Source organism: Urocitellus parryii, chromosome 6 (genome assembly GCF_045843805.1).
Source record: "Urocitellus parryii isolate mUroPar1 chromosome 6, mUroPar1.hap1, whole genome shotgun sequence".
Taxonomy (NCBI): domain Eukaryota; kingdom Metazoa; phylum Chordata; class Mammalia; order Rodentia; family Sciuridae; genus Urocitellus; species Urocitellus parryii.
Window position 1 is genome coordinate 90,784,752 of NC_135536.1, and position 511,385 is coordinate 91,296,136.

A 511,385-nucleotide genomic window follows, 5' to 3' on the forward strand; every position below is an offset into this window, starting at 1 on the left:
AATTTATTAGGCTTTTTGATTATGTTGATTACTACTAATAATTTGCTAAAGTTCAACAATAACAAGGTAAGTCCCAATCTGTAAATGATCAAAAAGAAAGACAAACAGAACCAGCAAACTGAAATTACAGGGGTCCAGAACAAAAAGTAATCATGTGTCCTGCTAAAGTGAATGGATGAGACTGGTAGAATGACTGTGATCTGGCAATTGGAATGGATACACCTGGGGAAGCCAAAGGAGCTGAGAACCCTGAAATTTCCTTACTTCCCAAAATGTTCCAAAAGGGCACTTGCTGACTGACAAGAATAAATAACTTTCTTTGTACAGTAGATTATTTTTCTCCCTTTTGGTTTGATTTTGTAACTAAAATGTTTGTTACTTACTAGAAACTCAAGTATTCCCCACATTTTCCATATCCCTTGCAGTTAGGTGAGCTCAGGTGATGAGTTCTGTCCAGCAGATTGTGACTGACCGAAGAATTTAAGAGCAGCAAATTATCCTTCTTAACAATCTTTCGTTGAGGCAACCTAGAAATTGCACGTTGAGACGGTAGTGTTATAAGATCTGAAGTTCCAACTCACAGCATTTTTAGTAGATCCTCATTATTTACAAGTTCTGTGGTAGTGAATTCACCTCATCACTAAATTTATTTGTAATACCAAATTCAATATTTATAGTGCTTTTGAGGTTCCTCACAGACCTGTGCAGCACTGTGAAAAGTTTGAGTTACCTGACATACAAATTGCCAGTTAAGGTCAAACAAAGTAATGGTCTGCCTTTTGTTTTAGCTCTCATGCTATATATATATATATATATATATATATATATATATATATATATATATATATATATATAGAGAGAGAGAGAGAGAGAGAGAGAGATAATATATATATCTATATATATATATATTTTTGTGCCACATTTTTTATAGCTTTGTGATTTTTGTTGGTGATTTCGCTGTTTAAAATGGCCCTCAAACTCAGTGCTGAAGTGTTGTGTGGTATTCTTAAGTGTAAGTAGGCAATGATGTGCCTTACAGAGAAAATGTTGTTGTTGTTGCTTTTTAATAATTATTTTTTAGTTGTAGTCGGACACATGTACATAGTACATGTTTAGGTGGACATAACACCTTTATTTCACTTATTTATTTTTTATGTGGTGCTGAGGAGTAAACCCAGGATATTGTACGTGTGAGGTGAGCTTTCTACCGCAGAACCACAACCCCAGCCCCAAGAGAAAATGTTTTAGATAAAATTCATTCACAGACGAATTATAGAGCTGATGGCCATGAGTCCCAATGTCAACAAATGAACACACATTAAATAAAATGTCTTTAAATAAAAACACATAAGGAAACAAGTTTATGTATAATAATTTGATAAAAATGTGGCCAGAAAGACTGGGGTTATGGCTCAGTGGTAGAACACTTGCCTAGCACGTGTGAGGCACTGGGTTCAATACTTAGCACCACATAAAAATAGATAAAAAGGGCTGGGGTTTTGGCTCAGAAGTAGAGCACTTACCTAGCATATGCGAGGCCCTGGGTTTGATCCTCAGCACCACATAAAAATAAATAAATAAAATAAAGATTGTACCCAACTAGAACTAAAAAATGAATATTTAAAAAATAGATAAAATAAAGGTGTTATGTCCACCTAAAACTAAAAAATATATTTAAAAAAAAATGTGATGAGAAATCTCACAAGAGCCTAACCCCATATTTCCTATAGCAGTGATGGTTCAGTATTCACTAATTCAGTTGTTTGCACCAACTTTATAGAACATAACTACTGCAGAGGTGGGGATATAGCTCAGCAGTAGAGTGCTTGCCTGGCATTCATGAAGCCCTGGATTGGATCCCCAGCATTGAAAACAAAACAAACAAACAAACAAATGAAAACTACCACCATCAACAACAAAATGAATAAAACTAGTTAGAATTTGTAGTGCAAGATGCAAAAATGGCTGAGGACCACACTTTTAAAACTTGGAATAAAAATAAAAATTTTTTTAAAAAACTTGGAAAGAAGAAGATGGCCAGCAAAAACCAAGTAGACAAAAACCAGCTACAGGAAAACCTAAAAAGAGGTCATACAACCAAAAAAAGAAGAAAAATTTAACCCACTAAGTCCCATTGTGCCTGAGGTGGGACACAGAAAAAATTAAACTGAGCAACAAATATACTACTTATGTTAACTTTTGAAGTAAACATCATGTTTTTAGAGTTATATTCTTTTGAGAAAAGTAATAGGTGAATGATTGGGGTGTCAGAAAAAATATATTTTTTTATATTTGTGTTGCTAGGGATTGAACTCAGGCCCTTGAGCATGCTAAATCTACCACTGAGTCACATCCACAACCCTGAATATATGTGTGTGTGTGTGTGTGTGTGTGTGTGTGTGTATGTGTATATATATATATATATATATATATATATATATATATATAAAATATACAAAGGATATATGTTATGATTTCCAACTTATTTTAATGTACCTATGTCAATTTCATTGAAATATTTGCAGAATTAAAAACTTTGGACTTGATGAGTTAATAAAGGTAAATGATCAAAACAATCTGCGGTAGTTTTGAACTTTGTCAATTTAGTTAAACTTGAATAAATTTCCCAGAATTATTTTCCCTGTTTTTGTTTTTACAGTCCTGGGAACTGAACCCAGGGCCTTACACATGCTAGGCAAGTATTCTACCACCAGAGCTACATTCCTAGCCCTTTTAATATATGTATGTGTGTGTGTGTGTGTATGTGTGAGTGTGTGTATGTGTGTGTGTGTGTGTGTATATATATATATATATATACACACACACAAACACATTTTTAAAAATAGGATTTTATTTATTTATTCTGTTATATAGGAAAACAGATTTCATTTCAAAACATAGTACATATATAGAGAACAATTTTTTGTGTCTGGTTATACACAAAGTAGAGTCACACCTTTCATGTCTTCATACATGTACTTAGGGTAATGATGTCCATTCCACCATCTTTCCTATCCCTCTGGCCCCTCCCTTACCCTCCCTCTCCTTTGCCCTATCTAAAGTTTCCTCCCAAGCTCCCCCACCCTGACCCCATCCCCATTATGGATCAGCATCCTCATATTATAGAAAACATTTGGCATTTGTTTTTTGGGGACTGGATACTTCGCTTAGCATAATACTCTCCAACTCCATCCATTTACCTGCAAATGCCATAGTTTTATTCTCTTTTAATGCTGAGTAATATTCCATTGTGTATATATCATAGTGTCTATCCATTCATCTACTGAAGGGAATCTCGGTTGGTTCCACAATTTAGCTATTGTGAATTGTGCTGCTATAAACATTGATGAGGCTGCGTCACTGTAGTATGCTGTTTTTAAGTCCAAGGAGTAGGATAGTTGAGTCAAATGGTGGTTCCATTCCAAGTTTTCCAAGGAATCTCCATTCTGCTTTCCAGAATTGGTTGCACCAATTTGCAGTCACACCAGCAAAGTATGAGTGTGCCTTTTTCCCCACATCCTTGCCAACACTTATTGTTGTTTGTATTCTTAATAGCTGCCATTCTGACTGGAGTGAGATGAAATCTTAGTTTTGATTTGCATTTCTCTGATTGCTAGAGATGTTGAACATTTTTTAATATATTTGTTGATTGTATATCATCTCTGAGAAGTGTCTGTTCAGCTCCTTAGCCTATTTACTGATTAGGTTATTTGGCTTTTTTGGTGTTAAGTTTTTTGAGTTTTTAATATATCCTGGAAATTACTGCTCTATCAACATGCATGTGGTAAAATTTGCTCCCATTCTGTAGGCATCTATTCACCTCACTGATTGTTTCTTTTGCTGAGAAGCTTTTCAGTTTGAATCCAGCCCATTTATTGATTCTTGATATTATTTTTTGTACTCTAGGAGTCTTTTTTTTTAAAAAAAATATCCTTTGTACCTTTATTTTGTTTACTTTTATGTGGTTCTGGGGATCGAACCCAGTGCCTCACGTGGGCTAGGCAAGTGTTCTACCACTGAGCCACAACCCCAGCCCTAGGAGTCTTATTAAGGAAGTAGGGGCCTAATCCAACATGATCAAAATCTGGGCCTACTTTTTCTTCTGTAGGCACAGGATCTCTGGTTTACTTCCTAGGTCCTTATCCACTTTGAGTTGAGTTTTATGCATGGTGAGAGATAGGGGTTTAATTTCATTTTGCTGCATATGGATTTCCAGGGTTTTCTTCCAGGTTTTTTTTTTTTTTTTTGAAAGAGAGTCTTCCTAAGTTTCCCAGGCTGGCCTGAAACTTTTGATCCTCCTGCCTCAGTTTCTGAATCACTGGGATTATAAGCGTGTGCCAGTTTGCCTGGCTCTATTCCTTGTGTGTGTCTATATTATAGTTGGCCAACAAGAGCAATCAGTGTGAGATTTTGGAGGAAGAAGTGAAGCAGTAAAAACTTTTGTTTACAAGTGATGACAAACAGACACAGAGGATCAGGAGAGAGTTCCAGTTTTTTTCTCATTGAAGTAAGGAATAAAAACAAAGAGTCAGTCCAATAAAGTATCCTCATTTGGTCCTCAGCAGGCTTTTATGGGGAAGCCTCAGTTACCCTTATACCACTCAGAAGAATCCAGCTAATTTTCAGTGTAGAAACATGAGTGTAATCTTATACTAGACTATAGTATACACTGTTGAGTAGAGACTAGACCCTGTTGTACCCCAAGTACCTTCAACTATTACTGATACAATGGAGTAAATAAATTATCTGTTAAGTAAATAAATTGAATCTACTCTATGTATTTCTAGCCCACATTATAAATTATAGATTATAGCTAAGAACTCTATTATAGTGATGAAATTACTGTTTCCATCTGGATAAAGAATTAAAATGTTCACTTCAGAGAAGGGACAATTCTTTATAAAAGAATTTCAATTTAGAATTATAGAAAGAATGAGAGAAATATAATACCACTGTAGTAATTACTGTAAATAAGATCCACCTTGCTGAAATTTGTGGGCAAAAGTTTAAGGAGAAATAAAATACTTACATAACTTCAAATTATCTTCATCTCATACCATTCAGAATGACAGTTATAAAGAAAACTGTAAATAATAATAACTGCTTGAGAAGATGTGGAGAAAAAGGAACACTTTACACTGTTGGTGGGAATGTAAATTAGTACAACCACCATGGAAATCAGTATGGAGTTTCCTCAAAAGACTAGGCATGCAAATCACTGGGCGCAATGGCGCACACCTGTAATCTCAGCAGCTTGGGAGGCTGCGGTAGGAAGATCACAAGTTCAAAGCCAACCACAACAACATCAAGGAGCTATCCCACTTCTCAGTTTATACACAAAGGACTTAGAATCAGCATACTATGTGATACAGCCACATCAATGTTTATAGCAGCTCAACTCACAGTAGCTAAACTATGGAACCAACCTAGATGCCCTTCAACAGATAGATAGATAAAGAAAATCTGGTAGATACATACAATGAATATTATTCAGCCTTAAAGAAGAATGAAATTATGGCATTTGCAGGTAAATGGATGGAGCTGGAGAATATCATGCTAAGCAAAATAAGCCAAACCCAAAAAACCAAAGGCCAAATGTTTTCTCTGATAAGCGACACTAATCCATAAGGGGGGCAGAAGGGTAGGTGGGGAAGAATGAAGGAACTTTGTATTGTGCAGAAAAGAATGAGGGGAAGGGAAGAGGTTTGGGGATGGGAAGGACAGTGCAATTGAGAAACTAGCCTCTACCTCAGAGCAAAGCCTGTCGAAGGAAGAGGGCATGACCCTTGTCCTTGGAAAAACCCACAGAGCACTCTTAGGCACATACCCACCCTGCTGAGTTGTTTATCTACAAATAACAGGAGAAATCTGCTACACCAGATGTCCCTGACTCAGTCAGGCTAGGTGAGGATCCATAGCAATCCCCTAGCAACCACCATCAGCATGAGACAGGGAAAATACCTGGGATGCCAGATGACCCTCCCAGTAGTTTATGGTGGTTGATAACGTGTTGGGAAACCATGTAGTTCAGCATGTACACCCCTCATGGCTTAAACCAATCAGTTCAAATGAATCCCCCTCTTATAGTAACCAATCACCCCTACCCAACTTGTTCCCTCCAGTGAATGTGCTAATCATGTTTTAGAGTTGTTTGATTTTCCCGCAGTGTGTGATGATTTGCTAAGAGATGCTATGATGTATGTGAAGTCCCTGCCTTCCCCAAAGAGTGTATAAAACTGCTGCAAACCCTGGGCTCGGGGCCTCTCAGTGTCACCAGTTGCTGTGTGCATGCAAAGGACCGAACTAGCTCACAATAAACACCTTTTGGCTGCTTACATCGATCTTGGTCTCTGGTGGTCTTTTGGGGGTCCCGAATACCAAGATACCACCTATGGCTCCGTTCTCCCTTGTGGGAGAAGTCTGTTTTACCTCTTTTTAAATAAACCCTGTTTCATTTGCTTGCCTCGGTGTGCTTCTTTAATGTTCAAACTTCAACATGTGGGGAAGCAGGACTCATCACCAATAACCTCACCAATAACCAGTGGTATCATTACCAGCCACACTAAGCAAAGCTCCTCACAGAACATCTACTTTGTGGGTAGCATATGTAAGATTAGATACTGCTTCCTTTCTCTGTTTTATTACATTTATTGTCTTCTGATTGCCACGTTCCATGGATACTTCAGTTCAGATCTTGAACATAAAAAAATAAAAGGTAAACTATGATAATAGAGTAGGCAGAATCTGGCTGTTAGTATAAAATTTATCTTTTCTTTTTATAGTATTTTTATTTATTTTATACTGTGATAAAACAAATATTAACTTTTCTGCTGCCAAGTGGAAACATAATGTTTATGTTCCATTATGGCAATTGAAAATATAATAGTTAGAAATCAAAGGCTAAAGTTATGTTCTAGGTTAGGCATGTAGTCAATGGTATAGTGCTTGCCCAGAGTGCAAGGCCCCAGATTTGATCCCTGGCACTACAAAAATAAATAAATAAATAAATAAATAATATGGCCTAAACATAAAATCTTAACATAAACCATGTGTAAAATTTTAACATTTAGTTATATTACAACAATATCCAAGTTCTTCAATATATTTCAAAGGAAACTTCAGAGTCCTGGCATAGAGTTTGAATATCTTGACTTAAGAACACCAGTAAAAGCTACAGAAAGGATACCTGGTCAGGGAATAAAAAGAAAACTTGGGACTTGATCCTTACATTTTAGAATATTTACATTTAGTCAGGAAAAAAGTGTTTTTGTTATTCAGCAGCTATTATTAGCTCTGGGCTGCAGGAGTATGATTTGAAAAACCTTAGAGGAGAGCTGGGGATATAGCTTATTAAAGAGCAACAAGCAAACAAATGTAAAAGGAAATAAACTCACTGTCTTCATGGAAGGTTTAATTTGTTACTTAGTAATATTTTTTTGTACTGGGGATCAAACATAGGGCCCTCTTGCACATGCCAGGCAAGTGCTCTACCATGTGCTACACCCCCAGCCCTTTTTTAAATTTTGAGACAGGGTCTCCCTAAATGTAGGCTGTCCTGGAACTCTGTGATCCTCCCGCTTCAACCTCCAGGGTAGCTGAGCTACAGATTACTTGGTGATTTTAAGAGGAACTACTTAGGATTTCATACAAGATTTCAGTCTTGTATGTTCCCTGATGTATCCCAAGTGCCTACAGCAGTATCTAGAACTTAGGAACTCAACAAATATTTGTTGAATAAACTTCTGATAGAATTAATGTTAGACCATTTTCCTTGAGGAAAGAGTTAAATAATGAGGCAGCACAGCATGCACAGACCATTCAAAGTCAGTTATAAAAACTCAGAAGGGAATCGTTTGAGAAAGTCCATCAGATACCTATAAAGTGCTTTTGATTCTTTTTTTTTTTTTTTTTTTTGTGGTGCTGGAGAGAATCTCAGGGACTCACCCACACCAGGCAAGTGGTCTACCACTGGATCATACCTCCAGCCTCTGCTTTTGAATCTTTAATATGGGGGATGGGATCGGAAATTCTGCACTTATTGCAAATTACCAGCCACACAGGGAAAAGCTCCTCACAGCACATCTACTTTGTGGGTAGCATACATAAGATTAGATACTGTTCCTTACTCTGCTTTATTATATTTATTGTTTTCTGATTGCCACTTTCATGGATACTTCAGTTCAGATCTTACTGGACCATTACTTTTCTCTTGAAGTTTTGTCTAGCCCCTAAAGATGTTGCTCTAGAATGGTTTCCCTGTCTTTTTAGCTATTCTCTTTCTAGCTTCTTTGGTAGCTCTGTTGCTTTCTCCTATCACTTATATATTCCTATTTCCCAGGTTTCTATTTCCAACCCTCTTCTATTAGTACTAAATAGAAATCCTTTGTTATCCCTAATTCTAGTAATTCTAGGTATATAATTGCATCTAAAAAATGGCATTTTCAATTATTCTTCCTAAACACATATGCCGTATTTCTTATGGAATTTTTACTACAATGTTACATATTTTGTTCTTCATTTTATGAATGACTAAAATGTCTTCTTGAAATGCAATATTGCTCTTAATTTTGGATAGTCTTTACGTACTTCATTTTAAATTGAGATAATTCACATAAAATTTACCACTTTAAAGAATATAATTCCATGTTTAAAAAAAAATTCACATAAAATTTACCACTTTAAAGTATATAATTCCATGTTGTTTGCCAAGCACAGTGGCACATGCCTGTAATCCCAGCAGCTCGGGAGGCTGAGACAGGAGGATCATGAGTTCAAAGACAGCCTCAGGAAAAATGAGGTGCTAAACAACTCAATGAGACTGTGTCTCTAGATAAAATACAAAATATGGCTGGGAACGTGGCTCAGTGGTTATATAATTCCAGAACATTTTCATCACCTCAAAAAGAAACACTATCTATTAGCAATAAGTCCCATTTCCTCCCCAAATCCCTAGGCAACCACTTATCTACTGTCTTCTTGGATTTACCTATTCTGGAAATTTCCATTCATTTTCATTTTCCCTATCTTGACCTTTCTGCCAGACATACTCTTAAGTAATGATGACCAGAGGAGTTGCCTTCCTACCATCCATTCATCCCTTCCCCATTGCAGTTATAGCCCTTAAGGTTAGGTATGACTGACCTTACCTCCTGTTCCAGGAGAAAGCCTAAATTAGTCATCCTATCCACCTTACCTCTATGATTGGTTTAGGAGTAAGCCTATGACCTAACCCTCTACCACTGAGCCACAACCCCAGCCCTGACTTAACTTCTTTTTTTTTTTTTTTTTAAAGAGAGAGAGAGGAGAGAGAGAGAGAGAGAGAGAGAGAGAGAGAGAGAGAGAGAATTTTTAATATTTATTTTTTAGTTCTCAGCGGACACAACATCTTTGTTGGTATGTGGTGCTGAGGATCGAACCTGGGCCGCACGCATGCCAGGCAAGCGCGCTACCCCTTGAGCCACATCCCCAGCCCCGCTGACTTAACTTCTTGATGCAATCAGTGATGCTCAGGATGTGTGAGTGTGTGAGTGTGTGGGTTGCCCAAATCTTTTTTTTAATTTTGTTTTAATATTTATTTTTTAGTTGTAGTTGGACACAATACCTTTATTTTTTGTTTCTTTATTTATTATTTTTATGTGGTGCTAAGGATCAAACTCAGGGCCTCGCACGTGTTAGGTGAGCCCTTGCCCAAATCTTAAGTGTACAGCATATTGAACTTTTATATGTGATTTTACCTGTGTAACCACCATGCAGACCAAGTTGTAGAACATCACAATACTCCAGGTTCCTCATACCTTCTCCTAGATAGTGGCTTCATTCCAAGAATAACCACTATTCTGACCCAAAGCTCAGTTTCGTTTTGTTCAATGATTGAGAAAGGAGTCATGGTCTCTCCTCCCCTGGTTTTGAGCAAATAGGCATATAGGTCTAGGAGTTTCAGAAAATCATCTGGCTACCTGAGTGAAGCCAGCCTAGAGAGCATGGACACATGGAAGAGAGCAGACAAGAAAGGACTGCAGAGAAAAGAACCACAGCTGTGACAACAGTGAATCTTTATTGAAAAGTCAATAGAGTAAGCTATTTTATTGTATAAATGGTTTAAATTTAATCTTCCTTAACTTAGAATTTTTTTATTTATTTATTTTTATTTTTTATTTATTTTTTTTTTCAAAGAGAGAGTGAGAGAGGAGAGAGAGAGAGAGAGAATTTTTTAATATTTATTTTTTAGTTCTTGGCGGACACAACATCTTTGTTGGTATGTGGTGCTGAGGATCGAACCTGGGCCGCACGCATGCCAGACGGGCGCGCTACCGCTTGAGCCACATCCCCAGCCCTATTTATTTATTTTTAACTTAGAATTTTTAACCTACTTTAGACTCTTAGTTCTGTCTCTAATTTGGTATGTGCCCTTGGGCAACTTTTTTTTTTTTTTTTTTGGCAGTACTAGGGGTTGAACCCAGGAATGCTCTACCTCTGAATTCTAACATAGTCTTTTTTGTGTTTTATTTTGACAGAAGGTCTTACTAAATTTTCTGACCTTGAACTTGGGGATCCTCTTGCCTTAGCCTCTGATATTATGAGCATATATCACTGAGCTCAGCCTTACTTATTTTTTTTTTAGAGGCATGTATTTTATCTTACTTAATTTTTTTAAGTCTCAATTTTATCTCCAAAAAATAAGAGAAAAATATCTTTCATATGTGGTTATCTTATGGAATATATACCTATATTCCATATATAGAGTATTATTTATATTCATAATACTATATTTTATAAAAACTATAAATATTCATAATACTATACCTTCCATCCATGTCAAACACTCAAGTGATAGAATTTTTAATAATAAACATTTCAACTGAGTTGAGTCATCCAATAATGAAATAGGATCTCTTCTATGTAGTAAATCACCAATAACTACTAACAATAACTAATGGCTAGATAATCACCTTTTCAATGAGGTTTTAAAAGATGTTCCTGTGGGGATGTAGTTCAGTGGTAGAGCACTTGCCTAGCATACAAGAGGCCCATCCACAGCACTACACATACACACAAAGGTTTTCCTGCATTGATGTGAGATAGATTAAGTCTGAGGTCCTTCATAACACTAAAAATCTGTGTAACATGTTGATTTGAATACTGCTCTGAGCAATGGTAAAAAAATTGAATAAAAAAATATATCTTTCAGCACAGAAATGGGTATAAAATGTCTGACTGAAATTAATGGTGCCTGGGGAGCATCTGAACAATTTTTGGTCCAGACTACTGCCTGATTCTAGAATCAAAATAAAACCAATTAAGATCAGAAAGAAAGAAAAAAAGCATTAATGGTGCATAAGAGAAGTAATGTCAGTAGACAATGGAAACAACATTTTTTTGTTGTTGTACTAACAACAGCTCTGAGAATCTCTTCCCACAGAGTGCTTTACAGACTGCCTTAGGGAAAGCAGAGGTTGCAAGAAGGGTAGAAGATTACAAGATTAAATGATAAAGTTAAAAAAATAAAAACAGAGCTGTAGAGAGAATGGAATGGCAAGGAGCACAGGCACCATGAGCATCTGAACTAATTTTTTTGCCTGACCTTATGCTTTCAGTGTCCCTATGTCTTAGAAACATAATTAGTTAACTCAAAAGCAGTATTTATTAGACATTTATATTTTGAATTCTCTATTTCCGAGTATTCCCTTCATTATCTTCTGCTGGGCCCAAAGATTTCAAAGCCATCCACTGAAGGCTTTACTTGTCTTCAAAGCTCATCAGTGCCTGCACTGTAAAGAAACAGACCGTGAGGCTTGAGAGCTAAGAATGTTTGGAACATATAAGCATTTGGTGAAGACCTTGCTTTTCTGAGTTCTAGACTCCCACACAAATCGACTAATCTTTACTCTAAATTAAGCCATATGAGTCGGCAATCTTTGCCATAGACAAGTTAATCAAGATTAAAGAAACCAACTTCAACCTTCTCTTCCCTTCCACACTGTTCTCCCCAGAGAACAAGTGGGAAGGCAGGACTGAAGAATTACTGGAAAGAGCAGGATGAACGTCAAGCAAATTTTGATGTGGGCAAAGCTTGTCTTTGACATCCTACCCAAAATTCTATGTCCCAATGTTTTAAATTTCTATTATTGCCCTCCTGTGCCCAACACATGTACACATGTATATATGCACAGAGAGTCCTCCTTCCTAATTTAATTCACATTGGATTCTTTTCAGCAAGGTATGAGGAAGAAAACTCAGATGACCATATTAAATTGTTAAAAAAAAAAAAAAAAGCCCTTAACTCTTCCAGGTTTTTTTGTTTGTTTGTTTTTATTTTTAGAGGGAAATTTTATTAATCAAAATTAATCTCCAAATCATGAAATATAGAAAAAATAATTTCAAGCAGATAATTCTTAGCTTATATAAAACTCTACTACTTAAACCATTTACTTCTGTATCCCTAGATTGACACTAGAAGGGCTGATGGGAAAAGTCTACAATTCATAAAAATCTTTTGGGGGCTGAGGCAGTGGGCACTTGTGGGCTTTCTGCTCTCCATTGAAACCCCATAGCTGTCCATGTGAGCCTGAGCCCACTGCTCATTACTGAACTGAGACCTTCAAAGAGAAGGACTATGTCCAGAAGGGAGTGGACTACCCAAATAGGGCAAAACCCACCTTAATTCCCAAATGGAATTGGACACTATGCTCTTGGGGAACAAGCTCTCAGATCTCATAGGATTTGGGCGTCCCCTGCTGGAGAAGCAGGTTCTAGGTTCTCTATGTTAGAGGAAATTGGGACACATAGCCAAAATGTGACATACCAAAACAAGAATTTGCCCTTTTCAGGTGTGAGGTAGACAGCTGAGGTGCTAGAATAGTGGACACCCTCCCACTTCTTCCCAGTTATATATATATTATTCCCATGCTATCAACTCCCAATCTCCATGACTGCCGTAACTCCATACCTGCAAACTGTTGTAATATCTTACGCTCTTCTAGGTTATACTGAAGCTTTTCCAGCAACTCAAAATATCGGAAGAGTGAGTCTCTGGGCCAAACCACACGGTCATCCTGATCCATATCCATTAGCCCAGGTAGATTCTGGTGCACAAGAGTCTCCCAGTCCAACTTATCTGTAGGGAGGAATATTTCTTAAAAACATGCCTAGATTTCTGGAAGTTGGAAATGAGTTGATTAAGTCTCATGGTGTGGCTAGAAAGGTGGAGATGAAAGAGGAAACAGGAAGCATGGAGGGTAAAGGGCACATCACCAAAAGACTTCTGTTTTTTGGGTACTGGTGAACGAACCCACAATTGCTTTACCAAGCTACATCCTCAGCCCTTAAATGTGTGTGTGTGTGTGTGTGTGTGTGTGTGTGTATATATATATATATATATATATATATATATATATATATATAATTTCTAGACAAGCTCTCTTGCTAAGTTGCTAAGGCTGGTCTCAAATCTGTAATCTTCCTGCCTCAGCCTTCTGAATCTTTGGAATTATAGGTGTACCATCATGCCTTAAAAAGACTACTTTGTACAATGAGTGAAAAGAGCCACAGCCGCACTTATCCAAAATGAAACAGAACTTCAAGGAAAATTAAAAAGTACAAAGAAAGTAATTAAGACCAGAAAATCAGACTGGTGAAGAAAATTGGAATACAGACACAGTGGGAGAGCTCCTCTTAAGATTGTGATTTTTTCATAGAGCAGTCTGAATTCAAATAGAAGAAACTCTTCTGCTCACCAATATTATCAGAATATCTGAATCCTGGAGACACAGAATAATAGGAGGAAGAAGAGGAGGCAGAGGAGGCAGATGGGTACTCTTTTTTGCGGGGAACGGATTTCTTTGTTTTTGATTTAGCCTTTGCTGTATCTTTAGCAGCACGGCGCTCAGTCTCTGCTGGTTCTTCAGCAGCAACACTGGATTCAGTCTCTATGTGATCCCCTTCAGAAATTTCAAAGTCCGAAGATACCTTTTGTTTACTGATTTTTCTGTATGTGAATTAAGAGATTTTATTTCTTCAAATGCATTTATGAGTTATGACTAGTTTATTCTAGTCCTGTCCCTGGCCACCCCTAAAGTGATGATTTAAAGCTTATGAAGTATGAACTATTCCCAAACTTAGCTTAGGCACTTCCAATCTCATTTATCCCTAATATATCCTTCTTACCTCTTCTCTTTCTTCTCACATTCATCTATGAATAAATCCTCTTGGCCCTACCCTTAAAATACACCTTTTCTCACTAACTTACTGGTACTGGTACAACCCTGGTCTGTGTCATTTTCATCTTTTGTGAGAACAGATGCATTGCTGCTGATCTCTGCTCCTTCCCTTATTCCTTTACAGTTTTACCATCAATATAACAACCTTGATAATCCTTTAATGTAAATCACTCCATGTATCTTCTCTTTTCTGCTTTCCTTTTCCCTTGAAGTTAAAGTCAAGTCCCTCCAGTGACCTCCCACAGCCCTAAAGATTCAGTTTCCCATCCCAACATCTCTTTGACCTCATCACTCTTTCCCTTGCCTATTCTGCTCCAGTAACAATGGCCTCCTTGCTGTTTTTCAAACACATTAGGCATGTTTCTAGCTTAATACCTCTGTACTAGTTGTTCCCTCTGCCACTAACGCTCTTCCCATAGATATCCCCAGGGAAGTCTTTTTACCTCCTTTAAGTCTTTGTTCACATATTACCTTTTCAATTGAGGATACCTTGATTACCCTGTTTAAAACTATAATCCATATGCAATTCTTAGCCTCTACTCCTAATTCCCTTTAACCTATTCTAATTTTAATGTTTCCATAATGCTTATCATAATTTTTAAAAAATATTTATTTTCAGGGCTGGGGATGTGGCTCAAGCGGTAGCGCGCTCGCCTGGCATGCATGCAGCCCGGGTTCGATCCTCAGCACCACATACAAGCAAAGATGTTGTGTCCGCCGAGAACTAAAAAATAAATATTAAAAAAAATTTTTAAAAATATTTATTTTCAGTTATAAGTGGATACATATCTTTATTTTTATGTGGTGCTGAGGATCGAACCTAGTGTTTCACACATGATAGGTGAGAGCTCTACCTCTGAGCCACAATCCCAGCCCACTTAACATAATTTAACTTAATGTCTGTATGTTTATTGCTTATTATCTCTTTACCTCTACTAGTATATGAGCGCCATGAAAGCAGGCATTATTGTCTATTTTGGTCTCTGGCATGTCCCAAACACCTACTAAGTATTCAATAGTTATTTGTTAATGGATGAATGAATATCTTTTTTTTTCTATTCTGTTATCTTATTCACTGCTACACACTAAAGGTCTAGAACAGTATCTGTTTCATTGAAGGCGTTTGCATCTGTTTCTTGTGGCTGCCAGGACAAATGACCACAAACTTGGTGGTTTAAAACAACAGAAATATATTCTCTTATAGTTCTGGAGACCCTAAGTCTGAAATCAAAGTGTTGGCAGTGCCACACTACCTCTAGAGGTTTTTGGAGGCAAAGTTCCTTGCCTCTTTTACCTCTAGCAGCTACCTAGAATGCCTCAGCTTCCCTTGGCTTATGGCTGCATCATTTCAATCTTTAGTTCCATTTTCACCTCTCTTTCTCCTATCTTATGGGTCTGTGTTTTCTGTCTTTTATAAGGATCCTTGTCATTGAATTTAGGGCCCACCTGGAAAATCCAGGATGAACTCATCTCAAGAACCTTAAATTAATCATATCTTCAAAGACTTATTTTTTTTTTGTACTGGTGATTGAACCTGGGGTGCTTAACCACTGAGCTACATCCTCAGCACTTATTTTATTTTTTATTTTGAGACAGGGTCTCACTAACTTGCTTGAAGCCTTGTTAAGTTTCTGGGGCTGGCCTTGAACTTGTGATCCTCCTGTCTCAGCCTCCCAAGTTGCTGAGATTACAGGTTTGCACCACCATGCCCAGGCCATTTTTAAAAATAGGTCACATTCACAAGGTTCTAGAGAGTTAGAATATGGACATATAATCTGGGGGGGGTCACCACTGAACTGATTACAACTAATAGTTATTAAATAAATGGACTCTTTCTCTCAAAGTCAATCTTTTTTTAACATTCTTTTTTAGTTGTAAATGGACACAATATTTTGTTTATTTATTTTTATGTGGTACTGAAGATCAAACCCAGTGCCTGACATGTGCCAGGCAAATGCTCTACCACTGAGCCCCAGCCCCAGCCCTCTCCTTTGATTTTCTAAACTCTCCTCCTTCATGTGTTTCCATCCCAGCTCACATAAGTGCTCCTAACCTGGTATGTATTTTGCCATGGAATGACCTCAGTGCTTCAGGGGACAGGTTTTGTCTCCTGCAAAACAAATAACCAAAAAAAAAAAAAAAAACATAAACAAGAAAAAGGGTAGAGAAAACTATCCATAAGCATAGTGCAATAAGGGAAAAAGACAAGAATTCTTATCAGCAAGTGAAGAAAACCATATAGGGAGAAGAAATTGTTTCAAAGGAGTGAAAAAGAGTTGGGAAGCCCTCACAGTGGATGAAGAATTAGGCAAAATACTAGAACTGGGGAATTCTTAACTTTAGGAGCGAATATTCTGTCATAAGGGGAAAAGCAGGGTCAAAGTTAAAGAGTGAAACCCAGGAATGAGGTCAGAGAGCCTTTGAGAGAAATAAAGTTGGGTCTGAAAACAGGGGAGCAGACCTCTGGATAATCTGCCGCTTGAATATGTCAGCTTTGTGCTGAACCTCCAGATGCGTCATTTCCTCACTCAGCTCATTCCGGATATTCTGGAAATTAGTTACTGCCCCAAAGGGCCATTAGGAGTTGGGAAATGGTGGTGACTAGATCTGGAAAGAGGGCTTGGGTGGGAACAGACCATTCTAGGATCCAAGCCTTCGTGCTACACTGGGTTCTCTCTACCCACAGTCCACCAATTCCAATTATCAGACTAATTTCTTGACGACCTCTTTCCCAACAAGTTGCACCTCCTTCATGCTTACCCATCATGGCTACTATGATATTTCTAAAGATAATGGAGCCAAGCAATAACCAAAGGATGACATAGATGCTGCTGAATACATGGCTGACTTCGGGAACCTTCCAGACATCCTGAAGCAGTGCATACCAATGATCCAAGGTGAAGAGAATGAACACTGTCACTACAGAATTCATCAGGTCCCTAAAAAAAATGGTGTGTGAAAAATAGAAGCAAAAATCTAAATCTCTCAGAAACTGTGCAATTCTTATTTTTAAAGCAACATAAAATTTCTTCAGAGTTTGTTCTAACATATTAAAAGAATTTTTAGCTAATCATTCTTCAGTTTGAAATTGTTTTATTAAATTTTCCTGGGGTTGGAGTTCTAGATCATTGGTAGAGACCTTCATAGAATGCTCAAGGGCCTGGACTCAATCTCCTGCACACATACATACAAGTTTTCCTTTATCTTAAATAATACCCCTTACTATTCTATTAGTCCTGAAGCATAGTAAGTACTTGATAATAAATTTTCAAAAGATGAATGAGTTATCAACTAGATTTTTGTTGTTGTTGTTGTTGTTGTTTGTACTGGGGATTTAACCCAGGGATGCTTTACCACTGAGCTACATGTCCAGTACCCATGACTTGAGGCCATGACCTCAAGTCAGAGCTGGGCCAGACTAGGCTGATCTTCACCAACAGCCCATTTTTTAATTTAAAAAATTTTTGAGACAGAGGCTCACTAAATTGCTGAGGCTGGCCTAAAATTTATAATACTCCTGCCAAAGTCTCTAGAGTCACAAATGAGTGCCACAGGCCTGGCACCAACAAGATTTTTTTAAACCTTCATTCTAATTGTTCTAACTCATTGGTATGAACTGATAGGCAAATAAATGGATGAACATGTGACATAAACATAGATGATCCCAAATAATTATGATTATATACAAATAATAAAAAAATTATAAAACTGCTGGGTACAGTGTTGTATACCTGTAATCCCAGTAATTTGGGAGGCTGAGGCAGGAAGATTACAAGTTCAAGACCAGCCTGGGCAACTTAACTAGACTTAGTCTCAAAATTAAAAATAAAAAGAGCTGGAGTTGGGCACAGTGGATATATGCCTGTAATTCTAGCAGCTTGGGAAGATGAGGAAGGAGGAAACTGTTCTTGTTTCTTACAATAGCTTATACTTTTTGTATTACGGTGCTTTGAATGAGCTTCCTAGTGTCTAACCCAGATTCTCTCCCCCACCCAGACTTCCCCAGCCCTGCATACGAGAAGAACACGTTGTACACCAGGTCCTGGCGAGTTGAACGGGTGTAATCCTCAAAGAAGTAGACACCAGTCACAGCAAAAATGTAGAAGAAGATGAGCAGCAACATCAAGAGGAAGGTCATGCTCTGAAGGCCATGACCTCAAGTCAGAGCTGGGCCAGACTAGGCTGATCTTCACCAACAGCCCAGTCAAGCCCACCTGGCCAGCCCACCCAAACCCTTACTTTCATTCCAGAACCCAGTCATCTCAAATTCACAGCAGTTTATCCCTGGTCCTTTCTCAACAAGTAACATTTCACAGGACCTTTTATTGCCTTATTTAACCCACCCAGACTTATTTCATATTAAATGTTAAACCCCCATCTACCTTGCCCCCTGCTTTAGCTGCAACAGTCAAATCACCTTGAGGGCCCTCACCAAGGCCAAAATAATAACTCGAATTTGACGGAATCGTGCAAAGAGTTTGAGAGACCTCAGCACCCGGCAGATCCTTAGCAGCTGGAGCCACACAGGTTGACCTGATACCCCTCCCAACACCACAATTTCAGGAAGCAAAGACTGTAGGAAACAAGAATATGAGTAAAATATACCCAAAACCACCCAGGCACAGATGCATCTTCATCCCATCCTCCTAATAGTTTCCTATGTACTATCCTTTGAATAGCATTCTCAGGAGATTGATTCAGCCCTCCTATACTAAATCACTTAACTGCATTTCAACTCATTTAGATATAAAAAAGGGATAAAATTAGTGTTTATCTTCTTGAACTGTTGTGAAGCACAAATGAGATAATACATGTAAAACATTAGTGTAGGCACTTGATAAGTACTTAGTAACTGGCAGGTGTTATTTCTGGGATTGATGTTGTGGTTAGATTCTACCTTGCTCCTAATACCAACAATTCTTGCAATTACTGACTTTTAGTTAGAAAAAAATATCAAAGAAGGAAATTAGGTAAATTTTTGTGTGTTTCTTTCTGTATATTTTGATTTACCTAGACACATTCCTCAGCCCACTAACTAATCCTCAAGATATCTATCCTTACCAATATGGTAACAATAAAGTCAAATACATTCCAGGCATTCTTCCAGAAGAGGAAAAAGCTTGATAGCCACATAAGAAGGATCTCTAAGATGAAAACAAACAAGATAAACCACGCTGCTACCTCCAAAATCAGCTTCAATGACCACAGTTTGGCATTTGTGGATTCTAGCAATTCTGTGAGGATAAAACAAAGGAGGTATAAAAATTAAGAAAGTAGTAAGTTGAATAATGGAAAATAATCACTTATAAACCAGTTTTGTCCACTATTATTCCATTTTTCTTTGAGTTTCCTGTCTTATCACTGTTGCTTCAACCTATAAAATTCAGGGACATACAGCAATGACCATAAAAAATAGCCACAATTCATTTCCTGTTAATATCTAACAACTGCAAATCACTTCCCACCCATTCTGGGATCACACAACCATTAAGGGATTCCTCCCCTTTACCACTTCTACCCACACCCCCTGTACTGTTATTAAATAAGTCCCAGAGTTCACAAGAAAGCATTGGGTCTTAATAGAATGAAAACATAGGCTCATGATATATAAAATATTTCATAAAGGATGTACACACAACAAATCAGATTCATAGTTATATTCATGTTTATTGTGTTATAAAATAAAATCATCACAAGGCAGGGGTATCAAGGAGTTCCCCCAAAAGGGAGGTGGACCTCAACTCAGGCAATGAGAATCCTTGGATTCTTAATATCATCACATAAAGGAATTTTAAAAAAGGTCTAAGTAAGGAACAGACTGAGGATATTGAAATATATACTCTGAGAGGGTAGAGTAAGGGCCCAGGAGAGGAATGCCCTAGCTATACCTCAGGTAGGCACATTTATATATGATAAGATGAATAGTACAGAGACATGATCTAATCTAAGAGATTGTTTTTAGTTCTCTCCTGTGTTGGTTAACTGGACATGTTGACCATTACCAGAATGGGGGTCATTTGCTGAATAGTGGAATAACAGCAATACCGAGATTATTTATTTTTCTTGTCTTTGATACATTCTGTTTTGGAACATGATACTACATAGGTGTACCTGTGGATAAGGTCTAATAACTGATTGAACAGTGCTGTTTATGATTAAGATATGAAAGGGACTTCTAAATCTAGATTTTTAATCCAGGGCCATTCTTCTCATGTATCCTTTCTATCTATCCTTATGTCTTCTTGCCTACCTCAAAATTACTTGGCCCTTTATTTTTTAGCTTTCTTTTCCTTCTTCTCTACCAAAAAATTATTTTTTTTCTGCAAAGCAAATTGAACCCTATGCTTCCTCTCTAGAACCTCATTATTTGCTAAATGCTGTCCCTTTAACTTTTAATCTTTTAACTTTCTCCATCACTGTTTATACATCTAATGAATGTATACTATGCACTAGAAAAAAGTAAGGTCAAAATAAGCTAAATAAGCATCAATATTATGGTGTTATTGCTTTACAGTTACCTGCTCTTGGATTGGATCAAGATAAAAAGAAAGGAACCATACAGTCAACTCTCTGGAATGGGTTGGTTAAAAACTATGGGAGTCATACTATACTTATCCTAATGCTTCTTTAGGATATGTGCTTCTTGAAAATTTTCTTTTACATAAAATGTTCCTCCAGGGGCTGGGGAAATAACTCAGTGTTAGAGTGCTTGCCTAACACGTGAGGTACTGGGTTCAATCCTCAGCACCACATAAAAATAAATAAATAAATAAAGGTATTGTGTCCATCTACAACTAAAATAATTTTTAAAAAAATGTTCCTCCAGGGGCTGGGGATATGGCTCAAGCGGTAGTGCGCTCGCCTGGCATGCGTGCGGCCCGGGTTCGATCCTCAGCACCACATACAAACAAAGATGTTGTGTCCGCCGAAAACTAAAAAATAAATATTTTTTAAAAAATTCTCTCTCTCTCTCTCACTCTTTAAAAAAAAAAAAAAATGTTCCTCCAGAGCTGGGGCTGTAGCTCAATGGCAGAGTGCTTGCCTAGCATGTGTGAGGCACTGGGTTCAAGTCTCAGCACCACATAAAATCAATAAATAAAGGTATTGTGTCCATCTACAACTAAAAAAATTTTTTTAAATGTTCCTCCAATTCTGAGGCAGTGTTTCACTTTTAACATCTCTGAAATTAGAATGCATCTTAAAAATCAATTATGTGTCCCAGAATTTTTATTTCTTATTGCATCTCACTATTGATGGCAGCTTAGATTCAATAAAAGAACAATATTTTATCAATAACAATAAGTTCTGGATCTCAGAAACATGAGATTATAGTATTAAAAGTAGCTGAAAACCACATTTGTGACTGGGAAATTGATTACTATAATTTTTGTTTAGTTTTTGCCTTCACAAAACAGGAAACCAAAGAGAGCAATGAAACAGTGTAAAGTAAGTCTTGGAAAGAGGAATCTGATGATTTGAGTATGGAAGTACAAATTAAAGAAGCTATTGTTATTTTATTCTCTGGGAAAAGAGCTGATATTTTTTTAAGAAGCTAAATGAACAGGCGCCAGCCTGGTGTAGTGGTACACTTCTGTAATCCTAGCTACTCAGGAAGCTAAGCAAGAGGATCACAAGTTCAAGGCCAGCCTCAGCTATTTATTTATTTATTTATTTATTTTAGTTGTTGATAGACCTTTATTTTATATATGTATTTATATGTGGTGCTGAGAATTGAAGCCAGTGCAAGTGTCCTACCACTGAGCCACAGCTCCAGCCCCCAGCCTCAGCAATTTAGTGAGGCCCTGTCTCAAAAAAAAAAAAAAAAAAAAAAAGATTTTCTAAAATATCTTTATTTTATTTTTACGTGGTGCTGAGGATCAAACCCAGTGCCTCATGCATGCCAGGTGAGCACACTGCCACTTGAGCCACATTCCAAGCCCCAAAAGGTCCGGGGACAGGGGTTGAGGCTGTGGCTCAGAGGTAGAGCGCTCGCCTAGCAGGTGAGAGGGCCTGGGTTCGATCCTCAGCACCACATAAAAATAAAGAAAATAACTATACTGTGTCTAGTTACAACTAAAATAATAATAATAAAAAAAGGACTGGGGATATATTTCAGTGGTAGAGCACCCTAGGTTTAATCCTCAATTTAAAAAAAAAAAAAAAGAAGAAGCAGCAGCAACAGCAGCAGCTAAATGAACCCAAGGAAGTTTAGAGGAAGAAATTCTAGGAATTGCCTAAGCAAAACAGAGTGTGCAAAAATGACTGCCTCCAACTCCACATCAACCAATGAAAATGTATATACTATCTGAAATGAAAATGTAACTTAAAAAAATTTTCAGCCTGCTGAGCACAGCAGCACATACCTATAATCCCAGTGGTTTAGGAAGCTGAGGCAGGAGGATTGCAAATTCAAAGCCAGTCTCAGGACTTTATTTAGGCCTTAAGCTACTCAGTCAGACCCTGTCTCTAAATAAAATATTTTAAAAAGGGTTGGGGATGGGGCTGGGGCTGTGGCTCAAGCGGTAGCGCGCTTGCCTGGCATGCGTGCGGCCCGGGTTCGATCCTCAGCACCACATATCAACAAAGATGTTGTGTCCGCCGAGAACTAAAAAATAAATATTAAAAAAATTCTCTCTCTCTCTCTCTCTCTCTCTCCTCTCTCACTCTCTCTTTAAAAAAAAAAAAAAAAGGGTTGGGGATGTGGCTCAGTGGTTAAGTACCCCCAAGTTCAATCCTTGGTAACCAAAAAAAAAAAAAAAAAAAAAAAACCAGCCTGCCTTAACAATGCAAAGGAATCTTATTGGAAATAGAGCTGAGAAGCCCAGCACAGTCCAGCCAGGAATTTTAGTCACTGCTGTGAGTTAATAGTGAAGATCTACATTTGAATATTCTTCTCTTGGGGTGATAGAAAGCAGTAGCTTTATCAAGCAAGTCAGGCATATGTATATGATTCTATGGTAAAGTTTCAATATTGAAAGTTGTCTATTGCCACTTCCTAATCTAGCACATAGAATATCAGGTAAATTCACATTGGTTGCAAGAGAAGTTCAACATTGCCAAAGAGAGGAGCACACCATAATTTGTATATATGTTCCACAAACGACAACAGTAAGAGTTGCAAATGATGAGTTCAAATAATGCTTACAATTCCACTGTAGAAATAAGCCTTTGGGTTTTTTTTTTTTCCTCATTTTTTTTATTGATACATTATAGTTGTACTTAATAGTGGGATTTGTTGTTACATGTTTATACTTGCACACAATATAACAATATAATTCCCCAGTGTTTCTTCTTTCTCTCATTTAGTTTTATACAAAGGGCTATAATAAAATACTAGTATTGATTTGGCCAAGTTACATGATTTGAAAATTCTGCCAAGCACAGTGGCACATGTCTCTAATCTCAGCTATATGGAGGCTGAGGCAGGAGGACTGTAAGTTCAAGGCCAGCCTTGGCAACTTAGCAAGACCCTGTCTCAGAATGTAGCTCAGTGGCAGAGAGTCCCTAGGTTCAATCCCCCCATCCAACAAAACAAAACAAAAACTAGTAAAATCTTTAGAACATAAGAAATGTCACTGAGTTAGAACAATAGGACTTTTGCAGAAGGGCAGAATTGCCTTCCATAATAATACATATATAATAATACATATAATACATATATAATATATAATAATACATAATAATACATACATATATCCCTAATTAATCTTAAATTCCTTAATGCCTTAATTATCTGGTTTCTATTACTTTCCCTAAATCTTCTGTTACCTAGTTAAGTTTTTCAAGTTAACAATACTTTTCTTACAGCTAGCTTATGGAATTATCCTGTAATATTTTAATTATTTTACAGATACTTAGATTCTTTCCCTTTTTTTTTTTTCGTACCAGGAATTGAATTCAGGGGAACTCTGCCACTGAGCCACATCCCCAGCCCTATTTTGTTATTTTATTTAGAGACAGGGTCTCACTGAGTTGCTTAGTCCCTCGCTTTTTGCTAAGGCTGGCTTTGAACTTGCAATCCTGTCTCAGCCTCCCAGATTCTTTTCACTCCAAACTACCATATACTTTTAAATATCCCTTCACAGAAGGCACTCATTTTTTGTAATTGGTTAGCTTTCTTTTTCTAGTTATGGGTATAGGGACATATATATGTTTGATATAACAACCGGTATTCAGAATTTCAGGCTGAATTCAAGGAAAAAATTTCAGGGCCAGATACCTGGGTTTGAAAGTAAGCTCCACCAGCTTCTAGATGAATGACCTTGAAAGTTTTATCTTTCTGCATCTCAGGATTTTTTTCAACTAGAAAGCATTTTCAAACAAGTTTGCAAACCCCTGAAAATTCTTTTTTGTTACATGACAGTACCTTGGGAATTGTTGAAGGTGTTCCAGAGTTTAGTGATTTTAAAGGTTTTATGGGCTCTACTTTAATTCCCATATTTATTCTTTAGTAACTAAATACATTCCCTTCTAAAACAGAACCATCCGAGGAACATCAAATGTTCTGATAGATATACCTGGCAGTTAAAGAAGATCAGAACATACTTAATCACCCTGAACAACACAAACTGTATAGATTTTGACACTTATATAGTTTAAAATTTTCATTGTTTTTAGGAACATTTTAGCTAATGATATCCACAATTAAGTAAGGAACACTGATGCCGAAAAGTACAACTTTAAGAAGAGCATAAGAGGGCTGGAGTTGTGGTTAAGTGGCAGAGTGCTTGCCTTGCAATGTGAGGCACTAGATTCGATCCTCAGCACCACATAAATACAAATAAACAAAATAAAGATAAGAAGAGCATAAGAGACAGGTGCAGTGATACACACCTGTCATCCCAGCACCAGGGAAGGCTGAGGGAAGATGATTGCAAGTTCAAAGCCAGCCTCAGCAACTTAAGGAAGCCCCAGGCAATTTATTGAGACCCTCTCTCAAAATAGCAAATAAGGTGAGAGTGGCTCACAGCCTGTAATCTCAGTGGCTCAGGAGGCTGAGGCAGGAGGATCGTGAGTTCAAAGCTGGCCTCAGCAACTTATTAAGACCCTGACTCTAAATAAAACATTAAAAAAGGGCTGGGGATGTGGGTCAGTGGCTAAGTGCCCCTGGATACCATGAAAGAAAAAAAAAAGAAGAAAATAATTCTGCAAGTTTATGTCATGATATGTTCATTAGATTCCATAAAGTGCACTCACACAATGAAAAATTTTATACAGCACATCAAGCTGTCTCTAAAACTTTAAACATCAATGTCAAAGAAACTGTAATGATGCTACATTTATTTTTTAATTGGAAATAAGGATTATCCATGGTGGCAACGTATTATTTTCAGAGTAAGAATTGTAAATGAGCCAAATCTTTTCTTTTTTCTCTCTCATTATTTATTTATTTGTCTGATTGTTTATTTATTTATTTATTTATTTGGTACTGGAGATTGAACTCAAGGGCACTCAACCACTGAGCCACATCCCCAGGCCTATTTTGTATTTTATTTAGACAGGGTCTCACTGAGTTGCTTAGTGCCTAGCCATTGCTAACGCTGGCTTTGAACTTGCAATCTTCCTAACTCAGCCTCTTGGCACGCTGGGATTACAGGTGTGCACCACCACGCCCTAGCTGTCTCTCATCATTTAGAAACAAAATATGAAAATTATTTTTAAAAGTAAGCCAATTGCCAGGTGTTTTGTTCCCACCTCCAGTTCATTGTGGATTTGTCACATTGCTACATATTACACCCTACCTTTAAGTGTCTAGACTACCCTGTGTCCACTACTAGTACCCTGAGAACCTAGTACCCTGAGAACCCTCCAAATGTTTCTAGATCTTAGTCGCTCTACAAAATCTATTCCAGAGGGCTTAATAGAATTGTCCCTATCACAATTCAAACAATGTTTTAAAAGGTAAAATGATCAATTTAAAAGAAAATACCTCCCACCCACTTCCTCTTTCAGTATCAGTTCTCACCTATTTCAACCATTAGTACGATTGTATTCAGGAAGATGAGGAAGATGATGAAATTTGTGAAGAGAGAACCTATTTTCTCTTAAGGAAACATAAAACGGAGTTCTTTCAGATTTACAGAACTGAAATAATAACAGCAAGAACATAAGATACAGAATGAGGACCTGGGTAGGGATATATAAATATATATAGATAGATACCGTTAGATACAATGATATTGGTATTTGGGGTCGGGAAAAAGAAATCATACACAGATGGCAAATTATCATGTATAAAAAACAGAGACATAAAGGATACTCTCAAGAACCCATCCAGCCCACAAGGAAAGAGGTGGCCTCTGACTGCAGCGCACACGCAACCTGCTCAACATTCGCTGGGCATGTGAAATTCGTCCTACATGTCGAGGCTTTATGGATATTCGCACTAGCTGATGCTGATCTCCCAGCAAAAGTTTCTTCTGAAGGGAAGGATCTATAATAAAAATTTTAAAAGGGATAGCACATGCCTCTAGTCCCAGTTACTTGAAGTTGAAGCGTGAGGATCTTGAGTCCAGGAGTTAAAGGCCAACCAGCAAGAGTCTATCCAAAAAAGGGGAGTGGACAAACATAAAGGAAATTCTTTGGGGTTATGAAAAGGAGGGTTGGATGTAGGGAGATTGATCGGAAAATGGGTTTTATAGTACGAGGACTTGCCTTGCAGTTGCTCCTTCTCACAGCAAATAAAACATCTTGTTAGTTTGGGGGTGAGAATTAACATATGGCTTAAGACCAACACTGACCATGCCCAAGAATAAAAGCAGCAGGTTCAACTCAAAGTGTCTTTGGTGAGAAACTTTTCAAAGTTAGTCAAAGCTAACAGTCTAAAAGGGAGTGACATGGGCTCTATTTCCTAGATGCTGGGCTGGGGATGTGGCTCAAGCGGTAGCACGCTCGCCTGGCATGCTTGCGGCCCGGTTCGATCCTCAGCACCACATACAAACAAAGATGTTGTGTCCGCCGAAAAATAAATATTAAAATTCTCTCTCTAAAAAAAAAAAAAAAAAGAAAGTTTTATTTATACAACACTTGATAATTTATCAAGTGTAGCCTCCAAATCAGCAACAAAACAAACTTCCCTTAATTTTCTACCCTTAAATTTCTCTGCTTCCTATTCTGGAGAAAGACAGGAGTCTTAAACTAAGTGTAACGAAGAAATAGCTGACCAAGTATCTCCCGGAGAGTGTGGCGAGGCACAGCTTGACTCAAGCCTTGCAAATGCTCTATGAGAGAGAAAGTATCCATGAGACGCGAACGAATGGCATCAGCTCTGGGCAGTTGCATGTGCCCTGCTTGGTAATCAGTAGCCATGTCTGTTAAGAAAACAGAAGAATCAAGGGTTATTTCATTCTAGAAGTTGCACCAGTACCAGAGGGTTTTTGCTCCTCTTCTTTACCCTCTTTGCCTTTAAGAGATCTTAACAAGCTCAAATCTAGTAACTACCAACAGTGAGAACAAATTCACTAAGACTCATGGTTTGTTTTAAACAAAAGAGAATAAAAGTCGTCAGAGATACTGCGTAGTCAACCAGGTGTCCAGACAACTTCGTTTTCTGACAGCATTTCTAATAAAAAACTTGTCTAAATTTATTCAGTTAAAAAAAAAAAAAAAGCAGCAGCCACCAGGGCAGGGGCCCTCAGGATGGACAAAGTAGCCAGGACCCATCTGGACCTGAGGGAATCAGGCAATGAGGTGGAGCGGAGTGAGGGCGTAGGTGGTTGCTCCCGAAAAAAAATAAAAATAAAAATAAAGGATGAGGAATTGGACAATGCAACAATCTGACGTTGTGAAAATGTGTCCTGCCGCGTGTGTCCACTCCAACGGTCCCTTAGGGGCCAGCTCTTTTTCTCAATTCCCGCTGCTGGGCCTCACCTCAACCCAGGCTCCCTTCCGCCCACTCAACCCGGAATTCACTCCCCGGCCTCCGGCTCCTGAGCCCTCAGAACTTGGTTTCCCCCACGAAGGACCCTCTCCGTGCCGAGCCCCAGACTCGCTGCGCCGCCTTTCCTGCAGACCCCCAAGATCATGCCCGCCCCGGGCCCCGCCCCTGCCGCGGTGCTTGCAGCCTCGGCCCCGCCCCGCGCTCCAGCCACTCGGCAGTTACCAGCTGGTCCCGCCCGCTCGACGCAGACACCAGGAAGCCAATCAGCGACTGCCACACTGCGGCCCGAGCCGGGCTAGGGGGTTGGGACCTCCGGCTGCAGGTCCGCTTGGGCTAGACGCGCGACCACAGGCAGCCGGTGCGTGGTAGTCGGCTCGATCTCCGCAGCCCCCGCCGAGTCCCGACCCTCCCGGCCGCCCTCGCCTCACTTCGCCGCCATGCGCCTCCGCCGCCTAGCGCCGTTCCCGGGTGTGGCGCTTCTCCTAGCCGCGGCCCGCCTTGCTGCTGCCTCCGACGTGCTGGAACTCACGGACGCCAACTTCGAGAGTCGCATCTCCGACACGGGCTCTGCCGGCCTCATGCTCGTCGAGTTCTTCGCGCCCTGGTGAGGCCACTTTGCTGGGATGGGAGGGATGGCCGGCTGGGCCGGGGGCAGGGCGCGGAACGGTAGGGCCTACGCAGCGTCGGCGTCCTCCATCATTCCAGCGGGCCAGTTTGCAACCGGCCAGTTTCCTATCCCCGGGAAGCTGGAAGTGCTTTGTCGAAAGCGAAGAAGTGGCCGTGGATCGCCTGGGAACGAGACCCCGGAAGGAAAATCCGGAGGTGCCTCTCGCGCAGGGCCACATCCATACCTCCGCGCTCTTGCGGTACTTCCTATTTGCAGAGGGTTTAACCATCCCCTCCCCCTCCACTCGTATCTTCAGTCTTTAGGTGAGTCAGTGTAAAAGCTCTCCACTCTGCAGACGAGGCATCCCCAAGTCTGGTAGAGAAAGGACCGGTTCCGTAAGTGCAGAAGTCCTGGGCCCCAGGCTATTTCCTTTCTTCTAGCCCCCCGCCCCACGACTGTTGGTTTCTAGCCAAGGTCAATCAGTCAGTGGGGCTGCAGAATGGTCAGAAGTGCTTTCTTGAAGCAGGCAATTATTTTATCCATTTCATACAGTTTTTACATTAAACTCATCATTTATTTTTCAGCACTGGCAGAGGTCTCTGTCAAAAAGAAAGGCTGGATGAACAAGAATAATTTCCATCAGCATCTGACCAAATTATCGGTTTTAATTAGGATTTCTGAAATAGTAGCCAGTGTTAGAGAAATACTCCGGTTTCAGGGTGACTTAACCCCAATAAGAGTGTGGATTCCTTAGAGTAGATCTAAAATAAAAAATCTTACTTGAGGGTAAGGGAGAGCAAATAGAATTGCAGGCCCTGTCATCCTGAGTGGTGGTGGTGGTAACTTTCATATCCTTACCAGAGCAAACTAGAATTGTTTTAAAGCCCAGTGGATCCATGCCAATTACAGTACTTAATTTTTCCCCTCCTGGCACAATGACCCTTAGTTAAAGACTATTCAAAAGCATCAGAAATACAAAGTTAATGTGTAACATTTACTTGCTTCTGATTTTGGTCTTCACTCCTCCAGCTTGGCTGACTTTTTTCAGGGTTACACTCAAAAGTAAAGACCACCTGATTCAGAAGGGTGTGTTAGAGGTGTCCAATTATATTTTCAGCCTGTGACAAATTTTGTGTCCAGGGCATTCTTGTGGCTGACAGTACTGATCACATATTATAGATATTGTCTCTAGAACTCATGTTCTCCTTTAAAAATGTCTCTTCTTAATTATATAATCATGCTATTAAGTTTGAGAGGATGTCACTGGGTAGTTTTTTTAACTCTAGGGGTGGTATAACAGTTCAGGAATTGTTGGAGAATTGTGGGCCATCAGGCTATTAATTTAAAACAAAATTTTAAAATTTTCCAATTAAAGGCATTCTTTTCTACTTGAAAGTGTTGCACGTGCTTCCCTTAAAACTACATATCCCATAATGCACTAAACTATCCCAAGAATTGGAATGGATATCTGCTGTGGTGTCTGCTTTTAATTGGTTTAAAAGATAAGGTCATCCTCCACAATATCAGCAAGAAGGATCAGCTTTCTGAATGAGTGATTTGGAGTCAAGGAAGTCTTCTGTTGATAATGTCTTCATTTCCTCCTATTTTTATTTATTAATATATCAGCTGGAAATGTTTATTAAGATAAAATAAGGGATGGGGTTGTGGTTCAGTGTAGAGTACTTGTGTCTCATGTGTGAGGCACTGGGTTCGATTCTCAGCATCGCATATAAATTAAAATGATTAAAATAAAGGTCTATCAACAACTAAAAAAATTAAAAAGTAAAATAAGCCTATTGTGAGCAAGTTCTTTTTCTCTTTAGGTTTTCTTCCACTTTCATTTTACAAGTGAAAGTGAAAGATTTTGTTGAAGTTTTCTTCGTAAACTAAGGTTTCCATTATGAAGTTAGTCATGTATACATTTATAAGGATAGGATTATCTGAATTTTTCCAGGGAAAGGATAAATAATAGCCTTATTGAATGTAATAATTTTTAAAAATATATTGAGCAGTATTAATTTTAAATCCTGAACATCTACTTATGTTGTAGATTTTTGTGCTACCCTCTAAACTTTGGGAGGGGGTATACTGGAGATTGAACTCCAGACCATTCAATTAATGAGCCACATCCCCAGCTCTATTTTGTATTTTATTTAGAGACAGGGTCTCACTGAGTTGCTTAGCACTTCACTGTTTGCTGGGGCTGGCTTTGAACTGCTAATTCTCCTGCCTTGGCCTCCCAGTCTCCCGAGCCCTTAGGATTACAGGTGGATGCCACTGTACCCCACTCAGCTCCTCCAGACTTTTTAATCTCCCTGCAGTACTAGGGATGGAACCTAAGGCCTTGCTCGTGCTGAACTAGTGCTCTATCACTAAACCACATCTTCAACTAGCTCTACTATTTTCTAACACTAGTAATAAAAAATGATATTTAATATACAATGTTTCTAGAGTACAGAAAAGGATATGTGAGGCTGAGGATATAATTCCGTGGTGAAGCACTTGCCTGCCTAGCATGCATGAATTTTGATCCCGAGCCCTGGGAATAGGATTATATGGATAAAATAAAGTGAAATACATTTGTGTATGTGGCTGGGAATTGAACCTGGGTCCTCATGCACACTAAGCAAGTGCTCTACCACTGAACTACATACCCAGCCCTTTTTTATTTTAGGCAAGATCTCCTAAATTGCCTGGCCTGGCCTTGAACTTGTGATCCTCCTGCCTCAGCCTCTCAAGTATCTGGGATTACAGGTGTGCACCATCATCTGACCTTTATATTTGTTTTTATATATGCTTATTTCTTACTTGACCCAACCCCCAGTTAAACTTTTCAAAATTGATATTTATCTTATAAGTTACTCTTTCTTTCCGTGGACAACTAACCAGTTGATCCTTCAACCAGACTGGTGCTCCTATAGGGAAAGAACTAAATGGATTTTTCTATCAAATGTTAAAATAATAGCATCTGGCACATGACAGGCATGAAGTAATGATTGTCAGGTGAATATATGTTGGAATTCGTTATCATTGCCAGGTGCCATCCCTGGAAGTAGGTGGATTCTTTGTTTTAATATTGCCTAGAGATGAGTGGAAAAGATAGTGGTTAATCTTGACAGGTCTGTGTAATCCTAATTTTCCATAAATTCTACCTGATTTACATTCCTGTCAAATTGAAGAAGGCAATCTCAGTCAACCTCATGGGAATACCCTTTGTGCATTTGTTGAACTTAAGGATATTGCTGATGCTTAGAGCAGTGGCTTTTTGTCCCAACCTTGCAACTCCCACATACACCTGTTTTTTTTCCCTACATCCATGGGATTTCTCATTGTCAGTCATGCATAATTTTTTATTTTAATGTTCCATGAATATTTTTTGATATGCATGTAGGGTTGACACCAACTGGTCTAACCTAATAGCTATTTTGTATGATTTTTTCCCTCTTCATATGTTTGAAGAAGTTGAGGTGAAATTACTAACTCTATTGTTTTAGCCTTGACAATTACTACAATAGAAAGTCAATAGAAACCTCCCCTCTATCTCTATTTTCATTTCATTATTTACTGTGTGAAATATATTATCTTCTATTCTTTTATTTTTGGGACTAGGGATTGAACCCACGAGTGCTTAACCACTAAGCCACATCCTCAATCCCTTTTTATTTTTTTATTTTGAGACAGGGTCTCACTGAGTTGCTGAGCCTGGCCTTGAACATGAGATCCTACTGCCTCAGCCTCCCAAGTCCTTGGAATTATGTTTATGCGACCACGCCCAGCTAGGTGGCTCTACTCTTCCCTCTAATTTTTCCCTTCTTGTCAGTCCTATATGTTGCTTATTTGAAGATTAGAGGAATACAGAGGATATAGTAAATGACATACTTCAAATACATCAGGACTGATTGAGAGAGGAACCATTATGCCTCACTGAGAAAGAAATGCTGCCATTGAAAGTATTATATGAATGTAAGACACATCTCAATTTAAAAAAAATGCATCTGTAAAATACTGTGTAAGAAATAGCTTGGGACTGGGGAAATAGCTCAGTTGATAGAGTGCTTACCTATTCACAAGGCCCTGGGTTCAATCTCCAGCACTACCAAAAAAAGAGAGAGAGAGAGAAAGAAATATCATTTTTTTCTTAATATACTACTCTTTATACAATGCTGTACTGAAACTCAGTTGAGAAGACCACTCAGTCTAAAAACAAAGTCAGTACAGTTGAGACCCCCTGTGTACTTTTTCCCCGTCTAATGCTTCCCCTGTTCTGAATTTGGTGTTTATCATTTAGGCCTTTTATACTTTTAGTAAATATGTGATCCTAGAGCATGAAGTATTAACAATCTTTCTTTTCATCACTGTTCCTTTGCTTAAACTCTCCCATAATAGATTTTGAATAGGATTTCTGAAGATCTTGGAGAATATAAGCTCTTATAGTCCTTTGTCATAAACAGTTTTAGGAGTATAATATATCAGCTCATGTCTTTTCCCTAATTTTTCCTTCTGTTTTTTATTTTTGCTGTCTTGGGGAGATTACAGAACTTCTTAATGTTCTCAAAATGATCCCTATGCAACCCATGGGCTTTTGAAAAGATGATGTACAGCTGGTGCTTGTTGTGCACTCATAAGAATATATTATACCATTGCATGTACAGTGCACCTGTGGGACTTGTTAGGACTTTCTGGACCAGGTGCTTCTGGTGGCCCTCTTGGAAAAATAGTCTGGTTTACATGCTTTTATAGGTTCTCATGGACAGGTGAATCGTGTAACTAAAAATCAGGCTTGCCATCTTAAATATATCATTCTAATGCTATGTTGAAAGTCGGTTGACAAGAAGTAGGCTTCTGGTAAGCCAATAGAGTACCTATTAATATTATACCAGTGCCCTTTGGGCCCTGTTTTCCATTACCCCTCAAACTATGTTTCTGGTCAAAAAGAGTCATTGAAAATGGAGAAAAATCATTTGTTGCTGCATGCCCCATCCTCACCCCCTCTATTACTCCATTTAAATCAAGGACCTTTGTGCAAGCTAGGAAAGCATTCTACCCCTTTTTATTTTATTTTGAGACAGGGTCTTCCTAAGTTTCCCAGCTGGCCTCTAACTTGTAATCCTCTTGCTTCAGCCTCCTGAGTAGCTGGGATTATGGGCATGTTGTTTTCTTTTAAGTTGTCAATGGACTTTTATTTTATTTATTTTTTATGTGGTGCTGAGGATCAAACTCAATGCCTCCCCACATGCTAGGCAAGCGCTCTGCTACTGAGCCACAACCCCAGCCCGGCATGTTAGTTCTTAAAGATTCAATCACTTTATTAAGAACCAAAATGCTGGTTCCTAAGGGAAAATTGAATTATTGGTTTCATTTTAACCTCATTAGTTGGTCAAATAGGCTTGAAACCTTTCTGTCTTTAGTGTGAGGTATACTTCTTTTTTTTTTTTTTTAAAGCATTCAACCACACATCTTTATTGCCTTATTTTAACATTTCTCCAATTAAAAGGGTTACATCAGAAGGCATTATTCCTAAAATGAACTTTCATTTTATTTTGGTGCAGGAAATCAAACCCAGAGCATGTATATGCTAACCAAACACTCTACAATTTTGATCTATACCCCCAGCCCCAAGAAATGAATTTGAAATTGTCTTAAATTCTCAATTTTACCTAACACCTGTTACCATGTAGACCCAACATGCCTTTTTGGGAGCAAAAATTCAACACCATCTAAGTTATTAGACACATCTTTATTTTAAAATCTCATCTGCCAATTTAGTGTTTTCCACCAACTCAGGGAGCAGAAACCTTCACAGGTTTCACAATCTTTTGCTTAGGTGCTGCCTTTGTGGGAGCCTTAGCAACAGCCATTGCCGCCTTTTTAGATGCCTGCTTAGCCTTTTTTGCTCTCGTTGAGCCTTTCTAACTTCTGGTTTCTGATTCCTCTTGGCCATGATATCTGCAAGGGATGCACCAGTGATGGCCCTCTGAAATTTGACTGCCCGTTGGGTTCTCTTCTTTTGGATTTCTTCCAACTGGCCCTTTTTGTGCTTTCTTCTGTAGAGGACAGTCCAGTTTATCTGCCGAGGATTCCTCTTGGTTAGGAAAGCTGGCTCACATTTTGCATTAAGAAATTGGAAAACCTTTCCATCAGTCCTGGTGTAGCACCTCCCGTGTCCAGTGTATATCTTGTACCCGCTAAAACTGCGCAGCGCGACCTTCATGGCAGCGGCTATTGGGATAAAGGAAAGTGAGATACACTTCTGACTGTAGTTTCCAGAACTCTATTTTTGACCACCTTGGGGATTTAACCCAGGGACACGCTACCACTGAGCTACATCCCTAGCCCTGTTAAAACAGAGTTTTGCTAAGTTGCCCAAGCTGCCCTTGAAGTTGTGATTCTCTTGCTTCCCCGGTAGGGTTGTAGGTATGTACCACGGTGCCTGGCTCAATGTACTTTCACTTCAGAAAATAGATGCTGCCCTTGCACTGAGCCAGTGCTAAAGAGTCTACCTGGGCTTTACATAAGACCTTTATCTTCTGAGAACTCTGGTTTACATTAGCAATAATGATAACGTTTGGGTGTGATATTTTTGCTTTTGGAAGTATCTGATAGTTCAAAAATTGTGTTATAGTTTGAGATTCTTCCTAGAGAGACATTAAAAAATTGTAGCATTAAATTGAAAATGGCTTTTTTTACATTTATGTAGGTGTGGACATTGCAAAAGGCTTGCTCCTGAGTATGAAGCTGCAGCTACCAGATTAAAAGGAATAGTTCCACTAGCAAAGGTGAGTAAAGGAGGATTTTTTCCTTAGAGGACATAAAGTATTTTAAATAATAGTGTATACAATTAGCATTCACTTTCTCTACTCTTATGGTGCTAAGAAGGGTGAATATTAGTTTCTGGACAAATGCCTGGCTATTGTATAGTTTCAAAAAAATAAAAATGAGACTAAGGAAATTATTGGCATAAGAAATAAACTATAGGGCAGCTAGATATAGTGGCACACACTTGTAATCCCAGTTACTCGGAAGACTAAGGTAAGAGAATCACAAGTTTGAGGCCATCCTGGGCAACTTAAATAGATCTTATTTCAAAATAAAAAGGGCTAGAAATGTGAACCACCCCAGACTCAGTCCCTAGTACTGAAAAGAAAGAAAGAAACTATATGATAAATAGGAATTAGGAGCAAATATGGACAGTATAAGTACAATTATAAAGGTTAAAGGAAAATTATTGAGTAAATGAGTTGCTTAAACTGCCATATGGTATTCATAGTGAGTAGGCTATTGATGATATGTAAGCAATTAATCAAGTGTAAACTTGGTATTTGTTTTTTACAGTTAAAGTAATGCTTCATGAACTTGCCATTCTTCTGTAGTAAACTCACAGTTGTTCTACTCTAAAAGCTCATATTTTCTGCCAGTCTCAAATACATATTCATCTATAAGGCTGTTTCTGGAAATTGCTTTTAATCCTGAAACCAAGCAGCTTGCCATGGGGGGAAAAGTTTAATCACAATTTAATTTCTGCTTTGTGTGACTATGAAAGTGATTTTTTTTTTTTTTTTTTTTTTTGTTCCTCACCTGTTTTGAGGCAGAAAAAAAGGTAGAGGCCACTGCTTTAGACAACAGAGACTCCAAGGGCAAAATTTAAATAGTACTTTAAGTATTTTGTAGGAATCTAAACTATACCACATTAATTAATTATCAATACTTACTTCTTTACCAGCACTAGTCTGCCTTTAAGATCCAATGTTCTGTGGTATATATGCCAAGAATTGCTTAATATTCTAATGACTTGACCGTTCTAATATTTTGGGAATACAAGTATGTTTTTTAATCTTTAGGTTGATTGCACTGCCAACACAGAGACCTGTAATAAGTATGGGGTCAGTGGCTATCCAACCCTGAAGATATTTAGAGATGGTGAAGAAGCAGGTGCTTATGATGGGCCTAGGACTGCTGGTAAGGATCCTGGATTATATCCTGGAAACTGAATTTGTTAAATACCTTGTTTTTGATAGTAGAAACATGAGAACATGATTTTTTACATAATATACTTTCACTCTTAAAAATTCCTTTTTTAAGTAAGCACTTCTGTAGGTAACCCCCCCCCCCAAAAAAAAAACCTATCTGAATAGATTGAATAGATTCTGTGAGTACTGTAGAAGATACTTGAACTTGAGATATAAGGTCAGCTAGGCCTTTTTTCATTTGGTACCTATTTATTGGGTACCTACTTGATGCCAGATATTCTATATGTACTAGGTACTTGGTATTTGTAAACAAAACAAATAAGCTCCCTACTTTTGTGGTGCTTTACATTCTGGGAGTGATAAAGGGAAGAAAGCAAAAAACAAGTTCTAAAAATATATGAATGACCATCTCGTCTCACACCCATTAAGATTATTATTAAAAAAAAAAAAAAGATTGGGGGTGACGGGGTTGTGGCTTGGTGGTAAAGTACTTGCCTAGCAAGTGGGGCACTGGGTTCGATCCTCAGCACCACGTTAATTGATTGATTGATTGATTAATTAGTTAATTAATTAAAAAATAAAGATATTGTGTCCATCTACAACTATATATATACATGAGAGAGGGAGTATAGCTAACTGGTAGAATACTTGCTTAGAATGTGTGAGACCTGGTTGTACAACGGTGTGAATGTACCTAACGCCACAAAACTGTATACTTAAGAATGGTTAAGGTGGTGAAATTTATGTATATTATGTAACAGTTTAAGAAGTCAAGAATATGCGTAGATGGGATAAATTGAATTAGTGATGAGAGCATTAAAGGGAAAAAATAAAACCAGACTATGTGATAGTGATTGAGGATGGGAGAACTGCATAATAGGGTGGTCAGGGAAGAAACTTTTGAGCTGAAACCTGATAGGAAGGAGCCACCCATGAGAAGATCTCAGAGCTTTTTAAGCACAGGGAAAGCAGGTGCAAAGAGGCTATATAATACATGACTAAAATTTCTGGGTTGAAGACCCAGAAATACCATGTGGTCAGAATGTGATTAGCAAAGATGAGAGGTGAAGTTTGAGAGATTAAGTGGGAGCTCAATTCTGTAGAGTTCACAGTTAAGGAGAACAAAATAATCTTATATCATCAAATACAATTTCAGCTTGAGTTTATTACATAATTGTATGTATATTTTACCTTTTCATAATGAAAGGCTAAAGAAAGAAGTTTGGGGATTTTAGGAGATAGGGAATTTTATTCATATACAAACATGGACCCTAGCCACATGTTCACAGCACATGTCTATAATCCCAGCAATTTGGAAAGCTGTGTCAGAAGGATCACAAGTTCTAGGCCAGCCTCAGTTACATTATTGAGATCTTGTCTCAAAATAAAAAGAGCTGGAAGTGTGGTTCTATGGTGGAGAGCCTCCTGAGTTCAGTCCCCAGTAGAGGTGAGGGCGGTCATCAACCTCTTAATTCTCTGCATAGCACTGGTTACTGTCTGATTTTTTTTTTTAATTTATTTTTGGCACTGGAGATTGAACCCAAGAGTATTTTTACCACTGAGCTGCATCCCCACATCCCCAGCTCCGCTCCTTTTTTTTTTTTCTTTTCTTTTTTTTTTTTTGACAATGTCTTGCTAAATTACTGAGAATGTCACTAAATTGCTAATGATGCTGGGCTCAAACTTGTGATCTTCTGCCTCATGGTCTCAGGTCTCTGGGATTACAGATTTACAGCACCACACCTGGCTACTATCTGATTTTTTTTTTAATTGCATATTTATTTGGAGACTTACTATATTGTCAGGTCCAATAAAGCAGAACCTTTGATTTATTTACAGTTCTGTCCCCAGCACGTAGACTCTTCACATATAGCAGATACTTACTAACTCTTTGCTGAATGCTTGAATAAGTATTTTGGCCCAACTGAGATCACTTAATCAACACTTTATTTTTTTTTTTCCTCCATGGTGCTGGGGATTGAACCCAGGGCCTTATGCATGCAAGGCAAGCACTCTACCCAGCTATATCCCCAACACTCAAATTTTTAACATTCAGCTTTTACCAGTTTAATCAAAGGTATGGCTAATAGAGTTATTGATATATTTTTTTCAGAACTTGGTCAGTTCTTTTTTTTTTTTTTTTTTTTTTAAGAGAGAGAGAGAGAGAGAGAGAGAGAGAATTTTTAATATTTATTTTTTAGTTCTCGGCGGACACAACATCTTTGTTGGTATGTGGTGCTGAGGATCGAACCCGGGCTGCACGCATGCCAGGCGAGCGCGCTACCGCTTGAGCCACATCCCCAGCCCAGAACTTGGTCAGTTCTTAACTAACTGTAGATGGATCCAGCCACAGTGCTGCTAGGCAAATATTCTCACTTGGGCTTTAACATAGGGTTCTTAAACTGGAGAATGTCTCCACATCTAACCAGGAGGTCAGATGTTTGACTACTTATTTATAAAGTCTTTAGCCAAGAGGGATTGTTTTGTTCATGTGCACCTCTAAGAACCTTGCTCTTTGCTTCCTGCTTAAACTAATTACTCGGCACTCCCATTTTGCCTTCCAGAGAATTTTAGATGTTCAGTTTATTATAGTTCATGTTCTGATATACTGATGGCAACTACCTTGAGGATTAAATAATTCAATCCAATTTCAACTAATCTCTTGATAAAACCTGAGGGAAACTTTTTTGAAATATCTATAAATGGAAGAAGATGAGAGGAAAAAGTAATTAGAAGTACAGAACAGGCTCAGTCATGTTGAAAGAGTATCATGGAGGAGTAGCACATCTGGCCTATGTTTGTATTTGTAAATGGTTTCAGTGGACCCTAGGAGGAAGTGGAATAATGACCCTTTGGTCTGTCTGCTAAGGGTGTGTGTGGGTGTATGGATCTGTCTACTAGGGGTGTATGGGTGCAGGGGTGGGGGCGTGCCCCCACCCTTGTGTTTGTGGTGCTGGGGTCAAACCCAGCGCCTCAGGCATGCAAGGCAGATGCTCTAACACTAAGCTATATACACAACCTGTGTGTATGTTTTAATGTTTGTATTTAGATTTCAACATAAGCTAGCCAAGTCACTGCATTTTTTGCTTTGAAAATGTAAGGTTACAGGTGACTATGCATTGCTTGATAATATGGATTTGTCTGTTCATTTAAGTGGTAGGCACTAGAATTTATTTGATAGTATAAGTTAAAAATAATACGTGAATCTCTTTGGAGGACATTTTAACAACTATAAATACTTACACACTTTGACCCAGTTAATCCACTTACAGGAATTTGCCCTGCAAATATAGTCTTTTTTTTTTTTTTTTTTTTTTTTAGTACTGGGAATTGAACTCAGGGGCACTCAACCACCGAGCCATATCTCCAGCCCTATTTTGTATTTTCTTTAGAGAGACAGGGTCTCAGTGAGTTGCTTAGTGCCTCAGCCTTCAGAGCTGCTGGATATACAGGTGCGCACCACCATGCCCGGCCTCTACAAGGTTGTTTATCACAGAATCATGTGTAATAGCATGAGATTGGAAACAAATTTCCATTATTTGTAGCAGGGTAAATAAATTATAGTACATCCATTCTGTGAAACACAATGTAACTAATGAAAGGTTGAGGTAGCTCTTTATGTATTGATGTCAATTATGTCTAAACTGTGTTACATACAAACAAAAAAAATAAAGAATAGCTTATGTATATGCTGCCATTTTGAGAGAAAAAAAGAATAAATGTGTAATTGCTTATTTATGCATAAGGTGCTTGAAAGGGGCTGAGGATATAACCCAGAGGACAGCACTTGCCTACCATGTCTGAATTTGATCCCCAACACCACAAAAATAGATAGACAGATTGATTAAAAAATAAAGTGCTTGGTCCACTGAGTTTTGGCAAGTGAGTGCTGCTCTGATCACCACCATATACAACACATTCCCTGTGCTTCTGTTTTCTCATTAAAAAAAAAAAAGAAGAAAGAAAGAAAATTCAGAAGATTATGGAAGAAACTGGGTGACTAGGGACAAGGGTAGGGAAAAAAACTCCATTGTGTCCCCCTTTTATACATTTTGAATTGTATGAATAAATAATTGCCTTCTCAAAAATTACAAATAAATTGTACTTCTATAACTTTCATCTTCTAAGATGGAATTGTCAGCCACCTGAAGAAGCAGGCAGGACCCGCTTCAGTGCCTCTTAGGACTGAGGAAGAATTTAAGAAGTTCATTAGTGATAAAGATGCCTCTGTGGTGGGTAAGTAGCAAATATTTAATTATGCCACAAAATCATCAACTTGGTCCTAACTACTTGGGAGACTGAGGCAGGAGGATCACAAGTTTGAGGCCAGCCTTAGCAATGTAGCAAAATCTTGTTGCCAGATATAAAGGACTGGGAATGTAGGACAGTGATGGAGTACCCCTGGGTTCAGTCTCCATTACAGGTTAGAACAGGGGAGGAAATGTAAGGGCAGCTGAAAAGATGAATAGCTGATAGAATTGTATCATTACCATAACGTGGGAGAAAAAGCTTGTTTTGACTGGCTTTTTGAGAGGTGGCAGGGATTACAGTTCTTACTATGTTGCCCATTCTGCCCTGAAACCCCAATACTTTTGCCTCAGTCCCCAATCAGAGTAGCTGGTATTACAAGGTGCTTAGCATCCCACTTCTTAAACTCTGAGATTTAACTCTTATGTAGGTAGGTATGACTGAAAATAAGGTTTTAAGGAAAGGGGAAATAAATAACTCATGTATGCTATTTTCACAATAATAGGGGAGTTAAAATTTTAAGATGCAGATTACTAGGATTTGTCATATATGTTCACGGCCATCTTAGAGAGATCTCATGGTGCACAGGAAGCCAAAGAGAAAAGAGAAACTGGTCTTGCTCTTATTTTTAAATATGACATATGATACATTTTGCTGAAAACTAAAATATGTATACAATGTGTTTGTGCTTCTCTTGATCTCCTATTACTGTAATAAAATAACTTTCTGATTTATCATTTAAATTTGAGTAAAAGTCAAGCCATTTTATCTGGGTTTTACCATTTATCTGAATAAGGAGATAACAATAAGTAGGCATTTATTAGATTTTTATGTTTCAATCACTTTTCTAGACTTAAGTTTTAAAGGTAAGACATAGAAAGGAAAAATAAGTGTTTTATTTTGACATCATTTTCTAATCTAATCCTTCTGATACCTGATATTGTTCCAGAAAAATTAAGCAATTTGCTCAGATTTATTCAATTTGGAAAAGTAGAATGAAGACTTGTACCCTGACAAATCCTTTCCCTGGGCTCTCAAAAATGTTTCTTTATAGGGTGGGGGAAAAATTCTCATGCTGAATATTGTATCATATATCCATCACAAAGCAGACCTGGTTCTTTTTTTATATATATATATTTTTTTAGATGTTGGTGGACCTTTATTTTTTTCATTTATTTATATGCAATGCTAGGAATCAAACCCAGGGCTTCACACATGCTAGGCAGGTGCTGTACCACTAAGCCACAACTCCAGCCCCAGACCCGGTTCTTTTCACTTTGCTTATCTGTAGTAGAATGAATGCTTTGAAAATTGGAATTTCAGTCTTGGGCTGGGCATGTGCAGTGGTACAGCACTTGCCTAGAGTGTGCCAGGCCTTTGGCTTCAGTCCCCAACACCACAAAAATGAATAAACAAGCAAATAAATAATCTTGAATATCTCTCAGCACTTAACTATTTTTTTTTTTCTGTTTGACATTTTATATGCAGGTTTTTTCAAGGATTTATTCAGTGAAGCGCACTCTGAGTTCCTAAAAGCAGCCAACAACTTGAGAGATAACTACCGATTTGCACACACCAATGTTGAATCTCTGGTGAAGGAGTATGATGATAATGGAGAGTAAGTGACTGAGTTGAACGCCTTAGTAACTAGTGATGTCTGTTTCCAGAAGTTTTGTTAAGCACTTGCTAGGCATTAAGCTAAATGCTAGAAACTTATTATTGCTTCTAAAAGGCATCTGAAGACTCTATAAACAAATATATATAAATGTAAGTGTATGGATGGGGATGTAGCTTAGTGGTAGAATGCTTGCCTAATGGGTGCAAGGTTCAGTTCTCAGCACCATACACACAAAAAGAAAGTGTGAGTGATATATGTGTTAGGATAGAAAATGTCTACAGAGTGTGTTGGGAGTACAGAGGAGGGGAATGGTATCAGAAAAAGCTTCTTAGAGGAGGTGACTGTTTTATATATTTTTTTAAATTATAGATGGACCTTTATTTTGTTTGTTTATATGTGGTACTGAGAATCAAACCCAGTGCCTCACATATGCTAGGCAAATGCTCTGCCATTGAGCCACAACCCAACCCAAAGGAGGTGACTCTTGAAGGATGAGATTTTCAAAGCAGGTTATGGTGGTTGGGATGAAGATTATTCTTTTTTTTTTTTTTTTTTTTTAGTAGCAGCGGGGATATGAGATGACCTCAGCATGTTGGAACCTGCAGGATTACTAGGGTATTGTTTGTGAACCAGATCATAGTGAAACAAAGTTGGAGAGGTTAACTGAGAGCAAATTATGGACCTTAAATGCTATACAGAAGAGTTTAGATTTTTATCTTAGATATCTGAGAACCATTGAAAGGGTTTTGAGTTGGGAAGTAATGTGGTTAATTTTTTGTTTAAGTAGAGAAGTTACTGGGACCCACATAGTAGTGGTTTGAAAGGGGAATAGGGCAAAACAAGGAGAATCTAAACTGAGACAGTATTAGTGGCAATGGAAAGAAAGAGATAGTATAAAAAAATGTAAACAAGCTGGGCATAGAGGCTCATGCCCATAATCTCAGACTCTGGAGGCTTAGACAGGAGAATAACAGGTTCAAAGCCAGCCTCAGTTTAGCAAGGCCCTAAGCAACTTAGGCTTTGTCTCAAAATAAAAAGGGCTGGGCATGTAGCTCAGTGGTTAAGTTCACTGGGTTCAATCCCTGGTGGAAGGGGGGGCAGAGGGAACAAGGCAGAGGATGTAAACAATAGTATTCAATCATAACCATGTGTGAAAAGAGAACATCCAAAGTCTAAATTTCTAACAAATTGTATGACTGGACCAATAGTCATCATCAGGTTGGGAAACAAACGAATTTGGAAGGAACCATAATGAGATCTGTTAAGGTTACTGTGAGTTTGAGAAGCATGTAAGTTATCCAGATGGTGAGAACCCAGTGGATAGTTGGATAAATAAGAGTAGAATCCAAGAAAAGTGTCCCTCACCCCTATGCTGGTGATTGAACCCAGGGCTCTGTAAATGGCTAGGCAAGCACTCTGTCACTGAGCTATATTCCCATTCCTTCAGAAAAGTTTTTGAGATAAAAATCTGTTGGTCAATCACATGTTAAATGATTATAACCATGGCAATAAATAGATCACTCAGTGGGAATATAAAGTAAAATGTGTGTCAAGGGCTAATGTTAACTTATAGAATAGAAAGCACACAAATAAGTAATTTGCCTGGATTCTCACAGTTACTAAGAGGCAGAACTAAATTTGAATAAGAAAGTCTGGTTACAGATAGGTAGGTTTGATCACTAGTCTCTACTACCTCTTCACTAAAGAGACACCAGGTATACATGCTTGGGGAGCTACTTATAGCTTATTATCTAGCACACACAGGTCAGCCTGTTAACTTTTGATTTGCTAATTGTGGCTGTTTCTCTCACTTGCCATCTAAACTTGTCTAATAGCCTCACATCAGAGGTTTTACTAAGAAGACCTTAAAGGAAAGGCTTCTTGAGTTCCCCATGTGTGTGACAAGACTATAACATCATCTTGTTTAGAATTACTTGTTTTTGAGAATAAGTACTCTGAAAATGATAGCCATGCTTTAAAAAAAAGAAAAGAAAATCCCTTTTCACAGTTTTGCTCAGCATTGTTTGTATTAGGTTCTTGTTTGCCGTGTAGTTTTCCTGTGTCCTGTGAAAATACCTGTGTTTTAATTGACATAAAATTAGGTAACGATTAATATTGGAAGAACAAGTGGGTTGGGATATAAAAAATATATTTTGGAAGAATGAGAAAAGGATATAAGGATTTACAGATGCCAAGATGTAGCCAAAAACAAGTGATGAAATTGTATGAGGGTGTATGGTGGTATGGGGAGGAGGAATAAACAAGAAACTAGAGGCCGGATGTCAGTAATTAAGGTAGTCATGTTTTCTCATGTGTCACAATGGATTCAGGAAACCTTGGCTGAATATGTGATACCGACAAGAGAGAAAATTTTTGCTCGGGAGGCTGAGACATAAACATTGCAAGTTCAAAGCCAGCCTCAACAATTTAATAACACCGTGTCCCAAAATAAAAAGAGCTAGGGATGTAGCTCATGTTTAAGTGCCCCTGGGTTCAATCCTGGGTACCAAAAAAAAAAAAAGAAAAGAAAAAGAAAATTTTCTAAATCTGATTTAACTGGAAGGACTCTTAAAGGTATTTAATGAAGTCTTTTCTTACAAGGTGAAAGGTTAGTTTCCAGTAGGAGCAAGTTCTGCTTTATGCTTACATATTGGGCTTTGAGATAAACTGGGTTCTCTTTCTGTTTTTCAACATTTGGAAATCAATTATCCATTCTGACTCCCTTTTGAGCTGATTAAAAAAAAAAAAAACTAAAAGTAGAATTAAATTGACTCTTTGGTCCAAGGTCATTGAAATTAGTGGTTGAGCTAATATTAGAACCAAAGTTCTCCAATTTTCCAATCCAAGGTTTATTAAACCCTTATACACAATTATTACACTCAGGATCAAGGAGATTAGTCATCTCTATATTGATGAGAAGGTCATGTTGCCAAGTCTGTGGTCCCAGAAAAGAGGGGGTTTTGTTTGTTTTTCTTGGTACTAGGGATTGATCTCAGAATAACCACTGAGCTGTAACTCCAAACCTTTTTATTTTGAGGCAGGGTCTTTCTAAGTTTGCTTAGGGCCTCACTAAGTTGTTGGATCTGGCTTTGAATCTGCAGTCCTGCCTCAGCCTCCTCCAAGTTGCTATGATTACAGATGTGCACCACTATGCCCAGTTCCAAAAAGAATTATTTTGTCTTTAGTGAAAGTAGATAGTCTGAACTTTAAATGAAAGTTAGAAGACAGGTCCTCTGCTGCTTATCGTATAAGGTGTTTGTTCATTTGTTTTTAAGGGGCATCACCTTATTTCGTCCTCCACATCTTACTAACAAGTTTGAGGACAAAAGTGTGGCATATACAGATCAGAAATTGACTAGCAGCAAGATTAAGAAGTTTATCCAGGAAAACATGTGAGTACCTCTTTATACCTTATCTGAAATTTCTTTGCTTCACATTAGTTGTTTACTCCAGTTATTAAGCAGAGCCTTGTTTGGCTTAAATAGCCTACTCAAGGAACTATAATAGTTCAAGTATATAGTAAAGTGATCATCTGTAGGCCCTAGAACTTTTATTGTGGTCCTGTACAGTATATTGCTCAGTATTGTCCTGATGTTGAAAATGACCTTCCTTTATAAATGATGTAATTATTTTGTGATTAATTTTATAATATAGCTATAAATTGTCAATGTTTTTAATTATTTTATTTCAGTTTTGGTATCTGTCCTCATATGACAGAAGATAATAAAGATTTGATACAAGGCAAGGACTTACTTATGGCTTACTATGATGTGGACTATGAAAAGAATGCTAAAGGTTCTAACTACTGGAGGAACAGGTAATAAGAATCATGTTTATCCCTTTGTAAACAAGTTTATCAAATGTATTAGCAATTCCTTCTAATTGTCTTATTACCATGTGATGTAAGAGCAGATAAGAATTGGAACATTTAGGTCCAAAAACTGTATGTGAAGCCATAAGAACAGATAACATAAACCATTTCCAAAATTGTTGAGCATGTCTTCCATAGGTGTTCCCTTTACTTTGTGATGCTGTGACTCTAAACTTTAAAGTAAAAGGTGTAAATTTGATGTAAAATGCACTTAATTAAAACACCACTACTATTCTTTGTGCATTTTACCCTTAGAAATTTTCTTTTCAAATCAGTCTTTAGGCTTGCAATAGATTTTACAGTTATATAATGAAGTAAGATTGAGTGAGAATGGACCAGTTCGTGGGGTACCACCAATTTGGCAGTGAAGTTCAGTTTTAAGACATTGAAGTATACCATAATCCTGTGTTACTGCATAGGAACACAAGTTCAGGTTAATTTCAGGGGGTTGCCTAGACTATAGAACCTGGTCTTTGCTTTCTAACCTCAAAAATGCTTTACCTAGCATAATCTTAGCAAAAATATCTCTTGTTTCTCACAGAGTAATGATGGTGGCAAAGAAATTCCTGGATGCTGGACACAAACTCAACTGTGCTGTAGCTAGCCGTAAAACCTTTAGCCATGAATTGTCTGATTTTGGCTTGGAGAGCACTACTGGAGAAGTTCCTGTTGTTGCTATCAGAACTGCAAAAGGGGAGAAGTTTGTCATGCAGGAGGAATTCTCGTGAGTTGCTAGTTAGCATAGGTTCAGGATTTGATTCTGTAAGGAAATTGTTATAGCCTTTTATACTACCAAGAATTTGTAAAGCACAACATTGGGATGTAAAAGATAGGTCTTCTAGTGAAGGCCTATGACTGTCAATTTTCATTTATAGTTACTTTAAGGATCATGATTCTAAATGATTTCTGAAAACTAACAAAAGGATGACAGGTTGGAATATATGATTGTACTTCTTTAGAAGTAGTAAATAGAGAAAATTGGAGAACCTCTTTGAGAGTGATATAACTTCAAGTCATCCCCCTTTCAGCTCTAGCAGAATGTGTTTTCTTCTAGGAATATGACATGAGCCTTAATACCTCAGACCAATTTTTACCTTTAGAGACAGGGTGAGGCTGGCTTTGAACTTGTGGTTCTCCTGTCTCAGCATCCCCAGATGCTGGGATTACAGGCATGTACCACCATGCCTGGCCAGTTTTTACCTTCACTTTTGACACTTTGAAGGATTAACAGAAGAGAGAAATCTTTATTTTGAGTCAACTTGTATTACAAGATACGTAATGGCACTGTTTTCAACAGCAACAAAATCAGATCTCAGTCTCTTATAAAAGAGACAGTACTTCTTCCTTTTGAAATTCCTCATCCACAGAGAACACATTGGAAATAAAATGAGTTGATTTCTTTCTTATTCAGTCTAATTCCACATGTTGAGAAGTAGAGTCCTCTCCTTTATTTTAGCTGTGAAACTGAAGTTAAAATATGTAAAAACTATTCAGAGAAATTGCTTTTAATCTTGTGATGGGAGTTAACAAACATGACCCTGTCTTTCTAATTTCAGGCGAGATGGCAAGGCTCTAGAGAGGTTTCTTCAAGATTACTTTGATGGCAACCTGAAGAGATATCTGAAGTCTGAGCCTATCCCAGAGAGCAATGATGGGCCTGTAAAGGTGCGCTACTCACAACCTCACCATTCCTATTAGCAGTTGCCTCCTCATTTCTTTATTCTAAAAATGCTGAGTCTGAACGGAGACCTTGCTGGATATATTTTTGTTTTTGTCCTCACCTCCCTAAGTCAAAAACAAATACTGGCAGAGCTCGTAACATTAATTAGGGACAGAAGTTTAAAACCATAGAATTTTCTGATGGAATTTGTATCTGGGCTTGGTTACTCTTTGAGATAGATCAAGATAATCCTTAGGAATAGTTCTGTAGCATTGAAATTATTTTAAGGAATGGTTAGGTAGTAATTATATTTCCTTTGGCTTCTTGAACATAGTTGGATAGGTGATAGACATGAGAATGAGTTGGTTAATGGGAAATGGAGATAACCTTAGCCTGTAAATGAGATTTGGTTTCCATGACTGATTTTCATTGCTATTGAATCCGTATTTGAGAGGAATTGGGTCCAGAAACACATAAACCTTTTGTATTTATTCTTCACTTCACCATACAACTAGAGAATCTTCTGTGTGTTTTCCAGGTAGTAGTAGCAGAGAATTTTGATGAAATAGTGAATAATGAAAATAAAGATGTGCTGATTGAATTTTATGCCCCTTGGTGTGGTCACTGTAAGAATCTGGAACCCAAGTATAAAGAACTTGGAGAGAAGGTAAGTCTGCTTCCTATTCTGAAGATTAGAATTAGAGTGGAAAATTGATGTAAATATTCCTAAGTACTGGTAGAGTTTGACCCCACCCCCTTTAACTCACTTTCTCTTGACTGCCCCCTAGTGTGTATAGTCTGTGTAGTGCTTCAGAGACCTACTTTAATTCTTCCACTCTTCAGACTCAACCTAGATTATAGATAAAAATATGTAGGTGCTTCTGAATTTTTATAATGGCTTATATGAACCCATATATTGCTTTATTTTAAAATGCTTGGATCAGCCCTTGTTATGGCTTATTCAGGCCAAGTAAATTTAAAGGTGTCTGTATATATGTGGGGCTTTCTTTTTTAGATAAGCCTCACTATGTTGCCCAGGCTCGCCTTGAACTTGTGATCTTCCTGACTCAGCCTCCCAGGAGGCTGACATTATAGGTGTGTACCACTAAGCCCAGCTTTATGTGGTCTTAATATGTAGGAACCAAAAGAAGAAAGGAAAGCTGGAAGATTGAGTACTATTTGTAAGCATCACCACTCTTCCCGTCTGAGCAGCAACTTGTCCAGGTGCTTGAAGACAAGAGATTGTTTTAAATCCTGAATTGATGAAATGTGCCTCAGTCACTGAAAACTTGAAACTTAAAGGTCCATCCTTTTCTAGGCTAAGGGTGTAGCTCAGTGGTAGAGCTCCTACCTAACATGTAGGAAGGCTTAGGTTTGATCCCCAGCACTGAAAAAATAAAAAAATTAAGGTTTAACCTTTTTATTAACAGCTCAGCAAAGACCCAAATATTGTCATAGCCAAGATGGATGCCACAGCCAATGATGTGCCTTCTCCATATGAAGTCAGAGGGTAAGTATACTAAAAAGTTTAAAATTAATACAAGAGACAGGGTCTTTCTAAGTTGCTTGGGGTTGCTCTGAACTTGTGATCCTCCTGCTTCAGCCTCCCAAGCATCTGGGATACCTGTTCCTTCTTAGCTTAGTGATCTGTAGTGTGGGCCCATCGCCAGAAATTTTGTGAGTTCTGGGTTTAGTTAAGATGTAATTTAGGGGCTGGAGTTGAGTTCAGCCTAGCATGTGTGAGGCACTGGGTTCAATCCTTGGCACCACATAAAAATAAATATATTTTTTTAAAAATATATATATTTGAAACCATAAAGAGAAGTGATTCCCAGAAACTTGAGGAATTATAGATTTAACTTGAGAACCAGAAATTGGTAAACTCTTCTGTGTTCTTTCCCCAGTTTTCCTACTATCTACTTCTCTCCAGCCAGCAAGAAGCAAAGTCCAAAGAAATATGAAGTAAGTGCATTGTCCCATCCTCCCCTTATATACATACATACACACACACACACACACACACACACACACACACACACGTGCATATCCAGTTCTTTAATTGGATCTTTTTAACTGGTAATTCTTTCAACATTCATGACAATACATATAAGAATCCAGAATTCTTTAAAAGGTTAAATTTTCAGAGTAATCTTTCTGTTTTTAGGGTGGCCGTGAATTAAATGATTTTATTAGCTATCTACAGCGAGAAGCTACAAATCCCCCTATAATTCAAGAAGAAAAACCCAAGAAGAAGAAGAAGGCACAGGAAGATCTCTAAAGCAGCAGCCAAATATACCACTTTGTAAAAGGACTCTTCTACCAGAGATGGGAAAACCATTGGGGAGGACTGGGATCCATATGGGATTATTACCTCTCGGGGCTGAGAGGACAGAATGGATATAATCTGAATCCTGTTAAATTTTCTCTAAACTGTTTCTTAGCTGCACTGTTTATGGAAATACCAGGACCAGTTTGTGTTTGGTTTTGGGAAAAATTATTTGTGTTGGGAAGAATGTTATGGGGGTGGGGGGATTTGAGTTGGGGGGTTATTTTCTAATTTTTTTTGTACATTTGGAACAGTGACAATAAATGAGCCCCCTTTAAAGTGTTGTTTTTCCCGTGGAATTAAGAATCAAGTTTCTTTAGACTGTTACTGTCCAGTAAAGCTTTCCCCAGTGATGGTAACATTTTGTAATCTTCATTGTCCAATACATGCAGCTATGGAGCATTTGAAATATGGCTAGGAACTACCTTTTTAATTTTAATTCACTTAGCCACATAGTGGCATTGCCAGACATGGTGGCACATGCCTATAATCCCGGCAACTCAGGAGGATTGCAAGTTCAATTCCAGTCTGGGCAACCTAGTGAGACCTTGTCTTAAGATAAATAAATAAAAAGGGATGAGGCTGAAGCTTAGTGGTAGAGACCCCTGGGTTCAATCCCCAGTACCCAAAACAAAACAAAACAAAAAAGCCATCACAGTGGCTATACACAGTTGCTATAGCTATAGAATAATTGATTGGGTCCAGAGTTCTCATCTCTAAATCACTCTAAATTTCTCTATTCCTACATGTTTATTGCCTGGTGGTTAGATGTAATTTCTCAATTTGAAAATGAGTTGATTAGAAAAGGTAAAGGGTCTTTCCTGTTGGGCTGTTTCTGGCCCAGACTATTTGCCGAGAAATGCCCTACATGGGTGTGGCACCAGGTTGGAGTTGTATCCAAGTTGTTTCGGGAATTGCTGACACTATTGGGTGTGGTCCATTAACTTCACTCTCCAGTGGAACTAGGGAAAGCAATATCACTCTTGTGACTGTAAGTTATCCTATAAACCCCTTTGTTCACAAAAGGAGAACTTTCTTACTGTAATCTCTAGTTCAACTATAAGATGGATTTGGTAAAGCCTTACAGCAAAATACACATGGATCATGCATAGTAAAGATATTGGGGTTGGGGATATAGCTAAGTGGTGGAACATTTGATGTGGCCTGGGTTTAATCCTTATCAATGCAAAGAATAATTTTTTAAAAAACACATCTAAACCGTAATCTTAAGAGATTTTAATTCATAACATCTGAGCCAGGGGCTGGGGATCTAATTGTTTAGAGAGCACCTGAAGCAGTTAGAGGTAAAGGGTAAGAATCACTGCTTTGGAGAATAAGGAAAATATAAAAACTTGTACAGGGGCTGGGGTTGTAGCTTATCGGTAAAGTGCTTGCCTAGCACGTGCAGGGTGCTGGTTTTGATCCTCAGCACCACATTAAAAAAAAAAAAAAAGTATTGTGTCCAACTGCAACTAAAACAAAAAAATAAATAAAACTTGTACAAAAACACAGAAGCAAGATTTTAGCCATGTTTATAAAAGAATTTACTTTCAGTACATGGGTAATACCCAAGCCCTTTCCCATTATATCCAGGGGTGCTATAACTTTCCTTAGCTCTTACCAAAACTTGTTCTTTCCTTTGGGGAGCTATGAGGCTAGATTTACTTATTGAGTTTGTCAAGTATCTTCAAAGTTTCTTATCCTAGAAATGATGTAATTTCTCAATTTGAAAATGAGTTGATTGAACTAAAGAAGACAAACCTCTGCTACTTTTCTAGTCTCCTGGGCACAGCTGAGGGGGTCTTAGCAGTGGGCCCACAACCTAAAAATTTCAAATATGACAACAATAAAAATCCTCAAGAACCTAGAACAGCAGCTCTCTACTTGCCACCATGGCCTCAACTGGTCAGCAAAAGAAAAGCAGATAGTTACACACTAGTTTATAGCTGCTTTGTCCATATCAGTGGACAGAGGGTCAAGAAGCCTGCTTGACAGCTTCAGCTGCCCCTGTTCTTTTCCTCAAACTCCAGGATGAGACCTTTAATGTGGGACAATTTCTGATGCAGGTACTCACAGCGATGCTTCTCGTCTCTATAACCTGGGTACCGCTGCAGAGAAAAAGCATTCTTGTCAAAAACTAAAAACAGTTCTACCTTCTTGCTTTTGTTCTCAGAACTTGTCTTACCTTTCTGAATTTTTTATACTCCTGGACTATCTTATCTTCCAGCACCTGAAACAGAAAATACTATCACTGAGTTCAACATTAAAAGGAAGAAAAATAAAATCAGGAAAGTAACCTCCCTTCTCATTCCACCAAATGATATAAATGTTTTTCTTCCAAAACAGGTTTGCCTGTCACTTTTCTTAGTCACTGAACAAACAGGCTTATGGATGATTAGCAATAGGTAACGGCCATTAAAGCTGGAAAGCCAGCCTGGGTCCAGTCCTTACTTTGTGTTCTGGAGTTCCTTGCTGAACTCTCTTGATCTCTGCTCCCAGCTCTATGAATCTTTGGCTTGCGGCCCCAACACGGGCATGGAGGATGCGGTATTCAGCATAATCTCTCTCAAAGTCCTGCTCATAGGCCTGTTGCTGCTCTGTACTTTGGATGGCCCTGTATTGCCTGTCAGGAGAGTTATCGCCTTCAATTTCATTCAAAAGCTCCTGACTTCCAGGGAGCTTATATGTATAGGCTTGATGAAATTGGAAATTACTCACAGGAGGTAATCTGGCACCTCTTCAGGGCTTGGGGATTCAGAGTCTGGGAAGGAAGCAAGAAAACAAAAGTGACTATAGATCTTTTTTCCACTGTGGCATTTTTACCCTCCTGTCATTAATTCACCTGCTTGAACTAAGGGACTGTGCTCCAACCTAGGGTCTATGTCTTCTTCTTTATCTTCTTGTTCCCAATCTTCTTCCTGACTGGACAGCTCTTGTAGGGGACCTGAAGCTAGAGGCAGAGCTCTGAGCCTCTTTTCTTCTAATTCTTCAGTAGCTTCTGAAGCTGGACGTTTCTGTGGAGAAAACAGCAAACCAGGAGATTCCTATTTTGGCTTCTCAATTTTAAAATTTCAGTGGTTTCTGAAAAGTCCTTGCCATTACACATTACCTTGTGCTGACACTTCCGGCTAGTGGAGGAAGGCAATGCCTGATCCAACTCTCTGTTTGGAAGATGGGTCTGCTTCCTAAGATATTTGAAGAGAAAATGGGAGAGATGAAGACCAGGGTAGGACCTGGGTCCAGATCTTTTACAGCATTTAAGGGTGGAGATTAGACCAGGGCTTCCCATGTTAGTCCCACCCTGTGCCAGGTACCTCACTTCCCACTGTGCCATGTGCTCCCTTGAGGATCCTGGCATTGACTGTCCTTGATTGCTTGCCAGTGGATCTGACACCTGGCAGGGAAAGTGGCAGGAGCACTTGACTCCCTCAGCTTCAGGCTTTGCCCCACCTTATCACAAATCCCTTCAGTTTTCTAACCTCACCTCTTCTAGTGCCACCTGTGTCTGTGACACTACATCTCCTTCAAAATAGTCTCCCGTGTTCTGCCAGTTCTCAGAATCTCTGGCATCTTCAGTTAGGTTGTGTTCCTGAACCACTGATGGGGCTGGGATGGAATCCATAGCTGCCCAAATAGTGAGGCGCTCCCTGAGTGGGCCCAGGCAGTGGAGGCAGTTAAGCCCAGATCTGAAAAGAAGTGGTGAGAAAAAACAACAAGGTGGAGAGTTTTTAAGCACCTTTTCGCATTCCCTTCCCTACTTCCTGCAAATTCTTACCTGCAGCCTTACCTGCCTAAACGTTGGCACACAAGGTCCAAGCCACCGCCAGCGCCCTCCTGGCCACATTGGGACACTATGAAAGAGAAGAGGCAGGACCAACCAGGGCCTGGGAGTCTCAGATACTGGGGTGGAAAAAAGAATAAGCTCCATGAAGTCAACCCCTCCCCTCCCGCCCACGCCACTCCTCCTGGAGCCAGCCTAAGACTGAAGATGGGTCCCACGGGGCTCGTTAGCACGCCAGGTGCAGCTGAGCCTGAGTTCCCCAAGATACTGAGAAGACACAGTGTCCCCAACCACAGCCTCCTGGGACCACAAACCCAGCAGCCCCCTTGTTTCCACTTAGGGTTCAGTTCTCCAAACTTCCTCAGACCGTGACCATTCTCAGCCTCCTGCCCTGACCTCACCTTATTGAAGCCCACTTTTGTGCCCCCTCATCCCGACCTCACTCACACACCCTGGGCCCGCACTTACCCCTCGGTGGCCTTGGAAAGCAATCACTGGCCGTACCTGCAGGGAGAGCACAGACGCGAGCTGAGCGAAGGTAAGACGGCGGTTTCACTTGGAGAGGTAGGGAGCATGGAGCTTGCGGAAAACTGCTCCCCTTCCCCAAGTCCCTGCTCCAGTGTGGCCGATTGAGACCTGAAGTCCCGAAGGTAGGGGTACGGAAGAAAGAGCCAGGAGCCGGCCTCACCTGTTGCCGCTGACACTCTCGCAGTGCCCGAAGCGCAGCGTCGTTGAGCCTGAGCAGTAGGAGGCTGGTCCGGGCAGCAGGGGAGAAGCAAAGCCGAAGCTTCCCATTCAAATGTTCCTGAGGTCCCTCCATGGAGGCGAGGTCGAGCCCAAGTAGAACGAGGTCCACAAGCGAGAGCTACCACTGCCACCTCCGTTGTGCAGAGCTAGGCGGGCACGCCAGGTATCTCAGGTCTGCCCCGCCTTCCGCCAGAACCCCCCTCCCTCCCCAACCCAGCCGAGTGGGCGGTGCCTTGATCTCCTGGGGACCCCAATCCCCATGGTTTCCTCTTACATTGATCTAGGCCTTACTGGAGCTTTCAGAAAGGCTAGTCAGTTCTGGGGAGAGTCTGGGGCCAGATGCGGTCTGACCTCTCTTCCAGAATTCTCAATTTCTCCAGCCACCCTGAACTCAGAGTTGCGGTCTCTTAAGTGAAAACTGAACTTGCAACCCCTTGAGGCTTTCAGCCACAGAGCGGGAAAGATAGTTTGGTTGGTAGGCGGGTTCAACCATTGTTGTCCTCACGTAGAGAGCGTCAGAAACCCAGGAGCCGAAGTGGGAACTGGTGCGGGGCTTTTGCTTTTTCCAGCCTGCTGTTGCTGATCCGAAGCCACTTTCTACTGCAGGCCAGAGAAGCTATAAGGCCCAATGGGAGTAGTGATAGCGATGAAGCCTGGCTGTCATAGGCTGGAGCGCCGCATCGGTGGGCGGGGATGTGGGGCGTGGGTGGTGGCAGGAGAGTTGCAAGGCAAAGGAGAACCTGAACTCAGTCCCTCTGTCACCTCTTGGCCTAAACACACTTGAGAGGGGTCAGGTCAACTGGCTCATTCCTTCCGGAAGTGCCTTGAAGTTGCCAGGCATTTTGGAGATGCAGATTCTGGTGCAGTGAGACACCAGGATCAATCTCAGGCTAGCCCTCCAGTTGTCCCTATTTGGTGTCCCATGAGCCATGATGTTGTCCTTTTTCCTAACAAGAATCTGTTAAATCCCTGGACCTTCATAATTCCAGGTGACCTTAATGCTCTCCACCTCAAATCAAATCACCTATACATCAGGTAAAAACTCAGTAAACCTAGCCACTGGGAAGGCTGAGTTCAAGGTTAGCCTGGCAACTTAGCAAGACCCTGTCTCAAAATATAAAATTAAAAGGGCTAGGACATAGCAGTGGTAGAGTAACCCATGTATAGTGTATGTAAATTATACCTCAATAAAGTTGATCTTTAAATTTGTGCAATAAACTACCAACTCCAACCACAAAAACATTTACCTACCCATCAGGCCTCTCTGCTTCTCTGCGGACAATTTGCTAATTTGACAAACATTGTGGTATAAGTAAAACTAATCTCCTAGGCTGCTTTTTCTTCTCAAATGACATCTGTGACCCTTTTTTATTAAAAATTTTTTTTATTTGTTCTAATTAGTTATACATGACAGCAGAGTGCATTTCAATTCATTGTACACAAATGAAGCAAAACTTTTATTTCTCTGATTGTATACAATGTTGCATCCACCATATGTGCAGTTATATATGTACCTAGGATAATGATGTCCACCTCATTCCACCATCTTTCTTGATCCCATAACCTCTCCGCTCCCCTTACTCTCCTCTGTCCAATCCAAAGTTCCTCCATTCTCCCCATGCCCTACACATTATGGATCAGCTTCTACTTATCAGAAAGAACATTTGGCCTTTGTTTTTTTGGAACTGGCTTACTTCACTTAGCTTAATATTCTACAACTCCATCCATTTACCTGAAAATGCCATAGTTATTCTCTTTTAATGCTGAGTAATATTCCATTGAGTATATCTACCACAGTTTCTTTATCCATTCATCTGTTGAAGGGCATCTAGGTTGATTCCACAGTTTAGCTATTGTGAGTTGAGCTTCTATGAACATTGATGTGGCTGTGTCACTGTAGTATGCTGATTTAAGTCCTTTGGGTATAGACCAAGGAGTGAGATAGCTTAGTCAAATGGTGGTTCCATTCCAGATTTTCTAAGGTATCTCCATACTGCTTTTCAGATTGGTTTCACCAATTTGCAGTGCCACCAGCAATGTATGACTGTACCTTTTTTCCTGCATCCTTACCAACACTTATTATTGCTTATTGCTTATATTCTTTTTTTCTTTTCTTTTCTTTCTTTCTTTCTTTTTCTTTTTTTTTTTTTTTTTTTTTTGTATCAGGTTTTGAACTCAAGAGCACTTGACCACTGAGCCACATCCCAATTTAGAGACAAGGTCCCACTGAGCTGCTTAGCACCTTGCCTCTGATGAGGCTGGCTTTCAACTAACTCATAAACCTTCTGTCTCAGCCTCCTGAGCGGCTGGGATTACAGGCATGCACCACCATGCCTGGCTCTGCTGGTATTCTTGATAATTGCCATACTGATTGGAGTGAGATGAAATCTTAGAGTAGTTTATTTTATTTTATTGTGTGTGTACGTGTGTGTGTGTGTGTGTGTTTGTTTCTTTTTGCTGAGGATTGAACCCAGGACCTTGTGCATGTAAGGCAGGCACTGTACTAACTAAGCTATATCCCCAGCCCCTTAGAGTAATTTTGATTTGCATTTCTCTAATTACTAGAGAAGTTGAACATTTTTTTCATATATTTGTTGATTTATTGTATATCTTCTTCTGAGAAGTGTCTGTTCAGTTACTTAGCCCATTTATTCATCTGTGACCTGTTGTAAGATTTTCCTCCATTTTAAACTCAAAAGAGAAACTAGAATGATGAAAAATTGGGGAGAAACTGAACATAGTGGTATATGCCTTATAGATCCATTACTAAGATTGAAGTAGAAGGATTATTTGAACCCAGGAGTTCAAGACCAGCCTAAGCAACATAGTGAGAAAAACCAATCTCAAAAAAAAAATTTTTTTTCAGAAGAACGGGTAACAGGGGAAGATCTTTGCAGAAGGAAGGAAGATAGGGATCTAACATTTATTCGGTGATCATTATGTGTCAGGACTTTGTGTTTTGTTTTTGGTACCATATATTGAACACAGGGCACTTAAACACTGAGCCACATCCCCCCCCCCCTGTTTTGTATTTTATTTAGAGACAGGGTCTCATTGAGATGCTTAGGGCCCCACTAAATTGCTGAGCCTGGCTTTGAATTTTCGATCCTCCTGCCTCAGCCTCCTGAGTCACTGGGATTATAGGCATGGTCCACAGCACAGGACTTTGTTATTTAATCCTTATGATAACTTTTAGTGTAGGTATTAATATTCATTCATTCAACACTTATTTATTGAGCACTTACTCTATACCAAGCATTGTAGTAGAGACTTATAATACATCACTGAACAGATTCTTGACTTGAGAAAGCTTGCATTTTAGAACAGAAAGAAACACTAGAAATAAACATAATAAATATAGCAAAGCCCTAAGCAATTTAGGGATACTCTGTCTCAAACCAGTAAAAAGGGCAGGGGATATGCCTCAGTGGTTAAGTGCCCCTGGGTCCAATCTCCAGTACCAAAAAGCAAACAAAACGAAAATGTGAGTTAATTATTAAACTTAACAAGAGCACTTTTGGTAAAATGGTGGATGAAAGCTTGATTGGAGTAAAGAGAATAGTAGATGCCTACAATCCCAGCCGCTTGAGAGGAGGAGGCAGGAGGATCACAAGTTCAAAGCCAGCTTCAGCAATTTAGTAAGACACTAAGCAACTTAGTGAGACCCTGTCTCCAAATAAAATATAAAATAGGGCTGGGGATGTGGATTAGTGGTCAAGTGCCCCTGAGTTCAATCCCTGGTAACTCCCCCAGTCCCCCCAAAAGAAAAGGTTTTAATTCGGGAGAAATAGCATGTTTATATGCTGATGAAGTTATTTTGGAACCATCTCAAAATCTCTGATGATGGAGGAGAGAGGAAGTTTTGCTAGAATGTCTTTATCCACTCCTCATACAGTCTTTCACAGAATTGCCAAATATAGTTTGAACCTGCCAAAAGAAATATATTTTTGCTATTTCTGTTGTCACCATCCCAGCCCATAGCTATCTTGTCTTACTTGATGTTATATACATATTTTATCTAATTTCCTCCTCTTTGGAAAACAAATTCCACCCCCCCCCTTTTTTTTTAAATAAAACCTATTTCTCTCCTATGGGAGGACAATGGCCAGCATCTCATTAAGGGCTTCTTCTTCCTACCCAGGATAATCCAAGCCACTCTAAGATTTACAATTCTAAATAATTAGTAAATAACAAACACAAATACTCAGAAATATTTATAGAAAGCAAAGATCCTGATAGATTTGGTTCACATGGGTTCTGGAACTAGACAAAGAACAAAATGGCTCAGGTGGTTTATTTAAGGGGGTACATCAAAGGCAGGGATAAGGTTTCAAGGGCGGAGTCTTGCTTCATGATATCTTGCAGTCAGCAGGTTGAGTGGCATCTTGGCAGGTGACACCCATCTCAGGTGATGTGTGGGATCTTTGGCAGAATTTGTGGGGGAAGTTCACCTGCATCAGGTGGTCAATACCTGTGGGGGGTGCCAGGGGGAGTTCCCAGTACCAGATTTATCCCCTCAGGATGCTACTATGTGCATTGGTTCACACACAGCCCACTGATAGCTTGTGACTCTCTCTCCCATACTAATAAAATAATTCTGGTCTTATGGTATTATGGTGGGGACTAATGTTATTAAGTCTTGCCTCATACTTCCCTCCCCCCCACAAGGGTAGGCATCTCACCCATTGGATCCCTGTCTTGGGATATTAACCACTGAACCTAAGACTCAGACCCTCCATCTTGGACAATTTGTGAGATGTAAGGACAAATACTATTGATTGCCATTTCCTATTATGTCAAAGAATCTGGGTCTGAAAAAGATAAAAACAAGAGACATGGCCAAGCACTACAGTGCACACCTATAATTCCAGTGATTCAGGAGGCAGGAAGATCATAAGTTCCAGGCCAGCCTCAGCAATTTAGTGAGGCCCTAAGCAACTTAGCAAGATCCTGTCTCAAAATAAAAAATGGAAGAGGCTGGGGATGAGGCTCAATGGATAAGGGCCACTGGGTTAAATTCCTAGTGTCACAAACACACATACACAGACACACATACTCACAAATTAAGGTCTGCGGAGTCTACTCCCTTCATAAAAGTATCAGTACTATTCAGTTACTTCATATTAGGACATGTAGAAGAAAAAAGAGTGTCTTCTTTTAAATTACACTGAAATCTGATCTGGTCCAGAGAGGTGGCACATGCCTGTAATCCCAGAAATTCTGAGGCTGAGGCAGGAGAATGGCAATTTTGCAAAACCCTCAGTAACTCTGCAAGACCTTGTCTCAACCTCCCGCCAAAACAACAAAACAAAACAAACAAAAACCCACCACTGGGTTCAATTCCCAGTACCAAATTATATTCACATCCGTTTTTTAATGGGTAATTATGCTGTGCATCCTGTGAAATATTTTGAATATCATCCTTGCATAGAATCTATTTTTTTTTACTTTAAAGCAATTATCAAATCAATTTGCATATGCACAGAGATTAAACAAAGAAAGAAAGGAAGATAGAGAGGAAGAGAGAAGGGGGAAAGCATTTAAGTCTTTTCTACTATATGTTCCAGTGTGCAGAGATAGACTTTTTGTTCAACATTGTATATCTAATACCTAATTGGCACATAGTTGGTGCACAATAAATATTTGTTGAAAGAATCTCTAATAATACCTCCTGGAAAAATTAGACTGAAGGTGAGGCTCCAGGCTAGGTTCTTTCTTTTATTATATATTTGTGGCTCTGGGGGTGGAATGCCTTGCCTTGTGCATGCTGGGTAACTGCTCTATTATTGAACTACACCCCCAGCCTCCAGGCTGGGTTCTGACAGGATTGAAAATATATTGGAGCCAGGTGTGGTGGCACATACCTGTAATCCCAGCAACCTGGGAGACTGAAGCAGAAGGATAGCCAAGTTTGAAGCCAATCTCGACAATTTAGTGAGACCCTCCTCAACTTAACCAGACTCTGTCTCAAAATAAAAAATAAAAAGTTCTGGGGTTGTAGCTCAGAAGTAAAACACCCCTGGGTTCAGTTTCTAGTAAAAAAGAAGAAGAAGAAGAAGAAGAAGAAGAAGAGGAGGAGGAGGAGGAGGAGGAGGAGGAGGAGGAGGAGGAAGAAATAAATGAAAGAGTCTAGGGTGCAGTGAATTGTTAAGAAAAGCCTGGGCTAGGTGCCGTGGCACACATCTGTAAGCTCAGCAGCTTGTGAGGCTGAGAAAGGAGGATTGTAAATTCAAAACCAGCCTCACCAGTGGTGAGGTGCTAAGCAACTCAGTGGGACCCTGTCTCTAAATTAAATACAAAATAGGGTTGGGGGTGTGGCTCAGTGGATTGAGTGCTCTTGAGTAGTTCATTCCTCACCCACCCACCCCCACCAAAAAAAAAAAAAAAAGTGGTTACAGGGCTATTCCACTCTTTCACCTATCTGAGCTGCTGAAAGTGACAAGGAGGCAGCAGGTGCCAAAGAGGACTTGTTTCCTCATTCCACACTATTCAACTCATCTCTCTAGCTGGTGTACTTTTTCCCAATGGGGCTGGTTCTGTGGTCTCTCTCTACAAATGAGGGTGAGGGTACCCATGCAGCTTGGTGCGACTGGGGAATTGGACTGGGAAGCCAGATAGTTCATTCTTATGTGTTGTGGTCAGACTGTTGCTGGTGATACCCGTAGGTTTACCCTTCAAGTCCAGTTTTCTCTTCTTCCTTATACTTATTATCTCTAATTTATTCTCTAACTCTGTACCCTGTACTAAGTTTATTATATTATTTTATTTTATTTATTGGTATTGGTGATTGAAGCCAGTATTGTTCTACTACTGAGCTATATCCCCAGCCCTTTTTATTTTTATTTTTTGAGACAAGATTTTCCTAAGTTGCCCAGGCTAGCCTTGAATTCATGATCCTCCTGCCTCAGCCTTCTAAGTAGCTGAGATTACAGGTGTGCATCACTGCCACAAAGTCTGGCTTCATTTATATTTGGTACTGAGGATTTGGTATTGGGCACTTTACTACTGACATCCCCCCACCCTTTTTTTTTTTTTTTGGCACAGAGATTGAATCCAGGACCACTTAACCACTGAGCCCATCTCTAGCCCTTTTATTTTTTATTTTGAGACAGGATCCCACTAATTTTCATAAAGTCTGGTTAAGTTGCTGAGGTTGGCCTTGAACCTGTATTCCTCCTGCCTCAGCCTCCCTAGTTTCTGGGATTCCAGCTGTGTGCCACCATGCCTGACTATTTAGATATGTGCCAGAGATTTATAGGGCAGGGTCTTATGGATAAAGGGAGAAGGTTGGTGCAGGATGGAAAGATTGGGTGGGAAGAGTAGCCGACAGCCCTACAGTTCTGAGAAACCAGGTGAATGGGTAAATCTCATGAGCAAAAGTTGCTCAATACAAGGATTCAGTGTCTAGTGAGAACAGACTGGAACTACACCATCTTTTGCTCAGATCAAACCTGGGGGATTTTGCTGCTTCAGAAGCAACCATCTCCAGTCTCCTTCTCTCCTGGGAGTGGGGTGGATACATTATATCTACTCCCTACACACTTACACACTATAACTCTGAAATGACCAGGCAGGGTTTTTGTTGTTGTTGTTGTTGGTTTTTCATGACCTCAGATAAACCAGAGGTTTATCCACTGAGTCACATCACCAGCCCTTTTTATTTTTTATTTTGAAACAGAGTCTTGCCAGGTTGCCTAGTGCCCTGCTAAATTGCTGAGGCTGGTGTTGAACTTGTGATTCTCCTCAGGCAGGAACTCTTGAAGGAGGTCAGACATTCTTATTTCACAGGAGAAATAGAGGTACAAAGAGGGTAAGTCACTTATCCAAGTTCTCATGGCTAATAAGTGGCAGTGCTGGGCTGGGGATGTGGCTCAAGCGGTAGCGCGCTGGCCTGGCATGCGTGTGGCCCGGGTTCGATCCTCAGCACCACATACCAACAAAGATGTTGTGTCCGCTGAGAACTAAAAAATAAATATTAAAAATTCTCTCTCTCTCCTCTCTCCTCTCTCTAAAAAAAAAAAAATAATAAGTGGCAGTGCTGATGCCAAAGATGGTTTCATCCCAAAGCCCACTCTCTGGTCATTAGGCAAGAGATGACTTGTTTTTTAGGGAGAACTGCTATCTATGTTCAGGCTCTGGAATTGGGCATATCTACATGTAACTTGTTGCTCTGCTACATGTCAGCTGTGGCCTTCACTATAGTGGGGAGTCACCCTAGGTATTTATTTATTATTGAGATGAAGTCTTTTTTTAAAATATTTTTTTAGTTGTTCATGGACCTTTATTTTATTTATTTGTATGTGGTGCTGAGAATTGAACCCAGTGCTCATGCATGCTAGGCAAGCGCGTTACCACTGAGCCACAACCCCAGTCCCTGAGATGAAGTCTTTTAAAAAAAATTTTTTTTTTTAGTTGTTGATGGACCTTCTATTTATTTATTTATATGTGGTGCTAAGAATCAAACCCAGTGCCTCACACATGCTAGACAAGCACTCACTCTACTGCTGAGCCACAACTCCAGCCCCCAAGATGAAGTTTTATTATGTTGCTAAGACTAGCCTTGAACTCCTGAGCTAAGCTATTTTCCTGCCTCAGCCTCCTAAGAGAGGATCACAGGTGTTTGCCACCACTCCAGGCTCCACAGATACTGAGTTCAAAAGCAGGTATTTGCTCTCACCTCATTCTGGAGTATATGTCTCTAATGGTTCTTTCCTGTCATTCCAACCCATCTAACTTTTTTTCTAAGCTTTAAGATCTCTGCCTTCAAGACCTGTGTCCTATAGTTTTCCAGGGTCTCCTATAATTCCTTCAGTTTAGCCTCCCTACAGTGCAGAGATTTCAAACAGTTTAGTTTTTCCTTCTTTCTCCCCATGTTCTTTTAGGTAGCCAAAAACTAGGCCCCTGAACTGGGCATGAGTGTGGTAAAGCCATTGCTTGAGCAAAGTGGGGAAAAGAGAAACACCTCCACGTTTTTGTTGTAACCCCTTATTACTATAGTTTGAGAAAAGGGAAAAAATAGAGACTGGGGGTGGTGGTGGACTGGTCTTTTTAATCAAAGTCTGAATCTTTCTCTGAGGTCTTTGAGGGAGTAGATTAAGTCATGGATAGAAAGGCATGTTATTTATCTATTGCTCCATAAAAATAACAAAACTTAGTGTTTAAGGTTACCAAATTTTATTATACCACATTTTTTGTGGATTAGGAACTCAGAAGAGGCCTACTGGGTGATTCTGGCACATGGGGGTCCTCACATGAGGTTGCAGCCATCTAAAGTTTGCCTGGGGCTAGAGAATCCACTTCCAAGTTCGTGCATGTGTATATCAGCAAGAGGCCTTAGTTTCTCCCCACAAAGCTAGTGATTTGAGGCCTCAGTTCTTCATCACTGGGAAGAACATCATGACATGTCAGCTGGCTGTCCTGAGAACCAGAGATTAAAGAGAAAGAGTAGAGCAGAAGCCATAATATCTTTTATGATCTAGCATTGGAATTGAAACACCATTCCTTTCGACATATTCTATCAGTTATGTAGACCACCTCAGGGTGGGAGGATACTACACAAGAGTGTGACTATCACAAGGAAGAGATCACTGGGAGTCATCTCAGAGACTAGCTACCACAGGAGCAGAAGGACCTGAAAAAGGAAGAGGAGCTGGGCATGGTGCATATCAGTAATCCCAGCAGCTGAGGCAGAAGGTTGCAGGTTCAAGGTGGGTCTCAGCAATTTAGCAAGATCTTGTCTTTAAAAAAAAAAAAAAAAAAGGCAGGCTCCAGATTCAGAATGTTTGACAATGACTTTTTTTTTTTTAAAGAGAGAGTGAGAGAGAATTTTTTTAATATTTATTTTTTAGTTCTTGGCGGACACAACATCTTTGATTGTATGTGGTGCTGAGGATTGAACGCGCTGCACGCACGCATGCCAGGCGAGCGCGCTACCGCTTGAGCCACATCCCCAGCCTAACAATGACATTTTAAAAAAATGTTTTTTATAATTGATGGACACAGTATCTTTATTTAATTTTTATGTGGTGCTGAGGATCGAACCCAGTGCCTCACACCTAGGCAAGCACTCTACCACTGAGCTATATCCCCAGCCTAGACAATGACATTATTTTGATCTAAATAATATATTTCATTTTTATTGCATTTGTTATATAGTTTCTTTTGTTGGGAAGTGACATTCATTTAAAATTTACTATAGGAATATGAAGTTTCATTTTTATTCTTTATTAAAGACTTATCAATACACAAATATTAATAACAAAAAGTAGGTCAGGTGATACTTGGGTATAAAAGAAATTGATGGTACTGACTGAGGGTTAACCGTGCCTCCCATCAGTCCTATAGTAAGGGGGAAGCCAGTATAAAGTTCTAGCTTCAACTCAGTTCTGCTGTGGGTGCTAGTTGCGGAGAATCAAAGTTTACAACCACTCCTTTCCTACGTTCTTAAGCATTTTTCCTTTATCCAGTGAACTTTCCAGGTGTGGTAAGGAGTCTTGTAGGAACTAAGAATGAGGAGATTACTTTTAGCTTCCAGTTCTGATCAACTGTCTTAAAAACCAGAGGAAATATGGATACTGTCTGTGTATCCCCTAATGCAACACTGTAGTTTGTGATTTTGGGTCTTCCGAAATTCCAAGATACTTCATCTTCACGTTGAAAGTTTCTTTCAGTAAGCTGGAAGTGTAACTCTGTGGTACAACGTGTGAACACAGGAGCCCAGTATTCAATTCCCAGCATTGGAAAAAAAAATTCTGTGGTAAAATAAGCAGGACCAAAGTTTTAGAACATAATGGATGTGGCTGAGGTTTTCTACCCTGCAGGTTTTTAGGAGGGGGATAAATGTGGTTGGGATGGGATTTCCCAATTGTGTTTTGTTATGTGTTCTTCTAGCGCGGTGAACCCAAATGTACAAATAAGTGACCGGGGGGGAGGAAAAATGTCCTCAGTAACAGGACCAAGTTCAGTTGCAGAACCCTGATACCTCAGAGCTAGACGAACCACCTAGACTCCACGAAACCCCGCCCTTCCCTTCGTTTCTTAACATTCCTTCACCGCAAGTTTGTCATTACCTCAAACTGTCCCCGCATTAGGTCACTTTGTCCGGTCACGTGCTCTGGCTCGCGGGAGCGCCACATCGCCAGCCGCACCCCTCCACCCCCACCCTACCCACGTGACCCGGCCTAGTTTCTCCGTGCCCGGTCCAGCGCTTCGCCCGGGAAACCCCGCCCCACGCTGCGCGCTCCGCCTGCGGACCTCCGCTTCTTATCCGCCCCGGCTCGCGCGTGGCCTGGGCTCCACGTGTTTTTTCCTGCCCAATGGGAGTCGGCGTCAGGGCGTGAAGGGGCGGGGAGGAAAGGGACGACTTGGTTACGTTGCGAGAAGGGGGCGGGGCCTGCAACGTCGGACAGAACGAGGGGACGCAACGGAGGCAGGCCGAGCCGCTGCCGTCGCCATGACCCGTGAGCACCGAGCCCCTTTCCTTTTGCCCTTTTATTTCCGTTCGTTCTATACTTGTCGGCAGAATCGTCGGCCTTGACTTCCCCTGAGCTGCCCAGCGAGGCCCTTCTCCGGGAGCGTTCTTTAGCTGCTCTCAGGCTTGGAGCCCGGAATCGAACCCTTTGCCCACCGCCACTTCTCGAGACCACCCCTCCGCCCTTTCGTTAGGAATCGGCCCTCCCTGACCTTCCGCTGTCTGTGAAGCCTTATGTTGGCGTGATAGGCCCCGGAGCCTCCTACTCCTGACACCAGCCCATCCCCCACGGACCCAAACCCACCATCCGTGTGGGCCCCTACGCCACCCTCAAAACTCAAAACACGCCTCCCGCAGGCTCCTCGGACTGACCGTCCTCACTCCCTGCAGTTTGACCTGCCCCGTGGCACCTTCCTTCCCCATCCCCCAGCAGCCGAGGCCCCGAAATGGGTCGGTGCCGAGGTCCGGGGATGCAGTGTTGGATCCTTCTTGCCCGGGATGGAGGCAAAGAGTGTGTGTCCAGAACAGTCCCGGCGTCTCACTTTTTACCTTCTTTCCTTAGGCGGTAACCAGCGTGAGCTCGCCCGCCAGAAGAATATGAAAAAGCAGAGCGACTCGGTTAAGGGAAAGCGCCGAGATGACGGGCTTTCGGCTGCCGCCCGCAAGCAGAGGTAGCCCCAGGGAGGGGAGGGGATAGGGGAGACCTGGGGGAAACGGGTTATATCAGGAAAAAGAGCTACCTTAGGACTTGAATCTGGACTAGGCGTGAGAGGCAGAGCGTTATTGCTTCCTCTAGGGTTTTATTTCCTCCCCACCCTCCAAATTGTTAGTTCACAGCCTTGCAGGAAGGGACTGGGGTAGAAGACTTTCCTAAGTCTCATTTTTTGAGTGCCCCTGGGTGACCTTAAGGGCAAGGGCAGGGAGCTTCACATTTCAAGCACAGTTGTGGTTATGACAGTTTTGTCCCTCCTTGCTGTTAGTTTCTCCTCCCTTTTCCCAACTTTCTCACTGGTGTTGCTGGGTGTGGTACTCAGCACAGAATAGAGCACCTTGGGCCTGTGTGGCCAGACTTCTGACCCTTTGGGCAACAGCCAGATGGAGACTGATTGCCTTTTGAGCCTCAGCTCTATTTCTCTTGTTCTCCTAGGGTGGGAATACAGCAGCCACATGCTGAACTTTGTCCCATCCAATTCCATCTTATCCTTTGTGCCCTTCATCCCCTGCATCTTGTCCTTTTTGCCCTCTGGTACCTCCCAGTGCCCCATCATCTCTACCCCCAGGGACTCGGAGATCATGCAGCAGAAGCAGAAAAAGGCAAACGAGAAGAAGGAGGAACCCAAGTAGCTTTGTGGCTTCGTGTCCAACCCTCTTGCCCTTCGCCTGTGTGCCTGGAGCCAGTCCCACCATGCTCGCGTTTCCTCCTGTAGTGCTCACAGGTCCCAGCACCGATGGCATTCCCTTTGCCCTGAGTCTGCAGCGGGTCCCTTTTGTGCTTCCTTACCCTCAGGTAGCTTCTCTCCCCCTGGGCCACTCCTGGGGGTGAGGGGGTTACCCCTTCCCAGTGTTTTTTATTCCTGTGGGGCACACCCAAAGTATTAAAAGTAGCTTTGTAATTCCTTGAGCGCCTGGTTTGACTGGGGATTTGGGGGGATATGGGGATGGAGGAATGACTGCCCTTTCCCACCAAAAAGGGAGAGCTCTTTTAAGAATTGTGGATATGTAGATTCAATAAGTAAAATATCACAGAAGAAGCCTTTATTTTACTATGACAACTAGACAAGTATTCCGGTTATATGGTAGAGAAATCCTCTAAAAACTATAGAGACTTCTTTTCTGTGATTTTTAATTAAAAATTTTTTTGTTGTTGTTTTGTTCCCCACCCAGACCTTGAACACCATCCCAAGGATGGAGTTAAGGGCCTAAGTGGGAAGATTCCAAGACCTAAGTTTATGCCTCTCTTCCTCATTCTTCCTCAGTTTGTTCGACTGCTTGAAAGTTGGCCAAAAAAATCCTGCTGCTTACCGACTTCCCGTAGTCAGCTGCTCTCAAGTGTTCACATTCTCTTCTGTTCTGTCATTCCTCGTGGAATGAGGGTGGTTTTTGTCTTCTTCCCTTGACCTCACGATCAGGGTTAAAACCTGGGGTAGCCTTTGTGCTCCTTTCTTTCTTGGCCCTGGTATGTTCTGGGCTTCTTGTACTCCTGTGCCCAGGGTTGAACTGCTTATTTTTCTTTTTATCTCCAAGGGCAGATCCAAGTCTTCAGTCCTTGTTGGTCTCTGTACCCCCACTCCCACCCCCACCCCAAGCTCAGGAACCAGGAAAGGGCTGGTGCCGCACTGTCTGCTGGGATTAGCAGTGGTTCCTGCAGCTGCTGATTTGGGAGTTAGGATCTTGAACTGGTGTGAAGACATAACGGTAGCTCTAGTGAGTCAGAAACTCTGCCCAGGGCATTAGGGTGTGTATGAACACTTCTTCCAATTCTGACATAGTATTAACTTAAGCCTAGAGGTCAGTAACTCCATTTGTGATCCTGAGGGTACTGAGCTGGACTGGTCAGCTCCCCTGAGCCAAGACTAGAGATATAATCTGAAGGGAATCCCTTTTTGTTAAAAGGACTTAGACTGGAGGCTGTTATCTGGTAATACTGATGCCATATGGTAGTGTTTCCTGAAGGTAAGCCGGGGCCTGGGGTCCTGGGTTGGGGTCCAACAGAGTGGTGCCAGTAGCAGGCCCAAATAGAGTAGTACACAGGCCCAGCATGAGGCAACCTTGACCCAGAATGTGGCCCAGCTACCCTTGGTGAAGGTCTTTTCCAGTTCTGCTCCCTCATAGCTGTGGAACCAAAGACTGTTGTTAAAGATATTCAGGGCCCTAGCCTTTAGATCTACCTCCCCTCAGATCATGGAAGACCTATGTATGTCTCCTCAGAACCTTTGGAATGGCCTTGAATTGTCCTTTCCTTAAAATAGCTAGGTTTTCAGGAGAGTATCTCCAGCCCATCTCCATCCTACCTGAACCAGTTGGTAAGGGTAACCATGACGTAGAGTGAAGCAAGGAAGAAGACGAAGTGGAAGGCAGAATAGCTGTAGGAAAGATGCTGGGCTTGCGGTGGTGCTTGAGGGGTCTCTTGGTCAGTTGGCCGGGTTGCCCCATCTGTTTGCCCTGCAGAGAAGGAAGAGCTGCTGGCAAGCAGTGCTGCTGGAATACCTCTTCCCTCTTCCCCCAGCTACTTAAGGAAGGTTCTGTAGGGCTCTTTGATTTCTATCATTTATTAGGATTCCTCACTTGACACTCACCATCCCCTGGCTCCACTGTTTCTGGGCAGCAGAAACAGAGTGAGGGTTTCTGGAAAACAAAAGGCAGCATGTTTTGGAATGAATGAGGGTGTTAATCTAGGAAATTTCCCTTTGAAAAATTGGTCTAGTGTAAGAAATGGAGGCATATCTGGGTTCAAATTATAGCTCTGGCATATTAAATGGCTATGCAAACTTTGGTAAGATGTTTAATCTTTTGTGCCTCAGTTTCTCCATTTGTAAAATGGAGCAAATACCTACCTCACAGGGTTGTTGTGAGGATTAAATTAAATGAGATATGTATGTAAAGTATCTAGCACAGTGCTTAGCACATTTTGGGTACTCAATAAAAGGTAACAGCAGCTAGAATCTGAGCATTCTGGGTAGAGGTTGGTAGGATGTGTCTGTCTGTGTGTTTTGGGGGAGGGATGATGGGGATACTGAGCTCTTGAGCCTCACCTGGAACTCATAGCTGTAAACCTTGATGATCCACAAGGGCCCAAATACCTCAGCCAGGTAGGAAGCCTCATTGCTGAGAAATAAGAGAGTTCTCAAGCTGGTCCAAATAGAAGGGATTGTTTGGGGACATTACTGCCAACTAATCTGCTGGTAACCCTCATGAGGGTGCTGTGGTCCCTGAACTGCTTTTCAACGAATTTAGGAATCTGTGTGAGGGCCCTAAAATCTTAAAATCTGCACATACTTTTAAATTCTCAAGTCACCCCCCACCCCACCCCCTTCATCTCATAAAGATCATCTGACAGTGCTATTCTTAGAAACTGTCCCTGTTCATGGGGAGCTTTTCTCATTCTAGCCTTGCTATAAAGTTTAAATAAACCATGGTTCTAGACATTCTCCTGACTCTCTTCCCTTGTCCTGGGCATTCTCCCTCTGATCATTTTTTCCCCTTCACACCTTTACGCACCAAGCAAAAAGCACACAAGCATACATAATGCCAGCGCTCAACACTGCTAGTGAGGTATCTGATATTGGGGGTTCCATTTTATTCAGGCCAGGCAGGCACAGGGTGAGATTCTGTCCTTGAAGGATTACTGAAGAAGGGTAACAGAAGAGAAAGGTGTTAAGAACAAAGAGGTGGTATTTGGCAGGAGCAAAAAAAGTTTTAAGCACTGGTTGTCCTGGTCTACAGGACCTTACCTCTCTCTGGAGGACGGCTGGACAGTGCAGAGAAGGTCAGATACATGATATAGCAGCTGATGATAGAGGCTTGTAGAAGGCCAGAGCGGGGTTGCTCTGAGGAGAATAGATATTGCATTAGTCTACAGGATTGTAATTTTCTTAACTCCTACCCCCACATCCACTTCTTTCTCCCATAACTGGAGGGAAGGAGATTCCTTTTAGGAATCTTTTAGGAAGGCTAAGGAATTTGGTAGAATACTGGAAGAACATGCCACCCTGCCCCCAAATCTGGAATGTTGTAGGGCATATACCCACTGAGGCGGATGCAAGGAGCGATGGAGAGGAAGGAGAGGAGGCCACAGAAGCAAAGGTGCATACTAAGCAGCATCTTGTTAAGAAGGCAACCAGCTGGGTGTGTGTAGTGTTGGAATAGGAGCATAGCTCCCAACCCCGCCATGCTGTAGAATCCTAGGGTAGTCAGCAGCACAGCTAGGAACCAGCTGCAGTCTTGGGCTGCACCTGTCTGCCTAAGGAGGGGGAGGTGGGCAATGGTTTAGAGCTCCAACTTTTGTTTTTACCCATTACTTTTCCCCTTCTTGCAGAAGACTGGTGTGATTACTCATCCCATCCAGAGTCATCACACTCTTTAGTTAAATTTATTTTTTTGTACTGGGGATTGAATCCAAGGACACTCAACCACTGAACCACATCCCCAATCCTTTTCATTTTTTGAGTCAGGATCTTACTGAGTTGCTTAGTACCTTGCTAAATTGCTGAGGCTGGCTTTTGAATTTGTGATGTTCCTGCTCAGTCTGCCCAGGTGTATACTACTGCACCAGGACATTCTTGAGTTTTTGATACTGCTTATTGGGAAGCCCAGTGATCTGTTATGTCCTTTACCCAGCCTTTTATTGTTAGGACTAGTGTATTTTAAGTTGTTCATGCCTGTAATCCCAACTACCCCTCTCCCCCTACTTGGGAGGCTGAGGCAGGAAGGTTGTAACTTCCAGGCTAGCCTGGGTGTCTTAACAAGACACAATCAGAAAGGGTTGTGGGTGTAGCTCAGTGGTAGAGCAACCCTGGGCTAGATCCTCAGTACTGCAAAAAAGAAAAAAAAAATTAATGCATGTTAATTGTACAAATTAACGGGATTCATTTTTACATTTTCATACATGTGGTTTGATTTGTGTCTCCCCTCTCTGCTGTCTTCTTTTGCCCCTCCCCCATCCACTTGCCCTCCCCTAATAGTTTGCTCAGCCTTTTGGAATTCAGTAATGCCAGACAGCCTTTCCAGAAAGAGCCTTTAGGGTTATGTGCCCCCATACCAGTTCTTGTTCCAGGAGTGGGCAAAGGCTGTAATAAGCACCAACTGTAGTAGGATGAATGTGAAGCCTCCACAGATGCCAATATAATGCCAGGCTGCAAGATGGACACCAGTGAGAGAATGTAGCTGGTCATATATATCACTGCTTCTCTTCCTACCCACTCTTCATGTTAGCCTTTAGCCTATTGCTGATTGGGGTGTGAGATGGTATACCTGGGAGGAGATGCTCATCAGGGATGCAGAAGGCAGCAGCACAGAGACCTAACAGGAACAGCACCTTGAGGAACCAGAAGCTGGTTAGGAGGGAGAGAGAAAACCAGACTTAGAAAAAATAAAGGAGAGTGAATAGTGCCTAATGGGAAATAAAGCAAAAATATGGAAAGTATAAGTAAAGGAAGGGAGGGAACAGGCCCACTGCCCTTTAAATTTGAATTCAAAGTCACCTAATAACATCTAGGCAATGTTTTATACTTTACAAATGGTTTGCATACAGTACCCTCGTTGTTATCTCCACATGAGAGACTCAAAAGAGGATAAGTATCTGGCTTATGGTCACACAGCAAGAACAGTGGAAGCAGGGACTTAAACCTGGTTTTTCTATTTTTACAGTGTTATTCATCCAGGAATTTCCTTTACCCACCTTGTATCTACTTTCCTCTTCTGTCCCCTCCCTGCCCAAAAAGTACACACAAACCTGTTATGCAGCTGCGCCCGTGGGCTGGTAGGGGAGTGGAGGTGGACCAGTAGCACAGCCTGTAGCAGGTGGAAGGTGGCAGTTCCTGCACATATTCGATACACAGCCCCAGAGCCACTGAGCACTGGACAGGCAGAATGACCAAACAGGTGGGAACACAACCCCGAGGGCATCTGGATCTGAAAGGAGTGTGAGAAATAGCACCGCAAATCAATTCAAGCTAGGTACCTAGTTCTCACTGGTATCTCCACTGCTTTGCTCCCTGCCTCCAATCCAAATTTTGTCTATTTCAGCATTTCTCATATCTTCCCACCTTGCAACCTACCACCTTCCACTTACCCCATGTGCCTCACCCCAGACCCTTTCCACCACTGTCCTTGACAGCAGGAGGCAGCAAACTGCTGAGGCCCCTACATGAAGGAGGATGTAGAACAGGCGGCTACAAGTAGACTCTGTGAGAGAGGGCCTCCTAGAGTGGCAGCCGCTGGTACAAGGAACAGTGCCACAGCAGGACATCTGGGGATAGACCAGATACAGGGCAACAAGGTGATTTGCTGAGGAAAGGCAAACATAAATGTGTATGTGAATTAACCCATGAGGTTGAAATCCAAAAATTTCCCTTCCCTTCCTTTTGCATAGGAATTCTCAATTTGATTCTGAGCTATTTAGGATTGTCTTCCAATGACCACCAGTAAGGCTTTCATCACAGAGCTTGTGTGCAGGCTTAAGCTACTGACCTTTCCCTAGACCTAAAACAACTGGGGCTGAGAACATGGGAAAAAAGGTTTGCCAATTACTGAGGCAAAGAATAGAGATTATAGAGAAGAAAAGAATGTCTATCTTTATTGGCTTCTACAGGTTTTCCAACCCAGCTTCAGCCATCCTATGCTTTCAATTTTTCAGATAGTCCTTGCTTAAGGGAGTTTTCAAGCCTACGTGCCCATATTGGGTGTGGTGGTGGTGCATTCCTATAATCCCAACAGTCTGAGAGACTGCGGCAGGAGGATCACAGGAGATCACAAGATCAAGGATTCAGCAGTTTAGACCCTGAGCAACTTTGTGTCTCAAAAATAAAGAAAGGACTGGGTTAAGTGCCCCTGAGTTCAATCCTTGGTACCAAAGAAAATAAATAAAAATCAAGCCTATGAGCCCATTCACCCTCTCACCTGACAGAAGGGGGTTTTCACTATGACTCCACTGTGCTGCTGTGCTAGGCCCACGGAGGTGCTGGGACCTATGGTGGACTTTGCACCCACCATCTTTGTCCCAGGGATTAGGCCTAGGTCCACCAGATGGAGAGTAGATGAGAAAGTAGCAGCTTCTTCGGACTTCAGCCCATTGGACTGTTGCTTTGCTGGGGCTGGTCGCCTAGTCCAAAGACCAATGGGGACATCAGGAAAAGAACACAAATCTCCAGAAAGTGGTAAATAGAAATGCCCTTGTGAAGGTGCTTTCTTCTCAGGGCCTCACACCTAAGGCCACTCAGACTGTTTTACCTAGATTAGGGAGTAGCTTCCTGGGGATTAGCATCCTTAATAGGGTTAGGATTAGACATCTTCCATCCTGGTTGGACACAGTTCCTGGTGTGCAGTGGGGGGATTATTCCTAGATAATGAAGAGGGAAGGATGTCAACCGGGGTGGCCTGGAGTGGTGACAGATTAGGTCTAAAAGAAAGCCTTGCCGGAAATACTGTACAAACCCGAAAGGAAGTCTGTGAGACGAATTCCTTTCCTCGCTGAAGCTTCTAGAACTGGGGTTATGAAGAGGGTGTGGTCCAGCGTAGGACCCGCCCCTTGGCTGGGCGGAAGTTGCGGTCACCGGATGTTATCATGAAGCCGGGCTCCGCGGCGGTGCGGTGAGATCAACATGGCGACCGAGGGGGACGTGGAACTGGAGTTGGAAACCGAGACCAGCGGCCCCGAACGGCCCCCCGAGAAGCCACGGAAGCATGACAGTGGTGCGGCGGACCTGGAGCGGGTCACCGACTATGCGGAGGAGAAGGAGATCCAGAGTTCCAATCTGGAGACGGTAAGGTTGACCGGGAGTGTGTCCGGGTGGTTTGAGCAGAGGGACCCCTGTAGGTAGAAGCCTGCGTTCCAGCTGGGAATATAGCTCGTTGATAGAGTGCTTTGCTAGCATGCATAGGGACCTGGATTAATTGGCAACTCACCTAGGAAGTCCTCCGTTTGCTCAAAAGAACTTGATAGAAATTGGGCCTCCCTCAGGTGCACAGAATTGAATTAAACAGCACCTGGCAGCACTTCTTCGTGGAAGAAAAACATGTATAGCCTTGTGGCGGTTGTGCTGAGCGGTTCCTATCCTCTATGCTTTCCTATAGGCTATGTCCGTGATCGGAGATAGAAGGTCTCGGGAGCAGAAAGCCAAACAAGAACGGTAAGTCTTAAGTGCGAAGCCATTCTTACCAGTTGCTACTTATGCCCCCAACAAAAATAAAACCACAGTTAAGCCTTTGTGCCGTCTTTTCAACTCTCTTCACCAGTTCCTGCAGATAGAGGGTTTACAACCTGGGTTCCTAGGAGTTTATGGTTGAGGTAGAGAATGAGGACTAATGTACATGAATATTTTCAGGGAGAAAGAACTGGCAAAGGTCACTATCAAGAAAGAAGATCTGGAGTTGATAGTGAGTAGTAATGCCAAACTAGTGTATGGGCAGGGGAGGTTCTGCTTAATTTGGGTTGTTTCCTGAAATAAGTGGAGTCAAGTTTAATGGCACATTGATGTCTCTGGGAAGACCTAGTCAACACGTAATTTATCCTTTTCCTGCAGATGACAGAGATGGAGATTTCTCGAGCAGCAGCAGAGAGGAGCTTGCGGGAACACATGGGAAACGTTGTGGAGGCTCTTATTGCTCTGACCAACTGATATGTACTTTTTCAGGCATATTTACAGGATTAACTTATTGCAATAAAGACTTTTTTTTTGCAGTTTTGTCATCTTGGATCAAGTGTATTTATATATAGTTTTTGTTGTAGGGAACTTATGATGGAGAATATGGAATTAAAGCGATCCCTCCTTCCAGAAGACTTTTTTTTGGTAGTGTTGGGTAGGAATTGGACCCAGGGATTTGTGCATGTGAGGCAAGCACTGTACCAACTGAGCTATACCCCCAGCCCCCTCCAGAACACTTAATGAACCTGACTGACCCTCAGCAGTATTCAGAGTACATTTGGAGTCTCAGCAGAGTTAGTGTACCCAAAGTCACATGTCTCCAGGATAGCTTATGAATAGTTAGGAAGGACAGGCACATCCTAGGAGCCACTGTATGGCTAGGAGTGTATAGGCCTCTGGAGTTGGAATTTTAAATATCTAAGGTGTGAATGTGGGAAGAGTAGACAACTAATAAGGTTATTTTAAGATTTAATTATGTGAGGGGCAGGGAGGTCTTATATAGAATTGATCTGTGAAGGATTTGAATTCTGAACTATAAGATTTCTTATTTTCTTTGTGGTACTGTGGATTGAACTCAGGGCCTTGTGCATGCGAGGCAAGCACTCTACCAACTGAGTTATATCCCCATCCCTGACATTGCATTTCTAGAAAAGTTCAAGAATTTTGGCCAAGTCACAGTTGCTAAACTTGTTTTCTCAACTGTAAATACTACCTTATAGGCTGTTGTAAGAACTGATGAACTGGTAAATGTAAAAACTTTGACTGGTTCCTGCCTCAGAGTGGACACACAAGTGGCAACTGTGCTTTCCCAAAAGAATTTCAAGGCCCTTTTTCATTTTGGTTCTAGGACAGTTTATAGGTTATATTCCAAATAGTAACTTGATATTTAGGCTCACGTTTAGTAACTCATATTTGCACTTTTTTTAATACCAGGGATTGAACCCAGGGGCACTTAACCATTGAGCCACATCCTCAGCCCATTTTTTAATATTTTATTTAGAGGCAGGGTTTAATTTTGCTGGCTTTGAATTCATGATCATCCTGCCTCAGCCTGAGCAGAGTAATTCTTCCAGTGAGACATTTTAAGAATGTGAAAAGATTTTTTTTTTTTTTTGAGATGAGGGTCCCACTATGATGCCTAGGGGGTTCAAGCAATCTTCCTTACTGGCCTCAGCCTCCTTAGTAACAGACCACAGGCATGCAGCCCTGCACCTGGCTCAGTCTGCCTTTATTGTGGTGCTGGGGATTAAGCCCAGGGCTTCACACATGCTAGATAAGTGTTCTGTCACTGAGGTACACATCCCCATGCCCTTCATCATTTTTTTTTTTTTTTTTTTAGTTTTTCCACTGGTAAAATTTCATTTCTTAAACCCTCAGAATTCTTGGTACTTTGCTAAGCGCATGGCAATTAGTATGATGGATGGTCCTGGATTGCTACTCAGGATTGCACCCCATCCTACAAAGAACAAGATGATAGTAGGTATTTGGACTCAATAAGACACATGCCCTATTTCATGAGTTAATTTTTGTTCTATGTACAGCTGTAGTTCAGAGGAAGGAAAATCAAATATCTGTGTTTACACATGAATAAATCTGGATGCTACTGAATACCTAATCCTAGATCTGAGTTTGTTTCTGAGGTTAAAGGGGATGATCAAACTAAAATATCCTCTGCTTGACAATTCCCTGCTTTTATTTTAGTTAATAGGTAGTTAATACTTGTTAGTTTGCATATTTTATTCTCCAGTATTATGCTAAAAATTCTGGGGTATATCTTTTATTTCTTGACATACACAAAAGGATAAAAAGTATATTCATTTAGAAAAGTTGCCTTCAACCAAAAATGCAAAACAGGTTTCAATGAGCTTAGATTTCCTGGTATAGTACTCCTAACCCTAAGGTAGAAGTATTGCATTTTCCACTTAATACACCCACATTTCTAACACAAGCTAAGTGGATGGATGGAAGAAAACTGAATACTCCCAAGTAAATATGGGAAGCCACAGCAGAGACACCTAAGATTTCTCAGAAACTGTTAAGTGGGCAGCTTCTATTCCTACCTGGATAGTGCTTTTCTGTGGGTTTCTTAGTCTTAAGTCCAAACCTCACAAAGCACCTTCAAGGACTGGACTACCCAGTAATAGGTAAGTCCAGTAAGGTGGATATAAGAACCACGTAATAATGGTAAAATAATGTCAAGGACCAGATGCTGAGACATCTCCTTGTGTCCCACAGTTAGAATAAATAGTTGAATCCTAGGTTGTTTTCCGCTTCTTGGCAGATGGTCGCTCAAACACATCTCGTACTCCAGCTGCCTTTTGTTTAAAGAACTTTGTATTCTGGGCACTCTCTTGGCCCCATGCTGAGTCAAAGGAGGTGGTATCTTGATCCACAAGGTGGGTATATTTGGTACGACCAGAACGTCCAAAATTTTTGACCTAAGGGAAGGATTGATGATGAGTTATATCACTGAACACTTAAGACCCAGCTCCAGCCCTCAGTACATTACTTTTTCTTTTTATGTTGACAAAGAGTCCCCATACCTGCATGACTTTAGGAAGAATGGTTTTGTTGAAATGATCCTCCAGGGTTGGTGCACTAAAATCTCTCTTGTATACTTCCTCATCCTCATCCTATAAAAAAAGAATATCAGTGTTACGATTTTATTTCCCATACAAACACACAAATTTATTAAATTATGCAACAAAGAAACAAAGGAAATAGGGTATTGAGCTTTTCTTCAAGAGATTCCTATTTGAGAAGATGATATTCTATTTTCTATTATGTATTTCTCCTTTCTAAGAGTAGATACTTATTGAAGGTTGGCCTAGTCTTTGCACTTATTTACTTATGACTTTCACTCTATAGGTCTCTTAGATCCTCAATCTTAAAATTCCAGTCTTCCCCCTCCCCACAATACCAGAGAAACTGTACTGAGGATGAGCTACATCCTCAGTTATTTTCATTTTGACAGAGTCTTGCTAAGTTGCTAAGGCCAATTTTTTTTTTTTTTTTTTGGGGGGAGGGTGGTGGTGTACTGAGTATTGAATTCAGGGACATTTAACCACTGAGCCATGTCCCCAGCCCTATTTTTATTTAGAGACAGGGTCTCACTGAGTTGCTTAGCGCCTCGATAAAATTCTGAGGCTGGCTTTGAACTTTCAATTCTCTTGCTTCAGTTTCTGGATCTGCTGGTATTGTTGATATGCAGCATAACACCCAGCCAATAGAACAGTTTTTGTGTCAGGTATGGTGGTGCATCACCTGTAATCCTAGCAACTTGGGAGGCTGAGGCAGCAGGATTGCAAGTTTAAGGCTAGCCTGGGAAATTCAGACCATTAAAAAATAAAAATAAAAAAAGGGCTGGGGATGTAGCTTGGTGTGCTTGTCTAGGAGGTATAAGATCTTGGGTTCAATCCCAAGTACCACAAAGAACAAAACAAAAGAACCCAATTTTTATGAGATCTACTTCCTTCTTAGGCCTGAAAAAATCCCTCATTTAATCCCAGAAGCCATTTTAATTTCACTTCTTGTCCAGATAAGAAGAGTCAGCATTCGAATATGTCAAAAGACTGTCCTGTTTTTTTAGCCAACAATGTATTGCTTCTTAAAAAAGTTTGATGATGATGATGATGATGATATGATGATTATTTTGAGTACTGGGGACTGAACCCAGGGGTGCTTTACCACTAAGCTACACTGCCAACTCCCACCTACCCTTTTTAAAATATTGAGATAGGATTTCCTCTAGTAGCTGAGGCTGGCTTCAAACTTGAGATCCTCCTGCTTCACCCTCATGTGTGCTAGGATTATAGGCATGTGCCACTGCACCTGGCAAAGTTTGATAATTAAAGCTGCTGACTGCTTAAGCAAAACTACTTTCTTACTTTGAAACAATACAAGAAATAATTTATCATCACTAGTGACAAGAAAACTACCTGTGCTTAAAAATTGAGGGTTTGATACATGGAACTTAGTTTTTAAAATTTTTTAATTTTTTTGGTACTGAGGATTTGATCCCAGGGGTACACAACCATTAAGTCACATCCCCAGCTATTTTTTTATATTTTATTTAGAGACAGTGCCTTATTAAGTTGCTGATGCTGGCTTCGAACTTCCTGCCTTTGCTTAATATAGGTGTGTACCACTATGCCTGGTAAATAAGCTAGTTTTATGATACAAACTCCTTTAACATTAGGAAATAATTTAACAAACCATATACTATCAAAAGTAATAAATGCAATCAATTATTTCATTGCCTTTCCTGCTTTTCCTTTGTAAGAAATTATCACTGGTACTAATTCAAATAATTTTTTAAAAGTCCATGTCACTTTACACAGCGTTAACAAAAGTGCTTTTTTGACCTTGGTTTTTATATGAAGAACAATGATAATGACATTCAACATAAGGGTCAGATAATTAACCATTAACAGGCCACCTTCTGTCAGCTCAGAATGAAGTGAACTAAACGGCCACCCAAGTATGAACTAATATATAGCTATTTACAGACTCTGATTTTTATATGATCCAAGCTTCTCATTTGGCTGTGAAATGAGAAGGGTGCTTAACCACTGAGCCACAACCCCAGCCCCTTTTATATTTTATTTAGAGACAGGGTCTTACTACGTTGCTTAGAGCCTTGCCAAGTTGCTGGGCTGCAATTCTCTTGCCTCATCCTCCCAAGTTGCTGGGATTACAGCTATGCACCACCATACCTGGCTGAAATAATGATTTTTAAGTGGTTTGGGGAACCTAATTATTTTAGTATCAATATAGATCCCTTTCTTTTCATTTTCTTAATTATTCTATTATATCATTTCCTTTTTCTGGGAGCTGAGGCCAAAACAGAACAGATGCTGCTGCTGTTTCTACAAACCCAATGCTTTGGGGCTGGGGATGTGGCTCAAGCGGTAGCGCACTCGCCTGGCATGAGTGCGGCCCAGGTTCGATCCTCAGCACCACATACAAACAAAGATGTTGTGTCCGCCAATAACTAAAAAATAAATATTAAAGTTCTCTCTCTCTCAAAAAACAAAACAAACAAAAAAAACCCCAATGCTTTTCTCTGGATTTATATCCTTCTCAGGCAAAAAGCAAATGAGAAGGTTGACTGCTAGAAATAGAAATAATATTTCAGGACAGTTTATTCTCCATCTAGAGGAAAAAAGGATTCTGAATTATTCTTATTGCTCAATTTTCTGATACCCATTTCACTTACCATGAAGAAGGCACCCCGGTGATAGTACTTCTGTAAAAACTTGTATTTGCCTTTAACAGCTTTGTTGGTGATGACTTTGCCATTTGCCCGAAGCTCAGCTCGCCTCTCTTCCTCAGTCAGGTTTCGCATGCGTTCAATTTCTGCTTTCTCCTTTTCAAGCCTGTTAAGGTAGCAAAACTATTTATTAGTATTTATCTAGCGTTAGAGTGGTTAGGTTCTACCTTGCCACATGGTGTCCTGCATGACCCTGGTACTCTGCAGAGTCCACTCAGCAAGAAAGCTCTCACCAAATAACCACTAAGCCACATCCCCAGCCCTTATTTGTATTTTATTTAGAGACAGGTCTCACTGAGTTGCTTACTGCCTGGTCATTGCTGAGGCTGGCTTTGAACTTGTGATCCTCTTACCTCAGCCTCCTGAGCCACTGGGATTTCAGGCATGAGCCACCACGCCTGGCTCTTAAAGTCTTATTTTGAGATAGGGTTTCACCAAGTTAGGTGAGTGGCAGTGGCACAGGCTCAACAAACCTTAATGACTAGTTCTCTTCCTCTATCAATTCACCCAAATATTTATTTCCATTCTTCCTACTCAAAGCTAGTTGAAAAGAAAAATTATCAAAAATTACTTAAAAGGTCTAGGATGAATTAAAGTTCTTCCCACAGAGCCAACAAAGGTTACTTCTAATGGTGACTCTGGTAAATGGGGCACCTTCTATAAGGGGTGCTGTTGAAGTTAGGAGGAAGAGAAAATGCTGGGCAGATAGGGAAATGGGCCCCTGGGTGACTTCCTGGGCAGCAGAGCAAAAACAGAAGCTGCAGTTTTTTATTTTTTTGTTTTGTACCGGGGATTGAACTTGGGCACTCAACCACTAAGCCACATCTCCAGGCCTATTTTGTATTTTATTTAGAGACAGGGTCTCACTGAGTTGCTTAGCTCTTTGCTTTTGCTGAGGATGGCTTTGAATGGATGATCCTTCTGCCTCAGCCTCCCAAGCTGATGGGATTTCAGGTGTGTGCCACTTTGCCCAGTGAAGCAGTAGGTTTTTGCTCAGAAACTTGCATAAGGTTATTTTTAAATCAGGACATATATGACCTGGAGTCCACAGCCTCACCAAAGAAGGAAAAATGTGTTATTGATATTTGATTGGATTAAAGATTGCAGGAATGCCTAGTGGACACTGAGAGCCTTATGCAGGGATTAGGCATAGGGCTGACTTCCTTAAACCTATAGATCTATATAAACCCATAGACAATAGCCTTCCATTGGCATCCCTCTCTTGGAACTCCTCCCTTTTGGGGAGTTTTGCTTTCTATTTACTGTAATAAATCCTGTTATTTTGCTAAAAACAACAAAACACAAACCCTCCCCCCCAAAAAAACCCAACAAAGAATGGGACTGAGGATGTAGCTCAGTAAAGGGAGCCCCTTGCTCAGCATGCTTAAGGCCCTGGGTTCAATCTCCAGGGTCACAAAACAACAAAAAACCAAACCAAAATCCAGGTGTGGTGGCACACATCTACAGTCCCAACTTGGGAGGCTGAGGAGGAAGATCACAAGCTTCAGGCCAGCCTCGGCACATAACTGAGGCCCTAACCAACTCAGTGAGACTTTGTCTCAAAATAAAAAATAAAAAGGGCTGGGGATGTGACTTAGTGGTAAAGCCCCTCTGGGTTTAATCCCCAATACTGAAAAAAAACAAAGAAACCAAGCAGCAAACCAAACCCATCCCAAGAATGGAAACCATAGTAGGTGACAGGCCTCAGAGCTACAATACTGGTACTAGAAAACCTGTTCCATCAGCAGCATTACCAATCCCATTACTCACGCTTCTCTGTCTTCTCTGTCCCTCTTGATTCTTTTTAGCTCTCGAACTTTCCATGCCTCATATTCCTCTTCATCATTTTCATCATCAGTGTTGAGTGCATCCAGTGCAGCCAGGGAACGCTTATTCTCCTCCAGCTCTTTCTTGGTCTCCTCTTCTACAATCTGGATAAGGAAAACAATTCAGATATGCACTTCCTTATCCTCAGACAAACCTAATTACACCACTCTTTGCACTCAATCCTCACAACTACTCCCAGTACCTTGAGGGTGTACTTTCGCCTCTCTTCAGCCATGCGCTTTGCTTCCTGCTCCAGCTCTTTCTGTTTCAACGCTTCAGCCTCCCGTTCTTGAACTGTTACTCGGTCCTTCCTGCATCACAGAGGTCCTGTTAATTGCCCAAAGTCCTTAGAATGGATCTCTTTGTTCCTCTCAATCTAGTCCCATCCAAATCCGACAAAGCCAAACAATCTTTGGCTCTATTATTTGCAAACTGTCAAAAACAGAGGCGTTCTCACAGATCTTTAGTTCACCAAAATTATGTTCATTCTTGAGGTTTGCCTAGATAATAAGAAGCCTGCTGGATTATAAGTAATAGAATTTCTAGCCATTAGGAAATAGAATTTTTTTTTTTTTTTGAGAGAGAGAGAGAGAGAGAGAGAGAGAGAGAGAGAGAGAGAATATGAATGAATTATCTTTGTATGTGGTGCTGAGGATCAAACCCTAGCCGCACGCATGCCAGGCGAGCGCGCTACCGTTTGAGCCACACCCACAGCCACAAATAGGAATTTTTTTAAAAAATTATTTTTAGTTGTAGATGGACACAATACTTTTATTTATGTGTTTTTATGTGGTGCTGAGGATCAAACCCAGTTCCTCACATGTGCAAGGCAAGTGCTCTGCCAGAGCTACAACCTCAGCCCAGAATTTGTTATTTAAGCTTAATTTCATGCTCAAAATATACAACCTTGAGCAGATAAGTGCTCCTTAACTGGAAAGAGAGATATGAAAACAAACAGGCTTCCTGCTATACCATACTACTCCTCAATATCTACACCCTGGGCACTGGCTTAGCTTCCTGCTATACCATACTACTCCTCAATATCTACACCCTGGGCACTGGCTTAGTACTTAGATTTGGACGAACATGGGATAGAAATGAGGCTTTTACTGTCAGACCTAGAAAGAAGTAACTATGTAAATTCTGACCTGTTTTTGAGATACTTACTTTCGAATGAAGACTGGCTTAAGGCGAGGCTCCATCTCATCTTCACTGTCTGTGTACTCTTCATACTCTGACTCTGATTCTGACTCCTCCCCAGAACGTCCTTCATCTTCTACCTCCATGACTTCCATTTCCTCATTTTTTCTCTCCTGTGCTCGTTGACGCATCATTCCACGGCGACGCTCTATTTCCTATCAAAGCATACATCAAAGCTTGTTATTCAAATGGTTTGTACTCTACAATGGCTTTTTTTTTTTCTTCTTTTTTTTTTTTTTTGGTGCTGGGGATTGAACCCAGGGTCTTGCACATGCTAAGCACAAGCTCTACCTCTAGGTTACACTCCTGAGATAGCTTTTTATTTTTGTCTCATCAAATTCAACAAATTCTAAGTAAACGAAATTTAGAACCACTTTATTTTCAATTTTATCTCTAATAAAGAGGAAACACTATCACAATTCTGCCAAAAGCAGTCATCTTGGCCTTTATGGCCTCAGCAAATGAATACTGGCACTGGACATGGTAGCACATGCCTGCAACCCTAGCATCTTGGGAGGCTGAGGCATGAGGATCACAAGTTAGAGATCAACCTCAGCAACTTAATAAAACCCTGTCTCAGATTAAAAAATAAAAAGGACTAAGGATATAGCTCAGTGGTAAAGTACCTCTGGGTTCAATTCCCACTACTAAAAAAAAAAAAAAAAGTAAAGAAAAAAAATAGGATCTTCCCACCAATTTTTCTTCTGCTCAGGAAAAAAACCTCCCATTTCCCTTTACCACACCTCATCATCAATTTCTTCCTCCTCTTCTTCACTGGTATCTTCTCGTTCCATGCGCCAAGCATCTCCTTCTACTTCTGAGTCACTTTCTCCTACTACTTCAGGTTCTACTATTTTCCGATGTCGGGCCAATCTGAAAAACAGGATCTCCAAGTGTATGACCAATGTCACAAAAATAGGAAAATCCACCACATTTTCTTACAACCTGATTTGCCTTCATTAATACGAATGTCTTTGAGATGTAACAACTGAGGTAGAGATTAAAGAAACTATACCAGAATGTCAGAGCAAATAGTCAAGTTGGGCCTAAAACACTAAATGTGTTCAGACACCATTTTGGGGGCACAACAACAAACTCACATGGCACAGAGGGACATTTTCAATAACTCAAGTAGTTTACACTTTCAACATTAAATCATACTATATTATTTTCAATGACATAGTATTTTAGTGAAACAATTTTTGATGGTTGCTATGACAAATTCCTGAGACAATATGAACAGTGAGAGTTCAGGACCTATGGCCTCTGTAAGGTAATGCGTCAATCAATACACAACATACAAATCCCCTCACTGGGAGGCTCTCTTTCTAACATGAGATCACTTCTTAAGTCTTTTTTCCTATTTTATCAGTGTCATTTCCCCTCACTGGGGAATAAGTAGGTGGATACAACCAATTTCTCAAGTTTTATAAAACATCTTCATGATAAAAAGACTCCCTTTAAAGAACAAACAATTGTCTCTCTATTCTTTGAGGAGTTGGGATGAAATCCAAGACCTCTTCCAAGCTAGGTAAGCCTTCTACTATAGAGAAATCTCTGGAGCCTCTTGGTATCTATTTTCTATTTCCTTAATGAGTTAATTAAGATCCTTAGGCTAGAAGTTACCTGCTGTTTTCTGAAGCTGCCACTTACTGGCTGTGTATCTTTTGTCATATTATTCTCCTAACTCCTTTGTGCTTCACTTTTCTCATTTGTAAAATAACGACAACCTCACAAGGTTATTGTATGGATTATAAGAATTAGTAAATATAATCTACTTAGAACAGCATAATTGGCACATATGAATATTATTCAAGTATTAGGTATTAGTGATGTTATTAATTAACCTGCAGAGGTTCAGATCCAGGGAAGTATAACCTTAGTCATTACCTTTCTTCCACATCTTCACTAATACGGTTCTGTAAACGCCGCAGCCGGGGATCACTAGATGAATCCTCCTCTTGTTCCTCCGGTTCTGCTTCTTGTTCTTTGGCTTTCTTAATGAATTGAAATTCTTCATCCTCCTCATCTGAAGACTCCATAGGGGCATAGTCTGGCCTCTTTCCAGATACATAACGTTTTACCTTTACTTTCTCCATTGAAATCTCACCTGGGCAAGAGAGATAACATAATAAGTTAACATAATAAGTCAGTAGTCTTTCCTAATGTTCTTCAGCCCTTGGCCTCTGCAGGTAGCGCCTGAATTTCTGGTAGACAAGGTTTTAAGCAGAAGAAGAGAACCATTACTCAATCTCCTATTCATCTAGTGGTGCTTTCCAACAAAGGCCAACTCATGGGAAAGCATTCTTGTGATTACTCTCATGATAACGAAGCTTACCTTGGGTACAATTAAGTGAAGGAAGGTGAGCAGTGAACCAGTAGAAAAAAACTCCACTCCCACCATAAATTCATGCTACTCCATTTCAGCTATAACCTTAAACAAATTATTGTAACAGAACCCAGGATATAGTCAGGATGATAAGTAGGAACTTATAAAACTAAAAATATTGGTTGGACATTCTTTTAATTTCCTTTGGAATTTCCACGACAGCCTTTATAAAAGATTGCCACATAACCTAAAATTCTAATATTTTTTATTTCCACCTTCTTTCCTTTAGCTTTTGTGCCATCAAATCTGCAAGAGTAACTTCTTTTACACATACAAACAATTGCAGTGAACAGAGTGAAAACTAACCAACTTCTTTTATAAGATAAGTAAATCCTGATAGCCCCAAAGGAAACTCTAGGTGAGTTTCACTTACATACAAAAATACTCTCTCCCCAAATCCTTACAACACACACAAAAAACCAAAACTCTAAATCATCCTGACCTAACAGGAGTAAACCTAGGATTTGAAGAATGGCTTAACTTTAGAAAAGTATTGGGGGAAAAAGGAGAAAAATGCTATTTTTTTTAAGTCACATAATGATTTTTTTTTTTTTTTTGTATTGAGGATTAAAGCTAGCTCTACCAATGAGTTACATCTCCAGCTCTTTTTATTTTCAGGAAGGATCTTACTAAGTTGCCTCAAACTTGCAATCCTCCTACCTCAGCCTCCTTAGTCACTGGGATTATAGGCATGAGACTGGAGAAATCTGTTTCTTAAATGAACATACAGTGAGCATCCTTATGTTGTACCCATTATACTTTATAGTTAACCCTGTATTATGATTCTAACTTGGACAATAATAAATACATAAATGATAAGGACTGAAAAGGAAAAAACTACCATAATTTCCAAGCTATCATTGTCTCCGAAAAAATACAAGATAACAAGTCAAGCTAAACAATTCAGGAAGCTGGTTGCAGTAGAGCACACCTATAATTCCAGTGGCTGGGGAGGCTGAGGCAGGAGGATCTTGAGTTCAAAACCAGCCTCAGGGGGCTGGGATTGTGGCACAGTGGTAGAGTGCTCGCCTTGCAAGACCATGGGTTTGATTCTCAGCACCACATAAAAATAAATAAGTGAAATAAAGGTATTGTGTTGAACTACACTAAAAAAAAAAAAAACCCAGCCTCAGCAATTTAGCAAGGCCCCAAGCAACTCAGCAAGACCTTGTTTCTAAATAAAATATAAAATAGATATAAAATAGAACTGGGGATGAGTTCAATCTCTGGTACCAAAAACCAAGCCAAAACAAAAACAAAAAACCTGTATGTATATAAAAATAAGTGAATGGGGCAGCTTGGGTTTTGCCTCAGTGGTAAAGTACTCGCCTAGCATGTGTGAGGCACTGGGTTCGATTCTCAGCATCACATATAAATAAATAAAATAAAGATCCATTAACAACTAAAATAAATAAACAAACAAACAAACAAACAAACAAACAAGAAAAAGTGTTGGGTCCGGGGATATAGCTTAGTTGGAAGAGTGCTTGCCTTGCATGCACAAGGCCCTGGTTTCAATCCCTAGCACCCCCCCCCAGCACACACACAGTGTATTTATGTATAACTATGTATAATTAGAAAATATTGTTTAAAATACCATTTACATCGGCAACTACTCAATACCAAGAAATAAATTCAACAAGTAAAATAATGCCTTTAGGAGGAAAAGTATAATTTTATTCAAAGATATAAAAGCTCTAGGGCTGGGGATGTGGCTCAAGCGGTAGCGCGCTCGCCTGGCATGCATGCGGCCCGGGTTCGATCCTCAGCACCACATACCAACAAAGATGTTGTGTCCGCCGAGAACTAAAAAATAAATATTAAAAATTCTCTCTCTCCCCTCTCTCACTCTCTCTTAAAAAAAAATAAAAGCTCTAAATAAATGGAGAAATATATCATGTTCAAGGATGAGAAGATCGTAACTGTGCCTGAATTATCCTACAAATGTATAATCTATAATTTTAATGCAATTCCATTAAAAGTTGCCCCAGGCTGTTTCTAAAATCATATAGAAGGATAGGAGGCCGAAAAGAACTAAGATAATTCTGATGAAGAATAAAATGGAGGGGGTAAAGGGGGAGCTGTTTTGTACCAAAGAGCAAGGCTTAAAGTTATAGTAAATTAGGGACTTGGGATGTAGTGAAATGGTAGAGTGCTTGCCTAATATGCATGAGGTCCTGGGTTTAGTTCCTAACACCACTACCTGCGCCCCCCCCCCATGTAGTCAGGTTTATAACAAATTAGAATAAAAAATTTTCTAAAAAAAGTAATCAGGTGTATTCTGGAGGCTGAGGTAAGATTAATTGATCCCAGGAGTTTAAGACCAGCCTGGAAGCTGGGCACAGTAGCGTATGCCTGAAATCCTAGCAGCTTGGGAGGCTGAGACAAGAGGATCACAAATTTTAGGCCAGGCTCAGAAATGTAATGAGGCCCTAAACAACTCAGCAAGACCCTGTCTCAAAATAAAAAAAATAAAAGCTAGGCAGTAGGGCTGAGGCTGTAGCTCAGTGGCAGAGCTCTTGCCTTGCATGTGTGAGACAATGGGTTTGAGTCTCAGCACCACACAAAAATAAACAAATAAGATAAAGGCATGCAGTCCATATACAACTGCCAAAAAAAAAAAAAAAAAAAGGCTGGGCAGGTAGCTCAGTGGTAAGTGCCTTGGATTCAATCCCCACTACAAAGAAATAAAATAAAATAAAAAAAAAAGAAAGAAAGAAAGATCCCATACAATGAAGTGTGGGTAGATGTCTTGGAAATAAAAACTATGAAGTTCTTATAATTTACTTTGGAGAACAATTGGTTAGATAGTAAAGTTCCTCCCTAAGGAAATTTTTACATAAATGTATCACAAAGCCAGGCATGGTGGCTCAGTCTTGTAATCCAGTGGTAAATTTAAGGGGTTGAGGCAGGAGAATCATGAGTTCAAAGTCATCCTCAGAAATTTAGAAGGTGCTAAACAACTCACTGAGACCTTTCTCTAAACAAAATACAAAAAAGGGCTGGGGATGTGGCTCAGTAGTTAAGTGCCTCTGAGTTCAATCCCCAGTACCAAAAAAAAAAGGTATCCAATAGATACATTTAAGAATGACAACTGGGGGCTGGGATTGTGGCTCAGTGGCAGAGCGATCATCTAGCATGTGCAAGGCCCTCAGAGCCACATAAAAATAAATAAATAAAATAAAGGTATTGTGTGCAACTACTTCTAGAAAAAAAAAGAGTGACAACTGGGGCTGGGGTTGTAACTCAGTGGTAGAGTACTTGCATAACATGTGTGAGGCATTGGGTTTGATTCTTAACACCCCATATAAATAAAGACCCATTGACAACAACAACAAGGATGACAACTGCAGGCTTCTGCAATAAAAGGAAAAACAACATGGCAACAACTAACTACTAACTACCCATCAGGAGGGAATAAATTGTGGTTTATTTATTTATATAATGGAACGTAAAAGCAATTAAAATGAATGAAATTGATATTTATTAAAAAATTCTCATAAGTCATGTTGAGTTAAAGAAAGAAAAAATGGTGTAGTTCTGTGGTAGAACATCTAACTGTCATGCAGAAGGCCTGGGTTTAATGAACAGCATCCCCCCACCACCACCAAATAGGCAAGTTGCACAAAGTTTGATACAGGATATTTAAAGAATAAGAAAAAAAATGATATTCTTTCCCGACATTTTTACTGAAAAAACTTTGGTCCTTCCTACATCTGCACTTATTGAAATCATACCCGTTCTTTAAGGATCAAATTAAATGACACTGTCTTCAAGAAGCTTTTCTTGATTACCCCAATCTGCTTGGCATGTACCTCTTTTTTCATGTCTTATATGCACTAGAATATGAATGACTTAAAGTTGGGGTACTACCTTACACAACTTTCTATTCGAAGACACGGTTCCCGGCCTGAAAGAAGTTATGGTCTTCTAGGGGAAGATAGACACGTAAATAACTACAATACTTGATAAGAGTTATCAAAGCAGCCTAAACAGACTGCTATGTAAGAAATTTGTGGAGGCCAATAGAATAGAGGGGTGCTTGCCGTACGAGAGCAGACAGATCACAAGAACAAGATATGATGCAAAGTAGATCCCTTCCTCAACCAAGACAACGCGAACGGGTGCGACTTTAGTGTGGAAAAGCAGAAGAAATGAGGCCAGCGGGGTTCGGGTGGTCGGCCGGGGGAGTTTTGGAGGATGCCGAGGCTGGGAGAGGTAAAATCTGACTGGGAGAGGGGTGAGCACAGTTACCTTTCTCATTGCGAACGGGGACGGCCCCAGCCGTAGACTGAATGGGCGGTTGCTTCATGAGTGCGCTTGGGACCGACATGTTGATTGCAGCGGTGTTGATTCCCGAAACTCGACTGATTATAAGCAGCGAACACTCACAACGAACAGCTAAACTACTTCCCACCTAGGTACGCCGGGCACGACAGCACAACTGATAGAAACTACTTTTACGTCAGAGCTAGGTAAACCGGAAATGTGTTACGAGAGGATTGTGGGATTTTGGAGGACTTCTGAGCGCTGGCCGCTTAAAAATTGAGTCTGTTATTGCGCATGTCCTTAGGCGCCCCTCCCCCGTCCCCACCCCTCCTCCAGACCCCCACCTCTCCGTGCCTTCCGGGTCCTCAACCTTGAAGGATTTGGAATCCCCTTCTGGTGGAAGTTGCTTCTTTTGGGTTTGGCTGTAGGGCAAGGAAGTTTCGTTCTTTTTGGTCTGGGAATTGAATGCAAGGGCGTTCTACCACTAAGCTACATGTCCAGCCCTTTTTATTTTTTATTTTGAGACGGGGTGCCGCTAAATTGCTGAGGATGTTATTAAACTGGCGATCCTCCTGTCTCTGCCTCTAGAATCCCTGGGATTACAGGCGTGCGCCGTCGGGTTCGGCCAGAGAGCCGTGAACGAGAAACTGAGGAGATAACGAGTTGTAGTTTGTCTAGATTGTTGAACACGCAGAAGAAATTAGTTTAATCCGTCCATTGGATGGGGATTCTGGAAACTGCGTATTAAAATCCATTCTTGACTGGAAATTGCATTTAATTTCCAAAGTAATTAAGTGCTTATTTTAACTGTGTTTAGGCTCTGAAAAAGAGTATGGACTATTGTTAAAGTCCAAGAAAACTGAGTTTTATTTAGGAAGTCTTAAAGAACTTTTAGAATAATAACAAGCAATTCCAATTTACATCTGAGCTGTGTAAAACAAATTGACTTATTGGAAGTCATAACGCGCTTCACCTTAGGAAGGGCTTTATAATTACCATGTTTGGGGAGAGAAGGGTTAGCGTGAGCAGAATCTTTGAAGTCCAGAAATAGTACGGTATATATGGGTCACTGAAAGTTTGGTTTATCAGTAATTTTTGAGTCAAGAGAAAATTCCATGCATACGAGGTCATGGAAGATCTTGAAGATAAAACAAATATGATTAACTTTCAAATTATTTTAAAGCTTACATTTTAAAGCTGGGCCCTGATTGGGAAAAGAAATTAAGTCGGCACCGAGCATGGTGTGCCCTGCCTGTAATCCCAGTGATTGGAGAGAATGAAGCTGGACGATTGCAAGTCAGCCTCAGAAATTTAGTGAGACCCTTTCTCAAAAAATAAAAAGGGCTGGGGATGTAACTCAGTGGTGCCCCTCAGGTCAGTCTCAGTACCTCTGTCACCAAATTGGCAAGTGTCAAGCAAAGAACAGTGGTGATTCAATTAATGAACCAAGGAAGCAGTTTGGGGAGAGATAGAGACATAAAGAGTAGACATAATTTTTAAAAGATTTATTTTGGGGACGGTAGAGCACTCCTATAATCCCAACTATTTGGGAGGCTGAAGTAAGAGGATTTAAATTTTGTGGCCAGGGGTGCTTCCTTTCCTAGGAAGAAGATATAATAAAGGAACATCATTTTTGGTAGTGGAGTTACAAGGAAGCAGTGGCCTAGGTAAAGCCTGCATTGCATATTAATTTTTATTTCCTTTGCCCTCCGTTCCATATGGCACCTACGTGCGTCTTAACTTTTTCCAGACTCACGTCGCATGGCAGTAGTTTTTCCCTTAGGAGAAGCGCCAGTGTTTTTCTTTCTTTCTTTCTTTCCTTTTCTTTCTATCTTCTTCTTTTTTTTTTAGTTGTAGATGGACACAATACCTTTATTTTATTTATTTATTTTTACGTGGTGCTGATAGAACCCAGGGCCTCACACGTGCAAGGCAAATGCTCTACGGCCCAGCCCCAGCCCCGCGCCAGTGTTTTTCAGAGCGGAAACCCCAGTACCACAGACACCTGAATCACAGGGTCCAGGGTAAAAACGTGGATTGGGGCGGTTCTCCTGCTAGGTCAGCGGAGCGGGGCTCCTCTTCCCTGGGCTCAAATCCGGGCTGGGCTGCCCCTCCCTCTAGAACTCCCCCAGGGCCCGCCCACCCCGGGCTCCCGCGCAGTCTTGGCGGGAAGACGTCAGCTGCTAAACGGTAGAAAGATGTCGTGGTTAAGCGCGGAGGCCGAGGAGAAGGCTTGCTCCAGACAGCGTAACCAGGTGAAGGTGAGAAGCGGTCTGACGGTTTTCTGTTTCTCCTGTCTCAGACTTTGGGATTTGCTGGGCACCGTTGCCTGGCACCCGGGATAAGCGAGGATCTCTGTCCTGGTTTTCTGTGGAAAACTAGGCCTTCAGTGCCAGAACAACAGGAAGGCTGTTGTCAACAATCCTAGAAATAATGACAGGATGGGACCTGGGACCTCCTTTTCGCATGCCCCCAGCATTTGCTTTAGCAACTTTATTAAGTTACTGTGAAGCTGACAGTTGGAGTAGTCCCTTAAGCTACAAACGCTAGTCATTATTTATTCCTTTGGTAAGCTCCTATGGAAAAGAAATTTGCTCAATAAAACTCAGTAATTTCATGCAAGCTAATGAATTATGAATAGAGATTTTGGAGGCGGGGAAGAAGTTTCCTTACAGGCTATCAGTTTGAATTATGTTGTCATTATGAAATGGAGGTTAGATTTGTTAACAGAGATTAGTTGGGATCTTGTACGAAAAGGCAGAGGACTTGGGTTTCTAATACTGTTTTCCTTTATTAACTTGAATAGGTGAATGAATATAAAGAAAATCAAAACGTCGTTCACGTATCTCTGAGACCAGAACAGACTACAGTTCTAGGAAAAACAGCTAAGGTTTATCTTGCTCCCTTTTCACTCACTAATTACAAGTTAGGTCAATTTAAGTGCCCCAAATCCCTATTAGAAAAGAATTCTAATGATGCAGTGATGTGTAAGAAGCTTAAGAAGACTCAACTAAAGAAAACTTGCAAAAAAAAATTAATTCCAAAAATGAAAGCCATATCTTCCAAGGCAGAATCTACTCTGCAAAAATCATCCTTAGATATTCATGCTGAAAGTAACAAACTAGAACACAAGAACAGTTCAGATGCTGTGATTTGCAACGTTGATATGGAAAGCAGTGATGAAGATACCACACCTGGCCTGGTAAGAATTTAATTAGTAGTTCTAATTTTTCTTGGCTGTTTTGAAATTTGAAGTTCTATAAGGTCATCAAAGGCCTTAAGTGCAATAAAATTATTTTATCATTTAATGTGTTTAGTGGAAATTTTGTGTTTTAAATATTTATCAGATAACCTCCTTGGATTAATTTTAGTTCCCTTTTTTTCCTCTCAGTTTATTGCATTTATTTTTGAGCTTACTCATACTTGATCGTGCCTTGCTAACTTTTACTTTTTTTAAATTTTATTTTTTAGTTGTAGTTGGACACAATACCTTTGTTTTATTATTTATATTTATGTGGTGCTGAGGTTCAAACCCAGGTCCTTGCAAGTGCTAAGTGAGTGCTCTACTGCTGAGCCATATCCCCAGCCCTTAATCTTTACATATTTATGCATGGTTTACCAGAAGTTTTCAGCCTGTGGGACATATGCAATTGACCTTTGATGTCAGAGTAGGAAAACAATCATTAATTGATTGCATTTCTTTTAAAAACAAAAGGAGACAAATGAAGTGGAGTTAACACAAAAGAGAAATACTCATTAGTTCTGTTAAATGGTTGGAGTCAGTTTAAGGAATCTATTATTATTTTTGCCTGAATATCCTTTTTAAAAAAATTTTTTTTTTTTTAATTAGCTTCACATGACAGGAATCTAATTCTTTTGTCTTCTGCTTAGGCAGTATTTTTTTTTTTTTTTTTTTTTTTTTAATTTTTAAGTAGTTTTTCCCTTAGGAGAAGTGACAGTGTTTTTCAAAGCGAAACCCCAGTACTACAGACATCTGAGTCACGGGGTCCAGGGTAAAAACATGGATTGGGTGGTTCTCCTGGCTTTCTGAGTGGCAGCTTCAGGCAAGACAAGATAAACCATGTCACATGACAGAAAGTTGATGGAACTAGAGCAACAGAAAATGAAGCTAGGGAAAGAGAGACATGATAATTGAAAAGTTTTTGTTATGAAATAGGCATTTGTTTTATGCATTATTGTCCCATAGGTAAGAATCCAGACCCATGTGGGACAGTAAAAGGGTAAATCATAAGTGCATGGAAATAGTGGTTGGGAGCCTAGTTTCTAGGCCTGTCAACTTCTAAGAAATCTTGTTCCTTTAAGCCAATAACCTCCCTAATGAGAAGATTGGATAAATCAGTGGTTCTCAGAATTTAGCCAGTATCAGAATTACCTGGAGAGGGTCGGCATGGTGGCTCACTCCTGTACTCCCAGTTACTTTAATCCCAGTGACTCTAGAGTTTGAGGCTAGGAGGAAAGGAGGATCTCAAATTCAAGGCCAGCCTTGGCAATTTAGTAACACTCTGTCTCAAAAAAGAAAGAAAAAGGCTGGGAATATAGCACAGTTGTAGAGCATTGGATTTAGGTGGAGCATAGAATTTGCATTTTTAATGTGGTTTCCTGGAGACTTTGGTGCTGTTGGTCCATGCTGTTGGTCTGGAATGGAGCTTTGAGAACCACTGGTCAGAATCTTTTTGGCCTCTTAGAGTGTAAGAAGCTAATATAAAATGGATTTAATTTGATGTGAGAAAATATGATCAGCAGGAGGGAGATAGTCAAGCAGAACCATAAATGCATAGAATACATTTTTCTTAGGACAAACTAAATTATAACATTTTAAATAGAACATTTTATTATTTTCTCTTCCTTTTTTTTTTTGGTAACCTGGGATTGAACTCAGGGGCACTTGATCCCTGAGCCACATCCCCAGCTTTATTTTGTATTTTATTTAGAGATAGGGTCTCACTGAGTTACTTAGCACCTTGTTTTTTGTTGAGGCTGGCTTTGAACTCATGACTCAGCCTCCCCAGCGGCTAGGATTATAGGAGTGTGGGTGCGCTACTGGGCTTGGCGTGTTCTCTTCCTTTTTTAAAAATGTACTTGAAAAAAAATTTTTTTTTAAATATATGGATGGACCTTAATTTTATTCATTTATTTATACATGGTGCTCAGAATTGAACCCAGTGCCTCACACATGCTAGGCAAGCGCTCTACCACTGAGCCACAACCCCAGCTCCTTAAATTTTTGTTTTAGTTGTTGGTGGGTTGTGTGTTTGAGTTGTGTTGTTTTGTGGTCATGAGGATTGAACCCAGGGCCTTGTGCATACCGGACAAGCACTTTACCACCAAGCTGCATCCCCAGGCCTTCTTTTTCATTATCTTTTCTCTTTTGCAGGGATGGGATTGAGCCTAGGTTCTTGTGCCTGCTAGACCAGCATTCTATCATTGAGTTATAATCCCCCACACTTATTAACTTTTTAGAGTAATATGACTAAGAGTTTGTGGTTCCATGCTTTAGGAACAGTATTTAGTTTATAAGCTTATTTTTTTCCCCAAATGAAGGAAGACTTTGCTGCATTACAGATAAGAGCCTTGCCTTGCAAGTATAAGATTTTATTCTATTTTTTGGGAAATTTTCTAAATTTTATTTCCCAACTCTTCTGTTAAATATTTTATAAATTATTTCTTAGCAGTTGATTTTTTTTTTTTAAATTTTGAGGCAACAAAAAGAAAATAAACAAAATTTTTGAGATAATTTTTGGCTTATAGAAGAGTTGCAAAGATAGTTTTGGGGAGATCCTGAATATTTTTCATCCAACTTACAAACATCTTACATAACCTTGATACAATATTGTTAAATAGAGTTTGGATTTCACCAGTTTTTCCAGTCATATATTTTTTCCTGTTGACCACCCACGCCAGGATCACACAGGATTTAGATAGTGTGTCTCTGTAGTTTCCTCCACTATGTAACACTTTCTCAATCTTTCATGTCTTTAATACTCAAAGAGTACTGGACAGTTATTTTAAATATTTTCCTTCAATTTTGGTTTGTTTGACATTTTCTCATGATTAAAGGTTTTGTGTTACTGGGAATGGTCTCAGAAGCAAATGTGTTCTCAGTGCATCACATCTGGGTTTACAATAGTCCCTTCTTTTCTGGGGAAGATATATATTCCAAGACCCCAGTGGATGCCTAAAATAATGGATGTTGCCAAACCTTGTGTATACTATTGTAGGGTCCCATATCTGTGGTTTTACTTTCCACAGTTTTACTTTCTGAGGTTTCACTTATTTATGGTAAACAAGAAGGGTGAGTATAATAAAATATTTGTAGAGAGACAGGCTACATTCACATAGTTTACCATATGATATCATTTATAATTCTGTTTCATTAAAATAATTTCTTATTAGTTTCTTATTGTGCCTGATTTATTCATCATCATAACTGGGGATTGAACCTAAGGCCTTGATTATGGTAGGCAAATATTCTTCCACTTAGTCACATTTCCATCCCTTTTTAAGTTTTATTTTTGAGATGGGGTCTTGCTAGATTGCCCAGGTTGGTCTTGAACTGGTAATCCTCCTGCTTCAGCCTCTGGAGTAGCTGGGATTACAGGTATGTGTCACCATACTCGGCCTCAGAAAGTATTATTGTACTGTCCTTACCCATGATGTATTTTTTTCTTTTCATACTGAGAACTTTAAACTTTTCACAGAAAAGAAGCACCATACGGCTTCTCTGTCATATCCAAATTGCCAGCATCACTGCTCTTGTGTCTTGGGGCCATTAAGTAAAATAAGGATTGCTTGAACATAAGCACTATAATATTGCTGCAGTTGATCTCATAACCCAGATAGCTACTAACAGGTGGGTAGCATATACAGTTTGAATATGCTAGACAGAGGGACACTGGGCAGAATGGAACAGAACTGAGGTTTCAGACATACAACTTAAAACTTAAAAATTGTTTATTTCTGGGTAGGTTTGGTGGCTTAAGCCTATAATCTCAGTGACTCAGATGTCTTAGGCAGGAGAAATGCAAGTTCAAGGTCAGCAGGGGCAATTTAGTGAGATCCTGTCTTAAAAAAAAAAAAAAGAAAAGAAGAAAAAGAAAGGACTGGGGATGTAGCTCAGTGGTAGAGCATCCCTGGGTTCAATTCCCAATACTGCAAAGAAAAATAAATAAAATAATTTTCTTTCTGGAATGTCCATTTGCTACTTTTGAACCATGGTTGACTTCAAGTAACAAACTGTGGGAAGTAAAATTTTGGGTAGGAGGGTACAACTGTATTTGATGGTGGTGTTTTTCTTTAAGATGGCATTTTTAAAGGCAGTGGTAAATAGAACCTTTCCAATTTCATCTTTGCTGTCAATGTTATTTTGTATATATATATATATATATATATATATATATATATAAGTATATATTTTGGTACCAGGGATTGAACCCAGGTGTGCTTAACCACAAGCCACATCCCCAACCCTCTTTTATATTTTATTAGAAACAGGCTCTTACTGAGTTGCTTAGGGCCTTGCTGAGTTGCTGAGGCTGGCTTTGAATTCATGATCCTCCTGCCTCGACCTCCCAAGTCACTAGGATTACAGGCATGTGCCACCATGCCTGGCTATTTTGCATGTATGTGAGACAAATATTTTGGTCAGTAATACATGCACGTATTGATATAAGAAAAATTCACATGTACACACAACAAAAATCAAATAGCTGGCAATTTTCTGACCCACACCTTTCTGTCTGTTGCTGTTCAACAACAAATGGCACTTTCAACCTTTTTAGCTTTTTTGTCCCCCAATGTAGCTGTTAACTTATATGGAAAATTAAGCTTTGCTTAAAAATAAAGAAAGGATTTGTTTCACTTATACCACATATTACACACACACACTTTTCCTTTCTATACTTTTATTAGCTTTAATCCAGTTTTATCTGTGTTGTAAGACTTCTTAATATAAATCAAAGATCTTCTCTACTTCTGGTACTGGAGATTAAACCCAGGGGTGCTTTACCACTAAATTACATTCCCAGCCCCCTCCTCCTTTTTTAAAGATGGGGTCCCATTTTAAAAAAGGCTGTTCTCAAACCTGACATCCTTCTGCTTCAGCCTCCAAAATTGCTGGGATTATAGATGTGCACCACCATTCCTGCTTGAAGAAGATTCTTTTTCTTTTTTTGTGACAGGATTTTACTATGTTGTCCAAGCTGGTCTTGAACTCCTGGGCTCAAGTGTTCCTCCTGCCACAACCTCCTAAGGAAGTGGGTTAATATGTCTAAGCCACTGTGCTGGGCTCAAAATCAAAGATTTCTGAAGTTTTTTTTTAAATATATTTTTTAGATGTTGATGGACCTTTATTTTATTCATTTATTTATATGTGGTGCAGAATCTAACCTAGTACCTCATACATTCTAGGCAGATGCCCTACTACTGAGCCACAACCCCAGTCCCTGAAGCCTTGATTTTATTTTTTTTTCTTCACAAAATATGATCATTCTCTCTCTTTTTTGGTGGCACTGTGATTGAATCCAGGCTCGCTCTACCACTGAGCTAGATCCCTAACCCTTTTATTTATTTATTTTTGAGACAGGATCTTGCTTAATTGACTAGTCTGGCCTCGAACTTGTGATCCTCCTGCCTCGAATAGCTGGAATTATATGTGTGTGACACTGCTTCTGGCCTGCACAAAATTCTCTTAGTGCTCTCCATCATCTTATTCCATTCAGAACCATTTTATTCAATGGTAAAGGCCTACCCTTTACCATTTTCTTTTGAATTTTCATCTTTTATTGCATCAGTGCTGGAACTTATGTCCCTACGATCCATGTTTCTCTCTTTCTTGGCTTATTCTTTCATTTTGGTAAAGTGCAACTTATAGTAGCTTCCTGAAAAAAGGGATATGAAAAATCGTTAGCTCTATTCAAATGATGACTTAATTGGAGTTATGATCATAAGTTGAAAATAATTTAATCTTTCCAGTAGAACTTTTTTTTTTTTTTCTTCCTGGTGCTGCAGATCAAACTCAGGGACACATACATGCTAAGTGTGCATTCTTTCACTGAGTTACAGCCCCAGGCCCTGGTTTTTCATTAGCTTTTCTTTTTTGGGAGGGGTACTGGGGATTGAACCCAAGGGCACTTAACCACTGAGCCATATCCCCAGCTCTTTTTAATATTTTATTTAGAGACAGGGTATCCCTGAGTTGCTTAGGGCCTAGCTAAGTTACTGAGGCTGGCTTTGAACTTGAAATCCTCCTGCCTCAGCTTCCTGAGCCTCTGGGATTACAAGCATGCACCACTATGCCTGGCCATCCTTAGCTTTTTTTTTTTTTTTTTTTTTTAAATTTATTTTAGTTGTAGATGGACACAGTATCTTTATTTTTATGTGGTGCTGAGGATTAAACCCAGTGCCTAGCATGTGTGAGGCAAGTGCTCTACCACTGAGCTATAGTCCCAGCCCCCATTCTTAGCATTTTTAATGTATTATTGTCTTATAGCTTTTTCTTTTTTTCTTTTGTTTATTTTTATATGGTGCGAAGATCGAACCCAGTGCCTCACATATGCAAGGCAAGCACTCTGCCACTGAGCTACAGCCGCAGCCCCTATGGCTTTTTCATAATCTTGAGAAGTTAGTGCCTCTCTGAGTCTTGATTGTTATTTTTTCCTCTAAAAACTTTTAGGATCTTATCTCACTTTCATATTTATTTCAGTGTTGTATTTGTGGGTTTTTAGGAGGAGATAGCAACAAATGCATTTATTCATTCTGTGTTTAATAGGAATCATTTGTTTAATAAAAGTAACTTTTAGTTGGGCATGGTGGTGCACACCTGTAATTCCAGTGGCTTGGGAGGCTGGGGGAGGAGGATCACAAGTTCAGATCTAGCTTTTGAACTTGACTTCTGATATCAGATCGCTTCGTATTCAGTTGGGAATACATGCAAATACTTTGTGATTATCACAAATTCAGACTCTCTCAGTATCCAATGCAGCAAAGATTATGTGCTATTTGGTAAGACATTATCAAATGAATAGAGGGGGTACAATTTGAAAGAAGGTACACATGTAGACAGTGAAAGACCTGGTTTCATGAGGTGTTTTTGCTTTAAATGATTATGTAAAATAACATTATTTTTGGTGTAATTTTATAGGATGATTTTTCAGGATTGTCACCATATGAAAGGAAGAGACTCAAGAACATATCAGAAAATGCAAACTTTTTTGCTTCTCTTCAGTTGTCTGAGGTTTGTGTGAAGTTTCTAATTAAAACTAAAATGCCATTCTTCCTGCCAGCAGGTCAATGAAATACTTGTAGTATCAGTTTTCATAGTGTCAAATGAAGGAAGACACAATTCAGTAGGTTTTATATAAGGACTGTTGTTTAAAATTTTTTATTTTTGTAGTAATTTTTTGTTGTAGATGGACACGATACCTTTATTTTTGTCCTTCCTTCCTTCCTTCCTTCCTTTTTTATGCTGGAGATTGAACCCAGGGCTTTGTGCATGCGAGGCAAGCACTCTACCAACTGAGCTATATCCCCAGTCCCCTATTTTATTTATTTATTTATTTAAAATATTTTTTTAGATGTTGATGGACCTTTATTTTATTAATTTATTTATATGTGGTGCTAAGAATTGAACCCAGTGCTAAGCAATTGAACCCACACATGCTAAGCAAGCGCTTTACCACTGAGCCCAACCCCAGCCCCAATATGTGCCTGTTAAGAAACCTTTGCAAAGCACTTTGGAAAATACACTAACCCAAAGGTTCCCAGTCGAGTATAGCGTTCAGTTCATGTAAAGAAAATAGATATTGGGCTGGTTGTGGCTCAGCGGTAGAGCGCTTGCCTAGCATGCGCGAGGCCCTGGGTTCGATCCTCAACACCACGTAAAAATAAAATAAACAGTATAAAGGTATTATGTCTAACCAAAAATAAATAAATAAATAAATAAATATATACACACACATATATATAAAAGAACATAGATAATGAATCTTTTATACATCATGTTCTAATTCATGTTAATAGAATGAGATTACCATATTTCGTTGATTTTAAGTATATCTTTTCACATTTTAGTATTTTTTAAATCGGTATCTTAAAACTATAATTGGCAGTTCCCCTCAGTTTTGGTGATACATAAAATAATGATATCATTATTGGTTGTCTTACATTCAAAGAAACAGTAAGTTATAAATGGTTATTTTAACCAGAGATAAAGAAGAAGTAGGAGTGGTAGGTTGAAGGATATGTGATGTAGGAGTGAGGGGACAAGTTTTCTTTTTTTTTTTAATTTTTTTTTTTTTAGTTGTTAAAAGACCTTTATTTATTATTTTACGTGGTGCTGAGAATCGAACCCAATGCCTCACACATGCCAGGGAAGTGCGCTACCGCTGAACCACAGCCCCAGCCCCACAAGTTTTGCTTTTATCTTTTATTTATTTAAAAAATATTTTGGGCTAGGGTTGTGGCTCAGCGGTAGAGTGCTGGCCTAGCATGTGCGAGGGTCTTGGTTTCGATCCTCAGCACCACATAAAAATAACTAAGTAAAGATATTGTGTCCATCTACAACTAAAATATATTGAAAAAATATTTTTAGTTGTGGATGGACACAATCACTTTATTTGTTTATATTCTTTTTTAAAAAATATTTATTTTTCAGTTTTAGATGGACACAGTATCTTTATTTTATTTTTATGTGGTGCCAAGAATCGAACCCAGTGCCTTACACACGCTAGGCGAGCGCGTTATCACTTGAGCAACATCCCCAGCCCCTTGTTTATATTCTTTTTTTTTTCTCTCAGAGAGAGAGAGAGAGAGAGAGAGAGAGAGAGAGAGAGAGAATTTTTTTTAATATTTATTTTTTAGTATTTGGCGGACACAACATCTTTGTTTGTATGTGGTGCTGAGGATCGAACCCGGGCCGCACGCATGCCAGGCGAGCGTGCTACTGCTTGAACCACATCCCCAGCCCCTTGTTTATATTCTTTTTTTTTTTTTTTTTTAAGAGAGAGTGAGAGAGGAGAGACAGAGAGAGAGAATTTTTAATATTTATTTTTTAGTTCTCGGCGGACACAACATCTTTGTTGGTATGTGGTGCTGAGGATCGAACCCGGGCTGCAGGCATGCCAGGCGATCGCGCTACTGCTTGAGCCACATCTCCAGCCTTTGTTTATATTCTTAATATGGTGCTGAGGATCAAACCCAGTGCCTCACACGGCTAGGCAAGTGCTCTGTCACTGAGCCAAAACTCCAGCCCTATTTTTTTTTTTTTTTTTTTAAGTGGTAGCATTGAACCCAGGGACTCTTGCATAATAGGCGAATGCTTTACCAATTAAGCTACATCCTAGGACTGTTTGTTTTTAAATCTTAAACTTTAAGAATAGATGGGCGTATACTTTTTATAGGGAGCTTTAAGGATAAAAGATGTCTATGCTAGTGTTTATTATGATAGCTAAAGGTATAATTTACATTGGTGTTTTCACAATGGGGGTAAAATTTCTGTGTGTGAAAGAATAGCTGTTTAGGAGGGTGTAATTGCCCCCACCAAAGATATCAAACCCTTAACTTTACAAAATAAATAATTGATTTCTCTGAATAACAGATTCCCAAATATTCTGTGTTGTTTGCACCAGGTAGGTGAGGGGATTAATTGAAGGATTAAATTGTTAAATCATCAGCAATTGAAAATTTATCAGAAATACATAATCTATGATTTTAGTTAACAAAATAGGATTTGATTTAGAAAAATATCACAATTTTTTCTGGGAAAAAAATATAAAGTAATTTTGCCAGTAGTAGAGGTTGAAGCTTGTTATTTGTAATAGTATGTTTGAGTTAATTTTGCATTTCATCATGTAAACTCATTAGCAACTTTGTCTGAAGTATCAGAATATCAGTGTATTGGGCAGCATTATTTACTTGCCTTTATTATGGATAGTATATTTATCTCATGTCTACCATGGAAAAAAGGTATTCTGTCTTAAGGATCTTTATTTGCTGAATAGACTTTAATATTTTAAAAGTTAAGCTATGTGGTTGTAAGATAGCATTTTTACATGCGTATGTATTTTGTGTGCTTTCAGTCAGCTGCAAGGCTCCGTGAAATGATAAAGAAGAGACAACCTCCTAAGTCCAAGAGGTAAAAGATGTGGTTATAGTGGCTGGACCATGATATTTTGTTGTGGTTTTATAATCTGAAAAAGTGGTATAGTAATCTTAGTAACAGATCAGAGACTCTATAATTTAATATTAATCCCTGTGGGAATCTCTGAGGGAATACTACCTTTTAATAACTTTACAGTTCTCATTTTCATCAAGAGAATATAGAGCAAATAGAATCTCCAGAGCTGAATTTTGTTTATATTTACTGTTGCTCTGAATGGAGGAATATCTTTATTTCCACAAAATAAAGATTTCTACTTTTTCCCTAGAAAATCATTTTCATTTTCATTTTTTTTTTTTTTTTTTTTGGTACTTGGTATTGAACTCAGGGACAGTCAACCACTGAGCCCTTTTTTGTGTTTTATTTAGAGGCAGGGTCTCACTGAGTTACTTAGGGCCTTGCTAAGTTGATCAGGCTGGCTTTGAACTCGTGATCCTTATGCCTCAGCCTCCTGAGCCACCAGGATTATAGGCATATACCACCATGCCTAGCCAAAAAATTATTATTCTTTTTTTGGTGCTGGGGATCAAACCCAGGTCCTGTGCATGCAAAGCAACACTCTACCAACTGAGCTATATCCCCAGCCTCAGAAAAATCATTATTCTTGAAGATTCTTCTCAGGGCCAGCAGGTATAGTTCAATGGTAGGGTGCTGGCTCTTGCCTTGATTGTGTTCCCAGTACCACAGAAAACAACTACCAAACCAAAAAACTCAAAAACAACAACAAAAAACCCTACTAGGGTTGAACCCCTAGGGCATTCTACCACTGTGCTACATTCTCAACCCTTTTTATTTTGAGCAGAGTCCTGCTAAATTGCTAAGGCTGGCTTTGAACTTTTTTTTTCCAAAAATTTTTTTTTTAGTTGGGCACAATACTTCTATTTTATTTATTTTTTATTTTTATTTTTTTAACATTTTCATTTTTTTAAAGAGAATGAGAGACAAGGAGAGAGAGAGAGAATTTTTTTTTTTTAATATTTACTTTTTAGTTTTTGGCAGACACAACATCTTTGTTTGTATGTGGTGCTGAGGATCGAACCCCGGCCGCACGCATGCCAGGCGAGCACGCTACTGCTTGAGCCACATCCCCAGTCCCTATTTTATTTATTTTTATGTAGTGCTGAGGATCGATGGAACCCAGTGCCTCGCGCAGGAGCACTCTACTGCTGAGCCACAACCCCCAGCCCTGGCCTTGAATTTTTGATCCTCTTTCCTCAGCCTCTGAGAAGCTGTGCCACTCACTGTGCCTACCTCATTCTTTCTTTTTATTTTTCTGACTATCCTTTTGCTTTTCAGTTAGCTTTTCAGTCCTAGAATAAGGGAAGGGAATTAACATTTATTGAATGTCTATGAAGCATAGTACAGTGACCTTAAAAGTTTGTCCTGTAGTATCTCATTTAATTCTAAATGTGGTAGGTAATATATCTATTTTATGAGTTAGAAAAAGGCTCAGAGATATATTTGCCCAAGTTCAAAACAGCTTATAAATGGTAGCTCTAGGATTTGAACTCTGGGATTATTTTAGCTTGAATTGTCTCTTGCATTTTAGCAGCACCTACATATAAATGAGGAAACTAAAATTCTTGGTATCATTAGCTCATTTATTTTGTGCTAGATGCTAATGAACTGTGGCTTCAAGTGTGAAGAGTTGTCATAGGAGTTAACACTGAAAAAACAATATCACTGGTCTTGTAACTATACATTTGTGCTTTTATTTTATTTTTTTTCCTCTACTGGGGATGAACCCAGCTTTATTGCTGAGAGAGGGTGTCACTGAATTGTCCTAATTGGCCTCAAATTTGTAATCCTCTTGACTCAGCTTCCCAAGTAGCTATGATTATAGGCATGTGCCACAGTGCCCTGTTTATATTTATTTTTTTTTATAAGGAAAGATTGGTGATTTATTATTAAATTACCTAACCCAAATTTCTAGCACTTAGTAATTGTAAGATAACAGTATCAAGTTACCAAGTTGGTAGTGTTGAAGTTATATAATAAGGGAAAGAGCACAACCTTTGAAATTTAACAAGTTTGGGTTCAATTTTTTTTTTCTTTTTTTCTGTGCTCTAGATTGAACCAGGACTTCATGCATGCTAGGCTGGGTACACCCCAGCCCCTGGGTTCAAGTTTTGATTTAGCCATGTAGAGTTGTAGTATCAACTGTGGGTAATTTACATATTTTTTCCTGATCTGTAAAGTTAACATTATATGAATCCAGGGAGATTTAAATAAAAAAATTAAATGTGTATTTATAAGAGATACAAAAGAAGTACATATAACATATATGTATAGTTGAAAACTTTATAGTAAGACAAACCCCTCAACCACATACCTGGCATCTAAGTTAATAGAAGTTACAATATATATATTTTTTCCCCAGTACTGGGGATAGAATCCAGGGGGGCTTTATTATTGAACCCCCTTTTTTAAATTTTGAGACTGGGTCTCAGTAAATTGCTTAGGACCTCACTAAGTTGTTGAGGCTGGCTTCGAACTTCTGATCCTCCTGGTACAACTAATATGCTGAATAATTTTGTTTTGCTTTCAATGCTATAATCCTAGCCCCAAATATGCTAGTAATTATTCTTTCATTTATGATTTTGCTATCTATGAATGTATCCTTAAATAATATATTGTTTTTTTTTTTTTTTTTTTTTTTTCTTTTTGGTACTGGTGATTTAACTCAGTGCTTAACCACTGGAACACATCCCTAGTCCTTTTTATTTTTTTGAGATAGGGTCTCATTAAGTTGCTTAGGACTTCGATAGTTTTGCCTATTTTCCCACTCTTGGTATGAGGGATTGAACCCAGGGGCATTTAACCACTGAGCCACAGCCTTAGTCCTTTTTATTTTTTCTTTTGAGACTTGCTAAATTGCTAAGGGCCTTGCTGAGTGGCTGAGGCTGGCTTTGAACTCAGGATCTTCCTGCCTTAGCCTCCTGAGCCACTGGGATTACAGGCATGTGCCACCATGGGCAGCTTGTTTTGCTTACCTTTGCATGTTAGTTTTAAAACATTCATATTGGTGTATACAGTTTTATTTCATGCATATTTTTCTGCTTTAGAATATTCCATTGTATGAATGTGCTATAGTTTATTTTACTGTTAATGGATAGCAGTTGAGTCATTTCCAGATTTTCATTATTATGAAGAGTGGTGTTCTGAATTTTTTTTTTTTTTTTTTTTTTTTTGCTGTGCTATGGACTGAACTAGGGGCCTACATGTGCTAGGCAAGCACTATACCACTGAGCTATATACCTCTAGACCCGCCTCCAGATGTTCTAAACTTTGGTGCTATGTGTGAGAGTTTTTCAAAGAGTGAAGTTCTCTGGGAGTATATTTCTAGGGGGCTGGCTATTTGAAAGCCTAAAATATTCCATATATTCATCCTTTTTTCAAAAATTAAATGAGGAAGTGAATGCTGAATGCTTAGTTTAGCTTTTTCTTTTTTCTTTCCCTTTTGGGGATTGCACCCAGTGGTGCTTTACCACTGAATTATATTCCCAGCCATTTTTTTTTTTTTTAAAGAGAGAGAGAGAGAGAGAGAGAGAGAGAGAGAGAGAGAGAGAGAGAGAATTTTTTAGTATTTAGTTTTTAGTTTTTGGTGGACACAACATCTTTGTTTGTATGTGGTACTGAGGATCGAACCCGGGCCGCACGCAAGCCAGGCAAGTGTGCTACTACTTGAGCCACATCCCCAGCCCCATTTTTTTTTTCTTTTTTGGTTCCGGGGATTGAAACCAGGGACATTTAACCACTGAGTCACATCCCCAGCCCTTTTTTGCATTTTATTTAGAGACAGGGTCTCACTGAGTTGCTAAGTGCATTGCTAAGTTGCTGAGGCTGGCTTTGAACTCTTGAGCCACCTGCCTCAGCCTCCTGAGTCACTGGGATTATAGCTGTGCGCCACCACGCCCGGCTTCCTAGCCATTTAAAAAAAATTTTTTTTACTTGTAGATGGACACAATGCCTTTATTTTATTTATTTATTTTTATGTGGTACTGAGAATCGAACCCAGTGCCTCACATGTGCTAGGCAAGTGCTCTTCCATTGAGCCACAACCCCAGTCCCCTAGACATTTAAATTTTTTTTTTTTTTTTTAATTTTGAGACTAGGTCTCACTAAATTGCCCAAACTGGACTAGAATATACTATCTTCATGTTTCTCTGTTTCTGAGTAGCTAGGATTACAGGCATGTGCCATCACACTTGGCTTAATATTTTTCAATAAATAGTGATTATTACTAATTCTTCTGAACTAATGTGAACTGTAGCTGAGAATTTTTTCTTTTTCTTTTTCTTTTTTTTTTGGTCTGGGGTTAGAACACCCAGGGGCATTTTGCCACCATGCTACAGCTCTAGTTCTTTTTATTTATTTATTTGGAGACGGGGTCTTGTTTAATTGCTTAGGGTGTCACTAATTTTGCTGAGACCGGCTTCAAACTTGTGACGCTCCTCTCTTAGCCTCACAAGTTGCTAGAATTGCAGGTGCCACTGTGCCAGACTATAGCTAATGATTTTGCATGTGAATTTTTTTTCTTTTTGCAGTGGTTGGGTCAAATCTTATAGACTTGAGTATGCTAGACAAGTGTTCTGCCATTGTGCTATGCCCCCAACCTTGTATAGCTGGCATTAGTAGAGATGAAATATGAATTATTGGAAACAGGAAATCTTCTCTTTCCCAAATATATTTTTAATGTATTATCTCTCTTTTTAAAAATACCCTTATTTGCTTATTTATTTATTTTTATGTGGTGCTGAGGATTAAACCCAGTGCCTCAAATGTGCGAGTAAGTGCTCTACCGCTGAGCCATAATCCCAGCCCCACAAATATTTTTAAAGAATTGCTTTAAAAAAAAAAAAAAAGGAGTCCCCAGAATATAGTTCAGTGGGTAGAGTGCATGTGTGAAACTCTAAAGTTAATCCTCAGCCCTGGAAAAAGAAAAAAAAATTTAAATGAAAAATTGGTACATAAAAAAGTAGGGGAAAAGTGGGCTTGGTCACTCATATCTGTAATCCTAGTGATGCAGGAGGCTGAGGCAGGAGGATTGCAAGTTCAAGGCCAGTCTGGGCAATTTAAATCTAGTCTCAAAATAAAAAAGTAAAAAAGGGGGCTGGGGATATGGCTCAAGCGGTAGAGCGCTCGCCTGGCATGTGTTCGGCCCGGTTTTGATCCTTAGCACCACATACAAACAAAGATGTTATGTCTTCCGAAAACTAAAAAATAAATATTGAAAAAAAAAAAAAGTAAAAAAGGCCGGGCAGTAGTTTAGTATTAACAGTGTCCCTTGGGACAAGAACACAAAAACAGTTACCAAAGACACTATCTTCAGACTTTACACAGACTTAATTTCCCAATATTTGATATCTTCCTAGATGTCCCATTGATAGTTCAGCCCTTTCAAACATAATTTTCCTATGTTCATATATGAATACATCACAGTGAATCTCCATATTATATACAACAAGAATGGAATCCTAATTATAGTAAGATGTATTCTATGTATATATTATGTCAAAATATACCCTACTGTCATGTATATCTAAAGAGAACAAATAAACACTTTTGTGACCTAGTTAAAAATGAATAAATAAATAACAGAGCCGGAGTTGTGGCTCAGTGGTAGAGTGCTTGCCTAGCATGCGTGAAGCACTGGGTTTGATCCCTGGCACCACATAAAAATAAACAAATTAAATAGAAGTATTGTGTCCATCTACAACTAAAAAATAAATAAGTAAATAAAAAATAAAACAAAACAACAAAAAAACAGTGCCCTTAGGTTCAATACCTCCAAAAGAAGTAGGGGATGTGTATGAGTTAAAAAATAAACTGTTTGAAGGAAAATGCAATGAAACATTTAACTCTTCCTCCCATCCTTAGTTTTCCAGGCCTTCTTTCTAGAAGATACCAGTTAATAGTTTCATATGTATTCCTTTATGGGTAGCCACAGAATGTACAAATGTATGTGTAACCTTTTTGTAAACATGTACTGGGCCTCATTTTTACGTCTTACAACTTAAGAGTTCATTTTATTAGCACCCAAGGATCTGTTTCATTCTTTCTCTAGTACTGAGGATTGAACCCAGGGCCACCAGCATGCTACTAGGCAAGTGCTCTATCTTTAAGCTGTAGCCCCAGCCAATATTTCATTCTTTTCTATAGTTGCATATCATTCTAGATATATACACCATAAGATATTTTATGTCCTTCACTTCTTCATGCTGAAATTTAGGTTAGTTCAGTCTCAAAATAAAAAAGTAAAAAAGGCTGGGGAGTAGCTTTTTTATTAAAATCTGATTTTTTATTAAAATCACCGTGGAGATGTATATATCTATATATCTTTATATATTTATACACACACTCATCTGTGGGACCCATTCCTAGAAGTTCTCTCTTTATCAGTAAATGCATTTTATTGTTTTATGAGTATAACAAGAATTTTTTCCCACTCCTTTAGAAAGAAGCCTAAGAAGAGAGAAAATGAGATTGGATGTAGAAGGTCAATGCGATTGCTAAAAGTGGATCCTTCAGGAGTTTCATTACCAGCAACTCCAACACAGCCGACATTAGAAGAAGATGAAAATGTAAGAAAGAGTGCAAATATAATATATAATATGAAAGTTTAAAGTGTTTGAAACAGAATGTTTTGAAAATGATGAGTTATTTTAATTTTTTATTTTTTAGAGAGAGAGAGAATTTTTTTTTTTTTAATATTTATTTAGTTTTCGTCGGACACAACATCTTTGTAGGTGGTGCTGAGGATCGAACCCGGGCCGCACGCATGCCAGGCGAGCACGTTACTGCTTGAGCCACATCCCCAGCCCCTTTATTTTTTATTTTTTAAAAATATTTATTTTTTAGTTGTAGGTGGACACAATATCTTTATTTTTATGTGGTGTGGAGGATTGAACCCAGTGCCTCACACATGGTAGGTGAGCCCTCTACCTCTGAGCCACAACCCCAGCCCTGAAAACGATGAGTTATTTGCATTTCATTAATAGTACTTGAATGTTATATCATTTAATGAGTAAGATTTCAAAGTTATAAAGACTGGATTGTTCTGTATTTCTGCAGGACTTACCTATCATGGAGTTGTAAGTAAATTATTATAAATTATTTAACCTTTCTGAGCCTCAGTTTCTCCATTTTAAAAATGGCAGTAATAGAAGTTTTCAAGGGCTATCATGAGGATTAAATGAAATAGTATCTATAAATTTCCTTACATTGTATTAAGAGCTTAATAAATAATAAAAAGTAATTATTAATGTTATTAATAAGTAATATGTGATATAAGTGAAGTTCCCTTGCTATAGCTTAATTTTATATTACCAGTGAGTGGAAACATTTTAATTTATTAAATTTGTTCTGTAAATAAGATTTGTAATTATACTTTTAATTCATGAGCACCTACTGTTTTTAATGTTTTATATCTAAGTTCTTAATTATAAATTGGAAGATAGTACTAATTAGGTTGGTGCCTTGGGAGCTAATTGCAAATCAAGGTGATATGGAAAGCAGCATAGTAGAATAGCTTCCAAATTTTATTGAAGCACCAACCCATGATAAGAAACATTTATGGACTGGGGATGTGGCTCAGTGGTAGTTAGCTTGCTTAGCATGTATAAGACCCTGGGTTCAATCTTTACCACTGCAAACACACGCACACACACACACAAACACAAATACACATTCTTCTGAAACAATAGTTTTGTGAAATGACAACTTTACTATTTGCATGAATTTTGGTATTTTTTATTCTATTCTCATTCACTGTAGTTGCTGTTTTTGACAAATTAAAATTATTTCATAGCCTATTATTTGATTTCAACCTGTATTTTCTAAGACATTGGCATAGAATAATAGCACTGAGTACTGAACTGAACTAATAGGAGTTCTTCCTAGGTCTTCCAGTTATTGGCAATGTAACTTGGTCAAATAACTTCTCTGAATTATGGTGTCTTTAAAAAGTGGTATCATTGAATGAATTGTCAAGAGGGTTAAATAAGATAGGAGACCTGGCATTCATTCATTTATTTTTATTTATATATATATTTAAAAAAATTTTTTAAGTTGTTGATAGACCTTTATTTTATTTATTTATATGTGGTACTGAGAATTGAACTCTGGTGCCTCACACATGCCAGACAAGCATGCTACCACTGAGCCCCAGCCCCTATTTATATGTATTTTAATGGACACATAGTTATTGTACATATCTATGGGTTACAGTGTGGCATTGCAATACATGTATATAATGTGTAATGATCAGAATAAAGTGATGTATCTGTCATCTCAGACATATATTTGTTTGGGGAACATTAAACATCTCTATTATTTTCAAATAGTAAATTAATTGTTGTTAAGCATAGTTGTCCTCCTGTTCTATTAGGAATTATTCCTCTGATCCATCTGCATCCCTGTACCCATTAACCCTCTTTCCATCCCTTCTTCCTCCACACTGTTCCCAGGCTCCGATAATACTATTCTGGTTTTTACTTCTTTAGAATCAACTTTAGATTCCATGTATAGTGAAAATGTGCAGTATTTGTCTTTCTGATTTATTTTACTTAACATAATGTCCTCCAGTTTCATACATGTTGCAACTAAAAATTTTTCTGAATAGTTTTCCATGGTGTATAAATAACATTTTCTTTATTCATTTTTAATGGACATTTAGTTTGATTTTATATCTTGACAATTGTGAATAATGTTACAAATAATATATCTCCTTAACATACTGATTTTATTTTTTTGAATATATATCCAGTAGTGGGATTGTTGGATCATATGTTAATTCTATTTCTAGTTTCCTGAGGAACCACCATATGGTTTTTCATAATGGTGGCATTAATTTGCATTCATACCAACAGGGAATGAGAGTTCCTTTCTCTACATCCTTGCCATCATCTGTTGTTTTTTGTTGGCATTCATTTATTGAATAATTATTTTTGAATAACTGTGATGTGCTATCACTGTTGTTGGTGTTGACAGTAAAGTAGTGAAAAAACAGACAAATACCCTTTGCCTTTTTGAATGTGTAATTCTAGGGCAAGGAGACAAACAATAAACTTTTTATTTTTGATTACAGCCTTTGTTACCTCCTGGGCCTTTAGAAATGATTCCTGAAAATCAAGATGACAACAATGAACTATTTAAAGAATTTCTGCACACATGGGGTGAAATGAACAAGGTATAACTTGGCAGAGCTTATAGCTTTTAGTATCATCTGTTAAGGAAATTTCCATGTATATTAACAGCACTTTGGTTTCTATTCATGTTTCAGACAAGTCGTAAGAACACTGAAAAGGGGCTGTTCAGCATTAAAAGGTAAATTAAAATTCCTTGCCTTTGTTTTACATTTTTTTGAGACATTTGAGCTACAAAAGCTATATAATATTATAGGAATTTTGAACATGAGGTGAAAAAATATCCCCTGTATTTCTACCCTACAATAACTGTTGTTTTTGTTTTTGTATATTTCCTTTCAGGTGTTATCATATGTAATACCAGTAGAATGTAAGCTTTACGAAGGCAGGGATTTTGTCTCAATAACTAGAACAGTGCCTGGCACATAGTATATATTTATTCAGTGTTGAAGAAAATGAGTGAATTCACATTTTTATGTATTCTAAAGTATATACAATTTTGCATTAGGCTTCTTCATTTGTGGTTATATGTTACTAGAGTCTTTAAAATTATTAAATAATTGCATAATAATTCATTGAGTAGGTGAAATTTTTACTTAACCTCCTTCTGCCTATTTAGTATTTGGGGTTATTTTCCATTTAGTTTTGTGTAATTGTATACTATTTGTTGAAGTGTTTCTATGACAGTGGATTACTTTCTCAGAATAGATTTCTGGAAGTGGGTCTAATGAGTCAGATATTGTGGAATTTTTTAATAGCTTTTAGTACACAATATTAAATCATTTTCCAAAAATCTTTTTTTCCCCCTCCTGAAAATCTTATATGAACTCACTCTTTTTTTATTGGTTGTTCAAAACATTACAAAGCTCTTGACATATCATATTTCATACATTAGATTCAAGTTGGTTATGAACTCCCAATTTTACCCCATATACAGATTGCAGAATCATATCGGTTACACATCCACATTTTTACATAATGCCCTATTAGTAACTGTTGTATTCTGCTACCTTTCCTATCCTCTACTATCCCCCCTCCCCTCCCATCTTCTCTCTCTACCCCATCTACTGTAATTCATTTCTCTCCTTGTTTATTTTCCCGTTCCCCTCACAACCTCTTATGTGTAATTTTGTATAACAATGAGGGTCTCCCTCCATTACCATGGAATTTCCCTTTTCTCTCCCTTTCCCTCCCACCTAATGTATCTGTTTAATGTTGATCTTTTCTTCCTGCTCTTCCTCCCTGCTCTGTTCTTAGTTGCTCTCATTATATCAAAGAAAACATTTGGTATTTAAAAATATGGAACGCTTCACGAATTTGCGTGTCATCCTCGCGCAGGGGCCATGCCAATCTTCTCTGTATCGTTCCAATTTTAGTATATGTGCTGCCGAAGCGAGCACTGAACTCACTCTAAAACTAGCAATACATGTGAGTGTGTGTGTTTCTATTTTTAAAATTTTTCAGTGCTGGGATCAAATCCTGACCCTCATGTGTGGGGCAATGCTCTATCACTGAGCCTATAGCCCTAGCCTGAGTATGTATGTTTATCTGTGGCCTCCTGGTTTTTGATATCATCATTAAAATTATTAAAGGTAATTTTATAATTCAAAAATGGTACCTCACTATTTTATTTCCTCAGTTAATCAGGAGGTTGAATATTTTTCAACATTTATTTACTATGACTTTCTTTTTTGAATCATCTTTTACTTATTTTGACTATTGAGATTGGTTTGACTTTAAAAATGTAACATTTTAATTTTGTAGCTACAAAGCCAATTTAAATGGAATGGTTATTAGTGAAGATGCTGTTCATAAAGTTACCAATGGCTCAATATTCTCTGTGGCTCTCCACCCATCAGAAACTAGAACTTTGGTAGCAGCTGGGGCCAAAAGTGGGCAAATTGGACTTTGGGATTTGGTAAGTTCTTATTACTTTCTTTTTTTTTTTTTTTTTTTTAAAGGTATTCAAGTTTGACTGAAGCAAATAGTCTTAAGAAGACTAGCTGAGAGACATTCATTTATACCTATAACTTGAGATAGAATTGCTTTATGATTCTAAATTTTAGAAATCTAGAGGAATTAAATTTGTTTTTATAGAACTTTAACATTTTTAGCTTGAATATCATTAGCCATCTGGGCATAAATTAACTGCCAGGAGACTTTAAATGTATATGTGAAAAAGTCACATAAAATTCATAGTTTTTAAATTATGTTTAAAATATGATCTACTGTGATCTAAATGTTGTATCCCCCTCCAAATTCATATGATGACTTCCTAATCCCCAAAGTGATGATATTAGGTGGTGTGGGGCCTTGGGAGGTGAGTAGGTCATGCATGGGATTATTGCCCTTATAAAAGAAACCCAGTAGAGACCCCTTTCATCTTCCACAGGGACAGAGCTAAAAGTGACCATCCAGAAACCAGAAAGTAGGCCTTTGATAGATAACTAAATGATCCAGAACGTGGATTTTGGCTTGCCAAACCATCAGACTTGAGAAATAAATTTGTTTTTTTTTTATAATTTTGGTACTGGAAATTGAACCCAGAGGTGTTTTACCACTGAGCTACATCCCCAGCCCTTTTAATTTTTCTTATTTTGAGAAACTAATTAAAATTGTAAGTTCAGTTCTCAGGCACATAGCCACATCATTTTGGTCACCTTAGAAAGTTCTTTTGACCAACACTTCTTTGGAACAAATTAGTAAGAACATTAATTCAGCAAAAATAAAGCTGAAAGACGAGATGATAAAATAACAGAATGAGATGAAAAAGATTGTAAAACAAAGGAAACAGATTGAAGATTAATGAAACTAATATTAGGTGAGAGCAAGGAACAGAATAGCTATTACAGAAAATCAAATTGGAGACATTATAGGAAGGATTTGTGATACTCAACCACGATGAGAAAGGCTTAGAGAAGCCAATAGAAAGACAGTCAAAGATGACCCAACAAATGAAACTGAGTGTATTGAAAAAGAACTTTTCCTGAAATGAAGATAGAATTGAATGGCAGCTGAAGATGATCCCATGTTCTAGAGAAATTTTTAACTTAATAGATAAAGAAATCTTCAGGTAAAAAAAAAAAAATTCAAGGGGCTGGGGTTGTGGCTCAGTTGTAGCGTGCTTGTCTCACACATGTGATGCACTGGGTTTGATCCTCAGCAAAATTAAAAAAAAAAAAAAAGATATTGTGCCCATGTGTAACTAAAACAAAACAAAACAAACAAACAAACAAATTAAGTATGAAGAGCCTGACTTGTCTCAGTTTTCTATAGCAATATTATAAAGTTCTGAGAGAAAGACATATGGCCCTGGAATACTTACCCAGCTAAAGAAACTGTTTTTGTGTAATGGCAGCAGGTAGAGAAAAAAATAAATAAAATAAAAAACAGCAACCTAAAGAAATATGTGAAAAAATTCAAGACTCATGAGTTTCTCTGGAAAAATGTTTGGCAGCAAATTCTGGCCAAATCAACCCTACCACTTGGGAGGCTAAGGCAGGAGAGTCAAAAATTTGAGGCCAGGCAAGGTAACTTAGACTCTGTCTCAAATAAAATGGGCTGGGGTTGTAGCTCAGTGGTAAAGCACTTGACTAGCATGCATAAGGCCTTGGGTTCAATTCTAGTACTGCTAAAAAATGAAAAAAAAATAGTAAACCAAGATTAAGAATTTAGTAATGAGATCGGGGATGTAGCTCAGTGGTAGACTGCTTGCCTAGCACATATTAAGGCCCTGGTTTTGATCTCTCTCTTTTTTTCAGGGTCTCACTGAATTGCTTAGTGCCTCACTAAGTTGCTACGACTGGCTTTGAACTCACGATCTTCCTGCCTCATCCTCTAGAGCCGCTGGGATTAACAGGCATTCGCCACAGTGCCTGGCACACTTTTTATTTTTTAACCTCTCACTTTTAGATAATTTCTATTGGTTAAGAACATTATTCTGTCTTTCTCTAACTACCCTTTCTACATTCCCATGTTTTATTATATTATTTTTATCTACCCTGATAACATTTATACTGAGTTCTACAACCATAATTCCTATGGCTGTTTAACATTTAATAATAGTTCAGCATTTAAGTGAATTGAATGTTCATTATCAATTTTTTTCCTAAGGTTTTCTACTCCTAAATTCTTTTTTTTTTTTAGTTTAAGCATAAGGATCAAAACCATCCAGGCACAGTGATGCATGCCTGTTAATCCCAGCGGCTTGGGAAACTGAGGCAGGAGGATCTCAAGTTCAAAGCCAGCCTCAGCAACTTAGTGAGGCACTAAGCAACTCAGCAAGACCCTGTCTCTAAATCAAATACAAAAAAGGGCTGGGAATGTGGCTCAATGGTAAAGCATCCCTGGGTTTAATCCCTGTAACCCCTCCCCCTCCAAAAAAAATAGAATAAATAAAAAGTGTAATGACTATAGCTGCTTTATGTTTTACATTTTTTCCTTTATAGGAGACAATATATCTTGTGAAGAATTATCTGAAGTTCAAAAATTTCCTTAGCTTCATTTTCTTTTGTTATTTTGAAGTATAGTTGAATTCAATACTATTAAAAAATGGCATGTACAGCATGGTCCTATTTTTCCTAAGTTTCTTCATTGTCTCTGTCATGCTGTCTGCATAGGACTGTATAAAGAAATCTGTAACTCTCACTCAGTATTTACTCAATATTTTCTTTAATTGTTTTTTTAGTTGTAGGTGATACCTTTATTTTATGTATTTTTATGTGGTCCTGAGGATAGAATCCAGTACCTCACATATGCTAGGCAAGCACTTTACCACTGAGCCACAGCCCGAGCTCACAATATTTTCTTGATAAAAAAATCAAGATTTGTAATGATTTGTAATGGATTTGTAATGATTTTTTAAAAATTTTCATCTTTGTGCATCTGTATTGTTTTTCTTTTTTTTTTTTGAGGGGGGTGGGTACTGGGGATTGAACCCAGGGTCTCAACTCATGCCAGGTGTTTTAGTTAACTATTTTGCTGTGTGACCAAAAGACTTGACAAGAATAATTTTAGAGGATTTTGAGATTCAAGGTTTTAGAGGTTTCAGTCTGCATGTGGTCTACTCCATTCTTCTGGGCCCAAGATGAGGCAAAAACATCATAGCAGAAGGCTATAGCAGAGGAAAGCAGCTGGGGACATGGCACCAGGAAGTGGAGAGAGACTCTACTTTCCAGGGATAAAATTTGAACCCCCTAAGGTTTACCCCAAGGACCCAACACTCTAGCCACACATTCCCTGTTTACCATCACCACTAGGTTAATCCCTGTCACACACTTATTAGGTCAAGGCTCTGATTACCCAGTCCTTTTACCTCTAAATATTCTTGCATTGCTGCACACATGAGCTTTTGGGGGATACCTCAAATCCCCAACCTCTGTATAAAGATATTTGTAATCCTCCCTCAATATTTTTTTTTAAATCTTGATATTTTGGATTTGTTGTGATTTTTTTTTTGAATTTTCGTCTTTGTACATTTCTGTATTTTCTTTCTTTTCTTTCTTTCCTTTTTTTTTTTTTTTTTGTATTGGAGATTAAACCAGGGTGCTTTAACTGCTGAGCTCCATACCCAATCATTTTTTTTGTTTCATTTTGAGATATGGTCTCACTAGGTTGCTTATAGCCTTGCTAAGTTGCTGAGGCTGGCTTTGAACCTGTGAATTTCTTGTCTCAGCCTCCCAAGGTGCTGGGGTTACAAATGGGTGCCACCATGCCTAGCCCATTTTAGTTCTTTATAACAATAGATAGTTCTGTTTTTCTAGAAAATAAATGTTATAAACATTATGCCAAGATATCAACAGTTGTTAACTTTTCATAGGAGAATGTGTGATTGTAATTTTTTTCCTTTTCTTTCTCTTTTCCTTGTTAAAAAAAAAAAGATTTTTTTTCTTAATTTTAAAATTTAAAATAAAAATCAAGGGCTGGGGTTGTGGCTCAGAGGTAGAGCACTCGCCTAGCATGTGCAAGGACCTAGGTTTGATCCTCAGCACCACATAAAAATAAATAAATAAAATAAAGGTATTATGTCCAACTACACCTAAAAATAAATATTAAAAATAATATTTTCTAAAAAATAAAAGTAAAAACCAAAATTGACTATTTCAGAGCAGACCAAGCCAGATTTGGAAATAATCATTGCTCTGGTTTATAATATGCTATATGGTATAGGAACCCAAATCTGAAAAATGACTTCTTAGGAATTGGTAATCCAATTGAATAAAGGCTAATCCTTAGATGTAGTAATATTAATATGGAAATTCAAATGTGTGAATTTTCATTGTGCATTTAGTATACAAAATACTTTTAAAACTATAATTTTTCTGCCAGAACCAAATACCTTATGAAAAGTTGGAGGCCAGCCTGGGCAACATAATGAGACCCCATGTTTAAAAAAAAATTATACTGAGAATAATGTTAATATTATAAGCCTACTTAGAAAGCAAAGTGTTAATGATATTGATACTGTAGTAATGAATTAATGTCATGTGAAATAAAGAGTATATTTCTAATTTCCTGGGGATTTCATCTTGTGAAGTCATAAAAGTATGATTTAAAAACATTTTTTGGGGGGGCGTGGATACCAGGTATTGAACTTGGGCACTCAACCACTGAGCCACATCTCCAGCCCTATTTTGCATTTTGTTTAGAGGGTCTCACTGAGTTGCTTAGCACATCGCTTTTTGCTGAGGGTCACTTTGAACTTATAACCCTCCTGTCTTAGCTTTTTGAGATGCTTAAAAATTAACTTTTGATGCTGTCCCATAATTCTTGGATGTTCTGGTGAGTATGTGAGGAAAAAGGTATGCTCATACACTGCTGGTGGGACTGCAAACTGGTGCAGCCCATATAGAAAGCAGTATGGAGATTTCTTGGAAAATTGAGAATGGAACCACCATTTGACCCATCTGATTCATGGGTAGGGAGGGGGAGCATGGGAGGAATAGATGAACTTTAGATAGGGCAAAGGGGTGGGAGGGGGCATGGGGTTAAAAGTGATGGTGGAATATGATGTCCAAAGTACATGTATGAAAACACGAATTGGTGTGAATATACTTTGTATACAACCAGATATGAAAAATTGTGCTTTTTATGTGTAATAGAAATTTTAATGCATTTTGCTGTCATATATAAATTTAAAAATTAATTAAAAAAAGGTAGTTAAAAAAAAAAGTTAATTTTTGAAACAATCTTGCCCAGACTGGTTTCTTAACTCCTGGGCTCAAGTGATCCTCTTGCTTAAGCCTCCTGAGTGTTAAGGCTACAGGTTCATGCGACCATGCCTGGCAGAAGCAGTGATCCTCGTGCTATTTGTCTGTGTCGTCCCCCCGCCCCACGACGCCCCCACTATTGTAAAGAAACTAGTTTGCTATTTGTGAAAAGCTGGACACTTAAACTTAATGAGATTTGGTATTGTTGATTTGAAAATTATAAGAAGAAAATTGTAAGAAAATTAAAACTATCAGAAAATGATAAGAGAAAATAATTTAATGTCATTTCCTAATTCTGACTATTTGAATGGGAGAGTGGTTGTTGTTATAGACTTAAAAAAGACAATATAATCCAGATGTAAATACTTTAATTACATAATAACATAGTAAATATGTACTTTTCACTAGTTTTTAATCTTTTTTTCAAATTCCACCTCTTCCAGACCCAGCAAAGAAAAGAAGATGGAGCATATGTTTTTTATCCCCATAGTCAACCTGTTAGCTGTCTTTACTTCTCACCTGCCAATCCAGCCCACCTACTGTCATTGAGCTATGATGGCACGTTACGATGTGGGGATTTTTCCAGAGCTATTTTTGAAGAGGTAAATGTTAATTTGTTTATATGTTGACATCCAATGATATTCTGGATTCTCCATGAAATGCTATATGAGTGCTTTTTTTTTTTTTTTTTTTTTTTTTTGTACTGGGGATTCAACTCATAGGCACTCGACCACTGAGCCATATCCTCAGCTCTATTTTGTATTTCATTTAGAGACAGTCTCACTGAGTTGCTTTGCACTTGCCGAGGCTGGCTTTGAAATTGTGATCCTCCTGTCTCAGTCTCCTTAGTCGTTGGCATGTACCATTGTGCCCGGCCACATGAGTGATTTTTATATCAGACTGAAAAGTAGTACAGCCTAAGGACTAAGTTCAATTCTCAGACCATCTATTACTAGTTGTGTGATCTTATTTGTGTCTCAATTTCCATAGTTGTGGAATGGTATAGTCATAGTGTTTACTTTATAGGGTTGTCAGAAGGATTAAAGGAGTGAATGCAGATAAAGTATTTAGGACCAAGACTGGCACATAGTGTTTGCTTTTATTTTTAAATTTTTATTTTTTTATTTTTTAAGAGTCAGGATTATACTCTGTTGCCCAAGCTGGCCCCAGACTTCTGGGCTCATACAATCCTCCTGCCTTAGCCTCCTGAGTAGCTGGGACTACAAGTATATACTACCACACCTGACTATTCATATTCACTGTTATTATTTGCAGAAAGAATTTTAAGTAAAATAACTTATTAATTTTGAGGGAAAACACTGGAATATTTTTCTTTTGTTTATCCTTCCTGCCCTTCAGACATGAATTTTGTAGGAATGAGTCTTATACCTGACAAAAAGGACAATAGAAAAATTACCCACATAATGGAATATATTATGCATACCTAAAATTTCTGGTATGTAATATAATACAGAAATTATAAAATGTATTTTTTAATTTATTTTTGTGATGCTGGGGATTGAACATGGAGTGCTCTACCACTAAACTATATCCCCAGTCCCTTTTAAAATTTTGAGACAGGGTCTTGCTAAATTGCTCAAGCTGTCCTCGTACTTGGAATCTTCCTGCCTCAGCTTCTTAGTTAGCTGGGTTTAGAGAAGTGTGCCACCTGGTCTGGCCTAAAAATTTGATTTTTCCTCACCTTCTAGCTAAGATTTAACATGACTCTTTTTTTTTTTTTTTTTTGGTGCTGGGGATTGAATCCAGGGCATGCTAGTCAGGTGTTCTAACACTGAGCCACATCCTCAGCCCAGATTTAACAGGTCTTGTGTGTTCTAATATGATGATGATGATGAAGCATTTAGCCCAGCTGTTCTGATCTGGTGAGGTTAGAATTGAAAATTGCTATTGGCTATACTGTGCAGGAAGCAGAGACCCAAGGGGTTTTTATTCAGAATACCTTGGGCCAAGTTTATTTGTAATTACCTCTTGGTAAGTCTTTTTCCTGAGCTGGTTTAAACTGTGCTAGTCAGATTAAAGTTTAAGTCTGCTTAAATTTAAGTTGAATGATACTCATGAATCCATCCTCAGACACAGCCTAGATTATCAGACTACTGCTTGGAGATTTTCTAATCTATTTGACTTCTGGTGTGACAGGTCTGAAACTCCCAAGGCCTGAACAAAATATTTGGATCTCATTGTTCATATTTTGGTCTACTATTTAAATATCCATTTAATAATATTATTTAAGATGAATTTTCAGATTTGTTTAATGCCAGATATCCTCAGTAAGAGAATTCTTACAATTTGAACTTTTAAAATTTGGATTTGAATCTTCATGAACTTTAGGATAATTTTAGATGTAGGTTTCATCACTCATTCATTCATTTATGTTTTGTATTAGGGATTGAACCTAGGGACATTTTACCACCAAGCTACATCCCCAGCGCTTCTTTATTTTATTTTTATTATGAGTCAGGGTCTCGCCAAGTTGCTGCAGCTGATCTAGAACTTTCGATCCATAGTCTGATTAACTGTCAAGAATTTTAATCTTATGAATATGCTACCACATATCTTGGACTTTGTTGGCAAAGTTACTTGTTATATTGAGATTTAATTTCAGCTGGATAGAATTCATATTTAGTCATTTTCCAGTAAATTTCACAGGGTAGATCAGGAACCAAGATTTATTGGGTTTAAGAGATTTAGGATATGGGTAGATGAACCATTTGATTGTAGGTGAGCCTCTGAGGTGATCACTACCTTTGTTTCCATTTTGTCCTGAGCTTCCTGTGTAGATAAATGAGGTTATTTGAGTAAACTGTCTTATAATCTTTTACTAAGAATTTGTGCATTGATTTTAAGAGTGTTGTAGAAATGATTGTTATTTATATCTTTAGGTATATAGAAATGAAAGAAGTGGCTTTTCCTCCTTTGACTTCTTGACAGAAGATGCTTCCACTTTACTAGTGGGACACTGGGATGGAAATATGTCACTGGTGGATAGACGGACACCTGGAACTTCTTTTGAGAAACTAATTCGTTCTTCTTTGAGAAAAATAAGAACTGTTCATGTCCACCCAGTGCACAGACAGTATTTCATGACTGCAGGGTTGAGGTATGTTCTTCTGAAAATGTAATGATTTAGTCCTTTTTTATTAATATTTATTTTTTAGCTGCAATTGGATATAATGCCTTTATTTATTTATTTCTATGGGCTCTGAGGATCGAATCCAGGGCCTTGCACATGCTAAGACGAGTGCTCTGCCGTTGAGCCACAACCCCAGCCCAGATTTAGTCCTTTTCATGCCATGAATACATGGTTTAGTTTGGTTGTCAAACACATCTGACTTTTGTGATACACAAAGGCCAAATAATTTTCCTTTCTTCACTAATGGGGGCTTTTCTTGAGCGAGATTTTTTTTTTAAATGAGAAATTCATTTGGATTTAATAAATAGTGAAAATATTGAAAGATATGTACATTTTTGTTTTCATTGGCACCATATGCATATGCATTTATTTTAGTTTTACTAGAAGAAAATTTTTATAACCTGGGCATGATGGCATATGCCTGTAATCCCAGGAGGCTGAGGCAGGAGAATCGTGAATTCAAAGCCAGCCTCAGCAACTTAGTGAGGCGCTAAGCAGCTCTGGGAGACCCTGTCTCTAAATAAGATCCAAAAAAGGGCTGGGGATGTGGCTCAGTGGTTAAGTGTCCCTGAGGTCAATCTCTGGCACTAAAACAAACAAAAATAAAATAAAATTGTATGTGATCTGTAACTTGGCTTTTTTCTTGGAGAGACTGAAAAATCTGTGTTGCCTTTTTTCTTGGAGAGATTGAAAAACCAATTTTGTACATGCAGGTTATAGGTATCTGCTCTAATTTTTGAATTTTTCTAATATTTTACTTTTCATCTGTATCAACTTTAAAATTAAAACCGAAGTAGGGATTATGTCTTAAATGTTATTCCATGTAGCAAGTATTTGAGTTTCTATCTTATGTTTAACCCTGTTCTAGAGGCTCATTACATGTACTCTGACAACACTAATAATTCTTCCTCTCATTACAGGGATATTCATATTTATGACGTCAGGCACCTGAAACTCAGGGGAAGCCAGCCTTTGATTTCTTTGACTGAACACACGAAGAGCATTGCTTCTGCCTATTTTTCACCTGTTACTGGTAACAGAGTAGTGACCACATGTGCTGATTGTAAGCTGAGGTAAATTCAGAAGGCAGAAATATGGTTTTAAGGAATCTAAAGAGTCTGTAGCTATTGTAAAGGAGACACTTAATTTACTGTTGTTCCTATTTAATCGCTAGGGTTACTATTTTGTAGCCATATTGAGGTTCACAGAAAGCATATACTTAATGGTTTCACAGCAGTTTTGGGGTCTAGAGATTTCCTTGAGATTGGAAAAGGTCGATAGCTACCCTGGGGAATTGATGGTCAGGCTTTCTTTTCAACACTGAAGCAGCCCCTAAATTCCAATGAAACCAGGTTGTGTGTCCTCTTGGAAAGGAGATAATTTTAGCACAGGGAGAAGCTCTTACTTTGTGGACTAGGTTCTACATTACAGGTGAATTGTTGAATGGAAATTGTATAGTCCCAGACCATGGGCAGGCAGAAAACACAGCAAAAATACAAACTTGTGGATATGGTTCTAGGGTTTTGGCTTTGGTATTTCTAAAGCTACTTCCTAAAAATTGATTTTAAAATCAGTTGATCCAAAGTAGAAAAGTCATTCAACAAATATCTGTTGAATATCTGACATGAGTCAGGCTCAGATATGGCACTTTATTTCTGGTAGGAAGTTTATGGAATGGCACCCATTGGGAAAAGCATGGTCTGCAATGTGTGACAGGTGCCCAGTTAGTTTCTAGCACAGTATGTGAGCATTACCAAGAGATGAAGTAAGAGAGTCACTAGGGAATGGCACCCCTGTGTCCTATTTCCACAATGCAGTTTCTTTGGTCTTGAGCTACCTATTGTCCCATTCTTGTTCATTTACACTGACAAGTTTACTTTTGTTACATTAACCATTAATGATTTGGCTTTCTAGTAATCTAGGCAAGAAGCTCTAGTGTGGAGTAAGTACATTGTAATAGTTAAGCAAAATGAAAAGGGGAGATGGTAGTGATGTGTTTGGTTTCTTTCTGGCACAGTACTTAGTGGAGGCTTCTGGACTCTTTGGGTGCTGGCCCTTCAGCACCTGGAAATGATAATATCAGGCCCTCAACTGATGAGTTTTGTAGGGAAATTGGTCTTGATACATGTGTGTACTTTAAGGGAATTAGCATTTTCAAATCACATCCCTGTGTATGTCTCATTGTGAATCCAAATATAGTTTGAGCCCAGATTATCACTTTAGAATGTTCATTTTAAGTTTGGAGTACTAGTTTAAATATCTCCACATAAATCCATAAATACTGGATTTTATAATATTCCTTATAATTTTATAATATTCTTTTAGTTCAATATATCTGCTGAGGTTAGAATATGATCCTATATATTTTAAAAATATTATAGTTAATACAACAAACCATTGAATGTCTTGTTAAATACACTGATGCTATTTCAGGAAAATTTCCAGAAATAATAAAAAGATCTATCTGGTTCATGTTATTTTGCAGAGTCTTTGACAGCAGCTGTATTTCTTCCCAGATTCCTCTCCTCACCACCATCAGGTAGGCTTCCATATGCCAAATAACAGTTCCTGGATTGCTTTGAACTATTTGTTGGAGGGCATAAGTTAGACGTCTGATTGTTAAAGAGTTGTAATAGGCCTGATTTTTGTATCACATTGTATAAGTGTCCTAGTTTTCTAGTTGCTATCCAGAGAGCTCTTGCTTCCAGGTTGCCTGTGTCTATAAAGAGGTTCAATCTCTTTTAGTCAGTAGCTATTCTCTGCAGGTGGAAGTTATTTTTGGATAAGGTTAATGACTTCATTCTGACCTGAATTACTCATGTTACTTTATTAAAGAAGACTAACTACTCATTTGCTGATGAGGCTATCTGAAGCTCTGTTTATTTGTGCTTGTTTATTCTGGGCTTGAGTGCCTTTCCCATCTTCCTACTTATTTAATTTCTTTGATCACCCTCTTTTTCCATCTGCTGTTTAGAGAGAGTGAATCTTTTTTACACCTAGCTTTACACCTTGCCTTCTCCCTTGATAACTCCGTTTTTTAGTGTTTATGAAGTTAGGGACAAGGTGTATGATTGTTGCTTTCTGAGTTTTATAGTCTTTATAGGCTATACTTAAGTATATTTATTTTTTGTAAGATTTTTCCCATTTAAATTTCTCTTCCATACTTTAGGTTCTAGCTTATAAGTTTCTTTTTTTCATATTCACAATTTGCTTGACAAAAATTGTACATAGGCTGGGCACGGTGGCCCACACCTGTAATCTCATTGGCTCTGGAGATTGAGGCAGGAAGATTGTGAGTTCAAAGCCAGCCTTAGCAACTAAGGGGCTAAGCAACTAAGCAAGACCCTGTCTGTAAATAAAATATAAAAAAGGGCTGGGGTTGTGGCTCAGTGGTTGAGCGCCCCTGGGTCTAATCCCCAGTATATATAAAAAAAAGTACATGTTTATTGTATATAGCATGTTTTGAAATATGTATATATTATGGAATAATATATATAATATAATATATATAATTAGCATATGCATTACTTCACACCATTTTTTTGGGTGAAAACACTTTAAAAAATCAGTGATTTTGAAGAATATGACACATTGTTATTAACTATAATCATCATGTATACAATAGATATCTTGAACTTATTCCCACGAGAAGTTGTGTTCTTTGACCAATATCTCCCAACCCTTCCCCCGCCAGCTTTTGTTAACATCATTCTGAGTTCAACTTTTTTAGATTCTTCATGTGATTGAGATTATGTGGCATTTATTTTTTGATGCCTAGTTATTTCACTAAACATGTCTTTCAGATTTGCTCATGTTGTTGCAAATGACAACATTTCTTTCTTTTTAAAGGCTGAATGGCTTTGCAATTGTATTTTATTCATTAATTGGTTGATGGACACTTAGGCTGATTCAGTAATCATGGCTATTGTGAATAATTCTGCGATGAACACAGGAGTGCAAATATCTGACTCACTGATTTAATTTTTCTTTGGATATATACCCAGTAGTGAGATTGCTGGATCTTCCTCCTCCCTCCCCTCCCTCCCTCCCTCCCTCCCTCCCTCCCTCCCTCCCTCCCTCCCTCCCTTCCTTTCTTCCTTTCTTCCTTCCTTCCTTCCTTTTGTAGTTGTAGATGGACAGCATGCCTTTATTTTACTTATTTTTATGTGGTGCTGAGGATTGAACCTAGTGCCTCACACATATGAGGCAAGTCCCAGCCCTGGTAGTTCATTTTTTAAATAGTTTGAGGAACCTTCATACTGCTTTCTATAGTATCTGTACCAGTTTACATTTCCACCAACAGTGTATAGGGTTTCTTTTTCTCTACATCCTCTCCAACATTCAAACATTTATCTTTTTTTTTTTTTCTTTTGTGCTAAAGATCAAACTCAGGTCCTGGTGCTTGCTAAGCAGGTACTTTACCATTGAGCTGTACCCCTAGCCCTACGCTATGACTTAATAATAGCTGTTTTAACAGATGTGAGGGGATATTTTATTGTGGTTTTAATATGTATTTCTCTGATTTAGTGAAGTTGAACTTTTAAAAACCTATCTGTTGGCCATGTATACATCTTTTTTAAAAGAAGTATCTATTCACATACTTTGCCCATTTTCTAATTGGGTTTTTTTTTTATGGAGTTGAGTTCCTTATGTATTTTGGATATTAACTCCTCAGATACAAATATTTTCTTACATCAGATACATATATTTTCTTCCATAGATTGTCTTTTCACTCTGTAGATGGTTTCCTTAGTTGTGCAATAGGTTTTTAGTTTGATAAAGTTCCATTAGTCTATTTTTTTGGGGGGTGAAGGTGGTAACAGGGATTGAACTTAGGTGCTCTTAACCACTGAGCAACATCCCTAGTCCTTATTTTTTATTTTGAGACAGGCTCTTGCTAAGTTAATCAGGCCCTCACTTAGTTGCTGAGGCTGACTTTGAACTTGTAATCCTCCTGCCTCAGCCTCCCAAGCCACTGGGATTACAGGTGTGCACTACTATGCCTGACTTATTTTTTGCTTTTATTGCCTGTGCTTTTGAGTTCATATCCAAAAACTCATACTCCAGACTAATGTTATGGAACTTCCCCCTGTGTTCTTCTAGTAGTCTTCCAGTTTTAGGTCTTGCATTTAAGTCTTTAATCCATTTAAATTGATATTTGTGTATGGTAGAAATCCATTTTCATTCTTCTGTATGTGAATATCCTCTTTTTCTAACATCATTTATTGAAGAGACTGTACTTTCCCTATTGTGTTCTTGGCATCTTTGTCAAAAATCAGTTGACTGTAAATGGTGTGGATTTATCTCTAGGCTGTATATTCAGATACATTTATACATATATCTATTTTTATGTCAATACTATGTTAATTACAGTAGCTTTGTAGTATATTTTTAAGCCAGGTAGTGTGATCCTTCAGCTTTGTTTGCATAATATTTGATTGGCTCTTCAGAATTTTAGCATTGCTTTCTATTTTTATAAAAAATGTCTTTGGAATTTTGATAGAAATCACATTGAATCTATAGATTGAGAAGTATGGACATTTTAAAAATACCAGTTTTTCTTTTTTTTAAAAAATATTTCTTTTAATTGTACATAATGCCTTTATTTATTTATTTATTTATTTATTTATTTATTTATTTATTTATTTATTTATTTTTATGTGGTGCTGAGGATTGAACCCAGGGCCTTGCACATGCTAGGCAAGCGCTCTACTGCTGAGCCACAACCCCAGTCCAATACCAGTTTTTTAAATCTGTGAACACATGATATCTTTAAATTTATTTGTGTCTTGTTCAATTTTTTTTTCATCAGCATTTTATAGTTTTCAGCATTTAGGTCTTTTTACCTCTGCCATAATCTATTTTCCATTGTTATAATAGAATAATGGAGCCTGGAAATTTGTAAAGAAGAGAGGTTTATTTTGGTTCAGGGTTTTGGAGCCTGGGAAGTGTGAAAGTATAATGCTGGCATCTATTTAGCTTCTGGTGAGGGCCTCATGCTCCTTCAACTCATGTTGGAAAGTAGAAGGACAAGCAGGTGCCGGTGAAAGACAAAATACAGAGGTGGACTTGCTTAATAACAGCCTGTTCTTGCAGGAACTAATGTGATTCTGTGAGAGTGAGAACTCATTCATCCAAGAAAGGTATTAATCCATTCACGAGACCTCTACTTCCATGACCCAATGCCCACCATCCAATACTGCTGCAAAATCAAGCTTCCACTTGAGTTTCAGAGGGAAAAACATGCATTCAAACCACAGCAACCTTCTTGGTTCATTACATTTATTCCTGAAAGTGGGTATGGTGGTGTGTGCTTATAGTCCTAGCTATAACCTGAGGCAGGAGGATTGCCTGAGTCCAGGAATTTGAGGTAAGACCCTATCTCGGAAAACAAAATCAAAATTTATTCTGAAGCAGCTACAGGTCAGGAGGATTCTATCTGAACAAAAGGGAAGTTTTTTCCACCAATCCCCACAAAAAATTTATTCTGAAGCATTTTATTTTTTTGTAGTTATTATATGTGGAATTCTTTTCTTCCTCCCTCCCTCCCTTAGGATTGAACCCAGGACCTCTTGCATGCTAGACAAATGCTCTTATCACTGAGGTACATCCCCAGCCTCAGGGATGTTTTCTTTATTTCTTTTTTAGATGTTGATGTATAGAGTGTATAGAAAAGTCATCCCCTGGGTTAGTTTACCATTATCTTGCTCACCCCCCAAAAAGAAATACCACTGATTTTGTATGTTAAATTTTATATTCTGAAGCTTTTTGGAATTTTCATCAGTTTTTAGGATTTTATATGTACCTATGGTCATATTGACTGTGAACAATGACAGTTTTACTTCTATGGTCACATTGATTGTGAACAATAACAATTTTACTTCTTTTCCAATTTGGATGCCTTTTATTTTTTTTCCCTTCCTTATTGTTCTGTCTGGGAGTTACTTTTGGTACTCTGTGGAATAGAAGGGGCAAGAGGGGGCATCCTTGCCTTGTTTCTGATTTTAGAGGAAAAGCTTTCAATTTTTCACTGTTGCATATGAATTTTGCTATGGTTTTTGTTGTCTATGGTCTTTACTATGTTGAGGTACAATACTTCACTACCTTATTTGTTGAGAGGATTTTATCAGGAAAGGATTGAAGTTTGTCAAATATTTTTCAAAATCTATTGAGATAGTCATATAGGTTTTTTGCTTCATTGTGTTAATGTGGAGTATCATATTTATAGATTTGCATATTTTGACCATTCTTGTATCCTTAGGGTAACTCTCACTTCATCATAATGAACAATCTCTTTAAAATGCTGTTGAGTTTGGTTTTCCATTGTTATAGTAGAATAATGGAGCCTATAAATTTATAAAGAAGAGAGGTTTATTTTGGTTCAGGGTTTTGGAGCCTGGGAAATGTGAAAGTATAATGCTGTAATTTATTTATTTATTTAGGTTGGTACCGGGGATTGAACTCAGGGACACATCACTACTGAGCTACATCCCCAACCCTTTATATATTTGATTTCAAAACAAGGTCTTGCTAAGTTGCCTGTGGCCTGCTAAGTTGCTGAGTGAGACTGGCCTTGAACTTGTGATCCTCCTGCTTCAATCTCCCAGTTGCTGGGATTACAGGTGTGCACCACCACATCTGACTGCTAGTGTTTTATTGAAGACTTTTGCATCTTTGTTCATCAGGGATATTGGCCTGCACTTTTCTTGTAGTGTCCCCTATATAGCGATGGCATGAGTGTAATACCAGCTAGTTTATCAGTTTCTAATTTTTTTTTTTTTTTTGGTACCGGGGATTGAACTCAGGAGCACTCGACTGCTTAGCCACATCCCCAGCTCTATTTTGTATTTTATTTAGAGACAGGGTCTCACTGAGTTGCTTAGTGCCTTGCTGTTGCTCAGGTGGCTTTGAACTCTTTTTTTTTTTTTTTTTTAGAGAGAGTGAGAGAGAGATAGAGAGAGAGAATTTTTAATATTTATTTTTTAGTTCTCGGCGGACACAACATCTTTGTTGGTATGTGGTGCTGAGGATCGAACCCGGGCCGCACGCATGCCAGGCGAGCGCGCTACCGCTTGAGCCACATCCCAGCCCTGGCTTTGAACTCTTGATCCTCCTGTCTCAGCCTCCTCAGGTGCTGGGATTACAGGTGTGTGCCACCACACCTAGCTTCTAATATGTTTTATTTATTTATTTGGTTGTAGTCGGACACAGTATCTTTCTTTTATTTTTATGTGGTGCTGAGGATCGAACCCAGGGCCTCGCACGTGCTAGGTGAGTGCTCTACCACTGAGCGACAATCCCAACCCATAATATGTTTTTTTTTTTTTTTTTTTTTAAAGTTAAAGTGATTATTCTTGAACAGTAAAAATTTTCATTAAAGCTTGGGTCATTTAGTGGCAGTAGGAAATATGGCTTTCTATAGTCCTTGCTTCTTTAATAATAAAGGATTGTTTACACAATCCCAGCAGCTGGGAAGGCTAGGGGCAGGAGGATTGCAAGTTGGAAGCCAGCCTCAGCAACTTGGTGAGACCCTGTCTTAAAATAAAAAATAAAAAGGGTTAGGGATGTGGCTCAGTGGTTAAGCACCCCTCCGGTTCAATCTCTGGTACCAAAGAAGAAAAAAGAAAAGGAAGGATTAGATTTTTTTTTTTAAGACATTTATTTTAAACACATGCAGAGCTGGATACAAATGCCTTTTAACCGTGTGGTGGGGAAGATTACATTGACTGCTTACACTGATCATTTCTTCCTCTCCACTACTTTTAGATTTTTGATTATGCTAGTTACCCCATATGAGTAGAATCATATTCTATTTGTCCTTTTATTGCACTTAGTATAGGTCCTCAGTGTTCATTCACATTGTAGTATGTGACAAAGTCTCCTTTTAAAGGCCATGTTATATTTTACATGTGTTTACCACATTTTATTTATCCATTCATCTGCCAGTGGACATTTGGGTTGTTTCAATTTCTTGACTATGGTTATTAATGCTGCTATTAACATGGCTGTGCAGATATTTTCTGAAAATACTGCTTTGAATTCTTTTGTAGCATTGGTGATTAAACCCAGGGTTGCTCTACCACTGAGCTACATCCCCGACCCTTTTTTAAAAAAATTATATTTTGAGACAGTGTCTCACTAAGTTGCTGAGACTAGCTCAAACTTGGGATTCTCCTGCCTCAGACTTCCCAGTAACTGGGAGTATAAGTAAATGTCACCGTGTCTGGCGGAATTCTTCTGGATGTGTACACAAAAAAGGGTAATGGTAATATGGTAATTCTATTTTTAATTTTTAGAGTAACCACCATACTATTTTCCATATTGGTTGCACTGTTTTACATGTCCCACCAGGAATGCCCAGGGTTCATTTTCTCTTCATCCTGGTGGGTGTCAAGGGATTCCTTTTTATTTATTTATATGTGGTGCTGAGGATCGAACCTAGGGCCTCACACAGGCTAGCGCTCTACCACTGAGCCACAACCCCAGCCCTCAAGGGATTCTTACCCATTGTTTTGATTTACATTTGTCTAATGATTAGTGATTTGATTATCTTTTTTTAGGCTTTGCTATTTGTATATCTTCTTTGAAGAAATATCTATTCAAGTCCTTTGCCCCTTTTCCAATTGAGTTATTTGGTTTTGTTGCTTTATTTGTTGAGTTATAGGAGTTCCTTATGTATTCTGGACATTAACCCCTTATTGAATACATGATTTGCCAACATTTATTCAAATTCTTTAGATTGTCTTTCACTCTGTAGATTGTTTTGAAGTGCAGAAGTTTCTCAGTGTGATGTAATCCCATTTCTCTACTTTTGCATTTGTTGTCCATGCTTTTTGTGTCATATCCAAGAAATCATTGCCAAATCTAATGTCTTAAAGCTTTTCATGTGTTTTTTCCCTAGGATTTTATAATTTTAGGTCTCAGGTTGATTTTTAATCTACTTTAACTTAATTTTTGTAATTGGTATAACTCGAGGATTATTTGTTTGCACATGAATACCAGTTTTCCCATCATTATTTATTGAATATATTGTCATTTCCCTATTGTTGTGGTCTTGGCCCCTGAGGGTTTATTTCTGAGGTATTTATTCTGTTCCCCTGGTCTATATTTATATCTTTATTCCAGTAACACACTGTCTTAATTACTGTTGTCTTGTATTATGCTTTTTAAAAAAATATTTATTTTTTAGTTGGACACAATATCTTTATTTTATTTATTTTTATGTGGTGCTGAGGATCGAACCCAGGGCCCCACATGCGCTAGGCAAGTGCTCGGCAAGTGTTCCACCACTGAGCCACAACCCCTGCCCTTGTATTATGCTTCTTAAAAAAAATTTATTGATACATAATTGTATATCTTTATGTGCTATAGATGATTTATACATTGTGTATTATTATTCAACTCAGGATACTTAGTTATTCATCTCAAACATTTATCATTTTATATTAAGATTCAAAATCCTAGCCATTTGGGATTATATGGTACAATATTGTTAACTATAATTACTCTCTGTACAATAAGACACCAACACTTATTCTCCTGTCTGGCTAAACTTTGTATCTATTAGGTAGAACTCCATCTCCTCCTCTCAGCCTCTGGTAGCTACTTTTCTGGTCACTAGTTTTATAAGCTTGGCCATTTTAGGTCCTGCAGATGAGTAAAATCATGTGGTATTTGTCTTTCTGTGTCTGGTTTATTCCACTTAACATTATGATCTCCAGTTCTATCCATGTTGTTGCAAATGACAGGATTTTGTACTTTTTATAGCTAAATAGTGTTATATGGTATACACAGTATATTTATTTTTATGTGGTGCTGAGGATCAAACCCAGAGCCTAACATATGCAAGGCAAACGCTCTTACCACTGAGCTACAGTCCCAGCCCTTGTCTTTTTGATTATAGTTATTCTAACTGGAGTTAGATGATATCTCATTGTGGTCTTGATTTGCATTTACCTGATGATTAGTGATATATATAGAACATTTTTTCATATACTGGTTGATCATTTATATATCTTCTTTTGACAAGTGTCTATTCAAATTATTTGCCCATTTTTAAATCAGATTCTTTTTGCTGTTTCTTTTTCTTTTTTGGGGGGGGGTGGTTGCTTGTATGTTTTGGATATTAATACCTTGTCAGACAGTTTGCAAATATTTTGCCTCTTCACTGTTGACCATTTCCTTTGCGATGCAAGAAGAGTTTTAGTTTGAAGTAATCCTATTTGTCCTTTTTTAAAAAATATTTTTAGTTGTAGATGGACACAATACCTTTATTTAATTTATTTGTATGTGGTACTGAGGATTGAACTCAGTGCCTCACCTGTGCTAGGCAAGTGCTCTACCACTGAACCACAACCCCAGCCCTATTTGTTTTTTATCTTGTATTATCATATTGTATCATGTTTTGAAATTAACAAATGTGAGGTCTTCAACTTTGTCGTCTTTTCAAGATAGCTTTGACTATTTGAGCTCCCATATGAATTTTTCTTTTTTTCCTTCTGGTATCAGGGATTGAACCCAGGGGAAATTAACCACTATTCCACATCTTTTTATTCTTATTTTGAGAGAGGCCCTCACTAAGTTGCCCCAGTTGGCCTTGAAGTTGCAGTCCTCCTGCCACTCAACCTCCCGAGTTGCTGCGGTTACAGGGATGCATCACGACACCCAGTAGCCGCCCTCCTTTTTTTTTTTTTTTTTTTTTTAAGAGAGGAGGTTTCTTTATATTGCCCAGGTTGTCCCTTAACTCTTGGGCTCAAGCAGTCTTCCTGACTCGGCCTCCTGAGTAGCTGGAACTACAGGCATGTGCCACCTTGCCTTGCTTAAACAACTAATTTTTATGTGTTCGTTTAGTAAAGTTGCTTATTAAACACTTTTTTTTTTTTGCATAGAATCTTTAAATTTTTTTTACATTTAAGATCATGTCCTCTGCAAACCGGTAATTTTATTTCTTCATTTCTTTTTTTTTTTTTTTTTTGGAGAGGGAGAGAGAGAGAGAGAGAGAGAGAGAGAGAGAGAGAGAGAGAGAGAGAATGAATTTATTTATTTATTTTAGTTCTCGGCGGACACAACATCTTAGTTTGTATGTGGTGCTGAGGATCGAACCCGGGCCACACGCATGCCAGGCGAGCGCGCTACCACTTGAGCCACATCCCCAGCCCCTCTTCATTTCTTTTTATTATTTAATTATGGTGGCTTAGAATTCTAGTCCTGTGTTGAATAGAAGTGACAGGAGAGCACAACCCTGTCTTAATCCTGATCTCAGAGGAAATCTTAAAAGTCTTTTGTTATTGAGCATATTGGTTTTGAGTTTTTCAATTCTGGCTTTCATTTTGTTGATATAGTTTCCTTCTATTCCTAGTTTGTTGAGTGTTTTTAGCATGATGATGCATTGAAGTTTGTCAAATGTTTTTTCTTCATCAATTGAGATAATCATATGCTTTTCTTTATTTCTTATTTATTCTAGTACAATAGTGTGTTAAATTGATTTTGTTATGGTGGAACCATCCTTGAATCTCACTTGCTAATGATGTGTAATTATTTTAATGCTCTGCTGAATTTGGTTTGCTATTTTTTTCAGGATTTTTACATCAGTATTGATCAAGGATATTGGTCTAGTTTTCTCGTGTAAAATTTGTCTGGCTTTAGTATCAGAGTGAGGCTGTCCTCGGAATGAGTATGGCAGTGTTCCCTTCCATACTTTGAAGAAATCTGAGAAGCACTGATATCAATTCTTATCAGTATTTAGTAGAATTCTTTGGTGAAGCCATCAGGCTTTGTACTTCTTTTTGGAAGGTTTTTGATTACTGCTTCAATCTCCTTGTTATAAAATTGTAGGACTGTTTAGAGTTTTTATGTCTTTAGGAGTAAATCTTATTAGGTTATATTTCTAGAAATTTGTCTTCTGGATTATCCAGTTTGCTTATAATTGTTCATAGTATTCTCTTAAAATCCTTTTTGTGACATCAGTTGTAATGTTCCCTCTTTGATTTTATTTATTTGAATTTTTTTCTTGGTTAACCTAGCTAAGGGTTTGCCAATTTTGTTGATCTTTTTAAAAAACATCTTAGTTTACCTGATTTTTTTTCCTGTTGTTTTTATTTATTTCTGTGCTCAACTTTGTTTTCTTTCTTCTGCTAACTTTGGGTTTAGTTTGTTCTTTTTCTGAGTCATGGAATTACAGGCTTAAGTTATTGATTTGAGATATTTCTCTTCCTTTATTTTGGTGGGTTGAACCTAGGGCTTCATACATGCTAGGCAAGCACTCTACTACTGAACTCTATTCCCAGCCTTGTTTTTTTTTTTTTTTTTTAAGAGAGAGAGAGAATTTTAAAAAAAAATATTTATTTATTTTTTTAGTTTTCGGCGGACACAACATCTTTGTTTGTATGTGATGCTGAGGATCGAACCCGGGCCACGCACGCATGCCAGGCGAGCATGCTACCCCTTGAGCCACATCCCCAACCCTGTTTTTGTTTTTTAATATAAGCATTTATCTCTTAGTATTGTTTTCACTGCATGCATAAATTTTGTATGTTGTGTTGTCATTTTCATTTGTCTTCAATGTTTTGTAATTTCTCTTGTGATTTATTCTTTGAGCCCTAAATGTATTTTTTTTTTTTTTTTGGTACCAGGGATTGAACTCAAGGGCACCCAGCCACTGAACCACATCCCCAGCCCTATTTTGTAATTTATTTAGAGACAGGGTCTCACTGAGTTGCTTAGTGTCTTGATTTTGCTAAGGCTGGCTTTGAATTTGTGATCCTCCTGCCTCAGGCTCCTGAGCCACTGGGATTATAGGAGTGCACCACTTTGCCCAGCTTTAAATGTATTTTTTTTTTAATTTTAAAGTTGTATGAACTGTGATAGCAAAAAAAAAAATTGTATGGCATATAAAATGGTCTTAAGTTCAGATGTCAGGGGAATGTAATAGGGAAAGTGGCAGATCTTGTTAAAGCAAGACATAACCTAGATTATAGATTTCTTATTTTCAGGACTTTTCTTTGGATATGCTTATAAGAAAAAAGTACATTGATCTAGGAACAGTGAGCAAGGAAGGTACCATTTTTTAAAATATTTTTTAGTATTAGGTGGACACAATATATATATTTATTTATTTATTTTACATTTTTTATGTGGTGCTGAGGATTGAACCCAGTGCCTCATGCATGCTAGACGAGCACTCTACCACTGAGCCACAACCTCAGCTGGAAGGTACCATTTTGATAGTCACTTGGTTACTATCCTCTGAGCATAAATAACTCTGCTCAGTACCAGAAGTTCAAAGTTGAGGAAGACCTCATGTTTTCTGAGTTTCAGACTTGTAGGAGGATGAGATAAGATTGGTGAGAAAAAACTTGTCATTAAAAGAGAAAACTAGCATTTATTACAATGCCATCTTTACCTTCTGTCCAATTATACTGTGAGTTATTTTAACACTAATTTTTTACAAAGTACTGTTGTTTTTCCCCTCATCTAGGCACAACACTATCACTGGACGATGGCTGACCCGGTTCCAAGCCGTGTGGGACCCTAAACAAGAAGATTGTATCTTAGTTGGCAGCATGGCCCATCCACGACGAGTGGAAATCTTCCATGAGACCGGAAAGAGGGTGCATTCTTTTCTTGGAGAATGTCTTGCCTCTGTGTGTTCCATCAATGTCATGCACCCAACTCGGTATATTCTGGCTGGAGGTAATTCCAGTGGGAAGTTACATGTTTTTATGAATTAAGAAAGCTACTTAGTTTCTAGGTAGGTATACCTATTTGTTCAAATTCATCACTGTCTAAAAAACCTAATGATACACATAGCTTAGTGTGTTTACTTGGTGTTATATTTATAAAATATAAAATTGCTTTATTAATAAGAACTATGAGCAGAATATACTAAATTTAGTAAGGGAGAAGCCTCAGAAGATGCTTCTCAGGCATGGAGAGGAAATTTGAGTAGAGGCTGAGATGCTTTTAGTACTTTTAATCAGGCAGTATGTTGAGAAAGTCTAACAAGATAAATTATAAAGCTTGAATGATCAGTATTAACTTTCTGTTATATAATGATAATAGTTTTTAGTCTACAATGATATAGATTTGTGGTTTATTTTCTAAGTTTGTAGTGAATGTTTATTTTTAGGCTTATATGCTGGAAGGAGTCCTGAAAGGTCTTCTAACTCAATGATTTTGAAACTTAGTTTTTAAAAACAAGAACCTTTTTTTTTTTTTGCACCTCAGTTAAATTTTATATGAGCCGGGTGTGGGAGCGCACGCGTATAATCCCAGCAGTTTGGGAGGCTGAGACAGGAGAATCACAAGTTCAAAGCCAGCCTCAGCAAAAGCAAGGTGCTAAGCAACTCAGCGAGACCCTGCTTTATAAATAAAATATAAAATAGGGCTAGGGATGTGGTTCAGTGTTCAGATGCCCCTGAGTTCAATTCCTGATACCCCACCCCCCCAAAAAAAATTATATGAAATGCCAAGAAAATTGCTAAGAACAATTTAGTCTGGGTATGTGGAGCCTTGCTTTTCCTCTTCCAATGTAAGACTAGGAATTGTAGCTCTTCACAGGAAGTCTGTTTAATGGTCGGAGGTTAGAAGTAGTGTTTAAAGAAAAGGAAGAATTACTTAAGAACAGAAAATATAATAAGAATAAATATTGTTTTATAAAACTTAGTTAATATGCATATATATGTAGGTTTATGTTTATGTATATACTGATGTAAAAATTTTTTAATTAGAAGTGAAAGCTACTGCCTTAGTATGTCCCAGATGCCCTAGTCTGTCTGTCTTTAAGCTCTTCAGATTTAATAGTCTGTTAAATGAATAACTTTAATTTCTCTTCATATTTTGGGACATATCATAATACTTTTGATTTTTTTTTTTAAGAAATTGTTTTCTGGGCTGGGGAGGTGGCTCAAGTGGTAACGTGCTCGTCTGGCATGCACGGGGCGCTGGGTTCGATCCTCTGCACCACATAAAAATAAAATAAAGATGTTATGTCTGCCGAAAACTGAAAAATAAATATTAAAAAAGTTCTTTAAAAAAAAAAAAAGAAATTGTTTTCTTAGAAGTTAATGGTAATTTCAATGGGCCTACTGTTGGGAAGAGGGGTTGCTAAATCAGTGACTAATATTACTGTGTAATATCAGCTTTTTCCATTGTTCTTCATTGCCAAAGTACTACTGAAAGACTTGTAAGTAAAAGCTTAGACAATATGTTTGAATTATAAGAATTAGGAAATATTATCTTCTCATAATTGTATAGCAAAGAAATAAAGTATTTTCCTTGAACAATTTTTTTCTAAGTAATTTTCTCTGTAATTAAATTTAAGTGTTCTAAGACTTAGTTTATTAGTAGGTTATGGGTGTTTATAAAGAATGGGAGTTGTGTTTTCTGGGTGTTATGATACAAGCATTGGTAAGTGTGATGGAAACATTAATTTACAAAATGGAAAGTAAAGCTAAATGAGGTTGAATTATGTCTGAACTGTTTAGGAAAACAGTAAAGGAAGGCTTTAAGCTTCCTTTCCCTTTTTCTATACCAATTAATTTCATAGTTTCCAGAGTGGTTAGTTCTGTGGGAATTGTTCTTTTTAAGATGCTGAAAACTACTCTTGATCAAATTAGTACCATCATTTAAGCTTTGAATACTTGGTAGTAATGGGGGGGGGGTCTCTGCAATAAACACAAGAAAATTCCTGACTTTTGTGGTTTCTTTTGCCATTGCAGCATCATAAACTGCTATTTATATCCAGTTTCACTTAGTAGAGTTATACCTTCTTGAGGCAATGCAGGAAGGACGGAGAATGAGTAGGCACTTGTTTCTTGGTCATAAGCTTTATAACAGAGTAATTGTGTACATCTAGATAGCACATAAAGAAAAACTGCCTCCCTTAAACTGTCTGTAATGTAATTTCTCGAGTCTGGTTTACAGCTGTGTGGCTTCTGTAATTATATGTGTTTTATGATTGCTCCTTTCCTTTGGGATAAACTTTTGCTGTCAGTTTGAACTTTTGGATTTCTCCTAAACTCATAAGCTCCGAGTTCCCATGGAGCTGATTGCTTTGAGGTGACCTGCCTTTTTGCTGTTAAGGAGTTGTTCTCATATTGAGTAGACAGAGATGTGGTCAGATTAGGAGTGACCACAGATGATTCGAAATGAACAGAATCTGAATTGCTTCAGTCCTATTTTAGTATTCTGGTCTTTGAATTTCCTTTTCACAGAGAAGATTTGGTGAAGGAAGTTCTTCAGAAAAGCAGCAAGCTTCAGGCTGTGGATACAAAGATTTAACTCCTTCAGCCAGCAAACAGCCATACTAGGTAATCTTGAGAAAACTACTTAAGCTTCATGGTTTTCATTACCAGAACAAGGTCCTATTCACCTCAATTATTCCACATTTAAAGTTTTTCAGTTTCTAGTCATTTATTCTGGGGTGGGGAGACAATGAGAATTGATGGATATATGTTATTTTGTATGATCCAATTGTGAATAGCAGTCAGCTATGTAAATCCTACTGGTAGTATCTTTTTATCTATGTGTTAGTAACTTTTGATACTGTGAGATGGTATATAAATTAAAAAACAAAGAGCCCACTTTTTCATGGTATTTAAATATTTATTTTAAGTTTAAAAATAATTTTCATGGCACCAATGATTTTATGCTAACTACATACTGCATATGTAGAAAAAAGTACATTGCTTTGAAGGAAAATGTAACTCAAAAGTTTTTGGCACACGAAAGGTTAACAACTATTTTTAAGTGAAACTAAGAAATTCACATTTGCAGGTAGTTTACCCTCTACTGCTTAAAGATGCAGTTTGCTATTCTTCAGAAAGTTATTTCCTCTGAAAGATGATGCTATGGAAACCATTGATTTTTCTACAGTGAGATAAAATGAGAGACATAGTAGAACATGAAAAACCAGATAAAAAACTTGAACAGTTTTTAATGGTGGGGAGATATCAAAAAAGACTAGTTACCATCAAAGGAAGTTTGTTATTCAAGCACAATTTGAAAAGCAAATTGAAGGAAACTTTTTCTATCCATATTTTCTGGGAAAAGCCTTAAAAAATCTCAAAAGTTTCTGTTCAGCTTCTAGAAATGGTATGGACTACTGCACTGTTAGAATTCTAGACACAAGTTAACACACCAGGCAATGGGATACTGTATCTCTCTAGTGTGGATGTGAAAGGTCCGAGTCAAGGCTCTCACTCACTGCATAGAGACACCGTGTTCTACAGACTGAGGTAGGAGCACTACACTAGAAGGTAATCTATGTTGCATAAGACAATAGATATCCAGGTTAACACCAGCTCCCTGTCTCCTGACAGCCTTTTCATCTCTGGGTCTACTTTTCACTTTAGTCCTGTGCTAAATAAAGCCTTTGCTTCGTAGATGACAAGTGGCAGTGGCTAGTTGGTTTAAGTGATCCCTATACTAGGATCTCCCTCACTTTGTCTCGTCACTTAGTAAGTATGTTTGTGATTCTGCCCAAATTGTTGCTGGTATGAAAATGATCAGATAGGCCCACTTCCATTTTTCGATTTGCCATGTTTTAGCATTGCAGTTCTTGATCTTGCTCATCTTGGCTCCAGACATCTCTGCTGGTTTGTTGTTCAAGCACCCTGTAAACAAGCAACCCTAGTGTTTCCACTGGGAAAAGGCCTAGGTCTTTCACACGTGCCAGGAATTGGAGAAGAGCTGACCCTTTTCTGCTCCATAATGGTCAGTTTTATTGTCTAGATCAGGGTTGGCATATTATGGCCCATGGACCAAAATAAGCATACCGTCTTGTTTTTATAGTAGTATTGGAACACGGATATGCTCCTTCATGCACACATAATCCATATTTTTGTGCTATGATGGCAGAGTTGAATAATTGTGACAGAACCAAAAAAAAAAAAAGTTTACTGTCTTTACTTTTCAGAAGTTTCCTGAACTGTGGTCTAGATGAAAAAAGTATCTTTCTTTAAAATTAAGACAAATCCACTCTCCCCCCTCACCCCTTAGAGCCCTGATTTTTTCATGGTTGTTATATTCTGAACATGGAACTGGTTCTATCATTTCAGGGTACAAAACAGGAGAGATCAATAAATGACTCTCTCTGTTCTGCTTTTGGGACTGTCCAACATCATTCTGTGTTGGCAGCTGTGTTGGCATATTGTGTGGGTCCCAGGAATATGACCACTGATTATGCTCACATAAGTTCTCAGGCCCCAGATGACTTAGAAATCTCTCCCTGAGATGAGAACAAGATCTTGTGTGTGATGGTTTTAAGAGTTGCAGAGCTCGGGCCTAGCGACTCACGTTCACCCTCTGTGGACCTGTGCTTCTGTGAGCATTCAGGGCTTTCCTCAGCAAGGATAAGTACCTTTTTGGAACTTATTTCCTGATGTGGAGGATGACCCTAGGGGGCAGCATTTCTACATCTAAGTGTTGGTCTCTGCCAAGTTCACCTTCTGTCTTTTGTAAGCATCTCTTAGAAATCTTATTTTAAAAGATTCTTTTCCTTGTCCTTTCCAAGGCTGTTTGTTGATCTTGGAATTCTATTTTCTGACGTTTTGCATTCTCAGGATCATTTTCTTTCTTGCATCGTTTAGTTCATCAGGTTCTATTTTCTTAATCCATAAAGTAAAAACAAAATATGAATAGTTAAGAAAATAACATTTTGCTGTTAAAATATAAATCGAAAGTCTTTTTTTGGGAGGGTTACACTATGTACAAAATAAGCACTGTTTTCTGCATCTCAGCAGTCTCTTGGGTAACTTAGCTCTTGTGTATATAACTACATTTTGTCCAACATTTCTGACAGTACTCTCTCTGGCATCACTGAAGTCATTTAATGCCCCTGGAAAACTAGAAAAGTTTTGAGGTTCTTCAGGAAAAAAAAATCAGAGATGTCTTAGTTCATTATACAGAACTCACTGTGATGCCCATCAGGCTCTAGTCTAAGGGGACAGACTTACCCCACCCCTGCTGTGCTGCTGCTGTACCGGTGGTCCCTTCAGATGCCCACTCTGCTCAGATTTGAAAAAAAAAAAAAAAAAAAGGAAAAGAAAATCCAACTCAGACCATCATAAGAAGCAACTTTCCATTTAATCATTCTACATGGATGTTTACTTTTTAAAAAGTTTTGTCTGGCAAGAAAATCTAAACAGTCCCCATTGTCCAGACCCCTGGCCTGCCCCGCTGAGGCTGCAGTGATGTCTCCCAGAACCTGGTGGCACCAGTAGAAAAATACCTGCAGAATAAGAGGACAACAACAGCTCTCTTGTCTTCAACTAGCATCCCATCTGCTAGGTGACACTACTGCAGTAATCAGTAATAGTAAAATAAATTATTTTTATTTGATACTTTCAAAATAATACACATCTATGAAAAATCAAAATTCAAAACCAAAAATTATCCTGCAAAATTGAAAGATGAGAAAGAGTTGCTGAGCCTTTCTTGAAAGAACCTCTGAAGAAAATGAGTTTTCCCAGTTTGTTTAGACAGGGCGTGAGCCTATCCCTTTCTTCTGGGAAATAACCCTCCTAGGCTGCAGTGGACTTTGAGTCATGAAAGGAGGACTTGGTATGTGTGCCGATGGTTCCACGATGGGTCCCATTGCTGGGAATGGGTAGCCGGGTTCCTTGGTCCACCTGGCTAGTTATTGGGAGGAGTCATGCCTTCTCAGGTGTCAATGAGCAGGCTCACCACTGAGCGGATTTTGCAGGCAAACCATCGCCTGAGGGGACAAAAGTATTGATAGTGGAATTGTTCAAACTCTGGGGTCTGGCGGATATCTCGGAAAAAGGCAATGTCAAGGTCAGACTCGGTAAGGATGATCAGGAGGAGGAGCAAAACAAAGAGGAGTCCCATGGTCACAAGGAGCAAACGGAGGACACTTAAAACAAACTTATTCACCTGTTCCTCCTCTGGCCCGCCGTGCCCCTGACACAGGGCCCTCAGCTCTCCTCCAAGGGCCTCCACCTCTGCAGCAGTTGGGGTGCTGGCCTCAGACTCCTTCTCCTCCTCTATGCTGCAGGTGGCTCCATTGATCTGCCGGGAAAGCAGCATCAGCTCCAGACTGTGCTCGGCCACAGGGGTGGGCAGCACGCTGTCTGCAGGGCTGTAGGCCTCATCTGCAATCACAGCTACTCGCTCGTTGCTGTCTGCCCGGCTGCTTCTCACGTGAGGCAGAAAGGTGTCTCCGTGGGAAGAAGAACGCACCGGGGTGGAATGGGCACTGTCCCGTAGGGACTCGAGGCCTGGAAAGGCAACAAGAACATGAATAGGCTTTCTGGATCCTAGTGTATACTTGTTTGATTGGATGCACAACCCAGTAGTAGTAGCAGTGGCTACTACGTTGTTTTGACATAGCAAGAAGAGGACAAAAGCAGCAGCAAAAACACAGTGGCCATTTTGGAAGATTTTTCTTTTTGCTCATAGATTTAACTCATTTTTTTAAGATTCTGCTTTTCCTGCCTTGAATTTCTTGGGCCTGGTGTTAGCCCCAGTTAGAGGATCTGAATTTCATTTAGACTGCCCCTGATACAGCACTGAGGCCAGGGTTCAGAAATCCGAAGGCTGCCTTTTGAGTGGAGAATCCTCAGAGGCAGGAATGGGGAAGGGAGGAGGAGAATGTATTCTGCCTACTTGGGCTTCCTTAAATACTGATTGCTAAATACTGTTTATCCTTGTTAACAACCCAGCATGCAAGGTCTTGAGCTCATGAGGCATTTATTAGGAATACTGCTCTTCTGACCCCTAAAACTACTCATTATCTCTTTTTTCTCTGATGGAAAATTTCTCTCCTTCCAAGATTCCCCCAGGGCTGTTTCTCTGGCAAGAAAAAAACAGGAACTGATTATACCCTCAACTGAATAGCAGCCACCCAGGCCAGAGCCTTCAGGCTCACATTCACCACATATGAACCACATCAAAGTGTTCCCCAAAAGTGGCTTCTTGTTTCAGGCATGGTGACCTTGCATCTTCCATTCCAGGTCATCTTAGTAGTGCCAAAGTAGCTCTCCTGGATTTTGTGGCCTATGACAAGAAAAGCGAATCCCCCTCTGTTGCTCTGAATAGACCCTGATGCATGCACCATGTTGACAGACTGAATCGGGTTCCCAGCACACCCAGGGCTGATTAGGCAGTTGTCTGGTTTAGGATTAGCTCTAGAAGCCCAAAGGTCTCTCTTAAAAAGGTGTCAATAACCTTTGCACAGAGTGGCTCCACTTCCTGGACTCCCTCATAACAGGTAGCCCACCTGACTAGCTTGGTGGATCCCTTCTCAGCACAGGTGCAGTTAAGGATTCTCCAGAGGAACGAGCCCTGGAATTGGTTCTGAGTAGGGGTGGAAGGTGAGGATGACGGCAGGGCAACCACTATCCATTTTTCTTCCCTTTCCCTCATCATTTGCCATGGCTCTCAACTTCTGCTTTCAGAATCTCCTTATGTTCCAGCAGTATGTCATTCATCCTTATGCTAAAATCTTAAATTTATATGTTTTAAACTTTTAAAGCACTTTGGTTTTGTCTTTCAAAAACTCCATGAATTAGAGTGAAATGTTACAAAATTTTCCTGAAGTCATGTGGTTGGTTGCTAATGGCAAACCGAGGGTGGAATCTAAGCCTCTATTTCATGGTGTTACTGATCATGTAGTTGGATTCCGGGGGAATTAACACCTGCCTTAGAGATTTAGGTCTTTTTTTTAAAATTATTATTGCTATTCTTTTTAAAAAATATTTATTTTTTAGTTGTAGTTGGACACAGTACTTTTATTTATCTTTATATGGTGCTGAGGATCGAACCCAGGGCCTCGAACATGCTAGGCAAGCGTTCTACCACTGAGTTACATACAACCCCAGCCCTGAGATTTACGTCTTAACTGTACAAGAAACTGTTAGAAAATGACATGAAATAAAGAGCCCTGTCCCTTCTTCCAGAGCTCTTGATGCTCTTTTGACCTTTATTATAACCCAATATTCTTCTCTGATGCCCCCATTGGCACATGCTACAACAGAAATATGTATCTTGGAGTATGTCATGGGTCACTGATAAAAAGAAACATCAAGGCCCTGGTAGTATGTTGCTGGCTTGGCTTTTTTCCCAAGTACTCCTTTGTCTCCTCTCTCTGCAACCTCAGCACAGGGCACCGATACCCTCTCAAAGGCCTCCCCTCTAACAAGGACAACTCCAACTGCCAGATCTTCCAAAGCATGACCAGCATTGCTGCCAGTAAACACTTCAATGCAAACTTAGCTTGGCCTACAATTAAGCTCTAAGCTGGTTGGGGAAGGACAGAGGCAGACATTGTGACATCAGAGAACAAGTCAGAGAGTCACCAGAAGCCATATTAAGTTATTGGTGCTCTCAGTAAATATAGATAAAAGGTATGCATTTCCAGTAGACTTCCTGGCCAACTATGATTGCTCAGGAAATAATCTTCTCCCCCAACAGATCTCACCTCTAAGGTTGTTATTCCATGTCAGGTTAGTCCTGAATAAGAATTTCAGTTTTCACTATTATAGAAACCACCACCCATCCAGCCCTTCATCAAACTTATTAGTCTGGGGTGGATGGGGTGGGTGCTGTGGGAAGGATCTAGGCTAAGGGTGGCACAGCAAATCAGGAGTGCGTCTTTTACCTTGGAGTTGCTTCAGCTGACTCCCCTGCCCAGAAGTGGCTCTCAATGAGCTGGGGGTCACAGTTGTCAGGACCCTACCCTGGAGCCGGGGCCCCATCCTCAGGATGCGCACGCTTAAGGGCCGAAGGCAGTGATTAGTCAACCGGAGCTGAACGCTGACTCTGGTGTGAATCTTAATCAGACTCTTCCCCATGGTGGCCCAGGAAGGTGGATACTTCTTTAGTGGAAACCAGTTGATCTCTTCAGGGAAACCAGCCAGGCAGGGGAGAATCAGAGAGGAAAAGGACGGAAAGCCAACTAGGGACAAAGGATTTTCACTGATCCCATGCCACAGCAGCCCCTTAGCAGTGTGTGTCCTGTGTGGAGAGAGAAGGTCTGTTCCCTGAGCTTCATCAGGCTGAACTACAAGGAAGGAGCAGCTTGGAGAGGCCAACGTTATCAGGGGACTGGATTTAGTACTCAGCAGCACTTAGAGCCATAAAAAGTAATGCTTCCCAGCCTGTAGTTCTTTGCCTGAGGCCCATTTAAGGGCCAACCTCTCAGAGGATGAGGGACAGCAGAAGGCAAGGACCAGTCCCAGAGGGTAGGGGAATCAAGATTTTGCCAGGAAATCTAGAATATACAGACAAAAAGACATTAGGTTTATCCAGGCTACTTGAGTGCAATGAAGTCATGTACTAGCTTTGGGCTTGATGGCTCTGAAGTGTGGGGAGGTGACTCTAGGGCTGGTAAAGGAATGTGTCCCATCTTCTGTTTGCTTCCTGCTGAGTGGTGCCCCAAAAGGCACAATGGATGAAGGGAATCAGCATACTTGAGCCTTATCTCAGTGTCAGTCCTGTGTTGATAAAAGGACTGTTTTTTCTTTTTAAAGGGCCCCTCTTTATTGAGATTAACATAGAATTAGTTTAAAGTAAACCTTATAATGTTTTTGTAATTTTCTTCCATGGCTTTTGGAGATAGCAAGTAAAGCTCCTCCTCTGGAAAAGTCAAATGATTTCTGAGGTACTAATTTATGTGCTCTATGGACTCTAAAGAGCATGGATGGCTCATGCACCAGTTTCACATGTACAAGAGTAAGTTCCCTGGGGTTTTGGTTGATTGTGCCCTTCTTCCGAGGCTCTCATTACATCCCTCAAGGCTTCTCCCTGCCCTGGCTGGGTGGAAATATTTTTTATTTCCACAGGCTTGGTAGTCCTGCACTGATAGTCATTTAACTGCTAAAGTCATATTTTTTCCACATCCAGATGAGATGTCCACCTTCTTCTACCTTGTCTCCCCCTTAGGCTGGTGAGGGTCATTCCTACATAGCTGTTCCTACCTACCCAACCTGAGCCAATGAGTCCTATGAGGTGCATGACTAGGAATATAGGCTGTGCTTGGCTGCTGGCACCCTTGGGTATGGAGTGTGAGGAGCAGGTGGGTTTGGTGAGTACCATGTGGGAGGCTGCTGAGCCATAATCTGCCAACTGAGAAGTTCTATGAGGAGCAATTTTGAGGAAGTACCCTGGCCCTTTGGAGTTTGTCCTCCTTAGCAAGTCCTCCCAACTGCACCTCTCCTGGCATTTTGCAAGCAGGGTGAAGAAATTGGAGAAGGAACCTATGGCTGCAATAGGAGAAAATAGGATCTGTTTCAAAGGGGAAGAAATTCACTTCCTTGAGATATATACTTCTGAGAAGAGGGACAGCAAGAGCTATGCTCCATTTTCTAGCTCAGCCTAAGATGGAGGGGGTGGGGAGACATAGGAGGCTATGTTGATGATGGTCACATCTCCATAACTCCACAACATGCTTGGCAGTTCACAAGGCACTCTCCCACACCCTGCTCCATTCCACAGTGTGGGTGACAGGCTAAGAAGCCACTTGCCCCAGAAAATGCATCGCTGAGCTTCTGTTCAAACCTCCATGTTGATTCCTCCTTAGGGCTTGGCACTGTGCTTGCTGCCTGCCTGCCTTAGGAAGTGCTTTACAGTACTCTCAAAAGTACTTTACATATATCAATTCCTTTGCCACCCAAGGGACAGGCAAGGAAAATGTCCCTGTTTTATAAATAGCACAACTAAGATAATTGTAATTAATATACAAATAATTAACTTGATGGTGGTCATCTAGCCAGGTTTCTCAGCTTCTGGGATGGAGTTACATACCACAGGCAGGTGATTCATACTTAGGTGATCTTATGACACATCCTAAAAAACTAAATACGAACCAGAGATCCTCCCAGGGGACTAGCATAGCAACACTTTCCCTAACCTGAGCAGTTTTTCATTTCAGTAACAAGCAACATTCCCACAGAAAGGGCATAGGGCCTTCCCTCTCCAACTTCTACTCCATAATTCCAGGACAGAGAGGTTTGAAGCAGTCTTGCTGTTTGCCATCCTCTGGGGCCTTATAAAACATCATCTTTGAGAATGATAGTCAAATTTGACATCCAGCCTGTGAATAATGAGCCAGGTCCATGGCAACAGCTAGAGGGCAATATTCTGAGGACATCTCCTAACTGAACTGACTACCTAGAGAACAGAACAGAGGTTGGCCTCAGATACCAGGGTGCCTAGTTCAGCAGATACACAGAATTTCTCTTCCCACCTCCCCCAATGGGAGGGAGGAGAGAGGTAGAGCATACTGACTTCCTGAGACAGCAGTAAGTTCACATAGCAATAGCACAGATTTCTATAACTGAAAGATAAGGTGGTGACAGCTATTGGAAGAACCAAGTTTTTATTTCTTGGTTAACTGTCTCATTCATCCTAATCATACAAGCTGTGGAGACTGGTCAGATCTAGGAAATGAAGGGAAGGCCTCTTGACAAAGCCATTCTCAGAACTGCATGGCACCTGGCAAACTCCACATACAAATCTCCCAAAGGGTTAACCCCATCCACTCAGATCTACACCCCATCCTGGATCATAGTACACAGGCCAGGTAAGACACCCCCTTATCCTGTATCCAGCTGGTGTTCCCTGCTGCTGGGCTCTTTCTTCCACAAATCCTACTGTTGTCTCAAATGGAAATTAGCTTCTTTTTCAAGGGCCCTGAACTTGGCCAAGTCACAACACGGAGGGACTCAATATCATCTCCAGGAGCTGAGGCTCACCTTCCATGATGGAGATGTGAACAGCTCTTCTGCGGGTCCTGGGGACACTGCTCAGCCGTGGGCCATGGGTTATAGAAGGACAGCTCCGGCTGGGAACCATCCCTGCTCTGAGGCAAAAGGAAAAGAGAAACCTTTTCACTCAGTGAACAGACAGATGTAGGTGTGAGCTACTAGAATGTTTGCTTGTATTAGGTTTGGGTTCTTTTTATTTTATTTTATTTTTTTATGTAATGCTGGGAATCAAACCCAGGGCCTCACACATGGCAGGTAAGCACTGAGCCACATCCTGAGCCCCTGGATCCTTAAAAAAAAAAAAAAAATCTTTAGTACCTTCTCTTTGCTCTTGGCCCTTGGATCCCAATAAGAGGCTCTGCTTCAATCTCTACCACCTCCTTATACCCCAGACTCACCTAAACCTTTCTTTAATGGGGCAGGAGTGGTCCTGGACTGGACTGTGAGGGAATAGAGCCCCAGGATGAGCAGTACTCCTGAGAATGTACCTGAAGACCAACACTGGTAGCCTCCCCTGACTTCCCCCAGAGGCTGCTGCATGGGGGCTGTATGTGGAGGGGCAGGCAGCAGTGTTCCCATTCCCAGAGGCAAAGGCTGGCCCCAGATCCTAGTGTTCTAGGCTAATCACATTCTTTCTGGGTCTTACCCGTTTCTAGGAGATAGGCTACTGGAAGGAAATGCATGAATTATGGATATACATGAGGCATGTATCCTGAAACTATTTTAGACCCAGAGTGGCAGGGCTGTGAGGCTATCTCTGGCTTCCTGCAATGGATGGATTCCAGAACCAATGAAATATTGCTGCTTTGTCATATCCTCCTTGGTCTGTGATCAATATCAAGATTTGGGAGAAGAGAAGAGAATCACAGGGAGGTAGCACCTAGGTCTGCATATTATTCGCAAGTAGCCTGGCCCACTCTTGTTTTTTATCATGGGTTAAAGACTTCTCATTCCTCCAGCTGGGACAAATTTCTTCACCCTTCTGCCATACTCTCCTCCTCTTTTGGTGGCCATTGTGACCAGGAGCTTCACTGAACTCAAACTACTAGGTCTTTTGAGATTCTGGGATCTGAGTTGGAATGGTTTCGGGGAGCTCCTGGCAACCTACCTGTGTATTTCCGGTGGCTCTCGTTTGATCTTGGCACTCGATTCCATTACTTCCTTTGCAACTCGGCCACTGTAAGTAGTATAATAAAAACAAACAGAAAGAAGTGAGATTGTGTTCTAGGACTGTTACTCTAAGATCTCATGTACTTTGGCTGAATAAGAAAATGGCCTCTTTGGCCTACCCTTTCCCTAATCCTTTGGTCACTGAGAAAGGCTTGCTTGCCGGGATGGAGTTCTAAAGTGTCATGACATCCTATCTTAAGAGAGTTTTCTCCTTCTCTGGACTCTCTGAGGTCTTCCATTATCATTGAGGAATGATTTCTCATTGCCCAGCATTTCCAGTAACATTACCAAAACTAAACAAAAAAACTCTGTATAGACAGTGAGACATTAGGAATCACTGTTTCAGTTCTTATTGGGCTGCTGTTGTAAGTTGAAGAAGAGACACATTTAAAACCCTACAGACAAACAGCTGCAGGGAAGGAAAGAAATAGTAAAAGGGTTAGAAGTCAGGAGAATTGGATGGAAACCTCAGGCTGTGCTGAGAGTTCCTCACTGTCTTTGTTCTCAAGGATAAGGCCCACTGAGTGACTGTCCGCCAGAGAAGGGTCTGAAAATAGATTCATAATGGTTACTTACTGTCACTATTTACCTGTATCGGAACCGGCTCCCTTTAAAGAATAAATTGCTGCTGGACACTGTGCGGACTTGGCTTGATTTCTCCAGCCTGTAGCAAGGCAAAGTTCAGTGTGACCAATGGCCTAAACCTGTCTCATACAGGCCAAGGCTGCACATTCCCAGCTCCTTCCAAAGGCCATGTGAGGAAACTTGATTCAAGAAAAAGCCCTGGGTAGCCCACGCTTGTCTCAGGACTGGAGGCTGTGCTCACAGCCAGGTGCCCTTCTGTCTCAGGGCCTGACAGTCACATGGAAGCCTATTTTAATGTCAGGAGAGTGAAGGCCCCTGAGAAGGTTTATAGAATTGACCAAGGGAACCCAGGAAACAAATGTTAGGGATAATGGTCTGGTGAAAAGAAGAATGCTATCCTTCTAATCTCAGCTATGCCTTTATTGGCAGTGTGACCTCAGATCAGTCTTTTTATTTTTTTATATTTTGCAGTACTGGGGATTGAACCATGCATGTTAGGAAAGCACCCTCCTACTGAGCTACATATCCAACCCTTCTTAAATTTCATTTTTGAGACAGGGTCTTGCTAAATTTCCCAGACAATCTTTGAACTTATAATCCTCCTGCCTCAGCTTTCTGCTGGAATTACTTGCACCACCACACCCAGCCTCAGTCTTCTTCTCTATGAAATGATGGAATTGGGACTACTTGACCTCAGAAGTCCCTTCTAGTTCTAGTATTTGATGCTTTGTGTCCTTCTCTGGGTAATTGTGGGTGGAAAAGAGGGTAGGGGCTGCCCTTTCTGTTGCATTTTCCTGCTGGGGAGTCCTAACATGCATTCTCATAATAAAAATTCAGAGACGTCCTGTGGTGAGGAAACCAGCATAATTTCAATAAAAATTCTATCATTTATTTGAATTTGGAGCCATCCTGTTTTCCCCAGATTACCTATTTGACATCACTTTTGAAACTACAGAGAGCTAATGTGGAGATCTGGGAAGGCCATGGGCACTGGAAAACATCCTCCTGGTGGCTTTGCTGATCCCATTAGTTCTCTCACCCTTAGAAATCGAGGCCTGGACAGAACTGCCCAGGGGGGTCTCCAAGACCTGACTGCCGTAAAACCCTCCCAGGGTGCCTATAGTACTAATCCAGCTGGGAGTCCATCTGGCTCTGACGTCTCTGCCATGATGGGCATTGAGTATTTAAGGAACTGTCTCCACAATCCATGAACAGTTCCTGGAAGACACCACCCCCACCACTCCATCTCAGGGCTCTGTGAGGATTCAGCCTACTTGCCCTCCTGCCTCAACATGTTCTTGAGTCTGCCCCAGCTATCTTCAAGGCACTAGGCCATAGGCAAGATGAGGACCTGTGTGTCAGAGATGCTGAAAATGGGCTGAAATGATTGGTTGCTACCAAAGACTTGATGTAACTGGTATCTGATCCAGGCTGGAAGCTTTTAACAATTAGGACATTAAGGAGGCAATGGAAAACTGAAAAATGACCTCAGTTTCTAGTGTGGGTACAGAGGAAAAACTCAGAAACTGAATTTGGTTACAGGTTTAGAAGCAAACTTCTGTTATGGGTGGTGGAAAACAAAGCTTTAAGAACAGGTGCTGGAGAAAACAAGAGACAAAGAGATTCCTTCTGTTTGTGTTAGACCATTTAGCAGAGAGAAAGAGAGAGAGAGAGAGAGATAGAATGCTTCCAAATGTATCATCCCCAGGGCAATGAAAGCTCAGTGCAGAGCCATCTCTGGCTTTCCTCTCTTTGTTGGGGAGACTCAGGGAACCCCATCCTTCCTGTGTTGCTTCTCGGTCCCACAAACAAGAGTTTGCTTCTCAAGTTGCTTCTCTCCAGGTTCGTGTAACTGACCAAAGCTGAGCTCTGTCAAAGGCAAAGGGAAGGTGGTGGCAAAAGAAAAAATGTTTGCTTGGCTTTCCATGGAAAGCAGGGACCGAGTAGAAGAATTTGGCCATGCTAAAGTCTCTCCTGAGTGTCCTCTTCATGAGATGAAAGACATCCCCTCAGGTTAGAATTCAGACTGCCTATTCAGTTCATCCTGGTGTTGGTATCAAATGCACAGTATTATTTAGCAGTTCAGAAAGCCTGCCCAAGAAACAAGCAGCCTCTGGAGCTGTGGCCCCAGAACAGCAGCAGGTAACAGAGTCTGCTCACTGGGGAGGGGGATGGTGCCCAGTCAGCCCCCGGCAAGTCGGGTCTCTCCAGGATCCTTTAGGGGCATTTGATGATAGCAAGGCTGACCCCAGGTAGAATATACCAACTGTCTTGCCTTGTCCTAATCAAGACACATCTTATTAAAGCACAAATTTCTTTATTTATTTCTCTCTTTATTTCTGGCACAGGAAGAAACTCCCGGGTGCTCTATCACTGAGCTACATCCCCAGACCGTTTTATTTTTTTATTTTGAGATAGGGTTTCACTAAGTTGGCCAACCTGGCTTTTTTTTTTTTTTAAGAGAGTGAGAATGAGAGAGAGAGAGAGAGAGAGAGAGAGAGAGAGAGAGAGAGAGAGAGAGAATTTTTTTTAATATTTATTTTTTAGTTCTCGGCGGACACAACATCTTTGTTTGTATGTGGTGCTGAGGATCGAACCCGGGCCGCACGCATGCCAGGCGAGCGCGCTACCGCTTGAGCCACATCCCCAGCCCAACCAACCTGGCTTTAAACTTGCAATCTTCCCATGTAGCTAGGATCACAGGCATATGCCACTGCCTGTGGCTCCCTAATGCTTTTATAATCTTCTTATAAAAATTGAAAAAAAATCTTCTTAAAAATTTTTTTTTTTTTTTTGGGGCTGGAGATGTGGCTCAGCGGTAGTGCGCTCGCCTGGCATGCGTGCGGCCCGGGTTCGATCCTCAGCACCACATACCAACAAAGATGTTGTGTCTGCCGAGAACTAAAAAATAAATATTAAAAATTCTCTCTCTCTATCTCTCTCTCTCTCTCCTCTCTCACTCTCTCTTAAAAAAAAAAAAAAAAAAAAAAAGAATCTATAAAAAAAAAAAATTTTTTTTTTTTTTAAAATTATGGTTGCGTGGAATTGAACACAGGGCCTTATACATACCAGGTAAGCATTCTACTAGTGAGCTACATCACCAGCTCGACACTTTTTTTTTCAGTACTGGGAACTGAACCCAAGAGTACACTACCACTAAGCTATATTTCCTAGCACTTTTTAAAAATTTTTAATTTTGAGGGACTGGGGTTGTGGCTCAGCGGCATAGCGCTCACCTAGCCACATGTGAGTCACTGGGTTCGATTCTAAGAACCTCATAAAAACAAATAAACAAAATAAAGGTATTGAGTCCATCTAAAACTAAAAAATAAATAAAATAAAATTTTAAAACTTTGAGACAGAGTCTCACTAAGTTGCTCATGCTGGCCTTGAACTCACAAGTTCACATCCTCCTGCTTAGCCTCTCAGCTGTGTGCTGACATGCCCAGCTCCTGCCACTTACTTTATCAAAGAAAAGTGAACACAAATAACTCATACTTTACAAAATTATTTAGTAAGCACAATTCACCTATGGCCTAAACCTGGCTTCCCAATAGTGGTTAAGCCCTTGCCCCTCCAGCGACCCCACCCTAGGCTCCTGGGTACTTGGTCTGTTGTTGGCTATACCTTTGGTAGTAACACAACAGGAGGGGCTAGCATCGACCCCAGCTCAGCACTGGGCAACCCACCAAGAGACAGACCTCAGAATTTCTCCAAAGAGTGGGGCTCGGGTATGCTTTGGGTTGTACCTGATCTTTTCTCAAACTGTTGTGCTCCAGGCCTTCCAGGGCTCTGAATGATTCAACAAGGACAGCATGATTCAAATTAAACACCCTTTGTCTACCCCAAAAGGTCATTACTCCATCCTGGAGGCTGTCCAAGGACAGACACCTCTAGGCAGACCCTTGGGCTACTTAGCAGAAACATTCCCTGTCTTTGGCTGTGTACCTGGGGGGGTGGGGGCACAAAGACCCAGAAAGGGGTCTGAGTTTTACTAGGAAGCCAGCCTTGTCATCTCATGTCTCCAAGTCTCCTGTCTCAAGATTTCTCAAGGTTCACATGCCCATTTTTTTCTTAAAAAGCAACCTTTGTGACTTTGCCTCTGATAAAGATGGTCCCTATCATGTGTCTACTCACTTGTAGAAGGCTTGGTTCTCAATTCCACATTTCCAGAGGTGCTTGCAGGCTTCTGGAGTTGGAGCAAAATAAGTGAGAATAATTTTCTTTTCCTGCAAAAAAATTTCACATAGAAATGACTGAGTGTGGATGAAGAAATGAAGGGTGAAGTAGCCGGGAAACTAACCCTTGTGCTGCTGGAAGCCCCCAGCAGCTGGCTAGCTGGAAGAGAAGATCCAGAGGACCCACTGGGGCAGACCTCAAGTTCAGTGCATCACCTAACACCTGGCAAGTCCAATCAGTATAAGTCTCAGCTGTCACAAGTTGATCCAGGAGAGCCATTGGTGAGAAGTGGCATTTGCATCTGGAATTTCCGTATATGGAAAAAGAATCTCACTTTGACTACATTTCCTGGAGGAAGGGATCCTTTGGGTGAAAACTCTGGGTGTCATCAGCATACCTGAGAAAGTATGTGCTCCAGAAGCTTCCTACCCTTCATACCTCACCTCCAGGTCTTGACTTGATGTTGGCTGAGCATGTGAGTGGCTTAGCTCTACTTGGACCCCATAGACTTGGCTCTAGACTTCAGGAGCCATCGCAGTGCCCCAGCCCTCCCTGAAGAGAAGGAAGCCAGCACTCACCTCTTTCTGACTTACATATAAATAGAAAGTCTTTCCTTCAAATTTCAGCTTGGTCACCTCATTCCTAGAAGCACAAAAAGAGCACCTGTCACCTTGATGTGGGCTGCTGGTTCACAGCTAAGGCTTGTAGATGCACAGCCCACCCCAACTGGAAGGGGCTCCAGGCACAGACACAATTTTAGCCAAAATTAGAACTGAAACAAGACAGCAGCGCAGTGGCCTTAGAGAACAGTTGTTGGAACAATTCAATCCACAGTTTTCTGGTCAATCACACTATAGTAATAGGGTGATAGGAGGATTTCGGGCTCATCAACAGTGGCTGTAAAAGGGAAACATTTGCATGGAAAGTGAGTCTAGGTAGAGTGTCCGGGTCATTTCAGGATTTGGTTCATAACACAGGTGCATTATCTGGATGGGACTGTCAAATGTAAGATGCCACAGATAGCTGATGAGGCCAAAGTTCAAGATACAGCAAATAATGAAATACAATGCAACCAGGTTCTGAGGGAGTTGAGTCTTTCAGGTGACTGTGCCACTGGATGGAAAATGCAGTTTAATGCAGACAAATGTCAAACAATCTCAGGGAGGGGGCGGGGCAACATACCAAAGAGAGAGAACAGATTACATGGAACAGTCATGCAGCGTACTGACCAGGAAAGGGGCTTAGGGGTTATTGTAGAAAAATCCTTGAAGCCACCAGCCCAGTGAATGGCTGCAGTAAAAGAGGCAAACAGGATACTGGGGTACGTCACCCGCAGGACAGACACAAATCAGAAGAAGTGACATGGTTACTGTACATGGCACGGCCTAGACCTCATCTCCACACACTGCTTTCAGCCTTGGTTACATTTACAAAGTGAAAAAATTACTGGGGCCTTAGGAGGATGTCCCTGAGAGCCAGAGAACTAGGCCTTGGCATCAGTTGCTGCTCACTTCACTTCTATCTGCCCAGCACAGCTACCCTCAGGAGCCACAGGCCCTCTACCCCTCTCTGGAGTGCCTATTTTTCCACCCATTTGAGACCCCTAAGGAGGTCTGATTGTGTAGATCTGCTTCCACTTTGCTTATTCCTCTTGGTAATTTCTAGGGAGGTCTCCTCAATATCCTAGTAAGTAGAAGAAGGGTAGTAAGCACTATGTACCGAATTTATACCTGGACATACTTCAGGGGACAGATAAATCACTTATTCTTTATGGTCCTGCAAATCATGATTGGGTCAGGATGATACTCTACAACTTGTGACCAGCAGTTCTGAGCTAGGACCAGTCATGTAGCATTCCCTCCATGTTTGATTCTCTTTCATTCTCCCTTTCAGTCGGTCAATCATCAATCTCACATACTCACATACACTACATTACATATCCCGAGGTTAATATACAGGCAAGTACACAGATTATTTAGGCTCTATCAAGCAAGATAGAAAAATAAGGGTTTTCTTTTGGGGGTGAGGTTGGGTTTATATCTGTATTATAAAGTTGAGGGGCCGGGGCTGTGGCTCAGTGGTAGAGCGTTTGCCTAGCATATGGGGGCACTGGGTTCGATTCCCCGCACCACATAAAAATAAATAAAATAAAGGCATTGTGACCATCTACAACTAAAAAAATATTTAAAAAAGAAAAAAAAAAGTTGAGACATGGTGAAGAGACTCCCTGAAGAAGTGGTACATGAAAGGAAGAAAAAGATGGAGAAGCAGTGTGGCTTCTGGAGGGCAAGGGATAATTAGAGACTATAAGTATCTGTTAGAGTGCTTCTTACTTGTTCCTAGCTAATTGTGTCCTCTAACAGGGTCCTCATGAGACAGCTACCCTGGTCAGAATGTCACTGTCTAAGGAACATTGAATATCCCAGATATATCCAGGCAGCAAATGATGTACACTAGGAGAAATGTGATCCTGCTCATTGTCTTTTTCTGAAAAGTATTTTGTTGGACAGATTTCAAATCCTCACATCAACACCCAGAGAGCACAATGAGGACCACTTGAGGAAGCCAAGGAAGCTGGTATGTTGGGTAACTCCAGGCAGCAGGCATGTCTGCATGTCTGAGTAGCAGTTTCTCTAGCACTGTTGTAGATCACCCTGTGGCTGTTATTCACAAGAATAATCTGGGTTTAAAAATGACTGGTGTTCTAAAGAGGGCAGAGGAGGGCAGACACCTACAGCACCCCAGAAAAAAGCTGATTGGAAACCAGCTCTGTACTCAGACCCTTCATATGCTCTTCTGGAGAAGGTAAAGGGATGAAGACAGGGAGCAGGCTTTGCTACTGAGTTCTGCTGGACCAGGGAAGCCATTTATCCAAGCCCATTGGAGGAACTGGCCAGCTTAGACATGGCAGGCTGAGACCTAAGCAGGCACAGAAATCACAGGGACTTAGTAGAATATGCAAAATGTCCTAGGGAGGCTGATAATGTTTGCAGGGGCCAGCCATCCAAAGGGGCTCAAGTATAATTCAAATGGCAATCAACAAATTGGAGTCTTCCCAGCCATAAAGAATAGTGCCCAAACAAAACAAAAACTGGCAGGAGGAAATGCAGTTCTAAGAAGCCGCAGCTGTGGCAGAGACTCTTGCCTGCTAGAAGTGGGAGTGGAGAATAGGGGAAGGAAGACAGTGTGGACATGACTCCTGGAGGCGGAAGACACTTAAGGCCTAAAGGGGAATAGGAGTGAGAGCAAGCAGCATCTGAGCTCTTGCAGACCAGTTGCCCACAAAGGAGGTTGGTCTGAGAGGGTGTTGTGCAGAGTAACAGGATGACTTATCTGCCCTAGGGGTCATGGTCTGTGTTGTGGAGTAGATAGGGGACTTGGGCCATCTACGGAGATGCTCTCAAGCAGCCTTAATAGGGTTGGCAACGGTCCTTAGCAGGTGATGGCACCAAGGACTCAATTCTCTTGGGAATTTTGCTTCCCTAATATTGGCTCCAGCCCCAGGCCTCCCCAGAAATTAAATCTTCTTAGTCTTTCTCTCTCTGGAGAGGCTGTTGGCTCTCAGGGACAACCTTGTGGAAGAATAGGATCCCTAGGAAGAGACCACTACCTTCATCAGTTACCATTCTCAACACAAGGCTTTGGAGAGGGCTCCGAACCATAATTGCCCAATCACAGACAAAGGACATGGGAACCACAGCCCCTCCCCAGTTAGTGAGATATAATGAGCCTGTTTTGGAAATGAAGATACTCACCATTTAATGAAGTGGACCCTCTTGTTTCCTTGAAGAACAACAAACCCAAAAGGAGTGAAGGCCAGAAATGCAGCATTTCCTGACACATCCTGCAACACAGAAAGACTTCTCATTGGGGTGATGTAGGCATAGAGGTGAAAGAGTGAGAAACATAGTTCTTCATAGGGAGGAAAGGTTACTACCTCACAGAAGGTTGCAGACGCAAGAAGCAGGGCATCTGGAATCACTAGACTATGGTTAGAGTCCCAGCCTTGCTACTCACCAGCTTACTGAGCCTGTTGCCCTTATCTGGAGGTACCAACCTTAGAATGTTATGAACTACCAAAGAGAACCCCCAGGCATTGGTGATGAGATTGTGCAAGGGTGTACAATTGTTAAACATAGAGTTACCATAAGATCCAACAATTCTACTCCTTGGTACGTGCCTGAGAGAAATGAAAACGTGTCCACACAGAAACTGTACCTGGATGTTAACAGTAGCACTATTCATTATCATCCAACCAGCAGTAACAGTCCAATACATTTTGCAGTGGAAAATGTCCACCAATTGATAGGTGAATAACCAAGTGGCATAGTATCATACATGGAATATTATTCAATAGTAGAAAGGAATGAAAAACTAATACATGCTACAACATGGGTGAACCTTGCAAACATCATGCCAAGTGAAAGAAGTGATCAAGTGTTGAATGATTCCATTTATATATAATGTCCAGAATACGCAAATCCATAGAACCAAAAGGAAGATTAATGGTTCCCAGGGGCTAGGGAAAGAAGTAGGGCAGTGCCAGCTGATAGGTTTGGGGTTTCTTTGTTATGGGGGTCATGAAAATATTCTAAAATTAGACAGTGGTGATGGTTGCTTAAGTATGAATAACTAAAAGCCACTAAACTACACACTTAAAAGGGTAGATATTATATGAATTATATATCAAAAAGCTGTTATTAAAGAGAAGCAGTTATCATCAACATGATGGTCCTATGACACTGGGCTCCCTCAGGAAAGTTTAGCTGATGATAAGCAGTAATTGGCTGAGTAGAACAGTTACCACCAGCCCTGAGGTGCCTGAACCAACAGACAGGTTCTCCTGGTCACTGGTCCTCAGTTTGTAAATATCAGGCTTGGGTTTCTGCTGAGCAAGTGGGAAGAAGATGTAGCAGAAGGTGTTGATCATGGTTCTGTGAAGTGGAAAAATGAGCTCCACGAGGAAGGAGCTATCTGAAAGATTACAGGGCACTGAGTACAGTGGCACAATCCTGTAATCCCAGCAGCTCAGGAGGCTGAGGCAGGAGGATCTTGAGTTCAAAGCCAGCCTCAGTAAAAGTGAGGTGCTAAGCAACTCAGTGAGACCCTGTCTCTAAATAAAATACAAAATAGGGCTGGGATGTGGCTCAGTGGTTGAGTGCCCCGAGTTCAATCCCTGGCACCCCTCACCCCCACAAAAAAAGGTTTTGGGGCTTCTTTTGTGACAAAGTTCAGGTAAGAATCTACTGTCAGGCTGTGTGGTGATGACAGAGATGACCAGAAAACTAAGCAATGAAACTGGCCAAACATGCCAGAAGAATTTTCTGGCACAGCTCAGGTGATGTTATGGAGTCCATACACCTGGAAGGAGGCTTGTGAGTGGAAGCTGTGGCTGCTAGGCCAGATGAGCCTGAGGGTTGGCTCTCCTGATCCTTCGCCTGCAGAGTTTGCTACCCTGGCATAGATTTTCAGCCTGATCAGCCCTATGAACATAGGGGCCTCTGCAGGGTCTGATGAGCCTTGCCTCAAGGAAAACACAGGTTTGCCTCTTTGAGTCATGCAGGTTTGAGCTTCTGGGCCCAGAGAATAAACTAATTATACATTTCACAAACATTTCTGACTAATGTGTTGTTATCATTGTCCTTTTCTTTGGGTCAAGATCCAGGCACTTGGCTATAAGCGTGGTGTCGTTTAACTCATGGGCATAGCAAAAAGTTTTTAAAAATAACTGGAATGATGGGGCTGCCATTGTGGTTCAGTGGTAGAGCGCTTGTCTTGCATGCATGAGGCACTGGGTTCTATTCTCAGCTCCACATATAAATAAATAAAATAAGATATTGTACCCATTTGCAACTAAAAAAAAAAGTTAAAAAACAAAACAAAACAAACAAAACTGGAATGAAACACTGCATGGCCACAGGACTGGATTTTCTCCTTCCTGTCATCAGTGCTTGGTGGTGGTTATTAATATCTGAGAATCACACACTGCCCACAGATACTGTTCCTGCCAGGAGGCACCAGGGCTATCCTGGCTGACTTGGCAGAGATATGGACCAGAGCACAGTGGCCTCTGCGAAGAGAATGCCTGGGAGGCAGCCTGCCTCAGATGGAAGGTGGGTGCCAGGCTTTCTACTCCTTGTGCAAGCAGGATTCAGGGAAGTCCTAAAACTTAGAGACTCCAGGGTAGAGACCTTATTGTGAGGTTAAAAAAAAAAAGAGTTTCAAATTTTCTTTTTTGTGGAAAGAGCTTCAGTCTTGGTGTAGGACTCAAGCTCGGCTTATTGTTATTATTTTTTTCAGCTTATTATTTGCTCTGTGGCTTGCTTAACTTCTCCAAACCTCAGTTTTCCTCATTTGTAAAATGAGGACGATAATACCTATAGAAACACTACCTTCTGATGTTAGGATGAGGGCCCAAATGCCTCACTGCTAGGAGGAGGCCAGTGGTGTTCCTGGAGAGGGATGAATCTGTTGTACTCATCATTAATCATTCACGAGTTGGGGTAGAACACACCATCCAACATGACCTGCATCCACTCAGCACCATGAAGGGTCACCAAGATGACCAGAAAAGGAGTTTTGGAAATCAAAGCACAGATGGATATTGGAAATAGGAACATTGGTCCTCCTCTGCCCAGTACCCACAGGTTCTACCTGCAGTTATATACAAAGCAGCCTTCTGCCAACAGCCAACCAAGAGGGTCTCCTGATAGAGTCAGGACCATGGCACTCTTGGTTGTAGGGTCCCTGGGGTTATCCTGTCCCTTCTTTAGTCAGTCTTGGATGAAGCCTCTTCTTCTTGAAAAACAATAGGAAAGATGACTCCACATGCTCTTCCAGACACTAATAAATCATTTCTGAAAGAGCTAATGGTTGGGGGACCGTTAAGTCAGTCATGAAAAATCACAGTTTCAAAATACTTAAACTTAGCTCCAAGAAACTAGAATGGAAAGGAAGAGGAGGTGGTAGCACCCTATAAGAGACTTGATGGCACTTTATGACAGCTCAGAAATGGAATTCTTGGTGGAAACTTGCCATCTGAGTGGCTTTAGTCAAGTTCATCATTTCAGAAGTGAAATCTATCACCCTGTCCACAGCACAACCAAGAGGGGCCCACTCATGGTGGGAAAGTCACCTCACATCCTCTGAAGTCAGGAGCAACTTGTCAAGATGGAGGAAGGGTTACTTATTTAAAGAGGGGGACAGGGGGCTGGATGATGAAAGTAATGACCCTATTTTAAGGTCAGAGAAACAGTACAATTTTATTTTTGTTATCTAATCTAGATCCTACTGTAATCAATTTTCTCCTGGCCTATACAGAGCAGATATAAACTGGTAAAATTAAATTAATTTTTTTATAATGATTAAATCTTTAAAAATTTTTTTTTGTTATAGACACAATATCATTTTTTTAAAGTTTATTTTTACACGGTACTGAGAACTGAACCCAGAGCCTCTACCACTGAGCTACAACCCCAGCCCATGATTCTAGAAATCTTTATAGGTCTGTGTCTTATCAGAATTGATGGTGACTCATGCTTGGTGCCTAAACAAATGCCATATTGGCAGAAGGAAGACCATTAACAGTAACAGCAAAAGCACTGCATTGAGACCAGATAACTCTGGGTTTGAGTCTCAGTATTGTCCTAACCAGTAACTTTAAGCATGTTAGTTAGTCCCTCAAAGGGAACTTCTTATCCCCCTCTTATTCCTTATTATCTGTACCTTCAAAGGCTCAGAGTTTTTATCTTAAAATAAGGACATATTCTTGGTAGTGATGTTGTAAAGATGTTATAATGCCAGTGGCTCGGGAGGCTAAGGCAAGAGGATGGCAATTTCAAAGCCAGCCTCAGCAATTTAGTGAGATCTTGTTTCAAAATAAAAATAAAACAGGCTGGGAATGTGGCTTAGCAGTTAAGCATCCCTGGGTTCAATCCTGGTTTAAAAAAAGAAAAAAGGTTGAGATAATGTATGAAAGGACCTAGCACATGCAGAGTTTCAATAAATGGCACTTTTGAGACATATATGATAAAAAGGTCAGGCAGAGGCTGGGTATCTGTGATGAGTCTAACTGCTACAGGAGACTCAAGGAAAACAACTAACCTTGGGACCAGCTTGGATGGAACAAGAAGGTAGTTAAGGCTGGAGAGGCATCAGGGGCAGGGAACGTGCAACAATGGGCTTGGGCAGCTGGGGGCTTCTGCCAGGAGTGGGGAACTGAAAGTTGAGGCAGAAAGCTCGGGACAGGCTTGTACAAGTTTGGAGTTTGGGTCTTATTGCACACCTGCTAGCTAATGGAATGCTCTGGCTGTCCTAGACAGGGTTTATGGCTCCTCCTTCTGGTCCCAGGACCAGACAAGGACACTCTGAGCAGAAGGAAACCACCAGTGTGTACAGGACAAACAGCAGCTTCTTAATCTGTCCAGGAGAACAGAGCCCAGCTGAAGCGTTATTCTGATTTCATTTAATTATCAAAACGATTCCTCTTCTTCTGTCCTCCCTAGGGCTGCATGCCCCAGATTCCCCGGGCCCAGTAATTGCCTCTCTGTTAATAGAAATCATCAGTATTTATTATACCAAGTGCACCAGCTTGTTTCAGCTCTCCTTGTAGCGACATTAAGGGAAGTACTTGGTAGCACATGACTAAAGTGACTCTACTTACTGGTAAGAGTAAAGGCTCCCAAACTGCTCTCCTTGCTCAGGAGGGCTGAGGAAACCATGGCTAGAGCCTAATGAGAGGAGCCAAGGGACCATGTGTGGGGTCTGCCTGCAGACCTGACATAGCCCCCCGTAAGCAGAGGCAAAGGGCCCAGGAACAGGGAAGTCCAATGAGATGACCACCCCCACCTCCCCAAAGTAAGTGCGTGGGGCGTGTTTTCTGTTTTACATAGGGTACGTACGTGACCAGAGTGTGAATTCTTCCTCTGCTACTCAGGGCCTGGTGAACCTTGATGTCAACAGAACATCAGCCTTCTTGATTATAAAACCAGGAGTATAACATCCAGCCCCTTTTCCCCATAGCTGGCTGAGGAATCAATTAGAAATGATGCAAAAGGAGTTCACTGGGCCTGTGTTGGAAGGCGTGCCACATTCTGCTCTTTTCCTCCCTCCCTTGGTCCCTTCTCCTCCCTCCTCCTTTCCAGGAATTGATGCTGTGGAGGTGAGATGATAGGATATATAGGATTGGGCTGCACAAAGGGTATGAATGCTGGTTTCTCCCTGCAGCCTCTTCAGCCTCTCTATGCCCAATGTTGGACAAACTTATCAAAGTCAAGGCTGAGCCAGGAGACCCGTATTTGTTGGGTGCATGTGGATTTGGGCTGGTAACCAGTCTGGCTGCCATTCTACATGACTTCCAGACCCCTATGGACAACAGTGGAGAATCCCACCCACCTCTAGTTAGTTGTTGTGCTTGGGGTCACTGCCTGCCCACCTCTGTGCTGTAAGCCCAGCTCAGGGACCCCTTTCATGAGTGGCCTCAAATGGATTAGGCAGGTTGGGCTCAAATTCAGACATGATCCCCATACCTTCTACTTAGCCATATCTATCTTTAAGCAGCTATGTCATTTCAGGTCCTGGAGTGACTCAGCAGCTCAGGGAGCACAGTTATTGAACATCTACTGTGTAGTTAATCACAGATAAGAAAAGTGAGGATCAGAAGTCTCCAAAAGCCTCAGTAAGTAGGAGACAAGGACTGGAGCCTTGGGCCAGCTGCCCCCCCGCCCCCCAGCTCTCACTACCATGGGGTATCTGCTGAGAGTGTCTGAGCAGTTGATAGAGAGGTTTAAATTACCTCTGTTACACAGGAAACATTATTTGGGAAGCGTTGCTAATTTGTAAGTATTGGTATATCAATTCTTCGGTATAAACCGGCATGGATATGTTTTCTGACAGTATCGGCCCAAGAACACAGGGGCCAGATGGCAATTGACTGTACTAGTGGATAGGCAGTTATGGGGTCTGGAAGACAAGCAGGATTTCAAAGTGCCAGAATGTTTTAAGATTCATATTAAATCCTACGCAAGGATAATTCACCATCATTTCACTAGGGAGCCAAGGAAAATACTGTTCTGTCCCCATGTCACTGTGTCCCATAGTTTGTGCTGAATTGTGTCTTCCTTTCTTCCGGATTTATATGTGGGAATCTTAACCCCCAGTACCTTAGAATGTAACCTTATTTGAGGACAGGATCTTGACAGAGCTAATTAAGTTCAACTGAGGTCATTAGTGTAGACCCTATTCCAATTTAACTGGTATCCTTATAAGACAGGAGATTTTGGACATTTATGAACAGAGGGCAGACAGTGTGAAGACACAGGGAAAAGACAGCCATCTACAAGCCAAGGAAAGAGGCCGGGAACAGATCCTCTGAGGCCCTCTGAAGGAGTGGACCCTGACAGCACCTTGATGTCAGGCTTCTAGCCTCCAGAGCCAAGACAATACATTTGTGTTGTTCAAGCTACCCGGTCTGATGCTCAGTTATCATGGCCTAGGAAGGGAACACGCTGCTCTTGAAACTTAGTTTCCTCTCACCTCTCAGGAAGGTTGATGTTGTTCAGCTTCTAGCTGACACTATCTCCTTCAGATAAGTTGGAAAACTGTTTTTTGTGATACTGGGGGTTGAACCCTGGAGCATTCTGTCACTGAGCTACAACCCCCAGCCCTTTTTATTTTTTATTTTGAGACAGGGTGTGGCTAAGTCACAGAGACAGACCTCAAATCTGCGGTCTTCTTGCCTCAGCCTCCCAAGTGGCTGGAATTACAGGTGGCACTAACACACCTAGCCACAGCTGGTTTTACGGGCAGTGCTGTAACCTTTTTGGTATTGGAAAGGCAGGCAGAAATGTGGAGAAACTGAGGCAGAGAGTGAGAATTCAAAGCACCAGGGACAGGGGGATACAGTGGAGGGAGGCAGAGAGAGATGACAGGAAGAGGCCACGGGTCTCTGCTGCTCTCAGCAGGGACTGGGGCTGCTGGTGATCATCTCCAAAATGCCAGATACGTGTGAGTAATTACAGAGGTTTCTCTGGGTGCAACTTCCCCAGCTGGTTCCCATCTCACCCTTACAGGCACATAATGGAATTAAATGTGACTCTACTGCAGTTCCTTCTGGTGACGTTTGTCACTACAGTCAATAAAACCCACTCTTGGAAAGAAACTAGATTACGGGTCAGGGAAGGGTGGGCAGTTGCTGAGTGCTTCTGATCACTCCCTGTGGGGGGCCTTCTACATTCCTCTTCTCTTCATTTCCACCAAATTACCCACTGCTGGCCAAATAGGGCCCAGTTTTGGATTGTTATTTAAATGGACTTCTTTTCTGATGCTCTGACATTTATGTAGCACCACAGAATTATGCAGCATGGAATCCAGAGGAATTTTCAACCTGAGACATCTTCTCTGGCATCTGTCACTGGAAGAGCCACTCCTGCACACATTGAAGGGGATAAGCATGTGGTCCTAAGCATATGGTCCTTTGCTCCTGTCACCCTGTAGAGGAGGCACAATCAGTGAGGTCTCCCACATGGGGAGTCTTACCTTACATGGGTGAGGATCCACCCCATAAGTCTCCAATGTCTGTGCTTTTCTTAAGAAGTTCAGTTCTGATGTTGCTGGTGTTTGACCACTAGAATAAAGAAAATGACATGATTTCAGGGCTTCCTGTTCTCAGAGGTTCCTCTGATACAAAACTCTCTATAAGAAGTGCTCTGGGTGAGCTGCATACCTCCAGTTTTCCATAGAGTATGCTCTCTCCTTGGTTCTAGACCAATTTCAGGGATTCAAGTCTAGGTGCCAAGCCCTTTGCCTGCCACAAAAGTATTTTTTCCTGTCTTGGGTTCACTGGCAGATAGATGTAACTTCAGAGTGAGACAGGCTACATAATGAATCACTGGGCTGAATGTGAACAATAGGGAGTGGTGGAGTCTGTGGCAAACTAGGGAGTACTCCCTGCATCTAATGAGTGCAGCTGCTCCTAAGTGCTGAGATTATAGGCACATGAGAGAGGTGCTAACTTTGTGGTATTTCACAATTTTGAACATTGTGTGTGTGTGTGTGTGTGGAAGCACATCTGTAGCTTCGATGTAGGCTATAGGTTTCTCTATAATCTAGGAGATAGCACCGTGTTCCCCACACTCCACAACAGCTCTGCCTGTCCATAGGGTGGTACTATGAAAAGGAAATAAGCTGGAAAAGGAAGAAATCAGCAGTGGATCCCAGCCATCTTTGAAGAGCCCTTTGCATCACTCTCCTCCAAGCTGCCTCTTTTGCAGGTGTGTAGATAAGCTCACCACAGAACCAGGGGCATGATCACCATCAGGCTCGCACATGGGCGTAGAGCCCTGGAAGAGCAGACGGGCTTCTGTAGATGTGGGCTGGGCTTTGGTGTGAGGAAGGGTGGGCAGCATGATGTCAGTGATTCTGACCCCCTGGAGGGCAGGACTGAAAGTTGCTCATTTCTAAGTTTATCACTGGCCAAGTAACATGGCAGGAAAGGAAGACATGTCCACCCAAGTGAGAAAGAGGCTAGACTCCCTCCAGAGTCCCTCTGAAGAGGCCTCACTCAATACCTTTATGTGCCAGCCTCTGTGCTACTTGCTGGAAAATAGACAGAAATAAAGCACATGCCTGGGCCCTCATGAATTCACATCAGAGTTGAAGGGAGCAGACACATTTTTACACTATGAAGGTGAGGCTGAACCTGTGTCAGTAGGTATTGGTGTGAAGGTATTAGTGTGAAGTTACATCTATCTGCCAGTGAACCCAAGACAGGAAAAAATACTTTTGTGGCAGGCAAAGGGCTTGGCACCAGAGGTGGCCAGAGCATCACTGTGCCTTCCAAGAAGCATCCTCATTCCCTGTGTACAGGGTGGTGGGCAGTGTGGGCTCCATTCACCCTGGATTGGCCAAAATCCCAGGGTCCTCAAAGCTGACATCATTTCTTAGGGGAAACTCCTGCCTTGAACAAGGTTTGTGGAGTACTCTCCCCTCTATTACTCTGACCTCTATGACCCTCTGGGCAGCTCTTGCTGGACATCCCTAATGTATGAATGAGACCTCACACAGGTCTGTTTTATCTGACCTTACCACAAGGGGTCACTATTTCCCCAACACAGTGATGCGAGGAACCATGGGGCCCTGCACAGGGAGAGGTGGAAACACCCAAGATCATAACCTTGATAGGTGTCTCTATTCCTTTGGAGTCTGGAACCTGGCTTGAAACCCACAATGGGAATAGGGACTGTTTACAAAGGCTCAGGAGGCTCCCAAGGCTCAGGAGGCTTTGGGTTACATTCTTTGGTAATACCTTAGAGTGGAGAAGGTATGGTGTGGTGTGGGCATGGGAAAAAAAGGAACTAATTTTCATTTAATATTATCATTAGGAAACACCCCCTTCTTCCCAGTACAGTTCTTCCTCAGAACACACAAACATTTTTAAAGATTTTTTTTAAAAAAGTATGTAATGTGCTAAAACGGTGACATAACATTTTTAAAATATATATATATTTTTAGTTGTATATGGACAGAATACCTTTATTTTATTTATTTTTTTATGAGGTGCTAAGGATCGAACCCAGTGCCTCACTCTATCACTGAGCTACAACTCCAGCCCAGTGACATAACATTTTGCTATTTTATGATATTCTATTGCATATACTGATTCTTTTCATAGTTATCAGTTTGGGTGATCCATTCCATCATGATACATTGAGTGGAGCCCAAACACCCTATTCTTGCTCTTTAAAGTAAGTCTTTGTCACAGATCCTATTTCATGTGGGTAAAAGGATGGATTAATGCTTCTTTATGGAATTCTATAATTCTGGGCAAAGTAAGAGACATTGAGCAAGACAAGACTCCATGTTTGAAACCACTTCTCCCCTGCATCCCTCTGTGTGGGGTCAGGGGCTTCAAGCAGGATGTGTAGTAGAATTAGGCAGTGCTAAAAACACAGACCCCCAGATACCCCACTATGTCTGTGAGTCAGAGGCCAGCCTGTGTGATCCATTTTCTGACCAGAAGTTACCTATCATGACACTGCCACAGACTGACATCAGAGTCATACTTTTTATTTATTTATTATTTTTTAAAATAACCCAAGTCAACACCTTCTCTTTCTCTCTCCCTCCCTTTCTCCATAATACATGAGATAGATCCCAGGGCCTCAGGCATGCTACCACTAGATCACACCCCTAGCCCTATCTTCTTTTCTTTTAAGATTTTCCCTTACTTTTCCACTGTTAATGCTTTTCTCTGTACTTCAATTATCTTAATGAAGCAAATACCTCCCAAAGCCTAATCCCTCTCCATTTCCCCAGCAACACAAAAGCAACTTTTTTTTTTTTTTTTTTTTTGCTTTTAAGCCTTGGCCTAAACCACTCTTCTTGGACAGTGAGCCCACAGAGTTGGGCTTGTGTTGTCAGTAGATCACTGACAATGCTACATCCCAGGGGCAGGAAGGGCAGGGAGCATCACACACCTGAGTTCTGTCTTGTGAATCTCAGCAATTTTCTTTTCCAGCTTCTCTGAATGTTTCGGAAAAAACTGGAACTTGGAGCTGTAGCCTTCAGGGTGTTTCCCTGGGTCATAATCTCCAATCTCCGCTTTTAAAGGGAGGTAGAAGAATTGTGTGGAGACAGATAAATCATCACTTGCAAAGCAACAAGATATTAACACACACAGTAGCAGTCAAAGCACACACCAGATTTACAAAGGCCAATGGGTCTCAAGCACAGCTGGGCAGAGGGCAGGTGCCTTAGGAGCATGTCCACCTTTGTTTTCCTGGTTGTGCTCACTGAGTTGACATTCAAGTCTAAGCAGAGAGAAAGTAGAGCTAACCCTGTGTTCTGAGGTCACCCACAAGTAAATTTGCAATAAAAGAGCATAGGGCTGCATTATGGTCTTCAACCATTCAGTCATGAAGTATGGGCCTGGGAGCAATGCTCTATAAGAGCAGGAAATGGTGAGCTTGATCAGGAAGACAGAGTTCCTGCGCCTGAGATGGGTCAGAAATCTAAAGCTCATTTTGAGGATTTTAGCAGGGACAAAGCTAGTTGATGAGTGAGCCATGATCCACATTTAGAACTCAACCCTTATTCCAAATCAAATTTTTAAAACAGTAAAAATTCAATATTCACAGACGGTTGACCATGTGTCAGACTATAAGAACCAGACAGTGTCATCAAGTTTAGAAGCACCAAATTCTAGGGCTGATTTCTCAATGCCCTGCTTTCTAAGGCAGTAATAAGTAATTTGTTTTGATTTTATTTAGTTCTAAGGCTTTTTCTCAACGAGGGGCTTTCTCCTCTGGCCATGCATGGAGCAGTTCAAAGCTCTTGAGATCTCAGATCACAGAACTCTGGGAGGACTGTGGACCCACAGTGCTTTCCGCAGCGCTCCAAGTCAGAATCCAGCTTTCTCTATGTGAAGTGCTCTGCAGAGAGCATTCTGGGTGTGACAAAAGGAAGGAGGAGGTTCCAGCTGCTTTGTGGATGTCCTCTCCTTCCACAGAAAGTCATGACTGCTTCAGATAAGAGAGGAGTAAATATTAGGAGGAAAACATGTCCTCACTCCTCTCACAGCCAATATTGTTCTTATGGCTTGGGCCTTTTCACTACAATTTTACTCATGTAACCATGGTCCATTTTATGTTTTGAATATAGCCCTTGCTGCTCTGCCACTGCAACTTATTTTTTAAATGAACATGTTTCTTTCTTTTCCTCTCTCCCTTCTCCTCCCTAATCTCTCCCCTTCTTAAGCTCAGGGGAAACAGGATTATCTTTTTTTTCCTATCCTCAGCAGGGTTATCTGTCCTTGGACACACACCTACCACAGGAAAGAAGTAATTCAGACTTTGAGGATGGCACCAGCAGATCTCAGATATGATCATCTCCCAAATTAACAAGTGAATTACAACTTCTGACAGAACAGAGGAATGTAGTCTTTGAATCACCTCTGTAAAAACCCCAGCTCCCCTTGATGGGCAGAATCACAGCCTCTGGGACAGAAGTTCCCTGTGCTTCTCCCTTGCTAGCAAAGCAATAAACCTTCTTTTTCCCTTTTTTCAAAGCCATGTCCTCATTATTGGATTGGCACTGGAGACAAGGACTGAACTTTCAGTAACACTCACAGTTCCTTTCAAATTACTTGGGAATTTCTATTACTTAGCAAGAGACTAAAGGTTTCCCCTGTAGTTTGTTAGTGACCTTGAACCTTGGAATAATTTATTTTTATTTTATGTAGAAAGTACCAAATGGAAAACATCAATGTTGGACATCAAGTACTTCTTTGAAGAAAAAATAAGTAGCAGAATTCAATATGATTCTCAGGGTAAAATTGAAGAAAAGACTAGAGCTTAAAATTACATTAGGTCAGGCCAGGGTTTCTCTTTAAAAAGAAAAGGGTACCCTTTGGGTTCCTCAAAATTAGCAAGCACTTGCTAGACTTTCCACTTAGCTGATTTTTAAAACAGGAGTCTGAGAAGTCAAAATGGCAACGGGCTGACTTTTATATTCTTAACACAGTTGTGATATTTTTCTTGCCAGAAGGACTTTAGTTTCTTATTGGCAAGCACTTTCAAGTTTCTCTTTATGAAGTTGCTTCTGAGAGTTCACGTATTTCCAATTAAGAGTTCAGATTCTTTAATGGAAACTTCATGATTTTAGTGTTGTGGTCCAAAATGATCCAGTTGTAATGACTTTCATTCTAAGGACTAAGAAGTGGCACTTGGGAATCCTCAACATTTCATGAAAGGATAAAGGGACATATGTGAAGAGTGCATGACTCTCCCACTGTTTTTGCCAAAAAAAAAAAAAAAAAAAAAAAGCCAGTCTGGGCATCTGGGCATCAGCTGTGATGTGAGGCTCAACTCTTAACTTATTAACACATCTTGGAAACATTTTCAATGTTGAGCAATCTGAACTGAAAGATCTCTATAAAATAGATACCAGAATTCATAGACACTTCACCCCTTAAGAGATTTGCATGAGAGGATACAAAAAAATTGATTTTGATTACTCTCCAGAGTCTCAATAACGTTATCAACCAAGGGCAAATCTCCTAGAGTCAGAAGGACTTATGGGGCTGGCAGTGAGACCTTAGGAACGGTGTAGGATTGAGTGCTCTCTGTGTTTTCTGGCTCTAGGGAACCTGCACAAAATCCTCCAACTTGGACTCTGTTTCAAGCTAGGTACTGTGTAGATCCAAGAAGTAGTCATCTGTGGTAACTGAAATAATGTAATAAGGACTTAGCATGAAAAGCAAATTTATCCTGTCAAAAGTCATTACCTTGAAGGATATAAGCTGCTAACAAGGCAGCATCAGATGTTTTACAGAGGAGGCGGCCATGGTAGAGATCCCTTTTGATCTGTAGGAAGACTAAATACCTGGAGAGAAAACAGAGAGTGAACTAGAAAAGATTTCTTTGATTGCTTTAAAGACATAAATATGTAATATAAACCTATCAAATTTTTTGTCAGGACACCTTTACTACATTTTTTAAAAATCTCAAAACATACCATGGAAAAAAATGCATTTTTCATTTCCCTAGAGACTCTTTCAAACACTTTGCTTTGAATTGGTTTGAGGTTAAATTCAAAACAACCCGTCCACTTCCCTAGGCAGCTCAAAATATAAATGGCACTTACTGGTAAAAGCCCCGTTGCTCCATCCACCCCCAACCCCTGGCCCCAGTGCTGGGATTTGGAAGGAGCCAGCCTCATCATCCAGTACTGAAAATGAAAACCATGCCATTAGAGATGGACACACTGGGCCTCCTTGTGCCTTTGGAATCAAGTAGACCAGTGGGTGAAGGGACTAACTCAAGAGTTGGGCCTTGGTTTGTTGACAGAATCTGTCCAATGTGGAAACAGCCCGTGATTATTGGGACAGGTAAACCAGACCTCTCCAAATATGAATAAAGTATACGAAGAGGAACTGGTGAAGGAAGCATGAAAATCAAGCAGAAATCTGTGGCCAACATCTCTTCACATATATAACCGGGCCTTGGTGGAGGCAGAATAACAAGAACAGGAGCTAATAATGGTAACTGACACATGCTGAGCACTCACTGTCTGCAGGTCCAGGTATTAGGCACTTAATTAATTTTTTGGTACCAAGGATTAAACGCAGAGGTGCTTAACTACTGAGACACATCCCCAGTCCTTTTTTACTTAGAGACAGGGTCTCCCTGAGTTACTTGGGCCTCACTAAATTGCTGAGACTGGCCTTGAATTCATGATCCTCCATGGTGGCACAGGCATGTGCCACCATGCTCAGCACATACTTTATATTTAATATCTCATTTAATTCTTATAAAACACTTTGAGACAGGCACTATTGCTAACTCCATTCTTCCAGATAATCTGAGGCATCAGTGTTTCTCTCATGGACACACAACTAGGTAACAAAGACAGAATTCAAATTTGGAGTTGCTGGACTCCTGAACTGGCTCATGTTTTACTGCCCTCCTTGTACTCTAACTGCTTTGTAGTTTCACAAGTAATGGAATGCACACTGTCACAGTGGAATGGAGTTGATAACTTCACATTTTGAAATGCCTTTACAAGGGATGTGATCTTGGATGATCATAATCTTCCTAAGAAGAGCAAACCTGTGAGATTAGCAGGTCCATCAAACCCTCAAGTGAGTTACCTCCCATGGTGGCCCCTGGCCAGGGAGCCTCTGTGGTATTTTAAAAATACATGCTCAAATGATTTGATATTTCTCATTTCATAAGGTAGAGCTTAATTCTCCGCTTTTTGCATGTGGATTGGACTTTGTGACTCCCTTCTAGCAAAAGAACAAAACAGAAGGGAAAGGTCTGGCTTTTGAGAACAGTTCATGGACTCGTTTAGCTTCCTCCTCACACTTTTTCTTGGATCACTCATTTTGTCTGCCTAAGCTGCTGTACGGAAAGGCCCATGTGGTGAGCAACTGAGGCCTTTTGCCAAAAGCCAGCAAGGAACCGAGGCTTTCTGCCAACAGCCATGTGAGTGCACCATCTTGGAAGAGGATTCTCTAGCCCCAGTCAAGCCTTCAGATGACTGTAGTCCCTGCCAGGCTCATGACTGACCCTGGGCCAGAACCACCCAGCTAAGCCGCTCCTAAATTTCTGACCCACAGAAACTCAGATAATAAATGTTTGTTATTTTAGGCTAGGCTTTGTGGTACTCTATTAGTTAGCCATAGATCACTGCAGCGTCCCTAGGGAAGTAATGGAAATGTAATGAAATTCCCTTAAAATTCCACCAGTCAGAACCAAAAGAAATTGGGCCCCCCTTAGACTATTGGAGGTTTCCATTGTTTCTGTTTTCAGACTGAAGAAGAAAATAATTCCACATCCTTTATCATGTAAAACTGCTCTTCAGGATATAGTTGCATATCAGCAATATCAGCATCACCTGGGAGCTTGTGGAGACTCAGACTATTAGGCCCAGCCTACACCAGCACTTTTTAACAAGATCCCCAGGTGATTGGTACGTACATGAAAGCTTATGAAGCACTATCCTGAGAAAATTCTAAAGCATCCTTCTTACCACATTGGGATGGACCATCTTCCTCAAACCAAAGGGAAGGTGAGAATGGTAGCTTGGCCGTTAACAAGAACCTTTTTCCCTCCTCCTACCAAACCCACTCTGCTTGAGTTTGCCAAGAAAAACCGAAGGAAAAAAGACGTCATGCTGAGTGAATAATTAAGATGGATCTACCAAATCAAGCTTGTCTTCACTTTGCTTCCCACAGTGAAATGCCACACGGTGTGTGGGAGACAGCAAGCTAGCACTTCTCTGCCTCTCACTGTTCCAACTCCCACCTTCCCCAGGCTTTGGCAGGATGTGGATGCAAACCTTTTGCCCCTTACTCACTGATCACTCCCCAGGCCTGGATTCAACCACCAATCCTCCCATGCTGTTCTGCTCATCGGTGCCCAATACTCAGGGACAGAACATACTGGACTAAAGGAGATATTTAAAAACAAATCTGGGCAGGCAAAGGAACATCCATCCTCCTGCGGGGAGCTCTTCAGGGTCTGTGTGCAGGGGTGCTGCTGTGGTTTGCAAAGACCCCACTAAAGCTTCCAATTGCAGCTCCCAGCCCCACTCCAGGGGGGAGATGCTCCATCACACTGAGAGCTGTGGTCTTGATGGGTGCTTGGCAGGATCTCAGGTCAACCAGAATGGAGACAAGTCTCTGCACCGTTGGGGCCAGGGGTGGTTCCTATTGACTTCTGGTGATAGGACAGCTGTAGGGAGTTCAAGGATAAAGCCTGGTGGCATTCTTCTTTTTTTTTGGTACTAGGGATTGAATTCAGGGGCATTTGACCACTGAGCCACATCCCCAGCCCTTTTTTGTATTTTATTTAGAGACAGGGTCTCACTGAGTTGCTTAGTACCTTGCTTTTTTCTGAGGCTGGCTTTGAACTCATGATCCTCCTGCCTTAGCCTCCTGAGCCACTGGGATCACAGGCGTGCCCAACTGGCTCATGGCATTCTTAAGCAAGGGAGGAGAGAGGGAAGGGAGGGCAGGGGAAGGAGGGGCAAGTCCACATCCTAAAGAAACAAACCACCTTCTTTAGAGACAAGAAGAAATGAGCTCATGGAAGAATCCACAGATGGCTTCAAGGGAGAGTGTGGCACAAGGCTGCCCCTTTCTTTTCTGCCACAGTGACAGGAAATAATGCACAAAGGAACAGAACTGAGACCTCACTCTTATGGAATGAACATTTCAGTGGGGGGAGACAGATAGCTATATGGTAATCAAGGTGATAATGATGAAGACCCACATTTACTGAGTGCATTCTGGGTGCCCTACACTGCACTGTTCTACATGCTCACCCCTATTTATTTATTTTTAATTTTTTTCTTCTTAGTTGTTGATAGATCTTTATTTTATTTATTTATATGTGGTGCTGAGAATCAAACCCAGTGCCTCACACATGCCAGACAAGTGTGCTACTACTGAGCCCCAGCCCCAGCCCTGCACACTTCTATTTATATCCAAATATACTTATGGTAACTTTTGAAATAAACATACACTTTTAGAGTTCTGTTGTTTTGAGAAAATAGGTGACTGATTAGAATGTTTGAAAAAAATATACATTTGTACATATATATGAATGCATATATAAAGGATACATAAGCTTTAGATTATAATTTCCAACTGATTTTAATGCACCTATATCAATTTCACTGAAATATTTACAGAATTGAAAACTTGGGACTTAATGAGTTAATCCTTAAAACACCTCTATGAGATAACTGCCATCCTTGTTCCCGTTTAATAGACGGGGGAAACTAAGTGCTCATGGATACTGTTGCTTTTCCTGTCTATAAATTAAGAATGATCCAGGATTTGAACCCAGGTCTTTATGGTTTCTTCAACCAGGGGCTAGCAAATTATGGCTCACTGCCAGACTTTCCAATGAAATAACATTTTATTTGGATACAGACTTGCTCATTCATTTATGTATTGTCTGAGGCTACTTTCACACTACAATGACAAAACTGAATAGCTATGATGGAGAAGGTATGACCCCCCAAAACCAAAATACTTACTATCTGGCCCATTATAGAAAAAGTTTGCCAATCCATTTTAGCCTAAGCTAGGCTCAAATGATGTTCACTGAAAGAATAATTGACCTAATGACTCCATTTGTTATGGTTTAGATATCAGGTATCTATCCCCCAAAAGCTCATGTATGAGATAATGCAAGAAAGTTAAAATGTTTGGGTTATGAAAGCCTTAACCTAATCAGTGCATCGATCCCCTGATAGAGATTAAATGGAGGTGACCAAAGGTAGGTAGGGTTTGGCTGGGGGCAAGCCTTTGGGGTACATATATTTTGTACCAGTGAATGGAGTAGTGGCTCTCTCTCTGCTTCCTGGTGTGATGTCTTGAGCCATTTTCCTCATCATGACTTTCTGCCATGATGTTCTGCCTTCCTTAGGGCCCTGAGGAGTGAGCCAGCCATCTATGGACTAAGACCTCTGAAACTGTGAATGCTAAATACACCTTTTCTCCTCTAAAATTTTTTTGTTAGTTCCTGTTGTCACAGTGGTGAAAAAATTGACTAAAATGCCATTGGTGAATGTACACTGTCACTCACTGTATTAAGTCTTTTGAGCCCCTGGTGTGTGGCGGACACTTTGCTTCCCTGTAAGGTGGGGCTCCACTTGTACTCTGTTTCCTTTTATCACTTGATCTTTCCAAAGAGTTCATATACCTGCAGTCCCTGAAAAAGCTAAATCTGGTGCCTAATCCCCCATTTTATCAGTCTTCTCTCCAGCCTAGACAAGAAAATCTATTTATTACTTTTAAAAATGACAAAAGAAATTAATCAGGATTTGGAAACCAAATTTATCCTCTGGGAAGAATCCAAGACATGAATTGAAGCGCAGTTCTTCACTCCCTGCTTCATCCCCTTTTCTCAATCTGGCTTTATAGGAATGGCTGAGATGGCAGTGAAATTTAGGACCGACATTGCCAGGAAAAAAAAAAAAAAAACAACACACTGACAGCTAAATTAGTTTGGCAGGAAGGTGGGATAAAGGGATCTAAGCCAGGAATGAATTATGGGTATTAAGTGAGGCTGGGGAAGGTATCTACTCTCTTAAGATCAGTAGGGACGTGAATGAGAAACACAGCTCATTCCATGGCCCTGCAGAATGCCCCAGGGAAGGGGTGGCATGAACAGCACAAATCAGGGCGAGGCACCCTGTGGTTCATGCCACTGACAATGCTGGGAAAGAAGGCTGGTAAGGTGAAGAGAGGGGAAATTGTCCAAGGTGGTTAGCATGCATGCATGCAGATGGGAGAGAAGCTCATAAACCTGCCAGTGTCCAGGTTTGCTGACTTGGTGAGAGGCCTGGCCATGGTCCCAATGCTGCACTTACATGGAGCATGTAATCAATCTAGCAGCAAACACATTGAGCTGTTGCTCGGAGAAAGGCTCACTGGGGGTATATCAAGAAGCAAAATACACTAGTATAGTAGTTACTCCTGCCAACAATCCTAAGAAGAATAGATATTACTAGCCCCATTTTATAAATGAGTTATCCAACGGTCAGAGAAGTTAAATATCATGTCCGAGCCCAGCAGCCAAAAAAAATAACTTGTTGGACCTGAGCTCCCAGGTTTGTTCTGCTTCTTGGGTAGGAGGGTCTGAACATTAATATAAGATAGTGACATTTGATTTGGAAAACTGTATTAAGAACTCCTCCTAAAGACCAGTAGAACCACATATTTTTGTCTTTCAATCAAGGAAAGTGATGTTACCGATAGCTCACAGATTTGCATTAGATCAATCCTTTTAGCCCCACTGTTGGTTCAGTGAAGTGGAGACCAGGTAATCCTGATTTTGGTGTTAGGATGTGAGGAACTGGGCTTTCAACAAGAATGTGTTAAGTTTGTTTGGGAAATGTGAACAGGCACATAGGGGTCTCCCCTGGCACCTTCAGTGAGGGCTGGGGCTCAGAGCTGAAGTGGACTAGCACTTTAACAAAACACCTCTCTGGTTAAGTTGCAAGAAAGTTTAGAGGTAAAATGTTTGGGTTATGAAAGCCTTAACCTAATCAGTGTATTGATCCCCTGATTGTGAAACATTGGTTCTGCCCTCATTTACTGTCTGAAGCTACAGGGTTGCTTATTAATATGGATGGGGTTAGTTTTTTTTTTTTTTTTTTGTAGTTGTAGATGGACAGAATGCCTTTACTTTATTATTATTATTTTTTAAATTTTTATGTGGTGCTAAGGATCGAACCCAGTGCCTCTTGCATGCTAGGCAAGTGCTCTACCACTGAGCTACAGCCTCAGCCCCTGGGGTTAGTTTTTAGACACAAGTGAGAGTCACCCCACTTTTATGAGGATAGGCAGAGCCTGCAGTTTCTATGCCCCATAGGGAACATGGGGTTTGGTTCTAGCTACTACACACCTCACTATCCTCAGTGCTTTAAAGTAAGTGGGTGCACAGAAAGATCCACACAGGATCTTTCTGACTCCATCAGAGGAAGATTCCCACAACCCATGCTGGGCCCATGTAAGAAACCCCTTCCTTCCTTGTGCTACTTATTTTCCTTACACTGCTTCCTGTTCATTGTCCTTTTCTTTTCCATTTCCTGTTTTCCTTTCTTAGGGAAACTTTTGCTCTTTTCTCTTTCCCTGGTCTTCTGTTTTGTTTGTTTTGGCTTTGGTTTTTGCACTGGGATTTGAACCAGGGCCTTACACATGCTAGGCAAGTGTTGAACCACTGAGTTGCATCCTCAGCCCTTTTTATTTTATGTTATTTTATTCTGAGACAGATTTCTTGCAAATTGCCCAGGCTGGCCTTGAACTTGCAATGCTCCTGCTTCAGCCTCCAGAGCAGCTGGGATACGAGGTGTATGCCACCACACCTTTTGCTCTTTTCACCTGATGGAAAGCATGCTCTTCAGAATGGCAATGAAAATAATTCTATATTATTCCTTTCTTTTTCCCTCTTTCTTTTCTTTGGGATTTTCCTAAGTAGTTTAGGATCCAGAAATAGATCTCCAAGTCTGTGCAGGACAAGCCATCAATATGACAGCAATAGCCTCATTCCTATCTTTGCCATCTCCACGATTGCAGGGAAGGGATTTGAGCTGTTGGCGCCATCTCTTCCTCAGTTCTACAACTCCCTGGCATTACTCTTCGCCTATGGCCCCCACCAGCTATAGGTAACATCAAGATTTTGCTTATGTTGAAATAAGGACTCCCTGTTATAGAGAGCTCCCGAATCTTTGAGGTGAGACTTTTAGTGTGAATTTGGCTCCGATATACAAAGACCTGGGGAAGCTCTGAAGCTCCTATTCACTGACCCTCTTGCAGGATGGTTGTGGGCACACAGGCTCTTTCTCATCCTTGAGTGGTGCTGGACGAGATAGAATTCATGTTATGTAGCTGTCTGCCTGCCTCAGAACATGATCCTCACAATAAAGAGTTTATCACGGACCTGTTCTAATGGCACACCAGAGTTTACACAGTTGGATTTAGAATCTTCCGTATTTCCCAGCCTGTCTTTCAATATCAGGCCTTGGCGTTTCCTCCACTAGACTTTTGGAGTCTATCTTCCAAAATAAGAAGCAACCCAGCTTTCTCCAAAAATGTCTAAAGCAGCCATATCATAGGTACCAGAAAGATGCTTTTGATTATTTAGTTCCTCCAGACCCCCTCAGAGTGAGCAGGCAGAGATGAAGTATTCACATTTGAAGGAAGTTCATACTGCTCTGGTTCCACTGAGGGGTGAGCTAAGAAACAATGTGGCAATGAAATACAGAAGTGGGTTCTAGTAGAAAGGGTTCCTTCCTAAATAGTTCCTTCATAAAGAGTTAGGAGTGTCCACATCAGAGGATCTGAAGTCACAGCCCTTTCTGACAGGTCTCAGTAGCTGGGGGCAGTGTGTGCAGCCTCACCTTGTTATTTCTTCTTTCAGAGCAGCAGGGTCTGCGGGGTAAAATTTCACACGGAAGCACATGGTGAATGGAGGCTGGGCTGCAGAGAAAAAGGAGTCCATTAGGGAGACCCTCTCCCAGAACATGTCCCCCCAATGTGCTGAGGCCGCTGAACCTCCAGAAGAAAATCCTCAATTAGGGCCAGCTTTTACTCAGAGGAGGGGAAAATCATATATGTAGACTTCTGACATTTGGGAGGCGTGTCCACCCACCCCAAGGGTGAGGCTTTAGTTTTTTTCATACAGAATACTTACATCTCAGCTGCTTCACAACCGACTTTGTAAACTCCAACCAATGCTGAAACAGAGAACGCAGGACATGAAAACCCTAATGAGAAGCAGTGTCAAGTGTAACTTGTTTTATCCAATTGAAATAACTAGACAGATTATAGCCTAGGGTAAAAGCTGTCCAAAAGCTTGTGAAATATAGGCTTGGAGAGTAAAGAGTGATATGATTTTCTGAAATAAGCGCCCCATGGAGCCAGCTGTGAGGCGGGGAATAGCTCCAGCTTCACATGCCATCTCTGGGCTTCCCTGCAAAGTCTGCCTTCTTTATAAAGCAGGGTGCCAATGTTCTGAGCCATGTTCCTGGCATGCCAGCAGGCATCAATGATTGTACATCTGTGTGGTGGGGACAAAGGCCCACCCGGCCCAAGCAGAGAAATGCTGCGCTCACTGGGTGTTGTGTGTTGGGTACTGAATTTGTTTTTGCGAGGAGTGGGGGGCAAAAGAGTGGGATAGAGGCTATTGGCAGCAACTCTAGAAAGTATTGACAAGAGGAAATTTCATAAATGGAGAGAAGTCAGAGATGGCTGGCATATACTTCCATTTTTGTTTGAATAACATAGATTGCCAAACCTTGTGTTAGAGAACACATACTCATGATTCCTTGGCATACGGGGATGTTTAAAGTCTAAGTTTCATAAGATAATTAACCACAACCAATGTGTAGAATTCTATCCTGTTCCCCGGGATGTTCATAGGATACAGTGGTGATACATTTTTCCCCATGGTACTTATGTTTTGGGGAAGGAGGCAACAAGATCATTCTATATCTGTTTCTTAATTCTACATGGGGCCTTCATACAATTTATTATTGATATTTTTTTTGTTTTTATGCTAAGCAGGTAACTTGTCACTTTGCAGAGGGCTACAACTGCTATTATTTGGGTTTTCATTGCCCATAAGTAGCTTAAGGCCATAGATGTAAGCTCCAGGAGGGCAGGAAACTATCTTAATTACCACCTGTGCCTAGCACAGTGCTCAACACATAGCTGCTAAATGGACAAGGGGACTGGGTCCACGCTTTCCTTTTTTCTGGCTATTTCCCTTTAGTGTAATGTCTTGGCAGAGTCCTCCCTCTGGCAGGAAAGCGGCCAAGGCCATGCAGACGGTATCCTGGCCTCCCTCGATTCCCCGCTCTTACCTTCTGGGCTGGGCTGTGGGTCATGTAGTTAATGGACCCACTAAGAGCCAGTTCATCCGTCAGCTCCACATGGATAATCTGGGCTGACATTCTGCTCTCTTGCTTCCTCTGATCTGAGTTCCCACGAGGCTGGCAACTCATTATAGCCACTCAATGTGGTTAAGAGGTCCTTCTCACATTACATGGCCCACCGTGGCTCCGCTTCGCAGGGAAGCAAAGGCAAGAGATGAAATTGTACAGAAACAACTGGGGTTCCAGGCTGTGCCTGTGAAGGCGGAGGAGGCCTATCTGTTCAAAGCACACCGGAATTGTGTACAGTGAAGGAACGTAGCAAATGTCAGGGGCTCAGTAAACAGAACGCCCTAGCCATTAGACTGAGAGATTAAAAGAAATAAACAAAGGAAGATAGAAATTAAAAGGAAGGACTCTGAAAAGGCATTATCAGCAGAGGGCAGATGGAGCTGAATGACAAAAAGGCAACTCCCCTTGGCAATAGCTGGAGAGAAGACTTTAGCTTGTGTGTAGTGAGAACTCAAGAAAGGACTGAGGCTGGAGGAAGTTAGGCAGGGCTGGGAAGGGAGTGGAAAGCTGTCACAGCCTGTCCAAGGGGTGTCAAGGGTTCAGTGGAGAACTCTTGAGAGGATCCCAAGAATATGATAATGCCCAGAGTTGCTTTTTCAGCTGCCTGGTTAAATCTGGGTCCCAGAATCCCTAGCAAACTAATAATGTTAGGTTCTGGGAGAAAGGATCAGGAGAGGAGGTGAAGAAGATTCACAGAGGGGGGTTTCCTGCTGCATTTGAGTAAATGGGTCACAGTGATACAATCTTCAGACACTGGGACTTTGAAAGGGTGCACTGGAAAGTCAAAGGAAGGCAGAGGCTCTAGGTCTGAGTCAGAAACAATGGGGAAAGGGCATGAGGGCAGCTCCTTCAGGAGAGACAAGGAGAGTTCCAGACATATGGAGACTCCTACTGAGCAAGCAGTGATGTGGGGATGGACCCTAGCGCCAGGTTGTGACTACCTTTATACCCCGGGGAGCTGGGAGCTCACTTCCTTCACCTCCACTATGAATCGACGGAGTAGGGTAACTTCTCTTTACCAGTCTGTTTGCCTAAGACCCGAGACGCCCTCTCAAGCCTCTGCCAGCACAGCACTCCCCACCCCCCAGGTGCAGAGTGCACTGCTTGCCACGGCTGCCAGGTGTGACTCCAGTGGGGCATCTGAGAAACCACACAGGCTCTGCATTCAGACAGGTCTGAGCTTGAGACTGGCTTTGCTATTTATCTTGGTTGGGGGTTACTTAACCTGTCAGAGACTTCACTGACTCACCTGAAGAATGGGTATCATAATTACAAACACTGGTTCCCATAATCTTAAGGATTACATGAAATAATATATGTGCAGCTCTTAGCTTAGTGCCTGAGACAACTCAGTGCTCAGTGTTCATCAGCCGAAAGGGCCTGGTGTGTGTTCACAGCAGAGCCTGGCACACAGTAGGCATGTCATAAATGTTTAGTCCTCCTCTTTCCCATTTCCTTCTCTCTCTAGCTCTTCTACCTTTTAATCTTTACCACCTCCATGTATATTCTGATTCTCCTCAAGTACATTCTAGTCTAAAAAACAAACAAACAAATAAATAAATCTACAGGACCTTTCTTTTAAAAAATATTTATTTATTTTTTTTAGTTGTAGGTTGACACAATACCTTTATTTTATTTTTTAATGTGGTGCTGAGGATCAAACCCAATGCCTCATGCATGCTAGGTAACTGCTCTACCTCTGAGCCACAATGCCAGCCCACATTTTGCCCTTTTTGTTTCACACACTAGAACCTCTAGGAAATGAATAGATTTTAGGGTAATGGACTTTCCTTTTTAGGAACAGAAAGCTCAGACCAAACAAACACACACTAGATATAACAAAGCGGTCTACCATTTTATTGTGAATGGCTCCTACAGTAGGATGAGGGACATGTAGCTTCCTGGCATCAACGTATTTTTTCTGGCCTTCTGCTTAGTCTAGAGCTAAGAAGCGTATTTATGTCATTGAGTGGAGCTTTTATAGAGTGAAGGGCTGACCCCACCACTACTTCCCAAACACTGACGCTGCTCAGAACTCTGGGGGCTGGGAGGAATGAAACACATCAGAGAGAAGCTGGGGCAGGGCTAGTCAAAGGAAAGGGATATGGTCCTTTAGATTCTTCCCTGAAGCTCGTGTGTTTAGTACATAACCCTAGATGTAATCTGCAAGACAAAATGGTTCAGGGCATCAAAGAAAAACAGCACAACTCTGACATGGTGAGGGGCATATCCACTCAGTGTCGTGACCCCCCCACAGTGCAGGGATCTGCCCCCTGAAGATGGTGGAGACAAACCCCATGTTTGAATTTGAAGGAACTCCTGGACCCATAAAAGGAGGGCCCTCTGGTATTTGTGATACTGTTTTTTTGGAAAATGGCAGATAAACATAGGTGGTGAGAGGCTGGATGCTTCTGCATATTTTCCCACTTTAATGTGGATATGAAGAGCGCATCCCCACAGACAGCAAAGGGAGGATGAACAGAAATTATAGCAACTGCAGATATGGGCAAGATGGGCAGATGGAAGTGAGAGAGAGGGCACTCTAAATCATTAACTCATTCATCCCTTCCTTCTTCAGCAAATGCTCCTTGAGCATCAACAACATTCCCGGCTGTGTGCTGGTTACATGGAAGACAGTGATGAGTAAGAAAATCTAAGTCCATGCCCTTGGGGGAACTCACACATTTGCAGGGAACACAGGTAATTGCAGCAAGGTATTATAAGTACTATGACAGGATACAGGTCCAGAGAAGGCCTTTAATACAGAGCAGGGTTAGAGAAGACTTCCTGAGGAAGTGAGAGTCCACAGTAAGATCTTAAGTGTGAAATGGAGGTAGCCAGAAGGAAAGTGTGGAGTGCAGAGAAGTGAGGAAAAGGAGAAGCATTTTCCAGCAGCGGAGCTGAAAAGATGAAGGCTCTGGAAAGAAGGCATGGTGTGTCTGGAGAGCCACAGTATTGCCTGGCTTCACTGCAGCAGGGAGGAGAAGGTCAAGGGAGGTGAAGCTGGGGATGAAGTAGAGGCTAAGGATAATGGGCTTGTTCCTGTATCTGTCTGGAGCATCACAGTCTTGTCAACGCCTGTTATCTGCAGAACTGCCTTTGTTACACAGAGCAGAGCTGGAACTGCAGGATGTGCAAGGTTCTGAAGGGTCCATGTCAGTCTCTCTGTCTTTCCGAATGGGGTTGGCATGGTGCCTCAGTGAGGCCCTGCCTAACCAGAATATCGAATTATAGTCCATTTACTAGAAAGGGGGCAGGAAAAGCCCACCCAGTGCACTTGGCCCTAAGACCATGACACTATCCCATCTGCTATGCCTCAAACCAGGCTACTTTGGGCAAATCACTTAAGCTCTTTAGGCTTCCATTTCTGCACGTGTAAAATGCCAGACTTCTCTAGATGAGCCCTAGCTAAGGTGCTTCCAGGTCTAATGCTATGATTTAAAGCAAAGGCATTCAAGTGCAGGGTCTGGCTGGTCCCTGACTCCCAAGGCTAAACTCTGAATATGAATAATAATTTAAGAATTCAGGCTTATTAACTGACCTTCTGCTCCCTTTGTGCTTTGAATTTTGACTTACCCGCTGCTTATCTGGGTCCACAAAGCGGATCCCAAAATAGTCTTTCTCAAGTAGGTTCAGGTGGTGGCAAAGAAGGTCAAACAGGTACTGGCCTTTGGCATCTCTCTGAAAAAAAAAAGCAAGCTCCATTGAGAAATGAGTGGTCTTCTTCAGCATGACTTTGTTTTTTATGGTCATTAAAAACTGTTTATAGCTGTTGCAAATGGAAATAAAGAGGGCACATGTTCACAATTGGGTCCTGCATTAGACAGTCTCTGGAATTCTGAGTCTTTCAGCACTTGGAAGAAGCCCAACAACCCCTCCCGCCCCCCCACCCCCACCCTGTGTGCTCCCCCCTCCCCCTTCCCCTCCCCCACTAAAATGTCAAAGAATTTGGCATAGAGTCAGTAAGCCAAGTTCCAATGTCTAAGGCACAAATATCTCTTAAACAGGGAGGAACAGGCAACTTCAGCTTGGAATACAGCAGGAATAATATCAAATCCAGCAGGCTCTGCCTCTAAAGGCTATCTTGAATTCGTCCACTTTTTCCTTCATCTCCATTCCCAACTCCATAGGTAGAACCACCACCATTTCCCAACTGGACCACTGCCAGAGTCTCTAAGGAATTATCTGCTTCCACTCTTTCCTTGCTTAGTCCATTTTCCACACAGCAACCAGAGTGATCATAATTTTACAATGTCTTTTTGCTGAATAAGTAACACAGGCGCATTGTACTCTATTGAAATGTACAAAAGAACATAGTATACTATGAAGAGTTAGTTTTGCTTCCACTTTAGTCTCCAGTTTCTAACCCCAGAAGCAACCCACTACCAACTTCTTGTGTATCTTTTATGTGATATTTTCTATATAAGGTAAACCTATATATGTGGACATCTTCTCTTTAAAATACATTTTCAAACTTTTTTTTTTTTTTTTTGGTACTGAGGATTGAACCCGGGGTGCTCAACCACTGATCTACATCCCAGCCATTTTTAATATTTTATTTAGAGACAGGGTCTTGCTGAGTTGCTAAGTGACTCACTAAGTTGCTGAGTCTGGCTTTGAACTTGAAATCCTCCTGCCTTAGCCTTTCAAGTCGCTGGAATTACAGGCATGTGCCACCACATCTGGCATCTTCACACTATTTTTTTTTTTGCAGTGCTGGGGATAGAACCCAGGTCATCACACATGCTAAGCAAGAGCTCTACCACTCAGCTACATTCCTAGCCCCTCTTTGCAGTAAGTTGTTATTATTATTATTATTTATTATGTTGGCACTGGGGATTGGACCCAAGGGCACGTTACCACTGAACTACATCCCCAGTCCTTTTAAAAAATTTGTTTTAAGTTTCTCAGGGTCTTGCTAAGTTGCTGAGGCTGGCCTGGGACTTGAGATCCTCCTGTCTCAGCCTCCTCAGTCACTGGGATTATAGGCATGTGCCACTGTGCCTGGCTGCAGCACAATTTTATATTTTACTCTGTTTCTTGTTCTGTTTTTTTTTTTTTTTTCCATTTAGGATATCTTGAAAATCCTTCTATAGCAGTGCATACTAATATACCTCAGACATTATCCAGTTCCACATTGATGGAATTTGTTTTAATCTATTACAAACAATGTGATAGTGAACATTCAGTGATCTTTAATTACACTCCTCACTTCTGTTTCACATTGCCAGGGTCTTTCCATTGCTCTCAGAATAAAGTCCTACCTCTGGTCATGGCCTGTAATGCCCTATGTAGCCTGGCTCCTGCCTTCTCTTTGAGCTCATCCCAAATCATTCTCCTTACTGCATTCTTGCTGTGGCCTATTCCTGAACACACCAAGGCTTTTCTGCCTGTGTCTTTGTCTTCCCACTGCCTGGCATGCTCTTCCTATAGCTCTTCTTACCCACTCTTATCCTTGAAGTCTCAGTTCAAAAGCCCCTTCTGCAGAGAGGTCTTCCCCCTAAAGGATGGCCTTTCTCTAGCTTTCCATCTCATTATTCTGTTTATGGTCTTCATAGCACTTATAATAGTCTGTAATTACCTTTTTGACTTGTTTACTTATTTGTTGTCTGCTCCTTTTTGAGACTGTAATTTTCATGAAAATGGGGCCTTTCCCCAGGTCAGCACAGGTCCTGATAGAAGGCAGGAGGTCCTCAATGGTTATTTGTTGAATAAATTATTGAATGAATAGCAGGTAGAAGGTTGGCTACAAGGTTTTACAAAATGTTAAGATGTTAGGTTGTTTATAACCCATAACTTCTACTTCAGAGACCTGCCTCGGTATCTAGGATGACTGGAAGAATGACTTGCAGGGAACTGTCAGAACATCTGAAGGCCTGCAAAGCATCCATCTCTAGGTCTGTCCCCCATGACCTCTGTAGTTCCGCTGACTCACTCTGGCCTGTCCATGTCTAACTTTGTATCCAAATTGAGGCTGTCTTATAAGATCCAAAGATCTCACCTGTACCAAGGTGAGATTTATATGTGTACCAGGGCCGTGGTACAGAAGGATCTGGCCTGGTTCCAAGAAACAGGTCTTAAAGACATGCCTGTTCATGAAAGGTTTACATCTCCCCTCAGCCTCTTCTGCTGGCTCACCCTACATTATTGAAGGAGAACTAGGGCAGGATACCAAACCTCTCACAAATATCTTAAGAAGCTTATCTTTGCAGGGATGGAAGGATGAGTGGTAGACAGCTCAGCTAAAGGAGGAGGGACCATGTGGGTGCCTCCCTCTCCTGTTGGCTTCACACTTCCTATGTGTGTGTGGGGGGGGGGGGCGGGCGGTGGTACCAGGGATTGAACCCAGAGGCACTTAATCACTGAGTTACACCCCCAGCCTTTTTTTTTGTTTTATTTAGAGACAGGGTCTTGCTGAGTCGCTTAGGGCCTCACTAAATTGCTGAGGCTGGCTTTGAGCTAGTGATCCTCCTGCCTTAGCTTCCAGAGCTGCTGGGATTAGAGGTGTGCGTCACCACCTGGCTCCCCTCTCTACTTCTGAAGTAGTGGTCCCATTCCCATACCCTTTGGTTTCCCACAAGAAAGAGCTACTCTCAGGGCAGAGATTAGGAATCACATCAGGACTCCTGGGTGTGGGCCACAAACTGGGTCTCACCACTTGCTCACTGATGCCTCAGAGCTTAAACTTGTGTTTAAGGCTCTCTGAGAGTGGAGGAAATATGTTCAACTCTATCCCACGCAACACATCCTACACTATTATCTCTTTCAGAAAAACGGAAATGGAATTGTACAAAATGCATATTGTGATTATTTTCCTCTACAAATTTTACTTTGCACCAAGCTGGCTACTACATTTGGGATCAGCTAGCATGAATTTTAATGGCTGAAGGAGCTTGTTTCCATCCATACAGCAATCACATTATAGGAGCCTGGGAAATAGCCATGGGGAAACTGCTTCTGTCATGGAAATCACAAGGACTTTTAATAAGAATCCTACCTTCCACAACTCATTCTCAGGGGCTGGCAGCTCAGATGTACTTGTAAGGCTCTCAGCTGCTTAAGAACCTTAGATTTAGTCGATCCAACTATAGAGTTTTCCCACTTCACAGGAAGAAAATGGAAGCATGGCTTTTCTCTTGTAGGAATTAGGAAACAAGAACCTATCCCATTACACATTCCCTGTAGCTATAAAAAGGATCTTTCTCTGGTTATTTCTCAGCTTCTGGTGGGTTCCCCTGGTGTGCTCCCCACCAGGAGGTCATTGTTCCCTCAGGTTCCCATCTGCCTATGGTAGATGCATGGCTATGAGGCTGTTTTCGTAGACCCATAGAAAGAAGCATCTTCCTTTGCTGTTTCTCCAGGGATAGGGCTGGGTGAAGGGAGTGGGAATAGGAGGTAGAATAGAGCTGCTTCTGGCCTCCGATCTCCATGAAGTTCAAATTTCCAGCCTATACAAAGGCAGAATGACTCAGCACTGTGGAGGTACTTTCTACAACATGCCCCTCCCTTGGGGTACTTAACGCCTGTGACTGGAGAGGTGGCCTGAAGTGGACTCTGGGTGGAGTCACTTGCAGCTGTAACATCAACAATAAGCCATTGGCATGAAAAATTTTCTGAATTCTACAACTTTCTGGTCTCAGGAGTCCCCTCGCACTTACAGATGCCAGCTGTGTTCTAAGAGACCCTCCCCATGGCCTCCTATCCCTAAGTCCAGGGGTTTCTGGAATATTCTGTGCAGCCAGTTTTCTCTTTTGGTGGGATGGCAAAGCCCAGGGACTCTATCTTCTCTTCCCTTTGCCTGTAGTTACCTTGGCACTATGGCTACACTGTACTTTGTGTGCTGATTGTTGAGCCATTGATTATACTGCAGAAACAGGCACTGGTACTGACAGGTGATTACTGTTTAGTCACAAAGTCAGAGCTCCATGCCTGAGAACGTTTATCTTCAGGACAAGTGAGCTGAGGCAGAGCACCCAAATCCTTATCCTCCAGTTAAACCTCAGAGCTTATTCTCCTCCCAAGACATTATTGGGTCAAAGTAACTTATATTAAGTACTCAGTTAAAAATAAATTTGAATTTTATGAACCACAATAATACCTACACATATTTGAAAATAACAGTTCAGGTAAGAAAATCCATTTATTCTCTCCATATGGTGCACAGAACAATCCCTGAAGCTCTTAGAATCACATTGCAACAGAGGCTGGGAGAATTCTTCTTGCTCCTCCCTGGAATGTGTGATTCTGGTTTTCTATGTTTTGCCTATTCTTGAGCGAAGGGACTGAGGCAGCAAGCAGCAAGCAAGTCTGAGTCAGTGACCTAAACTTTTCAAGGTTAATTGCATTTTCTGCCTCATAATGCCTTTGAGCCAGAGAAGCTTTATTTTAACCCATCATGGATGGAGTCAGGCCCTGGCATGGTGAATCCTGATGAGGGGAGCCAACATGAAGAGAGCCCCCACTCATTAAGCTTCACCTTATCCAATCCCATCTACCTGTGAGGCACACATATTTTAAGTACCAACTAAGTGAGGCTTCGAGGGGACAAGAAGGATTACAGCTTCCTTCACCTTCAGCCACATGCTGTTAAATGGGAGCTGACTGAGGTTTCATGGGCCCCTGGAGAAGGCAGAGATAAAAGGGAAGGATTACAGAAAGTGGGCCCCTGCTGGCCAAAAGTACAAGAGGCCAGGGGTTAAAGAAGACCACACTAGCGCTGGGGTTATGGCTCAGCAGTAGAGCGCTCGCCTAGCATGTGCAGGGCCCTGGATTTGATTTTCAGCATCACATAAAAATAAATAAATAAATAAAAAATAAAGGTATCGTGTTCAACTACAACTAAAAATAAAAATATTAAAAACAAAGAAGAAGAAGACTACACTAAGATAAGGGAGCTTAGAGGAGAGGCAAGAGCTGAAGTTGTCCTCTAAGTCTGACAGGGAAAAGATTGGCACTCAGCCTCCATTCTAGCTTAAATTCATATTTAAATTTCTTGTAGGCCAAAGGCATCCTTGCTGTCCTCGTCAGAGCTCTCTAAGGGCACGTGTGTGTGCCAATGTCTGCCAGGTTAAGGAGCAGATGCTGTGTAAAAAGCTCTTTAATGTCATAGAGGAATGGACACATCAGTTCATCTTCTCAGGGCCATGGCATGAGTGAGCAGAGCAGAAAAGTGTGACTGAATTACTGGGGCAGCTCTTACCTCCCCTGGCCCCACACTACACCCAGCCCAGCTATCTGAGGCGGAGGGAGGATGAGGGGCATAAGTGCTAATTGCAGGGCCCCAGATTTCTAAACCTCAGCACCTTCCATGCTCACTTACATTTTCTTTGAAGGGAGGGAACCCCTGTGGGCTCCTGGCCCAGGAGCCCACTTTTTCTTGCTTAGTGGTAAACCAACAAAATCTATCCAGGAGCTGCTGAGGCTGCAGCTAGGAGAATAGCCAGCTCACTCTGGGAGACGGATCAGGAATCTCATTCCAGGGGGAAATACAGAGATGCCCACTTGAAGCCACACTGTCTTATGCAGCAGGCTGCCATGAATACAAAAGGGACACAGCTTAGCCCTGCCAAGGTGTTCTTCTGGGTTCCGTCTCAGAACTCGGCAGTCAGGCTGGGAAGGATGGGGCCCAAGCAGGCACTTGGTATCCAAACTGTAGCACCAGGAGGCTGCCATGGGAACAGATGACCATGTGACTCCCAGGAGAGCGGCCAAGTCCCAGAGGGTGGGAAAGCAGAGTTCAGGGGGGAAACAGGATCTGTGTTCCTTAGCCATAGTTCTTATCTAATCTTTAATACATTCAGGAACTTCTTTGCCCCAATACCCCCCATTCCACATGCAAATTGAGAGAGCAGGGTGGTTTTCATGATGCTGCACTGATGCCTGAAGGGTCAGATGCCAGGTGCAATGCTGCAGGGAGCCCTCTTGGCAGACCTTACTTAGGTCAGAGAACTGGCTTAGATCACCACCACATGGTGTGGCACTCAAAGGATGTGCACGTGGGGTGGGGGAATCACATTCAGAGGTCACTGTGTGCAAGTAAATGTCATGGGAAGGAGGACTAAGTGTTCTTTCAGCACAGATGGCCCAAAACAGACCCAACAAGGGAAAATAGGACCCTCTGAGCAGAACCTCAAACCTGCAACTGTTACAGTTTGTAAGAGCAGGGGTAACAGGAGGGCCAGACTTATTGAGATATTAATGATGATCCTTCTAGAGCTACACCATCTCATTCCTACATGGGTTCTTTTTGTCTAGTGGTTTCTGGAAGAAAAGAAAAGAAAAACAGAGCTTGGCCTGAAGAAAATCAGTTTGTCCATCTTTCCCATGGCAAGGCCATTTTTACAAATAAGGGGACAGATTCTTAGAAGCATCACCTCCACAACTTGCTACTGACCAAATAAATATGAGTTGTATTTTTCTGGCCAGTGAGAATATTTCAGAAGACTAGTAATATCATAGCTGCAGAATTACTAGAAACTTAGCCAGGCTTGCTTGGGAAAAAACAAAACAAACAAAAAGTCATTAGTTTGTGCGCAGTTCATATTCATATTCTCTCTCTCTCTCTCTCTCTCTCTCTCTCTCTCTCTCTCTCACACACACACACACACACACACACACACACACACACACCCCTTCCCATACACCTATGCTTCTCATATAATACTGCTTCAGATTACTTTTAAAGAAAGTCAACTTCCCCTTGCCCTTAACCTAAGGACAGTTTGACAACTATTTTTTTTTTTAAGTTGTGGGGAGGGGGGCAAATGCATGTTATCTGACAAATCTGGGAATTTCTGTGGATGCAGGGAGAGGCCTGGGTGGTCAGGGATTATGAGAACAGTCCATCTGTACCTATTCCCTTAACCTCATCTCCCCCACAGAAAATGATTGACCAACACCAACATAAATGATGGATCCTGAGTGGACAAACCTCATAAATAGAAGAGATTGGGATTTCTGAATCCTAGTACAGTCTCATTTTCAAGTATCCTCCCCAGAACACTTGCATTCCCTAGAACTTGAGGTGGTGGTAGGGGAACAGAGTGGAAGTACACTAGAAAGGTAAAAGCCCTGAGAACAAAAGCTAGACTTGGTCAAGGCCCTGTTCAGTTGCTCCTCCTCTGTGATCTCAGACCGGTACTGAAATCTGTCTGAACTCCAGTTTCCTTATTTATAAAACAAGACTAATACCACATCTCTAGAAGGATTATTTTTGAGGTCCCAAATAAGAGACATAATGTACATAAGAACCCTGTGAATTTTTCCTACCAACTTCCCCTGCCTCCTATGACTCCTCTTCCTTCAGAATGAATGGACTTAAACTCTATGAGGCTTCAGCAATGAGAATGTGCCCTCAAGGTACAGAAGCCCACTTTCCCTGGATAAGAACTCTGGGGTGGATCCTGGCCAGCTATTCACCTTGCAGTGTCCCCTCCCTTATAGGAATCTGACATCATTTTGGAAGTCTTCCCTAAGTGGTTCTCAAAGCACAGATCTGCATCGTCTCTATACCCCAAGGCTATGTCTCCCAGACTTGGTCAGAGAAGAGTAGAAAATATAAAATACACACAGTCAACACAAACTCCTTTAGATGCCTGGCAGTTGTTCCTCCTGCTATAGAGAAAAAAGGCAGAACCTCTTCTATGTTCCTGACATACTCTGTGAGAAAGAGGAGTTGAATGAGGTTGAAGACCAGATACCATACAATTCCAGTAGACACTGTACCTTATAATGCCTTGGTTTTGACTAAATTAAAAAGAAAAATGTATCTGGCAAAAAAATTAACTCAGAGCCTTTTGGTGGGGGAGCAGGGGGTAGTACCAGGGATTGAACTCAGGGGCACTCAACTACAGAGCCACATCCCCAGCCTTTTTTTTTTTTTAAATTAGAGACAGGGTCTCACTGAGTTGTTTAGCACCTTGCTGTTACTGAGGCTGGCTGAGGCTGGCTTTGAACTTGTGATCCTCCTGCCTCAGCCTTCTGAGCTGCTGGAATTACAGGTGTGGGCTATAAAAGTCTGGAGACTACTGGACAGTGGTGCCTGGCAACTCAGAACCTCTTAAGGAACATAACAGGTTCTCTCTGGTGTTAAAGCTATAGGAGCTGACTGTAGCACCAACCCCCTGCCCCCCACATTCTCAGGTGAATGGATGCACAACAGGATTAAGAAGGGTGAGTAGAGCCCAGGGCTCCCTGATCAGAGTCTCAAGGTCACACACAGCTGCTGGCATCCTATGCTAGGACCAGATGGATCAAGTCATTCTCACTGCTTCTCTTGAGAAGGACCGCAGCACCTCCCTTGAAAGCCCCTCATAACAGCAGATAGAAAGAAATCAATTAGGCTCCAGGGCCTGCCTCTTGGTTTCTGGTCCCACTGGTGGTACAAGGTCAGGTTTATGAATATCTCCCCTTTCCAGCACTAAATGGAAACAACCTTACTGGACCAACAATACCCAGAGGCCCAAGAGAAAAGTGAGACAGCTGGGGCCATGAGCCAAACATGGGTGGAGAGATGGTTTACTGTACAAATGCTAAGGCCTGGGAAAGCAGGAGGACAAACCCCAGATCTCTCAGTTGTGGCAGTCCCAATGGTGGAGGAGAAGAGGAAGAAGAGGAAAGAGAGGAGGCAGACAGCTAGCTTGCTCTGAAGGGAGAGTTTCCAAACAGCCTGTTATATATTCCTTCACCTGGGGATGCCTGGAGGACAGTCTGATGCTGTAGTTAGGTCCTGTAGCTTTGACTCTGGAAAGAATCTGTTATTTTAAGAGAAGCTCTGAGTTAATTTACTAAAACACATTTTACCTGATACTTTTTTCTTTTTATTCTAATCAAAGTCAAAGCATTAAAAGGTATAGTGTCTATTGAATCATGTGTATTTCATCCTCTATTGTTACTTAATAGAACTGCTCCGTACTTAGAACCAGTGGTTCTCAAACTTGAGCCTGAATCTGAGTCACTTGCCTCCAAGTGATTCTAGTTAAAACACAGATTCCCCAGCCCCCCACTGAGTGTCAGATCCAGTGGGTCTGGGGTGGGGCCTGAGACTTCTCGTTTCTAACAAATTCCCAGATAAGCCCGGTGTGGTGGTACATGCCTGTAATCCTAGCAGCTGGGGAGTTCAAAGCCAGCCCCAGCAAAATCATGGTGCTAAGCAATCCAGTGAGACCCTGTCTCTAAATAAAATACAAAATAGGGCTGGAAAGGTGGCTCAGTGGCCGAATGCCCCTAAATTCAATCCCTGGTACCCTCCCCACAAAAAGAAAAAAGAAAAAGAGCAAACAAATTCCTAGGTGATGCTGGTCTGGAGACTACTGGACTAGATCTACCCTTCTCCAGCATCTGTTGGTGACTAGTAGCTCTTGTAGCCAAGACTGCAGAGCTAAGTGGAAAAAGTGGATTTTTGAACTCTACCAGAGTCCAGCTCCATCTGCAGAATTCTCACTTTCATTTAACTCCCATGTTTTCATGTACCAAGAGGAACAACTTCAGAGCATGAGGCTGTGAGTCAAACTCTGCTCCTTCCTGCCAGGTTTTCAAATTCTGCCTTTTATGACAGTTGGCAGCTGCCCAATTCTGATGCAAGGTTCAAGTCCCCAATTACCATTTATGTTCATCGGCTAACTAGCTCAAAACTCACTGCATATTTGCTATGAATGAGATCACCGGAAAGTAACGTGAGCAGTTATCATCAACACTAATTCAGAGAAAGAGTCCCCTTCTCACCCCAGTTCTGCTGTCAGTGGCAGGAATCTATTCGAGAATGTTTCCTCTCCTGGTCTGTAGGCTCTGGTGTCTTGGAAGGAGGCTGAGTGCTGCCCTAGCCCTCTGCTTACTGCTGACTCCTGTCTACATCTGCTTTCCTTAAGGCTTCTCAGTCAGACTTTTGCCTTGATGTCATGACCAGCTCTCCCCTTCTCTCCCTTTTCCTGGAAAAGGATCCAGCTGCCCTCCATGGAGGGCTGGGGGAATATGCCCTGAATGCATAGTTCTATGCCAGAAGACAAGTCCTCCATGTTCAGCATTGAGTAGGGAATTAGGGGCAGGAGGAAAATGATGTCAGAAAGGCAAGCAATCCATTGGGCAAGTCTTTTCTCTCTGTGCCTCAGTTTTCCACCTCTTAAATGGTCTTCTGTCACTTTACATGTGCAAAATCTCTGATTCTGTTATTAGTTGACCAGAGTAATCATATTCCAGGTCTCTCTTCCCCTAAACAAAGTTGTTTTCTTTTGTTTGTTTGTTTTATTGTTTTGGTACTAGGGATTGAACCCGGGGGTATTCAACCCCTAAGCCACATCCCCAGCCCTTTTTATTTTTTATTTTAAAGCAGGGTCTTACTAGATTGCTTAGGGCCTCACTAAGTTGCTGAGCTGGCTTTGAACTTATGATCCTCTTGCCTCAGCCTCCTGAGCTGCTTGGGTCATAGGTGTGTGCCACCATGCTTGGCCTAAACAAAGATTTTAAAAAGTTTTTCCTTTTTTTGGTTGTATTTAAAAAGGATAATCAGGTAGCTCTAACAAGGTAGATGTTTAAGGCATTTATCACTAGTTTAACTAATTGAAAAAACTCAGGGCCATTGCTCACAGTAAATGGGAAGAGTAACTAAAGAGAATTCATTCAATTCTAGAAGCTGCATCTAGCTGGCCTGAGACAGTGAATACCATATGTAAAACTATTCTGCTACAATGAATTTGGTCATTTCACTTTGCATTGTGAGTGATGGAAAAGTTCTGTTAGATCCCCTGTGCATGCCTTCACCCTCACATGGTGAGGATCATTGCAGGAACTTCTCAGAGTAGATCCTGAGGCTATTACTATCCTCCTTCCTCCAAGCACTGCTTAGACTACAGTTGGCAGTGGGGACCCTGAATCATGGGAAGGCCTTAGGGGTAAAATGGCTGGGGTAAGAGTAGGGAATAAAGTTTTATTTGTATGGTCCTGTATATAGGATAGGGAACTCTTCCAATGTCCAGTTATGTAAGAAAGAAGAACTGACAGAGAAGGGTCTGATAAATGTCCCTTCTAATCTCATCCTGACAGCATCCCAGACTTAACCAGAGGCAGAGTCTCTGACCTTGGGCTGAGGTAGAAGCTGAGGGTGTGCTTTGAGATACATGCCCTAGTCCTTAAACTTGTTAGTTTCCTGTCATTCTCCCAGATGTTTCAGTGGCTAGCAGCCACAGATGTCTCTTGATCTATAAATAATTCCTGAACTTGGAAACACATCTCTCATGTACTGGCAGTGAGGTGGGGATGACCTGATGTGGTCTGGCCTTTGAAGTGTGATAGAAAGAAGCCAGACTTCTGGCTTCCTCTGCAGGAGTGACTGCTCATTTTGCATATTTTGGCAGTATTATAAATGGAGGTGAGGCAGGAGCCTTGACCCAGCAGGTCCCCCAAGGTTCCTGGAACATCCCTGTTATCTGGGTGCCTCTATATCGCAAGGCTACAATATGGACACCAAGATTTACAGAGGCACACACAACACTGGTTGAGATGTCACCATTGAAAAAACCCTGTACGTCTGCTGCCCACTGAATATTGTTATGGTTTGGGTATGAGGTATCTCCTAAAAGTTCTTGTGTGAGATAATGCAAAAAGGTTTAGGGGTGAAATGATTGGGTTATGAAACCTTTAACCCAGTCAAGTGGATTCATAAGGATTTTTAATCTCTAACTGAGTAGTAACTCTAGGCAGGTAGGGGTTGAAAGAGGGGTTGTCCCTGGGGGCATGCCTTTTGGGTTCATATTTTGTCCTTGTTTTGCAGAGCTCTCTGCTTCCTGGGTGCCGTGGTGTTCCCAGCTGCTTTCCTCCACCACACACTTCTGCCATGATGTTCTGCCTCACCTTGTGCCCAAGGAATGGAGCCCACCATCTGTGGAGTAAGACATCTGAAATCGTGAACCTCAAATAAAATTTTCCTCCTAAATCATTCTTGACCGGTCTTTTGGTCACAGCAGCAGAAAAGCTGACTAAAGCAATTGTGTTGTTTCAAGGTTAAAAAAAAAAATGAATGAAAACCACTGGGAAAAACACCAACCATATTTACTAAGTGCTTTGGGCAAGGTACTACCTGAGTGACCTCAAGGTTTAGAGATACTGAAAAAGTGACCTGGGAAAAGTCATTTCTCTCTGATCTCATTGTACTCTCTGTACCACTTCATAGTTCTACTGCCAACCTTCCCCTGTTCATGCCCACTGTCGTCTGAGGTGGAAACTTGTGTGCAGTGTTTGCATTTGTGGTCCACAGCCCACTGCCTAGCACATGGTCCTCAAGAAGTATTGGTTGATTAATTACTCAATGAGTATGACCAGGCTAATTGGCAACAGCTAGTCTTACTTGATGAGCTCCTTCCTCCTGGGTCTTCAATTTTTATTATCTGATGAAATTGTAAGGGTAAAATTTCTAAGCTGATTCTAAACTGCAAAATTAAAATGTAAAAGACCCGGGCATCGCAAAGTTCCTCTGCTACACCCAGAACCTGAAATTCCTGAGATAGTTAAGACTACTGGCCATTTAGCCTAGGGCCCTGTGCAGTTTGTCACAGGGCCCGAACCAATCAGTTTGAATGTGTACACCACCCCCCCTTAGGAATGACCAATCACCCCCGCCCCGACCTGTTCCTGCCAATGAATGTGCTAATCATGTCTCAGAGTTGTTGTTCAATTTTCCCGTGCCTCATGATGATTTGTTCTGATGTATGCAAAGCCCACCGCCCTCTCCAGAAAGTGTACTTAAGCTCTGCTTGACCTCTGCTCTGGGCTCTGGGCTGCTCTCCCTTCTTGAGTGAGCATGGAGCCCCAGCGCGCTGGAATGGATCCCCAATAAATCCCCTTTTGCCAATTGCATGGAGCCAGTCTCTTATGTGGTCTCTTTCTCCAACGCTCCGCTGGACCCTTACAAAATCAGTGTAGGAAAGAATAGAAAAGGCCTTTCCTGGAGATGGTGTCCCTGCCCAAATTAGAGTTCAATGAAACCCTAGAAGTTAACTTCAGGATTGGCTTGGTGGGTATAATCTTTGTCTAATTTGCTGATTTTAACAGCATAATATGTGTTTGGGAGGGGATGGGAAGAGGATGAGTGAGACAGGGGGCTCCTGCCTAAACAACTGAGTTCCCCAAAATATGTTTGCAATGCTGCCCAGCTCCAAAATAACTGCTTATGCCACCAACACAGTCAAGGGAAAGGAAAATAACTCTGTTTCCAGGAAGGTCTCTAACTGGGCCCTTGCCACTGGGAAGGAATTAAAAGCTCAATGCTGGAAAAGACTAATCATTACATTTGCTTAATTATATTGATGTGAACCTCATAGCCAAGTTCTTTTTAGGAAGTTAATGCTGAAGAACATTTCCCTGTGCCTGGGCTAATGTGGAAGAGGATTTAGAGTGTTTTTGAATTCTGGAAACAATCAAATGCCTTTCTATGGGCAAATTCCACATGTCTCTAGGGGTTTACTCTTTCCCTTACAGTTTTTTTTCTGATGCTTTTCCTGTCTTTCTAAAATACCTCCTGGCACCTGGCCAAGGTGCCACAGTATCTTTAGTTTTTAGCATCTTGGGTCAATGTGTGATGAATTATAACCCAGGACTGGATACCTCTGCTAAGTTAATTGTTACAGGTTAGGTTCCTTTGGAAGTAGACTCTGGAATAGAGTTTAGCATGCAGGACATTTGTTTAGAAGTGTTCTTGGGGTCAATATCCTTGGAAGGGAGGGAAGAAAAGTGGAGTGAGAGAGGTTGAGCTGCCACATAAGCTTATCACTGACTTGGCTGAACCATGGGGAGATCTGAAGCTGGGATGGCCCTTCAGAATTGCTTCAAGTTCAGTCAAGAAAGCCAGGCGTTTACACACTCACCTGAGCAGTCATTGAATAGAAATCACTGCCAACAGCACTCCTGGGGGGATCTGGGTGAAACATCAGATTCCATCACATCAGAAACCCAAAATCATAACTACCAGAGCCAACTGCTTGCAAAGCATTCTGCAAACATTAACTCTAAGGCTAACAATTTCATAAGGAAGGTTTCTATGAACCCCATTTTATAAAGAGGAAGCCAAGACCTAGTGAAGTTAACAGACCTGCATAAGACTCCACAAATAATATGTGGGACTTAAATCCAGGCCTGCTTTGCTCCAAAGCACATATTCTTTCCAAATGCCCATCCTTTAATTTTGATGGGCTGTAGCTCCATTCTCCTCTGTAACTTTTAGATGGTTTTATAATTCTTTGACTCCCTCTCTCTCAATATTTATCTATGCACATATAAAACCCCTTGGCTGAATTTTTCTCTGAACTCATTGGATCTCTTAGACCTAGGCACTATTGGTCTTGTTCCATTGGAAAACCCACTCCTGTTGGAAATAGGACAAATATTGGGTTTTTCCATGAGGACACGCACAAGAAACAGGAGTTAAAAATCTAACAGGAGTAGTGCATAGGGCACAGTCTATAAACCCAGAGACTTGGGAGGCTGAGACAAAAGGATTGCAAGCTCAAGCTCAAGGCCAGCCTTAGCAACTCAGTAAGACCCTGTCTTAAAACAGAAAATGAAAAGGACTGGGAATGGAGCTTGTGGTAAAGTACCCATGGGTTCAATCCCCAGTACAAAAACTAAACAAACAAGCAAAACAACAACAACAACAACAAAAAAAAAAAAACCTCAAAGCAAAACAAAAACCTAGCAGGAAACCAGTGATTTTCAACAATATTTGAAGAGTATGAGGTAAGAAACAAGAAGCATTTAAAACCAGATTTCTTACATTTTTCTTTAGATTTTTTAAAAAAACTAGAACATTTTTATCTTCTAGAGATTAGATGTCAGCTGGTAACCAGTTCCAAATCCCCCTTGTCTAGGGAATTGATGAGGCAGATATACCGTAAGGCTATACACACCCTTCCTATATCCCCTGAAGGCCGTAATTAATTTTGTTCTTTCTTTGCATACTCCAGATCTCCTTAATCTTCAGCATGGCCTGGAAAGGTCAAAAGAAGTCATGAATTCAAGATAAGAAAGTTTGCTGCCTCAGCAAAAAGATGCATCATTGGATGCTCTGTGGACTTTCTCTTCTGGGGTAGGGTATTTTATATGTTTTTCTCTAGACTGAACCCAGGGGCACTCTACCACTGAGCTACACCCTCAACTCTTTTAATTTTTTAAAATTTTGAGACAGGGTCTTGCTAAGTTGCTTAGGGCCTCACTAAATTGCTAAGGCTAGCTTTGAACTTGTGATCCTCCTGCTTCAGGCTCCTGAGCTGATGGGATTACAGGCATGCACCATTGTGCCTGGCTCTGGGGTGCTCTTTTTGTCAAAGATGCATACTTAGAAAAGCATGTGGCATCAGACCATGTAAGATGCAGAGTTAACTGAACAGGCTCTGGAGCTGCTTCCTCAGTGTATTCAAATCCACATGGAAGAATTCCCTTGAGGCCCTTACTTGTACCCATTCTTCTAGCCCAGGGAGACTCTAGAGATGAGGAATGATGGGATGATTCTCCAAATTTTCTATTAACTGGAAAGTGAACCTTATTTTTGGACATGGGGAGAATCTCAAATTATAATGGGAGGGTGTAACAGCAGTAAATTTATCCTGTAAATACAAGGTACAAAGGTAGTTAGGTGAAAGTGAGACTGCCAGAAAGACCTCACAGAGGAAGTGATTTACAAATTGAGTCTGAGGGAGGCATAGAAGCTTGATGGCTTGGGAGCAGATGAGATGTAGAAGGAACAGGATGTTCAGAGCAGGAAGTGCTCTAGGAATTTCAACCAACTGCCCTGGTACAAGGAGGTCTATTGCAGGAGATCAGTACTGAGAGGTGGTCAACGGCCAGTTGGTGAAGGACCATGAGTGCCCTGAGGAATTTATTCTGTAGGCGAAGGTAAGGGGTGAAAAGATTTTTAATAAGGAAAAATACTTGCATGGATTTCATGTCGGTGGAGGAGTACTGGCAGACAGTGAGTAGACATGGGAGAGCAAGTAAGAAATCATTGCCACAATCCAGGTGAGCTATGGGCAATAAAATAATGGTAATGAAGGTAAAAATATGTTGGGGAATAAAGGAATATTTAGGGGGCAGAATAAAGTGTATTTAAGTGAACACCTAAAGAAAGGAGTAAAAGTAAATTAGGAGTGGAGGACAGTTTCCACAATTTAATTTCAGCAAGGAGGGTGGGTGAATTGGTCGAAAAGCTATCTTTAAATTGAGTGTTATCATTGATGACTTTGGTGAGTGGACCATTAATCCTTTTAAGGCTTTGACTACAGAATTAATTAAGAAAATAATGAAGGAATAATTAAGATTTCTTAGATCAATCTATTGATTTATTTTTAGAATAGATTGTTTTGGCAAATCCTATCTTTAAAAAAATGTTTGCTAGAATACATTTCCTTTTTGTAGGTACCAATATTGAAGTCAATTATCAAAGCATAGAATTCATGTTTGTATAAATAAGAGAATTATACTTTTCTTTCAAGCAAGTTTTAGATGCTCTTTTCTGAGCTTCCATAGCATTCTGGGCATTCCTTCTCAATATGTTGTATCTGCCTCTCAATATGTTGCAATTATGCACTAACTTGCCATGGAGGGTTGATGGGTGGGCCAAGGATCTTGTCTTATTCTCACTGGTACACTTGATACCTGAAACACAATAGGTACTCAAGAAATGAATCTTGCCTGGCATGGTAGCACACACCTCTAATTCTAGTGGCTTGGGAGGCTGAAGCAGGAGGATTGCAGGTTCAAAGCCAGTCTCAACAATGTAGCAAGGCCCTAATCAATGATGTGAGACATAATAAAGAGTAAAAAGGGCTGGGGATGTGGCTCAGTGGTTAAGTGCCCCTTGGTTCAATCCCTAGTGAGTGAGAGAGAGAGAGAGAGAGAGAGAGAGAGAGAGAAAGAAAGAAATGAATCTAAATGAATCTGAATGGAATTGAAGCTGCAAAAATAAAAGTCATTAGTCAGGTGCGATGGTGCATGCCTGTGATCCCAGTGGCTCCGGAGGCTAAGGCAGGATCTTGAGTTCAAAGCCAGCTTCAGCAAAAGAAGTGAGGTGCTAAGCAATTCAGTGAGACCCTGTCTTTAAATAAAATATAAATTAGGGCTGTGGATGGGGATGTGGCTCAGGAGTTGAGTGCCCTTGAGTTCAACCTGTTATGCTCCCTCCCTCCAAAAAAGTCATGTCTAACAGATATAATTTGAAGTGCTCTTTATCTAGAATGGCCTGCAGAACTGAAACTAATTCCACACAGAAAACTAAGGGGTTGCTCCTGTTAACTCAGCCCAGTCTTAACAGTAACATTAAGTCTTACGTATTGGTGACCATTTTCACACCAAAGAGAGTCAATTCCAGATCTGAAATACAATACATATAGAGTTAGCCCATCATCAAGAGCTTTGGAAGCAGTATTTTCTCACCTCTAAAATTCTTTTTTTGTTTGTTTTGTGGTGCTGTGGATTGAATCCAGGGTATTGTGCACTCGAGGCAAGCACTCTACGAACTGAGCTATATCCCCAGCTCCTTCACCTCTAAGATTTTTATTCAAGAATTATATTAAGAGAATTACTGGCACTCATATATATTGTCAAATTAGCCATGCCAGCTATAAAATGTTTTCTCTTTTAAGCTGAATTCCAGAAGCTTCATTTTATTTTCTCTAACTAAGGGATATTGTTAGGAAAAGCTGGGCTTGCAGGTATAGGGGTGGAGGGAGTGAATGTTTCATTTTTGGTTCTTCTGAGTTGAATTAAATATGTTAAGTTAATAATCTTTGTTATTATGGGATGTGTTAATATGCTTTTTTTTATTTTACAGATTATGGTTGCTAGGAATTCATGATTTAAGAATTGTGAAGGTCAAGAATGTGAAATTTTAACTAATACCTGAAATGATAGCCTTGAAGATAAGAGTCCCTCATCTGCGCACTCCTTCTTTTGGAACAAGCTAGTGCAAGTGCTACTGCTGAGAGGCAGGCGGCTCAGCTGCAGCAGTCTGGAACTCATTATGAGTTTCAACACTGGCTCTTCAGTGTCTACAAGGCTCTGGAGATCTAAATTTAGGTCTACTTAATGGAATGGCTTTGCTTTAAAAAAAAATCTTCTTCCCCAAAATGCATTTAATCTTACACATTTGGAACAATGAAACTGTGTGTCCGTGATCGTTTTTTACCAAGGAGAGACAAGAAGAAGGACGGAGTTACTTAGTGATGACTTAATTTTAAATGTTTTACAATGACATAAAATACTTGTGACTTTCAATGACAACTTATAAAAATCAAAATATGAATGGGTCATGAATAAGTAGGTGTTAATAATAACAATATACTTTTGTGAACAACAGTGTTTCATAAAAGAGAGTTAAATATTAGGGATTAGGCAGATGCAGAACTTTAAGACCATGAATATTTCACATTATTTTTAATTTCCTGCTGTACTGGGCAGATTGGTATCCCCACAAATTCATGTGTACCCAAAACCTAAAAATATGATCTTCTATTTTTTTTTTTTTTTGGTACCAGGGATTGAACCCAGGGACACTTAACCACTGAGCTATATCTCCAGCACCTCCCCCTTTTTAAACATTAAAAAATTTTTTTTAGTTGTAGATGGACACAATACCTATATTTTATTTATTTATGTGGTGCTGAGAATCAAACCCAGTGCCCCACACATGCGAGGCAAGTGCTGTGCCACTGAACCACAACCTCTGCAGCCCTTTTTATTTTTTATTTATTTATTTTTTAGTCATTCAAAATTTTAATGCATGCCATGAGAAATGAACTTTTAAATCAACTTAATTTTATGGAAAATGAAACAGCAAATAAATTAGACCCCATGTTAAAACAGGAGGTCAGCTAACATCCGAACTTAAGGATATAATGGGCACAGCCAGCCATCAATTCTACAGTTTTCTTCTAAAGGGTGAAGTCTTTTGAATAGAACTTTGCTATGAGCAGTCCAGAGATCAACAGCATTTGGAAATGTTTAACAGGGATGGTGATCAGGGACTCGTTTCCTTGGTGCTGCTTTGATGATGTTGTTCACATGCAGAATCACCTCTGCTGCTTTAGCTGCACTCAGAAATACAAGTACGCTTCACGTACTTGCATGTCATCCTTGCACAGGGGCCATTCGAATCTTCTCTGAATTGTTCCAATTTTGGAATATGTGCTGCTGAAGTGAGCGCTTATTTTTTATTTTGAGTCAGGGTCTTGCTAAACTGCTTAGAGTCTTGCTAAGTTGCTGAGGCTGGCTTTGAACTTGTGATCCTCCTGCCTCAGCCTCCTGAGTTGCTGGGATTACAGGTGTGTGCCATTGTGTCTGGCTAAAATATTTTCTAATGTGGAAATGAGGTCTATGCAGGTATCATCGGTAAGATGAGGTCACACTGGATTTGGCTAGGTCTACACACCATGTAGACACAGACACGGAAAAGAAGAAACACAGTGGTGTGAAGACAGAGGCAGAGACCAAGGAATGGCAAGGACCAGTAGGTGCTAAGAAGAGGCAAGGAAGCATTTGTCCCTAGAACCCACAGAGGGAGCAGGGTCCTGCTGACACCCTGATTTCAAGTTCCCAGCCTTCAGCCCTGTGAGATGGCAAGTTTCTGTCATTTCAAGCCGCTTAGTTTGTGATAATTTTTTGTTAACGGCAGCCATAGAAAATGAATATACCTGTCTGGGAGGTGGCACACAACTGTGATCTCTGCTACTCAGAGGCCAAGGCAAGTTCATGGCCAGCCTGGGCAACTTAGTAAGGCCCTATCTCAAATAAAAAAATATAAAGGAATGTAGCTTGGTGGTACAGCACCCATGGGTTCAATCCTCAGTACTTAAGTGGGTGGATACTCCCTTCTCCTCTACTTCTGGGAATACATCCTTTATGAAATCTTTCCTCAACAAATCTGGCCATTACAACCTCTCTTTCTACTCACAGCAAGCAGACTTCTTACACTCACTTGATTGCTTCCTTATTTCTTCAATGCCACATCCCATTGGCCACTTCCCTTCCCACTCCCAAGCTGTTTAGTCAACTCTGGCTTCTTGACATTCCCTTATTCCCTAGTTCCCCACCTCTGTACCCTTGGTCATGCTACTCTTTCTGCCTGGAATAGTCTCTTCTGTCTCTACCTGAAAAATTCTAGCCAGCCTTCAACACTTAGACCATATGGTACTGATTCTATGAAACAGTCTTTTATTTCCTATCAGAATTAATTTTTCCCTTATTTATATATTATTTAAAATATTTTTTAGTTACTTATGGACCTTTACTTTTTTTATTTATATGCAGTGCTGAAAATTGAACCCAGAGCCTCACACGTGATAGGTGAACACTCTACCACTGAGCTACAACTGCAGCCCTTATATATTGTTTTATATATATAATACCACATTTTGTTACTGTTACTATTTGAACTCATAGGCTTAAGGACAAAGGCTACCTTATCTATTTATTATCTTAGTAATTTCCAAGCATACATGTTGATTTTTCTTAATTGCTATGGTATAATGAGAAGTCCTACACTAAATATTCTTTGGCATCAAATGAGGCCTGTTACTGAATGTTTCATATGTGCATGTGTTAACCTCCCAGTGACATTTGAGCTCTTCAGCACACAGCTTGCACTAAGAAAGCATTCAGTGAGCTGGCTCTGAAATGACACCCTCAAAGAATGGAGCTCTTAAGGGCTTTTGGTTGACAAAGACAAAAGTCCCAAGAACTTAATGAAAATAATGTTTTTCTAAAGAAAGTGTTCAATAAACCAATAATTAATTTTCTTGATTTTTATAATGAGATGCTACTTGGAAAAATATAAACGTTATTCCAAGTCTCAGTTATTTTAGGTGTAGTTGGGAATCAATGTCAAGTATGAATAGTTTAAAGGTCAGCCAGAGATTTGGGCAGAGTTTGGGGCTCCTCTGTCTGCCCCTCCCCTTTCTAGGATTTTCTTCCTCATGCTGCAGATCTCCTGAATGCTGGCCTCTGTGGGTTTGACAGAAACTGTAATATCTGAAAGCTTTAGCTGCCTTATATGTTACCAGACAGGACACACCCTCAAGAAAGCCATACATGACTGGGAAAGTCAGCCACTGCCATTCCTTTCTTGCAAGAGTAGACCCTACTTCAATTCTGCTTTTTAACATGTTTTAGTAGTGTTATATTTTGCCCAGTATTTATAGTTACCTGTGGAAAAGTTGGTTCAATAGGACGTACTTGGTTATTACAGAAAGCAGGAAATGCCTTCTTTAAATAGTTTGTCATTTTAAAAAAATATTTTTTTAGTTGTAGTTGGACACAATACCTTAATTTTATTTATTTTAATGTGGTGCTGAGGATCAAACCCAGGGCCACACGCATGCTAGGCCAATGCTCTACCGCTGAGCCACAACCCCAGCCCCTAAAGAGTTTGTCATTTTAAAAATAAAAATCGTTCCTTAATACAAAGAACTAGAAAGAGTATTAAAAGTCAAAGTCACAGACAGCTATAAGCAGAGGGGAACTGATTTAAACTACTGCTCAGAAGGCTTCAACTTAAATTTTAAAAACATGACATTACGGAGCTAGGGATGTGGCTCAAGCGGTAGCGTGCTCGCCTGGCATGCGTGCGGCCCGGGTTCGATCCTCAGCACCACATACAAAAAAAGATGTTGTGTCCGCCGAAAACTAAAAAAATAAATATTAAAAAAAAATTCTCTCTCTCTCTCTTAAAAAAAAAACACAAAACATGACATTATTTTTATCTAGTACATTAGAATGTCATTACAGATGAAGTAGGTACTGGGTCCCTGAGCTCGCACACAAAAAAGTGAAGCATCATGGACACACACCAGAGGCCTCCCACTCTGAACATGCTAAAGCCTCATGCAACCTGTATGATGACAGTGTAAGGGACAGGGTCACGGGGACACGCTGCATAGTAGAACAAAAATATCTTTCCAAAGTCTCATTTCCTCTGACTGCCACCCCAATCTCTCCTCCTCTCAGGTCTCCCTCTTCCGGTTCTTTCCAGTCTCCTTGCTCTCTTCTCTTTTCTTTTCTAAAGACAAAGTTCATAACTGCTCCAAATCTGCCAGCTGTATCCATCTCTCTGATCCTCATGACAAAGGCAAACTAGCCAAACCGTGCCAGTGCAGGAGCCAGCACTGTGATGTGGAGCATGATAGTAAACACTTAAAATTTGATGGTTTTCTCCTGACATATTTATGTGCTCATATACATGTGAAATAACCTAGGAAGGGAAGGCATGTGTTTCACTATGGCATTCTGAGTTCCATGTGCAAAGTGCTTCATTTACACACATGATTTCTAATAGTTTCATTTTTCGGATGAAGAACCACTTTCAGTCTCTTTACACCTCTGGGGTATCTCTAACTTAGCAGTGTAAACTGAAAACATGAAAAACATGTCTTGGAGTCTTGGGGGAGGGAGGATTGGGTTGTGTTGTTCAGGAGGGAAGTTCTGGGGTCTGGGCTGCTTGAGGGAAGGGATTTAGAGAGTCCCACTCAATAGGCAGGCTCCAGGGATGGAAGAGGTGCCGGTCTTCACCTTCCTCTCTTCCATCCCCCTTCTCCTTTTGAGGTGGTCTCATGGCTTCCCAACTGTTCCTCAAATACTCCAAGCTCATTTTTAAAAACAGACACATTCTAAATAATGGCTCAGTTAATTTATTTCCTAACGTTAATTAAAGCAGATACTTTGGAAGTCTCATAGGCAATTTTAGTCTTAAAAACACTGGGTAACACCCTTTCAAATAGTAAACTACTTCTCTCAGTTTACCCATAAGCTAAAAAAGTACAAGCTTCTAAATTATCAAACATCTTGTCAATGTGGGGTGAACTGGTCCAAAAAAAAGGGAAACAATTATCCCTACACCTATAAAAGACAACTTTTAAAGTTATGACTTGAATACAATTTAATGAATTGTATTAAACAAGCTGTTTCATTGTGTGATAGCCTTTAAGATCTGAATTTCCTAGTATAAAGGTCCTGAATAGCTCATTTTTAGCCAGTATCATACATTGGTCTAAGAGTATATGTAAGAATACTAGTTAGGAAACATATTTTTGGTAGATTACAAAAAGGCCATGCATGGCTACAAAAATTTCCATTTAATCTGTGTTTCAAACTCCATATATTTAGAAGCTATCATCACAATTTCATGTTGATAACTTTAAGTTAGGCAAAAATCAAGTTAAAACTGTCTTTCTATACACTTAAGTGTTTTAGAAAAAGTGATTTGCAAAAGAAAATCCATTTGAAATTCTAAATTTGATTTTTAAATGATTATGATTCCTGGTTTTAAGACAGTTTCAAGGAATGGAAAGGCATGAGAAACAGAAGAAAGAAAGAAAGAAAGAAAGAAAGAAAGAAAGAAAGAAAGAAAGAAAGAAAGAAGGAAGGAAGGAAGGAAGGAAGGAAGGAAGGAAGGAAGGAAGGAAGGAAGGAAGGAAGGAAGGAAGGAAAGGAAGGAAGGAAGGAAGGAAGGAGAGAAGGAGACCGGGGAAGGAGTGATTTACATCACTGACCAAGTTGGTGGCAGTCAGAAAAGCATAGGAGCAAGAAACACCCCAGGGACAGCACAGCTGCACACCAGGTCAGACAGAGAGTGCAGGGTCCTGGGAAAGCTTCAGTTTTTATAAATTCAATTCTGCTTACTAATGAGACAGAAGCAGCTGAGATGCATGAAAATTCACACATAACTCAAACCCTGCTATATTTCAAACTTCTACATTTAAAGTACTTTAAACTTTACCTTAGATGTTGGTAGAAACTAACAGGTGGCCAGGCTGACAATTTTTAAATAGCTGTCTTTGGGATTATCCTCCCATAGATGGAACGCTGAACAAGAGGGTAGGGAGGGAAGGAGAAAGGAAGCTGAGGTTGGCTGAGTGCTAACTACGAGTCAAGCACGGTGTCCTCATGGCACATGTATTCTTCCACTACCACCACACACTTAGAAGACAGGTACCGTCATCACGTCCATTACACAGATGGGAAAACCAAAGCGCAGAGGTGGGCAATTTTCTCAGTAAGAGACTGAGCTAGGAATTGAACCCAAACAGTTTATGGAACTTGAATATATAATCATTGTGTCACTGGCATTTTCCAAAATAACCCCAAACAACCAACTTGAGAAGATAAGGGGGCTGAAGGTATACTGTACTCTCACACCTGGATGCTGCCTGGGAAATCAGTTAAGATACAGCAGAAGCAGCCTTGAATCTTCAGTGTTTGTCTTCGCCACTTACCATTATTTTTAGGCAAAAGAAACAAACAATGAGCCTACCTGAAGCCATCTTTCCTTCTAAATCCAAATATGAGGAAGTTAAAGAACTAAAAATTTATTCAGATTTTTTTTCATATTAATTCCATTATATAGAATTTCTACTAAATGTCAAATACTCCTTGAGGGGAAGATTTCAGTAATTTGGTGGTTGAATCATTTAGCAATTATAAGCCTAACTTCTAAAATGGTTTCCATAAAAATAAACCATTTTTCAAAGTATACATAAATACATACACATACTAATACTCTCTCTATATATATATATCTTTAAGCCAAGTTCCCACTTTTTTTCAAGGTTCTAACTATAAGCAACCAGTTCTAAGAATTTTCAGAAAAGGACAGGCTTGTACAGTTCCTGTAACATCTCTCAGAGAAAAAGTCCTCATCCATTTTTCAGGCATGACTCATTTAAAAATTTCAGATAATATGATGAATCACACACACATCTTCTAAGGACCCTGATGGGTTGCAAATGAGATGAAATCAAAATGACCCAAATGTTCAGAGTGAGTCATCTTAGTCTTTCTTTCCTATTTGCCATTTGTCCACAGATCATTAGGTTCAAATCTCATTTTTGTGAATCAAAATCAAGAACTTAGAGAATCTTTTTAGAGGATGCTTCTGTTTCATAGCCATGGAGGCCAAGAGAAGCAAGCAGGATAGAGGGCTCCTCTGGTCTATAGGCAAAACCAGCAGGGAACTCAACAAGCCCACACACCACTCTGTGGATGGCTGGGAAAGGCTGTGCGGGCCCCCGCGAGGCACCCCAACCCCCACAGCAGTTTGCAAGTCCTAAGTGATTGTGAGTCCCCTGCACAATGGAATGAACCTTTCCTCCCTTTTAAATCAGTTTTAAGACCCTCCTTACTTTCTACCCAGATATAAAATTATTCACACATACATCTGTTTCCTACTAGACTGTAAGCATCCATCACATAGGACCCACAACCAGTCTCTCTGGAACTCATAGGACCTTGCTTGGATTATGCTAAAACAAAAAGCAAAAAATAACCTGATTTAAACAAATGGTTCTGGGAATCCAGTCTCTGAAAATCATATGCAACTCAGTGGAAACTGCAGGACTGGACAGGCACCATCTGAGCCTCAGAATGTTCACTTATACAACACTGGAGTTGTCAGATCATTGTGCGCATGTCAACGGAGTTTTCTGTAAGTCTGCTTTGTGTACTCACCAGTGTCCCTAAGGTGAAGCAGTCCGATTAGGCAATGACTGTTTAAACACACATTAATCATGCATTAGGAGTCCTAAATTGAAGAGCACAATACTCAGGAAAACACCTTGGACACAAGGCATCCATTACAGACAGAAGTGATCTCTCAAGTCCTGCTGTGTACATATTTGGAGAGTAAGTGCACTTCAGGGAGCTCCACTTGCTTAAAAAAAAAAAAAAAAAAAAAAAAGAAAGAAAGAAAAGAAAAGAAAAGATGAGAGAGGAAAAGAAGGCATTTGCATGCTCCATGGCTTGAGAGGAGCACTTGTCAGGCAGCTAGGAGCTCTGGAAGTTGTACTGCTCATCATGATGGATAAGCTGCTCAATACAAGCATGCCTCAGTTTCTCCAAGGTTTCCTTCTTCTTTCTTGGTATGCAAGAATGCTAGGGGGCTGTCCTATACATCTGAGCAGGCTGAGGGAACTCAGCTCTCCTAGGGTTGGTGCAGCTTTGAAGAAACCTATTCAGATCTCTGATGGGGCCATGAGAACTGGTTGTGTATGACAGAGGCCATGTAGGCTAGATGTGCTTCTAGAAATGGAGAGTTTTGGTGGGCTGGGGATGTGGCTCAAGCGGTAGCGCGCTCGCCTGGCATGCGTGCGGCCCGGGTTCGATCCTCAGCACCACATACCGGCAAGGATGTTGTGTCCGCCGAGAACTAGAAAATGAATATTAAAAATTCTCTCTCTCTCTCTTTCTCTCCTCTCTCACTCTCTCTTTAAAAAAAAAAAAAAAAAGAGTTTTGGTGGGTTAAGGCAGGAAGCAGAATGTGACCAAGGAGGGACATATGCCTCCTCTTATAAATCCTAAATCCATTGCCATTCTCCTTAAGAAAAGGGAGCAGAACCTACTCTGGGAAGAGCTTTGTTTCACATCTATTTAAAACATGCATTCACATAGATGAACACACATGTGTAAACCACACTAGGATAAAAATTATGACAGTTCTTTGGGGGAGATGATTCTGTATCCTCAGTTATGTCAAGCATGCTTGAACATATATACATACACACACAGTCATTCCTTTGAGCAGGTTACATTAAGAGAGGTATCAGCTGATATCTTATATCTACTGTTTCACCCGAGGCTCCTAAATGATGCAGGCAGAGGTCATGCTCCTATTAGACAGATTCAAGTCCCTAGTGTGAGCTCAGCTTGGGACTTGGAATCCTGAGACAATGATGATAACTTCAACCACAGGGCACAGCTGGGACATCCTTACCAGTGACAGCAATCTCCAGATTCTCAAATGGTTTACTCCAGCTGCCTTGCTCAGCTGTTTTAACAAAAGAGAGAGAAGCTGGGTGTTTAACAGTTGAATGCTTTCCTCTCCATTGTTTTGGTATTTTTATTACAGGCAAAGTGACACTGACTTTTAACAACAGCAATACAGACTCTTCAATATAATGTCCTTCATATAAACAGAGGTTGATTAATCTTGATTTCTGTCCTTTAAACACTGAATGAGCTCAGATAAAATCCAGGTGGGACAGTCTGAAGACCTACGGAGGAAAAGCACCTTCCAAATGTGTAGTGGCATGTGCTTGTTGTCCCAACTACTCAGGAGGCCAAGTTGGGAAAATTACTTGAGCCCAGGTGTTCAAGACCAGCCTGAGCAACATAGCCAGATCCCATCTAGAAACAAAAATAAAAAAGTAAAAAAGTGTAGTATTATGATTACATGTACCAGAATGCATAGACCCAGGTGCAGTGGCATGTGCCTGTAACTCCAGCAACTCAGGAAGCTAAGACAGGAGGGCTGGGGTTGTGGCTCAGTGGTGGAGCACTTGCCTAGCATGTGTGAGGCACTGGGTTTGATTCTCAGCACCACACATAAATAAATGAATAAAATAGAGATCCAGCAGCATCTAAAAAAAGAAATTAAAAAAAAAGGTTGGTGATGTAGCTCAGTGATAGAGTGCCCTTGTGATCAATTCCTAGTACTGCCCACCCCAACCCCCCTTAAAAAAAAAAAAAGAAAAAATAAGAGGATTAGAAGAAAATAAGACTAAATAATAATAACATCAGTGTACTAAGGTGCTAAAGTTAGGTCAAGAAGATTTTTCTCTTAGTTTCTAAATGTTCCATGATGTAATATTTTTGTAATAAAAATATTTCATAAATAATTTATGATGCTCTTAAGCTTTAAATATTAAAGTTTGTGCTCTGGATAATTAAAAATGGATTGAATCCTCCACAAATGAGATGTGATAGGGTCTGTGAAAACACACCATCCATAGAAAATGGTCAGGGTGTATTAGGTATTTTGCCCTCAGTGCTTTTGAGGTTACAAGGTTGCCAGGTCAGCAAACTATTTAGAATGTCTCTTATCTGTTGTGGGGAGAGATATTCAGTATAGCTAAATAGACTATTCAGGGGCTGGGGTTGTGGCTCAGTGGTAGAGCCCTTGCCTAGCATGTGTGAGGCACTGGGTTCAATCCTCAGCACCACATAAAAAAATAAACAAATAAAATAAAGTTATTGTGTCCATCTACAACTAAAAATATTTTTAAAAAGAGGCAATTCACATACCATCAACAAAACAACCTTATGGTAAAAAAGGCTGTGCCTACTATTTCTTTTAAAATAAAAGAACAACAAATTCTACTCTGCTTGGCCGCTCACCCACCTTGGGTGAAAGACTATGTTCAACTGAAGTCCACAGGGACACATTCTTCTGGGCTTGAGTCTGTGCATGCATCTGTATGTTTCAGAGTTGCCATGTGGTCAGACTGCCACAGAGTGTCCCAACCAAGCTGGCCAAGTGGCTCTCCCAGGAGGGGTAAAAATCAAAGAGCAATCTGCTCTGCACAGCGAGCAACTTCCTCACCAGGTGGGAAAATCTGGATCTGCCCCATAATGACTTCTTATCATGCCCCACATAAGCAAATCCTGCACTAAATATATATTCCAAATACATTATATCAGGAAGCCAGACAACACCAGTATTTATGCTCAGGCCAATGTTCTATTACATGGATTATAGTCAACGGGTATAAAGTGAATATTCTCTACCACAACTCAATTGTTCCTTATACAGTTTTAATGAGATTCCACCCAGTGTCACAGCAGTACTTATGTAATTACTCTATATAACTTTGCCAGCAAGGAGGGAATAAAATCTCCTTATCAGGATACTGCAAACTACTAAAACCTCGGCAGACTATCTCCCTTGGTGCACTGCTGCATTTTAGATAGTCTGGGAGCCCAGCCATCATGCAGAGGATACGCTTGGGTGACTGAGGCTTTGGCACTGCAGACTTGCACCCAGGGATGAGCGCTGAACTCTCTTGAGATTTCTCAAGAAAATGGTACCTGAAAAAAAATGGGGGGAGCCTGCAGCTTCTGAGTTGGGACCACTTTAGCTGGAATGGCCAAAGGGACATGTGTGGCTAGTGTGCAGTCATGTGGGCAGCTTGCAGGCAGACTCAGTCATTGGCTACGGAAGGCAGCTTTGCTGGGAACCTTGGACAATTCATCCAGGAGAACACAGGAGAAGAGGGGGGATGGAGACAAAAATAGTTTGTTTGGTTCCTTGAGGAAAACTGTAGGTCAGCAGAAAGTAGAATAAAGGAAAAAAAAAAAAAAGCCCAGCTGAGAAAGAAGTTAAATCTGTTCTTGAGTAGTCATCTAAATTAGGAAGATGGGCCTCAGCCCTCCTGCTGGGGGACCAGTTCCAATGGGGCTTTGTTCCATGTTTCTCTAAGAATGACTTTCTTCTCTACTTGTAATCCTGCTTTTGATTGTAGGAAGAAGCAACCCAGAGCTTCCCCAGGGATATAAAACACAAGACCACAGACCAGACTTCCCTACCAGGCTTGTCCAGTGAAGGAATTTAATTAAGAGGACACACAGCACAGTCTCAGCATCTGAGGAAGAGTTCTCAGAGCTTTGCACAGAAATGCCAAGGTGGAGTATGGAGGAGGGGAAAGGACCACGGCATTAAAAGTCTTTACTAGCAGGCATGGTGGTGCACGCCTGTAATTCCAGTGGTTGGAGGCTAAGGCAGAAGGATCAAGAGTTTGAGGCCAGCCTCAGCAACTTAGTGAGGCCCTAAGCAAATTAGCATGACTCTGTCTTAAAGTATAAAAAAAGGGCTGGGGATATGGCTCAGTGTTCCTAGGTTCAATCCTCAGTACCAAAAAAAAAAAAAAAAAAAAAAAAAGTCCTTGCTGCCTCCTTTCTGGAACTCCCCCCATGGTAGCATACTCATTTTCTCCTTTCTGGAACTCCCCCCATGGTAGCATACTCATTTTCTATGGTTTGGATACAGTAGGGTCAGCTTCCAATTGTGCCCACTTTTCTGCCATACGTGCAGCATCATAAGGGTCTTGCCAGAAACCAAAAAATGCTGGTGCTATGCTCTTGGACTTCTCAACTATGAATAAACTTCATTTCTTTATAAAACTCCAGGTATTATGTTACAGCAACCAAAAACAGACTAAGATACCATCCTTCACCGATGGCCCAGTCCTTGGTGATGGAGGAGGAAGGTGGTGGTGGGGGGAGGGCAGAATTAGGGAGCAAGTATCACTATTACTCCAAAACCAAAAGATCAGCAATGAAAAGAAGGCTTGGTCAGTCAGCAGTAGGAAAACACAAATTGAGAATTTATATTCTTACATTCTACTCAGCTGCAACTGTTCTATATAGTCAACTTTCATAGACTGTATTGCTCAGTAAACCTTGCAGATACTTTTTCACTGTTTACTGTATCTGCCCCTCACAATCACTTCCCTTACAACAACAATAACCTCACGCCTTAGCTGTAATTTACACTCCTTGTGTAAACAGAAAGAACACTTAGCAAGTTTCCATGTTGTACCTTTCATTGTTACTTCCACAAGTGGTATTATTTGCACTGAGGTGTGTTAACGGGGAAGATTCCAGTAATGACAATACTTAGCACATCTTAACCCTTCAAAGGGTATTCTCAGCTCTTATGTAATTTGACAGCCTCAGACACAAAATTCACAGGGACCAGTATGATGGGTACTCTTTTTATCTGACAAATGAGCAAAAAAATAACTCACAGATGTTGACTGACTTGCCTAAAGTTTATGGCACAGTTGGAACCTGTTCCCAGGTTTCTTGAAACTTACCTAAGCACTCATTCTATGCAAAAGTTCTGTGCTACCTGGGTGGAATGATCATTACAAAGGAAATTTGGCACAGCTGAGTTGCACATGATGGCAACACAGCTCCTCAGCCAAGTGTTGTCAGTGCCCAGACTCAATGCAGAATCATCAGGAAAAGAGCTATTCAGTTTGTGCACTTCTCATCCCTTCCTGCTCTCATGCTGTCACTGGAGACTGGCAAAGAACTGCACAGACTGTGAGCCAGAGCATTCGTCTGGGTCAGACGCCTCTGTCTACACTCACTCTGGAGATAGAGCCTGCTAAGAGGGATGAGGCCTGAAGCAGATGGGCAAGTTCATTGCTGCTCTGGGCACTATCCCTGGGCCACTGTGGCACCGTGGGACGGTGACTCAAAGGTTACATTTATAGACTCCAAATTATTCAGTTGCTTCTATGTGCTTCCCTACCCCTAATACAGGGGCTGAGTGAGGGAACAAAGTAAGAGTGGGGGAGGGCAAAGTCAGATGAGTAATATTGAAGAGTAGGCATAAGAATGACTCAACCAAGGTAAATGGGGTTGCCTTTTACTTGCCCCAACACCATCCCAAAATTCGTGGGTGATAATGTGTGTAGGGGGAAGGAGTTGACTCATCCTGGCTCACCATATCTGAACAACTACTATGACATTTTACTTTGCAACTATGACATTTCTGTAGCAAATCTTTCTACAGTTTGGCACTTGCAACATCCACCTTCTCTTGACTTTGAGAAATAGCCTTGTCTAATGGGATGAGAGGGAGCACTCCATGCCCTTTAACAAGACTGATCCCACCATCTTAGGCCTGCAAGGCCCAAGGTGAAACTCAAGTCTTCATGGAGTTTTTTTTTTGGTGCTGGGATTGAACCTAGGGGTGCTCTGCCACTGACCTACATTTTTATTTTGAGACAAGATCTCACTAAGGTCTTTGCGAAGGCTGACCTCAAACTTGAGATCTTCTTGCCTAGCCTCCTGAGTAGCAGGGATTATAATTGTGCGTCACTAGGCCTGGCAGCTGCTTGCTTCATTTTTTTTTCAAATATTTATTTATTTTTTAGTTATTGGCGGACACAACATCTTTGTTTGTATGTGGTGCTGGAGGATTGAACCCGGGCCGCACGCATGCCAGGCGAGCGCGCTACCGCTTGAGCCACATCCCCAGCCCTGCTTGCTTCATTTTTGAGAAGGGTCTCACTATGTTGTCCAAGATGGGCTACTATTTTTATTCCTTCCAACTAGCCATATTGCCTTCCTTTCAATGCTCAAAGCATTCATCTCTAATCTCATCTTTTTTTTTGTATTTTTTTTAGTTGTCATGGAATTAATGCCTTTATTTGTTTTTATGTGGTGCTAGGATCAAACCCAGTGCCTCATACTTGCAAGGCAAGTGCTCTACCATTGAATTACAACTCCAGCCCTCAAGTCTTTTTTTATGAGATATTTGTGTAGTTGGCTCATTCTCTCAAAGCCCTTTTTAGAGTATGCTCCTTGAGGACAAGGACTGTTTCCCACTCATTGTTTAGCCACCCAATCCCTAGCAATAATGCCCTGACCAGAATGAGTACTCCATAAACACATAAACACATGGAGCACATCAATAGATGTGAGTTACTTTCCTCCTGAATTCTGTGTTGGGCCTCTCACAGTGCCTCTGTGTATTCTTCCCTGCAGTCTTGATCACCGCCAAGAGTATCCATCACAACTGCAGAGACAAAACCTTCATCTCTCAAAGGTGTGATCTAAGAAAGTTGGATAAACTGTGAGGTCAAATTATTGAGGTTTCAGCTAGTTCTAAAACTCTATGATTCGAAAATGTTGACTAAACAAAAACAAGAGGTTAGTAAATTTGGAGGGGGAAGAATAAATATTGAAATAACGAATAAATAAAAAGGCAGTTTGGCTTGTTGTAGTCTCAGGAAAAATGCCAAATATTCAGGGAAGGCTTTCTGGGGATGATACAATTTAAGATGCTCTAAGAATAATAGGAAGAACATTTTGTAAATAAGATAGTGTATTTCTAGGGTAAGAGAGAGAGGTTTAGAAAATACCCAGATCAATTGAACATACCATTTAAGTAAATCTGACAAGGACAGTATAGTAATGGCAATGAGACAGTCTGAAACAATTAACAATCTGAGGAGATCGTGAGCACAACGGCTATCTACGTAGGCGGATGTGTACTTAATGTACAGGCTCTGGAATTAGATGAGTATGGAATCTTGGCTGCCATGCTTACTAGCTATGCGACCCTAAAACAAGTCAATTAACCTCTGTGAGTCTTAGTTTCATCTGTACATCATGAAGATACACATGCATCTTCATGTGAGATTAAATGAGACAAATGATATAAAGTGCCTAGTATTAGCACCTAGTACCCTTCATTTAACAACTATTTATTGAGTACCTCTATGTGCTAGATAACAAGCTAAGTATGTCACACAGTAAATAATCAGAAAATGGGAGGTGATTATAATTATTCTTATCTAAAGGGACCATGCCTCCTATTCCTACATCCTTCACAGTAAATCAAGCCTCTTTTCATTCTGCAACTTAGAAGAAATGGCAGTTCACCATATATGAGATTACATTTATTTGTCTTTGGTTTATTTTGGCAAAACAAAACAAAATTTGTCTTCAGCTTTAGGTGCAATGAAAATGCAAATTAAAGAATAAGAATTTTCTCAAAGACTCAACTCTCTAACAGGACATATCCTTTGTGCACAGCAGGGTAGTCAAAATGCCAGAGATTTCTCCCTACCCTTGGAAAGTTCATTTCTTGATATGGGCCCAAAGAGACATCTTGAAAGAGACACGCATGGGTTACATGTCCCCTCTCTAGGGATAGTCTTCTCCCATGGATGTAAAACAGGCTTTGGCAGCTGCTCAGTATCATTAGACCAAGGGCAAGTCAACTGCTCTCTCAGGCTTAAAATAAAGTTTTCATCTCAAACCAGAAATTCTGAGCATTTGACCAAGAAAACAAAGCCAAACGGAGATCTAGTTGTCATGAGGAATTTCTTGTTGATCATGTAAGGTTGCTATAATGAACACCTGAAAGTTTGATTTGTAAGGATATACAATATTATACAGAAATTGATGAAAGGTATCTGCTTTGTAAAAAGGTTCATTTTTTTTTGTGTGTATGTATATTATTAAACCATCCAACCAGAATGAAGTTTGTTTTTGTTAAGCATATAACTAACTTATTAATAGATTTTATACATAACCAACCTCTGGGGAAATATATATTATCCTCCTATAAATCTTTTCTATGTTGTACATTTTCCAGTGGGTTGTCTCTTGAGTATGTCACAAGGATGAAATAGAATCTTCAGAGATAGGTTTCCTGGGGCATGGTCCTTTCTTTGGTGGCCCAAGAGAACCAAAGTGTTTTCAGAATTTCAGATGGATAACTGAGGATCTGTTTGGGGTTTAGGTATTGGTGGGAAGTTTCCCACAAATAAGTCAAAGACATGAGGCTAAGTAACCAGTACATGCAAACAATGACTATTTAGAAAATCACTCATAGCTATAATTATCAAGTCCTGCATAAGAAGGAGGATTAGTAGTGAGGCTCACACTCACTATTTCACCAAGTAATTTGAATATGATTTCATCACACTTAGAGTAGATCCATTTCCAAACGAATGCTTGGTTTTCTCTAATCCTGTTTATTCTTAATTGACACAAGACTCTCTAGGCAGGATAAGGTATTATCTCTCATAAATTTATAAACCTTCACAAAGGAAATTACTTTGGGGAAATTACTTCAAATGTCAAATAACTCAAGGGACTTAATCTTGGAATTTATGTTTCTATTTTTAATGTTTTAATCCAGACACAATTTTTTTCCCTTAAGTACCTTCAAGTATTGAAGGTGCTAAATCAGCTCTCACACAAACAGCTCATCAGAAAGGAAATGAGAACTTTCTTTCTCATTTACTTCCTTTAAATCCAGCTATTTTGTGGGGAGATATTAAAATAAATAAATAAAACCAAACTAATTAGAATGCACGTGATGTGAGATGACATATTTTTTGCTCCAAAGTTCTCAACATCTTGCTTATTTAGAAACATCTGCTCAAAGAAGAAAAATAAATTGAATGGAGAAATCTAAAAAAAAAAAAACAGTCAGTCTGTGACCCTGTTCCTGGGTCATTTGTCAACTAAAACAATTCTAAAATATATTTGCTTATGTTAGTGTTCTTTAGCCTTAACTTTGTAACATTCTGAAGCATCAAACAAAATCAATTTTATACTATTTTCTTAAAAAGCTGATTTGTATTCCACACATGCAAATCAATAAATATAATTCATTATATAAACAGAATTAAGGACAAAAATCAGTCATCTCAATAGATGAAGACTAAGCTTTCGACAAAATTCAGCACATTTATGATAAAAACACTTAAGAAACTAGGGATGGAAGAAACTTACTCAACATCATAAAGGCTATATACAACAAATCTAAAGCCAACATCATAGTAAATGGAGAAAACCTTGAAAGCATTTCTTTCTAAAATCTGGAACAAGACAAGGATGTCTGCTCTTACACTTGTATTCAATATAGTACTTAAAATTCTAGCCAGATCAATTAGGCAAGAGAAGAAATAAAAGGGATAAAAATAGGAGTCAAAATACCAATGATATTATTTTTCTTTTTTTTGGGGGGGGGGTTACCAGGGATTAAACTCAGGGCACTTGATCACTGAGCCACATCCCTAACCCTATTTTGTATTTTATTTAAAGACAGGATCTCACTGAGTTGATGCGCCTCACTTTTGTTGACGCTGGCTTTGATCCTCCTGCCTCAGCCTCCTGAGCTGCTGGAATTACAGGCATTAGCCACTGCTTGGGTCACCAATGATATTCTTTACAGAAGTAGGAAAAAAATCCTAAAATACTGGAATAATAAAAGACCCAGAATAGTCAAAGCAGTTTTAAGTTAAAAAAAAATGCAGTAGGCATCACAATACCCAACTCAAATTATAGTATAGAGCTATAGTAACAAAAACTGCATGGTACAGATGCACAGACCAATGGAACAAAATAGAAGACACAGAGATAAATCCCACACATCTACCTGATCCTTGACAAAGGTACCAAAAACATTCGTTGGAGAAAAGATAGTCTTTTAAACAAATGGTGCTGGAAAAACTGAGATTAGATCCCATCCTGTACAAAAGTCAACTCAAAATGGATCAGAGATCTAGGGGGTAGATCAGAAACTTTGTAGCTGCTGGAAGGAAATGTAAGGTCAATACTCCAACACATAGGCACAGGTAATGACTTTCTTAATATGACCTGTAAAGCTCAGGAAATACTAGGAAGAATTGATAAAGGGGATGGCATCAAATTATAGGCTCCTGCACAGCAAATAAGAGCATGAAAAGAGTATCTACAGAATGGGAGAAAAATCTTTGCTAGCTACTCTTCTGATGGAGGATTAATATCCAGACCATATAAAGAACTAAAAAACTTAACACACAAAAACAAAAACAAATAACCAAATTAATAAATGGGCAAATGAACAGACACTTTTCAAAAGAGGGAAAACAACAGCCAAAAATATAGACATTCAACATTTTTGGCAATTAGGGAAATACAAATCAAAACTACACTGAGATTTCATCTCACTCCAGTTAGAATGACAGTCATCAAGAATACAAATAATAATAAATAATTAAGATAATGTGGGGGGAAAAGAAGACTTTTACATTGTTACTGGGACTGTAAATCAGAATAACCACTATAGAAAACAGTACGGAGGTTCCTCAAAAGACTAGGAATGGAACCCCCATATGACCCAGCTATACCACTCCTCAGTATTTATCCTACAGAATTAAAGTCGCATACTATAGTGGTACATGCACACCTATGTTTATAATATGCACACCTATGTTTATAGCACAGTCCACAATAGCCAAATTATGAAACAAGCCTAGGTGTCTGTTAATGGAATAAATGGATAAAGAAAATATGGTATATATACACAACAGAGTTTTATTCAGCCATAAAGAATGATATTATCTCATTTGCATGAAAATGCATGGAACTTGAGAGCATTATGTTAAGTGAAATAAACCACTCAGGAAGACAAGGGTTGTATGTTTCCTCTCTTGTGTGGAAGCTGGAGAGAACAACAACAACAACAAGGTGTATATGTGGCATCTCATGAAAATAGAAGGGAGACCCTTAGAGAATAAGAAAGGACCAGGGGGAGGGAGGAAGAGAGGGAAAGGAGAGATACCAGGAATGACATTTTGACTAAACCATATTGTTACATTGTATGCATGTGTGAATATATAACAATGAATCCCACTATTATGAATAATGTACTGATAAAAATATGGGGAAAAATCAGTTCATATGTTTTATAATTTGCAAAGTGCATATTCACAAAAGCTCAGAAACCTAACAATTATTCTTTACCTTTTTTTTGGTAACAAACATGAAAACTGAATGAGGTCACGTGCCAGTTATTAAGGTATTTGGGATAATTCCTACTTAGGTGACCAGATAATGTCAAGCAGGGGCTAATGTCCAGGTTCTCCACTCCAAACCCTTTACTCTCTGCACTCCTGCTCAAGAAGGCATTCAGGCATTTGTGTCACCTGACTTGGTTTTTCTCTCAGTAAATGCATCCCAAAACTGAAGTCACACCCCAATGATGTGTGGTGAAAGCATTATCACTTTGATTTTGAATGTTGTGCTCTAGAAAAGCAGCCTTTTTAATCAGTCTCTTGCTGGTGTGGCACATGCCGTAATCCCAGTGACTCAGGAGGCTGAGGCCCTAAGCAATTTAGTGAGGCCCCGTGTCTCAAAAATAAAAATAAAAAACAGTCTGGGGATATGGGTCAGTGGTTAAGCACCCCTGGGTTTAATCCCCAGTACAACAAACACACACAAACAGCCTTTTTTTTATTGATTATTAATTCAACTAGTAGTTTGCTTTGATTCCTAATAATTTTTCCTGTGTTGGTTTTGGCTAGGAAGCAAGTCAGCAAATCCTTGCCTATGTACTTAATTGACTTTTCTTCCTAAACACAGACATACACTATGCTTATTTAATTTTATCTCATTCTCATATAACACCACAAGGTGTATGTTATATTGGCCTACTTCTACGAATGGAGAAACTGGGCCTCAGAGAGGTTAAGTAGGTACCTATCAAATAATTTGTGATTATTTCTAGAGTGTATCTAAGAGAATTCAAATTTTGTTTTTCAGGTTTCTCTTGGTTCCATTAATGACACAATGTGTATTCCTTTTTCTTAAGTCAATTAAAGAAACACTAAATGTCACACCAAAGAATGACTCACTTGTGCATACACTAGGACCCAGATTATTAGAAAAATCGCTCATGCTGGATTCATGACTAACAGAGGAAATTGGCACAAAGGTGATGAATGACTTTGTCCTGGGGACTCTCATGTCTTTGAGTACCGCCAGTGGGCCCAGGTCTAAAGGTGAGCAAAAATAATCTAGGAAGGGAATAAAAAACCAACCAAAAAAACAAGAAAGTTGAAAGAAATAGGAGGAAGAAGGAGGAGAGATTTCTGCTGCCTCTGGAAGGCAAATCTTCTTTAAGGAAGCTTTATGTTAAGCTGCTTTAGGTTCCACACTCAGTTCTTACTGGTATCAACTCTGCTGGAGCTCCCGTTCCTTCCCATGTGGTGGTCCATGTCACTATAGTTACTAAATAACTGACTCCATAGAAACAGAGACATTCTGGCATTCACCTTTGTGCCTCTGTGGCCATTGGTATCACTCCTGCTCACACCTGGCACACCAGCAACACTGACATCAACTCCCTTGTCCACCCTTTGAACAGAGCAGAAAAAGAGGCTTCCCCTTGCTCCATACAGAGCCCAACCCTGCCCTGCCCCTGGCCACCACTACCGTGCTTTCTCACAAAGTCAAACAACCTCTAGTGACTACTTATGTAAGAAGTCCTCTTCCTTGGGCCTCCTAGCTCCCTGTCTCCATTCCTCTACACAGAGCCATCTGTTAACCAAGGAATCAACATCAAAACATTCTTTGATGAGTCACAATTAATGACAAGTACAATGTGAGTACTGCCAGAATGATAAATTTAACACTACTCAAATATGCATCATGGGCTAAATAAAGAGCCTTTTAGGGTTTGAAAATGAAATATTTTAAGGTTTTAAAAAAACTGCTTGGCTTTAAAAATAAACCAAATACAGTCTTGGTAGATCCAAAGAAATCAAATGGAATTGAGGTAGTGTTAGCAAAGCTGACATTATGTGCCTGCAAATAATCACAATTGACTTTAATAGTTGATATAGAAAACTTTCAAATACAGGAGTGAACACAATGAGCAGCAAGATGAGACATGACAGCTCTGACTCCAGCTCTGACTCCATCAACTACTTTGTGCCTCTAGACTAGATCATTACCAGAGTCTTAGCTTTTTGGATTCTAAGAGGACTCCATTGCAGTAATGTTTTCTGTGTTGAGATTTCTGGTATCTCTGAGACTTTTCTGGACATTCTTCCTTGTTAAAGACTAGAAAATGCAGTGAGTAGATTTTGTCTTCCATTTAATGGGTCATGATTGCAAGGCCTCTTGTGTGATATGACTGAAAGATCAACTTCTTGTATTCATACTCCTTAAGCTTATTCAGTGAAATGATTGAATTTTAAAAAATGAGATTCATATAAGGGCTGGAGTTGTGGCTCAATGGTAGAGCACTTGCCTGGCATGTGTGGGGCCCTGAGTTCAATCCTCAGCACCGCATATAAATAAATAAAAGATTCATTTACAACTAAAAAAGAAAAAAAATATATATATATATATTAAAAAATCCTTTTAAAAATGAGATCCATATAATGGAAACCAACCAACACTCTCCTTAGGGTTTTGCAATCAATAAAAGATAAATAAGAAACAGCTTAGTGATAATGGGAAGTGGAAAAACAAATGTCATTTGGAATTTGAGTCCCTTGTGTGACTTAATACTGAGTAGCAAAAGTAAACGAGGTGAATTCTAATCTTATGCTTGAACAAAGCTGTATAGAAATATAGTTCTAAAAGCATGTATGAGAGCCTAGGGGTTGTGGCTCAGTGGCAGAGCACTTGCTTATTAGCATGTTGAGGCACTGAGTTTGATCCTCAGTATTACATAAAAATAAATAAATAAAATAAAGGTATGTGTCCATTTACAACTAAAAAAATGTTTGATTGTAACTAAGGCTTTTGTGGCTATTATTTCTGATTATCTTCTTTTTCAATCTTAAAAATAATAACACATTACATATTGTAATGAATGACCATCATGATAGAATCCTTACACAGCCAGGTTTTTTTGACTTAGGCATTAGATTTTTGCCTCTTTCACATGCCAATGCTTTTTCTTATGTGTAAGCAAGCACATATCCAGAAACCTTCCCTCAGAGGAGAGGAGATATTACCTAGCGGCCAATTCCAGGTGATGATGATTCTCCTTGGACTCTGTGTTCCACCTAAGTTTAGGTCCTCAAGTATTGACAACACTGTACTTTATGATTGAAGTCCTTTTATATCGTTGCTTTGGGTCTTATCTAGAAGAAGCAACCTTGGATCACCAAATAAATGATAACGTGATGATTTATAGCCCATAGTTCAGAAGACTCAGTGCTGGCAAACTCAACATAACTGTGTGCAGAAGACTGCAGGAGAACTAAGCATAATCAGCTGCTGTGAAATAAATAGCAAGAAAAGAAAGAGGACATGACTGAGCTGTGGTTTGGACTGAGGAGAGCTCCAAAGAAGTACCAAGGGGTGGCACCAAGTATAGAAAGAGTTGAATAATGGCCTGGGGACCATTAAATTGACAACTAGGAATTCCACTTATTTTTAGCTTACAACCCTTTTGGGCTAAAGATACATAAGAGCAAACACAGAGTATGGAGGCAGAGAGAAGTGGAAAGAGACTTTTCCTGATTCTGTTTTATATTTACTGCATTCTAACCCCCAAGGATTAGATAAAACTGTGGTCACTCACTCTGACAACCTGTCAAAACCACATGATGTGCACTAAAATAATAATATCTGCCTTTTATTTATGCCAACCAGGCTCTATGCATCCATTATGCCTAACTGTGCAAAATAAGAATTACAATGGCATTTCCATTTGATGATTGAGGAATCTAAGGAACAAAGAGGTCAAATAAATTGCCAGCTCCATAGCTTATGATCTATGTTGGGTTTGAATCCAGGTCTGTGTAGCATCCAAGGCTGAACATAACTTCCCACTATGCCACTCTATATGATACTGTGTAAAATTAATTTTTAAAGAAGTTGCTCTTTAACTTGCAAAGAAGGACAAATGAAGGTAGTATTAATGTACTAAATAAGGCTATCATGGATCATAAAATTCTAACTCAGTTAAGGTAATATTTCCCTATAAATGTTAATCAAAGTGCCTGTTGGGCACAAATTACTTGAGACAGAAAGATACACAAGTCATAATTCTTGCCTTTTTTTTAAATTTGTATTTTTTGATACTGGGGATCTAGTCTAGGAGTGCTTTTTCACTGAGCTACATCCCCAATCTTTTTTATTTTTAATTTTTGAGATAGGGTTGCTAAGGCTGGCCTTGAACTTATAATCCTCCTTCCTCAGCCTCTGGAGTCACTGGGATTACAGTTGTGTGCTGCTATGACTGGCTTATAATGATTGCCTTTTAATAACTTATCACCTATTTGGACAGACTAGGAAACAAGTAACAGTAGTGAAAATTGTTTAATATAGTAATAAAAGTAATATCACAAGAGTACTTAATTAATTACCAAATCAGACATATTTAAGACTGAGAAAAAGGAGATGTTATATGACCTAGAAAGGTTTAGGAAGATTTCCTAAATGAGGAGGAGGGATGAAGGTTGATTCTTTTTTTTTAAAAAATATTTATTTTTTAGGTGTAGATGGACACAACACAACACCTTTTTTTTTTTTTAATTTTTAATATTTATTTTTTAGTTCTCGGCGGACACAACATCTTTGTTGGTATGTGGTGCTGAGGATCGAACCCGGGCCGCACGCATGCCAGGCAATCGCGCTACCACTTGAGCCACATCCCCAGCCCCTGAAGGTTGATTCTTAGAGACTGATAAAATCTTGACAGGAGGAAAAGGGGTACTGCATTCCAAGGGGAGATATGGAGAACAAAAACATCAGGGAGAAAGCCTGTGCTCTGGAGCAAAGGTTTGTGAATATGAGTGGTTATGAGGTAGTTGGAAAGGTATTAGAGAAATAAACATTGGTAACTTTGAGGGTGGACTGAGTAAATTGGGTCCAATTCCTGGGCAGTGGGGATCCAAGAATGTTTTTGAGCAAGGGAGACACATGATCCAAGTATAGTTCTAGGAAGATCTTCCTGGGGCTGGGGATGTTTCTTAGTGGTAGAGCACTTCCTAGTGTGCACAAGGCCCTGGGTTCAATGCCCAGCATACCCTCTCCTTCCTCTATGTGCAAAAAAGATTTTTCTAGTAGTGGTTAGCAAAGAGTTTGAAGAGGGGCAGAGGCAAGGGAGGAGGAACAGTTAGGAACTGACTATAGAAGCAGCTCAGATATCCAACAGAAACAAAGGAAAAGAAACTATTTCAAAGGGAAAGAAATCTATTTCAGTTTCATTCTGATGCTGTAGAATTGGAAAAATACTGAATTATTTCTGGTTGCAACTGGTTTAAGTGTATATTTAGGGAAAATAAAGCACAAAGAACTTTGGATAGTTTATAGTTCAGTTAAATTTTTTTTTAACTTTATGGTCTTGTATCATTTTATGGGTTTGCATAGTACCTTCAGAAACAGTCATTCATTATCCTCCTAATACCCCATGAGATAGATAAGTCTGGCCTTGTTTTCACTTTTCAGATGTTGAAACTGAAATTTAAAGACCTGTAGTAACAAGGTCACACTGTTATTCCATTTTAAGACTGAGATATGTGTGTGTGTGTGTGTGTGTGTGTGTGTGTGTATACCCATATTCCAGGCATTTGCTATTTACCACACTAATCTCAGAAAGTGGAGGATTTTTTTTCCCTTTTTTGTGGGGTTGGAGGGGGGAAGGCATCATTTTTAGTTTTTCCATAGAAAATTTAAAACATACACAAAAGTAGAGAGAAGAATATAATGGGCCTGTCACTCAGCTTCAAAAGTGATAAACTTACAACCAATCTTGTGTCATACGTACCCTGCCACCCCCAATCATTTGAAGTAAGCCATCCAAATCATATCATGATTCTTTAAAGTTTAAAGCCCAGATGATATTTTTAAGAACTCAAAATTGGTTGTACGCCTTACGAATGGATGTTTCCTATTTTTAGCTTTAATTGAAAAGCTGAGGAGGATGGATGCTGCCCTGCAGAGCACTCCTTTTCTTTATCAAGATGTGAGAAAGTGGGAAGCAAAACAATTGACCCCCTTTCTCAGGAGAATTTCCTGGGAATTTCTTTTTTTTTCTTTTCAATCTACCTCTAGTATGTTAAAAATGAAATACATTTCTTTTGTTCTCCTGACTCCTATTTCTTTTTTCCAAGCTGGAAGGCTGACAGTCATTTTTGTATGTGAGGTGTGGTAGCTTTCCTAAAGGTGGTTTTAATGGAAAGCCTTGTGTCTGTTATTCTACTGTGTATGAATGTGTATGGAATATGGAGGACAGTATCACTGGCTAACGGACATCATTTCTCTCTCTATACTCAGAAAAAAAGCTACATTCTTGTGTTTAACAAGCTTTTCCCTCAAAGTACATGTATGAAGACACAAATTGGTGTGAATATATTTTGTATACAACCAGAGATATGAAAATTGTGCTATATATGTGTAATAAGAATTGTAATGCATTCTGCTGTTTTATATATAAATAAAAACTTTAAAAAAGCAAGCTTTTCTTTCATTGCAAAAAGACTTTTTTTTGCTAAGAATACCATCATTTCACCATCACTTATTCTCACATTGCTTAGGAAATAAACTATCTAGAATTTTCAGGTTTAATAATAGAAAAACACTAAAAAATCTTCTTTTTTTGGGGGGGTACTGGCAATTGAACTCAGGGACACTTGACCACTGAGTCATATCCCTAAACCTATTTTGTATTTTATTTAGAGACAGGATCTCACTGAGTTGCTTAGCACCTTGCTTTTGCTGCTGCTGGCTTTGAACTCAAGATCCACCTGTCTCAGCCTCCTGAGCACATATGCCACTGCTGAAAAAAATCTTTGTTTTTATCAAAATCCTATATATTATCTTTTTTTAAAAAAATTATGCTTACTTCATGGAACATAATATTTTACAGAGTGAGACAGGACTATGGGTGAATGAGGAGTGATTATATCTAGAGGCTTTAATACATATTTAGAGGGAGGGATAATATAGTTTGTTACAAGCATCTCAAAGAGAGATTTAAATTGCCTCAATTCTTTAATCATTGAAAATTTTATAGCAGATTAATTCATTCCTTTGATCATTCATCAACAAATATTTACTCAACACTAAGTATCTGTCATTCTGTGTGTGATTCTGAGGAAACAGCCATAAACAATATAGATATGGTTTCTTGTCCAGAAGTAGAATTTCTCCATATAAATATTCCAACTTCTAGATTCCTGGAAATTATTATATACTCGAAAATACTGAAAGGTCTTTAAAAGGACTCATTTCTAACATCATAGTAAATAATGAACCCTGAGAGGAATATATGTTGTCTATTATCAAACCCATCAGACTTCCTAGACAGAACATATGCCAATTGAGGGTCTTTACTTGCAAACTGGATAGTTTCTGGGTTAAGAATAGACTAATGCTGGGGCTGGGGATGTGGCTCAAGCGGTAGGGCGCTCGCCTGGCATGTGTGCAGTCTGGGTTCCATCCTCAGCACCACATACAAACAAAGATGTTGTGTCCGCCGAAAACTAAAAAAAAAAAAAAAAAAAAAAAAAAGATATATATATATATATATATATATATATATATACACACACACATATATATAAAATTCTCTCTCTCTCTCTCTCTCTCTCTCTCTCTCTCTCTCTCTTAAAAAAAAAAGAATAGACTAATGCTACTATCCCTCTGTCCAAAGATTTTTTGAGAGGTAATAACTATAATGGTTACAGATATACATTTTTTCTTTTGTTCTTACTTTTCTTTCTTTTTTCTTTTTTTTTTTTTTAAGATGGAGTTTTGCTATGTTGCTTAACCTTATAGGCTCTGCTTCAGTCTCCTGAGTAGCTGGGACTACAGGCATGTATCACCACCCTTGCTACAAATATACTTTTGTTGGAGTGGTATAATTTTAATTCTTCTGCTTTCTAATGTAAGCATTTTCTTCCTTCAGCTTGTGTTTCATTATGAAATCTGCCAAGTGGCTTTAATTATTGCCAGTTTTTCTGCCCCTTCCCTGTAGGGGAGTCCTTTTTCAGTGTGAAACTGCAGGAACTTGTGGCAAAATTCTGTATTGGCAGTATCTTAGCAATTGAAACATGCCCTTTTGCTGGTGAGGTACCTGGATCATACACAAGAGTGAAGTCAAGGCAGATTGCTTTGACTTCACTCTTGTGTATGAGCATCCTGGCTGAGGCACAAACTGCACTGGACAAAATGCAAGTCACAAAAGTAACAGGAGGGAAATTGGATTCTGTGTTTAATTTTCTGCAATTACTATATTGTATGTGATCGGCAAACTACATAGAGTTCTAGAATTAAAACTAGAATTAGGTAGAGATTTCTTTTAAGATAAATCTCTGTTCTCATAGACGACATCCTGGATGCTGGCCTGGCACTCATGGCCTACCTCTTCTTGCCAGCCCTTCTGACAAGGTACTCTGGCCAACTGCTCTGTGCCTCTATGTCTATGTAAGGTTCCTCTCCCAGGTTTCTTTGGAATGAAGACAGAAAATGGCTTAGTTGCTGAAAGCCCTGTATCAGCTGCTTGTTTTCAGCCTTTGCATTCTCCTGCTTCAACAGTAATGGCATCTGGGGAAACTCGTTCCTCTTGGACGGAGCATTTTACCCCATCTGTTTCTGAAGCTCTTTCCAGAAGCATTTCTTCAGTCAATGAGGTATCATTGTTCCCTATAAAAGGATTGTAATCACACTTGTTTTGTTTGGATAGCATATTATTTTATTGTGATAAATGAGAACAGAAAAGGAGCAAATTCCATTGATGAGTAAACTGATGCCAGGGTGAGAGGATGAGATTTGAGCTCCTTAGGAGCTCCACTTTGCTTCAACCATCAACCTAGACATACCCAGATTGAACTGTCTGACTCCATTAACAGTATTATAGACAAGTTTGGGCCATGCAAACTTTAAAAAGAAGAGAACATTTTTCTTCTTATGTTATGAGTAGAGATATAATATGAAATGAAACTTTTTAAATATGTATTTTTCAAGGTGAAAAGAAGAAATCATCTTAACATATTTCCTTATTGATTTATTTATTTATTTAGGTATCAGAAATTGAACCCAGGGGTGCTTTACTACTGAGTCACATCCCCAGCACTTTTTAAAAAATATTTTATTTAGAGATAGAGTCTCAATGAGTGGCTTAGGTCCTCACTAAGTTGCTGAGGCTGGCATTGAACTTGTGACCTCCTGCCCCAGCCACCTGTGCTACTTGAGCCGCTGGGCTTACAGATGTGTGATACCATGCCCAGCTTGTGTTCTATTTATAAAAATAACATATAAAAATCACCCATAATCCCATCCTTCAGAGAGCAGATCTCCATTTTTATTTTGTTGGCTTTTCTTCAAGAACATTTCTAGACAATAGGATAGAAAGTATATACACAATTTTATATACTGCTTTTAAAACTTCATTGTGTGTGTGTATGCATGCACATGTGCATGTGTGCTCCTGGGAATTGGCGATGTCACATTTTAAATATAAGGATTTTTAGTGGAAAAACTATTTTAATGGTGCTTTGTCTCCAAAGAAATCTGTGACAGACACTGGGTTTTCCTCAAACGAACTCATATATTGTTATTAAGAAAGCTCATCAAGCATGGAAGACCACCCAACCTCAGCTTTCTCTGTCTCATCCTATCCCCCAGCTCATCTCAGAACATCATGGGGAAGGGAGTTTGAGGCCTTCCAGTGTGTCACTACATTAAAAAAATACATTTAAACTATTCTCCTTTGAATTAGTCTGCTTGGATTTTTTTCTTCATTTTATTTTCCTGAGTTTTAATTAAAGATAGCTGTGACCATAGACTAATAGACAATTGCAGTTGTCAGGGGGTTAGCAGTTATTGATCTGATTTCTTACCTGATGAGGAAATCTTTTTACATCTACTAGTCCTGGGGCATCTTTGGGTGAATTATAAAAAATACTTCTTCTCTAGAAAACAAATGCCAGAAAACATGTGCTATGATTTGGATATAAAATGTCCCTCAAAGATTCATGTGTTGCAAACTTGGTCCTCAGTGCAGCAGTGTTCCCAGCTGAGGATTTGGGGAAGTGGTTGGATCATGAGGGCTCTGACCTCATCAATGGATTAATCCATTGAGAGATTCATAATCTGGTAGCATTATTGAGAGGTAATAGAAACTGCAGAGGTGGGGCCTATTTGGAAGAAGCAGGTCACTGGGAGTGTGCCTTGGAAGGGTATATCTTGCCCCCAGCCCCTTCCTCAGACTCATTCTGCTTTCTAACTACAATGCTCTGAGAACCCTTCTGCCATGATGGTCTGCTTTACTTCAGGCCCAATGCAATGGAGCCAGCCAACCATGGATTGAAACCTCTGAAACCATGAGCCAAAATAAATCTTTCCTCCTCTAAGCTATTTTTCTTAGGCATTTGGTCACAACAACAAAAGGCTGATAATACAACATGACACAGCTACTGCAGGGCTGACTGGATTTCAACCCTGACTGTCCCAATGGCCAGGGGATCCTCTGTAATAAATGACCTATGCAATTATACAGTCCTGATCTCAGGGATTTAGCTTTCCAGACTGCATTTGAGTGACAGAAAGCTCACCATCATATAAAGGTAGTATATTCCACCTCTGAGCAACTATGTTTTGTTTTGTTTGATGCTAGGGATCTAACCCAGAGTCTTCTGCATGCTAAGTATACACTCTACCACTGAGTTATATCCCCAGCCCAGTGGTGTGTTCTTTTGAATAATGAGAAGAAATGTTTTATAGGAAATGAAGAGTGAGTGACTTCTATCCACGGATCCTATCTTTGCTTCCAGAAGGAACTAACATCAACTCCCAGGCTTCCAAATGATTGCCCTTCAGAAACTTGACATTATCCTAACCCATGTTTTTCCAAGTCTTCCCTTTCCCAGGATGAATACCTAATTTTTATAATTGGATCTTCACATGACTTATTTTTAGATTTTGGTTAATATCCCATTATTTTCTTGTTTGCTAATGTTCTTTAATTCAGACAATCATACTGAGCATAGGTATTACAGCTTTATAATACAGTTAAGCTATGAAATCTTGATCCAAATTATATATTTCTCTTAAGACAACTTAAATCTGTTCATATTTAACTTACACTGTTGGTCATGCTGAATTTGTGGCTCTCTAGAACCCCTCTTTATATGTTCTCTTGAGCCAGGCTTTTCCAAACTTATATTTATGTAATTTAATTGCTAGAACCAAGTGCAGGACTAATTATGCCTGGCAAATTTCCTTTTGTTGATTTCAACTCACTATTTCAGTGCATAAGAATCCTGTTGAAATATATTGGATTTTTTTTTAAGGTTACACCACAGCTAAGCCAGGGAATAATCTTATATTTGGCTTTACCAAGATGGACAATCAATACTTGGGTGAGCCTGACTTTTAGCCGTTTGAACAACTATTTCTGAAGGGTGTTGCTTAATGGATCAATTTAGTCTTCAGGGGAGCTATGTGTCCTGATCCTGCTTTGTTCAGTAGTTCCTCCACTTAGAAAGTACAAAGAGATCAGTCTGATCTTGAAGTGGTCTGAGTGCAGGGACCATAATTCCCAAGGCACCTAGAACATAGATAGGCAGAAAATCATTTTTTCTTTATATTTCTTGTTAAGTTTCTTGTTAACTTTCTGAATCACAGAGGAAAGAGGCCAAGAACAATCAGTGGCACAAAGAAAACAAGATATATTCCAATTATTATTGCTGTCTTTCCAACAGGTACTTCTCCCTACAGTCTCATTTTTAAATTTAGCCATTTTCTTTCTTTCTTCCATTTCTTGATTTGCTTTTCATATACTTATTAGGTATTTTATTGTCTACTTACTTATCAGATATTTCTTGAGACATTGCCATGTGCCACACGTGCTCTTCTCTAGACAGAGAGGTGAGCCAGGTGAGGAGGGGACAGACAGGCACTGACAATGCAGTGAGATAAATGGAGCAGTGTGGGGAAGCCGCAGAGTGCTGTGGAAGGGACGGCAGGGCTCTCCAGCTAAAGTGGGAGGTACAAGCTGGGCCTGGCAGTGTGGCGCCTGTGGGCTTAGCTACTCAGGAGTTTGAGGCAGGATGGCTTGAGCTCGGGAGTTTGAGGTTGTTCTGGGCAACACAGCCAGACCCCATGTCCCCTCCTCAAAAAGAAAAAAGGTGGGAGGCAGGAAAGAAAGTTTTCCTACTGGAAATAAAATCTAGGGCGAGTCCTTAAGGGTGAGTGAAAACTGGCCAAACGTAAAGGGTCATGGGAAACATTCTTGAAAGAAAATGGCACAAGCACACTTTGGGATTACAGTAAATTCTGAGTGGTGCCTTCTTTCAGTATCTTTCTTTTTGGGTCTCCTGACCAGTTGCCTAGAAATCACATGCTGCAGGTCCTCCGCCTCTATTCTCACTGGCCAAGTTTCTACAGTAAAGTCTAAGTGTCTTTTGTACCTTGGAATGGTCCCATTTCTGCCTCTACTTTTCCCTTTCTTTTTCTCTGGAGAAAGCATTGGAGTCAGTTAAACACTTCCTATATTCTGACTTTTATAAGCTTTTCTAGGGAAGGGAGGCCTCAGTCACCTTGATAATCCTGATCCCTGACATTGCTTGGAAATGCAGTAGGTATTCAATAAATGTCTCAAGAATTGAAGAGCAAAATTTAACTATTCACAAATTCTAACGTGCATAGAGAATATGATGTAGGTTACACAACCAGCTCCATGTATCTCTGGCTCAAAAGAAAAGAAAGCCTACATTGCAACCAAAGAAATCAAAAGCTTATTATTTTAAAATAAAAATCAGTGTTTTTTTTTTGTTGTTGTTGTTGAGAATGTGTTATATCCAGATCGTTTTCTTGCTCAAAGCAGGTTCACAAACAAATGACTAAAGCTCTTATGTCTTTTGATAATCATCCTTGGAGATGCTGAGCAATTTGCCATGGTGCCCACTGACTTGAAGGTGAGAACTGCAGGCTACCTAAGCTCTGCCCAGTGACTTGGAATTGTCTCTCTCTTCTAACGTGCTCAGCTGGGACAGAATCACAGCATGTCCAGAGCAGTGAACCATAAGAAATGAGAGCAGATTAGACGACCAGGGAGATAAACTAGGCATCGCCTAAGGGACACTGACAAGTGAGGTGACCTCATGCTTTGCTCTCAACTCAGAGTTCTCAAAATTCATATAGGCTAGAACATGTCAGGGTGCACCAGAAAGATCAGAACTTCCTGCTGGCAGAAAGAAGGAGATGATAAAATTTACAAGGAATGAAAAGTTGTAAAGAGGTATTTGCTTCAATATTTAAATTACTATTTCAGAATTTAAGAGCTTAAAAAATAAAAATAAAAAAGACATATCTCAACTATCAATAAAAACAAACAAGCAAAAAAGATGGAAAATAAGTGACCATAAGATCACCCCAACAGAGATATTTCCTTGGTAAATAAAATGTAGGGCCAATATGAGAGTAATCCAGAAAGGAGGAGAGCCAATTATTATTTGAAAGATGCTTGATCTCACTGGTGATCAGGGACCTGCACTAAAAACCACAATGAAATGCCATTTTACATCCAAATGATTAGCAAATATTTTTTAAAAATCTGACAATTACAATGAAAACCATAAAACATTGCAGAGAGGTCTGGGGCTGCAGCTCAGTGGTAGAGAGCTTACCTCACATGTGTGAGGCACTGGGTTCCCTTCTCAGCACCACATAAAAATATTCATAAAAAGATATTGTTGGACTAGGGTTGTGGCTCAGTGGTAGAGTACTCACCTAGCACATGCGAGGCCCTGGGTTTGATTCTCAGAACCACATAAAAAAATAAATGAATAAAGGTATTGTGTCCAACTACTACTAAAGAAATAAATATTTTAAAAAAGATATCGTGTCCATTTACAACTAAAAATATTTTTAAAAGAACATTGCAGAAAAAAAGACAACATTGACAAAGTGGGGGGGATGTTATGTTCATGGGTTTCAAGACTCAATATTATTGTCAGTTTTCCTCAAATTGACCTACAGATTCAATGCAATCCCAATTAAAATCCAAGAAGAGTTTTCAGCAGAAACTGATTCCAAAATTCACAAGGCAATACAAAGGACCTAAATAGGCAAAACAACCTTGCAAAAGAATAGTGAATTTGAAGGATTAATACTGTCTATTTTTAAGATGTATTATAAAGCTGCAGGAACGAAGGCAATGTGGTATTGATACAAAGAAAGTCAACTAGATCAAGAGAACAGAATAAAGAACCTATAAATAGATCCACACATGTTCATTTTCAACAAAGGTGTAAAGGAAATTCAGTGGAGAGAGGAAATCCTTTTAAACATGTGGTGCTGGAACAACTGGATATCTACTTGCAAAGGGAAAAAAAAGGACTTTAATCCATACCTAGCTCCATATTTTAAAAATTAACCTAAATGTACCATAGATCAAAGTATACAACTTAAAACTATGAAACTTTTACAAGAAAACATTTATAACCTTGTATTAGGCAAATACTTCTTAAATATAACAACAAAAGCACAATCCATAAAATAAGTAAATCTATTGTAAAATAAATCAATATGCTGAATTTTATAAAAATGTATACTTTCTGCAATTCAAAAGACATTATCAAGAGACTGACAAGACAAACCACAGAGTAGGAAAAAAGCTTATTTGCTATCCATGTATTTATGTCTTTGGCAATATGTCTATTCAAATCTTCTATTTTTTTATTGGGGTATTTTAAGAGTTCTTTTCATTCTAAATACAAATCCTTCATCACATAAAAGCTTAAAGGAAGATGGACTGTATTGGAAAAGTATTATCCCCCAAATGTCTAGTAAATAAGCCTGAACTTTTTGAGGACAACATACTTTATTTTTGACAATGTAGACCCTGCTTATACAAAGGGATTGACTTGCTGCTTCTCAGGTTCTATTAGTCCAGTTCCTACACCTCTAGGGTCTTATTGACCCATGATTGTTCAAATGCAGGAAGAGGCCACTAAAGTCAATTGTTGAGGCAAGGAACTGGGACTTAAAGTGGGACTTAAAGAAATCTTCTTAGAGATTCAGAACTCCCCATGGTTTGGGTGAGGGTTATAGGACCAGGGAATCTGAAAGCACATCCACCATTATTGACCAGAAAGAAACATAGGTAGTGATATGTGAAGCTATTGGGTGATTTCTTTCTCTCTAGCCCAAAAAAGTCCAAATGGATGTCATGAGGTATTAGTATAGAAACACTGCATATTTTTGTATATGTCTGTTTCATTAAGAATTCCCACAGTCATTACAGCTCACTTTGACCTACTATTTTTTACAAATAACAGACAATCCTGGGAAGTACAATGAGATAAGTCAGAATGTTTCTCATTTGGGAACAATAAAAAGAAAGTAACATAGAATGTGGGTAATGTTGTGAAAATCAAGATTTCAAAAACAAAACCAATCTTCAACTGGAGAACAGCATTTAGGGTAATAGAAGGAGGATGTATTAGATTACAGTTGAATACTGTACAATACAGTCCAATGCACTGCTCAGAATCCCAGATGTTCCATTTGAATTCCTCTGGTTGCCATTTTGAAATACTAGTCTATAAATTTAATTGGTTATAAGTATAATTTCCCAAGATGCTTGTTTACTCACTTAATGTAGTATCATATTACTTTTAATAGGTATTCAGGCCCTACAAAGTATGTTTGCAAAAGGAAAAAAAAAAGCAAAGATAACTCATACCCTTAATACTTAAGTGCTCTGTAAGTCAATAACATCCACCTCTGCTTAAGCATAAACAGGACCTCAACTATCTCAGCTTTTGCAATAAAGAACTCTTCCTTTCTCTCCTGCAGAAGTCCTTCAGAAAGTGGGCCATGTTGGTTGGTGTGAGACAACCTTAACATCTTTGCTATTAGAAAAACAAATGTGCCCTTCTTTAGGAAGTATTAAGAAAAATAACTTATTATTTCTAACACAATATACCCCAATAAGCCTTCAAATGAACATCTCTCTATTTACCACCCAATGTCTTTTATGCTACCATTTAAATCATTTGGTTCTTAAATGCCTTCTTGCCTCTGGTTTTAATTAGAACCTGGCTGCTGACTCTCAATACTCCCTGGTTTATGCTGCTTCATCTTTCTACTCTAACACTCAACTGTCTCTTGACCATTTTACCCCTCACACATGAAACTGAGGAATCACTGAAATTAAACACTCAAACTATACATCTGAAATTAGAATCTTTTTGGTCTTAAAATTGGTCCCAGTTGGAAGCAACCTAGGAGACTGAAAATATATTTTATTTTAATGGAGGATAGGGATTCAGTAAAACTAAGGCTGGAGCTCATCCTGGCCAGACACAATGGGTTGTGGATGCTGCTTGTTTTTCACATATATTCATCATATATGTCAAAGGCATTTGTTTGTTTGTTCATTCAAAAATATTGAACATCTATCCTTCCAGGTACTGTGCTTATGATTGCAGAGACAGTACTAAGCAAAGTAGTATAATTTCTCTTCTCTTTGAATTTATAATAATAATCTTCAAGTCTACAAATCCTCAATTCGATGTATATGTTATAATGGAAAACACAAGAACTCTGGAAGAATGCATAGTGAGGAAAACCTGACCACCTTGGGAGTTAGGGAAGCTTTCCTCTAATCTGAGGGAAGCACAAGAAATACCTAAATGAATGGGGAGTGAACAGAGAGAAGAACACCCCAGGCATAACAGATTTGCAAAGCCCTTAGAAGAAAATCAGAAAGGGGAGCTCACAGTAATGCAGATGGAGGACATGAGGGAGAAGACATAGATCAGATGGTACAGAGCCTTGGAGACAATGTTCAGAATCTCAGACATTATCCTAAGATAATCAGGAAACCATGGAAGAGTTTCAAAGCAAAGGAGTAATTGGATCAGATTGTGACTGACTGAAAGGAAACAAGAGGGTGGGAAGGAGTCCAGTTAGGAAGCTCTTTCAGAGGTCCTGGCAAGAGATGAGAAATGGATGAATGCCATAGCTCTTCAGGAAGTAAAATGTATAGGACTTGGTAATGGAAGCATCATAAGGGGTGATGAAGAGAAAGGCATTGAGATGATTTGGTTTCTCATTTCTCCATTAAGGAAAGAGTAGTTCCATTTACTGTGGCAGTATGTCCATTGGTTTTGCCTAAGAATACTTTTCCAGGGTAGAAAAGGAGGAGGGAAGGAAGGGAGGGAGGGAGGGAGAGAGGGAGAGAAGGAAGGACCCACATTTTTCCACTTTGCAAGAATAGAATTACAAACCAATGTTTTTACAAGTTTTAATGAACATTAGTCTTCTACACTAACAGAGAGAGCTTAGAACCATCTTATTTATGGAGAAGAAAGAGAAAATATCATACAATAGTAGAAACATGTGATAAAGATGTCAGAGAACTTATAATCACCATGTACTCCATTTCATTAAAGAAAACACAAGGGCTGGGGTTGTAGCTAGCATGTGTGAAGTATTGGGTTCTATCCTGAGCACCACATAAAAATAAATAAACAAATGAAAGTATTGTGTCCATCTACAACTAAAAAGAAAAAGAAAGAAAAAGAAAAGCATGGATCTTGGGACTGAGGCTGTGGCTCAGTGGTAAAGCACTTGCCTAGCATGGGCGAGGCGCTGGGTTCGATCCTCAGCACCACATAAAAATAAATAAATAAATAAGATAAAGATATCGTGTCCAACTACAACTAAAAAATATTGAAAAGAAAAACATGGATATCAAGAGTTTAAAGTAGTGAAAAAAGCTGTATTTACTTATAGCGAAATTAAATGCTTTCATGTAGGATGGAGCTAAGACACCACAGCTCTCAACCTGTTTTTCTTTTATTACTATTTTTCTTTGGATAGAATGAAAAAGAAGAATTGGAGGACTTTTAATATATCTTAATTTAAAGTTGCACTGGACAGGCATTAATTATAGGATACATTATTAAAACTAACCCTGGTCCTCACTCAGTGTCATGAAGAAAGCCCCTAATGGGTACCATTTTGTTCCTCTTAAACAAGTAACCAGTTAAAAATGCCAAATGGATGGGCTGGGGATGTGGCGTAAGCGGTAGCACACTCGCCTGGCATGTGTGGGGCGCTGGGTTCGATCCTCAGTACCACATAAAAATAAAAAATAAAGTTGTTGTGTCCACCGAAAACTAAAAAATAAATATGAAAAAATTCTCTCTGTCTCTCTCTCTCTCTCAAAAAAAAAATGCCAAATGGAGACTATAGTAGTATAGGACTTAAAACTTTTAAAATATTTATTGATGCTAATGTGAATCTTCATTTAGAAAAAATGGGCATTCACTTGCAAACTAAATTCTCTCAGGTTCCTTTCTTTATATCTTCTTGATTTTTAAAAAATGTTTATGGTATAATGAGATGGGAACTTGCTATGTTGCTCGGGCTGATCTCAAACCCCTGGATTCAAATGATTCCTCCTGCCTCAGCCTCCTGAGAAGCTGGGAATGGGACTACAGGCATTTGTTACCATACCCAGCTAAACTTTTCTGGTTTTTTTTTTTTTTTTTTTTTGAGGGGAATTGTTTGTTTGGTAATTGTAGGGATAGAACACAGGGCACCTTGTGTCTGCCAGGCAAGAATTCTACTACTGGAGCTAAACCCCTAGTCCTCTTATTGGTTTTCAAAGATGGTCTTTCTTTTCTCATTGTCCTAAAATCTGATGCATCATTACATTGGCATATTAGGTACTTTATGCACATTTTGGACCCAGTCAAACTGCATGATAGGGACTGTTACTTTAATAGCTTCAAAAAATTTGCCTATGGTAATGATCTAAGTTGGTGAGGTCAGAATAAATCAGAGGACATGAAGACACGGAGATAACATGCAGGATCGATTCTTCCAAGAACCAAGCAATGACTTTGGCGGTCTGAGTAGGAAACCACCCTAGGAGAATCGGCTGTGCTTTCAGAAGAATCGTGTTTATCCATCAGTTCTGGTCAAGTTAGGAAAAAACAAACACTATTTTAAAAGGGGAAAATAACCAAGGAACACTAAGAGGCTCAAATCTGTGGACTATTAAATCAGTCCCAGAAACTGTATATTTGAGGTGAATGCTCCCCGCTCCTTCCAAAGAATCAACTGGATAATGAAAATGCCCTTCTCAATATTCTATTTATAAGACTTCTTTCCTCTTTTACCTTTGGCAGTCCCTGTCACATGGCTCTATTATCTATAGATGAGATTTTCCTGGTGCTCCAAGTTGCAACATTAACATAATGGGGTGGCTGTGAGGATGTGGGACTTCTAAACTCTGCAAGCAGGGTGACTCTAGGCCTCGACCCCAGCTGTAGCTCAAGTTGGGACTGTTAATTTTTTAAGTATAACTCTTTTTTTTAAGTATAACTCTTTTGTTGCTCATACAGGCTACTTAATTCTGTCACACACTTCCTGGACAGTGAGTGGACTCTTAGCAGGGTCCGGCTTTAGGTAAGGAGCTCAGGTCATCTCTAGGTCACTTATATGGTCTTAACTTCAGCCACAGAGGACATATGCCAATGTCCTTTTTTGTAGAAAAGTATTGATCTGGCTTCCTTGACTGTAAGAATGCACTTCTCTCTTCTCCAAAAATCTATTAGGCCAGCAAAATTAACAATTTCAAGTCTGAAAATGTTTTTACATACAATATAATGCAGTGAAAAGCACATTGGCCAGGAGCTGGGAAACCTGAACTATAAGTCTAACTCCAAGCCAACTGTCTGACTGTAGCTAAGTTTGTTGACCACTTTAGGTCTCAGTGGATAAAATTAAAATTTTGGAATTAAGACAGAAGAGCACTAAGGTCTTTTCCCGCTTTAAAATCTCCTGATTCTATGAAACACTATCTTTCATCTTCTGGGGCCCAGTGGGAGTCCAGGGGCAGAGGCAGGGGCAGTATGTGCTTGAGAGAAGGTTAGGATGATTTATAAGGAAGTCCCTTGATCCCAGTTTCCCTAGATGCTGCTGTTCTTCTGGTTTTAAAATGGTTACAAGACACATTAGCATTTCAAACACAGGTTTTTGCCTGTGACAGGTGAGCTCAGGGAGATTAGAAAATAGCAAAATTCTGTTTTTGTTTTTTTTTCAAGCCAGACTCAGTGTGTAAACATTAACTGTTGGTACAGATTATTCAACATTCCCCATTCATTTTTCATGAACTCACACAACATATCAAAGGAACCGATGCTCTACTCCTTAGTGCTTCTCTCAGAATTACAGACAGGCTCATTTTACTCTGTCAGCAAACCTAAAGACCAGAGTCTTTGGCTGTGAGAATATCTCATGGAAATAGAAAAAGCTTTACAGAATAGTCTGCCCTTCCTCCCCTCCCTTCTCCTCTTCTATCAGGCAGTGTGTGTAGTCACACAAACAGCCTCTGGAAACAAGCACTTGTGTGCCCAAGTCAAACAGATTCCTAAGCACATAAATGGCCGGCACCTGGGCACCGGCAGGCAGGCCCTGAACAAGCGGAGGGTGAGCACTGGAGCAGGACCACACTGAGGCTCTCAGCTGCTCCAGGGTTCAAAGCCCCCATTGCCTCAGGAATCCTCACCACAACTGTTTTCCCATTTTCTACAGAGAAACTTATTTGAGCATCCCTCTCAGAATGTTATTCTGAAGATACTCTTATATCCAGAAAAAAAAAATTACCATAGAGAGCCCAAAGATCATGATCAGTGACTTGGATTGTATGCCATATGATAGAAATTAGGTAGAAAGAGAACAGAATTGGGGGTTTGGAACCATGACTTCCCCTCTTCACCTGTAACTATAAGGCCATGGGCAAATTACCTGGCATCTTTGGCCCTCAGTTTCCTTGCCTACAAAATGAGTAAGTCTGACAAAAAAAATCACGTATGTATCAATTCTAAAATTCTATTCACCTGTAATGAGACTGATTATTAAGAACTAGGAAAACATGCTTATATCACAGACCAAACCTATCCATAATATAGGGAATATTCAAATATTCATTCAAATATATATTCAATGATTCTGATTACCCAACCCATAATGGTTATGGGAAACCATAAAGCTACACAGAAGATCCTGATGATGAACCACAATGGGGAATTACCAATATTAGGATGGCACAATTGGCTGGACCACATGACCAAAAGGATAAAGAGGATCTAACTGAGCAGGTAATTAGGAACCGACACTCTGTGGGGATAATTAGCATTTACATTAATGAGTAGAGAAATGTCTATTTAATGAATTTAAACTAGGGAGGGGAATCTGTATTCCAAACAATCTTAAGGATTGATGGAGTGTTCAGAAAGCAGTAATATAAAGGTCAAAGATGAAAGACCCATTGTTCAGAGAAGACAGAAAAATCTAAGATGAGGTTGGTAAGGCTGCATGCCAGAAAAAGACCTGAGTGTCAGGGTGCATAACAAACTGAACTCTAGCCAGAAAATTTGCACTAGACCCAGAGGTAGATGTAGCAATTGAATAAGACCACCCTTGCTTTGATAAGGCCACCTGAATCACAAAATAAAAAACAAATGTGTATCATGATCAGTGGCGAATTATATCACTTCTTTCACAGTGTGTCAGGGGTTGGTCACTATGCATCTGTTATTTAGTTTATGCACAAACAACTAAGTGTATAGTGGGTTTGCCTCCTTTTCTCCCAGTGATAAAACCTTAAAATGGATAACTGAAAGAGGGAACTATTGGTCAAGAAAGACTAAAATGCAGGAAAGAAACAAAAAATGATAATGCTGAATGTAAATAGAGATGAAGAAATAGTTAAATGTGGGATTGACATTGCTGGCATTCAGGAGATTCTAGAAGCCAGGCACAAGTGGCACACACCCATAGTTCCAGCTACTCTGGAGGCTGAGATAGGAGGATCATTTTAGCCCAAGAGTTTGGGGCCAGCCTGGGCAACAGGGCAACAGGGCAGGACCAGGTTTTTTTTTTGTTTTGTTTTGTTTGTTTTTGTTTTTAAAGAAAAGAAAAACAAAAGATATGCACCAGAAGAACTCAGTGAAGACAAACTAATCAACACAAAGGAGGGAAACAGTTGTGAGGAAAAGCATGTAGGTGTCACAGAGGAAGTGACACTGGCAAAGACTTGAATTAAAGGAACTCCTGAAGATATATTTATGACACTGGCAACACAAAGGACAAGATGTTTGAAGCTAATCTAAACTTGGAAAGGCCTGTGACAATTCCCCAAGGCAGAGAAAAGAGATTTGCTTGGCATCATAAGGTTTATGACAAAAAGGCAGGCGCTATTCAAACTACTCTGGATTTTTTTTTTTTTTTTAGAGAGAGAGAGAGAGAGAGAGAGAGAATTTTAATATTTATTTTTTAGTTTTGGGCAGACACAACATCTTTGTTGGTATGTGGTGCTGAGGATTGAACCCAGGCCGCACGCATGCCAGGCGAGCGCACTACCGCTTGAGCCACATCCCCAGCCCTCTGGATTTTTTTTTAATGAAAAAGTAAAACTTCAATTCTCGATATTTATGTTTTGTAGTTTACTAATATTAGTTTTACTATTTTTTATTTCTCTATACATTTTGATTTCTTTACACAAAATTAACAGTAATAGTGTTAAATATTTGATACACCTATAATTTTCTTGTGGTACTGGGGCTTGAGCCCAGGGGTAGTGTACCACTGAACCACACCCCCAGCCCTTTTCATTTTTTATTTTGAGACAGGGTCTAAGTTGCTTAGGACTTCACTTGCTGAGGCCGGCCTTGAATTTGCAATCCTAATGCTTCAGCCTCCCAAGTCACTGGAATTACAGGTATGCACCTGCAGTCCCTCTGACTATTAAAATCAAATTATAGTCTAAGCTTATAGGGTCATTTTCATAGTCTCAAACTACTGTGCAAAGAAAAAAAAACTAATAGTATTGAAAAAACATATATGAGTGTATCATTATATGAGGTCTTCATCAGATATTTATACAGCACTGGGTCCAATTGAGGGTTTATAACTGAACACTGACATGGAGAATGTGAAGAAGGTGTGAAGACAGCAACAGAAGTAAGACGCTAAAAACCCTGACCACAGGGAAAAAAATGTTTAAGGAAACAGATTTTAGCCACTAAAAAAATGAATGCAGTGGTTAACCATGGCTGGTCTTCAATGACTTTTACATATGGGAAACCTGTCATTATGTATCTTTATTAAGAGTGGACAGATGAAAACCAATTTTGACTGCAACATGATGGTCTGAGTTAACTTAAGAATGAAAGAGGAATTACATATTAGAACAGGTTTCAAAAAGATCTCTGTATTTTTTCTCCTGCAAGTCCTAAAATGTAGAATTAGTTTCTTATCTACCTGGAATCGTTTAAGCTTCGAAACAGGCAAGGGAAGATGGACTATGTATGACCTGCCAAGGTCTCTGCCAGAGCTAAGATGCTGATTCTTACCATTGTAGAACTTTATCTTAGCCTAAGCTGTCAATTATTTCTGAGCCCTATATTTAAATTGTTCTTTGCTGTGTACATCCATCTTCCATTCCTCCCAGACCCTCTTCACTTAAAGGACATTAGATTATGGAGTGGGACTCGGATGGGAAAGCAAAGCAGCAGAACAATCCTATTTTCAATGAGGCTCTGTGGTGGGGACTGCAGTGGCTTTGATATATGCAGCTCCCACAGCATCAGTGCGTCCATACAAATGAGCCTGTGTGCCTGGGACAGGTTCCTGCTGCTGCAGTGTTCTGTACACTGAGACCAGCACTGCTCTGAGTACCCACTTGGATTTAAAACATGGACAATCATGAAAATAAACAGTGCCAAACCAAGCTTATTAACATCGTCTCAGAACAAGGCATTAACAGGCAGGACAAATATGGACCTTCTGAGCTCTCCCAGTACTGACAATTCTTGGACTACAAATCAAACAATTCTTACACTCCAACCTCCTAATCAGCCTTCTTCATTAAGAATCATCAGACCTACCAGGAGAGGGACATTCTCATTTTCGACGGTGACCTGTTCTCCACTCTCTTGTTCTCTCACCTCCAGGCATGTCTTTGTCCTGCTAAACTTGAAACTCACTCCAGTGTTCTTCAGAGATGACTCAATACTGATGCTCTAACAGTGCAGCATTCTAGCCTTGCATCCTTCCGAAACGCTCACTGCTCATGGTTCCCAACAAGATGTCATCTGAGAGTCACAGAAGCTCCTCACACTATGCTACTTGTGGATGAGGCATCTTCTACTATAAACCATAGGAAAAAAAATGTTTAAGGAAACACTATTGAGGGCTGGGGTCGTGGCTCAGAGGTACAGCGCTTGCCTAGCACGTGTGAGGCCCTGGGTTTGATCCTCAGCACCACATAAAAATAAATAAAATAAAGGTATTGTGTCCAATTACAACTAAAAAATAAGTATTAAAATACTATTGATATATAATAACAAAATACTATTGACATATAATACTAATGATATATAACTGAAAGTTATAACTCATATATAATATTTGGCCTTAAAATGATAAATAAACTTGGCTGTAGAAGTAGAAAGTACAAATACCCCCATTAATAAGACTTACAGCAAAAATGCAATTTTTTCTTTCATTAAACTTCCAATTGGAGATCGTTCTGAGTTTTGTTTGTTTTTGCTTTATTTATGCTAATCTGACTTGGAATTTTAGATATGAGAATTGCCTCTACAGCATAAATATTCAATTTTGGTTGGGAATTGCCACATATATCAAATTATCTATTTGAGAGGAAGATTGTGAACTCTTAAAAGAAAAAAATGTTAGGGCAGGGACTGTAGCTCAGAGATTGATCACTTGCCTAGCATGTGTAAGGCTGGGTTCAATCTGCAGAGCTACCAAAGTAAATGAATAAATGATAGATAAATAACTTTAATGTTATAAATACATGTCAACAAACACTTTTAGTATTAAAGAGAGTTAATGCCTCCCTATAACACTTGTACAACTTCTGATACTAAGCAACACAATCATTCCTTCACAAGCCCCCCCCCCCCAATTCTACTAGAAAGATGAGAGAAAGGGGTTATCTGAAATAAAACTATTATAAACTGAAATAGAAGAGTTAACTATTATAATCTGTCCTCCCTTTAGATTAAATTTAATTTTCTTAACTAAGATAAGAAAATGTAATGGTTTCTAGAAAAACAAAAACTTCTCCTTTGGAAGTGTTTTTTTTGCATAGATTTGTTTTGAATTTTACCATGTTGGCCAATAGCACTTTCTGTGAAAGGAAATGTTCTATATCTACACTGTCTACTAACCACTTGTGGCTTACTTGAAATGTGGCTAATGAAACTGAGGAACTGAATATTTAGTCTTATTTAATTTTAATTTAAATACCTACATGTTGTTAGTGGCTAGTAGACAGTCCAGAGCTAAAATTGAGGTTCCCAAACCAAGGGAGCTTAAAAACGTAACCATCTCATAAATTCCTGGGATGAATCTCATTTGATTGCAGTACATAATCCTTTTTTAAAATTTTAGTTATAGATGGACACAATACCTTTATTTTATTTTGGGGGGGGTACCAGGGATTGAATTCAGGGGCACTCGACCACTGAGCCACATCCCCAGCCCTACTTTGTATTTTATTTAGAGACAGGGTCTCACTAAATTGCTTAGTACTAGCTTTTTCTGAGGCTGACTTTGAATTCTTGATCCTCCTGCCTCAGCCTCCCAGGCCGCTGGGATTGTCGGCATGTGTGCCACTGCACCCAGCTCATTGGTTTTTTTTTTTTTTTTTTTATGTGTTTCTGAGGATCGAATCCAGTGCCTCACACATACTAGGTAAGTGCTCTATCATTGAGCCACAATTCTCGCCCCTAGCCTATAATTTTCTTATAGTGTCTATGTATGGCTTTGGCACCAGGATGACACTGGCCTTGTAAAATGAGTTTGGAACAAATGGTGCAGGGACAACTGGAAATCTATATGTAGTAGAATGAAATTTAACCCTTATATCTCACCCTGCACAAAACTCAAAGTGGATCAAAGATGGAGAAATTAGACCAGAAACCCTGCACATACTAGAAGAAAACGTATGTGCAGGCCCAACACTCCAATATATCAGCTCAGGAACTGACTTCTTTAACAAGACTCCTAAAATGCAAGAAGTAAAATCAATAACCAATAAATGGGATAGTATGGAACTAGAAAGCTTCTTCACAGCAAGGGGAACAATCAAAAGGGTGAAGAGAGAGCCTATAGGAGAAAATCTTTGCTACCTGCACTTCAGATAGGGTGTTAATTTCCAGGATATACAAAGAAAAAAACTTAACAGCTAAAAACCCAAATAAGGGGGGATAGTAGGGGATAGGAAAGATAGCAGAATACAACAGTTACTAATAGGGCATTATGTAAAATTGTGGATGTGTAACCGACGTGATTCTGAAATCTGCATTTGGGGTAAAATTGGGAGTTCATAACCCACTTCAATCTAATGTATGAAATATGATATGTCAAGAGCTTTGTAATGTTGTGAACAACCAATAAAAAAAATTAAAAATAAATAAAAATAAAAACCCAAATAAGTCAATCAATAAATGGGCAAAGGAACCGAACAGACACGTCACGGAAGAAATACTAATGATCGACAATTATTGAAAAATGTTCAACATCAGTAGCAATTAGAGAAATGCAAATTAAAACTACACTGAGATTCCATCTCATTCCAGTCAGAATGGCAATTATCAAGCATACAAGTAACAGGGCTGGGGCTGTAGCTCAGTGGCAGAGTGCTTGTCTAGCACGTGTGAGGTACTGGATTCAATCTTCAGCACCACATAAAGAAAAGTAAATAAAATAAAGGTTTAAAAAAGAATAAAAGTAACAATAAATATTGGTGAAGATGTGGGGGAAAAGGTATACAACACTGGTAGGACTGCAAATTGGTACCACTCTCTGGAAAGCAGTATGGAGATTTCTCAAAAAGCTAGGAATGGAACCACCATTTGACCCAGTTATCTCACTCCTCAGTACATATCCAAAGTATTGAAAATCAGTATACTACAGTGACATAGCCACATCAATGTTTATGGCAGCTCAATGCACAATAGCTAATCTATATAGCCAGCCTAGGTGCCCTTCAACAAATGAAGGGATAAAGAAAATGTGGTGCATATTCACAATGGAGTATTACTCAGCCATTAAGAAGAATAACTTTATGGCATTTGCCAGTAAGTGGATGGATATGGAGACTATCATGCTAAGTGAAATAAGTCACCAAAAGTCACAGGTCAAATGTTTTCACTGATATGTGGAAAGTGGTGCCCCCAATAAGCAGGGAGAGGGGAAGAATAGATATTCAGTAGATTAGACAAAGGAGGATGAAGGAAGGGGGATAGGAATGGGAAAGACTGTGGAATAAACTGGAAATAATTTTCCTAGGTACATATACAAATACATCATAGTGAATCCTATCATCATGTACATCCATAAGAATGGGGCCCTAATTAGAATAAGATATATTCCATGCTTTTATATTTATAACAAAATGTATTCTACTGTCATGTATAACTAAAAAGAACAACAACAACAACAAAAAAGTTTGGAAGTGTTTTTTTCTTCTTCAGTTTTTGGTATATGTGATATGCTTTTCTCTCTTTCTCTCTCTTCTTGCTTTTGAGATTCTCTCTTTATCATTGACTTTTGTTAGTTTGATTACAATGTCTTAGTGTACTCTTGTTTGGATTGAGTTTGATTTGAGATCTTTGACCTTCCTGTTTATCTTTCCCTAGATTGAAAATTTTTTCTGTTTTCTCTTTAAAAAGATGTTGACTACTTTGCTTCTCTCCTCTCCTTTAAATTCTATAACTCAAAATATTGGTCTTTGGACACTGTCCCACAAATCCTGTAAGGCTTCTATATTCCTTTTTATTCTATTTTCTCCTGTGCATATTTTTAATAAGCTGTTTTTGAGTTTATAGATTCTTTCTTCTGCTTGATCAATCCTGCTGTTGTGCTATTGTGTTTTTTATTTCATTTGTTGAATTAAACAGCTCCAAATTTAATTTGATTTACAAAAATTATTTTGATTTCTTTGTTAAATTTCTCATTTTGGTGATTTATTATTTTCCTGGTTTTTGTTTGTGTTTTGTTTTGTTTGGATGAATTGTTTCTATGTATTTTCTTGAAGTTAACTGAGCTTCTTTAAAACAATTATTTTGCTAGGCATGGAGGCTCTGTAATCCCAACAGCTCAGGAGGCTGATACAGGAGGATTGCAAGTTCAGCCTCAGCAACTTAGTGAGGCGCTGTGCAACTTAGTGAGACCCTATCTCAAAATGAAAAAAAGGGATGGGGATGTGACCCAGTGGTTAAGCATCCCTGGTTTCAACTCCTGGTACCAAAAAACAAAACAAAACAAAAACACAATAATTTTGAATTCTTTGTCAGGATTCATAAATCTCCATTTCTTTGGGGTTGGTTACTGGTGCTTTATTTTCTTCCTTTGATGTTATCTTCTTTCTGATTGTTCTTGTTCCTTGTGGCCAGGTTCATTTAAAGAAGTAGCAACTTTTTTGAGTTTTTACAGACAGTTTTTGTCTGGATAGACTTCACCAGGCAGTCTATCCAGAGACTGTGGGCAGGCTGTCTGGTGGGGTCCATGAATGTGTTCAATGCTGGAACTGTTGGGCAAGCTCACGGGATTGGTGTCTGGACCCACAGGGGTGGCCCTAGACTGGCATCCGCAAGGGCTGTCCTGGAACATGGATTCTCAGGGTCTGACCTAGTACTAGGGTGCACCTTGAGCTTGAGTCTGCAGAGGCCAGTTAGGTGCTGGGATGGGTGTAGCATCTGGTCCACTATCATGGGCCTGGAGCCCGAGTCCACATCCACAGGAGCTGGCCTGGAGATTGAGTCTGCAGGAGTAGCTCTGGAGACTTAGTTCATGAGGAGACTACTATTGCTTTTTTATATAAGCTCCCAGGTGATTTTTTAATTATTATTATATACTGAGTTTGAGAAACATTTTTTTTTTTCTAAAAGTTTACTACTCAAAGTGTTCTATATGTTAAGAATACAGACTCTTCTTAGGCTCTACACTGAAACTACTGAAATCAGAGTCCACTTTTAACAAGGCACCTAGATAATTTGTTTACATACTAAAATCTGATAAACACTGTTCTTGATTGTAATCAGCCTTAGAAGTACATTAGAATCATGTGGAGAACTTTTGAAAAAATGTTACATACATCAGTGTTTCTTTAAAACTTCCCAATGATTCCAATGTGGGACTAATGTGAATATTACTGAACTAGAATGTACAAATAAAAATAAAGTACACTCTGGATATGACTAGTAGAAGGAAAAAGAGGAAGGTTAAATTCTACCTTTCAATGGGAGAGACACAGGGTATTCATCTTCCCAGAAATGCTGCTGGCACCTGAATAAATAAATAGCCCGATGATGGCAAACTGCTATGCTGTACAGTTTCTTTGCTCTAAGTAAAACTAGCTTTCCTTTTTGTCCTGCTTTCCCCAGACTATACCCAAAGATTCCACCCTTGAGATTCCTCAGGAAAATATATGTCGGGTTCTAGAGAAAGAGAACAAACAGATCAAGCTCAGAAGTCTGCAGTAAAGTTGCAAAGAATATATTTCTACCAAAGCATTCTCTTGTGGCTCATCACAGTCCCTTAAGGTTGCCTGCTGGCAATGACCTAGGAAGCCAGAATTGTTGATAGAACCTAGTCTTTTTCCATACAAGAAGCTGTCTTCTGGCCTATTGTCTCCTTTCCCCTGAGCTTTCTTGATGTAGTTCTGCTGCCAGAGTGAATGAATTTTTCCCCTGGGCTTGATTCCTATGGTTAAATCCTCATACTGATGAAGTCTAACAGTGACAGTTTCCTTCCTATAATCTAGAAGATGTTTATCAATGATGACAAGAAAACATCTCACCTCTACTATTTATAGAAAAACTAGGATGATCATACATCCATCGTGAAACAGTTAACAATCTCAGTCCACACAACTTTTGTTGTTTCCAAACAATCACCACAATTCATCAGGAGAAAAAGGGTCACAGCTGCTCACTGGTAATATAAACTTGAGCTATGTTTCTTTCCTTACAAAAGAAGTTCTATTGTCAAGATTAAGTAAGGGGTTGGGGATATAGCTCAGTTGGTAGAGTACTTGCCTCGCATGCACAAGGCCCCGGGTCCAATCCCCAGCACCTCCCCCAATACACACACACACACACACCCCAAAATGAAAAGAGATAATGAATATAAAAATGCTTGTGAATTTCAAAGTGCTCTACAAAATGTAGATATTGTTATTATTAGTTGGTAGGAGAGAGTGATGTTTCCTGGAAGATTAGCAAAGAAACAATTTCCAGGGCACAGCAAAGGTTTCATAGGACAGATGGCAAATCTCTGTACAGGTGAACAAGGGTTCTATTTCTAGTTTACTGTTAAAAGAGCCAACACTACACATTACCTTTGACATTCATTTCAAAGAAGCAGACTGGTCAGAGGCAATGTATATATGAGCCAATGTTCCATGGGAAAGAAAATATATCATTCTGTCCTGACTGTTCGATTTTCTAGCTCACCTACATTAAGTGCAAACACCTAAATCCCATTGCCATTCACAATGGCAGGAAATAAGGCCTGAAAACTGAATGGAACAAAAGTGGTGCTCTTTTAGACCTAATAACTGTTGGCCAGAGGTTTCTATCCCTGGCAGCCAAGCCGCTTTCTGCAAGGAAACTGATGTGATGAGCTTGTGAGATGAAGACTGATTTCACATCAGGAAGTTTGACTGGGACCTAAATGAAAAACTGGTTGCATTCTAAGGTTCTACCCTGCCCTGAGATAGGCAGGACTATTTTGATCCAGCTACTATCTACCATGCAAGATGACGTCATTTTCCAGAATAAATCTTCTGGCAAACAGGCACCAAAACTTCTGGAGAAAGAAAATGAGCTGGAGTCATCAGATGTGAGGCCAGGAAACAGACAATAAATCCCTTCCTCAGCTGTTAATAATGTTTCTTGTTGCTTCACAATTTGCTTTTAAATAAATCCCACATTCTGCAACCAAAATTCTTAGACAATTGACTGAAAGTACACTGGGGACTGAATTAGAACAAGATATATTCCATGCTTTTATAATTACGGGAAAAAGAATTCTACTGTCATGTATAAATAAAAAAAAGAACCAATAAAAAATTGAAAAGGAAAAAATGGCATAAAAATCTCATTGGGGGGGGCCTGGGCTTGTGGCTCAGTGGTAGAGTGTGCTCACCTAGCATGCACAAGGCACTGGGTTCGATCCTCAGCACCACATAAATGTAAAACAAAGATGTTATATCCACCTAAAAACTTAAGAATAAATATTTAAAAAAACTTATTGAGGGAGATAAAGATGAAGTCTTTAATGTTGGGATGTTAGATTATTTCAGGGCTCAGAACTTGGTTCTGTCCTACTTAAGTTCCTGCCCTTGGTGATCATGCCAAGTCTTACAGCATCAAACACCATTTTTATGTAGATTCCAAATTTGCTACCTTTACCACAAACTTCTATCCCAAATTCCAGAATGTGTGCATAATTTCCTGTTGATGGTTTCATTTAGATGTCTAATAGACATCTTAAGCTCTTAAGGTTGAACTTCTTTCTGCAATTTTTTGTTTTGAAATAATTTCAGATTTACAAAAAAGTTGTAAGAATGACACAAAGAACTCCCACATTCCTTTTACCTGGATTCCCCAGTTGTTAACATTTTTTTCCATTTTTAATCACTCACTATTTGTGTATAACACAATCACACAATATAATTATTATTTTTCTGAGCCATTTGTAGAAGTTGTCAACATGGGGACTATTTCCCAAATACTTGTATTTCCTAAGAATTAGACCCCTTTCTAACATAACTTCAGGGCAACTGTCCAAATCAAGAACTTCAAGCACTCTCATCTAATGATGACACTGTCATCTAATCGACAGGTCTTATGTTTAAGTCAATTGTTCAAATATTTTATTGGAGAAAAAAAATATTTATTTCTTCTGGTTCAGAGTCTATCCAGTCCAGAATCACAAGTTGTATTTAGTTGTCAGGTTTTCTTTTCTTCTTTAATCTTGAAGAGTTTCAGTTTGTCTTTGTCTTTCACAACTTCTCTTGAAGAAATTTTCATGACTTCAAGATATTTTGTAGGATGTTTCAGGTATGTGTATATATTGTTTCATATATACATATTGTTTTGAAACAAAATCAAAACAGTTGTGGCAAAATAAACAAAACATTTTTAAGCATATACTTCAGTGGTAAGGATAATCACACTGTTGTACAATGAGTCACTTGAAGTCTTTTTATCTTTCAAAATGGAAACTCTATACCCATTAAAATTTATTTATTTTTGTTCTCATATAAAATTCATCATTGTTAACTATCATCACCAGGCTAAGTCTCCAGAACTTAACCCATCTTGTAATTACAAGTTTATACCCTTTGACCCACATTTCCTAATTTTTCAACACCTATCCCTAACTTCTGGTAACCACCTTCTTTTCTGAGTTTAGCTTTCTTAGATTCCACACATGTGAGACCACAGAATACTTGTCTTTCTGTATCTGACCTATTTCACTTAGAATAATGTGTTCCATGTTTATCCATGTTGTTCAAATGGCAGTTTCCATTTTTTTACAGGCTGAATAATATCCTATTATATATGTATCACAATTCTTCATTCATCTGTAGATGGACACTTAGCTGCTGGCCATTGTGAATAGGCTACAATGAACATGGGAGTACAGATGTCTCTTCAACATATTGATTTCATTTTCTTTTAATGTAGTTTAATGAAGTGAGATTGCTGAGTCACATGGTAGTTCTATTTTTAATTTTTTTAGTAATGTCCATACTGATTTTTATAATGACTATACTTATTTACATTCCCACTAACAGCATAGAAGTGTTCCCTTTCTCTTGTCTTTTTGATAACAGCCACTCAAGCACAAGTGAGGTGTTGTCTCAATGTGGTTTTGATTTACATTTCCCTGATGGTTAACATTACTGAGCACCTTTTCATGTATCTCTTGGCTATTTTTATGTCAACCTTAGGAAAATGTCTATTCAACTCCTTTGCCCATTTTCTTTTCTTCTTTTGCTTTTCAGTGTGAGTTCCTTATGTATTTTGGACATGGATTGCAGCACCTGTTTTCTCTTGTTCCATGGGTTACCTTCTCTATCTGTTGATTATTCTGTCTGCTGAGTAGAAACTTTGAAGTTTGATGTAGTCCCATTTATTTGCTTTTGCTTTTGTCTACTGTGCTTTTGGTGTCATATCTAAAAAAGTCATTGCCAAGACCAGTGTCAGGGAGTTCCTCCCATTTTCTTTGAGTTTTATGGTTTCAGATCTTATGTTTAAATCTTTAATCCATTTCAAGTTTGTTTTTGTGTATGGTATAAGATAAAGCTTCAACTTCACTCTGTTGCATGTGGCTCTGAATTTTTCCCAACACCATTTATTGAGGAGATTATCCTCTACCCACTATGTATTCTTCTTTAAAAAAAATATATTCTTTATATGACTTTATTTATTTATTTTTCCATGTGGTACTGAACGATGGAACCCTGTGCCTCATGTGTGCTAGGCAAGCACTCCACCACTGGGCCATATACAATTCATCATTGTTAACTATGTATTCTTTGTGCCCTTGTTGAAGATTCATTGAACATATAAAAGTGCATTATTTCTGGGTTTCTGTTTCATTGATTCATAAGTCTGTTCTTAATGCCAGTACCATGCTGTTTTGATTTACAGAGTTTTGTAATATCATTTGAAATTAGGAAGTGTGACGCTTCCAGCTTCATTCTTCTTGCTCAAGATGGTTTTAGTTATTTGGGGTTTTGTGGTTTCACACAGATTTTATCATTATGTTTTCTATTTCTATGAAAAATGTCAATGATCTTTGGTAGGGATATACCAATTCTCCTTTCTTGATGTGAAGCTGTGCTGCCTTGGGGAGGGTGACACAGGCAAAGTGAAACTGCTTACTTCTCCTCAGTGTGTCTACTTTCAGACTTCATGACCTAGCAGTGTGCTGGAACTTCCCTTCTGGACCCCTAGGATCCCACAGATGCAATCCCAACCATGCATTGTCGTGATCCAATGCTTCGGTAGGGAGATGACATCTGCTATCTTGCTGATGTCACTCCCCTCAACAAAACTCTTGAGTTTGATGTTTCCTCATGAATAGTTTCCTCAGTGCATCAAATAAGGAAGCACATAATGTTCGTGTATCTAGTACTGGTGATACTAACTTGGATCACTTACTATTATGCCTTTAAAATGTTAGTCACTGTTCTAAAAGGCTCCAATGAAAGCCAAAACCCTTTAAATGGCCTATAAGGGCCCTACATAATCAGGCCCTCTCTAACTTTCTGACTTCGTCTCAAACCTCTATCTCCATCATACAACTCTATACCAGCCACACAAACTTCCTTGCTATTTGTTACATTCCAGCCATATTCCCATTTAGACCCTCTGCTCAGATTTCTCTGTCAGAAATCTACTCTTTTACTTCTTTCAAGTGTTCAATCTCACCTTTTCAATGAGCCCACACTGACTACTGCGTTTGACATAGTATTTGATACTACAACCATCATCACTGAGCAATTCTTATTCCTCCTCTGAATCATTATCAATCAGATGTTCTATTATGACCCATCTCTTAAACAGCTAAAAAAAGAGGAGATAGTATGAGCTGAGACAGTATATTATTCATTCTTTCTTTCTCTACTTATTCTCTTATTTTTATATCAAATACAACCCAATGGCCCCATCCTCCTTACCTTACTCTACATTTTCTTCTTCTACAGTGCTTATTACTTAATAAACCATAAATAATAAACATAATAAATGAGTAGATTATCTCCAATCACTGGTTCATTGCTAGAACTTATGAGGGCATGAATTTCTGATATACCCCAGCTGCCTGGAATAGTACCTGGCATGAACTCAACAAATATCTGCCAATGTTGAATGAATGAGTTCCTGAGGCCCCAGTCTCATAAACTATTCAACTTCTACTTTGCCAGTAGAGTGAGATAAAATAGTCTGAATTTTAGGGCTGGCCAAATAGCTAAGTGGTGCAGCACTTGCCTAGCATGTGCAAGGCCTTGGGTATAATCTTTTTAAAAAAGATTTTTTTAAATGTTCAAAATATAATATCAGCTTAGGGCAATAGCTCTCATATTTATATTTTAGATGAACATTCTCCCAAAGGTCCTTAGCAGAAATCTGGTAACATGCCCATACCAGTGAACCAACAATGAATGTCAGATCATGGTTCCAGAGAAAATTAATAGTTTCTATACAACAAGTGGGTATACATGTGCATAAATATATGTGAAACTTCTGCTTTTAATTTTTTTTTTAATTTTTTTTTCTCTCTCCCTTTTTTCTTTTTCTTTGCAGTACTGGGGTTTGAATATAGGGCCTTGGGCAGGCTAGGCAAGGGCTCTACCACTAAGATTTACCCCAAGTCCTCTGGTGTTAACTTTTACGATAGTGTGAGGCCTGAGAATTTCATCTGGAGTTAATGTCCACACTTGGAAAAATTGTCTCCTCTGAAAACATTGTTTTTAAATCTGCAAGTTCTCTGTGGATCAAATGAAGATTAACATCTTAGCACACTTCATTTTCCCAGCATTTGTGAGGCCAGGTATTTTTCTCATAGGGTACATTAGTGGTTTTGTATACAAAATGTGTGTTGTGTGTGTGTGTGTGTGTGTGTGTGTGTATCTTCATTGATATATACACACATATACATATACAAAATTTTGGGGAAGCCAATTACTTTCATCAGATTCTCAAAGGAGACATTGACCTAAAAATAATTAAAAAACACTGTAGAGCTCCTCCATTGATAATAAGCTTCCTGAGGGCAGGGGCCATATTCTTTCTATCATCAAATCTTAGTACCAGGCAAATAGTAAATAATAAATGTTTGTTAACAAATAAAAATAAGAGAATAAGTAGAGAAAGAAAGAATGAGTAATATACTGCCTCAGCTCATACTGTCTCTCTTTTTTTTTTTTTTTTAGCTTTTAAGAGATGGGTCATAGTAGCACATCTGATTGTTAATGATTCAGATGGGGAATAAGAATTGCTCAATGCAGTTATTAATAGAGTTGGGTGGGATAACATTTTCAGGAGTAGGAAAGAAATCTTAAAGATAAGAAATATATTTGGCTTCCTGTAAACGTTTTTAAAATCCACCCATATGGAGTTTTTTGAGGCAAGGATCTACTGAGGGCTTTAAGGCTTTTGTGTACTTCTGGGTACAAGAGCCCACAGTACAGGTTGCTAAAAGGTTGCTTTAGATCTCAGGCTTAAGGGGAAAAGGTAGCATTCCCTTTTGGTTCCCTTGTTAGTTGTCCAGCTTAATTCATTAGAATAGGAAACCAGACAAATTCAAATGAGAACCTGTCCAGGGATAAACACTGTGGATTTGTGCTGTATCTTTCTGGAACCTGAGTGTGTTATACACAGCACAGAGGCTACTCTTCCCTAATGGTATACCCTGAACTTCAAAGTGATTTTGAAATTTTAATCATTCAGTTTCTGTATCAATATTGGCCAAAAGGAATCATTTGTATTCAGAAGTGAACTATCCAGTAGGACTGATCAGACTATGGTTGAGGACAGATTCCATCTCTGAAGTTGGTTGCATCTGCTTTGCTGAGCGGAAGTTCTGCCATGGATGACTTGGCTATGAATTACTAGAAATACTCAAGAGGGCAGCAAGTTGCCTTCTGTTCCCACTCAGCAGAACACCCAAGTCCTTACAGAGTTGCCCAGAAACAACCAGTGACCAGAAGATACATAAGGTCACAGTGATTATTAACTTCAGACATGAAGCCTTCAAGAGCCTCTTCCCTAAATAAGACCCTACAAACTATTTTCCTGACAAAAGAGTAGAATATGTGAAGCATAGAAATGAGCAGAAGAAAATCAAACACAAATACAACAGAGATATGTCCCATCTATCTTTTCTACTGGGTAAAAGAGTACTAGCTATAGACAGGAGTTGTCTAGTTCATACCTTATTATTCAATGTTTTTTAAAAAAACACACTTCAGTGGGCAGCTCTTATGTGTTACAAAGCACAGCACTGGGAACAATGCAGGTACTAAAGTGAACAAGATGAGTGTGCAACCTCTAGTGTTAGAGATAAAACATGGACACTAATAACTGTGAAACAGGCAAAAAAGAGATACAGATACACATGAGTTAAGAGGTAGAAGGGCTGGGGCTATAGCTCAGTGGCAGAGTGCTTGCCTGGCATGTGTGAGGTACTGGGTTAGATCTCCACCACCACATTAAACAAATAAAGACAAGAAGAAGGAGAAGGAGAAGAAGAAGGAGGAGGAGGAGGAAGAAGAAGAAGAGGAGGTAGAACATTTGGCTAGTGGCATTGGAGTCTATTGGTTGTACTTGGTGGACCAAGGAAGGAAAAAAAAGTTGGAGCCTTGGATGCCCAGCTCAGGAATCTTTTACTTTGATATTCCCTCCCTCCTTTCTTTTAATTTTTTTTTTAGTTGTTGAGGACCGATCTCCACCACCACATTAAAAAAATAAACAAATAAAGACATTCTGAGAAGAAGAAGAAGAAGAAGAAGAAGAAGAAGAAGAAGAAGAAGAAGAAGAAGAAGAAGAAGGAGAAGAAGAAAAAAAGAAAGAAAGAAAGAAGGAAGGAATGAATTAAGGAAGGAAGGAAGGAAGGAAGGAAGGAAGGAAGGAAGGAAGGAGGAAGGAGGAAGGAGGAAGGAGGAAGGAGGAAGGAGGAAGGAGGAAGGAGGAAGGAGGAAGGAGGAAGAAGAAGAAGAAGAAGAAGAAGAAGAAGAAGAAGAAGAAGAAGAAGAAGAAGAAGAAAGAAGGAAGGAAGAAGAAAAAAGAAGGAAGAAGGAAGAAGAAGAAGAGGAGGTAGAACATTTGGCTAGTGGCATTGGAGTCTATTGGTTGTAGTTGGTGGACCAAGGAAGGAAAAAAAAGTTGGAGCCTTGGATGCCCAGCTCAGGAATCTTTTACTTTGATATTCCCTCCCTCCTTTCTTTTTTTTTAAATTTTTTTTAGTTGTTGAGGACCTTTATTTTATTCATTTATTTATATATGGTGTTGAGAATTGAACCCAGTGCCTCACACATGCAAGGCAAGTGCTCTACCACTGAGCCCCAGCCCCAGCCCCCCGCCCTCTTTACTTTCTAACACTTCTGTTATAGTTTAGATATGAGGTATCCCCCAAAAGCTCATGTGTGAGACGAGGCAAGAAAATTCAGAGGTAAAATGATTGGGTTATGAGAGCTTTAACCTTAATCTACATGAATAGATTAATTGAGTGGTAACTGTAGGCAGGTAGGGTGTCTGGAGGTGGATCAATGGGGCATGCTTTGGAGGGATATATTTTGACCCTGGTGAGCCGCGCTAGTCTCCCTCTGCTTTCCATTGGCCATGTTCTGAGCTGCTTTCCTTCTTTCACACCTTTCTGCCACCATGTTCTACCTCACTTCTGGCCTACTGCAATGGAGTTGGCAGTCTATGGACTGAGACCTCTGAAACCATGAGTCCCAAATAATCTTTTCCTCCTCTAAAGCTGTTATAAATCTGGTATTGTCCTTGTCTTTGTTCCTCTATATATGCTGTAACATTTTGTCTGGCTGCTTTTAATAATTTCACTTTAGCATGTATTTTGAGCAACTTGATTGTGATGTTCCTTGGTGTTGTTCTCTTACTCTTTCTGTCATTAAAGCTCTTTGAAATTCTTAAAAAAAAATACAACTGGTCTGGGCATAGGATTGTAGCTCAGCAGTAGAGTGCTTGCCTAGCAGGCGTGAAGCCCTGGGTTCGATCCTCAGCACCACATAAAAATAAATTAATAAGGTATTGTGTCCAAATACACCTAAAAAATAAATATTTAAAAAAAATACAACTGATCTTATTAGGTCTTTTGGTCACAGCAACAAAAAAGCTGCCTAAAACACCATTCATCCTTAAGAGTTTTAAGCAGAGAATTGAAGACAAAAATTGTTCTCAGGAAAAATTAATCAAGGAGCAATGAAATTTGTGGCAATCAGAATTGAGAGACAAAGCTGACAGATATTTGGGACATAATGCAACAAGACCAGGCAACCACTAACTGTTCTGGGGATCAAAAAGAACAATGAGTCAAATTGGAGAATATTGATGTCATAAAGAAAAAGCTCAAGCCGGGCACAATGGTGCATGCCTATAACCCCAGTGGCTCAGGAGGCTGAGACAGGAGGATCAGGAGTTCAAAGCATAGACCAAGCAATGGTGAGGCTCTTAGCAACTCAGTGAGGCCCTGTCTATAAATAAAATACAAAACAGGTCTGGGGAGGCTCAGTGGTCGAGTGCCCCAGAGTTCAATCCCTGGTACCAAAAAAAAAAAAAAAAAAAAAAGAAAAAAAAAAGAATAAGGTTCCCAGAGAGAAACAGAAGGAGTTTTGACACAACCTTTGATGTATGGTTCTGGACAAACTGAAAAGATAGTGAAGGTATTTAACAGGTTTTGGGAACATGGGACTGGAGCCTTGGAGAGAGGTCTGGACCATCAAAACTATAGATGTGAGAGTATTGTGTATACTAATGAGATCTGACACCATGAAAAAGAACAAGATCACCAAAGGAGAGAGTGAAGGACAGAGGAGGGTCAAGGACAGAACCTTAGGGAATGCTTACATTTAGGATAAGAAAATGCACCAGACAACATCATCACAGGAAGCATGGTCAGAGCAATAATCTGAGAATCAGCAGACTGTGACAAAATAAAGAAAGAAAGAAGCTCAAGAGGGAGTCACCATAGGAATGCTACACAGAGGTCAAAGAGGAAATGCCAGGGCTGGGGTTGTAGCTCAATGGAAGAGTGTTTGCCTAGGATTTGTGAGGCACTGGGTTCAATTCTCAGCACCACAATAAATAAATAAGTAAATGGCCCACCAACAACTAAAAAAAAAGAGGAAATGCCAGATTTGAGGAGATGTCAGTGGGACCTTGAGGAACAGCTTCACTAGATTTCTGGTAGGAACAGAAACCGGAGGTGTCAAGTGCAGAGGTTAAGAAGGGTCAAATGGGTTATTCAGTTCATATCTGTGGGTGTCCATCTGTCTTTACTGCTTGCCTCTCCTTTTTCTTTCCCAAATTCATCATCTGGGGCTGGGTTGTGGCTCAGCAGTACAGTGCTCGCCTAGCACGGGCTAGGCCTGGGTTCAATCCTCATCACCACATAAAAATAAATTAATTAATTAAAGATATTGTGTCCAGCTACAACTAAAAAATAAATATTTTTTAAAAAATTCATCATCTTTCTACTCCCAACAACGAGCAAGTTAATAAAGGCTCTTCGTTTTAAGGATTCAATAGATAGTGACAAATATTGACAAAAGTAATGAGTAAGTTCCCCTAAGAAGCTCTAGACTCCTAAAAGGGTTGTTGCTTGTCCAGATTTTGTTATCCAGGTATAGATATGCTGATACAATGAATTGTAGTGATTCTCTGGCCCCCTACCATTCACTAGTTATGTGATTTCTGCAAGTGCCAATGACAATGACAAAAAGGAGACAACAACAGTTACAATTTTATAGAGCTGTTGTGAGGAATAAATGGGATAATGTACATGATGGCTAGTATATAGTGAGGGCTTGATATGTTTTTTATTATGTTACTGGGATATTATTATCAAGGGTTATTTATTTAAAAAATATATTTAGTATTGGTAGAGACAATAAGGAACACAAAAAAAATAAAATAAAGTGCTTGCATTAGTTCCTGGCCTCATAGGAGTTCACAATCTTACTAGGAGAGCCAAGACCAACAGAAATAATAAAAGGAATCACCAACTGGTAGGTGCTAGCTGGTGTAGTAACATCTATAAGTGAAACATAAAACTAAGAAGAGGTGGCAATCACTAGAGACTCAAGATGGAGATGCTTTTGACAGGACACAGATAAGGGAGGGAGAGAGCAAAAGTACTCTGGAGGATGGGTGAGGGTTAAATTCAGAAACACTTGGGGCCACTTATGAAATCCACATCCTGAAAGTGGAGGATAAGTATGGGGAATAACCAACTATGTAGTTTGGAGCCCTATTAAGGCTTTGATATGGCAGCAGCTCTTGGTGTTGGGTAGAGCTGGCTGTTTGTTGGAAAGTCAATATAAGATTTTAAGGAGGTGTGAGAAGGAGGGTCTACTAGTAAGAACCATGTGAGAAGGTCAGAGAGGCTCAAATCTTCACAAAGAACCACAGAGGAGCCCAAAGACCAGGACAGAAGGTCTAGGAAGGGAGACTGGCTTCACATGGTGGCATCGGATAAGCTAATATAAGCCTGATGCTCATGCAGGGACCCAAAAGACCAAGTAACTTATTGATTGTCACCCAGGATTGAGAGCAGAAGACTTGTTGTAGACTGGACTTGCTCCTAATAAACTAATAGTCCTGGATCTTGAGTCTGTAGATAACAGAGATCATCATCAGGGCTGGATCAGAAGCAGAGGAGGCAGGGGTCAGCGATACAAGAATGTATAAATGCCCCAGTGAATAAATGACACTTCCAAAGTTTTTCTGGGTATGAAGGGACTCTAACCCTTCCTAAACACTCTGCAGATAGCATTTCTTTCTTTCTTTCTTTCTTTCTTTCTTTCTTTCTTTCTTTCTTTCTTTCTTTCTTTCTTTTTTGTGAATTGACTTTAAGTGACTTGTTTAAATTTTTTTCTTTTTAAAATTTATTTTTATTCTAATTTGTTTTATATGACAGCAGAATGCATTATAATTCATATTACACATATAGAGCACAATTTTTCATATCTCTGATTGTATATAAAGTATATTCACACCATTCCTGCCTTCTTACATGTACTTAGGGTAATGATGTCCATCTCATTCCACCATCTTTTCTACCCCCATACCCCCTCCATGTTCTCTCTCTCCCAATCCCACTATGAATCAGCCTTCTTATATCAGAGAAAACATTTGGCATTTGGTTTTGGGGATCGACTAACTTCACTTAGCATTATCTTCTCCAACTCCATTCATTTATCTGCAAATGCCATGATTTTATTCTCTTTTATTGCTGAGTAATATTCCATTGTGTATATATAACATATTTTATTTTATTTTATTTTATTTTTTTTTTTAAAGAGAGAGTGAGAGAGGGGGGAGAGAGAGAGAGAGAGAGAGGTAGAATTTTTAATATTTATTTATTTATTTATTTTTTTTTTAGTTCTCGGCCGACACAACATCTTTGTTGGTATGTGGTGCCGAGGATCGAACCCGGGCCGCACGCATGCCAGGCGAGCGCGCCACCGCTTGAGCCACATCCCCAGCCCAACATATTTTATAATCCATTCATCTATTGAAGGGCATCTGGGTTGGTTCCACAGTTTAGCTATTGTGAACTGTGCTGCTATAAACATTGATGTGGCTGTGTCCCTGTAGTATGCTGTTTTTAAGTCCTTTGGGTATAGACGCCTATAGTGCAAGAAGTAAAATCAATAGTGCAATAAATGGGATGGATTCAAACTAAAAAGCTTCTTCTAAGCAAAAGAAACAATCAGTGAGGTAAATAGAGAGCCTAAAGTATTGGAACAAATTTTTACCATCTACACATCAGATACAGCACTAAACTTAAGGGTATATAAAGAACTCAAAAAGCTAAACACCAAAAAAATAAAAAATAAACAATCCAATCAATAAATGGGCCAAGGAACTGAACAGACACTTCTCAGAAGATGATACACAATCAATCAACAAATATATGAAAAAATGTTTAACATCTCTAGCAATTAGAGAAATGCAAATTGAAATTACTCTTAAGATTTCATCTCACTCCAGTCAGACTGGCAGCTATGAAGAATACAAATAATAAGAGTTGGAGAGGATGTGGGGGAAAAGGCACACTCATACACTGCTGGTGGGACTGCAAATTGGTGCAGCCAATATGGAAAGCAGTATGGAGATTCCTTGGAAATCTGGGAATAGAACCACCATTTGACCCAGCTGTCCCACTCCTTGATCTATACCTAAAGTATCATTCTTTTGATACCTCTAGGCTTTTAGTGAGAAATCTTAGAATTCAAGTGTATTTAGCCATTTTAAGCCTGTAGCAGAATATGGCATTAAGTGATAAAGTTTCCATATCAAATTAACTAAGACTAACCATTTTATCAATAGATTTTAAAAAACAGGGCTGGGGATATAGCTCAGTTGGTAGAGTGCTTGCCTCACATGCACAAGGCCTTGGGTTCAATCCCCAGCACCACACACACAAAAAAAAAAGATTAAAAAACACATTTTGATAGGCCTTTTTCAAAATTGGTGACCAACTTTCTAAACATCTGCACTGAACAGATATGACATTGAGAAGTGTTGGGGAAAATTATAGAATATGCCTACTAATGTTATTTGCTGATCTCAATTAATAGGATGGAGGTACACTTGTAGGGTATGAAGTATAATTGGTCTTAACAGTAATCTTTTGGGTTTACCCAAGCCCTGTTAATTACTGGCAAGTTATTATATTCTTTAAAAGTTCATTTTATGCTTTTTTTAAATGTAGGCATTCAACGTTACAACTTTCCTGTTAAAACTGCCTTCATACTTTCCCCAGAGATTTTTGATATATTGTACCTCTAATCTCATTTGTTTCTAAAAATTTTTTAAAATTTCTTTTCTGCTTTCTTCTGTAACCCATTATCTTCCTTTAAAAGCATACTATTCAACCTCCATGTGTTAAAATGGCTTCTGTTTGTTTCTTGCTATTGATTTCGGATTTTATTCCATTATGATCTGATAAGATCCAAGAAATTATCTTGATTTTTTTTATATATATTTGCTAAGACTTACTTTGTGTCCTAAAACATGCTCTGTTTTGGAAAATTTCCCATGTGCAACTGAGAAGAAAGTGAATTTGGTTGTTTATGGACGAATATTTTATAGATGTCTGTTAGGTCTATTTGATAGTCTTTTTAGGTCTAAAGAGTCTTTACTTAGTTTATATCTGATGACCTATGTATCATTGAAAGAACTGTGCTGAAGTCACCCCATATTATTGGGGTCTTTCTGACTCTTTATGTCAAGTGGGATTTGTTTTGTATAGGTAGGTTCACAACCATTTGGGGCATAAATATCTACAATCATAGTATCTTGATGGATAGTTCCCTTTACCAGTATGAAGTGACCTTTGTTTATCAACGACTAAGCCTCAATCCTACATATTTCACAAATACATCTATTTAATTTCAGTCCAAAAGATAGTAAATATTTACCTTATTAATAAAAATATTCATCCTAATAATGAAAAGCACACATTAATTTTTAAAGTCAACATTTCATAGTTTGCTCATCTAACTTTACACTTTTCATAAATACCTTAAGTCAAGAATGTCATATTAGGGGCTGGGGATGTAGCTCAGTGGTAGAGAAATGGTTTAGCATAAACAAGGTTCTCGGTTCAATTCCCCAGCACAAGAAAACATTCACATAAACAAACAAAATGCCATTACCATCAATACCTAAGTTAAGAAAAAGATACATTCCCAAAGTTCACCAGTAACTTAGGCACTTGAAAATTCTTGAGTACTTTCTCATAGCTTTAATGCTCATAGCTTTAATTCACAGACTGAATCCATAGTGGATAGTACATATTTATATCCCAAGTGTTTGGTATAATGCCTTGCACATAGTGCTTTTTAAAAGTCTGCTGAACAAATTATTTAATGAATTGACAAAGTATAGGCTTATGCTGTTCTAAAAGCAAATAAGTACCAATTTGAAGTTCCACCAGCAATGTATGAGTATACATTTTCCCCACATCCTCGCCAACATTTATTGTTGTTTGTATTCTTGATAATTGGAGTGAGATGAAATTTCAGTGTGGTTTTAATTTGCATTTCTCTAATTGCTAGAGATGTTGAACATTTTTCTTATATTTATTGACCATTCATGTTTCTTTTTCTGAGAAGTGCCTGTTCTGTTCCTTTGCTCATTTACTGATTGGGTTATTTATTTATTTTTTGATGTTAAGTCTTTTGAGTTCTTTGTATCCACTCCAGAAAGCAGTATGGAGAGTCCTCAAAAAAAAAAAAAAAAAAAAAAAAGAAATGGAATCACCCTTTGACCCAGTTATCTCACTCCTTAGCATATAGTCAAAAAATTTTAAGTCAGTATAATACAGTGTCTCAGCCAGATAATGTTTATAGCATCAAAATTCAAAATAGCCAAGCTATGCAGCAAATCTGGGTGTCCTTGAGCAGATGAATGGATAAAGAAATTGTGATATACACACACAATAGGATAGTACTCAGCCATAAAGAAGAATAACTTTATGACATTTGCCAGTAAATGGATGCATCTGGAGACTATAATGCTAAGTGAAATATGCCAATCCCCAAAACCAAAGGTTGAATGTTTTTGCTGATATGTGGAAGCTAAACCACAATAAAGGTGGGTGAGACAAGATCAGTAGATTAGACAAAGGGAAATGAAAGGAAGTGAGGGAGTATGGGAATAGGAAAGACAAGATAATAAACCTAATTTCCCTATGTACATATATGAAAATACCTAAGTGAATCCCACCATCATGCACACCCACAAGAATGGGGTTCTGATTAGAATAAGATATATTCCATGCTTGTATAATTATATCACAATGGATTCTACTGTCACAAATAATTAAAAAAGAACTAATAAAAAAGAAAGTAATAAAAACAATCAAATATTTAAGAAAAAAAATTTTTGAAAACATCTTCTGAGTTCTAGCTTGATTGCTAAGAACAGTGTCTCCTGTGGTTCATTCTTTAACCTTGGTTGTTGAATGTGAATTCTCTTCTAGTTATGAAAAAAATCTCAAAGCATCAGCTAACCTTTACATTTTCTTACTTCTACTGCAGAATTTCTATTAAAAAAAAAAAGAGGAAAGGGATGATGATGATATGGAGTGATGCAAGAGGCCTGTAGACACTTTCAACAGAGACCATCACTAGAGCTATTCCAGCCAATCCTGTCAGCACATGTTCAACTCAGCCAGATGAGCAAGATGCAAGCAAAGACTGGCATGGGAAAGGGTCTAGGCATCATCTGTGATGGGGGGAAAACAGGGCCATCACTGCAGAAAGGAGTCGTCCTGTTGCAAGCTAATCTAAGGCTGCTATTCACACAAATGTAAAGCATGACAGCAAAGTGCAAGGACCCTGCAGCCAGACTCTCCGGGTTGGGTCTCAGCTCCCACTTGCTAGTTACATGATGTACTAGGTACTTAACTTCTGTTTTACCTCAGAAAATGGGGATAGTAAGAATACCTTAAGTCCTATTAGCAGGATTAAAGAATTTAACAGTGTCTGAGACATTCTAAGAGCCATATAATTTTTAAAAATTTGTTCTTTCTAGATATAAGTGACAGTAGAGTATATTTTGACATATTATACATACATGGAGTATAGCTTATTCTAATTAGGATCCCATTCTTATGGTTGTACATGAAGTGGAGTTATACTGGTCATGACTTCATATATGAACATAGGAAAGGTATGTCTAATTCATTCCTCTGCCTTTCCTATTCCCATCCCCCTCCCTGACCTTTATTCCCCTTTGTCTAATCCATTGAACTTCTATTCTTTCCTCCCCCCATATAAACATTAACTAAACAAATATCAGACACACCTAAATTTCTGACTATATATTATGCATGTGGTGTTTAAAAACATGCTTAACCTTGAAAACTATAGGTTTCCCTAAGGACTAAGGAGCAAGAAGAAAAAAAGATGGGTATTATGTTTTAAAAATCAATGAAAAGCATAGTTTTTATCTTCAGTCATGTTGTGACTCCTACTTTTACTTCAAAAGAAAAAAAAATGCCTAATCACCACCTCGAAATAGGAGTTTTTAAATGGTAGTACGATAAATAACTGTCTTATGGAAAATATTTTAAGAATGCATTTTCTTCTGATAATAAGGAAGAATATAAAATGCATCCTTTTTGATGGCACTGCCCTAAGAAAAGCTATTCAAAATGTGTTCTATTAAAGAGTACATCTCATTTCACTAAGTGAAATAAGGTCATCCTTTTTAATTTCAGAAATGTCTTTGCCCAGACAAATGACAAATGTCATTTGGACCCTTGGTGCATAAATTCCAATACTTTTTTAGACACAAAATTCAGGGTTGATCTGCCAAGTTTACATGCTTCCTTTCATGGTTTGCCAGTAAAAAGAGTTACTAGGAGGAAATGTTTGTTAAATGGGAAAGGTTACATCATATGGAAGGACTTGTACTTAGGAATGGTTTGCTTTTATCCAGGAGTCAAGGATCAAAGTGGCTGTCACTTCCTCCTATACTACAGGACTAGTCTTTTAACTAAATGAAAAATTGATTTATATATGCATTATCATTATTATCTCACTAGAGTACCAACTGAGGTTCAGAATATAATATTCAGAACTTGGTAGTGCCTATATGTAGAAGAGAATCCTGACTACAGAGTCTCTAATAGAAAAGACCACCATCTTGGTTTCCAACCAGTTCACCAGATCTAAAGAAGCATTGCTATTTTGCTTCAAAACCAAGCTGCTTATCAGCTATGGTAATAGGCCTCTTGGCTCTCTCTTCCTCTACAGAGCAATCTAATTAAACAGCAACATCTGCAAAACCAAAGAGGTGACAAAACGTGTTAGATTGGGTCAGAAAGTGGAAAGATGGTAAAACCACTAAAAGTACTTATAATGCTTAGCCCACTAGAACAATCTAGTAGGAATTTGTTATACTACTGAAGGGTTTTTACCAAGGAGCCATTAGAGTCCTTATAACGTAGTTAACATTTATACATGCAAATAATGTAGTTCTTTATTATACCCCCAAATAGGCCACAAAGATACAGCATGACATTGTGGAAACTGCACATATTCTGAAGTACAAAATTTTGGGTTCAAGTCTGGCTCCACTATTTTATTAACTGGATAAAAAGGGACAATAATAATAATGCTGTTCTTTATGGAGTTTCTAAGAAGATCAAATGAGTTTGGGTATTGCAAATATTTTGTAAACTTTTCAGATTCTATTTTTAGAAATTCATCATCATCATTATTATTTTATTATTCTTATTTTAAAAGACAGGGTCTATGTTGCCCAGGCTGGCCCTGAATTCCTGGGGTCAAGCAATCCTCCTACCTCAAACTCTCAAGTAGCTGGGATGATAGGAGTGTACCACCACTCCCAGCTTCAGATTCTGTTTTTTTATTATCATGATTACATTTGACTGTTTATTAATCAGTAGAGATCTTAAATAGGATATACTGATAAATCAATTGCACATGTATTGAGTGCTGATTTTTAGAAAGTCACTGATCTAATAGCATGAAGCCTAGGCAAGTTAAACACGATGACTTTCAAACCCTGCTGTAATCTACAAAACAAGATCCACTGTCTAGGAAAGGTTAAATGTTTATCCATTTTTGTGTATAAGGAAAGAGCAGTAAGAAAGTAGAAACCTGAACATCTATATGAGCATTTAAATCAATATTTTATCTCAGAATGTGTTAGGCAGTAGGATTATTTAAGTTAATGTTATCTACTTGAAATATTTGTTCAAAGTGCAGGCTGGCATCAAAGTATTTATATGGTTTAGATCAAAGGATTAGACTTTGTGGCTTAATGGAAATAAACTTCAAAAGGCACTTTTGACAAAAGTTAATATAAATGGGATATATAAGTATAAAATATCATTTTTTTCTCTAAGGAAAAGTTAAGCACTAAACACGAATCTGTTCCCTGTCTCAGCGGGATTTAGGTAGTCATAGGGGAGACAGTAACTTCTTTAATAAAGTGTGGAGCTTCTCTTAATGGCCATCTGCACAAAGTGATGAGGAACAATTTGATTAAGTTTGGGTGTGTGAGTAATTAACTCCTAGTAAGGAAATATGATAGAGGCCTTTGCATATGGAGCCTTGAAAAAAAAAATGCAACATTGGGCACATGCATTCAAAATGTCACCAACTTCTCAGACTATTTTCTTATTTAATGATAAATCCACAGGCATAGGTGAGTGGCTGCACCCTTAAGAATTCCAGTCTCAAGGGTAAGACAAAGCATATAGGGTTGGAGAAGAAAGTCCAGGCTTCCATATCCATAGCCCTAATTCTTTACTTTTTTTTTTTTTTTTTTTTTTGTACCTGGGATCAAACCTGGGGATTTAACCACTGAGCCACATCCTAAGTCCTTTTTTGGTATTTTATTTAGAGACAGGGTCTCTCTCTCTCTGCATTGCTCAGTGCCTCACTAAGTTGCTGAGGCTGGCTTTGAACTTGCTATCCTTCTGCCTCAGCCTCCCAAGCTGCTAGGATTACAGATGTGTGCCACCATGCCTGACTTCTTATTCTCCTTTCTCACATGGTTTAATAAAGCCTTTGCCCTACAAATCCCAAGTCAGCTTTGTCTCCTTGTCCTCTATGTTTGGGTCTTACTGATAGGTGGTTTATTTCCAGGACAGGATTTTTGGCATATTAAGGTAGATGGTTAAGGGTAAAAGGGAAGGTGACCAGGTGATGTAGATATATATCTTTAATGCACCTATCACTGTTTTTTGTTTGTTTTCTGACAATCTGTTACACCAATTTTGTAAGGTCTAGAGTTGATATTCTCTTGTTGTTGTTGTTGTTGTTTTTGAGACAAAATCTTGCTAAGTTGCTTAGGGCCTCATTAAGTTGCTGAAGCTGGTTTTGAACTTGGAGCTCCTCCTGCCTCAGTCTCTGGAGCGGCTGGGATCACAGGCATGCACCAAAGCACCCGGCTAGAGTTGATACTCTCATCAGCGCAGCTGGTTCACACAGTGACCATTTACTAAGTGCTTGCTAATGATGGTTTAACACCATCCAAGATGCCCTGGAAAAGAAAATCTGTGGTATTTTAAAGGCATTAAAAGAAGGATTGTTTTATAATCAAAAAGGCTAGTCAAAATATCTTTGATATTCTATTAAAGTAAAAAAAGTAACAAATAAAATCCTTGGCACAATCTAATGCCAAATACTTATCACTTCATTTTTTTCTGTTCTCAATGTTCTATGTAAGTTATCATTAGGAGGAGATTATACTTTCTTTGAGTGTAAGATCTGTTTCTCTAGTATTATCCACAGTGTGCAGCATTGAACCAGGCAGACAAAGAGACTGAAAAATAGTTAAAGAAATAAAATAAATGTTCGCTTTCTTTGGGTGAAACGAATGATCTGAATAAAAATCCTTATGTCATTAAAGAGTACTTTAATCAACCAACATATGAAAAATATTCAATATATAAGAACATATCAAACCATAATAAATCTTAATAAACCATTTTACATTTGTTTAATGCTGCTTGCTCATAAAATGCTTTCAGTATCACTTTTGCTCTTCCCTCATCTCAGTGCAGGAGCATCCTAGGTCTATTGTCCTCAATTTACAGATGAGAAATTGAGACACTGCAAAGCTATGTATCTTTATTTGCTCAACAAGCCAGGCACTTTTCTGGGCGCCAGATTTAGAGTTACAAAGTTGCTGCTCTTAGGGAGGTTACTCAGTGGTGTTTGTAAACATTCAACAATTAACTGGGTCAAGTATAGATTCACTATGAATGTATGAATTAATATTTTCCTTTAACAAAAAGACAAAGTTAAAAAACACAACAAATTCATGTTGGAAATTCACTAATTTGTCAATAATATGAATGATTTCCTTGCTAAATCAATGAATAAATTTAAATACCAGAAGAATATTTTCTCATTTTTTAGTGCTATTCACAATGCAATGGCTACAGACAATAATTTTTTAACATTTCTCGAATCTAAATAACCTAACTAATCAACGAAACATACGTTAATCCCTGATTTGTAACGTTTGCTGATTTCAGAGGTACAAATATTCCATGTTAATTTTAAGCATCAATGTGAAATTACTGAATTTAGAGTTGGGGAAAAATGCACAGAGGTACACCATTATATAGCCTTTCCACCATTCAGATGTAAATAATCTCAAGAGCACAGGTAATCATAAAATGATTAGTTTTGAATATTTATCTGTTTTAATATAACTTAAATTTACATTTATGTAATTCAAATTTTAATAATTTCTGTGATTTTCTATTCATAAAATGGAACTCACAGAATGGGAGAAAATATTTTCACATCATATATCTAATAAGGGATTAATATCCTTAATATATAAAGAATACTTACAACTCAACAACAACAACAACCAGACAATCCAATTTTTAAAAATGGGCAAAAAACTTGACATTTCTCCAAAGAAGATGTATGAATGGCCAGAAGGCATGTGAAAAGATGATAAAAATCACCAATCATTAAGTAATTGCAAATGAAAACCACAATGAGGTACCATTATATAGCACAGGATAGCTATTATTAAAAAAAACAAACAGGAAATAACAAATATTTGGGAGGATATAGAGAAAGTAGAATTCTCATACATTGTTGGTGGGAGTATAAAATAGCTGCTGAAGAAAACAGTATAATAGCTCCTCAAATATTAAACACAGAATTACCATATGATAAAGCTATTCCAACTCTAGGCATTACCCAGAAGAATTGAAAACAGAAACTCAAATATTGGCATATTAATGTTCATAACATCATTGTTTACAACAGCTTAAAGGTGGAAAGAAGTAAATGTCCATCAATAAGTGATGAATAAAATATGATAAATACATGCAATGCAACATTATTCAGCTTTGAAAAGGAATGAAATTTTGAGACATGCTATAAGATAGATGAACCTTGAAAACACATGCTAAATGCATCAGACACAAAAGGACAAATATTATGATTCCCCTTATACGTGATACCTAAAATAATTAAATTCATGGAGACAGAAAATAAAATAGTGGATACCAGGGGCCACTAGGGAGGAAGTATTGGGGAGTTATTATTCAGTGAATACAGAGTTTCAGTTTGGGATGTTGAAAAGTTTCTGGAAATGGATAGTCATCATGGTTGCACAACAATAGGCATATTTTTAATGTCACTTAATTGTATACTTAAAAAGGATTAAAATTATTAACAGTATGATATATATATGTGTATGTGTGTGTGTGTGTGTGTGTGTGTATGTGTGTGTGTGTGTATATATATATATATACTTCTTTTTTTTTTTTTTTTTGCCATGGGTTGGGTTACCGGGAATTGAACTCGGGGCACTTGACCACTGAGCCACATTCTCAGCCTCCCAGCCCTATTTTGTGTTTTATTTACAGACAGAATCTCACTGAGTTGTTTAGCAACTCCCTAAGTTGCTGGGGCTGGCTTTGAACTTGCAATCCTCCTACCTCAGCCTCCCAAGCCACTGGGATTATAGGCATGCAATATTTTAACAGTTTTTAAAAGAAAGTAGGTAATAATGAATATCCTGATGCTTGAATAATTTTTTAAAAATGTCTATGATATTACTGAAAACTTAACAAATTATTTTGTGAGGCAGGGAAGGCTGCCTACAGGATATCAAGGACTGTATTTCCCTTCTAATGGAGGAGGAAGAAGAAAAATTTCCCAGGGTCACATGTGAAATGGGAGAGTATGTGTTTGTTTTCCATATAGGCAAGTGACTGTTAGATTAGTGGTAACAAGTTCTAAATCACATGTGTTTATTATAGAATGGCTACAGTGGAATAGAAAAATAACTCAGAAAATTAAGCTTCATAAGACGGTGACTTTGGAAAAAAGGGAAGGAGCAAATTTTTGAATGAAGAAATGTGGGAATGGAGTGAGGTTAGAGGCAGTAATGTATCTGCTGGATCTATAGCTATCCAGGAAAATGGGGGCATGAAAAGCCCCCATCTTTGAGCCTCACCAATTATACACATTCCTAGGTTAAGATTAGGGGTATGAGAGATGTTCCTGTCTTCTAAATATAGCTACCATCTGGACATCAGATACCAAGGATATCCTCATCTCCCATAAATCTCCCCAGGTCCCTCAGTACCTCCCATTTGGAAGTTATCATAGGAGCCTGCAAATGAGGTGTAACACTGACATTCTAAGAAAGGAATCCTAAACTGTGATGTTAAGAAAACATTCTACTCAGAGGAAATGGCATGTGCAAAGGCTCAGAGGCAAGACAAGAACACCAAGGACTGTGGTCAGAAAACAGCTCTGCCAGAATGGAAGGTGGTCATGGGCACAGCACTCCAGAGCACCCTGAGCTCTTGTGATGAGGTACCTATCTCACTGTGAGAAAGATGCTGTTATAGCACAAAACCTTTTCAGCATTTCTTTTTTCAGAAATCAGATCTTCCTTCAATTTTTTTGAACATCTAGATTCAAAAAACTATAGAGTGAATTTTTAATTTTTTAATTAATTAATTAATTTTTATACTGGGGCTTAAACTCAGGGGTGCCCTACCACTGAGCTACATCTCAGCCCTTTATTTTTTATTTTAAGACAGAGTCTAAGTTGCTCAGGCTGGCATTGAACTTGTGATTGTCCTGCCTCAGACCCCTTAGTTGTTGGGATTATGCCGCTCCAAGCTACAAAATGAATTTTTAAAGTTCTTTTCTTTTCTTTTTCAGTAAATTGAACTTGATTTATGGTCCACCCACAAACCCTTCAGATCAGTGATCCCACCACAGCCTAAAAAATGACATAATAAGGGGAATGTACAAATAGGAAGGTCTTTAAGAATAAAATATACAGTATGTGAAATTCACTTTTTACTAATATTAAAACGGAATCTTGAGAACTCAAGTAATTAACTAATTGCAAGTTATAGAACATTAATACTTTGAAGCCACAAAGGTAATACAATACTTAGTGGATTTCTGAGAAATAGCATGATGTCAAGAAAGATGTTCATTGACTTCCTGGATCTCACTTTCTCATTCAGTAGCTGACCTAACAATCCTGCCTTGCAAGGTTGTTGGGGGTGGGAAGGCGGAAAGCATCTGTATAGCACCCACCAAAAGTAAGCAGTCCACATCACGACTCTTTCCACTGGGCACACTTATGCAATACAAATTTATTAAATATCTCAATATACAAGACATGTTTGGAACCTACGTTTTGTTTCATCTTTTGTTTTACATTATTCAATATTTCTATCATAGAGAAGAGTACAGAAAATAAATAACAGATGTCTGGCAGATCACTTGTTTTAATTCCGTGTGATTTTCAATGGTATGAAAATAACAGAGTGTATCCATCCCCCACATAACGCCAGCACTGCATGTGTCTCCTGGGAGAACATCTCTAAGACATACATTGAGGAATGGAGCTGCTAGGTCACACCTCCAGAGTGCTCCCCAGAGGGGTACCATTTTCCTTTGCTCTTGGCAATGTAGGAACACTCTCATTTGCCAACACCAGATGTCAGTCGCTTTAATTTTTGCCATCATTATGGATATAAAATGGCATCTCATCACTTCAACTTACATTTCCTTGACTGCTAATTATCATTGTATACATTTTTTTGCATATTGCAGTAAACTTTTGTTTATTTTTTTTAAATTTGGGAGTTGTTTTTTTTCCTTATTTAATTTATGGGATTTTAAAGACATTCTGGCTTTCAATTCTTCGCCAGTTATATATACTACAAATACATCCTCAAAATCTATTATTTGTTTTTTGTAACTTTGTTTATGCTGATGCTGAACATTGGTTTTCTCATCTGTAAAATGAAAATGAAAACATCTATCCCATATGATAAATAATGTATCTGAAAACTACTGGTCAAGTGATAGGCACAGATTAGATATTCAGTAAATATGAGTTTCCTCAATTCATGCTCAACCTACATCCTTAAGAAATTCATCACTGAGTAGCTGGGGAATGGTTAAAAGCATGGGTCTGGAGTTGACCAGATTCGGTTTTGAATCCCAGCTTTACCACGTTCAGGGTGAGACCTTGGTCTGCCTAGTTTAAGCTCTTTTCGCCTCAATTTCCTACTTATAGAGGTGGGATGATAATACTTAACTCACAGTGGTGTTTTGAGGATCAAAGCATTTAGTCCAGTGGCTGATAAACCAGCATTGAGGGAGACATACATACACATCACTACAACACAGAGCAAAATACATAAAAACTACCTTTGAGAAAAATGATTCAATGCTATTAGAATGCAGAGATGGGAGAAATAACTTCCACCAAGGCCAGGAGAGAGTAAACAAAAGTTTCATGGAGGAAATACATTTGAATGGACTTTAAAGGAAGTTAGAAATGGAGAACATTCTGGCAAATAAAATGGAGGCACAGAGGACACACATACACATAATTATACATATGTAATATTGAATATATGATCTATTTATCCGTTCAAATATAGGGACAACTGAATAAGTCAGAATCAGATGAGATCATCTCACCCTGAGAAGAATTTCCATTATTTTTTTAAAAAGCAAAAAATAACAAATGCCAGTAAAAACGAGGAGAAAAGGGAACTCGTAGATTGTTGATGGAAATATGAATTAGTACTGTGGTTATGGAAAACAGGATGGAGTTTCCTCAAAAACTAAAATTAAATTTATCATATAATTCAGCTATCCTACTTCTGGGTATATACTAAGGAAATGAAATCACATCAAAGAGATAAATGTACTTCCACAGTATTTACTATAGCCAAGACATGGAATCAACCAAGGAATCCATCAGCAGATGAATGGATAAAGAAAATGTGGCAAATATATACAATGGAATATTATTCAATCATAACAAAAGAATAAATCTTGTCATTTGTGGTAAAATGGATATAACTGGAAGACATTATGTTAAATGAAATAAATTAGATAACAAAGACAAACACTGTATGTTCACTCTTATAGGTGGAAGCTTAAAAATTGATCTCCCAGAAGGGAATAGAACTGTGATCTAGATGCTAGGAAGGGTAGTGGGTAAGAGGGATAGGAGGAGGCTGGATAACAAGAAAAAATGAGTTAGGAGGAGTAAGTTCTGGTGTTCTACAGCACAGCAAGGTGACTATGGTTTATAATAGACTTATCTATTTTATGAAGAACTAGAATAAGAGAGGACTTCAAAGGTTACAAACATAAGGAAGTGGGGAGGAAATGTGATTACCAACTATTCTAATTTCATAATTACATGTGTATTTGTACTAAATTATTACTCTGTAACCCATAAATATGTCCAAATATATCAATTAAGATGAAAATAAAATTAAAAGAATCACCACATACAAATAATTAAACATTAAAAAATCTAAGAAGTAAGCACTCATTTTTTAGGTTATCAGAGTATTGCCCTAAAAGGTAATTCATAACTTCATTAGTATCCTAGGTATAAATATAGGCTACTGTTGGCTTTGGAATAAAATCTGGGACAGAGAGCTCTGTGGAAGAATTAGAGTTAGGAGCATGAGGAGAACAGGGGTATTACAGGTGAGTGGAGGGGCTGCTACTCTGGAGGACCAGGCTTGGTGGCTGCTCACTTACTGCCTTTCTGAGAATCAGGAAGATATAGCTTTCTTTCTTAAGCAGAACTGGTTCAGAAATCTGACCCAGAAAAAGTACACTGCTTCTCATTGGCTTTGCTTATGTGGGCTGAGCGATCACAGCCTAATTATTTCTCTTTTCTTGGTTCCCCTTTCTCTATCCCTTTCTTCCTTTCTTTTTTTGATAGAAAAATTTAATTCAGTATATTTTATCTTAAACAAAAATATTCCATTAATTATCCACTTTTGTCATGTCTGTTTACAATTTAAAATAGCATTTGACTGTATTAACTATACAAGGATATATTACTGAATTTCTCATGCCCTATGTTGTTTGTCTTCTCTTTCCATATTTGACCAACTACTTTATCTATTATTTTTTTTTTAATGACCAACTACTTTTTAAGGCCAATCCAGGCATGGTAACACACACCTGTAATCCTAGCTATTCCAGAGGCTAAGGCAGGAGGATTGCAAGTTTGAGGTCAGTCTCAGTAATTTAGCAAGGCCTTGTCTCAAAAATAAAAAGGAGTAAGGATGTAGCTAAGTGGTAGAGTACCCCAAGTTCAATCCCCAGTACCTAAAATAAAGTAAATAAAAATGATTAGGCCTTAAATTATTGTTTTCCTTAACAGCTTACAATTTATTTACCCATGACAGAACTGACTTATATATAAATCTTTCATCAGATCCGGCTGAAACCTTGATTATCAAATTATCTGAAGTTAGAACTGTAATTTTTTTCTTAGTAAATCTCAGTTTGGAGCATGGTAAAATGCTTTTTCTCAAACAGAAAATGGTGGGCAGTGCTGCATACAAAACTAGAAATGAACCATATCAGTTGAGAAATTCTAATGATTCAAATCTAGAGGAACTCTAGGTATTCTGAAAGAAAAAACTATTACATCTTTCTTTTTTCCAAAATTTATTCTGCTCACAGTGGTTACTATGTGTGCACAGATGTAGCTAAAATGATCACTGTGGGATCAACAGTTCTTTCCTCATTGTCTATCAGTCTTTTTGTTTGCCTCTGGCGTAAGTAAATAAACAGCAGGTGTATTCACTACTAAGTAAGTCTCACACTGTTGCAAACTCTTAAAACACAATGGAAGAAAAAATAGCAATAAGAATCCTTGGCGTTAGTTGGAATATGAATGAAATCATTTGCATCCACACAATTGGATGCAATTGGACAAAAAGGACCCAATGGTTGCCCCAAAAAAGTGGACAATGACTCAAGGATCATAACTGAGAATTTACCTACTATGAATGGGGTGAGTGCCTTCTTCTCTCATTTGTTTCTATAACAGAATATTTTCTATTCTTTAATAACCTCTTTCTAATATTCACTTTGATGTGATATATACATAGCATATACTACCACTTATTTATAAAATGATAATCATATCTTTCTTTTAGAGCAAAAATCACACACACACACACACACACACACACACACACACACACACACAGTTAGTTAGCTTTGCCTTGCTGTGACCAAAATACCTGATAAGAACAATTTAGAGGAGAGAAAGTTTATTTTGGCTCATGGTTTCAGAGGTTTAGTCCATGGTTGTCCAAGTCCATTGTTCTTGGCCCAAGGTGAGGCAGAGCATCCTAGAGAAAGGGTGTGGTAGAGGATAGCTGATCCACTTCTGGCAGCCAGAAAGCAGAAAAAGGGAGAACCAAGGGAAGATCAACCCTTCCAGGAAATATACCCAGTGATCTACCTCCTCCAGTCATGCCTCACATGACTATTGTTACCACCCAAATGCATTCAAACTAGAACGGACTGGTTAGGCTTGAGCTCTTACAATCCAATGATTTCTCCTCCAGACACTCCTGCATTAACACAGGAGCTTTTGGGGGACATTTATATCCAATTATAACACACACAAACAAAACAAAACAAGAAAAAAAATAGGTTAAAGTATTTTCCATACAAAATTCCTTTTGTTATATAACAGCAATATTTTGAAAAAAAATTAAGATGTTTTGTTCTTTTGCCTTTCTGAATACATAATCTATTTGGCTCAAGACATCTATCTGCTTGGGGGAGATATTACAATTTATTAAAGAAGGAATGAAAAGAGAAAGAAGGAAGTGACATTTGGCTTCTGACATGCAAAACGTTACCGAATATACTAGCATACTAGTCTGCTTTGCTGTAGTAACAACTTCGAGTCTCAGAGGTCTATAGCAAAAGAATTTTATTTCTCATTCACATTTCTATTTGGCTGTAGATCAGTGTGGCATCTGTGCTGCTGCTCCACATGTCTTCTCATTCTGTGACCCATGCTGACGCTGCAGCCCCTATTTTAGTTACACCACTGTCATAACAAGATATAGGGAGAGCAAGAGGACTGGTGGAAGGTTGCACTGACTCTAAAAACTTCTGCTTGGACCTGGCCTATATCTGTTCATGTCATTGACCAAAGAAAGTCATATATCTGAGCCAAAAGCATAATAGGGCAGGATGTGTGCTCTTCTCATGCAAGGTACTGCACCGGCAGACATCAATATAACCTATGACATGCAGAAAATGGCAGCTTGCAAGCTGTTATCTTAAGAGACAATTTCCCCAAATCCTTTATTCTCTCTCTTTGTTATATCAACCAGTAAGCGTACAGAAAAGGGGGTACAGCAAAGATAACCCATCTATCCATGATGACCACAGTAGAGCTACGCAAGGAGGAAGATATAATGTAGAAGAAAGTCCAGTCCTTCTAGAACATGATGGACGTAAAGCTAAGGAGTCCTGATTTCCTCAGCCTGGAGAAGAATTGGTGTGTTAAATAAGTGAGGATGAAACCAGTGGCTGAGTGCCTGCTCTCTCTTCATGTGTGAGAGTCTAGACATGACAACTCTCAGGGCCTCCTCCACAACATGGGGCAAAGACATGGGACTCAGCATTGTAGCAGGGCTGGTAGGTTTCCTGAGCTACAGAGTTCCCATAGGGCACAGACAATGAGAGGTTACAGCAGATGCTGCTGTCCAGGGGCAGGCATGCAGTCATGGTCAAGGGAAGGCCCAATTGGCCAGAGTGGGCTTTGAGCAAGCAGCATACAGCCACAGATTTTGACCATAAATGCCAGCAGAACAAGCAGCACTCAAGTGGAAGAGAGACACTGCCCCTAGACCAGGAGACACTAGGTCTTTCATCTATGACATTACTCCAAGGGACTGTTGGAATTATTAAATCAATTTCAACTTTAACCCTGATTGGATGTTTAGGTAATCTGTCTTTCCTGCTTTCTGGGGGTAGAAGCTCAGGATGAAGGCCATTAAGATCTGGTGAAATATAGGAGCCGCACTGTCTCTAGGGAAGTCTCAAAGAAATAGACTGAACCACTCTGTCTAATTTGCCACTATATCCACAGCCCTAATAAGTGCCTATTCACTGAAAGAAGGAGTGAATGAGAGGCCATGGTGGGAGAAAACATATCAACTGGTAGAACTATGGTAGAAGTACCAGGCCAACTGAATTCAGAAGACAATGGTAGCTTCTTTTCATCACCAAGCCAACACAGTCCCTGTTTCACTTCTAAATCAAGTATGTCAGTTAAATGAAATGGCTCCTACCACTGTCTTTTACTTTTATTTGGTTCTCTTTTTTTCAAAGCCCCTTTAGATTACATTGCTGCATCCTTTTACCCCCCCGGGGGGGGGGATTGTCAATGGCTATTCAGGATTTCAACCTTGCAGTCACAACAGGAAATCCATGAGTGTTATGGAACCAGGATGGGTATGTCAGAACCAGTAAAATAACATGGCATTCAGCAGCAACTTGACCCTAACCTACCCCAGAAGGACTTCAGTGTTGACACTGTCAATCCTACAGGTGTCATGGTGGTTTAGGATTAGTACAGAGGACATCACAGGGACTGACAGAGAAGATAAGGTAACTAAATAACAAGGTTAAACAGGACTGAGGTAGAAACACAGGCTGACTGAATAAAACTGTACTGTCCACAAAAAAATTATGCTTCTCAACACCCTGGCATTACGTCAGATCACCTGTGACATTTTAAAGTAGAATAAGCATGTGGAGATTTCAGTTCAGCAGGTCTGGGGAGGGGTCTGAGGAATGCAAAGTTTGGAAAGGTCCATAAGTGTTTGTGATGCATAGCCAGTGGCTCTGCACCTGAGAAGAAGAATAAGAACATGATCAGTAAATACCAAATGAATTAATGAATAAAAAGCCTCCTCCGGATTATAAATTCTTCAAGAGCACAGCCTATGTTCTATTCATTTTTGTACTCTAGCTTATGATGCTTCTTAGAATGAATGGATAAGTGAATGAATGAATCATGAACACTCTGATAATCTGATGCTCTCAGAGAACTGAACATGGAAAACAAACAAAAAAGTTGACAGCTAATGTTTAAGTCTGTATTTCTTTAATAGAATTCCTGGCATTATTTTAGGCAGACCAGTAAGAATGAACATGTGTGATCATTACAACATAGTTTATAAAAAATTAAATAAAATTAGCCTGGCACAGGGGCACATGCCTATAATCCCAGAGACTCAGGAGGATGAGGCAGGACGATCTCAAGCTTGAATCCAGCCTGGGCAACTTAGTAAGATCCTAACTTGAAATAAAAAACAAAAAGGGCTGGGGAATGAGATTATTTTTTGTTGAACTGTGGTGGGAAAAAAAAAGGACAGGCCAGGGAAACTGTTACTCTAACAAGATTTGTATAATAAAAATCCCAAATCCAGAGTCAAGGTAGGAAGAACAGAAATACAAAGCCACCCCATTTACAAATCCTGATTCTACCTGCTATAATCTCTGGCATTGGTGGGGGAGGGAGTATTAACATAGGGCCTCATCCATGCTAAGAGCACATGCTGTACCACTGAGCTACACCCCAAGCTTCTATTTCTTTTTTATTTATGTCTTCTTGAGGGGCTGTGTAAGGTACAACTGAAAAAAACCTAGTGTCACTGATGAGATTTATGATATAATTCAGCACTACTTTGAAGAATGCAGAACGTAAATGATTCTGAAGCCCTAGATGAATGAGACAAGCAGATTTTCATTCAGCAAAATTTCTAGCTCCCTGTAAACTTCATTCCTAGATTTTGTGGAAACAAAACCCTAAGTTGGAAAAAGCAAGCATGTTTCAATTTCTAAATCTTGTTAGTTGAACACTACAATCAAAAGCAACTCCACCTCTCAGCAAAGCTCAGTGATATCACAGATGCCACTCAAAAAGAGGAGAATGAAAGGTTGGCATGGTTTGACGCCATGACAATCCAAAGGAGACTGCAGTTTCCTGTCATACTGACCCTGGAGGTTACATGGAAGGAAGGTCAAGTGCAGTGATGGATGAGAGATACCAAACAAAAGAGTACGAAGTCTGAGACAGGTGGGAGAGAGAATAATGGCCTGGAACTAAATAGGGAGAAGAAATCTATTCTCTATTAAAACAACAGTAAGAGGTCACTAAAGCAAGTTTTCCTAATGAGATTAGGATAAAAAATGAAGTTAAGAGAAGCCCTGAAGTAAATGCAGGTGGGTATTTAGTCTGACTGAGTCTCCTAATCAGAAGTTCTGGCAGAGTGATTAGACATCCACATGTTCAACAACCCAAGTGAGGAGTGCTCCGGGCTCCTGCCTGCCTGGGTGGATGGGTGCTACACACTTAAATACCTGCCTTGGCTGACAAAAGCAATTATACTAAGGGGTGTAAATGAAGGTTGCCTTTGAATTCCTTGAAAAGTGCAAGAATGTAAAGTTCTGCCCAGGGCCTTCTTCCACAGGGGGGAAAAAAGTACAGATATTAGAGCTATTCCATCATTTCTCTATGAAAATATAACAATAAAATTAATAAGGTTTAGAAAGTCATTATTCCCAAGCATGATGATTCCATTCTCAAGACCTAATCACCTCCCAAAGTCCCCATCAATAATTATCATCACACAGGGGATCAGGTTTTAATGCATGAATTTTAGAAGGACATTCAGTCCATAGCAATATTAGTGCTCTTTTGTCTTATTTCATGGACTCTAGGAGTTGGTGGCTATTTTCATGGCATTCCCTAATCACCTTCATCTGCTTTACCTTTAAGATTACCTAAACATAGCTGGGTGCAGTGGTGAACACCTGTAAACCTAGATACTTGGAATGCCAAGGCAGCAGGATTGCAAATTCAAGGCTAGCCTGGGCAACTTGCTGAATCCCCCTCTCTCTCTCTCAAAAAAAAAAAAAAAAAAAAAAAAAAAAAGGATTAGGGATGTAGCTTACTGTAGAGTGCCCCTGTAAAAAGAAGAAAAAAAAAATTACCTGAACATTACAAAGACATTAGAGAAACTAAAGACTTAAGCATCTTTTCTCTAATGATTACTCTATTTCAACTCTATAGATTATATGGCCAGATACAAATTGTTACTGACCAGGTCCCTCGAAAGCTATTTTAATATTCAAGCAGGCCAGAAAATTAGGTCATTAAAGCTCTTCAAACTGATGAGGAAAAACACAGTCTCTTTTAAGAGGAGACTCAGGCACAGTGACATGCCTGATATCCCAGCTACTTAGGGAGCTAAAACAGGAGGGTCACAAGTTCAAGGCCAACCTTGGCAACTTAGTGAGACCTTTTCCCAAAATTTAAAAAATAATAAAAAAGAAAAATAAAGGGCTGAGGATGTAGTTCAGTGGCAGAGGGCCCCTGGGTTCAATCCCCAGTACCACAAAGAAAGAAGAAAAGCGCTTCAACCATCATAATGACAGTTTTACAGGCTTCCCTTTTTTGAAATGGCATGAGTAAGCTTTATGCTTAATATGTCCTTGTATTATTAATTTTCATTGTGTATATTCAGTTCAGGCTTTCATTTATACCATTATTTACACTTGCTTTTAAAATTATTCCCTTGAGAACTATACCAGTAAACAATTTTATTATTTAAAAATTTCTACATTAATTTCAAAAAAAAAAAGGGAAAGGCAGTAGAAATCATAAGCAAGTATTTGAGTTCAAATTCTGGCTCTGACACTAATTGGGTGACTTGTATACATTATCTAAACTCTCCAAGCCTAGTTTCTTCTATAAAATGGGTGAAATGATTTGTCCCTAATAAAAACTAAATAATTTTGGAGCCTTGCACAATGTCTGACACCTATTAAGTGTTCAAAAAATGATGATCACTCCTATTTAATCTAGAATATAACTTTCCCATGAAGCACTTATAAAGGAAAACACATCAGGCTACTGACATAGCCTGTCTAATATTGGTAGACAAAGATTCCAAGAATTTGCCTGTTCACATGGGGCTCTGGAATTTAGGCTCCAGAGCTGACATTGCTACCCTTGTTTCCTTGATAATAGTGTGGGCATAAAAAAGATCTCAGTTTGGATCATCAGAAGTCAATCAAAAATATGCTCTTCAGGTAGGTGTCTATATCTTGTCTACTTGAAACATACAATGACATAATTAACCATAATAAGATCTTAAAAAGTCACTGATCACACAGGGATGACTACACTTCATTCATCTCCCTGGTTTTACAGGGTAATTTTTTCAGGTATTCTAGTCAGAGTTATTGACTACTTCTTACTTGTATGGTAGTTCCCCAACCAAATAATGCCTGTGTGTTGGCCTAAACTCTAGTTCACAGACTTTAAAAGTAAGGAAACTGGAGTTAAGTTTTCTAGTTGGCCATCTGCTTTAGCACCTATTTCTGTACCAGTTAATTTCACACTAAGGGATAAAGCAATGTTCTTTTTCATACTCCTTTGGGGCTGTGGGCTTATATGCTTATCTACCTGAGGGAACCATTTCCCCTCTGCATTATTGGAACAGGGAGACATAAGACTTGCCTAGTTCCCTGCTCAAACCTCTACATTGGATCCTCAGGAACATTAGTTATTTTCAGATTTAGCTCTTTCTCCAGGCTTTGGCATAGTCAAACACTTGGGAGCTGAGGGGAAAGAGAGAATTTAAGAAGCCCTAGTCAAATAATGATGAGTTCTCTATCAGGCTTAGTCTAGCTCTAATTTGGCAACTGGGTACTTATAACCAGGAACCTCTTTCCCCTCTTCCCAGGTTAGAGTACTATATCGCCACCTCCTCTTTGTTCACCCCAGTCCCTGAAGCTGAGTCCCTTAAACACTGAATGCCTTGTGCCCCTGCAGTCCTGAATTCCATTGGACAACAGAAAACTGTAATTCTTCTTTACATCCTGCTCTTGTTCATTTCCATATTTGCTGAAGATCTTGTCCTGCTTCTAAAATCACAGATGCAGCACATACAGCAGGTTCCAGGTTCAAGCTCCAAAGTACCAGTGACCATGCTGTCAGAGTTGACTCTTCTAGAGCTGTTATAGGAGGACATAGTACTATAACCAGAAGACATTCCACATAACCTGTGGTTTTAAATTTTTTCGTGGTTTTGCCATGTGATACTGACAAAAGGCCATAGAGACTCTTAAGACATAATCACAGAATCAACCTTGGAACAAGTCGAATACCACTCAGGCCGGGTCGGAACTCATTTTTGAACACTTAACACTTTGGGAGCATTCACCCAAGTGTTACTCTGGGGGTGTAAAGAAGCAACCCCTCAGACTTTGCACATGTCTGACTGATGTGAGCCAAGAACACAGCATACTGGCTGAGTGCTACTTTGGTTAGAATGTCTTTTGCCAAATTCTCTGGCATTTATTTGAAGCCATCACAATATGTTTTACATCCCAAAGAATATTAGAATTTCTTATCCAAAGAATGTTTGTTGATGATTCGATGTCCACTAGTATTGTTAGGGTACCACAGAACAAAATCTGTTGATGCTTTTGAATTTGTCAGTGATGTGCAAATACGTGGATATTTGTCTTGTTAGAGGTTGATATATGACTATTTTTCTTTGCACCACTGTTAGTTGAGCAGTATTGATCCTATTTTTAAAAACTTAAAGTGTTTTAAGTTTTCTGTTTATGTATCATTAAGCATGAACAGTTCTGTGCTATTCTGAAGCAACTCAAGAAGGCAATTTCAGTAAATTACTTTTTATTCATCAGCTCAGAGGCTTTATTCTGTCTTAAAGCCAAGTAAATAGAAGGACTTGAAAATATTATACACATGCTCCTGACAGATCTTCCCCATAATAAAACCTGTGCACAGGCACTGCTTGGATGAACTAAGTGAGAAATGTATGCTGACCTAAGAGAAGCCTCTGGCCAGAAAAACTGCGTCATATGTCATAAAAATTAAAGGAACAATTCCTAATGCAGCATTGCCTCTAACATGTAGTCAGAGAAGACTTGTCACTAGAATTAGAACAATACCAGAAATGCCTGCTTCAAACTGTGTTTTATTTCGGGCATAATAACCCTTGAGTTAGTGTCAGAAGAAGAGGGGTCATTTCTCCTAAGATTGTACTCAAGTTCTTGTTTAATTTCTTTTTGCCTCCTCTAGAGATAAATTGCATGAATTAATTCCTCTCTTCCCTATCGCTCATACTGTTCAACATCTTCCCATCTTCAAATCAATGACAATGAAAACCCTCCTTGTATCCAGTCACTACCCAGTTAATCCCTATCAGGGAATTAATATGCTGATTAGATGAAGGCTCTCACAACCCAATCATTTCATCTCTAAACTCTCTTGTATTGTCTCACACATGAGCTTTTGGGGGACACATCATATATAAACCATAACGACATTAGATCATATGTGTCAAACATTTGGAAGAAAAATCAAACTCTCCTTTTTACATTTTCTTAATACCCAATAACTTATAGATTCTCTTGGATTTTTCTAGTAGAAAAATCACAAAAATATTGTTGGCAGGTAATGATATTTTCTTTCTAATACAATTACATGTTTGTTTTATTTTCTGCATGTGCTTCTGGGACACCGGTTAACAGAAGCAGTGCTGGTGAGCACAATTATCTCCCTCCTGACTCTTCTGATCACTCTTCTGTTTCCATAAACAGACACCTACTGTCACTAAAAGGTTCTGGCAAGAACCATTAATGGCATTCTTATTAAATCTAACAGGCATTTTTTTTTATCTTTCATTTTTCCTCAGTGGTGGGCAGTGCCACAGTTGGGATCTTAAATGATTTCCAAAGGCCCATGTGTTAAGACTTAGTCCTCAGCTTGGCACTGTTGGGAGGTGGTGGAAACTTCAAGAACTGGGGCTTAGTGAGAGGTTCTAGGGGGTGTGCTCTTGAAGGGGATAGTGGGGCCCTGCCCCTTCCTCTTCCTCTCTCACTCTTGCTTCCTGACCAGGAGGTGAGCACTTTGCCTCAACACATGCTCCCCGCCACAATGTGCTGCCTTGTCAAAGGCCCAAAGCATCAGAGCCAATAGATCACGGACTGGGACCACTAAAGCCATGAGCCAAAATACAACGGCTCTCTTGATATGTTGATTATCTCAGGTATTTGTTATAGTAAGGGAAAGCTGACGAGAAGCTTAAACATTAACCACCACAGCGTTAAAAACATAAAAAATAAAAAGTTTCCCACTCCCTTTACTTTCTCAAAACCAGACATTCTTGGTTCATCTCCTAATTCTCTGAACATTCTGTCTGAGACTCCTTTGAGGACTATATTTCCTCTGACTGTTCCCTAAATATATCTGTGACATAAAATTCAACTCACATGTGGAGAGAAAAATAAAATTACTTCATTTTGGTTAGAACTAATCTGAGTTTTCTCCCAAGCCTACATTCACTGGTTAGTGGGAAAAAAAAATAATGAAATGTTTAGTCTAGTGTAAAGTATAATCTTACTCAATAGTTTACAAAATCCTGTTGGGTAGAGTTCAGTTTCTCCTAGATTACTCAGACCATCAGGTATGTCCAGGAAGGCATTTGTTCCCCTCCAAGGTAATAACAAGCAGCATGACTGAATAATTAGTGAATTCCACCATTTGTCCTAGATATTTTTAAATTTAACCTTAGAGGTTTGAATAAACATTTATGACAAGGACTCGTTTTCCTGTCATGCTGTCTTTTCTAACAAAAGAAAATTGGCTAACAAGTTATGACGTTCACTTCCCCTCTGGTTTATCTTTTATTCCTGACTGTGCTTAAATGATTCATACCAAATGGCTGATCACTCAACATCAACCACAGTTAAAGCAATTAAAAATGGCAAAAGAGGGGAAAGTGGAATAGAAAATTTACTCTGCCTGTGTACATATTGCTACATGCATGCTCATATACCCTTTAAGCTCAATAGGGAGGGCCACATGATCTGTTAAGAAACATCAGTGAAAAATAAATGAGTCACAATGACTGTTCTTTAGCAGACAGTAATGTGGGAGGAGGAGATATAAAATGGAGAAAGAAATGGTCAGAAAGGGCATTCAGAATGTAAGGAAAGGGCAGACGAAGAGTAAAAGGAGAAATGCAATACTTGTTCCACACTGTCTTTGATATGTGAATACAGTGCTCTGTTACATCCTGAATAGAAGAGCTAGCTTTAGCATCAGGTGAAAGTACTTTCTCACTAATGGGAAATACAGTTATTCCTTCAGCATGAGATCAGAGCTTGAACAAGGTCTGTTGCCATTTGTCACTCTGTCACTGAAGAGTTCAGTGGAGTTCTTCTATTCTTCTTACCTACAACAATATAGTCTCTTTGCTGTTATCATCATTCAGAGCACTGCAATGTTACATTAAACTGTAGTTCAGCTCTGTAGTCACCTCCTTGATTATTTCTAAAACACCTATCACCTAGTAAAATGCTTGCCAGAGTAGGCATTCAATAAATAACTCCTAAATGAATGAATGAATCCTTCTTTCATTGAAGAAAAGGAAGGAGGTGTCTTATTCTTCCTTTCCTAAATGTTCCTCAAAGATTTTGGCATCTTTAATTTAGCTCTGAATAGAGAACAAGTAGGAGAGAAGTCATAACAAAATAAGAAGGGGAAAGTAATAAATAGCTATGAATGTGCTAATATATCACATTACAAATAGAAGTAGACAAATCACACATTCTACAGAAATAATTCTGAAGACAAATGATGGAAAGTACATTATGAGCTATATTGTTACTATGACATTTCCATATAGTGTTCACTTTCATTTCTCAACAGATAAGGTTAATTCAACTTCTAATTATCAAGGCCAATTCAAGGCAAACAGAAAAGTACAAGGGCTACAGACAAAAATACTAGGCCAAGAAGCTAATCTGAATTTAAATTTCCAGTTTTCCTTTACAGCAGCAGCTTTTCTGATGTTTGCTAGTTACACATGAATTCTTTTGGTTCTAGAATTGACATACACTGTTAATGTAATTATTTTTCCAAGAATAGCTATGGTCACTATCATTTTCCTAAGTAGTTCCCAATTTAACAAATTCTTGGGAACAATATGATACATAAATTTAATACATTTGGAAATTATATTAAGGTTAGCTAAGTTCAATTTTCCTTCATTCTAAAATATGAAGAACTACTAGAACATCCACATAGCCTGACAGGTTTATGGTAACCCCCTGTACCAGCAGGAATCATTCTTAGAAGACATTTAATCATATTTTTCTGTAGATGTTTAGCAGGCCAGTACTACTTTTACTGTAAGTATATTCTCTTTGGAAACAATCCAACTGTTAAACAATGAAAAGACTGTTTAAGTTTCCTCTGATCAATTATTGGACCACCCAGCACCATGTGTGTGAGCACTCACATACACAGAAAAACTACTAGACCAAATATAGGCAATCTTTAGTCTGATGTCTGATTTGTCCACCAGCTTAATGACTGTGTTTGCCAGCTTTTCATCACTCTAACAAATACCTGAAATCATCAACTTATAATAAGAGAAGGTTTATTTGGGCTCATGGTTTCAGAGTTGCCATCCATAACCTATTGGCCCTGTTGCTTTCTGGGCTCCTTATGAAGCAGTCCAACATGGCAGGAGTGCATGGTGGATCAAACCACTACACCTCATGGCTAAAAGGTGACAAAGAGAAAGGGGAAGAGACCAAGGCTCCACAATTCCCTTCATGACATGCCCCCAATGACCTAAAGACCTCCCAATAGGTCCTATCTATTTACCTTTTAAAGTTTTCATCACCTCCAAATGGTAGCAAGTTGGGGACCAAGACTTTAACAAATGGGCTTTTGGATACTTTCTAGATCCAAACTGTAGCAATGTCCATAGACCTATAGAAAGTTTCTTAGGTATTTTGGGGGTATTTCTTTCCCTACCATAATGATCAATGTATTTCATCTTACAAATATCTATGACATTTAAAAAAATAGCTTTATTACCAGGCAAGGTAAAATATGCCTATAATCCCAGCAGCTCAGGAGGCTAAAGCAGGAGGATCACGAGTTCAAAGCCAGCCTCAGCAATAGTAAGGCACTAAGCAACTCAGTTGAGGCCCTGTCCTTAAATGAAATACAAAAAAGGGCTGGGGATGTGGCTCAGTAGTGGAGTACCCTTGAGTTCAATCTGCAGTACCCCCCACCAAGAAAAACAGCTTTATTGCGATATACTTCATATACATAAAATTGATCATTTAAACGTACAATTGAGTGGTTTTTAGCATCTTCACAAGGTTCTGCAGCCATCAAACAATCTAATTTTCCAACATTTTTCTCCCTTCTAAAAGAAGCCCCATATCCCATTAGCAGCTAATTCCCATTCCTCCTAACCTTTTCTCTCAGCCCCATCAGTCCCTGGATTCCGCTAATCTATTTTTTATTTCTGTGGATTTGCTGATTCTGCACATTTCATACTAGTGGAGTTACCACAACCATCCTTTGGCTCTTTCACTTAAGGTTTTAAAGGTTCATCCATGTTATAGTATGTATCAGTACTTTCTTTTCATTGAATATAACATTTTTATCCATTTCTCAGTTGATAACCAATTGGGTTATTTTCACCCTCAAGCCATTTTGAATAATGTACTTAAGTGTACAGGTGTACAATTTTGTGTGTAAATTTTCATTTCTCTTTGTGTTTCTACCTAGGAGTGGCATCACTGGGTAATGAGGTAACTCTGTGTTCAATTTTTTGAGGAACTGTCAAGCTGTTTTCCAAAGTGGCTGTAACTTTATATTTCTGTAAGAAGTGTATGAGGGTTCTAGTTTCTCCACATCCTCCTAAGGTTTGTATTGTCTGTTTCACTATAGTTGTCTCTATGGGTGTGAAGTGGTCAGTGTTTCATTGATTTTGATTTGACTTGAATTTCCCTTACAACTGATAATTTTGAGCATCTTTTCATGTGCTTATAGGCCATATTTCCTGATCTCCATATCACCCTGAACATGAACACACACAATAAATTTCAGTTCGGTGAGTAAAAGTTTTTTTCTTTAAGTCAAATTTAGAAACACCAGTAGAAGATTAATATAAACCATATCTTTCACATAAATCACATTTATGAATTGTTAATGCATAAGCTTATTACCTTAGTCTGGAATACCAGCTATTCTAGTTTCCATATAAATGGTTTCTCCTCCTCTTTAGCAGTGTGCAAAAAGAAGGGTGGTGGTGGTTACATTTTTAGACTATTTTGAATCAAGTAGAAAAATTTTTGAAAGACTGGAAACAAAAAATTAGAGAAGTTATACTTAAGGGGCATCTGATGACTAAAAAGTATTTTTCTTTGCCTTTTTTTCTTGAATTCAGAAAACATTCACTCAAACCTACCCCAAATGGGCAACAAATAAATTTATAAAGCAAACAATTAGAAACTAAATTGACTATTTTTCATTGACTAAAAATTCCAGGGTCCTGTTTAACTATTTACATCTTTCATCTCCTAATTAGCTTATTTCTTCAGCACTTTTATAAAAACTTAATTTCTTTTAAAACTTTAGGACAGTTTTAAAGACATAAAAAATTATGAAGGTTGGGCTGGGGTTGTGGCTCACTAGAAGAGCACTTGCCTAGCATTTGTGAGACACTGGGTTTGATCCTCAAATAAATAAAATAAAGGTATTATGTCCATCTACAGCTAAAAAATATTTTTTGAAATTATGAAACTAAAACCCAGAATTCCCATATACCTCACACCCATTTTTTCCCCTATTAACATCTTACTTTAGTATTGCACATTTTCTAGTTAATAACCAACACTGCTGCATAATTTTAAAATAAAATCTATACCTATTCACATTTCTTTAGTTTTAACCTGGTTTATATTTTAGGATCCCATTCAAGATACCAATTACTTCATGTCCCCATGACTATGACTGTTCTTTAAATTTTTCTTGCCTTTTTTTCTTTTTTGGTACTGGGGATTGAACCCTGGGATACTTAACCACTGAGCAACATCACCAGCCCTTTTTTACATTTTATTTACAGACACGGTCTCACTAAGTTGCTTACGGCCTCTCCAAGTGGCTGAGTATGGCTTTGAACTCACAATTCTCCTGCCTCAGCCTCCCAAGCTGCTGGGATTATAGATGTGCTCCATGCACTGGCTCTTACCTTTAAAAACTGATTTATAATCACCACATGGTGTCAAGGGCACATACTGTGAACATTATTTGCAACTGATACCACTAATCCTCATCATTTGGCTAAGGTAGTGCCGTCAGTATTTTCCACTGTAAGGTGACTCTGTTTTCCCTTTTACATACAGTACAATGTGGAAGGAAGTCTGTATGAACAGCCTGCACCTGAGTGGGGTGTTATGCTTTACAACCTTGAGGGCAAAGTAATTCCATAAATTATTTAGAATTATTATGGGAGATTTGTTCTGTTCTCCCCATGTATTATAGATTTTTCTATTCTCACCCACTTATTGATTTATTCAATCATTTATATCCATATAGAATTGTGCATATTCATTTTAATACTTTGGCTATTAATGCAATACTACTTTATCCTGTTGCCCAAATTTCTCTAACTTTGACCAATGGCAGCTCTTTCAGTTGGCTCCTATATTTTTTTCTCATATCCTACCTTAGTGTTTCCTTTGAACACTATTTTTCTGGCAATAGAATGGGCTTTAGGCTCATACTGTATGTTTCTTTCACTAGTCCTGGCATCAGCCATTTCTCTAAGGATACCTGGTCCCTTTCACTGGAGAATGGTCTCTCTTGGAGAATCTAAGGGCTGAGTGCTAGTGTGTTTGCTACTGCTTGGGTGCTATTGCTTCACATCCATTTCCTTTTACACACAGTTCTCTCTGTTTCCAGAATCAAACTGTTGCTCAGGCCACTCCAAGATAGAGCCTAGGAACCATATTAGATACACAAGCAAGCCCTTTTGCTCTTTGAGAAGCCCCACTCTAATGTATCAGTTTCAGTTTCAACAAAAGACAAAGTCAACATTTCTCTCATCTAATGAACAATTATACCTAGTTCCATACTCATCTAATGGTACACTTCTCTGTCCTTTATAGAATCATAGTAGTAAAACAAAAAAGGGCCTTAGAAAATATCAAATGCATTCGTTCATCTATTCACAATATATCTTGAGTGCCTACTCTGTGCTGTGCACTTTCCTAGGTGATAGAAACATACCAGTACTTAGAGCAGGACACAGTCTTGTCACCATGGAGCGCATGGTCTAGTGAGAGAGAGAGATTAATTGAAAGATGTCAAATAAATAATGACAACAATGCAACTGTGCTAAGGAGAGGTAGATGATATAAGGAGAGGATACCCTAAGGAGACCTAGACCTGATGTGGATTAGGGAAATTAAAATCAGGTAGAGTAGCGGGGAAGTAAGAGGGAGCAGGGAGACAATTCCAGAGGGAAGGTGTGTCTAAAGTTCTGTGGCTGTGGAGGGAAGGAATGGAGCACATTACAAATCTTAGAGAGCTAAGGGGAATCTGGCAAGAGGTAAGTGAATCAGAGACCAGGCATGCAAATCTTTGCCAGTTATAATAATGATTTGGTCACTATTTTAAGAGTAATGGTGAGTTCCTGAAGAAAAACTCATTAGGATTTTAAGTAGGGTGATGGTGAGTAGTAATATCTTAAAATTAATATTTTACAAAGTTCATTCTGGTTGCTATGTAAGGAATGGATTGAGTGGGCATGATACCCCCATGCAGGGTGATCAGAATATACCCTACCAGCACACACAAAAAAAGATGATTCTTAAGAGCTGGGACAGGAGTGGTGGCAGTGGAGGTACAGACAAGGAGACAGATTTGAGAGCTATGCAAGAAGCAAAATTGAGAAGACAGTGACGTATTGGCTATAGGGCAAGGGAAAGAATGAATGACTTAAGGGAAAGACTCAGGTTTCTGATTTTGCACAATAGATGGTAGATGACATAATTCACTAATTTGATACAGTTACTGGTTTTATAGATAAAATCATGAAGCCATGAGCACAGATAAGAGTTTATGAAAGAATGTAGAAAGGGAACACTTTCTACAAAATGGGATTAATAATTACTATTTCATAGAAGTGTAGTCTAGATAAAATGTCATCACATAGGTGAAGGCAAATGGCAAAAACTGTTAGCACAAATCTGTTGATTATTACAATTAAAAGTGTTCATTTTATAAAAAAAACATTCCTATGAAATATGTCCATGGTTGTTGGTGTTCCTGTATTCAATCATTTAACATGACATAATGTAAACATGATTTGCTTACTATTCAATGCACAGAAACTCTAGCTGTCATAGTAAAGAACTAACTTGTGATGTGAAAAATAATATTACATTAATATTATCTCATTCTGCTAACTGATGATCCACCAGTGGAAAAATGAGGGATTGAAGGAAGAAAGCACCAGGGTGTGGGAGCAAGTCTTGTCCCATCCTTCATTCTGTACCTTGCCTTCAGCTGCTTCTGTTTCCCCAAAGTCATTTGGAATAACCATATAAATCCAAAACAATACAACTTTTGGAAGAATCTTCCAGATTTTACCAAGACTCTTCCAATACACATTAACTAATTAAATGACAAAGTAACATCTTCATTATAGAAACTGACTCTTGGATGAATGAGGAAAACATCCAATCCAAATAATTGTTTAAGAGATTGTGGCCATCAATTAAGCGCTATTTTCATAGAGGCTGTCCTCCAAAGAATTAGTATATACATACATATTTATGTGTAATAGAATTAGCATGTATGTATTATGTGTGTGTATGTGTATTTGTATACACACACATATATACGTGAATTTTAAAGATAAAATCGTGATATGACAGTCAAAAAGGTAATGCTGGAGTCAAAAACATGAAAGGCACTCAAGAGTCTGCAGAATTGCTTTCTAGGATCACAGTTTGAATACTGCTCAAAGGCACCTGGCTATGGAGTCTAAAATTCAGCCCCATTAGTCTTAAGAGCCTTGTGATCAGGAACTGGGCTTAAAGAACTGTGGTGGGAGTTTCATTTGTTTATTTTGTTGTTGTTTTTGATGCAGACTTGACTTCTTTGGCATTCTAAGGTAATTCACTGTAGAAAGATCAAACATAAGAGCAATTGTTCAGACTCTAATCAAATACTGGAGACTTTTATGACTTGATTTGGGTTTACATAGTGGTCTATACTTTTATGACACAAGCAAACTTTAAAAGGGTTTCATAAATGGTAAACACTAGCCTCAGCTGTTTAGGTCTGATTTGCTTGTTTAAGACCCATCAAGGTAAAGTTATCATACATACTGGAAGATTTAATGCCCAGTGCATTTTGAAACATTAAAGATAAATATATAAAGTCCCTTTAATTTCACCAAATATTTCTGTGAAAAAGTCACCAAATAACAAAGACAGTTTTTTAGAAAGGAAGTTTGAGACATTCTTACAGGAGATGTGGTACTCTGTGGTACAAATAAGATATGACACAACCTCTATAATCTGAAGAACTCAGTTCAAGTCTTGGCTCTGATCGGAACTACTATGTGATTTTAAGTCACTTAACCTCTGTCAGCCTTGTGTCTTCACCTATCCAAAAGTGCATTAAACTAAATTATTTAAGTCCTCTCCTAACATCCTATAATTTTAGAAATGTTATTTACATTTTTCTTTATGTGATCTTCTTCACTTTCTAAACCACATTTATTATTTAACCACTGTTTGGCCTCCTATCCTGATATTTCTTACCATTTGACTCCACAGTGAAACAACCCCCTCCTTTATTCATTAATCCACATATGATCCTCTCATCTTCAGACCTTTCCCAAAAACTGACTTTAAACTTTTCACTGTGAAGCTTGAAACCTTAATTATCTCTTTGTCCACTATCCAAATCCTACTGGACAGCTTGGCTTACGTCAAATACATCAGCCAACATTTTGACAATCAACAGCATTTATAATTCCAGGCAGTGAGGGGTTCACAAAAAGTTGAAGACATCTAGGAGGTAAATTACCATATAATTAAACCAAGAGAGGCTCATCTTGAAGTAATATATAAATGAGAGAAACATAAATACAGTGAAAGTAAGAAGTCCAAGCAGGAGTAATCTCAATATAGGAGAGTCAGCTCATCTTGAAAAATCAGAACTGAATTGACAGGAAGTCTTTCCATGTGGGGGACCTATAAAGAAACCCAGGTATTGAGCAAAGATAATTCTGAAAAAAAGTCTTCCTACTGTTTTCTTTTTTCTAGAGAAGAGAGATGAAAAAGAAAACAAGTTTTCTAATGACATTTTTAGTTAGTTTCCTAAATATTCAAGACTCTGAAGGGGCTAGGGTTGTAGCTCAAAGGTAGAGCACTCACCTAGCATGTGCGAGGCCCTGGGTTTGATCCTTGGCACCACATAAAAATAAATAAAATAAAGGTATTGTGTCCAACTACAACTAAAATAAATAAGTAAGTAAATAAATAAATAAAAGACTCTGAAGAGTCTCAATCATACCAATGTGAAAAAAAATATTTTGTTGGAAAAGAAAGAACATATCAATCTAAGTAAATCTCTCAAATATACTAGCTGTAGGTGCAATCATATTATAAATGATAACATCAGAAGCTTGGGTGGGAAAGAACACTATCTTGGCAAGTAGCTCAGACATATCTTGTGTACCTCCTTCGGTCCCCTTCACATCATGGTATCATTGTCTTTAAGGCCAACAATAGACATTGTAGGGGGAGCGGGAGATCCTTCCTCCTCACTGTAATTTAGCCATCTACCCTGAGTTTCTGGATTCTCCCACCACTTCCAAATTTGGATCAAATTCTTCACCAGGGCATAGAATCTCTTTTTTTCCAAGTGGTGGAGCAAGATGACACTCAGAACTGAGTTAGCTCTCCACAGATGACCAAACTTTGATAATGGGAAACAGCAGGCAGAAAAGTGCAGGGCAAGTGAAACTCCCTCTTGCTACTATGAACTGTTCTATCAATCCTATCTGAAGATATCACATGTGATCAAGCATATGCACCTGCGTAAAAACCAGATGTGTCCTTTGAGGCTCATCATCACACAGATGCCAGCATGATAATCCTAATACCTTCCTTTGTTTCTCATAGCTTCTTCTCTATTCTTTTTCTCCAAACAAAGCTTTACTTATCCCCTTCCTCAGGCCCTTATTTTTAGAGGACCCAAGTTACTACAACAAAAAAGAATAAAAACAAGACCTTTGGATGAGGAACTAAAAATGGTGCTTCTAATCTTGCTATAATGGATGCTGCTACTTATTACCTATTTTACCTAGAACAACTAACATTCTAAGATCTATAAAATGGGATAGGAATTAGGGGAAAAGGAACTAGTCTAAATGACTTCTGGGTCCCTTCCAGCTGCAATGCTTTAAGGTCCTTAGGAATTAAATAGCCAAAAGCCTCAAATGATCTATTAGAATATAGATGCATTGGTTAGTGTGAAAACCACAGAGTCCTATTATAACCCTATTATATATAAAGTTCACTTGACCACAGTAACAGTTTGGATTAGCCTTATGAAATATGACTATCACTGACTCTTGGGTAAAATTGTCTTGACTCTGAAACAGGTCCATTTTCATTATCATCAGCAACCAGGGATTTGATATGTGACAGTATCTTTTGCAACTTAACCAATATCACAAATTCAATAAAAACAGACCACATGGCTGAGCATGGTGGTGCATGCCTGTAATCCTAGTGGCTCAGGAGGCTGAGGCAGGAGGATTGTGAGTTCAAAGCCAACTTCAGCAATAGCAAGGTGCTAAGGAACTCAGTGAAATCCTGTCTCTAAATAAAATACAAAATAGGGCTGGGGATGTGGCTCAGTAGTTGATTGCCCCTGAGTTCAATCCCTGGTACAAAAAAAAAAAAAAAAAAAAACACCACAGAAAGACTTGGGAGAATTGCAAGACTATATCTGTTCTGAGAAGTTATAAATACAAGAGTAGTTTTAATAATCAGTAGTATAGAAGGGCATGGTGATGCACACCCAAAATATCAGCCTCTCAAGAGGCTGAGGCAAGAGGATCGCAAGTTCAAAACCAGCCTATGCAACTAAGCAAGACCTTATTTCAAAATAAAATATTTTAAAAGTCTAGGACATAGGTCAGTGGTGAAGTATCCCGTAGTTCAATCTTCAATACTGCAAAACACATATACACACACAGTAATGTTTCGTAAAGAAATCCAGTCAAAGGAGACCACATATGGTATGACTCTAATTCTATGAAATTATAAAATGTACAGCACTGGCAAATCTATAGAGACAGAAAGTAGATTAGTGGTTTGCCTCAGACTGGGAACTGGCTAAATGTGGAGTACTGTTAAACAGACATAAAGTTTCTTTTGGGAATGAGAAAAATGTTCTAAACTTTAGATTGTGGTGAAGGTTACACAACCCTATGAATATACTACAAACCACTAAATTGTGTACTTTAAATGGGTAAATTGTATGATTGTGTGAAATACATCTCAATAAAGCTGTTTTAAAGAGCATTAGGGCTGTTTTATTGTGGGGAGTGAACTGATTCAGAGACAAAAATGTAACACGAACAAATAGGCGTTTCTCACTAAGAACAGAACATTGTAAAGATATGATCTTTTAAATTAAACACACACAAATTTTATTATTATTTGTACTGGGGATTGAACCCAGAGGCACTTAACCATTGAGCCACATCCCCAACCCTTTGAATTTTTTATTTTGAGGCAGGGTCTTGCTAAATTGCTGAGGCTGCCTTTGAACTTGTCATCCTCCTGCCTCAGCCTCCCAAGCCACTGGGATTACAGGTGTGCACCACCGAGCCTGGCAAATTATATATTTTTAAAAGACTCTGGAAGAGGAAGTACACAGAAACTTTACCTGGTTTCTGCTTGACAATAAATTTTCCCATGCAGCAAAGAGTCAAACTTTTGGGGGATAAATGACAGGGGATACTATGGAATCTGTCTCTGGTAGGAGTTTTAGTGTGAGCAGGTACAAGAAGACACATTTGGTAGGAGGTGCCTTCAACTAGCATCAGTTACAAACTACAAAAAGGACCTTGGAGAAATAGTATAAATTCAATTTAGTAGGACATTTTGGAGGTCACTATTATATGCAAGGTATTATTTTAACAGCTGTAGTAAAAAGGAGAATAGAAAAATGACACAGATCCTCTCTTCCATCTCTACTTCAAAGAACATCTAATCTAGTAAGAGAGAGAACATACATACTGCAAGGCCAGGTGAATACATGCTATAAATAGGAACTAGAAAAGTTAAAGAAGCTTAACAGAAAAACTAGAATTTTCTCTGGAACCTAAACTATTGGGAATATCAATCAATTATGCCATTGTATCTTGGAAGACCCATCAAATGCTGGGAACCATTTAAAGAGGGCAATTAAACACCAAATTATCTACCTTTACTTAAAATAAACATACTCTTCATGTGTCACCATACTTCTTGAGAGGTAGAATAAAGCTTCATTCATATTAAGTCTTCTGACAAGTCCCTGGCTTTAAATTCAGAAGCACCTTTTTTTCTTTAAGTATTTAAGGTTCATAGCTAGCCTCTGAATACCTGACTTAAAAAAAAAAAGCCAAAAATGCTAAAGAACTGCCAGCTGATCAGATGGCTGTTCATAGAAAAAACCCTCCTCTGACTTGCTGACAAGTCTTTGGTCTTCTCTTCTGTGGCACTGGAGATGGAACTAGGGCCTCGCACCTGCTAGGCAAGCAGCTCTACCACAGAGCCTAGATTCCTAGCCCCTGAGGATGTCTATAAATACCACGGAAAAGACACAAAGGTCAATGGGGAGAGCAATAGATTGGATGCAGAAGCAGAGATTGGAAATGATGACAGGGTAGGCAGCAAGGTTTCAAGCAGCAGATACTGGCACAGAAGAAAGCCACTTACAAAAGAGGAAGAAACTCATTCTACAGTGTGCTAACAAAGAGTTAACTGGTTCACAACCCTTGAAGGAGGGGAGAGACGGGGAGCGCAAGAGCACCTAAGGATACTGTCTTGAGTATCCACACTAGGCCAATACCTAGAAGCCTGATAACCCAAGCAGTTCAAGGTCCCTGGGGAGCAGAGTCTGGGATAGTGCAGAACTACATTGTGACAAACTAAATCATGCTTCATGCTCTGCACCACATAGACCCACAACATAAAACGCTGACTGGCATTCTTAAATATGACCTTGAATCAAAGAATGATCATACTAAGACAAACTTTTTCTGTTTTAAAAAAGTGCATCTTAGAAATACTTTAATTTAAAATTTAAGTAAAAATATTTGGGGGTATAAATCATCAAAATCCTTAACTGTACGGCACACTATTTTTTTTTTTTAACTTCTAAATGGTTTATTCCCTGATGACCTCAGCCAATAGAATTTTCATTCCATAATGGAATAAGAGGGCAACTAAAAGACAGAAATGACAATTCTATGGAGGACAATCTAAAAAGAGACAAGGTCAGAAGCTATTTAATTCCACGAAAGATTTTTTTAAAAAAATCCCCAGCATCCTTTTTCTTCAAATCTGAATCTGAGCATCCAAGAGAGCAAATGAGACAGGTCTCTGTAAATAAATATTTTAGAATCTTTAAAATATACAAACTCAGTGAATAGAAGGAACTGCTTAATGTTTCTTTCTGTATTCTCCAGAGTACTTAGAGGTAATGCCTAGTATACAACATAAACTTTCAAATTGCAACATTCTTTCCCACAACTTTAACAGCAAAATCTTTCACTCTGGACTAGCTGCAGCTTTTGATTAGTTCAGAAGAATACAACAATTTCCTCCTACATTTTTTTAGCTCTTGACAAAGATAGATCACTTGGGAGATCCTATATCCTTCCTGCCTCTCTACTTCATGTGATTTACAGAGGTGATTTTATCATTATGTTTGCTTTTCTCCAAGTTCCTATAACCAGACACACCAGTTTCTCTTGAGACCATAGTAACTTAATTCTGACTCCCTCACAGTCAAAATCTAGGGGTAGATTTTTGCAACAAGTTTCAAGGCATTGGAAAAAGATGAGGATTTCAGTATGGGCTTAAAAGCAGACAAAATGTAATGCCCACGGATGTTTCTAGAGGTTGCAGGGGTAGGATGTGAGGGACAGAGGACATGGGATTCACCAAGATAAGAGGCACAAAGGGTGCCCAATGGCTCCTCGTTATTAATCTGACCTTTTAGTCAGACTATTATAATTAACGTACGTACTTTGAATTGTTCAGGGCTTCTGGTAGGCCATAATGTGACCATTCATCTCAGCCTGTCACACCAGTACAATTTACACCTGCTGTCTAGTAATTCCATACAGTTTGATGTTTGAATCAGATTATTTATATTTCAAAAAGTATTCCTATTCATTGCATTAAAATAAACCAGGATGAATGCAGCAGCTAAGAACTTTCAACCTTTCTCATGGTCATGTCTAATGATGAGAGTCATTTACATTTCCCATATGCTGTTAAATCTGCAAGATGACCAGCAATCACTTCTCCCACCACCTTCTAATACAAATAATTAACCCCTCCTTTTCAAAGACAGTATTCAAACTGCTTGCTGGTAAAATGAGGTAGGCAGGAGCATCCAGGGTCAGTTCATTCTTTCCTAACCAGGTGTTTTCCATGTCATGTCTTGTGAGATGCCCAAAGCTGCCAAGGCTGCCCAGGTAGTGGGGTCAGTGGAAAATAAGGGAAATCATGAGTTAGATATACAGTTTGAGTAGCCCTGCTGTAAAACACTTAAATAATAGTCTGTATGCCATGGCTATGGTGATTTTTGTCATTTATTTCACTGGTGCAAATAAAGACTTCATATATATTGTTTGGTGATGCTTTTTCATTTTGCAATAAACCCTTTAAACAACATTGAACTAAAAAAAGTTCATATTAGTAAAAATTCCAAATTTCCTTTCTCAAAAAAACTAATCATAAACATAAATGCTATATAAAACATTTGTTGACATGTACCATTCACTATAGGGGCCACAGAGATGTCACTATCTATATTAAAATTAGTGTCAGCATCTACTTCAAAAACTGGTAGCTACACATATGGAGGGGCCAAACAAATAAGTAAATGGAAGGCAGATCACAGCCACTTGCTTCTCACTATTAAAAAAGGAAGCTACCAGGAAAAGAGGCACACACCTAGATTTCCAGTACTCGGGAGGTTCATGCTAGATAATCCATGGAGAGCAGGAGTTCAAGCCTCAGCAACATAACAAGACCCCATCTAATGTGGGGGGTGGAGTAAAAAAGGTAAAAGAAAGAGAGGAAGCAACAGAAGAGACTCAGAATGAACTATGTAGCACTAGATTAAAATGAAAGACATCAGTATACCTCAACCATATAAAAAGTTAACTCAAAATATATTACAAACTTAAGACATGGAACTATAAAACCACTAAGAGAAAACATAGGGGGAAAGTGCCCTGACACTTGTCTGGGTATTTTTTTATTATTATGATTCCAAAGTCACAGGCAACAGAAGCAAAAATAGACAAATGAAATTACATCAAACGAAAAAGCTTCTACAGAGCACAGGGAAAAAGGTGAAGAGACAACCCACAGAATGGAAGAAAGTATTTGCAAATCACACCATCTAATAAGGGCTTAATATCCAGAATATATAAGTAGCTGTAACAACTCAATATCAAGAAACAATTAACTTGATTCAAGTACGGGCAAAGGACTTGAACAAACATTTCTCAAAAGATATAACCAGCTAACAGGCATATGAAAAAATGTTCAATATCACTACTCATTACAAAAATGTAAATTAAAACCACAAGGGTTGGGATTATGGCTCAGTGGTAAAGTGCTTGCCTAGCACATGTGAGGCTCTGGGTTCAATTCTCGGCACCACATAAAAATAACATAAAGGTCATTGTGTACACCTACAACTAAAATAAATATTTTTAAAAAACCACAAGATATCACCTCACATAATTAAAATGGCTACTATCAGAAATACAATTATATTTCTTTTAAAAATACAGGGACTACTCTGGTTTTCTTCCTGATCAAGCTAAGGTTGTCTCTTTCGAGAAATGTCTTTTCATTCAAGTTGTCAAATTTATTGGCATAAATTTAATCATGTACTTATATATCCTATACAATTAAAAAAGTCTAAAGTCCAATAATACATAAAACCATTTTCGGTCAAGAAGTAAATATTTGAAAACTATATACTGTTAACTATTTTAAGAATCTCTTTTCACACTCAAAAATGAAAGGATGAACTGGGGGTGTAGCTTGGTGTAGAACACATGTCCAGCATATGGGTTCAATCTGTCGAACTGGAGAAGAAAGAAATGAAAGGATGATAAATCACATCATAAATTTAGATACAATCCACTGCCTCGGATCAGTATCAGGATGACTTTCTAGGATTGTCCTGTGATTTTTTGACTTTGAAAGTCATCTTTCAAAATTATCCTGAAAAACCCCAACAGAGAAACAGAGTTAAATACATATGGCCTGTGGCATGTGGCTGAGAAAGGCATACTAATAAACCAGGAAAAGCCTAGACTATTCAATAAATGGGTGAGGCAATAGCCTTTCCATTGGAAATACACAATTATGTGCATTATAACTAGATATCCTATCCCTCACATTATGTACAAAAATGAACACCAAGTAAATCAAAGGCCTAAAACTTGAGGCATATTTTTGCAAGACTGACAAAGTTGTTTACACCAAAATTACACATTTTGAACAGCCAAATATATCATAAACAAAGTTAAAAAGATAAGCAACAAATTAAGAAAATATTTGCAAAATATACAGCAAAGAATTAATATCCAGACTCTGTGACAAACTACCACAAATCAGCAAAAAGATAGTTGTCCATGAAAGATGAAACTCACATGACCAATAAACATGAAAAGATGATCAACCTCATTAGTAATCAAGAAAATGCAAATTAAACCCACCAGACTGGCAAAATTTAAAAAGCTTGCACATTTATTTATTTATTTGATATTGGGGATTGAACCCAGGGACACTCTACTACTGAGCTATATCCCCAGCCCTTTTTTGTTTGTTTTGTTTTGAGATAAGGTCTTGCTAAGTTGCAAAAGTTGACCTCAATCTGATGATTCTCCTGCCTCGGCCTCCTGAGTAGCTAGGATTTCAGCTGTGTCAACATGACCTGCTCCAAAAAACTTGTGAATTTTAAATGTAGGTGAGGAAGTGGAAGTAAAGGGTACACCCAAATATCCTAGTATAGATATTTTATAGTGTAATCTGGCAATACATAGTGAGGTTGAAAATAAGCACATCCAGCAATTTCAACTCTAGGTATAAAAATACAGAATGATGCTGTAAGCAAAATGTAATACAAACCACATAAATGTTTCAGAAGCCAATTTTTAAAAAGCAAACAGGTAAAATTAATTTTAGTAATATATCTTGCTTAACTTTATAACATTCAAAATAATATTGTTTTGGCATAAAATTCACAACTGACATTTAACAATTAATGTAAAATGTTTGAGATTTTCATGTTCCTTTTTTATATTAAGTCTTCAAAAGTCTCATGTGTATTTTATACCTACAGTACAACTAAATATGGCCTAGTCTCAAGTACCCAGTAGCCATATGTGGCTTGAGGCTATGGTACTTGGCAGTGCAGCACCGGATCCTTGCTGCTCAAAACATCAGCATCCCTGGGAACGTGTTAGAAATGCAGAATCTTGGGCCCAACTTCATACCTAGAGAATGGAAAGCTGCATTTTAACAAGATCAGCAAGTAATTCGTCTAAACATTAAAGTGTGTGAGACAATACCCCAGTGCAGGTATTGACATACCACGGTGTTAACAAGTGTGCTTACATATAAGGATTCCTGCAGCCCTTGGGATGGCAGTTGGGTTGTTAGCCAGAGACCCTGCCATTTGCCTCTTCATCTGTTCTACACAGCGAGTCATGCAAATAGCTTTTTCTATCTTTGTCTTGACAGACAAAAATAGCGGAAGCTCTTCCCTAGAGAACCTCTCACACAGGTATGTAAAACATGTATAGGGGTGTCTACTGAAGAACAGTCAGAGGAAAAAAGAAAAAAAACAAACATCCAACAATGGGTGATTAGATAAACTAATACTTTCATGCCATGGAATATAATGTTTGAACTAGAGATAAAGATATGGAAATGACTGGATATGGAAAACAATGTTTCAAAAAGTTGCTTGTTATTAATATGGCACATTATAATGTATGTATAATTAAAAGTACACAAAATATATACATTTTCATAAATTTTTAACTTTGTAACATAAGCATAAAAATATGGAATGGACACAAGCCACACTGATGACAGGTGTTGCCTTCAGGAAGGGAAAGAAGAATATAAAATTGTGAAGAGAACATAGGAGACTTCACCTTGTAATTTTCAATTTTCATTTTTAAACTTTTATAGGGGATATAGCTTGGTGGCAGAGCACTTGCCTAACATGCACAAGTTCCTGGGTTCAATTCCTAGCACCACAAAATAAAAAAATTTATAAAGCAAATATGAAAAAAATGCTTACATTTCTCATTTTGAGTGATTGGTGCATAGGAGTGTGTTTTAACATCTTTGCATGTATTTGTATTTAGGGAGTTATTTTTCAAGAAAAATAAACCCATCCAAATAAAAATAGAAATAGATGCATATAAAATTTCAAACAAATCAGAGCTATATGGAATTTAAAACCTACCTTATTCCTTCCCTCATCTCAACTATGGTTTTAACCATAGTTGAAAACATATTATATAGTATTATGAATATCTTCTATACATTTATGGGTATGTAACTACTATAAATTAAAGAGTCTTAAAAGACAGAATACTGAACATATTTTGGGGACTTTCTCTTTTTACTTGACAATATATTGTGGACATCTTTTCTTGTCAGAATGTATTTATCTAGTTCATTATTTTTTAGTTATAACTGGACACAATATCTTTTTTTTAATATTTATTTATTTTTTGGTTTTTGGCGGACACAACATCTTTGTTTGTATGTGGTGCTGAGGATCGAACCCGGGCCACACGCATGCCAGGCGAGCGCACTACCACTTGAGCCACATCCCCAGCCCCAAGGACACAATATCTTTATTGCATTTATTTTATTTTTATGTGGTGCTGAGGATCGAACCCAGGGCCTTGCACATGCTAGACGCGCGATCTACCACTGAGCAACAATCCCAGCCCCTAGTCCATTCTTTTTAATAGCCACTTAGTATTCCATTCTATGGCTTCATCACGGTGTATTGAAAACCAATATTGGAAAAAATTGGAGATCCTTTTTACTGAAAATAAGTAAAACTTCCTTAGAAAGTATTTATATTTATATTTATCATCCAAGAAATTTGATATTACTAGTTAAGGAAAAGCTTAAAAATATGTTGCCTAGACTTCTTCATTTAGAGAAGTATAAGGCTTAGAGGAAATAAAATTGGGAAAAAAATTTCTTCTGAAATAATATCAGAAAGTACACAGTAGTCTTCCAGTACTTACATTTCAAATCCAAACTAGAACAAGAAACAAAAACTATTTTGGGTTTCCAAATAACAAATCTCTTCTAAGTCCCAGAATTTAAAGATCACTGAATAATGAAAGTTACGTAAAGCCCTGCACCCAGGATGCTCTGGATATATTTCTGAATTCCCACACCATTATCATTAATGGACACCAGCTGTGAGCTATAGTATCCTGGGTACATTACACAATAAAAACACAGACAGGATGTGACTGCACATATGCCATGTACACAGCTTGGTTCTAATTAGCATCACTGAGAATACATGTTTATTGAAGATGATAGTCTAGTGGTTAAGAGTACTGGAGTCAGACTGCCTGGGTTCCACTCATGACTCATATGTAATAATATGTGACCTTGAGCAAATCATTTAAGCCTCATTTTCTCCTTTAAATTTCTCACAAATTTGCTTTGAAAATTAAAATAAATAATGAGTACACATTAATCGGCATAGAATTTACTGCTAAGTAAGCACTCAATAAATATGTAATTATGATTATTAGTATTATTGAAAATTATTATACTTAAGGGGTCCTGTTAGAATTAGAGTAATGTTTATATACATTACTCTACACATATTATGTATGTTTATGTGTGTATCCATTTCTTGCTTTTGAGAACTTATAATTTAGAAATCAATACATAAAGCCCAAAAAGAAAGTAAAATAATGAAGAGCTATCACAAAGTGACTTCTTAGTTATCCAACCCAAACAGGTAAATATTTAAACAACTTACCTTATTTTAACACCCAATAGAGTTAATAATACTATGTATATAATGGATATAATCTAGTACATAGACTGACTTAAAGATTTTTAATATAAAAATTTGGGATTGAGTTTATCTCTAAAAGTATGCTTTTCTTTTAGTCATGATATTGATTTCATGACCCACCTATCCATTAAGAGTAGCTTAAAGAGCCAGCCAACGGACTGCCACTGCCTACCAACCAGCTGCCAATACTTTATAAGCTATAAAACTGACCCACATTTTGTAGGAAATATTTTTAAACTTTAAAGGTCAACCTATGCATAGTGCTTTAGAGCTTACAAAGTTCCTGCAACTCACTACTTTCTCTCTCCATAACTGGGAGGGGAACATGACATCCTTCATAGCAATTCTAGGGCTTTCATTCAGAAGAGATGATTCAGTTTGTCAGATAAGGTGACTTTACATCATTTTACTCAACCAGTTTCTTTTAACCCCTAGTGTTTTGAGAATTAAGAATAAATCTTCTATGCACAGATTAGTTTTCAAAGGCAAAATTAACATCCAGGTAAATGAAGTTTTGAACTCCAACTTTTCCGATTCACTGGAAAGCTGAAGCATAAATTACCTTTTCTGCTTCACCCTCCACTGTTTACCCATGTTTTCTGCCTTAACTTTTCCAGATTTTTCCCCAAGCATACAGGTGCCTAGGTCTTGTTCCCAATTCACTTCAAATCAATTTTTTTTTCACTCAATTAAAAAAATACCTAATAGATCTAAAGTCCTGGGCTGATTTCTGGAAAGGATTTAGCAATGGGTAGGCTACTAGACTCCACCTTCAGAGATCTTCTAATCTATTTTCAAAAGCTACAAGGTAGGATAACACAGATCACACAGAGTAAGGGCCATACAGGCATCTGTAATGTAATATAGGTTTAAAGATTGGAGAGTGCCCTCTGGTGGAAGGGTGAGGAAATGATCAAAAGAGACCACGGCATCTGAGTTTTAGACAGGATTCCGACAGGAAGAATTGAAGGAAGACAGACATTGACTGGGTGGGGTAGGGGGGAAGCCTTAGGCAGCAAACTGGTGTGGAGGGCTGTTCAATGAAAAGTTGTCCATATTTCTGAGTTGAGAGAGCAGGTCATAAAGGGCTTTGAATAAAAGATGAAGAGTCCTATATATAACTCCATATTAAGTGAGTTATCAAAAATTTCTAGGCAGCAGAGTTAGGTGAAAAGAACTTCACTTGGAAAGATTCATTTGATGAAAAGTATATAAGATGAGTCTAAGTGGGAGGCTGTACTTGGAGATCATCTAGAGGGTTGCTACAATAATTCAGATGAAATCAAACAGCTCTTTTAGCAGTAAAAGGGAAGGCATTGAAGACTTTGGTAGGAAACAGACATGAAGACCAACGGTACAGAATAGAAGACACAGAGACAAACCCACATAAATACAGTCATCTCATTCTAGACAAAGGCGCCATAAACATACATTGGAGAAAAGATAGCTGTCACAAGCCATTCATGGGTTGCATGTGAGTCACCACGCATGGAAGCCTCATGGATAGAGACATTTGGTGTCTGGGAATAACCAGTGGACATTTCCTCTGGTCAACTGCCCAGGGACAATGTGAATCTCTTTCCTACTCTGCCTTGGTCCACACAGCACCTGAGATGGGTGTGACCTGCCAAGATATCAATCAGCCTGCTGACTGCAAGACATCACTGAAGCAAGACTCTGCCCCTGCCTTTGATGTACCCCCTTAAATAAGCCACCAAAGCCATTTTCCCTTTGTCTAGTTCCAGAACCCATGTGGACAAGATCTATCAGGGGCTTCACGTTATGTAAATATATTTCTGAGTATCTATGCTTTGTTGTTACATTTTTTGAGGGGTACCAGGGATTGAACTCAGGGGCACTTGACCACTGAGCCACATCCCCAGCCCTATTTTGTTTTTTATTAGAGACAGGGTCTCACTGAGTTGCTTAGCACCTCGATAAATTGCTGAGGCTGGCTTTGAACTCATGATTCTCCTGCCTCCTCCTCCTGAGCCACTGAGACTACAGGCATGCACCACGTGCCTGGCCACTTGTTACTTATTAATTATATCTGAGATTGTAAGTTTTAGAGTGGCTTGGATCTCCCTGGGCAGAAAGAAGAACCCCTTATTGAGATGCTGGTCGTCCTTCCTCCAGAAAGATAGCCTCTTCAACAAATGGTGCTGGGAAAAGTGGAAATCCACATGTAGCAAAACAAAATTAAACCCCTTCCTCTCACCCTGTGCAAAACTCAACCCAAAGTGGATGAAGGACCCAGGCATTAAAACAGAGACTTTTCGCCTACTAGAAGAAAAAGTAGGCCCAACATTACATCATGTTAGCTTAGGAATCATATTCCTCAGTAAGACTCCTAAAGTACAGAAGTAAAATCAAGAATCAATAAATAGAATGGTATCAAACTACAAAGCTTCTTCACAGCAAATGAAACAATCAAGAATATGAAGAGTGAGCCTATAGAATGGGAGAAAATCTTTGCCCCCTGCATTTCAGATAGAGCATTAATCTCCAGGATATATAAAGAACTCAAAAAACTTAACACCAAAAAAAAAATGCAATCAATAAATGAGCAAAGGAACTGGACACTTCACATAAGAAGAAATACAATCGGTCAACAAATATATGGAAAAATGTTCATCATATCTAACAATTAGAGAAATACAGATTAAAACTACACTGAGGGGCTGGGGTTGCAGCTCAGTGGATGCTTGCCTAGCACCTGTGAGGCACTGGGTTCAATTCTCAGCACCATATAAAAATAAATAAAATAAAGATATTGCATCCATATACAATTTAAATCTCACTCCACTCAGAATGGCAATTATCAAGAATACAAGTAATAATAAATATTGGTGAGGATGTGGGGGAAAAGATATACTCACACATTGCTGGTGGGACTTCAAATTGGTGAAACCACTCTGGAAAACAGTATGGAGATTCCTCAGAAAACTTGGAATGGAACCACCATTTGACCCAGTTATCCTGTTGTTCGGTATATACTCAAAGGACTTAAACTCAGCATACTCTAGTAACATAGCCACATCAATGGTTATCAATTCACAATAGCTAAGTTATGGAACCAACCTAAGTGCCCTTCAACAGATGAATGGATAAAGAAAATATTATATATATATATATATATATATATATATATATATACACATACATATACATATATATACACACACATACACACACAATGGAATATTACTCAGCCATAAAGAAGAATGGATTATGGCATTTTCTGGTAAACAGATGGAACTAGAGACTAGCATGCTAAGTGAAATAAGCCAATCCCAAAACACCAAAGGCCAAATGTTCTCTCTGATATGCAGATGCTAACACACAATAAAGTGGGAGGAAGGAAGAAGAGTAGTTCATTGGATTAGACAAAGGGAAATGAAAGGGAGGAAGTGGGGATGGGAATAGGACACACAGTAGAATGAAGAACAAAACTTTCCTATGTTCATATATGAACACATGACCAGTGTAACTCCACATCATGTACAACAACAAGAAGGGACGTTATACTCCATGTATGTATATATGTCCAAATATACTCTGTCAAAAAAGAACAAAAATAATTTTTTAAAAAAGTTATAAAAAATACCTTGGTAGATTAAAGGGGAAAATAAAATTTGGCAAAGGTCCCCCCTTATTCTTTAAAGGGGCAACAGAGAGCTGAGAGTATACAAAGACAGAAAAGAAAGAAGGAAAATGAGTGATTATTGATGTTAAGAGGGAGAAAAAGGCCAATCACTGAAATAAAGTTCAGGAAGGGATTGAATGGACTAGGCAGAAGTGTTCATTTTAAAAGTGTTCATTTTAAAAGCATCCCTATAGTATACTGATTTTAGTTCCTTTGGATATATACCAAGGAGTGGGAAAGCTGGGTCATATGGTAGTTCCATTCTTAGAAGCCATATCTATGTTTATAGCAGCACAATTTGCAATAACCAGATTATAGAACCAACCTAGGTACCCTAGGATAAAGAAATGTCTTAGGATAAAGGGATAAAGAAATGTCACACACACACACACACACACACACACACACACACACACACACGAGAATCACTCAGCCATGAAAAAGAACGAAATTATGTCATTTGCTCATAAATGGATGGAACTGAAGATTCTAAGTGAAATAAGTCAGATTCAGAAAGGCAACAGTCAAATGTTTTTTCTGGTATGCAGAAGCTAGCCTAAACCAGGGTAGGTGGAGAGAGAGAGGAGTGGGGAATCCCATCAAAATTAAAGAAAGGTCAGGGGAGTAGAAGAAGGGGATTGAAGGAGAGGGAAGAGGGATGGGATAAGGGAAAAACAGTGGAATGAATCTGACCTAACTTTTCAATGTAAATATATGAATATACTATAGTGAATCTCATCATTATATATATCCACAAGACACCATTTTAAAAAAATGTAAATAAATAGATCAGTAGAGTAGAGAAGGGCAAGGGTAAACACTGGGGATTTAAATGGAGCAAACTATACTCTGTGTATTTATAATTATGTCAAAATAAATACTAATGTATGCATAACTATATGAACCAATAAAAATTATTTTTAAAATATATATATAACATATATAAAATAAAAAGCAGTTGTAACAAAAACAAATAAGTAAAAAGGAAAAGCAAAATTTTGGTATTTCAAGGAGAATATGAGCAGATGAGAGAAAGTGAAACAACACAGAAACTAACAAATTTTGAGACAAAGGAAATAGAGGCATTTATGACAAAAAATATCTCAAGGGCTGGCATTGTAGCTCAGTGGTAGAGCGCTCGCCTGGCATGTGTAAGGCACTGGGTTCGATCCTCAGCACTACATAAAAATAAAATAAAGGTATTGTGTCCACCTACAACTAAAAAAAAAATCTCAACTTTTTCAGAACGAAGAAGGCAACTTCATTTTCCTAGGATAAGGGAACTAGAGAGAGATTGGTACTTGTAAATGGGAAGCACTTGGAAAAATTTCAATGGCCTCATTAAAAATTAAAAATATTTACCCTTCAAGGATATTGTCTTAGTGTATTCAGGCTGCTATAACAAAATACCACAGGCTGAGTAATTCACAAACAGCATAAATGTATTCTTCATGGTTCTGAAGGCCAAGAAGTCCAAGATTGAGGCACCAGCAGATTCAGCATCTGGTGAGGTCCTGTTCCTCATAGACAGCCTCACTTTTATCAGGCTCTCTTAGACCTGTGTTATAAGGGCACCGATCCCATCCATAAGGGTGGAATCTTCATGATATAATCACATTCCAAAGACCCCATCTCTTAATTCATCTCTTAATGTTGTAGCATTTGAAATTACATTTCTAACACGAGAATTTAAGAGAATGCCAACATTCAGACAATAGCAGATACCACCAAAAAAGTGAAAATACAGGGCTGAGGTTGTGGCTCAGTGGTTGAGCACCCTTGGGTTCAATCCTCAGTACCCGCCCCCCCAAAAAAAGTGAGAATATAACTGTAGAATGGAAGAAAATACTTGGAAATAACATATCTGACAAAGGTCTAGCATCCAGTATATAAAGAATTCTTACAATTCAACAATGAAAACACAAATACCCAATTAAAAGAGAGGCAAAGGATATCAAAAGATATTTTCCCTAAAAAACAAAATGGCCAGTAAGCACACGTTAACAATGCTCAACATCATTAATCATTATGAAAATACAGATCAAAACCACTTTTGTTGGAATAATCATAATCAAAAACACAAGTGGCCATAATAAAAAATAACAAGTGTTGCTAAAGTAGTAGGGAAAATAGAACTCTCATACATTGCTGATGGGAATGTAAAATGAACACCTATTTTGGAAAACAGTTTGCAAATTCTCCAAACAAATAAAGAGTTGCCATATAACCCAGAAATTAACTTCATTCCTGGTATATATCCAAGATGAAAAATATGCATCTACATAAAAACTTGTACAAATGTTCATACTAACCTTATTCATAGAAGAAAAAAAAGTGGTAACAACTTAAACTTCCATAACTAATGAATGGATAAACAAAATGTAGGCGATCCAACAACAGAATATTATTCAACCATAAAAATGAAAAAAGTACTAATACATCTACAATATGGAGAATCTTTAAAACATGCTAACTAGGCACAGTGGTATCACCTGTAGTTCTAGCTACTCAGGAGGTTGAGTGGAGGGATGACCTGAGTTCAGGAGTTCAAGGCCAGCCTGGCAACATAGCAAGATCCTGAGGAAAGGAGGACAGGAGGGAAGGAACTATAAGGAACTACTAAATAACTAACTATTATGCTAAGTGAAAAAAGCCAACACAAAAGGTAACATATTGCATGATCACATTTATATGAAATGTCCTGAATAGGCAAGTCTATAGAGACAAAGAATATATTAGAGATTTCCAGGGCCTGGAGTGCTGGGAGGGTGGAAAGTGAGGAGTGACTGCTAACAAGTATTTCTATTTTGGAGGGATGGAATTACATATTGGTGATGGTCGCACAACTTGGAGAATATATTAAATGCCACTGATTTGTACACTTTAAACACATGAATTTTATGAAATGTGAATTCTATCTCAAAAAAATAAAAAGATTTCTAGGCAGCATTGAGTTTTAGACAAGCTATATTTTGTTCTCCAACTATTCAGAATGGAATCATGACTTTTTCAATCTGTAATAATTCACATAAGTCAGGCTGTGGGAGTTATATGAGCAAGGCACCTGGAATGGCGCAGAAGCAAAGAAATGACCAGCATGGTGCTGAAATGGGTCTATATAAAAGCCCAGGCTCTTTCAAAGCCAAACAATAAAAACAGGAACAATCCAATTATAAAACAGGCAAAGGACATGAACAGACATTTCACCAAAGAGGATATCCAGGTGGCAGATAAGCATATGAAAGGATGTAAAACATCATTAGCCATTAGGGAAATGCAAATTAAAACCAAAAGATATCACATACCTATCAGGAAGACAAAGATAAAAAATAGTGACAACACCAAAAGCTGGCAAGGCTGCCAAGAAACTAGGTTACTCACACATGGCTGGTGGGAATGTAAAATGGTGCAGCTACTCTGGGAAATAATTTGCAGTTTCTTATAAACTAAACATGGAACTACCATATATAACTTAGCAGTTGCACTCCTGGACATATAGCCCAGAGAGATGAAAGCCTGTGTTCACAAAAAACCTTCACACAGATATTAGTTTTATTCATAGTACTGAAAGTACAGATGTCCTTGAACAGGTCATGATTAAAGAAAATGTTTTATACTATAGAATACTGCTTGGCAATCAAAAGAAACTATTGATACATTCAATGACCTAGATAAATCTTTGAGACTTTTGCTAAGTGGAAACAAAAGAAAAGGTTATGTATGGTAGGATTCATTTGTATGACATTGTTAAAATGACAAAATTATAGAAGCGGATAATAAGACTAGTGGTTACCAGGTGTCAGGAATAGGAGGGTGAGAGAGAAGAAGGTGACCACCAAAGGGCAGGAGGAGGGATACTTGTGGTGATGGAAATGTGCTGTTTCTTCACTTTATCAATGGCCATATTTTTGGTTGTGGAATGTACTAGAGTTTTGCAAGATGTTACTACAGAGGGAAATAGGTAAAAGGTATGTGAGATCTCTTTGTATGATTTCTTACAACTGCAGGTGAATCTACAATTATCTCAAAGTAAAAGAGAATAATTTACTTAAAAATAGCTCAGGTTGAGTGGGAGACAAACCAAATCAAAAACTGATATATGGATTATAATAACTACTGTGAGTTTTTAAAACTATAGAGAGAGTAAGAAAATTCTGGAACACAAAGTCTCTTAATGATAAGTGATAATTTAAAATAACTGCTACCATTACTGAAATGGCTCAGGAACTGCAAATTGCTAACCATTTCCACAGGATTTATTCCCAAAGACTGTGATGGCATATATATGCCTTAAAGAGCACAGCACATTTATGAGATCTGAAGCCCATAAATACAGACCCCCCTGATAACAGGCTGGGCCTTCTTACTGGAGACTCTTTCTGTTTAGGAATGCTATCAATCATGAAAAATGGATGTAACTAATATTTATTCAAATCAAACAACTGTAATTAAGTGGCTAAGACAGGCTCACCTGAATTTGAATCCTACCCCACCAACTACTACCCATGTGACCATAGGCCAAACAAGTGGTCTGTGAGCCACGGCTTCCATGTGTATTGAAGATTCAAAGAGACCACACATACACATCCCCTAACACAGTGCCTCAACAAAAACCCAATAAATGTTAACTATCATACGTAGAGTATCCCTGATTTGAAATACTTGTGTTTCAGATTTCAGAGTTTTTGGATTTTTGTATATACTTTATCAGTTAGTCTATACTTTACCAGAGGCATTCTTAATTCAGAAATCTGAAATCCAAAATGCTCCAAAATCTTTTTTGAACATCTTGTTAGCAATTAAAAAAAGTTTCAGTTTTAAGGTCTTCAGATCACAGATACTCAACCTGTATTAGTAATCAAAAGAGGCTATAATAATTAACTTGTATAGATGAGCATTATCTGAATGGAAGGAATAGTCCCAATATCCTACCCAACCTTTGCTTCAACTTACTCAATGGCAGGTAGCTCACTACTTTTCATAGCAACCAATTCCAACGTCAGGCAGCTACAATAGCTAGAAAGTTTTTCCTTCTACTTTTTTCCCAAATCTTTTCTTTAATTTTGAAACATCAGTCTTGATTCTGCCTATTCAAGCTTTGAAAAATGTCGGGCCCCTGACCCACACAGCAAGTCACTTACATGGCAGCTATCCTACCATTTGGCACCTTTGGAAACTAATCTTCAGTCTGCTTCCTTCTCACCATGTAACCCAGGACACACCTCCCTGAGCCTGTTTCTTCATCCTGAAAGTAAGGGTTTCTGATCAAATAATCTCTGAGTTTTTCCCCAAAGGTAAGAACTATGATTTTACACGTCTTTGCCCAGTTGTTCTTATTCATCCTTCTATGGCTGTTTTCAGTCCCTTCATCTCCTTGTTGCCTTTCTCTGAAGGATGTGGGTTAATACCCTTCTTAAAATTTGATGCCTGGAATAGAATGCAAAACTAAAGTTTTGGCAACAACAGTCAAATGGATTATAAAACTCTTTCTTCCCTATTTAATACAATTTAATATAAGCATTGGGGACTAATGTTTTGACACCTTTCTTTATGGTGAGCTTATAGTTAACTAAAACCTCTGGATCTTTTCCCATAAAATATTATCTTCTCCATCTTATATATCCAGAGTTGATTTCTGGAATCTAAGTTCAGGAATTTATATATTTTTTAATGTTTAATGACATCATTTATCTATGTTCCATCATTTCAGATTATGAAGCTACATTTGAATCTTATGTCACTCGTTGTATTAATCAAGGTAAATGATTGCATTCTTTTTTTAATATTTATTTTTTAGTTGTAGTTGGACACAATATCTTTATTTTATTTTTATGTGGTGCTGAGGATTGAACCCAGGGCCTTGCATGTGCTAGGCAAGCCTCTACCGCTGAGCCACAATCCCAGCCTGCATTTTTTGTTTTTTAATATATATATATATATTATATTTAATTGTAGGTGGACACAATATCTTTATTTTTATGTGGTGCTGAGGATCAAACCCAGTGCCTCATGCGTGCAAAGTGAGCACTCTACCACTGAGCCACAACCCCAGCCCAAATTAATTGCATTCTTAAGAATTAGAAAAACATTTTTAAAATCTTTAATATTCCACTAGATACACAGATGTGTTAATGCAAAAGCTGGAGCTTTACTGTTAAATTAATGCTTTTTTTTTTAATTTTAAGATTTTATTAAGTGTTCTAATGGTACAAACAGAAAATATGTTTTCGACCTACTGACCTCATTCATCACTTCTCTTTAAAAATTCTAAGACCTAACAGTTCTAAATGTGAAATATATTGTTCAAAACAGAGCAGGGTATGCCTCTCAGTGTGTTGGGGCTGTCTGACACAAACAGCCCACTCCACACAACCCTGTAAATTCTTGCACCGTCTTGCAACTTACCATAATAGTGACCAAATGATTCTCCCTTGTTAATTAACAGATTTAAAAATACAACTACACTACCTTTCCCTCTTAAGGTGAAAAAAACTAAAGATTACTAATATTTTAAAAAACAGCTTTGAGTGTTTTTGCTTTTGTAGGACACCAGAATTTACTATACAATACTCTTATGTCATATTAATGTCCATTTGAGGACTGTGCTCAGGTTGAAAGAAATTAATTACACTAACTGAATTATGATTCTACATAGTAGTTACTGTCCCTTTCACAGACAAAAGTGTCCCATTTTGGCGGAGGTGGTGGTGGTGATGGTACCAGAGTACTAGTTCTAGGTGGAGGTTATTTTCTTTGATATTTATGAACTTTAAGCCATGACAGGGAATGACAGTTTACCCCTAAATTGTGTTCAGTTATCCATTGACATGGATGTGCCATAACCTGTCATCCTTGTCTTACAGGCCTCCCTAGGAAAAATGTTGCTGGAGAGTGAGCAAAAGAAATGTTTTCTGGGGAATGTATCAGGGCAAGAGTGCTGTGATTGTAGACATCACAACATTTCCCTACAGCCGTCTATATCCAACGGCAAATCCAAGCAGATGAATCTGGCTTGGATGAGTTTCTAAGAGAACATATGATGACTGAATTGAGATTTATAGTGACAATGTGGACCACTCACTTTAGGATACCCATTTCTGGACATCTTAGGCTAAGAGAGAACTGAAAAAGGCACCATTTTAAGCCCAGGGACCAGGAAACATCTGTATTTGTTCATAGAGCTTTTCATTTATCTGAGTATTTCCTTCTGCCTGTCAGGACTTGCTTTCACAAGTTTCTGCTCTCATATCAGGGGAGTGAATAATTGAATTTGGATAGTTTTTTTTTGTTTGTTTGTTTGTTCTGATTTGGAGTTAGGCCATTCCTTCCTACATGAAAACTTCCCTGGATGAAATGGGTCAAATACAGGACAAGCATGGGAGGCAACTCTGAATGCTTCTGTGGATACATACACATTTGTTGTCCTTGATATGCTGGAACCTAAGTGTGTTAGTCAGGTTTTCAACACTGTGATAAAATAGCTTAGAAAAACAACTTAGAGGAAATACTAATTTTTTCTGATGGTTTCAGACCATGGTTGGCTGGCTCCATTGTTTCTGAGCCTGTGGTGAGGCAGAAACATCATGGTTGGAAATGTGTGGCAGAAGAAAGCTGCTCATCTCATGGCAGCCAGGAAGGAGAGTACTCTACCTACTGGAGGGGATAAAAAAGGACTCTTATACATATTATGAAGTAAATGTAAATAAATAACTGTAAGATTGAAACAGGAAAAAAGAAGACTGCAGCATGCCTAAGTTCAAAACATTAAGATCAGCAGAATAGAGGGAAGGGAACAAGCAGAGGGGGAAGGAGAGAAGAAAGAGAAGTACTAGGGACTGAATTAGAGCAAATTAAATCTCATGCTTTTATAACTATATCAGAATGAATCCTAACGTTATATATAACTAAAATGAACTATATATATATAAACAATAAATTTGATAATTCAAATAAATATTAATATTGATGGAAAAAATATGAACTTCTTAACGAAAATGACTGAAAGGAATCTGAAAATTTTAAAAAGTGATCATCACTACCAAATCTGGGAAATATCTTTCCTTTGAATAGATAAGGGAGAAAAGTAAGTGAAGGGATGTACTAAGTTACTAAGCCAGAAAAGTTCCTCTCTGACTTAAAATTAGCATACTATAGTAATGTAGTCACATCAATGTTTATAGAAGCTCAATTCATGAGAGTTAAACTGTGGAAACAACCTAGATGCCTTTCAGTAGATGAATGGATAAAGAAACTGTGATATATACATATACAATGGAATATCACTCAGCATTAAAAGAGAATAAAATTATGGCATTTGCAGGTAAATGGATGGAGTTGGAGATGATCATGCTAAACAAAGTAAGCTAATCCCCCCCCCCCACCAAAGGCTGAATATTCTCCCTGATAAGTGGCTGCTGATCCATAATGAGGTGGGGCATGGGAAGAATGGAGGAACTTTGGAGAGGGCAAAGGGGAGGGAAGGGATGGGAGGGAGCATGGGGGCAGGAAAGATGATGGAATGAGATGAACATCATTTACTCTAGGTACATGTATGACTACACATATGGTGCAACTCTACATCATATACCAACAGAGAAATGAAAAGCTGTGCTCCATTTGTGTACAATGAACTGAAATGCATTCTGCTGTCATGTATAACTAATTAGAACAAATTTTTTTTAAAAAAAGAAAAATTCCTTTAAATAAGGCTTGTTATCAGATAGGAAAAAAGCATAAAATTTTTATATTTAAGATTTCCTTAAAAATAATTATTAAATATCTGCTAGAGAAAGCAACTTGCTGCTTCATGAAAATAACTTTCATACATTGTGGTATAACCTCCCCTACCATCCCAAGTTTATCCATTTGTAAAGCAAAAATTAATACAATTGACAGTATGGGGACAGAATGGAGGATTCTTCTCTTAGGATAAATGCTAAATAGCTGAATATTCTCTCCAATAAAAATTTTAAAAGTCATAAGGCATGTAAACTGCTTTTTTTCCCCCTCTAGAATGGAAGTATCTTTTCTAAATCCTATATTTTATTTCTTGTGGATTTAAAGAATACTATGTAGCCTTATACTGGCTTAAATTATCAGACTTTGCTTTTTACCCCAAACTCAGTGAGCTAGAAAGAATTACCTCAAAAGAAGTTTTTTTCTATTAAAATGTCATAGTAAAGGAAGGAGACCCTCATTGTTATACAAAATTACATATAAGAGGAAGTGAGGGGAAAGGGGAAAAAAACAAGAGAGAGAAATGAATTACAGGAGATGGGGTAGGGAGAGAAGATGGGAAGGGAAGGGAGGGGAGGGAAAGGGAGGGGAGGGGGGATAGTAGAGGATAGGAAAGGCAGAAGAATACAACATACACTAGTATGGCAGTAGGTAAAAAAGTGGATGTGTAACTGATGTGAATCTGCAATATGTATACAGGGTAAAAATGGGAGTTCATAATCCGCTTGAATCAAATGTATGAAATATGATATGTCAATAACTTTGTAATGTTTTGAACAATAAAAAATAAAATAAATAAAATAAAATATTAACTGAAAAAAATATCATAGGAAATTTCTTATAAGATACTTTAAAGACCACAATAAAAGTATGTTGCTGTCATAAAATTCATATAACATCCCAAAGAACCTCAAATAACCAAAACATCCTTGAAAAAGAACAATGTTAGGGTCAAATACTTTCTGACTTCAAAATTTATTACAGGGCTGGAGTTGTGGCTCAGTGGTAGAACCCTTGCATACCATATGTGAAGCACTAGGTTTGATCCTAAGCACCACATAAAAATAAATAAATAAAATAAAAGTATTGTGTCCATCTATAATTTAAAAAATAAAAATTAAAAAAATTTATTACAAAGCTACAGTAATCAAAACAGTGTGGAACTGGTATAAAGCCATCTAGACCAATGGAATATAACAGCGAGCTTTACCCTCACATTTGTGGACATATGATTTTCAAAAAGGGTGCCAAGGGCTGAGGTTGTGGATCAGAGGTAGAGTGCTTGCCTACCATGCGTGAGGCACTGGGTTCAATCCTCAGCACCACATAAAAATAAAATAAAAATATTATGTCCACCTATAACTAAAAAATATTTTTTTTAAAAAAGGGTTCCAAGACCATTTAATGGAGTCTTATCAACAAATAGTGATCAGATAGACATGTGAAAAAGAATAAATTTGGACCCTTATGTTACATTATATACAAAAATTAAGTCAGAATGGATCAAAGACTAAACCTAAGAGCTAAAACGACAAAATGCTTAGAAGAAAACATAATTGGAAAAGCTTTGTAACCTTGAAAACTTTGCAATGATTTCTTGAACATGACCCTAAAAAGCACAGAGAACAAAAGCAAAAACTGATAAACTGGACTTCATCTAAATTAACAACTGCTGTGTGTCAAAGGACATTATCAACAGAATGAAAGGCAACCATGGAAAGGGAGAAAATATTTGCAAATCACATACCTGATAAGTAGTTAATATCCAAAATATATAAAGAACTTCTACAAATCAACAACAAACAACCCAATTTAAAAATGGGCAAAGGACTTGAACAGACATTTCTCCAAAGATAAACAGATGGCTAATATAATAAGCACATTAAAAGATACCCAAATTCACTACTCATTGGAGAAATGCAAGACAAAACTAAAATTAGATACTATTTTACATCCCTTTGAATGACTATGTAAGTATAACAAATGTTGTATAAAATATAAAATATTGTATTTATATAAAATATATGTATAACAAATGTTGGCAAGGATGTGGAGAAATTGGGACCCTTGTGGATTGCTGATGGGAGTGATGCAGCCACTGTAGAAAAAGGAATGACACTTTCTCAAAATATTCAACACAGGCATGGTAGTACACACCTGTAATCCCAGTGATTGTAGAGGCTGAGAAGGATTCCAAGTTCAAGAACCATCTCAACAACTCAGCAAGACCCTGTCTCAAAATAAAATTAAAAAAGGCTAGAGATGTGTAGCTCAGTGGTAAAGCACACTTGGGTTTAATTCCCAACCACAAAATAAACAAAACAAAACAAAAAAACAGAATTAGCATATGATTTAGCAATTTCACTTCTGAGTATATACCCCAAAGAATTGAAAGCAGGGACTTGAATAGACATGGGTATACCCATGTTCACATCATCCTTATTCAGGACAGTCAAATTGTAGAAACCACCAAATATCCACTGATGGATGAATGGATTAAGGAAAAAAAAAACATGGTATATATACACAATGTTATGCTTATCCCTAAAAGAAAGGAAATGAACTAATAAATCAACCTTAAAAAGGAAGAAAATTCTAACACATGGTTGACCCTTGACAACATTATGCTAGGTAAAAGAAGACACAAATGGAAAAATGTTGTATGATTTTATATAAAGTAAATTCATAGAAACAGAAAATAGAATCAAGAGAGTTAGGGATGTGGTGCAGTGGTTAAGTGCTTCCTGGCATGTATGGGTTCTTAAGTTCAATCTCTAACACCACAGGGCAGCGGGGAGAAGGAGAGTTATTACTTAATGGATACAGTTTCAGTAAGAATGAAAATTTCTAGGAATATATGACACTAATTTTACTATAACAATGCAAACATACTTCATGTCATGGAACTATATTCCTAAAGATAGCTAAAATACTACAATTAATGTTATATTTGTTTTACTGAAATTTAAAAACTTTTAAAGCATGTCACTGAGATCACAAGAAATAACAAAAATAAAATTTCATATCATTCTTAGAGTATTTTATCTGAATTTCTAAATCTAATTTTTAAATGAAGAATTTGCATATATATTATCTTCTAACATTTGACAGTTATGTTTTAGAGAGTTTGTCCTCTTCATGAAGGTCTTATATAGAAATGTTTACGTGTATGTAATAAATACCATATTCCTAAAATAACTAAATTCTGCTTTTGAAACCCAAATAAATGATAGCTTTGAAGAAACATTCTGTTTGTGTGCGTGCATGCATTCTCGGCTTTCTCAGGGTGTACCTAAATTTCTAACTCTATCTTTGAAGGAGTCAGAAACTGAAAATTTACATTTCTTTCTCTGCTCAAAAGTCGATGGGAGAGGGCTGGGGTTGTAGCTCCATGGTAGAGCTCTTGCCTAGCACGTTTGAGGCACTGGGTTGATCCTCAACATCACATAAAAATAAATAAATAAAGATATCGTGTCCATATACAACTAAATGTTGCAGTCTGGCTGGGCACAAAATCACCAGCCACTCACAGCCTTGTAGATTCAAACAGCAATTCTTTATTTCCTAACTCTCACCGGCACTCTACATGCACGTTCTGGGGAAAGTCCACTATCTCCACCGGGCTCTGCATCCCCAAAACCCTCTGAATCCCGCAAGAACTCAACAGGAACTCAAGGAGTGGGCGCCTGAGGCAGCAGGATACGCCCTATTCCCAGCAGGATCCACCTTAAACCTGGAACCGCCCTATTCCCAGCAGGATCCACACACTAAACCTGGAATGGCCCTAAACCGGGATCTGCCCTGGTCCTTGAGCAGGGTCACCTTTCTCAAACATTCATGCAATGTCACTGCAAATGACCTGGGTCCAAGGCAAGCCCATTTCCACAATGGAGAGTCCTCCCTCTAAGCGACATTGGGTAGGCTGACAAAGAAATTGCCATGCATTATTCCTACTTGGCTATGGCTCTCAGCAACTATATATATATAGTATATATATATATATATATATATATATATATATATATATATATATATATATATATATATATATATATATATATATATATATATATATATATATATAAAGTTGATGGTAGGACTAGGGGTATAGCTCAGTGACAGAGCACTTGCCTAGCACATGTGAGGCCCTGGGTTCAATCTCCAGCATCCCCAATAAAGAGTTTATGGGAAAGGTACAAGTACTTAACTATTTTGGTCTGGGGTTCTAGAGACAGACATTTAGGAGTCTTCTGACATAGTACTATTTTATACCATGGCCTAGTATACTTACCATTTATATACTTGTCTCATTCTCCATGATAGACTAAAAGCTCCTAAAGGACAATACTGCTTTACTCAGCATTTATTCCATGCATCATTAGCACAGTACCTTTTCCCTCTCTTTTTTACTTTGAGAAAGGGTCTTGCTATGTCATTCAGGCTGGTCTTGAACTCCTGGGTTCAAGTGATCCTCTCACCTCAGCCTCCCAAGTAGCTGGAATAACAGGTGTGCACCACCCCACCCAACTTAACATAGCACCTTTAATAGAACACGTGTTCTATAAATACTTTCCAAATTGAACTGAATCTGAGCCCCATGTGGAGAACCTTCAAGTCTTTCTCTATCTGGTCGACGACGTAGGTCTGAAATGTAGAGATTTTCTCTAAATCCTAACTAATCATTTTGGCTCAGTTAATAATGGAAGGTCAGAGGTTTGCAACTGGATCACAATGCCTATTTCAATCTCCATTTTACTATATGAACATCATCCAATGTTATCTTGTTCACAGGTGTTAGGAGCCACAGCAAAAATATTGATACAGGCACCTTTGGATTTTATTGACTGCCAGCCAGCAATTCACATTCATATGGTAATTGGACTCATGCTGTTCAGCTGGGCCCATTTCAAGACTCAGGTTACTCATGTCACTCTTGTAATGGGAGAGTTCCCATTGGTTGGGAAAGGATGGTAGGAGGGTGTTCCGGGGGAAGGGGAACACACCCCCCCCCCCCCCCCCCCCCCCGCTCAGGTAGAACACACACGTGGCGGACCCACCTGTTAGGGGACGCACACGGCCTCTCTCTAAATAAAACTTTGTCTCAGTTTGACTGGCTTGTGTTTTTGTGCCCAACTGGGTTGCAAGATTGCAAGCCCGTGTGCACTGACAGCTCAGCAGGGGATCGCTCAGCAGGGGTGCCGCAGGCAGTGCTGGGCAGCAGGAGCGGGACTCAGCCGGCCCGGGGCCGGGCAGTTTGCGGCAATCCAATAAATAGTGCAAGCCAGAACTTACTTTCTCTCTCTCTCTCTCTCTCTCTCTCTCTCTCTCTCTCTCTCTCTCTCTCTCTCCCTTCCCCTCCCCCAACCCCCTCTCTTCATTCCCCCACCCCCAACTCAGTTCATTCAGCTCCAGACTCTCCTTATATACCTGTCACCTCCCAGGATCCTGGCACAGAGTTTCATGGCCAAAAACAAGGCACAAGGTTAAGCAGTGCAGGGAGGGCTCTCCCACCCTTCCTTCTGGGAACACTTCAACTAACCCTGTTTTAGTTTGGCTCCTTTGCCTCATTTCTAAAATATTTCATTATACTCCATAGCCCTTCCCTTGATGCCCTAGTTAATTAAGTTTACATAATTTCCTACTGATTAGTTTTGAACAGCTTGCTCTGGATTTTCTCTCCTTTAATTTTCTGCCTTTACTGACTGTTTAAAAATCCTCAGCTATGAACTTGGGAAAGTCTATATGTCACCACAAAGTTCAATACTGTACACACAAAAAAAAGCAAGTCAGCATTAGTAATTCTTGAAGTAATCCGGAATTATCCATTTCAGGAAACCAAGATAAACAGTAATGATAAACACCAAGAAGGGACTAGTTATACTCTCTCACACACACAGATAAACTATGATCCATTTCTTTACTTCTAACTTATTTCATAGTTACTGAGTTCCTATAATATTTCCTCACTATGCTCAGGAATTCAGAGGATTAATAAAAAGGATTATTAATATGTATTTAAAAATTATTGCTGAAGCTGATTTATATCCCCTACAAATAAAACTCTGAACTGACATTTTGTCTGTGTTTTGGGGCCATAAATAAATAGTCTATAAGGCAATTTAAAAATCCATTAATTTTTCCCATCTTTGTGGCTGATGTAAATTGCCACACAACCAATGTAAGTTTCTAATAATGGAAATAGTGAAAATTAACAGGTCAGCTGTGCCACAATCTGGTCCATCTGTTACATATAGACAGTCTCTGAGGACAGTGAAGAGGAAAACTGAACCCAAAATGTCAACACCAATATCCTAAAGGCCTTTCAGGATCCAAGAAATAGGCATAGGCTCTGAAATTATCTTGAAACCTGTTTTTCTCATGAATTCTTTAATTTTATTGGTACTTTGGGAACCATATAACAATTTGTTTTCAAAAATGGCTACTCTTAAGATTGTATAAATTTTCAAACAAATTTTTTCTTGCTTATGTCAACTCTGAAAAGCAACACCTAGGGCTCCCTTCCTCTACTAGCTCACATCACAACACAGGAAAAGTAAGTTTCAAGGTTGCAGCAAATCTTCAAATACACTGTATCCACTAGTCAAGAATAAGACTGCAACCTGGCAAAACCAAACAAATGCATTTTTTAAAGGTACTCAGGTGACTTCTCTGGTGGTGAGATTCCCTCACGGCATACGCTGAACTATACCAGGTCAGCCAGAATTCTTGCTAGGCGGCAATTAGTCCTCCTCTTTGGAGGGACAAAGTGTTTTACTGCTGGTGATTTTGTCCATAATTGACAAGCAATTATGTGCTGCTTTGTACAAATCTCATTCCAATGTTCTTTTATTTCTGTTGAAGAAACCCTTGTTTCATATGCCAAAAAACACTATGATTAGGGTTCTTTTAAAATTTTTTTTTAAAAAAATCAGTCTTCACATATATATAGTCTAGAGATTTTTTTTTAAACTCAGACATATATAATTACTTTCCCAAAACATAGCTGAAGGTCATATTATGCAGTGATGAGATGTCAAGCAAAGGAATACATACATTTCAATTTGCAAGCTCACAAATAAGTGTCAGTACTTAGAGGAAAAAATTCATAGGCTTGGGAATGAGAGATAAGATATGGAACACTGGCTAATTGGCTAATTCACAAGAATAGCTTCTTCTTGGAACAAGCATAATTCCCATTATGAGAAGCACTTTGCAGGTGTACTGAAGGAAGGAGAGATAAAGTTTGGCAATTAAGTTAGTGTTTTCCCAAGTGAATTCTGACTCCAACCATGGTACCAAAGGAGTGTGATGCAATTATGAAACTGAATTTCACAGGATTTGGTGGCGGAAGATACTCTGTAAATGACTCATTGAAAGTCCTCATAATTCATGACAGGTTTCTCCAATACTTTCTGATTACATGCTTCAGATGACAGAATAAAATGCTCTTCTTTTTACCTTTGGGCCTCAGTGAACACATATAAGTATCACAGGATATTTCATGGGATCACAAAACAGTAAAAACAACCCTGGAAATATGCAAAATATCCTATTCTCTGTAAGATGCTCTGGGGAAGATTAAGACATGCAATCTCACAGAGGCAAATCCAGATGCTCCCATTATAACAAAATGCATCCATTTTAAACAAAGAACTTTATTTCATACGCTCCTTTTAAAATATTCAAAATAGGGGCTAGGGCTGTAGCTCAGTGGTAGAGCACTTGCTTAGCATCATGAGGTCCCGGGTTCAATTCCCAGCACTGCAAAAACCAAAACAATGATCAAAAATAGATTTTATTTCCTCATGCTAGTCTCATATGGTTACCAGTCATTGTGATATTTTAACGCTATGTGCTTAAATTTGGAGGAGAGAATTGCTGTCTATCCACATTCTATCCAACCTGTCTACCTCAGTAATACTGCTTAGGCCTCCAAATAGCTGATGTCCTCCTAGCCAAGCGTTTGCTAAGCCAAACAATTCTTTTTCCAGCTGCTATTATTCCATTGTTGTTGAATGTTTTATGGTTTTTACAGTTATTGATGTTAGAAGTTTTGAATGCTGTGCTATTTAATGTATTTGTTATTTGTGGTAAATATTGAAATAAAGGTAGATCTGACATGAAACAAAATCTGTGAGATCAAACTACAAAAATAATAGAACATTCAAAAACAATGACAAAGGCAAAGATAAAGAGAGAAAGAGAGAAAAAAAAACAGACATAGAACACAGTTTAAAAAGCCATATTGTGCCAAGTCAATAGTTCATTCAGTTCAATATCTTCTCTCTGACAGCAGCACCAGGGGTAAGTTTTGTGGCAAATCTTGTCATTCACACTCTTTGATCTTGTCCTCAAAAGGTTAGAAAGGCATCCTAGGCATACATAGCTTTCATTAAAAATGCACTAAGAATCTAGGCATAACCTAGTCTTGGGTCCATCATTATTTTCATTAAATTGTTTTTATTTTCTCTTAATTATTAAAATGAATAACTCCTTTGTCTTAAAGCATTACAGATTCTAGTCCTAATTCTATTCTAACTTGCTATTTGATCTTGGGCAATATGAATAAACTCTGTATCTGAATGTCCCCATCTACATAGTATGGGAATGATCAATGAGGTTCTTCACTGCTCTAAAATTTTATGATCTGACCACCAAATTTCAAGAAATTATACATATTATACCTTACATTATATATACCCACTATTTTGCAGGCTGTAGCTAACTTCCTCAACCTTTGTTTCCTCTAGACTCCACAGCATCCACTACTCTCAATAGAAAGGGATCTCAGAAATCATCTAGTACAACCCACTGATGCCTGAACCGCCAGTGCAGAATTCCCCACTAGTAATCATCTTGTTCCTGCTTGGATACTACTATTGATGGAGAGTTTTATGAACTCCCAAGGCAGCCCACTTCATTTTCAAATAACACCAACTGTCAGAAATTCTTCTTATATGAATTCAGATATAAATGCTGATGTGCAGCTATTTGGCTGCAACATCTTGATTCTCCCTCTGGGAGACACAATATAGACACAGACCTTTTCTACATGACCCACAGGACAGATCTAACAATGGAGGAAGCTATTACATTTCTGTATGTCTTCTCACTTATCTGGGCTGATTATCCTTTTGCCTTTTTTTCCCACTGAATTTTACATGTTAAATGAGTGAATTGCATGGTGTATATTACACCTCAAAATTGTTTCAAGAAACAACCATGGAAAAGTAAGACATCTTAATTGATATGTCTCTAGGGCTGGGGCCGTGGCTCAGTGGTAGAGCGCTCGCCTAGCATGCGTGAGGCACTGGGTTCGTTCCTCAGCACCAAATAAAAATAAAAAAATAAAGATATTGTGCCCACCTATAACTAAAAAATAAATATTTTTAAAAATCACTTTTAACTGATATATCTATAAGTGAAATATTGACAGTAACTTTAAGAATACTTCCCTCAGTTGTAAAACTCAGGCCATCATTCCCTTGGGGAAATATATTTATAATTCTGCTAAAATATTATGACTACAATCCACAATTTGAGGAAGCAGCACATGTAAACCATATCCAGGGATCAGAATATGAAGATGCTTATGATCTGACCACAAAGGGAAATCTAATATGGCCATCAGGAAATGATCCCATATGCACCAACTTGACTCAGCAGCTGGCAGTTACCTAGATTCTTATTTAATAATTGTAGCATTTAGTTTGTTGTGAATTTTTAAAGGTGAACAAGTAGTCTAAATCAATATTGTGGCTTAAAGACATACATATATATATATATAATTCCCCCATGTTCCAGAACCTAGGAATATAAAGATGAATTTAGTTCAGGTCTAGCCTGAAGGGAGTCTGGTATGAGAGGCAAAGGTAAAAGACAAGAAACAGATGGGAAATCAGAAATATTTTTTTAAAACTTTATTTCTGGTAGGAGAGTGGACCAAATTGCCTAAAAAACCTCCCTCAGCGGAAACAAAAAACTCAAAATAAAATAGAGCAAACACTCTCATCATTTGATAATAGAAGGAGCAACACAGGACAACAAGAGCAAGGGCTAGAAAAGGATCAAGAGCCAGTCCCTGCCCTTAATAGGTTAAAAAAGACAACAAGATAAGATAAAAATTTAAGAGTGATACAGTATTCTGTGAAATTTTGGCATTTGCTGGTAAATGAAAGAAACTAGCTAAGTTTAATAAGGGAATTACTCAGAAGCCAAAGTAGAAAAATTAAGTAAAACATGGAAGATTAAACAAGTGACCTGAAATTATAGCAACCCTGTGGCTAGTTGGGGCACAGACATTGGTTTTGATAAGGAGCCACAAAGGACAGGAAAAACCAAAGAATGGGGTCTCAAACCCAGCCAAGGAGTTTGCTCTTTATCCTGTAAGCATAATTACAGCGGGATATAGGGAAAGCCACATGATCAAATTTGCATCTTAGAAAAATTCTAGCAGTAATTTGACTAATGGATTTGTGGTAATCATGTGAGGAAGAGAGGTTAGAAGACACTTAAAAATAAATAACAGCAACTATGTGCAGTGGCACATGTCTATAACCTCAGTAACTTGGGAGGCTGAGGCAGGAGGCTCTTAAGTTTGAGGTCAGTACAGGCAATTTAGTAAGATTCTGTCTCAAAACTTTTTTAATATTTATTTTTTTTAGTTTTAGGTGGACACAATATCTTTATTTTACATTTATGTGGTGCTGAGGATCAAACCCAGTGCTTTGCGCATGCTAGGCGAGCGCTCTACCACTGAGCCACAACCCCAGCCCCTCAAAATTTTTTTCAAAATAAGAGCTGGGGATGGGCTTAGGTTATGGTTCAGCAGTAGAGCACTCATCTAGCACGTGCGAGGCCCTGGGTTCCATCCTCAGCACCATATAAAAATAAATAAATAAAATAAAGATATTGTGTCCAACTACAACTAACAAATAAATGTTTAAAAATAAATAAATAACCCAATGGCATTCCTCACAGAAATAGAAAAAGCAATTATGAAATTCATCTGGAAAAATAAGAGACCCAGAATAGCTAAAGCAATTTTAAGAAGGAAGAAACAGGTGGTATTGCTATACCAGATCTTAAACTATATTACAGAACAATAGTAACAAAAACAGCATGGTTCTGACACCAAAACAGGCTGGTAGACCAATGGTACAGAATAGAGGACACAGAGACTAATCCACAAAATCACAACTACCTTATATTAGACAAAGGTGCTAAAAGCATGCACTGGAGAAAGGATAGCATCTTCAACAAATGGTGCTGGGAAAACTAGAAATCCATATGCAACAAAATGAAATTGAAACCCTATCTCTCACCATGCACAAAAGTTAACTCAAAATGGATCAAGGATCTAGGGATTAAACCAGAGACTCTGCATCTAATAGAAGAAAAAGTAGGCCCTAATCTTCATCACATAGGACTAGGCCCCAATTTCCTTAATAAGACGCCTATAGCACAAGAATTAAAACCAAGAATCAACAAATGGGATGAATTCAAACTAAAAAGTTTTTTTCTCAGCAAGAGAAATAAGATGTAAGGTGAATAGGGAGCCTACATCCTGGGAACAAATTTTTACCCTTCACACATCAGATAGAGCTCTAATCTCTAGGGTATACAAAGAACTCAAAAAGCTAAACACCAAAAAAACAAATAACCCAATCAACAAATGGGCCAAGGACCTGAACAGACACTTCTCAGAAGAGGATATACAATCAATCAACAAATATATGAAAAAATGCTCATCATTTCTAGCAATCAGAGAAATGCAAATTAAAACTACTACTAATTTTAGTGCAAATTAAAATTACTACTCCAGTAAGAGTAGCAGCCATTATGAAGACAAACAACAACCAAGTGTTGGTGAGGATGCGGGAAAATAGGTATACTCATACACTGTTGGTGGGAATGCAAATTGGTGCAGCCAATTTGGAAAGCAGTATGGAGATTCCTTGGAAAGCTGGGAATGGGACCACCATTTGACCCAACTATTCCTCTTCTAGGACTATACCCAAAAGACCTAAAAACAGCATACTACAGGGACACAGCCACGTCAATGTTTATAGCAGCACAATTCATAATAACTAGACTGTGGAGCCAACCTAGATGCCCTTCAATAGATGAATGGATAAAAAAAAAAATGTGGCATTTATACACAACGGAATATTACTCAGCACTAAAAAATAATAATATCATGGCATTTGCAGGGAAATGGGTGGCATTAGAGCCGATTATGCTAAGTGAAGTTAGACAATCCCCAAAAAACAAATGCCAAATGTCTTCTCTGATATAAAGGAGGGTGACTCAAAATGAGGTAGGGATGAAGAACATGGGAAGAAGATTACCTCTAGATAGGGAAGAGGGGTGGGAGGGAAAGGGAGGGAGAAGGGGAATTGCATGGATGGTGGAAGGAGACCCTCATCGTTATATAAAATGTATGAAGATGTGAATTTGGTGTCAACATATCTTGTATACAGAGATATAATAAATTGTGGTATAAAGGTGTATTAAGAATTATAAGGCAATAATAATAATAAGAGCTCATGTGAAAAATATAAATAAATAAATAAAATAAAGTTATTGTGTCCAACTACAACATATATATATATATATATATTTAAGGGATAGGGATGTAGTTCAGTGGTCAAGAACCATTGGGTTCAACCCCCTGTACCAAAAATAAATAAATAAACAAACAGCTAACATTTATTGAGCCCTACTGCACCAACACAAAGCTAAGAGCCTTGTATATGTATTAACTCACTTCATCATTCTTAGCAATCCTGTGTAGTCATTATTTCCTATTTCATCAGTAATGAAACTGAGATTCAGAGAGGTTAAACAACTTGCCCAAATCATACAGTTAGCACTTGGCTTAATAAGATATGTTAAGAATCTGATGGCTTACATGAAAGGTGAGAAGAGGGATCATACAGGCGGAACTGAGAGGGCCTGCCAACCAATCAGTTTCAGGACTCACAGGAAGATGTTTAATGGTAGTACAAGGAGTAATGTAGTATTTATAACACTATAAAAGGAATATTGGGGGTTCCTTAATAAGCTAAAAATAAATTCTATGACACCACAATTCCAAATCTGTGTGTATGTGTGTGTGTGTGTATATACATATACACACACACACACACATACACACACACACACACACATATATATACAGATGTTCAAACAAATATTCGTACATGAATTTTCATAGCAGCTCTATTAACAATAGCCAAAATGTAGAAACAATCCATATATCCATCAATAAACAAATAAACAAAATGCAATGTATTCACACAATGGAATTTATTCTGTTATAAAAAGGAATAGAATCCTAATACAGCATACAACATGGATGAACCTTGGAAACACTATGCTAAGTGAAAGATGCCAAACTCCCAAAGCCACACCTTGTATGATTCCATTTATATGAAATATCCAAAATAGGCAAATCCACAGGCAGAAGGCAGATTAGTGGTTGCTAGGGACTGCACACAGGAGAGAACTGAGAGTGACTGCTTAGTGGGTCTCCTTTAGGGGTGATGAAATGTTTTGGAACCAGATAGTGCTAATGGCTACACAAGACTGTGAATATGCTTATTGTCACTGAACTGTTCACTTCAAGAGATTCCAATAGTAAATTTTATGTGTGTTTTACCATGAATTTTAAAAGGTGGATATTGACCTCTTAATAGAACATTTCCATGGAAATACTGAGAGGGTAGGGATGATAGACTCATCCTTCTCCCTCACCCCACCATTAAAAAGCATTAATTATATCTTTTATAAAACATCTCCATAATAAAAGGGGCATTTACCTTAATAAAGCAGTAGAAGAGAAAGGCTATCCATTATTGTAAAAATCACTCATCATCTTGATAATAAAGGAGCAACACAGGACAACAAGGGCAAGGGCTAGAAAAGGTCGCTGCCCTTAATAGGTTTTAAAATCAAGTTGAGTAAGTAGGATTCATAGAGAGCCCAAAAAGACAACAATGTAAGATAAAAATTTAAGAGTGATACAGTATTCTGTGAATATGAGGGGAAAATAGTCAGAGCAGGCTCCTTTGAAATATATAAAACAAAGCATTATGTGACAACCAGGTGGGGTGGTTAGAAGTGTGGGTTGTGGGGCCACATTGAACTTCAGCTCTACTACTTACTACTTGTGTGACCATGCATAAATTATTTTCACTCAATTTCCTCATCTGAAAAGTGAGAATAATAAAATCTACCTCAGCCTTAGGAAGATTGAAGTTAATATGTATTTAAAATGCTTAGAAGAGTGCCTGAGACATAGAACATGCTGGATAAATATTATATCATCATCGTCGTCATCATCATCATCACCATCATCCTAGGTACTGAAATAAGACTATATTACATTAGGAATAAAACTCAATGATCTGTACCAGCAATTTTTAAACTTCTTTGGATGTGCATATAAAATAAAAATTGAAAGCCTCATATTTATACTGAGTTGAAGCACAGTGAGCCTAACTGAAGTGATTCCTGTATGATGAGTCACACCATTTGAGAATTCTGTCCTGGATGTTACCAAGCACCCACTCAAGGAGTCCTTTGTTATTCAACATTTGCTGAATGTCTACTGTGTGCTGGGTTTTATGCTAGGGGTTTAGAGGGGAAAGACTTAGGTTCTACTCTCTAAGAGAGTGGCATTCTAGATAATGAGACAGGCAAAACTACCCAAGATTTTTTTTTTTTTTTTTTTTTTTTTTTTTTGATGCTGGGGTTTGAACCCAGGGCCTTGTGCATTGGAGGCAAGCACTCTACCAACTGAGCTATATCCCCAGCCCAAGGTTTTAAACTTTTTAAAGATATAATTCATGGGGCTGGGGCTGGGGCTCAGTGGCAGAGCACTTGCCTAGCACATGTGAGGCACTGGGTTCAATCCTCAGCACCAGATAAAAATAAATAAAGGCATTCTGTCCATCTACAACTACAAAACATTTTAAAAAGATATAATTCACATACCATATAACTCACCTACTTAACAAACACAAGTTGAGCATCACGTATCTGAAATTCTTAGAAATGTTTTAAATTTTGGAGTTTCTCAGATTTGGAAATATTTGCAGACTACCAATTGAGCATCCAAGTAAGAAAATCTGAAATTATTTGAATATTATGTTAGCCCTCAAAAACTTTCAATTTCAGGGCTTTTCAGTTTTCATATGAGGGATGTTCAACCTGCACAATTCAGTGGGTTTTGGTGCATGCACAAAGTCATTTAGCCCCCACCACAATCAACTTTAAAATATTTTCATCACCCCACAAAGAAACGCTCCCACTTCCCTTTCACTTTCACCCCAAAAGCCCCGCACCATCCCTAATCAAATTTCTGTCTCTAGGGCTGGGGATGTGGCTCAAGTGGTAGCGCGCTCGCCTGGCATGCGTGCGGCCCGGGTTCGATCCTCAGCACCACATACAAACAAAGATGCTGTGTCCACCAAATATTGAAAAACAAATATTAAAGTTCTCTCTCTCTCTCCCCCTCTTTCTCATTGTCTCTCACTCTTTCTTTAAAAAAAAAAAATTCTGTCTCTATAGTTTTACCTATTCTGGACATTTCATATAAATGAAACCATATATATGTAGTAAGAACCCAACAATTTTAATAACATTACAAAATAATTATAATATTCCCTCATTTCCATGTTTTTTGCTTAATATCAGGCTTGAAAGAGAAAAATGAAGCCCTGATTCTTGAATTTGTTTGGGTACCAGGGATTGAACCTAGGGTGTTTACCCACTGAACCACATCCTCAGCTCTTTTTATTTTTTTACTTTGAGACAGAGTCTCATTAAATTGCTTAGGGTCTCACTAAATTGCTGAGGTTGTCCTTGACTTTGCAATCTTTCTGCCTTGGTTTCCCAAGCTGCTGGGATAACAGGCATGCACCATTGCACCCGGCTTCTTCCTCTGTAAGTTTTGCTTCCACTCATACACTTCTGAATTAAAACAGAGTGTTCCCTCTTCGCTCTTCTTTCTTCCCCCAAAACCTTTATGTATCCAGAGAAATACTCAGGACTAGAATTAAGAGGAGTGGAAATACCAGTGCTATCATTGATTCACTCCATCCCATGGAGTAAATGATATATACATATTTTACATGTATGATCTCCTTTAATTGTGACAATAACCCTGAGAGACAGGCATTACTATTATTCAATTTACCAAAGAGGAAACTGAGGTTTGGAGAGGTTAACTAGCTTGTCTGATATCAAACAGCTGGTAATATCAGAGGTGGAATTTCAAATCGGTTCAGTCTAAGCCCTAGGCCCTTAATTTTTAAGCTCTGCCCCCAATAGTAGTCCCCGCTCCACCACCCCAACACCAGTCAAAATAGCTTCTTCCTCAAGAAGCTCATTAATACATAAAACAAACCCTTGGTATTTTTGATATTTGGATCCTTGATATTGGCTGATAAAACTTCCATATTAGTCCCATATTTCAGAGATTTACATTAAAAACTCAGATTTCAATAAAAAATGAAAGTTGGCCACCTGATAGAATAGAAAAACTTTGTCAGCACAGGAAAAGACAGAAAGATGGTGTCTCCGGGTCTCCAGATCTAAATATACTTCCCAACCTCTACTCTCCCATCCTACAGCAAAAATATTGTACGCACAACCTCAGACATGGTTTTAGATGCTTCTCTGTAAGTGCACTCACATGCAAAAGAAGCCCTGCACAAACCTATTACAGTGGTTCTAAGTGTACGTGTAATGTGGAACTGACCACTGTCTGTCAGTCTAAGAGTTTCCAGGAGAGAGGCATGCTTGTTGTCCTTTAAAAAGTTGGTCATTATCTAACACAAGACATTTTATTTGGGTGGTTTTCTGCAGGCATAGCAAGAAGGAAAGGAATTGGGAAGTAAGAAACAGAAAGAATTTCACCGAAGGATGCCCACAGCACATGAAGTAAGTCAAAAATCAGAAGCACAAATTATAAAGCTAGAGAAACGAACAAGTGGTTGATTAGGCACAAGGGCCTGTTAAAATGTTGTCTTTGGCCCATTCCTCCTTTTATCTTAAAGAAAGAGCACAGTGGGGGCCTCCGACATGCTGCCCTCAGCAGCGTACACTGCATGCACACAGACCTACATGCATGCTCACCTCCATCCCTCACTTTACTTGATCTAAGACTGTGATTTGAGGAACTCTTGTACTAGTCTCCATTTTAAATTCAGCTATACTGGAGTTGAGGTCAGAGGCAGACTGTGGTGATGCTAAGATGCTATCTGAAAATGTGTGGTATAGGTCAATATCAGACCACCAGGGTACAATTTTAGTCCCCACCTATGAGTTGTAAGCCCATGAGTAGCTTACTTAATCTTTGGATTCTCAGACCATTCACCTAAAAAATTATCAAGGTGACATATAAAATACATAACACTACTCTCTTTAGATGCCCCATGTTACCAACTTAATTATGTATATAATAGCCAGATTTGGTATTTTTTAAATAGTATAATGTTTTTTAAATCAAAGATTAATGTTGTAGATGCCTTTCCTGAATTACCAAAGAGATGAATAATTACAATTTTCTTCTAAAGATGTAAACATGCATATGTTTAAATTCAATCTTGTTGTATTCATTTCCAAAGAAAGTGCTATATTGAAATCATTCTACCTTCAGTTTTGAAGATCACTATGAATCTTTATCATAACTACTAAATTTTATCCATTGCTAAAGACTGCAAATATGCAATCTGAGAAAATGGGCAACTTGAGACTACCTACCAGCTTGGGGACATTACACAAAGAGCACTGTAACTATGGAAACACTTGGCAATGGAGATACAAGGTAAATCAAAGAACCTGTTCCATTATTCAAGTAGCAGGCATTCAGGATCAATTTATAGCAACTGTAAGCTATTAATAACTATATTTTGTTTAATTTGTCAAACATGATTTTCTCTCTCAATGAGATCTTTGGGAACACTCCTTAAGTGTTTTTCTTTAGGAGAAGAAAATGATAAATCAAATTCACTTAAATGGTATGGTGTACCTGACTGATGGTCTTTAAATTGTTCATAAAATAAACACTATGAAATCAGGCTTATTTGGCACACGTGGCACATGTTCATAATGTTGTTTACTTCATACCATATATCCATATGCATATACGTATATGTGTTTACATATGGCCTGTTTCTTCAGCCAGGAGTATAAGTTTCTCTGTAGCGGAAAATATAACTCATAAGTCTCATTACTACCAGTGCCTAACAGAGTGCTTATGATATAGTCCTTAATAAAATATTTTCTGAATAATTTAGCTTTTTCTTCTCTAAACACAAGAGACTTAAGAAAAAGATAAATTGCAGCACATTAATGTGAACAAGATTTTGTGATGAGGAAAAATGGGAATCAGTGACTGAAAGAGTTTCACAATACTAGGTTCCAGAAGGAAGTGTACAACCACGCTTTTATAATATGGTGGTTGTTTCATTAAATATTCATCTTTTTCACAAACTTTTGTTTCCTAAGAAAGGAAACTCAAGACCGGTACTCTTAATTTCCATAAGAAACTTTAAAAAAAAACTGATGGTTTTTATTTTGCTTTTTTTTTTTAACTGATGGTTTTTGTTTGCCACAATAAACTCTCTTTGCCTGTTTCTGTTGAGTCAAGAGAAGAAGAGGAAAAAAAAAAGTGGCCATGTATGAATTTTAGGATAAAGCTCAGTCCTAATATTCTACTTGGAACACAGAGAGCCTCATCATAGGACATCAAGATGAAAGAGAAGCAGACTTTCAGTATATGTTTTTATTTTTATTTTTAAATATATGTTTTTGAATATCACTTTTGGTCAGGTTTGGTAGTACACACCTGTAATCCTAACAACTCAGGAGACTGAGGCTGGAGGATTGCAAATTGGAGGCCAGTCTCTACAACTTAGACCCTCAGTAACTTAGCAAGACCCTATCTCAAAATTAAAAAACAAAAAAACAAAGGATTGAGAATGTAGCTGAGTGGAACTTAGGTTTAACGTTATCAACTTTTAATTTAAAAAGCAAGGGGAATTTGGCACAGTGATAGATACCTGTAATCCCAGTGACTCAGAAGGCTGAGACAGGAAGATCTCAAGTTCAAAGCCAGCCTAAGCACTTAGCAAAGCCCTGTCTCCAAATAAAATACAAAAAACGAAAGGGGTTGCGGCTTGGTGGTTGATTGCCTTGAGTTCAATCCCCAGTATCAAAAAAAAAAAAAAAAAAAAGCCAAGGGAACAAAGTATTTCATATTTTTTCTTTCATAAAACAGTATTCATAGGTTTCCTTTGGTCCTCCACTTCTTTTAGGAATCTAGTCCTTTGACTGAGACAGTCTCTTCCCTCCCATGTTTTTGGCCCTCAGATTCCACTTCCAGTGTCTTAAAAGTCAGCATTCATCCTTTCTATTGTAACTCATAGTTCTTCACTAATTCTCACACAAGCTACTGTATTCACCTCTAAATTGGTCTCATACCTGCCAGTTTTCTCCTACAGCTCATTCTTTGAGATGCTGCTAGATAATAGTTTTCTGTTTGTTTGTGGTGCTGGGACAGGGCTTGGCATATGCTAGGTAAGAGCTCTACCAATGAGCTATACCTCTAGCCCTTAAGATATAATGCTGAACATTCAGTCACGAGTATTTGGTAAGCACAACATTCTATATGGCAGACACTGTGTTAGACTCTACAGATTAAAAAAAAAGAGAGAGACAGGCAGGTTTTTTAACTCTTGGTGCTCACATTGTAGTGGTGTGATTACTCTTTCCCAAATCCATCAATGGCCAATAGAATTAAGTGTAATTTCCTCACTCTGCCCATCAGAGGATATGAGCTAAGTGACCCTGTCTAGATTAATAATCTACTGTGTCCCTGACTTCTGTTCTAGTGAAACGGGTTTTATACACCTTGAATTGTGCTACATCCAGATCCTATTTATTCTGACTTTAGAATTTAGAATCCTCTCTCCCCCACAAACTCAATTTATATCTTCTGGCCTAAGTCAAGTGAAATGGTTGTGAAGTCTTTAGCCGACTCCATAACCCTAATGTTCTCTCTCCCTATACTAATCTTCTAGAATTTTCACCTTACTTTGCATTATAGTAATTGTGTATTTGTTATATTCTCAGTCTTGCTCCCTTTTTATTGACAGTAATTAGCCCAGAAAGTTGTATAAATTAGGTAGGAAGTACATGACTGAAGGCTCGTTTTCATGTATGTACACACTTTCTAAAGCTCTTCCTTCCTTCAGACCAAAAATATCCTTGATCTCATCAGAGGTAGAAGGGAAGGATACATAGAAGCAAGGAAGATGAATTGAGGAATTCTTCCTCTGAAGAGTCACTTAATTTCAAACTCAAACATGAATAGAGGTTAAATCAGATGCCAGAGGATAGAACTAAATCTATCAGTTTTTACCAAAGCACAGAAAAGAGGCCAGGGTTTGTTAATAAAACACTGTAACCATGTTAATATCTTATTGGAGCAACATCACAAAAACCTTCAACAGACATACATATATCATTGTAGTTGTATTTTGTGGGGAGTGGACCAGCTTACAAGGCTCCTCTTTTCTCAACAACTACATCTCCACATTCCATCCCATCTCTCTAGATACACATGGACTCTTGCAGGCTTGTGCTTTCATGGTTGAATTTCTCATGCCAGGCCAGGCAGGTTTCCTCTCCTGAGTTTGGAACTGGAACTTCAAGAACAGTTAAACAGGGTCTTCGGGAATTACTCAGGTACCGCGGGGTGGTCATATTCCATGAAGGGGACTGTGGAATAGAGAAATCTAAATCTAATCTGTACACAGATAAGAAAGAAGCAGCTGTGCAAACAAAATCAAGGGTTGGCAGGTAGCATGAGCATCCCTGGGTCTGGGCTGGTCTCTCTAAGACTCAGTTGCTCTCTTGTTCTTGGATCTGGCAACTTTGTAATAAACCTTTCTTTCTGCTAAGGCTAGCTCAAGTTCCTTTCAGACACTTATAACCAGCTAGTCCTAATTAAGACAAAAATGTTTTACTGAGCCACAAAATTCCCACCTACCAATCTGTTGGAATTCCTCTCATGTTTATCAAGCTCCTACAACAAGTTGTTTATTGTCAGTGTAAAGAAATCTTAAGAGTTTTGTTTTCCATTTTATTTAATTTCTTTTGATGGTAGAACAAATTATTTCAGGCCACATACATTCAAATGGTTTATGTCTATAACATATATCCAAAGTCTATGCTTCCTGATTCATTTGGTTAATAATATTTACTCTGAATTGCTAATATATGCACATCAATATTCTAAAAGATACTTTCGAAGACAAGGGGTCAATGAGTTCAGAGACTTTATTCATCTCTTTAATTAGACCAAATGCATCCAAAAATTTTCCATTGGGCTGATAAATAATAGTTCTGGGAAAATTCATTGAAGGACACATTGAAATTACCTCTTTAGAAAGCATCAGTGAATTATTATATCCATAGATATAACATTACCATGATCCAGTGACTCACTGTACATTACTCACTAGACCCCTAGAGAACCAGCCAACAGAGCAAAATAAATAGTCTAGCAACGAAGAATGTTTCCCAGAAGTACCCAAGCATAAGACTCACCTGGAGCACTTGTAAACATACAGATTCCAGAAGCCCCCGTCAGACCTATGAATCAGAATCTCTAAGCAACAAGCTTAAGACTATGGGTAATAAGCATCCCTAGGGAATTCGGTTTCTCTTTAGCATGACTTTAACAATGACCCCTGAATTCCGCCCACCAAAAGAAGCCCCTGTCAGATGTTCCTGAACAAGGCATTGTGTTTTCTGGCTCCCTTTAAAATGTACCCCCACTAGCAAGGCTTGGAAGCTTTTCCATAATTTAGCTACCTTATTCCTTCCTGGAGAGGCCAAGTGCAGACCACTGTGAATTGCTCCTATATCTTCTTCCCATTTTTGCCTTGGCCCTTCCAACTGCATGCTGCACTCCAAGGCATCCCTGACTGGATATTACCTAGCCTCGAAAGTCCACCACAATCCAAAACAGACTCCAGGAAAGCTGACCTACATGTCATCCAGAAATATGAGTGTAAATTATCTCCATCATTCCGACTCAGGGTGATTGAGTTGATCACAAATGCAGCACTTTTGCTATATATATAAACACTTTAAAACAATTGAGGTGGTATAAACTCATCCAATGAATAATCTGAGGAAAATGCCCTGAGTATTACTGAAGGATAGGTCCAGTAGTATTTCTGAAATGGATTTTGTAGGAAGGAATTTGCAAGAGGACAGTCCTTGGCCAGCACATTTCATAAACCACAAATGTCTACATGCAGAGAGGCCCCATTTTGTATTCCAGCTGACACACACTCCCTGAGAAATGCCAGATGCAAGCGAAGAGGCATGAGGAGGAATGATGGTAAGCGACCTTTGCTGCATCTCATGCTGATGATGCTCGAAGCAACCAAGCGTGGGGCCTGCTTTGGAAAATAAAAAGGTATGACAACAATGAATCAATAGACAAAAGGAGAAAATAGATGTCAAGAAGAATTTATTCATAGATTTACTGATAACAGTTAATCAAATGATATAAAGATGCAAAATTGTAATAATTTTAGTTTATGGGACACGTTTCCACAAAAACTAAAAAAACAAGCCCAATAAAATCACTTTGATCTCTGACATAAACAAACTGATACTTTTAATGGTTAAACCCATTTTAACACAGTTGATCAGTGAGAATAAAGCAAACTTAGGAGGAGAAAAGAATAGTTGCCCTCACCTGGAAGGAAATAAAATCTTAGTGTGTGTGTGTGTATATGTATATATTAAAACCTGAAATGCCTTTGCAAGGCCTCCCTTTCTACTTTCTGTTCTTGGGAGACACTGGGCAAGCAGTCTGGGCAATAAGACTGACCTGGGTGAGAACCCCTGTAGAATGGCATAGTACAAAAGTGTTCAGGTCAGACAGGTTAAAAGGGGAATACCCATCAACCTGACCCTGAACAATCCTTCAAAGAAGTAGAAGGTACTACCAAAAGATAGGGAGGCTCTACTATCAATGCTATATAAAGAGATAATATATAATCATACATACCCACAAATACACCCCATACTCAAGTGCACACATGCATGCACACACATATATGCATGCACACACAGATACCATCTATCTATATCCCAGAGATGCAGATTAGTAACTTGTCAAATGTGTGCAAACTTCTTCTGTGGGCAGAAGGACTGCTACTGTGTGCCCAGATGGGTACATGGACAAATTATGTTTATCCAACTTCAGAGAAACCATGCCAAAATATTCCTCCCAAACAAATGATTTCACTTCTTGTTTTCCTCCAATACCAGCCTGACAAACTGTTTTATACAGACATTTGACTTTTCAAAAATATGTATGCAATCATGGCAAACTCAGCAAGTCCCTATGCTCCAGAAGCTACAGAAAGGCCTTTGAATGACATGTGTACTGCATCCTGATGTAAAATGTCATCTTCTTAAAGTACAGGGGAAAAGGCCTGCAGCAGTAGGGACCTGGCCTGACCCCGTGGTATGTGTATCAGCGGGGAGCCAGATACCTAAAGCAGTCAGAAAATAAATGCCACACTCCCAAAAATTCATGTGACAAAAACAAATAAACAAATAAATAAAAAGCTCAAGCTTCAATGCCTACAAGACACTGGTCACTCAAAAAACATATTCCATACAAAAAGGAGACACCAGCAGAAATGCAATTAGGAAGAAGAACTGGACAAATATGAACCCCAACCACAAATGTACCATTTCCTCACAGTCATCTGACATTTCTGATGCTTTCTAAAAGACCCTGTCACAGCTGTGACACTTCACTAAAGTGTAGAGGAGACTCTACACTTCACTGTCTACATTTTTTTACATCATTTAATTCCTTTAAATATCATGTATCAGAATAATTATACCTATGCATTAGGCATAGTTAGACAGTCACCCTTTTCCAATGACTACTAAATTCTTTCAAAACAAATCTTCATTTAAAAATTATCTTTTGGGGATCCAAGATGGTAGGCCACAGGGAGGCAGCCTTCTGTTTCGCTCCATGACCTGGGTCTCAACTAGTGGAAATACTGCTTTGATGAGAGTGATAGAGGACCCCTCCACAGCTGATCCTACCTAGGAATCATGGTCAATGCCACATGGGGCCCCCGGGCCTCAGTGTTAAAAAAGAACTCCTGACTTCCGACTACTTGCCCAAGCAGGCCTTGCGGGTGCCTTAGCGGGACCCCAGCATCAGCACCAATGCAGAATTCCCAGACACTGCTCCCACAAAGGACACTCAGCCATTACTCACATGCAGGAACTCTAGCCGCCACTCCCGTGTGAACCCCCATATATTAATGTGGGGCTCCCCCAGTTGCCTCCATCTTGGGACTGGGTAGCTACAGCCATAGTCCTCTACTCACAGTAGCTTGCCTGCATCTGGGGACATTCCAGACTCTGAAGAAAGCCTACAACTGGAACATTGCACACCACAGAGCTCATCTCTGAACACGTCACACAATGCCATCGCCCAGCTCCCCCCACCAGACCCATCACGCCATCATTGAAAGCAGCAGCCTTCATCTTGGTTCATCTCCATTACCATCTTTAATCAGGGCAACTACCAGTTTGGAACATCAGATAGCCAGGTATCCATAGTTTTCTAATTCCCCCCAATCCACAGCAGCCACTGACTTGGCAGAGTGACTGCCCAATTCAAAAGGTGTACAGCAACAGGTGTGAAGCCACAGGAGTGTAATACACAAGACCCCCAGAGAGAAAGCTTCCTGATTAGGAAGTAGAAAGGGAAAGGGTGAGGGAGATAGACTTTAGAGACCAATTTAGAGAGCAGGAACTGTGAGGTCTACAGGTGAGATACGGTGATAAGACCCACATCACAGGAGCAGACCCCAAAAGGAGATCCTTGAGGAACAGTCTACCAACAGGACCGGCAGGTGCCATACCCCACTTCCAGGAGTCCTACACCCAAGACCAATCCTCAACTCTGGTAATCCCCACCATCCTGAGGGAGGAGGTACCAACTAAGAACAGATAACCCCACCTATTGGATGAGAAGGGAATCAGGAAAAATACCGATCTCCAACCAAAACAATCCTTGTTTCTTCCTTTGAGATATTTTTTTTCTTTCTTCTCCCTTTTTATTCTCCTGCCCTCACATCCCCAACATATGTGAAAACAAGTACTTTGCATGAATTAGGATATTGAGGACTGAGACAACTGAATAGTATATTACAGTTGTGCTGTAAATTCTTTTTCTTCTTTTTTTTTTTACTTTTTTACTATTTTACTATTTTTACTATTTTTAACATTTTAACATTTTTAATTTTTCTTAGTATATATGTGTATTTGTCTTATGTACTCCGCTGTTTCCCTCTTACTCGTCTGCCCCAAAGTAATACCTCTCTATTCTCCTGCTACTAACCTTCTTTAGATTTCTCTTTCACACTTCCTAAGATATAATAACTCTATATCCTCACCTCCAACTTCCTCAGGATATCTTCCTAGACCTTACCCCTAGTTCTTTGTCCACCATTAGAAACTGTAAACCCTTTTACAAACCCACTGATTATATTGTAAATAATACTTGAATTCACCATTTCTGTACATTGTGACCAAACTGGAAATATCTTAATAACAACTCTTTGTTTTTAGGTAGTATTTTGTTTATTTTGGGGTCTGTTAACATTGTCCTTCCCCTCAAAGGTGAGATACTGGAACCCTACAGGGGCAATATAAGCGATTAGGGTTAAAAATGATAACACCTTGATCCACAGAGCCAGAAAGGAAGATACGTGAGCAACATGAAAAGACAAGGGAAGAAAGTGCCCCAAACAAATCAAGATACCACATTATTAGAATCAATGGCCAGCACAGCAGATAAAATGACAGAGGAGTTCAGTATGTACATAATTAAAATGTTCTGTGAATTAAAGTATGACATGAGAGAACAAATCAATCAGCAAAAGATCATTTCGACAAAAAACTACATAGCAAATATAGGAAGCAAAAGATTACTTCAATAGGGAGATAGAGGTTCTAAAGAAAAACCAAACAGAAATCCTTGAAATGAATTAAAATTAAAAGCTCAACTGAAAGCATCACCAACAGATGAGACCACTTGGAAGACAGGACCTCAGACAATTAAGACAGAATATATAATATTGAAAAGAATGTAGACCACACAGTGAAAATGGTAAGAAACCATGAGCAGAACTATTCAAGAAATATGGGATAGCATAAAAAGACCAAATTTAACAGTTACTGGGACAGAGGAAGGCATAGAGTTCCAAACCAAAGGAATGAACAATGTATTCAACAAAATAATATCAGAAAATTTACCAAACATAAAGAACGAATTATAAAACCAAATTCAAAAGGCTTACAGGAGACCAAATGTACAAAATCACAATAGATCCTCACCAAGGCACATTTTAATGAAAATGCCTAACATACAGAATAAGGAGAGAATATTAAAAGCCATGAGAGAAAGGAATCAGATTACATATAGGGGGAAACCAATTAGGTTCTTTGCGATTTTTCGACCTAGACTCTGAAAGCTAGAAGATCCTAGAACAACATATATCAAGCTCTGAAAAAAAATGGATGCCAACCAAGAATTTTGTATTATCCAACAAAATTAAGCTTTAGATGTGATGATCAAATAAAAACCTTCCATGATAAACAAAAGTTAAAGGAATTTACAGCTAGAAAACCTGCACTACAGAACATCCTTGGCAAAATATTTTATAAAGGGGGAGGGAGTTGTGGCTCAGTGGTAGAGCACTCGCCAAGCACGTGCAAGGCCCTGGGTTCGATCCTCAGCACCATATAAAAATAAAATAAAGATATTGTGTCCAACTTCAACTAAAAAGCAAAATATTTTAAAAATATATTATATGAAGAGGAAATGAAAAACAACAATAAAAATCATCAGAGGGAGGTATTATACTAAAGAAAAAGATAATCAAAGGAAAAAAACCAAGTCAAGTTAAATAACAAAAAATGTCTGGAATACAAATCATGTCTCAATAATAACCCTGAATGTTAATGGTCTAAACTCACCAATAAAAATACATAGGCTAGCTGATTTGATCAAAAAAAGGACTCAACAATATGCTACCTCCAAGAGACTCATCTCATAGGAAAAGACATAAAAAGACTGAAGGTGAAAGGTTGGGAAAAATCATACCACTTACATGGACTGAGGAAGCAAGCAGAGATTTCCAACCTTGTATCAAATAAAGTAGACTTTAATCTAAAGTTAATCAAAGGGACAAAAAAGGACATTTCATACTGCTCAAGGGAACCATATACCAACAAGACATAACAATTATAAATATATATGCCCCAAACAATGGAACAAGCATTCAACAAAATACAGCACCCATACATGTTCAAAACACTAGAAAAACTAGGGATAACAGGAACATATCTCAATATCATAAAAGCTACCTATGCTAACCCCAGACCAACATCATTCTAAATGGAGAATAATGGAAAGCATTCCCTCTAAAAACTGGAACAAGATGCCCTCTTTCACCACTTCTAATTAACATAGCTCTTGAAACACTGGCCAGAGAAATTAGTCGAAAGAATTAAAGGGATACAGATAGGAAAAGAAGAACTCAAATTAGCACTATTTGCCAACATTATAATTCTATACCACCAGAAAACTTCTAGAACTAGTATATGAATTCAGCAAAACAACAGGATACAAAATCAACACCCATAAATCAAAGGCATTTCTGTATAATAGTGACAAAAACCTCTGAAAGGGCAACAAGGAAAACTACCCCATTTACAATAGCCTCAAACAAAATAAAATACTTGGGAATCAACCTAAAGAAAGAAGTGAAAGACCTCTACAATGAAAACTATAGAATGCTAAAGAAAGAAATTAAAGAAGACCTTAGAAGATGGAAAGATCTACCCTGTTCTTAGATAGGCAGAATTAATATTGTCAAAATGACCATACTACCAAAAGCACTACACAGATTTAATGCAATTCTGATCAAAATCCCAATGGCATTCCTCATAGAAATAGAAAAATCAGTCATGAAATTCATCTGGAAAAATAAGAGACAGAATAGCTAAAGCAGTCCTCAGCAAGCAGAGTGAAGCAGGTGGCATCACTATACCAGACCTCAAACTATACTACAGGGCAATAGTAACAAAAACAGCATGGTATTGCCACCAAAATAGACTGGTAGACCAATGGTACAGAATAGAGGACACAGAGACTAAACCACTTAATTACAAGTTATCTTATATTAGACAAAGGCGCCCAAAACAGCCATCGGAGAAAAGACAGCCTCTTCAACAAATGGTGCTGGGGAAACTGAGAATCTATATACAACAAAATGAAATTAAGCCCCTACCTCTCACCATGCACAAAACTCAACTCAAAGTGGATCAAAGACCTAGGAATTAGACCAGAGACACTATGCCTATTAGAAGAAGGCCCAATCTCCATCATGTCAGATTAGGCCTCAACTTCCTTAATAAGACTCCTACAGCACAAGAATTAATATCAAGAATCAATAAATGGGATGGACTCAAACTAAAAAGCTTTTTCTTCTCAGCAAAAGAAACAATCAGTGAGGTGAATAGAGAGCCTACATCTTGGGAGCAAATTTTTACCACTTGCACATCAGACAGAACACTAATCTCTAGGATATATAAAGAACTCAAAACACTAAACACCAAAAAAACAAATAGCTCAATCAATAAATGGGCCAAGGAACTGAACAGACACCTCTCAGAAGATGATATACAATCAATCAACAAACATGAAAAAATGTTCAACATCTATAGCAATTAGAGAAATGCAAATCAAAACTACTGAGATTTCATCTCATTCCAGTCAGAATGGCAGCTATTAAGAACACAAACAATAAGTGTTGACAAGGATGTTGGGGAAAAAGCACACTCAAATATTGCTGGTGGGACTGAAAAATGGTATAGACAATATGGAAAGCAATATGGATATTCTTTGGAAAATTGGGAATGGAACCATTATTTGACCCAGCTATCCCTCTCCTCGCTCTATACCCAAAGGACTTAAAAACAGCATACTACAGGGACACAGCCGCATCAATGTTTATAGCACCACAATTCACAATAGCCAAACTGTGGAGCCAACCTAGATGCCCTTCAGTAGATGAATGAATAGAGAAACTGTGAGATTATATAAAATCATGGCATTTGCAGGTAAATGGATAGAATTGGAGAAGATAATGCTATATATATATATATAAAATCATGGTGATATGGAATATTACTAACGATAAAAGAGAATAAAATCATGGCATTTGCAAGTAAATGGATAGAATTGGAGAAGATAATGCTAAGTGAAGTTAGCCAATCCCAAAAAACCAAATGCTGAATGTTTTCTCTGATATAAGGAGGCTGACTCATAGTAGGGTTGGGAGGGGGAGCATGGGAGGAATAGTTGAACTCTATGTAGGGCAAAGGGAGGGGCCGTGGGGGGTAAAAGATTGTGGAATGAGATGGATATCATTACCCTAAGTACATGTATGAATACATGAATGGTGTGAATATACTTTTTTTTTTTTTTTTAAAGAGAGAGTGAGAGAGGAGAGAGAGAGAGAGAGAATTTTTTTTAATATTTATTTTTAGTTCTTGGCGGACACAACATCTCTGTTGGTATGCGGTGCTGAGGATTGAACCCGGGCCGCACGCATGCCAGGCGAGCGCGCTACCGCTTGAGCCACATCCCCAGCCCCAATGAATATACTTCATATACAACCAGAGATATGAAAAATTGTGCTCTATGTGTGTAATATGAATACATTCTGCTGTCATACATCAAATGAGAATAAAAAATGAATTTAAAAATGGCATAATTTCAAAAATATGTGTGTATTTTTTACAATTTCAGTATGTCCAAGGCAAATGATTCCTAATGAATATGCACATTTCACAGATAATAAAAATGACCAAAGAGGAAAAAAATTATCTTTCAAGTGTCTAAAATCAACTATTTGCTACTTAAAGTTGCTTGTTTTACAAATGGAGAACTCCTAGTCATGGTTATTAAGACTCTAGTCAACTATCAAAAACATAACAACATTATCCATTGAGTTCCCAGATTAAGGACAGCAACAACAGAAACTGTTTATATTAGGTGTTACATGGTTTCGACATGGAAGCCAATAACCCCCACATACCAACATCTCCCTCACACCATATGTTGTAGTTCTAGTGAGTTCTGGCAAGTTCACATTTTAATGATCAAAAGAGGTTGGGAAATCAGTGTGCTCCTGACCTGTAAAATATAGCCACAATTCCCCATGCCAGAGATGCTCAGAATTTAACATGCATACAAATCACCTTGGGGTCTCATTAAAATACAGATTCTGATTCAGTAGTTCTGGGTGGGGGCCTAAGATCACAGAATCCTAACAAGCTCCCAGGTGATGCAGATGCTGCTGCTCCACAGACCCCTTTTTTCAGTAGCAAGGTCATCCAGCATGATCCCTCCTGGGAGTTCCAAGTAATCTCTTTGACACACAAGAATTCTTATCACATGATAATGAAATAAGAGATATTGTTAAAAGAAAACATACAGGGGCTAGGGTGTTAGCTCAGTGGTAGAGCATTTGCCTTGTACATGTGAGGCACCACATAAAGACAGATAAATAAAATGGAAGTAATGTGTCCATTTTTAAAAAAAAAAGAAAAGAAAATATAGAGAGAATGGGGAAACTTTAGTCCTCACTTCTGGAGAATGCAATGAAAAAATAATAATCATCCCTATTTTGACTCTCACCATCATTCTATTTTCCTTTCTCAAATTGGCATGGCATCATGACTCTCTCAAGAGAAATGGAGATTGTTTGTTGTCTAGATTCACCAGTATCCAAGATACAAAAGCATTATCTTTAATCACCTACTGTTAACTATCAGAGGCCAGCCCTGGGGTGATTTCAGGTTTGCTATGGAAGAAGCCATTAGACTATCTCTAGAATTAGAAATATACATAAACAACACTGAATTCAAAAGAGTTTCACAATATTAAAGTGATAATCTTATCTGAGTTTAACCAAACTATTCTGGTTAAACAATTTTTTTCTTCTGGCTTTTTCTCTTCCTGATATAGTTTATAGCATTTAACTAACTATCTGGGGCAGGGAGGGGGGGGGAACCCTTAACTCTTGGGTCTAGTCACAGCAGGAACACCTCAAAAGAGTATAATTAAAGTCTGTTACTTTAATTATTTGGTGTCAGGGATTAGAACCCACAGTCTTGTACATGCTAGGCAAGAGCTCTACCACTGAGCTAAACGCCAGTCCCAAAGTCTTTCATTTTAAAAGATGGAGCACAAAAGGAAAAAAAGTTAAATTGTATTCACTAGACCTAAAATCTAGTCATCTTGACTGTATCTGACACCTCCTCAGTCACAATTTTAAATCCCAATCATCTACCTTGTCAAAAGCATATTACTAGAAATCATTAGGGTACATCAAATCACTCAGATAAATTAAGATTACCTACAAAGAAGCACATATTCCATGAATACAATATACTTCCTCCTCGCCCAACATTTAAAATACAAGTTATTGACAAGTTGCTCTTCTGAGCTAAAAAATACTTTTACGTTATTTATTTTAGTGGCCTCACATTGGACCCAAGCTCACTGTCTCACTTCTCTCTACTGGGGATTAAACTCAGGGCCTAATACACTCTACCACTAAGCTACACCTCAGTCCCTAGCTCTCTTGGAACACCAGAAAGCAGCAACTGTCAGTGAGACACAATGAGAGGAGCTGGTGTCTCTCCAAGCAAATGGCAACCACTGACAGCTTGACTTGTGTGCATTAGATTCTTTTTCTCCACCTTCTAAAGAAGTTGCTATATGATGAGAATCCCGGTTTTCTGGATTCTTTTTACTCATTAGACTAAAGAAACTAGACAACAGAACTAACTCCTACAGCTAGAAATAAAATAGTCCTTCCAGCCTTGCGATGATAAGCTGTAGAAGCCAGTTTTGTGGCCTGGCAGTGGGTTACAGGATCCTGAGGGACTTTCCCCCAGAGAGGGGAACCCAAAGAATGTTTGTGGAGAGAAGGCAGTATATGAAATCAAACCAAATCAAGTAAAAGTGTCAGAGGACCCATGATTCCCCCTAAATGTAGGGATAATGGAGTATCTCAAACAACGTAAAACAACACTAATTCTATAACCTCATTAACTAACCTACTTACTATGTATTTCTTGTTGCTAATTCTCTTGAGTGCCTCTAGATTCTAGGCCTCTTACAAATGAGAACTGGTGTGCCTGCTTCTTTTAGGTTGTTTCTATAAAGAATGGAAATAAGGGGCTGGGACTCAGTGGTAGCATACTTGCCTAGCATGTGTGAGGCACTGGGTTCGATTCTCAGCACCATGTATAAATAAGTAAAAAAATAAAGATCTATCAACAACTAAAAAAAAAAAAAACAACAACAAAAGGATGGAAATAAATGGATTTATTCCCAGTGCATGGACAAACATTAGATAATGAGTACTGTTGTTATTTTAGAACTAGATATATTCCAGATTCTAAGCAATTTACACTGCATTTTTTACAAATTATTATCAGTGCCTCCTTATTCTCTAGGGATGTAGTCTATAACTAAAGAAAAGGTGGTTATAGCAGTGTTTCCTCTAAGAATTATGCCTGAATCAACTGCATCAGAAACATTTGGATACTTTTTAAAAATGCAAATCCTGGGTGCTACTTCAACATAGTCTGTATCACAGATCTGGAGGGATTCCAGGCACTTCAAATCATTACTCTTAGTACCCTCTAAAGTATGGAAACTGGTTTAAAGAACTGCAGGACTAAAAACCTTGGCACTATTAACTTAGTACAATCTTCATAATTGGTTTTTATGGTGATGGCCACGGCACATTCTAGTCAGGCCCAGTCCACCTGGCACCATTATCCATTCTTGGCAGGTATCTTTGACCTCGTGGATACCACACATCCCTGGACCAAAAGGCCTATATAGAAGCAAGATGCAGTAGGTCATGCGCTGACATGTAGAGCCTTGAAAGAATACTCAAATTAGAGAAGAAAGAATGTGCAGTTCATTGCAAGAAACAAAGATGTATTGCCTGAAAGGTGAGGAGTCTGCCTTTATGCTGCAGTGGGTGAAAATATGGTAAAATCTAAAAAGCATCAGTTAAGTTTTTTGTTTTTTGTTTTTTAAATTTTTTTTAGGTGTAGATGGACACAGTGTCTTCATTTATTTATTTATTTATTTTATATGGTGTTGAGGATCGAACCCAGTGCCTCACACATTTGAGGCAAGTGCTCAACCTCTAAACTACAACCTCAGCCTGCATCAGTTGAGTTTGAATCAAATGAGGAAAAGTTCTGAGAAAGAAGGAGTAATCAAGAGCATTAGCACAGGAAGCCAAGTGGAATTGGGTTTTGGCATCAAAAAGGTCCTCAATCATTAAGAATGTATTTCTGGTAAACAGTGAAAATAAAATGGAAAGGAATTAAAAGGACCATGGAGAAATCAAGGTAAGGGCTGGGGTTGTGGCTCAGCAGTAGAGAGCTCCTCTAGCATGTTCGAGGCCCTGGGTTTGATCCTCAGCACCACATAAAAATAAATAAACAAAATAAAGGTGTTGTGTACAAAATAAATAAATAAAAGAAAATGAAAATTTCATAAACAGACTATTCTTTGACAGAAAAAAATTGAAAGATATTGACCTAACTTATAATTAAATGTAGTATTTGTTAATTTGTATATAGATAGGAGTCTTTTCAGGAGCTCCCAAGCAAACTCCTTGGAGCTGTGTAAGAGTTCAAAAGATTTCCTAGTCCCCACCCATTGACCAAATGGACAGTCTGAGTTGCACTTAATGTCTTGTGACTCCCTTGGGAATCGGGACAACAGGCAACAGGACAAGGCAACAAGGCCTATGCCCAGCTGTCCCCTGTGTGACCCAAACAAATCAGAAAAACTCAGGCACAACTTTCTGCTCTGAGGCTTGGAGACCTAAAAGGAATGAAGAAGGAGACCAGATAAAAGGAGATGACAACTATGAAACAAAAGCCTTGCCTAGATTATCAAGAATATAAGCAATAATAAGTGTTGGCAAGGATTTGGGAAAAAGGTACACTCATACACTACTGGTAGGACTGCAAACTGGTGCAACCTCTATGGAAAGCAGTAGGAAAATTCCTCAGAAAACTTGAAATGGACCCACCATTTGATCCAGATATCCCATTCCTTGTTTTATACCCAGAGGACTTAAAATCAGCATACTACAGTGATGTGGTCATGTTAATATTGACAGCAGCTCAATTCTTAATAGCTAAACTATGGAACCAACCTAGATGCTTCAACAGATGAATGGATAAAGAAAATGCGGTACATATACACAATGCAATAATCCTCAAGCCTGAAAGAAGAATGAAATTATGGAATTTGCAGGTAAATGGATAGATCTAGAGAATATCATGTTAAGTGAAATAAGCCAATCCCCCCAAAAAAACAAAATCCCAATGTTTTCTCTGATAAGCAGATGCTGATCCATAGTGTGGCAAGAGGATAAGGAAGAATGAAGGAACTTTGGTTTGTGTAGAGGGGAATGAAAGGAGGGATGGGGTTGTGGGGATGGGAGGGGCAGTACAAAGAGACAGACATTATTACCCTATATAAGTGTATGATTATACTACCGGAGTGACTCTAAACCATGTACAGCCAGAGAAATGAGAAGTTGTGCTCCATTTGTGTACTATATGTCATAATGTATTCTACTGTAAAATTAATTAATTTTTTTTTTAAAACTTGCCTATGTCTATAACCTGGGGTACCAAGAAAAGAAAGAAATACCAGCAGTCATGGTTAAGAGATTTTTCCTCTGTTGTCCAAAGAAAGATACAGCTAAGACAAAAAGACACACTGGTCAATCAGGAAGAAAAACCTCTTTGTGCCTGATACACTGGATGCACTGTCCACACACCATTTGCCCTATACAAGAACAGCCTTGGGAACACAGCCAGCATGGGTATCCACCTGACTCATCAGCTGGCACAGTGTTGGCCTCTAAGACCTTGTCAGGACAGTGTAGAATGAGCTCTGCCAGGATTCAGAGTTTCTCCAGAAAGATAGACACAGGAATTTAGTATCAATAAAATGGCATTAGATACAGGGGATTTTTATCTTCCTAAGGAAAAAAAATCATCCTATTCAAATTATGAAAAAGTTTTATGGAATATTTTTGATTAGACATATACTGTACAATGTAGTCTTTGGCTTTTTACCTTCCCTTATAACATTAATTTTCAAAAATTTCAATATTCAAGTTAATATTATAACTGTTGATACAGGTAGATCAAACAGCTTGATACATATGCCTACAATGCACCCATTTAAAGTATACAATTCGGTAGTTCAATCCAGTGTACAATTTGGTAGGTTCTTCTATGTTGCAAGATATATTTATTTTTATTGCCAAATAATTTTCCACTGTATAGACATGCCATATTCTATTTATCCATTTCTCAGTTGATGGATATTTGTGTTCTTTCCACTCTTTGGCTATTCTGAATAATGCTGATGAAACCTTCAAATCAATACTATACATAGTAATGAAGAGCTTATCTTTCGAATTATTCCAAAAGTCTAGAAAGCAAAATTTCTTTTTCCTTTCTTTTCTTTTTTGCAGTGCTGGGAACCCAATCCAGGGCCTCATGTATAATAAGCAAGTGCTCTCTTACTGAGATATATCCCAAGCCCACAAAATTTCTTAAAAACAAATGTGTTAGTCATAAGAAACTCAGATTTAAATGACTGTCAAAATATGTAAATTTGGGGTTGGGGCTGGGGCTGGGGCTCATTGATAGAGTGCTAGCCTGGCATGCCTGAGGCACTGGGTTTGATCCTCAGCACCACATAAAAATAAAATAAAGGTATTGTGTCTACCTACAACTAAAAAATATATATATACAAAAAATATATATACAAAAAAATGAAGATTTGGTAACATGTTTTGTTATTTATTAGTGAGTCAAAGATTTAAAGGTTTAGGGTTCATCTTTCTACTCTTTATTTGTTGCTTATTATTATTCCTTTCCTACCTTTCTTGCTTTTTAAAAATTTTTAAAATATTTTTAATTGATTTTATTTTTTTAATATACAACAGTGGAATGCATTACAAATGCATTGTTCTGATTACAGCAGAATCCTCTGAACTTCTTGCTTTTTTAAAAAAAATTTTTAATTGATTTTTTTTAAATACACGACAGTGGAATACATTACAAATCTTATTACACATACAAAGCACAATTTTTCATATCTTTGTATATAATGTATGTTCACGCCAATTCACGCCTTTATACATGTACTTTTTTGCATTACAATTCTATTACACATATATACCACAACTTTTCATATATCTGTATATAAAGAATGGATGGTAGAATATGATGAACATCATTATCCAAAGTACATATATGACGACTCGAATTGGGTGTCAACCTATCTTGCTTTTAACTCTAGCAGTTTTCAATTTAGCCTTTCAAAAAAATGGAAATACTTTTTACATTCATTAGCTTTAACAAGAAACCCATCATCATTACTGCCCATCAGAACTAAATGGATGGTGAACATTTACTACACGAATCCTTCCTATTAAACTTGCTATTATGTTTTTTAAAACTATGGTTACATTCTATTTCATGGAAAAATAAAGTTAAATGACATTAACTTGCACAAATGTTTTTCAATGAAGACTAACCTAACTTTAAAAATATATTCTTTAGTTGTAGATAGATACAAAGCCTTTATTTTGTTGATTTACTCTTATGTGGTGCTGAGAATCAAACCCAGTGCCTCACATGTACAAGGCAAGCACTCTACCACTGAGCTACAACCCCAGACAGAGACTAACCTAACTTTGTACAAAAGCTTATTTTTCCACCCATTTTTTCAAGGTATCACTAGAAGCATAGGAGAAAGCAATATTTACAAGCATACATTTAAAGGCATTAATCCCTTGATTATAAAGCAAACACATAAATCGATATCTTGACAAGGCAAAGCAGAGAATTCACTGGAAGGTCAGTGGAGGAAAGACAAAGTCAAGTCACAATGTGGAACAAGTTTATTTTGTATACATTCACAGCAGAATCCTTTGAATTTCTACATATGACCAAGTAGAGGGCCATGACCGAATTTACACATATGTCTCATAATTTGCATTTGAAGCTCTCAAATTTCAGAGAAGTCTATTAGGAGCCCATTTGCTAACTGTCTATCAATGAGCCTTAATAGAAGGGCTTTATTGAATCTATAAAGTTGTATCTATAAAAGTTTTACACATTTCATTATAGGTTCCTACCATCATTGATTTTTTTAAAAATCATTGATGGCTTCATAGAAGTACAACTCATACAACTAGAAATTGTGCCCCTCAAAGTGCACATTTCAAAATTTTTAGCCCATATACAGAGCTAGTTTTCACTTTGGGAAAATTTTGCAATCAACTCTTCACCTCCCATACCTTTCCCCCATTTTTCCTTTGCTTTTACACTAAGAGGTGCTCTGGCGATTCTGGAGCAGGGTATGAATATGGTTCATCTTCTAGATGTATTTTTGACCTCTTTCAGCTTTCATTTCCTCATAAATGAAATGAAGACAGAAAAGTGTTAATACATGGAAAATGTTTAGAAATGTGTCTATCACTTAATAATTAATATTTTAACAAACAAAATTATTGATGTACAGAAAGATGAAATAAAACATCATTTCCTTTTGAGGATAGAGTCCAAACTCCTAAAAGGCTAAAATGATCTCTAAGGTCTGGCCCCTGCCAGCCTGGTTTCCTCTCCTCTCCTCTCCAAGACTCACCTGGCCTGCAGTAACAGAGACCTACTTGCATTTGTTGGCTCACTTTGCTCTCTTCTTTGCTTCCCACCCTTGCTCCTACTTCTCCCTCTGGAACCCCTCCTTACCACAGCCCTTCACTTGGCTCATTCTTTCTAATCTTTACAACCCTGCATTCCATGGTCATTTCTCTAGGAAGGCTTGTCAGATGTGGCTCCAGACATTCACTGCTGCTTCTTACCATATGCACCATGATCACAAGTTGAATTTGCTTCCCTCTAGAGTCACCTGACAGGTAATATCTCTGCACTTCCTGCCTCCAATAGTACTTACTCTTCAAAGAGTGTATCTTTACCTCTAAATGGAGAAGGAAGGTTCCATCACTGATTCTAAGGGACTAGTACTGTACCTGAAAACACAAAGGTGCTTAATTGATGCTTTTTGTATGTTGATGGGACACATAAGCTACCCTCAAACATTGTGGTCTCAGGACTCCTTATACTCAAAAAATGATTAAGGACTTCAAGGAGCTTGTGTTTATTTGGATTACATGTGTTGTATATTAATATTTACTGTGTTAGAAAGTTCAGTTAAGAAATTTGTAAAGAATGTATGAATTTGAGAATAAGAAAAGCATACAACTCTTAACATATTATGAAAATAGCCTTTACTTCAAGGGCTCTGAATGGATCTCAGGAACTCCAATGGACCCAGACGAGTATATCATGGTATACTGTTTTGTTGTTGTTGTTGTTTGTGGATTTTTTTTTGTGCGTGTATCTTAAATTATAAAATGTATTTTCACTGACATACCAAGTTAAAATATTTGAGAAAGTTGATGGGCAAATGAAGAGAAATAAGAAGGAGAGGAAGACGATACAACCTTAATCATAGCTAGAGAGAATTGCTGGGGACAGGAAGGCAAAGAAAAGAAAGGGTGGTAATGAAGTATAAAGAGCATCAGTCTCAAGAAAAATAATAAAAAATCCAAAAATAATACTACACAAACAAGAATGACACAAAAAGCCAAAAGTTTGAATGAAATCTTAAATAGAAATTGATCTCTGGGGTATGAAGTGCAGTTTTGACAACTCCATCCCACCCACTCATCTTTTTCCATTCCCAATCCTCATGTGTTCTTTTTCACACATTCCTCCTTTGAACTCTATTCTCTCTTGCTCTGTAGTCACTGGCTAAAAAATGGTGCCCAAATGTTACATGAATAAAGCAAAAAAGCGACAGCTTTGATGAAGCGTCATGATCGGAATTCAACTGATAAATTTTTAAACATTCTATCAGATTATAAAAAATGTTAATGAGATTTTTAAAATAGAAATGCTGAAGTTATTTTTATATGCTGAAAATACATTAAAAATTAGTGTCCTTAAAATACGATACATGAAGCCAGGACTGGAAAGTGACATGCATTTGGCTATTGTGGGAGGGTGGCAGAATTATAGGTGATTTTAATTATTTCTTTAATTTCATTATGTCATCTTTTCTACAGGAACAAAATTCATGATAATATGACAAGTAATTTGTACCTTCTTTGTTCCTTTGGGCCTTCTGCAGACTTTTCAGGGATATCCAACTGGTTTGGATTTTGTTAAGCTAAGGTCAAAAGCTCAGTTTTAGACCAGGTGTAGATAAATTAGAGTCCCAGGCTGAATTAGAGTCTTGGCTCTCAAGCTAAGAATGGACTTTCATATTTTTAAAAGGGTATAAAAACAGGGCTGAGGTTGTGGCTCAGTGGTAGAGCATTTGTCTGGCATGTGTGAGGCACTGGGTTTGACTCTCAGCACCGCATATAAATAAATAAAACAAAGGTCCACTGACAACTAAAAAATATCATTTTTTGTTTTAAAAAAAAGAGTATAAAAACAGGTGTGGGGTTGTAGCTTAGTCATATAGCACTTGCCTAGCATGTATGAGGCACTGGGTTTGAGTCTCAGCACAGAAAGAAGAGAGAGAGAGAGAGAGAGAGAGAGAGAGAGAGAGAGAGAGAGAGAGAAGGATCCATCAACAATTAAAAAACATTTTTAAATAAGGGTATAAAAACAAAACAAGGGCTGGGTTTGAATCTCAGTGGCACAGCGCTTGCCTCACACATGTGAGGCACTAGGTTCTATCCTCAGCACCACATAAAAACAAACAAACAAAATAAAGATATTGTGTCCATGTATAACTAAAAAAATTTTTTAAAAACAAACAAAAATAATAGACAAAAGAAATTGCATATAGCCTATAAAATCAAAAATATTTCCTAACCTTTTATTTTAAAAAATAAAAAAGTTTGCTGATGAAAGATACAAAGCATTCAGCCTGGTCCATAATATGTATTCAATAAATGGCAATAATGTTGTTACTAGTACTACTACTACAGTAGTACTACAAAACTATTAATAGTACCAAAGGTACTAGTACTAGTTTGACATTATTATTCCTATATTTTATTATCCTTAATGATTATGCTCTTTGAATAATTTTCTTCACTCTTTGCATTCGTGCTTATTCTTGAAATATCTTAATTTCTCTTTTTTTTTTTTTTACTATGGTAAGATACTCATAAAATTTACCAGATTTTTTTCCTTCATTTTTGAAAGATGTTTTCACTATTTACAGAAATCTGGATTGACAGACTTTCCCCCACACCCTTTCAGAACATTAAAGATGCCACTCACTGTCTTCTACCTTGCAAGGTTTCCGATGCAAACTCTATTATAATTCACAGCTTTGTTCCTCTGCATGTAATATGTCTATTTTCACTGGTACTTTCAAGATTTTCACTTCATCCCTGGTTTTCAGAAATTTAAATATGCAACATCTCTAAGTACGGGTGAGGGCAGGAGTTGTGTGTTTGGCACTTATCTTTCTTAGGGTTCTCTAAACTTCCTGAATCTGTGATTTGATATCTTTCATTATCTCAGCCATTATCTCTTTCAACATTTCTCTGCCCCATTCTTTTTCTTCTGGGATTCCAATTAGATGTACATTAATACATGAGACTTTTTAATATGGTCCCACAATTCTTAGATGCTCAGTTCTATTTTGTAGGTTCCCCCACCCCGAGACACACACACACACACACACACACACACACACACTTTTGTTCTCTCCATTTCCATTGGGGTAACTTCTATTGACTATCTTCATGTTCACTATTCTCCTTAGCTGTGGCAGGTCTTCCCATGAACCTATTAAGTGAGGCATTCTTCATCACTGTTACTGTGTTTAACACATTTACTATTTCCATTTGATTCTTTCTTACAGTTTCCATCTCTTTGCTGAAAATCCCTATCTGCTCAAGTATGTTCTCCATTTTTTCACTGGAACTTTCTACATGCTAATCACATGTAAAATTCCCTCATTATCCCAAAATCTCGTTCTGTTGTTTACTTAGTCTCTTAACAGTGGGCTGGTTTTTCTTGCTTTTTTTTTTTTTTTTGTATTTCTCATATTTTTTTTTCTGAACACCAGACATCCCATAGGATACTCCAGTGTGATGATTTCCCTGATTTATTGCCATTCAATAAAGTAAATGGAAGGAGGAGTCCTTCCCATCAGTAGAAGTTATTTTATTTCCTTTTTTCCAGCAATACTGAGTTTCCACCAATGGGTTTCAACAGGGTTTGCTACCCTTACCCAAATGTCTTAAGATTGCTTTCCTTGAGAGCAAAGTACTGGTGAATTTTGTGTGTGTCCCACAACAGCTACTCTCCTTTCCGGGTACAAATCTAAGGGATGATTTCTCTGGTATCCCACCGCATTCCCAACTTTTCTCCATAGAGGTCCTTGAATATGAAACTATTGGTAGGTGCAAACTTTCTTTGTGTCTGAATCTCAGTATGTTCATCCTAGCCCATATTCACCATTAACAATTTGTTAAAATTTTAACTGAATTCTCATTCATTTGTATGTAGATTCTATTTTCTTCTATGCCCTGTCCCTGGTGAGCGAGTGCTTACAGAAACACCTATATTTTCCTAGATTTCAGTCTAATTTATTATAGGTTCAAAACAGTTATGATTTAGTACATTATCTTACTTTTCTGGTTTGTGGGATGATACTGATTTCAGGCTTCTAAATGTAAGCATAAATTTGTCCCAATTTGACTATTTTTAAATACTCTGGCTATGAATAACTCTTAAATAGTTCATAATTTCCTGTGCTCTTCTCATCTATTTTAGAGATATCATGCCCAATGTCATCATGCATGAAGAATATATTTGGACAATAGAATACACATCCTAATAAGAAAATATTTATTTGTCCATGATGATGCCAAGTTATTTTTAATTTCCTACCATTTATTCAGGCAAGGCAAATTCTTTATGCAGGACTTCATAAACTTTACAAATGTAGTACAGAGAGTCCTCGATTTGTTGCCATTCAACAAAGTAAATGGCTCATACAACCCTCTGGCAATTACTTTCCATGTCTGCTTTGAACACAGCAAAAACTCCTCTTCTTTCTATTATAAACCACCTCTAGTCTCAATATTCTTTTATTTGCTCCTCATATATTTCTAAAAGTGAAACTCTTAGGAGTTAGCATTCTCTAATACCCTTAATGAATCCATGCTCTAGCACTTTCTGGTCATACGATCTTCCTCAGATTACCGAACGTCTCAACTTCAGTTTCCTCATTTGCAATATGAAGATAATAGTGTGAGAAATTAAATGAGAAAAAAATGTATTATCTTTGAAAAGTACTTGGCAATTATTGGCCTTTTCTATCATTAATAGCTGATTAAATATTATATGTGTAGCCAATTATACAAAGACTCAGGTATCTCTTTCCTACTCAAGCATATAACCTCTCTTATTATGTTATTTCTAAATGAAAACCAAATTAAACTTATAAATCATTTTCACTTAAAATATTTTTTCCAGGAATGTAACTGGCTGCAAATTTGAGGTTCTTGTGCACTGTAAAAATCTTTTCTTTCTTATTTTAACTGTTATGTATGTATGTGTGTGTATGCATATATATATATATATACATATATATACACACACACACATATATATATATTAATACATTTGTGTGTCTTTACACACACACACACACACACACACACACACACAAGCCTAATCATCAAGCCTGATGATTAGTGACTGCCCTGCACATCTGGCCTTCCATCTGCAACAGGGACAGTGCCAGGCACAATGCTTAGCTCATTTTTTCTTGGACAGACTCCATTACCCACTCATATATTTCACTGACTCTAAAAGAACCAAGCAAATGATCTGATCGTTTTGGTAATTAAAAAACTTCCTGCCAGCATGCATTTTCAGCAATTGCCAAAGATATTCCAGAGTGATAAATTGCTCTTACAAGGGCTTAATCAGTTTATTTCTCTTGATCTTCAGGTTTCATCCTGTCTATAAACAAAGTTCCTAAGAATATTTTGGTGCAGCTGCTAGCAGTATCCTTGCGATGTTGACTGGGTATGCATCCCTTTTTAGCCCGAGTACTTTCAACCTAAAAAAGACTCATAAAAAAGAGGATTTCTAGATCAAAATACAATAAGAATTTCTAATGTCCACAGGAATACTTCTTCCATATGAAGACATGCCTATATGTCTTAACAGTATTTTAGAAATGCATTTGGTAGTATTTATAGATCATATGGAGGTATTTTTCCCCTTAGAATAATTTATATGTGGAAAAGTTCCAGAGGTTAGATGGCAGTCTTGTACTTTTCCAAAAAAGCAAAGGAAAGTTGTAAAATAGTTGTAAAATCAGCAGTAACTAAAACATGAACTATACAAACCTAGTATTTATTTCAAATATCATGGAAAACAACTTTCCATGCATACATTCACTTCAACCACCAAAGGAGAACAATGAGTTTTGCAATAGATATTAATGAAGTTCTAATTATGATCTTTATACACTCTGAACATCTACTAATTCAAATAAAATGTACCGATATGTTCAAAAGATTACAAGTACATACCATTTATAAGGCATATTGTTCCTTTCAGCTTCTTTGAATTTCGAGATCACTAGGCTCAGAGGAGCTAGGCTTCAACTTTCTTTCAACTCTTAACATTTAAATTGGGGGGCAGGGGTAATAGGGATTGAACCCAAAGAAACTTTACCAGTAAGCTACATCCTCAGCTCTTTTTATTTTTATTTATTTTTTTTAAAAAGAGAGAGTGAGAGAGAGAGAGAGAATTTTAATATTTATTTATTTTTTAGCTTTCGGCGGACACAACATCTTTGTTGGTATGTGGTGCTGAGGATCGAACCCAGGCCGCACGCATGCCAGGCGAGCGCGCTACCGCTTGAGCCACATCCCCAGCCCCTCTTTTTATTTTTTTAAGTAGGGTCTCACTAAGTTGTTTAGGGTCTCAGTAAGTTGCTTATGGCCTTGATAAGTTGCTGTTTGAACCTGTGATATTCCGGTCTCAGCCTCCAGAATCACTGGGATTATTAAAGGTGCTCTTAATCACTCATTCAGAGCCCTAAAGAAGAAGAGCAATAAGCATCTTGTTTCTAATCTCTACAAAAAAAAAAAAAAAATGGATGCTACTTAAGGTACTTGCTCCATTCAGTCATCTGAGGGGCAGTAAAGAGATAGGGAATATATTTACTAATGGATATTTCAAAAAATAGCAAGAAGAAAACCTAAAAATGGCTTGTTGAATTCTTCTCTCTTTTCATGTGAAAATGTCAGAGGTTCCCAGAGACAGAAGTATATCTGATTTTTGTATTCCAAAGTTGTGTTATAATGTTTACCTTAAGTGTATAGAACTTCCAATGAACTTATAATAGATAGTTTTATATAAAACTCTTCCTTTTACGTTTTTTAGAAATCATTTTAAGAGAATAAAAGCCTGAAGAAAATATAAAAAATCCTTATATTATTTTATTCACTATTTTAAAAATGGGGATCATACTACCCCCTCAGATGACTGATATAGGGACTGAGTGGGATAAAATAACATGATCTATGTGAACTTTGAGAAACTGTGAAATATTAAACAAATGCCAATCTGACCAAAACATAAGAACAAAGCATACCCAGAATGTAAAAGACAAAACTGAACATGAATCTGGAAAAGCTAACTATATAATGGATGAAATTACTATCTGTAAAAAGTTCATATGTGTTCCTCTACACCAAATCCAACATGGTTTAGGTATCTCATCAAAAATGGTTTGCTTAAAATAAAGCTGGAATCTATTGGTAGTGAGATATGTATGAAGAAAATATTAACAGAAGATGGCAGTATAAAAGGGTTTTTTAGAAAGAGGGAGAGAGCTACAAAGAAGAAAAATCTGGCAACATTTACCCAGCAGTGTCCAAGAAAAATGAGTAGGACTCAGCAGTCATTGTGATTTTGAGAGACAGATGTTCTATATTATAAAGCTAGCTTAATATATCAGATCTCACTAGATGTAATGAAATCCCCTTCAGAACTACTTTGCTTCCTTTACTCTGATTCTCTGTTCACCAAGCCACCTTTTTGATTACTAATTAGATCAGTAAAAATAAAAATAAGATGTAAACTGATGTGATCACCACCAGGACACTGTGAGACCCAGTGGGTAGAAAGCCAATATACTGACTCCTCTTTCCAACTTCAATATACACTATCTTTGAGAAAGTATTTTGCATATTTATCAAGGGCCATATAACCATTCTCATTTTTAATTTCATACTTCTTTTAGTTACAATGTCAATGTGGGGAAACAGGTTTATAAAGTTGAAAACCATAGAATTTCATGTACAATTTTCAAAAAGAAAGAAAACTGACAATTCAAGTACTCTTTCTCTGTGAATATTACATACTAATTTAATACAGTTATAAAGATTACATAGTAGGATTCGCAAATTCAAATGTATAGAGGATCAGGAAAGAAACTATAAAGAAGAGCAGATTGGCTCAAGAGACAACAGGCAACGAAGAAGATTATGCTGAACGTCCAGCTAACCAATAAGCCAGCCATGCTCAGCTCCATCCATTCACTGCCATAGCAGAATGTGGACTCAACATTATTAAATCTCTGTTTTTTTTTTTTTAAAGAGAAGCTGCAAATCAGAATCTCTATGAAACCACTTAACAATCAAACACTGGCAATTAAATTCAGTTTTAAAAACTGAGTGAGCTAATAGTAAGAGGTCCAAAAACATTTCAAAGCCTGAATTTGGCCTGGATTTCACCCATTTGAAATGTGCTATGAAATTCTGAAAAGTACGTATAATGCCAAAAAACACAAAATATTGGAACGTACGTCAAATTATACAAATGTAATATACTCTTCCCATAAACAGAAACATTTCAAAACTACCCACATGTGTTACATGTAATATAAACCAATAATAAATCTTGTTATCAACATCAATTTCATCTCCATGAAACAGTAGTCGTCTGTACTACTCAGACATTTATGTCATTTTGCATTTTATTCTTGTACATATGGAATTGACTTGCAAAATCAATTTAACATATTCTACTTTTTAATATACTTGCACTGGGAATGTGTTTCTTCCTAGCAAAGAAAATTATAAATAATGCTCTAATCTTTAATAACATTCTGAGTCAATCATACACCAAAGGGTGATATTATATAAAACTACAGATATGCATACTAAGATAATAAAAGCTAAGACTATATTGAGATGATAAAAACTGATGCACATATTTCAACTCTTCCCATCCCAAATCCAAAGTAATGAAAGAAAATACATTAAAAGAATAAATTCAAATTTTCAGTGAAAACAAGAAAGAATGCTAAGCAAATGATGACTTTTGAGGATTTCTCAAAGGAAAGAAAGCAGGTAGAATTCAATCAGAGAAGAAGATCAGAGGAAACCAAAGTTCTAAACACTTGTAAGGAAAAACTGCTGTGAAGGTAGGTGCAGCTTCATGGAGCTCCAAATGTAGTTGAATAAGGAGCAGATGGGGGTTCTGAGGCAATCACCAGGATAAAAAAGTACACCGGATACAGCAAGGCTGTTTTTTTCTTTTTCTGGATTATGCTAAGTAGCTGGCTGATCAGAGCAGCTAATGTAAGCACTGGGGTCTAACGTAGTGCCTGCTGATAATAAGCCCTGTCCCATCAATCCTGTTTGATAGCCAACCTTCCTCATTATGACAGTGGCTCAGGATATGTGCTAACCAGAAGTGGTTGGATGAAGTGGAGGGCAGATGATTTATTAGAGGAGTTGGAAGAATATTTCAGGATATATTTCTTTAGCTTAACAACTGGCAGAAACCTCACCCTGTTTATAGGGCTCCAACAGCCAGAGGAAGGGTACTTTTTAAAAACTGTCACAAAGGCATACAAATAAGCCAGTTGAGAACACTGCTGCCAGCTAACACACTTTCATGAAAGAGTTAAAGAAGGAACCAGCTGCTTGCAACTGATTAGGGCTAGGAGATAGGGAGAAGGGTCAGCACTCTCTGTTCTCTCCTTCCTAGAACTGGTTACTATTCTTTCGGTCTGCACCCTTCTTCCCTTGGGTCCAGAAAAGAGAATTCTGGATCCCCAAAGCAACCTTATACAATCATGACAAAATTTATGAAAGTGTGAATGCACCCATCCTGGGGAAAGGAAGAGAAATCTAAATGCATTTTGTCTTTACCCACTCAATTTGTACCTTCTTTACTGCCCTCTAGGGAAAGCTCTCTTTTGGATTATCCAGTTTCCCAAGTTCTATTATGATTCAGAATCAAGAGAATAAGAAAGGCAAGACTAGAGAACTGAGAGGAAAGGGGGAAGAATTCCTACTTGCTCTATCAATTTTTGGACTCAGCACTTGTTGTAGAGAATCTGAGTAATGGGCACAGAATAGAGGAAAAATAAGAAGAAAAGCTGGAAAGACTTAAGTTTGTCCATCTAATAAAGAGTTTAGGAGGACAGATGAGAGAGAAAACAAATCAGGTTAGGGAACCAGAAAGAATTCATGTTTTTAGTGAGGGAGGGGTTTCTGAGCAGCCTTAAGGAAAAATTGGAGAGAAAAAATAAAGACAGGGATTATGAGAAGTATTGCTATGGCTTACAACTTAGATTTTATATAACATTCATTGAAGGAAGCAAATTTCTTCTAGTGCTGCTTCACTATGCAGCTCGGCGGCCTACCAGGGCCTTAGCATTCATGAAGGTTAGGGACTTACAGGGACCAGCAGAGGTAGAAGGGAAAGTGATTTAAGTTTAATCAGGGTTCCCACAGATGTGCATACTTCTTTTGTCCAAGATACCTGTGACCCAAATTAAAATTAAAAGGAATCTCTAAATATAGCATCAGCTTTCAACCACTAATAAATCTCTCTCAAATACCCAGCTTTAAAGGTTTGTGTTGAGGAATTAGAGGAAGGAATGAAAACTAGTCATTTCATCTAGATTCCATTCTTTCTTTTCTTTTCAGTCACCATTCTTTACAGGGGAAAAAACACCTCAAAAATTAATGAAGCTTAGCCAGGAACCAGTGGCACATGCCTGTAATCCCAGCAGCTCAAGAGGCTGAGGGAGATGGACTGTGGTTCAAAGCCAGCCTCAGCAACTTAGCGAGGCTATAAGTAACCTAGCAAGATCCTGTCTAAAGATAAAAAATAAAAAGTGCTGAGAATGTGGCTCAGTAGTTAAGCATCCTAAGGTTCAAACTCCAGTACAAAAAAAAAATTAATGAAAATTGCTAGGAGTGATGGTTGAAAAGGATTCATATATTTCAGTATATGATTTAGAACTTCTGATTTAGAACGAACTATGAAGAAGAAAGCAAGGAAACAATTATGAAAACTTCTGAATTTAAACTTCTTTAACAGCCCCCATATTAATACAAGTAGGCTCTACCCTGAGCCAAATTTTGTAACAGACCAAATTAGTTTATTGAAGTATAAGGTGTTTTCCCTTCTGGACACATTCGCTTTGTACAAGGTCAAAGACATCTTTAAAAGAATGTTAGCCAGGCTGGGGATGTGGCTCAAGCGGTAGCGTGCTGGCCTGGCATGTGTGCGGCCCGGGTTTGATCCTCAGCACCACATACAATCAAAGATGTTGTGTCCGCCGAGAACTAAAAAATAAATATTAAAAATTCTCTCTCCCCTCTCTCACTCTCTCTCAAAAAAAAAAAAAATCTAAAAAAAAAAAAAGAATGTTAGCCTTCACTAATAAATGGAAAATATATTTTAAGGTGTAGAAGAAGATTTTCTGGTGCCCCTAAAAATCCAAAACACTCATGGTCTCCTCCTCAGACTACATGTCCAAAAGAATACTCTGTATTATTTTGTGACAGATTCTCCATTTACCATCATAAGGGATTTAAGCTTTATCCTGACAATAATGGAACCATTAAAGAATTCCAACAAGAAAAATGACATGAGTATTTTGAGTTTTAGAAAGATCACTGTGTGATCTGAAATCACTGTGTCAGAAGAATAGGAAGGGCTGTCTAGAGGCAGGGAGATTAGGTAAGAGGCCCCTGTTGTTCAGACAAAATTAATGAGGGCTTGAAGAAAGTGGCAGGGGATGTGGAGAAGAAGAGCCAGATTTAAGAGAGACTTTGAAGACAGAGCTGACAGGACATGATAACAGATCGATGAGAGGCAGGATAGAAGAAGGACAATACACTAAGTACTAGATTCGACATAGATAACTGGAAGGACAATGATGACATCCCTCCAAAATAGGGATTATGGGGAAGCAACAGATTTTGGAGATGAGATGGTGAATTCAATTTGGTTTCTGTGTAGTTTGATTTGATTTGAACAGGATGAGTTTCAGATGCCTGGACTGAATACTACACAGATATATAGCAAGAAGTAGAGTGTACATGTCTTGTGCTTAGGAATACTGCCTGAACTCAATCAACTTAGAGATTTGATAGTCATCAGTGACTAAACATTAGTGGAAATTGAGGTCACAGATAAGCTCATCCAGAAACATAATGTGTGAAGTATAAATTCCTGTGCATCCCCAACATGAAGGAAGGAAAAAGAACCCACAAAAAAACTCAGAGAATGAAGAGGAAAAGAGATGCAATTATCTCCACTGATTGCAATTAAACTATTAAAAAAAAGTGGTTAACAGGGTCAACTGTTGCAAAAAGGTCAATTAGAACAGGGATGGATAAGCATCACTATCAATGCTAGTGGGCATTTGGAGAGCAGATAGCAGAAGATGTGGCAGGAACAAAGGTCAAGAAAATGAAGTCAGCAAGAGTAGGTATATCTTTGAAGAGGCTGGCTATGGGAGGAGGGGGGAGAATGGAATTAACAGACTTTCATAAGGTGGAAATGGCCAATAAATAAGTTTTACCACTGTGTTACTGAAATCTTGACCAGGCGTCAGTGTTCTGGACAATGATCACTGGTCTAAAAGTACTAATGATCAAGACCAGGAGTCCCAATTGGGTAGTCAGAGTACAATTACCAAATCTCAAAGACTTTTGCTTGTTTTTTGTTTTAAATTTCATGTCTCCTCCCTTCTCTTTCTTCCAGACCCTTTCCCAGTAAGTTCAACAGTTTGATGGCTCTTTCATAGTTATCTGTAGACTTGAGGGAGAAAATCTTTTAAAATATTTCTTATACAATACTGGGGATAGTCAACCCCATACTTCTCACTGTAAGATATAAAATAAATTTATTCAAATTGCCTTCCTAAATTATAGTGACACATAAGAAGATGTAGTGAGAAATTAAAATTCTATTAACAAAAGGAAATAGATATTGTTTTAATTGTTTTAACCAAATGTAAGATAAAATTTAAGGGACATATTATTAATGGTAAAAGAAGGAAAAAATAAATAAAAAGCTATGCTTTAAGCTGATGACTAAGTGTTGCAAAGATAATAAAATTCCTAATTAAAAACAAATTTCATTCAACAGCAATTAAAATCCCTTTATACTTTAAGTGATTACCAGCTTGATAAAATAAGTGTAAAAAACAAGATAGCAAGAAATCACTTTATAGTTATCTTAAAGTAAACATGAACCAAAATAATATGGCATAGGCTTAAGGAAAAGTGACACTCAAGGAATACGATAGTAGGGTTATTTGGTATTATTTTAAATATATAACCAGAAAGTAATCAATAGCAACTCAATGTTAGAGAAAGTAATCATCACTGAGAAATTGTTGGTACAAGTGAATATTATTAAGGAAAATCTGAATTCCTATCTTGTCTCATATATGTATATATCTATGATTATTTTTAAAATTAAGAAAAGAAACCTGAAAACTAATTTTTTTGATGACTACCACAGAGAAAAAGTAGACTTAAAAATTGTTTCACCAGAATGTAATAAAGAAATATAAAAAGGAATATAATATATTGAGGAAAACTGACAAAAAGTCTGTTGTCCAAAAATATAAAAGAAAGAAGTATACAATCATATCAAAGCAACACCTAAAATTAATTCATGTGATCAAGGAGAGAAAAAGATAAATTTTGGAAAAAAAATACAAATGAGGGAAAATCATATGAGAAACTACACAGAAATCAAGCCAGGCATAATGACTCATGCTTGTAACCCCAACTACTTGGGAGTCTAAGGCAGGAGGATCCCAAGCTCAAGGCCAGCCTGAGCAACTTAGTGAGAACCTGTCTCAAAATAACATTTTGAAAAGGGCTGAGGATGTAGCTCAGTGATAGAGTACTTTCCCAGCATGAACAGGGTCCTGTGTTCAATCACCAGTATGGAAGGAAGGAAGGCAGGCAAATTAAGGAAATGCTAATTAAAATAGTTTTAAAGTACTATTATTTTAACTAACAAGATATAAATTATAAAATCTGGTGTTGACTGTCCTATACGTCTACTGAGTGACATTATTAATACATCCAATCAACTGAAAGATAATCAGGAATATGTAACCAGAACAATAATAGTATTCCTATCTTTTGAACCAATAATTCCATCAAGCAGTATAAGGAAAGTGAGAAAATATTCAGAACCCCAAAAATGAAAAAGGAAGGAAGAAAGAGGGAGGTAAAAGTAAAGGGAAGAAGAAAAATTATCTCTATAAAGATGCTTTTAGATGGAAAGATCTACCTTGCTCTTGGATAGGCAGAATTAATACTGTCAAAATGATCATACTACCAAAAGCACTATACAGATTTAATGCAATTCTGATCAAAATCCCAATGGCATTCCTCATAGAAATAGAAAAATCAGTCATGAAATTCAACTGGAAAAATAAGAGACAGAATAGCTAAAGCAGTCCTCAGCAAGCAGAGTGAAGCAGGTGGCATCACTATACCAGACCTCAAACTATACTACAGGGCAATAGTAACAAAAACAGCATGGTATTGCCACCAAAATAGACTGGTAAACCAATGGTACAGAATAGAGGACACGGAGACTAAACCACATAATTACAGTTATCTTATATTAGTTATATTAGACAAAGGCGCCCAAAACAGCCATCGGAGAAAAGACAGCCTCTTCTACAAATGGTGCTGGGAAAACTGAGAATCCATATACAACAAAATGAAATTAAACCTCTATTTCTCACCATGCACAAAACTATCTCTCAACTCAAAGTAGATCAAAGACCTAGGAATTAAACCAGAGACACTGTGCCTTATTAGAAGAAAAAGTAGGCCCAAATCAACAACATGTCGGATTAGGCCCCAACTTCCTTAATAAGACTCCTACAGTACAAGAATTAATATCAAGAATCAATAAATGGGATGGACTCAAACTAAAAAGCTTCTTCTCAGCAAAAGAAATAATCAGTAAGGTGAATAGAGAGCCTACAATTTGGGAACAATTTTTTACCACTTGCACATCAGATAGAGCACTAATCTCTAGGGTATATAAAGAACTCAAAACACTAAACACCAAAAAACAAATAGCCCAATCAATAAACAGGCCAAGGAACTGAACAGACACTTCTTAGAAGATGATACACAATCAACCAACAAATATATGAAAAAATGTTCAACATCTCTAGCAATTAGAGAAATGGAAATCAAAACTACTCTAAGATTTCATCTCATTCCAGTCAGAATGGCAGCTATTAAGAAAACAAACAACAATAAGTGTTGGCGAGGATGTAGGGAAAAATGTACACTCATACACTGCTGGTGGGACTGCAAATTGGTGCAGCCAATATGGAAAGCAATATCGAGATTCCTTGGAAAACTGGGAATGGAACCACCATTTGACCCAGCTATCCCACTCCGTGGTCTATACCCAAAGGACTTAAAAACAGCATACTACAGGGACACAGCCACATCAGTGTTTATAGCAGCACAATTCACAATAGCTAAACTGTGGAACCAACCCAGATGCCCTTCAGTGGATGAATGGATAAAGAAAATGTGGTAAATATACACAATGGAATATTATTCAGCATTAAAAGAGAATAAAATCATGGCATTTGTGGTAAATGGGTGGAGTTGGAGAATATAATGTTAAGTGAAGTTAGTCAATCCCAAAAAAACAAATGCGGAATGTTTTCTCTGATATAAGGTTGTTGATTCATGATGAGGTTGTGAGAGAGCATTGGAAGATTAGATGAACACTAAATAGGGCAAAGGGGAAAGAAAAGAAGTGAGGGGGCATGAGAGTAGGAAAGATAGTGGAATGAGATGGACATCATTACCCTAAGTACATGTATGAAGACACGAATGGTGTAACTCTACTTTGTGTACACCAGAGACATGAAAAATTGTTTCTATATGTACAATATGCTGTCATATTTCACAAATTAGAATAAATTTTTTAAAATGCAAAAAAATATGCTCTTAGATATGCTATTTAAAATAGTGAAAACTGAAAAATATCCAAGTTCCCCTTAGAAGCAGAATAATTGTGAAAACTAGAATACACCAATGTGACCTATTTCCACACAACAACTAGAACATAACCAATGACAAAGAAGACCAATTAATTTGTATGTAAATAAAATTTTGTTATTTTATTTTTCTGTGAAGTAGCTTAAATTTATAAAAAGGATGTTTTCCTAGTTTGTAAATGAAAATGTCTCATGAATAACAATCATAAACCTTACTTAAATCAAGAAAAAAATGATTTACTATTCCCCTTTGTCTATGGGTTTTTTCATTCTATCACAGAAGAACAGGAAATGGATTTGACATGACTGATTTTCACAGAGGAATTTTGATTATTGCCCTAGAATCTTGTGTTTTTATAAGTAATACCAAACTAGATGTTAGATGATTGTTCCAGGTTCTTTCTAAATGCTTAAGTTCCTCTGATTTTTAAACTCCTTTACTTTACCTCAGGGCCTTTGGAATTGAGGATAGAGCTTCCACTAATAACTTCTGAGATCTTGAAATCTTTAGACATTCGAAGGGAGAAGTGTGGCCTGATGAATACTAACCACTTTTGACTTGACATTCAGATGAAATAATAGCTCTTTTCTTACTTCTAAAGAAAATTTAAAAAGGAATATGAAGATGATAAAATCACACTCTTTCCCATCAATCTTAAAAATTTCACCATCATTTTTATGACCAGCTTTGTGGCATTTTTTATATGCCAATGGTTACTGGATACAGTGCCCATCAGCAGTCTTGCCCCAGCGGTTCTCTTGTTCCTGTCGTCTAAAACTCACCCTGCTACACTGCCACCCCTGCCTTCAGGGAAGCACAATATTCACAGGCAATCTGAGGACACTGTGGCCTTTCCTCAATATATCTAAAAGCATAGAATGCTTTTAAAAATGTAAGTAGACTTATCACTAAGTTCCATACATTACCTTTCACTTGGAGAAATTCCCACAGAGTTGTAAACAGATGATATCAAAAAACCAATATAAGTCAGGTCAGCTATTTCAATGATTTTGCTGGACAAATGTATCCAATGTACACCAAAGTCTCATTAAAAGTTCACCTCTCTGAATCTCCTTCCAAGTGATAATAGGCACTCGGATCATTTCCTCCTTTTCTCTAATATAGGTTACATTAAAATGATACAATCCAACTTGCTAAGTTCAATTTCAAAAAAAAAAATTTAAGATTCAAGAATATGGCTCCGGGCTGGAGTTGTGGCTCAGCGGCAGAGCACTTGCCTAGCACGTGTAAGGCACTGGGTTCGATCCTCAGCACCACATTAAAAAAATAAAATAAAATAAAGATATATTAGAAAAGAAAGAAATACAGCTCCAACTGACAGTGCTGAGAATCTGAGATAATAGCATTTCCTCGTGATGAAGGTTACTTTCCACCACAGTAATTACTTTAGATCTATTCATTTAAAAAAAACTAAAATTCATAAATTAACACAAACAAAACTTTAACATAAGCTAAGTCCGAGTATCACATGTTGCTAAAGTATACTAAGACTAAATGCCACAGTTCTAGTGATTACAGTATGTTTATGAGTGTCTTAATAAAATGCAGCCAACTCAATAGCAACACTTAGCTTCTCTCCCCTCCACAGGGATGTATCCTGTCCTAAACCTCTGCAGAAATCTCACACCAGGAACCAGTTCAACTTCAATCTGAGTTTCACCTTCCTATTGCTACATATCAAGAACCCTAACCCCTACTATCCAGTAGGCCCTTACCACATTAGGGTATACCTAGTCCTCCCTCTACCAGCTCATCATTCTACCCTCTCTCTTGCCTCTCTCCTATGAGGTCCCTCCCATCTCAGCTAGCCAGTCTTCCACCCTGCCATCATTTAAATATTGTTGGAAATCAGTCTTCTTCACAATCCTTCCCAAGTAATTGGAAGGGGAAAAGTCCAGCTAACAGAGAGTTACTAATTAAACTGATATACTTTCCTTGTCCCGCTCATTGGGCACTACTGCATTCGTGCAGCACAAACACTTCTTTAAGTGTTTGTTCCTAATGAGTGTTCATTCTGTGATTGCTCACTTTAAATAACACATACCTAGAGAAGAGCAATTTATATGTGTACTACAGAATACATTTCACATAGAATCATAAAATAAATGCTTTTGGGGGGGGGGCAGTCTGTGTTACCAGGGATTGAACCCATGGGTGCTTAGCCACTGAGACACATCCCTAACCTTTTTTTTATCTTTTTATTTTGAGACAGGGTCTTGCTAAATTGTTGCTTAGGGCCTTGCTAAATTGCTGGGGCTGCAATCAACAAATGGGCCAAGGACCTGAACAGACACTTCTCAGAGGAGGACATACAATCAATCAACAAGTACATGAAAAAATGCTCACCATCTCTAGCAGTCAGAGAAATGCAAATCAAAACCACCCTAAGATACCATCTCACTCCAGTAAGATTGGCAGCCATTAGGAAGTCAAACAACAACAAGTGCTGGCCAGGATGTGGGGAAAAGGGTACACTTGTACATTGCTGGTGGGACTGCAAATTGGTGCAGCCAATTTGGAAAGCAGTATGGAGATTTCTTGGAAAGCTGGAAATGGAACCACCATTTGACCCAGCTATTCCCCTTCTCAGTCTATTCCCTAAAGACCTAAAAAGAGCATGCTACAGGGACACTGCTACATTGATGTTCATGGCAGCACAATTCACAATAGCAAGACTGTGGAACCAACCTAGATGCCCTTCAATAGACGAATGGATAAAAAAAAATGGGGCATTTATACACAATGGAGTATTACTCTGCATTAAAAAATGACAAAATCATAGAATTTGCAGGGAAATGGATGGCATTAGAGCAGATTATGCTAAGTGAAGCTAGCCAATCCCTAAAAAACAAATGCCAAATGTTTTCTTTGATATAAGGAGAGTAACTAAAAACAGAGTTGGAAGGAAGAGCATGAGAAGAAGATTAATATTAAACAGGGACGAGAGGTGGGAGGGAAAAGGAGAGAGAAGGGAAATTGCATGGAAATGGAAGGAGACCCTCAGGGTTATACAAAATTACATACAAGAGGAAGTGAGGGGAAAGGGGGAAAAAAACAAGGGGGAGAAATGAATTACAGTAGATGGGGTGGAGAGAGAAGATGGGAGGAGAGGGGAGGGGATGGGGGATAGTAGAGGATAGGAAAGGCAGCAGAATACAACAGACACTAGTATAGCAATATGTAAAACAGTGGATGTGTAACCGATGTGATGCTGCATTCTGTATATGGGGTAAAAATGGGAGTTCATAACCCACTTGAATCAAAGTGTGAAATATGATATGTCAAGAACTATGCAATGTTTTGAATAACCAACAATAAAAATTAAAGAAAAATAAATAAAGAAATAAATAAATTGCTGGGGCTGGACTTGAACTTGCCATCCTCCTGCCTCAGCCTCCCAAGCTGCTGAGATTACAGGCATGCGCTGAAGGATATGGAAAATGACAACCCTCTAAGACAGTGGGACCCAGGAGAAGGGAGGGAGGAAGAAGGCAAAACATCAATCCTTCCCCAGTAAATCCTTTCCCAGTGACAAGACAATCCCTGGGAAGGAGGCGAACATCAATCCTAAAACGGCAGTGCCTGTGAAGAGGACAAATATTGATCCTTTCCTAATAAATTTTTTTCCAATGACAATAGACCCTGGAGGAAGAAGCCAAACATTAACCCTTTCCCAGTGACAGTGCAATGACCTCCAGAGGAAAAAGATAAACACTGGACCCTCCATCCTTGCCCAGTAAAAACAAGTTTCAAATTCTCATAACCTGTTTTCTAAGTGCCCAAACTGACATATTCTGTCAATAATTAAGTTTCCTCTCAGTGTAACCTATAAAAACGCAGGCCCTTCTTGTAACTGGGAACCATTTTCTACCCAGAAAGTGAGGCCCTCTGATGCCCGACTCCACTGGTGAATAAAAGGCACTGCTGATCCATGAAATCTGCTCCCTACCCATCATTTGTGCTTTCATTATGGTGCCAAATGGCTTTGGTTATTTTTTTTTTTTTAATATTTATTTTTTAGGTGTAGATGGACACAACACAATACCTTTATTTTTATGTGGTGCTGAGGATGGAAACCGGGTCCTGCCCATGCTAGGTGAGCGCTCCACGGCTGGGCCACAATCCCAGCCCCGCTTTGGTTATTTTTGCTTACATGGGCCACCACAACTGGCTTAATAAATTTTTTTTTTTTTAAATATGAAGGTCATAAGAGAGAGACACCTAGGTCTCAATCTGTAGCCTTCAGTGTTCATTTCAGAAAGTGAGAATCACTGCCTAACCATCACCATCTCCTGCTTTCATGACTACTGAACAATTTCAACTTCATTGTTGTTGGTTCTCTTTTCTTTCAATGATACTCATTAATAAAAATCATGACACCAGATATCAGTGTAAAGAATAAGTTTTTAGTAATATGAGGGAGGCAACTAGAAGAATCTGGCCTTTCTACCCTTCCCCCTTTTCCTTTATACTTCCATTTTTTTATTAATTTATTTAATAGCTATGAAGGAAAAGGTAAACTTCACCCCTATGGTATAGAAATGGCATCACATTTCAATGATTCTTCAGAGGAAAAAGGGCAATCTTCAAAAAACTTTCCAAGATAGAACATTTATTTTACATCATTACTCAGCACACAAGAGTTAAAGAATTGGAATTGGGCATAGCTCAGGGGTAGAGACTTGTCTACCAAACACAAGACCCTGATTCAATCCTCAGCACTGCCAAAAAAAAAGAGTTAAAAAATCAGGTTTGGGGGCTGGGGCTGAGGCTCAGTGGCAGAATGCTTGCCTAGCATGTGTGAGGCACTGGGTTCGATCCTCAGCACTGCATACAAAAAATAAGCAAATAAAATAAAGGCATGCTGTCCATCTAGAACTACAAAAAAATTTTTTAAAGAAATCAGATTTTACAAAGAATTATCATGAAATAGGATTATGTAGTTAAGACACATGCCAAGTTCAATATACTAGGATTCCAATATCGGAATTCACTATTGAGTTGCATAGGGCATTCCTAGATATGTTCTTATTTAAGCAAACTGTTATCTTTTTATTTGATAAGAATCTAAAAGAAAATAGTTGTACTACAAATAATATGACTACCTCTAGGACCTCTTCTGCCATCCCCAACATCATTCTTTCTTTTTACTGAGGATGACGAGAATCACAACCTGCCATCATTTAAATATTGTTGGAAATCAGTCTTCTTCACAATCCTTCCCAAGTAATTGGAAGGGGAAAAGTCCAGCTGAAAAAAAAAAACTGAAATTTTAAAATCTGGACAAGGGTAGAGAGAGGGAGACTAGATAAGCTAAACAAGGAAAAGGACAACACAAACATAATGTAGTAAGAAGTCACTGAGCATTGGAGCTGGGGAGGTGGCTCAAGCGGTAGCGCACTCGCCTGGCGGCCCAGGTCCGATCCTCAGCACCACATACAAACAAAGATGTTGTGTCCGCCAAAATCTAAAAAATAAATATTAAAAAAATTCTCTCTCTCTCCTCCCTCCCTCCCTCTCTCCCCCTCCCTCCCTCCCTCCCTCTCTCTCTCTCTCTCTCTCTCTCTCTCTCTTTAAAAAAAAAAAAAGAAGTCACTGAGCATCAGTGGTTAGGAGTTACTTTTAGAAGAGGTTGGCAATGTTAAACAAATAGCAACTGGGAAAGGAACCTCAGTGGAAGTTTTAAGCTCTTTATAGATAAAGTCTATAGGCTGAGCCAGGAAAATCTCAAGTTCAAGATCAGCCTCAGCAATTTAACAAGATTCTATACCAAATTTAAGGTGGTGGTGGGGGTGCTATGGATGTAGCTCTGTGTTAAAGCACCCTGGGTTCAATCCCTAGTAACCCCCACAAAATTCAATTCATTGAAGATGTACAAGTTGCTCTTATTTTTCCCCAATCTAAAATAATGAAAGAGACTCCTTACTTACATGTCATTTTAAAAGCCCACTGGAGCTGAGAGTGAATTCAGTGGTACAACACATACTCAGCATGCATGAGGCCCTAGGTTCAGGCCCCAGAATACACACACAAAAACTCCATCTAGTATCTAAAAATAATTTTATACTAGATGTCAAAACCCAATCTTATATACTTAGTAAACATTTCATAAACCTGAAGCCCAACCATTCTGTAATTTATTGTAAGTCAGATTCTGTAAGTTCAAGAAGCATTATCCCCAAAATGTAATAAGCAAAGGAATCACAGATATTATCCCCAGGGCTATGGAACTATAGCAACAACTTTGTCCTGTTTCTGAAGAATCTACTGAGGAGTGACAGCAATTCCTCTGATTTTGTCTTTACCCTGTCATCTGTACCTCAAAGGCATTTCTTAATGTAAAATAAACAAAAAGTGAAAGTAATCCTTAGAGATTCCCTGAAGTCCCCAGATGATATTATAACTCAGTTTCCGCTTCAATATTCCATTAACCCCCAACAAGGAAAGATAGCTTAAAGTCATTTCCAAGGGCATCAAGAGATACATTAGGATAAACTTTTAGTGACAACAATCCACACCATAAAAATAGACCTACCTAGCGCCCAGAACAGGAAAAGAATTTCCTCTCTAGTTTTCACAGCCACTATGCCTACTCCAGAAGAAAAGGATCCTAGACCCTCTGACTTGCAGTAGTTTCCCAGGTTAATTACTAGGTCCCTTCCCATGGCTGACTTCTGGAAAGGAACAATTAAGTCATGGGCAAAGTGAATGATTCAGCAAATTTCTTTAACAGGCGTTCCTCCAGAGAACACCAGCTTGGGGAAGGTCAACCAAGCTGTCCGTATTCACAGCTAAGACATCCCTTAGTCAGAGCCTTCACACCACAAACCCATCCTTTCTGAAAGATACTGAGACAGCTTGCACCTTGCTGAGTGATTAGTAAGATTCCTCCTTCTTGCAGTCAATGACTAGTTCCAGATAGGCCACACTCATACCAGAACAACCAACTCCCCTCCAACCCATCATGCTTCAGGAGATTGCTACCACTTGTCATCATAACATCCACGTCCCTATGCAAAGTGAGGCCCACAAGAGAACACCATCCCCTCCAAGCCCTGGAGGTGACAGGATTTGTCCCAGAGACTGGGGCAGCTCTGCTTCACCTTTGTAGCCTTCTTCCCCTCATGGACAATGCAGGTTAGATCCCTCCCCCAGGACCCTGACTAGACCCCCTTTCCATTTCTTTTTCTAAAGATCATACTTCAGTTCCAATACTCTAGAGAGTACAAGTAAGGATCCCTGGTAAACAGGGAAACCTGTTCTCAAGTGACGCTGGCTAACAAAGAAGAAAAAGAATGAGTCTAGTACAGTGCAGGCAACGTGAAACTTAACAAGTTTGAGACATTGACTCTAGAACAAGTATTTCCATAATGTTATTATGTTACTATAGAACTGTGAGCCCATTTAGGAATTTGCAAGCTTAGCACTTCAGAAGGTACATATTTCATCCAAACTTGAGGAGCCATACAAGCTATAAGACAGCACCTGATTTTCAGTCATAAGGACACATCAGGGATATCTAAAAGGGAAAAGACAGCACTTCTTACCTAGCCTTTGATTAATTAGAACTTCAGTGCACAGGGTGCTTTATAGATTTATTTAAAATCCTGACTCAGGCAAGCTGGAAGCCACCTTAACATAAACTGTTGATGTAAACAATGAAAACAAAATTTTAATTTCTATGCTAGTAATTTCACAATAATATTGCTACCAGAAAATTAATAAATAGTTTGACATGGATGACTCTATTTGCCAAATCAGGAAGTAGTCTTACAGTTATCCAAACTTTCTCAGAGACCTGACCTAAAACTAGCTAATGTTTTTAACCTCTGAAATGCCATTCATACAGTCTCCAACCTTTATTGTGTTACCAAGCTGGTACTATCCACTTTCCTTCAAAAGTAATTCTTTTAACATTTCTCTGAAGAAGATAAACAAATGACTGATAAACATATGAAAAGATGCTCTAATCATTAGGGAAATGCATATCAAAACTACAATGAGGGGCTGGAGTTGTGGCTCTGAGGTAAAGCGCTTATTTAGCCTGCGTGAAGCACTGGGTTCAATCCTCAGTACTACATGAAAATAAAATATTGTGTCCACCTATAACTTTAAAAAAATATTTTAAAAAAAACTACAATGAGATAACATATTTTACTGATTAAGATGGCTAGTACGAAACAATCAGAAAACAACAAGTGTTGACAAAGATAAAACTGGAACCCTCTTACACTTCTGATAGGAATGTAAAAAGGTACAGCCTCTTTGGAAAACAATTTCTCAAAAAATTAAATTAACATATGATCCAGCAACTTCACTTCTTCTGAGTATATACCAACTCATAGCAGCATTGTTCTCAATAGCTAAAATATAGAAGCAACCCAAATGTCCGTCAACAGATAAAAGATCAGTAAAATGTGGTATATATATTCAATGGAAGATTATTCAGCTTAAAAAAAAAGAAAAGAAAAAAAGGGAGGAGATCCTGTCTTACACTACAACACAGATGAACCTTGATAACATCGTGCTTAGTGAAATAAACCCATCACAAAAAAGACAAATACTGTATGACTATATATGGTTCTAAGGATAGTTAAAATCACAAAAACAGAGTAGAATGGTGGTTTCCCCAGGTCTAGAAGGAGGATGAAATGTGAAATTACTACTTAGTGGAGATAGGGGTTCAGTTTTATAAGATGTAAAGAGTTGTGGAGATGATGGTGATAACTGATGGTTGCCTGGCATCATGAGTATATTTAATAACACTGAACTACACGTTTAAAATGGGTGAGATAATAAATTTTATGTCGTATATATTTTAGCACAATAAAACAATCAATAAAAATTCTCAAGCATCTTTGCAAGGAATCTTTAAAACTACTTAATAAAAAAAGGGGTACCCTTAAAGAAATTAATAATGAAAAAATAAAGGAAGAGAACTGATAAAAAAGACTTGATTTTTAACAAATAAGAAAAAATAGGTTACTGATGTGAAAATGATAAATATTTTGGAAGAAGCCTATGTAAAATTCAAATATTTAAAAAATAACCCTGATTATCCAGACATAGTAACATTTAACAAAATAGATTACAGAAGGTTTAGAGAAAAATAAGATACAAGTTAATATCCAGAGTTTGTAGGGTTTTTTTTCATTAAGTCCTACAAGTTGAAAAAAAATAAAATTTTATATGCATAATCACTAAAAGAAGAAGAAAAGGGAAAGATCTCTAAACAAGTCAATGTGGACAGACAAGATACTGTGAAGCACCCAGACTTTCAAAGTCTTCAAAACAAGGGGGCGGGGCATGACATGGCCACAGAGAATTGTGCAAAAAACTGGCAAATACTTATAAAAAGAGTATCCAGGGGCTGGAGTTGTGGCTCAGTGGTAGAGCACTTGCCTAGCATGTGTGAGGCACTGGGCTCAATTCTCAGCACCGCATATAAATAAATGAATAAAATAAAGGTCCATCAGCATCTATATTTTCTTTCTTTCTTTCTTTCTTTTTTTTTCTTTTTTAAGAGTATCCAGAAGGTAAAGATTCAAAAATGAGTTGAGACTCATGAAAAATATGGAGGGAAATAATAAAGGTTCTTCTTAGATGCACAGAAAGTGAACGGGAGGGATAGTGCTTTTGAAAATAAAGCTGGGTAAGAGGATAGAGAGGCACACTTGAGATAGCAGTGGTCACTGGACTGGGTAGAATAAGAATGCAGGCCATGCAGCAAGGGCCCCACAAGCTGAGGCATCAGCAAATGAAAGGCCCTGAGTCAGCAGGGATGCTGAAATGAGAAACAGAAGAAGGCTACCATGGTGAGGACTGAGGGAGCAAGGACAAGAGAAGGAAGGAAGGAAGGAAGGAAGGAAGGAAGGAAGGAAGGAAGGAAGGAAGGAAGGAAGGAAGGAAGGGAAGATCTGAAGGGACAGCCTAAGAGGATACCACAAGGCATTCATACTGTAAAAGAGGGAAACCTTCAAGTGACAGAGCAAAGACCCAACTCATTTTAAAAGTACTACTATGGTTAGCTACTGCAGAAAAGAGGTTGAGGGATAAACATGCAAGTAGGCAGATAAGCTAGGAGACTGTTGCTAGTTTGGGACAGGGATGATGATAGCCAAAGAATCTGAGTCCCCAAACTCGTGGTACTGAAAAACTACACAAATGTGTTACCCCTACAGCCACTCTCAAAAAAAAAATTTTTATAACTTATTCTCAAAAAAAATTTTTTTTACAGAAACCTAGAGATAAATGTTTTTCCAAATAGAGGAAAGGTAGATTTCAGAAACTAGAAGCCAAAACAAGCCCACTACAAACAAAATAAGTCCAACTGTTTTTTTGTTTTGTTTTGTTTTGTTTTTAAGAAATAGCTGTTTTCTTTTCTTTTTTCTTTTTTTGCATATTTTCTTTCAGTCCTTATTTCTATGCATACCTGATTTTTGTCCATGTAATTATAACAGACACATTTCTATTACTAATTGTTTTAGATTTCACTATCTTATAAGCATTCTCTTTGTGGTAACTCTGCCATAATTTTTTGTTACTGCAAATAAAAAGGAACAAAGAGAAAAGTTTGTAGATGAGGCACAAAATTTTCAGAGTATTTCTGCTTATTTCCTGAATGATATTTTCACAGTACTCTTTAAAATACAAATCTGATACAGGTGAGTGGCAACAAATTATTCGAGGAAAATTATGAAATGAAACATTTCTTATCAGAGACATATAATAACATTGTAATAAAAGCAGAATGTCAGAAATCCTAGAGCCCTTTCATAAAGACAACTAGAATGAATATATTTATTGTATAAAAGTATCTTTCTAGGGAAAAACTTTCTCTCTCTCTCTCTCTCTCTCTCTCTCTCTATATATATATATATATATATATATATATATATATATATTTACTAGGTATAGCAAACTATGATCAAAAATAAGAGAGTAAGATTCATTTGAAACCAGTTGATATTTTCTACTTTTGATCATATTAGTTCATCATAGTCTTCAAAGAGCAGTGGTAGAAAAATGTGTTACATCTTCTACATCTTCTACATTTCCTTAGGCAAATTGGTTTGCATGGGATCTTAAATACACATGGTCTTCTTTCTCCTTCCCCAATGATAAATGCCATTATATTTCAGTTTTATAATGTTATGGTTCAGATAACTATGCAAATAAGTAGTGGTATTACATGTCCAGGACCAAAAATAAATCATTTTAAATTGGAAAATATTATAAGTGACAGAGAATGCTGGGCAAGGTAGCTGTACTGATAGTAGGCCACATTTCATGTACATGTATTCCTGCACCACTCATGGAACACTGATTTTTTTTTTAAAGTACAAATTTTAAAAGTGAAATAATAGTTCTTGTTATTAGTCAGAGTTTTGTTAGTTGAGGGACTTAAAAAGAAAACTCTAGTATTTGAAACAGAATCAGATTTAACTTTTAGGTGCTAACACTTAACTACTAACAAAACAATTGGAAGGATTGATGAGGCAGGTTTTATGCTAGACCTTAAGGAATGAGTCTCAGAAGCCACAAAGAGCTGGCAGACCAAAGGAACTATCACCACTACTGTCATCAGAAAGCTTAGGAAGCAGGGACACATCCATGTGCCAACTATTGAATACAGCAGCACCACCCAACCAAAGTCCAGGAATTAGGTAGCCACTACTGTGATTGTTGGCCCCAAAAACACATAGTCTTAGCTTCAGTTAGAGACCAGGAAGTTGCTGCCAGAACTGTTGGCTCTGGGGAACACAGCCCAGGATTGCAACCTGGGGACCAGACATAGCAGCCAACTCCAAGCCCCTGGAGCTGCACTAGCAAAATGGCTGTTATGTGTCCTATTACCATCTCCCCACCAACTCGGCTCTGAATTTAAATCTCACAGAAGTAAATATAATTAATACAATCAGAATCACAGCAGAAACTGTGGATGGAAGGAAGCCCATAGGGTAATTTTTACTTTCCAGTCTCTATAGTACAGGAAGGCACATGGGATGGAAATTAAGAGATGCTGAGTTAGCCTATCTACTGTACTATATATTCCATAGCCACTTTTCCAAGAAAAAAAAAAAGGCAATAAATTATTTTAACTCTATAATATTATTTTATTTATAAAAGATATTTCCAAGACTGTAATTGGAACAGAAATAGAAAGCAATGAAGGAGGCCCAATGGACTCTACGTCAGGATCCAGGCAAAAAGAGCCAGGTTTAATGATAATTAAAAGTGCCTCACTTAAGGCAGAAGACTAAGGCCAGGCTTGTTGCTTAAAGCCAGGGAGTGGGCAGAACTCCAGAAATGGGACTGAAAAAAAAAAAAAGAATATAAAGCTGTACACTTAAAGAGGTAAGAGGAACCAGAATCCAAGCCATCACTAGCTAGCATGGTGGCTAGGCCTGCACTATCACCATCCTCATGATGATCAGGCATCCCAAGTCAGCTGCTAGAACCAGACAGAAGCAACCCTACCACTAGACAGGATAGGGTACAGCGAAATGAGTAATAGCTCTCATTCAAGTTAAACTCTCTACCAAAACTCTAAAATACATAAAGAAAATTAATACCATAATTCCCCAAAAACAACTACTGGGAGATGAGCTCACTAAGGAAAATGAGAACAATCTAAAAATTACCTCAAAAATATTTAGAATCCTCAAAGAGACAAAGGAAAAAATAGCCATAAAATGGAAATTCAGAGTACAATCTCATTACCAATCAAGATAAACACAAATGGATCACATCTAGACATCTCATAATGAAACTGAAGAATGTCAAGGTGCATTAAAGAAATACTTAAAAAAAAACAATCACACTGACAGCAGCCTCTTCATCAGCAATAATAGACACCTTGGTATGTATAATGCTCAAAATGTTAGAAAAAACTTTCGAGTTAGAATTCCATGTTCAGCAGAGCTATCACAACAAATAAAGCAAAATAAAAGTATTTCAAGACTTAAATGACTAGGAGTTTTCTACAGACTCTCAGTAAAGAATTAATATACCATAGGGTATATTTGAGAAAGAAGAGCCCAAAGGAAGAAATATATGCTAGAGATCCACAAATTAATAAAACTATATTATCAAATGTAGTTAATTAATAGATTATAAATAAAATAAAGTAGCAGACATAGATGAACCTTGAAAAACATCATACTAGCTCAATGGTAAAGAGGTTGCACAGCATGCTAGAGGCCCTGGGTTCTATTGCTCACACCATAAAAAGAAAACTTCATGCTAAGTGAAGGAAACCAATAATAAAAGCACATATTACATAATTCTATATACATAAAAAATTCAGAATAGACAATTTCAAGAGACAGAAAGTAGATTAGTGGTTGCATAGGACTGAGGGAACAGAGGGGGGAGTAGGAAAAAGGCCAGGCACTGTCAACAGGTACAGGATTGCTTTTAAAGGCAAAAAAAAGTGTTGTAAAATTAGATGGTGATAGTAGTTGTACAACCCTATGAACACCCCTGTATCACAATGACTTGTAGCTTTAAATGAGTGAATTGTATGATATGTGAATTTTATCTTTTTTTTTCCTTGTACTAGGGATAGCACCCAGCGGTTCTACCATTGAGCTATACCTCCAGCCCTTGTTTTTAATTGTTTTTTAGTTGTTGATGGACCTTTATTATTATTTTATTTATTTTTATGTGGTGCTGAAGATCAAACCCAGTGCCCCACACATGCTAGGCAAGCGCTCTACCACTGAGCTACATCCACAGCCCACCTCCAGCCCTTTTTATGTTTTATTTTAATACAGTGTCTCACTAAGTTGCTGAGGATGACTTTGAACTTGTGATCTTCCTGCCTCAACTTCCCAAGTTGCTAGGATTACAGGTGTGCCCCACCGTGCTCAGCAGAGAATTGTATATTAACAAAGCTGTTTTAAGTGGAACTGGAAAGGGAGATGTTCACATATACTAAGATCCTTTTAATCTTTGATAAGAAATTTTGTAGTTATTTATGATTGTTAAAATTAAGGATAACTATTTTAAGAAGAGAAATGTTTTCTATAGCTTTTAAAATCAGTAGAACAAAAAGATTATATTGACAACTTTATCAATTCAAGTGACAAAGTGATGCAAAAGAAAGTAAAGAGAAAAGCTACAATAAAATGGCAAAAATGAGTTCAAACCTGTTTCCACATATACTCACATATATACCCCCTTCCCTACCCCAATCTACTAAAAGACAGTCTATCAGTCTTGGTTAAAAAAAATCCAACTACACACAGCTTAAGAGACATGTCATAGGCAAAATAATACAGAAATATTGAAAATAGATGGTGAAAAATAGATCAGACAAATGTTAAGTGAAGGGAAGCCAGTAAAGCAATATGAACAGATAGCATGGAACTTAAAAAACAGGATGGAAGACACATTATGTAGCAATAACAATCAAGGTACTCTGAAAAGAAGACATAATGAACTTACACAACCAATGGTATGAGGCTCTCAAATGTATAAGATGAGAAAGCAGACATGATTAATAAAGAGAAACTGACAAGAACTACAGTTTCTGTTACCAGAAACTAATACACCAAAAGGACAAAAATTTCCTAAGTATATAGCTACATAGAGCATGGTAATAACTTTGATCTTATTATACACATATATACACATAGATATGCATATACAGTCATGCATCACTTAATGACAGGGATACATTCTAAGAAATGCTTTGTTAGGCAATTTTGTCACTGTGTGAACATCATTTTAAATTTATATTTAGACATATTTAAATTCAGATGTTATATCACACACCTGGGCTAAATGGTATTCCATACTGCTCCTATGCTACAAATCTGTATGACAGGTTACTGGACTGGATACTGCAGGCAATTGAAACAGTAAGTATTTATATATAAACACATCTAAAGATAAAAAAGATACAGTAAAAATGTGGTATAAGAGTAATACATAGAAAAGAACAAACTATAAAAAGCTTTAATAAAAAAAGAGTAATACCTAGTACATCTATTTAGTGCATTTAGCATGAATGGAACCTTCAGGACTGGAAGTTGCTCTGAGTGAGTGAGTGAGTGGCTAGTGAATGTCAAGGCCTAGGACACTGCCACATGCCACTGCAGACATTCCAAACATGGTCTTACACTTTAAAATAAGACACTACACTTTAAAAAATACTTTTTTCTTGGGGCTGGGGATATAGCTCAGTTGCCAGAGTGCTTGCCTCACATGCACAAAGCCCTGGATTCATTCCACAGCACCACCAAAAAAAAAAAAAAAAAAAAAAAAAAAAAAAAAAAAAAAACTTTTTCTTTATTCAATAATAAATTAACCTTAGCTTAATGTAATTTTATTAACTCTAATTTTTTAAAACTTTTTGACTCCATTGTAATAACACCCAGCATAAAACACAAATTATATAGTAGTACAAAATATTTTTCTTCTTAATATCCTTATTCTAAAAACTTTTTTCTATTTTTAAATTTTATTTCTTTTACTTGTCGAAACTTTTTTCTTAAAAACAAAGGCATGAACACACATTGGTAGAGGCCTAGACAGTGTCAGGACCATCAATATCATTGTCTTCCACCTCCACATCCTGCCCCACTGGCGGGTCTTCAGGGGCAGTCATTATATATGGAGCTGTCATGGCCTATGATAACAGTGCATTCTTCTGTAACACCTTCTGAAGGACCTGCCTAGGGCTCTTATTGATAAGGTGTACCTCTTTTCAGAAATATCTCCTTATTGGTTTGCTTGGTTCATTTCTAATGCCATACCTTTGCTTGTAAAGCAGATACTGTACTATAAACATTCCTCTCTGTTGATGAAAACCTTTTGGCATCTGCATTTTTATCCTTTTTGACAAGCTTGTCAAGGCTGCAGAGGCTTCTGCTAAACCCTTCACTGTACATTTTCTTGGAGGCTCTTCTTTTTCTTTTACTTCAGTCTCCTTCTCTCTTTCCTCTTCTTCAGCTACGTATTCCTATTTCAGTTCTAAATACTCCTCATCAGTCAATTCCTGAGAATCACCTCTAGGAGCTCCTCAACATCATCCTCATCCACTCTCATTTTAAAGTTTTTTGCCAATTCAACCATAGCCATGTTGCCTTTTGCAATCTCCTCTTCGCTGGCAAATATTTGAAGTTATGGACAAACCTCTTGAGTGTCTTCATCCAGATGTCATTCATACACTCCTTGTTGGCATCACTTTAAACCCAAACAAGGTTCTTGATGTAGTCATAGATATTGTCATCAATTCTTCCAGTGGTGCATCGGTATTTTCTCAGTTTCTCTCAGTTGCAGCAATAGCCTGGGGAAAGATCCTGCAAGGTAGCAGGGCTTAAAAGCTGCTATAACTCCTTGATCCACTAACTGTATCAAAGAAATAGTGTTGAAGGGAGAAATATCACTTTGAGATTGGTATGAAGAGCATCAATAAAAGAAGATATGCAGGAGCTTTATCAACAATAAGCAATCTATGGAAATTTTTTTCCAAACAATACTTCTCCATTGCACTGGCATAGCAATTCAGGAGGCACCTTGGAAGAGAAGCTGGGTCATGTGTGACTTCTTATTGCTCTCTAGTACACTGGCAGTGGAATTCTCGCTGTGCCAGATCACAAACGGTTTTAATTTGTAGCCTGCACCGTTGCCCCCAAGCAAAGACTGTTATACAGTTCTTAAAAGCCTTGAAAGCCAACACAGACATGGCATTCATGTTCAGAACAGGGAGTTTTCATCATATTTGAAGATTTGCTCTGGCAAGTAATTTTCCTCCACAATCAGCTTATGTGGAGTTTCCAAAAACCCCTTAGCTGCTTTCACATCAGCACTTACAGACTCACCACTCACTTTTCATATTACATAATGAATAACAATTCTTGAACTGTTTACACCATGCAAAGTTAGCAATAAATTCACCACTGTGGTAGAGGCCAGCCTTTTCTTTCAACATCACAAACACTTCCTTCTGGCCATGATCCTCAGGGTGCTGAGAAAGGTCCTCAGGGTCTGGTCTGTGACCCAGGTTATCAGAAGCTTCTCCCCATATCAGACACAGGCAATTCTTGAATTTTTGTTAACCTCATTGCCTTCAACAAAGCAGACCCTGTAATAAGTTCCAGCACTTTGTTCTGGTGCCTCAAGATGGTAGCTATGGCAGAATGGGATATGCCTGGCTAGTGAGGAATAGCCATCATTCACTTTCTACATCATAGTCTTTATCACATTTAATTTCCTTTCCAGGTCAATCATGCAACATGGCCTCTTCCTGGCAATGTTAGCAGAAGATTTTGTATACTCAGGCTGTGATAATAAACAACTTGAGATCAAACCATGCAATCCAGAGGCATATAAACACAGAGACTGCTGTCAGTCTAACAGGCACACTGATTAATAGGAAACCTTTTTTATGAGTAGGAGTACACTCTAAAATAATGAAAAAAAAGTTTAGTATAGTAAAAAACATAAATCAGTAACATATTTATTATTATCAAGTTTTATGTTCTGTATATAATCATATTACTACCTTTATATATTAGGTTTGTTTATGCCAGCATCACCAGAAACAAGAGAGCAGTGTGTTTTACTACAACATTATGACAGCCACAATATCACCAGAAATAGGAATTTTTCAGCTCCTTTATAATCTTATCAGACTACCATTGTATATGCAGTCCATCATTAATCAAAAAGTTAGTATGTAGTTACGTATATTCATATTCATATACATATATAAAGTGATATAAAACACTATACTAAACAGAAAAAGAACATAAATTGATTTTAAGCACACATAAGGTATTTATAAAAATTTACTATATATTAGTCCTCAGAGGTGCATTAATTAATTTCTAGAAAAAAATATCATACCAAACATATTTTCATGCATATTATAAATAATTAGAAATAAATTTTAAAAGTAAATAGAGTCCTTAATCACATGTTAAGAAAATAATGTGCTTAAAAATAACTCATAGGGAAGAATCAAACTATTATGAAATACTAGAACTGAACAGTTAAAGTACCACATATTAAACCTGGGGTAAAACAACTTCAAGGTAAAGAAGAACAGCCAAAAATAGAATAAAGATGTCCATTATTATCACTTTTAGTCAACATTGTTTTGGAGGTCCCAGACAGTATAATAAAGTAAGAAAAAATATATATATATAAGGCCTAGAATTAGAAAAGAATTATAAAAACTGTTATTATTTGTAAACTATCATTACTCTTATTTTTTAAAAATTCAAGGGAGGGCTCAGTGGTAAAGTGTTTGCCTAGCATGTGTGAGGCACTGGGCTTGATTCTCAGCACTGCATATAAATAAATAAATAAATGTCCATCAACAACTGATAAAAATACTTTAAAAAATCCAAGAGAATCTACAATTAGAATTAATGCAGGGAATTCAGCAAGTTGCTAGATGGAAGATCAACTTATAAAAATGATAATATTCTTATACACCAATAAAAAAAATTTAGAAAATGTTATTTAAAAAATAAACCAGTTACAATAGCAACAGGGCAATGGGGAAAAAAAAACACACAACAAATGCCACAGGGCAATGGGGAAAAAAAACACACAACAAAATATGTATAAGTATATGTATAAGTCCCTGCCAGATTAGAGGACAAAATTTTATTTAAAATTTTTTTAAAACTAACTAAATAAAGGGCTGGGGTTGTGGCTCAGCAGTAGAGCACTTGCCTAGCACATGAGAGACCCTGGGTTCAATCCTCAGCACTACATAAAAATAAATAAAGAAAATAAAGGTATTGCGTCCAACTAAAACTAAAAAAAATAAATATATTTTAAAAAACTAACTAAATAGAGACCTATATTATGTTCACTAGAAATACCTGGAGGATAAAAATACTCTATTAAAAATTGATACAATTTCAGTAATAATGCTACAGCACATTTTTATGGAAACTGACAAGCTCATTCTAAAGTTTACACAGAAGAATAAAGAACTATAAATAGCCAAGAGAGTTTTGAAGAAAATAATATAATAAATTAATGTGATACTAGCACAGGGATAAACAAACAGATCAATGGAACATTATAGAGAATTCAGACAGTCAAATGCTATACAGAAAGTTGATACTGGACAGTGACAATACAAATTGAGGGGAGAAAGACTATTCAACAAAAGAAATGGGGATAATAATAACAATTAAAGGAATTGCTATACACAAGGTAAATTAGATCCCTACTATACTATAAAATAAAATTGATGAAAAATATAAAATAAAATTGATGGGAAAAAAACATATGAAAAGCAAAACTATAGAACTTCTCAAAAGAACTATAATACTACAGTTTCTTTGACTTTCTTTCTTGATACAATTTGTAGGCTCTAAATAATCCTTTTTGTTTTCCTTGAGGGTACTCTGTACTCAGAACTAAATTCTCCTTGTAATCTGGAAGCAGCAGGGATAGAGCAGAAGCTTCACTTTCCAATTCTGGTTATCAGACTGCAGGTGCCTATGGATTCCTAAGTTCATATTAGCCTTATTTGTTCACTCCAAAAAAGGATTGATGAACACCGCACTAGCTATCTGTTAAACAGCTAAGTCACTTTCCTACCAGCTGTACTTCAACTAAGACTCTCATATCCTGGGCTATTTAAAAAGTTAAGCCTCTTGTCCTTGTCTGCAGTGACCTTTTCCATATTTCCTTATGCTATCAAATGTATTCATTATCCTTCCCACACTGTTATTCACGAAATCAATAAGTATGCCTTCTACAGAAGCCTTCATCTGAAGAGCTGATTAAAAATGTTGATCAAGGAGCTCTAACAGAGAACACTAGAGGCATAAGAGAAAGCTTCCTCCATTGATTCATTAGTACCAATCCACTTAATTACATTAGCAATTAGTCCGCATTTTCCTCTATCCTTCAAAAATACTGTGAAATGTGGTCAACTTTCTGCTGAGTTTGGGCTTAGCTTTACTTAGTGCATTTCCATGATCTGTCAATCTACTAAACCTTTCAAAGAAGATAAATCTGGCATAACTTGGTTTTAGTGAACCCATGGTAGCATCAAGGAACTGTTTCTTCTCTTAGAAGCTCACAAACCAGTAATTAATGATTCTATAAGTATACTTAAGAAAACTTGGAACAAATTACAGAAGAGACCAGATTATGGGGACTCTACACATTTATCACCTAATTATTATACTCTCTATGGAAGACATATAATTATGAAAAATATGTTTCTCTACAGGCCAGAAAATGTCTTTAAAATCTATCATTCACAGAAAACAACTGATAGCTCTAAAAAAATGAAATATTTTGAGGTAAGGGGAAAGTTTGAGGAGAGCAATAAATATAAATTCGTAAAAAGTACTTTGATGGGGGCTGGGGTGTGGCTCAGTGGTAGCGCACTGGTCTGGCATGCATGAGGCCCTGGGTTCTATCCTCAGCACCACATAAAAATAAATAAATAAAGGTATTGTGTCCATCTACAACTAAAAAAAAGTATTTTAAAAAAGTACTTTGATGGTTTAAGATAAGAAAAGGAGGACTGGGATACAACAAGCAAATTCTGTGCTTCTTCATAAAAAGATGTAAACAATGTTTTAAAAAATATAAATGAGTTCTAAAATTCAGCTCCCAAAATAACATGGGAAACTGCCTGACCATAAAGGATGTACCACACAGTACACCCCAAAAACTGAACTGTAGAGTAGAAAATATTCTGCCACCCTCAGAGAGCTAGCCTAGAAACATTTCCTCAATTGATCTTCCTGTTGAATTGACACCAGAGTACCTATGAGATTTACTTCCATTTAGTATTCTCAGTGCTCCAGAAACACGACTTGTTCACTCTGGGAGTAGAAATCAGCTTTTTATAAAGATACTGTATAACACAGAAATGAGCATAAAGCCAAAATATTTTCACTGACCACAGAAAACCTTGAGATAGAATAAATATTTTGTGACATACCTTTCTAAGAGTTCTGTTAATAAGCAAGTTCTGTTAATAAGCCTTTCTAAGAGTTCTGTTAATAAGCAAGATATGAGAATTTAGCCTCAAAAGCCAATTTAGAAGCAAAGAAACATTTTCCCCCCAAATAAAACCTACACTAGTGAAATGAGAATGCATTACTGGATAGTAGAAAATACTATCTTGATTGTAGAGCACTTTTGTTTTCATCTGACAATGGGCAGGACCTTTATTTCCTACCTCTATTCTTAGAACTCTATTAGAAGGTAGATAAGATATACTATAGGCTGAAGGCAAAGCCTTTCTCAAACAATCCAGAAATCACACCACACATAGCATTCTTCATAGCAGTCTCTTCTCGTAGGCCAGAGGGAAGGGGCAGTAGGACTTCTGTGGACCCAAGCTGCATTGGGAATGTTGAGCAGTCACAAGGAGTCCTCAGAAAAGGCACAGCTATCTCAGATGTTCAGGCCTACAGAACAGCCTGGCTCAGCAGATCTTTAGGACCAGGTGTCTCGAGGCCTTCTTTAGGGTCAGGGACCACAATTCGAGCTGGTCATGGAGCCAGGCCAGGGGGTGCTCCTGGGGAATGATAGCCACATCATTAGGGTCCAGGGGGTCCCAGCTGAGCAGTACCCTTACTGCAAGCACATTGGGATATATTGTAAGGGGGTCTAGGCCCATGTCAGGTGAAGTTGGGATCCAGCTGTCCTCAGTATGCAGGAAACACAGTTTGGTGAACTGGCACAGGCCTGGAACCCTCTGTTTGACAATCTCAGTGCAGCTGACAGCCTTCCCTGTAGCCCAGCCAGAACCTGAGAACACTACATGCTGTGCACTGCCCCCCTCCAATAGACCCAGTGCCAGTCCCAGCAGGTTTCGGATTTTGCTGCCATCTTGGACCCATATCTCCAGGGTGTCAGGAGATAGCTGGGGCATTAGAGAAGGTGCTGGGAGTTCTACAGAGTAAGCTTTCCAGTAGTGCTCCACCCAGCTTGCTGTGGCATCTGTAAATCTCACTGCCCTTGGATCTCACCTCTGCAGGCCCAGGGGGACTCACAGTGGATCCTTGCAGCACAGCCAAGATGCCATGTCTAAAGGACTTTTTTTTTTTTTTTTTTTTTTTTTTTTTGTCCAACAATGCTGGGGATCAAACTTGGAGCCTTTTACATGCTGGGCAAGTGCTCTACCACTGAGTTAAACCCCAAGCCCAAACACATTTAACTTGATTATAAATGAGAAATGGGAATACACAGCATCTAAAAGCTAAAAATTGTACCCAGCATGACCATGAAAGCCCCCAAGAGCTCTCTCAGTGTCAAATACACTAAGCATTCAATAATTTCTTAATCTTTTGTCCTCTGCAGCCACTTCCTACTTCCTTTCCACCAGAAACTAAGCAAAAAGACTGAATCATAGATGTTACAATTATCATTCAATACTTTTTTTGCAGGGGACCAGTACTGGGAATTGAACCCAAAAGTGCTCTACCACTAAGCTATAGGATGTATCCTCAGCCCTTTTTAGATTTTGAGATAGGGTCTCACTAAGTTGCCTCAGCTGCCTAATATTATAGGCGTATGTCACTGCGCCCATTCAATATCATTTTCTAAGAGTCATGGGCAGAATCTGAGAGTTACCTGGGCCCAGAGGAGCACTTTGTGGTTCAAGGACCCCAAAGGATCCTAGACTACAACTCCTCTTTTCAAGGGTACCAGGAGCTAAATGTTTCCCATGAACTAACTTAAAAACCTCACCCACCACTTAAAGCATTAGATCCATTTACCATAATCAACCAACATTTGTATACCTACATAACTCATAAACATGCCATTGTTATTCTTAAGACTTTCCATTTATTTCTTCCAAATAAAATCCTTCTAGAAGCAATCCACAGAACATCCAGACCTTCTAAACTGGGAGAAGATTGAGGAAGCCCATGCTGCTCCCTTTCAGTGGCAGGCTTAAGGAAAGCTGGTGGTTGAAACCTGGCCAGAGACCCACTATCAGAGTTATTATTGAATTGTCCTGATAAAGTATTCTGGAGAGAGAAAACTCTTATTCTTCTCAGTCTGCTAAGATTTAAAATAAAAATTTCTGGGGGAGAATCCCAGGGGGATCATATATAAATTGCAGCAGTCTTTTTCTCTGTTTTTGCTCTTTCACTACTGATTTCTGCTTGACAAACCTATCTATAAAGGCCTCCTGCAAGCATTTGTCCTGAGGTCCTAATGCTCCAGGCCATCAGGTAGCTGGCTTAGCAAAGCAGCACAGAACTGAGTGCACCAGCTACCCACTCTAGGCCAAAACAAGAATTGGAAATAATCATCTGTTACAAAAACATCAACTTAGTGTGCCCATTACCTCCGTAAAATCCAACTTCTCTTTAAAAATCACTGTTTCAAGTAATGTTTTATTTTTCACTATTACAGAACAGTGTTTCATAAATGTGCTCACACCTATAAAACTGTCAGGGATTAATTTCTGGCGTCAATAAAGGAGTTTAGGGGGAAAAGAGTTTCAGTTCTTAGAATAAGGGTTGACAAGAAATAATAAATGGAAACTTAGATGAAACATATATTTCAAAACAGAAAATATGAGAGGAAATCCATTTCAGTGCAAAACTCCAACTCTAAGGAACTCAACAGTAAAAGGTCGCTATTCAGAGTCTGGAATATGTTAGCATATACTCACAGTTACAATTCTGATTGCCCACTAGCAGTCCAATTACGTTTAATAAGCAGCAGGGACACATGGTTACTAAGGATAATTCTGCCAAACTGAATGAGAAAGTTCAAGATTTAAAACATGTAATTTAGTGAGCATATTTAACCACTGATAAAATATAATGGGCCCCTTGTCTTTCATTTTAATCATCTTTATTAGAAGAAAAACACACCAAACTAAAGGAGTTTTCCATATGGAAGCAGCAACTTAAAATTGGAAGCTCTATTACTATGTAGAAAGTTAATACATTATGGCTTTGCATGGTGAGAATAGAATCAAAATTTCACTTTGAAGTAAACTTAAGTTGAAAGCATTATGTCTTTCAACAGGAATTTAAAAAAAAAACAGATGTTAATATCCAAGCATGGGGGTGCATGCCTGCAACCCCAGTGACTCAGGAGGCTAAGGGAGAAGGACCACAAGTTCAAAGCTAGCCTCAGAAGCTTTACCAAGTCCCTAAGCAACTTAGCAAGATTGTGTCTCAAAATAAAAAGGACCTGGGGTGTCGCTCAGTGGTTAATCACCTCTAGGTTCAATTCCTGGTACCAAAAAAATAATAAGTTCAGACCAGTAGCAGTCAAAGAAGCAGGCAGTCATTATTGTTGCACCTCCCCTCAATGTTGCAAACCCCTTCTCTTCTTCAGTGGAAAATGAAGCCAAAGTGACTTCCAATAGAATAGGATTAAGAGCCCAGAAATAAATAAATAAGGCCAAATGATTCCTGAAAAGGGTGCCAAGATCATTCAATGGAGACACAACAGTTTCTTCATCATGAGTCTCTTCATCACGATGCTAGGAAAACTGGATATCAACCTACAAAGGAATGAATATGAACCCTTACCAAATACCATATTAATGAATTGACTCAAAGTGAATCAAAGACATAAATGTAAAAACTAAATGATAAAATTTTTAGAAGAACCTGGCATGGTGGCACACACCTGTAATCCTAGCAGCTCTGGAGGCTAAGACAGGAGGATCGAAAATTCAAAGCCAGCCTCAACAGCCTAGCAAGATCCTAAGTAATTTAGGGAGATCCTGTCACCAAATAAATAAATAAATAAATGAAAGGGCTAAAGATGTGGCTCAGTGTGGTTAAGCTCCCTTGAGTTCAATCCCTAGTACCCCAAAAAAATTAGGGAAAAAAGTTTTAGAAGAAAATATAAGCAAAAACTTGAGGACATAGAATTTAGCAATAATGTCTTGGACATGACACCAAACGCTTAGGCAACAGAAGAAAAAAAATTGGCAATTTGTACTTCATGAATTCTTTTTTTTTTTTTAGTTGTAGATGAACACAATGTCTCCTTATTTTATTTATTTTTATCTGGTGCTGAGAATCAAACCCAGTGCCTCACATGTGCTAGGCAAGCACTTTGCTACTAAGCTTACAACCCCAGCCCGCTATATAACATTTTTAAACTTGTACATCAAAAGATGATAGCAACAGAGCAAAAGAGCAACCCTAAGGGTGGGAGGAGATATTTGTGAATCAAATATCTAAGAAGGATTAATATTCAGGATATACAGAGAACTAAAACTCAACAAAAAAGCAAACAACATGAGTCAAAATGGCAAAAAAGACTTGAATCAAAATTTCTCTAAAGATAAACAAATTGCCAATAAACACATAAAAATGTTCAACATCACTAATCATTAAGGAAATAAAAAATACAATGAGACATTATTTCACACCCATTAAAATGGCTACTATCAAGAAAAGAGAAAATAATTGTTGGTGAGGATGTGGGGAAACTGGAGCCCTTGTACACTGTTGGTGAGAATGTCAATGATACACAGATGGTTCAGCCACTATGGAAAACAATTTGGCAGTTCTTCAAAAACTTAAAAATAAAATGCTATATGATGCCCCAAAGGATCTCAAAGAAATATTTGCACATTCACGGTCATAGCACCATTTATTCACAGTAATTAAAACAAGGAAGCAACCCAATTTCTTTTGAGGGATGAATGAATAGGCAAAATGAGGTATACACTACAATGGGAGATTGTTCATCTGTGAAAAGGAAGAAAATTCTGACATATGCTAAAACATAGATGAACCTTGCTCAGTGTCTTCTATACCTGGTCAGTCACAAAAAGGTAAATATTGCATGATCCCACTTACCATTCAGAGTTGTCAAAATCATAGAGACAAGAGAGCAGAATGGTGGTTACCAGGGGCCAGAAAAACAGGGAATTGAGGAGTTATTGTTCAGTGAGCATATGGTTTCAGTTTTTCAAAATGAAAAGATATGGAGATGAATGGTGTTAATGGTTACACAGCATTGAATGTATTTAACATGGCAACTGTAAACTTAAAATGGTGAAGAGCATAAATTCTGTAATATGTACTTTTAAAAAATATTATTAAAAACTGGAAAGTGTAAAAAATACAATATAATAATGGAAAGATGTAGTACACAAGTTGCTAGTTTTCCCCAATCGCCATGTTAATTTCCTTATCTACTTACATGTTTGGTTACTTGGAAAACCAAAGCTTTTTCTTTGGGATTTATATGTTTTTTAATACTACTCAATGATATAAAATCATTATTTAGACTTATAGTCAGTATACACTTATAAGATGCTTCTACTAAAAACTGCTTGATATATATTGCTAATTAAGTTTTAGTAAACTGGTTTTGCTGCAAAATAGGCAGCAAAAAAAGAACACTTTATGGATAAAGCCTTTATTGAAACCACTTTATAATGTCTTCTATATATGGTCAGTCACAAAGGACCTCATGCTATAAGATTTTATTTATCCGAAATATCCAGAATTGACAAATCTATACACATAAAATTAGATTGGAAGGTGGTAATGAAAGAAAAGAATTAGGTAATAATGGTTAAAGGATACAAGGTCTCATTTTGATATAATGAAAATGTTCTAAACTTGATTATGGTGATGGATGCACAAATCTGTGACTATACTAACAGCCATTCCAATCAAATTGTACCCTTTAATGGGTGAATTGTATGGTCTATGAATTATTTTTCAAAACAGTTAATTCAGAAAGGAAAATTGGTACTTATACAAGTACTTCACTAAAAAAAATAAATAAATAACACCAAAAATAAGATAACATCATACATCCACCAAAATGGCTATAATTGAAAAGCTAGATAATAACATGTTGGTGAGGGTGTAGTATAGCATATATACACTGTTGATAAGAATAACTTGTACAGCTGCTTTGGAAAGCAATTTGGAAGTATCTATTAAAGTTGAATATATGTATAATGTTGACCTAAAAACTTCATTCAGATAGATAGATAGATAGATAGATACACACATCATATATGGATACTAAAACACATGTGTAAGAACATCTATATTAGCATCATTTGTAGTAACAGTAAACTGAAAGCACCCTTCAAAAGTCCATTAAAAACAAAAATGCAGCCAGGTACGGTGGCTCCCACCTGTAATCCCAGTGACTTGGGAGGCTAAGGCAGGAGGATCACACATTCAAGACCAGCCTCAGCAACTTAGCAACACCCTAAGGAATTTAGTGAGACTCTGTCTCAAAATAAAAAATAAAAAAGGCCGAGGATGTGGCTAAGTGGTTAAGCACCCCTGAGTTCAATCCCCAATACCAAAAAAAGAGAAAAACAATGCAATTACAATTATGGTATATTTTCTGGGGTAGAGAGCTTGCCTAGCATGTGTGAGGCACTGGTTTTGATTCTCAGCACTGTATAAAAATGAATAAAAAATAAATATAGGTATTGCGTCCATCTACAACTACAAATATTTTTTAAAAAAGAATTTGGTATGTTTGCACAATGGAATACCACACAGTAATTAAAATGAACTATGTACAACAATATAGATAAATTGGACCAATATTACATTGGGAAAAAAAGACACACAAGAATATATAATGCAAAGTGGGTAAAAGTATTCTGTGGACATCAATAATTGAGATAGTGGTTTCCTTTGGTAGAAGAAAACCAGTAGTGCAATGGGAGAGGGCCACCATGAGGGAAGTTTTTTTTGACCTGGGTATTAATACATGGGAGTGTCGATTTCATGAAAACCTACCTATTTTTATATTTATTATTGGGGATTTTCATTATATGTATTACACTTGACTTTAAAAGTTTACATTCAAAATATGAGGGAAAAAGAACGAAATGGTGCACAGTAGCACAGTCTTTGACTATGCCAAGACAGTTTGATTTGTCATTTACCCAAACTACTAATTACCAGTTACACTAAGCATGTGTTATCATTTCAATAAGTGCCAGTGTATTATGAATCCTGTCACTTTGGTCCAACATATATTTGTGATATTTTATTTATTATATATTAAATATTTATACCACTCTTAGTTGTTCCCCTGCTAGTTAATAATCTACACATGACCCAAGCATGCAAAAAGTCAGACCCTTCATTGTAAAATTAATAATCACAGCACTTGGTTTAAAAGAAAAATGGTAAGTAAACTAACATTAAATAATTTATAATTGTCAGAGCTGCCTATTTTAAGAACATTAGATTATCACAAACCTGAAGCTCATGTTCTTTCCTTTGTTAGAAAAAAACCTTTCTTCAATAGGCTTATGTGGTAACAAAAGACTCCCAACAAAATAAATGAATAGATCTGATGCCAACCTACTATGAGGATCAGACGATGCCAGTGTGGTTCCTGAGTAAACAAATGGTGGGTATGTAGAACTATAAAAACATTGTTTTTATTTTTTAATGTTTCTGTGTTGCATTTGAGAATCAAATCTATAATTAAAGCATTTATTTGCAATTTTTTATTCTTTTTGTCCTTAACAAAATGTTTTATTTGTAGATTAAGACCCAGTTCTAGAGGCTGGGGTTATTGCTCAGCGGTAGAGCGTTCGCCTCACACGTGCAAGGACCTGGGTTCGATCCTCAGCACCACATATAAATAAATAGTTATTGTGTTCAACTACAACTACAAAATTAAATATTTAAAAAGGACCCAATTCTAAAAAGAAAAAAAGCAAAAGAATCAAATTCTATCATTTATTGTAATAGTTATCTCCTTTGTCAACATTTTCTTTTAATCTGAGCACTAATTATATATTTCTACCTGTATTTTCTTTAATGAATTTGACACTTTAAAATGTTTTGTAGTAAGTTTAGGAAACCCTAACCTAGAATTAGCCACTCAATTTCAAATTATCACAAAACTACATCCATGACCGCCACATTCTACACACACACACACACACACACATGCACACACAAAAATGCACAAATTTAATCTTGCCCAAAACATATCATCACTTGAGTAACCTTTGGCTAGGTACTATAAGGAGTATAATAAAATATACATGGGAGTGTCCAGAACAGGGAAGTTCTCCAAAGGAAAAAGAGCTAATGGTCACAATGAAGAGCACAAAGCTATAAAGAAACCACGTAGGCAAAGATCAAAGCTTTAAGGGTATTACTTTGTCTCAAGAGACATAAGTCAGTCAACTATGCCCAATTGTGAAAATTAAAACATAAAACAGAACATACAGAATTGTTTTTAAACTGTAGAGGTCATGAAAGAGTGTGCTATAAAAAGTAAAGTTCAGGGGCTGGGGTTGTGGCTCAGTGGCAGAGCACTTGCCTCGCACATGTGAGACACTGGGTTTAATCCTCAGCACCACATAAAAATAAATAAACAAAGGCATCACGTCCATCTATAACTACAAAAAAATGTTTAAAAACGTTCAGGTTTTTGTAATAGCTTTTAGCAGTCTAAATTTCCCTTAAAATATATAAGCCCAAAGTTTGAGGTTTCCATATTTGACTTTTATGAGATTCCAGGAACATAAACACAATCTATGAAAATTGAGGAGACCCAAATAGAGTTGGTGCTGCTTCTGAACATACATCTCATCTCTAACCTACCATTTGGAAGTAGAAAAAGGACTTTGATATACATTTTTACTTATATCACTCTATGTTGTCACTGTGATAAACACTGAGAATACATCTTTTAAAGTGCCCCTTCTAAATACAGAAGAAACCAGTAACAGTACCGTATTGCCTCTGACAGGGCAAGCTCAGAAATTATAGGTCAGGAATAGGACAGAGATCAATTTTTCATTTTATATAACTTTGCTCTGTTATTAAAAATGAGTTGAGTTTATCAAATAAAGTCACTATGATTATAGCTTCAATGTCATTTATACATATAATATTTACATAGATTATTTTTTATGAGAACTAAAATCCAGACCCCCTCCAAACATGTTTAATTCCTAGATTTCTGGGTAAAAAGTCTTCTTTCTTGGGCTAGATCTGTAGCTCAGTGGCAGAGCACTTACCTAGCTCGTGTGAAGCCTTGGGTTCAATCCTCAGCATTACATAAAAATCAATAAAACTAATAAAGGCATTGTACCCATCTACAAGTAAAAAAAAAAAGTTTAATTTTTTTAAAAAGTCTTCTTTGTTCTTCATCTGCCCCTATTCTTAACCTCTAAAAACCATAGTTCATGTCAAAAAACACATAAAGAACCCAAAGTAGCTCTAGTTCACATTTTTTCTCTAGTGGCCAAATGTTTAAGAATCATCAATCAGAATCCATGCAAGAGATATTCTATATTTATGATCTATTTATGAGTTTCTCTCACAGCAGGAGCTGGGCCTTCAGAATTACTCTTTTTAAAATGACTGCTGGTCGTTTAATTATATGAAAAGCTTAACAGACATCTGAATTACTAGCACCACTGGTAGTATCCTGTTGGCACATGCTTTCTTTCTTTTCTTTCTTCTTTTTTTTTTTTTTTGGCACATGCCTTCTTAAAAAAACATTTTCCTCTGAATTATACATAATTTTACACAAATAAATCAACAAAATTATAGATGTTTTGTTCGGAAAATATGGAAAGTTCCCCAATTAAACAACATTCTGTTTACATCAATGTACAATGTAGCCCTAAATCATCAGAGGACAAACTAAGCTAGAATCTTAGATGCAGGTATTATTAAATGGCAGTCTGCTTCATTTCTACCAGTGTTTTTAAGTTAGTTTTTTTAAATCTAAAAAAATAGTGATGTCTTTTAAAATCCTAAGGAAGTAAATCCTATTACTAAAATACTACTTTTTCCAGTGCATTGAAACAGAAATTTCTAAATGTTCTGTGTAAAAAAAAAATAACCATCACTAATTCATTTATAACATAAGTTATAAATCCACAATACTAACAGCTCTACAATAAGCAAATGTACAATCCAATTTCAATTTCAATTATTTTCACTTCTTTTCTTCACTAGACTCCAAAATAGGAAAGAAAATGAAAGAGTACAGCTCAGAAGTTGAAAGAAAAAGAAAATTTCGGATCTTCAATCAGATCTGCATGACTTGGGTTATGCTGATTGTGGATTTCTGATTTCAAACCTTTAAAAGAAGAAACCTCAAGGACCCTTCAAATTATGTTCCAGCCATATGCCTGATTAGACAATTGAATCATTTTACTGAACTACATTTTCCCCCTTGATTCAGATCCTCTCATGCTGCCACAAATATATTTGTTCAGTGTAAACGGAGTGATAAAGATTGACCTTTCTAGCTGAGCAGCTAGCTGAACTGGATTTTAAATAGTATGCTTAGGATTTTACTTTACTTGTTTTAAGGGAAAAAGGAAGTAAAATAGAAGTTCATGGATGATAGGTCCAGATATCTAATTTTTATTCTAGGAATTTTTAAGCCTATCCCACTCCTGACAAATTCAGTACCTCACACCAGGATAAAGAATAGCCAGCAGTGAAACACTGGACTACTATTGTGAGAAATGAGAGGTTCCAAAACAGACTTAGTAGCAGTTCTGTTTTTAAGAATTGTTCCCATCTAGGGCTGGGGTTGTGGCTCAGTGGTAAAGTGCTCCCCTAGCACGTTCGAGGCACTGGGTTCCATCCTCAGTACCACATAAAAATAAATAAACAAAATAAAGGTATTAAATAAATAAATAAAAGGTATTGTGTACAACTACAGTTAAAAAAAAAAAAAAGAATGTTCCCATCTATTTTCCTGTTCTTGAAAAGAGAGAGGAAAAAGAAAGAAACAAACAGAAGGGAGGAGGGGAACTGCTATGCCCTTAAGTCCTGCTAATACTTTGACTCATTCTAAAATGCTTTCTCATTGATGTTCTATCCAATACCATCAAAATAACAAGATTTCCATTTCCTTCTTTCTTTGGTATCTCATAACCTGACAAAGCAGTCTAGGAAACTAATTCTTCTGGCTATTTAAGAACACACATAATTCCAGTATTTCAAAACATTTTTCCTCTCCCTAATCCTTGTCCCTTTCCCCCAATTACTGTACACTCCTGACCCAACCTATCACTCACTAAAATTATGATCATGAGTTATTATGTGTAACTGCCTGAGAAATTACATACTCAAAGCAGCCTGCAAAAAACAAATTTCCATGAATATCTAATGGGAAGAGGAAAGAGCCTATATTTATGAAATTTCTTTAGACCTGCTGCCTGATTTTCATTCAATGATAGCAAGTGAGCAAGTGCTAATTTGCATAGCTGATAGGAAGCTGAGTCCAATCATTTATTCACAGCAGGCACAGAGCTAGAAGCTAAGGATGCAGAGATAAAAGATGTAGTCACTGTCTTCATTCAAAGACCTCAAAGTCCCCCCCAAAAAAGAGAGCTACAATCACAATACCTTGATCAAGTGTCACAATAGCAGTATGCCCAGAGTGACATGGGAGGAGGAGGAAGAAGAAGAAAAAGATGATGATGAAGATGATGATGAAGATGATGATGATGATGATGATTTGGGAAAAGCTTCTCAGGTGAGGTGGCAGGTGGCATTAGAATCAAATCTGAAGAGCACCTTAGGAGGATCAGGGACAGAAGCAGAGAGATGGGGCTTTCTGTTCAGAGGAAGCAGCATGTAAGAAAATAGAGATGTTCTGTTTGGGGTGATGCAAATATTCTGGAAATAGAGAGGTGTGGGTATACAATATTGTCAATATTGTGAATGTGCTTAAGGTCACTGAATTGTATAATGAAAATGGTAAGCTTTATATTACATAGATATCTTACATATACTTATCCACATTCACACACAAATATAGATGTCTATAAGCAGAAACATAAAATATCTGTGAAAAAGACTGAGTGGCAAGAGAAAGCATTGAGGTGCATCAGGGCTAGACTATAAAGAGCTTTTTTTCTTTTTCTTTCTTTTTTTTTTTTTTTTTTTTTTTGTATTCCCTACTGAAGAAGGGTGGAGGCTAACCAAGAGAGAAAAGACTAGAAGGTCCAGGAATGATTAGGAGGGTATTTCTGACTTCTGATGAGAAATGACGGTCTGAATTTTGAGAGGCAATGGAGTAAAAAAGAATGAACAGATTGGGCTGGGACTGTGACTCAGTGGAAGAGCTCTTGCCTAGCATGTATGAAGCACTGGGTTCGATCGGCACCACATAAAAATGAACAAATAAAATAAAGGCATTGTGTCTATCTACCACTCAAAAAAAAAATGAACAGATTTCCAAGAAAGCAAAAAAGAAGAAAGATGGGGACTTGGAGCCTCGGCAAGAAGGATGAGACAAATGACAGGGTGCCACTCACCCAGAGACCAGAAGCAGGATAGACTGGAAGTCAGTGACTTCTGCTTGGACCTGCCTACTTTAAATCCTTGTGGATAAAGGATGAAGACCAGCAGCTTGGAAGAGTTGCTTGATTTCTTAAATGGGCCTATGGACTTTGTGCTGTCTCAGGGCCCAAGCAACAAAGAGCAGTCCAGATATGAGGAGGATTTTTTTTTTTTACACCTTTGAACAGAATCCAGCACCTATCTATCACTCTGAAAATTAGGGACTTTGACAGACTCTGAATGTAGCTTCTCTGGCAAGGACCTAAGGTTTTTCAATAGTAGTGAGTCCCTTGGAGGGCAGTATTAATCAACAAGGATAAGCCAAAGATTAATATACAGATGGCACTTTATGATGGCCACTGCTGACATTTAGGTCTCACAGAAAGAACTGGGGAAATTTTACATGATGGAACAGAATCTGGAAAGGAGAGGCGGGCAGCATAAGTTGTTATCATTTGGAGAAGATAAATGGAATCTCTTTTATTCTCCCAGGCTACAAAAGCCTACAGCTTGCCAGTTAATAAACATTTCAACAAAAGTTATATAATCATGTTATTCATACTGTTTGTAGTCTGCTCCTTTACATTTAACAATATGATGGCACTTTCTATGCCATAACACTCTTCTATAATTTTATGTTCAAAACTCAACAGTATCTAATTATAGCCAGGTGTGGTAATGCACACCTGAAATCCTAGCCACTTGGGAGAAGGATCTCAACAACTTACGAAGATAGTGCCTCAAAAAAAAAAAAATTTAAGGGGTTGGGAATGTAGCTCAGTGGTAGCATGCATAAAGCCCTGAGTTCAATCCCCAGTATTATTTTTAAAAATACACACACACACACACACACACACACACGTGTGTGTGTGTGTGTAATTGTGTATCATAATTTATTCAACCCATCACCTATTGTTAGATATTTAGAATTGGGAGTTTTTCAAGCTAATTTTAAGCATTAAGCCCATAATCACCAAGTAATTAACATTTTTATGATGACATCTAGGGATATTGAAGTATTTTATTTCAAGTTTCTGTGTATAAATTTGCCTTTGAGGGCTGGAGTTGTAGCTCAATGGAACAGCATTTGCCTAACATATGTGAGGCACTGGGTTCGATCCCCAACACCACATAAAAATAAATAAAGGCATTGTATCCATACACAACTAAAAAAATTTTTTTAATTTGCCTTTAAATTTTTGTCTTAAATAAACAAAACAAACAAACAGGGCCTGGGGTTGTGGCTCAGTGGTAGAGCCCTTGCCTAGCATGTATGAAGCACTGGGTTTGATTCTCAGCACTACATATAAATAAATGAATAAAATGAAGGTACATCAACAACTAACTAAAATATTTAAAATAAAAAAATAAAAACTTTTTAACTCTACAGATTCAGCTAAAGAATCAGAGCAACTTAGTGACATACACCTTTAATCCCAGCTATTCAAGAAGCCAAGGCAAAATGATTGCAATTTCAAAGCCAGCCTCAGCAATTTAGTGAGACCCTGACTCAAAATAAAAAATAAAATCTGCTGGGGATTTAGCTCGGTGGTAGAGTAGCACTGGGTTCAATCCCCAGTACTGGCAGCAGTAGGTGGGAGGATCATAGCAACTTACTAGCCCCAATTTTTTTTAACTTTTTTTTTTTTTGGTTCTTTTTAGTTATATGTATTTTGACATATCACACATACATGGATTATAACTTCCCATTCATGTGGTTGTGTATTCATATATAAACATAGGGAAGTTATGTCAGATTTCATCTACTGTCTTTCCATTCCCATCCCATTCACTTCACCCCATTTAATCCAGTGAAGCTCCAACCCCTGCCCACCCCCCCACCCCCACACCCCCACCCCCACACCCCCACCCCCAGCCTATTGTGAGTCAGCACCTGCATATCAGAGAGAACATTCAGCCTTTGGTTTTTGGGGGATTGACTAGTCCCAATTTTATAAGAAGAAAGTAAATCATTCACTTGTTGGGAATATATTAATTTAATCAAGCCAAGCATACCAAATATATGATAGAAGAGGCAGGTAATTCACTAAATGGCACTCTGGTGAACAAAAGATTAAATGCATCTCCAATAAGTAAACCATGTACTTTCTGTCAGCAGAATCAAGTATATTTTAGATCCCATGGATGCTTATTGGTCTCTCCTTGAGTTAGCAATAACTATAGTCAGAGAAGACTCTACCTGTGCTCATGCTTTCCCTTCTACCCATAAAATCCCTCAACTCTCCCAATTTTGTGCCCAACCAGCTTCTTATCATTCAAGAAGGTTTAACTATGACTTTTCCAGAAAGCCTTCCCTGACCACGATCATCCTCAGCCAATATGTCCTGCTCATATCTCTTGAGTATACTGCAGTTTATTAAAATGGTAATTTGATATTCACTCACCAATTAATAAGCCTCTTTAAGTCAGCCTTACGTTTTATTGCAAAACCCTCAAGGGCTAGTGCATTGCTCTATTAAATGATTGCTGAAAAGGAATGCCTGTGATTCAAAAAGTGCCACAAAATTTCATCTACTTAACAATACTCTTCTCTGCTAGTAATATTTTCCAATGAGAACAACAGAACAGCATGTATAACTATAAAGGTTATATATACTTTTCTAATACAAAGTACAACAATAACATCTGATGTGTAATCATTGATGTGATACATGGTAATTAAACAAATAACTGATATAAATTACTACAAATAACTGTATAAATTACTACCATTGGTAATTCCAAGGAATGAAGTGGGATGACATATTATAACCAACTTTTTCCATCAGAGATGGGACTGTTTCAAGATGTTTCAAGATCCAAATAGCCCTTTACTCTATAGTATTTTCCCCTCCTCCCACAAACTCTTCACCAAAGTTATTTTCACAGGAAACAGGGCTCAGATGACAGATTCCTTTCTCTACTTCTGTATTGAACTGTCTGTCACATTTGTGAGCCTTATGTTCTGCCATACTTTCCTGGGATTTTTAGGTATATACACTCTTTAAGAATTAGAAGAACCTCCAACTTCTCTCTTTTGTTTCCCTTCTCCTAATACCTATAAAAATGAAAAGTAGTTACAAAAGGCCAAGTGGTATGAATTAAGAAAAGCTTGTCTTGCCTCCAAATCTCTCCCCTAGATTACCAGGCATTCCACCATTTACACATTCATCTGGATTAACAAATAAGCACTCCCTCTTCTCCTGCCACTGAAAAAGCAAACACACTATGTAACATAGGTCTAGTGGTAGTATGAAACAAGCTCATGTTCAGTCATACTGAGGGGATAAAGGGGAGGAATGAGGGTGGAGTTCTGCTGAACTAGAAACTACTGTAACGGGGTAGCAAGAAAGCTCTGGCTATGAGATCACAGGGGAGCCAACAGAGCAGGAAGCAAATGGTAAAGCCCAAAGACTGACTTTGAATCTCAACCTACAACCACCCAGGCATCATCCCCTCCTTGCCTTTCCCTCTGAAAGCCAACCTCTGCCCCTATTAGCAGCCATGTAAAGAAATCATGTTAAGTCCTGTTGGTCTCAACTGTTGCATACTCGTTTACTTCTCAAACAATACCTTGAACTATATGCAGGTGTCTCATCTTGAAAATGGGGAGAAGCAGATGACTACCCAGGAGCACAATAACACTATTTCATTAGTCTAAGAGATGCACTTCAAATATAAGTCTAAAGTTCGTTCTTCCACGTCATGATTGAGGTATTTCAAATTAAAATTAAATGCTGGTACACAAATGTTCACAGGAATTATTCATATAATAGCCCAAAGTGAAAACAATCCAACGCCCATAAGAAAATGATGAGTGCATAAACAAATGTGGTATATCCATACAATGGAATATCATTTAACAATAAAAAGAAATGGAGTACATCAATGTAAATGCAGTTAATGTCACAATTGTACACGTAAAAAAAATGTTAAAATACAAAACTTTGTCCTATTTTGCCACCTTAAAAGAAAAAAAAAGAATGATCAATGGTGCAACATGGGTAAATGCCATGCTAGTGAAAGAAGCCATAAATACAAGACCATATACTGCACAATTTCATTTATATGAAATATACACAACAGGCATTCATAGAAAGAGAAAGTAATCAGTGGTTGCTAGGAGCTGGAGGTAGAAGAGAACAGGGAATGACTGCTAATGGGTAGAGGGTTTCTTTTTGAGGTGGCAAAATATTCTAAAAATACAGCGATAATGGTTGTACAACAATGAATGTTCTAAAAAAACCACTCAATTATATACTTTAAAAGGGTAAATTATATGGTAAGTAAATTACAACTCAGAGCTGGAAATATAGCTCAATGGTAGAGTACTTGCCTAGCATGCTTGAGGCCCTGGGTTCAATCCCCAGTACAGGGTAAACAAACAATACACACATACACACATACACACAGATTTCTCATTAAAGCTTTTATTTTTAAAAAGGTAAAAGCAAGTAAACAACGTGCCATTGATACCTGAAATATTTAATAAATCCTTCAAAATGTCAGGATCAAGAAAGGACCTCAGCAAAGATGCAATTAACCTATTTGTATATGAAAAAAACATTAAGAAGGTACAAACCACAAATCTGACTACCATCATGAAGCTAATAAATACATCACTTAGAAAAGAAACAAGATTACAGGAATTTTTTGTATTGATTATGTGCAGAAGCAAAACTCCCTTTGGTTTAAAAGAAGCAGAGAAATGTGTGATAGTTAAGAGTTCAGATGTGAAAAAAAGACTGACCTAGGATCTAAACAGTGTCCCTACTGTTAGCTCTGTGATTTTGAGAAAGTGACTTAACCTGATTGAGATTTAATTTCTTCATCCAACACATAGGAGGTTATTTTCACTCACGTAGCCAAATTAATATTTTGCTTTCAACTTTTTCAGCTTTTGTGATTAGAAATTTCTCCACAATTATCAAATAAATATTTTTAATATTTTAACTTCTATATTTTTCTAGTATCTTTTCATACTTTTCATTCATTTTCACATTTTATATTTCTCTTTTCTATTTAATTTTTTAACTGCTACACAGAAAATAAAAAAAAAATTATGGGGTACATGTGATGTTTTGATACATGCATACATCGTACAATGTTTAAATCAGGTTAAACGTATCTATCTCCTCAAACATACATCATTTCTTTATAGTAAAATTTTCAAAATCCTTTCTCCTAGCTTTTTGAAATGTACAGTGCACTATGGTTATCTGTAGTCACTCTCCTTTGCAATAGCACCAGAACTGATTGCTCCTAACTATAACTCGGAATCCATTGATCAACCTTTCCCCATTCCCTTTATCTGCCTTTCCATTTACATTACTTTGCTTAATACTCTTCTTTTTTTCTGCTAGCTTTCTTTTATTACAGTTTGCCAATTTTGGATTGCTGTTATTTCCTCTAAAGTCATGTTTTTTCCTGCCTCTAGGCTAGAAAGTTAATGTTCTGATTGTCTTAAAATTCCTATGTTCCCACTATCTCCCCATTTTTAGAGCTTGTATTACGCTTGATTTTCTCAGGATTGTAAGAAAATGTTAAACATGTCCATAGCACTTCTTGATTACATTCAAAGTGTCCATTTCCTCAGTAGACTGAACTCCTCAAGGGCTGGCAATAGGCCTGTCAGCCTTCTTTGCTATAGTCCTGTACACAACTGCTGCCTAGAACAGAATGGTTAGCAACTCAGTCAATACCCTGTGAATGATTGAGTGAATAAATAATGATTGTGGTCATGATGCGCTTCTTTGGTTTTAACAGATTCATTATATTGTTTCTCTTGATCACTTCAGATCAAATTTCCCTTCCACTTATATCAATTTGATAACTACACTGGAGTTCTATTAATTATTCATCATCCCAAAGCAGCGCTGCTGAGAATCTGGCTTCAGCATATATGGATATTGTACCATTTGATAGTCAGATTGCTAACTAAGCTTGCATGAAGCAAACCGCCCAAGTATTCATTCGTCAGCAGATCTGAAAGGGAAGGAAGGGAGCAGCTAGAGAATAACTTCTGCAGGGTCTCCAGTAAGGGTAAAAAGCTGCTGTGTCTCTCTCCTCTCTGCTGTGCTAAGGTTTTTAACAAGGCCTCTTCTTTCGCTGCCTGCAGAGAGTATGCTGCTGATTAGAGGCCCTGAATGTTGCCTAGTCAAGTGCCTCCACTTCATTCTGTATGAGCCAAATTAAATGTTGATAGACATCATCATCTGCTTTTAACCCCACATTCTCTGTCTCTGCCTTTCTTCTAGCAAGGAGAAGTCTTTCAAACCTGAACTCCATTGTATGATACCTATTCTTAGCATCCACACCAGCTCTTAGGAAAGCAAGACCAACAACAGAGACAAACTAATGAGAGGCTTCTATCTTCCAGTCCCCACCTGTTCTTTGCAGCTTCTCACTGTCCTCCCTGTCTTTGCCTTTCAGAGGAAGTCTATCTCCCATCATGATTTTCTTGGTTTCCCTGACCGCCTTGCTTTCTAGTGCATATGGTCATCTCAGCAGATGCCAAGGCAAGCCCAGCATTTTTCTCATTTGACTTTTTGATATCACAATCTATTTATGCATTTCCCAATGATAACCTAGCCTAAATTCCTCCTACTTGATCATGGTACACTCTTTTAATGTAGTGTATGTTTCTTTGTTTTTTTAAGGCACATTTTTTGGATTAGAAAAAAATTCCAACTTTTATGGATTCATTTAACAGCATTTACTGATTATATGACATGTTTAAAACTCACATTATTGGTCATTTTTGCAGATTCAAAACTATTCTTCAAATTAAAATCAGCCTATCAATGAGAGATCACATATGAAGCTGAACTGTGACATACTCATATGAATGATACCACACAATCAGAAAACTGCAGAATGCTTACCTATTCACTGGTAAGATAAGAACCACAGAAAGTAAATGTTAAAACACTGCCCATGGGGCTGGGGTTGTGGCTCAGTGGTAGAGCACTCGCCTAGCATGTGCAAGGCATGGGAGGCCCTGGATTTGATCCTCAGCACCACATAAAAATAAACAAATAAAATAAAAGTATTTGTGTCAACTACAACTAAAAAAAATGCTTATTAAAAAAAACAAAAACACTGCTTATGTTTTCATGGACACATAGATATAATAGACTTATTTTTCTGCCCAACATACAAATTGCTTCTATGCTTTGTGAGTCTTAGGAGGAGACACTACAAAAACAGAAAACAACAGATATTCACTTTCCCAGCCTCCCTTGCAGTTAGAATCAAATATATGGCCTGAACTTGGCCAATCAAACACTTCTACCCTGAACTTTCACTATAAAACTGTGACAGTAAAGAAGCAGGGACCAAAGAGGATCTATTCCAGAGACAGCAAAGACAGAAGTGGCAGCACTGAGGCACTGGTGCCCAGCTTTCAGTGCCCTGTGCAAACTGCAGCACCACAGTTCAGAGGTCGAGGCTTCAGGGTCCTCTGTGAACTGGCCCTGCAGTGTTATTCTGGGTCCTAGGTGCTACCTACCCTCCCCTTGTTGTCCATTTCCCACACCTGCTTCTATGTCCTTTCTATAAGTTTTTCTAAGCTGTACAATGTCCTTTCAATAAAGTTCTTTTCTGTTAAAATCAAAGTCAGTTTTGTTACTTACAAGAACTTGGATACAGTGGGCTACTAGCTAGCAGATAATAAATGACAGATTAATCCAATTCCAGCAAACTGATATTTGTTGAGGACCCACTTAGGATACCTAATTGGGAGGCAGGTAGATTTAATGAGGTACAACTCTCAAAAAAAGTAAACTACACACCTTTAAAATAGTAATCCCTCAGTATTTGTAGGGGTTGGTTCCAGGAAATCAAACTCTGTAGATGCTCAAGTCCCTTATAAGAAATGGCACAGTATTTGCATATAACCTATGCATACCCTCCCATATACATTAAGTCACCTCTAGATTATTTACACTATCTAATACAATGTAAATACCATGTAAACAGTTGTTATACTGTATTGTTTAGGAAATGACAAGGGGGAAGGGAGCCTGAAACATGCTTAGTATAATGAAATTTTCTTTTTTATTATTTTGATCCACAGCTGATTGAATCTGTGAATGCAGAACCCATGAATATGGAGAGCAACCCATAATGTATTTTAACAAAAGTTACAGTCATTTAACTTCCACCACAATCAAGACACAGAACATTCCCATCATCTAAATAAGCTGCCTTATATAATTGCCTTCTGGAATCAATTCCTTCTCTACATCTGTAGACCCTTACAATCACATCAGTATGTGATTTCTGTCCCTATATTTTGACATTCTTTCCAGAATGTCACAGAAATTATATAATATGGAACATTTTATGCTTGACCTTTACATAGCAAAACAGATTTGAGATTCATTCACATTGTTGCACATATCAGTAGCTTGCTCCTGTTCGGTGATGAATAGGATTCCATTTTATGGATGTACCACAATTTGTTTTTCCTTTTACCAGTTGGGAGATATTTGGGTTTTCTCCTACAATAAGCTTTCAAAATACAGAATTTATCAAAACAAGTTAACATCTGAGAGCTTAAACAGTTCAACTCTTGGCATCACATAGAAGAAATAGGTATTCTCTTTAAAACAAAACATTTTCTTCTGTTTTTAAAAAGCAATATATGCTCAGATATACACGTGTGTGTGTGTGTATATGTACATATAGTAATATTTATTTTTTGTTCAAGTATACCCTTTTGCACACTTGTAAAAATAAACATAACAGGGGCTGGGATTGTGGCTCAGAGGTAGAGCGCTTGCCTAGCATGTGTGAGGTACTGGATTTGATTCTCAGCACTACATAAAAAATAAATGAATAAAGTAAAGGTCCATACATCTAAAAAATAAAAATAAATAAATAAAAAATAAAGATACATTATTGGTCCCTCCCAATGTCACAAGAAAATTATAAGAAAAATTTTCAGAGAAAATTTTGGGGAAATATATGTTGTTTCTCCTTTGCGTAATAGTATCATTATAGCACAATGAAATAAAAAAGCAGAATGCTATTTCAGTGATACTTCTCTCTTAAGTCAACTAGGTTCCTAACCCAACAGCAATTCCAAGGCAATTGCAATACAGGAGAAAAACATTTGCCAAACCTATTTTCATGATTCTCAAGCTTTATAAACAATATGGTTGAAGACTACTAAAGACAGTCTATTCAATCTCTGAGTACTAAAAGAGACATAATTAACATACATGTTTCAATATGTAGAAGAAATACTGGTTGAAAAAAATCATAACATTACTTTGAAAGATAGAATCCTAATCCTAATTCCACTAACACAGTTTGATCATAAAGACTGACATTAGTACCTTTACTTCCCTCCATTCACACTGAAAGTAAGCATTCCTGCCAATTCTGAGATTCTGAAATCTCTTTGTTTACTGCTTTTTATAAATTTTTTTTAATTTTAATATTTATTTTTTAGTTCTTGGCGGACACAACATCTTTGTTTGTATGTGGTGCTGAGGATCGAACCCGGGCCGCACGCATGCCAGGCGAGCACGCTACCGCTTGAGCCACATCCCCAGCCCCAATTGTTTACTGCTTTGTAGCCACTTTTCAAGTATATTCCCAAGTGCATGGATTACAGTCAAAGGCGTTGATATTAGCTACGATTTAAAATAATAAAGTTAAAATTCCCAGGCAACCAGTGTACATACTATACACATGCTAAGTCAAGTCAATTTAGTCCATTTATTGTTACTATCAGTGAAATAAAACCTTTCTGGATTATTGTACACTGTAAAGATATTATGCAATATGCATAAAATGGGGGGAGCTGGATAATATAACATACAATAAACCTTGGAAATTAAATCATGAACTTAATCAAATCACACTTATTGATTGGGGCTGGAGATGTTCCTATTATGTTACAGTTCTACGGTAAAATGATATATTTGGAAAAGATTAACTGTTATTTAACAAAGGTTACCTTGCCCTTTAACAATATAAAATAATTTAAAGAATTGAAGCCCATCCTCCACCTGCAAGCTCAGTATTCTTTATGCAGTCTCAAACAGTTCCCTCTCATTTTAAAGAAAGGACTTAAGGAATTAAAAAAAAAAAAAAAGGTAGAAGCTGGGTGCAGCAATACATACCTATAATAACAGTGACCCAGAGGCTAAAGCTGGAAGATCACAAGCTCAAGGCCAGTCTCAGCAACTTAGCAAGATCCTATCTCAAAATAAAATAAAAAAGAGCTGGGGATATGGCTCAGTGGTAAAGTGCTCCTGGTTTAAATCACTAGTATCACATACACACACACACACACACACACACACACACAAGTCCCATAATGGCAACAACAGTAGTAACATTAATCAAAGAATTATTCAGCTGATGGAAATGAAATTTCAACCTTCCTGCAACCTGGGCTACCCACTTCCATAGTAATCCTGGAAATAAACTAAGATATTTTCAATAACTGGCATAGTTGAGGAGAAACAAATGGATGAAATTCTATTTGTACCTACAGTTATAAACACACAGCTGAGATTTCCTGACTTTAAATCTTAACATTTTACCACATTACCATCTGCCCATCAAAATGAAATGCAATGCTCACTTTAGTCTAAAGCCAAAATCAATTAATCAAGGTAGAGAGTGAGTTGAAGACAAAAGGTAAATTAGAATACCCACTAATTTAAAAACAGAAATTCTGAACACTGCCCAAAAGCTGAAGTACCATGACCAAAGTAGAGATGGATTAATTAAAGATACAACAGGGCTTGGGATGTAGCTCAGTGTAGAGCACTCACTTAGCATGCATGAGGCCCTGAGTTTAATCCCAGGTCCCAAAAAGAAACAAGAAGCAAAACTAGAGGGGCAAAAAGACCTTCTTTTTATGTTTATAAATCCCTTTTCATAAAGAATCTGAAAAGATTTAAATTATATCTGGTACAGTTTAAGAGTAGCTAATAGAGTTGATATTATTTCCCTGAGACTTCCTGGAAGATGACAGAAAAATTATAAAAATAAAATTAAAATCCTATACAATCCCAACACCCAGAGATAATCACCATTAAATCTGGGGGTGGATCCTGGGGATTAAATCCAGGACTTCACACATTAGGCAAGTGCTCTACTACTGAGCTACATCCCCAGCCCACTTATTTTTTGATTTTGAGACAGGTCTCCCTAAGATGTAAGACAGGTCTCACAAGTTCAAGACCCTCCTACTTCAGCCTCCAATGTTGCTGGGACTACAGAGTTGTGCCTCCGTGCTTGGCACCATTAAAATGTTTATGTACTACCTTCCATAATTGGCTGAATAATTGCTCTCAAAGATCTGAATCTAATCTCTAGAACCTGAAAATGTATATGAAAAAATAAAAGGTCTTTCTGTGCAGCTGTGATCTTTTCTTCTTCTTCTTCTTCTTCTTCTTCTTCTTCTTCTTAGTTGTAAATGGATACAATACCTTTATTTTGTTTATTTATTTTTATGTGGTGCTGAGGATCGAACCCAGAGCCTCACACATGGGAGGCAAGTGCTCCACCGCTAAGCCACAACCCCAGCCCCTTAAGGACCTTGAAATGGGGACATTATCCTGATTTATCCAAGTGGGGCCTAAGCACAGTCACAAATGTCCTTATTAAAAAGAGGCAGAAGGAAATTACAGAGAAGACAACAAAGCGTTGTGACCGAGATTGGAGCGATGCAGCCAAAGAATTCTGGCAAGACAAGGAATGCTGGCAGCTAGAGAGAGGCGGAAGAGGCAAGGAAGGGTTCTCCCTGGAGCCCTTGGCGAGGGCACTACCTTGCTGACACCTCGATTTTGGCCCAGAGATACTCATTTTGGACTTCCAGGCTCCAGAACTATGAAAATGAGAGTCTTGTGGGGGTTTTGCTTGTTTATTCGTGGCTTACTTTATGCTAGGTAAGTGCTCTACCACCGAGCTACAACCCCAGCTCACAAATCTATTATTTTAAGCCACTAAGTGTCATAACCTATTAAAGCAGCCATAGGAAATTAATATACTTGCAATATTTTTAAGAATTATTTTTACATAATTCAGATAATATACACTGAAACTTCTATGAAAGTATCTTTTGAATTAGGTTTTTTGTATACATGTTTATATATTATTCTATCATCAGATATACCATAATTTATTTAACCATTCTATTTTTGATAAAAAATTAAAATTTTTCACTATTATAAATAATGTCCTAATGAACAATTTCATATAAAAGAAATTTTCTTGTATTTTTAGTTGTCAATGGACATTTTATTTATTTATTTGTTTGTTTGTTTATTTATTTATTTATATATACACAGTTCTGAGAATTGAACCCAGGGCCTCACACATGAAAGGCAAGCGCTCTACCACTGAGCCACAACCCCAGCCCCAATTTTCTTGTATTTTTAATCAGTTTCTTGGGGTAGAGTCCTTAAAGAGAATTTGCCAATCTTTTCAGAAGCACTGCACCAATTCAAACTTGTACTCAGTACATTCTTACAATAACCAAGCATTTTTTAGTTCTTGCTAATTTAAACAATAAAAACTGGTCTTTTTGTTTTAACTTATAGGTTACTGCTTGCTGAAGCTAAAATATATTTTTCACATTAATTAGCTAATTGTAATTCCTAATTATATTAATTGCCAATTTTGTGACATTTTTGCCCACTGAGTTATTGGATTCTTTTTAAATATTTACATGAGGGCTTATTATTAAGGGTATTAACCATTTATTATGTTGGCTGCAAATTTTTCTTCTAAATTTTTACTTATTTTCTAGCTATTTGCAGTACGAGGGAACTGAACCCAGAAGCCATCTACCATAGAACTATATCCTTCAGCACCACCACCCTTTTTTTTTTTTTTTTTTTGAGACAGGGTCTCCCTAAGTTATCCAGGCTGGCCTCAAACTTGTGATCCTCCTGCCTTAGCCACCCAAGTAGCTAAGATTACAATTGTGCACCACCATACCCAGCTTATTTTATTTTTTATATTCTTAACCTAAGAGATTTTTAATATTTTTTAAAATACTTTAGTTGTAATTAAACACAATACCTTTATTTTATTTATTTATTTTTATGTGGTGCTGAGGATTGAATCCAGTGCCTTGAATATGCTAAGCAAGCACTCTATTGTTGAGCCACAGCCACAGCCTCCATTTTTAATTTTTTTGGTATATCTTTTGGTATTTTTATCTCATTCATTATTTTTACATTTAGGAAGTATTGCCTATGGATATATTAAACAAATAATTTTATTTTTCTTATAGTCACTCTCATTCCTGCTTATTTAAAAATTAAAGTTTATCCTCAAAAGTCGTCCACTGAGTTTGTTTTTACATAAACAATAATATTTTCAAAAGTCAGTGACTCATTCCCACTAAAGCAAATCATAGGTTTAATATCTTTCAGCATTTTTCAACTCAACTAACTCCTTAATTAATAACTTTTTTCCAAGAAATCTGTCTTTATCAATTAGATTTTTCACTACAAAAATAACACTAAATGGAAGAACCAATAGGTTTTATCTCTAAGCAATCAGTATTGGCTGCATAGAGCACTAGATTAAGAAAAATGCTGGGGGGCTGAGGTTCTGGCTCAGTGGTAGAGTACTCACCTCATGAGGCACTGGGTTCGATCCTCAGGGCCACATAAAAATAAATAAAGATATTGTGTCCATCTAGGACTAGAAAAAAAATTAAATAAAATAAAATAAAAAAGAAAAATGCTGGGCAGAGAAAAGCAGCAGCATTACAAAGACCCTGGTTCAGGGAGGGGAACACAGAAACAAATGCACTCTCTGCCTCACACTGTGGACCCTGAAGGGTGAGACTTTACTTCTCATTCTTCATTCTCTGTACTTGGTCTAGTGCCTTTTGGGTAACTGAATGATATACAGTCCAAGGCCCTCTCTTTGAGGCATTCTATGCAATTTAATACAGTGTTTCATTATTACAGTTTAACTTCAAATTTGCTATAGGGTCACTGAGACAAGTCCATCTTCAACAAAGCAAAACATTGTTTCTATTTATCCTCTGTTCTAAGATACACTGATGCTAATATCAATTAACTGCATAATCTTTAAATCAGACAAAGTGGCTAGTAACACTATTATCAGTCAATGAACAGATAAGCAATCCTTCATTGAAACTGAGGAATAATTTATTCAACTGTTAAGAGAACTGTTAGAATAACTCAAATTGTTTACATTGAATAAACAAACCTCTTGTACAGAGAAAATGAACACACTAAATACAATGGACCATGGCATGGTTTATACAGCTATTTAAATATAAGTCTCACACTCTCTGAATGATTTCCTGAGTAAGAGATAATTAATTTTAGAAAGCAATTAATACTTACAATCTTGTAAATCTCTAAATTTTTAAAATGCCATTAACAAATCCCTTTTTTTTTTGTCGATGAACATTCATTTTGTTTACTTATATGCGGTGCCAAAAATCGAACCCAGTGCCTCACACATGCTAGGCAAGCGCTCTACCACTGAGCTGTAACCCCAGGTCACTAAATCTCTAAAATTTTAAGGGCAGACAACTATACCCGAGGGTCCTTCTGAGTTCAGAATTCTTTCACATGTAGAAGAGATCAACTATTTGATTAATTTCTCACAGAATCAGTGGGAGAAAGAAGACTTGCTCACTTACAAACTGAAATGAATTAGATTCCCACATTCATATGGGTCAGTCAATTTATTTGGTGGCAAACACAACAGAATCTACAATAATAATGTCAAAACAATTATTTGATGTAATTTTTTTAATTTATTAGCTTTACTTTCAAAAAGTGAACATAAACTATACCTTCATTGGCCAGAGTCCAGGTATCAGTTTAAATATACACTGAAGTTAAGAATTAAAACTATAGGTGCAATTACATTTGGGGCTGGGAAAATTCAAAGAATTGAAGCAAACCAGGTTCCCCAAGGTACTTTGTTCCTGATAGTCCATACTGTTCATTTACTCCATCTCTACTTATTCTTTTCTTTTCTAATTCCTTCCCAAGTGTGGATCTTAATACACCAGGTTCCTCTTCTGTCAAGCAGACTAAATAAGTGCTATGCTATTCTAACACTCACCTGCTGTAACAGGCCTCCTTCACTTCAAACATTTCTTCTCTTCCTGTTGCTCCTTGATCAATATCATTTCAGGATCACCTAGGCTACTCCTCCCCATTACTTACTATTTCAGATTGTACTATTAGTTCTCTCCTGTGCTTCTGAGCAAGCACTGGTCACAGAGAATTCACATGAAAAATGCACAGGCCCTGGATGAACCTCCTTTAATTTTATTCTGTGGAAGCTGGTAAATATAAAACTTCTGCACTAACAAAACATTTATTTCAGGGCTGGGGGTAAAGCTCAGTGGCTGAGTGCTTGCCTAGCATGCATGAGGCCCTGGGTGAAATCCTCAGTATCACAAAAAATAAAATGAAAATAAAAATAAAACATTTATTTCTGGCTTCTGTATTTCACTTAAATTTGCTCTTTTCACCTCCCCCATTTATTCCTAGTTTCCTGAAAGACTTGGATCAATTCTTATTCTCACTTTGCCTATAATCCTTCAGGGCACTGAATGCCCTTCGCCTTCCATCAGAAAAATATAAAATAGTTCCATAGATTCCTCCAGATACAGAGAAATGTAATATTCAGCTTTGCATATTGCCTTGTATACAGAGCTACATGCCCTTTTGGTCCTGGGGAAGAGACAGTATCAGTATAGCAATTGTTCCTTCTAGTTTTTAAATACCAAGTTTTAAGGTTTTCTTCTCAAATATACATTTTCCAAAACCTACTTTTTTTACTTTTTTTTACAATTACCATTTAAAAATACTTTAAATATGTTTTCATATTCACATGAAGTTTACCTTAACCAAATTATTCATTTGGAACTTGGATTCCCCCAACACAAAATAATAATAATAATAATAATAATAATAATAATAATAATAATATTTTGAGGAGTTTCCATTTTTTTAAATCTTGTGGTCATAAGATCACTAGGTAAAAAATGGAGCAAAATGAAGTTCCTAAAAAAAAAAAAAAAAAAAAAAAGAGTTAAAAGGAGAGAGAAGGACTGGCAGAAAGCTGCTGAGAACAGCTTGAAAATATTCAAGCACATGTCTCTTCCCACCAAATGCAAATGGACGGTGAAGGCCAGGTTTTGTAGGAGTTTTTCTAAGAGCAGACTCTTGGGGACCCTTGCTTCATCTCCACCCTGAGAATATGTGGGCTTCAATATGACACAATGATTAAAAAAAGAAAAAACAGAAAGAAAACTTTTATCCATAAATATGGTGGTGGCTATAATTTCTGAGAATCACAAATTCAGTTAGGCTATTTGAATATACTTTTTATAAAAATGTGGAAATAACTATTTCCCCATTTAGATGTAGTACTACAAAAATTCCTTTCCATATGTTATAGAAAAAAATGTGACATCATTATCAAAACATATTCAGATGTAGACAATTATTATTTGACAATTAAAAATAAAATTTTTAGATTTTATAAGAAACATTCAGAGGTAAAACATAATATTCAGCCTTTGAATATTGTCTTATATACAGAGCTACAAGCACTTTTGCTCCTGGAGAGAATATAGTATCAGTGTAGAATGGTTCCTTTAGGCTTTTAAATATTATTTTTTGAGATTTTCTTTTCAAATATAACATTTTCCAAACCCTGCTTGTTTTGTTTTGTTTGGGGGAAGGTGACTTTTTTATAAAAAAAAAAAAAAAAAAAACTACCTCATTTTCAAATACTTTAAAGACAGGGGACTTGAATAGCATGCACAAAGATCTGAGTTTGATCCCCAGTACCTCAAAAAGAAAACTCTTTATCATCAAATACTTTAAATATGTTTTCAGATAATTTTTTTTTTAAAGAGAGAGTGAAAGAGGGGAGAGAGAGAGAGAGAATTTTTTTTTTAATATTTATTTTTTAGTTCTCGGTGGACACAACATCTTTGTTGGTATGTGGTGCTAAGGATCGAACCTGGGCTGCACGCATGCCAGGCAAGCGCGCTACCGCTTGAGCCATATCCCCAGCCCTCAGATAACTCTTTATATGCAGAAAAAAATCCCTATTTTTCCAAGATTTTTTCCCTTCTGTAGACTTGTAAATCTAGTACTTAACCATTACTCCATTTGGGCCCCAACAACATTCCGAGGCCTTAGGCCTCTTGTCAATAAAACAAGGTGAGTCTTTGACCCCTGCTATCCACTTTTTTTTAAAATTCACACATAGTAATGGCACATATTTATGTGCAATGCTTTGATACATGTATGCTTTGTGTAATGATCAAATCAGTCTCATCAGACATTTGTCATCTCTTTGTTGTAGGAACTTTCAAACTCTTCTAGCTATTTTGAAATATATGTTATTGCATTCAAACTACATATTGCATTGATGAAGGCATTTGTCCTAAGATAAACCACTGACTTTTGCCAGCTATATCCAATTGGTTGCATTATAACATCTGTAACATGAAAGTTCTAGGTTGAGTTATACAGTACAGTGATTTTTAAATTTCTATATAATAAAGGGATACAGACTTCTGTAAATAGTTCATTTAAAAATACTTTCACTTACAATAAATTTTTTTAGAAATTCACCTTGACAAACATACCTATATTACTCTAGCTTTAAATATATTGCCTATTCATGTTTCTATGTTTTAAGAAACATACATATGTCATTAAAATCTATACTAGTCATAGTTCAGTGACAAGATATACACCTACAAGCAGGCATTTTAAGAACACACAAAAATACTTAGGGTACTAAGCATAGGAATCTGCTTTTTTAAAAAATACATGTTAGTGCCTATTTTTGGTATAACAACATCTGAATACAAAATATACTGTTATTACAGAATGATGACAATTTTTTAAGATGATACAATGCATATGTTACTAAAAAATATGAAAAGCAAATTATAATTGCTACTATTACTAAGCCTAGTGATGTTTTAAAGAAGTCATTTTATTTCCAGCCAAGTCATTGATTAAACTATTCAAAATGCCCAATTTCACTGGTTATGAATCTCTCTTCTGAGTATTCAACATTACAAGCTTTTTGTTATAATTTCAAGGCTGCATTTAGGGACCACAAATTTCAGCTTTTCTCTTCCATATACTATGAAGCATGCAATAATGCACACTGAGAATGCTGCCCCTATAGTATTCTTGGGAAATATAGTCTTATAAGCCAAGATATGACTGTCCCCTAGAAGTGAATGATTAAAGTATATGCCAAACTGAATTCCTGATGAGTAATTCAACTGGCATAGACAGCTTCATCTAACCCACTCCAGGCTGTCTTCCTACCCCACCATAAAAGATTGCTGTGAACAAAGACCCTAGGATGTCTTTAGTAGAGAGAGAACTCCTTACATGATTATGTGTTAGCTTTTAACACAATATCACTTTACATCGTTTTTCTTCAACTACATGAACAATATGTTTTCCAAAATAAAAAGTACAGGGGCTGGGGTTGTGGCTCAATGGTAGAACACTTGCCTAGCATGTGTGAGGCACGGGGTTTGAACCTCAGCACCACTTAAAAATGAATAAATAAAGGTATAAAAACGTGTTGTATCTATTTTTTTAAAAGTACAACATAACCCAGTAGTAATTCCATATAAATTACACCCACATCAGTATTTCTTATTTTCTTTTTTTTGATTTAGAATTAAATTCAGTGACTTTTTGAAAACTAGATTCTGATTTCAAAAAAGGGACATGCTGTTATTTTTTAAATTCGCTCTAAATGATGAAGGCAGATCTAACAAAAGAAGCCATATAAATCTCCTAAGAATGAAACAGTAGTTTATGATAGCTATGATTATTCTCCAAAATATCCATTCATCTCTGTACTACTTAAAATATACAGTTTTATTTTTAAAAGTAACTTGAGGGCTGGGGATGTGGCTCAAGCGGTAGCGCGCTCGCCTGGCATGCGTGCGGCCCGGGTTCGATCCTCAGCACCACATACCAACAAAGATGTTGTGTCTGCCGAGAACTAAAAAATAAATATTAAAAATTCTCTCTCTCTCTCTCTCTCCCCTCTCTCACTCAAAAAAAAAAAAAAGACTTAGGCTATTAAAAAATAAAATAAAATAAAAGTAACTTGAATAAAAAGAAAAAGAAGTTGATAGGATAAACAATGACCATTCGAAATTACTTTGAAAACCTTCAAGTAAAAAAATTTCCTTTTCTTAACCTTTCACCTTTAGGAAATAACACTAAAGGTGACACCCATATCAGCTATAGATACCTGAAAAGGAAGGTACTTCCATTTCATCAGCAGAGGAGAAAGTTGTTTCCAGTGCCCACAGTCACCAAGGATTGGCAAAGAAGTTAACTCCATCTGGGATGGAGGTGTCAGAACAACAAATGAAACCACTGCTTGTCAGTCCTGGGGGAACGAAAACATATGCCAGCCATTGGTATCCACAGAGTGTGCAGGGGCAAGATACACTCTATCACAGACCAACAAATGAGCTTGGCCAAGGCAAAAGCGTGTAAAGTTTCAAACATTCTAAGGGAAGCAGAAAGACCACAAAAAGGACAGCAGTAAAGGAAACACAACCATAAAGGAAACTTAGGCATAAAACAGGGACATTCAATGCCAGAGAAGAAAACCTACATGCCACTTACAGGTTTAATACGTCAGCCAGGCTTATTGAGTTAAATATCTATGCAAAATAAAGCCCAATTCATCTTTTCCATAGGTGAAAATTCTTATAGTTTTCTCTCCTATTAAACTGAAATGAGAAAATGTCATTTATTTGACTAAAAGAGAAAAATTTCCCCAAATAACTAGAGACATGGGACAGAGGCCAAAAGAATACAAGTAAATTACAGCCAAATATGAGGAAGGAAAACATTTTTTAAAAAACCCTATATGTCACAATTCCAAAGATTGTGACTAACAATAAAACAAAAGCTGAATAATGCCAAAATTTACAAAACATCTTTTTAAATACTTATTTTTAAGTTTTAGGTAGACACAATATCTTTAATTTACATTTATGTTGTGCTGAGGATCAAACCCAGTGCCTTGTGCATGCTAGGTGAGCACTCTACCACTGAGCCACAACCCCCAGCCCTACAAAACATTTTCATACACATTTCCTCATCTTCTTACAACTCTGAGAAATAGGCTGAGCAGATATCCTTATCATCTAACTTTGGGGGAGGAAAAAAAGAACAAATAATCAAAGTTAAGTGACTCATTTAAGGTCATATAGGTGGTATGAAGCAAAGACAAGACTTCAAGTTTTCTGAATACAAATATGATACTCTTTTTATAATATCATTATTACATAAAACTCCTATTAAAATCCACCAAAAGCATACTAATAAAATTCTGGTCAATCTAACCATGCACTGCTTACTTATCTGTCCTATAGCCAATCTCAGAATTGTCAATATAAAACTGCCTTCACAATCTGGTAATTTTTTTTAAGATAGACACAATATCTTTGCTTCATTTATTTAATTTTATGTGGAGCTGAGGATCGAACCCAGTGCCTCACATGTAAGAGGCAAGCGCTCTACCACTGAGCTATAACCCTGGTTCCTCACACTCTGGTAATTTTTTGAAAAACTTCAGTAAACAAAAGATTTCAGAACTGAATCCTTCCTATAAAAAATAACTTAGGATCAGACTTCCTGGAGGTTCCTGAGATCCAGAATCCCAGTAGAAATAGGCAACTTTGGGCCCTACAGGTCTGTTGATTTACTCTCTGTAGAGCAGATACCACCCAAAAAAATACCCTAAGGCCTGATTATTCATAAGCACCAATCACAGTAACTTCTATACTCATAGAACCCTGCCGCAGGATGGGACTGCATTGATCTGGTCTGTGCAAACAGAACTCCAATTGTCAATACCTCCCCCTCCACCCTACCTTACACTGGAGAGAAGGGAAGCTGAGAGTTATTTCAACCTGCTTCAATTGATTTGTATGACTCCTGCCCCCACCATTCATGTTATTGCCATTATTACTGCTGTGGATAACATGACACCTGTTGTATATGCTTTAAAGCCAGATCTAGTTAAAAAAAATAATAACTTATTCTAACCATTATGATTGCATCTAATGAATTCAATTTTACCCTTTCAACACTGATGAGCCACTGCCAATGTTTGTCAAAACTAATAACAAAATATAATCTCTGTTTCACCATGGCAAATCCCTGCTTGTTCCCTCACCTACTTCCATAATGTATTGTCATTTATAACCTCTGACAGTTGTGCCACATTTCCTACATTACTTAGAAACCAAGCACAGTAATTTTAGAAGGTTTTGTACTGGAAATTGGTTTCCTAAAGAAAAGATAACCCTCACTTTTCAGTACAGCTAACTCATGAGAGATGATTTTGTGTCTATGTACTACTTTTCAATATGAAAAATATTTTCAAATATTTTTTATTTCAACAAATTTTTTTAAAGAGAGAGTGAGAGAGGAGAGAGAGAGAGAGAGAATTTTTTTAATATTAATTTTTAGTTCTCGGCGGACACAACATCTTTGTTGGTATGTGGTGCTCAGGATCGAACCCGGGTGGCACGCATGCCAGGCGAGCGCGCTACAGCTTGAGCCACATCCCCAGCCCTCAACAAATCTTGATCAATAGAATTTTCATTATAATTCTTCCTTGAGCTAATAAATAGAATTTGGGAGTTATGACAACACAATACATTGCAGAATAAAGAGTACTGTTGTGTGAGTCTGTTTCACAGGTGCAATAATCTACACATAGTGGAGGGAGGAAGGGGGTGGGATATACAGAAGATTTCATCAGTTATTAACACGATTCAAGGGAGAAAGAAAAACAATCTGGTAGACACATAATTACTAAATTTTACAATGGAACAGAGACCATTTATCAGACTTTAATACAATCTGGAAGAATATCCCTCAAAACCATTTGGTTCCTTTTGCTTTCCAAAACAGCTTTCTAATTTGGTTTTCCAAATTCTGATCCTAAAAGCATCACCTACAATGGAATAAATTAATATTCCCCATCCCAAGTACAATTAACAGGTTCTTGGTTTTAAAAAAAGCTTGTTGTGATTTTGATTAACATAAATCAATCATCCAGAGCCTCATTTGTATTGAACCTGCAGATAAAAACTTTGTGTTCTGCAAAACTAAGGACCAGATCACAAACTGAAAGAGTTACCAGGCTTTTACTGTGACATCTCTTTCTTTCAAAGAAATAACTGCATTTATAAAAAATAGCTTTCACCAAGGGAACAGGAAAAAAAAACATATTGAGCCATAGACAAATGTCTTGTAAACTACAGTATGTCCACACTAAAAGAGACTGGAGGGACCTTCTATTTGAGCCTCCTTGTTTTGCAGATGAGAAGTTACACTGCATCCTAGAGTTACCTACCAGGGTATTAAAATTAGTCAGTGTTGGGCATTTAACACAGGTCCCCTGACTCCCCTCAGTCAGTGTTTTTCCCATTAAAGAACACTGCCTACTTCATCCCAAAGCAGTAAAAACAACTCTGAAGTCACACAAACTTGAGTTCAAATCCCAGCTCCCTTACTTTTTATCCCTGGATAGAAAGGGATTTAAACTCTCTAAGCCTTATTGTACTCATCTGTAAGTAGAAACAATAACATTTTCTAATAGAACTAAATGAAAAATGTATATGAAGTGCTTATTACAGAGCCTAGAACAAAGTAAGAACTCAAGATAAAGTAACACAATTACAATTTAAACATACATAATATGAACTTTACATCAAATAACTCTCTAAACCACAATAGTATTACCTTGCTATGATACACATACGTCATAAGTACATTCATTTTCATTATAATTAAGTCAGAGAAACAGAATGATAGTCAAAACATCAGGATCCAAAAATACTACCAAGATATCATTTCAAATGTTTAATTTCTCTTTTTATTAGAATGTAATTGACTTTATTTATTTTCAAGTGTCATATGTCAAAGCTTACCTACTTATAAAAAATTATTCATAATTTTGAAAAGTAACCAGATCCTAATTAAGTGAGAAAACTTCCTATAGTCATTCCACACCATAAATCTCAATAATAAACACATTTGGCCAAGAAACTAATTAATTTATTCACCTTTTGAAAATGGTATCATATAATAATTACAGACCCAAGAAGTTGTAAAAATAGTAAAGATATCTCAGGTACTCCTCACCCAGTTTGCCCCAGTAGTAACATCTTATATACCATAGTATATCATCAAAACCAGGAAACTGACATTCGTGCTAATTAAGATAATTCACACAGCATAAAATTCACCATTTTATTTATTTATTTTTTTTGTGGTGCTGGGGTTTGAACCCAGGGTCTTGTGCATGCTAGGCAAGCACTCTACCAACTGAGCTATATCCCCAGCCCTAAAATTCACCATTTTAAAGTGTTCAATTCAATGGTTTTTACATTCCCAGAGTTGTGCAACCATCACCACCAACTAACCATCTTTTAAGGTCACCATAGCATTACACTAAAGACCGTAATATCAAATGTCTTCATTTTTTAAATTTACCTAGCTCAAGCTAGAAGTAACTTTTCATTTGTATTATTAATAAACAACTTTTTCAGAATTAACACTTTTATTTATGCATGTCTACACCAACACTAATTCTACAAAGATGTAATTCCTGCCCTTCAAAAGTTTGCAGCCTAGGGGCTGGGGTTGTGGCTCAGAGGTAGAGCGCTTGCCTAGTGCGTGTAAAGCCCTGGATCTGATCCTCAGCACCACATAAAAAATAAATAAATAAAGGTATTGTGTCCAACTACAACTAAAAAATAAATATTAAAAAAAAAGGTTTGCAGCCTAGTAAAAGGCAGACATCTGAGGTAGTACATTTCAAGGTAATAAGATCACCCCAGGCACTGCTGGGCAACAATGGGGAAGGAGTCTATCCTGGAATAAGATGTAATAAGAGTCTGAACCAGGCAGCCAGGGAAGATTCACATGAAGGATGAGACCAGACAATGCTATAAATGGAGGCAGCAACCAGGCACAATGACACACATCTGTAATCTCAGCTACTCAGGAGCTTGAGGCGGGAGGATTACAAGTTCAAGGCCAACCTCAGCAACTTAGTGAGCTCCTCTCTCAAAATAAAAATTTTTAAAGGGACTTATTTTAAAAATAAAAATTTTAAAAGGGTGCACTTCAGTGGTAGAGCACTTGCCTAGCACACATGAAGCTCTGGATTCAATCTCTCTAGTACTTCAAACAAATAAAAAGAAAGAAAGGCAGCAGAAAGATCATGGAAGTCCTTCCATGCCATGCTAAAAGGCATATTGATAGTGGGAAACCCATAAAGGATTTGTAAAAAGAGAAAATGATCAGAGTTGCATTTGGGAAGCATGTGAGAGAAGTAAATGGGTCTATCACACCACAGTTAGATTATAACCTAGACCATCTAGATAACAAGAACAAATGGGGAGCCAGAAAATGCAATGTATTCAGCACTAAATATTTAGCATCTGGCCCAGGAGAGTCTTAGTCCCAGCTCCAGGGCATTCTGGCATAGTCTTGCTCAGTGAGGTATTCAACATGATTCATTGATCATTGAATATGTTAAATACTACCCCCATATGGAAGCTAAGACATTTTTTTAAAGATAGAGATAGAGATAGAGATAGATGGAGAGAGATAGATAGAGAGAGAATTTTAATATTTACTTATTTTTTAGTTTTCAGCGGACACAACATCTTTGTTTGTATGTGGTGCTAAGGATCGAACCAAGGCCGCGCACGCATGCCAGGTGAGCGCGCTACCACTTGAGCCACATCCCAAGCCCAGCTAAGACATTTAAAAAAAAAAAAAATTAATTCTTTCCTTCCTTCCTTCCTTCCTTCCTTCCTTCCTTCCTTCCTTCCTTCCTTCCTTCCTTCCTTCTTTCTTTCTTTCTTTCTTTCTTTCTTTCTTTCTTTCTTTCTTTTTTTCTTTCTCTATTTATTTTTGGTACTGGGGATTGAACCTAAGGGAGCTTTACCATTGAACTACATCCCCAGTCCTTTTTCATTTTTAAAATTTGAGATAGGGTCTTGCTAAATTGATAAGGGTCTCTCTAAGTTGCTGAAGCTGACTTCAAACTTGCAATCCTTCTGCCTGGGATCACAGGAGTGCACCAACAACACCTGAAGAGAGTTTCTCTAAACAGTTAAGTCTCTACCATAACACAGAGCTGTAACATTAAAACATGGATCTTCAATATTCTTTCATCATCCCAAACCCATTTATCCAGATTGTAATCAGGTATTTATTTCTGCTTAAGGCTCATCCTACACTTCCTCAGTTCTCTGGGTTTGGTCTTTTGTTTCTCCCTTTACCCAAATTATTTTAATTCTTCCTCCAATTTCACTAATTTCAAGGGTCCAGATGAGAGAGTCCAGCAGTGACCCCACAATGTTCACTCAATCCCAAAGCAAAAACACAGTAGACACAGAGTCTCACTGGGCTAATAAAAACTTTTTTTTTAAAGTTAATAGAAAACTCTAAACATATAATAGCCAATCTAACTAAAACCCAAAGTTTTCAGGAATCTTTAGGTTGGAGCCCCAAAATGTCAAGACAGATTTCCATTCATATTATCTCAAGTTCCCATTAACTATAATACATAACACTCTTATGTTAAATAATGAACTTAAAAGATATCCATATATGTGAGATATATGTGTATATGTATATGTGTGTGTATGTGTATATATATATATATATATATATATATATATATATATATCACATTGCACTTTTGTATATATTTACCTTCATTATGATTATACCTTTTTATTAAACATCTTCTGCCACACAAAGACCATAAGGCAATGATGGCAATAGGAGCACTAAGGGTGAGGTAGAACCCTGCTTCACAAGAGGGAGGATCTGTATTTAATTCCCAGCACCAAAACAATAATAAGAAATGGTAAGAGATTATATGAAAAGAGTGGCCAGAAGTATAAATTAGCATAAAGCAAAGGAGATAAGAGATAAACAGAAAAGTTATCATGTCAGGAAAAATGATAGAAAACAAAATTGTGGAATTCAGGATGTGAGGGGAAAGTAAAATTTCTACACTTGTTAGAGTATACTTGCCCAGCTTGCATGAGGCCCTGGGTTCCATCCCCAGCCCAGAAGAAAAAATAAATAAATTCCACTTCTTTTGTCATTATCTTTCAACCAGAAAGTAAAGGTATCTTATGTGAAATATATTACTAGTAAAAAATAGTTCGTAACATTTTGTAACTACATACTGAAAGATCTAATTTGCAGCAGATCATCATCATATCTGCCTCTTTAAAAATGCATCCTACTGTCATAGATAACTAATTAGAACAAATTAAAAAGTAAATAAAAAAGACAAATGGAAAGATGAATATATACTACCTGCATCCTTCTAACAATAAGTTTTTGGAAAGTTGAAAAAAAAAGAAGTTAATAAGTTCTCACACTCATTACATATTTGTCATCTGAAAAAAAATAATCCATTAGACTTTCTAGTGTACCCAATATTAAAAATTAGAATGAACAATATTTCCTTTATCATAAAATTATTAGAAAGCAATTCTTAGATGTGCTTTCTGTAAAAAAAAAAAGCACTATTCAATTAAACAAGTTTGTCTAAATTATTCAAGACATAATTAAAAGAAAGAAAGTGTTAATTTTTCAGATCAGCAATGCTACTTATAAAGTCTGACACAGCAATAGCTAACTCAGTATCTTATGTCCTGCAACTATTTCAAGCAAACTCCTATGCACATTTTTTAACCTATTTCATATATACTAGAATTTGGAATTGGGCATAATTTGAAGTTATACTCTAGTACTGGGATAATCTTTTATCATATTTTTCTCTCTCAACAGCAAAAATTTTTTTGATAGAAATAATCTCTGAGTAATCTCCCAGAGAACTGATGGGCTATTCTGTGGAAATGCAGGATCAATATGCCATAAAACATTCCAGGCATCTTTGCCAGTCCATGGAGTCCTTCTGACCTGCAAACTTCCAATTCTATAATAACATTGGAGGTTTGGATTTTTCTAGAGGCCAAACTCTGAAAGAGGGCAGGCTGGGTGCTTTCTCCAGCCTAAATAATTCCTGGAAATTCATAAGCTCCTTCAGTGAATTGATTGATTCTGCTTTATTGTGTTCTGATCAAAGTTCTTATCTGCTTAGCTCATATCTAACAAAGTCTAACAGAGAATCGTAGTGGGACCTGCCTAAAGCGTTTGAAATTCTCTGGGAATCCTGAAGTCAACTCTTCCACTTAGGTATTCTCAAAACGAAACTGGGGCCAGGCATAGTGGCACATGGCTGTAATCCCAGCAGCTCCAGAGGCAGAGAGGAGGATTTCAAGTTCAAAGCCAGCCTCAGTGACTTAGCAAGGCCCTAGGCAACTCGAGAGACCCTGTATCTAAAATAAAATATAAATAAAGACTGGGGAATGTAGCTCAGCAGTAAAGCATCCCTGGGTTTAATCCCTGGTTATCAATCCCCCCCCCCCAATTTTTTTTAAACTAAACTGGGGCCCAAATTAGGGGCAAAGAAAAAAAGTTCTTGAGTTAAATCAGGATGCAGAAGAAAAAAGTTCCCCAGAAGCCTGGAGATGAAGGACAATTTGTTTTACTATGGAGGGCAAAACTATGAGGATCCCAAATGTTTCAGCTTATTCCTGCTACAATTTCAACGACAGTAGCCAGACATTGGAGTGTGCCCTGTGGGTATGCTGTGGTATGCTGTTTTGATTTACCACTATTTTTTTCAGTTCTTGGGCCTTTACTAATTTTTTTGGCTCTCATAATTATTACTACTTCACAGCAAGCCCCCTTAATCTCTCCAACAAAGGAGTGCTCCTATTGTCAGTTATCCTCTATTCATCAGTCTTCAAACTATCCCTTCTTTTTCTCCTTTTCCAAAGCAAAATAACCTATTAGCATTGGCATTCTGCCGAACATTGATTGCCCAAATGCCCAACAGTGCTTTCTTGGAGGTTCCCATCCCCAAAGCTCTAGCCTAGCATTGTGTTAAGAGCTAAAAGTGCACGCTGTGTAAGGCTTGGAGCTTTGGAGCTGGCAGGCAGGGGTCTGCTGGGGACCCGGGGAAGCACTCTTGAATCCTCTAGAGAAGCTATTTTAGGTGGACACTTAGGTTTAGGGACAGAGATGTTGAAATGTGCCTTTTTAGGGCTGCATGGGTCACATTTCTTAACTGTTCATATAATTGAGGCCGCACTGTATCCACCAAAAGAGTTTTGAACCTCAGCTAAAATTTGAAATTTGACAGCCCCCCCAGACACCCCCTTATTTTTTCATCAGATTGCTAAAATGATGCCAGAGAAGAGGTCTCTTGGAAATAAAATTCGCGTGTCGTTGCTGCAGCCACAGAATTAAGATTGAAATCTGAATCCACCTTTTTGTTATATGATACCATTGATTTGTGAAGAATCTTAATTTGTGTTATACAGTTTTAGAATCAGATTTAATTCAACACCAGCTTTATGCATTTATTTTTAGTTTGGACTGGCTCCTCTCAGCATGTCAAGTATGATTGAAATTTGCTGACAGTAATTTTCCCTAAGCAAGTACATTTCTGTTATTTGATTCAACTATATACCATAGTAAACATACTAAAGGAAAAACCAAAGACTCATATTTACCTTTTCTATCTAGAATCAGACTACTGGTAACTCAACCTAGAATGACCTCGACATATCCCCATATCCCATTTTCTGCTTTAGGCCATTTTTCATAACCTTGCTCAAATCTTGCCTCCACTTAGAAATACTTAATATTTTAGAGTCCCTCCTCCCAGGCTCCCCCACACATTTGCACTGCCACAGCATACCACCTTGTCTGAGCCCCCAATTCCATTATGTTTATACTTGGAGATTTGTGTTTGCAATTCCTATCTAAATTTTAAGTTCTTAGATGACAAACTTACAAACAAACTTACAAACATACTTACTCTTCCTTTTACTCAATGCCTTAAGTTGTGCAGAAAATTTGTTTTTAAAACAACATATAAATATACAATAATCACATTGTTTTTAGGCCAAGGAGACCAAAAAAAAAAAAAAACCTGATAAATATAAAAGCATCAAATTAGTACAATGGCCCCTCTGTAAAATCCTTAGAATCCTGCCCACTTGAAGAAAGGTGTGTACGTATACAAATAACCTAGCTTTCACCTGACAAGGGTAGAAAATCAGTTAAGACTATTCAGAAATAAATCAAAAGTCAGAAATGTAACTTTTTCATTCTTTGCTTCTCCTTCCTCCTCACATTTGATATCCAATCACTACTACTTGTCAATTTTACCTACTCAATGTCTCTAATCTACTAGTAATGACTCTCAAACTTCAGCAAGCATAAGAATCACCTGGAAACCTAAAGTAAACTGTTAAAGGGCTGGGGTTGTAGCTCAGTGGTAGAGTACTTGCCTTGCATGTGGAAGGTACTGGGTTCAATCCTCAGCACCACATAAAAATAAAATAAAGAGATTATGTCCATCTACAACTAAAAACATAATTAAAACATTAAAAAAACTACTTAGCTCCATATCCAGTTTCTGTTTCACTAGGTCTGGGGTGGAGCCAATAATTTATAATTCTAACAATTACCCAGGTGATACTGATGCTGTGGTCCAGGGACCATACTTTGAAAAAAAAAAAAAAATCACTGCTTTAACCCATTCCTTATTCTATCTTCCATGCTTTTGACAGAGTTCACAATTTTTACAAAAGGGAAAAAAGAGTCCTTGGGTTGTAGCATGGGAAGATGACTTCAATGATGCATGAGAGTAATTAGATTTGTTCTTGATCTTGAATAGGTGCCTTGGTGGGCAGCAGACTTCTGAGGTTTTGAAATGATCATTGACACTCAGGAATGAGTCCTAAAGCATTTCTAGAGTTGTCCAGAGTGTCTCAAAATTTGAACCAGCAGATGAGGTCATGGTCATGCAAGGAGTCAGAAGTAGAGGAGGGGGAAATGAAAGCCATAATCACAGTCAAAGGGGTATTTTCTGTAGACAAGTGAATGGGGCTATTGTACACAAACTCAGTGGTTGCCAAGCATGTGGCCCAATTATTTTGCCTGTATGAGCATGGCACGGAAAGATCTCTTTAGAAATTTTGATTCACACAAGTTTTGTGTTTAGCCTGACATACAGCAGGCAGAAGCCTAGAAAATTTGAACCTAAGAGTCTTGACAAGTTTCTAGAATATAATGAAAGGAAGTTAGAAAGATCTCAAAAGTAAAACACCATCCTTAGAAATAATAAATAATTTCAACTTATAAAGAACAAATACAGTGGTCTATCTTGGTCAAAAATACTGCCAACAATAATGAGGATGACACAGTAGCCTTGGGAGACAAGAGGTCCATAATTTAAATCTAGGGTTTAGTCTCTCAGAAAAACTGGAGTTTGGAGTATGCACACTTAGACTCTGCCCTCCGTAGTCTATCTTTAACTCTAGCTAAATTTAAAGTGTTTATAAAAGTTCAAAGAGTTGCATTTGGTCACTAGTACAGGAAGGAAAGACCTGCTTCAAGGCTAGAAAGGATATATGACTGGTACTTTGCTCCCTTAGGGAAAATACCATTCATTTTGCAACATGGGAATGAAGATAGTTTAGTATTCCTCATATTTATCAGCTGCATAAGAAAAACATTCAGGTGGTTGACCTGAGCCCAACAGGTCAAGGCTAGGAAACAAGAAGTATGATGACTATGACCTAGCCTTCAGGAAAGCAACATTACCCTTCCCTGAGCACCATACAGGTACAAAGGAGAAGCTGGAAGACTGGTGCCAATCCTCCGTGGTATTCACATTTGCTGTACAAGCGCTTACTAGGCACACCTAAGAGAAGAGTGACACACAGCTGCTCCATAAAACAGGGTCTGCAGATCATACAAAATGTTATGATGAGACTGTCAAATGTGAATTCAGATTAAAATAGACAACTAGAAACAGGCTGAGCACCATGGTTCACTTCCTGTTGTCCTTCCTGGGACAAGAGGTTAGAAAATGAAGCTGTGAGGGTGTCTGCTTCTCATTTTATGAGGTACAGACTTAGGGGAAAGAAGTGAAGAAGGTTTCTATGGCTCTGGTGATCCCTACATTCAGAATCCTAATTCTGGCAGATCTCTAACGCTCCATGATGCACTGCACTACACAGGATTCATTAGATCTAAGCCCTCTAAACCTGCAGAGATGAGGGGGAAAAAAATCTGAAAGACTTGAAATCCTAAGAGACAAGCCAAAAAGTCACAGGAGCTTACAGACTGGGGCTCCATTAATTCAACAGAGGATAATTGCAGAAAGTTATCAGAGAGAGACCTCAAAGGTTCCATAAATACCACATTTACATACTGTACTTTTCACCAGGGAGATGGTTGAAGAGAAAATGGTTTAGAATGGGATGGGCTGAAATTTTTAAAGAGTTATACAGTTGTTAGAAAATGTTTATTGTTTTCAGGCATAAGAAATCTTAAAATGTTGAAGCTAACACAGCAAGCATGCAGCACAAACAAATCAGAACAAATATTTATTGAACTATAACTGTGTATGGCTTTGAACAAGATGCTATAATTCTTAGGGTTCACGATATACAGCTTTCTATTACTCTCTCCTTTGTAAATTCTAAAGAACAATCTACCATAGAAATACTTTTGGATCATTTTAAGAACTTTAATATTGTAATTATTACATCATTGGAAAATCTCTTCTAAAATTAATGCCTTATTTTGTTAAACATTTTTATGCCTATACCTAAAACCACTACAAAGGTACAACAAAAATGTCTAAGTTTGATGAGAGCACAACTATGATAAATGAGCCCCTGGGCAATTTTAACAAAAAAAGGACTCAAAAACCTCATGCTTTTTTTATATTAGACACTATACTGAATAGTCTCATCTAGTATATTGATTCCAAACATTTAACAGAATGCAAATTCATACAAATACCCATGAGTAAAATCTGCCATGGTGAATCCTTCTGAATCTCTCTCAGATTCCACTGACTCTTCCTTAAACAGGAAAAAGAATGAGTGCACAATTGCGTATCTAGAATTTACCTTCTATATAAAAAAAGATGGATTTCAATTAGCTTTATACAATAAATATTTAGTATAGAAATTAAGAAACAATACAAGTGCTTTTAGGATTTCTAGAAGGCTAATTTTGGAATTATCTTAGTTTCAAGAGCTAGTCTAACTGACTTGCTATTGTAACAAAGATGCTGAAAAAGCATAACTATCTGTTAAAATAAAAAAGTACAAATCAACATGAAAATATGATAACTTTGTGTTTTTCTCTGTGAATAAAATTATCTAATTTTCTAACAACATTCCTTTTGCATTAATGAAACCAAGGCTTCCACTTTTCAATATGAAGCAGAAATTCTTAGAAAAGACAAATCATACTCCAGGAATAAATGCCCCTCTGAAGCCAAAGACGTGACAGGATAGAAGGAAGGTAAATATGAACTCATTTTTAAAAAGGATTTTTAAAAAGAATCCTAATAAAGAATCGAGGTATTCCAATCTAAGATATTAAAATTTCATTGAAATTAATCAGAAATCATTTTAAAGGCACTTAATGAATAAACTGATTTATTTTCTTTAAAAAGAATAAAACATTTTCCAATTCTATTTTCGACTTGAATAAGCCACAATGTAATATATTAGTCTATTTAAGTGATCCTTATTATTTGTAATATTTTCAAGTCATTTTCTTTTGACTATAAAATAAGTATTAATATTTCCATTTTACAGATGAGAAAACGAAGGTAAAAGAGGGATAAAATGACTTGGGAAGTCAGAATGGAGAGAGGAGAGGCTGGGGTTGTTGCTCAGCGGTAGAGTGCTCGCCTAGCACGTGCAAGGCCCTGGGTTCAATCCTCAGCACCACATAAAAATAAATAAATAAAATAAACATATTTTTTTAAAAAAAGATGGAGAGAGGAAACAAAAACAGAATTAAGAGAGAAAAAGATCAGTTCTTAAGTATATTACAGCCACCGACTAACATTGAGCAAAATTTCTTTGACCTCCTAGACCTGTTTTTTCATCATTAAAATAGAAACCACCTACCTCTCAAATGGTTGATTGAGGTGTAAGCAAAGCATCTAACAGCACACTCAGTACATAATTAGACATTTGAAAAGCAAGTGCTCTCCCACCAACCCTCAATTCCATTCATCTTGTATAATGGATGTATAATCAATCCATAATGCTATGGTGACAGAAAGGAGATAACAATACATGTAGAGTGCCTGACAAGCACAGGACTCAATTCATTTGTTCTCTCCCTCCCCCCCTCTAGATGCCAAAATTACCAAGTGGATAAGCCACAATCAAATCAAAATATTGGTCCCTCTGTAGAACTGCCTCTGCACTTACATTTTATTTATGGTTATAATTTATTTAAGAGTCAGTTTAACCTGGCTACTTAACCAGTTATTTTAATGTATCCCTATTAAAATCAAATTTACTTCTAGGATACCTTTACCTTTCAGTAATAACAAAAAAAAAAAAAAAACTATTAAAATTTCTCACTTGAAGTATGTATTTTCAATACATGTTTTTACTAAAAAATTCTGCAATGTATACTCTTAATAACTTATGAATAATTATAACATAAAAGATAGTTTAAAAATATATTCCTTAGGATATTACATGCCTAGGCATTTCAATGACTCCTTTCAGTTTGAATTCAAAGACATTAGATAGCTTTCTCATTTTTCATTTTTCCCATTTTTCTCCCAAATAAAATAACAAAGTAAGGTAGTAAATGTGGAACATAAAATAGATATGCATAATAAAACAGATAAGTGAAAAATATGGACCAGTTCTGCACTTATGAGGCAATGACCTTCAAAACTGGCAAGGAGCTATTGACAATGTTCTTCACAGGGGAGCAATTATACTACAGACCTCCAATGTAAGATTTCATTTCTCATGGTCTACAAATACATTTGCATATCAGAAAGAAAGAAACTGTGACATTCTTCATTGAGAAGATATAAGGCATTTTGATTATATTAATAAGCACATCCTAAATGCCAGATCAGTATAACTGCTGCATTATGAAACCCTTGACCAATACTTTGACAGAACTGCCTACAACTGAAATTTACCAAATATGACTATCATGATTACAACCCAGTGATACATTTCTAGCCCTGTAATAACTTAAGTGTTCTCTGATTATCTCAAAAGTCATAAAAATCCTTCTAAAATACAAACCCTTATTTAAACACAAACATGACATAACAACACTTCAAGGAAAAAAAGAGTTCAAATTAGCACCTAAAATTTTTATATACAGTACTGCAATTTTTAAGTTGTTGGAAATATTGCTTCACCTAATAAGAAGCTTACCCATCCTTTCCATACTAATTTAACAGACTCTGTACCCAGTGTTTGACAAACAAACACGTGCACACACACACACACACACACACACACACACACATAATAGAAATGTACAGGACAAGTTGTTAAGAAAATCTCAATCTCTAAATGATCGAAAAGCTATATGTAAAAATATTAATTTCATATAAGATACTGTATTTCTTTTATATAATCTTTCCTCACATAGGTTAAAACAAAAGCAATTCAAATAGTGGTGCCAAAGAATGACATTACATATACTTTAGAATTCCTATTTTTTAGATTCCATACAAGAATCACAATGCACAATCATTAACACATCTAGACTGTGACACTGACTACAGTGTGACCAATTACACCATACTTAATTTTTTAATAGCATTAAATTGTAATAATAATGTAATATAAGAGCAGGAAAACAAATACAACTATAGTAGGATATAGCAAGTATAAATCCAGTGAGTCCTGTTTAACTTAAAAATATTCTTTTTAACTTGAAAATATTCTTTTTCTCAATGACAATGAGAGAAAAAAAAAACTACCCACAATTGTAATACCAATCAACCAACCTCATACGTTCCACCAACTGGGAAAAATAATTAGTTCCCTTATTGTGAGACCTTAAAACCACAAGATTATCAATAGTTTCTAGTGGAGTGGTAATGTGAATTGTGTTCATTATACTTTATACCTTGGTAAAAGTTAATGACCTGCTCCAGAAATTTTATTTCACCTCATACAGGAAAACTATTCTTAAGACTCATGAAGTCTAAATCTCACACTGCTCTTGATAGGCTATTGTGTAAAAATGCTTCAATTTCAAAACAAACGGATATAGACTTCAAATATTCTCAAATAACAAAAATATCAACTCCATGTTATTTTCCTCCTCGACCAAAACAAAAAACTATACGTGGCACAATGATACAATAGACAAAAAAAGTAGTATGCCACTCATTCAGTAAGGAAATAATACATAACATTTCCTCTGCCATATTCAACTACAAAAATCCTTTTACTTGATGGCATCTTTAGGACCGTTTAATCTGTATTTAAATGGCTCTTTCTTTAACCTCATGGATCTTTGGCAGCACTCATCACTTTGGCCCAGAGCTGGTTTGGGGAGAGGGAGGAAAGGAAAGCGGAGAAAAGGCTGAACTGAGCACAGAGTCAGCAGAGAGCAGCTGCTCTCATATACTACCCAGCGTCTTTCTCACACACCGCTATTTTCCGCTATTGAGCATTGTCAGCAAAAATAAATAAATAAATGGGGGTGGGTATGCCAAAAAGGAAAGACCCCGGCAGGCAGTTTTTGTCTATCACATCTGAGCCGAGAAGCCTCCTCTGGTTTCTTACTGCAAAGGAAAGGGATCAGGTGAGACCCCTCCGGGTCTAACTCAATTTGTTTCTTCACAAAGAGCAGTTACTAGCTCTGCGCCCAGAATCTTCGTAGCTGATGAACTAAACACCGGGAGCATTGTCAAATGTTTTCAATCTCTGACTTTATAAAGGAGAAGAGGGGACTGTGACTGCATTCCTGGGAAAGACTACTACTCCTGACGTGGCACACAGCAGTAGTGCAGAAGCATAAGCAAGAGGTTGTAAAAATCCCTTCAAAAATAGCAGGTTCTGAAAGAAATGCTGTGCAGCATTACTGTATTGTTGGCGTTTTTAAGTCACTGATTTTTTCTGGCCACTGCCAACCACCCCAATAGCTGAGACTTGTTGCTAAGTGTCTACCTTACGCCCCTCAGAAATACCTAACACAATAAGGTTTCGGGATCAAAAGGCAGGAGGGGGGCCTAAATCTTTAAAGCCCAGAGGGCTGGGCTCCCTTCAATAGGCCACTCTGCATGGGCTGCGCGTTCAGTTCCACCTTCTGAGAGCTCTGACTCACAAATGCTAGGGAAGAAATTATGACATAAACCTTTATCCTTCCAACCAAAGACCTAAGAAAAGCCAGCCAGTCGTCCTTGCCCAGCCGGGGAGCCGAAGCCAGAGCCCCCCGACGGGGCGGCCCGAGAAGGAGCCTTCCGCCCTGCCCGCCTCCCTCTGGACGCCCGCGGAGAGTGCTCCCGACCCAGTAGGGATCGAGGAGTCAGAACCCATCGCCTACACCCCTGAGAGAAAGCAGGAGAGGAGTTGAGGGGCCGGGGCGCTTTGACTTGTCCGCGGCGACGCTGAGTATTGACCCCAGCAGGGGATCCAGCAAAGGAGCCCTGCATCCGGGCGGTCCTCCGCAGGCAGAATGGACAAAAGCGCGACGCTGGGGCTGAGGAGACCACCGGGCGGTGGCCACCGGCTAAGTTAACCGACTCGTGGGACTGAGGGACCCCGAGGACGAGGCGGCGCGGTGCTGACCTGGATGGTGCAGGTGTACTCGCTGTCGTCCAGCAGCCGCACGGTGCAGCTGTACTCGCGCTCCAGGCTCCTGCTGCTGCCGCTCATCAACCTGCTCAGCATCTTCCCGCCCGCTCGCCCGTCCCTGAGAGCGACGCGGCGGCGCTGCGGACCCTGGACCAGGCGCCCCTCAGCCCGGCAGCTCCGCGCCCGCCGGGGGCACCTGCACCATCACCCCGGCCCGATCGCCTCCGCTGCCTCCTACTGGCCCGGCTCCTTCTCCTTTTCCTCCTTCTCGGAGCCACCACCGCTTCCCCCCAGCCCAGAGCAAGCGCTGGGCTCTCTCCCCGGAGCCCCACTGCCTGTGCCCAGCTCTTGGGGCGGGGTCTCAGTCGGAGGGGGCCAATGGGGGTCAGCGCGGCAGAACTGAGTGGCAGATAGAGGATCCAATAGATATAGAGCATTGGGATGATGGGCGGGCGGGGAAAGCAATCACGGGAGAATAGTCATAACCAGCCAAGCCAGACCAGCCCTCTAGCGTCCCAAACCAGCGGCTTGTCTCTTACCGGTGGTTCTTATGGATGCTGTTTCCCCTCCCCAGGCCAGGTGTGGGTATCCATCAAGATTGATGTCTACTGCCAGGAATACATTTGAGCTCTGCTCTGTTTCAGGGGCCATGTCCCGAACCCTGCAACGCTATGGTTCCCGCCCTCTCGGGAGGCAGGACAAGGAGGCGGCAGAGTGAGAGATCACAATCCCTGCACCTGCATAATACAGGCACCTCCCATTCCAGAACGAGCTGCTGGCCCCCACCTGTGCTGTGCGCTGTCTGCCTTATGGGCCTTGGTACCCCACTACTCTTATTTCGGGGAACATCTGCTTTGTAGGAGCTTCTTAAGGAAAAACTGTTGAAACCGCAGAGGTTGGTAAGCGCCTGGGTTTAACCCTTCCACTTTAACATCCTTTGCCTCCTTTCTTTTATTTTCAGAAGACAAAAGGAGATTGAGGTGAGCCCCTTCAGCTAATAAGAAACAGGAAGTATTGATCCTTTCCTTGCACCTTTAGAACTAGAATTCTTCAGACTTCCTTCAACAAAACACCACAATATGTCAGGAGGTATACATCATCAAGGAAAAAAAAATTGCCTTCTTTCTCCTTTGTGACTCCTACATCTAAAGACTTAAAGTTCCTTACTAAAACTTCGCTAAGAGACATAATATTCTTCCTCACAGATTTTTATGGAAAGAAATGTTAAGAAAGAATCATGTTGAGCTAAGAGTCGTAGAAAGTATGTCTAGCATGCCTGAGGCCCTGGGTTCCAGCCTTAGCACCTCAAAATAAAACAAATAAACAAAAAACATGTGGAAACAAACATTAACGCTGTGATAAATATATTTATTTAAAATAGCAAGGACTGAGGTAGTAGCTCAGTTGTAAGAGTGCTTGCCTAGCATGGGTGAAATCCTGGGTTTAATCCCCAGACCACAAAATAAAATTAATGAAATATGCATTGTTTCTTATTGTTTTTGTTTATATTGCCTTTATTATATAAGTATAATATAACAAAAACCTACATTAGGCTAGAAAAATGTATCATTGATTTATTTATTTATTTTTAATACTAGATCTCAAACTCGGGGCCTAATGCTAGGCAAGCACTCTACCACTGAGCTACATCCCCAGCCTCCTGACCTTTAAAGTATGTTTTTTTCATTAGGGTCTAAATTCCAATATTTCTCCCAATTTTTTTGCATGGAAGGTTCTCATTCATTTTTGTCCACCCCCAACCCCGCCCTATCTCTTCTTGTCCACTTATCACCCTAGTAATCTGGATTGCTCTCCTTATTGGTTGGATTCTCCCTTGTGGCTTTTAATAGCCATTAGGAGATTCCTCTTTCCAGTGCAATCCTGGCAGAGTTAATTATGAGACTAAAATCAGTGAGTCAAGTGTTCTAGGCATAGAACCAGGCAGAAACTCTACTTTGTAACCCCAGAAGGTAGCTTGGAATCTACAACATAATAGGTATTCTATAAATGTTAAACTGAAATAATTAGAATCAATAGATTTTGAAAATGTCTACATGGCAAGAAAGATCTGTGAAGAAACTTCAGGAATGTCTTAGAGATACATAAAATCATTAATATGCCAAAGTGATATTCTATAAAGTTCAGCTTTGTTGCATAAGTGGGAGAAGACAATGAAAGATTTCAAACAGGAAGAACTTTTATTGAAGGCAATAATTTCTATTTATGAGCCTGGTACAGTGGTGCACATCTGTAATCCCAGCAGGAGATCTCGAGTTCAAAGCCAGCCTCAGTAATGGCGAGATGCTGGGCAACTCAGACCCTGTCTCTAAATCAAATACAAAATAGGGCTGGGTATGTGACTCAGTGGTCTAATGCCCCTGAGTTCAATCCCCGATACCAATTTTATATATACATAAAATTGGTGTGTGTATATATATATATATATATATGGCTATTTATTATAAAATGCACAAGAGAAAAAAAAAAGTCCAAGAAGCTAGAGAAAGCCCATTAGTATAATGGAAGGGAAGTGTCTTTAACAGGTTATGCAAATAAGCAGCTGTTAGAATAAAAAAGCAAAATACCATGAATCCAGAAAAGCTCTAAGGAGCTGAATGCTGTCTTTCTTCAAAGTATGACCACAGATGCAATCAACAGGGTAAGAGTGTGACTGCTGTGCCAATGTGTTAAGTAGCATTCCTGCCCAGTCTAAGAAAATCATGTCTGCTTAGATGCTCACCTCATTGAAAAACCAGTTAGAGATTCATCCATGTTTGTGCTTAATATCCAGCTACAAAGACTATTTCTCTCTGATACAGAACACTTGGTGAAGAAAATAGAGGATTAAAAAAATAATAAAAGAAATGCAACAATTTAAATGCATACCTCTAAAACAAGATTCGGAAGCAGAAGAAGCCAAAAAGAATTAGAAAAAGTTCATATAGAGTCAAACTGAGAAATACTTTGTTACCTTTGTTTTTTTTTCTGAACTCTCAAATCTTGAGCAGAATTCCTGGAATAGAAGGGGTTTGTTCAATAAAAGGCCTCATGTGCCCTTGAGAACCAGTGTGTTCTTTCATATGTCTTTGAGTATAAAGGATGCTATATTTAAAATAAAACTGTAAATTACAATGGCTCTGAAACCCTGCCTTCCAAATTATCAGGATATCTGCCTCTTTCTCTACTATGAAGGAGTCCCCAGAAAAGATGCTCTCTCCCCTACATACCTGAAATAACAACTCCTGCCTCCATTTCTGGGACACTGATAGAGAGAGATATCAGAGATATCAGAGATCTCTCTCTCTCTCTCTCTCTCTCTCTCTCTCTCTCTCTCTCTCTCTCTCCCCCCCTCCCCCTCTCCAGGAGTGATCTTTCTTCACCATTGCCATTGCCTTGGTAGGACAGGAAGGAGCACTGCCCTCTGTTCACCAGAACCTCATAAGTATAGGTCCTTCCCATCAAAGTCTCCCCATAGCACAGCTAAGAACAGGCTAAAACTTCTAACAGTATTTAGAAAAGAAAAATCTAAGATGTAACCTGCAGGTATGATATGGCTAATCTCAAAGCCCTTATATAGACTAGATGCAGAAGGGTCCATGTGCTGAAACACAGCTTTGTCTCTCCAGCAAGAATTCCCCTGTGTCTTGGGTATCCTGACCCAACCACTGTGAAGCTTAGAGAAGAAAACAACTCTTCTCACTCAGGTTAGGATCCACTTTCAAGAAAAGTCCCATTTTCTGACCCACATGCCATATCTTCCTAGGCGACTAACTATGGAAATATCAACTCTGTTAGAGGAATCCCCACCCTCCATGCTAGGTATGTGACCTTGACCTCTGATCCAATGAGACTATCAAGTTTTAAAATGATACTTTAACCTCAACACCTTTCTTACAAAGATTGAGTTGTTCAATCTTAATGCATAAGTTCTGGAAGAGCTTCATCAAAGCTAGTCTAGTCCCTTTGCAAAATTATTTCTCCAGTAAACAGTAAAGATAATGTCTGTCCTTGTTTTCTGGTATCCTTTAGATCTCAGCTTCTTTTCTCCTAAGAGCAAGGGTCAAACAAAAACATTCATTTCTCTACAGAAACAGTATATTAAAAAATATGGGGCTGGAGTTGTGGCTCAGGGGTAGAGCACTCGCCTCACATGTGTGAGGGCCTGGGTTCAATCCTCAGCACCACATAAAAATAAATAAATAAAGGTATTGTGTCCAACTATAACTAAAAAATAAATATACACACACACACACACACACACACACACACACACACACACATACTAAATCCACAGAGAGGAAAGAGACAGTTAGTTGTTTTGTTTGTTGGGGGTACCAGGGATTGAACTCAGGGGCACTCAATCATTGAGCCACATCCCCAGCCCTATTTTTTGTATTTTATTTAGAGACAGAGTTTCACTAAGTTGCTTAGCACCTAGCTTTTTGCTGAGGCTGGCTTTGAACTTGCAATCCTCCTATCTCAGCTTCCCAAACTGCAGGGATTATAGGTGTGCGCCACTGCGCCCAATAAAAGAGACAGTTTTTTTATTCTCTTCTACATCATGTCTACAGGAGCAGGGCTTCTGCTCCACAAACAGATTTGTATAACCAAATGGAATACCACTCTTCTTTATCTAAAGTATCTATACTCAGGTTAATGGTTACTTTACAATTTTCTAAGAGTAGTAGATATATAGTTGCTATAATATAAATAGTTAAACAATTCATGCAGTTTCCCCAAAACAGTTTGCTCCTAAGGAAATATTCAAGTCTTCCCTTTAATCAGGACAGAAAGCCACCTATAGTTTTAAGAGATAGCTTTTCTACCTTCTCCCAACTCTTAGGATTTTCGGTCTACCCCTGCTCACACTCAAAATGTTTTTAAATCTGAATATATTGGCTTTTTTATTATTATTCCAAACTACATTTACTGAGCATTTAATGTCAGGCACTCAGATATATAAGACATAGCCCAAATATGAGGAGAGGAAATACACAAATCAAGAAGTTTGCAGCCAGGCATGGTGGCACATGCCTGTAATCCCAGTGGCTCAGGAGTCTGAGACAGGAGGATGGCAAGTCCAAGACCAGACTCAGCAATTTAGTGAGGCCCTGAGCAACTTAAGAAGACCCTGTTTCAAAATTTAAAAAAAAGTTCTGGGGATGTAGCTTGGTGGTAAATTGCCCATGGATTAAATTCCCAGTACAAAAAAAAAAAAAAAAAATGAAGTTTGCAATCTAGAAGAGAACATTAAATGTATTACAATTAGCTATAATACAGTGTGTGGAGTTGAGCAAAGTATTATGGGAGCACAACAAACAGTGTAATTATTTGTGCTTGAAAAAGTAAAGCCTTACAGAGAAGGCGTTTGATTTGGACACTGAGAAATGGAACATCACAATGAAAGTACCTTGATGGGTGAAGAAGCAGAAGAGGAGGATGCAGAAGAGGAGTAACTATTTTTATTTATATTTATTTGTTTGTTTTGAAAGGGAGTCACCCTGTTGCCCAAGCTGACTTCAAACTCCTAGGTTCAAGCAATCTTCCTGTCTCAGCCTCCATAGAAGCTGGGACTACTGGTGTGTGCCACTGAGCCCAGCAAGAAGGACATTTTATTTTTTTTATTTTTTTTTTCAGAGTGCAAAATTAGAAGTTTATTAAAGGACAGAAGAAAAGACTTCTCCTGGAGGAAGAAGGGGACCCAAGAGGTGGAATCCTGCCGCAGTCTGGCTGGGCACAATTCAGGAGCCACTTGTCAAAAGAAACGAACTTTATTTTTAGAACCACACAGGCCAAACAAAACAGCTCCTCAGGAAAAACCCTCAGAGCCCAACTGCCACCACCGGCTTCCCACAAGCCTCTCACACAAACACACAAGCCTCTCCCACTCCCACAATCCTCCTGCTCTTGAGGCCGATTGGCTGGGTTGAGAGGGCGAAGCCAAAGAAGTCCCCCAATGAGCAGCTCCGTGGTCTGAAAGGGCAGGGAAGCAGCCCAATGAGTATCACCGCAGAGGAGCCAATCAGCTAGATGTTGCTGGGGCCGCTGTGAGCCAATCATCAGCTGGCAGCTGGAAGTTTGCTGGCAGCTGGAAGTTTGCTGGGGCCCCTTCAGCTGTGGCTCTCAACAAATCCCAAGAAGGACATTTTAAGTAGAGAAAACTACATAAGCAAAGACATAGAAGCTTAAATGTGCATAGCATTTTTCCAGAAACTGCAAGTACCCCTGGTGGATAGTGTGTAAGGGTACATTGGCCAGGAATAGATGGACTGAGCCTAGATCACATAGAACCTTCAGTGACATGCTTAAGAATCTGGACTCTGCTGCACAATCAGGAGGCAGTTATTAAAGGTTTTTAAGCAGAGAAGTGACAGGGTCATTTCTGTGTCTGGAAATGATCATTTTGATGGCAGGATTAAATTAGAGTAAGAAGAAATTATTTGCTGGGGGAAAAATAGACTCTGAAAACAATAGAATATCCTTAATGAGGCATCAGAAGCATTTATAATAGGTGTCTCAGATTTAGTTGATAGGCTTTAATATATTTTCCAATTATGGTTCATTTTCCTTATATTTCTAACTAGTCTTCAGCCATTATTCTAGCAACAAAATATATATGGGACAAAAAAATTATTTCATTTATTCAAAAAAAATTATTAATGGTCTACTATGTTCAACTCCCTGTGCCAGGTACTGAGAGAATTCAAAGATGAATAAAATATATTCCCAATCTTCATAGGACTTAGCATTTGGTGCAACCTGAAAAATTACTTCAACAACATTTATTAAGTATTCAGTTTATGTAGATTAATATTCAATGCACATTAACTTTTATAAAAGATATAAAGGGAAAAGACAGCAAAGATATGAGAAATAGCCCAAAGAATAAGGGTCAAAAACTTATACCAAAAAAAAAAAAGAAGAAATCAGAACATCTCATATTTCTTGATTAATAGTATCAATTGACTGCTTGTTCTACAATATGAAATATTCAACATTCCTATATTTCCTCCCACCTTCCATATTCCAACTTCCAATTCTTGTGACTCATATTATTTCTCTATTTTCTCAGGGTTTACAATATTCATAGATTTTGGCAACCATATTTCCAGTAGTTGTTTAATCTTCGGATTTGGCAGTTACCTCTAGTCTTTTTATTTTTATTTATTTATTCATTTATTTTTGGTATTAGGGATTGAACCCATGGGCATTTACTGCTGAGCTATATCTTTTCCTCCTCCTCCTCCTCCTCCTCCTCCTCCTCCTCCTCCTCCTCCTCCTCCTCCTCCTTCTTCTTCTTCTCATAGGGTCTTGCTAAGTTACTGAGGCTGACCTCAAACTTGTGATTCCTCTGCCTCAGGCTTGCAAGTTGCTAATATTACAGTCATGCACCACCATGTCCAGCTTAGTCTTTTTTGTCTTATCATCATCTTTGGGGTTTTCATTCCTGATCTAATGAGTGGGATTTCTTTGCTAAGTAGTTTGCTCAAGAAAGGCCAATACTTACCAATTACAAAAATCAACTCAAAATAAATTAAAGACTTAAATGTTAGACATGAAATTACTAGGAAAAAAACCTAGGGAAATACTTCAAGGCATTGAACTGGGCAAGGATTTTTTTGGATAAGACCCCTCAAAACATAGGAAACAATAGAAAAAATAAACAAACAGGATTACATCAAACTAAAAAGCTTCTGCAGAGTAAAGGGAACAATCAACATAGTGAAAAGATAATCTACAAGGGGAGAAGATATTTGCAAACTATACAGCAGACACAGGCCAGAATATATAAGAAGCTCAAAAAATTAAACAGTGAAGAAACAAATAATCCATTAAAAAATGAGCACTAGAACTAAACAGACATTTATCAAAAGAAGACATACAGGGCTGGGGTTATGGCTCAGTGGTAGAGCACTTACCTAGCATGTGCGGGGTCCTGGGTTCGATCCTCAGCACCAAGTAAAAATAAATTAAATAAAAGTATTGTGTCCAACTACAACTAAAAATAATTTTTTTAATTAAAAAAAGAAGACATACAATGGTCAATAGCTATATGAAAAATGCTCAACATTACCAGTCATCAGGGAAATGCAAAACAAAATCACAATGAAAAATCACCTCTCTCCAGTAAGAACAGCTATCATCAAAAATACAAAAGATTACAAGTGCTGGTGAGGATGTGCACACTGTTGGTAGGAATATAAATTAATACAGCGATTATAGAAAACTTAGGTCTTATTGTTTGGATATGAGGTGTTCTCCAAAAACTTCTGTGTTGATGCAGGGATGTTCAGAGGTGGAACAATTGGACTGTGAGAGCTGTACCCTAGTCAGTCCATCCTAGTTTGAATGGACTGAATAGATGGTAACTGTAGACAGGTGGAGCATGGCTGGAGGAAGTGGGTTACTAGGGGTATGCACTGGAAGGGTACATCTTCCCTGAGGATCCTTTCCTGCTGTGTCTTCTTCCTGGATGCCATGAATAGAGTAACAGTCATCCATCATGCCTTTCCAACATAATGTTCTGCCTCACCTTGGGCCTAAAGCAATGGACTCTTCTGACCATAGACTAAACCTCTGGAACCATGAGCTAAAATAAACTTTCCTTCCTCTAAGCTATTCTTGTAGGTATTTTGGTTATAGTGACACAAAGCTGACTGTTATGGTTTGGATGTGAGGTGTCCACCATAAGCTCACGTGTGAGACAATGCAAGAAGGTTTGGAGGAGAAATAATTGGGTTATAGGCTTAACCTAATTAGTGAATCAATCCCTGATGGGGTGGTGTCTGAGGCAGGTAGGGTGTGGCAGGAGGAAGTATTTCATTGAGGATGTGGCTATAGGGTATATATTTCATATATGTAGAGTGGAGCCTGCCTCTCTCTCTCTCTCTCTCTCTCTCTCTCTCTCTCTCTCTCTCTCTGCTTTCTGATCACTACGTGAGCTGCGTCCCTCTGCCACACTCTTTCGCCATGATGTTCTGCCTCACCTCAAGCCCCAAGGAATGGAGACAGCCTTCTGTGGATTAAGACCTCCTCTGAAACCATGATCCCTCAAATAAACTTTTCCTCTTTTAAAATTGTTCTGGTCAGGTCTTTCACTCCTTACAGCAAAAAAAGCTGACTAAAACACTGATTAACACAGAAGATTAAACTAAAACTAGAAGATTAAATTAAATCTAGAACTATCATCTGATCCTGCAGACCCACTATACCCAAAGGAAATGAAATCATATTGAAGTCAGTATGTGAAAGAGATATCTGCACTGCATTGTTCATTGCAGCACTATTCACAATAGCCAAGAAATGGAAACAACTTCAGTATTCATCAATTAATGAATTAAAAAAATGTGGTACCTAGTCACAATGGAATAAAAAAGAATAAAATACTGTCATTTTCAACAACATGTATTTGTTAAATGAAATTAACCAGGCACTGAAAGACAAGTACTGCACAATCTCACTCAAATCTAGAATCTAAAAAAGTTGATCTCCTAGAAGTTGAGTGTCAAATAGTCACCAGAGTCCAGGGAGCATGAGGGTGGATGCGGCAGGGGTTGAAAGGAAGAGGGAGAAGTTGATAAGTAGATATTAAATTACAGTTAGATAGGAATAATAAGTTTTATTGTACAGTAGGATGACTATAGATAACAATAATGGAAAAAAACAATAATGCATATTTCAAAAAGCCGGAAGAAAGAGGTTTCAGAGTTTTCATCATCAAGAAATGATAAATAAAAGGAGATAGGTATATTTAGCCTAGTTTAAATACTACATATGTGTATCAAAACATCACATGATAACCCATAAATATGTGCATTTTTATCTTTTTAATGTATAATTTTTAAAAAGTGATTAATGGCCAAATCCCCTTAGGGCTTTTATTCTATTCTTGCCTTTATACTTGAATAATGGCATAGAAATATTGTTTAAGGGCAGGGCATGGTGGTGTGTGTCAGTAATCATAGCTACTCCATACTGAGGCAAGAGGATTGCAAGTTTGAAGCCAGTCTGAGCAACTTAGTGAGGCCCTGTCTCAAAATAAAAAATAAAAAGGGCAGGGATACAGCTCAGTGATAAGAGTTCCCCTGGTTTCAATCCCTAGTACTGCAACAACAACAACAACAACAAATCTGCTGTGTCTCCTACTTTCTTCTTTTCTTTTAGAGTTTTGCAGCCATGGATTCTTTATCTTTTTTCCTGACATTTGCTATGGAGAAGTCTAAGATGAATCTAATTTTTCCCCCTTTAAGTGGTTTAGTTTTTCTTCCAGGACGCCTGAAAGATTTATATATTTATCCCTAAAGTTCAATAACTTAATCAGATTATATCTCTATGCTGATTGTTCTAAAGCAAATAAACCTGATGTAAGATTATGGTTTTCTATATAGAAGCCCTTAATAATTTTTAATTTGTATGTTCTCTTCCTCTGGAATACCAGTTAACCATACATTGAATCATATTTGAGCATATATTTCATTTCTTTGCAGTTCTTAAATCGATCTTTTTCCTCTTGATTCACTGTGATTTCCTCAAGTCTTTCGTCCATGCCATTAGCCTGGTTCCAGCCCAGTGTAAGCTGTTGCAAATTTATTCATATGATCAGCAAAAACATTACTTGGTTCTCAAACATTCTCTTATTTTAATGTCTTATCTTGGATCTCTAATTTCACTGAATTTTATTCACTAAACATATACCTCCCCAAGGTTAGTTATCTACACCCTCACAATTATTCTTTGCAAGTTAGTGAAGGTATTAGGAAGAATTTGTCAACAGCACTACCTGTTTGTTTGTGATTTCTCTCACTCTGCCTCTGAAGAATAGGGGCAGAGTGAGGAGTCACACTTTACTGCGTCTAGCTATTTTGTTTCTTTCATTGCCACTTTTTATTTTTTTTAATATTTATTTTTTAGGTATAGATGGACACAACACAATGCCTTTATTTTTATGTGATACTGAGGCTCAAACCCAGGTCCCACCCGTGCTAGGCGAGCACTCTACCGCTGAGCCACAATCCCAACCCCTCATTGCCACTTTTTAAAAGAAAACATTTCATTTATGCATAACGTTTTCCTTATTGTAGCTACTGATGGATTTTGTTTGTTGTCAATTCAGTTTTGTTGTTTGTTTCTTTAGGTATTAATGGATAGGAAACCTGTGACCCTGCCTTATTCTTTGTCCTTACTTACAAGTCACTCAGCAAAGCTGAACCAATTTTAAAGTAATGAAGTTGCTCACCCAAAGTTATTTTCATAGAGAGGTTCAGACAGAAGAAGAAGAAACATTTCACAGTTCACAAACTAATTATTCAGTAAATGTCTACTAAATTAATTTAAAAGTTTTTCTGGACATAGTTCAGTTAATTAAAACTGAAAATCATTATCATATATCTTATCATTTTAATTATTCCATTATAGTAATATAGGAGCACTATCTGCCAAAGACTATTCTGAGTACTTTACATGTATTACTTAGTTGAATACTCATAATAGGTTGGTAAGGTTGTTCTTTTGTTATTATCCCATTTGTATGTGTTTGTTCGAGACTAAACAACTTATCAAAAAGTATAACTATCAAGAGGCAAAACCTAGACTCATACTCAAGCCACTGATAACAAAGACTGTTTTTTTTTTAATTTTTTTGTAATTGTAGATAGACAGAGTGTGTTTATTTTATTTCTTATGTGGTGCTGAGGGTTGAACCCAGTGCCTCACACATGCTAGGCAAGCACTATTGAGTCACAACCCCAACCCCAGACTATGTTTTTTGTTTGTCTGTTTGGGAACTGGGGATTGAACTCAGAGCCTTCCACAAGAACTCAACCAATGAACTACATCAGGCCTCATCTCTCTTTTTTTTATCCCATTACTTGGGATTAAACCCAGGATGCTTTGCCAATCTGGGCAAGTCAATTAAACTCCATTTCTCATTTGTAAAATGGGGATAAGGATGACTTCTTCATTCTGTCTTAAGACTTTCGCTTTAAATTGACAGGTTGAAGGTTGGAGGTGCAGCACAGTGGTGGAGCACTGCCTAGCATGCATGAGACCCTGGGTTCAATCCCCATCACCTAAAGAAAAAAGAAAGAGACAGGTCGAACACATGCACTTACCTCTGTTCTCACACCAAATTCACTAAAATAACAGTTTGTGATTTTTTTTAAAGGATAAACCTAAAAGAACAATGTGAACAAAGAGGAACTACAACAAAAACATACTGAAGACTGAAATTATGTGGATAAATAATATTTGAGCAGACCCAAGAAAGCTGAATCTAACCCCAGAAAAGAGGAAAGATGAGAAGCAAACTGTGCAGTGTAAACCCCATAATATATGTAGAAATTAATGCACCCAGTGTTTATTTTTATTTTATTGTGATGGGTCAAACCCAGGGTTCCTACATGCTGTAGGAAACAAAACAAAGCTGTGGTCCTTGGTACTTTTGGAAATAGAGATAGAACTGTGGAAAAGAGTATTGTTTGAAAGTCTATTTCAGAAGTAGTTTCAGAGCCAGGCACGGTGGCTGCGCAAGCCTATAATCCCAGAAACTCTGGAGGCTGAGGCACGAGGTTGCAAGTTTGAGATGAGCTTCAGCAATTTAGAAAGAACCTGTCTCAAAATAAATCATTAAAAAAGGGCTGGGGGCGCTGGGGTTGTGTCTCAGCAGTAGAGTGCTTGCCTCACATGTGTGAGGCACTGGGTTTGGTCCTCAGCACCACATAAAAATAAATAAACAAAATTAACAAAATTAAAGTATTGTGTCCATCTACAACTAAAAAAAGATACATATTAAAAAATAAAAAATAAAAGAACTGGGGATGTGACTCAATGGTTAAGCGACCCTGGGTTAAATCTCTGGTACAAAAAAAAAGAAAGAGAAAAGAAAAGAAAAAGAAATAGTTCTCTACTCAACTACGTGCAGCCAAAAGACTTCCCTCTTACATGGGAATACTATTCTGCAGGGTAATTCTATGGAGCGAATAAAATGAAATTTCTGAACTCAGAATATGAATACCAGGAATTTTAAAAATATCTGTAAGGAGGGCTGGGGATGTGGCTCAAGTGGTAATGCGCTCGCCTGGCATGCGAGGGGCACTGGGTTCGATCCTCAGCACCACATAAAAAATAAAAACTAAAGATTTTGTGTCCACCGAAAAAAAATGAAAAAAAAAAAACCTAAATATTAAAAAATTTTTTCTCTCTCTCTCTCAAAAAAAAAAAATCTGTAAGGATTCTGAATGTTTCTTGTACAAATAATAAATGTGGGAGGTCATAAATATGCCAGTTATCATGATCTGATCATTATACATTGTATATATGTATTGAAATGTCACACTGTACCCAATAAATAAGTGTAACAACTATGTGTCAATTAAAAGTAAAGTTTTTTTTAAACAGAAAGAAATATCTTCAACATAAAACACAGAGACCAGCTGGGGTTGTGACTCAGAGATAGAGCACTTCCCTAGCATGCATGAGGCACTGGGTTTGATCCTCAGCCCCACATAAAAATAAAATAAAGACATTGTGTCCACCTACAACTAAAAAAAAAAAAAAAAAGAAATAAAAAAAGAAAAGACAGAGACAAAAAAAAAAAAGGAAATAGGTAACTCAGAGGACAGAACAATAAAGAAAAACAGGAAAAATAAAAATATCAAAAAGCAAATTTGGGGGCTGGGTTACTGCTGAATGGTAGAGTGCTTGCCTAGTACATGCAAGGCCTTGGGTTTGATCACCAGCACCACAAAGAAGAGGAAGAGAGAGAAAAAAATTTATTAGTAAATATTCTAACTAGAAATAAAACAGGAGAAAGCTGAATAGAAGTGGGGGAGGGCAGAAGTGATAAAAAGCATAAAAGGATATAAACTTCAAAATTTGGAAAGGCCACCAGATGTCCTATATAATGAATAGAAAAAAATCCACACCATGACACACCCCTGTAAAATTTTAGAATGCTGGGAATAAAAAAAAAAATAGAGATTTTTTTTTTTTCCAGAAAAGAAAAAGTTACAAATGAGTATTAGAATTACATTGGACTTCTCAATAGCAACACTAGAGTCAAGAAAACAGGAGAAGCAGATTCTAAGGAAAATAATCTCCAACCTAGAATTCTATCACCAAATATACTACAATCGAGTAAAAATGTATGCCTCTTTTTTTGCATTATAATTAATATTACACACATAGAGCACAATTTTTCATATCTCTGGTTGTACACAAAGTAGAGTCACATTCTTCGTGTTTTCATACATGTACTTAGGGTAATGATGGCCATCACATTCCACTGTCTTTCCTACCTCTCTACCACCTCCCTTATCCTCCCTCCCCTTTTCTCCTTTGCCCTATCTAGAGTTCATTTAATCTTCCCATCCCTCTCTCCCCACAGCATATTATGGATCAGCATCCTTTTTTAAAAAAATTTATTTATTTATTTATTTATTTTTTTAGTTTTCGGTGGACACAACATCTTTGTTTGTATGTGGTGCTGAGGATCGAACCCGGGCTGCACGTACGCCAGGCGAGCGCGCCACCGCTTGAGCCACATCCCCAGCCCAGGATCAGCATCCTTAAATCAGAGAAATCATTCAGAATTTGTTTTTTTGGGGATTGGCTAATTTCACTTAGCATTACATTCTCCAGCTTCATCCATTTACCTGCAAAATGCCATGATTTTATTCTCTTTTAATGTTGAATAATATTCCATTGTGTATATAAAACACATTTTCTTTATACATTCATCTACTGAAGAGCATCTAGGTGGGTTCCACAGAGACTAACCACATAATTACAGTTATCTCATATTTGACAAAGACACCAAAAACATTGGAGAAAAGATAGCCTCTCCAACAAATAGTGCTGGGAAAATTGCAAACACATATGCAACAAAATGAAATTAAACCCCTACCTCTCATCATGCACAAAACTCAACTCAAAGTGGATCAAGGACCTAGGAATTAAACCAGAGACACTGTGTCTATTAGAAGAAAAAATAGGCCCAAATCTCCATCATGTTGGATTAGGCCCCAAATTCCTTAATAATACTCCTATAGCACAAGAATTAATATCAAGAATCAATAAATGAGATGGACCAAAAAGCTTCTTCTCAGCAAAAGAAACAATCAGCGAGGTTAATAGAGAGCCTACAATTTGGAAACAAATTTTTACCCCTTGCACATCAGATAGAGCACTAATCTCTAGAATAGAAAAGGAACTAAAAAATCTTAACACCAAAAAAACAAATAAACTAATCAATAAATGGGTCAAGGAACTGAACAGACACTTTTCAGAAGATACACAATACACAATCAATCAATAAATCTATGAAATATATGAATGTTCAACATCTCTAGCAATTAGAGAAATGCAAATGAGAACTACTCTAAGATTTCATTGCATTCCAGTCAGAATGGCAGCTATTAAGAATATAACAACAATAAGTGTTGGAATGGCCCCTGAAGTAATGGTTGAGAGGCGAGCCATTAAGATGATGCTGGATTGATTTAATTGTATATAGACCCCTGCTGTCTGCCTCACCCCGCTACTTTGGAGTTCTCCTGGGGAGTTCTTATGGGGAGTTCACATTGGTTGGTGAAGTTCCGGTGGAGGGAGTTCCGGTTAATGTGGTGTGCCGGAGAGGGGCCACGTGGGTGGCGTTTGGGAAAGTTCCCGGGGAGTGTGCCTGGAGTGCTGTTGGAGTTCAGGCAATAAAGTTTCCTGTTTGAACATACAAGTGCTTTGTGGCGTCTCGGTGATTTGTGCCCAGCCAGACTGCGGCAGGCGAGGATGTGGGGAAAGGCACACTCATTCACTGCTGGTGGGACTACAAATTGGTGCAGCCAATATGGAAAGCAGTATGGAGATTCCTTGGAAAACTGGGAATGGAACCACCATTTGACCCACCTATCTCACTCCTCAGTCCATACCCAAAGAACATAAAAACAGCATACTACAAGACACAGCCACATTAATGTTTATAGCAGCATAATTTAAAAATATGTACTTTTAAAAAAACTTTTAGCTGTTGTTAAAGGTTTATTTATTTATTTTATTTATATGCAGTGCTGAGAATCAAACTCAATGCCTCAACATGCAAGGCAACTGTGCTACCACTGAGCCACAGCCCTAGCCCCTAAAAATATTTTTTAAGCAAGGAAAACCTCAATAAATTTAACTTTTGGGTATCCTTCCTCAGAAAGTTATTGAGTAAATGTCCCAATGTGTCAGAGTAAACCAAGAAATAGGAATGCATAATAGAATATATTAAGTCTTTAAATATACACTGCCCCTCTCTATTGAGGACTAGAATATTACTTTCTATCTTACTGACATCAACCCTGGCTATTGCTTTACTTTGAACAATGGAGTATAAATGGAAATAGTGAATACACTGTTCTTTTATCAACTAAAAGACTTACATGGCCCAGACAAAGATTGCTCCTGAGTCCTGGGAAGGAGCCAATTTGTAGCTGATCTGCAGCCAACCCACAGAGGATATCTAATGAAAGTAAGAAATAAATCTTTGTTGTAAGCCATTCATATTTTGAGTCATTAAAAATATATCAGAAGCTAAGTAAGATATATAGGATCTGTGTTAGATCCCTAAAAATAGGTTTGATCACCTGCACAACAAGAAGTGATATAAACCCTCCGAATAATGAATTGGGGGCTCGGTTTGTAGCTCAGTGGTAGAGCACTCACCTAGCACATATGAAGCACTGAGTTCAATCCTCAGTGTCACATAAAAATAAATAAAAGTATTGTGTCATCTACAACTAAAAATAAATAAATAAGAAAAATAAAGTTTACTCCCAAAATGATATCTGTGCAGCCACTGTAGGAAGAACCAAGGTCTAAATAGAGAAAATCACATGACTCTTCAGATGTTTCCAAAAAATAAAATTGATAGGATATTTAATATATTTTACTATATTGAGAAGAAATGCATGCATGGGGTGGGAATAATTTGTTTATGAGTTATTTATAACTATATTAAAACAAAGTTAAGTGAAAAATAAAAACAAAGCATTCATTAACTCCAGGAAAATCATAAAGTTGTATAAGAAAAGAAAAGAGAGTCTAGTATATAAGTGTATACATAGTCATAGTAAAACACATATTATTGTTTTAACCAACATTATAATGTAATCTATATTGGAAGAATGTAGAAAAAAAGTGTGTATATATGTGATTGAATTAGGCTGGGGTTTGGAGTACTTGAAAGAAGCAATATATCTTTCATAAATAAAATCTAAATTTTTAGGGCTGGGGATGTGGCTCAAGTGGTAGCACACTCGCTTGGCATGAGGGGGGTGCTGGGTTCGATCCTCAGTACCACATTAAAATAAAGATGTTGTGTCCACCGAAAACTAAAAAATAAATATTAAAAAATTCTCTCTCTCTCTCTCTCAAAAAAAAATCTAAGTTTTTAAAAATCAAGAGGTAGCTATAACTCTAGAGATATTAAGATATCTCTAGTATATTTAGAGATATTGAGATAAATATCAAAAGAAATCACTAAAATAACTGTAAGTTGTTGAAGGAGGTGGAGACTTGGGAGCAAGAATTCAAGACCAGAGAATCAATGTTTTTTTATAGTAGGACCTGTAGCATTAGTCATGTGTCACCTAATGACAGGGGATACATTCTAAGAAATATGTCTATAGATGATTTTTGCCATTGTGTGATTATCATAGAGGACTTACACAAACCCAGATGGTGAGGCTAACTGCACACCTAGGCCATATGTCATGTCCCACAGCTCCTAGGCTGAAACCCATACAGCAAGAAAGTGTGCTGAATACTGCAGGTAATTTTAACCACATGGCAGCATTTGTGTATCTAAACATATCTAATGATAGAAAAAGAAAACACTTTAAGAAATAAAAAGAGAATGCACTTATCATGACTAGAGCTTGTAGGACTGAAGTTGTCTGGGTGAGTCTGTGATGAGTAGATAAGTAAATGTAGAAGCCTAGACATTGCCATTCCGTACTGCAGACTTGGGGTTTTTTTAGTTGTAGGTGAACAAATACCTTTATTTTGTTTATTTTTATGTAGTGCTGAGGATTGGACCCAGTGCCTCACTCAGGTGAGGCAAGCATTCAACCGCTGAGCCACAACCCCAGCCCCAGCTACTGCAGACTTTATAAACTCTGTGTACTTAGGCTACACTAAATTTTAAAACAAATACCTTTCTGTCTTCAATAATAAATTGATCTTAGTTTACTGTAATGTTTACTTAATAAACATTAAGTTTTTAACTATTTTAAAAATAGTTTTGACTCTAGTAATAATATTTAGCTTAAAATAGAAACACATTGGACTGGGAATTGCAGCTCATTGACACAGAGCTTGCTTAGCACTTGCAGGGCCCTGGGTTTAATCCCCAGTACTAAAAAATAAAGAAAAGAAATACATGGTAAAAATGTAAAAGAAAATATTTTTCTGGCTGGGCACAGTGATGAGTGTCTATAGTCTCAGCTACTTAGGAGCCTGAGGCAAGAGGATCTCTTGAGTCCAGGAATCCAAGGTCAACTAGGGCAACATAGCAAGACATGTCTTTAAACAAAACAACAACAACAAAAAGTCTTTGTATCTTTATTTTGTAAACCTTTTAAAATTAATTTTTGGTTGTAAACTAAGAAACAAACACACCCATTACCCTAGCCTTCACAGGGTCGGGATCATTAATATCACTTGTCTGTCTCCACTTCTTGGCCCACTGGAAGGTTTTCAGGAACAGTCACATGCACAGAGCTGCCATCTCCTGTGACAATAATGCCTTCCTCTGGAATTCCTCCCCCTGAAGGACCCAAATAAGGCTGTTTACAGTTCACTTTTTCTTATATATTCTCTAAAATAACATTTTAAGTATAGAATAGTAAATACAAAATCCGGTAACATAGTTGTTTACTATTATTATCAAGTACCATCTACATAATTGAACAGAATTGTGAGTGCTGTACTTCGATACAACCGGGAGCACAGGTTTGTTTATACTAGAATCCACCACAAACACAATAGTAACTCATTGCACTACAGCAGCTATCTTGCCACTAGGTGATAGGAATATTTCAGCTGTCATACTTCTATGGGACCACTGTCTCAGATGTGGTCCATCCAAAATGTCCTTATGCAGTGCATGACTCTACCTGACTCCTACACACTGTGCTTTTTTAGCTCCAGTAAAAAATAATCTTAAACACTGTAGCACAGAGGAGCTTGAGGCTTAAAGAACTGAAAAAATATAAAAAGAACAATATAATAAACCAATGCAGAACTCATTTATATACCTATGGAAGAAGGAAGAGGAAGAGTTTGAAAGGACTGTGTGAACTCTAATAAAGCACCAGGAACAAGTTAGAAGTGGCATGGAAGCAGGAGAACATGACTGATAAGAGCCTGGCTTGAGGCTCAGACAGTTCACAGTTAGTACGCTCCCTCCATGCCGTGCTGCTAGCAGTCTGACCTTGGGTATATTGATAAACCTTGGCTTCCTTATTTGTAAAACAGGAATAATAGTAGTCCTTCTCATTGAGCTGTGGTGAGAATGAATTGAGTTGAACTCTTGCACAAAGAAAATATCAGAAAAGTTTCAGCTAATGTGACTATTTTGTTACCTCATTTTCTCTGTGGATTAATAGATCACTGAAAGGCCATTTGGAAGAAGGGAAAAAACTAAAGCAAAAATCCAAGAAGATAAATGAACTGGAGAACCAACCTCTCAATATTTTTTTTTATATATAACGGTGCTGGGAATGGAACCCACAGCCTTGTGCAAACACTCTAACACAGAGCTACATCCCTGGCTCTGACCTCCAAATAATTGAAAACCCACTACACAGCATTGTAGCTCCAGCAGTGGGAACTGGCCGGCCAACTGCCTCACCTCATACTGTGCTGTCCACCTTCCCAAATTTTTTTAGTTATTTAGTTATTCCTTATTGATTTTATTTTTTTAATACACAACAGCGGAATGCATTACGATTCTTTTTTTAAAAAATATTTTTTTAGTCGTTGGCAAATCTTTATTTTATTTATTTATATGCGGTGCTGAGAATCGAACCCAGGGCCTCACACAGGCCAGGCAAGCGCTCCACCACTGAGCCACAACCCCAGCCCCTACAATTCTTATTACACATATATACCACAATTTTTCATATCTCTGTTTGTATATAAAGTAGGTTGACACCCAATTCGTGTCTTCATACATGAACTTTGGATAATGATGTCCATCACATTCTACCATCCTTGCTAATCCCTGCCTCCTCCCTTCCCCTCCCACCCCTCTGCCCTATCTAGAATTCATCTATTCCTCCCATGCTCCCCCTCCCTACCCCACTATGAGTCAGCCTTCTTATATCAGAGAAAACATTCCGCATTTGTTTTTTGGGGATTGGCTAACTTCACTTAGCATTATCTTCTCCAATGCCACCCATTTACCTGCAAATGCCATGATTTTATTCTCTTTTATTGCTGAGTAAAATTCTATTGTGTATATATGCCACATTTTTTTATCCATTCATCCACTGAAGGGCATCTAGGTTGGCTCCACAGTTTAACTATTGTGAATTGTGCTGCTATAAACATTGACGTGGCTGTATCCCTGCAGTATGCTGTTTTTAAGTCATTTGGGTATAGTCCTGTAAGGGACTGGCGAAGCATCGGAGGAAGAGACCACCTTCTGCTTATTGCTCATGCATCGGAGGAAGAGACCACCTTCTGCTTATTGCTCATGCAATAAGCAGAAGGGGATTTATTGATCCAGCATGCTGGGGATCCGTGCCCACTCAAGAGGGGAGAGCAGCCCAGAGCCCAGAGCAGGGGTTGAACAATGCTTAAGTACACTTTTTGGGGAGGGCGGGGACTTTGCATACATCACAGTCTCCTTTAACAAATCACCTTACACTGCGGGGGAAAATCAAACAACAACTCCTAGACTTGATTAGTACATTCATTGGCGGGAACAGGGCGAGCTGGAGTGATAGGTCATTCCTAAGGAGGGGGTTACATTTAAACTGATTGGTTCGGGCCCTGAATGTCTACGTGACAAGCTGCACAGGGTCTTGAATGCTTACGTGACAAGCTACACAGGGTCCTAGGCTATAAATCAACTAAATGGCCAGTAGGGCATTGTCTTAACTGCCTCAGGAATTTAACCCAGGCTTTGCAGTTTAGAAGCAGGTTTACAATGCCTGGTCCTTTACATTTTAACTCAGGCTTTGCAGCTTAGAAACTTTACCCTTTCAGTCCGAGGAGAGGGATAGCTGGGTCAAATTGTGGTTCCATTCCCAGATTCCCAAGGAATCTCCATACTGCTTTCCATATTGGCTGCACCAATTTGCAGTCCCACCAGCAATATATGAGTGTGCCTTTTTCCCCACATCACTTCAGTCAGAATGGCAGCTATTATGAAGACAAACAACAATAAGTGTTGGCGAGGATGTGGGGGGAAAAGGTAGTTATTTCTCTTTGATCACAGTTTTCTTAAGCTACTATCCCTCCCTTTGCTATTTTCATGTCTTCCCACTGTTACTGCTGTTGACCGGTGACGAGTTCTTGCTCCCCGATGTTGAAGAATAACACCAAAGAAGCACGCCGAGGCAAGGCCAGAGTAGAAATTAGAAATTTATTAAAGGACAGAAGAAAAGACTTCTCCCGGAGGAAGAAGGGGACCCAAGAGGTGGAATCCATGGAAGTGCAGTTGTCTCCCCTTTTATAGGTTTGGTGATGGAATGTAGGTGGGAAGGGTTTGGGACAAAGGAGTAATCTGGTCATTTCCGAGTCAAGTTTGCTGTTCATTAACATTTCTTTGGGATGAGCTATCTCCAAATCTGTTGGGGGCTGTATCCTGGGCTTCATTAACATTTCTTTGGGATGGGTTGTCTTCGAATCTGTTGGGGGATGTTCATTAACATTTCTTCCAGGTGGACTTTGGCCTAGGGCCTTTTCGGAACTTTATTAACACTCCATGAGTTGTCCTGTTTTCCCTGAGTCATTCCCAGCATGGCCTCCATTTTAGATTTCACTCGATATTAGACCCGATATACCTAACTACACTGACTACCTAACTTTAAATCTGGCTTCACCACTGCATACCAGTGAGACAGGGCTTCCTCTTAGGACCTGTCCCTCTAGAGGAATTCCTCCTGGAGGACCTACCTGAAGCTGTCTTACAATTCACCTTTTCTTTTCTTTTTTTTTTTTTAATATTTTATTTACATTTTTAGTTTTTTCAGCCGACACAACATCTTTGTTTTGTATGTGGTGCTGTTGATCGAACCCGGGCGGCACCCATGCCAGGGGAGCGCGCTACCACTTGAGCCACATCTCCAGCCCCCACCTTTTCTTATAAGTAGGAGCATTTGCTAAAATAACATTTAAAGTATAGTAAATAAATTTAGACTTCAAGTATTCAATTCTGTCAATATTAAGAGGGCTTAGTTTTAGGGTAAAGAAAGAAAAGTCAACCATAGGCTTTACATGTTTGGATCTATACTTTTTTGTTTTGAACATGTATGGTAAAACATGAGCCCTTTGCTACAAAGATTTCATGTCATTCAGCATTTCTTTGTGACCTATTTGCTCACAAAGCCTGCCCCATCTAAAGGATTAGCATGTACCTATCTTGACTCATTGTACCTTGTCCACCTACACTTAATTGGGACATGCTGGCCCTAACCTAAGATGGTCATTCAACCATTTATATTCTACTAGATAGATAGAATATAATTTTCATAAGGGAGGTAGGTGGTCTGAACTTTGAGATCAAGTCTTCCTGTATACACAAAGCAATTATATACAGATACATAGCACCTATACACACTGTACTTTTCCTTACCCACAATGCTGTATATCTGACTGGATTTGAAAGAATATTGCACTGACAGAACGATTAGTTCCATTGGCTGAAATTTCAAGAAAATAACAAGGATTTGCATTTTGGGATAAAATAATGACTAATGTAATTTACTACGTGCTAGGCACTATTTTTAAATGTTTCACAAAAATTCATTTAATCCTCATAACTATCCAATGAAGTAGTACTGTTATCCTCATTTCATAAATGAGAAAATTAAAGCATAAAGAGGCTGTGTAATTTACTAAAGGTTACACAGCCATAAAGGCATTAAATTTAAGCAATCAGAGAGGATTGCTATGCTATATTTTTTCTGATCTTTCATTCCTTCCTGAAACTGGATTTTGTAGTCCTTAAAATCCAAACTAATTCCTCTCAGTGAATTGGGAAACTCCTTCTGCATTTGGCTACATCTTCATAATACATTGGCTAATGTAAACAGGAAAGCAGCCAATTACCAGTAAAGCATGTTTTGTATTTATTAACAATACTATAAAATTCTGATGAAATCCCCTATCGTAATTTAGACTTTGAGTTTTTTTGTTGTTGTTGATGATGTTCAAAAACTGGTCCAGCTGTTTCTCCAGCTGCCTGATAATTCAACAGGAACAAAATCAGTGATTCAGTTCAAATTCCAAATTCAAAAAAGGATGATGCTTTTCCTTTTGTTTTCATAAGACACCTACATTTAAATTACAATGCAAAAGCAACCATGCACTGCATGAGCAGATTTACATAATTGGTGTCAAGGGTCTAAAGCAGAAGCAAAAGGGGGCCAGAAATTGATGGAATTGATAGAGTTGATTATTCTATCCATCTTAGCATCTTTTCAAACCCTTTTATAAAGGACATCAAATTGCTGTGCATATCTTCTTTAAGTTGGTCTATATTAATAGGGCTTAGTTAAGTTAAATAAAGAAAACTCAACCATACTTTTTATTCTTGGATTTATGCTTTTTTGTTTAGAACATGTATGGTAAAAAAAAAAAAAAAAATGTGCCCATTGCTGCAAAGATTTCATTTGCCATTCAGTATTTCTTTATGATCTATTTGCTCACAAAGCCTGCCCCATCTGTTGTACCAAACAACCATTTCATCTACCGGAAGGCTAATCTAGATAATTCAAGCAAAATTTTCAGAAGCCAGACATCTGCAGTCAATATGGCCTATGTCCTTTAAAGATTTCACATTCTTTGTGGAGAAGAACACTGTCTTGATTAGGGATAACCGCTTGTAAAGGCAGAATCCCACTTGAACTAGCCCAAGCATCAGGGAATGCTGCTTCTTGAAAAGAGATCTTATGTATCTTGTAAAACCAAAGCTGGCAGGATGGCCAGGTTTCACAAAGGTCTTAACATTGAACTTAAGTCAGGAATGAAGATATTATTTTCATCTTTTCTAGGCTCCATAATGTGTTCTCTCTTATTCTCTGAAGATTGACTTTTTCACCTTCAGCATCTCCTTGGTAGAAAATGGCAGTCCTGTGCCAGCTCTTCATAGTTCACTACCTCCTGGGCCTGATACAAACTAACAAAAGAAGCCAGATTCCCAGGACAGAGAAGTAATTACTGAGGTCAGGTGTCTAACTCTTATTCAATTAGCTGGGGCTGGGGAAATGTCATCATATGGGCACTAACTCTAACTTGCTTTCACTGCTTCAGCAACTGGGGAGAGTGGGCAATCTGAAAAGGATCCACAGGCATTGTTTCCATTCTTCAAAATTAGAGATGATAATGTGTATTCTTAAAAATATATATTTTTTTAGTGGTAGATGGACAAAATATCTTTATCTTATTTATTTATTTTTATGTGTTGCTTGGGATCAAACCCAGTTCCTCACACCTGCCAGGCAAGCACTGTCTACCACTAAGCCCAACCCAGCCTCTGATAAAGCATATTCTAATGAATTCAATCCAGCCATTCCATGATGCATACATTCTTCAAAACAGCATGTTGTACATGATAAATACATATCATTTAAATTTGTCAATAAGAAAATTTAAAAAGAAATGAAAACGAACTAAAGATGAGTTAGCATTTAAGCCCTCTTGGATCCATATTTATCTGTCTCTGCATCTACTGTTGTCTCTACTGATAATCTTAAATTGCTGATTTTTTAAAAAAAATTCTGCATCTGCCAAAATCATCAACAGTGTGTTAATAAGCTAATTCTGAGCATTTGTCAATTTATACAACTGATGCTGACTCTCTCCTCATGGGGAATTTCCTGGAAATTTTATCTTCATGCTTCACGAAATTTCACAAATTGTGCCTGCAAATATCTCCACACTTCCCCTCAAGGTAGGTGCTCAAGACCAAAAATAGCAACAGGAAAGTCAATTGACATTCATAATTAGAACCTCAAGTAAATGAGACCAGTGTAAATAAGTGAGACAATACTGTGAAGATATATAAAAGAAAAATTCAAAGTGATAATGTACACATTATAATTTTGACATACTAATAAACATGGAATCACTTTATTAAAATATAACCATATCATTGCCCATTTCAAGTGACATTTCAGGAAAGAATACGCACTGGTCCATTTCATGACCAACCTCAGCCATGATAATCCTACGTCACTGTTTTACCCCTTTCTGTGCTAAGAAAGAGAAAGTGCCTTCTTTTTTTTTTTTTTTTTTTAAATATTTATTTATTTATTTTTAATTATTGGCGGACACAACATTGTTGTTTGTATGTGGTGCTGAGGATCGAACCTGAGCCGCACGCATGCCAGACGAGCGCGCTAACGCTTGAGCCACATCCCCAGCCCCGAGAAAGTGCCTTCTTAATGGCTATTTAATTTTTACCTTAATTTTTAACTTTTAAAATCTATGTGAAAGTTCCCTTTTGGTCTTAGAGTTTCTCAAGATAACAGATAATAAAGAAGATCTCCTGAAGAATAGCTTTTAAAACTTACTCAATAAGAATTTAAAATTTTAGGGGCTGAAGATAGAGATGATTTCTAAACTGCATCTGTGCAGAAAGATGCTGACTATGGGTCCTACTCCAGGAATAACCACATTCATTTTTTTTCCTTCTTATGTTTTCCAAATGAGTCATAAAGGGCCCTCTACACTCAGATAGTGTGTCATGAAATGGGAATGATAAAATACAGGAAATGGACATTGCTGTCTCTTCTTGATGAGTTCAGCTCTTTGTTCCTGGTGTGAGACCAGATTCACCTAACTCAAGAGCGAATTACATTCCATGCTAGCTACTTCCTGTGCTCTATATTATTACTCCTCTGCTCTTTGCATGGCACCTCTTCCTAGGGGAAGCAGTGCTGCTTTGTCTTTGAGAATGTCTGGTCCAGTGGTTATTATCCCTGATAGAAAAGAATTACCTAGGAGCCTTTAATTTTTTTTTTATTTAAAAAAGACAATAAGGTATAAATTCTACCAGTTAAATCAGAATCTCTCTCAATTGGTACAGTGCTTGCCTTGCAAGGCCCTGGGTTCGATCCCCAGCACCATAAAAAAAAAAAAAAAAAAAGAAAGAAAGAAAAAGAAAATGAAAATGAAAAAAAGAAATCATTGCCAGGTATGGTGGCCCATGCCTGTAATCCCAGAGGCTAGTGAGGCTAAGACAAACCCAGCCTCAGCAATGGCAAGGCACTAAGCAACTCAGTGAGACAAGAACTTGTCTCTAAATAAAATGCAAAATAGGGCTGGGGGTGTGGCTCAGTGGTTGAATGCCCTTGAGTTCAATTCCTGGTACCAAAAAAAATTTTTTTTTTTTAATCTCTAACTAGGTGTGGTGGTGTACACCTGTAATCCCAGCTATTCAGGAGCTGAGGCAGGAGGATGCCAAGCTTGAAATAAGATTGGCTAGGCCCTGTTTCAAAATAACATTTTAAAATATGTTGGGGAATGAGCTCAGTGGTAGAGCACTTGCCTAGCATGTGTGAGGTCCTTGGTTCAACTCCTGCTGCTATGAAAGAATAAAAATAAATAAATAAGAATCTCTGAGGGGCTAGGGTTGTGGTTCAAGTGGTAGCGCACTCACCTAGCATGAGTGAGGCACTGGGTTTGATCCTCACCACCACATAAAAATAAAATAAAGATATTGTGTCCACCTAAAACTAAAAACTAAAAAATAAATTTTTAAAAAATCTCTGAGAACTAGATTGGGTATCAGTGCTTTTTGAAAAGCTCTCCAGAAGCCCTCACCAGAGTTGAGGTCCCTTCCCAGGTTAGACTTGTTGAAGATAGCCTGATCATGATTGAATGTTTCTAAATCTTTATTTCATTACCAATGTGCTCGCTCTCTCGCGCTCTCCCTCTCTCTTTCTTCCTTTTTTCTTTTTCCTTTTTGGAAACATAATCTCTATGTTGCCCAGGCTGGCCTCAAACTCAAAATCCTCTAGACTTAGCCTCAGTTGGAATTACAAGCCTGTGCCACCACACCCCTTTCCTCATTGGGTTTTTGTGTGTATGTGGTACTGGGGATGAACCAGGGCCTTGTGCATGTTAGGCAAGTGCTCTATCTCTGAGCTATGTCCTCAGTCCTTTTTGATCAGGTCCCTTATTTCCAATTTGAGTACTTTCTTGGGCGTACTCACTGACTACATTATATACCCTATGCAAAACCTATTTTAGCTTCAAACCCAAGAAATTGCAGGTCAACATCTTGTTTCTGTTGTTTATCAACAAAACTTTTGGCAGGAATGAATACTTCTAGGCCTTACAAAGGAAGTAGTCAGGGTACCCCATCACAAACTGTGGTGATTGGATTTACTGCCAAGTGTTCTAATCTGGAATGAAGTTTTGATACGTCATACAAAAAAATGTAATTTTGTGTAGAAATCAAACACATCATTTAAAAATAGCCAAAGGGCATTAAAAGAAATAATGCTGATGGAAAGTAAGCATTTTGGTTTAAATTGACAAAATGACTCAAAGTACTTAAAATGATGCCTCTCTTGATTCTTGCAATTAGGCACAGGAACTCCCTTGATTATCAAGACAAAACTACCAAGTTGGCCAAAGTGCTTAGAAGTTTTAGAAAGCCCTTTGGTGAGAGGTGGGGAGTTGGAGTGTTGGTTTTGTGCTCAATGTTCAGAATAGAAGAATAAACCCTTTACTCCAAAGACTCCTGAACTGTAGACCACATTCCAGTGATCAGTGCTTGTTAGAACTTCATCTTGGAAATTCCTTAATGTTTCCCATGTATTCTTACTGCTGTGCTTTATCTGTGTTCACCTTGAAAACAGAGCTTCACTCTTAATAATTGGCCCTACCACAACCCTTTTTTCTTACAGTCCATTCCTGTGCCTACTGTGACAATCTCAACACTTTGGGGAGATTAAAAAGAATTTTTCTTCCTCCATCACTTAGTACTTTTTTTCTGCTCTGTCTCCTCCTAGGTTATGGGAAAGCCTATTCATGAATGTCACAAAGAAGGGTCATTCTCTCAGGATCCTAAAGATGTCAGCAGTGACAAAGATATGTGATAGGGCTGGGGATGTGGCTCAAGCGGTAGCACGCTCGCCTGGCATGCGTGCGGCCTGGGTTCGATCCTCAGCACCACATACCAACAAAGATGTTGTGTCCGCCGAGAACTAAAAAATAAATATTAAAATTCTCTCTCTCTCTCTCTCTCTCTCTCTCTCTCTCTCTCTCTCTCTCTTCCCCCCCCACTCTCTCTTAAAAAAAAAAAAAAAGATATGTGATAACAAAATCTAAGCATCTTTCTCTTCACCATATGTCACTAGAATTTAATGGTGAAAAAAAAGAATATGTGTATTCTTTATCATATGTTCCTACTGAGATCTAGATGGTTTGGGGGCCCCAAACATGGTCTCCCCAACTCTTTCTGGTGAATAGTAATGTTGGGAGCCATTCTCACACGTGATCGGGTGCCTCCCGTTGAGGGTCTGAGGCACTTTGGCACATGTCGAAGTTTTTCCCCCGTCCCTCTCCTGATGAGAGAGCCCATCCGTGTGGGGGTGTGCCTGACCACTGACCCCGGGGACCCAATCGCTGACCCTGACCTTGGAGTGCAGCCCCCCCTCAACCTTCATTGGATGGAATTCTCCCCTGAATCTCTGGTTCCCTAATAAAAGGCTACTCCCCGGCGTGCTCGCTCTCTCTCTCCTGCTAGCCCTGAGTAATCCTTGCTGCCCTGCTGGGCGGCTAGAGGAGCAAACCAGAGAGGGGAGCCGTCTCGGACCTAGCAATAGAATTAAGGTAATTGAGTCTTGTGTTTTTATTTCGATCTCGTCTAACTAACTTTATGCCTAGAACCTCATTAATGAAACCACTGCGCAGGCCGCGTGGTAGATAGTAATATCTAAAGATCCAGGCCTCGGGGCTGGGATGGATCTCAGTGGTAGAATATGTACTTAGTATGTGCAAGGCCCTGTGTTCAATCCTCAGCACTACAGGAAAAAAAAAAAAAAAAAAAAAAAAGATCTAGGCCTTTCTCTAGTAGCCCAGAGACTCCTGGCATCATCAGGAATATCATGGAAGGCCTTGATGGGGTCCAGTTTGTTGTGAGGGGAAGATTTTACTATATGACATAATTGGATGCACATTTTCACAAAACTGGATCTCAGCTCTCCCAGTAACTCTATGGAAAGAGGAAATTTATAGGTTTCAAAGAAGCACGCCACTCTGTGCTTCCCTCTTTCTCAGTCCGTGACCTCTTTCTTACTATTTATCTATAGAGTTACAGTTCTGTCTGGTATAGTTCATTCTCAATATTTTTTTTCCTTCATGAATTAGGAATCTGACTTTGACCTGGCATTTCAGTACCAGGGACTGATTATGTCACTATGACAACTAGAATCTTCACAATCTACCCTGAACAATAGGAAAATATTGGTCCTTAGAGAAAAGACTGTTGAAGAATAAGCAATACTGCCGCCTTGTGGAACACAATAATTATATTTTTTTGTGGCAGAGAAGGCTAAGAAAAAGATAGCAGAATACAACAGTCACTAGTATGGAAATATGTAAAAATGTGGATGTGTAACCCATGTGATTCTGCAATCTGTATACGGGGTAAAAATGGGAGTTCATAACCCACTTGAATCAAATGTATGAAATATGATATGTCAAGAGCTTTGTAATGTTTTGAACAACCAATAAAAAAAAGTAACCTCTGAAAGTATAATTACCATGGGGCTAGAAATTCACTTTTCATTTTGTACCTTTTATATTGTTTGAATTTTTGTTATTTGCATGAGTGAATCTTGTTTTAAATGTTTAACCTATTATAAATAAATTTCAAAAGTAAAAAAAAATCCACTTAGGATGTTTCAAAATACCCTCTTATTTAAATTATTTAAACTTTGTCCTGGCTCCACCTCTAACTATGTAATTTTTAAAAAATAATTGTTTTTTAGGTTTACATGGACACAATATCTTTATTTTACATTTATGTGGTGCTGAAGATCGAACCCAGTGCCTCACACATGCTAGGTGAGCACTCTGCCACTGAGCCACAATCCCAGCCCCTAACTATGTAATTTTAATCACTTAAATTTGTCTCCTTGTTAGTAAAATGTAGGATCTAATGACATTTAAATTATAACTATTGCTCTATTATCTTTCTATTAAATTTTTCCCAACCTTCTTTTTCCAGAAATAGAAATTACTGTATAACTGTATATACAACTCATGTAACAGAAAAATGGAAGTTCAGTGATGAAATTTCAATCAAGACAGGTCATTCTAAGCTGGGCTTGGTGTTGTACTCCTATAATTCCAGCCACTTGAGAAGTTGAAGCAGAAGGATCACAAGTTGGAGGACAGCCTCAGCAAATTAATGAGTCTCTCTCTCTCTCTCTCTCTCTCTCTCTCTCTCCCCCTCTCTTACACACACACACACACACACACACACACACACACACACACACACAGAGTCATTCTAATTCAATGGTTCTTAAACATGACTGCACATTAGAATCCATCTGGAGAACTTCAAGAATTCCAATTCCTGGGCCTGATCCCAGCACAATTATATTAGAATCTTCAAGAGTGAAGGGGAGGGGGGGCTGAGATTGTGGTTCAGTGGCAGCATGGGCGGGACCCGGGTTTGATCCTCAACACCACATAAAAATAAAGGCATTGTGTTGTGTCCATCTACACCTAAAAAATAAATATATTTTTAAAAAAGAGGAAGGGGAGAGGCTAGGGTTTTGTCTTAGCAGGAGAGCACTCACCTAACACAAGCCAGGCCCTGGGTTCAATCCTCAGCACCATGTAAAAATAAATAAATAAAAACAAAGGTATTGTGTCCAAATACAACCAAAAAAAAAAAAAAGTTAAAAAAAAGAGTGAAGTGGAAGCATATTCTAGCAATAGACATATTTTAAAACCTTCTCAAATGATTTCAGTATGCAGCTAAAATTGAAAAATACTTCTAGCTATATTGTTGCCTGGCCTAAAAAGCATCTCCTTCATAGAGCTTAAATTCTACTACAAAATCATTGTCATGGACTGGGGATATAGCTCAATAGTAGAAGTACTTGCCTAGTATGCACTTGGCCCTGAATTCTAACCCCAGCACTACAAAAACAAAGCAAAACAAAATCATTGTCACTTGGGTTAATAACTGTCTCCTTTTCAAAAATAAATACCCCAGAAAGGTTGACAAAATTGTTTGATTCAAATTAGCTTAGTAAGACATTTCCTTTCTTTCATCTAGCTAAGGTCAACCCCCCAGAAAAGACTGATAGTTTGAATCAGGGTTAGAGAGACAGACAGCTTACTTTGGGGTATATCAAGAAATGCTTTGAAAGAGATTAGATTTGAAGAGGCTGCAGAAAGGGAAGCAATGAGCCACAGAATTGTTTGGACACCCGGAATGTAAATATGAAAGAAGATTAGCCAGAAGGGAAGAGGTAAGCCAAAGACTAACTGCAACTATACTTCAGAATTTTTCTAAAAATTTTCTTCCTCCAATCCATAATGTACTCATTCCTATAAGATTGAACCTCTCAGGGAAGGAGATTGGATATGCAGAGCATCTTATTGTGATTTCCAAGTATTATCTTACTGATTAAATTTTCCTATATTTATTTATTTTATATATTATTTTATTTAATCCTTACCACTTCATGAAGTAGATATTATTTTCTCCATTTTACAGATAAGAAAATTTCCTTGGTGTGAATGAAGTAGGATCAACTTTTTTTGGCTTTGTCACAAAAGAAATTTGATCAAATGGTAATTTTATTTTAATATATATATAATATATATATTGTATCATTTTAGATATAAAATAGATATATCCAAACTCCCTGAATAATTATGCCTTATAGTTATGTTTATTTTAAGGTGAAAACATGACAAAGAAGAATGTGGTCTTGGGCTGGGGTTGTAGCTCAGTGGTAGAGTGCTCACCTTGCATGTGGAAGGAACTGGGTTCAATCCTCAGCACCAAATAAAAATAAAATAAAGGTATTGTGTCCATCTACAACTTAAAAAATATTTTTAAAATACACCAGCAAAAAAAAAAGGCGGGGGTGCTGGGGCAGAAGCTCAGAGGTAGAGCTCTTGCCTAGCATGTATGAAGCACTGGATTTGATCCTTAGCACCACATAAAAATGAAACAAATAAAATAAAGGCATGCTGTCCATGTACAACTACAAAAAAATAAAAGAATGTGATCTTTTCTTTTTTAATGATGCTTATGCATACCCACAAATACTTCCCTTTTTTGATAAATAGTTATCTTGTCATTTTAAAAATTACTGAGCATAAAAAAAATGGTCTGACACAGATCACCAAATATGACACCTGGACTGATTTTCTAACCTCACAAAAAATTAAAAGCACAAGCTGTTGTTTTTATGCAGTAAACTAAGAGAGAGATTTTATTTGCATATTTTAAACATTCACAGCCAAAGCAGAAGTCAGCTAATGAAAAAGAATGAGTTTCCTCCCTGGAAGCTTAAAGGAATGTCATTTCCACCAATACTTAAACAAGTGATCTTTACAAGGAAATTTTCCATAAAATGAGGCTGGCAATGGTTTTAGTTACAGCACTTTCTTCCTGATACAAAATCTTTTTCCTTTTTAAATTTTTTTGGTTGTAGATGGACACAATATCTTTATTTTATTTATTTATTTTTATGTGGTGTTGAGAATTGAACCCAGTGCTTCACATATGCTAGGCAAGCCCTCTACCACTGAACTATAACCACAGTCCCATGATACAAAAATCTTTGTGGGGCCACCAGAGACAGAATGGTTTGTTCTGGACTAAGTGAAATCTAGATTCGGGTTTTGGGAACTCAGCTCACCTGGAAAAGGGTGCCTAAGTGATTGCAATGCTTTTTTATGTTTTTGTTTTGTTTTTATTCAGTACTGCAGATTGAATCCAGAACCTCTCACATGCTAAGCAAGTGCTCTCCCACTGAGCTGAGTGTAATGTCTTGAAGCTTACACATGATGAGCTAATAACGTTACTTCAGTTCAAGGAACATTTATTAATGATACTGGAAACAAACATGAGTACTCAAACTTGTAGGGGATGAAAAGATCTAAGCATCTAAGTCATCATTGTCTCTTGTCTGAATGATTTCAACAAACAAATAAAATCACTTTGAGAAACAAACAAATACACACATAAAGCTGGTCTTCTCATGTCTCCTCATGTCTCTAATCTATTCATATTGTAGCCACTGTATACTTGTTCTTCTTCTTCTTTCCTTTTTTTTTTTTTTCCAGCGCTGAAGATTGAATCTAGGATCTCACACATGATAGGAAAGTGCTCTACCACTAAGCTACATCCCAGCCCTCTTTCATTTTATTTGGAGGCAGGGTCTTACTAAATTGTCCAAGCTGGTCTCAAACTTGTAATACTCCTGCCTCAGCCTCCCAAGTAGCTGAGATTACAAGCATACACTACTGTACCCAGCTACCAATGTGTACTTTAAAAAATATATTTCTGGTGTCCTCATTCCTCTTATTAGAACTTCCAAATTCTTCCAACTGTTCTTAGGATAAAATCATAAACTGTGTACATTTATAATCCCAGCTACTCAGGAGGTGAAGAGGATTATAAATTCAAGGTCAGACTTGGCTATTTAGTGAGACCACCTGTTTTGAAATAAAAAATAAAAATGGTTGGCAATGAAGATCAGTGGTAGAATGCCTCTGGATTTAATCCCCAGTACTGGAAAAAAAAATCATTAATTTAGGACGGTAGGATTCAAACTCTCATTGCTTCTATAGGCTAACATGCTGCTACACACACACTGACTCATTGATTTTCCAAACTCTAACATTTCACAACTTACAACTGTAAAGGGACAAAAATTTAACAAATTTAGTTATAAAAACCTAGTTGGTTTTGTGTTTGTGTGTGTGTGGTGGCATGGATTGAACTCAGGGCCTGTAATTCCTAATTGACTTTTATTATGATTCATAAATGTGGCAGCATATTATATACAAAACTGAAAAGTCTTTTCAATGAGCCGAGTAGAGAAAGTGGGCTTTAGAAGCAGAAAAAGTAGAAAAATAGAACAAAAAGCATACTGGTCATTTCAAATTTATTTTTCTCATAGGGTTAAAGCAGAAGGGACCTCCTTATATGCTAGCTCAAGTTGATTGGTCCTCTTCTGGTTAGTTGATGCGAACTCTTGGTGATTTTGAAGACTGGCCCATTTTAAAAGTTTAGTTTGATTTCCTGGCACCTAGCATGAGTGACTCCATTCTGAGTTGTTCTGGTCTCTTGGGGCTTAGTGTAAAAACTTCATCCAAAATAACAGCCTTTTATAAATATCATTTAACCAAACACATAGTTACTGACTTACTTTATCACTAAATTACACCCCTAGCCATTTTTTTTTTCCTGAGGTCTGCGATTTCTTAGATACCATTCCCATTTTCTTTCAGTTCCCTTCTCACTTTTACCTATCTACTTCTGACTATCCTTTAGAATTCAATTTAGATGTTACTTCTTCTAGGAAGATTTCTCTAATTTACCTGATTAAATTTTATTCTCTTTATTTTATGTTCCTGTTAAAACTTGCCTTCCTCTATCATAATATTCAACATCTTTTAATAATTTGTTAATGTTTGACTTTCCTGACTGATTGGAAGCTTCAATTAGTATGTATTTAGGACAATGGATACTCCCATTCATTATTGAATGAAGTTAATAAAAAATTTGGTGACTGCCCTCAAGAACCCAGAGACTAGTAGGTCAAGAATGTATCCAAATAACTCTTAATTTTAATACAAGATGAACCAATTAAATAGTGACACAATATAAAATGTAAGTATCGGGAAAGTAAGAGAGAAAGACATTAACTTTCATAAGGAGATGTAAAATAGCACTCTTTAATCTGGGCCATGAAGGATGGGAAAGACTTCAATAGGCAGAGCTCATGGGAAAGAATATTCTGAGGAGTAACTAGCATAAATATGGAGAAAAAGCCTGGGGCAAAGGCAAGTACCCCAAATGGTTGAGGCATAGAACGTGTGGAAATGTGTGGTACAAGATAAAGGTGTAATCAAACTGAATTTTCAGCCTGAGAAGTTTATTTATTATTCTGCAGGTAGTGGGGGATCAGACCTGGCTTCAGAAAGAACATTCTGGGATGTATACAATTAAATAAAAAAGAAGGAACTGTTTTGAAGAGAAGATCTATTTACAGACAACAGTTTCTGTACTCTTTAAATATATCCATAAACATTTAAAACATACAAGAGGGCTGGAGATGTATCTCAGTGGTATAGAGCTTGCCTCATATACATGAGGTGCTGAATTTGATCCCCAGCACCACAGAAACAAACAAAACAAACACCAGAAATAGGGCTGGGGCTGTGTTCAGCGGTAGAGTGTTTGCCTTGCAAGTGTGACGCACTGGGTTTGATCCTCAGCATCACATAAAAATAAATAAACAAAATAAGGGTATTGTGTTCATATACAACTAAAAATATATTTTTTAAAAACTCAATAAATAAATCTCAACCCTGCTGCACATCCCACCCCCAGAAGAATGTATGTTATCCTATAGACATTACTTATGTCGATTCCACACAAAGAAACTATCCAACAGCTGTTTATGCCGAGAGGTGTATGTTCCAAAATTAAGGGTGGTTTTTGTTTATAGCCTTTTTTATTTTTGTTTTTATTTTTGGAACTGGGGATTGAACCCTACATGCTTTATCACTAAGTTACATTCCCAACACTTTATTTTTTCTGTTTCAAGACAAGGTCTCACTAAGTTGCTTAGGATCTCACTAAGTTGCTGGGGCTGGCTTTGAACTTAAAATCCTCCTTCCTCAGCCTCCCAAGTTGCTGGGATTACAGACTAGGATGGTTTTCTTTCTGAAACAGACTTTTGTTTTCTTTTATTTTAATCAGGACTAAGAAACTACTATTACTCTAACAATAGTACTAGTCAATTCATTTAAAGAACAAAATTCGGGGCTGGGGATGTGGCTCAAGTGGTATCTCGCTCACCTGGCATGCACAGGGCGCTGGGTTCAATCCTCAACACCACATAAAAATGAAAGATATTGTGTCCACCTAAAGCTAAAAAATAAATATTTAAAAAAAATGCTTCAATTATGTAAAGAAGTTGATCTGCACACTGTACTGTCTTGTATACCTTAAAAGAACAAATAAGGGCCCTGGGTTTGATCCTTAGCACCCCATAAAAATAAATAAAATAAAGGTATTGTGTCCAACTACAACTAAAAAATAAATATTAAAAAATAAATTTAAAAAAAGAAGTCGATCTGTCCTTTGAAGACAAAAAGAATAGTTGAGAATCATAATATTGAAAAGTCCTCTCTTATTTCAGGAAAATGAATTCTCCTACACGGCTGGTGTGGTCACAGTCTACTTAAAAGACCAATTTAGCAATTAGTTTCCTACAAGCAAAATACACTTGATAATGTCTCCCTTTTCTGTGGTACAATGTTTTAATGACAGTCTTGTATGATAAACCTATCCTGCCTTTGAAACTTCTTGTATCAATTGACATTTCTTGTATCAATTATTCTGAGATGTAGCCATTTTTTTTCTTGCTTTCAAGTAAGTTGTTTGGTAGGTGATAGGTATTTCTTTTACATGCTTATCAGTAACAGAATGTAACACTTTCATATACTTGTGGGTGTCTTCCTTTCCCAGGTCTTGAACATGGTTTTTGTAAGAAGTTTGGCAAGGTGGTACATGTCTGTAGTTCCAGCTACTATGGAGTCTGAGGTGGGAGAATTGCTGGAGGCCAGGAGTTTGAGACCAGCCTAGGCAACATAGTGAGACCCCATCTAAAAAACAAAACTAAAGTATTTGGAGGAAAAAAAAACCCCAACACTATGAAATTATGGTCCTTTCTCCAAAATGAATATTTGTTCCATTTATATCAAAGCTATGCTTCACTACTCTTTCTGTGCTTTTCTGAAGACAGAATAAGCTTTTTATTTCAATTCTGAATCAGATGCAATCATGATAAGTTTTAAATGGCAATTAAATGTAATACCTATATTTAAAACAATAGTTATAACTTAATTAGAGCAACAGCAATCTGAACAACATGACTAATGTCACATACACATGCACAAGTATTCACAACTATGATAAGGATGCTCCTTGGCTGAGGACAATTTTGTGACACAATACCCTGATTTCAGAGATGTTAAAATATGGGAAAATGAAGTTAATGAAATATGGTTAATCCTGCCTCTCTAATTAGAGAATAAGTCTTTGAAAGTTGGAATCTGCATCCAAGTAAGTTCTCAGCAAATAACATAAATAAGAAAATGTGTTGATTCATAATCACCCAAAAATGATATGGCTAAAATTCAGTTTTGGTTAATTCAGTGGGAAAATGATGTGATGAAGAACTCAGATTTTGATCCAGCAATTTTACTTCCAGGTATTTATTTAAAAAGATTTGAAATCAGTTTGTCAAAAGGCTATTTCCACTCCCATGTTCACTGCAGCAATGTTCACAATAACTAAGTTATGGAATTAACCTAAGTGTTCATTAATAGATAAATGGATAAAAAAAAATGTGGTACATATACACAATGGAACACAAATCAGCCTTTAAAAAAGAAGAAAATTCTGTCATTGATGGCAATTGGAGAACATTTTGCTATGTGAAATACTCCAGGCACAGAAAGAAAAATACTGCATATTCTCGGTTATGAAAGTAATCTGTATCAACTGAACTCATAGAAGAGTAAAATGGTGGCTACAAAGGCTAAGGAGTGGAGCAATAGGGAAATGCTGGTCAAAGGGCATAAAATCTCAGAAGAGGAAATAAGATTATCTGTTTTCAAGATCAATTGCACAATGCACATATAATTGATAATTATATGTTCTACGTTTCAAAATTTCTAAGAGAGTGCATTTCATATGTTCTCCACAAAATTGGTAAGTATTTGAGGTGATAGATTTGTTAATTGGCTCTATTCAAGTATTCTACATTGACTTTATTAATCATAACATCATTTTATACCATGTAAATATGTACAATTATAAATTGTCAGTTTGTCAGAGCAGAGAGGAAGAGCATGAGAAGAAGATTACCATTAAGCAGGGACAAGAGGTGGGAGGGAATGGGAGAGAGAAGGGAAATTGCATGGAAATGGAAGGAGATCCTCTTTGTTATACAAAATTACAGATAAGAGGATGTGAGGGGAAAGGGGAAAAAAAGAGAGAAATGAATTACAATAGATGGGGTAGAGAGAGAAGATGGGAGGGGAGGGGAGGGGGGATAGGAAGGGGATAGGAAAGGCAGCAGAATACAACAGACACTAGTATGGAAGTATGTATAACCTTGTTATATATATGTGGATATATAACCAATGTGATCCTGCAATCTGTACACATGGTAAAATTAAGAATTCATAACCCACTTGAACCAAATGTATGAAATACGATATGTCAAGATCATTGTAATGTTTTGAGCAACCAATAAAAAAAAAGAAAAAAAATTGTCAGTTTTTAATTTTTTATTTTTTTGTAACCCGGATTGAACCTAGGGGCACTTAAGCACTGAGCCACGTCCCCAGCGCTTTTTTTATATTTTATTCAGCAACAGGGTCTTATTGAGTTGCTTAGGGCCTCACTAAGTTGCATATATATATATGTGTGTGTGTGTGTGTGTGTGTGTGTGTGTGTGTGTGTGTGTGTCTGTGTCTGCCTTCCACAAGATAAACTTCATTCTGAGGCTACCTACCTCCTCTGCTGTTATCCTAAGATGGTTGTCAGTAGCTATTAAGGCAATGGTCTAACTTTTAAAAGTCAGCAAGGTCAATGGACTTCTTTTCCAGAATCAAGCCTCTCCTTATGACTTGTTGGTCAGAATTGGTTCACATGCTTCTTCATAAGGCAATTATATGACAATGAGAAGGGTTTATCATGACTGATTTAGATTAATCACATCTTCAGAGGTATAGAATTGAATCAGTTTCATTTGAGTCATATGATTCATTCAATAGAAGGGTGAATTCCTGGTCAAAATCAGAGTTCTGTTAGGAAGAGTAGAGTAATAATTTCTGTCTACTTCTGAATTGTCTCTTGATTACTTCTTTTGCATTAATACTTGTTCCTAGCACTTAACACACTAAATAATAATTCCTTTAAGGCCAATGATTTTATCTTACTTATCTTTTTTGTTTTCTTTAATTTCATTCACATAATTGATGATCAATATATATCTGAAAATTATTATTTTAATAGCAGGCATTATTGTTTCTAATATTGGTTTTATTATTTGACAAGCAAATTTTAAAATACCTAGTTTCCTTTTCTTTTTTAGCCAAAGCTCCCTGAACCAATATAAAGAACACAAAGTTTTTGCTTGAAAAATCTAGCCCAGTTACATTCTTGGGTTAAATTCTTGACATTCCCAAGAATTTGATATGCATGGAAACTTATCCATGAAAGTAAAGTTGGAAGGTATTATACAACAGCTAGGTAGTAAACCATTATCATTAAAAGATATATTAACTGAAACTGTTTATTAAAAACTTTAGGAAAGCTTCGGGGAAAGGAAAAAGTAACCCTACATCTATATCAAAAGATTGTTTGTTTTTTTTTTTAAGAATCTATGCCAAGGAAGACAGAAACTGTAGAGATTCTAATTTTTTATTTTCTCCTTATTCTGCTTATAGTCTAGTGAGTCATTCCTTTTTCTAAACCATTCTGTTTTCCTATCATTTAATCCCCAAATCAGAAAGCTAAGCTAGACAAATAGGTGACTGATGAAAACTATTACCTTGTACCTCTGTTGACTTGTATTCCTTCAGTTTATTTTAGACTTATAAGCCAAGGTTGTTTTGGAACTGGGAATTGAATCCAGGGGTACTCTGTCACTGAGCTACATCCCCAGCCTCTTTATTTATTTATTTATATTTGTTAGGCTCTAAATAGGCCAAGAGCTTTCATTAATTTTAGTGTGGATAAATAGTGCACCGCAGAAGGGAACATGGAAGGATTGAAAGGTATTCTTTTATTAGACTTAACCCTTTATAGTAAGGGTTACTAGAATGAAAGTGAAAACTAACAATATTGTGCTTTACAGATTTGAAAACACAGGTATGACAGATATTTTTTGATGGCATAAGGATTCCTCTGCTTTTGTGATTTTTCCTCATATTTTTTAGATGACTCAATCCCATTTTCTCCTAATCTAGTATATCCCATGATACTACCTACATACATTCCACTAGGATGCAAGAAATAATTTTAGGTGATATGCAGCTATGAAGTTGATTTAACTTGGACAATAAGACAACTATTTTTATTTTAATTCTTTTTTAATAACACTATGACAACAAGAAGTTTTCACCTTAATGCTAATACGTCTTAATACCTCTTTAACATCTTAATACCATATTAACATCTATGTTAATTTTCTTTATAACAAAGAGTGAGTCAGCTTTGGGCTCAGAATCCTAGATAGAATTTGATGGGAAAAGTTTTATATTCTTATGGTTATATTCTGTTTCTGATAACAGAAACTGATTTCTTATTTATGGGAATGATATAAAGACACATTCTTTTTAAGTAAATAATATAAATGAGAATATCTAAGGGAAAATATTTGGCAAACATTACTGAAGCATAGGAACTCTTATTGAGGTTGTTTTTCACCTACCCAGGTAGAATAGAGAATAGCCTAGAAGAGGACATTTAAAGTTTCCTCTGTTCCCATACATACATGCACCTATTTTCCTGAAGTAGAACTGAAAAATAAAAAATGTAGTAAACTGTGTCAAACCACTCAACCTTAAATTTCTAAGGTAAATGATTTTTTTTTCAGTGTTGAAGATGGAAATCAGGGCCTTATACATGCTAGGCAAGCACTCTACCACTGAGGTACATTCCCAGCCCCCAAACTTAAATTTTGTTAAAACTTAAGAGGAAACAGAGTCTTTGTCCTTTTTCATGATACACATCCTTCCTAACATTCAGTAACTACCACCATCTTGTTTTATTTTTCCTTTTTGTGAAACTGTTTTTAATTATCAAATTTAGATAAAAAAGACAAATCTAGGAGAGTGTTTTCATCAATAGCAACCTTTTTGTTTTTATTAAAATAAATGGTATGCTTAACATTTTACATTCTAGTCAATATAAGACAGATAGTATAGTGTGGTATTCAATCAAATTATTTGGAAACATCATAGATCTTATCTTGGATCAATATTTGAGAAAGCACTGTTTCCTAAAACATCAACTTTAGGGGCTGGGGATGTGGCTCAGGCGGTGGCGTGCTCGCCTGGCATGCGTGCGGCCCGGGTTCGATCCTCAGCACCACATACCAACGGAGATGTTGTGTCCGCCAAGAACTGAAAAATAAATATTAAAAAAAAAAAAAAAACATCAACTTTATCAGATTACCTTCTACAATATCACTCAATCATTGTTGAGCTTCTACTATATACTCAATTCACTTAGATATTGAACAGCACATGAAGAATTAAAACTCATGGACTGTTTTCCTAATTTGTGATACAAGGGAGAGAGAGAGACTACACTAATGAACCCACATGAAATAATCAGACATAATAACTGGAGTTAATACTAACATGCTAAATAAAATAAGATTCTATATGCAAAGGAAGTTATATAAAGTTTTGAAAGAAGATTACAACAGGGGCTGGGGATGTGGCTCAAGCGGTAGCGCGCTCACCTGGCATACGTGCGGCCGGGTTCGATCCTCAGCACCACATACAAACAAAGATGTTGTGTCCACCGAAAACTAAAAAAAAATAAATATAAAAAAATTCTCTCTCTCACTCTTTCTTAAAAAAAAAAAGAAAGAAAGAAGATTACAACAGTTTCAGAAGTCTTCATGTCAGGATTCTATATTTTTCTTTGACAGATGTGTTAACTCTGAAGTAAAATAAAGAAGATAAGTGTATTTCATGATTTAGAACAGGATTAAGTAAGATTTGGGATAAGGTCAGAAGTGGGATAAAGGAAAATGTGTAGGACAGTTTGAGTGGAATATGCAGTATGTGATGATGACAGGAAATACTGGCTAGGCAGAGACCAAACTGAAAGATCTTAAAAAGTAGCCTCAGGTTCTATTTCAGTAGAAAGATGGCTCTCATAGAGTTGTAAGGTTTAAACAAGTTAATGCATGTGAATAGAAATGGTATTTTTAGAATATATGTCTAACAGTAACAGGCAAGATAGATTAAAATAAAAAGGAAATTAGGGAGCCTGATAGAAAACTATTTTCAATATTGTAAATAAGATCCCATGAGAATCTGGACTAGTGTGGTAGCATTAGGGATAAAGAAAAGAGGCAAGGGGCTGAGTTGTGGCTCAGTGGTGGAGCTCTTACCTTGCATGTGTGAGGTACTGGGTTCAATTCTCAGCACCACATATAAATAAATGAATAAAATAAGATCCATCAACAACTGAAAAAAATATTTTTAAAAAAATCAAAAAGAAAGAAAGAAAAAAGGCAAGCCAGGCACAGTGGTACATGCCTGTAATTCCAGCAATTCAGGAGGTGAAAGCAGGGATATTGCAAGTTCAAGGCCAGCCTCGGCAATTTAGCAAGGCCCTAAGAAACTTAGTGAGACCTTGTCTCAAAATAAAAAATAAAAAGAGCTGGGGATGTGACTCAGTGGTTAAATACCCCTATGTTCAATCTCTGATACAAAAAAAAAAAGGGGGGGGGACACAAATCTCAAACATTTTAAAATATTTTTTAAGTTGTAGTTGGACACCATACCTTTATTTTATTTATTTTTATATGGTCCTAAGGATTGAACCCAGCGCCTCACATGTGCTAGGCCATGGCTCTATCACTGAGCCACAACCCAGCCCTGAAACTTTTTTTTTTCTCAACAGTACATTAGATCTTTCTCTAATATAGATCATGTTATGTAAGCTATCACATATGTTGGAATACAACCTTAATATATTTTTAGCATGTTAAGGTTATTTTGATAGTTCTCTTTCAATTGATATTAATTTTTGTGCTCTTGCTTTTTTCTAGATTAGACTTGTTTATTTTTTATCAAATTTTAGCTCTATCATTTCTTCTCTATTTCATATATTTCTGCTCCTACTTTTATTTTTTACTTCTCACTACATAATTTGAAAATAATTTGATTGTTATTCTATCTTCTTTCTGATACAAGTACATCAAGTTATAAATGAGTACTGTTTCATCCCAGAGATCCAGATATTTTAAGCTTATATTATCACTTAGTTCAAAGCACTTTTTCTTTACTTTTCTTATGCTTTCTTCCTTGACCTCTGAGATATTTATAAGTGCACCATTTAATTTTGAAGTAGTTGACATGTGGGGATGGATCTCTATATATCTTAAGGTAATTGATTTCTAATGTAATAAATCATGCAGGAAACACAGTCTGCATGATTTCAAATTTTAAAAAAAGTAATGGAAATACTTTTTATATTGATTGTATGTTAAAATGTTAAAAATGTTAACATGTTAAAAATGATCAAATTGCATATTTAAAATATGTGCATTTTATTGTACTTCAATTTTACCTCAATAAAGCTATGGAAAAATAAATAAATATTTTTAAAAAGAGGGCTGTGGATGCGACTCAGTGGCTAAATGTCCTGGGTATCAATCCCCAGTACAGAGAGAGAGAGAGAGAGAGGGGCTTAGAAAGATAAAGTACATTATATAAAGTTATGCGGTTGTGTTAGTCAGCTTTTCATCACTGTAACGAAATATTTGAGAAAAACAACTTAAAAGGAGGAAAGATGTGTCTTGCAGTTTCAGAGGTTTCAGTCCAAGGCTACGTGGCTATGTTGATTCTGGGCCTCTGGTGAGGCAGAACATTATGGCAGAAAGGATATGACAGAGTAAAGCTACTCACCTTATGGTGGTCAGGAAGAAGAGAAAGAGAGAAAGGGGTTGAGGACAAGATATGGTCCCCAAGGGTATCCCCAATGACCCATTCCCTTCAACTAAGCTGCCACCTCCTATAGTTCTAATCACCTTCAATAGTCCATTTAGCTGTGTATCTATCAATGGAATAATGCATTGATAAGATTAGGACCCTCATGATCTAAGCACTTTCCAAAAGCTCCAACTCTCAATATTGTTGTGTTGGAGACCAAACCTTTAACACATGAGCCTTTGGGTGATATTCCAGTTCCAAACCATAATAGGATAAGAAATAGAACTGAAATACCAACTCAGAATTCACTCTAAAGACTTTTTTCCCCACTTGACGTGTGTATCAAACCCAGGGTCCTGTGCATGCTAAGTAAGTGTTCTACCACTGAGCTACATATACCTCTAGTCCCAAAAGACCATATTTTTTTAATATTTATTTTTTTTTAGTTGGACGCAATATCTTTATTTATTTTTATGTGGTGCTGAGGATTGAACCTTAGCACCACATAAAAATAAATAAATAAAACAAAGGTATTGTGTCCAACTATAACTAAAAAATAAATATCTTAAAAAAAAAAAAGAAAATGACACCTCATATCCTTTCCAGTACTTTTTCCAGGGGCAGTTGCCATCTGGTTGAGCACTTCCCTCTCCATGGGGTTCTGATCCAAAATCAGTTACCACTGAGGGATTAGGATGCAAAAGCAGTGACACCGTTAATGTGCTTAGTTTGATTTGTTCCTTGTATGATCAGCATCCCAAGGAGCAGATGTCCTGATATGTATGCAAGAAATCAGCTTTCTACAGATAATACTAACTTGCCCAAGTTCCCAGCATACATGAGGAAAAAGTCAACATCTTTCTAGATAATATTTATCTAGGTATTCCAGTCTGGGCCAGCTCTCATAGTTCCCTGAGCTTGGCTAGCTAGGTCCTTGTGAACTAAAAGAGATATTTCAGGGGCATGATGTTACTTTCCTCCTTTTCTTCAAAGATGATAGAGTGGTGGACCACCAAAAAACACTAATGAGAGGTTCTTCCATCAGTGAGGGTGATTAGCAGAATAAACGTTATGGAGGAGATACTATGAACTAAATAAAACTGATTGAAAGGAGAATATTGGTTATATTAGAGAAAACAGCCTCAGGAATGGAAGTCAAAGTTCAAGACAGAGAGCGAGAGATCTCTTTTTTTGCAACCCCTTTTGGGATAAATCTGTCTTCTACTATTCTATCTAGTCCTTATATATTGTTGCCAGTTGTAGCTTATTACTAGATATTACTACAAATAGGAGATTTCAGCTTCAGCATTTCCACTTGGTTGTCTCTTCAAGGTTCAATTCAATGCCACCTCATTTTGAAGCGCCTTCTTTGACCCCAACAGTCTCTATTCTGTCACAGAACCCCATTCAGACCCTATCATAGCACATGCTGCACTCTCCCATGACTGGCATTCTCTCTGTCCTCACATAAACCACACACTAGTGTGGGAAGAGTGGGACTATTTATTTATTTATTTATTTATTTATTTTGGCACTGGGGATTTAACCCAGTGATGCTATACCACTGAGCTATATTCCCAGTCCTTTTCAATTTTTTTAAAGAGAGAGAGAGAGAAAGAATGAATTATTTTTCAATATTTATTTTTTTAGTTTTCTACGGACACAACATCTTTGTTTGTATGTGGTGCTGAGGATCGAACCTGGGCCACACGCATGCCAGGCGAGCGCGCTACAGCTTGAGCCACATCCCCAGCCCCCTTTTCAATTTTTATTTGTGACAAGTTTTTGCTAAGTTGCAAAATTTAGTGAGGGTCTCACTAAATTGCTGAGACTGGCCTCAAAGTCTGTGATCCTTCTGCCTCTGCTTCCTGAGCCACTGGGATTACAGGCATGCAACCCACACCCAGTCGAGAGTGGAGCTTTCATTGTTGGCTTCCCAATGCCAACCATAGTGCCTGACATATAGTTGGCACTTGAAAATATTTAATGAATAAAGGCGTAAATAAAGGAAAGCAATTATATTCAATCTGAGAAGTTGAAGTTCAAAGCTTATAGCACTTATGCTGAGAATAAAACCAGATGAAGAAGTATGAGCCAGAGAGATGAAAAGCTCTGGCCCCTATTTAGTAAATCAGTTTAGATTCCTAGTCCATGTTCTTTGCTTTCTAGATAATGTTGCAGATTCTTTTAAAATCAACTTTCCTTTTACCACTCTGGATTGCATGGAGGAGGGAAGATCCTCAGTGGGGCTAGAATCAGAAGTTGGGGTGTTAGATAGCAAGATTGTATCTGTCTAAATTTTGAGTTTACTGTATACAAAAAATTTAGTGATCAATTACTGAGGTTTATTTGGTTAGATTTGCAAACTATAGAAGGGGCCCTGTGTATCTCTGATAAACATTTTTTTTTAAAGAGAGAGTGAGAGAGGAGAGAGAGAGACAGAAATTTTTTAATATTTATTTTTTAGTTCTCGGCGGACACAACATCTTTGTTGGTATGTGGTGCTGAGGATCGAACCCGGGTTGCACGCATGCCAGGTGAGCGTGCTACTGCTCGAGCCACAACCCCTGATAAACATTTTTTAAATGATTTAAAAGAAACGTGTATATTGCACAAAGTTTAAATCAGGTTTAGACACATCTCATTTATCATTTTTATGGTGAAAACATTTAAATACCTTTCTTTTATGAAATGCATAGTCCATTATATCACCTTACTGTGCAATAGCATAGCAGTTTTTATTTTAGTTCTATCTACCTATCTGTAACTTAGTACCCATTGATCAACCTTCCCCCATTCCCCTCCCCAGCCTCTAGTAACCACCATTCTATTGTCAATTCCTATGAAATAATTTTTTAGTGTCTACATATGAGAGAGATAACATGGTATGTTATAATAACATGGTATGTTAGAATTTCACTTAGAATAATGATCTTCAGTCTCATATATGTTGTTGTAAATAACAGAATTCCATTCTTTTTATGGCTGAATAGTATTTATCATATCTACTTATCACATTTCTTTTATTCATTCATTAGTTGATAGACACTTAGATTGCTTCCATCTTTTTTCTGTTATAATTACTGCTACAATGAACATGAGAGTGCAGATGTGTCTTCAACATACTGATTTCATTTCTTTTGAAGATAGAGTCAGTAATAAGATTACTAGAGAATAGATAGTTCTATATTATTTTAAATTTTAAAATTTAATTTTAATTTATTAAAAAAATTGTTGCTGTATGGAGGATTAAACACAGGGCCTTACATATGCTAGGCAAGTGTTCTACCACTAAGTTACACTCCCCAGCCCAATAGTTCTATTTTTTAATTTTTAAAAGAACCTCCATACTGTTTTCCATAATGGTTATAATGTTTACATTTCTTACCTTTTTTCCCTGTACCCTCACCAACACTTGTTATCTTTTGTATCTTTTATTATAACCATTCTTTAGCCATAAAAAAAGGATGAATGAGCTGGTTGGACTGTAAATTGATGCAACACTCTGGAAAGCAATATGGAGATTCTTCAGAAAACTGAGATTGGCACCACCATTTGACTCAGCTATCCCACTCCTCAGTTTATACCCAAAGGACTTAAAATCAACAACCTACAGTGATGCAGTCACATCAATGTTTATAGCAGCTCAATTCACAATAACTAAACTATGGAACCAACCTAGGTGCCCTTCAAACAAGTGAATGGATAAAGAAACTGTGATATATATATATATATATATATATATATATATATATATATTGGAATATTATCCAGCCTTAAAGAAGAATGAAATTTTGGCATTTGCAGGTAAATGGGTGGAACTGTAGAATATCATGTTAAGTGAAATAAGCCAATCCCCAAAACCAAAGACCAAATGTTTTCTCTAATAAGCAGATGCTGATCCATAGTGGGGGTGTAGGGAAGAATGAAGAAACTTTGGATGGTACAAATGGGAGTGAAGGGAGGTGTAGAATTACCCTATATACATGTATGATTACACTACTGGTATGACTTAGTACCATGTAAAGTCAGAGAAATGAGAAGTTATGCTACATTTGTGTACCATTTGTCAAAATGCATTCTACTGTCATGTATAACTAATTAGAACAAAAATTTTTTAAATGGGATTACTGATGTGCCATGTAAAATTTCTTTCAAACATTGTACTCTAAAATACACATTTGGTCTTCTCTGCCAGTCTCTGTCCATCAAGCATTGGATCAAGCCAGGCTGGTGACCCATGCCTGTAATCCCAGTGACTCAGGAAGCTGAAGCACAAGGATTGAAAGTTCCAGAACAGCCTCAGCAATTTAGCGAGACCCTGTCTCAAAATAAAAAATAAGAAGGGCTGGGGATGTAACTCAGTGGTAAAGAGCCCCTGGATTCAGTCCCTAGTTTCAAAACCAAAACAAAACAAATTAAAAAAGCCAAAGAATTGGATCAACTCAAATAATGAAATTTGAGATGGACAAATATTAGAAAAAGAGAGAGAGAAATAAGGAAATGGCATTCAAAAAAGAGAAGAATGAGAAAGCAAGTCATTCTCTGTTATCCTGGTTAACAGATAACTGTGTTTGCACTTTGTCCTTTCCTGGCTTCTACATACATTCATTTCTCTGTAGTAACATTAAATGTTTTCACTTAAACTTTAAGATTCCAATTTGAGAAATTCATTCAAAACCCATTTCCTTCTTTAGCTCTAGGTTCCTGAAATGATAGGGTAGTTTACATTCTGCTCCAGGGCAGGTACCAGGTACTAAGTCTGCTACTTCCGAGGTGATACCTGACACGTGTACTCCTTGTCTGTAATGAGTACTCCATTAATCTTACTGATGAATAAGGTAAACAACCCCTGTGAGTAAACCGGTCCCTTCTGCAGCTTGAATTATTGCCATGTAATAATAGTTCATGTTAGTTTAGAAAACACATTATGTGGCTTTGGAGAAAAAATAATTTGACCTTGCCACATCTTTATATTAATAGAGACAAAGCTTTCATTTTATGTCAGAATGAGGGGTCATGCTTATTACCATATAATCTGTGGGTTTTTCTGAATGAAGAGAGTTATAGAAATAAGATTGCATCTGAGTAAATACATTATTTTAGTTCTATGCTCAGTTTTTTGGCTAATACGAATTCAACTCTTCATTGTTCTTCCTCAAATAGGTTTCTCTGTGTAGTCATAAAAACATTTTGTAACAGTTTTTACCAAATAAAAGGATATGATATTGTGCTTTTGTGGAATGAGGCAGATAACTCTATTACATTCAAGTAAAACTTTATTATTAACAAGTCCCTTTTTATTATATGACACATAATTCATCTAATCTATATGACTATATGGGGTAAATATTACTATTATCACCATTTTACAGATCAGTAAACTGAGATTTAGAGATTGAGTAACTTACCCAAAACCATAAATAAAAGAATGAGCAGGAAAACAAGTTCTATCCACCCTCTTTCCCTTTTCTGAATATTTGTCATATTTGACCTTTCAGTGTGATTTGGGACAATCATAATGTTTGAATAATAAAAATAAGGAAAGAAAAAAGTTAAAATGTCAACTGAAGAAGAAAATAATAGACATTTAACTCCAGCCTCTTAGATGAAAGAATGTAAACCACATAAAAATATATGTGCAGAGTCAAAACGTAAGAAAGTGTTAAAAAAAGAAAAGGGAAGAGAATATGTCAAAAGGAACCAGAGGATAGCCTGAAAGCGCCTGCAGTGAGGAAAGCTGAAATAATTTGACCCACAAAATATATAAAGATAGTATTATATTATAACCCAAAGAAATAATAAATATTCGTGAGTTCACATTGATACAAAAAAGTTATTAAATAAATGGGGAAGAAGGAACAATTCTTCCTTACAGAAGAATTACAATCAATAATGTAGAAAAAAAGGAGGAAAACAGAATATCATCATCACAGCATCACATTAGTAATTGCTACAGGCAAGACCAATTGGATAGTAAAATGAGTGAGTGCAGTGAAATCCAAATAAACTGTAGAGTTTATTTAACAGTAATATATTAATGTTGATTCAGTAGTTGTAACAATTGTACATGTAAGATATTAATTGTAGGGGAAAATGGTAGGGCATTTGGGATCTTTCTGTATTATCTTTGTATCTTTCTGTAAATCTAAAACTATTCTGAAGATAAAAGTTTATTTTAAAATTAAAAAATCAACAGATGAAGGTTTAGGGGGAAACAAGAGGGGCTGGAGGTGTAGCTTAGTGGTAGAGCACATGTCTAGCATGTTCAAGGCCCCAGCCTTAATCCCCAGCACTACCACCAAAATATGTCTGTGTGTGTGTGTGTGTGTGTGTATATGCATACACACATATATACACACACACACACATATATATATATATATATATATATATATATACACACACAAACACATGCATAGCCTTAGAATATATTTGTTGATTACAAAGAAAAAAACGTTAACCTTACAGTGGAGAAACTTGGCAGATACCACCTGAATCAATTGATCAATGTTAATAATCACCAAAGATTAGACATGTCAATATGTATCCCTGATAGGATACAGCAAGGAAGACACATTGTCACTGTGACACTTTTACCCCAAATCTACAACATTAATAATGAAAGCATCAGACAAAACCAAATTGAGGTACTTTCTACCAAATCCTGATCAGTACAATTCAAAAGTGCCAAAATCACAAAAGCTAAGGAAAGACAGAGAAACTGTCAGAAATTGGAGAAGACTAAGAAGAAATTACAACTGATTGCACTCTGGGATCCCAGCTCAGATCCTGCAATATGAAAAGGCTACAGTGAAAACTTATGATACCCAAATTAAGTCTGTTCTAGTAATATTATTTTTCCCATGTTAATTTCCTAGTTTTAATAAATGTACTGTGATTAGGTACAATGTTAACATTGGAAGAACCTGGGTGAAGGGTATACAGGAACTCTTTGTATTATCTTTGCAACTTTTCTCTAAAATCATTTCAAAAATTTTTTAATTAATTAAAATTGCATATAAATGATACAAGAACCAGTACTCTTTTGCTTTCTATGGCTGAACTGTACTTTCTGGAAAGTACTACTAGGTTTTAATATTCTAGGTAATGTAACTTAGCAAATATGGTCCCTATGCATAAAATTGTCACTTCAGAAAGACAAATACCAGTCAGGCTTGGTGGGAGGCTAAGACAGGAGGATCTTAAATCAGCCTGGTCAAATTAGTGAGACTCTGTCTCAAAATAAAATTTTAAAAAGGGCTGGGGATGTTGCTCAATGGTAGAGTGTTTGCCTCCCATGTGCAAGATCCTGGATTCAAACCCCAGTACTACAAAAAAATAAAAAATTAAAAAATACAAACCCCATTAGATTGCAAGCACCTTGAGAACAGAATTAATATCTTATTCATCTTTGTATCCTTGAAGCATGGCACATTAATATCTAACAATTACCTATTTAACTGAACTATGCTAAACAGATATAAATTATGTGTATACATATGTATATAAATAAATACATGGGCATTTATGGGAGTGAACAAAAGTTTACAATCATAAAGACATAAGTGTTCCTAAAATTGAAGAGCTAAATACAAAATTGAAACATCTCAGGGCTGGGGATGTGACTCAAGCGGTAGCGCGCTCGCCTGGCATGCGTGCGGCCCGGGTTCGATCCTCAGCACCACATACCAACAAAGATGTTGTGTCCGCCGAGAACTAAAAAATAAATATTAAAAATTCTCTCTCTCTCTCTCTCTCTCTCCTCTCTCACTCTCTCACTCTCTCTTTAAAAAAAATTGAAATATCTCATGAATTAAATGAGCATGTTGTATAAGCTCAGATGCTATGAACCCTTCAATCTTTTCCTGTCTGATGAGCTTCCAGGCCATTTAAGAGAGCACATTTCCCTTTGCCACCTGGTGACAGGATTGCAATAATAACAGGAGCTGATAGACTATTCACATTCTTCCTGTGAGAGACCTTCCACAAAGTATTCAATCATAGTTCCCCACATATCTATAAAAGAGCATCTCTGTGATGGCTTGTGTGAGCTGACAGCAGCCATGGAGGCACTAAAAAGGGAAATCATGCAGCAGGAAATAGCAGACTGCCTTTTTGCACACCCACTTTGTCTCCAACCCAGCATGAATAAGGGAATAGGGAGAGAAATGAATACAAGAGAGAGCATTTTGCCCAAATTTGCAGAGTGATGGATAGGAGAGTACAAATCAAGATGAATCAGATGGGACCTGTTTTTATCTTTTCCTTTTTTGTATGCTTTCTGTTATGTGTATGTCTGAATATGCATGTGTATGAGAGAAAGAAAGTGATACAGAGGGAGAAAGAGACTAAAATTCATTTTTGAATGTGTGTAAGAGGCCATATGCAGTCACAGTTACACACAGACACTTAGAGGTGTAGATAGAATTGGAGACAAAACTGCCCTGCTTGCCAATTTTTCTAAATAAATATGTTCACAGATTTCATAGCATTAATGAGTTGCAAAATAACCACATATTGAAGCTAGATGCAGTTGTCTATACTAAGGATATTTTAAGTGAATATTAAAAAAATAATTTAAATTAGGCCTAGTTTTCAAACATACTTAAATATGAAGTCAGCATGATAAGAGGAGGAGCACACTGTTTGGATATCTGATTTTAAATTCATGGATATTTATTATGATATATATACATATGTACATATGTAAATGTATATATATCATATCATATATGTGTGTATATATATCATATCATATGTGTGTGTGTGTGTGTACGTATAGTGAGTTTGAAGATATATGTTCCAGGGGTTGTCGTGTACCTCAATGGTACATTATTTACTTATCATGCATGTGCACCAAAAAGAAAAAAATATAAATGTTCCTTATTAACTTTAACTTTATGCTATACTTTCAGATTTTTTTGTTTTTGTGATTTTAGAGATTAAACCCAGAACTTTGAACAGAAGAGTAGTACTCTATCACTGAACTACCCTATCTCTGCAAAATATTTTAAATTGGTTTATAGGCAAGTACAAATGTTTAAAATTGAAAAGATGTGGTACAAGTTACAGTTATGATAAGTGGGCAACGACACTCAGCACTGATTGATACTTTGCTGCATTGTCACGATAGCTTTGACACATTTCCGTACTGAACCAAAAAATATTTATCATAATGCCAACATACCTGTGCAGTGCTGAATGTGAACAATCTAGGCACAGTCTGATTTTTAATTGCATTGAGCATTTTAAAAATAAAACCTATACACTTGTATGATTTATAACAAATATCGGAGGAGAAAGAGAAGAATGATGAGGTGAAATTGAAAGTGTACATCATAAATTACCTCTAGATAGGGAAGAGAGGTGGGAGGGAAAGGGAGGGAGAATGGGAATCGCATGGAAGAGGGAAGGAGACCCCCTTCGTTATACAGAATACAGGTATGACAATGTGAGGGGAAAAAAAAGAAAAGTGAGTCACATTAGATTGGGTAGAGAGAAGTGATGGGAGGGGAGGGGAGGGGAAAGGGAGAATGGAAGGATAGCAGAATAAAATAGACATTATTATTGCTGTGGGTATATAGGTGACTGCATGACCAATGTAATTCTGCAAACTGTACACTCAGAAAAATGAGAAATTATATCCCATCTGATTCAAATGTATGATATGTCAAGATCATTGTACTGTCCTGTGTAACTAATTAAAACAAATTAAAAAATGGAAAAAAAGAAAGTGTACATCATAATTTATAAAACATCATAAAGAGTGTCTGAACTTCTGGAAATCAAGCTTTCCTTAAGCAAAACCTTCTAGCATCTTGGACCCACTCTTGCTCCCAGTCAGCTGAGAAAGGTATGGTGAACAAGACAAGAAAAAAATAGTTATAGGGTAGGGACTACTATTATCACATTTCTTCTTTCCTTCCTTTCCCTCCCTCCATTTCCTCTATTTTCTTTTTCTTGTCCTTTTTTGTTTTTGTTTGTTTGTTTGTTTGTTTGTTACTGAGAATTGAACCCAGGGGTGCTCTCCCATTGAGTCACAAGCCCAACTCTTTTTTAAAATTTTTTACTTTGAGGCAGGCCTCAAACTTGTCATTCTACTGCCTCACCTCCTTAGTCACTGGTATTACAGATGTGATTAAGTTTTCCAGCTGTATTAAGTTTCTTTTTTTTTTTTTTTTAAAGAGAGAGTGAGAGAGGGACAGAGAGAATTTTAATGTTTATTTATTTTTTCTTAGTTCTCGGCGGACACAACATCTTTGTTTGTATGTGGTGCTGAGGATCGAACCCAGGTCGCACGCACGCTAGGCGAGGGCGCTACCGCTTGAGCCACATCCCCAGCCCTGTATTAAGTTTCTTTTCTAAGATAAGGACATTTATAAAATGTATTCCACATAAAGAAGATATTTTAATCCCCATTTTAGAACTGATGAACTTGAATTTAGCGAATTTAATTAACTTGTGCGTATAAAACTGATAGTCTCAGTAGGAAAGATGTAATCTCATATTTGCAATAACAAAGTTATTTTTCTTCAATAATTTTAGAAATACATGTGTTTTTGTTATTTTGGCCTAAAAATAATAGACAGTTGATCAGAATAGATTAAAAAGAAGCCTGAATCCTTTTCAGGACCTACATTAATAGAGAGAGTAATGGCAGGGATAAATTCAAACTCAAGTCTGACATTAGTAGCACATGATTTTTATTCACGATATCACATACTTTCAAAATGCTATTGCTATTTAAGTTCTAAGTAAACATGGTCTTATAGAAACAGCTTCTGAAAGTCAGCCCTAAGAGAGAAAATGAAAGTGCTACTTGACACACTAATTCTAAGTTATATTGAAATCAAAGTAACAAAATAGCCAGGACCCTATTGAAAAACTGGCAGGGAGAACTTGTTCTCCAGGACATGAAGACATAGTATAAAGGTATAGGAATTAAGGCAGCATGACACTGGCACAGGGATAGACAAAAAGAATTTTGGAATAGAGAGCTCATGCATTAAACAACATTCAGTTTTTAGCAAAGGAGGTACTGCAGAACAGTGAAGAAAAAAGTCTTTTCCACAAATAATCGTAGGATATTTTAACAAGAAATTTGGGGAGAAAAAACAAAACCAATTCGTAACTCACACCATACGTACACAACAATCTCAGGTGGATTATAGATTTAAATTTGAAAAGCAAAATAAATAAATTATGGTTTTTAGAGGTTAATATAGAATATCTTCATGATCTTAATGTACATAAACAATTCTAAAACAGGACACACATATTAAAAAGTTGATAAATTTGACTATAATTAAGAACTTCTGTTTTTTGAAAGACTACACTGTATTAACAGAATGAACAGAAAAGCCACAAAAAGGAGAAGAAATTTACAACATGTATACTAAATAACTGAGAAAGGTCTTGTTTCCGGAGTATAGAAATAACTACAAGATAACAACAAAGATGAACAACTCAGCTAAAAAGTAGGCAAGAAATGTGGACATGCATTTCACAATAGAGGATATCCAAATATCTAATACATATATAAAAATTGCTCAATAACATTAGAAATCAGGACAGTGCAAATTAAAACCACAATTGCAGCCAGCTTTGTGGGCTACATTAATAGAGAGAGTAATCCCAGAGACTCCGGAGGCTGAAGGAAGATGATCAGAAGTTCAAAGCTGGGACTGGGATTGTGGCTCAGAGGTAGAGCTCTCACCTAGCATGTGTGAGACACTGAGTTTGATCCTCAGCACCACATAAAAAAATAAAATAAAGGTAGTGTGTCCACCTATAACTAAAAAAAAATTTTAAAAAAGAGTTCAAAGCTGGCCTCAGCAACTTATCAAGTCCCCAAGTAATTTAGCAAGACCCTGTCTTGAAAAACAAAAAGGGGTTGTGGCTCAGTGGTAGAGCTCTCCCCTAGCATGTGTGAGGCACTGGCTTCAATTCTCAGCACCACATATAAATAAATAAATAAATAAATAAATAAATAAATAAATTAAAGGTCCATCAACAACTAAAAAATTATTTAAAAAATAAAATTCTAGGGAGGTAGTGTAGTATAGTAGTTAAGCATGCCTGGGTTCAATTCTCAGTACCAAAACAAAACAAATAAACAAACCTTCCCCACAATTTCATAATACTATATATTCATCAGAAGAGCTTATATTAAACAGACTTACAATAACAACAGTCAACAGTCGGCACTAGGAACTCACATATGCCACTGGGAGGAATTATACAACAGCTTAGCGTTCTCTACTTAAAATTGAGGATATACATACCTGATTATCCAACAATTCCACCTCAGGTGTAGAAATATGTGCATGAATATATCAAGAGACCTGTACATGAATGTTCATGAAAGTATCACACGTGATCTCTCCAAACTTGAAACAACCCAATTGTGGCATCAGTAGTGGAATGAGTAATAAGTGGTGTGATGTATTCATGCACTGGAATGATGCACAGTAAGGATAATTAACAGACTACATCTACATACAACATTGTGCATGAATCTCACAAACATAATGCTGAGTAAAAGAAGCAACATACAAAATTATTCGTAATGTATTATTTAATTTATGGAAAATTTTAAGAAATGGGCAAGACCAATCTACAGTGTTAAAAAGTATGTGTCTAGAAAAGTCAAGAGAATAGCTATCTAAGTGGAAACAAAAAGGACAGTGATCAAGAAAGAGTTGCTGGGGAGCAGGAAAGATGGTGGAATGAGAAGAATATCATTACCTTAGGTATATGTGTGACTGCACATATGGTGAGACTCTACATTGTATACAACCAGAGAAATGAAAAGTTGTGCTCCATTTGTGTACAATGATCAAAATGCATTCTGCTATTATGTAGGACTAACAAATTTAAAGAAAGAAGAAGAAAGAGTGGTGGTTCTTTTTGTGGGCGGGGGTACTAAGGATTGGACCCAGGGCGCTTACTACTGAGCTATATGCCTAGACCTTTTCTTGTTTTTTATTTTGAGACAGGGTCTCTCTGTTACTCAGGCTGGAATTGAACTTGCAATTCTTCTGCCCTGGCCTTCCAAGTAGCTGGGATTACAGGTGTGTGCCACCCACAATAGGATATATAGATATAGATATATGTGTGTGTGTGTGTGTGTGTGTGTGTGTGTGTATATATATATATATATATATATATATATATATATATATATATAAAATATTTGTTTTTTAGTTATAGGTGGACACAATATCTTTATTTTATATTTATGTGGTACTGAGGGTCAAATCCAGTGCCTCACGCATGCTAGCCTAGTGCTGTACCTCTGAGCCACAACTCCAGCCCCTATATATTTTTTGTTTTCTTTTGTTTTGTTTATTTTATTTTATTTTATTGAGATGAGTGATAGTTACATGGAAGATTTCTTTGTGATAGTTCATTGAGCTATGTACATTTTTGTATCATTCACTTTTCCAATTGGAAATTCTATTTCACAACAAAAAAATATTTTAAAAATTTAAAAAATCAGAATTTTAAAATTCCTATTCACTATTACCGAAAAAAAAGAAAGCATTCAGTGCTTGCATGTTTGGGTTGGTGCTTATTTTCTGAAGCCAAGGAGAATATAAGATATGAAGATAAAGGCCATGGTTCCCGCCTTCAAGAAGCTTACCATTTGGGGCTAGGTATAGAGCTCAGTAGTAGAGTGCTTGCCTAGCACTCAGGAGAATCTGGGTTTGATTACCAGAGCCACACACACACAAAAAAAAGACTACCTCTTATGGCAGTGAAAGATACAAGATACATAAAGTATTACTATTATAGGAACTGAATAAGCAGCAAGTAAAGTACTATTTTGCTATTTGTACTAGTTGGGTTCCTATAAAACATTACATTATCTAAAAAAATTGCATTTAAAAGTGATGACATCAATAGGAAGAACTGAGGTATAATAAAGAAAAATAATAATCAAGTTTTTTCCTCAATAATTTCATCAATAAAAATATTTTTGTTATTGCGGTTTAAATACAATAGACTGGCTGATCAAAACAGACCAAAAAAAAAAAAAAAAAAGCTCAAGCTAAGCCTTTGTCATGGCCCTTTAACTTCATACTCTGGAACTTTTCCATTACTGTCATCATCTTTGGCCTTGAGTTTTTCCATGCACTTTTGTTCCAGAAAGATAATTTTTAAAATCTTATTAACATTAACTCTAATGATACAAAATCCAACAGCTCTAATAATATTGCATGTTTTTTTTAAATAAACTCATCAATGAGTTTTTCCCTTCTTCTTTTTTTTAGAAAGAGAGAGATAATTTTAATATTTATTTATTTTTTTAGTTTTCGGCGGATACAACATCTTTGTTTGTATGTGATGCTGAGGATCGAACCTGGGCCGCACGCATACCAGACGAGCGCGATACCGCTTGAGCCACATCCCCAGCCCCAGCATGTCTTTTTTAAAAAATAGTTTTAGTTGTCAGTGGACCTTTATATTATTTATTTATATGCTGTGCTGAGAACGAACCCAGTACCTCACACATGCTAGGCAAGCGCTCTACCTCTGAGCCACAACTCCAGTCCCTTTTGTGTCTTTTTGACAAATTTATTACTATTGTCTTTTGCATACGTCATGGCCTTTATTTTCCTAACTCTGCTCAGTACTGTCATTAAACCAGCACATATGCTATCTTACATATGCTATCATACTTTTATTACTCATTTTAATAGTCGATGTCACCCAGAAATGATATATGAGGCAAAAAAAACCTGAGTCCATTTTGTAAACACCAAGCATGAACAATAACCCAATTGGACTCCCAGTCACTCATTCAGGCAACAGCAGTTTCAAATCATGTTCATGATCTAGAATCTATGTCCTTTCTAGGCCCTATAGATTTGATTATACTTAAGTTTGCAATATGAAAATCTGTAGGTAAAATGTCTATACAATGTAAGTTGCTATGGAAACAGAAAAAGCAATGTTTAATTCCTTCTTAAGAGGTATAAGGGAGTTGAAGGGCAGGGAGGGTTTCACATTCAATCTGAGTTTTGAGTAAGGATATGGATGTCTGCAGCTGTAAAAGAAAGGGAAGGCAACTCCAGGTGAGGACTGCAAGAACAAAGGCAGGAAACAAAATGAACTGTCATGGAAAAACAGGATTTTTGAAAGACAATTTTTAAAACCCACTTAAAATAATGCATCTGTATATCCATTTTAAGAATCTCCATGATATATAATCTCCATGATATACATTCGATCATGGAGATTCTTGATGCGCCAGGATAAGCACACAGATATCCTGCTTGGGGTTCAGTGTTCTGCCAAACCACACTAATGTCTATATTTTAGCAGTGACTGCCAATAATTATAGTCATTACCATAAAGGAGAAAATGGCAAATGGGAAGGAAATAAATACAGATTAATAGGAGTAAAATCATCTAAATAAATATGTCGATGAGAGGTGACCAAGTAGCAGCACCTATTTGATCAACAAATATATGAAAAAATGTTCAACATCTCTAGTAATTAGAGAAATGTAAATCAAAACTACTCTAAGATTTCACCTAACACCAGTCAGAATGGCAGTTATCAAGAATACAAACAACAATAAGTGTTGTTGAGGATGTGGGGGAAAAGGCACACTCATACATTGCATTGATGTAACCAATCTGGAAAGCAGTATGGAGATTCCTCAGAAAACTTGGAATGGAACCATCATTTGATACAGCTATCTCACTCCTCAGTCTATACCCAAAGGACTTAAAATTAGCATACTATAGTAATGCAGCCACATCAATGTTAATAGCAGCTCAATTCACAATAGCTAAACTGTGGAACCAACATAGATGCTCTTCAATAGATGAATGGATAAAGAAGCTGTGGTATATATACACAATGAAATATTACTCAGCATTAAAAAAGAATAAAATTATGGCATTTGCAGGTAAATGGATGGAGTTGGAGAAGATCATGCTAATAAGTGGATGCTGATCCATAACTGGGAGCGGGGGAGGCATGGGAAAAATGAAAGAACTTTGATTGGGCAAAATGGAAGGGGGGGAGATCCAACATGGCGGCCGGCGAGGGAGCAGCGACTCCAACGTCTCCACTTTAACGGGATATGAAAGACTCATCGAAACAGCTGCAGCCTAGCTACGGAGGAACTTCTAGCATAACTTCCTTAAGAGGAGAGCTGCCGTGAACTGGTAGGTTTACTCGAAGTGACAGGTTGCCCCAGAGAAGTGGATCTTGGAAGACCACGCGGGCACAGAGGTCTAGTCCCCCAACCATCAGCTGCTCCGGCAGGCGGCTCCCCCTGGAGGCCTAGCTCTCGCCCTGGGAGAAGCGGCCCCACCCGCCCGCTTCCTAACCAGGCGGCCACAGCTACTCGGCGATAAAGGTGCCCACGTGGCGGGTGCAGAAGTTAAGTCCTGCAGACGCCAGCCGCCTTTGCAACCCGCGGGATCCCTGAGCGGCTTGGCCCGCCCCGCCCGAACCGGCAGTCCTCCGCCATAAGGGCTCCCCCGGGAGGCCTAGCTCTCGCCCTGGGAGAAGCGGCCCCACCCGCCCGGTTTCTAACCAGGTGGCTTCAGCTACTTGGAGATAAAGGTGCCCTCGTGGCGGGTGCAGAAGTTAAGTCCTGCAGACGCCAGCCACCTTTGCAACCCGCGGGATCCCTGAGCGGCTTGGCCCGCCCCGCCGGAACCGGCAGTCCTCCGCCATACAGGCTCCCCCGGGAGGCCTAGCTCTCGCCCTGGGAAAAGCGGCCCCACCCGCCCGGTTCCTAACCAGGCAGCCACAGCTACTAGGCAATAAAGGTGCCCACGTGGCGGGTGCAGAAGTTAAGTCCTGCAGACGCCAGCCGCCTTTGCAACCCGCGGGAACCCTGAGCGGCTTGGCCCGCCCCGCCTGAACCGGCTGCGGGTGCAGAAGTTAAGTCCTGCAGACGCCAACCGCCTTTGCAACCCTCGGGATCCCTGAGCGGCTTGGCCCGCCCCGCCCGAACCGGCAGTCCTCCACCATACGGGCTCCCCCGGGAGGCCTAGCTCTCGCCCTGGGAAAAGCGGCCCCACCCGCCCGGTTCCTAACCAGGCAGCCACAGCTACTCGGCAATAAAGGTGCCCACGTGGCGGGTGCAGAAGTTAAATCCTGCAGACGCCAGCCGCCTTTGCAACCCGCGGGAACCCTGAGCGGCTTGGCCCGCCCCGCCCGAACCGGCTGCGGGTGCAGAAGTTAAGTCCTGCAGACGCCAACCGCCTTTGCAACCCTCGGGATCCCTGAGCGGCTTGGCCCGCCCCGCCCGAACCGGCAGTCCTCCACCATACGGGCTCCCCCGGGAGGCCTAGCTCTCGCCCAGGGAAAAGCGGCCCCACCCGCCCGGTTCCTAACCAGGCAGCCACAGCTACTCGGCAATAAAGGTGCCCACGTGGCGGGTGCAGAAGTTAAGTCCTGCAGACGCCAACCGCCTTTGCAACCCTCGGGATCCCTGAGCGGCTTGGCCCGCCCCGCCCGAACCGGCAGTCCTCCACCATACGGGCTCCCCCGGGAGGCCTAGCTCTCGCCCAGGGAAAAGCGGCCCCACCCGCCCGGTTCCTAACCAGGCAGCCACAGCTACTCGGCAATAAAGGTGCCCACGTGGCGGGTGCAGAAGTTAAGTCCTGCAGACGCCAACCGCCTTTGCAACCCGCGGGATCCCGGAGCGGCTTGGCCCGCCCCGCCTGAACCGGCAGTCCTCCGCCATCCGGGCTCCCCCGGGAGGCCCAGCTCTCGCCCTGGGAGAAGCGGCCCCACCCGCCCGGTTCCCAACCACGTGACCGCAGCTACTCGGCGATAAAGGTGCCCCCGCAGCGGGTGCAGGAGTTAAGTCCTGCTGATACCAGCCGCGTTTGCAAGCCGCCGGCACCCAGTGGGGCTTGGCCCGCCCCGCCTGAACCGGCAGTCGGCCTCCACCATCCGGGCTCCCCCGGGAGGCCTAGCTCTCGCTCCGGGAGCAGCCCCCTGCAAGCTAGGCGAACCTTCGACCCATCGGGAGGTTAGGCCCAGCAACCTGCGGAGTGATAGAGGTGCCCCTCGTGCCTGCTGGGTAGGCGGACCTTTGACCGACCAGCAGAGCAGACCTAGGGCCTGCCAGCGTGGTAGACGGATCACACCAATTGGAGGAGGATCACAGCCACTACGTGCCCTGCAAGGGTGATTATTCAACTATACAAGAGCAATATAAATAAATAGAGGGAAAATTTCAAAACACAACAGTTTCACCAAGCAGAAAGAAACGCCAGCAGTATGAAAAGACAAGGAAAGAAAGGACCACAGGCAATGCAGGTCAACTCAACTTTAGAAGAGGTAATAGGTGCAACAGATGGAATGTCAGATAGAGAGATCAGGATATACATGCTTCAGATGATCTGGAGTCTCAAGGAAGACATGAGACAGCAAAATCAGATAATGAAAGATCACATTGACAAACAAATCCAGGAAGTAAAAGATCAATTTCACAGGGAGATAGAGGAAATAAAAAACAAACAAATAGAAATACTAGAAATGCAGGAAAAAATAAACCAACTTAAAAACTCAATTGAGAATACTACCAGCAGAGTAGATCACTTAGAAGAGAGAACATCAGACAATGAAGACAAAGTATTTCAACTGGAAAAGAACATAGACAGCTCAGCAAGTCTGCTAAGAAACCATGAACAGAACATCCAAGAAATATGGGACAATATCAAAAGACCAAATCTAAGAGTCATGGGGATACAGGAAGGCACAGAGCTCCACACCAGAGGAATACACAGCCTATTCAATGAAATAATACGAGAAAACTTCCCAGACTTGAAGAATGAGACAGAATCCCACATCCTAGAAGCCTACAGGACGCTGAATGTACAAAACCATAAGAGATCCACACCTAGACACATTATAGTGAAGATGTCCAACATACAGAATAAGGAAAGAATTTTAAAAGCTACAAGGGAAAGGAAGCAGATTACATTTAGGGGTAAACCAATCAGGATAACAGCTGATCTCTCAACACAGACTCTGAAAGCTAGAAGATCCTGGAATAACATATTTCAAACACTGAAAGAAAATGGGTTCCAACCAAGAATCGTGTATCTGGCAAAATTAAGCTTCAGGTTAGAAGATGAAATTAAAACCTTCCATGATAAACAAAAGTTAAAAGAATTCGCAGCTAGAAAACCATCTCTTCAAAAAATCCTGGGCAAAACATTGCAGGAAGAGGAAATGGAAAATAACATTGAAAACCAACAATGGGAGGTAGGACAGTAAAGGGGGGAAAGTAGTCAAAGAGGATAACAAATCAGGTTTAGTAACATCAACAAACAAATATGGATAGAAGTACAAACCATATCTCAATAATAACCCTAAACGTCAATGGCTTAAACTCACCAATTAAGAGACACAGGCTAGTAGAATGGATCACAAAACAAGACCCAACAATATGCTGTCTACAGGAGACGCATCTGATAGAAAAAGATATCCATAGACTGAAGGTGAAAGGTTGGGAAAAATCATATCACTCATATGGACAGCGGAAACAAGCAGGCGTGTCCATACTCATATCTAATAAAATAGATTTCAAGCCAAAGCTAATCAAAAGGGATAAAGAAGGACACTTCATACTGCTCAAGGGAACCATAAACCAACAAGACATAACAATCATAAATATATATGCCCCAAATAATGGTGCAGCGGTGTTCATCAAGCAAACTCTTCTCAAGTTCAAGAGTCTGATAGACCACCATACAATCATCATGGGAGACTTCAACACACCTCTCTCACCACTGGACAGATCTTCCAAACAAAAGTTAAACAAGGAAACTATAGAACTCAACAACACAATTAATAACCTAGACTTAATTGACATATATAGACTTTACCACCCAACATCAAGTAGTTACACTTTTTTTTCAGCAGCACATGGAACCTTCTCAAAAATAGACCATATATTATGTCACAGGGCAACTCTTAGACAATATAAAGGGGTAGAGATAATACCATGCATCTTATCTGATCATAATGGAATGAAACTGAAAATCAATGATAAAAGAAGA

General features: G+C 38.4%; 9 protein-coding genes, 3 non-coding genes and 2 pseudogenes across 18 annotated transcripts; 4 read left to right on the top strand and 10 right to left on the bottom strand.

The window, feature by feature from the left end:
• Window positions 1-11,736: 11,736 nt before the first annotated feature.
• On the bottom strand, window positions 11,737-28,215 carry Catsper2 (cation channel sperm associated 2). The gene is made up of 13 exons (XM_026391784.1): window positions 28,086-28,215; window positions 27,380-27,526; window positions 26,476-26,649; window positions 26,182-26,250; window positions 19,278-19,450; window positions 18,634-18,789; window positions 18,233-18,357; window positions 16,977-17,155; window positions 16,678-16,777; window positions 16,270-16,326; window positions 13,734-13,984; window positions 12,947-13,114; window positions 11,737-11,768 (listed from the first exon to the last, which is right to left on the bottom strand). Exons 2-13 carry the CDS (start codon window positions 27,522-27,524, stop codon window positions 11,737-11,739), a joined length of 1,629 nt encoding a protein of 542 aa, XP_026247569.1. The 5' UTR covers window positions 27,525-27,526; window positions 28,086-28,215.
• A 170-nt stretch (window positions 28,216-28,385) lies between these two features.
• On the top strand, window positions 28,386-50,676 carry Pdia3 (protein disulfide isomerase family A member 3). Its single transcript, XM_026390613.2, has 13 exons — window positions 28,386-28,699; window positions 35,400-35,478; window positions 36,541-36,658; window positions 40,798-40,905; window positions 42,406-42,535; window positions 45,811-45,927; window positions 46,227-46,352; window positions 46,948-47,130; window positions 47,963-48,071; window positions 48,605-48,733; window positions 49,497-49,576; window positions 49,971-50,028; window positions 50,231-50,676. The coding sequence occupies exons 1-13, from the start codon at window positions 28,533-28,535 to the stop codon at window positions 50,342-50,344; spliced, it is 1,518 nt and encodes a 505-aa protein (XP_026246398.1). The 5' UTR covers window positions 28,386-28,532; the 3' UTR covers window positions 50,345-50,676.
• Window positions 34,465-34,913, bottom strand: LOC113183507 (large ribosomal subunit protein eL24 pseudogene; annotated as a pseudogene).
• A 1,713-nt stretch (window positions 50,677-52,389) lies between the features above and the next one.
• On the bottom strand, window positions 52,390-54,993 carry Ell3 (elongation factor for RNA polymerase II 3). The gene is made up of 11 exons (XM_026393131.1): window positions 54,862-54,993; window positions 54,642-54,677; window positions 54,180-54,292; window positions 53,877-54,078; window positions 53,707-53,786; window positions 53,502-53,577; window positions 53,235-53,406; window positions 53,111-53,153; window positions 52,844-53,015; window positions 52,578-52,622; window positions 52,390-52,500 (listed from the first exon to the last, which is right to left on the bottom strand). The coding sequence occupies exons 1-11, from the start codon at window positions 54,991-54,993 to the stop codon at window positions 52,390-52,392; spliced, it is 1,182 nt and encodes a 393-aa protein (XP_026248916.1).
• An 11,277-nt stretch (window positions 54,994-66,270) lies between these two features.
• On the top strand, window positions 66,271-68,011 carry Serf2 (small EDRK-rich factor 2). 2 transcript variants are annotated; one of them, XM_026389971.2, is made up of 3 exons: window positions 66,271-66,379; window positions 66,953-67,061; window positions 67,648-68,011. In XM_026389971.2, the coding sequence occupies exons 1-3, from the start codon at window positions 66,373-66,375 to the stop codon at window positions 67,931-67,933; spliced, it is 402 nt and encodes a 133-aa protein (XP_026245756.1). In that variant the 5' UTR covers window positions 66,271-66,372; the 3' UTR covers window positions 67,934-68,011. The 2 variants fall into 2 exon arrangements, with proteins under 2 accessions (XP_026245756.1, XP_026245765.1); XM_026389980.2 differs by having other exon boundaries at window positions 67,671-67,826.
• Window positions 68,012-68,114: 103 nt separating this feature from the next.
• Window positions 68,115-74,378, bottom strand: Serinc4 (serine incorporator 4). 2 transcript variants are annotated; one of them, XM_026390006.2, is made up of 12 exons: window positions 74,008-74,378; window positions 73,181-73,357; window positions 72,842-73,020; window positions 72,361-72,440; window positions 72,149-72,242; window positions 71,139-71,350; window positions 70,842-70,937; window positions 70,609-70,735; window positions 70,143-70,215; window positions 69,687-69,735; window positions 69,402-69,552; window positions 68,115-69,222 (listed from the first exon to the last, which is right to left on the bottom strand). In XM_026390006.2, the coding sequence occupies exons 1-12, from the start codon at window positions 74,098-74,100 to the stop codon at window positions 68,997-68,999; spliced, it is 1,557 nt and encodes a 518-aa protein (XP_026245791.1). In that variant the 5' UTR covers window positions 74,101-74,378; the 3' UTR covers window positions 68,115-68,996. The 2 variants fall into 2 exon arrangements, with proteins under 2 accessions (XP_026245791.1, XP_077656473.1); XM_077800347.1 differs by lacking the exons at window positions 71,139-71,350; window positions 72,842-73,020; window positions 73,181-73,357; window positions 74,008-74,378 and having other exon boundaries at window positions 72,149-72,363.
• Window positions 74,379-74,614: 236 nt separating this feature from the next.
• Window positions 74,615-75,787, top strand: Hypk (huntingtin interacting protein K). Of its 2 annotated transcripts, XM_026389994.2 has the most exons (4): window positions 74,615-74,870; window positions 75,181-75,236; window positions 75,432-75,483; window positions 75,630-75,787. In XM_026389994.2, the coding sequence occupies exons 1-4, from the start codon at window positions 74,709-74,711 to the stop codon at window positions 75,723-75,725; spliced, it is 366 nt and encodes a 121-aa protein (XP_026245779.1). In that variant the 5' UTR covers window positions 74,615-74,708; the 3' UTR covers window positions 75,726-75,787. The 2 variants fall into 2 exon arrangements, with proteins under 2 accessions (XP_026245779.1, XP_077656472.1); XM_077800346.1 differs by lacking the exons at window positions 75,181-75,236; window positions 75,630-75,787 and having other exon boundaries at window positions 74,678-74,870; window positions 75,432-75,491.
• Window positions 75,788-76,775: 988 nt separating this feature from the next.
• Mfap1 (microfibril associated protein 1) lies at window positions 76,776-90,905 on the bottom strand. Its single transcript, XM_026390954.2, has 9 exons — window positions 90,695-90,905; window positions 85,942-86,161; window positions 84,795-84,924; window positions 84,019-84,206; window positions 83,054-83,162; window positions 82,795-82,955; window positions 80,971-81,130; window positions 78,296-78,385; window positions 76,776-78,190 (listed from the first exon to the last, which is right to left on the bottom strand). The coding sequence occupies exons 1-9, from the start codon at window positions 90,771-90,773 to the stop codon at window positions 78,008-78,010; spliced, it is 1,320 nt and encodes a 439-aa protein (XP_026246739.1). The 5' UTR covers window positions 90,774-90,905; the 3' UTR covers window positions 76,776-78,007.
• Window positions 90,906-92,858: 1,953 nt separating this feature from the next.
• Wdr76 (WD repeat domain 76) lies at window positions 92,859-139,988 on the top strand. The gene is made up of 13 exons (XM_026391352.2): window positions 92,859-92,970; window positions 93,516-93,911; window positions 100,869-100,961; window positions 103,804-103,859; window positions 110,341-110,467; window positions 112,972-113,073; window positions 113,167-113,210; window positions 114,794-114,947; window positions 120,681-120,839; window positions 123,138-123,355; window positions 124,309-124,461; window positions 125,874-125,927; window positions 137,865-139,988. The coding sequence occupies exons 1-13, from the start codon at window positions 92,908-92,910 to the stop codon at window positions 138,115-138,117; spliced, it is 1,872 nt and encodes a 623-aa protein (XP_026247137.1). The 5' UTR covers window positions 92,859-92,907; the 3' UTR covers window positions 138,118-139,988.
• On the bottom strand, window positions 114,323-114,429 carry LOC113186253 (U6 spliceosomal RNA). Its single transcript, XR_003301255.1, has one exon. It is a non-coding gene; the product is annotated as a U6 spliceosomal RNA (small nuclear RNA).
• Window positions 139,989-143,325: 3,337 nt separating the features above from the next.
• Window positions 143,326-447,248, bottom strand: Frmd5 (FERM domain containing 5). 4 transcript variants are annotated; one of them, XM_077799893.1, is made up of 15 exons: window positions 447,147-447,248; window positions 186,586-186,690; window positions 181,758-181,800; window positions 181,465-181,543; window positions 173,330-173,427; window positions 170,523-170,646; window positions 167,584-167,671; window positions 159,804-159,892; window positions 156,627-156,690; window positions 156,007-156,098; window positions 151,874-151,948; window positions 151,223-151,291; window positions 150,103-150,209; window positions 144,284-144,627; window positions 143,326-143,394 (listed from the first exon to the last, which is right to left on the bottom strand). In XM_077799893.1, the coding sequence occupies exons 1-15, from the start codon at window positions 447,246-447,248 to the stop codon at window positions 143,326-143,328; spliced, it is 1,548 nt and encodes a 515-aa protein (XP_077656019.1). The 4 variants fall into 4 exon arrangements, with proteins under 4 accessions (XP_077656019.1, XP_026247502.1, XP_026247486.1 ...); XM_026391717.2 differs by lacking the exon at window positions 143,326-143,394 and adding an exon at window positions 143,790-144,104; XM_026391701.2 differs by lacking the exon at window positions 143,326-143,394 and having other exon boundaries at window positions 143,790-144,627.
• LOC113186165 (U6 spliceosomal RNA) lies at window positions 206,082-206,188 on the bottom strand. The gene has a single exon (XR_003301237.1). It is a non-coding gene; the product is annotated as a U6 spliceosomal RNA (small nuclear RNA).
• Trnaw-cca (transfer RNA tryptophan (anticodon CCA)) lies at window positions 338,151-338,218 on the bottom strand. The gene has a single exon. It is a non-coding gene; the product is annotated as a tRNA-Trp (tRNA).
• Window positions 398,529-400,783, bottom strand: LOC113183500 (ribonuclease P protein subunit p25-like protein; annotated as a pseudogene).
• Window positions 447,249-511,385: the final 64,137 nt, after the last annotated feature.

Excerpts from the sequence above, each read along its gene's own strand:
- Serinc4 (XM_026390006.2), bottom strand. The coding sequence starts at position 74,100 with ATGGTGGGTGCAAAGTCCACCATAGGTCCCAGCACCTCCGTGGGCCTA. Across the intron at positions 72,441-72,841 it reads CGGGCGCAGCTGCATAACAG|CTTCTGGTTCCTCAAGGTGC; the intron begins GTTTGTGTGTAC and ends CCTCCTAACCAG. Across the intron at positions 70,938-71,138 it reads CGCTCCTTGCATCCGCCTCA|AGCAACCCCGCTCTGGCCTT; the intron begins GTGGGTATATGC and ends TATTCTCCTCAG.
- Hypk (XM_026389994.2), top strand. The coding sequence starts at position 74,709 with ATGGCGACCGAGGGGGACGTGGAACTGGAGTTGGAAACCGAGACCAGC. Across the intron at positions 74,871-75,180 it reads AGAGTTCCAATCTGGAGACG|GCTATGTCCGTGATCGGAGA; the intron begins GTAAGGTTGACC and ends GCTTTCCTATAG. Across the intron at positions 75,237-75,431 it reads CAGAAAGCCAAACAAGAACG|GGAGAAAGAACTGGCAAAGG; the intron begins GTAAGTCTTAAG and ends GAATATTTTCAG.
- Serf2 (XM_026389971.2), top strand. Across the intron at positions 67,062-67,647 it reads GCTGCCGCCCGCAAGCAGAG|TGCCCCATCATCTCTACCCC; the intron begins GTAGCCCCAGGG and ends GGTACCTCCCAG.
- Mfap1 (XM_026390954.2), bottom strand. The coding sequence starts at position 90,773 with ATGTCGGTCCCAAGCGCACTCATGAAGCAACCGCCCATTCAGTCTACG. Across the intron at positions 84,207-84,794 it reads AGGAAGAAATTGATGATGAG|GAAATAGAGCGTCGCCGTGG; the intron begins GTGTGGTAAAGG and ends ATGCTTTGATAG. Across the intron at positions 81,131-82,794 it reads GACAGAGAAGACAGAGAAGC|GCTTGAAAAGGAGAAAGCAG; the intron begins GTGAGTAATGGG and ends CTACCTTAACAG.
- Pdia3 (XM_026390613.2), top strand. The coding sequence starts at position 28,533 with ATGCGCCTCCGCCGCCTAGCGCCGTTCCCGGGTGTGGCGCTTCTCCTA. Across the intron at positions 36,659-40,797 it reads TGATGGGCCTAGGACTGCTG|ATGGAATTGTCAGCCACCTG; the intron begins GTAAGGATCCTG and ends TCATCTTCTAAG. Across the intron at positions 49,577-49,970 it reads TCTCCATATGAAGTCAGAGG|TTTTCCTACTATCTACTTCT; the intron begins GTAAGTATACTA and ends TTCTTTCCCCAG.
- Catsper2 (XM_026391784.1), bottom strand. The coding sequence starts at position 27,524 with ATGGCTACTGATTACCAAGCAGGGCACATGCAACTGCCCAGAGCTGAT. Across the intron at positions 19,451-26,181 it reads CGTACTAATGGTTGAAATAG|AATTGCTAGAATCCACAAAT; the intron begins GTGAGAACTGAT and ends TTATCCTCACAG. Across the intron at positions 11,769-12,946 it reads GATATTACAACAGTTTGCAG|TGCAGGCACTGATGAGCTTT; the intron begins GTATGGAGTTAC and ends GTTTCTTTACAG.
- Frmd5 (XM_026391701.2), bottom strand. The coding sequence starts at position 447,248 with ATGCTGAGCAGGTTGATGAGCGGCAGCAGCAGGAGCCTGGAGCGCGAG. Across the intron at positions 181,801-186,585 it reads TGGACCCAGATAAGCAGCGG|CATTGGTTGGAGTTTACAAA; the intron begins GTAAGTCAAAAT and ends TCTCTGTTTCAG. Across the intron at positions 151,949-156,006 it reads GAGAACCAAGCCTTCTACAA|GCTGGAGAAATCAAGCCAAG; the intron begins GTGAGTAGACAC and ends GCCTTGCTACAG.
- Wdr76 (XM_026391352.2), top strand. The coding sequence starts at position 92,908 with ATGTCGTGGTTAAGCGCGGAGGCCGAGGAGAAGGCTTGCTCCAGACAG. Across the intron at positions 92,971-93,515 it reads GACAGCGTAACCAGGTGAAG|GTGAATGAATATAAAGAAAA; the intron begins GTGAGAAGCGGT and ends TAACTTGAATAG. Across the intron at positions 124,462-125,873 it reads TGTGCTGATTGTAAGCTGAG|AGTCTTTGACAGCAGCTGTA; the intron begins GTAAATTCAGAA and ends GTTATTTTGCAG.
- Ell3 (XM_026393131.1), bottom strand. The coding sequence starts at position 54,993 with ATGGAGGGACCTCAGGAACATTTGAATGGGAAGCTTCGGCTTTGCTTC. Across the intron at positions 54,678-54,861 it reads GAGAGTGTCAGCGGCAACAG|GTACGGCCAGTGATTGCTTT; the intron begins GTGAGGCCGGCT and ends CTCTCCCTGCAG. Across the intron at positions 53,578-53,706 it reads ATGGCACAGTGGGAAGTGAG|GAAGCAGACCCATCTTCCAA; the intron begins GTACCTGGCACA and ends CAAATATCTTAG.